Source organism: Strigops habroptila, chromosome 2 (genome assembly GCF_004027225.2).
Source record: "Strigops habroptila isolate Jane chromosome 2, bStrHab1.2.pri, whole genome shotgun sequence".
Lineage (NCBI taxonomy): Eukaryota > Metazoa > Chordata > Aves > Psittaciformes > Psittacidae > Strigops > Strigops habroptila.
In genome coordinates this window covers 101,566,351-102,118,412 of record NC_044278.2, presented here as the reverse complement: position 1 = coordinate 102,118,412, position 552,062 = coordinate 101,566,351, and the positions used below count along the sequence as shown (strand labels likewise).

The window sequence follows — 552,062 nt, the reverse complement described above, 5'->3', positions numbered from 1 at the left end:
CATTGGCTCCAGATCTACTCAAGGAGCTGAAGGCCAGGAAGGGCAAACTTGAACATCTGAAGAAACACCTCGTTGTTCTTCATATGCTAATGCCAGGGAGAGAAGAGTTGTGGAGCCTGCATGAAGACTGAGAATACCCCAGTAGCGAGATACGGGGAAGAAAGAGGCAGTAGACATTCCCATAAAGCAGAATGAAGTTATAGTGGGAAGCCTGCAAAGCTTGTGCCTGGAACTGATGAGAGGTATCTCTAAACACATAGGCTGAAGCATTTGGACAGATGGACAGAGCGTTGTGTGAAGGGGAGGGCTGTGCAGGACCTATTTGGATCTAAACTTTTGTGTACTACCATATAACTGGCAACACCTAGTAGAGTATGAACTTATTTTGAAGAGTGGTTTAGATACTATGGCCAAACAAGCACTAAGGAACTGGTCATAGACCTGTCCTGGGCAAATGTCCATCCTGTAGTCAATATGGTCTCTTCATACCAGAATCTTGGCCTTTTCCCAGTGTTAAGTTGTATATGGCATATGTGTGGACAATTTTTGTTCTTGCAGTAAAGGAAACGTAGCTCTTGTTACATTCCCTTCAGCTCTGAAATATGGGAAATACCCTTTTCCTAGCACTTGTTAGAAGATTATTGCTAAATACTAGAAAGGAAATCAGCTAAATTTAGCAGCTGAGAGTAAGCTCCTCTTTGAAACGTATCAGGGAAACATCCTTGCTGCAGAGCTGATAATCTGCTCAGTCTCCAGCACTGCAGAAGCTGCAAAAGAGAGAGGAGAATCGCCCTTCACAGTAGCCAACATCTTGTCTACAAAGTGTTCACTTTGCAGCCCAGCAGTACCTTGTATTGTTGAATTTTATCCTGCTCTGGAGGAAGATGGCTTCTACTAAGGCTTTTGCTTGAACAACCCATATATCTCACACTAAGATCATCAAGTTGTCAGGCAGCAAAAGCACCAACTCTCCAATATGCATCCCTTACCCTTCCCTGGCCAACAAGACTCATTGGAACAACATAGAAAATGAGCAATAGGAAATTCGATTGAAAAGACCAGTAATCAGGGCATTCAGCTCCTGGGTCCACCTTAAACAGCAGACTACCATGCTGCAAAGAAACATAAACACTGCCTGAGCACACAGGACCTTTCATAGCTGAATACTTAACCAGGGCATTGCCTCTCGTCTCCTGTCTGCCAGTCTTTATGACTCTCGCATGTCTGGCTTGAAGAGTTAGGTGGGGTGGAAACTCCTCTCAACCCGGATATGACTTAGTCAAGTTGCTGGGACACATCCTGAGGTTGTGGATTCTACTCCCCATTGGAATTAGGACACTTGGAACATCCTGTCTCATGGGAGGAATTGCTTGGACAGTTCCTGTGGACCTGGCAAAAATAAAAAGCTTGGAAAATCCCACTCACACCAGCAGCTGATACCCTCCCAACCTGACCTGACTCTTCCCAGTCATGGAAGCAATTTTTACTCAAAATAGCTCCTTGTGGCACTGGTTTCAATGTTCAGAACATCACACAAAAGGCTACCAGAAGCACCTGCACAGCAGGTGCCTGCTCATAGAAGAAGACTGCATGTGCCAGAGTTACAACTGAGGGACCTTATGATATCTGTTGATCCCTGTACTCACAGCAGAGGTAGACATCTCATAGGAACAGACTAGACTGTTTCTGGGATGGTCTCAAGCTTCAGCTGTTGAGAGAGATGTCAAAGCAGAGCAGATTGGATCTCCCTCTGCAGGTCTTCTGCGGAATTTGCATTTGCCAACTGACTTGTTTTAAGAGGGCTGTGTGCTCCCTGGACTGAAAACCTAGGCAAAGAAGTGAAAATGTTACAATTTTTGTAAAGCCGATGGGGAAGGGTTCACTGCTCCCTATCCACCAGTGGGAGCCTTCTCCTTCCCTATAGTCCCTTGCCCCTTGTCAGTTGCAGTGGCACAACCATTTCTGGGGCTCGTGACTGTTTCTGGGGCTCAGCATTAAACAGTTTGGTGAAATAATCTGGGACATAACTTGCCTGCTTTGTACGGAGGGTCACTTATAACCTGGATCATGTCACTGATACAGCTTGCAGCACACACGCACAACAGGAGACCCAGTGACCTGTGACAACCAAAAGAAGACTGAAGCTTTTTATACTGATCTAGCTACTGTGGAGACCGCAACCTGGAGAAAGATCCTAGGTGAGATAGACTGGGTCTTCTCTACACAAGGCCTTGCTCTGACTCTTTTCCTCTCTCTTTTCAACAAAGTGTTTTCAATCCCCATTATTTTGGCATTCTCTGATTCTATCTCTGTATGCCAGGGACAGAGTTCAAGAAGCACACTGTCAATTAAGTCCCATTTACCATCATCATTGTAATTTTAACTGCTGCTGTTATTTGGATTTGCCCACTACAGTGAAAGATGAGTGTAAAACGAAGTAAAGTTCCTTAGCTTTCTCCAGGATTGTGAGAAGAAACCTCTTCTCTGCACTACACTGTCTACTGGGAGAGCTACTTATACCTGCCTACCAGGCACATGCATTGGTAAGTGTGCGCAGAGACATAAGCTCCAGCTGTGGTTGTGCTTTCCCTGAGCAATGCAAAGCTTTAACTTCTGTTATGTAGACTCTTGGCTCTGTACTCGGTCAGTGTGTGTGGCAATGGCAGCCAAAAACTGCAGCAAAGAATTGCAGGACAACTTCACTGGGCATTGCTGCCCATCCTTCACTGAAGGGTAAGACAGCCCAAAGCAGTGATTGTGTCACCTCTTCATCCTGATTTCCCACCTGCATCAAACTAGGTCCACTCTTGAAGGCAGGCAAAGCAGGCAGCTGTCCAATCAGAGAAAGAAAATAGAGACAATGGGAGTATGTAATTTGCCACTGCACATTTTTTACCATAGTTAGTCAACTGGCATGAGCAATTAATCGAAGTAACTGGTATTTTGCTGGGGGATTAGGAAGCAAGGGAGTGAGAGCTCCTGCAATACTCAGGCCCAGGCAGTACCTCCCTTCCAGCAGTACCAGTGGCTGGGTTGAGGAGCTCAGCTGCTGGAGTACAGGGTCAGTGTCTTTACTGGCAGTAGCTGTTGTGGAGAAATCTAGAGGTGAGTGTCTGCCCCTCCTGTCCCTTTGGAGCTGCTTTTAAAATGAGGCCCTACCACTGGTCCCTGCTTGTGCTACATCATGGTTCCCAGCAGCTATATCCGTGCCCCATCTTGTGCCACCACCGCGGCCTTGCTGGGTGATCACAGCCAGTGTCTGACCCTGTCCACTGCCCCATGACCTAATCCTGACCTGGACTTGCCATTCCACCTTCTGGCTTCTTGCTGGTGTGGCAACTGCTCCCACCTGCCTTTTTACTTTTTACTGTGCTGTCTCACCTAGATTCAACCATCCCTTGCTGGTCCCTGGCACATCCACATGATTCTGGCTCTGCTTACACCTCCTCTTCCTGTCAGGACCACACGGCAGAACACTAGTGATTTCACCCCCCCTTACTAAAAGCAAACTCCATTACAATACACACTTTCTTTCAAAATACGACACAATTGATTTTATATATGCATTCAGCAATATTTCACTGAAAAGGGAAAAAAAAAAAAAAGAGTAGAAGAAGAATTTTTTGTCCCTGAAAAACACAAGTACAATAGAAGAATGCTAGTAAGCATTTCCACTGTATGCTGGGTCCCAGTCACACACATGCACATCTGCATCAATATGGCAATGACCTACTTTCAGCATAGCTGAGTTAATGTGGTGGTGACATAGCACTCTCAGCTTCATCTCCCAGGCATCTGAAATCCAGTCCCCAGCCATCGCTTCTTCCATTTATCCTGGAGGATATATATATTTATATATATGCCTTGCCTGGAGCCATCAGTACAAGAATGTACCAAGCTAAGTGTTTAGAAAGAGGCAAGACCACATGAAAGGATTGATTGCATCTCCTCCCTGTGGAATCGGGCCAAGATCACTACATTTCAGTGGGAAAGGCAACCAGAAGGTCAGCAAAAGAACCACAAAACCAAACCAAACCATGTCAAAAAGGGAAAACTACCCAAGAAAATAAATTGGGCCATGAAAAGAAAACCAGCTTTACAATGAAGAGCTCTTTTCCTCTTACCACCCAAAACACTAACCCCTAAAGGCTTAGTGTTTCCTCACCACAATACAAACCAGGCCTCCACGCCGGGAGCCCGTGCAGCTGCTGCTCACAGACAAGCTGGTGACTCAGGGAGGTGCATGAATGCCGATGTCCTGATTATTTTGGAACGAATCATATACAAAATATGAACAAAAGCAAACAGCTATCTGACCACAGAAATGATGTTCACAGGAGTATCTTGAGAGCTGTACTGGGAAGCGCGGGATACGCACAGCACTGTCAAGGTCCTGCAGCACCAAAGTAATGCGTATGGTTACACCACATGTGCCCCAAATAGTAGGTTTGGTGTACCCCCTGCCCCATGTGCTGGTTCACTTACACAACTGCAAGCAGAGCAATTTCAGGAGAGAGGATTCACGGAGCAAGTTTGGAGCTCTGTGCCCAGGGAGGCCCAACTGGACTAAATTGGTGGCAATGCAAGATTACCGGACAGGTGGAAAGAAAGAAGGCTCACTGCAACATATACCCAGAACCTCACCAGAGCTATCTCCAGCTCAACCTGCAAGTAACAAGGGTGAAGTTTAACAGAGGAAGACCAAGGAGAGCTGCACCACTCCAGGGGGAGTAAAAGAGCTTCCTCTGAAATGCACTAGAATTGTCTTTTCTTTTGTTCTCCAGCCACAATTGAGATTTTCAAGACAACAGTTTTAAGATAGCTTTTTTCCACAACACATTTCCTGGGAAATAAGTAAAAAAATAAAGCATTAAAAAGTGTTAAACCCCCCCTACCAAACAGTAAAAGATGAAGCTGGCTGACAGAAGTAGTTAAAACATTGTTTTACTACCTTAGCGATGCATCAGTGTAATTTCCACGCTATGAAATGAGTATCTTTGCTTCCTTTGGTGCAAGTAGGAAAAAAGCATAGCTGGCAGATCAGCTCAACATGGGGGCAGAAAAGGCTTGCCTGCTGACTCAGCAAGCCTCAGAGCTGCCTATCTGCTACTTTCAAATCCTGTCTGGGAATGTTCTCTTGTCACCACGTCTGGCAGACAGGATCCAACACAGGTCCAGGAGGGAGAATGATCTATGCATAAACTAATCTCACAGGTACCAGGAGCCGCTGATACACTTTATGTGTGTCCTTACCCTGCAAAGCTACCAATTCATCTCCTGAAGCTGAGGTTTAGGTTGTGTTGGCAAAAGGGAAAGACAAAAGTAGCAGGCCAAAAGATTTTGGTGACAGGACTTCTCTTGGGATGCTCAAAGTTTGCACTGACTTCTCCTCAGTCCCAGCAATGGGCAGATAGAGGGAGGATGGAGAAGCCACGACTGGGCTGCAGTCGCTGAATCCAAACCCCATTTGACTGAGCACCGCCAGGCAATGAAAAGCACAAGATCCTTTGAAGAATGATTCTGGAATGTGTATCCTAGCTTATACACACACAGTCTTCCTGAGGTCAAACTTGTCCCAGAGGTCTATGTCTGTACACAGAATCGTTAAGGTTGGAAGGGAGCTCTGGAGATCATCTGATCCAATCCCTTGCAATACAAGCATTGAGCATCTCTTGGAGAGAGCTGGACTAGAAACATTTTAACATTTTATTAGTAAGTGTGTGGCCTTTCTGGAACAACCGTTGTGCAGGGGCTAAGATCGTTAGAAGAAACTGGTTGAAAGTTATTTCATGGAGTCGGGCTTCACAGGTAACACTGAGCTGTCAAAGCACAGGGGTCTCAGTTTGTTGGGGTTTTTTTAACTCTCCCAATTAGAAATAGACCTTTTTCAACATTTAATTTTATTTTCCCATTCAAAGCACCCGGAGGCGCTGTGACCGCCGGTGCCGCCGTCACCCCAAGGCAGACGGAGGGAGAGAGGGGCCAACCCACGGCCGGCAGCTCTGAAGCCGCGGAGCCGCCCCCCTGAGCCCGCGGCTGCACCGGGCGGGCCGGGCGGCCCCCGGGGGGCACCGGGGCGGTGCGGGGAGCCCCCGGCCGCCTGTCCCGCGGCGGGCGGAGCGTGAGCGGCGCGCGCTCCTTGCGCGGTGGAGGCCCTGCCCGCGGGCAGCGGAGGCGCGCTCGGGTCTTCCCCTGCGCCGGGGAGGATGCGGAGAGGAGGCCGCTGCCGCTTCCCTTCCCGAGAGCTGCCGAGCCGAATTTCCCGGGGTGTGTACGGTCAGCAATAAAAAGAGAAACGCACGATCCAAGTTAATTTTCCACCCCCGAAAGGAAATGCTGCTTCCTGTATTATGCAAGGCTGGTGCCAACAGCACTGACACAGGAGTCTATTGTCCTTTTCACAAAGCCGTGGTGGGGAAGGACGCCTGAGAAAATAGTCCTTTTGCAAAAGCAAGGAGCTTTTGATCTCGGGGGTGGGGGGGAAGAAGCGGGTGTGCGCTGGGGGTGGGAGGGATGAACCGGGCCGGGCGGGGGCGCGGCCGGCCCCAGCCGGTACAGGGGTACCCCTCACCGTGCCTCCGGCCCAGCTCAGGAGTCCAGGATGCGCCCAAGTGCCTGCAAATGTCTTTCCTCTTCCATAAAAAGCGATCACACGGCTTCAGCCCCGCTTCCGATGTATGCAAGGCGGAGCAAAGACACCCGGGATTAAGAGCCTCTTCCTGCCCCTCTCACCCCCGGTTTCATGCAGATGACTTAGAAAGCCTCGGTCACCGGGAAGGAGCTAATATCTCCTCCGTCGGTGCTGAGGCTGCCCCGGCTCTCCGCAGCCAGTCCGGGCCCCGGGGACACGGCTGCACGGCGGTACCGGTGCTCCCCCGTGGGAGCCGGAGGGGCCCTCCGCCCGGCCGGGGCCCAAGGCACACGGTGCTCGGGCCAGCTGCACGTCCCAGCAGTTTCTTAGCAGGAAAAGATAAGTAACTTCTGAAGAAGAGGCGCGGTGTTTCCAAAAGCAGTTTGGGAGACATGCTTTCCTGTCAGGGACTTTAAAAATATCATGGCTTTCTTCCCCTGAAATCAGTAATAAAGGCTGAAAACACTTTATTCCTATTCTAGAAGGATGTCAGTCCGAAAGAGGGTATTTGGGTCCTTGAATATATGGGTTCATTCAACATTGCTGATGCTATCCTTTGTTAAATAGTTCTTACAGATTTAATCTTCCCTTAAAAAGAGGTTTTAAAAGAACAATTCTTGATCTTAAAATAGTGCTTATAAACTTTCTTATTAGGTCATATTAAAGGTGAGTTCCTGCCTTCCTTAATGGGATACAAACCCTATTTTCAAGGGAAGTCTATGTCCACCAAGAGCAGCAGGGTCAAGCTCTTGCTTTGACTGTTTTCTGGCAGCTGTCTGTCTGCAGGATGGACTCAATTTGGCCAACTAATGACTCAAAGTGGCTCATTATGAGAAAATGCAAACCATTTTCTTTAAATGTGCCTGCTTGCCACCAAAAAGACAGCCTAATATTCCTCTTCACACATGTAGATAGGCTGATTTAAAGGCATTTTAAGTAAGGAGGATATGGGGAACCTTCAAGAATGATTATGAATCTTTTCCATATAAAACAGGACAGTATTTCCCATTGTCAAGAGCAGGATTCTTTTAAAAAGTCCTAAATCTTGGCCAATTTTTGTGTCTTCTTTTCTGTGAAAACAAAACAGAACAAAACCCCGAAAGTAAAACAGGTCATCTGGGTTTCCAGTAGTTTGCAAGGTGCTCCCTGTTGGCTACAGCAGGTTGTGAATGATGGTGAGTTTCACCGGTGGCCTACCAATCCTACAGCTCTATCACTGCACCCTTGCTTCCTTCCACAGAGGTACAGGTTTGGGTCTGCGCTTTCTAACACCATGCCCAACTCTGGTCCAGGGTCCCGAGCTCCCATCTAACCTCAGATACAGTCATTTTTAGTGCTGTCAGCATGCCAGTTCTTCAGGATCTTTCCAGGCTTTCTATGGAGGCCAGGCATACTGCAGGCAGGAAAAGCTGCGCTCTTTCTGCCTGTGGTACTGCCTGCCCTTCCCCCAGCCCTTAGATGTGGGCAATTCAAGTTTATCTCCCACCGACTCTGCCACAGACTCCTGTTATCTGGAGTAAGCCCCAGAGGCACAAATCCTTAAAGTCATTGAAGTGCCTAACTCCCATCAGAATGAGGGATGTAGTTGTCTAAACACCGCTGATAATCTACAAAGTTGCTCACGATTTGTATAACAGAGATCGCGTAAGTACCTGCAGTCTGACACAGGCAAAGTGCTAAGTAAAGTTTCCTTTATTATTACTGCTGCTGTTCCTACTGCTGTTATTCAACATCGGTGCCAGGGTGTACTCACAGGTTCAGGTCGGGAGTTAGGAGTCCACTGGGAGAGAACCACGAAGAGAAAAGGTTCTGCTTATGAGAGATCACAAGGCTGCAGAGTACGCTGAGAAACAGCAAGTATGTCTGACACAGAAGTGGTAACAGTGGTAAGGTTGTCACAAGCTGTCCGAACACAAGAGTGCATTCAACACACCAGCCACCTTCTGCTTTCAAAGGGTTTTCAGGCTTGACACCAGAAGTCAATTTGTAGTGTTACAAGTATGTTTCTCCTGCCTTTCTGATGACAGCTGGTCACTGGGTATCAGACAATTGCTACTGAGACATATGTCACCAAGCCATGGAAAAACAAGTTAGCCAAGCTTGGACCTCTGTTGGGAATGGCTTGGAAATAGGAAGGATCCCTTCCTTGCAGCCACCTACATCTGTATGTGTCCAACATCCTCATGGCAAAATACAAAGTGTGCTTGTGAATTTAGGCTTTGCGCTGGATTTAGCCAGCAACAAAGTTAAGATGTCCATCATTTTGGTGGGATGGATGAGGCTTATTAAGAGAGGAAATAGGCACAGCCCTAAGGGATAGGATATACCAAATGAGCACCTAAAAATAAACTCTTTGTTTTTCCTGTTCCATGAAAACTATTGTTGAAGTTGCCGCAGAAATATTTCATAATTGTGAAACAGAAAAACACTCGAGAGGTAATCTCTCCTGTACCTGTAATTTCTTAGAACAGTACAAACTTTGAAAAAATGTCAGTGTGTTTAAAATAATCCATCCAGATGGGGGCAAATTCATAACTGTTCCTCATTAATATCACACACACACGCAAAAAAAAAAAAAAAAAAAGCCACTGTTAATAACAGATCTAATTCAAACACTTCAAAATACGATCCAGCCGAAGGTGTTAGTCTGTCAGCTTTATGAGGGGTAAATCTGCACAAATGTTGTAATCCTAGAGGTCATGCAAGGATGAAATTTCACGCAGCATGAGTGACAAGGTCGGAAAATGCATTCTCTCAGTCAAGTCATCAAAAACAGTCCTGCAGACAGACACCTTGTTCAATGCCTTTCACTATGTATCAAGCTCCAGTGCTAGAAATGTAGTGCTGTGACCACAGGAACTACGGAAACCTGTTTTCTTATGCAGTGTCAGGGTTTTGTATCTGAGGAAGTGTGAGCTCTGCTCGATGCCTTTTCCATAGGTGATCATCCATAAGACGTTTAAATGTCTTAGTGAGCCCAGGGACATGCTGGTGACTAATAAGGTAGGAGCTCGCACTAAAGCCTTTCCCTCAGCTGTTTCTCATACGGGTTCTCTCTACTCTACCTACCCTCTATTTTCATGAAAACTGTAGGAATATAATTACCTTTTAAACCTATTCTTTTCTATCGACTTTAATTAAAACTGGCCAACAGATTCCAAAGGGCGGAGGAATCTTTTTGATGAGAGAGGAACCATGTAGGTACACACAGGTTGCCCATACAACTGTAATTTCTTCAGAAAACAATTCTAATTGCTTAGATTTTTTGCTGTCCCACTTCTTTGTAAAGAAAAGCTGTAGCAGAACCTGTTGCCTACTGTAGAGAATTTCTTCCAATTTCCAGCCTAAGTGAATTCCTGTTGAGTTTACATTTTCCAGGTTTTAAGCTTTGTTTTTCTAGCTTAAAGACTGTCTATTTACATGTATTTATTCCTCGATAAATACTTATGTCAGACATAGAATGAAATTTGTTTACTATAATTGCCTCCTCTCATAGGGCCAGAATGCTCTAGTAGATATTCCCTACACCTATTCCAGTTTTAACTCATTTTTCTTGAACATATTTTCAAGGAATTTACTCAGAGCAGAAGTCACTGAACCATTCTGCTTCTTGGTCTCCTGAAGTTGTGAGCATAGGTTGACTCGCAGATTTTGGCAAGTTACTTTAAGCATTATGTAAGAAAATTCCCTTTTGAAATGATGATTTTATGCTCTCTCATAGATATGTACACAGAAACTTGTAATGTGAGACTTGCAACTATAAGGAGTGAGAACTAGTTTCCCTTGACAAGGGAAGAGATGAGTGCTGTCTGCAGAAAAGAAGAACAGAATATTGCAAGATAAACCAAAACAAAACACACTTCTATCCTAGGAGATAAACCTCTAAAAATGTAGCTGAAGGAGTTTTCAACTACCAAAACTGCTTATCTTTTCAGAAGACAGCTGCACAACTGAAACAAAAAGCAAGGTGCTTGCAAAAATCCAGTCTATTAAAAAACAGATGCCTGGATCTGAAAAGCAAATGCTTAGTTGTTGTGCTTCACAGAAAATGTACCTGTTTGCACTTCTGTCTCTCCTTCCAGATAAGGATCCTGAAGCTCTTTCAAAAAACCAACAGATGAAGAGATGAACATTCTGGAAATGAGAAACACCCTCCTTTCTGAACCAGTCTACTTCTCGGTGACCACATGTCTCTGAGGGCATGGAAAGGCTTCACCAGCCCTGCCTGTCCAGGATGGAGTGCTCCTTCAAGACCTATGATGTGAAAGCAGTCCTGTGGAGAAGGACTTGGGGGTGTTAGTCAATGAGAAACTGAACATGAGCTGGCAGTGTGCAACTGCAGCCCAGAAAGCCAACCGTACCCCTGGCTGCATCAAAAGAAGCGTGACCAGCAGGTCGAAGGAGGTGATCCTGCCCCTCTACTCTGCTCTTATGAGACCCCACTTGGAGTATTGTGTGCAATTTTGATGTCCTCAACATAAGAAGGACATGGAACTGTAGGATGTCCTGTAGGACATGGGCCTATAAGGGTGCTGGAGAGGGACTATTCATCAGGCACTGTAGCAATAGGGCAAGGGGTAATGGGTTCAAACTTAAACAGGGGAGATTTAGGTTAGATATAAGGAGAAAGTTCTTTACTGTGAGAGTGGTGAGGTACTGGAACAGATTGCCCAAGGAAGTTGTGAATGCTCCATCCCTGACTGTGTTCAAGGCCAGGCTGGACCTGAGAAACCTGGGCCTTGAGAAACCTGGTCTAGTGGAAGGTGTCCCTGCCCGTGGCAGGGGATTGGAACTAGATGATCTTAAGGTCCTTTCCAACCCGAAATATTCTATGATTCTGTGATTTCTCCCTTTAGCCCTGCTGAGGAGAGGAATCTTTTACTAAGATACTTTTCCATGTTCCTTTAGCAACCCCTCATTTTGGCCCACACACAGGACTCAATTTGGTTGCCAAACATAGGTGTCTAATCCCACCTCTAATAACCTGGGGCTTGCAAGCCATCCACCCGGGGATGGCATGGGTCCAGCATGCCCAGGCCTCTCAAGAGCAATGGCCAGAGTCCAGGAGGGATTCCACAGGGCCTGTATGATGACTAGATGCCAATGTTTGGACAACTGAATTGTCCCTCGGGCTTCCTTCTTAACATGTCTCAGAAATTTCCAGTTTCTCTGGACACTGCTGAATTCTTTTGAAATGTGTTGTGATTTAATACCACATAATACCTGGTATTTTCTAAGGAATTTACTTTCCAAGGCATTTAGGCCTCTAGATTTAGACTAAGTCCTTGTAATTGATGTTTTCTACTGTCTGCACACCTTTGAAGGCCTAGAGTGAGCCAATAGGAAACACAAGTCACAGGGACCAAGTGGGCACACAACCACAACCACACTAGCGGATGCAGACAGACCTCAACTCATACTGGTAGTATCATCAGCCTTTGAACTGGGAATACTGAGGAGTTGAATGAGTTGACTGAGTAGAGCCAGCCTGGATCTGGAAACAGTAGCGTCATGTTTGATTGAAGCTGTTTCTAAGCTAAGACACCCTACTGCAAACCACTCCACAGACTTGGCCTGGTCTTCACAAGACAACCTTCCAGGCTCTTTTATACCTCTTTTTTGGAGATACAACTTTTTATTTTTTCCTGTGTTTTCTCCTAAGCAAAGGTGGAACCACAGTTACAGTGGAAGGTCTTTGGGTTGCCTATTTCAGCAACCAAGTCTTGTTGAAGATGGTGAACGCAGTTCCTTCATTGCCAACTATAAACATACTTCCTGTAAGGCACGAAAACCAAAACTCTTCCTGAACCTTTTTCCTTTCTGAGAGAATGAATTTAAATGCTATGGCATTGGTTCTCCTACCTTTTTTGCGGTGCTGAAAACCTTCTTGTGTCAGTTTATTATGCTGTGTTATCAGCTCAATCAAGATTTTCTAGCAATGCCTGCTCTGTACTCGTCTATGCTTTTTGTCTCAGTGAAGTCAGCAACAATTCAAACCAGAAGTGGTAACTGACTGATATTGATTTCTACTCTTGCTGAAATTTAAATTGGACATGACTTCTATTCCCTTACATAAAACCTTACATAAACCCTTGATGAAGTTCCTTGTTACAATGGCATACCATAACACCTAAGATATTCCCAAATGTGTTGGGATGGTGGTTGCCTAAGTGCTATCTTTACACCTATAAGCTGAATGAGACACCTATAAGCTGAATGAGGTACATCATCTGTTTTCTTTTTTCCATTTAACATTCTGTTCCAGGGTTTGTCTATCTTTTGTTAATGCAAAGAATAACCAGCCTTTTAGACAACAAGAAAATCTAAAGGCAGTGGCTAGTAGGGTTGTTACAGAGCTTTTTACTAAATTCAGTGGAAAGTTGGCTAAACTGGTTTTATATTTATTTTCCCCTGATTCATTTGGCTTGCTTGCTTGAGTGGAGAATGCGTGTGTGTGTGTTCTTCTGGCTGAGATACAGAAATTAAAATTATTCTGTGGTTTACTGTTTCCAGAATGAAAATTAACCCACAGGCAGTAGCTTGAGGAATTGCGGTTGAAGTACCGATCTTCCTTTTTGAAATTGAGTCTGTGCTTCCCTTATTTGTCAGAAGTTGTTTCCTTTATTCTGCTTTGGACAATATTGTAGAAGGCTTGTCCACATCTGAACAGAATATAGCACACGCTCAGATGCCACAGTCACTTTGGTCACCTTCTTTGTCATTGTGTTTACAACTTCCTTTTATTTCAGAGAACAGAGACTTAATGATATTTCCTCATCACCACCATCAGGACCTTTAAGTGTTCCCCCATAAGTTAATCGTCACCTGTACCTTTCTAGTTTGTGGTTTGTTTTTTGGTTTTTTTCTTTTTGGCATCTTTTACTTCTCTTGTGCTGGGAAATGTGACAGCATCTAGTACAGTGTTTCATTTTCATTTGGCACTCTTGAAGCGTGTTTTACCTATGGTATCTCTATGGTTGTTTTTTGTGAAGTTTTGTTTGTTTGTTTGGGAGTTTTTGGTTTTGTTTTCTGAGGTTTTTTGTTTGGTTGTTGTTGGCTTGTTTTAGGTTTTTGGGTTTTTTTTTTGGTGGGGTTTTTTTTTTGGAGTTGGGGTTTGGGGTTTTTTGGGTCTTCCTCCTTTTTTTTTTTTTTTTTTGTATTTCCAAAGAATCATCATGTTTGATTTGAATTTGTAAGTCAGAGGGTTGCTGATCTGAAAGATCAAAGGCCATTTCACTTTTCTCTCTTTTACAATTGACCACAGCTTCTTGGTGACATTTTCCATATGTTTATTCTTCTCTCATCTTGTTAGTGCTTTGTTTTTTATTCAATAGAGACTTTCAACTGCTTCTTTATCTAGAAGGGGCATTGCTTCCTTTCATTTGTTCTCCTTTCATACTGTTCTGATTTATCTAGACTGAAGTTATACTTGCTGGGAAATCAAGAATTATTATTGAAGGTTCAAAGCTATTAGTGTCAGCTGAAATGGATCTGTCATCTTGCCATCTTTTTTTGAAAGAAATAGAAGAATAAGAAAATTATATTATTTGTCCATACAATTAAAAAAAAAAAAATCTGTCACAGAACAGAAAGTAGAGCCCATGCCATCTGGCTATAGTATCAAAATCACACATTTATCTTTTCTTCAATCTCTCTTTCTAGTTGATGCAATTGCAGAAGAAAAATGTCCAGGTCGTAAATCATTTCACACTTTTAAATGGTAATGTTTAAAATATGTAAGCCTTTTAAAATGTTTTTAATAGCTTTATAGTGTAGTTCCTCAAAGCTATGCCACAGTCACTGCTCCAAAATACAGCAATACATCATTTTGTGATTTTCTACTAGGTGTTTCCAGCTACTAATTAAAAAAGAAAACATGAAGTATGTTGACAGACAGCAGTGGCCCTGGGCTCAAAGACATAAAAACAATAGTAACATGATTGCTATAGAAATGGAAGTAGTCATTAACTAATCACAGTTAGATAAGATGAGCTCTAGAATCAAAGAACACAAGAGAAACTAATGCTGTAGAAGCAGGAAAGATTTGAAAAATAGTCACACAAAAATCAACTGTTTGGTGATTTGATGGTTAATAGCAGGCAGATGAAACTATTATTTGTCAGTATATTTTTTTTTTTAAGAAGAAATATGGAAAGTATACATTCACATCTCTCTTCTGCTCAGACAACTAGAAGTTGTTAAAGACAACTAAGCAAGAAGTCATTATTTTGCTATTCCAAATCACAGAAATTCATTTAGCCCACAGCAGTTAATAATGCACTCCTGAGCGCTGCGAGCACAACTTGCAGAACACGTATTGCCAACAAAAGACAAGTGAAGATTTAAAAATGTTGTCAAAATTTATACAAACATGGTTTATTTAAATATCTGCTTATGTTCAATAATTTATCATACATATAATTTTTTTTTTTTTTTTTTTTTTTTTTTTTTTTAGGAAAGAGGCCAACAACAAAAACTATTTACCCCTTTCCGATAAGAAAGACTGGAGACACCCAGAAACTCATGTTGCTTTGAATCATCTTTCCTAACCTAGCCTGTCCTTCTTATTCAACTTGGTTCTATTCAACTGGCCAGAATTAGATCCTTTCTTGAAAGACAAAACACAGCTTCTGTGCTTTGTAACTAAAACAAGTTATGTCAAACCCAGATTTCAGTAAATACAGAAACTTATAACAAACAACTATGATGAACTCCCTCACCCCTCCTGCTCGGCTGGCATCATAGCTCATCTGAAAGCTCATATCATATGCTCTTATCACCTGACTGATGTTTGTATTAGTTTCTTGGTATTTTTTTTCTCGATCCAAGTTATCTCCCACTATTGTAATGAATCAAAGGTTAGTTAAAGTAATGGATCACTAGTGGATTTTCCTCTGGCTTCACGGACTTCAGTGGAGGAGGTGGGAGAATCTCCACAGAGCACAAGAAGTGGCTACATAGAGAAGAAAACAGTCATTACATGACAAGTTTCTGTATCCTTGCAGAATCTTGATGATGGTCAAGCTGTTCTATGTCAAATGCTTATACAGGAAACAGATAAGTAGAGTAAAACTTGCTGTCAGTTATAAGTAATGTTAGAGCAATGGATCCAAACGCACCTTCTCAGAGAGATCAATGTCATTATTAAGCTTCATATGCTTCAAACATCAAGAAGACAGGAAGCAGGCAGGATTAAAATTATCATGGGATGTCTCTTGCACAAGAGAGAAAACACCACTAATGCAGTGATAATGGTCAGTATCATAATCATACTTGGACCATAAGAAAGGTGAGATCCCAAATCCAGACCTCAGCCTGAATACTGTGAGCATGCAGACAAAAGTGTCACTTTGCTACACAACGTTAATGTGGGAAGGAAATGGATACGCGCACTGCAGCCAAAATTTCCACCAGCGAAGCAGTGGTGTTGGACACTCCTAATTGGAAGTCCCCAACTACAACTATATTAGGTAGATCTGATTTTCAGAAAGCTGCAGGGTCTGAAATCCAAGATTTTTGGAGACTGTCATGTAAGCTGCCCACAAAATTAGGCAACAAAATAATCTCTGACAATCAGTAACTGGAGTAGTTACTTCATCACTTCTTCAGGAGCAGTGGCAGGAAGCCAGAGATGACAGTAAGGCTGAAGAGGACATAAGACTGCAATAGTGGGAAAGACTGTAAACCACAGAGGCGCTGGTGACAGCAGGGAAACTGTTAAGCTAATGAGGAAGAAACTTGAGGAGAAGTGTAAAAACTCCTCTATCCCAGCCCACGCAGTAATTGCAGAATTGCCCTTCCCATTTGTGATACTAAAAGCAGTAATTTCTTGATCTTAGACTTTCAGACCAGTAAGAGAATAAATCAAAACAAAATAATATAAGAATGAAAACGGAGCGCACAATTTTATAAAGGCATCTCAGAGGGTTTTGTTTTTCTAGTTAACTGTTGGGTACATTGTATGTTGCCTTATGACACTCAGCCACCGACCCCACATTCTCCAGCCTTGTCTGGTGTCAGTATGAGATACGTCCCAGGCCACTGAGTGCAGAAGCTCCTTGCACCAAGCTCCATCTGAGGTTATCCCTCAGGATAGGCAAGATGTGATCTTCTCTCCTGTAATACGGCTGCAAAAGCACAATAATACTTCTCTAACCCTCCTGAAACCTTTTTTCATTTTGGTATTTTTTTCTCCTCTACTGCCAATCTAAAAGGAGAGCTGAAACATTTCCATTAAATGCAAAAGTATGTTTGTGAAAGGAAATTGGGAAAATATTCTGAAAGAGTTGCAGTATCTCTGACCATTTTTGCTGTCAGATTGACTATATTATTTACTATTCTGTATGACTTCACTCCGCAATCTCCTTTGCTCTAGATAATGTAATTTACTGTTCAAGGTCTATCCGCTTATGACAATTTTGACTTTTTATATGCTCTGTAATATATATAAAATTGTGTGGCATCTCTGTGAACTCTTTGGGAAACCTTTAGCAAGTCTCTCTTTGCATTCCTTTTCCAATTTAAATCCATCCATCAACAGCCTTCCAGAGCAGCAGTGCAATAGGTAGGTATCAATATACCATTAATTGGAAAACAAGTTTATTGTTGAAATGTTTTATTGGGTTTTTTTGGCCTTTTTTTTTTTTTTTCTGTAATGCTGAATAAAATGTAAAGCACAATTTACTTTGTAGCCTGACTGAGGGATTAATATAGAGTATTTATTATTTTTTTTCTGCCTGTGTACTCTGCAGATCTTGTGATGAAGTGTTATAAGAGTGACACAGGTTAAAAATTTCATACTGAGGTTCTTGTCTGAAAACACATTTTCTTAAATCTAAAAGTGCTAAGAATTGACATTGTTAAATGAAGACAATGGAAGGTACAAATGTTCTGCCTCCTTTGGAGTAACAGGACACAGTTACCCACTTGGTGGTCTGGTTTTAGATATCTATCGTTGAAGCAATTTTAAACAGTGTATCTTGAAGGGTCAGAATATAAAGAAGGTAAGCCAAAAGGAAGTGGCAGCTGGAGTAAGAGGTAGGATATAGCCTCAGAATAAAAGGGATTAGCACAGCATATTTTTAGATGCTTGGGAATGGGGCCCAAAAAGAATAAAACTGTGCAATCAAGGACACTGCTTCCCCTTTCAATCACACACACACTCTCTATATTGTATCTAATCACTTGCAGTTATGGAGTCATTTCCTTAGGAGTTCTAAGGGAATCATGTTTGGATTCCAAAATGTGTAAGCAATGCATTAATTTGATACTATAGAAACTTGCATCGGAAGTCCTTGACCAAAATATTCAGCGCTACGAGTACGGTATCGTTCTTTCAGTCCCTTCACAGTTCTTCACCTGGTACATTTTTCAAGGATGCCTACTAGCTCAGAAAATAAAGACAATAGATATTAAATTGGTCCTCAAGTGATAATGAATCCTTGCATGAGTTCATCGTTACATTAAGGTATATATTTCAAAACAAATAAAAGGGATCTTGACTAATTTTAGTGTTTCTGAGAAAAGGCCTGTAGAAGGAAGAGTGGGTGGCTGAATAAGATCTAGCAAAACATTCAGCACTTATGACATAAAGGCAAACGTGTTGACAAATGAAGTGAAAACTCAGTGTGTTATCACTGAGTCACACATTGAGAAGAACATCTGTTGACACAGAATGCATAAACTATCAAAATAATATAGTAGAATGCCAAGCAAGCCCTTACAGAAGCAGCAGAATGTAAAAGGCTTTAAAATCATTATAGGTAAAGAGTAAAATCAGGTAACATCCAACCAATCCAACACTCACGCTGTCATTCAGACTGACAGAAAAAAACCCTGTAAAACCATTTAAAAGCAATCATTTGTGGACTGAGGCATAACAATCAGATAGCTTTGTATTTTATATTAGTATAAATATATGAAACTCCACCTTGCTTGAAAAATCAGTGTAGTTTTGAATGGCTGCCCTCTGAATGACTGATAATGCCAACTAGACATATGTTGCAACAATACAGGCACTGCAGTAATATATATATGTATGGAGGAATGACAATGTTATTTCACTTTTAAATGTCACTATACCCTAGGGCACAATTAACAGGCAATAAATTCCTACATGCTGCTGAAGTTCAGAGATTAGTGTTTGCCAGTCAAAGCATGGAAACACATTTACACCTAATAAAATAAGGCTAATTAGCTGTTCAAATAATAGGAAATGTCAGTCAGGGGCCACAAAAGATGATGAACAATAGCTAAACCCACCACCAAAAAATTAATACATGTGTTTAAAGACAAGTCAAATATTAAACATCTGAAAGACCCTTAAACGTTTGCCAAATCATCTGGAAGAGAAGGAACTTTACTTAAGTGATGAAAACAATAGTTGTTGAAATTTACTGGAGTACAGTAGGGCATGTGTCACTCCATGACACTTCATCACAGATTGATTTAGGAAGACCTTTTACATTCTGTACAGGAATTCAGTGAGCATAGTACAACTCATCAGGACATGTTTTGGCTTGGTTCAGTTGTAGGATTGAGGTGGTATCAAAGGATATGTCTGAACAACAGGGCAGATGCTCTCAGCACCATGCCCTGCACTTCCCATCTCCCAGCTATACATATCTGTTGGAAGATACATGTCTCCACACAGCCCATAGCCCTGCCTAAGGAATCAAGGGCACAGCAGCAGGATTAGATGGCTATGAACTCTTGCTCTAACATGAAGTCAGGCAGCTACACATAACTGGAAAGCTCAAGCCCCTATTGAAATACAATGATAAAAACATATGCTTTGGATTTAGGACTATATATGCTCACTTGAAAGTTAGGTAATGCAAGGAAGGGGGTGGACAAGAGCACCGGTGTGATATGCCACTCAAAGGGACAAGTGACTTTGCTGTACGTGTGACATGAGCCATTGCTTCTTCCTGAGAAGACAAGGAGGGGAGCAGAGGCAGGTCTTCTACACACTAATACAGGCCACATAGCTCTGTTTCATAGCAGCCAAGAAGCAAGAATTGGATCCTAACTACTGGTAATGTTGGAATTTGTCCACCCCGATATCTGATCAGTTTAAAAAAAATAGTATAAATAGTATGTTAGTTTCAACAGCTTCTGGTGTTTTCCTTGTTTTCTTTTTTTCTCTAGCCTTGAATTTCAGGGAAGTTGAAGCAATCATTACTCAGCACCTATAGGAAGAGACTAAAAGCGTAATTTCTGATTTCATTTCTCCTCAGCACCTCTAATCTGACAAAATTAAGCTGTATTACTCAAAATTGAAACTACATCATGAAGACATGCTTTTTTTGCTGGTGTGAACCCCCAGATCAACAAAAGTTGACTTTTGCCTGGGTTACTTGAGTTTGCCAAAACTCCTCTGAGCACGACCCTCACCCAAAGCATTCAGCACCTTTCACAAACGCTAATGAGAACCATTTGTTCCTCAGCTGAGACACTGGGAAAACATACATTAAAATAATATACTGTATTAAGCAGTGACAAACTCACGAATAAATCATCAAATACTGTTTTGAAATGAGAAAAGTTTTGGAAACAAAGTTAAAATGCAATTAATGTTTGCTGAATTCATCAATTTTTCCCATTCTGGATTTCTTCTTGCCCATGGCAGGAGTCAGCCCTCAGGCAATGAACAGAAATGATCTTGCATGGTTATAGCTAAAAGCAGGACCTGCACAGTGCTTGTGATATATGTCCACTCCTCTATATTGACTGCTCTGCATCAGTATTCCCATGCAGTGCTGAATGACAACCAGGCACTGCATTAGTAAGAGCATGGCCAGCAGACTGAGGGAAGTTGTTTCCTTCTCTGTTCAGCATTTATGAAATAAATCTGAACTACTGTGTTCAGTTTGGGGATCTTCGGGACAAAAAGAGACAAACTAGAGCAAGACCAAGTGGATGGAGCACATGACATAGGAAGTGAGGGTGAGAGAACTGGGTTCATTCAGCTTGGACAACAGAAACCTAAGGAAGGATCTGATTGCTGTCTACAACTAGTGGGTGGTTATAGAAAACAGATTCTTCTCAGACAAGCAAGTTGCAGCTGGAGACTTTTATTAGATATAAGGGAAAAAGCGCTTCCCAATGAGGGGCTTAGGTGGCAGAAAAAGCTGCTGCACAATCCTTATCCTCAGACATACTCAAGGCCCTGAGCAACTCCGTGTAATTTCAAAGCTGAGCCCATTTTGAGTGGGGGAGTGGGTTTAGACCAGATGAGGTCTTAAGATCCTTTCCAAGCTAAATTATTATCTGATTTACAAGATCATGACAGAAACACAATGTGGGAAAACACCTAAACCACATGATGAAGTCCAGTCAAGTTTCAGTGGCATTTAAGCATGTGTTTGAATTATTCCTGAAACAGAATCAATAAATTAATATAGCTGCATGACACAGAGAGATAAAGTGCCCACATATAACTTAAAAATTCTTGAAAAGGGGAAGGATGTTCTGTTTTGCCTGCCAGATTGGAACCAAGGAGACCGTTCGACATTTCTAACATTTTTCTTAAAGGCTCTTTTGTGATCTGGAGCGAAGAATTTAATCTCACTGTAAATCAGCTACTGACTTACTAAGTAACAGGATAAATCCACTAATACTTAAATATCTGTGAGTCCTTCAAATAACGCTAAAATAAAGTTCACAAGTGGATTCCAACGGGGCAAAGGAAAGGATGCATCTCCTTAAATTCTGAGTCATCTCTCTTAGTGTAAGACAAACTTACATAAGAATATCATTGACTGCAAAGCTAGGAGTTTTAGCTCCAGGGTAGACATTTATCATGTAGACATCTGCATTTGCTTAGAAGAATCTCACCCAGAAAGCTGTGACACAAAACTGCTTCCTCCTGCCAGAAGCCTTCAGATGTAGTGTTAATCAGAATGGATGTTTCTTTTATTTAATCTCTCAATAACTGCCCTTGATAAGGCTTTTTATTTTTTGACAGTGTTGCCAGTAATACATTGACAAAAACACATAGTAATCTAAGTATTAAAAAAAAATAGATTATTACAACCATAAAGCTTCCCCAATGACTTCCAAGAAATTAACTTCTGGATGACAAACAAATGTTTCAAATTAAACTTGGGTTAAATATGAATGATGGTTGAGAAAAATATCTTTGGAATTGTCCTATGACTACTTACACACACAGAGATCTTTGCTAGCTCTTTTAAACAGCACAGAACCATTGTACTCTTCAATGTCCACTGTGTTCTTTGAAGGCCAAAATCACCACAAATATGAGACATGACTTCTTCCATATGATGTTTAGTAGATACTATGTCCTGTGTTTACAACTGGTGGTCTGTCTGTCTGTGCTTTCCACTCATTCTGACGTAAGTATTAGTTCTCCAGGTGTGAGGCAGTAGGTAAAGCAATATATAAGAAGCAAAAGTGAAGTTCTGTGACAAGCCTGAGTTCAGTAAAAGAAAAAAAAAGTCCATCTTAGAGCAAAACACTTTTCCCAACTGATTTATCATTGATATAAAGGTAAGGATCACCAATCCAGCCTATCCAGATCCTTCTGTAGAGCCTTCCTACCCTCCAGCAGATCAACACTCCCACTCATGATGTACACATGTCTACCACAGTATTACTTACATTCTTATAAGCAGGAGTCTATATCCCCAAGGGCATCTTAGTATAGGTCCAGGGCATTTTAAATCCACATCACTCAGCTATAACACAAAAAGATTAAAGGCTGTAGGACTAGTCTACAAACTTAATCTCTTGACTTTTCTTGGACAGTAAACTTCTTACATTAAAAATTATCTTTTCATTCCCCCTATGTACATCACCGGAAAATCATAATTTAGATTCAAGCAGATAAGAACAGCAAATATATCACTCTAGCTTTTCACCAGATTCTGGGCTGCTACAAGGTATTAGATGATCCCACTGAACCATAGAATCATAGAATCATAGAATCATAGAATCGTAAGGGTTGGAAAGGACCTTAAGATCATCTAGTTCCAACCCCCCTGCCATGGGCAGGGACACCTTGCCCTAAACCATGTGGCTCAAGGCTCACACATACCAGTGTGAGTATGAAGTGTGCAGGCTTCCTCACTCCACTGCCTGATTTCCTTCTACCCTGAGGACAATGCAATGAATGGGACTGGGAGGGCAGGGGAGCATCCAGCCCTGAAGGACAGCTATTCATGCTGCTCCAGCCAGCGGCCAGTCAGCATTTCCACTCATTCACACACGTCCCAACTTCAGACAGAGATTACATCATTTTAACCACTTTTCTCACATTTAAAAGAAAAAAAAATTAGTCAAAACAAAAACAGCAACCATGTGTGCTCAGGGATGTGAGCGGAGAAATAAGGATAAACAAATCTGCTGTCTTGCATATCCTACCAGCAGTTCGTCTCAGTGTGATCCTTAAAAACAACGGGGTGCCTAGCCTCAGCTTTTACCACAGAACATTTATAGGGCATCCCACATTCCCTTCCAGTGGACCACAAAAAATCAACAGGGAACTAATAGGCAATCCTTTATTTTTGAAATGTTAGGGTCCAGCTTGCTCAAAAAATATTATGGTGCATTTTGTTTTGTTTTATAGCATGGGAAAGGATGAATGAGAAGTGACCCATAGAGGCTTACTTATGAAAAACTATATTTTGTATTACAGGCATGTTTATGAAAACAACTTTGTGTAAGGACAAATACCCCCCAAAATCACAGTTCTTTGTCTGCATGGACACATGAATTTTGCTGTAAAGTCTGTTTTAAGGGAATGCCATTTTTTTCGGTATAGAAAAAGAGAAGGCAGGCTCTAGTATGTCTAGACAGATGTGTTCAGGGGTGTTGCCCCTAGACAGCAGAGGATATATGGCCTTTAAAGAGGACAAAGATTGGCTTTGCTATAAAAGAACAAGCCACTTCCTGGAGAGGAAGATGCACTGATTTTTTAGGAAAATGCAGACACATTGTGAGCTCCAAGGAACAGCGATCTAGCGAGGAAGGAAGAGGCTGCAGTGTGAGGTCTGCAGTGTGAGGTCTAAACATTACCTGCCTATAAACTTTGTAATTAAGGCTCCATAGCCTGTTATAAATGAGTCCTTGTACAATCTTCACCCAGATGACAAGAAGCAAATTCTTTATTTTATGTCTTTATTGTTTTCCTCTTCTGCTCCTCTCTTGCATGAAAAAAAAAACCCAAACCAAAAACCTTGTAAAGTATACCTGCAATATGGATTTCACTGTTAGTAAGGGAGAAAGTCAAGGCAGAATATGCATTGCAGGAGAATGCTCTGCACTCATGAAAGGAAAAAGAAAGTAAGAGACTATAGAGATAACCTGACAATGCAGGGGGATTTCCCAGAGAGCTGCCATGACTCCGTGGTTAGACACTGATTCCCTGGACTCTCAAAGGTTCAAGGAAAAGCTGGCACTGTTACATTCATGGAATTTGTATAGAAAATAAGAAATGTTTTCCAAAATCTTAATAACTTATTTTCCAAAGTCAGCAAGTTACATTTTGCTACAGGAAAATTCAGAAAAAGCAAGAAAAATACGTGAGGGGAAGACGAGGGAGAACTGGTTTTTTGGCTTTCATTTCAGTAAGTGAGCACATAACTTCCTTCCTTTGCTTTAAGACAACTATATTCTCGAATATTTTATTGTGCATAAGCACATATATAGGTTCAAGGAGTTATTTTCCACGATTCCTGCTGTGCTTTTTAACTTCTCAATAAATTTATTGAGTTGAGCTTCTTTCTCCATCATTTTCCAAAAGATGGAATTATTTTAGTAATATTATGAATACTAGTGTATTATCATAACTCAGTAACTTGTGGTTTTAAAACACTAGGAAAGGAAGGGGGGGTAGAACAGATGTAAAATCCTTTGAACAGAGAAATAATCCTAAAATCTACTCTTCTCCTTCTTATCACCTAACATTCACCTCGTATTATGCTCAAATATGCCAGACAGTGGTTAACAACAGATAAGTGTATCTAGAATGAAGGCCAAACACATCATTTCATGCTCTTTATCTCTGTAATCTTCATTCAGAGGAATTCTCTTCTTCTTCTGGAATCTGGGGCAACTTTTCTGGAAACCTCAGCGATAGCAAACTCAGTAAGTTATCAGTCCCTACAACATGTGTGAGTTGTGGCTGGAAGCAGAGCAGATGAAGATATCAACTAACAGCAGATTTTTTCCATAATATCAATCATTAGACTAAAGAAAGTATGAGCTCACGGCACATTGGGTACAAGACAAAGGATGAATAACTTCACAAGGGTTTAAGGAAAACTGCCAGAAAAACCATGGGGAAATGTGACACTGATACAGAATAGTAGGTTAATGCATTTGCCTCTCACTGTCAGACTAGTAAGAAGCTGGCTGAGATTACTAATGAATGAATTCATGGTCTCCACTCAGTAGACTTCCAGGGGCACACCTAAAAGACACAGTGTAATTTTTAGCCTGCCTTTGAATCACCCACGAAAAGTGGAAAAGCACACGTTTTAGGCTGGATCTGAGGGCTGCTTCAAGGAATAAACAAAACATGTTGGAAGGAATATCTAAATATGGGTAATGTAGAATGCTAAAGTACACCTTGAATCTATAATATTTTCTTCAATTAAAAAGTGGAAAATGCTGATCTGTAGAGCTTTGGAAATACACTGGATATATTTTGGTTTAAGAATTTTGTGACCAACACTGGTACTGCATAGTTATTGCCTCTGTATGGTAGCTGCATGTGAGGTGCTTTAGTCTTGTGTTCATAAAAATGGGTGTGAAATAAGAAAGAATATAAGCATATTCAGAAATATCACCCATTCTGAGGGAGAGAATAGTTGAAACATCTTACCACCTAATCCGAGTGCTATTTCTCAACACATAATCAAAAATAAGTTGTTTCTCTTGGGCGCAGAGCAGATTCTTGACTATAAAAAGAAAATTCTGGTCTCCCTTAGCCAAATCTTGTGTGCTGAGAAGCTACAGTACAGCACACCTTTTAGAGCATGATCCTTATTTACACTCTTTAGACAGAAATATCCCAGTGGAGAAGGCTCCAGACACTCTTCCTTCCTTTCTTTTTCAAAGGACTTTTTTCATCTTTTCAGGAGGGTCAGCATGCTGTTCTCAAACAGAAGCCAAAAGCTATGACTTTTACTACAATCGGATTTAGCAGGAATCTAGAGGGATAATCGAATCTGGAAAAAAAAAATGATCATAATTTTAATGTAGATAGATATTCATGAAATCTAGTGCAGATGCAATTTCTAGCCAGGGCAGAACCTCTGAAAATGAGTACTCTGCCTCAGTGTGCACGCAGAATGAGAAGGTTTAACATTGTAGCAAGGTTGAATGGTAATTTTGAAGAAATCTGTAGAATGTCTGCTTCCAAGGTGGCAACAAATTTTTCAAAGCTGAACGGCCTAAATTTAATCATCTAGGTAACTTTCATCTTTCAGTACCCAAAGAATCAGCATAGCCATCACAAATCTTACAATAAGCATTTTCAGAAAGTCTTACAAATTTGTATTTTTATTTTCTGTTGGCTAGTGGTACACCTAGGAGTTATATTTAAGAGGGAAAGGGTATGCTAGGTAACAGTAGAGTCAATAATCTGACAATAACAATACGCATAGTTTTATGGTAAACTTTGAAGGAAAGGATAATTAGCATTGAGTAATTGAAAAATAACATAGACTGGAAAATGGATTTTCTAAGAGGAGGCTGTATCAAAGCAATATAATATCCTCCCTTGACTGCATAAAGGAGGTTTTGAAGAGAGTAAAGTACAGCTCTCATCTAGCATAATTTTAGTTTAGTACTTGATACAATGTCACAAGGAAAAATATTGTTTAAGGTGGAGAAGGGTGTTAATAGGAGAATTGAACTTTGAATAAAATGTTACTCAGAGAGAAGACTATAATGAAGTGCCTTGAAATGGGATGATTCAGGATATATTTGACTTCCTCAGGGACTGTTATAAGGATCAGTCTTATGAAATATTTCCATAACTGATAGTCCCACAAGAAGCAGAAACATGCTAATTAAAGTTAATGGTCTCAAACCAGAGGAACATCAGACTAATCACACATGGATTACATTAGAATAACAGAAATGTGACAGAATAAAACAAGATCATTGACTAGAGATTAAGACCAAGACTTTCCGCAGCATACTAAGAGCTTGCCAGTTAAACATCTGTGGTGGAGAAGAAGTCTGAGAGTATCCTATGAAGCACCAGTGTGATGCTACTATAAAAGAAAGCAAACATGATCCCAAACTGAATGTGGAGAATTGTATTACTGTAGATGTCTAGGCACTGATGTGACCTCATCTGAAGCACTCCACAGAAGTCTGACTACTCATGTTCAAGAAACGTAAAACTGGAGCATGTTCTGGAAAGGGTTACTGGGATTATCAGAGGAAGAGATGGCCCAAAGGCTTCACATCCTCTTCATGGAGGAAGAACCATGTGAGTCAAAAGCCACCAGAACAAATAGGTATAAACCACCTTTGAATGATTTCTGACGAGAGATGAAGTTTTCATGACCAGAGCAATGAGGTTCCAGCACGACCTTCCAGAATAAGAACGGTCCGGGAAGAAGGAAGAGGAATGCTACCAAGTTAACTTAATATGCAAGTTTATTAAGCTGCTATGAAAACAATTACACAGCACAACTCCGTAACAGCAGTGGACAGGACTCAAGTAAGCTAAGAGGAGCCCTTGAATCCAAATGTCATCCAATGTCGACCTCCCTCCCCCCTCGTCATGTCCCTTGAGCCCATATATTACTTTGATCTGCCCACTCTGATCCTTCACCACAAAGGTATTCTCACAAATTTACTCTCAGAGGAGGATGTGACAGTCTCTCTTGAAATGTCCACTGTATATATTTCCCAAACCCTTTCAGGACTGTTTGGTCCTTTGAATAAATGGCTTGGGGTTTACTTTTCCGGTAATCTTTTACAACTTAAAAAAAGAGTCCTTATGAAGAAGAAACCACACAAGTTTTTTCCCTTAATTTGCATCTTCTTTGTTCCAGCCTAAATCTAATTATTTAAAACATTTGTGTTTCTTTTCCTTTTTTTTTTTTTTTTAACCTGGAAAGTCACTCTGAATCCAATTCCCAATCTTCCTTTACAAAAATGGAGTTCCTAAGTTCTTCAGAAACTAAAAATAGAGAAGTTTCCTGATGGTATTATCTTCATTTGTTTCCTTTAGTTTTAATTCAATGTATTAAATAAAAAACCCTTTATAACACTGTAATGGTATGTGCTCTAATAACTGTGCAAATAAACTTGTACCAGCTATCTGCTACAACATTCTTTACTTAGTAAACATAAAGCTGCCGCTCCTTGAGTTCACTGACGGTTTGTCAGAAGCATTTTCTAATGTCACTATATAAACTGAATAAGAAATCTCATTGTAAAACATAGTCCCAGCAACATACTTTTAGCATCTTTCAACAGTAAACTTGAGCACAAGAGCATGATTTAAGCTGTTAGTATGACACATATAACAAAAAAGTAATTAATGTCATGGAACAGGTAGCAGTAGAGACTCAGAATTAAGAGATGCAATACAAAGAGCAAAAAAAAAATAATTTCATTGTGTGGAAAACCTACAGTAAGGAAGTATGAATAAAATCATCTGTGGAAAATATGTAATCATTGTTTCCAGCAAAAGGAACAAAAATAAAATTCATAATGCATTACTTTCTCCATAGAAACAATTAATTAACCTCCAACACCTTTTACAATATAATAGCATTGAACTTCATAAAAGCTTTTCCTGAAGAAACACTGTAATAGTTCTGTACAAAACCAACATTGCTGATTTGCTCCAGCCTTGGCTCGGTGAAGTCCATGCAGTGGGATCATTGCATCCATGTGGAACTCTCTGAAATTCAAGCAAGATCTCTGCAAGTGTCAGGGTTTGCGTAGGAGCTGCTTACTGTAAGCTATGACTTCTCTTCTTTACTTACAAGTGAGCAAACCACAGTTTTCTGTCAGAAATGAGTCATCGGATCCAAACCTAAGCCCAAGCTTGGCCAAAATTCAGGAGGCTCTAAATCCATTTTGGATTTCGTCGGATAAACCTGGGCTGGCTCACATCCTGAGGAGTTCAAAATTGCCTTTGAAGATTTGAGCCTTAACTCTCTCTAAGCCAGCCACCACCATGCCATGCATGTGACTGATGACAGCATTCTTAAGTAGTACATTGTGTTTCGATCATTGACCTGCTTTTGTTTTTAAAATGACAGAAAAAACACACGGAGAAAATTTTCTGTTGATGGTTTCTTATAGGGAAAAAAAAATGTTATTTTTAATGATGCATATATTGTTGCTGAAAATGCCTTTTTTTTTTTTTTTTTTTTTTGTCTTTTCAGTTTGGTGATTATGGGCTTATTTATTGTCTTTAGCTGTAAGAGAAAATTAAGGTGGCTTCAGATTATCTTGCTGCTTAATGGCTATGGTTATGAGTCAGAGCACTCTCAGACTCCCCTTTTGCTGCTAGGAACTTTGGCAAACTCTTTGGCGATTTTTTTTTTTTTTTCCCTGCACAGTAGCAGGAATGGGAAGTAATGTTCCATTCAATTCTTTCAGCTGTGACTACTATTAATTATTTTCAAGGTTTCCCTTAGGAAGACACTCTCACAGGAAACGTGCTCTTAGTCTCACCTATATGGGCAGGGTGGTTGTGCTTCTGGGAGGCAAATCACTCCAGGCTAAGGGGGAAAACAAAAATATTTTTCTGTGAATTTCCATGAGGGACTTTGTTTCAGTGCCAAAAGAAAGGAGCAGTGAGGTCCTGACTACGTGAACATTGGCTAGGTTAAACGTTGGACTCAGGCTGAAGATTAACATTGTCACAAGGAGGTAATAGAGCTTACTGAAAATAATTATTCGGCCACTAATAGGGAAATACGCTTACCGGCATCCCCACAGGTCCTGCCCATGTAGCTTCAGCTGTTGCATATACATCACTTTTTATCTTTTGTTTTTTCATAATTCTCACAGCACTGTGAGTGAAGAGAAAAAGTACTGAAAATAAGCCACAAGCATCCAGTTTCCAGCTAGGCGGGACATAGGCGGCTGGCAAACGCTGAGGAAGGCAGGATCCTTCGGGTGTTCGGCTACTGAGCATCCCCTAGTGACTGACTCTCCCCATTACAGCCTCCCGCTTTTCCGAGTCCGCAAAAGCAGCACAGGGAAGAGAAGCCCGGTTTCCCAAAACCCGAACAACGGCTTACTACAAGACTTAGGAAAGCACTGACAAGCTACAAAATAAGTCACCGCGCCAAGAGAACAAGGACCTCTTTTTAATCTAAGTACGAATTTTGGATTAAAAAACAACTGGCATCCCCTGTTTGACCTACCAAAATAGGAACTGAAGACACTTCTACAGAAAAAATATCTTTTCATTTAAAATAAACTAACGACTTATAAATCAAATATTGAAACAAGGGATTGTTAGTATATTTCCCCACTGGATGCTACAGCACGTTAAAAAATTTTACATTCCATAGAGTGATAATGTACTTTTTCTGGTCATCTATGGGACTGCTTGCTGCGTTTGAACGACGAGGATGGGCAAGCTTTGACTCAAGAAAACCCTGCGAGCTGCAGAGTTTGCTGGTAAACAAACAGGAAAAAATCATCTGCTTCGGCAATATGTGGGATTCTTTTTTTTTTTTCTCCCTGCAGCAGTAACTTTTTTTCTAAATACTTTCACCAGCTTCAGGAAAGGGTGGGTTAGAGTCAGGGGTTTCCTGAGCCTTTTCAGAACATGGTTTTAACGTAGCCGTGTGTTCAGAAGAGCCCCTAGAGAGTCTTGTTTTGGAACACTCTGACGCCTACACATTATTATCTTTGCTACATTTTGCAGTTTTGTGTGAAATTTATTTTTAATCTTTAACAAAACATGCCCCTGTTTATCTTAAATTCAGAAAAGGTTTAATAATCTAAAACAAAATAACTTTTTAAATAATTAGATTTACAATGAATGCCAAAACATAAAAGTATAAAGCAAGTTAACAAGAAAGGGCTTCTTAAAGATCAAAGAAAATGTGTTTATTTGATTTGATTAAAAACAAAAAGTACTTTCACTTTAACAGGTTATAACTGGCTGTTGACAAAAACCAGTGAAAGAGTTTCCCAGTCCCACAGGATAAAGGTTTTCTTCTGGTAGAGATTCACGTGCTCAGAACAGATTGCCCACTGATATGTCAAAGGAATTATATGTTGAAAGGCAGCAAAGGTGCATCGATAATACAAAATGTGGTTACAAAGGCAAGCTTCCTTGGACAGCATACTCCTGCTACTACCAAGTATGGCTGATGGTGTAAATCAATGGGTATTTCTATCTTTCCTCCTTGATACATAAAAAAGGTCTGGGAATAGGAGAGGTGAAAAGTACCATTTAAATTAGTGGAAAGGCCATATATATTAGCTCACAAACTGCTTTAACATAGCAGTAGAGTTCCCAGAAGGCAGCCGGCTTCTGTAGAGCTCCTGTTCCATGAGGCTGGTATGTGGCAGCCTTTGCCCCACCAGCCATGTTGTGCCTCTGTCATGGTAAGTTTTGAGTCCACTGAATCCTCTCCCCAACGATTCAATGGGAAATGTACAGACCTCTATGAAATGATATTAGGCTGGGATCCAGGCAAAACAAAAAAGCTAAGTAAATGAAACAGGAAATTTCTTTAAGTCAGTCTGTCTAAAACTTTGTTTAATGAGGTTTGTTAATACCAGTTTAACTGCTAAAAGAGCATTTGAAACAATATGTTGGGTTTTTTTGGTGGGTTTTTTTTTTGTTTTGTTTTGTTTTGTTTTGTTTTGTTTTGTTTTGTTTTAAATAAAGATTAAATACTTTCCTCATTTCTCAAAGATAAAAGAATCTATGGTCTAAAAATCACTTGAAACCTCAGGGAAGTCTCCCAGATAAACCAAAAAGACCAGACTTGACATTCCAAAGATGCTGAGGTAAAAAACATCCAGAAAATATTTAAAACAGTCTTACATTTCAGACCTCTACACAAAATGATGAAAAAGTCATTCTTTAAAAAGTAATAATTTGCAGGTTATCTCTAAAAGCAACATGTGAAATTCATCAGCCCAACTTTACGGAAGTAATTATTTTAGAGGAGTGGTAGTTATTTTCACACTAATTTTAGCATAATCTAAAGAGTATGTCCACATACTCTTTTAAGAGTGTCTACATACAAGAACAGCTTCTTTAGCAACCACAGTCACTGCATCTCAATTTCCACCCTGTTACCATTCATCAGCCTGGAAGATGCCTTCAGACTATCCAGACCTGCACACCAGCAACACTCCCGGGGAGGCACAGGGCCCTGTGTGCTCAAGCTGCTGCGCCTGGTGCAGTGCCTGCGGGCTCCTGTCTGCACTCCGGTGAGCCCAGTGCTGGGGGAAGCAGCCTTCAAATCATCTGCAGCACAGAAGGCAGACATTACCTACTGCTTCTGGGCAGTTGAAGCACTCATCACTCACGACATGCTCTCATTTCTGAACAAAGGTTTGGTCAGTCTGACAGTTGCTCATGTAACTCCTATTACCTTGCAGTGGGGCTGCAGAGAGGAATGAGATACTACTCAAATCATCCACCATTGAGATGCTAACTGTAAGATCACTAAACCAAAGCTGGTTGTGAAAGAAATCAACCCTTGCTCCAATTCAAAATACTTGGTAATTTGATGAGAAAATATGTGTGTGATTTATGTTTATGTCTGGAAGCTTTCCCTAGTGTGAAAGCCTTTAAAGGAAAACCAGATCTTTTTTGCAATGTATGTTCTTTCATGTTATGCAGCCTAGACTGTGGATTGCAGTGATGTCAAAAATGTACATGGAGTGATTGCATCCTGTCTGTGTCCTGCAAGAATGACTTTGAAAGTTAGATGTTTCATGTCTACAGTCATATCCTGATCAACAAAGTCAGTCAATAAATAAATACATTTAGTGACAAACCTAGCTTTTTCTGTAAGCTGCAGTTAAACAGGAACTTGATTTGTTTTTTGTATTCACATCTATTCTATAATAATGAATTCAGCACCACAATATCTGAGTACCCATTATAAGATCAGAGAAACCTTTGTGGCACCCGTTTTCCTAAAAATTATTTAAAAACCCCAGTCCTCCATTCTCATTCTTTTGAAGTCTTTGCTTTAAGCCTAAGATCTGAATACAAAGGGCCAGAACTTTGGTTGAGAATGTGGGGTTTTTTAAGTGGTGAACTGATTTTGAGCAAGAAAGAGGAAATTTGAGTATAAAGTGTATTAATTTTTCAATAATGTTTCCAAAGCTGAGTGTGCCATTAAAACATATATAAAATTCCCACTTAAATATTACTTTCTGTGCAAGATGCGGTGTTTAATTGCCACATATTAAATTTGTAGCACTAGGGCAATTTAGGGCAAAATCTTAAAAGGGTTGAATGACCTATAAGTCTCAGAAGAAATATGTCAGATAGATACACCAGACACGTATCTGGAGCTGTGCATCAAAATATGTGGAAAACTTTGTCATGATTGCTGGGAAATCAAAGTTCTTTAAGTGCAAGCTAATATGAATTCCATTATCATACTGTCCCTGTGGCTACCAATACCTGCCACTAACACAGCAGCTTTAATCCATCATTCTCAAAACTCATTTCCAGAGATTAACCTGCTGCAGGCATACCCTGTCAGTCACTGAGAAAAGATCAGGGCCCCCAGGGCTGCCCGAGGTCCCCGGTAGAGCACCCTGACACCTCCAGTTCACACAGTGCTGCCCAGGGAGGCTCCATGGCTGGCTCAGCGCCTGAGGCCATGTTTACCTCAGGAAGCTCAGGTGAAGTTCCCGATGACTGGAAGAAGGGTAATATAACCCCCATTTTCAAGAAAGGGAAGGCGGAAGACCCGGGGAACTACAGACCAGTCAGCCTCACCTCTGTGCCTGCCAAAATCTTGGAGCAGTTTCTCTGGGAAAGCATGCTGAGGCACATGAAAAACAATGAGGTGGCTGGTGAGAGCCAACATGGCTTCACTAAGAGGAAATCCTGCCTGACCAATTTGGTGGCCTTCTATGATGGAGCCACGGAACTGATGGACAAGGGCAGAGCAGCTGACGTCATCTACCTGGACTTGTGCAAAGCATTCGACACTGTCCCACATGACATCCTTGTCTCTAAACTGGAGAGACATCAATTTGATAGATGGACCACTCGGTGGATAAAAAACTGGCTCGATGGCCGCACGCAAAGAGTGGCGGTAAATGGCTCCATGTCCAGTTGGAAACCTGTAACGAGTGGTGTCCCTCAGGGATCGGTGTTGGGACCGGTCCTGTTCAACATCTTTGTCAGTGCCATGGACAGTGGGATTGAGTGTGCCCTCAGCAAGTTTGTCAACAACACCAAGCTGTGTGGTTCAGTTGATACGCTGGAGGGAAGGGATGCCATCCAGAGGGACCTGGACACGCTTGTGAGGTGGGCCAATGCCAACCTTATGAAGTTTAACCAAGCCAAGTGTAAGGTCCTACACCTGGGTCGGGGCAATCCCAGGCACTGCTACAGGTTGGCCAGAGAAGAGATTCAGAGCAGCCCTGCAGAGAAGGACTTGGGGGTGTTGGTTGACGAGAAGCTTAACATGGGCCAGCTTCAGCGTGCGCTTGCAGCCCAGAAACCAACCACGTCCTGGGCTGCATCAAAAGAAGCGTGACCAGCAGGTCAAAGGAGGTGATGCGCCCCTCTACCCTGCTCTTGTGAGACTTCACTTGGAGTACTGCGTACAGTTCTGGTGTCCTCAACATAAAAAGGACATGGAGCTGTTGGAGCGAGTCCAGAGGAGGGCCACGAGGATGATCAGGGGGCTGGAGCACCTCCTGTATGAAGACAGGCTGAGAGAGTTGGGGCTGTCCAGCCTGGAGAAGAGAAGCTGCATGGAGACCTCATAGCAGCCTTCCAGTATCTGAAGGAGGCCTACAAGGATGCTGTGGAGGGGCTCTTCATTAGGGACTGTAGCAATAGGACAAGGGGTAATGGCTTCAAACTTAAACAGGGGAAGTTCAGGTGAGATATAAGGAAGAAGTTCTTTACAGTGAGGGTGGTGAAGCACTTGAATGGATTGCTCAGGGAGGTTGTGGATGCTCCATCCCTGGCGGTGTTCAAGGCCAGGTTGCACAGAGCCTTGGGTGATATGGTTTAGGGCAAGGTGTCCCAGCCCGTGGCAGGGGGGTTGGAACTAAATGATCTTAAGGTCCTTTCCAACCCAAACTATTCTATGATTTTAAGCACTGCTGCCTTGTCTTGCTACCTCAGGCTGTCAGCACTGTGATGCTGTCGGGGTCACCCAAGCTCTCTGCTTTTGCTTAGCCACTGGAGGGGATAGGTTTGACCACGAAGAACACCCCTCACCCAACACCGCAACCACCAGCCCACTGTGGGAAGCCATTGGCCAACTCCAGCTCGGGCTCCGGGCCAGGGTGGCACCAAAACAGCTGGGTTTTGCCGGCACGTGAGAACAGCGCAGTCAGTCTACGAGGCACAGCGCTGGAAGCGGACACGCCACGGCCAAGGCGGGCACAGAACGGGAGGGACCCCTCTCACCACCTCAGCGCAAACCATCCCGCACCAACCCCGACCCCTGCGAAGCACCGCCCCACAAGCGGCCCCGCCGCTCCCGCCTTGCGTCTGACGCAGCGCGCCGGGGGCGGAGCGGAAGTGAGGGGGCTGAGGAGGCGGAAGCGGCTCAGAGTGCGGTGCCAAGATGGTGAGCGCGGGCAGGGGGCGGTGGCGGTGCAGGGCGTAGGGTGGCCGGGCCCGGGGCGGATCGGATCGGCGCGCCCTTGTCTGCCCCGCTTCGCTGCTCGGCCATCGGAGTTCCCGGGGGTGACGGTGGCCGTCGGTCGAGGGGCGCTGGGGCCGTGCTGAGTCATAGGGGTCCGGCGCGGCCATGGTGGATGCTCAGCGGGGAACGGGCGTCTCTGCCCGCGCCGCCCGGTCTTCACTGGGCATCCTCTTGGGGCCGGGAAGGCGCGAAGGGTGCGTGGCTGCGGTTAAAGCCCTTTGTCTGGGAGCGGGGTGGGCCGGGGAGGCCGAGAGCCCCGGTGATCCTTGGCCTTTCGGTGCCAGGGGCTTCAGTGCCGCAGCCAGCGCGGCAGCTCTTGGGGCCGGGGAGGTCATGCTGGGTCCCCTGTGGTGCACAGCAGTGGTATGGCCACTTGACACGGACTGGGCCCTGGCGAGACTGGAGAGCGTTACTTTTAGGAAGTATTTAATGGGTTTCTCCTTATGTTTGACTTTCACGTCTTGTAGGTACTGTGTCTCTAATGCTCTCACAGCAATCTCGGGAAGGTCTGGTTAGGGTTGGATATGTTAGTTTGCTGATGCTTTACGGGCATGTAATAAAAGGTATCTTATGTTTTTCTAATAGCTGTTAGGTTATCGACAGTTAAGATGCTAGTACAAAAGACCGTAACTATAAGCATGAATTTTGTGTTGGGTCTCTCAGTGCTGCTGCGGGGAACTCCTGTGCTGAACAGCTCATCACTGTCACCTTCCAGAGATTAGTGCTGTCACCTTCCAGAATTCATTACACAGTGGTCTATTGGTGGAGCGATTTGTGTGAGCAGTCCTAAAATCACTTCAGTAAAATTGGGCAGGTTGGCATGAGCTTAGCTGTCTGAGTTAAGATGGCTTTACTTAGTCTGTGAAGGTGTGTTTTTCTGGTCTGCTACAAGTTACTTTCCTTTTCCGTTTGCCATTTCAGTTAAGTGGCATACTAGACCACTTGAATATGCCTTGTCCCCTTTATGGCAGCCTTAAATCATGGATAAAATCAATTTGATCCTCCTTGATTGTGTCTGTGTGAAGTGAATGAAGGAATTCTCAGACGTTTCTGTCCTGTGAGCTGAGCATAATCTTCCTTCTGCCATTCCATCCCTGCAGCCCAGGGTGGGAATGAGCAAGGGGGAATTGTGAGTTTAACTGTTTCAGCCGGATCCTAAATTGTGTTATCAATACCTTTAACTGTTATCAGACTTTCAGAAAGAATTCTGTTAGGTAGGGTTTGTGTTTTGGTGGTTTTGTGTTTTGTTTGTTTTAAAGAGACTCTAAAGTACATGGGTAGTTTAAGGAGTCTGAGCACTTTGTCTTATTTGCCTGGCCTGATGGCCCAAACAAAAAGGATTATTTTTGTTAAAATAATCTTCACTTTTTCTTTTATTCCAGGATTCCAGAGGTGCTGCTTCTCTGTTGAAGGATACTATCCCAATTATCGACTTCTCAGCTTCAGGACCATTTGAAGGTTATGATCTTCTGCGTAGAGGGTACACTTTACTTTTTCTTGTTGAATTGTGCTGCAGCCATTGTTGAACTTCAGATATAGGAAGAAAGCGCGTGTTAAATGTTGGCTTTTTAAAGAAGGTTCTTGGAAGGTGTGTCAGAAAAGCTATAGCCTAAAGTGCACATATTTAATCAAATTGGCTTTCAAGCGTGAATTTTCTGTGAAACATCACTTCAAGAAGTAGATAACTTTATTAGACTTTTACCTGTGTGATACTGCTCTTAAGAAAAGAGATGGCAAAGTATTAATAATTATGAAATATATGCTAGTTTTAATATACATGTATGTAAGTGCTGTAGCACTGTGGGAAATGCTTAATTTCAGCATTGCATAAAAAGTAAAGTTAATATAGTGAAAACAGTGGGCTTGGTTTTATATGGGTGCACAACTACATGTCTTGGATAATGAATCTAAAATAAGTTCATGGAGTTTAAAATGCAGATAATACAGCTGTGAGTGCGTGTGAAGGTATGTGCAGTATTCAGCTGTAAAAGCTTGAAGAATTCTAAAGTTAGATACCATGTAGCTCGAACATTAAAAAAAAAAAAACCTATGATGTTTTCATTTATTAATATTTTTCTCTCTTTCTGAAGGGGGTCAAGGAAAAAACCTGTCACTTGGTTTTGTCAAACATAAAGAAAAAAAGATGCCTGAAATTTGTTTTTCTTCTGGTAGTGCTGTAGTTCAAGGTCTTATTTGCTGTTGCACTACTGAGCTTTTTTTCTTTTTTTTAATAGTTCAAATGGTGCTAATTGTGTGTCTCTGAGTTGATGTTTGTATCTGAGATTAGTTTTGGAATGTAACTTAAAACAATATCCCAGTTAATCTGAAGTTCAATTTGTTGGGGTTTTTTTTTTTTTCACTTGTATTTCTAGTTTTACAAGTGCGAAAAGTGAATTGCTGCCCAGCCACCCACTAGAACTGATAGAAAAAAATGTAAGTATAATATCAAATACAGCCATCTTTACTCTTCACTGATTATGAAGTTTAAATTAACAGTGTGGTTACCTGGACTGTTTTGCGTGGTAACAAATAATGAGCAGGGCCTTGCCTTTAATTGGGTAAAGATTTTCAACAATAATATTTCATTTATACAAATAACATTGTTGGCAAATGTGTTTAATGTCAACCTCCCACTTGTGACTCTCTCCACGTAAAGTATGTGAATGTTCTTCCAAGTAGGGATTTACGTAATAACTTTTAGATGACTAAACCTTATTAAGCTAGTTTTGTATGCAACCTCTGTAGTTAGGTGGGGGGCACACCTGTCAGTTCTGGAAGGCTGATCCTCCCATTTTGTCTGTAGATTTACCATATATCTTCATTTTTAGACTTTAGGTCTGTGAACACAAATATTTTCATTAAATGACTCAATCCCATGTAGAAATTTTACACACACAGTTTGTCCTAAGTATATACAATCTTGTCTGGCTTAGTCATCACTTGTGGAGCACTTAAGAGTGGACTGTGAACCACAGGTTGAAGGTAAGGGCAAACTAGACTGACTGCCTTGGCTAAATAGCTGGTTGAACTGAACCTCGTATCTGGTGCCTGTTTTGTCAGCACAGAAGAGTTGATGTAATAAAATGTCCTGAAGTAAAGTCAGTGTTTGGATAGAATGTTGCAAATTGCTAAGCTAATCAGCATGATGAGGTGCCGTGTAGTGTCTAATATATTCTAATTCTAACCAGTGCTAGTGTTGCCTTGAGTTAAAGGGTGATATTAATGTGACACCAACTTCATAAGCTTATTTATAAATACTGTGAATGTTTCAGAGCTATTAATTGATTTTTATAGCTGTCTGGTATAACTTATTTTTTAACTTTGTTCTTGCTGTATGAAAACCTGCATAATTAAAAGATTACATGCTAGAGAGAAAAAAGTACAGAAATAATTAAAACAAGAAGAAACAATAAAAATAATTAAAACACATAGGAAGAATGTGAGACTTAAATTGTTTTTCCCACATATTGTTTGGTTTGTTTTTCTGTAAGGCAGATTTGTCCAAAAATTATTTTTGTGTATGTTTGAATAGGAAAAGACTTGTCTTGGCCTGAGATAGTAAACGGTTATTTTTACTGCCATAAATTGCCATAAATAACCTACAATTTAGCAGTACAATGTAGCAGTACCCAGATAAGGGCTACAAATTAGCTACAATGTAGCAGTACCCAGATAAGGATCCCTACTTTTGTAAAATAAAAGAAATGGAAAAATAACATGACCAGAATTCTAAGTTTAGGATGAGGCATATAAATAGTATTTTCTGATAACTTTTGAAGAACATTCAATATAGGTTGTTATGAAGAACATGCGTATTATGCCTTTGACTCCTGTTTTTGAGATACTTTCACATAAACTAGATGATACTCTTGTAAGCTTTTGTCATGGTGATGGAGTGCAGGTTTTAAAATAAGAAGATTGCAGGTTTTGTTTTACTTTACACTATTGTATTTTGTCATGTAGTCACTCCTGTAAAGGCCAAATTTGAGACTGGATTACTCAAGCTTAAATTTAACCTTAAGCATAAGTTCCTTTTGTGTACTTCAGGGTTCATGACCCAGCACTTTTTGATTAAAAGAACCTTCTACTGAATAGATTTTCTTTGTTTTACCAATCAGTTTTAGAGCAGTTGGTAAAATTATGAGCTTTCTTTTAGCTTTTCAGAGTCACACGAGTATATGTGGTGCTCTGTCTCCCTGCTTGATCAGAAAAGAAGTATTTCAAGTGTTTTCAAGTAGAGTCTTTGATGGCTAAAATAACGTCAATTGTGGTTTTCAAGATTGTGTTCTTCCTTTAAACCAGACTTAACTTCCAATTCATGCTGACAATATCGCAGTAAAGTAGTGCAAAACTACACCACTTGGTGGTGTTACATGTCCTGCTTGTCTAAAGTAAGAAAATAAAATTGCTGCTATTGATTTGTAATAAATCCAGCAAAAATTAATTTTGGTTTCATAAAACAGATATTACCACATAATTATCTTTTGTGTACGTTTGAGACACACATAACAGTATGACTGAATTTTTACATATAAATTTAATAAGCATTAAGTAGCATGTCACAAATCTCTTCTATGGCTGTACTTGAAAGTATAATTTTTTCTAAAATCGATATTGGTTTTGATAGTTCCAGTTAAATCAAGATAAAACGAACTTTGCCACACTGAGAAATATTCAAGGACTTCATGCACCTTTAAAGCTGCAGATGGAATTCAGAGCAGTGAAACAGGTAGGCATTTTTATCCAACTGGTGTAACTTAAACCCCTTGTTTATCTTGGAACATGCTTTCGGAGAGACATCTTTGTTGAAATACCTTATGTTTCCAAATGAAATTATCTCACTGGGCCACTTTTACTAAAACAAACTAAGCAAACTCTGCAATTAATAGTCCCCAGAACAGCCAATATGCTAAAGATTTTCAGCTGCTGTTCTTTTATTGTTTACTTGGTGAAGTGGTAACTGCTCTAGCTTTTCTGTTGACTATCATTCTGTAAGGCTTCAGAGAAAAGTAGGAATAATTGAGTATTAATTCCTAAAATTAATACTCTCCTCTATGGAAGGGGGAATCTCTGCACCTTTAGGGAGAAGAGATTGAGAGGTCTGAAACAAGTAGTAATTTGGGAGTGGATATAGAGGTAACATGAAACCCGACGCAGTGCTTATTTTGTTCTGCAGCCCTTCTTGTAGATCAGGGGAGGTCTACAGGGAGTTAAGTTCAAAGGTTTTAACTCTTAGTTGGGAAGTTGTGTCTGTCTCCTTTTCCTTCCAATCTCCTTGGATGGAGAGTAACCAGAGGGAGACTGACTTTGTCTCTTAAGAAACATGGAAAGCTTATTAGTCCTAGTGACCTTTAATGGCTTGTTGAAGGTTGTGAAGCTATTAAGAGTTATTTTTCCGAATGAGTTAGAGCAATTCTGTGCTCCCTTTCAGTGGATCAGATGCTACTGAACCACAGTGAGCTGCATTAAACTTGGCAGAAATTACTCGTCCTGAAGATGTGAAAGTCAGACAGGACGTATGAAGACATTCTTTGATTTCAGCTGTGCTGTCTCATGACTTAGGTTAGCACATGGCAGAAAATGAGGCAGGCGAGGGCAGCCTGCTAGTTTGTCTCAGGTATTCTTGGGGGATAAATGGAGAAAACATGTTCTCTTGTGCTTTAATTTCACTTTCCTAGAATATTTACTGGAATAGCGTATTTGAACTTCTAACGATTGTACAGGTAGTGCTATGGAAATCTTCAACCTATTTTTTGTTTTAGGAGATAGCTACATGATAATTTTATGAGAATAGTATATGTTGATGATATAACTGAAGTATCACTATTAGTAGTGAATGAAATTGTAAGTACAGATATGCCATTCTCAGAATATTTAGGATCTGAATGCTATGTGTACCACTCAATTTGTTTGTAATACTGTGGGTGAAGGGTACAGAAGAGGGTTTAAAGTAACTGGGAGTGGACCTGAAACTTAAAAATTGGTGGGGATCAGGGAAATAATTTTGATTTAGATTAACTGCAAGGGGGATTTTGTTTAGATGTGAAAACAAATGCAGCTCTTCCACCGACATTCCTTTCCACTGGCTTGTGTTGGAGATGTAGGAAACTTGGAATGTGGTTTTCAAACACTGCAGTGTATGTCAGTTGCCCAATACTGACCTCAAGGTGTAGGTGTGTTTGTTGCAGTAAGCCTCCCCAGCTTTATGTGGTAACAGAGGAGGACAAAACCTCCTCTTTTTTTATCTTTATGCTATTTGCTGTAGTAGCTACACCGCAGTGAAAGCCACAAATCTAGTGAAAGGTTGATCTTCTCAAAACAATAGATGGTGGTGTTCTAGGTTTTGCTATCTGCGTGTGCCACTAGTTCTTATTTCATTGTTGCTTTTGAAGGAAGAAGTGACCTTGCCTGTTGCTTTTCTTAGTCTCTTCAGTCTGAGAAATCCAAATATAAACTCCCCTCAATTTCAGACTTGCAAAAATGTGAACTCTTGTCTTTTTACAGGTCCAGCGCCTGCCATTTCTTCACAGCTCAAACTTAGCACTGGATACTCTGAGGGGAAATGATGGATCCATCAGTTTTGAGGATATCCTTAATGGTAAATACATTGTTTTGAATGTTATGGAAACATTTAAAGGTAAAATTTGGGAACTGTGAGGTTCTTTGCCTCTATGGAATAAGAGAATTAAACACAAAATAGAAAAAAAGTTGAATTCCTAAAGGTGAAGCAGCACTGGGGGAAGGAGTAATAAGTGGTGTTCAGCTGCTAGTTGTGTGGAAATGACTCTGAAATACTGAGTAAGCCCGGATTTGCCTTGTAGGCTGTGTTTCTAAAGGAGTAGAAGATTATGCACTTACGTTGTATGCCTGTTTCCCCTTAAACTTTTGAACTGCTTGTGCAGACTTTGACAGGTGGAGGTTACAAAGATACAAAGTTTTTATAAGTTCTATAACTGAAGAAGCTAGAGGAGAGATCCTGAACTAATGAACCAGAGATGTGGCGGGGGTATTCTCCCCGAAATGAGCTAAGCAGTTGGCGGTTTTATGGTGGACTGCTCCTGACTGACAGTTGGTATGTGTGCAATAAAATAAAGCTGGAAAAATGGTTTTAAAAGAATTCTTTCTAGCTGGTAGCTAAAGACATGGAAGGAGGCAGAGGGTATACTGAGGTGGGATCGGGGAATGGAAAAAGCCAGGGAGATAGGAAACTGGAAATAATGGAGGGGTAAGTGGGAATCTAGAGATATGAGGTAAACCTGGGATAATTTTCTGGAATGGATTTACTGGGAGCAAGGGCAGGAATCATGGATTATTGTGGTAGAGCAATGTCAGGCATAATTTATTTGGTTATTTGGTCAGGCATAACCTAAATTTGGTTATTTACCATTCATTGCTCAGAACAAGCTGTCACATACAGAGTGCTAAGGAGCGAGTGGATTAAAAGTGGTATTGATAAGGTTCTATTTATCACCTGGGGCTGGATTAGATAATTTTGATGTGTCTGGAGTAATCTAAGGCATTAATATGCCTTATGTATGGAAGGAAAACAAGCCGATACACCCATAAGGAGAGGTATATTTCTTCCAAAGTGCAGTCACAACCTTTTTTTTGTGGGTTTCTTTTTGTTTGTTTGGTGGTGTGGTTTTGTGTGTGTGTGTTTGCTTGTGGGTTGTTTTATTATTAGTAGTACTATTTTAATTTTTTGTATGGTAATGTAGTTCATACTGTCAGTATTGGTATCTCTTGTGTCCTCTGCACACTTTTTGATTATCTTAGTGTACAGTGGCTGTTGTCAACCATACTTTACAGAATGGAGGAAATCTTGGAGATACTTAAGGGCATAGAATTTCTGTGAAACTAGGCATTTAGATGGAGGAGAGAAACCATGAGTATGTCCCAACTAATAGAAGGGAGGAGTCTGAGCTCCTATTGTGCAGAGAAGTTGCATTGGAAAGAGATGTGGGATGTCTGTGGGGAAAAGTTTCACCCAGACTTAAGTTTTCTGATTCACAAAACTCAGCTTTGAGATTCAGGCTATAGGAGACTGCTGATGTAGAACCGGTTGGTTTTACTTGAAGTGTGTGTGTGGGGTCTTTAGGAAACACTGTTCCACTATAGGTATAATTATTATCTGATCATTGCTTTGGATGGAGACCTGTGAGTTACAGACCTGCGTTATGCAACACTGTTAAATATCAGTGACTGTTGCACTAAGCATTAGAATGGAGGGAAAAAGGTCATGTTAATAGTTACTGTTGGTGTTTGTAACTTGTAAAAGCCTCATGCTTTCCACTTTTGTTTTTTTTTCCAGATCCTTCACAGAGTGAGGTTATGGGAGAACCACACATGATGATGGAATATAAGCTTGGTTTATTGTAACAAAATGTACTCCACAAAAATGTTTTGTGTGTGTCTTTATACTGCAGATCTAAATACATGATACCCTAAACACACTGACACTCACAGTGTTAAGTAGTCCTACAGTTATTATTTGCCTTCCTTGATGAAAAGGCACATTAAATGTTTAAAGTCTACAAACTGTTCTGTGCTTGTTGTCACTTATATAAATGTCCTGTAACTAGGTAGTTTAAATAATATGTTTTCATACACTGCTCAGGACAATAGCTTCTTAACTATGGAAGTGCTATATATGTATACAAGAAATCCAAAAATACCCATGCATTTTAAAACTGATTACTGTAGGTAAATGCATTTAACAGATGTTCTTGCAGAAGAACTTTTTAAGGGGGAAAAGAAGGTGTTTTCCATTGAGTAACTCTTTGTTCATGACAATTTCCATACACTTTTTAAACTATTGAATAAAAATTTGCTATAAATGCTTTTGCGTTCCAAAATATATTTCATCATAAATCCTGCTATATACAGTTTATCCCTTCCCTCTTGACAGTTTTGCATGAGTGAGCCATTAAGCTTTTGTGTGGAATTGGAAGTTATCACTGTAAGAAGGGAATTAAAGGTCTGGCTTTTTTTTATCTGTGTCCCTGAGAGGATATTCTGGTTTCTGAAAGTAGAAGCAAACTCCGCTTGGAGTTTAAAGAAGGTGCTTTAAAATCCATTTGGGAATGTAATACCAAAGAGCACTCTTAGACTTGGTATTTTAGTATTTGGAGGTTAAGAAAGAGCACAGTGCCTAATTATGACAGTACAATAAAGCTGCTGCAGTGAGAAAATGAAGATACAGTGGTAGTAGATGACAGATACAGAAATAATTTTCTTTCTGGGTTTACCAAAATCAGATCTTAGCCACTGAGACTATACTTAAATACAGCTTTTAAAGGAGTGGGCCACTGAAAGGGGTTTGTGTGCTTAAATTGAGGAGGTCGTGTGTAATTAAATTTGGGATTGTAACCACTTTTCTGATGTCATGCATGTGTCATAAATCCTGCTAGGCAGCTAATGTGATGTGGCATATTAGGAGGAAAAAAGAAGTCTGTGGTTCAAAAGATGTCATCTCTTGTCATATGTGGGGAGCTTTAAACAATATTTTTAAGACAGGAACTGTCTTTATTCAGCAGGCTTTAATGACTTGGTTAACCTGCCAAGTGCACTTAGTGTTCTGTTGTAGGTAATTTTAGCAGAAATGTTGCTATAAACCTCTTTTCGCAATCTCAAATATCTCATGTGCTTAAAGCTGCCACAAATTCCCTATCCTTGTGGGCCAAAACCTCTAGCTTTTGTTGTGTAAATTTTACAATGCTTTTATGTTCATCTGTTGCAAAACATTGCAGCAAATTAAAAACATTGAGATGATGCAGTATGAGACACGTTACCCGTGGTTTTATATTTAGACTTATTTCAGGTAAGAAGTGAAGCTTCTAAAATTATTTCACTTGAGAGTTGCAGAGATTAGAGGCTTGTGCTATGAAATACAAGTTATTTCATTTGTATTTTTTGCCTACTGAGGTTAGATATAGGACCAATAAATTGAATGTGCAAGCATGGAACTACTTGCTATGATATTTTATAATTGGCAAGTTTCTTGGCAGTTTTGTATAAAGCAAAAGTAAACTCTTATAAAGCAAGGTTGAGGTTCAGTAGGCTTTGTATTGCTATAGGCTCACAGAAAGGCTGACGGATTACCTTGCCATCTCTGGGATAAATTAAGGTACGGGCATGGATTTTAGGAGGATTTTTAGGTCTGCCTCGCTGTCAGCACTGTTACAGCCGATACAGAAAACAGGGAGCCATCCCAAAGTTGTACACAGTTACTGGTACCTTGTAGCTCCCTGCCTCAGTGTGTCCAGCTAGCTGGCCTTTCCTGGTGTTGGTTGAAAGATGAATACTATTGTATCTGAGCAAAACTACATTAAGACAAGTATTTTAACTAGGGTTTCTCACAGATTACAAGGTTGGACGTAATTTCTAGGTGGTTTTATTCATTATAATTTTGGGTGAGATCAAGCCAAATTCAGAGGAAGGAGGTTAAGTTGGTCATTATATCTGCAAGGAAGCCAATTTTAGGTGTAAGCCAGGCTGGAAAGCAAATAGTATGTGTAAGAGACATCCAAGAGCAAATGGCATGTGAGGAAAGCACTTGCAGATCCACTGGCCATGCAGGTGCTACACAAGCCTCCATGCTGACTTCTTGCACAAGTGGTGCTCTCCCTGCTCTGCAATTCCCTGCCTCCTTTTGGTGCTGGTGTTTTGGAAAGCATCCGTCTCTCAAAGTGCAGGAGGAAGGCAGAAGCACATCTTCCTGCACTGCTGTTTGTTTGTTACGATCCTAGAATAACCAGGTTGGAAAGGACCTCGAGGATCATCTGCTCCAACCTTTCTAGGCAAAGCATGACCTAGACTAAATGTCCCAGCACCCTGTCCAGCCAAATCTTAAAAAGTGTCCAATGCTGGGGAATCCAGCGCTTCCCCGGGGAGGTTATTCCAATGGCTGATTGTTCCCATTGTGGAAAATTTTCCCAGATGATACTATTCCTGCTGATAATTCTGTTTGCATAAACATTCCTCCACCAGCCATCCCACTGGCCATATGTCAAAAACTAAGCAAGAACTACAAATACAATGTGTTAGAAAACCAAATTTAATTATCAATGTCAAAATAATTTGCATTTATATACAAATAGAACAACTATTACAAATGTGGAAGATTTTAATAATCTGAAGTGCATTAGTACCTGGTTTTCTCAGCTTGCACCATGCTAGGCACTTTAACAACACAGTTCATGTCCTTCATGTGTTTTGACCTACACTTACAGCTAGTTCTTAATACTGCACCTACAGAAATGCTTTGCAAACAGCAAGTACTTTGTACAGCAAAATCAAACCATAACAAAGCCATTCCTGAAGTGTACGTGCTTGTTCTCATTTGCTCCAACACAATGCCACTGTAGAATTGGTGTGCTTTGTTGCCACCTTCTGAGTGCTAGCAGAGGTGTGCACTGCAGCAGAGGAAGTGAAGGCACACACCCCTACTTCATTTGCTTTACTTTTTCAGGCAGTGTTGTGTGGAATAGTTAATTTCATAAAGCCTTACGGAACTGCATAATGAAGAGGCAAGGAAGACAATGTAATCTTTGTGCTGAAATCCTGCACTAGCATTCTCTTAATCTCTCAACAAGTACTCATTATGTTTTGGACCCACTGATTATTACAAAACTCAGCTCGCTTCTCCAACAAGTTGGCAGCAACTTGGGCAGCTCAACGGAGGAAAGCTAAGCAGTTTTATTTACTGGCTAGTGTCTAAACTTTAATTGCCAACATTAGCCTTGGTAGTTCAGGAAGTGTAGGAGCCAGCTATAGCTGTTAGCTGTGTAAATACTCATTCCCTCTGTCCTGGATAAACAGCACTGTTTTCATCTATGACAGGGAGGCAGTGGTCTCCTGCATAATGTAAACCCTTCTCTACCTTACCAAACTTCTCCATGATCACAATACATACCTTGGAAAAAAATGCTGTAATTCAAACTTCAATTCAAACAAAATTTCAATTCAATTCAAACAAAAATTCAAACAAAAAGGATGTACAATAATAACATCATGAGGTGGTACTGGTATTTTTTGGTGGAGTACCGCTGAGAAGTTCTGCAGAAGTACTCTGTTTGTATGATGGATATTAATGGCTGTAAGCAGATCATCGATTATACAGAATATGCTATGTCTCTCTTCGTTTTTATGCTACACTGTGTGTGTGTGTGAAGTCAGTTCACACATCATAGTTGCTTTCCTGGAGTTTTCCTTCCATAAATGTCAACTGCTTTACATCATTTTGACTTCTCTACCTCATCTGTTTTGGGGATGAGAGTCTCACACAACCTACCTGTGCTTTCAGGGATCAGAGCAGTATTGGATGTCAAACTCTTACAGAAAAAAAACACATGGCAGTGGTCCTTAACATGGTGTTTTATTTCCACCACGTATAAAAAAAAAAAAACCATGGTGTTTTATTTACACACTTTCTGCTGTGCGTTCCAGAAGCTAATAGTCTGGATAATTTCTACTTAAAGATCTCAAGCAAAAAGGTGAAGAGTCAATGCAGAAACCAATTCCTAGGTTTGGCAGCCTCAACAGTTTGCAGTGTGGCCCTGGGCAAGTCACTTGTCCTCTCTTTCTCTGTAACAGGGAGGAGAATATCTATTGTGGAAGGAGATTCTTAATAGTATTTGTAAAGTGCTTTGAAGATGAGAAATGCTGTTGAAGTGCTCATAAATTATGCTGCATTCATTGCAAGATGATTAGGTACATGATTCAGATTTGGTCACCTCATTTCAGGGTTGTTAAAAAAATGATCCAAGATCCACTGCAAAGAAATGCTATTACAGCCTTTCACTAGAAGAAACATTTAAGCCAAGTACAGCCAATTAACTAGAAAATCAGAAGTATCTATGGGGCAAAAAAATAGGTCTCTGTATCCAGACCCTAATATATTGAAAACTATAAAAATAAATGTGCAATATGCCTCTGCAAATTGTAGGCAAAGGCCTAACTTCACACTCTGCAAGCTGGAAATAAGTATGACATTTCTGTGTGAAAATCCATTTTAAGAACTGAGTCACAGGCAAGGTCCACACATCATACATTAAACTTGCACAGATACTCTCTGTGAACTGCAGAGCAGTATCTACTTACAGCAGGTGCAAGTACTGCCTCCAGTTGGGTTGCTTTCTGAAAAAACTACCTTTTAATTTAGTCATTTTAGATAGGTTTGGGGGCTTCACCATTAAGACAGGCCTATTAAGATGTACACAGTGGACCACATCCTCAGCTGGCATGAGCTCCACTGGCTGCAGCAGAATTGCCAGTACTCTTGGAGTTTTTCATAGAATCAACCAGGTTGGAAAAGACACTTAAAATCATCAAGTCCAACCTTTACTCCAGGACTGCCATATCACTAGGGGCCTCATCTGCCCGGTTTTTGAGCACTTCAAGGGACAGTGACTCCACCACTGCCCTGGGCAGCCTGTTCCAATGCCTGATCTCCCTTTCAGTGAAGAAATTTTTCCTAATATCCAATCTAAACCTCCCCTGGAGCAGCTTGAGGCTGTGACTTCTTGACCTATCACTTATTACTTGGGAAAAGAGATCAGCCACCTCCTCTCTCCATCCTTACTTTCATGTAGTTGTAGAGAGTTGATAAGCTTATCGCTGTCACCCCACTTAAAATGATACAAGATGCATCACAATCCACAGCTGACATTCTCAAACTGGGGAAAGGGTAAGTAAGTGCAAAGAGTATCATCCTACCTTATTTTTTTTTTTTCTTCATGTTGAAAGCAGCATTAAAATCTCCATTGCCAGCCTACTATTTGCCTAGTTAAGTATAAGAGCTAGCTTTATTAAAGTGCTAAAAAGAGACTGGATATAGAGTGCTACCAATTTAGTGCTTTTTGCCACAGGGCCACTTTGAGATTGCATCTGCAACTGTTGTGTTCTCTCTGTGGTCTCTGTATGACATAATGATCTCTGCCACTGCATGTCAGATTAGAAAATCCAAGTAGATGAATCCTTTGTTCAACTATCAATGCTCTCTATGCTGGATACTTCTTCAGGTACAAGCAGAGCCAAGTCTTCCTCATTCCAGCTTGTGCACAGAAGCCAGCTGTAAGACACAGATAAGATAGATATCTTTGGCTGAGATAGTTAAGGATAGCATGCTGATGCAGCACCAACAAATGCACTTGATAGCTCTGTTACAGCCATCTTCTGTGGCTCAAAGCTGCTGAGGTATCCTAGTAAGCAAAAGCAATGACAGTGCTTGCCCCTATTACACCAATTAGACAATATCATTACTGCTATCTTTGATAAGCACTAAATACCTGATTTATTACAGACTGGAACATCTACCCTTTCTGCTCTCAAACAGTAACATTGCATGACAGTATCAAAAAAAAGGTTCTAGAGAAAGGTTACTTAAAGGGTGGGATATCTGAAACACTAATGGCAGAAAAGAAAAAGAACTTTCAAAAACCTATAGTGATGATGGACTACAGTCCTGATTGCAGGATGGACTAATTGATGATACATACCTGTTACATTTTGCATAGAAGAGAGTGCTTGCTTAGCTTTCTCTACCATACAGCACTCAACTAAACCCTTTGTTAATATAACTGAATTCCTCATGTTTTTACTACTCTACTGAAAAGTATTCACACACACAAGAATCCCTTGGGTCTGAGACCCATCACTACCTCAGTCTAAAGTTACCATTAGTGCAACTTAGAATCATAGAATAGTTTAGGTTAAAAAAAGACCTTTAAATGGAGTGGCCCAAAACTGAACACAGTATTGGTGGTGCAGCGTCACCAGTGCCGAGTACAGGGGGACAGTCACTTCCCTAGGCCTGCTGGACACACTATTTCTGATACAAGCCAGGGTGCTCCTGGCCTTCCTGGCCACCCTGGGCACACTGCCAGCTTCTCTGAATAGACTGTGTAAAACAATGCAGTGAGGCAGGCACAGACTTGAAATTATGTGAAACGTTCTAAATCTACAGCATTATCACTGCCTCTTTAAAACTTAAAATGCAGCTGATTTAGGGATAAAGGCGACTGAGGTAAATCCTAAGCATCAGGATAAAAGATGAAAGCAAGAGTACCACCCTCTTAAGGAAAAAAGCTTTCCCTTCCTGAATCTATCTAATGAAAAGTGATCCTTCTGTCATTTAGATCTATGTTCTAGCATCCTAAAAAGACATAATGTATTGGAAATAATGTAAAGCGAACTTCACTGTTGTGAATAGTCATGAATAATGATATTTCATTGTCAGTATTACTAGATGGTCATTAGATACGATTAAATGCAAACACTAGAGGCTTGTTTTTTAAACACGTCTAGAGGTTTATTCATATAAGCCCTTAAGTTAGTGCAGATCTTTTACAGATTTTAATAGTACTGGGTCACAAGGTACCTATGACCAAGGACCAGGACAGATAACTTTCCATTAAATTCACTGGGTGATTAGTGATATTTATAACCCTCACTAACATCTAGAAGAGCTCAGATTGCAAAATTAAACGCATGCCTTTCAAGTGATCTACTACTTTTGTTCTGCATGAAAGACTTCCCTGTAAGAAAGACCACGCAAAGATCTCAAACCAAGGGACACACACAACGTGCAGTCAAGGGTACAGCGTAGTACACTCAGGTTAGATTTCAGTTTGGGGGAACTAGGTGGCAAGTTCACAACACAGAGCTGAGGAGATGTAGATGGATCAGGGCCTGAATGGGACTGATGATGGGAAATCTACACCAGCAAAGGTGTAGAGGGGTAGGTGTTGAGAGAAAAAGCATGAAACTAGAGCACACTAGAAAATACTGAAGTTTGAGAACTACTGCACTAAACCATTCAGGTCTAATGCATGTCAAAACAGAAATTACCGGCAAAAGCAGTTAGAAGCACCCTCTTGATCCATACTTACCACAGGGCAGCCAGTGGAATTAGACAAAGGCCTGCTGATACAAGGAAGCTAAAGCCTGAAAACCATGCAACGGTAGCTGCATAAAGAATATTAAAAACTGAAAGTGAAATAGTGCCGATCACAACTTCTAAACAGGCAATACAAGCAAACACAGCACCTGCCAAAAACAAACGGATGAATTACAAAGAGAACAATATAAAACTAAACCCTCTTCAAAGTACTGAAGTTTTTAAACTTGTTTTGAAAGATCTATCTAGAGTATTTTTGCTGATATGCAAGTATCAAGCACCTGAGTACCATATGTCTTCATTATCTTCTGTGGGGACTCCTACAAAAGACTTGGTTTTTGAATGAAAAAAACTCCAACCAAACAAGCAAAAAAACCCCAAAACCCCAAAACCAATTTCCCTGATCAAAACTATTTTTCTTTGCTACTATTATGTCACCGTACCTACTCTCTTGAATCTGCTTATCACATGAAGTTCAAACTGCTCGCCCCCGCTAACCATGTTCTACACATTTCCATCCCTTACCTCTTCCCATTCTCCTCTCAATTTTTAGTCTTCCCTGTTTCTTCCTTCTCTAATCTTTACTCTTACATGTGGAAAAGGCTCTGATGCAACAAAGACTGCTGGTTCAGCACAAAAACATCTCCTCAGTTTCGAAAAGAAAGAAACAACATTTTTTTGCACTGAACTACCCATTGGGGTGGCAGCCTATCCCATCAGTGTCTTGTTAAGCACATTTTCCTAAGATGCATTCATATTTATGAGAACATAAACAAAATCACAATGGGTAAGCAGAAAAGGATGACCAGAGGCAACCTGATTACTGCATCAAACTACTCCAGTAGCCAAAGCTCTGAAGAATGCCAAGAAACTACAAAAACCGAGGTGTATGTTAGCACAGTTAAGTACAAAGAGATCTTTGTTTCAGTGTGTAAAGATAAGTCTTTTCAAAAAATAAAACCAAACAAATTAGGAGAATGCTTCTAGAAAGTGTACGCTCCTCAAAAGCAAAATATGGGATACTAGAGCCACAACAGATACAAAGCCACTAGAGTGTGCTTTGAGGCCTGACATGCTTTTTTCCTGTGTTTCATAAGGAAAGGACTTTGAGAAGTAACATGTTACATCTTTCAGGGCATGTGAAGGCACCTGTGAAGCCAGATACGTAGCTCAGGATCCAAGTCTAATTGTTTTCAAGTGCTTTGAAGGTTGACCACCTACTGCTTACCTTTCTAAATTGTTAAGTGTGACATTGACTGAATAACAGAAATATCTCTCTCTCTGCATGCCAAATCTTGTGAATGTAGAAGCACTTGTAAAATCACAGCAGTATGAATCTTGAGCACTTCTCAGCTTCAAGTTCCTCATGGTCTTTATTTTTAAAGTAATATCTCATTTGAAAGTTCAAACTTGCAGTAGTTTTAAAACATGTTGTTTATATTAAATCCAGAATCAAAATCCATTAATATCATGACACAGGGTCATATTATATGGAACTTGAAAGAAAAGCAGTCTTAAAATGCCAGTACATATCTGTTTGTTTAAAGGCAGTCTTGGTGCATCTCTGTTCTGAAATACCATATTATTATATTGTTTAAAACCAAATTCTACTTACCCTGTTCACCAGTGAGAACCACTTTTGACAGCATGGCTCGGAGAACAGGAATAGGCATAAAGCAGAGCAAAGATGGCACTCTTACTGTAAAACAATGAATCAGTCATGAGATCTTGAAGTAAAAAAACCTACGGGATTTTACCAATACACTGCAAATGAATTAGTCATATACTTCTGAATGCTCAGTTCCCCATATAGTAAAAGGCAATAGAAAAGTCTAACTCAAAGTGCACTGAGAAACAATTATCCAAGCGCAGAGAAATTAGCAAATCTAATATATCCATATGGTACTAAAACCAAATCATAAGCAAGTAATTCCATTCTCTCTCCATACATTTCATATTTTAATTATATCCTAAGTCAGTCTAACCAACCTTGTATATTTTACTTCTCTATGACCCTTTCAAGACGGTAAGTCCAGTATGTACCAACTGCACTCACTACAGATAACATAGCAGTATTTTCATATATATTGTTGACCATGAAACAACTCACCTAAAAACATGAGCAGGGTAGTTCTGGCAAAGGCAGCCATGACCATTCCTCCAATGTAAGAAAATATCCCGATAAAGACAATATAAATGTCTTTGAGACATTTAGAAAATAAGTAAACTCCAAAAAAACTGGTCAGAGAGATAGAAGTGGAGGCAGCTGCTCCATAGCCAATGTATACTTCATCCCAGCAGAGTGGCTCATCTAGTTCATACAGTGTAAAAAGCGAACTCCCACCGGTCGCAGTAAACAAATACATCATAAATGTAAAAAGCAACACAATTATTAAAATTCTCTTCTTGTAAGGGGAAGTTTTAAAAAGCATATACACTCCAGAAAATGTCTCTTTAAGAAGTTCTTTAGAGGATCCTGGTGCCTCATGCTGGAATTCAGATACACCTACTGTTTCTTCCAGAAAAAATACAATATAGATAATATTAACAATGTGAAGCAGAGATGCTGTCACAAATGTCCACATAAAGCCTATTCCCCTTAGAATATAGCCAGATGACAGCCCTGCCAATCCAGACACAATTCCAAAAATCAAATCCAGAACAGCAATTCGTGTTGTTTTCTGCTTCTCATCATGAGACACATCTGCTATATAAGCAAAGCCTCCTCCAAGGAAAGTTGCTATACTCCCAAACAGTCCACTAATGAATGCAACCACAAATAGGATAGAGAGTGACAAGGAAAAATATGATATTACAGTGAGGCAAATATTAGCAACGAAAGCTCCCACTGATGGTAAAACTAAAGATCTTTTGCGTCCTTGGCGATCCCCATTAGCTACAATGACAAAGGCAACTATAAGGCTGGGAACAGCCCCAGTTAAGTCTAATTGCATATTAAAAACAGAGGCCTTTTCTTGAACTACCTGAAAAGAGAAAACAAAAATCATTGTAAATACTATAATACATTGGAAAAAATGTATATAATCTATAATAATATTACACTTGTATAATGATTAGCATGCAATATAATGAATAGGACAGTGCATATTTATAGAATATAAATTATATTATAAAACAGAATACATACAGTATAATTTTATAAAATTATGTGACATAATATATTATGATGTAATAAAATACAGTATGTTATGATAATGCATATTACAGTAACTGCTAAAACAAAGAAATTGCATATTCAAAGACTCCTGCTTTTGTAGTTTTACCTTTGATATTCCTCAAACATCCCTTGTTACATTTTAAGCAAGAACTTACTTCCTCAGATATAGACTTACTAATACTCTTGTCAGAGAAGTTTCAAGGGAGGCAAGACAACAATTCTTTTGAACATGCATTTACAAGAGCACTTACAGTGCTGGTGCTTACACTAAGTGTCTCCTTCAGTACAGCGTAGGGCAAAAAGACAATGTGTCTATTTTAATCCCTCAGAAATCAGCCGTAAACCAGCCTTTGATTGGGGAGCACACCCCATGATCCCTATTCACAAGAGATCGTTTTTTCTCCCAGATAATTGTAGTGAGAGGGGTTACAAGAAACAATTCACTGACTAGCACATTGTGCAAGTAAACAGATCAATAATTGCCCTGACATCCCAGTGTAAAACATTAATAACAACAACCACAAATGCGAAACATGGCATTAAAAATTATACTGACTCACAGATATGTAAATTAACTATTTTTTAAAAACATTGGAAAGCTCTGGGTTCAGAAACTGCCCAGATCAGTGATGTCTCTATAGGTATGCTACAGTTGGTATTCAAATGAGGAACAGCAGCTAACACTATGACAATAAACTGTAAACACCCATTCTGGGAAAAATTCCTCTTTAAGAGAAGCATAAAAATCAAATGTAGCTGAAAAAACAACCAGTTAATGGAACAGGAATGGCTGCAGAAAAAAGAACTAAAGATGATAAAAAAACCCCTATCTTGTTATGAAGCCAGCTGCTAACTGATGCTCAGCAGGCCAATTCAGATCTTGCTTTCAATGCATCAATGCAGGCTGGACAGACAGAGCCATAACAGCCCTCTCAAAGACAACCACCTGATCAGACAGAAGAGTAGCAGGGGAAAAGGTAGTAACTTAATTCACACAAACCCTTTGCTCTCTGTAAGATAAACTTTCAGATGCAGAGAGTGAAGTCACTCTGAAAGTTTTCTTGAAGTTTTCTGAGGTATCCCACTGATTTGGGCAGGGATTGCACTCATCAGTCCGCAGCAGGTACAGCCATGTAAGTCTTCTCAAGTCATTTTCAGCCTGTATTCAAGCCACCTATATGCCACGTTTCAGGTGTTTCCTCTGCAGCTAACATAATCCTCACTGATTATGTTCTATTCATAAGATGAGAGAACCCTAGAATTTCCAGGGATGTACTTTGGGCAATTTTAAAAGCTGCTGAATGCTTTATATATTCATATTTATAATTTACAGGCAAAGACCTTGAGTTTCTAGTTCAATGTCTTCCTTTGTTTACAAGATACCAAGTTTTATTGCAAGAGGAAAATTCAACTGACTCCAAGGGCCTTGAGGAAAGCTCTCAAGATCCCCAGCACTCTGGAGTCTTTTACTCTCTACCTTCATGGTGTCTGACTACCTTAGCGTTTGTGACGGATTCACCCACTAGCTAGCACTGTTGTCACCCTGAAAGGGTCAAAACCATAAAGACTGAACAAACCAAGATGGAAAATTATATTCTGGTCTTTAACTCTCCCCTGCTGACAAAGAGCACTCGATGTAGTTACAGGCATTGCTTCTTTACTAGGATCATCATCTTCAAAGACACGTGCGTTAAACAAATGCTAATACATTAGAAATAAAACTGAATGTTATTATGTATCATCTCAACACACATTAACCATACAATACAAATTTTACTGCCAAACAATAATGAAGTGTAAAACTGAAGGAAAGCAGCGACTTGGGTTTCGTTGTTTTGGAAGTAGTTGTGCAATGTAAGGAACATGGCTACACACCCAGATACTGCAAATGACCATAAACTTGCTGACATAAATTTGTTTACAGACAAGACTAAAAGACAGAAGTACAGGAAAACTCCATTTAGAGTGTAAGGCACTCAACTGCCTACTTTACGTTTTTATAAAGTCAATGGAAAGAAATATAGAAAATGATAGGTCAAACCTCCAGCTGCTTTAAAACCATGTAACTTTATTAAATAATCAATGGAACTACATAAATTTGAAAAGAAATGTCTGGTTTTTTAATCTACAAATGCACTCTACTTTGAAAAGAAGTTGTACTCATGGTGGACAGAAATAGTTCTTAAAATCACAGATTTCAAAATTTAAAGAATGAAAATGAATAAGCAATTCGCTTATATAAGGATTATATTAAGAGAAAAGTGCAGCACCTAAGACTGAACAATGTACAGGACATGATAAATTAACAGACTCACAAAATTAAAAATGCATGGATTGGATAATAAATAAGCTGGATGACAAATAATGTTTAACAACATAGCTCTTTCAGAGATAATAAAAAAAAGAAAAGTAATTATCCGAGCCAGTGATTAAACAGCTTCAGCTTGTATTCAAATGACCTTTGAACTCATTTTATTGTAAAATGACTAATTTCTTTCATACTGTAGGAAATAATTAATCTAAATGCTGCAAATACTATCCATTTTGAACTATATTCTACTTTTTTGCAGGCTCCAAGTGATTTTTGTCTTTAACTTCCTTTTACATTTTGCTTTGAAACAGATGAGATTAGTATAAAGCTTCTCCATTTTCAGAACGGAAGGATTTATACTAAATCAGCTAGTAAGGGAAGTTGTTCTTCAAAAAGTTAATGCCAAACAGGGCCTGTTGGGAACACTCCTGACAGCAAAATTTACAACATCTGCAAACATAAGTTAGTTAGGATGGTCTTGAAAAATCCAGAACTCATACTTCACATATCCTCAGGAAAGGGGTTGGGACTGAGTTACTGGATCTACTCTTTGACCCATACACAAGCGTATTACTCAGCACAGAGACCGGGTTCCACTGAAATTAATGGGGATTTTACCATTCTTATTCTATGCATTTTACATTCTTATACTATGATAACTAGTGTGGTACCAAAATGCAGGCAAGACATCCAGACAAGAGTATAATTGTTCAAAAGCTCACGCCCTGCTGGCAATCATTGAAATGGAGGGAATGGAAATTTGGCAGGAAAGGGAAATGAAGAGGTTCTATTGGTCATTATTCAACTACTGTCTTGAAAGAGTCGTGTTAAATATGAAGTTAATTATACTTTGTAATCTCTATGCCAAAAAACCTGTAATGTGTGAATTCACCACCACATCACTCAGAGATGCTACCTGAACTTCAATTGAAATTAAGTACTCTGCTTCACTGTTTTGCAAAAAGAAATATCAAAGTCTTATATCCTGAACCATAAGTGGTCATAATTTGAAAATCAGGTTGAACCTGGGAGGTTTTTGGCAAGTGAAAACTGCAGAAATGTTTGTGAAATGTAGGTTTCTTGAGGGGCTCTGTGATTAGAACTGTATGCACCACGTATAGTTTTCCTAGAGCTGTTCATTCCGCATGACAAAATGCCCAAACATGGCACGAAATGTGGAGCCAATACTAAAGTAAACACTTTGGGGAAGTAATGTACACGCATTTCTCAGACAATAATGGTTATTGTCTCCTAATCAATTCCAGTGCGTGGCATACGGCTGATTGGTCAGCTGAGGAAAGTATGCTGGACTACAATTCTATTGACCTTTTTCCTTTCACATTCTTTCTACTAAGACTGGCTTCTGTCACATGAGGAAGAACCTACTCCATGTTAAAAATCCTGAATTATTTCTTTGAACACCTTCAGCCATTAAAAATGTTTTTTTACATATGACAAATGAGACAGATAATCTCAGATGCTCAGTCTTGTGCATACAGAGCACATCAGAGGTTCAATTCTGGGGGGTGAGCAAAAATTTTCAAGTGCCACCTTTTCAGCAGCATAGGGGAATGCCAGTGACTGTTTCCATAACTCCATCTTCTGCGCAATTTACAGGCTGAGTCATCTACTTTTCTGACCCTACAGTGGTTTCATGTTCCACTTAATCCAACCTAACTGCCACTTGTTGCCAAAGATGGTTCTGTTGCACCTCTTCTGGAAATGTGTTCCCTCTGCCATGGCAAAGCTGTCACCTTGACGTCTTTGCATTTCAACAAGGCAGACTAGCACTTTGAATGGTGAACCATCAATTATATTTGATTGTGCAAAGATCAGTTAAAATTTTTTCCACATTTTAAAATTACAGGGTTTTTTTAAATTTTAATCTCTCCCTTTCCTCATCCTTGTAAATCATCTGAAATAAATATATTCTAAACTAGATCTTATTCCTGAAAATTATAGGACATTTGCTAGACTTTACACAGTTACAAAGAACACTAGAAGTCACAAAAGACAGACTGATGGCTCATGAACACATGCACAAGTGTTACTGGAAGGAGGAGCCCTCAGCTGCACCCACTGTAATGTCAGCCCAATGCCAATTTGGGCCCGGACCTCTAAGACGATTTTCAACTCCTAAGAATTTATCTCAGCATCTGCCTGGAGGCAAATTGTTGCCTTTAAAGCACTCAACTACCTACAGTGCAATACAAGAGCAATGAGACAGCAGTGACAGCGGGTTAGAAAACCACTGCTTTTCTGTATATAAAAGGTTAAGTAAGGTAATACAAAAGGAGGTGACTCTGAGGCAGCACGCCCTGGCTGTAAGTTTATTTACAGTTGTTACTTATTTTCCCCCCTCTTACCTTCTGCTTGATATAAGCCGGGCTACTTTTATTCTGCTCGCAGTGACTGACACTGCTATTGCTTACAAAAGTGGAATTGTACTCTTCCTCCCAGAGCTGCCGGTAGATGAACTGCTGCACCAGCGGGCTCGTCAGGGAAGACGCAAACACGTAGATGAAAATGACAGGCTCCACAAACAAAACCTTCCTCATTTCTGGGCCTGGGGTTTAATCCTGTGTATCAGAAAACAAAACGCAGTTACTCTCAGGACGTGAAAGCACACCCGACCCGCCGGCACGCTGCGCTGGCAGCCTCTCCCCGACCGGACACCCCATCAACGAGACCCCTCCTCAGCGCACCTGACCGGCACCAGCACCGGCACCGCCCCCCGCCGCCCGCTCTCCGCCGCCCCGCACCGGGCGGAGGTCACGCAGTGCCGGCGGTGCGTGACACCGACAGCCGGGACAAGGATGACAGCTGCGTCCCTCAGCGGAGGAGTGTCCCCAGTGTCCCCCGCGCCCTGTCACCGCCCTCCGCGGCCGCCGAGAGGACGAGGCTGGGCGCCGCCATCTCGCCGCGGTGCCCCTTAGCCCCGTGCGGCCGGCGGGCGGGGCGCTGCGGCGGGCGGGCAGGGGCGGGCCGTGGAGGGAAGCCCCGGCCTGGTGGCGGCCCGCAGGCAGCCCTCACCCAGCGAAGGAGGAGGAGGGTGTTTGTACCCGTGCCAGGACGCGTGGGGTTGCTGCTGGAAGCCTGCGCCGGCTTAGGAGTTCAGCGGTGTCAGCCCCGAGCAGCGGCATGCCAGGCACTGCTGCCGCGCAGTGCTTACGGCGCCACCGAGTTTGTTTTGGCCGCTTACGCAAGGAGTATCTTATCAGCAGCGCCTGTGACCTCATTTCACACCGTGCTGGCGAGCCCGGTGGGGTCAGCCGCCCCGGGCATGGGGACAGGCAGCCCGGGTGATGGGGTCAGCCTGCCTGAGGGCCAACGCGGCTCTGTTCTGGCCAAGGAGGAAGCTGTGGGTTGTGTCTACTCCATACGGCCGTGTTTTCTTGCTCTCAACCGACATGATTTAGAGGATGATTTATAGCTACTCCCTTTCTGTATGCTCGCCTCTTTTCGGGGTGTGTATAAGCAACATTTGTTAGCCACCAGCTGGACTCTGGTTACTACATCACATTCTCTCAGAGTCTGACATCGTTGTGTGTCAGCGGAGAAGTGTGGTGTGTCTCTGTTGGAATAGCTGCTGTGGCACATGCTTTGGGTCTACAGGAAAGGTCATGCTGGTGTGGATCCACGGTCATGCTGTTTAGGTATGACCTCTGTCCACCTTCATGGCGCAATGGAGGCAGCACACCCTGGCGCTGGAGCTGTAAAGCTTCAGGATGCATCTTGTATAAACTACAGAAGCCTTGTCAGCTCACTGATGGTGGCTGCTTGTTGGGTTACAGATACTGGTTTCTCTCTGCTTTGAGGTGGGGTGCTGTGGGGTGAACATACAGTACCCATGTTCTCTCTCTTTGGTGCACTGTCGTCATAAGACACTGAGTAATGATTGTGGCCTCCTCGCAGGTGTGGTACAATGAGAAGTGACATAGTTGGAGAGTCCCAAAGGACCTCTCAGTCTTAAATACTGTTTTTCAATTATAAATCTTGCAAAAAATCATATTTGCTAGAAAGACATCAAAACTTAAAAGGTTCCCTGGCACATATTTTTTCTCTTAAAACAGGAAGTGCAGTTTAATAACTTCATAAATATTCAGTTCCTTTGTAAACTGATTTGAGGCCAGATTAACTGTAGCATGGTCATATGATCTTGAATAAAGCTTTAATTTGTTTCACTGGCATGTGACATGTCGTTCAGTCCCAAATTTAGGGACAACACTGGCCTGTCATGTGTCTCTTAGCATAGGATCAACCCAATGTACAAGCTCAGTAGCCTTGATCATTTACTCCAGATGGTGAGCTGGTTTGGTCTGGCATGTAGGCCTGCTCACAGAGACACACAGTCAGAGAGTCAAAAAAAAAAGTGCCACTCTGACCTGAGATCAGCTGTAGAGAGTATTGTCCCCCTTGACCTATCCAGGTCCAAAGTCTGATTCACCCTGTGACAATATTTTATCTGTCACAAGGTAAAGCAAAAGGGATCATGTGAGGGTTACACTCACAAACGGACTGCTAGAAAAGCAGGGCTGTTCAGGTCTCTCAGCCAGCTGTTAACATTTCTTTGGATGTGGCGAAGAAAGGATTTTAAGCTCTGCGAGAAGTTTCTGTTGTTCCACAGAAGGATATTGTCCAGAGCTCCACTAGGTTTCTTGCTAGATCCAGCTGTTCTGAAGAGCACATTGCTCATGAACACAAGCCTATGAGTACAGCCTAGGTTAGCTGATAGTCCCTTCAGGACAACCTTTCCAGCCAACACAGCTCTGGCTCTGTGCTATGGGGGGGTTCTCTGCTTCTGTCTTTCCTACCTCCAAGTAACTGTGCTTAAGTTTAGGCTTGGGTTTGCAGAGCCAAGTGGCTCCAGCAAAGTTGTGGCCTTACCAATGCTGAAGGCAAGGCTGCAGCATGAGTTGGCCCCTCTAAGTACCCGATTATCTTTGTCCAAGAGCTTGAAGCCTGCTCATGAGTACCTTCTAGTGCTGACACGCACTGAAGTCCTTGACATGCTCTTGGCCCTCCCTTGTCTCAGTCAGCCCCTGCAAGGGGAACTGAAAGCAATAGATATGACTGAACTTTTTAAGATCAGACTTAGCCGGGTGATGCTTATCCTTTGAAGCAGAACATTTCCAAGTTACAGAATACATGGCAAACTAGCTTTCTCTCTCCCCTATCACCAATATTCACATTTTCCCAAATCTGAGTGACATGCTGGTGAACAGACTTCACAAAGGTCACAGGCATGTGGTGGCTTCAGCTTTGCAGTTTGCTGTATTTATTAACATCCTCTGTGTGTGAAGAATTGAAGGAGTGAATGTATTCATTGTAGAGGTCAAGCTTTTGGTCAGCACTTGCTAAGCTTCCAACCAAAAAAATCTTAAAACCCAAACAGATTACTGGTCTTTGAATGCGGTATGTTGCTTGTGTGTCAGGACATGGGAAAAAGGAGACATGTAATGAAGTTCAAAGTTCAGAACATTAGGAGACTTTTGAGATATCCCACCAGCCCTGGTCAAAGGACATTACATTACCTTCAGTGATAGAAATCTTCAGACAAAACCTCCTGCACTTCCAGGAATTATGCATGACTTATGTGGCAAGATCTTGGCATTCAGTGATTGCTTATTGCATTTTAAGACAACTTTGTTGCTGAAAAAAAATTGATTTTAAATTTTATATATATATACACACACACACACACACACACCCGAAATCATTAATACTATAAACATTTTTTCTAGCAAATTATTTTGATGAAGATGAAGTTGGAGACCTTTTGGAGATCTGGATAGTCATACTTCTTCGCTGAAAAAGTAGCGCTTTAATAAATAGTATTGCCATGTAAAACATGATTTTAATTGCCTTCTAAGAAGTTAACTACTTTTTAAAATTGAGGTGACTTTAATTTTCCATGTTAATAATCTACTAAGATCATGGAAAACCTTAGCCCTCTACAAATCATTTGTGGATTACAGCATGACATTAAGAATTACCGCATCTACTAGTATTCAACTCATGTTTTCAAGGCTATTTCAATAACAGTGGTAAACACAAATTAAAAAAAAGAAACCTGAAGAGGGAAGAGAAGCACACTTTCTGCAGAGAGTCGGTTTTGTACAAAATGCAGTTCTGCAGAAACCTTGCATACCCAGCGTCTTGCCAATGAGCGTGGCAAACGGAGATACATGAAGGCAGTTCTCTGAATGGTACCACTGGGTAGAGAATAAGGGAAGAAGGGGTTAAACTGTAATTCTGCAGGGGCATGCCTGGGTTTAGATGTAACTGGTTTGGTTTTGTTATAACTGAGTTGAATGCTGAAGGTCAGATCCAAATCCTGACAACAGACAGTAGTAATGAAGGTGTAATTATGAGACTGAAAGAAAAAGTGATTAAGGAAAATTTGTGCAATAAATTCAACCACACAGTTTTAAATACCTCTCTTTTTGTAAAAGAGGCAAGGAGAGACTGTTAACCACCATCCAACCCAGAGCAAACCTGTGCAGGATTCATATCACTAATTTCCATTCACTGCAGATCACCACTGATTTTCAGGGCCTAAAATGGCATCTCTGATCTTTGACTATTTACACAGCTAAAGGCACCTGCCTCAGTAAGCGGCGGCTGCCCGGCAGCCCAAGTAGTGCAAAGAGGCTCACACCTTCACCACTCTCTCCTCTGGCTGGCCCTATCCAAACTGCATAGCGTTTGGGCTCAGTCTCCTCTAGCCCCACGGGGTAACTGAAACACACAGATAGTCATAAATAATAACATTTTTGTGATTTTGCAGTCCAGAATATCTGAAACAATGTGACTGAGTTCAGCTGGTATGGAAGAAGGTGCTTGAAAGGTATCAGCAAGGACATCCACTGACCTGGTATTGCTGAGTATGGGATGTTTTCAACCCCTCTGTCACAGCATAAGCAGAAATGCTGACTGTAAACTCCATGCTATATGGTACTTATTACTGTTGTTAAGTGCTGTGTTGAAAATTTGTGCTTATATGAGTCCTCGGACATGTTAAGGCATCAGGATATATTTATTTTCTCTATATATTAACAGACCCGATGTTCCTGCTGGCCTCTTATGCACACCACATGACAGCAGCCATTTCCAAATGGTGTGGTTTATTGGGTATTTTTTCTTTTCAGTTATTTCCCTCTCCTACTCATGTATTTGCAAGTCCCCATTGCTCATCTCCGATTGTTATATATCTCAGATTTAGATATTTCTGTTGAAAGCCCTTCACCCTGTGGCTTTTCTGCTTAGATGATTTAGTGGAGGAGAATTTTGCAGCTCCCTCCACACTGGGTTTGGGTGCAGCTTATGCAGGCATCTTGTTGCAGTTTTGTCCAGTTCAAAAAAAAGCTACCAGGAGCCTGCTGTGGCTAGCTTTCAGGGTTCTCAAGGATATGAAATATATCAGCTGCTTAGTTCTTGTTTTTTCCTTCCTGTTTTGCTTTCAGTTACATTTATGTACTAGAGATATGATAGTTTTTCACTGTAGTTACGTGATGAGTCAGACTGCATTGCTTTAAGACAGAATTTCTACTGAACTGTTTTACAACTCCAATTTATCACCTTAGTCTTACTTTACAAAACTGCTTAGAAAAATAACTACTGTTAATGCTGTCCTGCCTGCTGCTCTCTGTCCCCTCTCTGCAAAGCTGCTTAGTGGGTGGGAATGATCAGCAGCGGGCTGGAGATATTGTACTCGGTTACCGTGAGTCAGCAAAGTGCTTGTCTCTTTGGTGTATATTACACTTCACCCATTTCCAGAAGTGGACAAAGGCAGCCCTCTGCAGAGAAGAATCTTTTAATCTGAAACAGTGAAGTTTTTATCTCTTTTATGTTTTTATTTAACGTAAACAACTTAAAATGAGGAACTGAAAGTAAGCAGCTGAGGTAGCGCTGGCGTGGCTGTGTCTGACTCACATGCTGTTCTATCGCAGGAGGCTGTTAAATTTTACATGCTCTTAAAATTTTGCTGAAGAAAAGCACTTTTCCAGTTTACTAAGGGAAAGTGCTTTTCACTTCTAGTAAGCTGGTGGGACTGGTCAGCTACATTCCCTTTTCAGAGATAAGGACTTATCATCTACCATCACACTCAAGAAAAGCAGCAATGTTTTGGGGAGCTTTAGAAAGACCAGTAAGAAGAATGCAGTGTATTTAGGATATAAGTGTTTAAGTAAGTACCATCAGGAAGACATCCTGGTGGTGAGAGAAGACGAGTTGTTCTCATCTTCAAAAGCCAGTGGGAGATCTGCTGCGATTCTTCCAGGGGGCTGTGCATCAGGCTTGAGTGTGAGCAGCCCAGCATGAACTCTGAGCCAGGTGACAATGGCTTCGTCACTTGAAGGAGGTTGAATTAGGGTGAGTGGGACTGTGTCTGTACCCCAGACAGGGCATAGCTGATCTCATGTGCTCTTTCCAGTTTTAGATTTTTAGGTGAAGAAACCCAGCTGGTATCACAGGGAGTGCCTGTGCAAGGTTTCAGGGGAAGCAGGATTCCATCCTGCCTTGATTTGCTTCAGGTGCTAATGCCATTTTTCCTCAGCAATGGGCCACCAAAACCGTTCTTGACATCAAAGCAACAGGGGACACAATTATCAGCCCTTATTCCTATCCATCAGAAAATAGCAAAATACAACATTTCCCTAATTTTCCAAACATCTATCCAGATCTGTTCGGAAAGATTTGCAAAGCGGTGTTCACTGTGCCCTGTTACTTCCTTAACTGAAATATCTCCTTCTTCAGCATGATTCTGCAGTGTATTTGTACACATAAATATCACTGGGTATTTATGCCTGTTACAGTTATCTTTTTGTTTTAAAATAGTTGCAGGGACATTTCCTGATGGTCTCCTAGGTATCATTGAACAGCCGCAGGAAATTCCCTGGGTTCTTCAGATTATCATAATGCTTGAAGCAGTTTTTTCATGTACTGTTTTCAGACAAGTTCCTTGCAAGATTTCTTATACAGGAGGATGGGATAATATTGTTGAGAATAATATGGCACTTGGATCCATCTTTAGGCATCATAATATATGAATCTCTTCTGGAATAGTAATGAATGCTGTTTACTGCTCCTACAGGGAAAGTAAATAATAAAGCAGCTCCATTCCTTTGTAAACTGGGCCACATTTAAAGGGGAGGTATTCAGTTTATCCAGTTTACTAAGAAGTGCAAAGCCTCAGTTTAAGCACCTTAAATGAGTCCTTCAGTGACCTCTTAAACCCAACAACCTAACCATGACAAATGAAGTTCCTGGTTCAAAAAGTTCCCAAACTGCTGATTCCTGGAAGCAGGAAAGGTACACTGAGAACAGTCACTGTGTTTGCTTGTTCTTTATCCTTGTTTCCTGAGCATCTGTTATTTGCCAGTCTCAGAGGGGAATTTGAATTAGGTGGGCTTTTGTCTACTCAATAGGGCCATGCTTATTTTAGTAGGACTTCAGTGCTGTTAGAAGAATAGGGGTAGCATTTTGAGAAGGTTTCACAAAAACTGGGAGCATAACATGGGATGTACAAGGCAAAGGCTGTATCAATTAGTGAAGACACTCAAATAAAGTTGCATGAAGATGCATACTTTAATAATAAGATGTACAGTTACTCACAAACAGCCTTGCCCTGAATTGTTCCGCTGTATAAATGCAGGACATTGCATCCTGGAGAAACTTTTAGTTCTCTGCGTGGGCCTGGGTGTGTTGTATTTTTCTATGAGAAGGTACAAGTATTTTCCAGATAGCAATGCTAGTGACTTTCTGAACCTGATCAGAAGTTGCTGAGCATTAAGCTTGCCTCAGTGTGGGCTGCACATTTTGCCTTCTGGCTATTTTTAACATGAGGTTTGTGGTGGGGAAACTGAAAACCAGTTATCAAGTGTTTTTGCAAAATGAAGTTGATGGTGACAGTGTTCCTTACAGACAGCGAAACCTCCTGTTCATAGCTGTGCTGTCTGCTCTTCCTGACTGCGCTTGTGTGGCATGCCCATGGCTGCTAAAACTGCTTAATGTGAAAAAGAATTACTAGTAAAGCAATTAGGGCCTTGATTGCAAATTTTATTTGGTAAACAATAAAAAATACTGTCTGACTCTTGAAGGTCTTTTTTTCTTCTTTTTTTCCCGGTTGGCTGTTGTCTGCTGCTGATTCTCATTTTTGTTGACTGGGTCATGATGCTTTTCTTCCTTGCCACTCCAAGCTCCCTGCTACCCTGTGCCCTCCTTTGGTACATTTTCTGCCCAGGTTCCTACATCCCTTCTATTCTGACCACTTCTCTTTGGCTGAGGCCTTGTGTTGGCCTCAGGGAGCTCCTGTCTCCAAGCATGCCTGCAGCCAGGGAATACCCACAGGTTTTTCCATATATTATTCCCCAGCACTGACACCTCAGGGAAGCAGCTGGGCTCCCTTCCATAATCGTTTCCAGCTGTTTGCAGGCGTATCAGGCATATGAAGCCTGGAAGCACGAAAAGGAGCTGGAAACCAAGAAAACGAGCTGTCACCAACAGAACTAGCTGCTCTGCGTGAGACCAGCCAGTGCCCTTACCTCTGCTTTTGCTTTTCACTAGTTTCATTTTCTTGCCTGTACTATTCCATCTGCACGTTTCAACATTGGCAATCCAGTCTCTGTGTTGAAGTGATTATACCTTCTTATACTTTTTTTGTTTTTAAACTTGAATAAACTGTTTATTCTACATTGAGAAAAATTCTTTTACAAGAATGACATTTTGAGCTTGAACTTGTATGCATTCTTCAGGACAACACAGGAAAAGTTCCTATTTCAAAACTGAACATTTTTGTTATTTTTAAAACAGCAAGACATTAGTAAAGACATTACTAAATGTCTTCAATAATTCAGAGAGAATCATGAAATCGATTTACAATCTCACATACTGTATTCAAGTGTGAATAATGTTCATATCAGGAAAAGCCAGCCATATGAGACAGTGAGTACTTGAAATATCCTCTTTTTCCCAGTCTTCTTATGTTTAAAACTCCCTGAGGATTGGGCTATGACATTACTAGATACAATACTGTTGTTTTATAAAAAAAATTGAAACTCTTTAAGAGAAAAATGGAGACACGCTCATTCAGAAGTTTGAAGTTTGTCTTTTTGGTTGTGTATTTCCTGACTGCAGCTTTTGTTTAGTCTTTAAGTGATTGTATAAGAACTGCCAGAGGGCCCCCCACTTTGTGCCCGGCTCTGTGTTTCTTGAGGGCCTGACACTCCTCTCAGGCTCCACGAAAGCTTTGCCTGTGCAGGAGGTGCAAAGCTTGGAAGAAGGTCTAAAACCCCCGTATAAACTTGGGTTAGGGTGAGGATGAGAGAGCCTTGTGTTTCTTTGGTCTGACTTTTTGGCATGTTCAGAAGACACCAAAAGTGAATATAATTATTTGAAAGATCTTTACTGATTTACTGTGTCAATCAAGGAGAGATTAATTTATGCTCTCCTATCTCTACACTCAGCTATTTCTTTTTAATCTCTGATCAGGAGTAACACTTCTGAGTAGTGGTGTTATTGTCCTGAGGCCTTAGGTTAGTAAAACAGGAAATCCAATTTTAGCATCCCTTATCCTGGATCCAAAGTACTAATGCTACTTTACGCTGATAAGATTTACCACAGGTCAGATAGTGTCTGAACAAATTACTCAAATGCTTTGCCTGCATGACAGCCGCAGGTTACCTTCCTTTGCCATGTAAAACCAGTATGATAATGTGAACCTAAGAAAACCCTATTTTGATTTAATTTAATTTAAATGTGACTATAATGCTTACAGCTAATCTGGATCAAGTTTGTCCTATGACATGATCTGGCAGTCGATGTCTCAGGGTCAGGAGCGTCAGAGCCATGAAGCTGAGCTCAAGGCGACCCAACCCAGATGTGCTACCTCCCCTCATTGGGATGCCTGGAGCAGGGATGCAGCTCACAGCAATGAGCTGTTGCCATCATGATTCTCTGCGCAGCTTGTGAAGAACCAAAAAGGAGCGGCACTTCTGCTTTCCTATGTGAATTAAACCCACAATTTTTTGGTGGTTCTGCTAAGCTGAGCCAGGTCTCAGTTTTCCCAATATTTGGCTGTTTGCTTCTACCATCACTTGTCCTTTACAATTGTTTTTCTGTCCACACAGTAAACTGAAGTAATAATTCAATTCAGCTAAATAGTACTTTTTGCATGGTGTGACAGCAAGCAACAGGCTTGTGGTTAAAGAAACTGAAACTGTTCATTAAGCTGTACCTTTGGTGGCTGTTACACTGGGGTGCTTTCTTGAAATTGTTCTTTATTGCTGTGAGCAAATTCAGCTCATGTTTGTAGGCGTCCTGACATGATTGCACTTGCAATATTGTTTGCACTTGTCATTTCTTCAGATCCTGAGTGAAGCACAAGTAATACCCTATATGTTGTTTGTCAACTGCTTGTCAAAGTTTGTTGACTTTAATAATCACATTTCTTGTTGTTGACTGCTTGTCACCTGGAGGAAGAGGCAAGAAGGATGGTTGAGGTGGGGCTGTATTGTTTTCTGGAGGTTCCCATCTTTCTTCCCATAGTGTTACTTGGGCATGTGGTGTAGACTAGGTACCCCTTCAGGATGATTGTGGTGGGGCGAGATTGACCTCATCCTCATATGTAGTCTGCAAATGAGGTTCGTAACCAGAAAGGCTCTGGGGTAAACCAGTACAGACTTGTTTATAATGATTGCAATAAAGGTCTAACCTGAAATATTTGAAATGTTTTTATTTACTATGAGAAATAGAATATTCTGCTGCCAGGTCACAACCTCCCAAGGCTCATGGGAACACAAAGACTGGTCAGAAGAAGCAGCTGACAAATATGAGCTATTCCATAAAAGGCAGACAAATGCCCAATCTGGAAATCCACAGTAAGGAAAATGGGGCATTTGGACCTGATGATAGGTATAAGTCACATTTGCTAGTGCATGTCCATTAGACTGACAGTATTAATTGCAGCTGTAATTAGTATATCAGTATTTTGCATTTTCTGAAGAAAATTTGTTACCAGTATGTTAACTAATTTGCACTACATTTGAGTTTTCATTCTTAGTAAAATTGATATTATTTACCTGTCCTTGAAAAGCTGCTAAAATAGCCTCAAGCATACTTTGATTGAGAAGAACAAAATACATCTTTTAAATAAATAAGCATCCTGAAATTACTGGTTAAAGACTGACTTAATTTTCCATCCTAGGGCAATTTTTTAGCCTATGTCCAGTTCATTCGTGCTGACCTCAGCATAATATATTTTACACATTTTTTCTGAAGTCACCTCAGACTCTTACAAACCCATTATACTAACTACCTTTTTAATGAACACAACTGGGGAAATGGATCCAGGGTTCAGGGAACACTGTATGAAGAGAGAATAATACTATTCTTGACATTTGAAGAGTGGTTTTTTTTCCCAAACTAGTAGAAAATTTAGCCCAATTTCAGAATCACATAGTGTGAAATCCCATAGTAAATGGTAGAAATTTGTAATGAAAATTAAAGAATCACACTCTCTAACACAGAGGAGAGCTAAGTTGCAAAAAGTCTTGTTTGATTACATCCGTTCCAGTGGCCAGATTTGTTGAAAGAAGTGGGTTATAAGAGAGTACAGGGAGGGTTAGAACACAGAAGGCAATTCCAGCAAACTGAAGGGGAAAACATGGAAATAAAGGTTTCCCTGCTGATGTTTCTTTCAAGCTCAATAATTGAAGTTACTGATGGGGTATACCAGGGGATGGTGGGGTATACCAGGGACACAAAACAAAGCCCACATGCATTTGGTTGATTCTCGTTTGGCTGAAAGGCTGCAGTGGGCTCTAACCACAGTGAAAAACTGTTCTTCCTTGGAGATAACAGAAGGAAGGCACAGCCCCAAATGTCTCCACTTGCTGTCCTCCGGGGCTAGACTAGTGGAACCCTCAGGGGCTAGACTAGTGGAATCCCATGCAAGTGAGCAAAACCCCACAGTCCCAGGCAGACCCACCCTCCTGCATCTCCACTCAGTGACATGGTAAGCACTGATCCTATTTGCTTGTGTAGCTGAGTCCTGCCTGGCAGGGATCTAGCAAAGGAAATCCAATTTTAATAAGAAGCTGCTCACCAGTAAAGCGTGTCCCAGAGCCTCTCCTCTCTCCTCTTTCCTCTCCTCTCTTTCCTCTCTCCTCTTTCTTGTCCTATCTGCTCTCTCCTCTCTCTTGTCTCCTCTCTCCTCTCCTTGAATGATGTCTTTTTATTAAACCTTATAACAATGCCATAAAATTATTCTTAAATTTTATTTGTTCCCCCTTTTCATGGGACAGGAAAGATTCACTCTGTGGAAAAACGCTGTCTATAAATACCTCATCTACCTAAATATTATGTGAAGATTTCTTTCAGAAAAAGAAAAAAAAAAGAAATACAGGAAGACATATTTTGCTTAATACTTGAGTACCACTTCATATTTGTAATTAGGAGTTTAAAGCACATACATGCCACTTACTAACAGTTTAGGGGGACAAGAGGATTCCACTTGGTGTGGAAGTCAAATTTTTCTCTCCCCATTTAAAGCAGATACAAGAACAGTAAAGCAAAGAGGACCATGTAGAAATCAGAGCATTTCACACCACAGCCCCACTCACCTTGTTAATGCAGACATAGGGCACCAGGTACTGAGCCGGGTACCACTCCTGCCACTGCAGCGGCTACACCCCAGCTATCCCCTACCATCTCCAGGCAGCAATGGAAAAGCCCACACCAGTCTTCCACTAAATGATGAAAAATTGCCAGGCCGTTGAATAGCAATATTATTTTTGAGCAGCAAATGGGAAAAATTTGTTAAAATGCAATGAACATTCTCTTCAAAGATAAATTTACAATAGAGAAAAAGTGAACAAGATGGGAATTGTAGTTCTTTTGGTCTTATGCCAAAAAAATGACTTTGTGAATTTCAGGGCTGTTAGCAATACTGCCTGTGCAACAACCGTATCATTGCTGCACATAATTGAAGAAATTAAATGGATGCAGATTAGGACGTACGTATAGCTGTTACAATACATCAATGTGCTCTGTAGTGATAAAGGAATTTAGGAAGACAAAGTGGGTAGCAGTTTGCTTGTTGATGATATGTTATGCATTCCCCTTCAGTAATGGACATAGAATCATAGAATCATAGAATCATAAGGGTTGGAGAGGACCTTAAGATCATCTAGTTCCAACCCCCTGCCATGGGCAGGGACACCTTGCCCTAAACCACGTGGTTCAAGGCTCTGTCCAACCTGGCCTTGAACACCGCCAGGGATGGAGCATCCACAACCTCCCTGGGCAACCCATTCCAGTGCTTCACCACCCTCACTGTAAAGAACTTCTTCCTTATATCTAATCTAAACTTCTCCTGTTTAAGTTTGAACCCATTACCCCTTGTCCTGCCACTACAGTCCCTAAGGAAGAGTCCCTCCCCAGCATCCTTGTAGGCCCCCTTCAGATACTGGAAGGCTGCTATGAGGTCTCCACGCAGCCTTCTCTTCTCCAGGCTGAACAGCCCCAACTCTCTCAGCCGGTCTTCATACGCGAGGTGCTCCAGCCCTCTTGTCATCCTCGTGGCCCTCCTCTGGACTCGCTCCAACAGCTCCATGTCCTTTTTATGTTGAGGACACCAGAACTGTACACAGTACTCCAAGTGAGGTCTCACGAGAGCAGAGTAGAGGGGCAGGATCACCTCCTTCGACCTGCTGGTCACGCTTCTTTTGATGCAGCCCAGGATACGGTTGGCTTTCTGGGCTGCAAGCGCACACTGCTGGCTCATGTTAAGCTTCTCATCAACCAACACCCCCAAGTCCTTCTCTGCAGGGCTGCTCTGAATCTCTTCTCTGGCCAACCTGTAGCAGTGCCTGGCGTTGCCCCGACCCAGGTGTAGGACCTTACACTTGGCTTGGTTAAACTTCATAAGGTTGGCATCGGCCCACCTCACAAGCGTGTCAAGGTCCCTCTGGATGGCATCCCTTCCCTCCAGCTTATCAACCGAACCACACAGCTTGGTGTCGTCGGCAAACTTGCTGAGGGCGCACTCAATCCCACTGTCCATGTCGCCGACAAAGATGTTGAACAGGACCGGTCCCGACACCGATCCCTGAGGGACACCACTCGTTACAGGTTTCCAACTGGACATCGAGCCATTTACCACAACTCTTTGCGTGTGGCCATCGAGCCAGTTCTTTATCCACAGAGTGGTCCATCTATCAAATTGATGTCTCTCCAATTTAGAGACATGATGTAGAAATATCTCAGCAGGATGATGAGATTGTAGTACAAAATAATTGCAGTTACTTCAGAAAGGTGAAAAGTAACAGATGCTTTGCTGTCCCTTAGGAACACATCTGATGGATGCAGCTGCAGCGTTGTCATATTAATGTCTTCAGCTTCCTCATTGCTGACTCTTGTGAGATAATATCAGTTAGACAGTCCTCTGTATTTTAAGAAGTCATGAGAAAATAAGCTGTCATCCTCAGAGTGTTATGACACTGCCAGCATTACCAGAGCAAGCCTGTCTCAGTTGCTGAGTCCCACCAGCTATACAACAAAACTGAAACCAAGGTAGTGATTACTCCCCAAAGCCATTTTTTAACTCCTGAACACAGTTTCTTCAGGTAGCAAAACCTGTCAGATAGTCTTTATTTTATGATTGTACTTTGACTTCTCATTTTCCAAAATGCTAACTATAGGGTTTTTTTCCCTGCCAATGAAAATATGTACAATGTTCAATGTGATCAAATTTGCTTCAATTTGCATAGAAGCAATAACAACACTTAGCTTTCAGCCATGACTGTGCAATAAATCTTCCTCCCTCCCTCCCCTCTTTTTCATGCTGATGAACTTTTGCAAATGCCGTGCCACATCACACAACCTGTAAAATGTCTGTTAGGGAGCACTGGGTATCGTTTCAGCCATACCCTCAGTGGTGGGACTGGGATGGCGGTAGCTAGCAATATTTGATTTTGCAGCTATCATAATATCCTATCTTGACTATCCCCTTGTGGCTTCTATTGTCTGGAGTCTTCTGCAGGCAGCCTGATACCACTTGCAGGTAGACAGCTCTGAAAATTTTTTGCCTTTTTGCTTTGAGTCTTTGGTTGAGAAAGCTCTGCTTTTATCCATATTTTCCTTCAAGCTGTTGTCAGCTGTCATTTGTGGTTCTTTGGCTTGATGGGAAAGTGCAAAGGAATGCTCCATCCTTATCTTCCCACTGCTGGGCTGCAGTCCTAACAAGCTGGAAGTGGTATATTCCCATTAGCATCTCATTGTATCCTCATTGTATCCTGTATCTGATGCTTAGGCACTAAGGCTGTGTAACTGTGCAGGGTTCCTTGCTGGACTTTGCCTGTCTCTGCTCTGATCTTTATCACTTCTCCTGTGGTAAATGCTACAAAGTGATGCCCAACTTCTGAGCACCTTAAGCAGTCTGAGGTGGGTTGTGCCAAAATGTCTGTGTGCAGAAAGAAGAGTTTCTTCACCTTCCGATCCACACATCTTTTGTGTTCTCTGTGCATCTCCTGGATCTAACCGCAACGTATGCATGGGAATGGATGATACAAAGGTAAGGAAACTCCAAACTAGGCCATGCAGGGCATACAAAACAGGGCACAAAGCCAACATCACAGGTACAGTGATAATCATGGTACTATCAGCACTGAGTCATTGGGTATTAGTTTGCCATCCCTGCCCAACGTCTCCATGTGATTTACAGGAGCTACTGCCTGTGTTGTTCTGTTGTAGGTGTACCAGGGAACGTACTCACCAGCTGTCTGGGTGCAGCAATATGTACTGCTCATTAATGCCCCTAACTGTTTGTTTCCCAAAAACCCCTGTCTGCTTTCAGAATGAAAAATCTAAGTAAAAATCAGAGATGGCATTACTGGGTCATCTGAGATCTGCTGTCATCCTTGCCAAACTTTTGCTGTGTAATAGTGGGGAAAACAGGTAGGTTAATTCTTTATATTTGAATTTTAGTACTAAATTATATTTGAATCTACTATGTTGGGTTCTGGATGTCTAAAGTCAGATACATCTGAAAGTGACTGGTATGTATAGATCCCTTTGATTTGAAGTGTTGGTGTTCATCAGTGCTGTGAATCTCAAGGGTCTTAGAATTTTTAGCATAGACATGAGAGGTTGCTTTAGATCACATCCTTTCTATTTCAGGATTTCCCCATGAATAATTCAAATGTGGTAATATTCTTCTCATACAAGGAATATAATGCAAGTTCAATTGGTCCAAATGCTGTTCTAGGTTAAGAATGCAATATTCTTACCAAAACTGATGCAGAATCATTCAAGAGGAGAATACCTTTAATTCTTCTCAGTTGACAGAGATTTTTAGCTATGAAGTCATGAAAAGTGAAGTATAGTCTAATTTCCTCTATAATGGATAAAGAATAATTTTCCCTGTTTTATGAGTAAATATTGTATTTCTGTGGACTTACTGTGGGTTTTATCTTCTTGTATGGTGTGGATTGCAGGCACAGTCTAAAAGTTTCCTTTTAAAGGAAACTATAATGTCCCAATCTGCTTTTTTGGCTTTGTGTCATTTGTAGACAAAATGAACAGGATCAAACTACATCTTGAAGAATCATGGCATTTTTAGTTAAGGAAATGTTCTTGATGAAAACCCAGATTTTATTAGTGATACTACAATTAAATAAGCCATTATCAACTTCCTACAGATCTCCTAAGAGCAGCTCTCTTTCATTCTGGAGCCCAAATTATGGAAGCAATCTTCATAAAGGCCACTTCCCGAGCTATAGCGCCTGCTGTGATATGATTCATGCCTTTTGTCTTCTGCTTTGAATTTGGGGATGTTTATGAAGGACTGTTATAAATACTGCATCTAATTCCTCTTTTCACAAGATGCTTTATTCACAAGAAAAAAAAAAAGAAAATTGCATCACATATGTACGTCATATCATTTCCATTGCCATTGCCATCTGGCACTATTCTTGTTGCCTCCTTCATATACATATTGAAAGGATGTGAGACCAGTGGCAGACAGACACTCTAGAGCACACGTTTCAGTCCTACAGCTGGTAATTTAATGATGCACAGGCACATTTGATACAACAAATCTGTGTAGATGTGCATTTGAAGGCTGGAGCAGGAATAATACATGCTCAGGAGCAGAAGGAGAAGTAATACGTAAGAATCCCAATTTTCATGCTGTGCATTACTAGTGACCCTACATAAAGTTGTAAAGGTGAATGGTATAAATATCTCAGCTCTTTTTATACTTATCAGACTTTTGTTTTCAGTCATCTGTACTGGGAAAGTACCTGGCTGTTGATTTATCCTAAACTGTTGTCTAAAACCAGGGGTCAGATCTTTTTGGCATGGCAGCTTCTTTGGGACAGTAGCCACCATGATGTGTCAGTATGCTGCTAAGTACAGCAGGATCCTATCTCAGAGAAAAGAGGGTTTGTAAAGGCGGAGAGAAAATGGTGGATGATTGCTGCAGACGCGTGGCCTTCATCGAGCCTACTTAAGGTGAAGGGTGGTGGCAATGGTTGCATTCATATTCAGTCTATTTATGTGAACCATTATGCTAATAAGTGACAAAATTATTGGTTATGAAATTCAGATGGGCTTCCAGATTACAAGGCAACTGTGGTTGTGTGACAGGGGAAAGGGATGTATTTAGGAGTCAGGGATTTCATGTCTCTGCGAAATAATTCTTTGAAAAGCTAGAGAAATAATCTGGCTGTGGGTGCAAACAGAGCTGATCCTTTTATAAGGTATACCTAGTTATGGGTTACACTACTATCATCTCTTCTCTCTGTCCATCCTAGAGTCAACACTACCCTGACTTCTAGCAGCTGTGACAGAGCTGGACGTGCAAAAATGGTTGTCAGCAGACACATCCAGGAGTTCATGGTTTGCATTTGCTGCCTTAGCTTCTGCTTCCCCTGACTGGCCTGGGCTCCAGAACATTGGCTTAAGGAAGTCACTTCAGCCGTCCCATGCAGCTGTAGCCTAACGGCACTGAGGAATGCACAGGGGCAGCCAGAGACTAGAAGGAGGTCTTTTGGAGACCAAATAACTATGTAAGCATCACTGAGATGGGCCCAGCTCAGAATCGCTGTGGAGCACTCACTGGTTCTAAGAGAAGCGTTTGCCTGCTCCCAGGAAGTGAAGCTTATTTGAGCAAAAAAGTTGAAACTGTAGCTCTAGAGCCTGCAGGTAAACAAGCCCCAGCAAACAGTGCTACAGATGAAGCATAAACCCAATGTATTTCGCAGTGGTTTTATGTTTTGTTGTGATGTTTTTATCCTCCAGCTGAATAAAGGATTAAATGGATTATTACACATCCTATTTCACGGTCTGGCATTAAGTTGTTAAAGTGACTTGTTTTCGCAAAATGTCATTTTTAATCAGATGAGTATAAATTAACCAAACTGTAAGAAAAAATCAATAACTTGTGAATTATTCATATTTAATGAGTCAAAGGCTAGATTCTCATCTTGGTAGCTCTGTTCTCTGTTCTGAAAACCCAAAGAAGAACATGAAAAGCAAGCACACCTGGCTGTGGCCTTGGGGTTCCTCTATCTGATGTGTCAGTCCTGATACACAGGACAGATACTGCAAGAGAAACAAAGGCTGAATAATTCCAGGAAAACAAAATATAGCTAATGTGTCACAGTGAGCTGCATGACCCTAATGTCCTTAAAGCAGCATTTGGGATCAACAGCTATAAATGAAAAATCAGTGGAATTAGTCAAACTTTCAGGAAGTGGTTCCGGAGAGCTCGCCAAGTTCAACTCCTTTGGCTGCAGACTCCTCAGATGAGTAAAGCCAGATTTTGAGTGCTGCTCTGACAGTGGCTGTGTGGATGTCTCAGGGCAGGGCCTGCTACCTCAGTGAGTGAAACCCCATCTGACAGCATGTGATGTTCACCACTGATCATCAAGGGAGCACTGACAACTGATTTACAGCAGAGTCCTTTATAGAGGGCTGGAGTTAAGTTAATTGGTTTCCCAACTGTAAAACAAACCTTCAGTTCATCAATACTAATGTAGTTATAAGCAGGAGCAATAAGATCTGTTTAAGCCAGAGCAAAGACATTTCCATCCCTGAAGATGCCTGGCAGTAACAGTTCCCCATGAACTGGATAACATCATCTCTATGCAAGAAAACAATTCCCAAACTCTCTTCATTCTGCAGGAGTTACAAAGCATTAAGGCGCATGTTTCAAGTAGGGTAAGAAAGCTCCCACTGGTAAAATAAAGGCAATTGAATGTAGTCTCTTGCTCTGAGTTGCTTTTAAGTTGCTTGATTTATGAAGAGAAAACTGAGAGCAGCTTCAATGCAGGTGATGCAACACTGCCTCCCACTGCTGCATCCTGCTATGCTGGTGCCTCGGCCACACTTCAGCCAGCACTAGCCCACTGGTGCTTCAGTGGGAAGGGAACAGGACACAATAAATGAATGCTGGGACTTTTCTCGGTTTTTTCCACCCTGTTGATTCTACATGTTCGCACAGGTATATATAGGTCCTTGTGCTGGGCATAAGTCTAAACACTGCTGGCGATGTTCAGAGCATGCGCTTGAACTGCCACATCCCTTTGTGGAGTGGGGATTTCAAGGAGAGAAGACAACCCAGTTAAAATCTCCCAGGGACATTACAGGAGGGTGTTTCTTGATTTCTTCTAATGAAAGGACCACTCTATCTCCTGGGACAGCACAAGCACATACCATCCACCACACTGCTGACAACAGTTTTCACATACAAACAAAAAACTGTTAGGCCACACACAGGATGTTTTTCACCTTAAATAGCCAGTATTTTGTATACTTCCATGTGTAAGAATGCATACATACGTTTTAGAATGTATCTTTGCCAACATTTCACTGACCAAAGCCTGAGGCTGAGAGCTAACTGGAGGGTGAGAAAAGGACCCTCCTGTACAGGGGGTTGCTGGACAGGCTTGCCATTCCCCCTAGCAGCACAGTGACTCACTGGGGGTTACTTGTTTTTCTGAACTGGGGGGCTTTCCTGGCTCCCTGGCAGGCTGCCTAACTTCTTGTGGCAAGTACAGATGTGTAACTGCTTGCCTCCCCTTCCCAGGACAGCCTTTTCCTCCCCCACAGATCTTTCCAGAGGCAGGAAGACGCTGAAGGTACTTTTGACTCCAGCATTTGCCAGAGTCCATCTGAACAGGGATTTCTGTTCTCCGGTATGGGTTTGATGGAATGGATTGAGATATCTCACTCTGACATTTCACAGGGTCAGAAATGACTGACGTAGTGGGTACATCTTCTACCCTACCTGGGCTGCAATAAACAAATCCCAAAATGTTCTGCTAAGTTTCTTAAACTCTCACAGTTTTTGATATCTAAGGAGATCCTGTGTTTAAGATTGCTGATTCGTGAGTATTAATGTAAGATTGCCTTTCAATGACTGTGTTACATCGTGTATCAGGCTCCTGCACTGTTGTGGGCTCAGGGTTCTGCTGCAGCAGGGGACGTGCTTCTGCTCTGCTCTCCCAAACCCACCCCAGTCCCTGGGCAGCAGGACAGCAGGCGTTACAAACCTGACCCTGGATTCCCTACTTCTTAACGACTCAAACAGGTTTAACTTGTTTTGTAAGATAAAGATTATTTAAGTTTTTTAAAAAGAAGCACCTAGAGTTACATTAACAATTTCCTACCTGTCCTTTGACAAAAATCAGTGTACTCTAGTCAAGTGGCTGCATATCAGCTGGCAGCCTTTTCTAGCTGAAAATTGCAGTGCTTTTACACTGTTTGGGTTGGAGTCTGATATTTTCGATCCTGGCAGAGGGTAGAATTTGAGCATATGCCCCCTGACAACCTCCATCTTTCTTTTGATTTCATAGGTGGGTTTCCAGTGACATGCACAATTTAATCCCGTGTGTCTGGTCTTTCTTTGATGAGGCTGCCTGTTCCTTTGATCCAGTGGGATGCTATGTTTTTTCCTGGCAGTCAACAATGTTAACAGTGGTGAATTAGTTTTGAAACTATCCAGTGTCATCTCAGAGACAGGGTTCAATAACCAAACAGTTGGAAAAAAATAAATTTCTGACTTATACTGGTTTTTTTGCAGCCTCTTCATAGCTATAGAATTTTTGCCTTTTTCTGCCTTCACTTCTCCCACCATAAGGGACAGCAAAAGAAAACGTGCAGCCAATTTATACTTTTTGCAGAGCTCGGAAGTGCACAGCTGTAAATCAGTGCTTGCTTTTGGGCTGAGATAGGTTGCATCCAGGAAGCTGAAACACCCCTCTGTTATCTTGCAGTTTTAGGCTCGTGACTTGTCCTTGGGCTGCGTGCAAGTGCTGCAGGGAAGCAAAGCAGAGGAAATCCTTCCTCCGGTCCCCTCGTACGTGTGGAGCAGCGCACAGCCAGGGTCCACCCAGCGTGCCGGGAGCGCCATGGCCAGCGTAGCGTGCCTGCCTGCAGGCACGGCCGCTGCTCCACAGGGAGGGGTGCAGGCATCCCCGCTGTGCTGCAGGCCCTGTGCAGGCTGCTCCTTATCTGCAGAAAGAATGGACACTTTCCGCGTGTGGAGGACAGGCTTTCATTTCCTCACGGCACTCAGGGGCTGGACCCATGTGTCTGTGTTTCACAGCATGGCACTTGGTCTGGCAAACCGTGTGAGCCCCTGCATGTCTCCACATGCTACGTGTGTTGGCAATACATTCACACACATTCCTGGGTGCAAAATAATACTAGTTGGTAATACTGATCTGAGAAAGCAACCTGTGGAATATCTATCCACCTGCAACAACATGCATCCCTCCTACTCTAGTGGAAAAAATTGGCATTTTTTTGCAATAGACTGCTGTGCCCCAGCGCGCAGGGGGACATCACAACCCTGCCACAGGCTTTGCGTAAGCACTTGCAGCCAGAGCAGACGAGTAACGACCAAAGCTACAGATTTTCCATGTGTGCTTTTTCCCATTCCAAAAATAGAAAAGTCTGTTCCTTAGTGGCTGATTGTGTTGCATTAAGAGAAGAAAAAAAGAGTGAGTAGTTGTTTGGTCAGAACCCACATGGAAAATATAAATTGGATCATAAAAACCTGAAGGGGGAACAGCAGCTACCTTTGGTGTGCCAGATGCTAGAGGCACTTCCAGGCCCTGGCCATGGAGCACCATGCTGCTAAATTCGAAAGCCTGTCATCTTTTAACAGCAAAAGGCAAACTCAGTTCCATAGCAACCGCATTATATCTGATACACTGAAAAGGCAGAATTCCTGATGAGAAAAGAAAGCTGTGCATGGCTTGGAAACCTGAGACTGGCACTCCGACTATGAGAATGAGATCAGAACAGATGCCATCAGAATAAGATGCAGGATGCTGTGTAACAGAGTTGGGAGTGAGATGAGATGATCATTTGTGAGGCTTTTCCTCCTTGGATGGGGAATGAAGAAAAGGAATGTTTTTAGTCATCCTGTGATTTTCATTATTTTCATTTGACTACTGAAGTTGAAGTTATAGGAGTATAATAATTATTGTACATCTCTGATGCATTGTCATAAGAGAGATAGGCAGCTGCAATAGTGTTGTAACTTAGTAATCTTAAATTTATTTTAGTACAGTTCACAGTCATTCACTGCAATACACAAGCGGGAAGTTCAATTCCCTCTCAAGAGAGCTAGATTAGGACTGGAAAAGTTTCAGAGCAGGATATCAGAAGTGGTCAGGGATTTCAAAGGTGATCAGAGGAATGGAGCTGCTTCTCTGCAAGAAATAAAAAGTACAGTTCTAGCTGGAGAAGAGGTGACAGAGGAGAGAGGAAGGCAGCCTGTGAGTGCCAGGGCAATGGAGAACAGGGTGTGGTTTTCACCATCTTTTCCACATGAAGTACATGAAGGAAACCAGTGGGTAAGAGGTTTCATGGCAAAAATGAAGGTGGCTCTTCAAATACTGTGGGCTCTGTGGAACTCCTTGCTACAGGAGGTAGAGCATGATAAAGGTCTCCATGACTTTGAAGAGCCATCGGAGCAATTGGTGAAGGGCTGGTGAACACAAACACAGCCTGTGTGGTACTGGCAGTCACTGCCCTGCAGGTTGTTATGGCTAGCAGGGTGTTCTGGGCAGTATCTCTAAGGCCCAGAAGTATCTCTAAGTATCTCTATAATTTAAGGCATTTCATTGCCTTAAATGTTTCTCTAGGTGTCTACTTCTGGTCATTGTCAGAACAGCAGAAATGCCATTTGATCCAAGCTGATATGGTTTTCGTATTCTCAGAGACTTGGCAAACAGACAGTGGCTATTTTTTAAAACAGGCCAGAAAGCCCTAGTAGATGCCCTGTCCTGTCATGTTGTTTCTGCCTGGGCTCTGCTGAGCATCCTCATTGTGAGGTGTCTGCTCTCACCTGAACCCCAATCTGACACAAAGTCTACCCTCCATGGGAAAAAAAAGAGATGCAGAGTGGGAGTGAGGCCCTCCATACTGCCTGCCCCTCAGATGCCAGGGTACCATGTAGGCGCAAGGCATATTGCACTGAATTATGCATCCTCAGGGTCTGGTCCAGTATTTGTACCATAGCCATCAAAAGTGAAAATTGCTTTCTTACAACTTTCTTTTCAAGGCCACACCAGAATTACCATTTGTTTATTTCTCCAGATTAAAGTCTACCCCATTTTCCTGTACTGAACTCATATTTAAAATGTATGTAGCCAGCTCACAGGTTTTGTCATAGTCAGTTGCTACAGGTTTATTAAGTGGAAATTCTAAATTATTCTACTGGGACCTTGACAACTGCGTGTGGTTTGCTTATTTTGTGGGTTGTTTTCTTTTTTTTCCTTTTCATTTGCTTATCGGCTGTATTTGTAGAAAAGAGGGTTTAATTATACAAAATGTTCCATCCTTGGCTGCAGAAAGTTGAAGCCTCATCCTGCTCAGGTTAGCAGAGGGAGGTGTGGGTTTGGGTTACACATCTGGGAAGAGCCTTAAAGCTTTTCCGTGTTTTTGTGCTTGTGTTGCCCTCTGCTGACTGGTGACAGTTTGGAAGATCCCGAAGGTCCCTGCAGAGCAGCTCAGGAGCATATTTTTGATCTGGGATGCCAACAGTTCGCTTCTTCTGTCTACAGTGTAGTCATAGTTATGAATTCCCAATAATTCAGCAAATAGATTATCCCCCTGCATTAACGTTTTCAGCTTAGTTAACATTTTATTAAAGTTTTGATTCTTATTAGCAAGTAAAATAAATTGAGGAGGCTTTAGAAGAGGCTCTGTCACCTGTGAACAGTGTCTAATGCCTTTCATCTGCTGGATTAAGAAAAGCGCAACATGACACATAGCATGGAGGGTGGATGGAATTTGACATTGGTTCACACAAGAGCTGTTTTTTAAGCACAGGAAAAGGAAACGGCAATTATTTGAAAACAGATGCAAGTCTGTGCAGAGAGAGAAATCCAGCAGGAAATTTGAAGCCGGAGATGATTATGTACTCAGGGCATGAACCACTCCAGACTCATATTCAGAATTGAAAGAAAACTCTATTATTTGGTAAAAATGTGCTCTCTCCTGCACTCCCTGAAAAAGCAGTTGTGATGGACTCTGATCCTTTCCCAGGAGGTGACTGAGGAGTGACATTTATTAAAATGTTAACAGAGAGATTTGTGTCAGATACAGAAAGACAAGCTTGCTCTTTGACATGGCAGGTTCTTATCTTAAGCACATCTCTCACATTAAAAATTGCCTCGAATATCTCTACCAAGATTTCAGCAAACTCTTGTTAATAACACTTACCTCCTTTTTGTTGTCAGCTTTGAGACCTGCAATTGAAAAAGTAGACCCTAAGCTGGTGGCAATGCAAGAACTCCATCTGCAAGGGCTGAATGCAGGAAGAAAAGCGAGATTGAACAATGCTGGTAGACAATGCAACAGCCAGTAACAATCTGTAGGCACAGATGCCCTAGATCTGACTCACAGTTTCACCCTGGATTATAGTCCTTTTCAAATCATCCAGGCTCAGGACAGGCTGAGCTGAGTCTCTAAGTTCAGCTAGAGTGTTGCATCTCAGACACACTAAAAGAAAAAACAAATCCCTGCAGAAACAACTATTATTTCAGATAGTGCTATTCACTCTTTCAATTTAATAAAGTTGTGCAAAAAAGTCCTGCATTTTCAGATTCAGGCAGTTGGATTTGTGCTCTCATTTGGTTATGGGATAGTTTCTTGATAATAGTCACTGTAGTATGGAGACTAAAGGCAAGTGCAGCTGCAGAGCCCTTATATATGCTATAGAAACCTATCTTAACAGCAATATTATCTCTTCATACATGATTTCATATTTTCATATGTAATTTTATTTCTGATTTTGAAATGGAGAAACAAGTCTAAATGTAAATGTGCACTGTTGCATGCAATTCTGAATGTTACATCATACTCTGACAGGCAACAGCCAACCAATGCAGGGCAAGACTCTCATCTGTCCCTACTTAGATCAGTCTCAGCAATGCTACAGCTTATTAAAGCATAAGTTGTTCCTCTGCCTATCATCCAAAGCGTGGGTGAGCCCACATATAATGATACCTGCAAGCCTGCAAAAAATCAAACTTGATTCAATTCTACAAGCTTTTAATAAAGAAAGGAGAGAGAGCTTCAGAGAACTGCTTTAACCTGTGATGGCAGAGGGAGAGATGTACTTTCATAAATATGAACAAACTTCTGTGTCTGTTTAATTAAAGAAACTTGTTTAAATACGACACAAAGATTCATACTCCCCAAATGCATATTGACTCTTGTGGTAGATTTACTTCTTATTTGAAATGCGATTATCACTAACTGCCTGCACATATCATAGAACCATTGAATGGTTTTGGTTGGAAGAGACCTCAAAGACTATCTAATTCCACTCGCCCTGCCATAGGCAGGGATACCTGCCACTAGAACAGGTTGCTCAAAGCCTCATCCAACCTGGCCTTGAAGACTTCCGGGGATGGGACATCCACAGCTTCTCTGGGCAACCTGTTCCAGTGTTTCACCACCCTCACAGTAAAGAACTTCTTCCTAGTATCTAATCTAAATCTACCCTCTTTCAGTTTAAAGCCATTACCCCTTGTCCTATCACTACATGCCCATGTAAAAAGTTGCTCTCCAGATTTCTTGTAGGCCCCTTTAGGTATTGGAATGCTGCTCTGGGGTCTCCCGAGAGCCTTCTCTTCTCCAGGCTGAACAAGACCAACTTTCTCAGCCTGTCTTCGTACAGGAGGTGCTCCAGCCCTCAGATCATCTTCGTGGCCTCCTCTGAACTCTCTCCATCATGTCCATGTCCTTCTTATGCTGGGGACACCAGAACTGTATGCAGTACTCCAGGTAGGGTCTCATGAGAAACCTCCTGGTCATGCTCCTTTTGATGCAGCCCAGGACACAGTTGGTTTCTGGGCTGTGAGCGCACACTGAAGCAGGCTCTTCTTATTGACCAACACTCCCAAGTCCTTCTCCTTACGGCTGCTCTCAACCCCTTCATTCCCAAGCCTGCATTTGTGCTTGGGATTGCCCTGACCCACATGCAGGATGTCATATTGGAAAGACTTGTGATTATGTTGATAATGTCAACGGTGTTTTGGGGAAAAGACATTATCAGTTGTCACTCCTTAAGGACAAAGCAGATGTCACTGTAATTAGGAGCTATATATACTGCTCATTTTTAAGAACAGCAAGACGAGTATGCTCAGGTTTGTTTGTTTACTTTGAATCTGTTTTCTATCATCTTGGAGACCACTTACAGGATAAGAGCCGCTGCCAGGTGCCCTCTTGCGTCCTGTCCTTGAGACTTTTTTATGTAAATATGAATATACTCCTTATTGAAAACGAGCAGTATTCCTCCCAGCAAGCGGTTAACCCTTGAGAAGGAATTTCCAAACAACACATACAGCTTTTTTACTGTATGTGGTCTCTAAGTGAGTATTTCAAGGAGGTTGCAAGTAAAGTTGCATCAGACTAAGACTGAATTTATTGTTTGTCACCCTGTGCTTTCCTCATAGTTTCTGGATTTTTCCATGACTTGTTTCTTCCCAGATTCTTTTTTTTTTTTTCCCTCTTTCGTTCCCATACATACTACATTGTCCTACGCTGCTCCTATGTCTGCACACTCTCCTAGTCTGGTTCTCCTCCACTTTCTTTCTCCCCTGGAAGACCTGCCACAAGCTCCACCACGTACTACCACCAGGTTCCAGGCACCTGGGCATGGTAAAAGGGGTGGGTAGCAGCCTGAAATGGAGATATGGTTAGTGGGGAGAGTGCCTGTGAAGAGCTGTAATAACACTTTTTCCACACTTCTGGGTATAAACGATGAGGCAGAACTTAGTAGTGATGAGGCAGAACTTAGTAGTAATTAGGCAGAACTCAGTGTGGCAAACAATTAGGCACACCAGCTAAGGTAGTGTGAAGGAAACATGGGAAACTTTGGCTACTTACATTTTCCGATGGAAGCTAATAAAACATTATTTGTCTTTTGAATCTCTTGGATTCCTAATTTCTTTTGCCCAGTTTCATGCAAGTTTGACAAGGAAATAGAAATCTCAAATATCTATATATTTATAAATACAAATATTACCTACTTGTTTCACGAAGCCAGCAGCCAAGTACCCTGTGTGGCCCCACCAAAAGTACAGGTAGGTGAGCCAACTTGCATTATTAGACATCAGAGAAGCCACATGGGCTCAGGGTGTTACCACAAGGGAGTTGCTCTTACAGCTGCCACCTCATCTTACCACAGTTAACCCAAGCAGGCGGTGCCAAGCCTGGGGAAAACACGCTTGCACTGTTCATTAAGACTTACCCGAGTGCACCAGAGGACGAACGAGGGGTTTTTTTCTGTATGCAGGCTGCAAGGTATTCCAGCAGGATGGCAGTCATGTCATGACCTCCTTTTGAGGGAGGACACATCCAGTGTGGGGAGCATCCCTGGGTGCCCCCAGGATGAGCCCCAACCAAAGGTCACTGTGTGGGCACAGCCTCTGCTGGGACAGGGGACCAGAGAACATCAGAGCAAACAGGGCAGTGTTTGGACTGCAGTGGTACAGATTTGCTCCCTGCTTTTCTCAGATGTTTGACAAAGATCTGCATCTGTCTCAGCCTTTGCAGGGGTCAGGAGCTGGTAATTTCCTGCCTGGCACAGTAATCCTTTTTCCTTAAGCACAAACTGTGGAAATGGTGAAGCTGACATTTCCTACAGCATTTTAACAAAATTCGTAGAGAGAGAGTAATCCCCTTATTCTGAGGGGCTTAGAGCTGATTTTGGTTAAATACAATACCCAGGACATTAGGTCAAGTGGCCAAAATGAAAACGTGTCCATCTCTCTGGTCAGTGTGGCAAAATTTGTGAAACAAGTATGTGCTGTGGAGGAAAGAAGGTAAAGAAACAGGAGAGGGATAAAATCCCATTTCAGACCTCCAACCCTGTCTGTAAGACATAATTATGAATGTGTTCTTCACAGAAGAGCAAATCTATCATCGTTTTTTAAATGGGGATTTTTTCGATTGCTTTGGAGTTCACGTAGTCTCCTTACAAAGCAAAGTCAAGCACAAAAGGCAGTATCTGAAGGGCAATGACAATGGGGAAGGAGTCTGCTAGCTGGCCTGCCCTAGGGGAGGCTGGAAGGCTCTTGGAAGGCAGAAGAGGGTCCTTACTTCTTGGCTGTCTCTCTTCTCTATTTCATGCAAACCCTATGGAGGCTAAGGACACCCAGGACTGTGATAATCCTGAGAAACCATCAGCCCTGCCTGGTCAGATGGACTGGGGACTCAGCTAGCCGCATCCTGCCCAGCCATCCCCCTTTAAACTGAAGTTGCTATTGGAAGAAGTTACTTTCAGCATCTACAGAGAAACCTCCAACCCTGTGATGTCTCTGCAGCTGAACTCGGGCTCAGTGACGCACACTGAAACCTTGCCCTATCTGAAAGCAAAGGGGCAAAGGACCTCAAACACTCTCCAAATCTCATGGGGGGTTGGCTGTAGGCTCTGGTCCCAGTCACTGCACCCCGCTGTTTAGGGAAGTGTAAGAATCAAAAGTTTGACAGTAAAACACTGGGATGTTACTGGATGGTACTGCAAAGCCAGAGAACCTTGATAGATAAGAAGACAAGAGGATGGCACATAAGATGGCACATAAGATGGCACATACATAGCACATAAGTGCTATGTAAATAATGGTACTTTTTCTTGGATTTTGAGTTGTCTGCATATGCAGAAATCTCTGTCCAGGCTGAGCCCTGTTCTCACTGCTCCTTCTCCCTGTGGCTTCTGGACTGAGCTTTCCTCAGGAGAGAAGCTGCAGCCTATGTGTCACTGCTGCTCACTTGCCTGCTGAAGCACTTGCTGAAAACATTCTCCTGCCTTGGAGCTTGTCAGAGTCACTGTTATAATCCTGCCTTCTTCAACTTCATTTGCAATATCATTTTCTAGAGGACAGTACCTGACATTCAGGGCTGCTGATAAGCCCTACTGTCAATCATATCTCCACAAACCGCATTATTCTGCATCTACATAAGTGTCAGTTCCCTTTGCTTTCCTAGCTGTCACCGCACAGCTGTTGTTTTCCTCCTGGTCTGCATCTGCGGCTATGTTTTCCACCCTCACTTATATGCGATGAGTTTTCTCTGAAAACTACCCACTGCAGCTATTCCAGCAGTTGAATGCCATAGGTAACAGCAGCTCTACTGCAAACCAGCTGCTATTTCGTTAGTGCTATTATCTAAATGTACTCCAAGGAAATCTGGATGATACCATGATAAAGCTGAGCTGGGTCTGCTTTCACTTTATTCTTGATTTTGATACTTACCAACTCTCCCAGGAAGAGATGCAGAGAAAGGCATTTTCATACCTGTAGTTGCTCCAGCAATGCTGGCTTGACTCAGCCAGGATTTGACCATGCTCTATATTCCCTGGCCACCATTTACATTGTATTCTAGGCTGTAAGACCTCAAAAGAAGTGATTCTAGCAGAAACCAACTTTCTGTTAAAAACCTACTCTGTTCTTCTCCTCAGTCTGATTTATCAAAGCTCTAAACAGTGGTAGCTGGAAAGAATGGGGTATAGATTCTTACTGCTGATTTGCAAAGCCCTAGTGAAAATCAGACAAGCAGGAACTGAGGTGACTGTCTTTGGGTATGATTTTACAACAATCTATTCTAACCATTGTGCTGCTAGCAACCTGTATAATGGGAATGTCCAACAGGTCTGGCAATGTCTATAACCCTCTGTAAAAACACCTCACTGCAGTGCCATCTCATAGCTGACCTGCCTAAGTCCCCAGAACAGTCCTGGCTGCCCAACAGCATAAACACCTTCAAATATAAAGCTTCAGTTTTGAGCACATTTGGGTTTTCCTGTTCACCATGCAGCAACATTCAGTGCCTCACAAACTGAAATCATGGGCCTTGGAAGCTCTGTGAAGCACCTTCAGCCCTTACTTTGGCTAGTGTGAAGAAAATGTACACAGCCATATTCCCCCTTCCCACTAATGCTATGTTCCTTGAAAAGCGTGAATGCTAGCCATGCAATGGATAGTAAAGCATCTTTTCCGATCAGAATGAATGAGCAGGTCACTGTTTGAAAAGATCTTGGCTGCTTTGTCTGAGAGACTGAGTGCTCAAGCATTACCCTCCATTTCTGTCCTTCACGCTGAATCGACTTGACTGACCTAAATGCATCTGAGGAAGCTGATGCCTTCATTCTCATGGGTAAAACAGCCAAGACAGTGGACTGCCTGTGTGCCCCCCGTGTGATGATAATCCTGCTTCTGCCTCTTCAAACTTTACATCATTTTACACTGCTCTTGTGTATGTAAGATGTATTTCCTAAGTCCCTGACACATCCTCCTCTGTTTCATTAATTCTAAGGGAAAAACTGCTTCACTATCCAGTGAATTCAGTCACTTCAGCAGTGAGGCTAAATGCTTGATGTAAATTTTATGAGATCATTCTTGCTACTGCTTTTTAATAGTCACATCTTCCTCCTTCTCTCCCTCCTCCTCAGATGAATCAAGAGTCAATCAAGGTGAAGGATAGAGAACACAGTAGTGAGGATGGTTGGTGGAGCAGGAGTTTGAACTATCAGTGGTGTATCTCCAGAGTGATGGATTGGGATGTGACAGACAAAGGGGTGCTGCTGGGCTGCTGGAGGAGAGCTGCATGCATGCATATCTCTAACTTAATTTTAACACACAGTTAAATTTAGGTCCAGGTCCTTCTTCTTACCCATGGTTTCTGAACAGGAGTCTATCTCTTTTTTCTGTACAGGTAGGTAGTTCCCTTCTCCCTCTGCCGGTCACACAGGACAGCTCCACTACACATGTCCGTCCTTTCTGCCCTTTTTCTCTATGTGTTCCTGGGCAGCTAGAGTGGCAACATGGCTGGCAATGTTATCTTACACAAGGGCTGTTGCACCCTACAGTCTGCAGCCCCTTCTTTGGCTTCTGCTCCCTTATTGTGGAAGTGCAATTTTTTGTTCTAAAATAATTTTCTTGAAATTAGAAATTACATCTCAGTTCCCTAAGCCAGCCTGCAGTGTGGGATGTGAGTTCTAAGACTCAGGCTGTGGTTGCATAATGTCTGGTGGAGCACGAGCTCCCACTGGCCATCATTACCACCGCCTGCCCCTTCCCACCCCATTCCTTGTGTGGCCCTCTGATTGTGCACACACGGAGGAAGGGGAGCTGGTCTGGACATTGGGTAGGGAAGGTTTTCTAGGCAACCAGCTGTCTTTTAGCAAGCAGAGCTGCATGATACAGCTGAGTGAATCTATACAGCTCTGCCAAAAGTTGAAGTCCTTCACTCCATGTCCTTCTTTCCTTCTTTTTCATTCCTGCTGTTCCCACCTCATGTATCAATGCTGGCACTCACTGAGCCCCTTCATGGGGCAGTTCAGTTTATTGTCCTGGCAAAAAATAAGCTCCCCCCTCCATAGGCTGGCTGTGGTGCCGAGACAGCCCTCAGCCCATTCAGCTGCTGCCTCTGAGGGTCTTGCCTCCTGCCCTCCATCCCCAGTCGTATGCTGCAGCCTTGTTGCTGTTGCAGCTCAATACACTAACTCAGGAGAAGGTGGATCACTTGATGGTCCTCCTGGGATGTGACCATCCTGTTGTCTTAGACACCGCTATTTGAATAGGAATCATCTGGATCTAAGGACTCTTCACTTTCTGCGGTTCAAAAGGCACTAGATGCAGGCCTGCAAACAGGTTGGTGGTTACATATATGCGTTTGCATATATGCTTATGTACACATATATGTACGTAACTGCATAAATCCATGAGAATTCATAAAATGCAGACTCACACTGCTCAGGCTATCACAACAGCTGAATTTTCCTCAACTGTAATGTTCCCTCAATACAAATTGGAAAAAAAATGAAAGATCTGTCTGTACATTACTTATACTGTGCAATCCTTTCTCATGATGATTAGAAATTATGCACACGAAAAGTCCCTATCATCCAAGCAAATGTGCTCAATTATATTTACTCAGATAGGAAGTCGATGTGTTGAGCAAGCTGCCATTTTTATCTGACCACAATTACTCTTCTTCATGGTTGGGATTCCTCAGGTCTCATGGGACAGATTTCTTCCATGGTGTCATTCACATGAGCTCACATCAGACTGCTTTATCATCTGTCTGCAGTGTTTCACTGCTGTTATCAAGCAGTAACACAGCTCAGAGATGCAACTATTGTGATCCCAGAAGACTTTGAATTTATGGCTTAAGATAATCCAAGCCATTTGAAAAGAGTATTTGAAGTCATCCTCACCACTTGGTTGTACTCTACAAAAAAATGAGCTGGTTATTGCTGTTAGCATGCCTAATGCAATGTGTTTTTGCAGGATTTTTGGTCACTAGTAATTTGAGTGTACAAGATAGTCCTCATACTTTAAATAAAAGAGCAATCGATTTCTTAGATGAAGTTGATATTATTCTGGCAAGACTGTTTGCTTTAATGATAAATTTGCCCTGGCTGCAGCCTTTTATTGCTCATTAGATTAGCCAGCCAAGATTCACAGACGAGAAAATAAATTGGTTTAACCGTAATTTATATAGAGCTCTACTACATCTTTACAGCTCAGGTTTATTTGGGGAGCTTGTGACAAGTGAGTTTCTCCCTTGATGAGAAGAGCAGCAGTTAGAGTCAAAGCCAGCTCCTCGGTGTTTATTGAGACACAAGAATTTTCCCACTTTAGTTATAACAGTCTAACTGACATTCTCCTCTTGTGTTGATGCAATAGGAAAGGGCTTATGTTGCTATAGCTATTCAAGACCAGAAGATACCTTAGTCAGTATCAGACAGCTTCATTCTGGGACAAGTATGTCAGCACTTGAGTTTTAGCTGGTGTAACTGAAGTTTAAGATGGTGCTTAAATAAAAATAGCTGGTAAGACTACAGTAATTACCTAAATTAAAAACAAACAAACAAACAAACAAAACCAACAAAAAACCCAAACAAAACCCAACAAACAAACAAACAAAAAACCCCCACAACAGATTTTCAACTGCAATCAATTTGCTGATAAAATGCATGTGGGCCAGACCTGGAAGGCTAAGGAAAATTTCCCTTGGAGACAGTAGCTTAAGCATCTCGCCCAGCCAGAACTAGGCACTAGGCACCAGGTTGCCAGCTCTGGGCCTCTGCATGTCTATGCCCCAGCAGGAGCCCCAGGCCCTTCTCCCTGCCTGCAGTGGGCTTTGCCTGTCACCTGCCCATTGACTTACCACTGCAGCCAGGCAGCCCTCAGCAGTGCTCATGCTCCCAGAATGCAATCCCAGGAGCTGCTCTGTGGACCTTCCATCCTCCCTGGTAGAAAAACCTTTTAAAAATCTTCTGGAGCTAATAGTCTTAATATGATGCAGCTTTATCTAAGCGGGAGGGGGGTTATTTTCTTTTCACCTGACTTTCATTGTTCCCAGATGATCTGCAAAGCTGAACACTGATTGTGCCTCTGTGCCTCTATGCCTCTGCCTCTTATTTCTGCAAAGAAATAAGCCTTGTACAGCCTTCTGGGATCACCAGCTTTGTGTTTACCACTAGATAAACAGAGTCAGGAACTGCTCTCTGATCCCGAGGCCAAGTGACACAGACTGGCTATATCCATGCTGCACAGTGCTTGATCCTGGTCTCCCATCTGGTGCCTGTGTAGCCCTAAGAGATATTTATCTTTTTTTTTTTTTTTTTCCAAATTTATGCTGTCTGAACTAATGTAATAGCTGTGCTGCAGCCCACAGGAATGGTGTCTTATTGCAGGAAATGGGGTTTATATTGCATGAATTGGGGTGGGGCAGGAGGGAAGTTTGTGGGTGCAAAACCTCCGGAGACAGAGCTGGAAGACTGTGTAGGATGAAGGAAATGGGAAGCAGTGCAGTCCCATCTCTGCTGCTTGCTGGGAACGGTCCCTCCTGCGTGTCATCCCCCAGGCTGTTCGCTGGCACTGTCTTCCCATGCTGGGCTATGTGGCATTGGCCAAGACTGTATCCTGGATCACGCTAACAATTAAGCAGTGTGGATGATCAGCAACCCAGCTTGGTCCCTCATCCCACCATGTCCATCAGTTCAAGCACAGCCACTAGTATGGCCTGGTGCATGTTTAAACACAAGGGTGGAAGCTTGGAGGTACAGCAAAAAGTACCTCCATGGTACAGCAAAAAATACCTCCACTGTGCCAGCCATCCATGCCCTTATGACAGGGATGGAAGGCTTGGGGGGCTTGCCATGTCAGCCATGGCCAAGGCATGTGATTGCTCCATTCTCCAGTTCCATTCAGGGCGATATCCAGCCCTGTGTGCCCACAGGCAGGCTGCCCTTGTTCTGGGCCATGGGTTCCTCACTGCTTTCTATTTCCAGGTCCATGTGTGAGGCTATTCTGCCACCTCTCTGTAGCTGCAGCAGCTTGTTCCTAAATACATCAACAAAGTGGTTTCGTCAGCTTAAAACTGTGCTTGGAACTGCTCTGCCTGCATTTGTAAAAGCCACCCACTGCTTCAGTTTCTCGTCATTTTCTTTTACTCTTTACAGTATAAGCAACATCTTCTTGTTATCCTTTCTGTTGGAGTTGCATAAGAAATCTTTCGCTGTACACTTGTATGGGCTACAGATCTCTCTTCCAAATGTTGAAGAAAAAAAAATTTATGTGTATTATCTACAGCAGATCACTTCTGTACAGAATCTAAAAGTAAAGTGGGGCCCACATTCTACAGTTAAGTAGCTTTTAATTAAGTGTGATAATAGCATGAATTGTCTTTTAGAGTGCAATAGCTCCATGATCAGAAGTCAAGAGCTAGGAGTGATAATTGTTTGCAAAAATGTTCTACTGAGGGAAGAAACTCAATGCTGGCATGTTTGGGGTTTGTTTTTTTAAATATAATAGGTCTTGCAGGCCAGCGAATATTTTGTGTGAATTTGGGCTTTCTCAGTTATTGTCCCTGTTTTAATACAGCCAGTAGGTCCCTTCAAGTACTATCGTAAAAAAGGGGCAGTGAAAGCCTGTAAGTTCCCATCATCAGTCGTTTCATGGTGATGCCTTTGGACAAGACAAATGTCATTGCTACTTTCTGAAAATGAATGTCTGAGGTGCTGGATGGTTTTGTTCACTTCATCCTTATTTTAACCATAGATAACCTCAGGGTTTGAACATAAATAATATTCAGAATTGTGAAGGATGCGTAAGGATGCGTCTTCTGTCCTGCCTGCTCTGCTGGGGGCTGGAAAGCTCTGGCAGAGCTGGCAGGAGGGTTCATGCCATAGACCACCACAGCTAAACTTGCCAGTGCCTGGCTCATGCAGGTCCTCCTCCTTTGTGCCAGAGGGATGCTCTCAGCAACTTCACCAGCTAAGATGTTTTACGTTCATTGTCTTTGTAACTCAAGCATAGCATTTAGTCAGCCTGGTAGGGCTGGGCATGTGGAACACAGCTTATTTTTCAGCAGGGAAGGCAAACCTTACAGGAAGGTCCTTTAAGGATAAGAGACTCACTTATGGTGCTGCAGGGATGGTACTTGGCACTTCAAACTGCAGACAGATGCAAGCGCAGTGTGTTTGAGCACAGGCAGAAAGAAGGAAGTTATGCGTGCCTAGGAAATACAGATATATCCTGTGACAGTGACTGTCCTGCCACACGAGGCCCTAACATCAGCCTGATCAGACAGGCACTGGGTGAGGGGAGTCTTTCCACAATGCTATACTGGATCTCCACTGCCAAAGGGCCACGCTGGAGCTGGGGTGCAGACCATGGACATTACTGCCCCGGTCACCCCAGCCTCCCAGTCACTTGCCATCTCATGCCTCTGTGTATTGGTCCTGAGATCCTGGCTCCTCTCCTGGTGTTGTGGGGGCATCCTGGCAGGAGGATGCTGTGCAGCATCTGGCTGGCCTCACAAACTGGGAATCCCTTCACCACCCCCTCCTGAACAGACCTTCATGCATTTGCCTCAAGGACTTTGTAAAAATTAGTTGAGTTGCCCAGCATTAGGCACAGGTCATAAAACTCCCATCTGATCTCGTGCCTGCTGCTGATTTTAACAGCTGATTGAAACAATGAGCACTAGCTTGTCAGGAATATAACAATACACACAGAGATAGATGTAACACAGGCGGCAGGTGTAGATAATAAAGAGTCTCTGCCTGTATCACAAAGCTCACTTCCCGAATGGGAGTAAACCCCCGGGCAAGAGTTCAAACATAGCAAGTGATAGAGAGGACCGTTTGAATTACACGTCTTGCTGGAAAGCAGATTTGCGTGCCTGCTCATTTATTTCTTCATTTTCTTGCTCATTTTAAAGTGAATGTGAAATCAGCTTGGAGCAAGGAAGAGTGGCCGGGCAAGGAACAGAAAGCCTTGCTGTGATCAGGGCCGTTTCAGTCTGATGTCATTTGCAGCACCATTCTGCCTTTCCTGGAAGACACTGACCCATACCTATATTCCTAGGCAAATACCCATTCAATATTCCATCTATTTTCTTACAGGGTGTTCATTTGCACACAGCAATTCCCAAGAATACTGGGCAGAGCCAGAAGCATCCCACAAATGCAGGCACGGGAACTTTCTGTGTTATCTGTATCATACAACCATAGAATCACAGAATCATAGTATCACTGAATAGTTTGGGTCAGAAGGGACCTTCAAAGGTCATCTAGTCCAACCTCCCTTCAAACGAGCAGGAACATGTTCAAATAGATCAGGTTGTCCAGAACCACATCCAGCCTGGCCTTGAATGTCTCCAGGGATGACGCATCTACCACCTCTCTGGGCAACCTCTGCCAGTGTTTCACCATCCTTATTGAAAAGGAGGATGTAAAGGAAAAAAGAATTTTTTCCTCATATGCATCCTGAATCTCCCCTTTTTTAGTTTAAAACCATCCCCATCTTTCTTACAGACCTCTTTTAAGTACTGAAAGGCCACAATAAGGTCTCCCTGGAGCCTTTTCTTCTCCAGGCTGAACAACACAACTCCCTCGGCCTTTTCTCATAGGAGAGGTGCTTCATCCCGCTGGTCATTTTTGTGGCCCTTCTCTGGACCCTCTTCAACAGGTCCATATCTTTCCTGTACTGAGGACTCCAGAGCTGGACGCAGTACTCCAGGCAGGGTCTCATCAGAGCAGAGTAGAGGGGCAGAATCAGCTATCACAGAACACCAGGTTGGAAGGGACCTCAAGGATCATCTGGTCCAACCTGTCTTGGCAAAAGCCTGGTGTATAGAAGATGTCCCAGGACTCTGTCCAACTGAATCTCTGCAGTGTCAGTGTTGGGTAATCCACTAGTTCCCTGGGGAAACTATTCCAGTGGCTGACTGTTATTGTGAAAAATTCTCCTTTTGCATTGTCACCTCTACCGCGATACCTGTGCCCTCCGTGGCGGGTCCCCCTGGGGTGACTCTATCCCGCGGGGGGCGGGGTGCCCCTCCCGGGGCGGCGGCGCAGAGCGCGGTGCGGTCCCGCAGGGGGCGCTGCGGCTCGGCGCGGCGGGGCTCGGTGCGGCGGGCGCTGCTGGGCGGCTGCGCCCCGCCGCTATATAAGCACGGCCCGCGGCCCGCTGCTCCTGCCGGCGCTCCGTCCTGCCGGCGGGAGGAGGCGGCAGCACCGCCACCGGCGCGGAGGGAGGGAGGCAGGTGAGCGCCGGGCATCCCCTGTCCCAGCGTGGGCTCCGCTCCCCTCTGCGGCGTGGGGGTCAGTGGAGCTGTCTTCTCCCTGTCCCGCATCGTCGGAGCTCCGTGACCGCGGTACAGGACGTGGGCAAAAATCGGTCTGAGCCGGGGAACGGCTCCTGCGCGGGGGAAAGGCGGGTGCCGGTGTCGCGGCAGGTCTGTCGGCTGCTACTCTCCGGTACCTGCGGTGAAGGGACAGGTTTGAGTGGTGAGGTAGGGGAGCGATCCCAGCTTGTTAAGATGGACAATATATGTTTCCAAATCTATTTAGCCAAAAGTTTTGAGGATGCTAATAAATGGTCTGGCTCAAGTGGGCATTGCTCTCTGTGCAGCACCTGGGCAAAGACCGGAGTTCCTCAGTTTATGCCAGCGGTGTGATAGTGGCGTGACCGGACGGTGCGGGGGAGCAAGGGCCCGAGGCGGGCTGGGTGCCTCCGGCCGGGACCGAGCCCTCGGCACGGGCGAGTGGAGGGCTCAGGGCAAGTGCCGAGTTACAGCAACGCACCGGCTCGCAGGGCTAAGCTGCGATTGCGCTCTGACTCTTCCTCGGAATTAACTAGCATCTCATTATTTTGATGAATGATGAAAGGTAAAGCAGCTACTGTGAGTTATAAGGTCGTGTTTTGCTAGGGAGGGAGGGAGGCATAAATCCATGGAAGGTAGGGCAGTGGGTCCAGGTCTCCCTCCTCAGATAAAACGCCTCTGCTTAAAAAGCTGTTCATCTAGGTCAGTTCTTTCCAACTCTGTTGGAGTCTGGGTACCTTTTTCCTCCTTCTGGCTTCACCTTCCTTGCTGCCTTTGCCCCTGGTGCTTTCTCCCTGGTCCCTGTCACTGCCTCCTGAAGGTAACAGTGGAGAGGGGACTCCTCTGCCTTCACATCAGCCTGTGCTCTCTGGGAGCCAATGACCCCTGATCACTCTAAATATGAAAGAGTAAGCTGGTGGGAGCCTTGACATTTATTATTGCATTGATGATCTTAAAGGTCTTTTCTAACCTGGTTGATTCTGTGGTTCTATGATTAAAACTGGCAAAGATTAAAAAATGAGTAACTATTTCTCAGCGGGTCAAGCATCAGAAATATTTACTTACATTAAGGCATGGGTAGCAAAATAATTAAATGTCAAGTGTTTGCGTACAGGTTAACTTTGCAATGGATGACTGCATTAAGGAGGCACTTGGCAGGAATTGAGCTGGCTATAATGTGATGCATAAATGCCTTGTTTTGGTTTGTAATTTCATGCAGGAATTACTTTATGCTCTACATTCAGTGTAATATTCGTGGGGTTTATTGTTTCGCATCCTCATTTTCAAGCAGGGATGTGGGCTTTTCTATATACCCTGCTACATAAACTCTTTACCAGTCTGCCCTTTTCCAATGCAATTAAATATACCCGGCTACTTGTCTCCTATTGCTGCAATCTGTTGTAGAGAGCAGTACAGCCTGTGCTGTGGGAGAGAGGTAGCAGTAAGCAGGGAGGCTTAACTTCCCATTCTGATTGATTTATCACCATCTTAATTTCAGCACAATGAAGTCTTATTTTAAGGTACAAAAGGGGGATTCTTTAAGTGATCCTTTGAGCACCGTGAGTTTGGAAATCACTACCTGAGATGGGGGGCAGGAATTGAGAAAATCCTTGCAAGGCTGTGTCAATGTGGTTTGTTTGAAGTAGCTTTTGATGTGGTACCATGTCTTTCCTATGTTCATCTCTCTAAGGACAGGTAGGTATCTGGCTACCGATATTACAAATTTATAGGTTTGGGTCAGGTAAGTAGGTATTCATTTCTTTACAGTAAAGTTTCCTAGGCTGTTGTCTATTGTGTTAGTGGCTGTAACAAACAAGAAAGCAGCTTAAAACTCTTTGCCTTAATTTTTGGAGCGTGCATTTCTATGCAAAATATGTTTATTGTATTGTAGGCAATGATAGATATTTAGAAAGATATTTGGGAAAGGAGAGCGAGCAGCACAACTACTGCAGAAATGCAGTTCTCTAAATCTGTAAAGCACAACAGCACACTAGAGGCTGCGCAGGGAACTCAACCAGTAAGAAAGAATCCTCCCTCATAATAAGTTAAGAAAAACAAGAGTTGCAGCTTTCAGTGTGCATTCTCTATTTCCTAAGTTCATGCAGGAAGCACCAGAAATGAGTGTATGACAGAATTGCAGCTGGAATTGTAGGCTCCAGTAACATGTGCTCTCTGAAGAGTCATACAACGGTAGATAAAATGAAGCATGACACAGTAGAGACTTATACACGGTGATCAGTTTAATGTTTGACTGAACACTCTGGAGGAGAAAAGATCTAGACATAATAATGGGCAACACTGGTAAAGATACTTGATGAAACACCAGCAACAAGCAGTGCAAGAGGATCTCTTCCCCTCCACACCCATCTGGGTGCTGAGGTTTGCTAAAAAGACTACTGAGGTACAGCTGATTTAGCAAATACTTTCCCTACACAAGTATTGCATTTTATCATGTTATTTATAAGTATACTGGGCTTGTTTAAATGCAGCTTTTACTGAACACTCTGCAGTCAGCTTTGTTACAGAAGTGATAAGTAGCTGAAAGTGGAAAGAAAGGAGCAAAGAGCAGCAAAACTTTGGTGCAGGATGGTTTGTTTTGTACCTGAGCTTGCTGTTGCAAACTTAAACCCATTGAAACAGTCTTTGTTCAGGAGAATAATTCTGTTGGATTTTTTGTGTAACTTATTCTGGCACTATCCTAATATAAATAGCATCCTCATGAGCCTGGGAACACTGTCACTTTCTGTTGCTGGGTATGCATTTGATGCTTTGCTCTCTGAAAACCTTATTTGTTTATTCTGTCCATTGCCATTATATGTTATCATCTTGCTATTCTGGATTTTCCAGTGGGGAAACTAGGAAGAGGATATGGTCCAGCACTTCACACATGGTCACAAGAAAGATCTTCAGAGTACAGCAAAATGCTGTAACCACCTGAATCTTCCCCTGTCATTGGTTTCATGAGACAGGCCCACTTAGTGAGGGTTTGTGGGGTAAGAAGCAAGAGGGAAGATTATTAGCTGTTATAAATTGCTGTAACTGCACGACCAAGTGATTTATACTGTCCCATGTTACTCTGTTATGATACAGTTTAGTATTTTGAAGACAAGGCAACATGGTCTAGGGTGAGGCATCCCTGCTCATGGCAGGGGGGTTGGAACTAGATGATCTTAGGGTCCTTTCCAACCCTAACTATTCTATGATTCTATGATTCAAAACATCTGAAAAATAGGTCTCCAGTATAAGAAAAAGCTGTTTAAAAGACTTTATTTAAGCAGTCACTGTGGTAATTTCTTTAAGGAATTCTACTTTCTTTTTCAATTAAGTGGCTACAAAGCTGGCAGACAGGCAGATGGGTTCAAACCCCCTGAGATAGTGAACCTTCACATCCCAGGGCAGGAACTGTCTTCTGCTCAAGGAAAAGTTATTGCTGCTTTTGTGGCGTGATATGGCACAGCATGTAGTGCTGCACAGAAAGTGGTATCAAGGGGTGCGCTGGCTGGAGGATAAGGAGATCCAATATAATTGCACTAGAGTTGTTTTAAGACTGCCTTAGCTTCCTCTCCAAAACATCAGAGGAGTAGGCTGGCCCACTCTTCCAGGGCATATGGGGACTGTGGAAGGAGAAGCCCATTTTGTTCCAGCAGAGGCATCCACATCAAAAGTCTCTGCAAGTGATTTAATCCCCAGAAGCATCTGGTGTAGCAGCAGTTCCCAGGCTTTTGCCTGAGTGACATCACTTGCAGATCAGTGATTTTATGCAATCCTCAAAACTAGAAAAAGCACCAGCTGAAAAAATTCCTTGGATTCCCCTCCCAGCCTGCAATTATGACTCTTAGTTTAGATGATGGTGTAACACAGGTTGCTGCTCTTTATATGAGCCTGAAGGTTATTCTGCCCAGAGATAAACTTCTTTGAAACAGCTATTGCATAGGATGCAGGGCTTGGAAGAAAGGCATAACTTGTTCTTCTTTGTGCAGCTGTGACTTTCTCTTCATGGGATAATCACCAACACTTACAGGAGAATGACTTCCCTTGGAAATCATAGTTAAAAAGTAAACAAGCATCTAAAACACATGCTGGGCTAATTAGTTTCTCTATTAAGTTTTACTTTTGAATTTTAACTATTTGATAGCTTACCTTAATGGAGTTGGCTTCTGTCTTTATTATCCCCACAGGGTGCTCTAATTTATGGCAAAATGCTAAGACTGCCAAATAGCCAGTCTGGCAGGCAAGGGTAGCTTGAAGAACAGAGTTGCTCCAGTAGTGCTTTTGCTCTCTGGCATGTGTTGTCTCTGCCAGGTTTTACATGGGGCATGTGAAACAACAGCCCTTTAAGCCACCTGAGAGTTTTTCAGTTCAAGGCAGTCCTCATAGTAATTCACAAGTTTATACTGCCAGAAAAATTCAGAGGGACCAGATGAATCCCAAGTAATGTATTTCTGTGCTCCAGAGTATGTTAGTGTTACTGAACCAGAATTGGATTGTGATGGGAGAAAATAAAGCTTTGTATTAAGTGTTCAAGCTCGAAGCAATTTGTTCACGCCAGAATGCTGGAAGGAATCATGATGTGCTATGCACAGGGAAAGCTGGCAGGATGCTGGGCACAGATAAGACTTTCAGAAGTAAATAGCACTTCAGCGTGCTGGGCAGAGCCATGCTCTCAGGATGAACGCATTTATTCTGGTCTACCAGACCACTGGGATTTTAAGTTCTTCCCTTGCTGTTATGCTGAAAGGTTGTTCAGCTATTGGCGTAATATAATAGTGAGGTTTTAAAACAGGAAAAATGGTAAAACAATCTCTGGAGACCATCTGTATGAGCCTTGGTTAAGCCAAATGGCTGCATGCATGAGACTAGGGGTCAGGAGCAAGTGCATAGGACAGGGTTGTGGTACCATGGTCACAAACTGTCTATGTTGTTTGGGGTTTAATGCTATGAGGATCAAAACAAATGTTTATCATGGGCACTAAAATTGGGCTGTTTTTCCAATGTGTTAAAAGGCTGGAAGGCTAGGAGAATAGATAAGAAATTTGAGATCTACATGAAAAGGGTAATCGGATCTTAAACTAATAAAACTTTATATTCCACTTGACTCAAATGGAAAACTTTTTTTTAAGCATAGTTTGTAAGCTGGAAAGAAATGAGTAAGTTTCTAAAACAAAACCAGACTGGGCAAAGTGCTAATCTTAATATGACAGCAGCTTGATCAAACTGCCAGCTAGGACTTCCTGGAACATCTGCATCTACCTATCCTTGGTACTGCTGGAGCAATGCCCCAGATATAGTGGTTTACAGAAACAATGTATTTTGTTGTTACTATGCATATCAATAACGTGTGTGCGTAGATGCATCATGTAGAATTGTGTGCATTACAATCAGAAATATTTACAGTCATAACTTAAGAAGGCAAGGATCTCTGGAGACTCTGTCAAATGAGTTCATATTTTTTCATTGATGAAAGTGTCAGAGTGGCTCACAGCCACCACCCCGTCCATGCAGCGAAGTTCAGGGCCACATCCACAGCCTTTATTCATGTGAGTAATCCTTTAATGTCAGTAGAGCCAGCGAGATACTGATGCTGAAGAAATAAAAGCCTTCAGTCTTGCTTCAGAAGATACAAGCTCTGCCCTGCACTGACCAGGTGGAGAGGTAGACAAAGGTTGCTTTATTTCACTTTTCTGTATCCCAAGGCTTCCAGCAAAGTGGAAGCTGAGTCACTGTCCCTGTCAGCTACAGCAGCTTTAAGGTTAAACTGATTAGAGTGGAAAACATAACAGTGCGTCTGACAGATCCACAGTGTTCATTTTTAGCTGCTCAGCACTTTTAAAAAATCAAATCAAGGGAAAGCTGCCCTGTTTGATTGTTCCTGTTACATAACAGCAGTGTCTTTGGGATTTGGGAGAAGCCACGAGCAACATGTCCCTTATGTAACAAATCCAAGTTGCTCTAATCCCTGCTGTGCTGCTGCTGACCCTGGCAGCCAGGAATAACCCAGGAGTGGTGCTGAGCAACCCAGGCTCTCCGCTGGGGCTGCAGAATAGCTGTGGAACAGAGACCCTTTGCTCTTAGGGGTTTTCTGCTAATCACGCTTGCTGGATTTGCACTCTTTTTGCTAATAGAGTGTAAATAGGGGATGAAGCAGAAATCCTGACTTTAAGATGTCCTGTCTAGCTCCTTATGGGCAGAGCTGACCCTTCCCTCCCTTTTTCTTCCCTGAAACATCAGCCTTTACCCCATTTCCAGCTGGGAACAGGTCATGTCACGATCTCGGTACTTTTGCTCCTTTAAAAAATTAACTAAAAGCCAGGTCAGACCTTTGGAGCAGGTCTTCCTGAGCCTTTCTTCTGTCCTGTGGGACAGTGCCATGGCCTTATGTCAGGGAGGATGTGCTGGGCTTGCCAGGGTGAGTGGTTTGGGGGAAGAGCTGCAGCCAGGTATTGCCCTAAATTCAGGGCCTCCTGTGTCCCTCAGCTTTGATGGCACATCTGGGCCTTGTTCTTGCCCTGTGATTTCATCTACTGGGTGTGGAGGTGGTGGGCCAGCATGGGTGCTTGTGGAGCAGGAAGGCGGCTGCTGGGAGAAGTCAGCTCCATGTGCAGTGTCTATTCAGAGGGTCTGACCCTTCACTTGAGCTTGTCCTGCTGGTGGGTTGTCTTGAGTAAAATAGGAAGAGCAGTGTGGAAGTGCATCTTATGCTACCTGAGGGATGTGTGTGCCTTGCTGGCTGCAGCTCCTGCCTTGCCTTCTCAATGGGAGAGCACCACTCTGCCCCTATTGCTTTGGCTGTCTCCAGTGTAATTAGGAGCATTTGAAGAATGACAACACAAAACAAGCACATTGTGCGACTGTTCGGGGGGAAGGTTTGAGGCAGCTGTGCACAAAGAGATCTACCTAATTAAAACCACAGGGGAATGGAGATGAAGGCTAATGAGGCTGAACACACAATTTAACTGAGTTATTTGAAAAGAAGCAACCTGCCTTGCTGGGGAATGGAAGGGGGGATAAAACCAGAACATACCTGGAATTTCTTACTAAAATATAAATTTAATTGTAATTAGTGCATGTTTTGCTACCAGTTACTTTGAATTTGGGATTATGGGAAATTTATCACAAACAATGACCACAGCTGCATATGATTAAAACATTTAAAACCACTATTTAATTAAATCTCTTACTTGAAATTCATTGAGATCTTTCGTCTTCTAATATTTTCTAATCTTTTTATCTAACTTTTCTCCACTTTATCACAAGGAAAAAAGTGTCACATGACTTCCCCTTTTCCCTCAGCTGTCCTTCCCCCTTCTGACTCTGCCTTTTCCTTGTCAAACTCTCAGGTCTCTTCTGATCTCCACCTGCTCTGCTTGTCCCACAGTAACATCCATCTTCCTCTTCCTCGCACTTGTACCTCTTAACTGTTCACTCTATCTTCTGACTCTTTCCCATCATAATACAATAAATACACTTCACTGATGTAATATAAAAAAAACCCAAACCAACCAAATAAAACCCATTAATTTCACCCCTCCTGTCCCCCCCCCCCCCCAAACCCTAAACAACCCAACAACCAAACCTCAAAACATTTTCCAGCTTTTTGTCATCTTATGATCTGGTCAATCCTACTTGGGAGATTTTCTTCTAGCTTCACCTTAGATTCTCAGCAGGTTGACTTTGGCCTTTCTTACCACTGATAAAGCTGCATCTCATGACCTCTTACCAAATCTGAGGACTGAATTTCTTTCTTTCTCTGCCTTGACCCACTGTCTTTTGATATAACTCATGTTCTCTGATTCACAATGTTTATTTCTTGTGATTACAATACTTTCTTGACTTCTGGAAGAAGCTGCTTCTGTGTGTTTTCTGGATCATCTTCCTCACCCTTTCTTGTTTTAACTCTTTCCTTCTGTACTTTTCCTAGGTAATCTCATCATTAGCAAATTCGGCTAAATCTCCCTGAATAGCAATACATCACTGTTATCCCATCAAAATGTGGCATAGGGATAAGATGTCAAACAGCACCAAGTCCCTTAAAAACAATGATCTCTGTAAATACATTAAAACCTGACTAGGTTTAATGTATGCTTTGTCTTCAGCTTGTGTACCTAAGTTTGGCTTGAGAGCGTTGACTTACTCTAAAGATACTCCAGAGGAACAGAAAATGTGGAGTTTTTGTTTCACAAGGCTTTTGTATCCTCTTCCTCTTTTGCAAGTAGGTGCATTGCTTCATTTAACTCCTAACACAGACCAGCTTATCTGTGAGCTAATGCCAGGAAACTTGGACAGGATCACAGTCAGAAGAACAGGATGTTTAATCTTGAGCACTGTGTTACAAAAGATTTGATGGTGTCTGCCCTTGTTAACTACTCTATTTATAATGAGTCTTTCATTTGTTTTTTTTTTTTTTTTTTAAAGGTTTCCACCCTGGGACTGTCTTCTAGGGCAAACTATAACCAATGGAAGTAACATTTGTTTTTCCAGCATTCTGGGTAAGCTTGTCTTTCATATTATTAATGTCTGATTTTATCTTTTAAATGTATTTGCCATCAAAGAGCTCTTTTGCAAGTCATCTTCGATTTTTATATTAGTGCTACTCTATCCTGTGAAAAGAAAACTCCCTCTAAAAATTGCATAAACAGAGATAAAGGTGACTTCGAAGAAGACCATGGGTTTTTTTACTGGGGGGAATTATCAAACAAAAATAGACCTTTGCTTTCCTAATGTGTGGGGTTTTGTTTGGTTTTTTAATTGCTGTCTGATATATAGGTAGTATATATAGAAAACCTGAATATCTAAACCAATGTACTACACATCTAAACTAAATACGGTTACATTTTGAGATAAGATGACAATATTTGAAGACAGTCTTTCTTTGGAAGGTGTAACTTTTTTGACTGGGAGATGGCTGTGACATGGATCCTGGTAAAGTTGTGTTGAAGTGGCATGAGGTGCATTCAGCTGTGAGCAATAACAGTGTTTGCTGAGGCCTCTGGGAGGTCAGCAATGATGTTTCACCTGGAACAAAATGACAGCTATGCTGGTAAGTTGTGGGGCAATATTTGCCACCTGCTGGAGATATTGTTGGCTCTTTGACTGCCTACCAGTAACAGGCTGTCAATGCTCCCAAAGCCCCAAATGGCTCAAGAAAATGGAAACAGGACAGTGTAGGCTCTGGATGGAGGCTGACTATGGGGTTACTGTCAAATCCTGGAGGGCGTGAGGAAGGCTACAGGCTGCCTCTTCCCAGCCTACCCCCAAGCAAGCTGGCTAGGTGCATCTCTAGCTTTTGCCCAGCCAGGGTTAACCTCAGGCGGACCAACTAAAACCAGAGTTCTGAGGCTAGCACACAGCACTGTACAGGGTGAGGAGGCATCCAAGGGGTGATGTCTTTGTGGTAATCAGACTGAGGGCAGAAAGCAGATGGGAGCAAAGAGAAAGCAAACCCAGGCCATTGGCAAGGACATCCCCACCATGTCAATCCCCAGTGTAGGAAATCCTTTACCATGTCTATTTCCCTCTCCAGCCCAGACTGTGGAGCCAGTAGGGACTGGCAGGGCTCAGAAAGGTAAAGCAGACATCATGGCATGATCCCTGGCTTTCAAGTGACTCTTCAGACATGCAGATGCTTCTGGAGACAGTGCTGTGTGATAGGAACTGTACGGTCACAGGGGCTTGGGGAGAAATATCGCATTCCTTGCTCAAGCCAAAAGCTGTTTCTCTGGCAACAGTCATGTCAGCCACAGATGATGTGGTTTAGGCTGTGAAATGGATGACTGGACTGGTGTGTTACTGTCTCCTGGGTGGCACATGCATCCTGGTTATAATCCCACAGCAGTCAGGTGGCTAAACCCCAGATGTGGGAAATCCCATGTTTACGGGCTTACAGGTGGCATGTGGTGCTCTAGCACTCTGTTGCCCCACATGAAAGATGGGAAGGCATAGTGCAATGCACATCTGCTGTTTGAGAACATTTGCAGGACACTGTGCCAAGTGATGTAAAGGATGTACAAAAATGCCTTTTATATTATATATATTTACGCACACAAAGGAATTTTAGTTTAAAATCAGTTGTGTTTCTGCCTTCTTGTTACTGGGGTTCTAAGTCATGTAACTCAGCCAGTAAGGCTAAAGCTGTATGAGTCCTGTAGGTGGGAAGAGTTGCTGTTTGGACCCTCACAGAGTGCTCTTGTGTACAGCTGTCCCACTACCATTAACTGGACAAAGTCAAAGGCTGGACCCTGGATTTGGTACTTGGCTACAGAGCTGGAAGAGCACAAGCTGAAGTGAGAAATACACATGAATCCTGCTGAGTATTCTTAATTTTCTATATATGCCTGCGGATTTCCCAGCTTGCTTGAGGACTCCCTAGTGCTTGGATGATGGCTATAAAAAGAACTGTATCAATACCCCAAAAAATGGAGTTGTACAATGTTTCAATATTCTGTAATTGCATCTAAATGAGAAGATAAAAAAAAAAGCAGAGGATGTAATTTGTTAGTAGTTTTCTCCAGAAGGTCACATTAAAGCATTCCCTTCCATAAGACATGTTGTTTCACTATTAACAGGTATTAAGTACTTTTTCCACTAACATATCCTCTTCCTATTTGAACTGATGTTAGTGGTATTCAAAGAAAGACCTGTGAGAAGTAGCTTGAAGTTGTTGATTCCTTATGCTAGAAGGATTGGAAATCAAAGGCCGTCAGCTGGAAAAGAGCTCTGGGAATCTTTGAAATGAATCTGCTCTGTGATGAGTGTTAGAGATGTTCAGCTTCTGAAGGGGGAAATTGTGCCAGAATTAGACATTGAATAGAGCAAGAAATATAGGAGTCTATTTTGCAATCTGAGCACTGGCTGCAGACCTGGGAGAATGAAGTTTCCTGGCCCATTCCAGAGCTATTTACAAGAAAGGCATTTTCAAGGCCCTATGTTTTGTTTCAAATAGATGGGACAGTGTTTGGCAGAGATAATGTGGCTTTCACCTCTTGTACTGATCTTGGAGCACGGTGTGGGAAGATGATGGGCGTATGAGAGCATAACCCCATTTAAGAGAGATTTGTGTGAAGTAGTGTGTTAGTTGCAGCTGTACCTGATGGGAGGCTTTCTGACACACCATGCAAATACTGTTCTGATAGCATTGCTTTAAAAAAAACATTTCCCAAGGAATGGGTCAAAGTGGTCTATATAGGAAGCTAAGGATCAAGAGTTTGATACCATACCATGGTATTTATGCAAACAGCTAGTGAGGTGCTTCAAAAAGGGATAGATTCTTGCTGCTTTCAGCTAAAAATCAAATTCAAGGAAGTGCCTTGATAATATTTTCACAGTCATCCAGTAATTTAACACTGGATTACAGTTGAAATCCCACAGAAATACTCAAGACACTTTATGCTGTATCAGATGGATTAAGCATGATTCACTTATTGCATTAAATTCCAGAAGGATTAATAATGTCTGGGTCATTGTTTCCTAGGCTTATAAATTTAAAGACCAGAAGGGACCACATGAATATCTATTCTTACTGCCTGCTCAGTGCAGGTCAGAGAAATGTAGAATATATCAGCAGTACTCCTTTAATTTTTTTTTTTTTTATCTAGCGTATCTTCCTGAAAGAGACCAAGGTCTTGATTTAAAGGGTACCAATAGTAATGAATCTACTGTGTCACGGGTAAACTGTTTCAGTAAATAATGAGCCTTGCCTTTTGAGCAAGTGTAGCTCATTTCAGCTTCCAAGTGTTGTACTTCATTTTTTCCCCTGCTAGACTGACAAGGAATCAGTTATCTGGATGCTGATTATCCATTTAGTTAGCCACTTTGGATATTCATTTACTATGAGCAATGTTGATGTAGTGTGGTGAATCTTTTAATCCAGGATTTTATGTATAGCATGACTTTAAATTGCTGCGTAGTGTGAAATTAGGACTAGAAATGTCCTGTCAGCACACTACCATTATCAGATGATGTAACTGCATACAAATGATCAGATTTACATGACCAGGCCTATTTTCTGTACAGCTGTGCTGATTGGTGTTAATTATGCTACTATCTTTCAATGACTTATTGATTGTGTCCCATGATAATCTTTCCCTGCTGTTGCTTGCTACTGATGCCAGTCTAACCGTTCAATAGGTGCTTAGGTTATCCTACTTAATCTTTTTAAATACTGCTTTGAGATTAACTCTTTCAAGTCACCAGGAACTTCTAGTGTTCCCATGTTTGTTAAAAGCAGTCACTGAATCAAAACGTACAGGTTCATCTGTCCTCTACCGTTTAATGCGGGGTTTTAACTGAGGGGATATTTGAAGCTCTCTCCAGTTACTGATGGCATGGTAAGTCATTATCACTAGAAGATGTGAATATAGCATCTAGCATCTTTCTGAATGCAGAGTAGAAGTAGTTTTTAAATACATCTTTTTTTTTTTTCTGAATTGTTTGATAATTTTTGTCTGGAATGACCAGTTATTAAAGTTGTTGCTTGGCATTGACTTACTCTTGTTCCATTTAGGGAGGAGCTCCTATTGTCAGAAATCTCACCATAGCTTTTTAATGTGTTGGGGGTTTTTCTTCCATCATTTGCTAGTGTTTCTGCAATGTTAATTTGTATTCAGTGTCTTTTTTCCCCATCTGTTATGTACTGTGGGTTTGTTTTACAGGTTTCTCTGCTGCTGCTGTCACTCTCCTTAGCCAGGAATCTTCAACCAAAAAAGCTTTCTTTCATGGCAGTAGCACAGTGATTATCTTTTTTTCTGGCATGCAATAAAGCATTCTGTAGCAGGTGGGATGAAAATCCTTTTTATATTTTTGTGTGTGACTATTACCCCCTGCTCAGTTTTGCTCATGATTGCTTTTAGGTTTGAGAAACTGTTGTTCTAAAATATCCAGACAAGTAAATTAGGTATTGTTTAAGATTACATATTCTTTTCAAATTGCAAAAGAAACTTGAGCATTGCCTTTTGCCTGTAGTGAATCATAATTTTCTAGTTAAATGGTTCACCTGTACCCAGTAGGTATCCAATATAACATCAGCTAGAGCTGACTTCACTACTCTGTGTAGTGAACTAGAACTTTCAGTCTTTCTTGAAGTCTTACTAGTAAGGTAGTTCTTCCACAGAATCCACGGATTCTCTGCTAGATTAAAATTCAATATGACAATATTTTTTATGACTTCGAGGATATATGTTTGAGGAGTGCTTTGTTCTGCTCCCTTACCTCATTTGACAGGTTTCTAGCAGACCTTAGCCTCTGTCTCAGCTTGTCATTTGTCATTATTCCAGATTTTGCATTTCTTTTTGCACATGTGGTGTCCATGGCTTCTGCCCACCCTGTTTCTCTTAAAGAACTATAGTCCTTTTTAGTATTGATTTTTATCATGTGTTTATGTCTGTTACCTTCTTAACCTTTAATAGAATAAAGCTTCCTTTTGAAAAAGGCAATTCTAATTTCTATTGAAATTGAGCCCAGTCATTGCCATTGTAAAGCAAGATTTCAGGGGAACAATTTGCCCTTTTTAAAAAAGAAGCTATTCAAATATCAGCAGCATAGTGAAAGCAGTGCTTTCTGTGTCTAGCTCTGTGATACATGAATAACAAGTTTCCTGACAATTTGTGTTGACATGGGGAGGCTATTATTTGTCGATCAGATCTTTACAGTAGGCAGCTCCTAATCCATATGTCCTTTTGCAAGCCTGCAGTTGGCTTTGGGGCTGGCTCTGGGCAGCAGCTGAGGCAGAGGGAAAGAACAGTAGCTGGGGTCAAAAGCATATATATTTTCTCTTGTGCTTTGAGAAAGTAGTAAGTATAGTATTAAGAAATGGCTGTTACTGAGATAACTAGGTAAATTTTCGGTAGTGAAAGAAGCATGCATCTAGAAATTAACTTCTCGGTATTTGAAGCAAGGGACTTGTCAATATGTGGTTTTGCTCTTTCACCAGAACTGACTCACATATGTAGGCTTGGTGAGGGTTTGTAAGCAGCTGTATGGGCAGAAGATGGTTCACATGAAGTGGTTACATCCAAACGCCTGAGACCCACATCTTACACTGTTATACTATGCTTAGCACAAAATTATTTTGGCAGCTGAATATCTTGAGCAGAGAATTTACAGAATGACTTACTGGATGTATTCAGGTGGGTGATGGAAGTCTGTATTGGCACTGGTGAGGCTGCACCTCAAATACTGTGTTCAGTTTTGGACCCCTCATGACAAAAAAGACATTGAGGTGCTCAAGTATGTCCAAGGAAGAGCAACAAAGCTCACAAAGGGTCTAGAGCACAAGTCCTGGGAGGTGCAGCTGAGGGAACTGGGGTTGTTTAGTCTGGAGAAAAGGAGGCTGAGGGGGAGAACTTATCATTCTCTACAGCTACCTGAAAGGAGGTTGTAGTGAGGTGAGTGTCAGTCTGTTCTCCCAAGTAACAAGTGATAGGACAAGAAGAAATGGCCTCAAGTTGTGCCAGGGGAGGCTTAGATTCACTGAAAGGGTTGTCAAGCATTGGAAGAGGCTGCCCTTGGAAGTGGTGGAGTTACCATCCCTGCAGGTATTTAAAAGATGCGTACATTTGTCACTTAGGGACATGGTTTAGTGGTGAAATTGGCTGTGTTAGGTTAATGGTTGGACTTGATCATAAAAGTCTTTTCCAACCTAAATGATTCCATGATTCTATGACTTTAAGTTACTGGTTTCCCATGTATAACCACACCATTACTGAATTGTTTCTAAGGAGCAGCATCCCAGCTGAAATTGAGTCCACAGAGCAGGAACTGGCTTGTAAATGCTTTCAGGTATGAATACTATTTTCATTCAGTGTTGTATGGCTTAGTACGAGGGGTGCTTCTTCAAGCATCCTTTCAATACAACGAATTAGTCAAATAAAATGAAGGATATAAACAAGGGCTAAGAAATGATCCATCTGCAATGATAGAATAGTAACAACTTCACAAGCTCCTGGTTTAGCTTGCTTAAATAAAGTTGCTTGCAAAGAATCTTCTGATATGTTAATTATATTATTCATACTTTTTTTCTGAATTGCAAAACAAAGTGTGACCTTGATTTCAAAGTAAAAGTGCATGAAAGCGTGCTGTGCTTATTTTTCATAATTAATCATGTATAAGCCAATTTTATGGCAAAACAGATAAATGAGTTGTCAGAATATTTGTAAATACTTTGCTTCAAGATGTTGGTGCAGTTTGGGTCTTAGCTTTAACAAAATCAAGTATTTCTTTCAGTTTCACTGTAGGATGAAAGCATAGCATACAATACATACCGCAGTTAAGCTCTAAATAGATTTATCATAACTGAAATATAACTTTGGTTACTGTAGTGTGTGTGCTAAAACATAAAAGAAAAAAATCATCTTTTTGTAGTGGCAAGGGGAGTGCTACTTGTCCTCAGGATCCCTATGAATCATATGTGTGCAACTCAGATTGTATAAGACACTAATTTGTTAAGCACCAACAGTTTCAGGGCTGCAGTGAGGCAAGTATCAAAAGGCTTGTTCAAAAGTGGCTGCTGCTCAAGCCAAGAAATGCCAGTAACCTCTCCTCTGAATGTTGGTGGAGCCTGAGCCTGCCTTGGAGACTGAAGCCCATGCTTTTCCAAAGGTGACTCATGAGACGGGCTTTTCCTTCCTTCAGAAGAGAAGATAAGCTTATACAGCTATGTTTGCATCTCCGAAGGAGAGTGCATGTGTTCATGACTATTGTTTGACACAGCAATTAAGTGTGGAGTGAGGTAGGTTAGGCTTGGAGCAGCGCAGTCTCCCATCCTCATCCCAGGGAGAGGTGTGTGGAGGTGTCATGGCAAGTCCTCCTGCCATGGAGCTGTTTCCAGGATGTGTGGATGGAGACACAGGGCCCTTGACCTGGTGTCCACGCAGACAAGCTTTGCTGTACCTGTGCCCACAGCACAAGTGTTTGGGGATGCTGTGGGGTGAGCTCAGAGGTGCAGGAGAGCCATAGCTGGTGGGGGTGACTTTGTATATGAAGTAGGGCTCAGGCTCCCACCCAGCCAGGGCTTCTGTTACAGGAACCTCTGTCAGGACAATCAGAAAGCCACACTGAAACAAAATGGAGAAGCATTTTAACAAATAACAAATACCCATGAACATCATGTGCAGGTAGTTTTGTGTAATGAAGTTAGCCCATGTTGTGTGTATTAAGTGCTTTTTAAATAGGATTTACTGAATTCTACTATAAAGTGTCACAGCACAGTATTATTTTGTAGCTCACTTCAGTTGTCTCTCTTTTATCTAACAAGTCCTGGAGTTTGCTGTTTGTTGTATATGCAGTATAATAGGTTTTGGCGTTAGGCTGCAGCCAGTGCATAATCTATTATTAGTTTGAGTCTTACAGCCCTTCCTCCTAAGCTGCTAAGTGGTAAAGGATACAGCTCAGATGAGGGAAAACAATTTAAACTTTCTCAGTGAACCAGTTTTGAGAAGAGTTTTTCTCAAAAGCAGAGTTTCACATTGAAGCAGTGTGATTAAAGGCCTATGGGGGAATTGAGCATGGGAATGGTTTTAAGGAAGATCAAGGGACTGAATGCAATTTTTATTTCAAATGATAATTAAAGGAACAGCATCCTCATTAGCATAATACGCTAAATGATAAAAAGAATTGGACAGATGCCTAATCTTGAAATGCTTCTTCATTTACAAGTACACATTTTAAAGCAATTGAGGTCTGTTCTTCCTAGCTGCCTGCCTGAATCATCAGAACTGCTGCTTATGTAACTTACTGTCTCAAAGAGGAAAAAACACACAAAATGTAGCTATGTACTCCAGGATGCTACCCATGCAATGCTTGTTGCACCTGTATAGATGCTGGAGCATCCACAGTACTTAAAGTTTTCTGAGGTTGGATGCGTACCTAGCAAAATTACACATTTGAGCAGATATTCTCAACTGAGGCCATATGTGGCCCCAAAGGAGCCCAAAAGCAACTACCACAAAAATGAAACACTCATTTTCTGTTGATTCTTGGCTCTGTCGAGAAGGTAGCCACCCTGAGCTTCTTATGATCACCTGTTGAGCCAGATAAATGCATTTGAGAGTTCCATCAAGTTCAGTTTTTGGGAAGAATTTCTGAATTTTTGCTAAGGGAAGAAGTCTTTTCACAATTTCATTAAATCAAAAAGTGGCATGGAGAAATACGTGGCATTCACATTGATGCCTCTGTGACTTACCTATATTCTGTTCTTGTCCAGTATAAGCAGCAATGGTGCAGTTTCTCTGTTTCACTTTCAATCTAATCCTAGTTCTGTTCATCACATCTATAGGCTTCCAAAGGATTTTTGGAGTGAATCAAAATCTTATGAAGTCTCAGAATTATGTTGCCACCTGCAAACATGGGGAAGCTCATTAAATTATTTACAGTGCTGAGGAAGAGCTGGGTTACGTCACAGAGAGTGACTTATACTGCTTGGTGCAGCCTGCTCTATGTTGAGAATTGTTCTGCACTACCCAACACTCAGATCAGGCCCTCTTCTGGGACCCACACAGTGCCCTGCACAACATAATTATTACTCTGTGTGCATTTTTTCTATCCAAAGCTTGTGAAATACGGTGAGGACCAGAGTACTTTTTATAGTGTGAAAATGAGGGTATGTGGTGTGGGCACATGGGGTGTTGAGAGTGCTAAAACTCACTGGCCTAGTGATGGGAAATTGTGTTGGTGGGTGTATGGGAGCCAGACCTGATTTGGCCTTGTCCATGCTGCTACTGAGAGTGATCCCTGGTGTAAATGGTCCCCCAGGCCACACTGGGGTATTGCTAGACTGTTTAAACATGACTTACTTTAATTAAGTGACAGTCCTTTCTTTGGGAGTGCTAGAGTGTGCATAGCTGGAAGACTGGAGTGGGAATTACACTTTTAATAAGGTTAAGTGTATTGAGGAGGAAACTTTTTTTTTTTTAAAATGAAAATGACTTCTCAGTGGGAATGGACTTCTGAATTATTCCACTTGGAGCCCCAAGGCAAGGCGTAGGCTGTCTGCAAACTGATGTCAGATTTTTCTAGCTAGAAGCAAACCTCTTTTTGTTAAATTCTAAAGCTTTTTTTCAGATGGAGAGCTGGTAGCCACTGCTTTGTGAAGAGGCTGTGGTAGCAAGAGAGCCAAGAGGTAGGCTGAAGTAGGCAGTCTCTACCAAAGCAGTATCCTGCCCCTTTGAAGCTTACTTACTTTGATAAGTACAAATTCCAATTTAATGGTAGGTAATGAAAACACATCAGCTGATGAGTAACTTGACAAAGACACTCCAGAAAGTCACAAGACCTTTCAGCCCTCTGCTAGGTGACTGCTACCCATGATACTGCTAACTCTGTTGCAGGCTGGGTTTGCATTTGGCTTTGACTGTTAAGAAACAGGGTGAATGATTTAATGCTTTAAAGTATTCATACTGATCAGATGATATGGCAGGTAACTGGTTCAGTTTCCATCCTAACCTCCAAAGTAACTTGGAGTCAAAGACCTGCTTGTTTGATTTTTCTAGTGTCTTAAGACATTGAGCTCAACCTGATCGCTTTACATCCTGCTAATCTTTCATATATGCTGAAGTAGTAACCGTGAAGCTGGAGAGTTGTGATGTATAAGGCAGCAGTATTGATCTTGCTGATACAAGTTCAAAGCCTGATGTGAAAATATATGATAGTTCTGAAGAATGAATAAATTCAGTGGCACCTGCTAGGGCATGGATTTTCGAGACAATGCTGTATCTCATTCAGATCTGGAGCTGCCACAAGAGATTTGCTAATACTAAGACACGAGCATCCTTACTGTTAGCTGGTCTGAATGCTGGTAGCACTTCAGCTATTCAAAAATCCAGGATTGAAATCTGTAGGGCTCTCCAGATGTTCTTTGGGTTTTCTCTGCATGCATCCCTGTTCTCTGCTTGCTGTGCCTGTGACTGCTTAATTGGGCAGGTGGTACAGAATGGAGGGTGATCCTTCCTCAGCCAGCTCAAGGACTTTGGGATCCACTGGTGTCCTTTGCTTGCATCTCATCTGGGTTTCTTTATCAGATGAGAATGATGGGGGTAGGGCAGCATGGAGATGTGTTCCTCTGCTGGGGTTGGGATGTAGTAGTGGGAGTGCACTCCCAGGCCTGGGGATGCAGTTCTTCCCAAAACTGCACATTTTCATCTAGTTTGTGTTCATGGAGAGTTTGCTATGGCTTGTGCATGCTAGAAGGACCAAGTTCGAAATAGTCTTCCCCACTTTGTTTTTTTTTGGGTTTGGTTTTTTTTTTTCCTAGTAGATTTTAATAATATTCATCTCAGTCCTGCTAATTTTTCTTGAAGGTCTCCTGGTATTTCATGATTTTTTAAATGCCTGATTTGCATACATGTTATTTACACATGTGTGTATAAGCTTTTTCTAATCCCTACAGTCTGAGGGGAAAAAAAGCTGGAAGTAATGCAACTGCTCGCATAGGCTGAACTAACAATTGACAAATAAAGGTCTTGTAATTTATTTTCAATGAGGAGATTTTGGAGGAATGACTCATATTTTTTTAATTGTAGGCTTTTCCAATATTAGATTTGTTCTACTCATATTTGCTTTAATGACTCTTACAGGTAAAAAAGTATAGGCTCATTTATTTTTCCTGCTGGAAGTAAATAGGATTGTAGCCTGGCATTTACATTTTTCTAGCATTCACATAATTTCTTTCAGATCTCATCTGTTTAAATCTGAGCTGCAGTTACAGATTTGTTTGTGTTCCCTCTGCTGGGATCTATTACTATAGTAGCTGGGAAGTTTCCCAGAAGCATCAGCAATGATCCCCCTTTTCCTTTCACAGGGGAAGGGTTTTAATTATTTTCTGCAGTATCTTCATTCTTATTACATCACTGAACACTGGAGTACAACCCTTCATATTAATTTTGAAAAATTAATTCTGAAAAAGATTTCCCAGAACTTTATTCTAAGCCTTTTGTCTACCCAAATACTACTTTGGGTATGAACAGTTATCACGCATAAAGATGCTTCTGAAGGAGAGATTCAGGCTGTTTCTTGCTTAAGTGAATTTAACTCTTAAGGAAGGGGAGGTCTTTGCTGACACAATAAACCATTAAAAAAATAAATGTAGGAAGCTTGGAGCCTGCCCTCCATTTTCTGATTTGTAAGAGCATTTTTCTGTTGCCTAATGCTGCTTAAAAATGGGTTCTTGTGAATTGAAGGGGTTTATTAATTTGACTTGCATTAAAATGCTGTTTCTATGGAGTCAAAAGTATGCTTTGCATGCTGGTTCCATAAAAAGTAGAAGAAAAGTAAATAGTTGTTCCACTTCTGCATATGAAGTGCAGAAAAGATCAAGAATATATGAAAAGCCTTCCTTTAAAGCAAAAATACAATCTTTCTCCTAAATCCTCCTGAAGAATATATTTGTTAGGTATTTGTCACTTGAGGATTTTCTGAACAGAGGAAGCCTGAGTACAGGTGTATAGATGGCTTTAGAATGTATATTCTTCTCAGTTTTCACTTGTAAGGGTAATATAAATATTTCATATATTTAGGGGTCTATGCTACTTCTAGATTAGAGTATATGAAATTTTGAACCTCCCACAGTTTTAATGAAACCTGCATTATTCTATTTTTGCTGTGAATACATGTTCCACTCTTACTAAATTTCAAAGACTACTTTGCTAAAATTCCCAGGGCAATTGGCTTGGCATCTGCTAAGTTAATTCCCATGTAGCACTGTAATAGGATGTAAATTAGGACTCTGGGGACTACTGATAATGTTCAGTGAAGATGAAACTTTGAAGGATATGAAAGCGATTGCTTTGCTTACACTGCAAGTGGTGATGGAGAGGTAGAAGACAGTTTTTGTGGGAGCAGATGAAGGAGCTTGAGTTCTCTTCCTGTACCAAACTTGACCCTAAATGTGAAGAATGTCTTTGCACAAAATATTTTCCCTCTATTATATAAATGAGAATAAACTTGCTGTGATAATGAATGAAAACAGGTGTTGATTGGCACCACCACCTGCAACACAAAAGTCACTTTTTTCTTTCATAAGTCTCTCTTCAGGTCTCCCTTAATTTACCCATTTTGCCTCACCTTCTCCTATAAATTCCTGGCCTTACTCCCTTAACCTTCTCCTCAATTATTTTACTATCAGTAAAAATCTCTGTGATCTGTTATTTTTTTTTTTTGACTCCCTGACTTCCTTCACCCAGGCAAAAGGGAAGACTATGGTGAGGGTTAGGAAATGTTATGTTGCCAAAAGGATCATCTTTTAGAAGAGAACAAGACACAAGCTATGATAGGCAACATATAGATTCATACTGAGGTGCTTTGAAAATAATGCTTTGGTTCAATTAAGAGAAAATTTTGGTGTTGCTCAACTGATGTGAAATTGTGTTAGGTGGTATCGTAGCCATGAAAGTCTGCATATAGGCAAGAGGGAGAAGGAAAGCTTATCTATTGGTAAAGGAAGAAGGAAATGACTTTCATAAAAATGACTCTGCTGGATTTTTTACCACTATTGATGGGTCTCTTCAAACTTTGCCATACCTGCCACATTTTTTCCTCACCTTTTTCAGCTTTTTTGCTTGATAAAATTAAATGTTCTTGTATTTACATTTCTGCTGTTGACATTGCACTTCACATGAAAAACATTTAATTTGGAAACATGCTGATGTTTTTGCCCAGCCACAGCTTATAAATCCATCCCCTCTTCCCCATCTGCTGGTCAGGGTTTTGTTTTTAGTTCCTGCCTGGGTCTGACCTGGTTTTACTGCCTTTCACAGTTGCTGTTACCACTACTAGGTCAGCTCTTTCCAAGACTACCTGCCTGATCTCCTGCTATGATATTCTACACCTTACTTCATCTCTGGTTCTCCTCTGTGAATGGCTCGTCAGTATTTCAGGCATGTAGCTAAAACAGGTATTATCCTCCTTTTCTCTAGACACTTTTCCATGCAGAGGGCACAGTTGAATGCTTGCTGCCCACTCCCATGGCAGGAAGTTGCATGCACATTGTCCTAGTTCAAATCCCAACGCTTTTCCCATAATATCCCATAATTATTCAGTGTCCCACTTCTAATACAAACACTTCCCCATCACAGCTATGTGCACCACTCTCCTGGCTGGTCCACCTTCTGGGTTGACTTCCTCTGCTGACAGTAGAGCAGTAGAAAGTGCTTATCCTCAGCCCTGAATGCCCTTCACATCTTTACCTGATGCTTGGCCAGTTTGGTGCCTCACTTATCAGTCACTTCTCTGTGCCACAAACAATCTCAATGATTGTGTTACATTTCACTGCTTTTATCTCTAGAGATTGCCAGCTGGTGAAGCTGGGTGGGGACACTGGTAAAAACAGTTTTGCTGTGTAATAAGTTTTGTGCTTGGTCAATAGGTATGGGTCAGTTCTAATCTTATTTTTTCTAATTCTGCAGAAAATCACTGGGAATAAAGTTTAAAATTTCAGTTTTCTCCCCATTGACACAAGTCTTTCCTGGTAATAACTATTCTCTTCTCAAAGATGAACAGTTTAAGTGAACCACATAGATTGACCTCAGCATTTGGACTTTCATGATTAAGCATATCACAACAGAACATTGGTCATGAATAAGTGACTTGGGACTTGAATGTCTTCATAGCATTCGGTTTATGGATATCTGATTTATTAGGGCAGGGTTTTTTATCTGTTACTTTAAAATGGTATGTTTTAATGTGTGGTGGTGGAAGAGGGGGGTTAAAATGCAAAATAACAATGCATAATGACATTAATCTGAGAAGTGGGGCTCGTCAAGAGGCTCATTGGCTTCATTAATCTCCTAAAGTTCACTAGAGTCGTCCTTCTGAGCTGACATGTCACCTTTACTGCAAGAGAGTGACTAAACCTTTATAAAAAGACAGAGCAAGGCAGAGGTTCCTCCTCGCTTTTAATTGCCTGAAATGGGTTAGTTGCTCTTCATAAGAGAAGGTGGCCGGTCTCCATTCCTAGTTTAGAATTTCAAGCCATCTTCCAGACACTATTTTCTTTATCCAGCCCCAGAATTACTAATGGAAAAGCCCATCTTTCTTTTGTCAGAGCAATTAGGTGTATGCACTTCATCAAAGAAATGTGGAAGAGTTTATGTATCCGTGTGTTTTTGCTGTAATAAAAGAATATGTACTCCATGAAATATCTTTTAAAGGTCAGAGAAGAGATCTTTTTTTTTTTTTTTTTTTTTTTTCTGCTGAGAAGGTGGCTTCCCACAGATCTAGTGAAACTCAGCCATCTCTGCTGCTTATTAACTTTTATACTTGAAGAGTTCATCTTGAGTGCTGTCTTCTGAGAGACCAGAGGAAATAGCTTGGGACATGGAGAAAAGTGAATATGAAAACATCTCTGGTTACATGCAATACGTAATTCCTCTATCTGATATCAGTGAAAAGCGGAGCCTTGATCTGTGTATGCTATGGCCTTTTTGTAGTCAGAATATTCTGTTAACATAGTGACTAATGCCTCCCTTCCTGACTACATAAATGCTGCTTCTTTACACAGCTTCAACACTTTATTCTCATTTCTAATTTATTTAGCAGACCAGCTGATGGTGTGACTGGGCTCTGCAGATTGCAGGAGGGTGTTCTCAGTGACGCACATCATTAGCAGGCTCTGGCTGCTGCAAATTCTGTAGAAATAGCGTTAAAAATATCTGGCTAACTAAAGCTGAAAAACACAGAACTGAACCTCTTTCTGGTTGACTATTAGTGTCAGAGTGTCTTTAGGCATGATGTTAAGCCACAGAAGGTGCAGTGCGTAAAATGAAATCTACCAGCAAAGTTGCAGGTTTATCACAGCTAATTTACTTAATTGTGCAAGAGAATCCTCGGCAGCTTCAACTGTGTCTTAGGATGGTACTTACCACGGATTTTCATACATAACTTAGTGAAACAATCAGAACAGTATGACTGCAGGCATGGTTTAAAATTGCATGGAAATGTAGAAGGAAGGCATAAAACTGAGGTTAGAGAAAACTAACTAAGGAGAATAATTAGGTGAGAAAATTGGAAGGAGACTAAGGGATGGGTAGACAGAAATAAAACTTAGAGGGATGAGAAGGAAATTAAATCCAGGGACCCAACAAAAGTTTTCAAAGAGGAAGGTGAAGTGGCCTGTAGTACGTTAGAAACAGATACTGCTCAACACAGGGTTTATCTCAGCGGTGTGTGTTGTAGACTCAGAAGAGGAGACCTGGAAGGCATCTCTAGGCATCATCCTTTATACTTCTCCAGGGCAGGATTATGTGCATGCTTTAAAATTTGTTGACCCACTTTCATGAGCACTGAAGAGAATGCATGGCACTCATTAATTGCATGGGTACTCTCTTAGACTGGCTCTGCTCAGGCAGCTGGAAATATTTAATTGATACCAAGCATGACTGGAGGTTGAATCCAGGTACTAGAATAGTCCCCTCAATACAAGTAACTTGGTAAGTAGCCATGTATGTACATCAGATACCAGTATTAGGATGAGAAAGCCAGTCCTTCAGGAGAAAAATCTGTGCTGCTGGGAATAATTTAATCTTCAAGAGCAATATAAATGAAGTTGTTTTTGTTTCAGGACAATTTGTTTTTTAGCATCTGCAGAATAGGCAATGAAAAGTAGCTAGAGGAGGACATTGGTAATTAAAGCCTCTCTCTTGGTGTTTGGAAGCTTTTGTTCTCACCAGAGATCTGTTACTGGTGTGATTCAGGACCTTTTGACAAGTTGATGGACATGTCTGTGCTTCTCTTTCCTCATTTGCCCCATGTTTGAGTTATTGGTCCTTAAAGCTGAAGCTAGAAAAAGAAGTCCCATGATTGTAAATATGAGAGCTCTTGTGCATAGTTACCAGTATTTATAAAGCTTTTCTTGTACACAGCATGTGCTATCATGTCCAACTAAGAGTATCAGCAGAAACAAGGGCTGGAAGAATAAGCTGTTTCTGAACTGACTGGGAACGCCTCCGCTGTGTTCAGTTAATTTTAGAGAACTTGTTTATGAGCACTGGGAGCTCCACTTCCCCCTACTTTCTAACACAAAAGCAATGGAACATCCTCTAAAATCCAAAGTTGGCAAATCCAAATTAATTCAGGAAAAAAGTAAATTCCTTTCATGTAACAGATAGAACTGTAGCATTCATCAACTGTAACATGTACATGAAGCAAGGTACAGCAAAAATGAGTAGAGAAAATAGTAACTTTATGGGTTTTAAGACTTCAGAATTATGCTAGTCTTCATAAAACTAACAGAAGAACTAATGAAGCTTGGTTTCTGTTGGGTTTGTCTCTCATGATTAGTTCACTTTTTAAGTGAGTTATACTAAATACTTATGCCTCAGAGAAGCCACAGTCAGGAGAGTCCTTAGTGATGCTGTAATTGCTGGGGAAACATCAGTCACAGCTGCCCATTATTAGGCAACAGATAGCCACCATGAGAGAGAAACCTTGATAAAGAGATGAATTCCTTGGTGTCACATAAAATATTTATTTCAGTTGCAGTTTCCCATCATTAAGAAAAATCTCTTGCCCATGAAGACGTTCTGTTGTCAGATGAAGTTACAGTTCACTTTGCAGCCTTTTCTCAGCCTTTCTCTATAGAACTCTTGCTCTTCTCCCTGGTACTGACTCATGGCAATTCAACTCTTCCATTGAAGTAGCTTGAAACTGGTCAGGAAGTTCAAAAGATAGTCATGCATATAAGCTGTAGTTGTTTAGGACATGTTCATGAAGATATAAAGTAAAACCTCACACTTAGGAGCTCATTCAGTAAATTGTATTAAATATCTACCTAAAAAACTGGACTTGGTTCACTTTTATTTCAATGAATTTAGATGTTAAATGTCAGATGTAGCAGGGAGGCATACTGTGTTTGCTTTTTGGTGTTTTTTAATCGTAAATAGCGCCTAATAAATTAAATTAAAAGAAGCCCATCTGTTACTGTTCTTGTTTTCTTACCCCTCATTTAAATGGTAAACATCAAATCATAAAAATACCTAAACTGTGTTCTCCCCTTTTACAAAGAAAATGTGGTAACTGTTCATCTTATTGTGAAAAAGGTGTAAACCACACACAAATGCAGGTTTGAAAATGTTGGCTGCTTTATACAAAGTTATTGTTTCAATGAGCTGCTAGAAAATTCCCCACCTGGCTTCTGGTCACATTTACCTGCTTTTCAACCTTACTTCTCCATTGATATGGAAGGAGGTAACCCTAGCTGATATGAATATTTAAAAAAGGGACAGTTTATACTCTGTAAATTTTTCAAACACTTTTAATTTTAATAGTCCATGTATACTTTTTAAATGAGTTTGAAAAGCTTTAGTTTAAACTACAGTGGGTTGCTCTAGTACTACCACTCAAGCACTGTCATACCACATTGGTTCCTGTCTAACAGGACAGCAATCAGAAAAATGTGTTGTAATTTTTATAAAAATATTTTTTTCCTTCCTGGAAAACAGCAAATAAGTGTGCCTGAACACTGTTTTGGAGCACAAATTTTTTAAAGCTCGCCATTGCTGTTGCAATTGTTTGCATCAAATAGAAGTTTCCCTTTATATCTCTGCTGTCACTCAGTACATTTTATCTCTCTGAACTGAAGGTTTTTCTTTTTCAGCTCTATCTCAAAACCCATTTATTTTAGGTTCTTGAGCTTTCCCACCATGACAAACATACTATTTTTTTTTTTTTTTTTTTTTTAACTGATGTTGCAGAGTAGCGAAGACAAATGAAAGGAGATGAAAAAAATCAGGTTTTGTCTGAACTACCACAGTATAATGGTAAGCTGCAGGTTTATCTCTGTTAGCAAAGAGCACGGCCTGGCCCTGGGGAGAGGAAGTCTGCCTGCATGGGGGAGGTGCTGGAATACTCCATGGCCCAAATTTGGCCCCTGCCAGCCATCTTTTTTTCTGGTGGCTTCCCAGGCCTGTTTTGGAAGTTAGAGGGTCGGGAGATGTCCCGGTTAGGTGGTCTGCATGCTGTCACCTATTTCAGTCCTATCTTGGAAGGTGGGCTCATCCCTGGGAAACTGTCTGGGCATGTTTAGTTTAATGGGATAGATGTAGCCTGTGGGGTTTCTTTAAGCAACCTGAAGTAGCAACCAGTACTAGCAGCTGGTGGTCAAGACAGCAGCTGTCCTATAATACCAGTATTGGATCCTAAGTCTGTAGGTGCCTCTCCTCTAGGTCAACTTAGCACTGATGTGGGAGGTGAAAAGTGCTTCACCTCATGGCTCCTCTCCACCCTGTCACTGACCCTGTGCTCATGGCCCCTTGTCTCCTTGCTCTCGGGAATATCCCTCACCTCATGCTGGGCACGTGAGCAGGGCTCAGTGGCGGAAGTGATGTACCACACAAGCAGCTCTGCAGTGGTTACAAGGGAGCAAACAGTGAGGTAATTGGAGCATATATCAGAACGCAACATTTTTCAGGCTCAAAAGATTAATAAAATGATTTAAAATGGGGTTGAGGTTTGTTTGTGATTTACTTTTCCTCTTTTTTTGCAGTGTTTTTCTGAGCACTGCATTTTTAATTTAATTCAGATAATTCTGCTTCGTTTTCTCATGATGGCTCTTTCTTCCCATGCCTGTTCCCTCCTTCTGTTGTGTTCCCATATCCCTGGCTGCCTGCCCTTCTCATGAATTCTTTTACTGTTTAATTTCACTTGTATGTGCCCCAGTCCTGGTCTTCTGTGGTCTGTCTCTTCTCTGGTGCATGCTTTGTCATCCCCTCACCACCTTTGCTCTGCTCCCCCCATCAGTGAAACCACAGCAGGGATGCTGATGCTTCTCCCCTTTCTTTGCTTCCCTCCACCTCTCTCTTCCTCCCTTTCCCTGATTTTTTTCTTAGATGTGTGTACGATTGCCTCCCTTCCCAGACTGCCACCTCTAGCTGAGCTTGGAGGGTCTTTGCCCATCTCAGCTCTGTTCAAGCCATGGGGATTCTCAAGCTTGTACAGGCAGCTGCATATCTTGGCTCCTGCAGACTGATACTGCATGGAGTAGAGGAGGTGCTGGCTAATCGTTCCTGCTCAAGCAGCTTTAAAAAGCAAGATTTTTAATCCTTCTTGTTTCCCAGTGAAGGTATAGTCAGGTGAGACTTTTTTAATTTTAGAAGTAGCTTTTGTTGCCACACAGAGACGGAGGGGGAAATAAAGAATTATGAAATGGTGGTAGCTAGGCAAAACTCTCGCATTTAGCTGTTCTGTATTTTTGCAGCTATGTTGCATAAGTGACAGCTCTGTGCTTGTCTCCTTCCAGGCTGGTAAGATCAGTAGGGAGAACTGCATGAGGCTGCTCATGGGGAAGGGTGAGGTGGCTGCCCAGATACTTCAGGTCAGTGCTTTGGCAATATTTCCTGAGCCATAATTGCTGGATTTCCCTGCTGGCACAGGGGGTCTGTGAGCAGTGTCTTCCTGGCAGGATTCTGGGAATAGCACCAAAACCCACGACAGGCAGCGAGCAGGTTTTGTGCTCTGAGTCAGAAGCAGGCTGAGAAGATGCAGTCATCAAAGCACCTACCCGAGATGGGGAAGGGGATCTGTGTGAGAAGGATATTTCCAGTACGAAGTTCTGAGCTTGGGGGGACCTTCTCTTGCCAGTGTGATTGGTGAGTCCGCAGGTCAGCTCCTGGGTTTGGTGCAATCACAGGAGAAGGGAGATTGCTGCCTTTCACCACCACCACCCCGAGCCAGCTCATGCCTCTAGCTATTTCTGTCTGTGCGTATCTATAGCGTCATCCCCCTTATGCCTGTGTACCTGCCAAGCATTCAAAACAGGCACTGCTGTGGCAGCCTCCTTCTTTCTCTCCAGCCTGGAGAATAAATGACTGGATTGGGTTTTTTTAATTGTTTCTCTTCATCAAGAATTTATGGTGGGAAAGCTAAGCTGGAGAAATGCTTTCGGGAGCAGGTGGCCAGTTCAGCAGATCCCCACTTGTTCTTAGCCCCTAAGGAGGTCCTGCAGCTTGGTCCTTGCTGGGCTTACTTGCTGCCGTGTGCATGGGTGCTTTCCTTGAAAGTGATGGTTTCATGGAGTGGGATGTGGTTTCGGGTAAGGACAGCCAAAGTTTGGATGCGAGAGAGAAGACCTCGATCTGACTTCCTTGCAAGGGAACCTACAACAGAAAGCTGAGTGCTTGGGTGAGTTCGCAGCAGCCGGCTTGTCACTGAATTTTCTATCAAAAATCCTAACATCTTTGTACTATCTATATACTACATGCTGCCTCTTTGCTATATGTGTTGTTTTGTTTAGTTTGAGCTGTGAAGCAGACTGCTCTCAGTGTTTAGCACATCTCTGCATTTAGCACATCTCTCTGTGGTTCGTGACTTTGTTCCCAGCTGGGAAGCTCAGTGTTTGCATCTGGAGTTGTGCAAACACATTCAGATGTGCAAAACTTACATCCTCCTTTTGAGTCTTTGTTATAGCACTGGCTTGGGCCAGGAAGTTTCACTTGGATTGGAAAATTGGAATTAAAGCATGTCTTCTGCCACTTCAGTGTATGACTTCAGAGGCGCTGAAGCATAGATAGTAGATATATGTGTAACATACTGCTTCTGATCCTTGAAATACAAGTTGTAGACACAATGGGATACAGTTTCAAAGCACCTTTGCCACAGTTACTTTGTTGGAGAGGTGGGAAAAGAGGTTGAATAATCAGAACTTTATTCTTTTAAATAATCAGGTTCAAAAGACGAATTTGATTGGGTGGGTTTTGTGTTTGTTTGGTTTTGTTGGTGTTTTTTTTTTTTTTTTAAATAATCAGATTATATTTCAATGTGAGGCTTTCAGGGCTCCCCAGATATTTTTGTTTATCCTTCCAGTGACTGAAACTGTTATTGTAAAATTTGACGTAAGACTTGGATTGAGACACCCTATATCAATATTTCTTTGTTGAATCTGTAATTTACATATGGATTCTTATGTAAAGTGGAAGTTGTTTTGACGAGCAAGAAACATTGCTGTATGTGCAGGATCTAGATATCTAAATCAATATAATGTTTCTTTTAGAGTTTGTAAACACCTCAATGCTGTAGGCAACCATTGAACTACAAAATACAACTTTCGTTTAAAAAAAGTAAAAAAAAAAAAAAAGGAAAAGAGGTTTTAGCACTTCCACAACAGTATAAAGATATTTGTAGTTGACTCCTGCCCAGATGGAGCATGGGCTGAGGTTGCTTTGCCGTGCTGGCTATAGGTTGCGTGATGCTTCTGTCCAGAAGCATTTTACCAGCTTTTTGACTTAGTTTCCTACCAGATTATAAATTTAAACCCGACACATGCAAGGAAGAGTGTGTTTTATCCTGATTGTTGAAAATCTTGGGATGAGTCCAGCAGGTTTCAATATAGGTGTATATTAAAGGTTTTATAAATCTCTAAGTAGTAGTTCTACTTTTCTCTCAGTCCATAAGTACAGGTAACTAGTTTTTATGCAGCCCTTGTCACAAACTGGTGAGAAAATCTTTTAGAATGGGATTGTTGCCATTGCATCATTACATACGTTCAAGAATGACATCACAGGAGATGTGGGTAATTTTGTCCCCTTTTTACCACCGAAAAGTTGAACTAGTCATTCAGCCTCACACCACCTCAAAGGCAGATGTGCACAGTTCATCACACTCAGGAGGAGCTTTGTACCCTCTGAGGATGCGATGTTTATGCAGTTAAATAGCTTAATTCTCCTGCTCCAATGCGGGTCCTGGTTCCTTTGATCAGATAGGCTGGGTTTCTTTGCTTCAAATACTTGTCTTTTGGAGACAACTAATTATTTCCCTTTGAGACAAAACCCATGTTAGTTTGGAGGACAGCTTACTGAGGGGGCTGACTCTGGAGGAATTAAGGGTCATACCACACGAGGTCTGGCTCCCCATGTTGTATACAGTCCTCCTGTGCTGTCCCAGCAGGAGGATTACCAAAAGCACCCACGTGCCCATGCCTTGCTCCAAGACATACAATACACCCTTCATACTGCTCTGGTGAACTGCAACACAGGTCTTACATTATGTCAGACAATTCTGAGAGGAGAAAATAGTCAATTGCCACATGGCACCTTAAGGAGCTCTTAATGTATGAATGTGACTAGGTGGGTATAGACAGAAGTGGTTGTATGGGTGCTTTAGGGACAAGAGACCTGTCTTAAGGGGTGGGCATCTTTGATGGGGCAACCTCTGTTGGCCAGGGAAGTGCTTACTTGATGAGCTGGACTAGATGAATGGGAAAATCAAAGGAAAAATGGTTCTTTTCCTAGATTTTGCAAAATGTCATAGCTATGACCCTGTTGTGCAGCAAAGACAGCAGGTGCCTGGCACTGTCAGAATGGTCATGGTGGCCTAAACCAATCCTTTACAAACCACTAAACCACACAACATTTGTGAACGCTGCTGCAGTGTGCTTCTTTGCATTCCAGTTCCTATGGAAACATTCTGTAAAATGTCTAAAATAAGTACAGTGCTTTAAAACTATTATTATTTTGATCTTTCCTTCCCTTCCTCCCCCTCCCCTCCCCCCCATCTCCTTCATCACCTTTCTGGCTGAAGTTCTAACACATTAAAAAGGTCATTGTCATTATCTGGCAACAGTGTGCTATCCAGCATACCCAGGCTTCTGCATTCTTGAATCTGATGGATTCCAGGATCTGATATGGAGATCAGTGCTCCCTTCCCCCATCCTGCCCTCTCAATGCGGGGCAGGTTGTGGGTGTAAGTGTTGAACATATATAAATGCATGTTTGTGTGTGTACACATACTGCAGAGGCTTGGCTCCAGCTCCTTTTCTTCCTCATGTAGTGAATAAGACAGTGTCGTTTGCCACAACAGGTGAAGGCATAAGCTTATTCCCAGCTCCTTTTAAGATTGTGGCATAGCATTGACTTGGAGGGAGACTGGAGTTTACCTAGTCCATCTAAACTGGAGTTTACCTAACCATCAAAGCTGAGCCTTCTTCATTGGCAGTGCAGGAGGTGGTTGTGAGCCAGATGGAGACATTCTGCAGGTGCCCTTTGCCCCCTGAGAAGGTCAGTGCTGGAGCAGGCTGTGGGTTATTTGGGACAGCTCTTGCAAAGAAAACCACTTGTTCTCCCTGAAAGGATGCTCACGCTGGCAACTGAAAAGAGGGCTGTGCCTCTAAAGTGCTTTTCCCCAGTGCTTCTGCGGTTTCCTTGAGGAGCTACCGTGTCCCTTAAAGCAGTCTCCCTTACCTCAGTAATGTCTAAGATTTTCAGAGTAGCCATGTCCCATTTTCAGAGCCACTTTTGATGGAGGAGCTTTAGAAGAGCTGGGCTAAATCCAGTAAAGAGCTAAGAAGCCTTATTCAAAGCTAGGTGCTAATTTTTATTCACTCTTAGGCTTCTGGCCTCTTGCAGTACCATGCCTCAGAACTCTGTGCTATGTACCAGGAGAAAGGCTGGAGGTGTATCTTTGGCCTTCAAGGGGGAAGCAGACATTTAAATCCAGAAAATCCATTCAGGAACTTCTGGACAATGCCAAAAGCCATGACAATCTTTATGTGCTGGATACACGTTTTCCGTATTACCTGCATTCACCAAGTATCTTCTGGGTTGGAAATCCACACATCTGCTCTTTCTATATGGTCCTGCCAGATCCCAGCAGGGGAGGTAACAACAAAAGCAGGTTTGAAATAAAAGGGAGTTGACACTGGAGAACTATTTTTCATGACTGCACATCCTAGACAAAATATATTACAGAGTCATGGTGATATGGATCTAGCTTTAACATTAAGCCACGTCTAAGCCTTTTGAAAAATGTGGGCATCTGTTTGAATCCTATTCCAAGTCATCAGGTCAAATTCTGCTCACAGGTTTACACAGGCTTGCTGTGTAATTATGCACCCTGCTTTACATTGATGCATGTTTAGTCTTTGCATGATGTTTTATGTGCTTGTCGTAAGTATAATGGCAACACCAGATCTGTTTTATTTTGGTGTAACACCAAAGGCCAGTAGAAGAAATATGAGTCTAATCTTATGGACAGAAGAAAGATTTACGGTCTGATTTCAGGGTTGCTATCATAGTGGAATTAAACCACCTATTAACAAAGCATTAAAATGTAAATGCTGGTCCAAAAAAAAAAAAAAAAAAAAAGTATTATGAAGCCTGGCACTTGCATTTCATATCTGTGGAGATCCTTCCTTCCTTGAATAACAAGCAGTGGCCCCAGTACTGAAGCGAAGACCAAGAGATATGAGAACCGTGAACTCTGGAGCAGTAGTAGATTATAAAGAGAAATTGCTCTGTTTTAACGTGGAAATGCAAGGCTACGATTTTGATTGCAAGGGCTCTTCTCAAACTGCTTTGGAGCTGGGCCACTGAAGATGTAACCTTCCTAACCCAACTGATAAGCTCGTGCATATGCTTGGTATGTAGGTCATTCACATTTATCCAGAGTAGCAGGATATGAATGCAGTAAGACTTCAAAATATGTTGCCTTTCTTTTGACCCTTTCGCTGTAGCAGATTTCACTGTCCCACTCCTCCTTGTTCATCTATGCTTTTTATGCTGGAGAAACCCCAACAAGATATCCCCTGATACGTACAGAGAACTCATAAATGAATTGCTAAATAAACCACTACAGTGACAAGAGTAAAGGGCAGCTGGAGATGCATATACCTGCAAATATGAGGGATAGGTATTCTAAAATGGAATTATTTACACCTTTACTAAGCCATTGCAAATATGTTTAGCAATCATGGCAATTTTGGAAATGCCTTCAGTTTGGGAAGGGCAGTATTGCAATGATTTAAAAGCATTATTCTGGCATATGCCATTAGATAATACCATAGTGAAGTAATTGTAAAACTCAAGAGAAAAATTTTTAGTTTTCTTGCAGATAATGGACTCATGAGGAAGGTGTGTGGTTCAGTAAAGGAAAATCACAGAATATAAAAGTGATTTTTAAAGGGGGCCTAAAAGAATGTTGGAGAGGGACTCTTTACAAGGTCATGTAGTGATTGGACAAAGGGGAATGGCTTTAAACTGACTGAGGGTAGATTTAGATTAGATATTCGGAAGAAATTCTTTACTGTGAGGGTGGTGAGGCACTGGCACAGGTTGCCCAGAGACACTGTGGCTGCCCCATCCCTGGAAGTGTTCAAGGCCAGGTTGGACAGGGCTTTGAGCAACCTGATCTGGTAGAAGGTGTCCTTGCCCATGGCAGGGGGGTTGGAGCTGGATGATCTCTAAGGTTCCTTTCAACCCAAACCATTCTATGACTCTACGTCACTTGCGCATGTACAGTATTATTAATTTTGCCCTTATATTTTTATATTTTTTAGTCTTCTAGTCATGCCTACTACACCAAATAAATTTTCTTGGGCCCCAGCGATGTCAAACATACTGAACACAGCATGAATAGTAATAATAGATGGTCATACTTCAAATTGAGACATAGCGTTCATTGGGTTCCCACAGAAATTCACAGTAAGTCTGGCCATAACTAATGATCTGTGAATACAAAAATCAATTGAATTTGAAGGTACTACTGGACTGAGAGGTATTGCAAGCTCTGCTGAGGACAGAAAGAAGTTTATAGCTGGGGAACTAGAAATACTAGATTGCCTATCTGTAAGATTCAAATAAGACAAATGGAAAGAGAAGAATCTGTGGAAAATGATCTGAAAATACATAAACAGTAGTGTTAGGAAAGAGAATTTCAAGTTGTCAGCCTGTAGTGCAGTGTCTCTTAATACTGGAAAAAGATTAACTCCTTGACTGTGCCAGACTGAGCCAGACACTGGCAAACGGCACTCTTCATTCAAAACACTTGTGAAGGGAGCAGCCAAAATCCTGCTTCCCTCCTGGCATGAAGGCCCTGGGAGTCCTGCTGGTACTGAGATCTCAGTGAAGGGCAGTGGCTGGCCTGTCACCACAGGAAGCTGCCATACTTACCTCCATCTGCAAAACCTCACCTCATTCTGCATTCTTACACACCCCTGTGTTTAGTCTCAGCTCCTGCTGGTGGTCAACAGAGATAAAAATGGAATTAAATTCAAGCAGAGTGGGTGGACAACTATGATATGTGGGAGCTGAAGCTGAAGAGAGACATACACCTCCGCAAAACAGGCCCTAACCTGTTTTATGTTAGGTATCTGGGGCAGTGGGTTGAATTGTTCTCTGTGTGTGTGTTGTTCTCCACTGGTTGTAGGCCTGAGACAAATATAGAATTAAAATCACTGGATAAAACTGAGTGTTTAACTTTTAGATGGCTAAAGCTGGCTCTAATATGTAAGTGCCATAGGGAAGAGGGAAAAAATTTGCCAAATTTGCCTTATTGCCTGGGACTCTTGGAGGGTCAGGTGGCCATTCACAAGGTCCAAATTTTCTTCAAAATAGTGCACTAAGTGGAACTCATTTCTGGCATGTTTTAAGATGTGGACAACGTTCCTTGTTTTTCAGAATGTCTACTGGTTTTTCTGTTTGTTTATTTGCTTGTTTTCTATATTTTTGACAGTCTTTTTCTTTGTGTGATGTTGTAATGCAAAGAAAATAAAGTACATAGCAGAGGTGTGAGCAGAAGGGTACCACCATGGAATCCCGTTACAATAGATGGGGAGCAAACAGCAGAAAAGGAAAGGAGAAGAGCCCTCTACACAGAGCCACCCTCACAGAAACATGTGTCTCTTAGGTCACATTAGTTAAACTGGGTAAGCAGAGGGACAGCAGTCAATACAGGTTTTGATGTTGGAATTAATTTTTTCCAATCAATACGCTTTGCCTAATCAAATATCTATATGCCTTCAAGGCTTAACACTTCTGTATTTAATTGATCTGTCCCTGACTAGGATCAGAGTCAGGGTACCTTATGATCATTTCCACTTTAACTTCTGCACTTTCTCAATTAAAACATGATGTACATTTTGTTATCTCAGAAAATACTGTTGTGCATACCTAACGCATGTGTTTGTGTGATTTCTCCTCCTCCTTTCCCAGCCACAAAGAGCATTTGTTTTCACAGATGCGCTAGGGAACTACATTTAGCGCATCATTGGGTTTGAAATTCCAGATATTTCAAAGTGAACTTACAGCCTCGTCAACCATATAAGACACTTTTTTGTTTGTTTGTTTGTTTTTTTATAGTAGGAAGATGGTGTGCTTAAAAGAAAGGAGGAATCTCTAGTAAACAGAGCACTAAACTGAGCATCAGGGAGGTCATTTGTGCTTCCCTCATTACGCTATTTATCTGTGTGGTGACCTGGGATGAAGCATTTCACTGCTCTTTCTTCCACACAACTTCGGATTTTCCCCTTTGTTTTATCTCATCCTACCATAAATGTTTTGATGTGGTGTCCATTTCTCACTGTGTTTGTATAAAGCCTGCAGCACTTGACTCTGCCTTTGAGCAACTGAAAATGAGGGCATGTAGGGGAGGACAAAAAAAGTAGATGCGTGTCTTACGGAGTTAAAAATAATAAGAAGTTGAGATGAGAAAATAGTGTTTTTTTCAGTTGGGCCTAAAATGTCTGTCCTATTTCTTGAAGGAAACTTTCTTTTCTAGTAGCAGGAGTACTTCGGACGTAGTCCACAGTGGTTTTCTAATATGCATAGTTAGTCCATGTTGCTTCAGATGTCCCCTGGAAGGAAATGAATTTTAGACCCAAGCTGGGACCTGGACACCTCTTCTGGAAATCTCCCCCCATCCCTGTTCTCTGTTGGGTGGCTGCAAGCAGTTACAGAGAAGAGATCTGAGGACTACAAGCTCGAAACAGGGCCTCCTCTGCATCTGGACTGGAGAGGCTGTGAGGGACCATGATGACAATTTTTACCTTCTTTTGCTTCTCTCTACTTCTGGAAAGGGCATATCAGGATTTGCGAGATTGTGCTAGTGTTTTAGAACCCTGTGGATGCTTCTGTAAGCATTATTACTGCATTCTCGCACGTGGGAAGAAACTATGGTAGAGGCCCATTGATAAGAGTATCTTGCTTCAATCAGATCTCAGCAATTTCCTCAATCCAGCTGATAAAGCAAAGCCCAAACTACCCTTAGATCTCCAAAGCACCCTTCCACCTTTCTGATTATGACCAGACCAAGTACTTCAAAGAGTTAAAAAATCCAGAAATGAATTCCTCGGGCCTGTTTCCTTCCCCAGGATATTTCATCATAGGACAGGTTGAACGCAGGGAAGAGATTAGCAATTTTTTGTAGATTTGATAGCATGCATATTTGCATCAGACTGTTAAAACATTTTTTTTATATCTGAAAATTGCTTTTTTTTAAAGTAAATTTAATCCCTTTGAGCACATTTTGCACTTTATAGCTTTTAAATGACACTTAAGCTCCAAGTTCTGTCACTGTTAATGAAAAATAGCTTGTCTCCATTTGTAAAATGAGAATCTTTTAAGCCTGCTGGCTCTTATTGCAGTCAATGGGATATTTTTGCTTTGGATTCCAGCTGGAAGAGGATCAGCTCTGCTGCGACTAGAAATGTACCTTTAAATCATCCTGCATCCTACTTCATTAATTGATGCATTCTGCACAAACCTGTGACATTTTCATTTTCTAAGCTGTTTATGAATTCCAACACTGAATAATCAAAAAGAGAAAAAAAAAAGCTCAAGGAAAATATATCACTGAAGACCATCACAGAAGCTGTATGTACAAGAAAGCATGCAGACCACAGGATGGATTGCAAAGATAAATGAAAAGCTCCATAGAAGCCAACATAATGCAGAAGCTGTATCCCCAGTCGTGCATGTGTAGTGTTTTTAAATGAGTGCTGCAATACCTTCATCCAGTGCTTGTTTGGTACGTCTAACTACAGAACTTGGGGTGGAGTTACAGGCTGACATAGCAAAGCAGAATCATTAACCTGCATTCCGCCATAAGATGGGATAAATATGGGATAGCGTGTCTTCTTAAAATGATTTTTTTAAATGCCATCTGCACAGATAAAGCATACAGGGGTGTCCTACCATATTTCCACAGGGAAATTAAATAATAACAAAGGAAAAGGGGAAAAAGGCAGTGCGTTTTGAGGTGCTGTGAGGAAGCAAACTGAAATTTGTGGGTTAGTTGCCAAGAGCCATCATTCAGTGTCCTTGGGAGACAGCAAGCATTTTATACTATCTTCTTCCCTGCTATTTCACTTTCTGTAACAATGCAAACCCACAGCAATGTGTTTTAATCTTTTGCTTCGCTGTATTTTGCCTTATCTTCTCTTCCTAGGTTTTCAGAGAAAAACAGGATTCAGAAACTTTGATAGATCAGATGAATCTGTGCAGATTTTCATCTGATTGTACTGAAATGACAGTATGAGCAGTGCAGTGGCAAAAACACAGAGTAAAATTAAGACTACATAGCCCTCAGGAAGTAATAAGATTTAATAGCAAGACTGAAACCTGATGTGCCATTCCCAGCCCTATTGAACTTTACAGCATGGCATTTGAATGCTATTGTAAGTGTGCTTCAAAATGAGTCTCTGCTTGGTTATGCAAATTATTCTTGTAGCAAGGAACCACTATGTGCTACAAAATTAAAACTGGGAGGAAAAATAATTGCTGTGGGATAATATGCAATAAATTCACTGAAGCTGCTGGCTCTGGTGAGGTAACGTCTTGTCCCTCTATGGGTGGAACATTTCTCTATTGAATCATTACAGTTTTGCTCAGAAGCATCCTACTGCTTGAACTGCCCTGGGAAGAACAGTAATGTCAAGCAGATATCAGGTTTTCCCAGTAGGAGCATCCTGCTGGGAAATGGGCTGCACTGGCGTGATGGTCTGAAAAGCTCAGCTGCGGCAGCTCTCTGTAATTGCTATTCCCTTCTGATTTCTTTGCTGAATGCACTAAACTGCTTCTAACAAACAGATCTGAGAACAAAATCCTTGACTTGTCACCAGTGTAATACTCTGCATGCTAAGCTGGGGTTTGTGACTAGTTTGCCTGCATTGTTTCTTGCAATCACTATTTGATACTGAGACTCTCGTCTGTTATGGTACCAAAGCTTGACACCGAGAGCTTCTGTTTCAGTTGGAGATGTTTAATTTTTCATGATCAGTGCAGTTTAGTGCCTCCCCAGGTAGGAGGTTCTGATGCTAATTAGGAAAGAAATGTTTTCTGCCTTCACAGGACACATGTGCACTCTGCATTTTGGTTCCGTTAGACAGCTGAGCAGAGTGGGTTTGGTGGCAGTTGCTGCTGGCTGCACAGAGCACCCTTTTACTACTATTGCAGCTTGAAGAAAACATTGCTCCGTTTTCTCTCCCAGCCCACACAGCTGCCAAAGAAAGTCTTCTTTTATGTGGAGGCTGTTGAAGGAGATACATAGTCCTGCTTGGAAGCTGGTAAGCATCACGTCCCAGAGCGGAGTGCTGTGGTTGTGTGGTGTGAACAAAGGGCAGGATGGGTTTGAGTCTTGTCTGTATTCCTTAGTGATGAGGAGTTTGGTCCTATCATATGTATTATTTGGCAATTGGCTGTAGATTTACAGCAAAAACTTTTCAGACCTTCAATGATGTATTTAAAGTTTGAGCTTTTTTTTCCTTTTTCTGTTTCTGTATTTTTTTTTCTCTATAGCTTAAAATAAAAATTTATTTTTCATGACCGTGTTGGGCTGAAAAGAGTGGTAAGGTTAATCTTTCTTTTTGTGAGCTTATATCAGTGCAATTGGATATCACAGCGGTTTTTATATCCCACTTATAGGCTGTTATACAGAGTATTATGGGCATTGCTTATAGGGGGTTGTTTTGAATATATACTTGCTCTTTGCATCATTTCCTAAGCTGCTGTTTAGCCTCACCATTTATTTTGGAACAAGAAGTCACACAGAATTCTGTTCTACTCTTTGATCCTGTATTGTTTGCCAGGAGGATTTTCAGCAGGAGTGTTTTTTAGTCTACTGCACACAGAGTAGAGCATTAATAAAGAAGTGTAAGTGGAGGAATTAGAAATGTCTAATCATGGGGCTTTTTGTGACTGTGCTGAAGGAGGTGTCTGAAATACATTAACACAAAATGACCTTCCCTATGATAAAGCAGGAAGAAAAGTTTAATGTTGTGTGTTTCTCTTTAACACCATAGATAGAAGAAGCTGCTGCAGAGCTTGGACCTGCCCAGGCTGGTCCTGTGATTTCTTGTGCAGGAAATACCTGTTTTGGAGGAGGGGTGTCAGCCCTGGCAGAAGCTGGGTGCAGAGCTTGCTTTCCAGCGTGTGCAGCTGGTTGCTCCCATCTCAGTATTTCCCAGCCAGAGCATGGTTGGGTCCTACTCCTGCACAGACTCCCAGTGGCCTTGGTGCCTGCAGGGTGTAGGTTTGACTTCCAAGGGGCCTGTTGACATGTCCCTCCTCACAGGGGAGAAAGGAGATTTTCAGCAGTGACCTGGGGGGATTGATAGGCTCCATGATGATGCTTTGATGCTGGGCAGCATGCAGGGCTCCTTTCCTCCATGTGTTTCACAGCAGACAGACTGCAAAGCAGATCCCATGAAAACATTAGGGTGTACATGCCTTTCCATAGAGGGTCTAAGTTTTTTAGAGCTGCTATAATTAAGTTTAGGAGATTTTTAGTTTAGAAAACAGAAGTTTCATCTCAGAGCTTGAGTCTAGGGCTGGGATGGCTCACAGCAGAGATCCCTAAACTCATAGCAAACTCTAAAGCTGAACCTTGAGCACAGTTATGGATGGTGGGGTTTGAACAAACACAGAAAATCAAGCACTTCGGACTTAAATGAGGCCCTGAAGGACTTATGAAGCTGCCAGGTTTGTGTCTGCACTGGCCTTATGTGGGAGGTAGGTATATACATGTTGCAGTTCCTCAGCTCTCAAGAGGACAGGATTATGAGCACTCAGGAAAATGTTTAGCACAAACCTGAGTGTTGCATGGGGTGCTGCTGCCTATACCCGGGTTTGTCAGGGCTTCTTGGATCACCGTCCTCTTGAATACGGGTGCTAATTCCACTTACACAGTACTCGTGTGTCTGTACATGCTCCTCCAGGTCATACAGTGGGTTTCTAAATAAAATGAATTGCTCTTAAAATGTGTTTTCTTTTGCCACAAAATTACAAGCAGCTTGTTAATGTCTTGCAATATTTCAGATTTGTTTGCCAGAGTGGAAAACAGAGTGAAATATTTGCCAAAATAAACCATAAAGACTTTATTAAGAGTAATTGGAGTGGCTCAATATATTTGACTTTCTGAAGTGCTACTGATAAGTTATTTCAGTGTGAAGTTGGGGTTTGTAACTGAGTAGTGTCAAATTAATGTGCTGTGTGTGTATTTGAATAAGATGATAGCACGAACCAGATTCTACAGATTAACATTAATCTGCATATGCATTTTCAAACTGTGCTTTTAGATATTCCACCGGAGTCACAAATACTCTGAAGCAGCTACAGAATCTCTATAATGTGTTTAATGCTGCCTTTAAACCTTTTTGCCACATTTTTGTTGCCAATAGCGATGGCAGCAACAGTGGTGATGTGCCTCAGTGGGTCCTGTTCCTCTCCCTGCTCTTCGGATGTACTTTTTTTGTCTTTGTTGGCTCTTTTAGTGGTTTTGCCAACTTGCTAAGCTGCTTCTAAAGCGAGTGGGGTTTTTCAGTCACAGCTTTGTGCCACTGCTGCTTCTGTCCCAACAGGGGGTAATGGGTTCAAGCTTAAACAGGGGAAGTTCAGGTTAGATACAAGGAAGAAGTTCTTTACTGTGAGGGCGGTGAGGCACTGGTACAGGCTGCCCAAAGGACTGGTAAATATTCCATCCTTGGCAGCGCTCAAGGCCAGGTTGGAGACAACGCCTTGGGCGACGTTGTCTAGTGTGAGGTGTCCCTGCCCATGGCGGGGGCGTTGGAACTAGATGATCTTAAGGTCCTTTCCAACCCTAACGATTCTATGATTCTATGAAATTCCAGCTAAATGGAAACCTGGCTCTACTTGTAGTGAGATTTTAGCATTTGCTTACAGATTCTGAATGGGTGTACACGTGAGTGAGCTAAAGATATTTCTATTTTAGAAATATCTACGGATATTTCTATCTTGTGGACTATTGTCCACAATTTCTTGCCCATCACAGATTTTGACATAATATGCTTTCTTAACAGAAATAAGTGAGAAAAGCCAGCTGAAAGCTCACTTGTATCAAGGAATAGCTAAGAACTGCTGCTTTCTTCCACCTTGACAGCAGTAATTCGAGCAGATCTTGCAGTTTTCTGCAAGTCCTGCAGGGTTTAGAGTGGTCACATTTGCAGTCAAGTCCAGTACCAAGGTCCCAACTTTCACTGACAACAGAAACCAAAAGTCTAGTCCTCATGGCAAAGAAATCTAAAATATGATTCACGGACACCCAAAAAGTGGTTAAAAAAAATCCCTGACCCAAACTGTGGTATTGAAAATTAGTAAAATCTAATTTTTAAAGTAGGCTGAGATATCAGCAATTTTTATTGATAAGATGGTGACATGCTGAAACAAGAGCATTTCAAAGCTCTGGGAAGCGTTTCTCTGCAGCATGGAGGATAGAAACTGACTTCTTTTAAGTGAAAGCTTTCATTCTTAGTTAATCTCATGCCTCCTGGAGCCAAGACTTTAAGAAAATTCAGCAATTTGTTGGTGCTCCTCAGGGATTTTATTTTTTTTTCTTTTTGGCAGAATTGGTCTTGCCCATCCCCTTTTTGTTCAGTCAGAATTAGTGAGCTGCACTTGTTTCAGCAACTCAGTGGGATTTGCTGAGCTCCCAGCTCCTACTTCAAGTCAGCAAACTGCTGAGTCCTTCCTTTGGGCTATACCTACTTCAGCCCATTTATAGGGGCAAGAAAAATAGCTTCATTTCTGTGTTAGACTGCTTCTCATTAGTTCAATATTCTCTGTACTCAAACGGCGGGGTGGAAAGGTTATTTTTGAATGAGCACGTCCTATGCTTTTTGCTCTACTCAGCTGCAAACATTAGTTTCAGAAGACCGCAGACCAGCCCCACCGAGCTGTGTGAGGTGTGTAACTCCTTCCCAGAGCCAGACACTGACACGCTTTGGTCTGTAGGACTACATTTTATTATTGATATGTACTGTGCACACCACATACTTCAACAGAGCTAAGCTGCCTGTGTACTAGGGAAACACTTCCAGCAGTAATCCTGAACTGAATAAATTCCTATTTCCGGCAGCTGGGGAATATCCATATGTCACTGATGAATTCTGCCAGCTCACATGTTGAAGTTCAGGTTTTAATATCAAGATTTAATTTCCAAAGGGATTTACTAAATCAGTGCAGTGCCTTTATAGATGGGGAAGCACGTAAGTAAACACAGATGAATTGATTCAGGAGAACTGAGCTCCTTACCTGGGGGAAGAGTGTCAGGGTGGGATCCTGCAGTGGATGTCTGGGTGTCAGGGTAAAATATTGATGATCAGTTCGGTGGTTCAGGTCACTGGACTGGATGAAATTCTATCTTATTGAAGAAAATTGATTTGCATTCAGTCCTGTTTGGGAGGTACAATCAAATAAAAGTGCTGTTTGTCAGAAGACACGTGTCTCTGTCTGCTGTGTATTTGGTTTTTTTACTGTAATATTTCGTGTGTTTAATTTCTATGTTATTTTACCTGGGATCTTTTAGAGTTCTAGAAAATTGCTTTCATAAACGCACAAGAATAAGCAGACAGTGAAAACAACCCCACCCCTCCAAAACAAACCAACCCACACAAAGCCAAAAAAACCCCAACACAAAACCCAAAGAAAACCCCATGTCTAATCTCATCTAGTAGTTTAAAGTGGTAAACCACCAGGAATTTAGAATTAATAACACTTCACAGCTAAAACTGACTTGTTAAAGATTTGTGATTTTAGAGCATCCTACTGCATTGCCTAGTCACAAACTGGATTTTCAATGTTAACTTCTAAGTAATTGCAATTTGTCAGTCTATATATCTCTATTTTTTGAGGTAAGAAAGGCAAAAAAATGAGGATCTCTTTATATGAATGCACAGAAAAGTAGTTAAGCTTATTTCCTTTTAAAAACATTTAATATTTCATGCTCCTGCCAGCTCAGTTGGGAATCTTTAAAAGCACATCTTACAAGAGCTGACCAAGATTTTTTTAGCATAGTTTGTTTTTTCTCTTTTTTTGTTTTTCCTTTTTTTTCTCAGAAAATGCTGATGGATCAAACTCAAACCTGTTAAGTTTAAATGATTTTTTCACTTTATAGAACGTTCAAAAATATTTTGAAACTGGAATGGGCTGCCCCTGCGTTCTCAAAATAAAACAATCTGGTTTTGTTTATAATTTTGGGGATTTAAAATAAGGTGATTATTATCACAAAATAAGTACAAAAGGTGAAATCAAACAATATTTTGGTGCTATTAAAAATATTTTATTGTCCCAGATACTACAGATATTACTGTTTTTTCTGAACATTTTAGGATCATATTCATGTGCTGCCTAACCTCTGGGGAAAAAGAGAGTTCTGTCCCCAGAATTAGAAATAACAAAGGCTCAGTCCTTTGGGAGTCCAGTTTTGCCATTGATTTTCATGTGGAAGACAGACTGGGACCACTGTGAAGGATGGCCCCGTGAAGGTTGTGACAGTTATAATAAGTATGTGATAATGGTAGATGTATATGGAAACATACAGATGGCAGCTGGTGGTCCCTGAAATATGCAGGGAGCCACACCCAATTTGTTGTATTGGTTAAGACAGGTTTATTGTCCCTCAGTGTACTGCTTGGAGTGTATTGCAAGTGTCTGGTTGCTGTGTGTTCCCGCTCTGAATAATTCTTGGACTTGCTCCGCTAGCAATAGCTTATTTTTTAAATACATGTCTTACTGGCTATGCACTTCTGTAGTTCAATTTTAGGCTTTATTCACAGTCTTTTTTCTCCTTCCTTGAAATGAAACAACCATTAGTGTTTTTCAAGGGTCCAAACCCACCTAGGTATGGCATATTTTCTGGTTTTCCATGTTTTTGGCAGTGTGATGAGCATGAGGAGATACTGTCCTGGGACACACTGTGTGGGTCCTGGTGATACAGGAAGAGCACATGCAGACCTACGCTGACATAGTGGTTGTGAGCAGTCTTGTGGGTACAGGTTGGAAAACATGACACAGGATCCAGTTTAATGAAAATGATTGTGTGGGTAGTATTGGATACCAAAACTCTTTCTTTTCACCAGCTGGTTCATGTTCGTACCCCCTAATGCCAGAGCTCCTCAACATCATTCCTGCCAGCCCACTTCTAAATGCAAATGATATTTTGGGGCTAGTGATTTTCCCATTGTACCCTCAGTATTTGCTGGAGACACTCAGCTTTGTTGCTGCCATTTTGCCACCAGTGGCTTGATTCAGACATAGTACCTGGTATTTATCAGAATTGGTTAACATTTCTACAGTGCTTTTTCTTAAAGTAGAGCTGGATGTCATTATGCACCATTGACAGTTAGTAATTTGCATCCTGGAAGGGTAAGAGATCTCGTCCTGGGTAATGAAAGGGGTGACAGCAGTTGTTCTGCTAATGTGCCATGGTGGTAGCTGAGGATCCTGAAGAAGGTTCTGAGCAAAGCACAGACTCCAGTGCCCCTGCCTCAGGAGACCTGCAAGGCAGAGAGGGGGAATTAAGGCACATCTTTGCCCTTGCAATGTTGATGTCTATCATCTGCCGTATGAGAGCAGCTTCTTGAAACAGAATTTGTAAAGAAAATAAAATGTACTTTGGCATAAGTCCTCTTCTAGCAGCTTATCACTGAATAATTGAAGGTTGTGAGCTCCTGGAATGAAGAATTTGTAATGAAAGCAGTGATCCAGTGATGCAGTTTGTGATCTGGTTTTGACATGACTTGCTACAACGTTTTCTAGATTTCCTCTTAATTTCTTCCTTTATTTGCAGTTCTGATCTCTGCATAGAAAATAAACTCTTTGAGGCAACTCTAGCAGCAAAATAAAAAATGTAAGGTACATACATAGAAATCCTTCCAGCTTTAATTGAGTAAGCCAGGTGACTTCTTCAATTACAGCTAGGAGGAAAACACTTTTGCTTTCCAGGAGCATCCTGGCTGCTGTTGGACAGGGAAGCAGGGGCAAGTGTCAGTCTGGATGTGCTGCTTGGCTGAGGCGATCATGGTGTGGTGGCGATGGCCTCCTGCAGGAGCTGTGCTTTGATTTGAAGGGCCTTGACACAGCAGTTGCTCTGCTGGAGGGGCCACCTCAGGCATCGGTGAAAGTCAGACCTTTTGGTCAAGCGTATCTTCTCCTGCTGCACAATAGCTGGGAAGGGGTGGAGGAGAGTGGGAGGAAGCACTCCTGGGCTTGTGTGAAGAGGGGATGTGTTCCTTACCCTGTGTGGGATAACCTTTGGAAGAACTGGAATTTCTGCGTCCTCATCATGCTCCTGTAAAAGCTGGCTTGCACAGCAAGGTGGTCGCTAGGGAAACTGAAGGATAACAGTTTTACTTGCTTTTGCTTTATCATGATTGTTCAGGATCACTTGAAAGATTTTGGATTTTCTGCTGCTGAATTTCTTTATTCAAAAGTACTGGAAATGTCCTGTCTTTTCTCCCCTCTTTGGAATTTCTTAGAGTACTTAGATATGAATAGCTAAGGGTTTTTTATCTCGTTTAATTGAAAGCATGGATAGTTTTGATCCTTAATAAGTATATCTTTTCTTCCAGCTATTTACATTGTATCCATACAAAATAGATGTTAGCATTGAGGAAAAAAGATTTTAGCCCATTTGATCAGAATGATTTATTTTCCTCAAGCAGAGGTCACTGTTACGGTTACCATAATTCACCTTGTTCCCGACTCATCAAGACGGGCCTTCCAAGTAAATAAGGCAGACAAGGGCTGAATTTAAAGAAAATGTGTCAGCCTACTTTTGAGGCCCTGCCTGTACATTATAAAGAAGCAAAGAGATCTATGTACTGTTTTTCACTTGGAACTCTATGTGTCTTGATTTGCCCAGGCATGTCCTCTAGTGCTTTGACATTCAGGGTACCTTGAATTCTCACAGCTAGTCTTACATGGCCTCAGTTTGCCAAAAGCTGTTGCCACCCAGGCTCTCAGGAGGGGCTCACAGGTGCCTGTTCATCCATCCTGGGTTTCTGGGTGGCTGTGGAGAGATCTTAATTTCATCCCATAACCATCAGTTCAGATTCTGTGAATATCACCATCAGTCAAAATTGATCAAACGTCCTTTCTCTCTCCTCCAACTCCTCTGCCTCCATGGGCTATGAGCCCTGGCCAGGAAGGGCGTGCTTCCATTTCCATCTCAGTTCTGTCCCTTCCATTTCCATGGCAGCCCCTCCTTCTCAGTGCAGCAGTGCTCTGTGTTGCTATTGCAGGCTCCTCAGGCAAGTCCTTAGCTGTCCACTTACCAGAATCACAGAGCTGCTTAAGCTGGTAAGGATCCTACCATTGATTGCTACTTCTGAACCACCACACTGGGTGCCTTAATACGAAAAGGAATTTTAAAAAGTACTTTGCACTTCAATGACATGTAAGTTTTGCTATAGTTAGCTGGTATTATTTGTCAGGGTTGGATGAATTATGGCATATTATATTTGGTTGTTCTTCAGATAGGGTGTCGTAGTACCATTAATAACATTTGCAAACACTATCTGCTGTTTGACTGGGCAGTAATGGAAGTGCTGTAATGAGTCTAAACTGGGCAGCAACCAGGGAATCTTTGAATGATGTTGGTGTTGAAGGCCCTGTGCAAATTCATCTGGGAGGCATCTTTGCAGGGGAATGGACATGCTGCACATTAAGTGAAATTTGCCTTGGATTTGGGGATGTGCAGAGGTTGTGGTAAGATTTAAATGCATTCACACCAGTCATTCAGAATGTAATAGTTTCCAATATGGCGTATTTTGCTTAGTACTGACTTTAGCAATCAGACAGATGGAAAAATTAGCCTGAGGTGATGCCCACATTTTCTCAGAGAATCAAACCACTCATTTTGCCCAGGTGTCTGTGTTTGGTGTGCTTGTGTGCGTAATTCATCACTTGCAGAGCCAGTCAGACAGCTATTCTCTGGAAAAGGCAGAAGCTAAAATCTGCGGTGGTTTCATGACATGCTGGTTCTTTTTTTTTTTTTGTCTGACTGACTACTATCTAGGTTATTACTTTATACATTGCTATGTATTATAAATATGTCTATTATAAAGGATATAGGAGGCAAGAACCGTAGATAAGATTGCAAAATAGTTTTCATTACAGTTTCCTGGATTTGGATGGCCAGAACTTAGTGAAACATCTGCCTTTCTGAGAGAGATATCCCAAACATGGCTTATGTCCAAAGATGACAACCTGATATTAAAAGTTTTACAGATCCACTTAACAATATTTTTGAGAGAAAGGGAAGTTTTTGAAATGCTTACTTGGGAAGGTGGGGGTCATATGGAACTTTAAACCTGATGGACAGATTGTACTTGTACAGCAGGGTTTTCAGTGTGCTGCAGATTTTGGGGAGCTTATACTAACGATCATTTGAAAACCAGCTGATGTTTGTACACAGCACAGACCCCCGGAGCCCTGCTGTCCATCGCCATATGAATCAGGTATGCATGCAAAGCCAGTCAGTTTTATAATTAGCCACTTGATCTAGTGCACTGCTCCTAGCTGCCTCAGAAAGCTTGCCAAACATTTCAGGGAATGCAAGGTCATGGCGAACAGACCTTCTTGTAGCAGCACGAGCAGCCCTTCTGTGCCCTCTTGGCTGGAGGGGATTGATGTCCTCAAAGTAAATAAACTCAGCTGCAGACAGGGAGTTCAGAGGAGCTGTTGAAGACTGGCATCCATAATCTCAGTGGAGATGCCAGAGTCCCAGGTACTTTTTGTGGAAAAGTCTCCAAACAGGCGTGCTCTGTCCACCCAGAACCTGCTGACACTGCAGGTGCTTGCGTGGATCCGTGTAACCCCACTGCAGGAATCTCTATTAAAGTTGCATAGTGGAGCACTCAAAGCCAAGTACGTGTCAAGAATAATGTTAAAGACACAGTTTTACCCCCTCCCCCTCAATTTCCTTCCCACCCTGTATTCATGCAACTTTGCAGTTGTCTCACTGCAGTGTTTTGTTTTTTGTTTTTTTTTTCCTGGGAAAGCACAATCAGGTTGGAAAAAGAGAGCGCCCAGGGGAAGCAGAGATGCTGCTCTTGTGAGGAGGCACTGTGCGAGAATCTGTGCTGTTCCCAGGGACCACCCTTGGGATGGACCTGGGGTGGTGCCCTTGCTTGTTGAGTAGCATGATGGGGAGCTGAGCGCTCCTGGTTGTTTTTAAGGAGGAGGGAGCAGGTGGAGCTGCAGTACTTCCCAGTGGTGGAGTGGACTGGCAGAGTGAGAGCAGACTCTGGGCAGCTGCTGCTCTTGTGGGAACAGAGGCCAACAGGAGATCTACCTGGTCAGTCAAGGGGTGGCAGCGTTACTAGAAATGAAACTGAAGGATCCTTCCTTCAGGGACAGGTTTTCCTGCCACTTGCCTACATGGAACACTTGTTTCCTGTGAAACCCATGAAAGGGCTGGGCCTTTCGTTAGATGCTGCCACAGATGTGCTGGCACATCCCCACTACAGGAAGTCCCGCAGGTAGTAGACCTGCATTAGCAGGGCACCACACTAATAAGTACTAAGCCAGTAAGTAATAAGCTACTAAATCCTTCAGGAGATTCCGGAAGTAGCTTATGACCAGTTAACATGAGGATCTCTCCATCACACTTGGTGTGTTTTAAACCTGCCTTCTGTCTTTTATGACACTTGGCGTGCTGGTTCACCAGCTGTCTTCTCCTTGACTGCTTATCACAAGGCAGCAAGCTGCAGGGAGCTGTGTTCGACCCAAGGACTTGCTCCAAGAGCAGCAGCTAAAGTAATGCAGGTCACATTGGCTTTGTTTTTTCCCTTCATGTGGTGTACATGCTGCCTTTCTGGGCCAGATGAGGGAATTTGTTACAGGGAAGCACCTCGGTTCAGCTGGGGGCTGACACTACTGAACTCCTTAAGCAGCACCTGCATTTTGCACTGATGCCAACAATTGTACTGTTAAACGCAATAGGAAGTTAAACTCTGCAGACAGCTTTTCAGAGGCTGTTTTATATCATACAGATCCCATGCCTCTATAGGATACTCAATACTGGCTCTGGTGGAACTTATCTTCTGCATCAGATAGATAGACACTGAGTTTCCTTTAGGAAGCCCTGGCTAGAGGAAGAGGCATTGTCTACTTTTAGTGAGGCCAGTTAGCCTGAAGCAGTCCACCTGGTTGCAGAAACAAGTTCTGCATGATGCTACTTTTGCTTCCTCTAAAGATCTGGTGTGAAGCTGAAGCCTCTAGTGAGGCTATAGCCAAAAGCTGGTTGCAGTCTTTGGGTGTGTAAACCATGGGGTAGCAAAAAATAAATACTTTTTGCTTGTTTTTTGAAAAATTTATATTCTTGTTTTAAAAATAACAATAAAACCTGAAGAAGGTGCAGGAAGGAATCATGGAAATAAGGGAAGAAAATACAGTGACAGGCATTTAACACCTCAAAGCCGGAGAGGTGACTTGATGTCATTTATAAGCTTGGCCATGAAGGGATTTTGACAGTAAAGGAGTAGCGAAGAAAGGATTGTCAAGGACTAATAGTTGAAAGCTGATACCATTGAAATTCCAGCTGGAAGTAAGTCACCAATTCTGTGGCTCAATAAAGGGACTAATGAATGAAATTTAATAAGTCATGATATACAGAGGTCAAAACAGATAATTGGTTCTTTCCTCTGGGCTCAAGTTCTATGAATCCAAGAACTGATGTACCTTCCGCAGTTTCATCAAGCAAAAAAATATGTATTAACTAGCAGCAAGTCTGAATCAGCTTGAAAATATTTTCTACAATCTTGAATGCAGTTTCAGAGTGTTAGAAGTTCAGAGGAATTTTTTTCTTCGCTTTTTTTTTTTGGCAAATTTGTTCTGAGATCAATTATCTCTGAACTATTCCTGTGTGCAATTTGGCAAGTGTGCATGATTTTAAATAGATTTAAGAAAATATTTGGAAAATAATTGGTTGAAGAATCCATTAAAAAAATAATGATTTTGAACTGAACAGTATTTTTATCCTTTGGGAAATGAAATGATTTTGCTTTCAGACTGGTATGAATGAGGAGTAATTAAATTGAAGTCAACAGAGTGACATTTTTCAGATTGGGTGTAAGCAAGTTTATAGTGCAGTCCACCAACAAGGAACCTCGTAAAATGTGCTCCTTGTGAGTTTTCTGGTTTCAACTGTTTATTAGGACTGCTTGAATTATTCATGGTGTATAAATTATTTGATAAAGTTGAATCTCTTTTTCTGTCAGTGAAAAGTTTGCAGACTGCTTCTGAATGCTGGAAATGAAGTATTTGCAGTCACTGGGTATTTGTGGAGTTCACTTGGACTATCTGCATTTTGCTACCTGTGGGCTGGTAGCCAGTGGGTCATAGGATCATAGAATGGTTTGGGTTGGAAAGCACCTTAAGATCATCTAGTTCCAACCCCCCTGCCATGGAAAGGGACACCACACACTAAACCATGTCATGTTCATCATGTGTTACTATCCCAGCTTGGCTGAGGCACTGACACCTTTTAAGGAGGATGGATATACATATACAGTGAATGGAAGTCCCTTCAGGAAGCGGTGGGGAGAAGGATCCTCCATGTTAGTGCGTGCAAGACCTATAGCTCCAGATCTGTCTCAGCCCCTGCAGTCAGATGGTTCCTGGACTGGACCAGGGCCTTCTGCCTGTCCTCTGTCCTCTTCATCCCCAGCAGAACCAGCTTATCCCTTCTGAACCCCTTACCCCACAGTGTCCAGCATGTGGAGTCATAGTAATGCTGGAGCATGCCTGTCCTCTGCCCTATGGCCTGCCTGTTCCTCAGTGCCCGAGCTCCTGCATGGGTTCCCACTGTGGGAAAGCAAAACATGAAAGTCTCCTCATGAATGATCCTTTTCTTGTGTACATATATTCATTTGTGTGTGCATATATGCATATATTCATATGCACATATATGTACTTATATGCACACTTACATATATTCGTGGAAAGCAATCAGTAACCGAAGTCTGGGGAGGGAAGGAAAAGCCTCTGCTGCATGGCTTTCCTCATAAATTTTCCTCCTATGTGAGGTGGAGAAGAAGTGTGGGAAGAACATGGCAAGTTGCACTGCCTTGTGTGTTTGAAATAGTATATTGATAAAAATGTGGTTTTAATTGTTTGCAATGGTTACACTGAAGCACCGCTCCTTGTGTTTCCCTTGCATTATCCTCTGTCAAGCTGTTCATAGAGTAGCCGTGGACTTTGGTACATCTGAATTTAATTTCTGTTAACAATAGAGATATTTAGTCCCATTTGAGGGAGGAAAAGAACAGAAACTTTTGGGAGCAGAGGTAGCTTGTAAAGATAGCAACATTAAGTTTGTTAGCTGGTCTGTAGTAGTTAAGCTTATTTCCATAGCAACACTATCAGTTCAGCTCCAGAATTTTGAGACTTTTGTGTGCCCAGTAATTAGAACTAATATCCTAATTTTAGCAGAGATACTACGTTTGTATTTGGCGAGAGTCTTGTAACTAAGCACACTGCTTGGGGTGTGAAATAATGTTCTATTTTCCTTGAGTTCTCCTTCTTGGATCACTTCAGACTGCTTAACTAGCTAAAAACAAAACACTGCCGTCTGCTTTCTTGGTACATAGGACTGGATTTGCCATTCGGGAGAATAGAAGCATATATATAATTTACTTAAATACGAAAGCTTGCAAATTTGTGCAATCCTTGACAAAACAGAAAGGCAGAGACAAAGTACAGCATTCAGAATACTCATATAGTCCTCATCTAAATTGCTCTAGTTTAACACAGTGGTGGCCTCTCTGATGAGGGATTTGCATGCATTACTGCTGAGTGTGGAAAGGGAGAGTATCCCGCTTGCTTGCAAGCAAACCATGAGGTTGTGTGGTTGGGATCTGTAGGAAAGGGAGTCATCCATCCCAGCTTGGTCCCACTCCCCACCTGCGCTTTTTGGCTTCCCTGGAACTTCCCATTTACCTCCCCAGAGGCCAGCCTGCCATTCACAGGAGCCATTTTTCTGAGCTTCCCCGTGAATACGCATTTGATGGGATGCACCACAAATAGGGAGTTTTGGCAGCACACAGAGGGATGTTTATCAGCTGTGCAGATCTCCCCAGACACTGCCAGGTAGCACCCAGGGGTTGAGGAGAAGTGTGCCTGCCCCTTATCTCTCCACTGTCATTCCTGTAGGGCTGAGGACTGTGATCTTTTCCAGAGCCACCAGCAGCCACCCTTTTAATAACAAAGCAGAAGGACTACAGGAAAGCTGTGGCACAAGATTGCCATCTTTCCACTGAATTCAGTGCAATGACCTTGGTTTATATCATTTAGCCCCATATGACCAGACTCTGCCTATTTCTTATAACCAGCCTAGCAGTATATACATTTCATAAATATATACATGTTTGCATTCCAATTTAAAACACTACATTTTATCCTCACTGATGTTGTCTGTGGAATGTGGTACGAAAAACTAAGCAGCCACAGTAGGAGAACTTGGGTTTATGTGAATTTGTGTCCTCCATCCCCTAATCCCTCTCAGCTCCTGCAGCACTGCTGCATTTGATCTGCATTTCCAACCTGGTGAGCAAACATGGGCCTGGTCTGCGACTGATTGGAGTTAAGTGTTCAGGGATAGACAGTGGGCTGTTGCCTCCCAGGATAAGCAAAACACTCCTCTCTATCTTCTGTACCTAGCCTCTAATTTTCACAAAAGCTGTCAGGACTTCCATCTCTGAGACCCCTATCTTCCTTATCTCCAGCTGTCAGATTTGCTTAAAACTGGCCAACATGTTCAAATATTAGTGAAGAAGAATTGACAAATGTATATACAATGTGATTGTGTAAGCCTCAATTTCCTTAGAAGCCAGGCTAAAAACCAAGTCTGCAGTGTTTTGACAATAAACCCCAATGTCTCGGCAGAGTTCATAAAGAAGCGGGTTCAGCAAGTGCAGTGGATATATAGTAGAAAATAGCATCAGAAGACTTGTTCCTGTTGCTAATGAGTTCTGAAGGTAAGAGAACAGTTAATGTATTCATAACAGACTTATACTCAAAGATTTGTAAATAATTTGTGGTTTTCCATGAGTGGGAAGCCAACTACCATAAAGCTTGGACCCAAATAGGAAACAGTTTTGTAGCAGCAAAGGACTTCAGATTTTGCAGATGCAACAATTCAGCTGTAATCCCCCTGGCAGGTAAAAAAAGTTATTTAGTAGACTTACCACAGAATATCTGGGGACTTATAATTTAGTCTTTGTGGCCTCCTGGAGTTCTGTCACAATTTGGCATCTTCTTCCCCCTAAGGAAAATGAAACTCTGCATTATGACCAATATCTTGCGAACTTGTGTTTATCTGCAAAAATTCTATTATAAATCTAAACTAAAGGCTGTTGGTGATGGATTTGTGTGTAAATTGGCAGATAGTAACTGTTCTTAGGAAATACTAGTGAAATAGGCAGGTATACTTTGCATGTGAATCATGGTGGCCTTTGGGAGTCCAGAACACTGATTTCTTTTACCATGGGTTTAAATGGCTGAACTACTGTTTAAGTATGAACAATTCAGTGCTTTTTTGTAAGTTTGCAGGTAAAAAGCACAATGGCTGGTCAGCAATAGGCAAGGGAGACAGCTTATAGACTGGATCCAGAGGAGTTGCCTTTGTTCCAGGTTGAGCTGTATTTATAAAGGTAAAATAAAGGTCTAAGTGATGCAGTGCTGTAACTAAGACCTATTCCAAAGTCTAGGTAGTGGCTGCAGCCTTTCTAGTTACAATAAAGTGGCATTGCTTATGCTCCACAAAAATAAAATTACTGGAATCTTTGTCCCTTTGCTTTGGCTTAGACCTGAAAATTTTAGCTCTAGGAAGGGAAGTGGGGTGACCTCCCTATGACAGAGGGAGGTCATAGTGGTGAGAGGCAAGAAGTGCTGGTTGCCTTTTCCATCATTAGAAAGTTTGTGTGGCAACACAGCATCTCCTCGGTCAAGTCAACCAAACCGCCTTCACTTGGCGAAGTTTTCCTGCCTGCTGGGAGCCATGCTCTTGAAGGAGATGGAGAATTAGAAGCCCCGTGCTAACAGTCAAGCTATGACCCCTTTCTTGAAAGTTTATTTTCAGCTTTGGGACACGTATTTTGGGGCTGCATATTGCTGAATACTGCATTTATGTACAGCTCCTGTGAAATTGGAGAATGTTATTAAAACTCTTTAATTACAAGAGAACTTAAGGTTTTTTCCTCAAGGTTTTTTCCTTAAGGTTTTCTCTCATTATTATTCTCAATTTCAGCAGGCAGTAGAGAGGCCTTTTGATTTTTTTATTCCTTTGGGTTTTTATTACAATCATTTGGGTTTTGAGGGCATTGGTTGAGTTAATACTTGGAGGTACATTTTTGTAAGGTGTGGTTCAATGTCCCTGGGCCACAGGAAGGGGGTCAGTACAAAGGATAAGGACATTTCCTTCCACTGACCTCGCATTTTGATAAGGCCATTATTTATAGGGGATGTGGTAGAATTAGCAAATGAAGGCTGTATTTGTTTGGTCCTGTTTTCACTGAAAACTTGAGATCTAGAAGAGGTGTCCATCACTGCCCATATGCAAAATTTACGACCCTCAATTTAAGAAAGATTTTGTGAGCCATTTGTAAGCATTTCCTGATTCACAGCAAACAAATAATCGCTGTTTTAAAAATTCTGCTTTCCTAGGAGGCTGTATCCAAAGAACCTTTTTTCCAAGCACTGGTGGCCCTAGCAGCAATACATAACTTGCTGAAATGAAAGAGCAGCTGAAAATATATATATATATTTATAGTTTCAGCTATTACAAAAGAAGTGGGTCAAAATGTGCTATATTACCAATGAAACATAGTACTTTTTTGCCTTCGTGGTATAAATCACCTTGGCTACCTGACTGTGATAACTATGGATTAGGACTGATATTTGGGTACAAACTGGTGGAAACTTGATCTGCCGCATACAGATGAGGAGGCCCTAACCCACAGGCATGTCTTTGGTTTCTCTTCATGTGATGCTTATAACTCATGCATGAAAAAGAGAATTGTGGAAGTGTTTTTAAAGGCTGTAGTATGTTGTGGGATTTATTGCAAGGAGCAGTGAGAATTGGAAAGCTAAAGAAGTGCCCTATCATATTTTGTCTGATAAAGGGATTCGTACAGCCTTCTGCTGCAAAAGATAGGACAAGTAGAGTAGTGTTTCTAGCTTAATGGATAATGTGTAGTAGTAAATATGAAAAAGAAGAGACAGCAGTGTATAGTGTCTTTATTTTAGCCCCCCTTTAAACTTTTTCCATTTAAACTTTATCTGTAGAACATCATAATCTATTGTGCAAAATCAAACTAGGGGTCCCCCCAGAAAGCTTCCTATTAACTGGTGGAGAATATGGGAATTACTTTTGCTAAATACATTAAGGAGATAGATATCTTTTCCATCCTCTCTGCACTGTGATCCAGTGGGCTAAGGAGTGAAGTTCTCCTGTTAGATGAGAAAGGTGAAGCATTAAAGATAGTAAGTGTATCTGGCATGAAACTAAGGAACTACTGGGAACTGTGAAAGGAATTTCTTTGGCGATGTAATGAAAGACTAGCGATTAACATTACCTTCTGGTGCCAGGAACAGAATGGGGAACCCATGGAACAGAGTTGAAAGTGGAGAGCAGGCTGTGTTAGGGACATTATGACCTAGAGAGAGAAGCTGCCCAGGATACCTCAAAACTGGGGGCAACTTACACTGGTAGCCATGGATGCACGTAAAAGCTTTGCTTTGTCCTTTGCCCCCACAAATTCATGGGTAAATCCTTTCATTTTGAAAGGCTGTCCTGCACTGCTGCAAGGGAACATACCACTAAACTGGACCAAGTCTGCTCATACTTAACCACACAGTACGCAGAAGGGTTTGTACACATCTGCTGCAGTCTTAGAAGAAATTAGAGGCATCAACAGTGTGTGAATGGCTCTTATGAAGGGAACAAAGGGAAACTCATTGGGATCTGCTGAAAGAATGACAGTAGGAAAACTTGATACCTGCTAAAGATAGGGATGTAATCTGATAGGGAACATTCAAACTTCATAGCACATGGGAGCTGTGTTATGGCTTAAATATTGTCTATAAATTAAGCACCTGATTTAAGAGTGTGTGGTTGCTTATTGTTGTTGAGAATTTACCTGATCCTCGTTCTGTTTATTTTAGTTTCTAATACCTCATCTTCAACACCCAGGGATGTGACTGAGTCCCTGTCCCTGGAGATACTTAAAAGACATGTAGACGTGGCACTTAGAGACATGGTTTAGTGATGGGTTGACAGTGCTAGGTTAATGGTTGGATTCTACGATCTTAAAGGTCTTTTCCAACCTAAATGATTCTATGAACACTATCTGGCTCACTAGCTCTTTCATTGCAGTTCATTGCAATATCGTTGACTCATTGTCCACAAAAAAGTGAAAGGGAGATTAATTGGAATGTTGATTCAGTGCTTTTCATCCTATGTGGTCTCTGCATGCTTCATGTGACCATGACCCACTTCAAACACTACTGAAATATAGACACTGAGCAAATATGTAATGAATGATGTGCAGGTGCAATTGGCATAGCTGAGACTACAAGTGAAAAACAAAGTTTGAAATTTCAGGAAGCCTTTAGCTAAGCAGTATGTCAGTAACTGTGTTAGCATTTGCTGATGGAAGGAGAGCATCTCACAGCACTTCTGAAAATCTAAGGAAAGGATTTTCAGACCAAAATAATGCTCACTTGTGGTCATTTAAATGACCACACAAGGTGGCTATTCAGATCACAGCTTGTCTGATTTAGTTCTAAACATATTGCACAAGAAAATAGTTGAACTAACCTGGGAAAGATAGACTAGAAGACAAGGACGTCTGTCTTCAGCTCTTTAGAAAAATCTGTGTTTGATACTGGAAAGAAATGTTACAGGAAAACTCTGGTCATTGCTATGGTTATTACTGCAGAGCAATTACACTGATATTTATCAAATCAGTAATGGAGTTGGAAAGGAACATCTACTGCCCAGCTATACTTAAATAAGATCTACATTGCGATGAAATAGCTTTGTTACACTTTCATAAAAAGCAGCAATGCTTAGTAAAATAAGTTAAATCATTTAGAGGAATTAAAGTAGTGACAAGCTAATACTGATCCTTCTAATTACTGAATAAATTAGCATAAGGGAAATAAATGATGCATTCCTGGATTTACAACTGAAGGTTATTTTATTAGAATGATAATTTCTTGGTTTGGGTTGTTTCTGAATAGTCAGGTGTGAATATATTTTTTTTCTTTTTTTTTTTTTTTGCAACTGACAGTAAGAAAGGTACATAGAAATGAAAATATGTGGAAGAAAGTATACTGTAGAGAAGTAATCTTCTTCTGTTTTATCTTTCATATGGAGCTGGTCATGGGTTTTCTAGATTGGCTTTTCTCTCTGCTTGCATTAATTGCACAGCTGGAACTTATCCCTGCTGATAGAAGCTTGTTCTTTGATTCAATAATTATATTTATTTTCAAATAATTTCTGAAGACAAGTGCATTTACTGAAGTTTTAAGAAGTTGGCCTTTTCAGACTCACATCATGGTATTGTTTGGATTAATAGTGTACCCACATTCCAGAAGTCACATCTTTTCCAATAAAAATACATGAAGTCATGTTGGCAGTGCAGGACACATGAGTATTCTGTGAAACTGTATTGCACAGAAGGAATTATAGAAGTGATAATTAATTTTTTTTATTCCAGTTTACTATTTCGTCTACTACATCTTTTCTGTTTTGTTAGATAGGTGAGTTTTGGAGGGGCTGATCCTGGTATGAGAAAGGATGTGCACAGAGAGCCAAAGCAACAAGTTGGCTTTAGCAGTCAGACAACGAAAGTCTCATCAATTTCAGATGTTTTCAGACTTCAACCGTGTGCTAAAAGAGGGAGGAGAAATGAAAATAGATGAATGTTATCAGACTTGCCATTAGGTTCAGAGGACTCATACTGCATTAATTTGAAGTCTGTGCAATGACCAGTCCTCGTTTTGGATGACTGGCACCGTGTTGTAAATACCAGTAAAAACTGCTGAGCATATTGTCTAACCTTTCCTTGTAATGGCAGCATCAATCACTCCATGATTAACATGCTCACAGGCACCTTTTTCATCTTTTGCCATAGTATCTCTTCCAGTAAAAGAATGGATTAATGGCTGAGCACTTGAGGAAAAGAAAGGAGTCTTCTCTGAAGGAGACTGTATGAAAGTCTGTAGAAAATCCTAATTTATCATGTGTCACTTGGAATAATGAAACACCCTCCTCATTCTGCAGAATCAATAGTTTTTTAAATATAAATGGAAATACATAACTGAAAAAGAGGATCATTCGTCTATTGAATACCTGTAACCAAATTATATAGTAACTTTGATTTATAAATGCATTTTTTTTCTGTATGGGGAGAGATTAGTCAAATCACATTACACATTTCTCATTTTCACAGCCAAAATCTCATTATTCCAGGGTATCAGTCAGCCACTTGCCTCTTCTCACCCATGTCTGGAGTATGACTAGTTATCTAGAAAGATTCAAGAACACTATGTAGCAAACGAATCCAACTGCAAATAATACGATAACGCAAAGAGAGGAAAAACTTTACCTGCATACAAAAATATAACTTCCTATTTGTCAAATTTGCAGAACACTTTCTTGAAGAAATAGTCAATTTACATCTCTGCTTGTACAAGCAAGTAAAGAATAGTGTGCACAATATAGAGTGGTTTTTTTCTGTACTCAGAATGTTTTATTAGTAATTAATCTAACATTGGGTTTTTTTTCTCAGTACTGTCCTAGGAGAGGTTACACAATAATTTCCATGGCCACTAGAATTTCCCAAGTATGTACAAATATCTTATTAAAGTAATTCTGATAGGAAAGTATTACTTACACTTTCTAGCACACTTCAGCTGGTGACAGGTAACTGTCCAAAAGGTTGCATCCTTTAGCATTTTGGAGTCACTAACCCTCTGAGCTGAAAACTTTATTGTCTTTGACTTCTAAGACACAGGGTTTCATCCTACCATAAAAAGTGCTGCATCCACATTTGAAAATTGCTCACAGTGTGTTCAGTTTTCATGGCACTGCGCAGGCCCAAAGCTTGTGCTGAATTGCAAGCAGCAACTCAGGCAATGAAATAAATAGAAAATCTTCAGTAAGGTAGTCCAAATATAATCTAGACTGGTGCTTGTGTGAAAAAACTGAACTGGAATTTTAATAAATATTCTGTAATTCGAAGAACTTCCCTATTAAACAGAGTGTTTTTTTTTCCATTTTGATATCTTTTCAAGGCTTCTGATGAACAGAGAGCAAGAGCCTTCCCCAAGGAACACCTTCAGCAGAAAACAAATAGTAAGTAATACATTAGGCATGTGAGGTAGATCTTGCAGACAGTTACTAGATTCCACATAGTCTAATAGATGCCTCCAGAAATTACACTCGCTTGTAACTGGAAGGTAGCATGTGATACCCTGTTTATGTACAGCTTCTTGACTTTCACTGGTGGGCCAGTAATCCATATTCCACAGCTAGCTTTCTGTGTTATCTACTCTTTGTAGGTGTGTGAACTGTTATTATCCTCCTACAGTCAGCCTAGTTTTAGATGCTTCATGTTAGTCATTTCGTGAGAAACAAGCAGCCATATTGAAGCCGAAACAAGATGCCTATTATAAACCAACTTCTAATCCCATCCCTAACTTACCACCACAGAAGTTTATTCTCTCTGGAAGTTCACATGCTGAACCTTGGTGAATAAGGGATTTCTGGGAATGTTAGGGAAAGACACTTAGGTAAATTTGTGAAAGCTCACCTAATTTCATAGTCAGTCTCAGTTTGGGGTCTTTTTTCTACTCTGAAAGAGCCTGACTAGATATTCCACATGAGCTTTGCTTCGCCTGGCTTTGAGGACTTCCTTAGGGCTGTGAATGTGTTGTAGGAAATAGGTCACTTGCAGAGATGTACAATAGACTTATCACCCAAAATGCAGAAGGGAAATGATTAATTAGATTTTTTTGAAACTTGACTGTAAAGGTTCGTCCTACTTTGTGTCAGACATTTTATGCAAATTATTTAGAACACTTGTGTATTAATTAAAAGATGTATATATTACCATATTCATTATCTTTTTGACAATACATGTTCTGAGCAATGCGAAAAGGGGGATAACTTGGCAAATTGCCTGTGTATGAAAAGTTGGCAAAGTCACTGGGGAATTTCAGAGTTGTCAGTAGATGTTGGAAGTGTCCAGGTTCTTATGGGAAAGCAATGTCCTCGCTGATACAATATGCCAAAGCTCTTGGTATGGGTGAGAAGAACATGCTAGACATGAAACCTATTTCCTGACAGGAGTAAGGGTTGTAGTTTACTGAGGTGCATCTTGTCTTCTCACTTTTCCTGCCTGGCTGCTTGTTTCCAGTAAGGTGCCTGTACAGAAGTTCAGTCTGAGGGTGGGTTATAATACAGGAAAGCTGTTTAGTATAGCTTGATGCAGCATAATCCTTGTATCCCACTTGAGATACACTCTAGATGGGTAGACAACTACAGGGTTGAAAAACTCTGTTGAGCCCACCGACTGATAATAAATGGGTCATGCTCTTACCTGCAGGCCAATTATGAGCTGAATTATGTGTGGGGACATACCCTGTTTACTTTTATTAGTGACCTGATAGGAGTCATTGTGTACCCTGAACAACTCAGTGGATGACACAAAACTGGAGGGAACTAGAGGATGTGCTGAAGGGCAGGGCTGTCATCCATAGGGACCTGGACAGGCTGGAGGAACGGCTCAACAGGAACTTCATGAAATTAAACAAGGGCAAATGCAAACTCCAGTGCTGGTGATTGACTAATCCTCTGCATCAGGTCTGTAGGGCAGTGAATTGGGTGTGAGCCAGCAGTGTGTCCTGGCAGGAAAACTGAGCAACAGCATCCTGGGCTCTATTACGAGAAGTAAAGCCAGTAGATGGAGGGAAGAGATTATCCTCTCTACTCAGCACTTGTTATACTGCATCCAGTTCTAGTCCTCCAAATACAGTAAAGACATTTACAGATTTTTGATGTTTGAGGGAGTTCATCAGAGGCCCCTTAGATGGTGGCCTCTCCTCACATGGTGAGGAGCAGAGACAGCTTTGCAGGGGGACCTGACAGCAGCCCCCAGTGCCTCAGGGTCATTTAGGAGACAGAGCTGGGCTCTTTATGGTGGTCCACTACAGGTGGACAAGAGTCAGAGGGCATAAGATGAAACAAGAGAGGTTCAGACTGGATATAAGGAAAACAGGAGACTGTCTCATGAGGACAGTGAAACTTACGCAGTCTCTCTGTCCTTGAAGGTTTTCAGGACAAAACTCTGAGGAACCCAGTCCTGAATTCTGTGTTAACTCTGGACTAGAGACTTCCAGAGGTCCCTGTCCCTTCCAGCCTGAAATGGTCAATAATTCTAGGACAATGGGCCTTTAAATGAGTTAAAAGATGCTGAAGGTAGCATCCCTGCAGAAAAGGGAAGGAGAAAGTGCTTGCTTATGTCTGCAAGAAAGCAGGATTTTTTTCATGCCTGTCATCATGGGTTGTTTTTTTTTCTTTTTTGTAAAATCTGTATTATAGACGAGGATTTGCACATTTAGGATATGGTTGCTTTCCAGTTTTGATAATTACTTTATATACCAATTCTTCTATTCATTAGGCATAAATTGCAGTACTTCACAAACAGAAGACCTGATTTATTGTCTGACCTGACTAGTAATGAAGCATTTTGACAGTATCTGGGCTAATTCCCTGCTGTGTAAGCATATGTAGCTGCTTTGAAGTGAATGGCACTACATGCAATTGTGCTAGTGGCAAGTTTGGCCCATTTTTAATAAAACACAACAAATAGGTTTTGTGCTTGTAAATTATTTAAATGTTCAGACAAGGACTTGCTGATGAGCAATTATAAGCAAATCTTTCCTCTGACACAAGAAATGTCACGTATTGCCAAGAAAACCAAATTAATCCGATCTTCAAAGCTAAAAATGTGGAACTGAAAGGCTATCTACCAAATAGGTAAAACGCTCAAATTGATGAACGATCCTACATCAACTCCAGTGCTGTTAAAGCGCAAAAGTTATGCATCTCCTCTGAGCCCATCATCTAGATTTTGGGATGGGTAAAGGAAGGTGTGATGCATTGTTCTATCTTACAAAACCTATCTTAGGACCGGTTGAATCCCCTGTGGAGGTGGCTCCTTCTTTCTATTCACTGTATGGAGAGAGCTAGGGTGATTAGCTTGGACTAGGCACCTAAGTTTTAGATTGCTAAAATTAGTTGAGATAAGTCCTACCCACAGCCACTACATTTATCTTCAGTTTCTCTTGTTCTATTTTGTTTTAAATTTCATTCCTCTCCACTCACCCATTTTCTATGTCTTTTACAATTTTTCTCTATATTCATTGTCCCACCTGTAACTTTTATTTCCTTTAATTTAACCATGATCTCTGGTGCTGGAACAGCAAATGGGATTCCATGATACTTCTACTCCACTCTATTTGCTGAAACATTGATTTTCTTAAAGCATTTAAGTACTGAAAAAGTCAATAAGGCTTATATACAAAGTAGAAACAATAATACAAAGGCATTTTGCTAACTTATAAAGGAAGAGCTGACTGGCAGAGCTGAATGTGAAAGGGAAAACCTCTGGTTTCTAGTTGAGGGCAAATGGTACAGTGATTCTCTGATGCCCTGCATTACACGCCTGCCCATCAAGGATAGCAATAGCCCAACAAGCTGCAGGCAGAAAGAGCAAGCTCTGGAGAAAATATGGGACTGTCACCTAAAAGTTATTGGCCTTAATATTTTTCAGGCCATAGTGAATATGCAGTATCAGTCTTTTTACATGAACATAAGTGTGAACTTCTGTTGAATCAGTAGAAATTTGCAGATGTTTTCAGTGGAGGCTGATTTTTGTATAAGGTCCCTCTCTCCCTGTAAGAGGGAAGGACATGTTAATATCTCATTTGGTTTGTGTAACAGCCACTGATTTTTGGGTCTTTCATCTGGAAAAATTATATTGGCAGAATATGAAATATATGACAGTGTCATTTTTCCAGATGAAACTTCATCAATTCGGGGATGCATTTCAGGTACAGTTTTCTGTGATGGATGAGCAGAAGTTTGTTTTATAGAAAGTTCATTTACTGCTCATTTTGGACGTCATCCACTAAAGCTGCTTAACACGAAATATCTACTTAACTGTGACGTTGTTGAGGAAGAGAAAGATGATACTTTGGGACTGAAATTGCAGGGTTTTTTACTTTCTAGCTATTTTGCAAATATTATCAGCCAAACCAATTAGAAAAACAAAATGTTTTGCAAAGTGTGTAATGGAACTGAAGCCATGTTTTTATATAGTTCTTCTTACCTATACCTTGTGTGCTTGTTGTTATAGATTTTTAAAGCAGTTCTTAAGATATTTCACAGGGAAGTGAGTCATGACATCTTTCACTCCTGTGTGGTTGCAAATTGTTAGCCGCAGGAGGGAACCCAATGGAGGCTGAGGCGAGATTACATTATAGATGCATATATAGGCATTATAGATACTGAATTTAGAATGGCAGGTATCCAGGGAAAGGCTCTATGCGCTGCAAGGGTTGTGTATTGGAGATATTGCAAATGCCGTGATAACGAGAGATGCCTGTGATAATGAGGCCCCTGAGCCCTGAGGAGGGGGCATCAGCAGCAGAATGCAAGCAGTACCAGAGCAGAGAGGGCATGGGGAACACCCCAGTCTCAGGAAAAAATATCAGTTGAGGTTCACCCCTATTATTATACCTTCAAAACTCTGGGTCTGGCAGCACAAGCCCCTCTGGTTTCTGGGGTGTTGGCTGACATCTGTGAAACACCCACAGGCTTCTGAGCTTGTGAGTTCAGACTATGGCACTGCTAATGAAATAAGTGTGCCTGGGGCATAGAGACTGGCTGCTGAGGAGCTTCCCCATGCCACAAAGCTCCATGTCCTCCCCTTGTTCCTGGGTGCTGTCACAGAGCTGTGGCAGGGCAGGGGAGGCAGCCTGAGGCAGAGGGACGGCCCAGCCATGGCCTTGTGATCCCCCTCCTCCCTTGGGCCCCAAAGTATGGCTGCAGTGTCCCACATCCTGCCACGGTGCATTTGCACATCGCAGGAATGTCAGAGAATGGGTGACATGAGTGGGTGCTCCCTGTACTGTGCTTCTGTGTCTCCCCTCCTGCCTGGCATCCCTCAGGATATCTGCTCTGTGGAGCGTGAGTCAGAGGAGATTTCACCATCATATATCAGCCTTCCACCAGGCTCTGGCTCACTCCGGGTGTATGTCCCCACCGTGTTCATTAAAAGTTACTCAGCTCCTCATGGAGGAGCTTTTGAACCTTCACAAATAACACACTGGGGCTAAGGTGAAATGGAAACCTCAGTGGAATGGCTGTCGCTGCTGCAGTCCAGGAGGTGGCCCTGAGACATCCCTGCAGCAGAGGCTGGGTCCTGCTGCAAAACCCCAGGTCAACGCCTGGGACATGCCTCCTCTGCTGGGCCCTGAATACACCCACTGCAATAACTCCGTAAGTTTCACTTTATTGATGTGAAAATAAAATCCTTGCCAAAGTTTTTCCAGTAACGTTGGAAGCCCAGTATTTGAAATTTGTCTTTAATGACACTACCTTCAGAAGCTACGAAACAACCTGGCATCTTCTAATTGTCTTCATCTTCTTTGCTGCCCACAGTCTGAATGCACAGGCAAACCTGCAAACCCAGTACTGTTTTTGATCAATGGGTCTGCTGACAGTGTCAAAATACATTATGAATCAATAGCCAAACATTTCACAGATGTAACACAATAAGACCCAAGATGCAAGGTTAGAAATATTTAAGTGTAAAGATAACTGATGTTTGCCTAGATACCTTAAAAATTTGTCTCCTGGTGCATGTAATATGATTTTTCCATGTTTGCTACATAGCTGAGGAATGCAAAAGCTAGAGTATAGTAAGATTATAATCAGATTGATTTGTTTTTCAAGTACTGCTGGGTATATTTTATTTCTGAGGTTGGAACAAGATCCAGCATTTTTAGCCTGAATGTGGATAATACAGGTTACAATTTATTCCTCAAAATGTGGGGCTGCTTATTTTTCCTATGTTTGACATTATATAATCAAGGATAATTATAGGTATTCATTCTTTGTGGTGAAATGTGGCTAGCGTAACAACATTCTTTAAATAGCTATCTCTGTTTAGTGAGAAATTAGCATTTGGCAGTATCCCATTCTGTTTTTTAATTAACTTGAGTCGTGTGAAATGTGTAAGCTGGGAGAGGAATAAAAATTCCCCAGAACACATGAACTGGACATGTGTCTGTCATGGCCCAATCCTGGTATTAGTGCAAGTGTTTTTGATGCTGTATTAGAGGGACTGCAGTAAAATAAGAGGAGATCCAGTGAGGAGTAAGTTGACACTGTGAAGGAGATGTTATAATGCAGGCAAGCACACCAGCTACCTACCAGGCATCTCAATGAGAGTGACTGAGCCCTGATTGAGACAGACCAGTAGTAGGAGCTAGAAGTTATATTTGCTGCTGGATTTCTCTTCCCACAAAGGTGCATCAGCAGAGATAGATCTCTGGAACAGAAACAAACATGATCTGAAACACCTAGAGAGAGGGGGAGCTGGGATGTGGATACTTTGATAGCGTAGAAGTTGGCTTCTGCTAAGTGTTTTCTACATAGGCTTCATAAACTGATAATGTGAAGCACTTTGTGATCTCCTTTATCCGTATATGCTTGCTACATGTTGTTTTCATCTTACCCTGGAACAAGGTCTCAAGCCCAGTGGTGGCAGGAGAAGCTTTCCCTAAAGGCTCGGTAACTCCAGGTTTAGGCACATATGTCACTCCTGTAATAAGACAGGCAGAAGTGAGAAGGAGTAGTTGGCCTAATGAGATGCGTTGCTGGACCTCCCAATGGTTCCCCTGGTAGCTCCCAGGGATGTTCCCTAGCGCCTGACTCAGCCAAGAAAACAGTGACATTTCTGGGAACAAGGAGCCATTGCTATTTGTTGGGATATTCCCACTATATTCCCATCACTTCTGCACTTGGTTGAGTGTCTCTGTCAGGCAGTCTTCCACAGCCAGAGCAGCCATGCTGCTGTTTGCACCAACACACTTTCTGTCTTCTAGCAAAGCCTGGTAGCCAATTTATCCTCTTAGGAGGTCTCACCACTGGACTCTGCATTGCCTCTCTTAAACTGATGTCGCCTTAGCAATGGCAAGAAGTTTAGAGCACGAGTGAGCTGTGATCCCTGTACAGCGCAGTGCAGAATTCACATGGCTATATAAACGTTTTATGATAATCATTTCCCTTCCCTCAATGTCTCATCCTGCTTTTCTTTCACCAGCTGAACCTCATTTTGTTATTTGTTGCCCATTAGGACTGCTTCTAGGAAGGACTAACAAAACCATTACTGAAATTGTTCACTTAAAGTTATAGATGGTGTTCAAAGCACTCGCTGTTTTGTTGAAACATGTAGTTCAGTAGTTTTTCTAGCCTCACATTGATTGTGGGATGCTATGCTAGCAACAGCAGTGCATGACATAAGCACCACTGTTTGAACTACATGTAGTCATCAGTTGGGCATCAGAAATGAAAACCAGCTGAGAAAATGAGGAGCTTTGCTCCTGGTCTTGCCAGCATGGAGATTACTTTCTTGGTGTCACAGTACGTGTTGGAAATTTGGCAGGGATGGCTCATTCAGTCCAGGATCACCAAACTGTCTGCACTTCCTGATTCCCAGCACTGCCAGCTCTGAGTGTGGTACAGAGCCAGCTTGGCCAGGACAGAGCCATAAGACGGTTAAAAGCATGGTTACTGCACCTTGCTAGTCAGATACAATTAGCCAGTGGGAAGCCATGGGTCTGGAGAAAATTTCTGTCTGTTCTTACAAGAGAAGCAATATTTCTTCCTGAGGGATTAATTCTTCTGTTTTTCTGTGAAGATGGTGCCTGTGATGTCTAATCAGCAGTGGGATTTGTGGAGGGACAGAGCTATGATCAGAGAAGATTAAATCTTCATGGTTTCCAGCTGCTATAATAGCTTTTTTAGCTGCTAGTATAATGACTGAACTGTGATTTTTATTGTGGGTTTGGTTTGGGCTGTTGTTTTTTTTTTTTTTTTAAAAAGATGCTCATAAATTGTCTGTATTTGACCCTAGAAGGACAAAAATTGCATGCAAGACACAAGCTACCCTCTGTCAAACTGTAAGCTGCAGAGCACAAGGACACTAAAACTTGTAATAGAAAGTGTCACACAGGTGTCTCAGTGTGTATTTTTCCTAGCTCGAAGCCTAGAAACGCTTAGCCTGTTTTAGTTAGTATTTCCAATATAGATTCTGCCTGAAGGAGGCACCTACTGCAGAGAAATTCAGCTTCAGCAGTCAAAGGGGCCAGGCATGCATTCAGGGCAGGACCAAAGCTGGGGAGTTTGGTCATGCAATGAGATGCGCAGACTGTCATGCTTTTCTGATGTTTGGTGAGGGGGTCCAGCCTGCCAGCCCCCCTTCCTTCCAAGGGAGGCCCTGGGCTCAGCTGAGCCCTCGGATGCTTCTGGCTTTAATCTACCTGGCACAGCAGAGCTGTTTCTCACAGGGCTTCCCATTGCAAGAACTAAATAATTTTGAATTTGCTGTTCAGGTTGTTTTCCTTTTGGGAACTCATCATGGGGAAGGAAAATTGGCTAATCAGTTTTGCTTTTGTTTACAGTCAGTTACTGTCTCTCAGGTGGTATCAGACCTCTCCAAGGTGTGAATTATAAACACTCAGGGACTGTTTTTATTTGTTTAGAGAAAGCCCTGACTCAGATATAATTAAAATCGTATAAACATTTGTATTGCTCTTATGGAGTCTAAATTTAGACAAAATTTTCCACAAGAGGGTGTCTTCTAACTAAAGCAGCTGTCAGTGTTTGAAGTTATAAAGGCATGCTCATATAGGTAGATAAATGTATTATCTACCTGTCAGTTATTATCATAAAAATAAACAAGAATAAAAAGAAAAAAATTAATGGAATATGGAGAAGGTAGGATGGCAGGTATATTACTGGTGAGTAGAGAAAATTGGAAGACAGGCTGACAAGCGAGGACATGCTGCTTGCTTTTTTCTGGACAATCATTATTTCTGCAGGGAGCACCCGCGCTGCGAGGATCCTTTGCAGCAGCTCACCAGAAAAGGTGAATAAGCTTAGATTGCCTCATGTTCAATGCAGCTTATATACCTCATCCACATTTAAATTGATTCTCTCTGCTGTTTTCAAACTTAAATACAATTCCAACATTGCTGGTTCAAGTTACCTCTCCTCTGTGGATAGAGGTGCCATAAGGCCAAGGGGACGCTTGTGCCTGAAGTGGCCAGGACACATGAATCTGCTTGGTGTCCACCCTTGGCCCCATGTAGGGTGTTCAGCCAGGCAGTGCAGCAGCTTTTATTAGTAGCAGAAAGGGGATGTTGGGAGCTAAACTGTATCCAGAGGTAATTAACACAGCATGTGTATATGAGGAAGGTAAACTTATTAAAGAAAGATCACTGCTAACACTTATGAATAGCATCACTTATGAATGGCATCACCTAACACCAACCTCTTCCCTTTTAAATGGTGAGAGTTCAGTAAGATGGACAGAGGCTATTCCAGGGCAGCTGGCTTCAATGCCAGAGAATGGTCCCATGCACATTTAATTTATAGAATCATAGAATAGTTGGGGTTGGAAAGGACCTTAAGACCATCTAGTTCCAATGAGATTTACCACTGTGTAGATGTAACCTCAGTGGGTTACCTTAGGGTGGTATAAAAGAGCATCTAGGGCCATTCCCTTGTACCAAAATCTTGGAAGTTGATGGTTCCTCATCCACAGCAGGCAGCACTGGTGCTCCCAGTAGTGAACCAGTGAGAAAGAGTCACTGTTGGAGTGGGCCAAAATGGAAGCAAACCAGAAGTTAATCTGCATATTCATAATTCAGGGTGCAAAACATTGGATTTGTTTATATGAATGAAAAATAAGTGTAATATAAACTTCTATCAGAGCTGGTCACCTTGAACTGTGGTCCCTGTTCTCTACAGTCAATAAGGAGAAATAAACAATTTTGGAACCACATTCATGTATGACCTATTTTACTTAGGATGATATGAATACTAGTGCTACTGAAGTTACTGTTTTAACCCATTGTGGACAGAGAGAGTTTAGCCGACCAGCTTGTGCACATTTACCTGCATTGCAAATGTCATGAGCTCAGATGAATCCAGCCCTGAAATGTCTGTTGATTGTGTTTTATGACACCTAGCTTGGGAGTTCCTGAAAAGCTTCCCACATGTTAATTCCACCCCTGTATACCTCAATATCTGTGGAAAAATCCAGCCCATTATCCTTAGATGTTTACTTATGGAGAGGCAAAGGTCTTGGCATGCTGAGCATGTTAAAGGTTTTCTCGCTACCAGAGAAGTTTACATAAGAAATTACTTCTATTTGCTGTGTGAGTTGTTCTTTATATGAAGGCGTTTCTTCAAACCCATGTAATATCAGTGTATGTAGCAGTGAAAACACCAAATACACCCTCTTTGATATCTTCAAAGGGGTTTGAGACAATCACCGTTAATCACTCAAAGATATGAAAATAACTTATCTAACTAAAAAGGAAAAGCCACTTCTCAATCAAAGATACTGTGCTTTACTTTCCTTTTAGTTATACTGCTGCAAATTGAGAGTTGCTGGTGTCAATTACATTCTGTCTGGATTTTCGCTGGCTTGATGGAGATAACAATCAGGCCCCTGGCTTCTAATCAAGTTTGATGTTATTGCATAATATAATCATGGTGAGTTGTTATAATCCCTTAAATAGTTCCATGTGGTAAGAAATCAATTGTGTTATGAAAATTACTTGGCTTTTCAGTTGTGCTAGTGTAGTCTGCTCTAAATGTCTAATTTTACCTGCTAAATAAAGAAAATATCGAGTTCTCTATTGTACCGCAACTCCAGTGGGTATCAGTATTTGTAATTCTCAGTATAAAAGAGATAGACATATTTACATCAAGGAAGAGTTTTGAATATGCAACACAATAACTAGTCGCTATTAAGTACATTGTTGTAACAAAAACGTTGTAGTTAAATTAAATTAGCATGGTCTTAGGTTGCAAACATCTATATAGCATTATATAGGGACAGAAGTGAAATAATGGTGAACTTACAAAGAATTTACACAGCTGATGTAAAAACTATAGCTTACTTTATTGTACTGCTGTTCCTTGCCATTGTCTTTGCATTTCGCTCATTGCTTTAAGTTGGGATTCCAGCTTTTGTAAGCATTGTTAGCATTGTGGGTCTTTGGGATATAGGAAAATAGAAGTAGTAAGTACACAACAAGTAGTTGCTTTTATACTGGATACAGGCAAGTTGCATTCCCGTCCATAAGCTGTTCTTGAAAGTTATATAGAAAGCAGAAAGGTACAGTTAAGGTATTTACTATGTTAGTAAATTCTGGGTATTTATTATTCTTTTTTTAGCACTATGAACTTCTACCAGGTTTGATTACTTAAGAGGAGTATTCTATACTTAGAGATGTCTTAATATTCTGGGAAAAATTTTCAGAGTTTTGGCTATTGAAGATGATGTTTCGCTTTTGTCTTTAATTGTTCTTCAGTACGACTCCAAACAATTATTAAAGTCTGGAATGGATTTTTTCAGAAGTTTAGTAAAAATAAAAAAGAAAGTTAAGAATCGAGAAATATTTTTACCTTCTCCTATCAGACTGTTCCCAGCGGGCAGAACCGAGCTCAGAGTTTTGGAGTTCAGTATCTTTAAATAATTCAGTTCATTAAATGAGCTGTTTGAAAAAAAATACTATTAATCAGTTTATGAACCTCAAATGCTGGTAAATAAGATCCCGCAATATCCCTGAATAAGGATACTTGGAGCATAACTGTTTGAAAAGAGCAGAAATGGAAGTTTTTCATCTTTTTACCTATAAATATATACCCAGTCTAGTTTTACTGTCCTATGAGTAATCAGATAGCTTGGAAGAAATTCTGTTTTCCTGTCAGCTATATTTATGCACAATGCTTGGGCATGGGTAATTTTTCTGAAGGTAACCTCTTGCCAGTGCGTAGAGTGCAGGTTATTTCTGTGTTACTTGTCTGTGACTCAGCCTGTGGAAGTTATGCGTAACTGAGCAATAGTCCTACAACTTCTGCTATGCACAGAAATCAAATGGTGTGTATGTACTTCTCAGAAAGAAATGCATCTGGAATACAGTTTTGAATATTATAAATTCTATACTGGCAGAAAACAACAAAATTAACCATATCCATATCCATACTCAATAGGCATCTGTCATTTGGGAATATCTTGTATCTTGTAGTTGCTTTGACTGTGCCTCTAAAACCAAATCAATAGATTCAGTTCACTCAGGTGTTTGCTTGGTCATGCTGTGACCAGGGAGAACAGATATAGTTTTGTTTCTTTTCCAAAGAAATATCTTTATGAATCACTGAACATTTGCTTTGTGATTGGAGTACTCTCCACTGTGCAGAAATGCCTCGAAGCACTGTGAGTGGAGTTGCATAAGCCATGAAAGGTGGCTGTGGCATTTAGAGGCGCTATGAAATGAGAAAGTAGCAACAGCTTGGCTTCTAGAAAGCCACATTACATTGCAAATGACCTGTCATGCTTTTCACTCTGCTGATGTGTCAGAATGTACCATCATCCTGCAATACTAAACTACTATAACTTGTATCAATCGACTGTGCCGTATATATGGATATAAGGTGTGGTTGCAGGACATGTGATGTGGTTGAGAACAAGGTGAGCAACAAACATAGGCAAACCCTAAAATTCTTTTGTGGTCATGTGTGTAATTAAAAAGACCAGATTTGTTGCACTGGGGAAACCTTTACACACAGATCTGGATATACACTTTTTCCAAAGCAATCAGAATTATTGGTATCACAGACTGTTTGTCCTTCTGGTTAAGTTCATGCTTCATGAAACCTGTCAAAATGTATCATGAAAACAATGGCATTTCATGGACTTGGAATAATATTTTAAGAATTTCTTATATCCTTCAAGGCACAATCTCTTCACAGAACTAGACCTGGTAGTGGAGTATCAGAAGGAGTAGTGACCGCTACCGTTTGTCGTCAGTATATTTTTCATTTGTTGATCAGTTAGTTTATTATCTGCTTGTGTGGTATCTTTTTACTTTGTTTCCTTCCTTTTTTTCTCCATGAGGAAAAAGGTGGTATGTGGGAAGGAGGCACTAATAGTACTTCGGGGTCATTAATTTATTATAATTGCTCCATTATGGTAGAAATTAAACGAGCACAACAGTGGGAAAGTGTTTCATATAAAGTGACAGTTGATTTTCCTCTACTTGCCCGTAAAATACCCCTTTATCCCAAACTTCTCTGAATATCACACTTTTTTTTCCAGAGAGAAAAATCTATGCCTGGGGTGTACATTTCATTAAATCTTTGCAAACCACTGATGCCCATAATATGTTCCGCTTAACATAATCACATTAATTCCAGTTTTCACAGACATATGTGTTCCACCCTCCACATCTCTTAATCACTAATCTCACTTCCATGAAGAGCTTTTAGGCAGAAGCGTGCCATAAAACATGAAATTCAATCGTTCTGGGACTAGTTTCTGAATGTTACATGGAAGCTTTTACTCTTGGCAACACTGGCATTGACTTGGCTTTCCTTCAGATGAAAAGTCTAGACATGAAGCAAAAAAGCCATGCTCATTTGAAGCCTGGTACATTGACAACAAAGGGACTAGGCATTTTCTCAGCATTGTTTCATCCTAATCACTACTGGGGAATTTGAAGGCGGTGGTTGCTCTGGGTGGAGTAGGTCCCACTGGTAGCTCATCAGTTCAGACCTGGACAGGGGTTGTCCCTAACACTGAGCAAGCACAGTGCTATCTGTTAATAATCATACTTGTGAATCCTAAACTTTCCCTTTACTGTTTTTATTTGAGAGGGAAATAAAAATTGAGGGGCATGGCTGAGGAAGAAAAAGGGAGAAACAAGCAAATAAAATCTGGCATAACCATGCTGGGGCTGCTGAAAGTGGGAGATGAACATTTATGATAATAGGGAGGCATTGTGGAAGTCAAGTCTGGAGAAGACCTTCAATACTGAGTATTTAAGTGACAGCTAGCTCCTCTGGTTTCTTTGGATGTTGGCCCCAGGTAAAGGATTAATAAAATATTAACCTGACAACAGGTTCTTCTGGATGCAGTTGCTCATTATCTGAAAAAAATAGTGCAAAGAACTTAAAAAAGAAAATATCATTATTAAAATTGTCTTCCTGAAATGATTTGTGCATGGAGGATTCATCTAAGGATCATTTCATCTTGATTGTGTGCCATGCTGTGTATCAAATTACATCGGATTTATGCTGCAAGCAGCCATTCTTCAGGAGCATTTGGTTGGCAAAAGCTTATTCCAGCCAAGAGGCAATACAATTCTATAAATCATCATATTTCATGGATATAATTCTTCAATCAATCAGTAGAAGAGGAGTGAAAGTTCTGAAGGTGTTGGTCATAGTACATCTATCTAACATTTTCCTTTGCATGGTGACGACATTTGGAGCTGTATGGGGCAACTTGTTTATCTGCGCAGAGCCATACCCTGCCAACAGTGCATTCAACAATACATTACTCCATAAATAAATGTAATGAAATAAATGCTTGAAATACGAGACTCTGCTTAGACTGGAAAAAAAAAAGTTACAGTCTGTCCCTGAAAGAGCTGAATCTCTGTTGCAAGAAATGGATTTAAGGTGCAAGAAAAGATGGCCTTCCCCTTTCCGGTCTCTGAAAATCTTTAGTAGCTTGCAGTTTATGGCTACTATTTCCAGAAAAATTAGATGCTTATACATACTGTGGCAACAGATTTTGTATGGAAGTGCAGTGAATTGTTAAAGGTCTTCCATTTCATATACAAGTTTAATTACTGTAATTCATGCAATTTTTCATTTTCTACTATAATAATAATGACATAGATAAGTAGTAACAAAATAATACAATAGTAAAGAAGGATTATAACATGAAATGGGAATAAAAAAAAGCAAAATTTCTGTGTCATCAACACAGCAATAAAAAGGCATTAATAAAAAATCTTGGTCTGAGAGGGAGAAGCAATTTCTCAAGTGCTAAAGCTTTAATCTAAATTGTATTGAAGAAGATAGGGAATTCCCCACAGATTATGATAAAGCTTTTACAGGTGCCCAAACCAGTACTCACAGTCTTCAAGATAGTGAATCCTATTTGCCTAGTCTCTTCTCTTTCCAGCTTATGTATGCATGGTTTCCAAAGACTGATGGCCTCACGGGAGGGTGTTTGGTGATTCAGCTGAATTAATAGAGCTAGTGTTTGACTTTTTTGCTCTTGACCTTCTACTGGCACCATCAATGTACCTGACAACATCTGCCACGTGTCATTCAATCATTTGTCTTATTTGACTGGTACTTATTTGCCTTTCTTTCTGAAATTGTGTTTCTTACTCCTTGTCCATGATCTCTGTTGTTTGTTTTCCTGGAGCAACCCTAATTTTACATGAAAAGGCCTGTGACCCAGTCTTTGCTGAACTCAAGCAAGGGCCATTACGTAGAAAGCAGAATATTTTTGGCTCTTAATCACTTTGAACACTTAATTTCTTTCTTAAATTGAAACAAAAGTCATAACTGTTCTACCGCATATTGTTCAGATCCCTCTGGCAAATGCTGACCCAGACTGAATGTTTTCCTGTGCAGTGGCACGTTGGTGCATCAGGTTGGGTTCAATAATAGGTAGTGTGTTACACCATGACAATTCCACATGAAGCCTTACCTTGAGAAATTAATGGAGAAATCTCTGCCAAGAACCTCGAAGAGAATATATACTCCAGGTACACTGGACTGAATTTGTTTGAATTTGACAGTTCAGCACAGGTACCTCCAAACCACGCCTTCCCAAGCCCTCTGGTAGTACCATAAGCTTGCAGGGCAGCAGCCACTGGGCAGAGATGCCCAGTTCTTAGCAAGTTTAGTACTGTGTCTTAAGAGCTTCCAAGTAGTACTTCTTATTCATTTCAAGTGGGACTAGAAGAAGATGATACAGTTTCATCCTCAAATTAGAAATCATTATAATAAATCATTATGGGACATGTCCAGGTGCTATTTCAGGTTTTGAAACAGAGTTTTAAAAGTCTGTCTTTGTTGTGTAGAAAGAATTAGGACTTCATAAAATACTGTGTAGCTAAGCTTTATTTCAAATATACCCTCTCCTCCCCCAAAAAAACCACCACAAAAACCAACCAACCAAACAAACAAACAAAAAAACCCAGGGAAATGAACAGGATTTTCATCATCCATTATCCAGTACAGATTTGAGAATTTAATTTTTTGCATAACTGCTTTGTCCAGCTTTACTCTGAACTGGTACATAGCTGGTACATAGCCTCCTTGCTTGCATCACTTGCTGATACGTAAGATTCTCAGACATGCTATGAGCTGGAGTCAGGGAGAAGTTAATATACTTTTTTAGTGCAAAGCTTTTACTAGAGGGGTCCTTGTAGGATCCATGTGGGACCACCCAGGCATAAGGAGTCCTCCAAAACATGCTAATCTCTTTCTCGTCTAAATGATACTTGTCTGGGAGGAATACATGATGCATCTGCCTGGCTTTGCAGATGTTCTCAGGTGACAGTATGCAACATTAATCACCCTGCTGCATCCGCTGAGCTGTCATGAAGGTTTCATGCATCCTAGAGCACTGTGAAACCCCTTCCCCAGGGTATCCAGTCCTCCACACATTCCTGGGACAGCAGACACTCTGTGGGGTGAAGGATGTAAGCTGCAGACACAGAGATTTTCTGAAGGGAGTTACTAGGCAGATTAATCATTCAGTGACATTGTCAGAAGAGAAGATCCTAGTAAAAAAGACTAGTAAAAAAGGATGGGTGGCTTCTAGCTTTTCTTCCACAAGGAACTCAGAGAAATTGAGTTCCTTGAGGAAGGAGAAGTTGAGTTCAGAAATTGGCAAGAACCAATTTTAGGTTACCATCTCTAGTTAGAGGATTGCTGGGAACCCAAATGCACCTCAAAACTGGGGAAGTTAGGAGAATGAGAGATGCTGCTTTCATTACTTTTTTCTTCTGTGTTTGGAATGCCACTGTTAATCGAAGTCATTTTTGTATCATCTCCTGGCAGATTTTCCTGGTGCACTGTGGTTGGTAATTTACAGCAGAACACTTTTAGCAGTAACCATAACTGACATCTGAAAGTGGATTATATTCATTTAAAAGCTTAGGCAACGTAAAAGTTAGGCAAGGTTTTCAGGAGAGGTGATGTCGCATATTGTGACAGCTGATGTAGCTGAAAAGGCACGGGCACATTTCCAAACACCTATGCCCTTCTCAGGATTACTGCAGAGGCAGAGACTATAGAGAAACAAAACTCCAGTGCCTCCCTTTCAGATGTGGCATTTCTAAGGTGCCTCCCACTGCTGCAAATTAGTTTAAGTTTAGAATAAGTCTGATTTATAGCTATAGCACATGTTGTGTGTCTGGAAACTCAACAGATTTTATTACCTACTAAAGAAGTTGTTTATTTAAATGATTACTTCTCGTGACATATACTAGAAGATAAACAGTGTATAAATGAGTAAACTGTGTGACTGAATGTTTTGTGACTAGCCTCTTCCATTCATTTCATGGCATTCATTTCTGAATTTATTCCACTATTAATACAGATACTGTTAGATGTTCCAGGAAAAAAAAGTCTCCTCAGCTGAAGGAATCAGTGTACCTTTCAAGAACCACAGGTTTTATCATATTTTCATTCTGATAGTCAGTTGCAATTGAAATTAATTAAGTTCCTATTTTCAGAGTGAAAAGCAATGATAATTCATCTGAGAATTCTCTCAGCTAACAAAACTAGGGAGCTTTATTTTAGAGATGCATAATTAAACGTGATGGGAACATGCCTTATTTCATGGCCTCACATTTCTTTCCCTATTAGCATGATATTTATGAATATAAGAGAGAAAAAACAGTTTCTAATTGGACAAAATGTATTTATCTTCTGCTCATAATCTTGAACTAGCCTTTTATTATCCCATTCCGTTCTTGAAAGTATCATTCAATGTAAGTTCATATCTGCAGCTGTTGTCCTATAAAAGGTTCTCTCACTTTACCACAGAGGTGAGAATTGATGTATAGCTCTAGTCTCTCTTGGTCCTCTGGTCAAGGACCAAGGAGCAGTGAAGAGCTAAGGAGTAGCGAAGAACTGAAAATGTCCTGCGGTCCTGATCTCACCATACGGAGAACAGGGTTTCTGCCTACCCAACGTCATGGAGAATGTTAAGAAGTCATGTAGCCAAAAGACTGTGTTTTTCCTGGTGGCCTAGGAAGGCTGCCTTTAATCAGAGAAAATGTGTCTGGTGGAGTTGAAGCTTTCTCTTTCCCTCTCTCTTTGCCTCTCTCCCTGACACCCTTTTTTGCTGACTTTTTGCTACCTGCTGGGGAGGAACTGAGACTATTTTGATGTTACCCTAATAATTTCTTTTCCTATCTTCTATCTCCAAAACCACTCCATTTCAGCCAGTGGCTCACCATTACCAACTTGGTATTCTGTTAATTGCTTGGTCAGACTTTGCAGGTCTTTTGTTGGGGTGGGGGAGATAAGCAAAATCTGACACCGGCACGAATGTCAGTTCTTGATGACTAGGCATTGTGGGGTGATGTATGTAATAGTCCCCTTCTTTTCTTCTGTGCTTCAGCTATAGTAAGCATTAAACCTGTTACTTGTGAGGCTGGCTAATAAAGCCCATCACATCCTGGCTGGCATTTGTCATGCTTATTGCAGGCACATATTGAGGTTCATGTTGGAAGCAGTTGCTTACATTTCCTTTCAGTTGGTGCACAGACATTGGTATTTCTAAAGTGCGATTCATGAGACTTATTTTAGACTTTTACAGTGATTATTTCTGCCCATGGCCTGTGATGAAAGTGTAAATGAAAATTTTAAATGCCTAAAAACCAAAAGTTTATGTGTAGTGTCTACAGTGTAGACATGGAAATTTAGGTCAGATTGATCCCTCTGCTAATGCATTTTACAATCATATCACTTCTTTAGGCAAAGTGGTTAAATGTCAGCTCCACCAGCAGCCACTGTCCCTAGCAATGTGAGACAGAAACACTTTTCTGTCTCACAGAAAGAGAAACACTTTACTGGGGACTGCTGCCTGGTCCAGACCCTCACACCCACTGGTGTACATCCACATACTGCCTCATGGCCACAGGTAGACTGTAGGCAGATTCTCATTCCTGTGGCCATTCTCATGTCTTAACATGAGCAATGGAACTTAGTAGAATTATTTTAATGATTTTTTACAATTGAAACTATTTCCAGAAAAGAACTAGTGGGGAATGTTTTTAGCGATGTTCTTCTCATATCTTTCCTCAAGGCCCTTGCAACATACATATTTCAGCTGGAACAGCAGCTCTGAAGGGATCTTTGGAAACCATAGCCCTATTATCCACCAAATAATTGCTTAGTCTGCTGACTCCAGTGCATGTTTCTCATGTGCACCATAGCTTTACAACAGTATTGCAAAATACCATCAGGGTATTACTTTTGCTTTCTTAGTGACTAATCATTGGAAAATTTGATGTTGTCTGACAGTTTGGCCGTGGTCAAGTACAATCTAAATCTTTGCTGAGAACAATGCTGAGTGTATGGAAGGGAAACAATAACAGTGTCTGAATTACAGCTTTCTAGAGAAATCAATTCTGATTTTAAAATTAGGCTGTTAAAGTTTCTGCATGTTGTAGAAAATGGTGCAAGTCAGGCTACACGTACTAACACATTTTTATCTTGGGCAGAATGTGTGTAAAACACAGCAGAGCTGTCATGACTTTTTTAACAACCCTAAAATGTAATCACTGTTTTCTAATACACATCTTAATATTTTAGTGTTTCTCACATCTCCGTATCTTCAGAAAACAACTTCTTCCATTGAAGTGCTGACATTTTTCTTAAATAAGAAACTCCAAACGCTAAACTTCATTTTCACAAAATAAATTATGCAATAAGTCTTCTTTAATTATCTCCTCTTTGACTGCTTTGTTGCCTGAATTGCTCATTGCTCTTGCAGAGAAAATAAACCCCTGGATTTCCCTAATGGTTACTGTACATGTCAGCCATAGTGTGCAGACTCTTCAAAGGATCACTCCCATGACCCAATCTCAGTGCTCCCCAAAGCTCACTAGTGATTACTATGTTATGTTTTAGTAGTGACTGTGAAGTGATGGGGAGTGCTCATTGCTAGTTTTATCCAAAGGACAAGCTTTGTACCATTGAAAAAAGCAAGCTGCATACTGATTAAAGTGCAAAAGACAACTAATGTCATGGTTACATATAAAGTGGGAAAGTTGCCACATATTGATAGGTTAATCAAACAGGATGGAGGAGTGAATGAACCGTACATAACAGATATTACCCACACCACTTAATGGACTATTGGAAGGTGCTTCGGTGCTATTATGGGTAAGCCAATACAAGGAGCTGCATAGGAGAGTAAACACTTGGTTTTCTTCCCACACCATATGCCTTTTTGTTTTCTTCCCTATTTTCACAGATAGGTAGCATGGTTTTTTTTGGTCTTGAAGTCTTCCGCATCTCTGACCTGCAAACAGATTGGAGGCAGTAGTATGGAAAATCCCAACTGCTTTGTTCTCAGCTCCTGGTGGAGCATTGCAGTTCAGACTAATCCTAAGTGATCAAAGTACTGTGTTGGACAGCGTGGGATTTTGAGAAAACATCCTGGCGAATCAATACGTTCTGTATTTGTACTGAGGGATAGATAGCTGAATCCTCTCTGAAGACTTACTCTTCTCTAGAAAGCCTTTGGATGTTACCCTGCAGGGTTGGGTGTATCAATCACTGACTGACCAGACTGCGTCCTTCGGGTCAAACTCTGGCAACACATCAAGCCACTGAGACTAACTCTGACTGAGACTAGACCAGTGCACAGCTGAAAATGATTTTTCTGCTTGTACCAGACACTCAGTGACTGTCAACACTGAACCTGCAAAGTCTAAGTTCTGTTTTCATGTTCAGGCCCAAGGTGACTTTCTACTGAAGACAAATACATGTAAAGATCCAGCGAGGGCTTTATAATCACCGCTTCTGCAGGAATTTGCAGCTGTGGCATGCTACAGACATCTGATGGAAGCCAGGCAGACAAGGCTTTCTCTTTCCCCACAGCCTCCCAAAAGAAAAGCAGATTTTTTCATATTTTTGTACTAATAATTGTATTTTTTTTTCCTTTCCCAATTTTTTTTTTTTTTTTTTTTTTTTAATAGGAACTTCAGTCTTTAATTCCGAAACGTGACAGGTGAACTCTTTGGGCCAAGTTTTAACTTGCAGCTTGTATTTAGAAGGGAAAAGTAGGCCATGGAAAACCAGGCTTTGAAATGGAAATTCTGCCGCAGCTACAGCCACAGCAGTGCTGTTGAGAGCCCTATTTTGTTTTCTTTTTCCCATCGTCAGCCAAATCAGGCTCACTGCTCCTTGTTCAAAGGAGAACTGTTAACTTTCTAGAATTCCCTGTGCTGCTGCCTGTGAGTCTTACAGATGCTGTCAAATGCTGTATCCAGTATTCCATGTCTTTGAACAGGTCTTGAGTTTCTAAGAAAAGACTATTCTCTGACTTCCAGAGCCTTCCAGCTAGATCTAGGCTACAGGGAACCCAAACAAAACAGAAGGTATGTTTTCATATTCCAGTGTTTGCATGTTATTTCTAGGCCAGTGTATGCATTTCTGCTATATAAACCTACCCCAGCTGTATGCTTCTGTCTTACCAGGCTCCCATTAAAATCAGCAGCTGATCATACAGCATGTATAAACCAATATTGGCTATTTGTGGGAACAGTCAATATGTCACTGGAAAGTTCCGTAACTATTTGCTTAATAATGAAGTGAGATAAAGCGAAGGTTAGATGAATGTGAAACTGGAACTGCTACACAGCTGGACAGCCACTGAAATTGTGAGCTATTATTAACATATTTCTCTTTTTTAAGCAAGTATGCTGTCTCTTTTGGAGTTCATTTTGCTTCTAAATATATGAATTCTGATCTCATTCCATTTGCAGAAGTACCATGTTTTGGCAGAAGACAAAACTTTCTGCAGAGTGGCTTGCAAATGTTGAGCTGTGAAGTGTTTGGCGGTGATGCTCGGGAAATGTTCTGATGTGATTTGTGAAGCATCTTGTACTCGTATGCAACACCTGAGAGAAAGAAACTATGAGTACAGTGTAGCGTGCCCAGGCCTTGCACAGGGTAGCATAAAGCATAACTCCTTGGCATTTTCTCCAGCGCTGAAACAGCAGGATTTTAGCTGACAATCTTGCCTGGCCATCTGGTGAAAGAGCGTGAAAGAACTTTACAAGGACTAATTATTTCCTAGATTAATATTGCTGACAAGTACTCCATGAGACAGTGTGTATGTTTGCAGGGCGTTATGCTACTAGAAATGCCATTAATTATTTTGCCTGTGATTTGCCGAGCACTGTGATTCTGTATGCTGGCGTTCTGCCCCAACATTACCATCTGTGTGTATCACAGGCTATACTATAGTACTTATTTCAGATCTTTCTGGAGATTTTTCCATTTTCAGATTTAAGAGCCTGGATTAAGTAATTTTTAATATCAGACATTAAAACAATCTAACTTTTTAACACAGTTTTTCTCTCAAAACTGGTCAAAATCTGCTTAGTAAAAGTATGCTCAGTGTGCTCAGTGAAATGTACTCTCAGTCTAACTGCTGCAGGCACTGCAGCTTAAACTGAGTTTAACAGTCTTATGCATAGATTAACTTCTCCATGTTTGGTTTTGTTTGTTCATTTTTTTTAAGTCACTGTGACATAATGACATTTTATACCTTGTAACTAAGGTATAATATCTATTACGTTGTAAATATGAAAAATACAACATTGGCTACACATATTAAAAATATTTATGCTACACATGGAGACATGTCAGTAATTTGGTCAAAGATAGCAACATAGTCAATGTAACCATCAGAAATATTAAAACAATGATAGATATATTTCTGGTTTCAAAATACTGGAAATATTTTCAATAAGTTTAAACCAATTTTGCTTTCATGGCTTTACTGGATTCTGATTGATGATAATTTTCTTCCCAACATAGAAATTGGATGCAATTTCACATCTGGCAAGGAACTGTTGCTTTTTCATTGATTTATCTATAGAGCTCTTACTAAGAATAATTTCAAATTAAAGTGTCCATAGGTTCTCTTTCACCTTCTGTGTTACTCTCTGTGGCTTTAAGGTCTTTTAACACTTCAGGTGTACAAAACCAGTCTGATCTGACAAACTCCTCTAGGTTTTTCTGTCGTTAAAACAGATGTCCTGCCTTATTTACTGTAAAGTGGAACAATCACCCAGTGGAGCAACACATATGGTCTAAATTGACTGACCTATATTCATTGGTAAAAAGAAAATCTCTGGTGAACCTTGGGCAGGGAAGAAGCATCATGTTATCCCTTCAGAGAGAAAAAGAAGAAATCAAAGAGTTTATAGAGCACTGGGGAGTTTACATAAAAGTATTTTCAGGGTGGATAACTCTGTGGAAAAATAGAACGCATTTTAGACTGGAAACAGAGGCTAGTGGTGGAATTTGTGCAAGGGCAGTTGAGAGGTAAAATGGAAAAGGTAATATTTATGGTAGGAAAGCAAGATACAACTTGTTAATGGAGCAGGGGTGCAGTCCTCAGGGAGAAGGGTGTTCTTTCTTGGGAGAAACCTCTGGGCTTTGCAAACTGTGTTCAGAAATATCACCCAACCCAACCTCCAAAGCTAGTACATGAACTTTTCAAGGGGAAAAAAAATCGTCATGGATCATTGAAAACGGAGCAGGTAGGATGAGACTATGCAACTCAGTGTCTTGGATTATTACACTGCTTCAGGGATACACTTTCCATTTCTTGTCGCAAGGACTACTGCAATCAACCTAGAAACTTCTTATGAATGCCCAAATAAATCCTATATCCTTTCTGTTTTGTTACCTTTGCATTCGGTATTTTCTTTATTTGTATGAACCTCTTAGAGTTCTAGCACAGCATAACTCAAGAATTTGCTCTTAATGCAGTGTCTGCCCAACCCTGATTCTAGCTGAAGAGGTGCTTTATACTTCAGTGAGGTGACCTGTGTCTTAAAGACAGAGTGCCACTGAGATCACTATTAGTAGTGACCCAAAGAAGTAGCTCTGCTCCTTTTGCAGTAACTTTCTGCCCCCAGTACAATGTTTTGCAGTAAGTCTGTGTTCTTCTGTGTGGTTTTAACTCTGGAGCAGGTAACATAAAAGGCTGAGTCAGAAGACAGCAGAAGACAAGCTCTCGAAGAGCATGACAACAAGCATTTTTACAAAACAGGCTATATGACTGCACTTTACTTTCAGCTGCCAGAAGCCCAGGTGGTGGTTTTCCTTGAAGGAGTCAGACCTGTTTTTCAAAGGCTTTTCTGGAGCCCTGCCCATAGGATTCACCACTCTAACTGTAGGAAACACTACTGCAAAGCACCGAGCCAAGATTTACCTGACTTTAACCATATAAAAGAGTCAGGATGATTCAGGCCAAAATTCTAACTTGAATTTCCATCAGGAAGTGCCTCTTTCTCTCAGAAGGCTGAGGAGTACATCTTCATGACTTGTCTAAATTCAACGTTTACCTCTTAGGCAACTGAAGTTTGTTGGAAAGAAACCCTGCTCTGCAGAGATGAAGTGATTTGACCACCACTAAAATTGGCTAGACACCAGAGTTCAGACCTCAAAGGCAGAGGCTCTGGCCAAATGTAGAGATTACATTGTAGGTGTCTATGTCTTAACCACTCCTCAGGAATTCTTGAGGTCAGCAGAGAAAATCATCTCATCTCAGTCTGAGCTAGTTAGAATCATAGAATGGTTTGGGTTGGAAGGGAACTTAAAGATCATCTAGTTCCACCCGCCCCTTCCATGGGCAGGGACTAGACCAGGTTGCTCAAAACCCCATCCAACTTGGCCTTGAACACTTCCAGGGATGGGGAAGCCACAGGGCAACCAGTGTTCCTGTGTCTCACCACTCTCACGGTAAAGAATTTCTTCCACATATTTAACCTAAATCTACCCTCTTTCAGTTTAAAGCCATTCCCCCTTGTCTTATCCCTACCCGCCCTCGCAAAAAGTCCCTCTTCAGATTTCTTGTCGGCTCTCTTCAGGTACACGAAGGCTGCTCTAAGGTCTCCCCTGAGCCTTCTCTTCTACAGGCTGAACAACCCCATCTCTCTCAGCTTGTCTTTGTAGCAGAGGTGCTCCAGCCCTCTGACCATCTTTGTGGCTCTCCTCTGGACTCCCTCCAACAGGTCCATGGTCAGTACACGAGGTGAGGTCTCACAAGAGCAGTGCTTAGGGGGAGAATCCCTCAACTTGCTGGTCATGATTCTTTTGATTCAGCCCAGCATACTGTTGGCTTTTTGGGCTGTGAACACACACTGCTGGGTCATATTGAGCTTTTTAAAAAACACCACCTCCAAGTCCTTCTCCTCAGGGCTGCTCTCAACTGCTGCATTCCTCAGTCTGTTGCACCTGGGTTGCCCCTGACCCAGGTGCAAGACCTTGCACTTGGCCTTGTTGAACGTCATGAGGTTCACATGGGTCCACCTCTTAAGCCTGTCAAGGTCCCTCTGGATGGCATCCCTTCCATCCAGCATGTTGACCAGATGTTAAACAGTGCTGGTCCCAATACTGATCCCTGAGGAACACTACCAATCACTTATCTTCACCTGGACATTGAGCTGGTGGTCACAATTCTTTGAGTGCAATCATCCAGCCAATTCCTTATCCGTTGAGTGGTCCATACACCAAATCCATGCCTCTCCAGTTTCGAGGCAAGGATGTCATGCAGGAGAGTGTCAGATGTTTTACACAATTCCAGGTAGATGGTGTCAGTTTCTCTTCCCTTATCCACCAATGCCATAACCCCGTCATAGAAGGCCACCACATTTGTGAGGCATGGTTTGCCCTTAGTGAAACCATGTTGGCCGCCACCAGCCACCTCCTTATTGTGCCTTGGCATAGTTTCCAGGAGGGTCTGCTCCATGATCTTGCCGAACACCGAGGTGATTGACTGGCCTGTAGTTCACAAGTTCTTCCCTTTTTCTCTTTCTAAAAGTGGGGGTTATGTTTCCCCTTTACAGTTAGTGGGAACTTCACCAGACTGCCATGGCTTCTCAAACATGATAAATAGCGGCTTAGCCATCTCACCTGTCAGTTCCCTCAGGACCCACAGAAGCATCTCATCAGGTCCCACCTTCAGGTTCCTTAAATGTTTTTGAATCTGATCATGTCTTACAGCAGGTAGTTCTTCATTCTCCCATAGAATGAGTACATAGAATGCTTCAGATGAATTGTGCCCTGAAAATACCTCATTTTCTCTATTGTTTGTAAAAGGAACTTGAGGAGATTAGTTCAGCTGTAGATGCTTCCAGAAAGGTGACATGAGTCTGGCCTGTCATTGTAGCTCTTTTACACTACAAATTTCGGCTTTTAATAACAACAGCAAATTGCAGCTTCTGTTGGATCTGTGTACTGGTATAGGGAACAGACTGGGTGGGTTGGAAGACTGCAAATTGGTAGTTCAGTCTTGAATCCAGTCTGCTGCTGTGTGTTGTAAGTGATGAATCACTAGTAAATAAAATTCTGAATCTTGATTCTAGTCACTTGCACCAATAAAAAAGCAAAGGATAGGTTGTCACCTGTTATTGTAGGTAGGGCATGAACTAGTAAGAAACAGCTTTAGTACCAATGGTTGTTTAAATTTAAGGTCCCCATCCTCCCTATTTTTAACAGTTCTTTTTATCATCTCGCTTCTTTTTCAGTGCTCTGGAGACCCGTTTTCTCACACAAATATCTGCCCACTGCCTCTTCTCTGTATCACAGGACTGGGGCTCTTTCTCCCATATATCCCTTGCTCCTGATTCCCTTTTTAATTTTCAATACAGGACCAGCCTGTTGCCACAGCAACTTGGGTTGATTTAAGCAATATGCAACGGTGGAAAAATTGAAATAAAACTGAGTTGTGTAGTTTGAAATGTCTTCCCACTGAAGAGCTGAATGACAGAGCATTAGACAGGATAAACCTGAGCATCACAGATGATTTAAATCTGTTGCTTTCTCACAGTGTGATGGTGCCCTGTGTGCTGGAGGTACATCTGTACAAGAGGAGTAGGCTGGATGTGAGATCTGAGTGCCCTGTCTTAACTTTCCAGCTGCTATTTTTATTATATTATCTCATAGAGCATCCAACTGAGAACAGGACCTTGCTGTGTTAAGTACAAGGAGTGTACAAGGAGTTTTATAAATTCTTTGACCAAAGACCATAAGCTTTTAGTGAGTCTTGGACAAACTAAAGAAAAGCATGCAAGCAAGGGCCAAAAAAGGAGAGAAAAGTCTGTGGGGAACTTGCCATGAATCAAGAAGAGGTGGAGTATTCAGAGGAAAGTCTGTGGTGACTTACCATGAATTGAAAAGAGGTGGAGTAATCATCTCTACTGTTTTTCTGAACTTGGTTTTATGCTTCAGTCAGCATTTTCCTTGGATGATATTAGTGGCCAATGCTAGTCAAGCAGGTGAAAGACACCTCTATAGTGTGAGTCAATGTCCAACAATGAATTGAAAGGTTCAGCAGCAATAAAGGATCTGTTCTTATAAATTACTTAGCACGCCTTCAAATTACCCCTTTTAAAACTACTGAGGTGGAGCCAAAAAGTGAGCATGGCCAGTATCACTGAAAATTAAGCAAATCTCTCCCTGTGCCTCCAAACCCTAGCTTTGTGTTGCAAGATTTCAAATAATACCTTCTCACTAGACTATACTTCTCAATGAAATATCTGTAATGTATTTTATGGTATTCTTCTGTTCCAGGTTGGTTGTGTCATAGCTGATCTCCAAGGTCTCTTCAGATTAATGGGGTTAGAGGTTTTTTAATGCTGGATGTTTCCAAGCATGCTATTCAGTTGCCTTCCACAGTCCATATACACTATGGTGTTATCTCCCTCTTTTACTGAAAGCCCTATATGTTACATACTGAAAGGCTTACACTGAGCCATACTTATTTCTTTAGTAGTTTCTTTTGTTCAAGGTGCTTCACCATGTGGCTTTGTGGTCTAACCCATTACAAAAGTAAGAAGCTTTTTTTTTCCAAATGTGCCGTGTCTAAGTATCTTGTTTTGATTTCATTTGGGGTGTGTGTGCATAAATGTGTGTCCAAAAATGACAGGACAGAAGATGTAACTTCTTCCAGCAAATAATTGTTTCTGATAGCGGGGAAGGATCGTAACACTGTGTTTGCTTAGCTATAGTTTGATTCTATATGGACAGGGAACTCAAATCTGAGCCTTGTTTAACTGTTCAAGAGAGCTGTGTATGAGCTGCACAACATGGTGGGTTCCCAAATAGATGCATCCGTGCCAAGAGCCCTGCTTGCATAAGGAGCCACATGTGCAGGTTGATGGTTGCTGAGTGGCAAGGACCCCCGATAGGAGAGTCAAATTGTCTATCCTTCTTAGTGGTAGTAGGGTCAAATTGTCTGTTCTTAGTGGAACTTCTCTATGACACTTATTTTTTACCTGGAGGGCACTTCCTAGTCCATAAGTCCTGCCCCACTTGCCACATGCTTCACATCCTATAATCCTTTCAGAATTTTCCCATCTCCCACTTTAGATGTACCTGGCTAGCAAAAACTCTGCTGTAAACGCTGGGAATCATCTTCTGCTTTCCACCTAGATATACTGACTGCAAGGTTGTACTCGCTTTTGTGACCCAAATTTACATAGCTTTTCTCAGGTACCATTCTCATAGCATATATTTTTAGATTAGCCCCCTTATGCTCCCCTTGAGAGAGAGGTCAGTCTGCCTCAGCTTTTGTTTGACTAGACTAAACAAGACACATTCTCTTTTCTCCTGTCCCAAAACAGGTTTTCATCTCCCTCAGTTACCTTAAATGCCACTACCTGCATATTACATAGAAGGTGGCTTGCCAGCTGGGTTGCTTGGTATCTCACCAATGCTTTAATACAGAGACACATGTATTTGTGAATCTGTGTTGAAAATGCTTCTGTAAGATTGCAATTGCCTTCAGTTTAGCCGCATCACATCCCAAACTCACAGTTGCTGTATGATAATTTAGTTGAAGAAGATTCATTTACACCTGATGAGCATTCAGGTTTTAGCTATTACTTCTGTTATTAATCCATAAGGGCAATACAGAAATGTTATGAGCTTACTGACTTCCACAGAAAGCAAGTGCTGGAATGAAGACAGACCTGGACACAGCCTGATCCCACCAGCGCCAGATGTGACATCAGACTTTTCTTGGAAAACTTTCTGGTTTTAAGAAAGATAACATTAATACTATGAAAGTCATAAGAATAGATTATTTTTATTATTGTCCTTGTCTCCAAGATAACATCCCTGATTTGTGTAACAGCACAGAATAAGGTGAAGTCACATTCAAAACAGTTACTTTGCTTATCAGAAGGAAGCAGTATTATTTCTGTAGGGCATAGCCATTGCTAATCACTTTGCTTGCATTTGTGTTTCTCAAAAAATACCCCACAGTATATGATAAGGGTAATGGCTTCATGCCACAATTTCTTGCCCAGCAATTCCTTTTCCAGGGACATGGAAAACGCTGATGACAGGAGAGCTTTGGATCCTTTGCTTGGGAGGTGCTGTGGAAGGTGTGTGTGCTGCTGATGATTATCAAGTAATTACAACAGGAAGGCAGAAGCCAGCCTGAATGCTCATGTGCCATTTTCAGATAGGAAAGCTCTTAGCATAATCTTCCACTGATCAAACAGGGATTGGGCTAAGCCAGGACTTGGCTGACTGTAATATTCCCCTTGCCAAGGAGGTCAGGGCTAGGCCAGGCTGGCGGGAGCTGGTGGAGCAAACCACCAAGTTTGTTTGTTTATGTGGTAGGGCAGGCAGAGGCTCAGCCCACTGGAGAACCTCCCTGAGCAGCTCTCTCTTTAGGTTTCCAGGTACGTGCAAGGAGTACAGTCTAGGCCTCATTGCAAAGGAAATGAATTAAAACGAGGAAAGTCTGCAAGAGAGCAAAGTGAGGGAGGAATTTCTCAGGATCTAGCTCAGAGGAGAAAGGGATATACAGTTAGACCTGAGTGTTCTTTTTAGCAAAACACCAGGAGACAAGGTGTAATAGGGAGTTATTTAGCCTGACTCCATACTTACTTCTTCAGTCTTGATTGCTTACCTTGTGCTTTTCTCTCATTATTTTTCAACTTTTCCAAAATCTGAAGGGTTTCCTGTGAGTAACAGTTCTGCCTCAGAAAGGCCAGAGCTGTTATAGCTGTTATTGCAAGTGGGTGCAATTTCCTCCTCTATTATGATTACACTTCTCTGCTGTCTTACTGGTTTTCAGCCTATTACAGTTTCTTTTACTACTGATTTTGTTTTCCTTTTCCTTGCAAATAACTGATTTCTCAACACTTTTTCTTTTTTTTTCCTTTTTTCTTTTTTTATATATAATCTTGTTATCCATTAAGACTGATTAACTGTTTCCTGCCTTCCTGCTTTCCCTTAGCTTTTCTTCTGCCATCTATGCAAATACTCTTCAGCACTCTGATATTGTCCTCATGTCCATTGTGGCTAATTAATACAGGCTTTGCAGTTTCTTTGTAGGTCATGGTGTGGCTTCATGCCAGCTGACTCAGACCCTTTTGTCCTGAGATGTCAAATAAAAAGAGATGGTCAAAAACTATCCACTATATTAAGTAAAAGATGTCAAAAAAGATCTTTAGAACTTTTTATTTATTCTTGAAAATACATTTTCAGAATTAAGCTTTTTAAAACATACTAATTATTGTCATTGTTGCCCTCTTCACTAATTAGAAAATACAAAGCCAGAAACTTTCCCACAAAAAAATGTATAGAATTTTAATGGGAGGATATGATTGTTCTGACCAAAAAATTAACCTATTTTAGTAACCCCACAGGGGTGAAAACCTGTTCTTTTACAGGCAGCAGATGTTTTGCTGTGAATATTTCTTGCTAGGTACTTCTGCAAGGCTTAGGTGCATCTGGAGGATGAAAGCCTGCACTGCATAGTGCTCTAGGCATTTGGGTAGAAAAAGGCATTTTGATGAAGAAGGTAATGGGGTGCTCCAGGCACCTCCCTTCAAAGTTTGGCTCTGGCTTTGGTGCCATACAAGAGATGGGGCAGAAGACTCACAACTACATTCCAGGAGATTTCACTAACAACATGTGATTTTTAAAGGCTGAAGCCACAAATACCATGTGAATATATATATTGGAGCATTTCTTACATAAACTGTTTTCCAGAGTGAAGAGGCTAGAAGAGAGAGAGAAATAATTTCAAATTGCAGGAACAGGCCATTACTATTCAGTGGCTGATTCCAGCATTTTGGAATTTTAAAGTTCTAGTTTATTTCATTTGGGTTAGGGCCACAGGAACACAGTGAGGTTTTTCACAGGATTCCATGAAGTTACAGTTTTATTGGCTACATTTTCTTATATTTTCCCTGGCCACACCTATGCAGGTAAACTAAATCTGGAGCCTTCCTGAGCACTCAAACTTGATCTCCACCTGGTTAAACCCTTAGCGTAGCAGCTGGTGCATCTTTGGCCAACGAGGGTTAATATTCTCCCAAGCATTTCCTTAGGGTATCTCCAAAATTTGAACATTCAGGGATGCAGTTACAAGCATCCACCCTCTTTCGGGGAATGAAAATGTACGGAAGGGTAAAAATGGGTCAATGACCATTCCAAGCCAGCTGTCCCCAGTGCTCAGGAACACTGCCAGCCATGTTTATTTTGTTAGTCTAGGTGTGGGCTGGAAGTGCTACCATACCACTTTCTTCTTCCCTTTTTTTTTTTTTTAAGACTACATATTCTTTTTGATTAGAAGTGTGTAATTTCACCATGAGAGCTGTGTTAAGAGAACACAAATGACTGCATTTATGAAAAGTTAGGTGTCAAGTGACATTTTTGTTGTTTGGAAAAATTCTTGCCAATATGACTTATAAAACAATAGAGCTAAAACAAAGGGGTGGAAAACGTTTGCACAAATAGCAGTAATTGCAACAGAAAGGTATAATTGTTGTATCTTTGTCTGACACTATGAATTTGAAATACCATTAATTATAAAAAAATTAAATGGGACATTCTGTGTAAACAAGGAACACAGTTCACATGGGATAATTTTCACAGATAATTTCTTTTTATGTGCAAAACCTGATCCAAAGATACCATTTTTTGTGATAAGAGCTATTGCAGAGATCTCATGTACGCTGCCATCAGGAATGCAGTGTAGTCTTTCAGCTAAAGCAGGACAGTTTATGTTTAACAAGCTATCTGGTTAATAAATGTAGGCATTTTCTCCCCAGAGAATTTCTTAAGAGACTCTGCTTTGTATGTATTCATCTGTCGCTTGAAATTATTTCAGTGCTTGATTTGGATGCATTTTTGTCTACAGATCCTGCTCATTAAATTCTCTCCAGTACACAGGGTTTGAACAAGGAAGATTTGAACTTAAAGTGAGCCCTGTCTTGCTTACCCAGGGCTTATAGCTGCTGTGTTTAAGTCAAAACTGCTCACATGTAGCTGCTTCTACCATCCTCACGGCAATATTTAAAGTCAGAGCAAGATAAAATTAGGTAATTTCCAAGTGATCTCTGGGCACTGAGATGTCTAGTTATTCACAAGTAGAGCAGTATAATAGCTTAGAATTTAAAATCCCTTGATGTGATTACGATGTAGGACTTTGCTAATATACTTTACTGATCTGGTGGTGTTTTTCCTGTAACATACAATTTAGCAAATGTTTTCTGGATTAATTTGTATTTGATGGAAAGTAGGGAAGGAGGAATGCAAGCTTGCTTTAGTTTATGGTTTTTTTGCATTCTCGAAACAATCAGGGGTGAAATGCTGGTGGAGATGGGACACAAGTAACAGACAGGGGGTACAAACAATCATATTTCTTAATTAGTTGGCTGGTGAGTCTTTGTTCAGATACTCAGCTTCCAAATCCTGACCAGATTTTGGACTAGGAAGAAATTAGCAAAGTCAGATTAGCAAAGACAAAAGAATTTATCATTTTTTCACTGTGTCAGGGAGCACCATTGCCTGCCAGGAGCATTGCCTGTGCAGGCAGCACATCAACTCCCTGCTTTGCATGGACCTCAGGCGTTCTTATACCTTCATTTTGCATGTCTCTGCTTGGTTTCCCAGGACTGAAATGCTTTAAGTTATCCACATTCTTGGCATCAACACATAATGTTTTTTTATAGATGAAATTCCACTGTATGACCAAATACTATGGACTCTGTGATCTAATATTCCTTTTATCCTTAAAATCAATTCACAGAATCTAAATCACATATACCGTAACATGTGTAACCTGTCAATTCTGAAATCTGTATGTTGAGGTTCGTCTTTGTTTTCATGTCTATGATAAGGGCATGGGCTTCACATTAGGTAGCATGGATTGGATCAGAGACACCATCTGATTCCTTATGCACTCACACCACTAGATTTTTGCCCGCTCCTGTAAAAATCGGAAACTGGATGGTGTTTCTTAGTTAATAGAGAGGATAGATGCTGAAGTGGCTTGTTACCTCTGGATAATGCTTTGCACTTTCCCCAAGGATAAGATAAAAGAATTTTCTGCTTGCTTGTGTTTTGAACAGAACATTAGATGTCAAGACCATGAGAGAGGAAGGAGACAAGATGAAAGCTGAAACACGATTAGGTATACACGTTACAGAGGAAGTAGTGAAGGCCTTGGATAGGTTTTGCAAGGATTTAAGATCTGCAGAAGTGTCCCCACAGCTTGTAATATCCTGCTTTTGCATTATGGCAATGCCCACAGCCATTGTACAGTGAAGGGTCTATCTCTGTCTTTTCATTAAAAAAAAACAACTCTAGTCTGAAATTTACCATGTAGCGCGTCATTCCTGAAAACGCATTTTAGATATTTAAACTTAACATTATATACAAAGAAGAAAATCTTTCACGTGGCGATTCCCTACTTCTGAAATTATGAGGTGTATAGCACATGCTAAAATTCCTACATAAGCGGTCCCTTTTTAAAATGCAGCCCATAATTGGTGTAAGATGCAGATTTGGTGCAATGAAGGTAAACGGGGAAAAATAAATTTCAAAATAGCAGCATGGTTAATGATTGTGTGCAGTGACTTCTGTTAGCAGGCTTTCCAAGATTTTTCACTAGGAATATGTCAGCTGCACTTATGTTGCTTGCATTGAGTGAATTATAGGGAAATAGCTCCACAACAGCTGTTATAGGATGTCTTATCAACTGTATATGTTTTTGTGTAATAGGCAACAGATTCCACCTTCTAATAAGTTGTTGAATATGTATTTGCAGTACAGAGTTAATGTCTTTGCAGATCAGATAACGCTACAAAAAGTTTGCCAAATGATACTGGTATATAGTTTTTGGCAACAACCTTCCTTGGAAGAATAAAAAGATAATACACTGAACACAGAGAAGCTATTTATAAATAGATCTTCTTTATGTTTTTTCAAGCCCAGCAAAAATACATTAACAGATTAAGTCCTTGTGAGATAGTTTAATATAATGCTACAATGGTATTTAGACAGTTTGCCAAATAAGACAAACCGCAGAGTTATTAAAAATGCAGTCTTGCAGTTTTTGTGTTGTATTTACTGCCATCATTATCAGTTAACCAGTGGAAACTTTCTCAAAAGATAACTCATTTTCAGAAGGGTAGAATACCCAAGAGGCACTCTGCTTCTTTAGTGTTACTCCTGGCAAGTGGATATTTTCTTTCTTTCATTGTGCTTTTGGATATTTATGTTCCCTTATCGCCTCATATAAGTTACTGTAAGTAAACAATAAGACTAAATGAACAAGCCACTAATTTTTCTATATCTAATCCATTCTGTAGCATGAGGGCAATGGTTTCCAAATGTTTATTTTCCAGTGCTCTCTTTTAATCAGTTTTTAATGATGAAAGCAATAGGCTTGGTCCTGTGTTGTTCGAGGCAGTAAAAATGCCCCTAGTAACCCTCATGGTGCAGAACTGAGTCACAGCAGCAGAAATGTTCATTTGACTTTAATTTCCTTTTCTCATTTTCATTCTGTTACCACTAATAATGTTACTTTAGGAGTACTGTATGTTAGACAGACCAATTTCGCTGCTATTTCTTTTTTCAGATTCAATCCTCTAAGCAATTACATAAAGGTTATTAAAGTAGTTATTTAACATAATGCATATTAGTCTGGTAGAGACAAACCAGGTGTGACATAACAGTCTTCATCTCTCCTTTTGTGTAAGCATTCCAACAAAATCCTTAGCACTCTGTCATCACATGTACTATCTTTGCTTTGGCAAGAGAGAGAATAGCTCTCAGAGATCCCATCCTGGGAAACACCCTCCCAGAAAAAAGCATATAAACAGTTGGATTTATAGCCCTGAATCATCACATTGACTCATCCATTTGTTAACTATGTAAATGTATTCTGTAATATTGAACAGGGATACTTCAAAACTGACAATGTTAAGGTCTTTTTAGAGATCATAGAATACCAGGTTGGAAGGGACCTCAAGGATCATCATCATCAACTTTTCTTGGTGAAAGCATGGTCTAGACATGATGGCTTAGCAGCATGTCCAGCTGAATCTTTAAAGTGTACAACATTGGAGAATCCACCACTTCCCTGGGGAGATTATTCCAATGGCTGATTGTTCTCATTGTGAAAAATTGTTCTCTTGTGCCCAGCAGGAATCTCCTCAGGAGTAACTTGTATGCATTACCCCTTGTCTTTTCCCTGTGACTCCTTGTAAAAAGGGAGTCTCCATCTTCTTTGTAGCCACCCTTTAAATACTTGGTGATAAGGTTTTGCCTGAGCCATCTTTTCTCAAAGCTAATCAAAGCCAGTTCTCTCAGCCTTTCCTCATACAGTGGGCTTCCCAGCCCTTTGATAGTTTCTGTGGCCCTTGTATGGACACTCTCCAGCCTGTCCATATCTTTTTTGTATAGTGGAGACCAAAACAGAACACAGTCTTGCAGGTATGGCCTGACAAGAGCTGAACAGAGTAGGATAACGACATCCATCTCTGCTGGTGATGCCCATGGTAAGAATGTGCCAGTATCCTGAAACATTTGGTGTCAAGACATCCTGACTTCACCAGTGGGAGCTTCTGATACTAAATCATCCTTATTATTTCATCTCCATACACTCCAAGTGAATGTACAAAAGCATTACAAAGCTTACTGATTCATTGACCAATCACTTTTCTATGTCCAAAATCTTACAAGTGTTTCTTGTAAAAACTAACAAAGCTCTTCACTAGCCAGATGTTTCCAGACATTAATTATTTTGATTTGGGAGCTCTCATACAGGCAGCATAGAAGTGCGAACAGTCGTCTTTCCTCATGCTGTACAGAAGTGAGAGTTACTGCACTCTTAGTGCAAACACTTTGGCATGTGCATAGTTTTACTGTTCTGAGTCATCCCCTTGACATCTGTAAGATGACTGAAGATAATAAAGTTCAGCATGTATGGAAGCATTTGCTGGACAGGAGTTTATGGTTCCTATAGTCATTATTTATCTATGTTGTATATATTAGTTTCTTTTATTGTTTTTTTTTTCCCAAAGTTTCATAGATGAATCAGAAAATAAGGCTGGGATGGAGGTCATATTATCCATTCCTCTTCTTCAAGGCAAGATAATCTAGACTTGCATCATTTCGAAGAGGAGGTTGTCTAAAATGTTCTTAAAAACATCCAGTAATAGTTCCATGTCTCCTATGAACTCTAAGTTCAATGTTTGATTAAGTACCTTACTGGTATGTAGTGGTTAATTATGGGACAATACTATCCTATTAAGCATACATCTTGTTTTTTTCTAGATGTCCTTTAATTTCTTACTGAGCTTCCAAAAATTTGCATGCTCAGAGCTGTACATGAGGTGCAGATCTTCCAAGTTTCAAGCAAAAGTAATCTTTGGTTTTCTTGTTAGTGTAATATTTCTATTTCCAAGAGCTGTATTACGATCTGCTAACACTCAAACCAACTGTTATGCATATTAAAAGTACTCAAAATTTATTCAAAAATACAGTTAATACAACATATCGGATAGTCTATATCCGTTCCTTCTGTAGTTCTCTGAGAGCACATAGGTAAATTGATGTCCACTGTTTTCCAGTGACAACTCCTTTTATGACTGCTTCCAAACATCTACAGTATCTTTCCAGTTGGGCACAATGAATGAATATTACTGACTACTTGGTTACTGGTGCACTGTGGATCATGAGGCTGAAGGAATCAGACTGACAAGTTATTTATTTGTTGATCTTTTATTTTCTCCTTCTAATTGTTGAAGTAATTAAAAAAAAAAAAAGTTTGAATCACTGAGACTACTTTATTTTAGGAAAATAAAAGATGCAGTCTCATCAACCTCCTGAAAGCAGATTTTATATTGCCATCATTGGGAAGTTCTTTGTATTGAAGGTAAGTCCTGTAGTTTCAATGGTATTCCAATAAGTGAAGGAGAAAAGGGCCAATATGGTGTAACCGGCCCTGCTGCTGGTTACACCAATGTCTGCCATTTCCAGCTACGTACTCTTGCTATATTAGTCATTGTTCTACTGTTCACTGTATTATTACATATATATTCAGATTAAGAAACACATGTTGCAAGTGGTAGATATAGTTGGAGTATTAATTTTTCTCATTCTTACAGATTGAAATGGTCTGATTTATTTCTTGAGTTCTTTTTGATTTTCTGCTTATTTTGCTCCTAGAAATTACTTCCCTTTCAGCAACACATTATTTCCCTTATGATACGGAATTTGTGATTCTAATAGAATTAGAATCTAGGGTTTAATTAAAGAAATGTGCTGTTGAATCAGGTAAAATAAAAGAAGATTTTACATAATGTTGTCAAAAATTTTACTTGCACTACACAGGTTAATGTGAGCAATTGAGTCTACTCTTGTCTATATGTCACTAGGAGAATGATTAATTTAACATATTGAAGGAAATGGGCATCATAATTTTCTCTTAGGAATAATACACTGACAAAGATGTCACAGATGTGAGATGGAAGGAATTTCTTGTCCTGCTTCTCTGACACTTTTTAATGAAGAAAGATCTTGGCGTAGCATTCACATACCAGGTTCCACAAGGCTGACATTTAGAGTAAGGAGACATTTTTACCTTCAATTTTTTTCCCAGAGGTGTTAGCAGAATCCTAGGGCTGCTCACCATTCCTAAGTGCTTTTGCAATAAATACTTAGGTTAGCATACAGATACAGGAGATGTGCGTTTCGAGTGATCTTCTGAGTTTCGGCTCACTAACAGTGTGGCACTAATTTACCTGCACCAAGTAGATTTCTAGAGGGTTCCCATTCCTTTTGTGTCTTTCTTTATGTCATCTAACCATGACCACACTATTAAATGCCCTGGCTAGGACAGATAGAGACAGCCTATCCCTCAATAGAGTTAAAAATAAGTACTGTGGCATGAATTGTACCATTCTGTTTGCAGGCACGTGCCTGCCACTTTTATGTGAGCTACCATAACTCACTGGTAAATGTTGGGTACCATGTCTCTGCTACGTCCATGGTGGCTCCAGCATTATCCCTGCTCCTAACCCAAGAGCAGGGCTCTTAACAAAATAGTTTTACATTATGGGTGGTTCTTGCTCCACTCTTGGAGTGCTAAGCAAATGATGACTGCTACAGTTTCTGGATACTAATTTGAGCAAAACTTGCTATGTTGGAGATACAAATAATAATTTCAGGCTCTCAAGCCTGCACTGTGTCTTGTTCAGTGGCATTACCAGCAGTGTATCATGAAATTGTCTTTGGTTTCTCTTCCTGTGAAGCTGTTGCTATTACAGCCATAATAATTTGGTGAATAATTTGGTGAGAAAGGCTTTCTGGAGGACACCTAGTCCAAGACCTGCTCTCAGCTGGGCCAATTTGCCCATTAGGTCAGGTTGCTCAGGGCCTTTTTGGGTCAAATTTTGAACACGTCCAGGAGTGGAGATCATATAATCCCTCTGTGTGACCTGTACCTGTGCTTCAGACCTCTCATTATGACTTTTTTTTTGTCACCTTATGTTCAGTTAAAATGTTCCTTATTGCAACTTGTTCTTCTTTTTGCTTCTTTTCATTTGGCTGGGCACCTATGAGATGAGTTTGTCTCCATCTTCTCTATCACCTTTTTAGGTAGTTGAGAACAGCTACTAGATCACTCCCATGCTCCTCTCTTCCAGGCAGAATCAAGCCAGATCCCTCAGCCACTCTTTGTACATCAGTGTGCTCCAGACCCGTAACCATCTTGGTGGCCCTTCTCTGGGTCCTCCCCGGTGTCAGCATACTAAGGCTCCACACCTGGAGACAGCGTTCCAAGTGCTTCATGCATGCCAAGCAAAGGAAAGCATCACTTCCTTGACCTGCTGGCTACTCTATTGCTGATGCAGCCCAATACATGGTTAGCCTTCACTGCTCCAAAGACACGCTGCTGACTCATGTTCAGCTTGTCCTCCACCAGCACTTGTCCTCCAACCAGCTCCACCAGCAAAGCTGGAAGGTCTTGAGGAGTCCCTCAGGAGACTACATCCTTCTCCCTTCGGTTTACAGACACAGTCAAACTGGAGAAAGAAGGAAGGGAATTTGCAGGTGCTTCCTTTGCAGTACCCCATTCTTCGGAGTTACTTTCTGTGTTTTGCCTGAAAGCCCAACTGGTCTTCAGCACATGCTGCAAAGCCTGAACCTCTTCCCAGCTTCAGAAGGAGGGAAGACAACCATATAGCTGGGGTAAGCAGTGAGTGGGACTACTCTAAGTTGAGGCATGCAACTTGAAAGAAACATCTCTTTCTCCTTGGGCTGAAGGGGTGAGTGCTTGCTAGTTTTCATTCACTTGATCTATATCTGATAGAGAAGATGCCTGATACACAAGTGTGGGTGCTAATCAATTATATAAAAAAAAAAATGCATAAAGCTTTTAAATCCTATCTTTTTATTGTATATAAATTTGCTGTTAAAAAATACAATAGGGAAAAATGTCCCAAAGTTCACAATGAAAGTATTTCTTACTTTATACATGTAAGGAATGTGTGATGATAAAATGCATGGTAAGTAGAAAGATGCTAGAGTGTTAAACTGAACCAAATTTCTGTTATTTTATGAAAACGGGGATGCAATCTTCAACAGACAGTTGCTGCAAATGTTTTGAGCAACACATATGAATTTTTTTTAAGCAGAACAAATGTAACTGTGTACAGAGCAGTGGTCACTGTGAGGTACTTGTAGTACACTTTCAGAATTAGTAGCAGCAGGCAGGTAATGCATTAGCTGTGCTTGATATTTCTGAATAATAAGATTTTGCATGCTGCCTTCTGTGCTCTTAAATGAGAGCTTCCTTGCCTGTTTGTCCTTGGTGAGTCCTCAGCCACCACAGACGTGGTGCACGGCAGTCAGCGTGGCTTCTGAACTTCTAGATTCTCCGTCAAAGTGGTTTGAGTGGACTGTACATGTTCTTCTGCCTTCCTATCAGCCAGAATTACACCTGGAAACCTGCTTCATGTAGTCTACAGAGCCTGGTGGGAAAGTACAACTGTGAATAAAAACACACTGAGCTTTATGCCCTTCAGTCAGTCATTGTAACCAATGTAACCAGGGTCGTTTAGTCCGGAGCCCAGTTTGGATTTTACCACAGTTTTCATCTTGCCACTGTTTTTTAAAACAAATTGACAGTGTCTTTTATCCCTCTTAGGTCTCGAGCCAGAGGAAAAATATTTTAGAAATGTAGCTCATGTTGTGGAAGATGTATTTTACTGAAGTTAAGGCAAATGGGCAGAATTTCTGAAAATGCTTTATATTTGCTTTGGCTTTTACTGATGGGTTTCCTCTGTGTTTGTGCAGTAATGTTTCTAAATGTTTGACTGCAGTAATGTTTTTTAAAGTTTGACAGTGTTACAGAACTGATGGTAGTTCAAACTAAAATGTGCAAACCTAGCAATCTAAAATTAGTGTCCTGCATTCATATTTAGGTATTCAGTTAAGAACTGACACATTTACCTGCCGTTGAATTCAGTAGGATTCAGAAAATTATGTGGAAAGACAGTTTACCCTTGGCTACACTGGAAGTTAAACTGAGTTCAGCACCGCTTGTAACTGCTTTATCAGCAGTGGTTAAATTTGCTGGAGTAGACAAAGCTTCTGAGTATCTGGGTTTTGCTCAATAGGAAGCAAATTTATGAACTTTTTTTCATGTTTAAGTGTTAGAACTAAATATATTTGTTTTTCTGTCTCCCAGATGTTTTTTGGAAGGCAGGAAAGATTTAGCAGTCTTAGCAAAAAAAAAAAACAACAACAAAACAATGATCATTTTGGAAACATTTCACAATCAGGACTTTGTGCTGTACAGCAATAAATTAAGCAGTGTTTTTGGGCCCAGCACACCCACTGTCCAGCTGTTGCAGATTTTATGATACATTGCAGCTCATGTTTTTGGATAGAGAGGGACATAGTAAGATGCTGGCTGGGCTCTGGGGGGTGAAGGTGCTCAGAAAGGACAGGCAGGATCCCTTTGCTGCCCTCTCCATTCTGACAGAGGAGAACAGGAGCTAATGGTGCCTCTCTCACCTTCACTATTATCTCTGTTTACATTAATGGCACTGTGACCAAGAGTGCCAAGTGGTGAAGTGGTGCGTCCATGGTGGCCCTACTAGCATCCAGGGCCAAAAGGAAGAGTGCGGAGGGCTGTCCCCATTCGCTGTGTTTGGGGTCAGCCCTGGCATATGTGTCCATACAGAACAGGTGGGCTGAGCTGTGACAGCATGGACTTGGTTTGGGGCATCATTTTCCTTCTGTTTGTTTCCGCTTGTTTGGGAGGAATCAGTTTTTGCCTTGACTAACTTTTCTCTGAGAAAACTTCTTTATGACTTGCTTTCTTGCCATTTTCATTTGCTCTATGGTGCCTTGAGCTGATGAGTGATAAATTTCCCTCTTTTGGGCTTTTGAGTGAAGGGTTTCTCATCCTGCCTGTGTTTTGCTTGCGGCTGTGGCATTATAGATCTACGTGGACTGAACCCTGGGCTGAGGTCTTGCCTTGCTTGATTTACCAGCTGTTACTACTTTAACAGCCAGGACACTCTCTTCTAACACCGTCTCTCTTCACAGAGGCTTTCTCTGAGGTTCTGCTGTTGTTTTCATTTGAAATCCTGAATAGAATAGTATTGTGCCTCTGCAAGTATGATCTGTTCCTATACCTTTAGCCAGGTGTATTTATCTGGAATTAAAATAAAACCAGGCATTTTTTGCTGTGTTTATCAAATCAGCTTCCTTGTTGCAATTGCTAAGACGATCAGAGACTTCTGCCTTCTGAGGGGGATCCAATTAATAGGTTTGCTTATATCAAAGTATGTTGTCTTATCCAACAGTGAACATTTGAAAGCAAATAGAAATGTTGAAAAAGAAGTCTTGAGAAACAACTATTAAGGCTTATGCTTTGTAGAGACTTGATTGATGTTAATAATTAAAATAATTTGTCAGTTTTGATAATGAGAATCTTTAATCCCAAATCCCATACTCCGTTGAAATGGCAGTCAGCAGGATCCTTTCCACATAATGTGCTTTGGGAATTCAGCCCTCACAGGTAATAAATTATTAGGGTAGCTCTTCAGATTTGTGTTACAAAATGCAGTTTTCACCAAAAAACCCCAAACAACCCCAAACCCCACACATTCAAAAGTTTCTTGTGAAAAGGAAATAATTTATATACATTGTCTGGGAAGGTTTTTGATCTGTTTGCATGGAAGATGTACTAATCCCCACTGCGTAACTGAAGGTAAATTAAGGAGGTGTACAAAGATTTCTGCTTTTTACATTGCCATTGCCACTGCCATCGCAGGAAAAGTTATGGCTCTGTTCCCCAGGGAGACCAAGTGGCCAGAGGTTTCTTTAAACATCAGCAGTTGCACATGTCATTGTTGTTTCCTATCCACAGTAGGGCCTGTGGAAGGGAAACATTCACAGGCCCTACTGTGAGATGTAACACAGTGAGATAAAACACTCTGGTGCTGAAAAGGGGTATTCAGCCAAAGGAAAAACAGTGCAACTCCTTTGCTCTCCCTGCTGTGTTGATGTCCTCCAGTTGCCATACGTAGCGATTAAGGATTTATATAAATGCTTCTAACATAGTTCATCTTTTCCATTTTTTTCATTTTATTCAGAAAGGAAAGTTGCACTTGCAAGCCAGTTACACATCATGATACCACCAGGAGCTACAGTAATTGCCAGGGCTAGGGTCTCATGCTGGCACCTGATTTTTCAGTCCTATTGCTTCAGGTCAAGAGAGAAATGCTGCCACTTCTTGTCCCTTGGGAAAATCCGTGGACAATCTTGCTTTAGAACCTTCACTTTCGGCTGTCCTTTTGGGGGGTATGCATGCAGCTGTGATCAAACAGGGACTTGTGATGCTTCTCAGGGATCTCTCAGGGGTGTTGTACAAGGAAAAGCCTTCACCCCAAAATCCCTGGGGAAAGAGAGTGAAGAGAGCAAGCACACAGGACCTAGATGATGAGGCTGTACTCTGATTTGGGTGCTTTCTGGTTAATTCTGGTGGTGGGAAGGACCTGGGTTGAATCCTCAGGAGTCCTCCTGCAGCTACATTCCCACCTTATTCATCAGAGGCTTGGTTTTCAGGAGCTCAGGAGCTTGGTGAGCAGCCTTGTGGGTATGTGGCCATACCTGGCACATTTGGCATGTGCAATGTCCTTCATGTGATATGGCAACTGGAAGTAAAGGGGAAATACTGTCCCAAGGGAAATAGTGAAAAAGAAGTGTCTCCTCATAGGCCTATCAAAAGCAAGAACCAGAGTCCTTGACTGGGCTTCTTATCTCCATGTTTTTTAGGAAAATAAAATGCTAACTGCGGTAGAAGCACCAACCTTTCTGTGTCACCTGATTTGCCAGTTAAAAAGCTTTAAATGGCAACATGAAGTATATTTGATCTTGAAATATTATTTGGAACTTTAAAATGAGAAAGTTTAATTTAGAAAATTTTGAAGCTAAATATGGCAAATGTTTAAAATTTGTTTTCTTTATAATCACTTTCATAAAATAAATTTTATTAATTAATAAATAAATTCATTAATAATTTGGCTAAATTAAAACCAGTGTTGTTGTCGAATAAAAAATAAAACAACTGAAAAGAATTCTTTGGCATAGGAAAACATTAGCTATTTTAGATCCAGTTTTTATAACTATATTTATATAGATATAAAATAGGTAACCATGCAAATAATGAGATTTATTGACTGTAAAGGTGTTAGACCCACTAAAACACTGAAATTCTTGAAATGCTACTGAATCAAACTGTACAAAAGCCTCTAATGTTTTCAGATTTTTTCAGTTTTACAAATAAGAAATGCCTTCCTAGAATTTTCCAGTGTGTAAAAATTTAGCATTTTCTCCACCATTTCTTTTCTCTGCCTATGTCTTAATTGCTCGTCAGGCAGAAAGCTGTCTATCTGAAGTACTGTTCTCTTCATGCCATACAGCTACATTTCCATAGGATCTGCCAATGATGAGATTATGCTGTAATTTCCCCAAACAGCTGGGTCTGCTTCCTTATGAATAGAAGCCATTGGGGAGTGTATCCAAATCTTAGTTCTCAGCCTTCCAAATCACATTAGCAAAATTATCACATGCCTGGGTGAGCGCTTCTCCACCACTTTTAATGAATTCCAATTGTATATTACATACTCCAAAAGGTTTATTGGCTTCTTTTTTTAACGCCCTAGCATCAGCTTTCAACTTCCACCACTGTTAGAGGTAGTTCCTTGTGATGATTTGGGCTTCTCAAGAAAATATTCCCACCTCCTTCCCTTCCAGTGCTGTAAGTGTTTCAGCAGTGGGGCTCATTTCTTGGCAGCATGCAGCCCTGGCATTAGAACCAGTGGTATCTTGTCTCCCAGAGAAGGCCTCAGCAAAGCTGTGGCTGGTTTGCCAGTTCTCCCCAGCGGCATTTTTCAGGACAACTGTGCATATCAGGAGTCTGCTGTTCATGCCAGTTTTCTGTAGTAACTGTAAAAACCACGTTTCCCATGTCATACAAATATGTGTATCATATGTGCTCATCCATCTCCCTCCATCACTTCGTTTGTCAGACTAGGAGTGCCTTTCCTGTGTAGCAAGATTTCTTTCTTGAGGTCTGTTTCTGCAGGAGTTTACCTGTGGGTGCTGTAATGCAGTCAAAGATGTTCATCCTGTTCAAATCTGTACTGCTAGTGTGGAGGGCAGCAGCGCTGAAGCTTGTGCTCAGCCCTTCTCCTGGACGCTGCAGAAGTTTGTGAACTTGGAGCTCATGACCAGGATAGCCTCTGAGGAAAATGGCTGGAGGCTTCTCACTTCATGTTTTCAGCTGAGTTGTGGTCAAGCAGTCATAGCTACCTTCTGGGAGAATAAGCATCCCATCACACCCCAAGACTCCTCTCTGAGTCATGACAAAGTGGTTGGTCTGCAAGTCCTCACAAGCAGCCAAAAGCCTGCGTGATCCTCATCCCTGGGCAGCACAACCCAGTACCCCACTGGGTCAAGATCATTTACCGTTGTACTGAAAGAACAATCAGCCTAAGCTGTGCACATTGTTACCTGTACAACCAGATATTTTTAGCATATCTTGCTGTAAATGTTCTGGTTTTAGACTTTCAGCACCAGGATAGGCAAGCAGCTGTGACAGCCTGCATTAGGAAATGTTTATACAGGAGCCAAACTTCTCAACATATTTCAGGTTTTATTTCATAATTTCCAATTTTATTTTTCCATGTGTTTTGATAATTCCTTTGCATATCTCATAATTATTACCGTTCTATTTTTGTGGCAAATTAAAAGCAAATGGGACAGCCAATAACATGGTAATGCTTTACCATTTTTCTTTTATTCGGTGCCTACTGAGGATAACAGTATTTTTACACCGCTTGTTTAACCAACAAAAGCTGCTGTTACTAGTTAGAAGCAGGCTGCTGCTTTCTTTTTCCAGCCAGCTACATTTTACAAACTTGAGCTCTGCTGATGTACATGCTGTGTGTCTTGCCGCAGAAATCATCCAGCTCAGCTTCACCTTCTCCCTGGTGTCTCCAGGGTGGGACCTGCCGGCCAGATGCAGCTTAGGATGGACCAGAGTGTAGTGGAGGAACTGCAATAGCAGCTGGGAAGAAACTCTTGTAGACTGCTTTCCTAGATCATCATTAAGTGGGCTCAGGTTAAGAATAGAGGCTTTTAAGAGATAGACTTCTCAGAAGGAAACTGATACTGCTAAAGTTAAGCGAAAGTATTTAGTTATGTTTCTGGCTCCTTGAACTTTTCTTCTCCCTGTGGGATCAGAGCTAACCACAGCCTGGTAGACATAATTTTATTCTACTATCTAGCATGTTCATGCCACTTTATAATGTTTTTTCACAAATACAGTTATTGCATCCTGCCAAGATGCTGTGACGTGGAGGGAGACTTATTTTTCCACTCTCAGCAATTCAGATGGAACACTTTTACGCTACGAATTGTCAAGAAATGTTTACCCATATCAAGATAACTTGGTACAAACACCAAGTTCAGTCTTTAAGCCTTGTAGCCATAGTTCTTGTCCAGGGTCGCCAGTAAGATGTTGTTAAGTGATGAGGTGTTGCCATTGCTGGGATCAAGTCTTCTTTTACCCCCCACTCCTGTACTGAAAAGAGCATCTGGAGAGTTAGGGAGGTTCACATGTCTCTCATCTCAGAGCATTCCTGCACATCAGGGAGTGACTTTAGATGTATGTGTGTCAGCCAACATCAGTCAAGAGAGGTGAGTAACAAAAAAATAGAGAAGAGCCAGCAGAACCCAGGCACAGCTGATTCTTTTCATCTCATTGACTCCAAAGAGCATAGTGAAGTTGAACCTGGACAATGCCACATAAAATAAACTATCCTGCAGAAAATCCAAGCCAAAGCTTCTTAAATAGAAGCTATTTGCAGAAGACTGATCAAATCCTCTAAGGTCCCAAATGTAGCACAAAACCATGCATCTTACTCCCAAATGTGCCTATCACAATATGCAAGTCTTTATCATATTGATTGAACCAAAACCAAAAGCTTGTATTCCTTAACACGGAAAAGTAGGTTAATAAGATATTACTTGATATAGGTGCTTGATTTTATTTTTATACTAATTTAGCAGAAGTCCTGTGCTGTCAGCTTGTTCTATGTCAGAATGGAGTCTTGTGTTATTTTCAAACATGGAATCAATATTCTGTGTTCTTATTGTAACGACAATTGTAAAACAGATTACAGAGTTAAACAGGTGATATTCTGCAGAAAAAGAAAATATTTTTTGGTAATTGTGTGCTATGCTTTCGGTAATGGGTGCTATTTATAAAGATATAACCAGTTCTTCAAGTCCATGACACCCTTAATCTGAGACTGGACGTTACCAGAAGAGATGAACTTGGAAGATCAGGTGCATGGGGTCTATCCTGAAAGGTGTTAGCACAAGATGAACCACATTTCCAAAGTGACCATCACTTCTCTCTTGACTCTGGAGGAAGCACAGGAGCAATGCTAACACTGCCTGAGAATAATCTCTACCTAGACAGTATTTTATTGTCCCTTCTCTTAAAAACAATGTAATTACACATACATTCAAAGTCCATGTCTCTGGCCAGCAATGGTTGCTTTAACAGATCAGTCTCAACTGGCAGCATACTGAGGTTGTGCAGTGCCTTGATTGAAAGGGGACAGATCTTTCCTGACCCTAATGTTGATCAGTTTGTACCAGCAACATTAAACCAAATTATTTGGTCTGGTCCCTGAAGCATACCAGCATGGTCTGTCTCACACACTGTGTGAAAATGCTTTCAAAGAATACAGGTACTTCCACAATATTTTTTTTCAAAACTACCCTCATTTGCATTGCTACTAATCATATTGGAGGCAGTGTAAAGAAGAGAAACCAGCAACCTCTTAGCATCATGTTCATAAACTTAAATGCATTAATTAACTTTGTTCTAGACCCAGGTGACAGATGTAGAGAAGAAAATACGCGGCAAATTAATGTATTGGTCTACTTATACATTTGAAATGCATCAGCCTGATAAGGTATTTATTGTTTAATGTACATGACCATCATCATTTATCAATTTATTTATACATACTGCCATAGCACCCAGAGGTTCAGCAAAAAGTAGAGTTCAGCTCTCAGGCTGAATATGTAAAATCTCATATTGTCAAAATTATATTTTTTGGGGGGGGGGGGGGGGCGGGGAAAGGGAACAATAAGAAATTAACCAAAAACCTCTGTAATGCATATATTTAATTTAATAAGTATTCAATTCTTTTTTTCTCTGGCAATAAGGACAGAACACAGAAGTAGTTAAGAAGTCTTGCTTTATAATGCTTTGCAAATGCTATCTAGAATAGCACAATTCTGTGGTGTTGAAGTGAAATTCTAAATACATTGTTCTGTTTCATTAATTAATTTAATTAGTTATTGTTTGCTGAAGAGCTGAAAACTATGTTAGGAGCCTGAATCCAGACTCAACTAACATGTGTGTGTGCCATATAAAGAAACTGGATTGAGCTCTGAGCCAGATGTGAGCAGAGCTGAACTGAATGCAAAGGGTGGGAGGACCTGCTCATAAGGGGTGTTAGAAACATGGGCTCAGACTTGCACCCAGATGCTGTAGACTGAGCAATGTACTTAACCAGCACTTAAAATTAGTGCCCCTGATTAGATACCCAGCACAGTTGGGAGCATTGCAGGTGTTTTGAATTCTGCCTTCTGGGAACTGTGGAGCATGTTTCAATTTCCAGCGTTCATATTTCTTTATGATGAAGGGTATAAGAAATATCTCAGAGAGTGAAATGCCTAGGCATGGCATAGGTGGAAAATTCCCCTTCATCTTGTTGGAAGTAAGAGAGGACAAAATCTGGGCTTTCAAAGCCACAGATGGGAAAGAGCCAAAAGGAGCTGCACTGTTTTGGGACTGGTGGATAATCCTCTATATTTGAACATGCACAGCTGTCTTTTAGAAAAACACAATTTTCCTTTGCAGGCCTGCAGTCATAGTTTTTGCTTTCTTGGCATCTATAGGTCTGGCAAAGAAATGTCAAAGGGGATGGGGTGTCAGCGCAAGAATGTCAGTGATTTGTACAAGGCAAGGAGAGAAACCCTTTAACATCCCCTAATGGAGCTGGAATTTTATTACTTATGACTTGTCTATACAGTGGTACTTCAGTTACACCACTCTTGGTGTAATAGACTCTCAATGTTGTGTCCCACCCTACCCTAGTTACTTATGCCTGTTCCCAATTGTAAATCTATATGTGGCTTGAAAGCAGTACCAACTACTCTTCTAACCAGCAACCAGTTACCGTTTTAACTGTGACTTCTCAAGTCAGAGATCTGTGCTACACTTAGAATTTTTGCTGGGAGCAAAGCTGTGATTGAAACAGCATCTAAAGTATTTGAAAATGCTCTATCCTGAGGATGTACTTGGGAGTGCTGTTGATTTTAACTTTGTTTCAGTTAGCGTGTCCCTGACATCAGAGTAACATTGTCTGGGTTGTTTGTTTTTTTTCTCATAGGTTGGCTGGATTAACTGGCTCTCATTCAGAGGGAAATTTACAGATCTATTTCGCTTTAGTTGAACTTCTCTACTGCACATCATAGAGATTGCCTAGGTCCAGAGGCTGCATCAAAGACAACTGAGCAGCACAAAAATGTGACTCTGACAAGAGACTCCAAGCTTTCTGCCAAGGAGTTTTCTACTGATCAGTTTATAATTTAAATGTATAACCGAAGCATGTGTAACAGTTAACCTGATAAGGAAAAAAAAACGCTTTCTCATTAATTAGGACTGCTAAAGAAGCAGTCACCTGAAGCTTCAAAATGAGTGCTCCCTTAATCCCAAACAAGTCATGTTATGCTCAGCTTCAGGACAACCACAGTGAAATGAAAAATAATAATGAAAGCATAGTGAGTGTGGGGGATACCAATGCCAATCAAATCATGACAAAAGCTAGAATCCCTGAAGGAGCTGTTACAAAACGTGATTTGGCAGATGAGAGTGGGAATATACACTCTGGAGGATCAGAGAAAGTTACTCATCTGAATACAGAGCAGAATAAACTTCTGACCTTCAAAGACTCTCGGACCTGTCACACTGTTGTACAGGAAAGTAAGCTGCCCTCCACCACAAGCAAGGAAACGGGGAAAGATTGTAGGACCGGCGAAGCTAAGGACATAGCAAGACATACCAGGATTAGCCGAGGACAAAGTCTGTCCAATTTAAAAAGTAATACAAATGATGCCAACCTAGAGGTTATTTCCAAAGGTGATGTTGACTTCACCCAGAACTTTTCTAAGGGTAAAATGTCTAGGACTGTGGAGGTGGAGAGAATAAAACGGCTTTCTTTGGGAAGACCAAGTAAATTCTCTCCTCAGTCTGAAACATTTGCAAAAGACTGTGTTGGCCGCGTGTCGAGTAAACGCCTGCTTTCTGCATCACTGGACTCCATTGACATGTCACACCATTTGGTAGCAAATACAGAGAAATCACAAAAAACAGCCACAGATCATTTTCTTGGAATGGTGTTTCATCCACTTGACAATACCTCAGAGGAAAATATTGTATTTTATTCCAAACCATCTACCTCAGGGAACAAGAAAGTAAGTAAACCAGAAAATGTACCAAATGTTTACGTTGAAAGCACACTGCATACTTCTCATTCTCAACATTCAGCTGTGAAGCCCAACGAAATTGCTAGTAAATCAGAAGCACAATTAGGTCAGGGTGATAAAAGTAAAAAAATTGAGCTTAAGACTGCACCATCTCTGCAATATAAAAATACATGTCAACAGAAGATTGAGAGAATTATGCTGGTAGATTTTGTGGGATGTCAAAAAGATGAAAACACATCAGTGGAGGAACAGAAACGCTCTGGGTCTTATGCATCAAAATTTCAAACATCCCATTTTCAAGAGACCTATATTAAAGTAGAGGACCCATTGTCAAGTCCCGATGACAAATTGTTAAGTGATGTCAACATTGGTGGAGAAGGAAGAGAAGTCAATGATGATGAGAACAGGGCAAATAGCCAGGATGGTGAGGAAAATTCTGACAAAGAAGTGGAAACAATATTCTCGCTCACCTGCAGTAGTAAATCCAGCGGCAAAGTGACACCTAGAAAAAATGAAAATTTACATGAGGTTGATGCAGGTTACACTGAAACAGTTGGTGAACAAATATCTCTTACACATAATACCAATCTTCCTGACAGCAAACCCTTGAAAGTTAATGAGAACAAACTGACACTAGTCAAAGAAAGCACTGAGGATGCTGCTGTGCCTGCTTCTGATCTCTCAGATCAGCACAGAGCATGCAGTGCAGAGACAGTGTCACACCAACAACCTGACAACCACGACAGTAATGTGGAAACCTTGAACTTTCCAGTTCCAAGTAAAAAGACAGTTAATGCACAGAAACATCCTCCAGAGGAAGCAACAGAGAGCTGTAATGTTTCAGGAAAGGATGATGCCTTTTTATGTGTCCCAACTCCCACGCACAGAGTGGCAACGCTGGATGTTAATAGTCAGCCCACGTCATCAAACAGTAATTTGAAGGACCTTTATGCACTTCATGTTGACAAACTGTCACCCTCCTCAGTCCTACCTCCCATTGACAGTACACAGTTGTTAAACATATCCCCTAAAGTGCCTATCAAGAGTGCTTGCAGCAGCGCCATCCCAAAACCTATCCTGGTCCACTCCAAGGGCTCCCTTGCAGATAAGACAGATGTGGACAGTGACTGCAGTGAAAAGCTGGAAGAAAGCATTGAGATAAAACCTGCCATACCCAGGCCCAAACCCGTGAGACCTAAAATCATCACATACATTAGAAGAAACCCTCGTTCAATAGAGCAGCTCGACCCTTTGTTTGCACCAGCAGGGCTGCCCTTTGGTAGCCCTGCATGTGGCATGCCCATTTCTACAGAGCAGAAGGCATCCAATGGAGGGGAGGCAAAGTCTGCCAGCATCCTGTATGATAAATTTAAGCCTGACCTCCAGAAGCCAAGACTCTTCAGTTCTGGATTGGTGGTGTCAGGAATTAGGCCCCCAGGCCATCACTTCGGCCCGATGAGCGAGAAGTTTCTGCAGGAGGTAAGGAGGCAGATTTGACAGCCTCTTTTGTATGCCAGGTGGTGGTCATTTGCTTATTTGTTGCTGCCAGAAGTTAGTTCTCAATCTCAAATAAGAAAGAAATTCTAAATCAAGGCAATGTGTGATCATTAGAAATAAACTTACTTAACTATTTCTGGCACTGATGCTGTTGCGATGTGTGATCTGCGACTGGAAGTTGTCGCTGTGTTCCTCCAGTGTTTTCCAGAAAACTGGTCACCTGCTAGTAGTATAAATAGGGATGTTTGGAAAAGAAAATACATGCTGTTTGAAATTCTACATAAATGGATTCTTCCCCTCCTCCCCCCAAAGAATAGCTTTGGGAAATTAATGTAATTTGCCCACAGAGACTTTTCCTCCTTAATGGGAAAGTTGGCAGGTTTTTGCAGACAGAGCACTAGAGGTATAAACTAATTCCCTCCTGTACTGAAACCTAGGGGCTATCAGAGTTCTTGTTAGATTATATAGTTCATACAGGAAAAGATTTTTAAAAGTCTTAAAAAAAGAATTACTATGTTTCTTTGCTGTATCTTGTGGTGTTATTGAGGGTATTTTAATGCCTGCCTCTTTCTACATACAGAATTTATCCAAGAAACAGCATTGAAATAACAAATTTGGTGACAGTTGACAGTCAAAAGTTGGCAAACAACCAAATTAGGATATCATGTGTGTGTAGATTGGCCCTTATGTTAACAGGAAACTTACTGAAGTAGTCATGGATTACAGTTTTTCATAGAGAAGCATCACATTGCAAACACAGAAACGACAGTGCACACTGTCCTTTCCCCTCTAACTTCAGTTTCCGGCTCTATCCCTGGTATTATGTGTCCGGAGTTAGAATTATTCAAGCCATTGTGAGCTATGCCAACCATTACTAGTATATCTTCACAGTTGCTTTGTAAGGTTAGGGAAAATTAATAGGTTATTATTGTTTAATGTATGGCAATGGAAATTAAGGCCAAAATGGCCCAGAATGTGCAGCTGTTTGGCCACGTCTAATATAATCCTCTGAAGACCATAGGTGTCTACAGCCCATACCCTTGGGATTCAGATAATCAGAAGGAGACAGATTGTGGCAAGTCTGCAGCATGATTTACTCTAGACTAGGGTTAGAAGGAGGGCACTTCTAGGCTGGAGAAGATTCAAAGCATTTTCATAGAATCATAGAATCATAGAATGGTTAGGGTTGGAAAGGACCTTGCCATGGGCAGGGACACCTCACACTAGACCATTTTGCTCAAAGCCCTGTCCCACCTGGCCTTGAACATTGCCAGAGATGGAGAATTTACCACTTCTTCAGGCAACCTGTTCCAGCACCTCACCACCCTCACTGTAAGGAGCTTCCTTTTACCTAACCTGAACTTCCTCTGTTTAAATTTAAACCCATTACCCCTTTTCCTATCACTACAGTCCCTGATGAAGGGTCCCTCTCCGGCATCCTTGTAGGTCCCCTTGAGATACTGGAAGGCTGCTATGAGGTCTCCATACAGCCTTCTCTTCTCCAGGCTGAACAACCCCAACTTTCTCAGCCTCTCTCAGCTCCATGTCCTTCTTATGTTGAGGGCACCAGAACTGTACACAGTACTCCAAGTGGGATCTCATGAGACCAGAGTAAAGGGGCAGGATCACCTCCTTTTACCTGCTGGTCATGCTTCTTTTCATGCAGCCCAGGATACGGTTGGCTTTCTGGGCTGTGAGCGCACACTGAAGCCGGCTCATGTTCAGTTTCTCTTCAACCAACACCCCCAAGTCCTTCTCTGCAGGGCTGCTCTGAATCACTTCTCTGCCCAACCCGTAGCTGTGTCTGGGATTGTCCTGACCCAGGTGTAGGACCTTGCACTTGTCTTGGTTGAACTTCATAAGGTTGGCATTGGCCCATCTCTCAAGCATGCCAAGGTCCCTCTGGATGACATCCCTTCTCTCCACTGTATCAACTGAATCACACGGCTTGATGTCATTGGCAAACTTGCTGCAGGCACACTCAATCTCACTGTCCCTGTTGCTGACAAAGGTGTGGAACAGGATCAGTCCCAACACCTATCCCTGAGAGACCACTCATTACTGGTTTCCAACTGGACATTGAGCCGTTGACCACAACTCTCTGCATGCGGCCATCCAACCAATTCTTTATCCACCGAGTGGTCCATCTATCAAGTTCATGTCTCTCCAGTTTAGAGACAAGGATGTCATGCAGGACAGTGTCAAATACTTTGCACAAGTCCAGGTGGATGACGTTGACTGCTTTGCCCCTATCCATCAATTCCATAGCCCCATCATAGAAGGCCACCAAATTGGTCAGGCATGATTTGTCCTTAGCGAAGCCGTGTTGGCTGTCACCAACCACTTTGTCGTTTTTCATGAGCCCCAGCATGGTTTCCAGGAGAATCTGCTCCAGGATCCTCCTTTTTCCCCCTCCCCTCTAAGAAATACGACTTTGAGTGGGTATTTCATCAAGGGAAGGTTTGAAACCAAGCAAACTGCTTCTTCAGAGAAGCTGTATTGCCTGGAGGAAAGGCTGGGAAGGAAAACTCAATCAAACTGCAGTTTGTGTTATGAGTTTGCATTAGTCCAGGAGTCAGGAGCTGATAGCAGAAGGTGATATTTTCTCCTTTGGGCTGCTACTGTAAAAGCAATTACCTCACTCTCCTGCTAGTTAGAGAAATGCAGAGGGGACTGATTTGGCTCCAGTATGGATCAAAAGAAAGGAAAATGATTGATCTATGGAAGTGATCAGATACTTAGAAAAGCAGCTGTGCACAGTAGGGGTTCATGGCAGGTGACCGATGTGTAATCGAAAGGAAACCAATTAGGATGTATTAAGATATATCAAAATCACCCTGGCAAAGGGACAAAGTAGAAGACTCAGAAGCTTTGGAAACAAGGAGGTGCTGGGATAGGATGGCTACTGTCCAGAGGAGGGCCACGAGAATGATCAGGGGGCTGGAGCACCTCCCGTATGAAGACAGGCTGAGAGAGTTGGGGCTGTTCAGCCTGGAGAAGAGAAGGCTACGTGGAGACCTCATAGCAGCCTTCCAGTATCCGAAGGGGACCTACAAGGATGCTGGAGAGGGACTTTTCATTAGGGACTGTAGTGGTAGGACAAAGGGTAATGGCTTCAAACTTAAACAGGGGAAGTTCAGATTAGATATAAGGAAGAAGTTCTTTACAGTGAGGGTGGTGAGGCACTGGAATGGGTTGCCCAAGGAAGTTGTGAATGCTCCATCCTTGGCAGTGTTCAAGGCCAGATTGGACAGAGCCTTGGGTGATATGGTTTAGTGCAAGGTGTCCCTGCCCATGGCAAGGGGGTTGGAACTAGATGACCTTAAGGTCCTTTCCAACCCTTACTATTCTATGATTCTATGATTCAAGAGAGAAAAAACAACCCAAATTGCCCTATTTCACACATCCAGTTTGGGCTTTAGAGTTCTTTATTATTTTATAGCTCTCTACATAGCTATGATAGAGAGCGTTAACAGCTGCTATCGATCAGACCTGTAATCTCTAAGCACCCTTCAGATAGCTAAATGGTAAGAACATAGCCTGGGCTGCAGGATGAGAGTTTACCCTTATAGAGATGGCCCGTGCCTTGTCAGAGGGTAGTCACTCACTCACTTTAGTCACTACTTTAAGGCTGCTGCCGAGAGCCCTAAAATAGTGACTTCTAGTGGGAGTCTGTCAGGAGGTCTGCTGATCACCAGCTCTTCTGCCTGCATCCCCAAGCCTGTGCCTGCCCCATTCTCCTTGTGCCTGCTGCCTGTCTTTGCTCTGGAGAGCATGGACTAAAGCCTGTTGAAACAAAAGGCCTGTAGAGGAAGAAGGGGAGTTGTTTTATACATAGTCAAACAAGCAATTCCTCTCCCAAATCTCATTATCTGAACTGCCTGAACCAAAGTTGCCAACTCTTTTCCCAGATAGTTGCCTGAAGCAGGTACTTGACAAGATGATTCTTGCTTGAGGCACTGTTTGATGATGTTTAAACAAAGTAACATGAAGGCAAGTGTTGGGTATCTTTACCTGCTGGCTGTGCTGCCAGCTCTGCTAGGGATTATCCAGCCTGAGGAAATGTCCTGTATGCTCCTAGCATTTGCTGCAGACTTTCCAGTCTAACAGATTCATTAAATGGAATAAGTGGGGAATGAGCAGACAGTGACACACAATAAAACTCTGAGCTGAGCTTCTTTTTAGTTGACAGGATGCAACAGATCTTTTCTTTAAATTCTCTCACACAAAAGTCTAGTACAGGACACTAACAGGCCTCATATTAATCCATGTCTTTCTAAAAAGCTCCAAAATGGCCTTATAATCAATAAATGCATACAATTCTATTGAGATCAATTGAATTTTATACATCATAAATTTAGCCTTAAATAGAAAAGAAAGAATAATGTCCTTATAACATGTTTATGTCCCCCCAGAATGGGCTTTTCAAAAAAAAGCATCTATTTCTGGAGAGATATTTGGGTAAATTACAGTTGAACTTGATGATTTTCCAACACAAATGATTCTATTCTAAATCCTTTTCGCTTCTCTCAGCTTGAGCATATGTTTTATGCTTGTGATTGAGTGATTCTTTTTGTGTGCATGTTTGTTGCCCTTCTGTGTTACTCCTAGCATACTGTCAATAAAGAAAAAAAATGAGGTGACTAAAGGTTTGGATAAGCTGACCCAGTTTATCAAAAAGGCATGGTTTCTATATTTAAAGATTTTCCATATACCTTATACTGAAGTACTTGGCATTGTTGTGTTCACTGCCAGTTAAATATGAAATGATAGGAAGTGTATAGGGGAATCTGGCTGAAATAAAGAAAAAAATAAAGAAAAATATCCAGGAAAACAATCTCATACCTATACTGTAAAAAAATGCATCCTAACTTGTAGAAATGTATCATAGGAGTACAATAAAAAAGAAAACAGGAAGATCTAATGGCAGGAAATAGAACTGCAAGCAAATGAAAAATATAGAGCAAAAAAATAATGATCAGTGTTTGTTCAATCTGCCCTCTTAATGCCTGTGCAAAGGCCTCAAAGATTCTATATTTACTAGTTTAAGACCAATCTTGTTTCTTTTAGCATATAGAAGATTTGCTAAATTACGATTAAAGCTCTTGAAGCAGCAAGGATCAAAGCTTTTATAGCCAATATTGAAGCACATATTCTAAATGCTTATAATTGCTAAATAGAAATTGATTTGGCATATTATATGCTTCATAACTTACAGCACAATTAATTAATTTTCAGTTACATTGCTTCCTAGGTAGCCTATGGCACTTTTTGATTAACTTTAAAACAAATTTAGTTCAGATTTCCTGTTTCCTAAACTGTTTTGGTTTTGGTTTTTTTTTCTGTGTCCTAAATCAGATGCACTGAAAAAAATATCCATGGGTCCTGTCTGCATTATGATGATATTGCATTTTATTAGACAATGACAAAGAAGCTGGACTCTACCCAGAAAAGCAAACAGTTCTTTGCAAGTGAGAGAGATGAAAACTACAGACATTGCTCTGCACCCTTGTCCTGAATCATGAAGCAGAACAGTGAGGTGGGCGTCAGAGCCCAGCCTGAGTGTAGAAAGATGCAAGGTCTGAATTGGGGAACCATGTAATTCCCTGACTGCAAATTCCCTGGTAACAGCCAGTTTGATGGAGATATTTTCAGCTTGGTACTTAACTTCTGTCCTCACAGTATACACCCATTAGAATACTGAGGGATTTGTCTCTGATTTTAGCAAAGCAGCATCTATTTGTGATAAACACTAAATATTTCACATCTGCAAATTTGCTTTTATTCTCCAATTCAAATGGGTATCTGGATTTTATAGCTCTGATTTGGAATATTCAAATGTAAAACATGCAAAAAAGAGACCTCCACAACCAGGTCTCTTTTCAGGAACTTTAGGGGCACAGGCTACAATGAATATTTTGCATTAAGAACATTTAGAGGATTTTTTTCTCATACGAATGATTTGACAATACCATTTCTCTCATAAAATGAACTTAAAATACCTTCAGCTTTATTTTTAACTAAGTTACAAGCAACTTCTCACAAAATTGTATCTCAAAGTGTTTTAAATAACTTGTAATAAAAATTTCACTTACACACTCTCTTGGTGTACCTACCTCTAGAAATAATATCACCTTTCAGGAATTAACAGTAACTTTATTTTCACTAATTTAAGATCTTCCATTTGTCTATTTTCTTTTGGGGAAGACTTCAATTCTTTATTTGGGTTTAGTTTTGTATTGAGACTGTAATGTATTTATATGTGTGTGTGTGTATGTATTTTTGGAGAGTGATTCATATGGTAACACCATCACTTTTTGAAAGTGGTGATCAGTCTGCAGTGCTCTGAAGCCCAGATTCACAAGGAGGGAGAATTAGCCTTTATAAGCAACTTAGAGCTCTATATTTTCTGGATTTATTGATTTCTTGCACAAATATCTGTGTTGTTGATTTTTCTGTAGGTTGGGGAGAGGCCTGCAAAAGATGAATTTTGCCCTTCACCATATACTCACTATGAGGTCCCACCAAGTTTTTATCGATCTGCCATGATACTCAAGCCACAGTTAGGACTGGGTGCAGTGTCCAGGTTACCATCTGCAAAGAGCAGGATTCTTATTGCAAGTCAAAGATCCTCAGGTAGCTGTCTCCATCAGCAAGGAGAAATAACAAGTGGTCCCAGCCTCTATCATCCTGATGCTTCAGGTAAAGTATGAACTTTCTTTCCGTCTTTTAATTATAGTCATCAATAAGATATATTTTTTTTCAGACAGAAATATCACAAAATAAGTGACATCCTGACCTGATACTACAAAGCTCCAACAGCACTCTTTGAGGTGTGTCTTTTTATCCTGCAGCAAGGCTGACTAGGGAGTCTGGGACTTGCAGAAAGGTTGTTTAACAGGTCATTGCCAAAGAAGAAAAATCAGTTTCAGTAATAATTCTCATTGTGCTCTTTTTTTATCTTTCTCCTCTTTGCAATGCCTGAAAAATCTTTGTTTTGCTCTGTGGAAGATAATGGGACATTTTCCGCCATCATGAAGACCCTGTCATTCCATCTGAATATGACGTTCCCCACCATGTTGCACTCTGAAAGCCTGGGCAATGTTCAGAAGCCCTGGTATATGCCTCTTTGGAGACAATATTTCTAATACCCTTTTCTTTCCAGTTACTGCCCAGCTCAGCATGACCCTGGGCAGAATTACAGGGGAGGGAAAACCAAGAATCAGAAGGAGAAGGGTATGATGCCACAAGACAGAGATAATAATTACTTCTACAGGACATTCTTTGGTAGCCTGGAAAAGCTTGAAGGTTTTAACAATGTACGTTTAAACAGCAGCAAGTTCAGAGACAACTGAAAATCAGTCATTGCCAAAAAGAAACACAGCAGCTGTTTAACAGCCTATAAGTCTGCAGAGATTTTTTAAAAGAGTCATAAGGGATAAAGTTAAGTGATGACTCAGGATCATATGGTCCCTCCTCTTGCCCAGGACAGGATTCCTTCTGATTGATGTTTATTTAACCTGCTCATGAAAATCTGTTTATAAAAATCTTCAATATGAGATCCTGCAGCCTCTGAAAACAGGCTGCTCCAATACATCACCTGCTTTCAATTTATAAGTTTTCCCTACTGTTTTGCCTAATCCCTATTGCTGAAATTTACTTCCTCTTCTATCTGGAGTGGACATGGGGTCTTCTCCTCTTTGCAGGTATTTGAAAACCATTACTCTTTTTCCCTAGTGTCCATTTCTCCATACTAAACATCAGAATAAACTTAGAGAAAATCAGAAAGAAAATGGGCCAGAGTGTCTTGACTTACCTGAGACGACAAAATCAGTCAGTAATACAGGTTACCAGGATTTGGGGTTTATCAGAAAATCAAGGTTCTTTGTGTCTCTTGACACTATCCTTTGCCATCTGACCCCGCATCTGGAGTTTATCTATTTTGATGCTGACCAAGCTCAGCTGTATGTGACTTCTGAGACACTCCAAGATTGCACGCTGGGTAGTAAACACCAATTTCAGTTCGGTGAATTGAGTTCAGTCAGCATTGAACACAGGAATGCAGGTGCAGAGAGCAATTGGATCATATTTTCCATTGAAATGAAACTGCAAGAGGCTGCAAGTTCAGGATAAGCCATTAGGTAGGGTAAGCCATTGTGTAACAGAAACCAGTTCGGGAGATAGATATGAGAGGAATATACGAACAGGACCTATTATCAAATCCACTGTCTTTTCTGATCCTTGGAAATGAACGTTGCCTTGGTTTTTATTTATTCATAGTCCATCCATCCTTCCTATTATCCTGCATCACTGATGATTACAGATGTGACTTTTTTGTAGCCATTTTTAATCCAAATTGGAACTTGTCTTGTTGTATCAATTTACTGTCTTCCTATATTATGTGACATTCTAAAATCTAAGCCATATCAGCCTATCAGTTCTATTTATTGCCAGTAATACTGCCTTTAAAAATGCCAGTGCATGAGAAGTATACATGAGGAAATTGCAGTAGCCGTTAGTGCAATTCCTATTGCACTAAAACTGTATTTCCTGAAGTTTTTCCTACAGATTAAAAGTTGTGGTTTTTTGATCTTATGACTGATTATTTCTTGGACCTTGTCTGCTTTTCAGGTAAAATTTAATTCTCAGATCTCCATAATTTCCTTCCTACAACTGTTGTTTGTTTCTCTCTAGCCTATTGTTACATCACTGTTTCAACGATGCTATTAAAGATAACTCATGGTAGTCCAATAATCTGTCTGCCATCTCTTTCAGAATCCCGAAGTTTGTCTCATCTGGTCTTTGGGCTCTGGCTGTTTTTATTGATTTTAAATTACCCAAGATTTGTTCTGGAAAGGTTGCTAATGTCTCTAGTTTTTCACTGTCCATGCCAGAACACACTGTTTTCACTTCTGGCATCTCATCTTCCACTTCCCTTGTGAGATGAAGAATATGTTTCATTTTTCTGCAACATCTTAGTCTGTTGCAAGGTACTTCCTGTTGCTCTCTGCTGATTTCTTTTATTATCTTTTATGTATTTCTGTTACCTTACATTATATTCTTCACATTCTTTTATTTTTGGCATTTTATTTCCCAATTATCTATTCAAGATTGGCTTATAATCTTTTCCTCGTCCAAAGCCTTTTTCCTTGTATACCTCAAATGACTTCTGAATCTTTCTCTTAGCAACATATAAATTCATAGGTCAGCCCACCAGTCTTTTCATCTTTAATAATTCCATTTAAGTAGAATGAAGTAGAGTGACAGCAGATGGGACAAGACTGATATAGGAGTGGAAGGGCAGCAGAGAAATGATTCCTGTGGTTGTGTCCATGCTGGTGCACAAATACAGACCAGAGATGGGTCCCTGCTTGCCAAGGCAGGGGCAGGATGGAACAGCAACCGCTGGCGTGCCAGAGCTGGTGTGAGGCTCATTGGAGGGGCTCAGAATAGGGCAGACACCATCTAGCCAATTGTTTTAAGGTATCCAACACCATTTTCAACTACTTTTCCTTAACTTGCAGTTAGCTGTGGTATTAAAATTTAATCTACATTACTGGTTTTGATGCAATATTTGAGAAACAGGATTAAGCACAGCTTTGATAGTCATATTTATAAACATAAGCAAATGAAATGCATAACCATATGGTTACTGGGACTGGAGCTGGTAAGACCCTTGCCCAGGGGTCTTGTGGGGTGTGAGATCTTGGCTGACTGCAGCAAAAGCAGCTCAGGTCTAGAGGGTATTTTTCTCTCAAGAGTACCAGTTCTGCCTTCGAGACTGCAATCAGCAACTCTTTCAGCTCATTTCTGAGCTTTTAATCCAGTTTCTAATCCTAGTGATTTCAGTCCTGCCCTTGGGTAATGGAAGCAGAAGGATCTAGCCAGTTGCCATCCCATGACAAAGTGTGAGGCAGCACAGGGAAGCTTTTAAACTGAAATTGCCATGGCACAGTATTGAGGACAGCAGCAGTGCCTCATAATGAGGATTTTACTCCCCTTTGCCATGCCATTCATAATGTAGCAGTCTGTTTAAGCAGCACTGATAAGCTGCGTGGTTTGGCCTGTGTATGTATAATACTAATACTCATAAAACTGACTCTAAAGTAATTGATAATTAAATCCCTGAACTGCCATGATGGACTGCAAGTACTACAAGTACATTAAGGGTTTCATTAGTTTAAAGAGACTCCAAGTAAAAAGTAAAATAATAATGAATGATCTCACAAGTCTCATCTCCAAGTGTGATGCCTAAAATATGACCAGAGCAGCAATCCTTCTTCATCTGTAGGACGTCGTACACGTGTTGGCATTTGCTACGAGTTCCTTATTGAGCAGTGCTGCTCCTTAGGTGATGCTTTGCCTCAGATGGGTCAGACAAGCAGTCTGCCTGTAAGAAAAAGCATTCTACACTGTATGTCAAATAGAAAGTAATTGAATTGTGATGTATTTAAAGGTGCAATAGTGTCTGCAAAAGCTTGATTATTCTATGTAAATTGACTCTGTTCTTTCTATGGGAAACTTGTAATTCAAAACAAGCATTGAAGGATACTGTGCCTATAACATATAAATTATGAATGTGTTTTCCTTGGTTATAAAGACTTTTTGGAGCAAGCATGTTAGGATTTGCATTGATTAGCTGATTATTGTGATGGAATTAATGTCTGATTTTGAAAAGTATTACAGAGATTTCATAATTAAAACTTCATTAATTTCTCCATTTTTCAGTAGTATTTATGGTATTTTTTTTCAAAGAGTGAGTTAATGAAATGTTGTTTCCTTATCACCTCTTTATGTATTAAATTTGCCAGTCCTGAGGGTCTAGCAGTTTGTCTCATTTCTAAGCAAGTCAGCTTTTATTGAAGATACAGTTTATATATAAATCAGGACAGCAGTGTTCCTGATTACTCAGACACACACAGATATATACATTTATTTGTGTCTTTGTATATGTATAATGTATTTCATCATGAATACCACAATATGTCTACTGCTTTCTCCTGGTAGGAAAGCTTTGCTTTCACATTTATTCTCAGGAATACCTAATACTTGAACAAGTAAATGAGATTTGATAATAGAAAAGGGGTTTTGAGGTTACTTCCTGAAATGTTGCCTTACTGCTACTCCAGCTGTGTGCTTATTCTATAGGCTTGCAGTCTGAGTTACTTGGGTTTGAGCTGGCAAACTTAATTGTTTAACGAAAGAGGTGACAAGAGGTGACAAGGGGAGAATTCAGAGAGGAAATATTCTCTGTCCTCCACTGATCTGCAGTGTTTTCAGTTGGCACTCTCTACTTTCTTTAGGACAACAATCTGACTGTATTTCGTAAAGAAAAATTAAGTGCTCAAAGAGAGAGACACACTTTCTCAGAGTTTTGCTAAGGACATTGCCACTGTATCAAGACTTAACCATATGCCCCCTCTCTGCTCCTCACAATTGCTTCAAAGAACCAAAATGCGTCATATAAAAAGAGTTGTCTATATGACTGTTGTACCAAATTGCCAGTCATGAGAATGGTATTAGTAACAGTCTGGATGCAGCAGCAGGCGAATGCTTCAAACCCTGCCTCCTCCCTGGGGAGAGCCAAGCATCACCGCTGGCTGGGCACCCACAGCCCTTCTGAGCAGCCGATCAGCAGCAACTGAGCAGATGGGCCATGGCTTTGATGCACAGAGAAGAGTTCTTGCTGCTCTGGGCTTTCACTGGAAAATGCAGTAAGTGCGACTCAGGCACTGACAATTCCTGCGCTGGAAGTTTCTGTGGGGCGCTGCTGCTTTGCATGTCAGCTACAAAGTGAACAAGGACAAATTCTTGGGGTGGTGGTAAGTTGCTGACCAACCTTTCATTACGTGGGAGTCAGGAAGGCACAGAGCAGCTTTTTGGAGCATTTAAATCTAAATTAGGAGGAGATGACCATTTCCTACTGTATGACGGTGGACTGGCTGATCAGAAATTAATTGATGTTCAGCAGTGACCACTGTTTTTCCTTTGTAACTGAACTGTCCCAGGCTTGACATTTGGGTGAGAGATCATCAGGGGAGCTGGACACAACCTGCTCACTGCTCTTTGAGTGTAAATCATTAAAGCCTCTATTTTAAAGCCCCTTTCCTCAGTTCTTGCTCAGAGAGAAGTCATTATGCCTATGAAACCACAAAGGCAGGGCAACAGAATAGTTTGCTTATTTGAGCTATTTGTTTTTAGTCTGCAAAGATATCAATGATTGGGTTAACTCTGAGGTGGATTAACTCTGCGGTGAGTTAACTCTGCTTGTATAATCTCTGATTAATTCAGTGACCTTGCAGGTAACTTCTTTGCCCCAGATTCCTGAATATGAAATGAGAATAATGATGTTCAGAGCATCCTATAAAACAAAGTAAGCTTTCTGAGAGAAAGTGACACCTAATGATTAATGTTTTAAAAGACATACTTGTCAAAAAAAACCCACAACCCATCACAAAAAAACAAAGGCTTGTCAAGGATCCCTGATCTCAAGTGAAGCCTTGAACCACTACTCTTCTTTTCAAAAGAACATATCTGTGTAAATCTTTTCTTTCAATTTCAGATTTCACAAAGAAGTCACATGAAAGTTGCTTATACATGTGCATGGAGATGTGATTCGTGTACAGTGGGGATGCATAAGAAGTCTATCTCAGTCTTTTCTTAAGGCTTCCCAGGCACATCTGGGTTGTGTCAATCAGTCCCTACCTCAAAATGTTTTCATGTTTCTAGATGGGAACAGCTTGAAGTGTCATAGAAAATTGCTTGTGTGCCATATAGACAACAATACTTAATTCTATAATTAGCTTCAGGCAGTGAGACAACTGAAAAGAATTTTTGCCTATTTTTAAAGCTTATTTTGGCAGATTTTTATTAAAATGAAAACTGCTCATTAAAATAACTTTTGTTTTGAACTCCCAGACCTTGTTTGCAGGAGTGCTTCTATACTTCTAAGAAACAGAAACAAAGAAAGAACATGCATCGTAAAACTCGATGATACTTGAAACAGAAAATATATACAATAGGCTGATGTCTCGTGTATTTTAATGAGAAAGAAGACACAAGATTACTTAGTTTTGAGGATCTGAATGCATCCCTAATGAGGATAATGTCCTGCCCCCAGGACATTCATGGTACAGAAGAGCTGGATTACAAAGAAGAGAAATGAAAAATAATTTAAGGATGATGATGAGTTCAAGATACAAAATATTGTTAGTTCAGAGAGAAATTGAATTGAAGTCATAAACTGAAACACAGAAGTGTGAGAAAAAACACTGAATCCTCTGCCCCGGTCTGGGAGAATGATCTTGAAGAATAGGTAGAGATGGCTGGGCAATTTGTCACCCAAATCCTTCTGGTTTTAAGGAAATTATTCTTCTTCAGTGACAATTGTAGTGGTTGGTTGCATGGCAGTGCGGAGAACTGACAGCATGGGAACTAGGTGTGGGCATCCCTGTGCTTGAACTGGGGACATGGGAGTCTCAGGTGAACCTCACTGTCCTAGAGCAAGCACATCTCAAGTGCTTTTTAAATAAAACCATTTCCAACCACTTCGCCTCCACCTTCCCCCCCTCCCCCCCCCCCCGCCCCACTGGAATTTCCCCTATTCTGCTGCAGGAAATCTGTGATATTTATAGCTTTTTGCTGTAAAATGGAAAGATTTCTCTTTCTACCTCAGTTTTCAGAGATGATCAGGAAAAAGGAATCTCAGCTCTCAGCTTGTATAGTGCAAGCCTGTTGGTGCTTTTTTCAGAAACTGTAAAACTCACAACTGACCATCCCATACCTTCTCCCTGCTGCCACTGACCTGGGCAGGTTCCTTGCTCCTGCAGCCACTTTGCACAGATACTCTTCTGTGCTTCAAATCTGGAGGCTACCTGGGCTTGGTCCTGTCACTGATGCGACACTCGGAAGATTTTGTACACTGTGACTAAGTTGTGTGCCTTTTATTACATGCAGTTGCCCTTTTGTACCCAGCAGATAGCTGGCCAAGATGATGTTTGGCCATGCCCAGCTGCAAGCATGTGACTGCACAGCCAGCTGGGTAAGCAAGATATCCAAAATACTACCGAAGTGGCATAGCCAATCTGAGCCTTGACATGCAGCAGTTGTCAATCCAGAAATAGTCCTCTCAAACAGAGAGATTCTGTCTAGAAGATGATTAGCATGTCATTTTTATCATTTGGGACTCTTAAAACCTTTCACTGGACACATTTTCTTGTTTCTACATGAAAATCAGTTTACATGATTCACACTAATTGCAAGCTGTGCTGGTAGAATTGAGATCAGGCTCTGTAGTACCTTGCCACAGGATCATCTAGTTGTGGTGTGAATATCCCCAGCAGTGAGGAGATAAGAAGTCGGGCTTGGTGATGCTTTGCAGATAACCATAAACCAGCTGTAACAGACCGCTATCAAAGCAATGCTGCACAAGCCTGGCAGTAAACTGATGGTAAACATCACTGCTTACCTGTTCTCCACGCTAATGTGCCTGCACTGCTCTTCACCTGCACCTGGAGCCTACAGGTATTTTTGAGCCCATCTTCACATCATCCAAAGCAGATTCAGGATCAGAGTCTTTTAAACGAATGTGTTTTACAAGATAACAAAACTCTTCTTCTTTTGATGTTGCACATATTTCTATTTCAAGAGAAAAGGCTTAATTTTGTTAAACAAAACTTAGTATTATTATTGTGATGAAGTACATATCTGTCTTTCAAAATCCCCATAACATTTTTCTGCTCAAAGGAATTAGTCTTGTTTTCTATAAAGTCTCCTCAAAGTGTAATGCTTCATTAAAATTAATAAGGCTGTGACCTATATAGTTTACAAAAGAATTAAATACTGTAATAATGTGAAGATTGTATTCTTACTGTGCAGTTGATTTCTAGTTTTCCTTTATATTATGAATGTTCACTTCTTCCTTTGAAGTATGTGTCAGCCTAATGACAAATAGTTTCACTGAATAAGAATGGAAAAAGGGTGACTTTATGGCCTTTTCTGCCAGAATATGTTGTTTTAGTGTAGCCTTGCCTCCTAATCCACCAAACCTGATGACTGATTAAACACTCTGGCATCAGCTTTTGGAGAACTTTGTTTGTTTGTTTTAAATATATAATTTTGCTGCTTGGGATTCCAAAAGGAACAGGAATCTGATATTGTCAAATCTAGACAGAAAAGCTCTGCCCAGATTTTATGTACACATGAGGTCCGGATCCATTTGGTATCCAGACCTTTCAATCAAAAGGAAACTCTAATCTTTGGTCCTTGAAAACAATCCTGCTGTGTTCATGGACCTTTGATCCATGAAGGAAATTTGGAGCATTTATGGGCCTGTGTTTGGATTTGCCTAGAAAATTTTGACTGGACAAGAGCAGCAGAATATGAGTTAGGGCACAGGCTGGAGACAGACGACCAGTTAGCAGTTACCACAGAGGCACTGTAGCTGAACTACTGTTGTTGCCTAACTTCATCTGTTATAAGCCTGCTATTGGCGGTTGTCTGAGACTTGGTTGATGTCGTTCACGTAGGCTGGTGGTTTATAATGAGGAGAAGTCCATCAGTGAAATGGCTGCTGGTATGTTAAAAAAGTACCGGTCATGTCCTTGGTTCCAGGCTTGGTGCAAGAAAAGGACATTTTCTTTTAGGGAAATTTGAAAGAAAGACTTCAAAGAAGTGTTTTCTTTGATGGAATACAAAGAAGTCCTGTGTCCTTGAAGTGGATTGCAGGCATTCTACAATAGTTTCCAAAATTGGAGACTATGTGTAGTGTGTTTGTTTCTGTGTATGATTTTCTTTTAACTGGCACATAACAAATGTAAAATTAGAAAGTGATACAGCATAAAAAAAGATAACATAAAAAAAAATCTTAGCAGACTTGAACTATGTTACTTAGCTGGAAGTTTGAATTATTCCTCGTGGGTCCTTGCTGCATTTCATATTTTAAGAAATATTGTGACCTGTAATTGTTCCACAGAACTTCTTTTTAGTGGAGCTAGAAGAAGACATCTCTGTGGTTTGAGCAGCTGTTGGAACTTGAATTCAGTCTTTATACTGACTTTATGTAGTTGGGTGGTACAGGTAATGATCAGTGTATCCCAGTTCAGTTTATTTAACAAAAATTTCTTTCTTTTTCCTTCTTTCAGTTGATCTTAAGAAAGGCTCATGTCCAAGTGCTGCAAAATCAAATCTTCCCAAGCCCTGCCAGTCTGGACTTCGTCCTCCAGGTTATTCACGGTTGCCAGCAGCTAAACTGGCCACATTTGGTTTTGTCAGGAGCTCAAGCGTATCCTCTGTCTCCAGCAACCAGTCAAATGACAGTGCTCAGAGTGATCAAAGCAGGACAACCAACCGTAAGTCCAAAAAGAGTCCTTCTTTCTGGAGGGATATTAAATAGATGCATTCCAGGATAGTCCAGACCAGAGTTTGTGTATAATTTAGGACTAACATAATCTGTGCAGCTCTCACTAATCTCTTCTGTGCCAGGTTGTAGGTTTGGTATCTTAACTTTCCAGTGTAATTTTTAAAAGTATTATTAATAATAGATGAATAGGTGCTGAATGTACATTGCATGTAGAAGGGGCTGGTTTCCCTGCTCTGGAGGAAATCACATTAAGAGTGAATCCGAGGCATTTTTCTATTTTATTTTTACTTAGGATATCCCTTCTTACAAGCTGAAGCAAATAGTTACAGTAAACTGTGTTTGGTAAGTATATTGCAGCCCTGCAGAACAGTTTAGGACAAAGATAATCTAAAATGCGCAACATAGTCTTCCACATCTGCATATCCTCTGCCTCTTAATATGCAGTGTAATAAACTTCGTTTAGAAAATTCATCAAATAATGTCAGAAATGTGAAAAGGATCAGAACTGGTATTATAGCTGTTGTCACTTCTACACACTTGGAAGAATTCCATGGCTGGAATGTAATTTCAAATCCTATTTTCTATAAAAACTGTTAATTTTATTAAGTACAAAATAATACCCACTGGATTGTGCAGTTCTTGGGAAGTGTATGCATGTCCTGGGGTCAGAGCGGGAATGGGGATTGAAGGCCTTTCATGCCTGGATTCAGCCCAAACTCTTTCGATATTAGAGCAAGTGGTATCAGGCCAGGAGGGGTGCAGACAGTTGGAACCAGGTGATATGAAACAACGGACAAGACAAGATGCTGCAGACTCCTAAATCTTTCAGTGTTTGTATTAATTTGAAATTAATTCAAATAAATAAAATGAAAATACTTAAAAACCCTAAGGGTTTTCTCTTTCCCGTTTTAGATGGTGTAATTGAAATGCCAAAGACTAACGTGTCCAGGGATTTCTAACTTTGCCAGTCATCCCAAACATGCACTTGTATTTTGTTTTAAGGTTGGACTGATCACTCATTTCTGTTTATTTCCAAATAAACTTTACTTTGAGGGTAGTCAGCCTATTTTGCTTTGTGCTTTTTACATACAGCTTTTACTTCTACCTGGTGTTGTAATCTTTTTGTGTTTGGTTACTTAAAACCTTTGATAGGGACAGAATTACCTGATTTCTGCTTAGACCTAAACTACATTTCTGTAAGAAGTGTTGTTGCCTAGCAATTTCAAGTGTGAATCTGAAAAAAAATAACATCTATAGGTACAGTATTATCATTGAACACAGTGGATGTGTACAGGTTCATACAATTGAGAATTCTCTAATAGGAAATAACCCTAGACTGTGGAATTTGAGTCAATTGATTTCCATTCAAAAAACTGTGGAAGAAGTATTAGTAACCTCAGATCCATAAATGTACATCTGACTCTTCATTTGTCTTAGAAGAAGTTGATTTCATTTATATATTCTGGGGTTTTTTATATTGTATTTGTACATTAAGCCCATAAAATCTGAAACCGTATTCCTTAGTTGAGGAATCCATGGATGTGGAAGTATTTGGTGCCTACATTTTGTTCCAGCTGACTTTGTTGAAGATGGTAACTCTCTTTAATGTTAGGATTAGAATGTTGTGACCAACTTGTGCATGTTTCTGACAGATATGAAAATTACCCAGGGGAAGTGTTCTGCTTGTACAAATTCATGTAGACATGAGCTCAGCCTGTCACCCAATGAAAAATAGGACCTATCACTTCTGCTTTCGTGGACAAGATAGCTCACCTAAGCAGTTGTCTAGTTACCCTCCACATTCATGCGAAAGCAACAGAAGGAGCACTTCCTGAGGGTCATTTCTCTGAGGTGATCCCTGTGAGACACACAACTGTCCAGCCCAGAAGTCTTTTATTTGTCTTTAATTACAAACGTATAATGTTTCCCCCTGTACCGGCGTGAAAGACAAAGGTGTGCCGCCAAGTGGGTGAGGGCATGCCCTGCGTTTAGGGCGTCAGCCCTCGGGTATGTCATCACATGAGAAGACATCTAACATCTCCCGCTTTCTTTGGATTAAAGGCCACACATCTCCTGTTCATCTCTCTCCTGATAGGGCAGATGTTTCCTAATTGTTGAATTAACTGTCATAGAAAAGTTATTAGTGTAAAACTGTATCATCTTTTCCTATTTCTAGTCTATGTGCCAGTAAGAGTTAAATTAGTTGCCCAACACCCAAGAAACAAATTAATTTATTCCATTCAACCACAGTTTATTTAACACAGATCAGCAGTGCACTTCAACGTGCGCAGAGAGTAACCCCAAGAGTGGATGCAGAGGAGACATATTGGCTCAGCAATCTTAACATGACATTTTAATTCTTCCCTTCACTTCTGCTGGAAGAATAGTTTTATTTAAATTAAATACATAGCTGATTCTGTAGTTACTACCTGAGATTGTATCTTCGACTAAATCAGACTTCCTAGAGGGGAGGGTGAAAATTTACTGTTAATTTCCTAGCTCAGTAGGGTAGAAAATGCAAAATGATCTAGCTTTAGAAATCTTCAAACACATATGATAACACAATTTCCTATTTAAGCAGCATCTCTGCATGTCAGGGAGGCAGAATTAATTGAAAACATCTTAAAAATGTGCATATGTTATAAATAGAAGGGCTGCTATTATTGTAAATGGAGGGGCTCACCTCAAGATCTTGCGTCTTCCATAAAAAGCAGGTGACTATGGCTGGGTGAGAGGAAAACACAGATTTATTTTAGGGGCAGAGTGTTTTAGGGAAAACAGTGATTCTTGATGGGGTCCTAGCGAGATCCTGTTCTTGTTTTTCTCTCCCCTGCCAGATGTCTTATTGTGCTAGCTCTTCCCAAACCCCTGATGGTTACATTTCTTTTCAAAAATCCCAACTAGTGTCTCATTTTGGCACACTAATACTGATTAAATGCTGTCTAGAGACTAAAACTGCACTTGTTTAGAGTAAGGAGACATGTTGTTTGTGTTGTGGGGAAGTTTGTTAATGGAGCGGCGACGTGGCAGCTTTTTTCTTCATCAGATTTCTCCCCTTCCTGTGACCTCTCTGAAAGCAGTAAGCTTGGGTGTGCAGCCTGTGCTGCGCTCCTCGGCTGACTTTCTGGCAATAGCTTTACATATTCTGATTGACTCAATTAAACAGATTTGCATCGGTGGGACTGTGCTTTTTTCCCGTGGTAGGGACAGGGCAGGCTGTGAAGTCTTCTGGTCTTTCCCGGAGTCCTGTCCTCTGAGTGTGGGTATAAGCCAGGCTGCTGTTCATTGATAACACACCAGCTGGGGCAGCCATTCCGCCAGCTGCTAGCTAGTCAGGATTGGTCATAACAGGGGTCTGCTCCTGTGGGGTCCTGCCTGATTGTGTGATGAGGCTGGAGGGACGGCTCTGGCATCCAATCCACTCAGCATCTCACCAACTTCTGGATCAGTGAACTAACCCACAAACTGGGATCACTAGTCTGTTTTGCCCATTTAAAATCCACTTTTTGATGCTTACTTGTAACCTATGGTTTGCACACAGGGGAACAAGGGTCTGTGAAGTTCATTCATGATGGTGGCAGCTTCTCACCTGGTTGAAAGAAGTGGGTTACAATGACAGAAGCCAAAGACCACTCCATTTCCCAGCTGGGCCCTAGGATGGATCAGGAGAGCTCACCACTGCTCACCACTGCCTGTCCTGCCGTGTTCAAAATGAAATGGTTAAACTGATTCAGGGTGAGCTCTTTGTTCGATAGGGAGAACAAGGGCAGTTGTGTTTGAATGAAACAACTCAGAGAAGTGGAAGCAATGAGAGCTTGCTGTGCCAATGGAGGGGGTCTATCCTTTGTTTCTGCTAACGTTCCTCTCTCCTCAGTGCAGAGCGTGCAGGTCTCCCTGACTCTTTCACACCTTCCCCTCCCATGGCTTCCCACATCAGAGCAGCTCTATACCACAGTGCACCAAGGCCCATGTGAGGTCTTCTGCTGGGCCAAAGCCACATGGCCTGACACCTGGGAAACCCCAGGCTGAGGATCAGCTCAAGGTCCCGCTATCACCCCCACCCAGATTTATTCCATGCCACAGATAGGTTTTTCCACCAAGACTTTTGTTCAAGATTACCCGAAAAGTTCGTTTGCCCCCCTCTCTGGCCCACTACTTTTAAGGTTTAAAAATGACAAACATTCTAAACCATTTTTCTTTATTTAGACAGAGGGGCTTTTGTATGTCAAAAAACTTGCTGAGTTCGATTACAGTCTAAATTGGCTAGAATTGAAAAATTCAGATACTTCAATCTAAGAGGAGTGTGAGTATTCTCTGCTAAATATGAGAAAAAGCAAACAACTAGCAAAGTCATGTTAAGGTTGAAACCAGTGTGATTTGGAGTGGAGTGAAACAATTGTGTAAACATAAAGAAAAAACTCCTAAATTGCTAACTTATAACAAAATACTCAACTGAATATTTTCCCTCGGAATTTTAAATGCATTATATTGAAGCTGCTCCTGTGTCTGCCCCAGTAAAATTTGCCTAAGAGGTTCACGTCATACAACAAAGGCCCACGCTTGTGCGATGTGATTCTCAATATTATCTTGTGATTATGCAGTGCAGTAACATGATGTCCAGCCTGTAGTTTCTTAGTAGTTGACCAGTTTATGGGCCTTAGAGTCCTCTCACTTGTATCTGCATTTCTAGTGATCAGCTGAATGTCCTGTTCATGGAGTTCTGTGTACCCCATCAGAATAGACCCTAATGTACTGTATCACATGGGAAACAGTTCATTAAACACCAAGAAACAGTTTGATGTGTGGAGGGTTGGAAGAATGATAGATTATTTAGAATGAGTTGAGGTATGGTAACTGTTATAGAATCATAGAATCTTAGAATCATAGAATAGTAAAGGTTGGAAAGAACCTTAAGGTCATCTAGTTCCAACCTCCCTGCCATGGGCAGGGACACCTCACACTGAACCATATCACCCAAGGCTCTGTCCAATCTGGCCTTGAACACTGCCAGGGATGGAGCATTCACAACCTCCCTGGGCAACCCATTCCAGTGCTTCACCACCCTCACTGTAGAGAACTTCTTCCTTATATCTAGTCTAAACTTCCCCTGTTTAAGTTTGAACCCATTACCCCTTGTCCTACCACTACAGTCCCTAAGGAAGAGTCCCTCCCCAGCATCCTTGTAGGCCCCTTCAGATACCGGAAGGCTGCTATGAGGTCACCACGCAGCCTTCTCTTCTCCAGGCTGAACAGCCCCAACTCTCTCAGCCTGTCTTCATACGGGAGGTGCTCCAGCCCCCTGATCATCCTCATGGCCCTCCTCTGGGCTCGCTCCAACAGCTCCATGCCCTTTTTATGTTAAGGACACCAGAACTGCACACAATACTCCAAGTTAGGTCTCACAAGAGCAGAGGGGCAGGATCACCTCCTTTGACCTGCTGATCACGCTTCTTTTGATGCAGCCCAGGATACGGTTGGCTTTCTGGGCTGTGAGCGCACATTGCTGGCTCATGTCAAGCTTCTCATCAACCAACACCCCCAAGTCCTTCTCCACAGGGCTGCTCTGAATCTCTTCTCTGCCCATCCTGTAGCAGTGCCTGGCATTGCCCTGACCCAGGTGTAGGACCTTACACTTGGCTTGGTTAAACTTCATAAGGTTGGCATTGGCCCACCTCACAAGCGTGTCTAGGTCCCTCTGGATGGCTTCCCTTCCCTCCAGCTTATCAACCGAACCACACAGCTTGGTGTCGTCGGCAAAATTGCTGAGGGCGCACTCAATCCCACTGTCCATGTTGCCGACAAAGATGTTGAACTAGGACCGGTCCCGACACCGATCCCTGAAGGACACCACTCGTTACAGATTTCCAACTGGACATCGAGCCATTTACCACAACTCTTTGCGTGCAGCCATCGAGCCAGTTTTTTATCCACCGAGTGGTCCATCTATCAAATTGATGTCTCTTCAATTTAGAGACAAGGATGTTGCGTGGGACAATGTCGAACGCTTTGCACAAGTCCAGGTAGATGACGTCAACTGCTCTGCCCTTGTCCATCAGTTCCGTGGCTCCATCATAGAAGGCCACCAAATTGGTCAGGCAGGATTTCCTCTTAGTGAAGCCATGTTGGCTCTCACCAGCCACCTCGTTGTTTTTCATGTGCCTTAGCATGCTTTCCCAGAGAAACTGCTCCAAGATTTTGCCAGGCACAGAGGTGAGGCTGACCGGTCTGTAGTTCCCTGGGTCTTCCACCTTCCCCTTCTTGAAAATAGGGGTTATATTACCCTTCTTCCAGTCATCGGGAACTTCACCTGACTGCCAGGATTTTAGGGAATGGAGGAATGTAGATATAATATCAGGAAATACTTAGTAGTCATAAGGTCTACTGGTCTGTTAAATAATCTTCCATCTCAAGTGACGAAATCCCTGTTGCTTAAGATTCTTAAAATAGAATAATAGCATGGTGTTACAGGCAATTCTTCTCCAGCAAGGTGCTAGACTAAAAGACATAATGCTATTCGATATCTACCCACAGCTCTGAGTGGTGAAGCAATTTCTTTTCAGGCTAAGCAAGAAAACGGTGATGAATACTACAAAACTTGTTTTAGTATGTCTCATGACAGCTATTGTTTTGTTTAAAACTATAAAGATATGAAACTGCATGTTTTATGTAAACTTCCACAATTCCTTCTTCAATGTATAGATTTCATCCTGTTTATTGACCTTGCATTGCCTGGCTTTGCTAAATGCTGAATTTCCATTCTAATAAGCAAAGATGCCAAAGTGTCAGATTCAGGTGGGTGGAGAAATAGGAAAATTAAAGTGAGTACAGAAGCCTTGAATAGATGGCTAATTGCCTCCAAAAAAGGTAGAATATTCTAAACTGTCATGTGGTGGACAGATACACCAATTGTTCTTAAATATGTAAGTATGTAAATACAAACATTTTCCTATATGAAAATACATTCCAGTCGTATTTCTATGACTGATTTTCTGTTCATTTCTCTACATGACAAATTCAAATTTTTTCCCCTTCTTGTTCTGATATTAGTATCTTGATGGAAGAATCACTTTATGCCATCACTTCACTCTGAATAGGACGAAAATAGAATTATTGAGTTATGATTTTCAGCTTTGTGGGGCAAAGCCGTCCACCAGGAAAAGCAAGGGTTGAAAAGACAGTTTAGCTGGTTTCCAGAGTCTTGGCGTTTTCTTTTCATACTCTAATTGTTACTGCTGGGAAAAAAAACACCAGTCAAAGAATGACTTGGAGCTGTAGGCACAGTGGTTTCTCTCTGTTTACAGAGACTGAAAAAACAGTGCTGAAGTAGAAGTTGTCCATTAGTTACAGTGGGGTTTAGATATGATGTTTTTGATAGTATTTTAAATGTGATAATATTTTAATAGCTTAGATAATGTTTTTACTGTCTACACTGTTAGCTCTTCCCCTCCCAGTGGAGCACACAGAAGAGGAAAGCAGTACCGCACTGGGAGGGCCTGTACCACTCCCTGCAATGAGTAAGTAGAGGCAAGAAGATCAAGCTGGTTTGGAAATGCAGAACTGCTTTTATATGAAGATTCGAAACTGAAACATTTGGAGGGGTTGCAAATTTACTAGGCTGAAGTTTGCCAAAACTGAAAAAAATCATGAAACTCTCAATTCTACAAAGCCTGCTTTTTCTGAGCAAAGAACAGTTGAAAGTTTTGCCAAGCTTTTGTGCCAGCTTAACTTCAACAGAGTACTTAATCATCATATTTGTTATTGTTGTAAAATGCCATATAAAATTTGTGGGTTTAGGTGTTAGAAGGCCGATCTGGGAGATACTGTGTCTGTGCTAAAATTGTCCTGGCTCAGACCTGGCAGCCCCACTTCTGGCTTTTGGCACTTATTTCTGTCTGGCTTTTTAAAAATGACTTAAATTATCCACCTCACTTTCCCATCAGTAAAAATGGGGTGGGAGAGTACGAACGTTTACACAGGTATTGGGTAATGGGGCAATAAGGAAGAAACAGATAGTAACAAGTCCTCTTTCCTGGCCCATTTCCACGCAGGATTATTTGACTGATTATGAGCTCCTAATTTAGTCACTGTGACTCTTAGTGTTTAATCTGTAGAGGATAAAAAGCAGTTCAAACAACTCACACACCAGGCTGACAGATACCAGTTTCATTGGAGAAGGTAGTGCATCGCCCCACAATTAGATTACTCCCATCACAGGCACCCAATCTATGTCTCTCTGACTCTGTGGGGAGATGTTGATTCAAGGGTCAGTCTCATAACATAGATATTGTGGCAGGCATCTTAGGTACCCCTATACTGGGCTGTATTATCAGCCCCTGTGTTCAGCTCTGGGGCCCCCAACACAAGAGAGACATGGACCTGCTTAAGCAAGCCCAGAGGAGGGCCTCGAAGATGATCCAAGGGCTGGAGTACCTCTGCTATGGAGACAGGCTGAGAGAGTTGGGCTTATTCAGCCTGGAAAACAGAATGCTCTGGGGAGATCTTAGAGCAATTTCCAGTGCCTAAAGGGGGCCTACAAGAAAACTGAAGAGGGACTTTTTACAAAGGCATGTAGTGAAAGGACAAAGGGGAATGGTTTTAAACTGACAGAGGGGAGATTTATGTTAGATACTAGGAAGAAGTTCTTTACTGTGAGGGTGGTGAGACACTGGCACAGGTTGCCCAGAGAAGCTGTGGATGCCCCATGCCTGGAAATGTTCAAGGCCAGGTTGGATGAGGCTTTGAGCAACCTGGTCTAGTGAATACGAATGTAAGGAGAACATGAGGCTGGTCCCCTCTTGCAGGCAAGGTTAGAAGACAGCTGCTGGTGGAATGAAACCTTTAAAGTCTGGGGTAAAGCTATGATCAGTCCAGAGCCTGTAACGGCAGCAAGCGCAGCACATGTCTTTCTGTGGACACACAGCACTCAGAACAGTAGCACTTAAAATTCACTATAAATTGTCTCCTTTTCATACTTTAATCTGCCTATTCTACCTGATGAGGGAGGAAGGACTCATTTAGAAGTGAACCCTATGGGCATTCATAGGAATGGATTAATCTCTTCATTTAGCCCAAAGAAAAATTAAGAAATAAAGCTTTGAAGAAGTGAGAGCTCTTCCATTTCTCTTTTTTTTCTTTTTAAAAATTTTTCCTTTTTTTTTTTTTTTTTTCTTTTTCCTCCCCCTTTCTCCCTTCTGGACTAATTTGCCTTCTAATGAAATTGCAGTTAAAATCTTCATAGTCTCCACTAATTAAGTACAACCAGCAGGACTTTTGAGAAAATTTCCTCTTCAGCATGTCCCTCTCACGCATTTCGTTACAGTTTGTAAATCAATATTTAGAAAGTGTTAATTCTGGATGTCCAGCTATAGGGCTCATCACTGGGGTATTTGATTGACTTCATCCGCAGTTTTTGTGCTTTCAGAAATTAATGCTTGTGGAAATCATGAGGCATTCAAATCCATAAAGGTCCATCTCCCAAACGCACTGCATACTTCTTCTGGTTCAATTCTGCATTTTGTACTGTCTGTGAGGTTGAAGCTCGTGAGCACAGTGAGGGATTCCGGCTTTAAAAAGCAAGTGCCCAATTGAACCAATTACTGTCAATGATAAAAATCATCACAAACTCTGTGATAATAGGCCTTTTTCCAAAAATAAGCATTAATTTAAAGATACAAGAAGTTTGATATGGTAGTTCTGAGCCAATTCTGAGTCACAGAGAGACAAAGAAATACCAATGTCACAGTTTTGAATTACATAAATTTTGGAAGTATTTTTGAAATTATATTTTCCCTTCTGTAACTTCTGCTAAAGGTCAATGAGGCTGTTGGCTTGGTTTCCTAAACAAGAGGCAAATAACCTAGAGGTTCAGTGTTTCTTTGATCTCTTTCAAGAAGGACCAAATTAAAAAAGTGAGACTGAGATGATCTCATTGCAATCATATTATTAATAGCTGTTGTCAAAGGTGAAATATTATGAATTTGTCATGCACACAGTTCAATCCACTGTGGGCCTTACTAGCAGTAAACAAGACCAAAGTTATAAGTACTGTAAATATTACCAAGCATATCGCATTTAGACCAAAAGGTTTCAGAAAACAGAGCTGGCCTATTTACAGTACACGAAAAATCAATTAAAAAAATGTTATGCCCTTGCAAAATGAAGTGTGGATAATGAACACAAATAAATAGGGATTTGAAAAAAAACTGTATATTTGTCCCTTTTGGGGAGGGAGAGTGACTGATTAGTTTAGGAGAACCATGGCGGATTAGTGCAGGTATATAGTAACAGCGGAGCAAAGGAAGACAAACTTCAAAGAAGTTGCTAATCTTTGATCCCATTATGAATCCTGCAGAAGAGTTGTGAATTCTAATTTAGTAGTGAGAGAAGTGTTACAGCCAAAAGAGCGTGGCACTATTTATAGTGGGAAAACTTCTCCCATGTAGAGGTTGAGCTGGAATGTCACCCATGACATTTTTTCCATCACACTAATCTAGTCCAAACAGGATAAAATTAAGGTCATTTATGTAAGTCTTCCAGGTGCTCTTGAGAATATCTGTAATAAAAAGAAGAAATCGCATCTTTTGCGGCTTTCAGTATTGCCACAAGTCTTTTAGCTGTGATCGAAGAACTTGAAAATTGCAGCTTAAACAGCCTTTCCTTCCAGCTTGCTGCTTGACAGTCTCTAGAGGCCTGGGCAAGATTACATGAAGCCGTAAACAGCTCAGAATATTGTGGTTCTTTGTCTTGTGACAGGTGCAAGACCGCAGGCTTTCAATTCAGGATTTCCAAAGTTAATTTAAATGCTAAAAGAAAGCTGACTGAGATCTGGAATAAGTAAAATTAGCAATGGCAGAAAAATGACAAACTGAGACCCTCCAACCAAGAACACTAAGCTGAATAAAATGGAAACAATTGCACAGTATTTTCCTCCCAGATGGGAGTTATCACAAACTGTAAGCTATTGGCACACTAAACATCAATAACAACACTATCAGCAGCTAGAAAACGTTCAATCCCTTGGACATAAGCTTAAGAAATATTAGCATGCCTCCCACGTGGCAGCTCTAGGGGGTCACCTGTGGGGTTTGTGTGGCTGGAGAAGAAACCTGCTGCTGTTCAGGTTGAACCGTGATTTGCAAACATGCCTTGACTCTCTGTTCCTTGTGGTAAGGAGTCAGTTAAGCTGGACTACATGGTATAAATCTTTCATTTATGCTTCAGGGACTGCTGATACGGTTTCACACAGTATAAGTTATCTTCTCTGTGTCCATAGCAGGCTACATAGTCAGAAATACTTATGCAGATATATGAGTATTTAGGATGGGAATACAAAGTGCTCTGATTCACAAATGGAACTTGACCTTGCCAGGATAGCTGGCAGCATTCCCATACAAACCTCAACATCTGATTGTGCATTGGTGAGGACCATCTCAGAATGGGGCATATCTTTTGCCATATGCAGATTCACCAAGCAGTCATAAGGTGACTGTGTTATTTTAGTATACACTGTCTGAATTGGGCTATTAGGGTTGATTGGTGTGTGCTTCTGTGTAAAGAGGTACACATTGCTAACCAGAATGCAATGGAGAGGGTGCCCATGCTGGCCAGCCGGTGGCCAGCAGCAACCATCAGCAACACTAACACTGCACAGTGGACCTAGGTGACATAAAACGAGTCCAGATCAGTTAGTTCTTGCATGTCATGAACCTTTCTTTAGCTGAGCATGACATCAGTCTTCTCTTTTTGTTTTCTTTTTTAAAGCAACCTTCTCAAAGAAGACAAATTCCATTATATTTCTTCATTAAACTACCACAAAGAAAGAAAGAAAACAGCTTCTAATTGTCAAAGAATTAGGAGACATCCTTCTACCTCACCACTAAAAGTAGAGAAGGAATATAGTAAATGAAGGAATGAGTTTTTTCCTACTACTGCTTTGCATCTGAAAAATTGTGTTCATTTCAGGTGTCATGATAGCTTAATGTTTGTATTTAGTCAGTGGTTAACTTCCTTACTATCACACATTACAGTTATACTGTCTTCTTGCCAGGATTCCTGGATAGGTATGTACATCCTCCATAAAAAACAAAGCAAAACTGAGTGAGGAATGATATGTTTTGAATAAAATGGTGTGTCTTGATCAAAACATCTTATGACCAAACTTGGGAAACCCTCATATTATCTTCTCCTGCTACAAGACTGTATGGATTAGGGCAGGCCCTAGAACTCAGTCTATGCCCTGAAGTGCGTGGCATGACTCTCTTGGGTTAGATGAAAGAATTAAAAATACATCACTTTCCACCAGTACTTTTCTCCTAAAAAAAAACCAACAAAGAATCTGTAATTTATTTATCACTTTTTATAAACTCTTCTGCTCAGCTCTTGCTGCCCAGCTTGAGATGATCAAGGAATTAATATTATTTTTGTAATCTGAGGAAAGGGGATTTCCCAATGAACGTTATTACAATACTTTTATCTAAACTGAAGACCTATTTTTAGATGCTTGGATGTGTCCTGGGATAAAACGTTCCTTCTCTGACATGTTCTAATGTTGACTAAATGTATTATGTACTGCATCTAGGTATCTAAGGAATTTTAATTGTCTCAGAGGTACATAATAGCTTTTTAGAATTGGGATATTTATCACTTGTCACTGCTTGTAAATTTAGATACAGAACAGGCCTGTACACTGTCAAGCTGTGTGGGAAAGTAAAAAGAAGAATAAGAGGTAGCGTCATGGTCTCTGTATGCCTTCCAAACACATTAATAGTATGTTCTAAAAATGGCTAAGATGTAGTTTAAAAAAGCTGAAACCTGAAAGTAAGATATATGAAAATGTAGAAGAAAAACGCTGATGTGAAGAAACTTTCTCTTCTGCTCACAAGTCAATCCCACTCCTTTGGCAAAGTGATAGTTGCTCTAAGAAATGTACTGAGTTGTGCATGGCTAACCAACAATCCTGCACTGGAGCTCAGTTGTGATGGCTTTGGGGAAGTGTGCACTCCTGAACTGTCATCTACCTGTTGTGCTAATCAAAAGTATCTGCAGATAAAAAAATACAGATTAATTGAATAAAGCCCCCGAGCAGCTTGCTAAATGATATCAGCTTGCTATCAGTCATGGTTGGAAGATCAAACTATGGACTGTCGGGCTGAACAGTTTGCAGCTAGGATTAATTAGGTATTCCCCACTTCAGGGCACGCCAGCTAGCATGTTAAAAAAAATAGTAAAAGTAGTCTAAAACATCAAAGATTGGTACATTTTAAAGCAGACTGGCTTTTTCATGGAGCCCACAGCTTTGTAACCATGTCATTTTGGGTTTTACTTTTTTTTTTTTTAATTGTTTTGGTCAGATGGCAAACCTTTCCCCAAATGGTATTTCACTAGCTGTTGTAAGCTGGTTTCTGCCCTTATCTGGGGGCACTCCACTGCTGCCTGGGCAGAGAGAAGCAAAGCAAGCAAGGTCATGCCCACCTTGGTATGGGTGAGGACAAAACATCGCAGGTCCTTGGCCCATGGAAGGACAATTGTCTCTGGCATCTTGATGTAGCAGAAGCCATGTGGTAATAGAGGGTTAACACCTCTTGTTTGTATTTACATACTTCTGATTTGGGCGATACACCTTTAATCGCTATTGATGGAAGGGCTGGCTTCATTGAAGTGCTGGCTTCCTAACTACTATTGCTGTTTCTGTGTGAGAAATATTTCTATATCAGAAGAGTGATTTAGGCACTAGTTTCAGTTAATGCTTCTCATATCCTGATACCTGTCTGAAGAGAGCCTCTCCATCCACTTTTTCTCTGTGATCATGAGCAGTGCTCCTCTGATCTCTGCAGTCATCCATCATGACTTCTCCACTTCCCATATGGACATATATTTGGAGTAATCATCCTGCTAAAATATGCTATGTTCCCTATTTTAGCAGTTTTAAAAACATGGTCATTCAATCAGTATTTCATTCCAAAATGCCTGTGCACTTTTTCTGTTTTGCTGAGATCTGTTTTGTCTCATGCCTTTAGACAAGGGACTCCTTGTCTTATTGGTGCTGTCAGTCACTTGCATGGCACCATGCATGCTCCTGGTGATGCATGTGATTTGGAAGACTAGCACTAAATAAGAATTGTGATAACATTTGCCTCCACTACAAATCTTCCTCCTGCTCATTTGCAGTTTGCAATTAACTACTGAAAAGTATATGTAATTAGCTTTGATAATGCTTCTGGGAAACAACTGCATGCTTGCATGAAAGTTTACCTCATTGTAAAGGTATATCAGAGGGAGGTTTTGGGAGGAAGGAAGCTCCGCTGGGGTTTTCAAATGTTTTCCACTGGGTGGATTGTAAAGTCATGGCTTTCTCCAGATTTGGCCTTCTGAATTTTTTGTAGTTTCCATCTCCATCACAAGGTCCTCCTACAGCTTGAAATAATGCCCTGGTTCACCTTGGAGCCAGGCCGGGTGTGCTGGTATCTCACATTGACAGCTAGGGCTGAATGAACTGATTGTGGCAGATAACTTGCTCAACCAAATTAACCCCACGATCTCTGAGTGCGCATAAATTCTGCCCGTGGCTAACAAGCTGCTGATGCCACCAATGCCCTTCCTCTGCCTGTGATCATGGTGGGGCAATGAGCTATGCTCACCAGCTTCTGGTACCTTCTGACTTTTCATCTTGTGCAGCTGCAGTGCTTGGAAGTTGAGGGGTCTACTGCAAGCAGGAGCATAGCTCTGAACTGAATGCTTTGAGCTTTCTCTCTCCCTGTCCTTGGCTTGGTATTGGACCTGATAATATTAATGCAAATGTGCCTTGGGAGTGAGAGCTGAGATGCAGATACATAGTGAGTAAAATAAAAACCTGAAAGCTAGGCTGGTACAGCACTTAGTGTGTTTTATGTTCCACGTTATGTAATGAATATTCCTGCATTTTAAGTGATATGTTATTTACAGCTTTCTGGTAACACTTAGAATAAATTTATTTAAATTTGACTTCTCTTTAGCATTAGCTTGCAGAACTGGAGATAAATAAGCCACAGTTGACATTGGACTTTTGTTGCTCAGCAATATAAATTCTGTTTAGCAGATTTCAAACTATTCAAGTCTGGCAAGATTTTTAGCAAAGATACAATAACAAATCACCTTATATAAATTGCTGTTCATTTGGTACGGGCTGGAGGGCTTTAGGTTTTACACTTTCCTTCTATCTCTGCAGTATTGTGCTGGAGATTAAGCAATTTTTCTGGTACTGATTTAAAGGAAATAGGTAAGAGGATATTAAAAGTTTCAGAGCAACCTGTGGGTGCTGAAAGATGGGAAAGGATGGCTTAGCTGGGGGTGGCCCTGGCACTCATTCCACATCAGGAGTGCTAAGCTGATCATCAGCCATGGTGGGTTGCAGGACAGGGAGTCAAGGCAAACTCTTCAATATCTCAGAGTGGTGCATAAGAATTAAACAGTAACAGTACAGGGAGTAGTAAAGGGTTTAAGGATCACTCGCACTCATATTAGCATGAATAATTTCCTTAATTGGCTTCATGGGGACTACTCAGTGCCATATACCTTAGAAGGAGAGGTCTCCAGCAGTCTATGCTGCAGCATCAGCTGGGAATCCATATCACCCAGGGGGCTTGGGAACAAGGTGTTTCCACTATGACTGCAAGAGGGAACTCCAGCAATAACAGATAATAAACAAGCTACTTTTGCCAATATCACACTTTTGTTCTCCCTTCCCTGTAGATTAGTAGCTACTTGAAGGGCAATGTATTTACAGCTGCCTAAAGAACTCCAGTTGTCTGAAATGTGGAAAGTTTCTTGGCGAGGTGTAGGTAGTTAAGGTCTGGCGGCCAGAAGATATCGCGATGTACGGAAAGAGAGAGCCCCTCCCCAGATACTCTTACAAGCCCCATAGCATGGAGAGGGGAATTGTGGGGCAAGGCTCGGCAATACCATAAAAGGTAAAAATTGTTAACCTGCCTTCTGATTGGGTCAGCACAGGTACTTCCGTGTGGCCGAAAGGCATGTAATGCCTGCTGTTGTTTAATAAAACGCTATTTGGTCATCCTCCATATTGGTGTCTGTGATCTCTAGCCCTAAGCCAGGGGTTGGCTTAGTTCTGCAAGTCTTGGCTGAAGCAACGCAGCAACAGCAAGGTGTCATTAGTGCCAGCTCTCATGATTCTGTAGAAATTGCCCTGTACCTTATTGTTGGCTGAAGTGATGGAGTGTGGTGACAGATTTCAACCTTGCTCTGTCACATAACATAGCTAGACATAGAAACCTTAATCAGCAGTAGAAAATTCTGTTCAGTCAACTATTGTCTCTGAGTGCAGTTATATATTAATACTTTTAAAGAATTTTCTATTGAAAGGTGTTGGTGAATATTGTGTAAATCAATTGTTTTTCTTTTGGAAGAAAGCAAGCACGGGTGGGAGTCAGGCAAGTGCTGCCATCACTGTCTTGTGGAAAGGAGAACTAAGGAACATGTGAATGTGACACATTTCTCACATGTGCACGCTGGAAGGTTTATGTGGAGTATTTGAAGCACAGGTGCCTCCAGGCCTCTGGACCTGCTCTGTGCCAGGATGGTTGGTCTGAGAGACCCAAAGATGAGCTTCCTGGGAGTACAATAGGGAAAATGACCACCAGCTGTGGGAACGATGTGCTGGAACAGATGGTTTCCCTAAACCATGGTGGGAGGAGCACAGTAATGCTTCAGGACAGTGGTTGAAGCGTTTTGGCACAAATATCACATTTAGCCACGTGTTCTTATCCCCAGTGGAAGAAAGCTCTGCTTCCTTGGGGAAAGTTTTAGGAACATTATGTGATGCAACCATGTCCCCTCCAGACTTCCTGAGCTGAGGGAGAACTTGCATGGAAGTGCCTCAGCAGTGAAGTACATATAGTACTTCATCTCTGTAAAGCTGGCTTTGGCATTTATCCTATCAAAGTATTCAAATTTATGAAGCAGTTTCTTGGAGCTCAGTTAATCCCATGGGTGACTTTTTTACAGAGCCAGACGCTGAGCTGCCTCCCTGTTAACACTGGGTAGGGAAAAGAGAGAACTGTGTCATGTGAACTGCAGGGAAATTAGAACAAGCTAATCAAAGTACAGCAAAGAGGGAAGTTACACATTAAAGGCGCTTTCATATGGACTACAAAAAATGGAACTAGAAAAGTGGTCCTAATGCGTATTATATTCTGGTGCCCAAGTAAAAGTCTATACAGTCAGAATGCAGCCAGAAAATACTATATTTGGTAACATATACTTTTTCAACTTAAGAAATTATAATGAATATATTTAAGACATTTCCCAAAGGTTTCTCAGGGCGATCTGAGACATAGGGTCTTTGAAAACAGGGCAGCACAGTGAGATGTGTTTGTCCTGAAGCACGATCAGCTATACTTGCATGATTTGGGACAGATTTTTGTCTGCTGTTGCTTATAAATTGTTTAAAATATTGGCTTTGCCTAAGAAGCTTATTCCTTTTTTACTTTTTGAAAATAATTCATGATGTCTAACCTATATTTCTCTCACAGGAGTTTATACATTTCTCTTATTCTGTCTGCAAAGGATGCAGAGAATTGTTTCTGCCCAATACACATGCAGAGAATTGTTTCTGCCTAATACATATTTGAAGACTGTTGTCATGTCTCATCTCATTTCCCTTCTGTAGAAATGAATCAATCCAAGTGCTTCAGCTTTTTTCCCAGGCCATACTTTCAAAGACCTCTGATATTTTATATTGCTCATCTTTGGACTTCTACTTTGCCTGTGTTTCCCAGACCTGGACTAATTATAGAGAGCTGATATAAACCCCACTTTGTAGAACTTTTCGTAAGGTAGTTGATCACCAATCCTCTGCAAGGACAGGGAAATTAAACCTTTCAGAGCTCACATGACTTGCCCAAGGCTACCCATGAGGGAAACAGCAGAGCCAGGAAGAGGACTCAAGACCACATCTCCACTGGCCAGTACCTGTGTTCCTGTGAACTCTGGTCTCCCTTGGCAAATGCACTATAAGCAAGCCTTTCATTAATGAAATCTACCTTGTAGCATCACTAAAAAAGTCTCTACTACCCCCAGGAAGTGATCCTTTTTTCTTGCAAAGGGTGAGATGTAGTTATGCCTCTCGTATTTATGTGCTGGCTGCTCTTGGTACGGCTTTAACCCATCTGAACTCTGACAGTCTCTGATCTCTCGCAGGTTGAGGACATGGCACTTTAAAATGTGCTTTATCTTCTTCCCTGTCACCTTCAAAACTTCCCATAAATGGACATGTGCATCTATGTTCTCTTTAAGCTGTATTCAGAGTAAGTTTGCTTGTTGCCTTTTAGTGATAGATTAGTGAAGAAAAACAGCACATTTTAAAAGAGAAGAGCTGGCATATTCTGCTTCCTCCAAGCAGGCTGATTTTACCAACCCAATAACGTAAAAATACAAGTAGTTCTAAAATGAGGTTGCAGGAGAAGTTGCCCAGCATGAGCTGCAATTGCAGCAAATATATTTCTCCTTAATTATTGCGCAGTAGTAAGTATATTAAAATGTTCAGCCTTCTCCTTAGCTGTGTGCTGTTTGCTGAAACAGTCAGCTCAGCTACGTTGAGTAAATACATACCTATCTCTCTGGTTTAAAAATATTCTAATCATTATTCAGCTGATTTATACATCTTATCTTTGCAATTGCTCAGACATGTTTACTTTTTGTTGGGGTTTGGGGTTTTTTTGTGTCTTGTTGGTTTGATTTTGGTTTTGGTTTTGGTTTTTTTGTAAGTTTTTGTAAGTTTGGTTTTTTTTTTGTTATTCATGTTCTCCTTGACTCTATTGGAATAGTTTATCTGTAATTTAAGATGCAGGAACTTTCTTACCAGTGGAAATCAGTGTGCTAATTTAATACCAGCAATTGTTTAACCTATCCAATGCCAGAGAGACCCTATTGCAAGAAAGGCTGTACTAATATAGCTTTATGAGCATGCAGCACTCGTACCAGCACACTGCTGATTAAAAAACACAGGAGGCATTTCTTCAAAGGATTCTGAATAAAGCCTTTGGTCACATTTCCACATATGGGGGCTTTTTTTCATTGTCCTAAATACGTTTGTTAGACTACTTCATTTTGAACATTAACTGAAGCTACATTAGGGAAGGTTTTTGCATGTGTTTAATCACTGAAAACAATTCATATATATATATATTTAACCTGATAAATACCTCAGCATTTAAAATCCTTCCAAATCCTTAGATAGTGCTAATTAATCTCTTAAACACGCTCTTATAATGACTTAAGAATCCACACACTAGAGGTCTAGTGACCCAGTTGTTCTCTGCTCTGCCTCTGCCATGCGAGGGGGTTGATTTGCATTTTATTAATCCAAATAATTTTTCAACTCTATAAACTTACTCAGGACTTTGCAAGTGCTAATGAGTATTGCTTGCAACCTAACCGAATGGTGCTCTCCAGCCAGAAGTTCTGAGGCGGGTACACAGCCTTGCATATTGCACACTGCAGTTGTGAGCTCTGTCCTTCAAACATCTTTTAAATGTATCACAGTTACTGGGAAATGTGTGTGCTGAAACTTTCAGTGATTTCAGTTACTGTGGCAAAGAAACAGACTGCAGAGTGGCCGGAAGTTTTGAACTCAAACGATAGTTTCTTTAAATGTAAATCTTCTCTGTAATACAGAAAAAGGTAAATGCTTTTCCCTCCTTTGAGGTACAATGGTGGTCTTAACATTATTTAAACTGCATTTCAGGGTGTTTGTAGTCTCTGAATGCTTTATTATGTAACACTAGCTAGGACCCCCTGGTATGACCCCGTAATACTCTTACCTATGAATTATTTCTGTTCCAGAAAGGTAGGAAGCCATTATTTTGCACAAAATGATATAATGCGTAGCAATTAACTCTGCTGAAGCAATAGAGGTGTATTTACTCCCAAAGCACTGGCCGTGTCGCAGCCTAATCAGCCTTGTTACATTTGCCAGGGATCCATGCACACCAAACCCAGGAAAGCTATGTCAGTCTGCCCCAGTGCTGTCTTCCAGTTCTGTGATACAATAGGTAGGATTTACCATTACTTCACATCCAGGTTTTCATGTCTGTTTTAAGCAATGATCATAAAATCTTTACCAGGATCATTTGGAAAATGAAGTGCATTCAAAATAACTTGTGTGCCTTCTTCCTAGTGGGAGGGTGTGAAAGGCTTGCTTTCCTGGTGTTGGTCTCTGGCTGGCTTTGAACAGAAAAAAATCATTTTTGCCCAGTAAGATGTCTCTATAATTTGAGGTGTTTGATTCTTTTTTTTTTTTTTTATCTTGTACAAAGAAAGCAAGTGACTAGTACAGGCATATTTACTGAACTGTTACTTTGTATTAAGTCAGCTGTGATCCATTCACATCTTAAATTCTGATGCCACCTTTTATCTTTGAAGATGAGCTATGGACATTGGTTGCTTTTGATCTGGCTGCTTTCCACTCTGTCACCATTAACTTTCTGTTTGTAATCATGGATGTTGTGCAGTTGTCTCCAGAAGTTGTCCTCATTAGCTGGGTGTGCTTAAAGGCTGAATCTTTTATTTCTTGTGCTACCTGTCATATCACAGATGCAGCTATTCATGTTATGAAAACAGTCACTGTAGTCAAGTGCAAATTAACAGAAAGATTATTTCTGTGAATAGGAAGAGTTCCTGGAATACAGCATTTTCTATTTTAATATATTCAGAAACTGGATCACAATTCTGCCACTCTCAACTCTGCTATTTTTGGTCCTCTTTTTTTTTCTTCCCATGTACAGATGATGATCCTGGGCTGTGATCTCTCCACAGACAGTTGCTTGTAGTAGCAGCATCCCGCATTTCTGTACCTGCATACAATGTATCCTGCTTACCCAATTCTTCATGAGTCATTTGTCCTTTAAAGCATGTTTTTATTCATACAGGGTATATGATCTGCCTTACATGCTATTGATCCATTGGAGCCTATCTCAGTGAATTCCTATTTTTTCTTCCTCATTAGAGTCATTACAGTCTTGGTATTCCGTCAGAATGGCGTATAAAAGATTTTTTCATTCTGAGTATGCTACATCATTGCCAATTACTTTCAAATCAGAGGTATGCCAGCCTGTTTTAAGTTTTTAGCCTTATTTTGCAGAATGAGTGCGAATCTTGTAATTTCTCAGGAGAGTTTTCATGTATTTATGTCGCAAATTGATGCCACACAAGCTCTTAGGTCTTCCAACATAGTGTGATTAAAATCCTGAGAGTATGTTGTTGCTGATTGGCCTGAGAAGTAGCTGGAGGATCTCCTCACAGCCCTCCGTGCTCCAGTGAAGGGTTCTTACGTGTTTTCTTCTGTTGCCTCCTCCCCTAGAAGACAGGCAACAGAAAATGACCAACTCCTCATAGGTCCTGGGCAGGGATCTGGTGGGAAATCATGCCTGATCAATTTGGTGGCCTTCTATGGTGGGGCTATGGAACCAATGGATGGGGCAAAGCAGTTGACATTGTCTACCTGGACTTGTGCCAAGCATTTGACACTGTGCTGCACGGCATCCTTGTCTCTGAACTGGAGAGACGTGAACTTGATGAATGAACCACCAGGTGGATAAAGAATTGGCTGGATGGCTGCACACAAAGAGTTGTGGTCAATGGCTCTATGTCTAGTCGGAGACCAGTAACGAGTGGTGTCCCTCAGGGATAGGTGTTGGGACTGATCCTGTTCCACATCTTTGTCAGTGACATGGACAGTGGGATTGAGTGTGCCCTCAGCAATTTGCTGATGACACTGAGTTATGTCTTGTGGTCAACAATCTGGAGGGAAGGAATGCTGTCCAGAGGGACCTTGACACACTTGTGAGGTGGGCCAATGCCAACCTCATGAAGTTCAACCAAGCCAAGTGCAAGGTCCTACACCTGGGTCAGGGCAATCCCAGGCACTGCTACAGGTTGGGCGGAGAAGAGATTCAGAGCAGCCCTGCAGAGAAGGACTTGGGGATGTTGGTTGATGAGAAACTGAACATGAGCAGGCTTCAGTGTGCGCTCACAGCCCAGAAACCAACTGTGTCCTGGGCTGCGTCAAAAGAAATGTGATCAGCAGGTCGAAGGAGGTGATTCTGCCCCTCTATTCTGCTCTCATGAGAACCCACTTGGAGTATTGTGTGCAGTTCTGGTGTCCTCAACATAAGAAGGACATGGAGCTGTTGGAGCGAGTCCAGAGAAGCGCCACGAGGATGATAAGAGGGCTGGAGCACCTCCTGTATGAAGACAGGCTGAGAAAGTTGAGGCTGTTCAGGCTGGAGAAGAGAAGGCTGCGTAGAGACCTCACAGCAACTTTCCAATATCTCAAGCAGGCCTACAGTGATGCCAGAGAGGGACTTATCATCAGGGACTATAGTGATAGGAAAAGGGGTAATGGGTTTAAACTCAAACAGGGGAAGTTCAGGTTAGACATAAGGAAGAAGTTCTTTAATGTGAGGGTGGTGATGCACTGGAACAGGTTGCCCAAAGAAGTGGTAAATTCTCCATCCCTGGCAGCATTCAAGGCCAGGTTGGACAGAGCCTTGGGCAGCATGGTGTAGTGTGAGGCATCCCTGCCCACATCAGGGGGATTGGAACTAGATGAGCTTAAGGTCCTTTCTAACCCTAACTATTTTGTGATTCTATGAAAACATGCACAGGGCCATGATTTCTTGCTGAGCTCAACAACATCCTCTGGTGGGCTAGAGGGATGTGCTTGGCTGGAACAGCTGTTTGCTGGGGAGATATTTTGGGCTATCATCTCACCACGTTCCTCCTGTGCACAGGCTGCAAGCTCAGTATGAAAGTATGTTGAGGTAGCACATAGATGGCTTTGGAAGTATTTGAGGCCACATCCTCAAAGACTAAGATTCTTTGTAGGTTCAAAGGAAGCAAGAAGCTTCATCAGTACCATCAGTCTCTTCTCCTTTTCCTTTGTCTGGCTCTGTAAAAGATGCCTGAATCTGGTCCTTCACTTCTGTTGCATTGCTTTTATTCAGAATGCCTTGAGATCAATGGCATTTGTTTGCTCACACACCCATGGGAGTGGGAAAACCAAAAATGATTCACCTCATTTAGCACATGCCATCTCTATCTGGCAATGCCAGGCCAACCTGGTACCTTCTACGTAAGGGCACTCAGCAGCCACCACTGTGGGGACAGTGCTCTGGTGGCTTGGGGAAGCCAGGAGACCAAACTGTGTTTCAGCTACATAAATTACACAGTGGAAAATTTGCATGAGAAACCAACTATTTCTCATTTATTCTGTCTATAAGCCATAATAACACCATGCATGGGCAATTGCTTACCTGCATGTTCCCCAAATCATTGTTGACTTAGTCTGTCCCTGCTGTTCTTATTAATTTATAGTTTATTCAGAAAACACAGACGTTTGACTGAGGTGCCTTTGGGTATTTTAGCTGGCTTCTAGCCAAGTTTGCTTGTCAGGTAACCTTCTTTTTCTTTCGGTGCAGTGTTTGTGTTGGTTGCTAAGCAGATTATTTCCTAGCTGCATGTTTAACAAGAATGAAAATGGTAACAGAGTTTGGAGGTGCTGGATAGCAGCATGGTATTTTTGAGTTAGGAAACAGTAAATAAGGGACTAAAATAATGATTGCTGCTGCTTCTTGGGATGGATTCTTTATGCATGAGATCCTTGAGATTCTGATATTTGCTGTATTTCATGTGGTGTCTTTACTTCCATTAGTGGCTGAAAAAGTTTGCACAGACAGCAAGAAATTTCAGCTGAGGAAATGTAAGTAATGTAGTATTTGTTATTAAATAGGTTTTGAAAGCTTTACTATTTCCCTCCAATGTGTTTTAGTCAAAATCCTGTTGGCTCCTGTGTAGTCGTGTTTGTCCTCTTTGTGTAACCCTTTCTTTATAAATGCCTTCAGGAATATAGGTTGCTCTACTGAGGAGTTATCATGTTCTCTAAGAAAAGTGAACCCTGATCATGTCATTTCCCATTCATACCATTTCAGTATAAGAATGTGATTGTACTGATTACAGCTTCCTAGTGCACAGAGCTTCTATAAGATGTATATCCTGGGGCAAGAGGAAATCAGGCAAACAATATTCTTTGGCTAATCTCACTGTTGAAGTTGGTTTGAGGCTCTACCTGAGAAAGAACTGCAGGACTTTACATTAAGACCCCACGGTTTGAGTGCTGAGTATTTTGTTGTTTTTTTTCTTCTCGCCCTCACCCCCACCCCTTTTTTTTTTTTTCCTTTTTAATATACAATTGGGCTCTGGTTGAATCAAATAGTTAATAACTGATAGTACATCTTTTATGCTATAAAACATCCAGGCAGGAGCTTTATTTCAGCGCACTGGGAGCTTCAGCCTAACACCCACAGAGCCACGTAAATCACCAGAGAAGTCTGGAGTAAACACACATTTTTAAGTTGTACTTCTAAAAATGAGAAGCTTCTCACTGAACACACCGGACCCCAGCAAGGCAATCTGTTGATAGGGCTGATAATAGCTTGGTTGTCCTTGGAGGGGAATCTGCAGGGAAGGATACCAGATGTGTTGAATTCAGATCTGCACCTCATCCTGCTCCACAAATCAATCCAGCAAAAGGGCACCTGTGGGGCAGGCAAAGCCACAGCACGGTTTCCTCCTTGCTTCCTTTAGGTTGATGATACCTCTTGTAATGTTACTGGTGGGCAGCTTTTTTTCACTTCTCCATAGAGTAACTGATGGTCTTATCGTATACCTTCCACTTTCCCCTACACAAAGTGCACACTCAGGTGCTATCACTTGCTGTACCTGCTGTTCTCTGCAGTGTGGGAGCAGCAGAGCTTGGCTCCTGACGCTTCACTGGTGGTACAGTTAATGATGCACATCCAAAGGCTACTTCCAATTTCCTAAAGGGAGGATTTCTCATTTGTACCTGAACTGCATCATATCCGGCTGAAGCAGGAGCATGGGCTTTGCGCAGCTGAAATCAATATACCAGTGACTAAATTGTCGAGTTTGGAGAGTGAAAGCAGGATGAACCCTAGTAGGTTTTCTGGTATCTATCACCTCTGTCAGCAGGACTATCTATAGAATTACCTATGCTATTGCAGTCATGCATGCTCTGACATATAGCATCCCATGCCTGGCCCCTGCAAGGGTGACATTATTGCATATTGTTCTTCAAGTAAATTGGTCATCTTGGCATTACAGGCAGCCCTGTGGCCGATTTCCCCATAGAAAGGGGCTGCTGCTGACAGGTCTGACCCACATTTTGGTGGGTAACATATTCTGGACCAGTCTTGAGGAACCAGCATTGCTTGGGTCTGGGAGGGGTGTACTCTGATCATGCAGTACATCTTGTCTTGCCTCTGTGTGTTTCATTGCCAAAACCAATGGCACTGCTGTTGGCCAGATCCAACCAAATTTATCAGAGCCACAGAAACGTCAAACATAAAATGCTAAAAGTTTTGAGGAATTTACCTCATCTGGGAGGCAAGATCTCACTGACTCTCTTATTGAAGGAAAGCCAGCAAAATGGACTTATAATCTTTAATAGCAGGAAATCCTTATGGGAGAATGTCAGGAAAAATGTCCCAATCAGCAGAAACCTTATTAAAAACACTAGCCCTCTTAGACACCAGAAGGTCCAGCCAGAAGACACAGGGCACCAGGTTACATGAGTTTCGTTGCTGATAAGTCGGTTTTCCTTTCACATGAGTTTGGAATCAACTAACTGCCATCAGCTAGTGCTTTATTCTCCACAGTCTTGTTCTTTCCACACATTTTAGAAAACTGAATAAAAAAGGGATGTCTCTTATATTTTTTGCATTGATAGGAATTTCATTCTTCCCTGCTCTCCTCCTGAAAAGCTGAACTACTGCTTTATGTAAATCACACACAGAACAAACTGACAGCAGACACTGAGAGGAGAGAAAAATAAACTATACTCTCACAGATAAACTGTTTCTTCAATGACCTTATCTTATCACACTGAGAAGAAGGTAGACAATATTATCACTGTTGCTAGTATTTCCCCAAGATGTGCTAGTTGATCAGTAAATATGAAGTTGAAGTGAAAGTTTTACCTACTAAGCATTGCCTCATACCTACTTTCATTAAAATTTATCTACTGTCATGTTGCCCAATCACCTACTTTGATTATATCCTTCTGGAATTCTTCTCCATTCACAGTCATTTTGTTAAACTTCAATAATTCTGTGTCCTCAGGAAAATCACTACGTTGTGTACTGCTTCCTCCTCAAGATTATAACTAAAGTTGTTGAGTTGCAGATATATTGAGAACTCCTGCACGTTCAGCTTGGCAATGAAACTATTTACTTTTCCTTATCACATCTTTTCTCTTTTTCAAAACTCTCTCATTTTCCCACAGGATTGCAAACTTCCATTAATACTCCTCTATGGATGTCTTTCCCAATAGACTTCGGTAAAACTTAGTATATGTGTGGCTTAGTAACTTTACACCTTCACAGAGCTCTGCCAGGTGTATTGCAGATAATGTAGTTTGACAGCAATTTTGCTGCTATTTCTGTTTATTTTTAACCATCTGAGTTACCTATGTCTTCAGTGATCTCTTTTATGTTTAGGTGAGTGTTTGTATTTTACAGTGCAGAGTGAGAAAAAGTATATTGCAAAACAGAGAACAGATTCCTATGTGTACCTCACAATAGAAATATTAAAAAGACAAAACCACACTGTTTGTGTTATTTGTGTATATGAATGGGGTATATCCATGCATTGCTGAAAATCCAATTAGTAAAAGTCCCAGATACTCTCACTTACAACACTATCTTTGTGTCTTTGCTCTTTTTGAAGACTATCTCTAGTTTGTCACCTAGCATTTATTTACTTGTTTCCTTTGTGTCATGACTAATGACTATTAAGAGAGTGCATATTTAGCTTACATGCTATTAAAGGCAACTGGGCCATACGTGTCTGAGGATACCCAACAATGGCTAGATAGGATTTTCTCTCTGCATATGTGGTTATTTTAGAAGCTGTACAAGTACTTTAGAATTAGAAAGTCAAATTATTTACCATTTTAGGTGGAAGAGCTTTAGAAGCATGGATGGGCTAATTGGCAGCTGTATGAAAGGCAGATTAATACAGGTGTTTTTGTTCTGTGCTGGTTTTCAAAGCTGTTGGTGTGACCTGTTCTGCTGTGGGTGCATTTGCAGTGTCTCATGAAATGCATCAAAGGCACTTTTTGGATCTCCAAAATGAAAAAGAAAATAATCTTAGCATCTTAAAGATGGAGCTGTCAGAGCAGTGGTTCCCAGTTGTTCCACAGCAGAAGGAAACCTTCAAATGCAAATTTGAGAGAATTCAAAAACCTGCTTTATGATAAGTTTTTGTATTTTCTTAATTCTCTCTCAGCTGCTAGAAATAAATGGCTAGTAAACTGAATCACCCTGTTACTTAAGGTGTATGGTGTTTGTGAATGAGGCGTTCAGCCAGAAAAAAAACATCCTGTCCCTGGCAATCTTTTAAACATCACAACTCAGAAAGATAAATTTGGAGAAAGCACTGACTCCCAACGCCTGCTTGGTCTTCCTCAAAAGCCGTAAGGACACCAATATTTAAGATGGTTACAACCACTTCTTTAGTAGGTTCTTTTTTACTGTTACATGTGCAAGTGAGCACCGTAATATGTTTTCCTCTGTATGTTCATCTCTGAGGAAACTACCTCTGGAAATTTGTTTACTGGACCATTTTTGAGATTTAGCCGCAAATTGTTCCTTGCTGGCTTTGGAATATGCCACTTCAGCACAGTTCATACTCACAGCTGCTCAAACAGCTACCATTGAGATGTAACAGCAAAAAATGCCTGAACAATCATGAAAAAAGAATCACAGTCTAAAATATTGCTACCTGCTTTGCTCGTAGACTAAGCATTTTGCACCTGCAAAAGAAAAAGTACCCAGAAAATGTATCTGTAATAGCCTCCTGTAATAACAAGTAAAGGGGGAGTATTGATCAATGCTTGTTTGTGATATTTTAATGTGGAAGGCCTCTTTTTTTTTTTTCCTTTTTTTTTAAAAAAAGAGCTATAAAATTATTTTGAGTTGGTACTGGTGTCCCAGCCATCTTTGTGCAGTGTTTTGTGCGGTAGATTGCAGCAAGGTTTTAATGTTGTCCTGATGTCTTAATAGATGAAAAGTAATTTTTCATTTCTGACTGGAGCAAGTTCTAATGGACTAACTGGTTATGATAAATTATGGTATCCTTTGGAATGGTTTATCGGTGCTGTCAGGATTTGTTTAAATTAAATCTGGAACATTTCTACCTGTTCCCATACCAGGAACTGAATCACAATAACTGAACAAATATAAACACTTAGCAAGCCATGCTTGTAATGCCAGTAAGATCAAGCTGTTGAAAAATGAATGGGAGACATCTATGGATCTCCATGATAGAATTTCACAGTACCTGAGAAAGTTGGGCTTTGAAAGTACTGCTTTATGTCAGGATTTCTAATCATAAGACTGAGGCACATCTCATTTTTGAATCACTCAGATTTTAATCTAAGAGGAACTCTACTGTTGCTTTCCACTCAGCAGCTTCAGCAGAGCGTCTCTCAGCTTCCAAGCAACTGTTATCATGAAAAAGCTTCCCAATAACTGTTCCTGTATACTGGCATACAGAAATAATAGAAGCACAATGCTGTGCCATGAAACAAAACAAAGGGTCCAAGCTGGACCCTTTTTTCCCACCTCCTCCTAGATATAGTTTTCACCCACTAAGGAACTCTGCATGTGTATTTAAGTTGATTAATAACTAAAGCATTGTTTCTGAAAAGGTGCCATGCCCACTGAAATGATTTTCATTTATATTCTTTTTCTGAAGATATTAATTTCTGCCAAAATATTGCAGTTCTTCCAGACTTCCTGTAGTGATTGTAGGAAACCACAGGAGTGCTATAACTATTAGCTTCATTTCAGAGCTAAGAAAATTGAGCAGCTTAGTTATGCAGAAACTATGCAGATAGTTTACTTTTAAAGTGTACTCAGCCTATATATAGGTCAAAATACTAAATAGAAGTTCATAAAATTTTGACATATAATCCTTACCCATCTTTCCAACTATTCCTCATTACTGTGCAGTGAATATAATTAGGGAGGTCCAAAGACAAGTCCATGGTGATGAGGCAGATCAAAGCTCAAGGCAGGAACGCACATCAGTGAGTCAGGGTCAGGATCAGGTTTGGAAACCATAACCACGGGGAGGCCCATCTCAATGATCACCAGGCAAAGCCCATAGTAATGAGGCAGGTCTACGTCAAGCCCTAAGTTAGCCTGTTGGCCAGTGTCCTGGTCTGAACTAGCCGTGTCCATGAACAGGAATGGGTATAGCTGTGATGCCACTGCCGTGTAGCTCAAGTAGGGATGGAGAGTGATAGCTGCAGCCTGAAGACAGTTCACAAGAGGAGGAGGGCAGCCCTAGCACAGGCTTCCTCCTGCCCTTTTATACAGCAGCCCTCACCAGCTGTGAATCCAGAGGAACAGACAGAAAAAAAAATAGGACTGGGAAGGTGAATTTGCAGTACATCAGAAGATTAAACACATGTTTGTTTGTAGCTGGATGATGAGAAAACAAAATCAAAGGACATGAGGACAATAGTAATTGTTCACTAGTATGAGAAAAGAAGAACAAGTATTGTGTCAGGACAGTACAAAGACATATGTAACTCCTCTAATGGATGTAATCAACATTATAGAAAAAAAATAAAGGTACCAGAAGAGTTAAAATAATAAATTTTAATTAATTTTTTTATAAAAAATTATATAATTTTTTTTATATAATTTTATAAAAAATTATTAAAAATATATATTTTATAAAAAATAAAGAGTTAAAATAAAGGTATCAGAAGAGTTAAAATACCCAAGAGTGACACGTAGTTATCTGTGAAGGAGGTGGTGAAAGTCTGTGTCTCAGAACATTTTCAAAATGGCCTCACTGAAGTCTTCTACCTCCTCTTCTAAGAAGTCCATGACTGACTATAGACTCTCACCATTTGCTCTTTTGTTAGAACTCTGGACAATGATTTCTGATTTCCTGCCAGACAATTCAAAACTTTTTTTAGCATTGAAGCACTGTGAGAAGGATCCTTATGAAATACTGCTGGGGCTTGAAAAATGTTTCCGCTGTGTACAGCCTCCTATTAGTTTCCAGAGTCAGTAGCTAATGGAAGCTAACTGAAAGAAGGAATCATTCTTATGTCTGCTATTTGAGAACATCTGTGAATAGATATTTTTATCTCTTCTTCTCCCAGTTACATTAAAATTAGTAACATCATTTCTTGTATTTTGTTATATGTACAGCCATGAATTTCAAAGATAAGACAGTGACAATAGAAAGTCTTAAATGAGTTAAATGAGCCTACAGATGTATGGAAGAGGACTTTTCGTAAGTTTCAGATTAGCATAAAGTGCAAGTGAGTCCAACTTGAAACTTGTGTACAAAAGCCATTGAGTGAAGCTAATTAACACCTATTTTTATTATTATCATTATTATTATTATATTCTTATTACTCTTCTTATTATTTGATTATTTTTAGTCTCAAGTCTCAAAGACAAGAATTGGTTCATGATTAAGAAATGCCATAGTCCTGTATAACTCTGTCTTAATAAAAGATGTATCATAGAATCATAGACTAGTTTGGGTTGGAAAGGACTCTAAAGATCATCTAGTTCCAACCCCCTGCCACTAGTAGGGACACCTTCCACTAGACCAGGCTGCTCCAAGCCCCGTCCAACCTGGCCTTGAACCTGCCAGGGATGGGGCAGCCACAGCTTCTCTGGGTAACCTGTGCCAGTGCCTCACCACCCTCACAGTAAAGAATTTCTTCCTAATATCTATTGTAGACTGGCGGCAACGTACTAGTAGGACAAATATTATGTTTTCAGTTCAACCCTTCCATTTTTCCCCTTATTCATTGTCAACATCAATTATTATCATCATTGACTAATTTTAAATTTTCCCTTTGCATCTGACCAGCAATCAAATAGGTGTCTATTTACCTGACCTTCCTCCTGATGGTGCAGAAGGGCTCTATTGCCTGATGAACTTCCTGTGATAAAGTAGGAACATTGAGGTGCACTGGGTTGCAATACATGGGAAGTCAAGCCACCTGGTGGCTCATTTTATAAAAATAAACTTTCTGTGCTCCAGTTTGTCATCTGTAAAGTGAAATTAGTAATGTATCTTTGGTTTATCAAGAATGCTTTCAATACAAAAACATGACTGTTTTGATGAGAAGGTCTTGAACTGTGACTAGACAGAAAGAAGTGGAAGGATTCTTCATTTATTCTCACAATATTGTCCGGGGGGGGCTGTTCTCACTGCTTACACTACCTTCTGCCTGTGAATAATTGCTGTGTTCCTTCAGAGACAAAAATCTCTCACATCTGAGTGATCTTTCTGCTGTGGTGGAGACAAACACTATTCTAAATACCGAGTTTTCCCATCTTGAGCTCTAGCTTCTGTGTAAAGCAAAAAAAAAAGAAAAAAAAAAAGTCTTTGGAGCTACATAGTTCAAAGTCAGATCAAAGAAATACAACTGTACTGATTGCCTTAGCTGGTGATGTCTTGCTGCAAAAAAATGAAGTTCAAGTGTGTGATGACCATTTTACATCTGCTGATGCTGCTGATCCAAAATATTCTTATTAACACAATTGTATACTCAGTGGAAATATGCAGAGATTGTTCTGTGAGGTTCTTCTTTTCCAGAGATGCTACCGGATGACAGGCAACCATGCCCTCATACTTGCAGAACTTTTCTGTTCATTACTTCAGGCATCTGTCTTGTCACTTTGCCCCTGCTCTGTACTTTCCCTCTTCACCTGTTATACTCTGTGCAAATGAATAAGCTAAGTAGTAGGTATTCGTAATAAAATCAGAACTAGGAAAACTTCCATCTCCCTTCCAGCTCAGACTTTATGGCTGTGTGCTTGTGCATCTATAGTGAGATAAAAAAATTTTTAAAAGCTTTGAAAAGCTTTTGAAAGCTTTAGATGCTTATTCAGCCTTTATTATTCTCCGTGTTCTTGATGATTTAACTCAGAATGTCACAGATATATCATTCTTACTTTGTCTTAGCAATTCTTTAGAACCGCTCTGTAATTGAGAACGACAAGCAGGCTGGGAGATATATAACAGTATATGTAGTGCCTTTCTTTCCCTTTTCGTGGGAGAATTTACAATTCAGAGTGACACTCTGTGTGTTTTTTCAGTTGAGAAAGAAAATGCTGATAATATGCTACAGTGAATGAAGGGATGATGCAGCATTTGAACATGCTTAAGCAACGATTACTTCATCTTTCATAGGCTTAACAACACCATGGCTTGCAGCTAGTTCTTAAATGCGTATGGCTCAGGAGCTGCCCAGATGTGATTTTTGTGGCCAAGGCCCTGATGTTTGATCACTGGGCAATTAGCATCTCCAGCTGTAGATTTAGTGAGCTGTAGGGGTCTGGGAGTTTGACACAATTGTAAGTAAAATGGAGGTGGGCACTGATTCCCGTCTCGGAAGTTAAATAATGTGAACTGGCAAGGTACTACTGGGGACTAGCTCCCTCCGTAGCAGGTCTGTGTTGGAGAAAACTCATTGGAATAGCAAAAAAATATAGTAACTTCAGCTAATCATTAAGGACAATCAGGGACCCAGTGCTTGAGTTTGTTCTTTGGTACTCTTATTTTATTGTATAAAGACACTGCCTAGAACCCAGGTATAGTCCCTAGGCCAGGTCTATCTGATGGTGAAGTGAAAGGACCTTTAGGAAAACACCACTGCCTCTTCTATCTGGACTACTCCTAGAACTCTCCCTCTTCTTGCTTCTTCGGAGAGAGATGTCATCCACCCAGAAATTTTGGGATGCCCTTCAGACAGTCAGGAGGGTGATTCAGTTCAGATTTATACAGAATGGCCTCTCCATGTAACAGCTCAGGGCAGCATCCCCCCACCCTGGGGGGAGCTCCATCTCCAGATATTGCTCTCCCAAATCCTGGTGCAAGACAACAACATTCAGAGGATCAGAGCAAAAGTAAATCCTTTCTATATCAGGATACACTGTCATCAGAAAATGTCTCCTCTAACCAGTTAAAATAGATTGTACAGACCGAAAGCTGGGGACACTCCAGAAAGCTGCTCAGCTGATCATCTGTAGGTGTCTCTTTGAGACTGAGATGGATAGCCCACTAAACACCTCCACCTGTGTTATCTAGGCTGTTGATGATATACTGGGAGCATACCCAGCTCATGCAGACACCTGCATTGCCATACCTATGTGTAAATGTCTCATTTGGAGCTAAATCCCACCCTTCTCTCTCATGGAGTAAATCTTCAACATCATGTCATGTCTATTTTTGCATTCACTTCCAATTGCTGGTCAAACATACTGGGATTTTCTTTTAAGGAGGTCATATTACTTGCTTGTGATTCCAGAAATACTACCATTGAATGTGTGGTTGTCACACAGATTGATATGCTCAAGCTAGCTAGATATCATCATGTCAGCACCACTACTAGATTAAATTTCTCTTGAACATGTAGGTCGGGTGCATCTCCCAGCTGCAGCACAGACATATATCCATCCACAACAGCCTGGAGGTAGAACATAGGGTCTTAACTGGAGTATTACCGAAATGAGCTCTCCTCCATCAAGTCACCGTCATGCTTAGTGTTACAGCTTTTGTTCTCAGGAGCTGGTCTGCTGGCACAGGTCTTCTTCCGCTGGGGAGCTGGCAGCCACTGCTACTGTCACTGCATTTGCTGTCATAGTAGCATTTGTTAATTTTGGGGGAAATCTGGGCATGCATGTCTGTCTTGTCTTTGTTTTGTTCCCCAGTAGTCACTTTATTGTCTCCATTTTTGGAAGATGAGCTTCACTGAGTCCAGATGTTTTTCTGCATCCTTTTAATCACGAGAGGCATGCACCATTTCCTTTGCATAATGTGTTTTATTTTTCTCATACAGCATGTTGGGGTGTATGCTTCTCTTGCATTTTCTTTACCTCTGAGATTATTGGAAACCAATTTAGTGATAACAAAAGAAGAAGGGCCCAGTTGTAGTTTGCTTATTTCTATCCTTGAGAAATCCTTCACACACTTTAAACAGTAGTGTTAAAAAAAACCCCAAATCAGTGAGCTATCAAAAATAGAGCAGCAAGTAGTGCACTCCATTTATTTTTGTCTCCCAACTCTCCATGTTGGTTTAGGAAACATTAAATATTTCAAACGGAAGAAGCAAAAGATGAATTCTGGGCTTGATGCTAAATCTTCACTGTACCAGCAAAAGATGAATCAAACTTGTGTGATGTATAAATACTCAGGGTTGTTTAAAAATGCATAATTTGACATTGTTTTGGACTCCTTTGCCATTAAATTAACTCAGCCTTGAGGAAATAATTTAATAGCTGCTTCAAGCAGAGAACCCAAAATACGCTAAAATTTCCAGTGCATGATCCAAGACACTCACAAACCTGTTCCCATTCTCCCTTCCTTCATCTCTCATCAGTAAAATGTTACATATACTTAAGACCATTTTCTGTTTTCAAGTAAATAAACTATTGAACATCTTGTGAAACTAAGTTGACACCTTAAAAGCATTTATTTAAAAAATAAAGTCTTGGAGGCTACATAATATCTTTCTGTAGCCCACAAAAATATCTGTTAAGGTTGTTTTTTCTTAATGTTTATCATAATCTATGTTTTTCTTTGGTTATTAGCCATCACAGTGGAAACTGTTCATGTCTTCATGCTGTACTTCTGGCACACATTGCTGTCACTGTACATTGTCATGAGGGTTGAAGTCTGCCCACATCTTTCACATGGAAAGAAGTAAAATTTAAAGAAGTGGTATTAATGAGCATAATGCAGGCTTCATTCACTTAACTGCTGGTATGGACTAACTGCAGCTGTTATCCCTCAGCGCTTAAATTAAAATATTTATTTCTGCTCAAAAATATTGTCAGCTCCAACACAGCAAAATACTGACAATAATACTAACAATAAACACAACAATAACTTGTAGCCAATGTGTAATCTGTGCTTGATGTGTGTGTAATTGATAAAAATTGCTTTTAGTTGGTAACAATAAAAGGAAAACCATGCTCCATATATCTGTCACAATAGCTTTGTACTGGCTTTTGATGATCTTTGGAAGCATTGCAATAAGACAGAAGGTTAGTGCACTTCATTCCTTTTAAATGAGTTTCCATATGGTCTTTAGCATGTATATAGGAGGTGAAGACACTCCAGGCTTTCCTGAGCAAGCCTCATTTAGGTTAAGATAATGCTAGCTTGTAGGGACAGTTGTGATCCTCTAGTCTGGCTCCTTGTTTAAAGCAAGCTATCAGCTGGTACTTGAATGATTCTTGTTTGAATTAATCTTCTCTGTCATGGGGGAAAAAAAAAAAAGATAAAATAATGAATTAAAGATGAAAGATCCAGGATGAGTGAGCATGTGTGTGGTGGCAGAGTGTTCTGTCTTACTGCCAAGAAAAAAAAGAGAGGAATCATGGGATCAGGGTCTCTTGCAAGGGTGGGCAGAGAAACATCCCTGACGGAGTCATTTAGGCACAGCAAGCGAGGGTAGGATTAATATTCCCATCTCCTGTTCAAGGCTCTGTCTCCCAAGCAAAAATCAGCTCTGACTTTCATTCCTGCATTCGTGATGGAAGCAGGATGAGGTGGAGCCATCTGATGGGGCACTGCACTAATTGTTTTCTTTGACGTCTGGGAGACATTACTTCTCTTGCTTCCATACTGACTAAGATGGGTGATATTTTTCTATGTGATTCATTCAACAGGAGTGCAGTTCGATGTCCAGGAGTGTCAAGTTCTAGTTGCTGGCTTTTCCTTTTAAAGGGGTCAGTTGGCTCTTTGGTAAGACAACAGGGTCTATGGGCACGGGATATGCTAGGTCCCTGAACCGCAGCACATCACTGATACAGTATCATTGGGGAAAGTGCTGCTTTATCTAGAGAAAGTGGGTTTAGTATAGGAATTTCATTACTGGTGAGAAACTGGCCAGAGGAAAGACAAGATCAGGTGCTACTGAAAAGGGAAATGTCAGACTAAGGTGAAGATATTAATAGAATCACTCCAAAACTGATTTGGGGGTTAATCTTATTTAGTATTTTAATTTCTGACCCTGGTAGGAGTATGCTAATGAAATTTGCTGGCAATCTCAAGTGTGAAAGCTGCATCAATAAAGAAGAGATTTGGTTATCATACAAAGAGAGTCAGATGACCTTGAAATCTCTAGTAAAAGAAGTGGGGTGAAATTCAGTTGTACAAAAGTACAAGTTCCTGCACTCAGAAACTAATAAGAGGAATTTTTACTATGAGCTAAGAGGTCATCAGCTGAAAAAACTCTATGGGAAGATCTGGTTGTAGTTGCTACCCTGTGACCATTAATATAACCTAGGGCACATGACCCTGAAAATATCAGAAACAATCCCAGAAAATATTAGCAGAGACTGTTTCAGCAGAGAAATATGAACTCCATCTCATAAGACTTTGGCGAGACCTCCTTTAGAACTGCATCTTAATCAAAAGAGATTTACTTCAGCCAGGACACAGGCAGAAACTGCTGCCAGTGTGGTTCTGAGAGGAATCAGTTTGTTGCAGCAAGTGAAGTGAAATTTCTTAGTCACATTTAGTTTGGCAAAGTGAAAGCCCAGAGGAGATGTAGCCTATAAATACATACAGGTGGCCACTTAGTGATCAGTTTCTTCATTATAATGCGTCTACTTAATTTCACCATCATCTGTGTGACGACTGTTAGCAAATAGTGCAAGGGAACATTGCACTTACAGCTGAGCATGTGAGCTGGTGGCTGGACAGAAGTGCCCACCAGTCCTCTGTGGGATTGTTTTTCTTTCCCCTGGCTTCCAGCAGGAATGTGTGCTTCACCCAGAGATGCAGAAAAAGGGCTACTAAAGTGATCAGGGTAATGAAAAGCCTGATATATAAGATGACACTTAAAAGATTTGGCTTGTTTACCATTACAAAGTCCTGTGGGTAAATATTGTCATGGGAGAATACAAGTGAAGAAATAGAATACCCTAAATGAAAGGACTGTGTTGGCATGAAAACATCTGGGTACATATGGCTATGAAGAAATTTAGACCTGAAGTTTTAATACATTTAGAAATCACAAGGTCATTAATACAGGATGAGAGAGGCTTAGGAAGAATTCCTATGTAGAAGTAGCTAAAGAAGTCCCGCAACATTTAAGATGGAGGTTGTTCAGCCTGTGAACAGGAGTATGTGATAAGGTTGCTTGCCATATCAGGATAGTGAATTTCAGTACACAAATTCTCCAGTCAGTCCCTCTACTCTGATGTATTCTTGTATTAAGGTACAAGACACATACTCAGGCAGGAATGTTTTTAAGCATCATAGGAATATCTCAGCAGCAGTGAGTGAACAGAGATTCTCCTGCTTTGATTTTTGCACATATTATAATAGCCAAGTTTATTCCATCAGTGGTTTCATTCATCTCAACTTGCTCAAGTATAATGGAAGCTGCCTACACTTACACAATTTTCTTTTCAGAATTACGAATGTGTCATCATAATTGTAGCTGTATTCCCTGTCATAATTTTGCATTGAGTAGAAATAGTAGCACATTCATAAGAATTTTTTAAGATGCTGTTGCATATGTCCGACTTGTGTGTTAAGATGGCAGAATACTGCTGCTGTTATCTGAACATAATTCTAGTTTCACATTTTCAAAAGAAAAAGAAAGAATTAATTTTGGCAGAAGTTTTCACCCTTTTCCTTCTAGGCTTTTGACTTTTTGACTCCTTGTGTTTTTTCTTCATCACTATTATTTTCATTGAAAGAGAAGATAAAAGGAAAAAAGGAGGTAGGCAGAAGGAAAAAAAAACCAAACCCAAAACACAAAAAGTTGGTGTAATAGCTTGAATAACAGAAGTTGTGTTCTGCAGAAAAATGTGGAGGAGTGTCCTGGGTTTGGCTGTAACAGTTATTTTTCTCCTTCCTAGTAGTTGGTGCAGTGCTCTGTTTTGGCTTTAGTCTGAGAACAATGCTGATAACACACCAATGTTTTAGTTGTTGCTAAGTAATCCTCTGATCAAGGACTTTTCAGTCTCTCATGCTCTGCCAGAGAGGAGGGGCAGAAGAAGCCGGGAGGAAGCAGAAACAGGACACCTGACCCAAACAAGTCAAAGGGGTATTCCATACCACAGGACGTCATGCCCAGTATATAAACTGGGAGGAGTTCCCCAGAAGGCCCAGATCACTGCTGGGGTCAGGCTAGGTGTTGGTCGGCAGGTGGTGAGCAATTGTATTGTGCATCACTTGTGTTTATTGTTTTCTTTTCCTTTTCCCCTTTTAGTTTCATATTCTCTCCCCTTGTTATTTCCCTTATCATTATTACTATTATTATTATCAGTACTAGCAGTCACAGTTTTGTATTATACTTTAGTTATTGGACTGTTCTTATCTCAACCCATGGGGTTTACACTCTTTCGATTCTCCTCCCCATCCCGCTCGGAGGTGGGGGAAAAGGTGAGGTGAGCAAGCCACTGCACGGTTCTGAGTTACTGGCTGGGCTTAAACCATGACAAGGAGAAAGGCAGGAAAAAGCCCATTCCTTGTAGTGAAATACTGCTGTCAGTTTGACAAGAACAGGGTTCTTCAGCCTAAAGAGGAAAAGTCTGGTCAGATACAGTAAGTCTTCAAATCATAAAAAGGTGTTGCAAAAAGTAATATTCTGTTCTCAATACTCAGAGTGGATAAAACAAGTAGTAATGGGTGAAAATTGCAGATCACTCAAGTAAGACATTATAAAATCTCTTTTCAAATATAGGATGTTGTAAGCAAGGAAGGTCGCGTGGGAGGTTGTGTAAGTGTTGTCATCCAAGGCAGGTCCTGAGGAGTGATGCAGATGCAGCTGATTCTGTCTTTCCGTGGGGAGATGGACCAGGTGACCTCAACATGTCCTTCCCATTTCCATTTTTCAATTATTCTATTTGCAAATATAAAGATATTTTTAAAAGGATTTTAATTTGTCTTTGAATTTAATAATCTGCACCTAACTGCAGGGAATCAAGGTGTTTAAGGAAGATCAGCCTTGATCCTTCGGACATTAATCTATATGTTTTACTTTACTACCAGCAGGGGTACTCCTAATAGCAAAATTAAGCACATACCTCAGCTTTGCCAGCCTTGTAAAGACACCTTTCATGGCACGTAACGGCTTTGGAATTCTTCTGTGTAAACCCTGACCTTGCCACTAAAATCACTGAATGCCTAACACAAAGGGGCCTACAAGAAAGATGGTGTTGCGTGAAAGGGTAAAATAATTTGGCAGAAAATAAACCCCCTTGCTTTCCAGCTGGTCCTCAGATATTAGAGGGGCTGGGTGCGGCTAGGCGTAGATTCTGAGTGATGCCAAATTTGCCACTATCAGTCCGGTCGCATTCAATATATTGAATAATCACGATTCCAGATGCACTAATAGTGCACTGCATCTTCAGTCTAATCGTGCTCACAAACTAGCACGACCACACTGAGGGAGCTGGTCGCGTTCGATGAGAGATTTACGATTAGCTACTTAAACAGTGGAGTTTATTAAAGCAACAGATACAGGTTCTTGTGGATTGCCGGTGATAAATACACTGTCTGCAAAAGCACGTGCAAATACTAAGGTATACAACCACGTGACAAAGTTATGAATAATACAGCCTGGCTTTAAAGTATAAAAGTAAAAAGTAACTCTATATAGAGATTCCTAATTTTCCCGGGGAAGCACTGGATACAGTGCAAGTCTTACCCAAAGGCGTCCCTATGGGGGAGAAGAAAGGTCCAGCCCGTCGACCGGTCCCAGGAGTCGAGAGTAGTCAGCTGATGGGGTCTTCCTCGGCTCGTCCACGATGATGTCTTCCCTAAAGCCCCCCACTTTTTGGGTCATTTTTATAGTATTTTTCACTTTCAAGGTGGAGCTTGAGTGACTCTAGTCATACATACCTTTATTGTTATTGGTGTAAATTTTCCTTGCTTCGCTTTTAAAGGTATATGCCACAAAAAATTCAAAGAGCATGCTCAAAGAGGGGTGGTCTCACTTTGGAGGCAGGTACCATTGGAGGTGGAGGTGTGTTTTCGTATTAAAATGCATTATAATGAAGCAAAGTTCGCACAAAGGACAGCATTTTGTCAAAAGATGACAGGCCATTGGCTCAGGGCAGCAAGTATACAGCTTATCAGTTTTAAGTACCACCTAGTTCCCATCTCTGCTGGTGTTGGGACAGAGTTTGGCCGCAGAATCTCCACTCTGCTCCATCCTCCATCAAGCAATGTTGCCACGGGAACTGCTGTGGAGTGAATTCCTGGCATACCACGTGCAGCTGCATCTTACCCTGAAAGTCTGTTTTTCCTTTATGTGTGAGCAATGCTACATTTTTAGATATAAGTTTAATTTTCAAATCATATTCAGTAATTATCCCACAGATGGTGACAAACTTTTCAGCGAGGCCTGTTGCAACATGACATGGGGTAATGGTTTTGAACTAAAACAGGGTAGTTTCAGAGTACATATGAGGAAGACTTTTTTTACAATGAGGGTGATGGAACACTGACACGGGTTGCCCAAAGAGGTGGTAGATGCTCCATCCCTGGAGACATTCAAGGCCAGGCTGGATATGGTTTTGAGCAACCTGATTAGTTGCCCATTGAAGGGAGCTTGGACTAGATGACCTTTAAAGGTCCCTCCCAACCCAAACCATTCTGTGATTTTGTGATTCTAGGATACACACCATGGTTATTCATTGAAACTTGGATTCATGCTCCTGATAGTCTACATGTACATTAATCAATGACCAAGATACCAACTATGTGAGCATGCCTTGATAGGACCTCAACCCAAGGCACGTCCAGGGGAATGTGCTCACCCTCAGTTTCAAATCAGGCTCTTTTTGGTGAGCAACATATATCTTGTATGTCTCTGTATGTCAGAAGAGATGCAGGCTGCCCAGCACAGCCTTGGCCATAGTCTGCTCAGCAGGTACGGGCTATGGATTTGAACCTGTCCTGGCTGGGAAGGTGGTTACAGCCCAACCCCACATCCCAGGGGAGGATGCTGTTCTAATGCAGGCTTGAGGAGATACCAGAGAGGAAGGACAGACGTTATCCATCATATTACCTTGGCATCCCCTTCACCAAGTGCAGTGGTGCAGAAGTATGGTTCTGATAGATCTTCTCAGCAATTTGCCAGAGATTTCAAAACAGATCCAGCACAAAACAATGTCCTTCTCAGAAAGCATGAAGCAGCAAATGCAGGAGCATGCCTTCTTCTAGTGATGAGACCTTAGCTGTGAGCCTTAAGCAGCAGGAAGAGAGCAGGCTGAGAGGATTAGTTACCAGGCTGGAGGAATACACATATATGCTGAATGACAGTAACAAAACAAATCAACTCTGTGTGACTGAAAGCCAAGAGGTTGACTTGAAGATAAAAAGTGGATAGTTAGGAAAATAAGGGGAGAGAAATAACATTGAGAAGATTTCTCAAGGGATAAAAGAAGGAAGCCCAAGTAAGGAAAGAAGAAACTCTGCTTGGGTAATTCTCCTGGCAGAGGAGGAAGTATCTTCCTCTGGGCACTGCAGTTTTTCAGTCTTCTCACCTTTCAATTCAGTTTCATCCCATGGTACACAAACTACCTGCACCACCAGGCTGCGCCAGTCACTGAGCATTTCCTGGGGCTCTTGCTGACTCCCAGGGCAAGTGGAAGAAGGGGTCAGCACTGTCCACTGCTGAAGCGTCTCTCCTCAGGTCCTTACTGGAAGCCTGTGGGACTCAGCATCCTCAGACTAGAGACCTGCCCTCTCAACCCACAGCTGGCCTGTTCTCACTGGCTTCCCCAGTGGGAGCAACCCTGGATGACCCTTAATGAAGCTAAATACTCCAGTGCCTTCCCTCTCTCCAAGAAGGACAGGACTGACCGGGGGAAAGCCTCATGCTTGTGGGAGACGAGAAGAAAGTGAAGGTCAGAGTTGTCAAAAATGCATAAACTGATGGTGCTAGGGCTTTGAAAAAGAAGGGACTGCTCTTCTCTACAACTGAAGAGCAAGTTATCACTACAGAGTTCAGTAAGGGCAACAATTATTCCTTTTTAAAACAATACCTTTGAAGCAACCTGCAAAACAGATCATGCAATTCTGAGCTCCTTTTTGGTGGTAGTTGTTGTTCTTGTCCTCCCCTCTCTCTCTCTTAAAAGGTAAATGTGGTAGAATTCAAAGCAGTGCAAATGCAAACATAAAAAGGTTGACAGGGAATGATTTAAGGAGGGAGACTGACAGAGTTCAACACATCTGCATCTTCTGAGGCAAAGACACAAGGCAATGTAATTGCAGCCTGAAACTGCTTGAGTGCTAATAGCTAAGATCAACAAAAATGGTCACACAGGGAGTGGGCTGAACTGAAAAGGAATTAGGAAACTTTATTAGCAGTGACTTTGTATAGGCAATGAAATTATTAGTCAAAAGAGATTGTTACAATGTGTTAAATCTTCCCAGATTAAAAAAAAAAAATAAAGAATAGAGTTTGAGCCAATATTTTATACACAAAGCCAGAGTACTAATGGGGGGATTTGGTTTCTAGCCCTGGAATTTTTGATATAAATATCTATATATATGGTATATACAAAGACTTACAGAATTTATGTTACTAAATAGTTACAATTCCTCTGATAGACATTTTTGAACTCACTACAGGATCTAGCATAGACAGGCCAGCAAAAAAAAACCTGCTAATTTGGTTAAAAATCATACTGCACATCTATCCATTTTCCTCCATGTGGCTTGTGTTCTTCTTCTGCCGGGGCCTCTGGCGACCTCCTCTGTGTATTTGCCTTAACATACCATTACACTGATGGCAGCCCTTGCCCTTATCTCTCAGGTTGTGCTCACTTCTTACCCTTCTTCACTCTGGGCAGCAGGATGGGATAGGATGATGGTGGGCCTCCAGGCTCTCCCTCCACCCACCTCAGCCCACACCATGAGTCATTGAGCTAAAGAAAAATTGCGTTCGTAACATAACTGCATTTAAGGTAAAGGATCATCAGGCAGTGCCTGGAAACTCTGTTTTACACTTTTTTTTTTCCAGTACAAATGTGGGTGAAAAAGTAGGTGTTTCTTCCCAGAATAAGGTTATGTATCTGGGCTCGGTCCAAGGAGATTGTTTTAGACCTGAGTTGTACCTACGTTTCTCAAATTTATTATGGAAATATTTAGAGACACACAATGATATCAGTGCCAGTAACACAACACACACACAGAAAGTATTAGACAAAGCAAAGAATATTCCTTACTTCTTCTTCAATTACATTCAGGTTTTAGGATTACATATAAATAATTTAATGGTGACTAACCAGTTGCTGGTGATTTTTCATTGCTTTTTCCTCAACTGAAAATCTGTGTAAAAGGTCAGCTAAATAATTTACACATGTTTAATATTGGAGTGGTGAGTTGTTCCTTCAAGGCCAGCATTTCCTCGCTGTTTTTTCATGCTTGAATGGGTTGTCTGCACACACCAAGAAGCCTTCATGAAGCACGCAACCAGACATCTCACTGAGCTCTAGTACATTTTAAAACACAGAGATAGAGATCTTTTCAACGACCACATTTCCTTACTCTCCTTTTTTTCTCATTCATAATTATGGTAACTGGCCACACCAGTCGTATCCATCACTGTTTGATTACTAAAGACACTGTATGAAACAGAGAAAGCAGGATTGCACTTCCTAATGCTTCCCAAATGGTTTTACTCCAAGCATAATTACTAATTTCTTTTAGAAGTCCTAATGTTTCTTTTTGTCAATTCAGTGTGAAGAGGTGGTTTTCTAGATAGTCTTACCAGAAGGCTCCTTTAGCTGTTCTCGACCGTTGTGATAGCTCTTGTGAGACCCCACCTGCAGTACTGCATATTGGGTCCCCAATATAAGAAGGATGTGGACCCATTGGAGTGAGTCCTGAGGAGGGCCACACAGATGACCAGGGGGCTGGAGCACCTTTGCTATGGAGACAGGCTGAGAGAGTTGGCCTTGTTCAGCCTGGAAAAGAGAAGGCTCTGGGTAGACCTTAGAGCAGTTTCCAGTGCCTAAAGGAGGCCTACAAGAAATCTGGAGAGGGACTTTTAACAAGGGCATGCAATGACTTTAAACGGAAAGGAGGGAGATTTAGATTAGATATTAGGAAGAAATTCTGTACTATGAGGTTGGTGAGATACTGGCACAGGTTGCCCAGAGAAGTTATGGCTGCCCCATTCCTGGCAGTGTTCAAGACCAGGCTGGATGGGGCTTTGAGCAACCTGGTCTAGTGGGAAGTGTCCCTGCCCATGGCAGGCGGCTGGAACTAAGTGATCTTTAAGGTCCCTTCCAACCCAAACCATTCTGTGATTTTATGAAAATAGAAATAGTTCTTCCACTCACTGTGTTTGCGATTGATTGTCATTAGCAAATAACTTTTAATATCTGCAATAAGAAATACTGAAAATGTGTGACACATCATTTGGATCACAAATATGAATCTGACGAAGAGCTATAATGAACCTAAATTGTATGCTGTTATGTGCACATCGATTTTGCTAAGGCACATGTCTGTCTATACGGAGTCATGGACAAATGAAATGGTATCCCAGGACATCTTAAATGGCCCAAAGGAAAAAAAGAAAAAAAGAAATTACATCCATATGACAGCACTTCGAGCTGCCCTAAGCTGTTTTTTATGACTTTTCAGTGTACTGGCTTAGTAAAGCAGGTAGGTTTATAGGGCAAACGATTCTCTAGAATGGTTAGGAAACTCTTGCTGTACATCCTTTAAGTAGGCATAATCCTGATTTACGGAGAACATATTTTGGTCTGCACCATCTTAATGTAGCAATACTAGTGTCTAATTTCTCCTGGGCATAATTTTCCTTGACTACAGGAAAGAAGTAAATACACAAAGGAATGAAATCCATTCAACAAAAATGTATTGAACATGAATATTTGCATGGATGAAGATTTTCATGTTACGTCTAATTGGCCATGATGAATTGTTTTACAAATTTTCTTGATTTCAGCAGTTTTCATAGTTCTGTGAATCTCTATTTGCTTGAAGAATTTGTTCTTTTTTCTCTACTACTTCTTTTCAAAGTAGTTTTCCCTATTGGCTTTTAGTTCTAACTTGTTTTCTAGTAACATTCAAATGGTAGTGCTTATTTATATGCATATACATCTAATCTGCTGCATACTGGGTACACACATACAGACACAACTCACATGCACGCAAAGAATCATATACCCAACTGTCACTCAATTATTAATTACCTGTTTGGCTGAGAGTCTTGGCAAATCTTCCTGTTACTTTCCTGATAATGACTTTCCTGAATGTGTGCTTACATGCTGGACAAGCATTGGCTGTGCTTGTAGAGCTCTTAGAGAAAGCTCTGACTGGCTTAATTCATATCACAAATAAATTATCTGGCATCTGCTCAGGGTATTTCCTTGTTTATTCTTGCCATTAATCTTCATTTTAATTATTTCTGTTGAACTGACTCTAGTTAGTTCCCAAAGAAATTACTTACATGTTAAATTTGCCCCTTCCAGCTATTCCTTGTCTTTCTTGTGAAGATTCCCAGTCCCTAATGAGGTATTGCCTTCTTCTTGTGCAAACACTCCTATAAATTCACAATCTGCATTATACATATGTATATTTTCTTAACTCTGAATTGCTGGATTAAGGGTTTCCAACTGCAGGCATTTGTGCAGCAGTCTTTCTGCACAGTACTCCATATAGCCCATTTCTGATCAATCCAGCTAAGAAAAATCTGAAGGAAAATTTCTGAGATTTCTCCATAAGCTTTGGACATTCCAGTTTTCTTTCTCTACCAGCTGTGGATATGTCCTTCAGGCTCAACTTTAGGGGCTGAAACGTTAAACAATAAACTCCCCAGCATCAGTGCCTGTCAGCATGAGCTAACAGGCTGGCTGTTCCAGAAATCTTTATGACACTCCTGGTCTTTTGGTTGGTGGCCTACACGTGGTTCTATGAACAGGAAGAACCTAGGTATAACAAGGCACAATATTTTTAGGTGAGCAGCAAATAAAAGGATATCTCCTTAGCAGTTTATGCTTATTATCATTTGGTGGGCAGCCTGCATTACGACAGCCACATAAGGCAGGAGATGAATAAGTACTGGGCCCTCACTGCTCAGTCAGCACCCCTCCAGGATTGTTTCTGGCACACTGTTGAAACTGGGATCTGAAAGGACCAGTGGAAAACCAGGATGTGGCTGTGTAATTACAGATTGTGCCATAATCCATTTGCACAGGAGTATAGAGTTAATATTTCCTTGGCAACCTTTTCTGCAATGTTCTCCATTTTGCAAACCTAAACAGTTTGCTGTCTCTGGTGTTGCAGTTACTTTCTGCAAATACATTCCTTTTCCTGAAGTCTTGTTTTTATAGTTAAAAAATTTATAAATATTTTAATTTAGAATTAACCTTTCTTTAATATATCTTGGTCCACATGGGATTTTGAACTAAACCACAATACTTTCATGGCTTTTGCAAGCTATTGAAATAGGAAAACAAATGATTGTTGTCTTCAACGAAATATTTCTGGTGAAAAATAGATTCATGTTGAGATTCAGCAACTTGGCTGTAAATGGACTGTCCCTTTGTAAGGTAGAAAGAAGCTGAGCTCACAGATAAAAACTAAGTATTGAGAAAAAAAATATTGCTCACTACATGCAGTCCATTGTTGTGAAAGAATAATCATTGGCTTTCTAAGGAAAGTGGTGTTAGAAAATTAAAATATACTTAATACGGTGGTTTAGTTTTATACCTATAATAATCTGAAAATAAGAAGGAATTATCTGTTTCCCTGTTGTTAGGAAGCCTTCCTTTCCAGGCATGGGAAGCAGTCAGTTCTGGGGTGACTGTAGAGGGCAGATCGTGTTTAGCACCCCATTCTTCTGCAGGCACAAAGATTAGCTGACCTCCAGGGTTGTGTCTGATATTCTCACAAGAGAAAGATGCACTGGCTTTGTAAAATAGCATTATTTATTTATATCATCTTAATCCCTCAGTTCTGTGGAACTTGTCATTCTAACGAAAAAAGGTGGCTGATGAGAATGAAGCTGAAACAGTTCTGTGTGAAAGATCATTTTCCAGTTACGAAAATGCTTTTTGTAATTGTGATCTCCATCCCTAAAGCTGTAGCTGTGGTCAAGGAAGCAATTGTATGATTGCCTCTTTTTATCAGACTGCTTGCTTTCTAGCATGGGCAATTTTCCATAGCAATCCATCACACTGAAACACTGCTCCTCTGAGCCCCACAACACCGTGAATAACTACAGCAGCAGGGAACCCATATGTAATTACTACAATGATATCTTCTACCAAATTGCATGAACTGGTCACAAGACAAGGTCACAAAATATGTGTTGTTCCTGCTGGCACACTAAAAGGAGCTCCAACATCAGACATATTTTGTAAACTGCTTCTTTAGCTCTGCAGCTCCCTCTCAATCTTTTTAATCTTCCAAATTAAACTAGTATTTTAACCGTAAGGCTTTGAAATCAATGAAATCCAGATTTTACTTATTGCCTTTGAAAATATTAATGTACTTAAATGAGAAAAACACTGAAAGGAACAAGAGCTGTCTGTTCCTGTACACACAAAAATACATGAAAGCCTTTCTCACTATTAACTAGAATTATTGTTGTTGCTGGGTGCTTTTTTCCGTATAACAAAGAAAAGACAATCTAATAAGGGAATCAAACAAACAAGATGGTCTTTATGAGATGAATCTGATAATGAATATTTGAAGACTTCAGTTTTCCTCTTTGCATTGAAATGAAACAGCAGGTGATTTCCTTTAACTATGAAGGGTACAGTAAATTAAAATTGCCAAAAGGCATTGAGGAAGACACATTCCACTACTAATAAAATATTGATAAAGATGTGAAACTTTTGTCACATTAAATATGCTTCATATTTGGTACTCCAGAAGAAAAACTGAGAGTGCAACATTTAATCCAGCTGCCACCTCTTAATGAAAATCTCATTTCAAGAGATGAAAACAGTTTGAAGTAGAGGCAATTTTTAAAAGATGCATATCTTTCTTCATTTTTTATGCAGACTACATGCTTGCTTGTAGTCAGTTGTGTGACTGTATGTCAGCACAAAAATTACAGATAAAAGAATACTTATAGCTGTGCACAACACCACCACCCCTTGTCAGTAAAAACAACTTAAAGCTTCGAAGACAAAAGAGTTCTTCATCATTAATGACAGTTTCCTTGTGTAAAGTGTGGCTTCGGTCCTTATTCACTGTCTGCTCTCCAACCCTATTATGGGTACATAACGAATAGCTGTAGCCAGCTCCAAACACAAATGCAGGAGAACTTCATTTTATGACTCATTATTTGCTGGAAGGGTGTTTCTCACTGACCTCTTCACAGAGACTGAGAGTCCTTCCAGAAATCACATGAGAAGGTCTTGGGTCAGATGCTCAGAGAAGGGGGAACATGCAAATTGCAACTGCCTGTGAAGCATTTGGTTTGGGTGATGTACCACTCTCCTGTAGGAATTTGGTCCTGAAAGCCAGGTCACTCTACAGTGGCAGTGAGTTGCCTTAGCCATAAAATTGCTGTCCTTTCTCATCCTCTAATACCCTGGCATATTGACTGCCAGCCTCCCAGTAGCGTTGGTCAACCTTCTCATCCTGCTGAGTACCAGGAGAAATGTGTTTTCCAGCATCCGCAGCAAAACCTTAGGGTTCTGCACAGAACAGGCTGCAAAGAACTGTGTCTCACTGCTCAGCCTGGATTTATTCCCTGTGCATAATCCAGCATGTGGGCTAAGGGAGACAGCACTGCTGAGATAAAGAAAAACACTGAATGCTTTTAGCTTAAAATAGACAAAGAAACCTAATAAAAGTGGTGGGAAAACATATTCCAAGTTATTAAAGCTTACGTAAGTAACAGATTTTTGAAAACAGGGATTTTCAATAGAAGATAACTGTTCATCCTCAGTAGCACTACCATCTTGAATTATATATACACTTTTCTAGTTGCGGGGTGGTTGCAGGGAGAGATGGCTGTCCCTCTGATAGATTGCCCCCGGTATGGATATAACCATGCCTAGACACACACAATTAGGCTATGGTAGTGTCTCATAACCTCATGCCCATCAATCCAAGGTATGTGAGACTTACTTACACACTAACATCACATCCTCCAGAGAGCTTCAAATGACCATAGTGATAAGAAGAAAATAGCTGTTGAGAATGTCTCCAGACTGTGCTGGCCTTTGAGCAGGACAGCTTCTCTCTCCTATTTTGGGGAATGAAGATGGCCTGCCTGCTTTGTATCTGCTGCCTTGAAACACACACCACCTATAATACATATCGCACTAATCTTGCTTTGTGGTTCAACAAAGATTGCTTTTCTCTGTTTCTCTCCCTGGTTTTAAGCTCAGAAGAACAGCCCACAGGGGACCTGATTCAATTTCTGGGTATAGTTTACATGTGGCATGTGGGACAAGTACGCTTTCAAACCCAGGCTGTTGCCATGCAAGAGCAGTATAGACCCTACGAGGAGTCCCATGTGTTGAACTAGGATGTTTTTGTCCCCATGGAAGACAGAAAAGGGATTTCAGAGCATAACATTTGAGAGCTGGAAAAACACAGTTATTACAAGAACACCTTTTCCTAGTAGTCCCTGGACTGTGAGTACTGTAAAACCTGATGAGTTTGAAATCCCTACTTGGGAAATGTCATTTCTCTTGTCATACATTCCCTTCCTGTACATCTTAGAGACCCCAATTTGATTTTGCCACACATGAGGTATTTCTGTGCTCAGAAAATTTTGAAGGGATTTGTTCAAGATTATGTAGTAAATAATTGATTTGTACCTGATACTGTATTTTTCATCTAGCTGTGTTTTGAAGCACAGAGAATAAACACTTGAAAAGACAGCAATTCTTTTAATCTACTGCTAAAGCTGGAATGAATATCATATTTTCATGAACTGTATTTTCACTATTTTCAAGGCAACAGAGTGTTATATTCCCATAGTGACCAGTCTCCTGTAAGTCATTTCAGAAGAAAAAGTCAAAGGCAACAAAATCCAGTATTTCTTCCCAAAGACTAAGGGGTGTTCAAGGCCAGGTTGGACAGAGCCTTGGGTGGCATGGTTTAGTACGAGGTGTCCCTGGCTGTGGCAGTAGGGTTGGAACTAGATGATCTTAAGGTCCTTTCCAACCCTAATGATTCTATGATTCTATGATGCATATGCTGCTCACAGGCCTCTTGTGTTACTCTTCTGCTTTTTAAGGCTTGTTTTTCCCTGGATGTTTGGGTTGGGTTTCGTTATTGCTGCCTATGAGTCTTTTACTTGCTGGTGTTTTTCAGGAATACTCCACATATCTTACTGGTAACAACAGGCGGAATGAGAGTTTATTGATGATACCCTTTTAAAGAAACTGCGAGGAGAAAGAAGCAGAAGTTTGTTGCATTAAAAAAAAAAAAACAACCCCCAACCTTTTCTGTTTTGGTTTTTTTTTTTTTTTAATAAACATATTTTTCTGTTTTAAACAGAAAGAGCAGAGTAAACCCAGTGGTATAATACATGGAGATATTCACTATCAGACTTCACATAATACTAAAACTATAAACCTGTCTTTGCTTTAATTAAACTATTAAAGCAGTTAATCTTCTAACCAGGAGAATTATTGCTCTGAATTGAAAGAATTGAAGGGAACAGGCAAAAACCCCATGATAAATTAAATCTCTCATCTTCAATTATTTAGTATGCCATAATATTTATGTGAAGCTTGTAATTTTTACATGTCTATGTGTCACAGAGCGTGTAATCTATGCCAGTGTGCTGGGGGCTCAAGCATGGGGCACAGCTCTCATCTCCCTGGTGTCTTGGCTTTCAGTCTTTGCATTGCTGCATCCTTCTTCCAGAAGGACTCCTCTCCCTCAGTGGTTCAGAATAAAAAAGGTAGCTCAGGTTGCCATGGAAACCTTAATTTTGTCTTCAGTGGCTTGTTCGCAGGTTAAAATTTCCATCTGTGAAATTGCATTAATTTTTCAAAGTGTAATTATTTATATAAACACATTTCTTTTGCTGTGTCTGAACAGTTCATAGTGGACATTGTGGGAATCTAATTTACAGTAAAGGTTTCACGCAGCTGGGAGTAATGATTAAAGAGAAACTATAGAAGTGACCTCTATACCTACTTACCCTTGATAATTTGCAGGGATATATCTTGGTTACTCAATATGTTTTCATAACTCACTGGACACTGATGGATTTTCCTTCATAAGAATTAATGTCATCCCTCAGGGATGTGCATATTGTCTTTTGAAATTATGACTTGTAGCCTGTTGGGGAGTGAACAATAAAAATCTGAAGAATTTAGCCCAAGATCTATTTTGTATTTGTTACAGTTTTCAGCAACTGTTTTGAAAATCAAGCAGGTTTATAGTTTTTCAACCACAAGCTCCAAACAGAATATTTTTCACAGTCTCAAGAGATGCAGAAATGTGACTTTTGGTAATTCCTCAACATAATACTTTGCATGTTAGCAGCATTGCATGTTGCCATCTACAAGTCACTGAGAGTCACAGTAATAAAATGACTGTGGAATTTTGGAAATGCAAGGATCAGACCTGAAAAGACACAAAGTTCTGGTTTAAATTTAAAGGATTATTAGTAAAAATTGTAATTCTTTTAGATTCTGCGGCTTTTTATGAAAAATGAGTTTAATCTCTTCAGCTTGAGAGAGGAAAGAAAGAAAAACTCCTAATCCATCAAAGATAAGACTGACTTCTTAAATATCAACCATTTGTAATATATAAGAGGTTTCATGCACATATCGCATATCACCCATCTGTGTGATATTCACCCATTTAGCAATACACACCTTCCCTACAAACAGAAAAAAATGGAGTGAGGAAAAAACATGGAGGGGAAGAAGTCATGGGTGCAGGGAAAAGGGAAACATGGCTAAGAGTTGTGGCTTTGATTGAACGCTGATCTGGAAGGTTGTGCCATCCTCAGAAATATATTCACTGGAGGTATGCAAAAAATGAACTTCTTCTGCAATATGCCAAGTTGAGAATGAGAGAATTCAGCCCATAATAAGCACTATTCTCTAGTACTGTGAGACTAATGAAAGGATAACTGGAAGAATAGTGGCAATGTAACAAACAGCCTCTTAAATCCTACATATGAAATGTACAAGAGTGGCTATGTGAGGTGGAAAGATTTCTGAAGAATATTGTGGCATATCAGTTTCATGATGACTCCTGATATCTCCCTTTCATCACAGCAGCAACAGTTTATTTCTTTCAGAGCTGAGGAGTGTACATGCTCATGGGTACCACTTGGCACTTTTTTTCTGGTTGGGCATGTCCTGCGGAGCGGGATATTTCTGTGATCCATCCATCTGGCATCGTGTCTTGTTTGCGTGCCCTCACCGGCTTTCCATGCATGCTTCCAGCTTGCAGCCTGGCTGTGTACATCCTTGGGGAGTGCATGAGTGCATGATCTGTGTTTGCTGTATTTCTAATGCTCCCTGACTGCTTCTCACGTTAACCTGATTTAAGGCAAATACTGTGTATCAACACAAAACCAGTGACTTTTATTTCAAAAATCCATAGGACAACATATTATCTCCAAATTATATTCTGGACTATAGATTGTGCTGTGAAAATCAGAGTGGTTATATGAAATTTATTGAACAGTAAGTGGCTCAAAATCTCTAGTAATATCCACTGACTTACTGATATTAAGTGGCAGATGTGCTTTATTAACTTCTGCATAACAACAGTGCTGCGTGACAGTGTAATCTTTCAGTCTTACCTTCTGCTCTGTCATCACGTTTACAAAATTGCCATTGACATTCTTCCCCTGAATCATATCATGAGCCACCAGCTGAAAGATTATTTCAGCAAAGATGATTAGGAAAGAAGGATCTTGAATAGTTTATCCAAGCCATGGACATCACTGATAGGATGTATTTATATAAAAAATAAATTGTCTTTATTTTCTGGAAGCCCTAGCGAAATAGACTCAAAATGATCATGCTGTTTTGGTTTAGTTAAGCAGGTAATCTTTTTTAAAAGCATAATGTTATAATGGGTCCTACATTGTATTTCACTGTAAGTGATCAAAAGCCTGAAAAAATGAACTACTGTTTTTTGATGTACTGAAACATATTTAAATTTAAATTTCAGAGAATTTTATTCAACCTAGTGTGCTTTCCTTTTCATCTACTTTGTAAGCATTGCATTTGACTGAAAAATAAGTTAATTGCTGAATCAATGGCAATCTGAGCTAGGCAATTATTCCCTCTCTTGTTCATGGCTTTGGATTCACTAGTCCATGTATGCTTAGTTGCAAGAAGCAGTTAATTTGTAATTGATAATTAAGTAAATGATTTAAAATCTTAGAGCAGATCTGTCTGGTGGGACAGACCTTGTGCTGGTCTGACAACTGTTACCTATGTCAGTAAGCATTGCCAGTATATATAAGGCTTGAGTAAGTCTTGTGCTTCCTAGGTTTCAAAACCTCCATGAGATGAATTTGATGCTCACGGATGCTGCATGTGAACATAAGTGACCTCACTGCAAGTGTCTACAGAATGCTAGTGTTGGTTTGTGGCCTTTTTTAGCAAAACTGCAAAAAAGTTGAAAGGATACCTAAAAGAATAGTGGCAATGTAACAAACACTCCTTTTAAGTCCTACATAAAAAGAGTATGAGAGTATCTACATGCAGTGGAAAGATTTCTGAATAATATTGTGGCATGCCAGACCTATGCCCACATAACACAGCTAATCCTGGAAGGTTTTCAAAGCCTGGCAGAGACTGCGAAGACTGAATTTGTTCTTTAAATATTGAAGGGTCAGAGCTAGGGAGCTGCAGTGGTTAAATTGTGGTATCTTCTTCCATCATATCAAATTCAGAAAACGAAATGTGGCTTTCTCAGCAATGTACCAGTATCAGAATTAAATGTGTATTATTTTCTAATTACATTGCTTATATGAGAAGAATGTCTCCATAAAATTATACATTCTTGAGAGACTCCCAAGGCAGCCACTAGCGGGGACCTCCCCAGAACATATGCAGTATGCATAGTGCCCCAGGAAAGCAGGCAGATCCGTTCAATCACTGTGGTTCATGAAGGGAGGTGTAATATTTTTTCTCAAAATGACTAGAGTATTTGGCTGTAACACAAGGTTTCAAAGACAGTAAATAGAAAGAATTGTGTTACAGTGAGTTAAAAATAACTCTCAAAGCTAAGAAAGAAAATAACATTATCTTTGACAAAAACACTAAAAGTTAATTATTGTGCTTATAGGTTGCAATGCCTCTGCTAACCTCATTTTGTAAAACCATCTTCATTCTCCATTATCTATTTTCTCTTGGTGTGCAAAATGATACAGATGCAGCATGAAAAACAATGGAGTAAGAACCTGATTCAACCCAGAAAGAAAAATTACATTATTTATTTATTTACTGCCCAAGCTACATTGCTCAGTTTTACACCAATGTTACTATGTGGTGTCCGCAACTTCCAGAACTTCCCTGTGTCCTCAGCACTCCTGGGCCTCTGTGGGCAGCATCCTCTCCTTCTCAGGCCTCAAAACTTCAGATAACTTGTCCTGAAAGCTATCAAATGCTTTTCAGTCAGAGGTCTGGCAGGCTGAGGCAAGAAATGCAATTTAAGGGCAAAAAGGAAAATCCTGGAAATATCCTCTGGCTAAGCCTTCCCAGTTACATCACAAGGAAAGGCTGGCATAGTCTCAGACCTTGTAGTCTGGTCCCTTGTAAGGCTTTCCTAGTGCTTGCATGGAAACAAAGTGCTCCACCCAGGAATTGCATGTTCTGCTTCAGAAAAGTAGACTACTGTAAAACAAGTCCAGACTTGAAGAGTTAGTGCTGCCCGCACAGAGCTTTTATAGGTTCTCAACTTTAACCGTGTATTCCCTAGGCTTTACCAGGTGTGAGCAGATCTAGAGTAATTCTTTTTTGCATGATTGTATGTTTTGTAAATGTAGATGTTAAAAAGTGTTGGTGTTTCTTAAAATTTAAGTGAATATTGTTTCAGAAAAAAAATGACTTGGTCTTTTTGTAAGCTGAAATATTTGCATAGCTGTATTTTTGTAGCCTTGGTGGTATAGGGATATAAAAAGGAAAAATATTTACAGGGAAAGGTAATATTACTTATTAGACTATCTGACAGAATTGGAAAAAAAAATCAGCAAGGTTTCAGACACACGAGGTATTCCTTGGGTCTGATATAAACTGCTTTTAACTTAAATTGATCATATTAATAGGTAGATGATCTAAAAGAAAAAGTTCTTGGCACTTCAGGACTCAAGGTAGATGTTAGAAAATGGAGAGGTAAAAAAGGCACTAGTTTTTCTAGGACAAAGAAAAGTCATAACCAGTTGTGAAATAGCAAGTGTCTAGCTAAAAGTGAGAAAAATTGTCGTGTGCCATAAAGCCACCTTCCCCTCCGAGTCCATAATTTTATGTGTCCACATGAGTTACAAATTTCAGTTCCCAGACGCCCAGCATTTGAAGATATTTTTAAGACTTTCGTGGGGCCAAGGACTGAGAAGTCAGAGGTGGTGCAGCTATTCTGTGAAAACAGATTTCCCACTGTCAACTGGGTATTTCTGTCCTCTGTTTATTATTTGAAGCGTCTTCATTCCAGTGTAAAGCAGCTCATGTTTTGAAGGGTATACAGAGCATCAGATAGAAAGTAGCAAGTCCAGGGCTGTAGGATGCCCAGACTGTGATGTGTCTGGTGTGGGAAGCAGTTATTGAATGGGGCTGACCAGATTTTGGGTTTAGGGGGGTCGTGGTTTAAGCCAAGCTGGTAACTCAGAACCATGCAGCTGCTCGCCCACTTCCCCCCTTCTTCCTCCCCCCGCTCCCAGAGGGATAGGGAGGAGAATCAAAAGAATATAACTCCCATGGGCTGAGATAAGAACAGTCCAGTAACTAAGGCATAATACAAAACTACTACTGCTACCACTAATAATAATAATGATAAGAGAAATAACAAGGGGAGAGGATACAATTGCTCACCACTCGCTGACCGATACCCAGCCTGACCCGAGCAGCGGTCTGGGCCTTCTGGGTAACTCCCTCCAGTTTATATACTAGGCACGACGTGCCATAGTATGGAATACCCCTTTGGCCAGTTTGGGTCAGGTGTCCTGTCTCTGCTTTCTCCCAGCTTCCCCTCCTCCCTGGCAGAGCATGAGACTGAGAAAGTCCTTGGTCAGAGTAAATATTACTTAGCAACAACCAAAAACATCGGTGTCACCAGCGTTGTTCCCAGGCTGAAAGTCAAAAACACAGCACTGCACCAGCTACTAAGAAGGAGAAAAAATGACTGCTGTAGCTGAACCCAGGACAAGGGGTCACTGTATTTTGGTCTGTAAGACTTTTGCTTCTGATGTTAACATTGACAAGTTGAATGGGTTAGCTGATCACCAAGAAAATAGTAGGAAAAGTTACTTTAAATTATGGTGATCCAAATTGTTTGTTGATTTTTTTCCCCATTTCCATATAGTATGATCTGTGTTGAACAGAAGTATAGAACCATTGGGGTTTTCATTTCGTAATCTGTTAAGCGCATACACTGTCCAGGCCCCTGAACACACGTCCTTGTTGGGGGTAGAGGCAGCTCTCTTTAGCAAATTTAGGTTGATGTGGATGTTGCCAGTGTCCTCTGGGCACATCAACGAAGATATAACCGCAACCTTTTTTGTATATTTCCAATGCCACTTGGATTTGTGGAGGATGAATTGCTGCTTTGTGGTGCTTGAAAATGTTCAAACATTTCACACTGTGGTAAAACTGACACAGATGCAAAACCGTATCCATAGCTGGATTAGAAAGGAGTAGAAAGTAAATTCAGAAGAGCAGCCTCACCTACAGTACTTGTAAATGACAACATAAGAAAGCCTAAGAAATAACTGGAAAAGAGCCTTGTTCTACTTTATATTAGTGGAGACAAAAAAACCAAATGAAGTTATGTTGAGGTTTGGAGTGCAGTATTGATAAAATCAATACTGCACCTGAAAATTTCAGTCTTATATCTCTTTGTCTCCTTTATAAAAAGCTATGTTTGGTTTTTAACCCATTCTTACAGTTCAGTCACTTTTCAGGACAACTTTATTCTCATGAGATCTGTTTTTTCTGGGGGTTTCTTCATGAAGTGAACACCAGAAGCGGATTGGATAAAATTGTGAAGAGTGTAGTTGTCACTTCAGATTATAGCTTTCAGCTCTGCCTGTAAGGTTGCACACAAACATAAGAAATGTGAGTTAAAAATATTCCAAGATGAAATGGAGGGATCTGTTTTGGCAGGGTCACATTTAAGGATAATCACTGAAGAAAAAGAGTGTCCGGGATGTCAGCAACTTTTCCTCTGCAGCGATATGGGGCCAGACCTTCCATTGGCGCTGTCCCATCAAAGCCACAGTGACTTACCCCTCAGTTGTCTGCCTACCCCCTTACGTGCAGCACAGCCTCTGCTGTCTCAGGAAGAAGCAATTTCACTGTATTTTTTTCTGGAATACATTTGCTTCTTGCTGCCTCCAGCCACTCACTGTCTTCTGCTGCGTGAGCCTGTGGCAGCTCAGGAGAAGCACCACAGGTCCTGCTTCTGGATGGAGATTACCCAAAGCCAGTGGTGTCCTAACCAAAATTTCTTCTAACTATGACTCATTTAAGCTTAAAGAGATAATAACTGAAAAATCAGACATTATATTACCTTAAGTATCAATTAATGGGATCTCAGTAGGCCTGAGGTACACTATCTGGGGACAGCTTACATGCCCTATAATTGGGAAAGATTTGTTGTTGAGGATAACCTCTAACTTAAATGAGCCAACTTCTCCCTGTCCTGAAATTTAAATACGTGTTAGAAGCAGTACTAAATATAGCTATTGGCATTATTGTTAGCATAAGCAAAGCTGGTATTTATAAAACCAATATCCTTTCTCCTATAGTGTGCTAACAGCCTTTGCCTAATTACTAAGATTTTTAGTTGAGGCAATTTTGATACGATGAATTTCCTATTACTTGATGAGACATTATGGATGCAATTTAAAATCAGTGTAAATGTTTCACTTCAGTAATATGCTGTATTCTCATCTTTTTTTAATTTACCTTACCCAGTCCTACAGATTTACTTTAAATCATGACAAGAGCAATACAAATGCAGAGGCCACTCACACCCTTGGCTATGGGTGCTAGCTAAAGCTGTGTTATTGGTATGGTGTGTATGAGAGCATCCAACAGAGGTTAAAATCAAGCCATTTAAATGTAGTTCCTCTAGGAGAATGTCTGATGAGGAGGTCATGGTGTGCTTATATGTTGATGTTTTCTAAGATTGTAAATGATGCTTAAATTTCATTTTTTTTTAATAATGCATGGGGAAGGAATGGTTTAGCTAAACTGATTGTGTGTTACAGTCAGTGAATTGTTTATTCTCAGTGTAGCCTAAGCCAGAAAAAGATAAGGCCATGTACATGAAGGTTTCCTTTATGCTTGAGTATTTTAGTCATACAGAGGCTGAGAAGTGCTGTAGCATGGGGTGTCAGAGTCGTCAGGGGTTGCTATGTTAGTAATTGTGCTTGGTAGACCAGGAGGAGGAAAAATTTTGGATAAAAGCTGCGCTGTAAGGAAATTAACGCCCTGTGTAATTCTGGAACATTTAGATTCTATTTTATTCTCATGCAACCATAGATCATGTAATACCTGTGGCTGCAAAACTTTCCCGAAGAAAGCAAAGACTAAGCCCCAGTAAAAAGGGGCTGCTTTTGGATTTCAGTGCAAGCTGCAAACAGGAATAACCTGGTCCTGGGAGGCCAGCAGAACTGATCAGCCTCAGGGCAGCACTGCCTTTGAAGGAAAGCCCTAGGAGGACGTGAGGGTTGAGCGCTTAACCACCCAGCTGGGGAGGGTGGTATTTACTTGCATCATGTAATGCCGTCTGGTTGCATGACTTGGTCAGGGTTCAGTTTGTCCTATCTAAGGCAGGAAAGCTTTGGGGAAAGAGTCACCTCCAAGTATTGCAGCCTCATCAGCAAGACAGTTTTGCTTCCCCAAGGTCCAGGACCAGCTTCAGAGAATAGACAGGCAGCGGAAGTGGGCGAGGGTAGGCAGAGAGCCAGGGAGGAGCCTTGTTGGACTTGGTTGGGGGAGCAGAAGGGACGAGGAGCCCTTTCCTCCCTGCTCAGCATTGCCCTGGCCAGCTCAGGTCTTCACCCAAGCCATGGTGCAGGCCAGGTAGCTATTTATTGTCTCCAGTACTTTACTTTCACAGACAAGTTTTGCATTGCATGTGCCTTGGTCCTAAATGCTGTTTGAAATGAACCTGCTGGAGGGTGGAGTTTTACCTTTGAGGTGTAGGCATCTGCCAGCCTGGAGTCAGCTCTGGTTCACTCACTCATCAGAGCAATGACTTTTTAGTCCATTCTGGTCTAATCAAACAAAATACACACTTTCTAAGCCTTAGGCTAACTTTCCTCAGTAGAAGATGAATCACTGTCTTCTTTATTTAGGTGTAGAGTGCAGTCAAATTTTTGCTGTTGTATCCTCAAGAGGAATACACTTCACTTTGGGACCACACACCCTATACATGTGTGTGTTGGACAGGTTCTTGATTTGAAGAAGGATTATGACTTGAGCCTCATTTTAATTCCAAAGACTTTGCTCATAGATAAATATACTTATTGGTCTGTGTATTCTTTATTGTCTCTTTTTCAGATGTTTTTTCATAGACAGATTGTTTTCCTAATAACACCCGTGCTTTAATTACAAAAATGAACAGCAGGCATACTCAGGAGTACAGTGCTGGTATGAATCAAATGCAGTATCTGAAGGTTTTATGACTTTCTGGCATATTACTGCACTGTGAAGGTCAATCCAACCTATTAGCCTATTGATAAGTTCAAGGCAGCAACCTTAGTTGAACAGAGCCCGCAGCAAGTGATGAATTTGTTCCTGGTAGTCTCCCTGCGCTGCTTCCCATGCTTCTCCACTCCTTGAGTTCACCGGTGCTGCTCAGTGCAAAGGTGTCACAGCTGAGCTGTTCTTTTGGGCAAAGGGGAAAATGCAGGGGCACTTACCAGGGTCAAGGGACGTGCACTGCTAGAATCATGGGCAGCACGAGTGGGACAGTCAGTGCTGTCACAGAGATGGCTGCCTGCGGTGGACCCAGAAGGACAAGGAGGAGAACATGGGCGGGGAAACACTGAAAGTCCCACTGTAGCAGCCAGCAGCACACTGCCCTGCAGAGGAGGTCTGGATCCTGCCGTAGCCACCCTCCCCGTTCCCTGCAAGTAGCTGGGGAGCACAAACATCCCTGCAAGAAGCAGGTGATTGCATGTGCTTGATGTGCTTAGGGCAGCCTGTGGTGGCACTGCAATAGTGCCGGTGTTCTCTGGTCACTGCCTCATCAGGCACATCACAGCAGGGCCCTCGGCCATCTTCTCCCCCCTGGCACCCACCACTCAGCAAGACGTACCAGATGATGGGAAAAGGTGAGTGCATTCAATCTGCAAGCTTGCACTTCAACCCCAGGGGTCAGAATGGGATTTTCTGGGATTGTCTGAGCAGTACTTTTTGCAGAAATGTGTTGTGTTTGCCTGTTCACATGCACGTACAGCCCCATAGGTGGGGGAACTGTGGGGCTGAGTCAGCACAAGGGCACACTGTCAGGTGGTGACTCGGATGAGTTATACCCTCAGACCCTTTTGGAAGTCTCGCTCTTGCCTTGTCTTTGCTCTGAGCTTTCCAGCCTCCTTGAAAAATAAAAAGGATGATAGTTTTATGTTCCCCTTCTGCTGCTTGAGTGAAGCTGCAGTGCTGTGGCAGGGAGTGAGTGCTAGGTTCAGGAGTGCTGGTAGTAACTCCAGAGAAGATTTGTTTCCTTTGTTTCTCCGTTGTCACAACATTAGCTTTTGTCTGAAACCTGCTTGTTCTGAGGTTATAGGTTGCTAAATATTGATGATGTCTATGCAGATATTTACAGAGTTTGGAAGCCGCTGAGCTCCTGACTTTGTGTTCTAGAAAGATTGTCACTGCTTTGAACCTTGCATGCAATTTAAGAAATCAAACAAGAGCAAAAGAGTCATGGCAATGAGCCACTAGACACAAAGGTGGCTGGATCAAAGAGGATGTCTCATCTTCTTCTTTCCCCTGCAACCTTACATAAACACCTCGCTCTTAGATCTTGGCTGTGCAGATGTGTAAATTATTCAAACCAACAAACAAATTAGATACTGTAGATGCCAGAAGTGGGAAACAGGTAACAACAAAAGTCTTAGCTGTGAGATTTTTTTGGAGCAATGGAGGAAAACAAAGGGAGTAAAATATGCAGTAAAGATAAAATAGCAAGTATGAAATGTATGGTTTGCATTGTTCTTGGATTTTGGGAGGAAACCTTTCAATGCCAAAGAGGAATCTTCAAGGTCACCTGTAAATCCTTTGAAAATATAGTTCTTTAGAATGGAGAGTTATTTTTGCTAAGGTATTTTTTGAAAAGATAGGCAGAGAATCGTCCTGACTTCAGAACTATCAAACTAAGTTAGTATATACAAGTGAAAAATGTGTAATGAAGTCTATAAGGACCTAAAGGCTGTGACAGGGTGAATGCCTGTTCCTACAAAAGTTGGTGTTGAATTTTCCATCATAGGATTTAATCCCAGGTATTCTGGATACACTGGCTTGAACATTATGCATTGATCTGGAACAGCAGAGCCAATGGCATAGCTATGTGAGACACGAGGGACACTGGCCTCAAGGAGAGGAAAACATGCTGCTTGGAGCCTCAAAAGAGTTTGTGTAACATGCCCATAGCTGTACCCTCCACATGGTGCCCTGCAGTCCCTGCATGCACAGGTGACATGGCAGGGGAGGAGGAAAGAAGGAAAAGCAAAAGAAGGATGTGTCAAGACGATGGCACTTTATGGTGAGACTATTTTATCTCATGAAGTTGCATTAGGAGTAGGCAGGTCATTATCATAACTTGAACAGAGACCAGAATCTGCTTTTGCTTAAGATATCACATTGCAGAGGTGCAGGCCCACCAAATAGCTTCTAGAGATGTTGTCTCTGTGGCTGGGTTCTAACATTTCACAGCTGTAGACCCTGCTGCTTTTGGAAAGAAGAATGAGGGATTTTTAATGCTTATGACTTGGGGAATTTTTGCAGACCAGAGGCAAGCTTGAGGCAAATCCGTCTGTGTGTGAAGAAGAAACAAAATGGTACTTACTAGTCTAAGGGGAGTGTGAGGAGATGTAGAATCATAGAATCATAGAATCATAGAATCGTAAGGGTTGGAAAGGACCTTAAGATCATCTAGTTCCAACCCCCCTGCCATGGGCAGGGACACCTTGCCCTAAACCACGTGGCTCAAGGCTCTGTCCAACCTGGCCTTGAACACCACCAGGGATGGAGCATCCACAACCTCCCTGGGCAACCCATTCCAGTGCTTCACCACCCTCACTGTAAAGAACTTCTTCCTTATATCTAATCTAAACTTCCTCTGTTTAAGTTTGAACCCATTACCCCTTGTCCTACCACTACAGTCCCTAAGGAAGAGGCACTCCCCAGCATCCTTATAGACCCCCTTCAGATACTGGAAGGCTGCTATGAGGTCACCACGCAGCCTTCTCTTCTCCAGGCTGAACAGCCCCAACTCTCTCAGCCTGTCTTCATATGGGAGGTGCTCCAGCCCTCTTATCATCCTCGTGGCCCTCCTCTGGACTCGCTCCAACAGCTCCATGTCCTTTTTATGTTGAGGACACCAGAACTGTACGCAGTACTCCAAGTGAGGTCTCACGAGAGCAGAGTAGAGGGGCAGGATCACCTCCTTAAGGGGGCAGGATCACCTCCTGTAGCAGGATACGATACTGTAGATATAGACAGCCATTCATAGAATTAAAGGGAGTTCCGGGAATCGATTTTACCAGATAAAAGACGCTCTAAGAAGATAAAAAATATGATGTTTTAGTCCAAGACTTTTAACATAAAGGACCTACCTGTCAAGGCAGGATCATTTACAAAATTGAGTATCAGAGAGAGAGATTCATTGAAAAACATTGGCAAAAAAGACAGAGTACTGTGTGGCAGGACTCAGGAGGAAAGGAGAGACAAATGAAGGCAGCTAAAACCTGTGAAATAGCAGTAGTTGTAGAAATACTTCAAATGTGTGAACACAGCTTAGGCAGAAAAGATGGGCTCAATCATATTTATGTTGGTGAACTACTTTTGTAAAAGTAAACTTCAGGAGAATCCCTGGGAGAACCAAGAAAGCATTGGCATTATCTGATTTTACTGAACTTCATTCCTTTTCAGTTTGTATTTCTGCAAAAATGAGTTTGGGTCTGTCCTGATACTTAATTACTAGCATTTTTTCTAAAATACTTTAGAAATATAAAAAACCTACCCAAAACAAACTAAACAACAGCAACAACAACAATTTAAAAACCAGATTGTGACTGAATTTTTTCAGGGGTGCAAGTTTGGACACACCACAATGCTCAGAAGACAAATCTGTATGCGTCTTTTTCAAGAATTTGTGAGATGTAACATTTTTCAGACAGTTCACAGAAACTGCATTCTCTGCTTGCTCTAATAGCATTTCTGGGGCTGCTGACCAACAGGTATAATCTCCCAGAGTTACCTTGCATGTAATTTGTTTAGATGACTTCAGGAACATGGAGATGCTAGGGAGACTTCAGCTGAGTTGTTTCTCAGTGATGCAGAGGCTGTGAATCAAGCCTTACCCTGCAAACCTTAAAGGGAATGATTTACATAATAGAAGGTTGATTACTCTGCATTGTGTGTATGTACTTACACGTGGAGCAAGGGTGTTATAATCAATCTCACAGACTAAAGGATAGCAAAGTGACATAGTTGTTGGATCTGGGCATCTTCAACTTGGATATCAGGTATGATTTTCAAGGCTTAGGTGTAGTAAACAGCTTAGGAGAGGTAAAATGAAATGCCAGAATAGCTGGGATGGGGCAGGGGCCAACCCACCAACACTTGAATAATTAGTATGAGATAAGGTGTCTTTGTAATATATGCATCTTTAAGTATTTTATCCCTTCTTCTGTGGGAAATTCTGGATGCTGTTAACAAATGGGAATGTGTAGGGGAAAGAAGCAGCAAGAGAGGATGGATTAGAATGGAGGCCTATAAGCATGCTTTCTGTCCTGGTAAAGTCCTCTCCCTTCATGGACCACAAAATCACAGTGTTTCTGGATTGCCAGCTGTAATCCCCAATTAATCACACTCTGCATTAGCCCTGTGACACACAAGGGTTTAACTGATTGCCTGCAGCAGTCAAGCAGCTAGCAAGAATTCCCCCATTGCACCATGCCAGCCATCACCACCTTCAATGTACAGCTAGCTGTGTGCTTTCTGGACAGGTTCCTCAACCTCCTTCCTCTCAGGCATTAAAGGTGTCAGTGCCACTGAATTCACCATGAATGGTGACCTGAAGTGGCACAACAGTCCTGCCTTAGGTGACTGATCAGTCCCCAAGCTTCAAGTGATCATTAGATGTGAGGATTTTTCCCGAGATCCAATTGGCAAAGACCATGAGAACTATAGGCAGATTGCAGATGCTCCGTGCCATGGCTGCAGACTTGTGATGGCACCAGGGCGTTGCCTGCTCTCCAGTCATGGCAAACAGTCTTTTGACTGAACAAAGAAATGTGTATGTCTGCCTCAGCTACTGTTAAGGTCTCTGGGGGGAGTATATAGGATCTGTAAAATGCCTGGAGTTAGGTGGGCCAAAAGTCCCTTCTGACCTTAAACATTTTCTCAGCAAATTGGGTTCAAGTAAAATGGTATGTTAGTGGCCGTGTAGTAAGAACTGAACTGCAAAACAGCATCTCCTGTTCACTTTATTTCTGTCATTCTGTCATCGTTTGGTTTTAAAACTAGATGTGACATGGACTTTCATTGTTTGCCTTGCTGGACTTTCTGACTTTTGAGTCAAGATGCCTGTCTTAAGCTTCACCAGAGACATTCTTAGGTCTAATATTGAACCGCAAGTTTGGAACAGTCTCTACTTTCTTCAATTCTAGTTCACAACAAATGCGTTTGATGGCAATTTTTTCGGAACAATGTATTTCTGATTGCATGAAAAGTGAAAGTCAATCATTTGCCTCAACTAACCTTTTAAATCATCTTGGGTTTCCTAATATAGCGTTTTTTCACTGAGCATGGTTTACATGTTGTCTGCCCTAAACACTGCTTCTTGAATGTTACTTATTTTCAAACAATTCACACTTACTTCTGTTACAGTTTTCTAAAAGTGAAGTCTTTTTTCCTCAAAATAGGAATGTCGTTACTTTTTTTTTTTTGCTAAATTGAATACATACAGCCTGATATTCATGCTAGTCAGAATACCATCATTAATATCATCACTTCATAAAAAATGCCGCCTTTTTGGAAGCATTCATTTGTTTATTCTATGGCCCAATTTATTAAATTAAACTTTTTTTCTTTCCACAAAATGAATGCCTTTCACTGTAAGTTTTTTAAGATTTGTTTAGGTTCCTGTTCTTCAGAAGATATGATACAATTCATGAATTCAGCTTACAGTGACCTGAAATTTTCTTTCCTATGTCATGTCCATGCTGCAACGTTAGCTACTTATGCAGCATTTAGTACAATGTAAGCGTGTCTCTGCACTCATACAAACCCAAAGGGTCATTCCAAATGTCCTGCCCCTTCCAGCAATTTATATGTCTAATATCATAGTTTTAATTGGTGCTTAATCATAGACACATAGAAATTATGAGCTTGAATTACTTCTATTCCTAAAAAATTTCCATAGTATATCAACCTTAATGAAATAGAAAGCAAAATACTTAATTATTGGCTCATTTTTGTGTGTGGCTATCATTTCCTTGTTCATAGTTCATTCAATGATTTTTTTCCTCATTTGTATGAGAGTTCTTCATGCTGCTAGACAGGAGAGACACTTATTGTTTCTGTGGACAGAAAGAGGACACCCACCTGAGATGGTAGAGGTGCTGATGACAGAAGGAATACCTGAGGCCACACACATTCCTGTTGTCCTAGCTTCCTATGGAAATTGTAGCAATTGTGTGTGTCTGCAGTTCTCCTAGTTCCTTTGAACTATGAATTTGACAGGGAGTTAAGAGCTATTATATCCCTAGGAGTTTCCTGAAAGTAAACATCCGTGTAGAGGAAGAGCTACCTTTTTAAGTGTTTGGACAGAGAGAAAGACAAAAGTATGAGCTCACATACTGTTAGGCACCAAAGGAACTGCATGGAATAGGGTTTTTTAATAAATATCCCAGCGGTGAGAAAACTTTGCACTTAAGTCCACCATTTTGTAGAAATAGAGATCCAGAGGAAAAAATGTCATCCTCTTTCATAAAATAACAAATGCTGTAACTGTAATCACAGTTGTGATAACTGTAGTTTCATCTTGCGTATAGAATCTTTCTTCTGACAAGCCTGAAGCTTTGCTTTTTACTAATATTTATTTCTCAGTTTGGGAGCAGATAATACGTACTCATTACAGTGAGACTACTGTAAGAAGGGAAATTGCTTATTTCATCTTTCAAAAATCAGATGCCCTTGATCAATCAGATACTGCAAAAGCATGGGTTTTGTTTATTTCTTAATCCCATAACATCCAATTAATTTAGTTTAATCTCTTACATCTAATCATGCAACATATCTTCCTCATGGGTGGAAAGTAAATTGTGCTTTATAAAAATATTGAAATAATTGGTTGGTCACTTCATTCTACCCTTTCCCCCCCAAAAAAAAATTGGTGTTGTTGATCAACAACTGTATATCTCCTACTTGAGATACCAGTCAGACTGGTCAGTCACAAGCGGCCTGTTCTGTACATTGCACATACTTTCATAATCTTCAATTTTGAGACTTTTATAGCTTCAGATAGCTTATTTAATATTTTATAGTTAGAAAACCAGATTGTTAAATGAAATTGCATGCTGTGATTTCATCTAATGCTTTCACTCCATGCTTCAAAAGAATTAATCCATGAAGCGTTCTAGATTTAGGGAAGATTTTCTCTTCAGGGTAAAGCTCAACTCCAGCGAATTGCATTTGATAAAATCAGGGACTTAGAAAGCTTGCTAAAACTTCTGCTTCAGAAGCTTTCTTGCATGGAACAAGCAGACTTTGGTCAGACAATTACTGATGAAATATTTTTATTTTTACAGACAGTAAGTTCCTGTAAATTTCTTATAACAAGTTATGTTATGCCGATATCTTCTGGAGATGTGACATTTTCTCTGAATCTATAATACAGATACATGAATAAAAGTAAATAAATCTACAATGACAAAGTTGTCAGAAAATGTTCAGAATAAATGGGTTCTCTTAATTTTTCTTACTCTGTGCATTATTATTGTTGCAGACAAATCCATCTGGAGCATCAATCTGACAGATCCCATATTCTCATGGAAGTGTAGTAATTTGAATGCCCATTCTCAAGTTGCAATGCAGCAGAGCACATAAATCAACACTTACTTGCAAGCATAGATACCTGAGAAGTCCCATTTAAATCAATAACTTATTTGGGCATGTATATCTAAGCATGTGCTAAAAAGCCGTTGGAGGAGGGCCTGCTGGTGGTAAATGGCACTTAGTGTTAGTCAACTCAGATTCAAATAGCTGTATCAGCAGCAAGAGTTCATTCTTTTTTACTGGCACTTGACTGCCTTTGAGTTTCTTTGTTGCTTAGCAAAACAATGAAATCAAATATAATACTTCATGCATTGCTGGATCATATGGCATTTTACAGTTGAATAGAGCACTAAGTTTTGCCATCTCCTCATTAATAGTATCATTATCATTGTTTTTATTATTATGGCCCATTGTATTATTTTGCAAATGAGAAATTGAAGGCCCAAGCATATTAGGTTTGGGATTCATCTGCCCTAATTAGATATCTCAAAGTTAGACTTCCTCAGCCTGCAGTACTCATCATAGGCTTCTTTTCTAATGAGCAAAGACAAATAGTCACCTCCTGAAAGTTGTTCAGGTTTTCCTAGAAGAGAGGCTCTGCAGATGTTGCTTCTTTTCTACTGATTATAAGGACATTGTGGAGTCACTGGTTCAAATTCAATTTTGAATGTTCAAAAAACATGTAGATGAGGCCCTTAGTGACATGGTTTAGTGGTGGACTTGGCAGTCCTGGGGTAAAGGTTGGAACTAATGATTTTCCAACCTAGTTGATTCTATGATTTTATGATTCTATGGTGTTTGCTGCTCTGGTGTTTTGTTTTGGTCTCATTTGTGCGTTTCATCTTTATTAAACTTCATTTTTCTGATGTGCAGAACCAGAAAAGAAACCCCGTCAGTGTCTCCCTCCTCCCCACTGAAGGAGACAGTGATGTATCCAGAGAAGTTGCCAAAACGGGTTTTCCCACATGACAAAATGGTGGTAAAGAAGCTGAGTTTGGGGTTATGGATTTCTCCTATACGACTGTGTAACAACTGTGGTCCCCAAAAGCCCCTTTACATTATGACATAGACTTTCAATGTTTAAGGCAGTTCATCGTAATAGTTGACATCTTTAGGGCTATTCAGTTATCACAGAATCACAAAATCACAGAATGGTTTGGACTGGAAAGGAACTTAAAGATCATCTAGCTCCACCTCCCCTGCCATGGGCAGGGACACCTTCCACTAGCCCCATCCAACCTGGCCTTGAACACTTCCAGGGATGGAGCATCCACAACTTCTCTGGGCAACCTGTTCCAGTGCCTTAATATCGAGTCCCATCATGTCATTATACAGGCAACATCATGACTCTGTCTCCTGACTCTTGGCTTCTGTCAGGGCTGATTTTTTGTATCATCACTTCTTCCTTATTCCAGTAGAGGCTGAAGAGAGAGAAATCAGTGGATGTCACTTATTTTTTCTCCTTTTCTTCTTCTCTCTCCTGCTTCCAGGATCATAGGGAAATGCTCCTTTTAGTTACAGTATGAAGCTAAGAGTGACAAGTGAAGAAGGTCTCTGTGTATTTTACTCAGATTCTCCTGAGATGTGGGACAAGCGGAGGGAAATGTTGCCTGGCCGCTGACCTGTGCGTGGACAAGGGCAGCAATGAAGCTGTTACAGACCTACGGGGCAAGAAAAGATTCAGTGTGCTCATCACAACCTCACTCCAGGCATTGCTGCACTTCCCACCAACTACATTATAGGTCACATTTGTATTTTATGGTGTCGCTACACATGTTGTTGTTCTAGTCTAAGGCTTTGATCACTGTGCAGCAGCAAAACAAAACATGTCACTTCTTGGCAGTATTGATTTCCAGAAATAAAAGCCAGTCACTGACCCATAGCAACACACTTTTTCCTTCATTGCAATGTGTTGCACTGGGCTGTGGTGTCAGTTCTCACAGGAGCGTTTTATGCTGGAACACAAAGAAGGAGCCCTGCAGAAATCAGCAAAGCTGGGTCGGTGTCGTGGTTTAACTCCAGCTGGCAACTGAGCCTCACAGATCTGCTCCCTCATTCCTCCCTCCTGGGATGGGAGACAGATTTGGAAAAGTAAAAGTGAGAAAATCATGAGACAGTTTAATAGGTAAAGCAAAAGCTGCTCACACAAGCAAAGCAAAGCAAGGAATTCATTTACCACTACTCATCGGCAGACAGGTGTTCATCCATCCCCAGGACAGCAAGGCTCCATCACACCTAACGGTTGCTTGGGAAGACAAATGACATCACTCTGAACATGTTCTGTCCCTCCGTCACTTCCTCCTTCTTCCTCAGGTTTACATGCTGAGCATAACACCATATAGTCTGGGATATCCTTTTGGTCAGTTAGGATCAGCTGTCCTAGCTGTGTCCCCTCCCAGCTCCTTGAGCACCCCCAGCTCACCCACTGGTGGGGTGGTGTGAGGAGCAGAAAAGGCCTTCGTTCTGTATAAGCACTGCTCAGCAACAACTAAAACATCCCTGAATTATCAGCACTGTTTCCAGCACAAATCCAAACCCAAGCCCCATACCAGCTACTGTGAAGAAAAATAACTATCCCAGCCAAAACTAGCACAGTCAGGCTGATAATTTCCCGGATCAGTGTATCAGAGAGATTGAGCACATGAATGTTTTGGGTTTTTATCCACAGAAAGGATTTTCTTTTAACCTTATTGTTCATAACAGACAGCTGATATCATTCACTAAATGACTCCTGTTTTCTTCACAAAATTATGAATTTACAGTGTACCTTGTAACTAAAGAACAATTTTCATCATACTTGCAGGATTCTCCCGCTTCATCAAATGCTGAATTCAACTTATAGAATCATAGAATCATAGAATAGCAAGGGTTGGAAAGGACCTTAAGATCATCTAGTTCCAACCCCCCTGCCATGGGCAGGGACACCTCACACTAAACCATGTTGCTCAAGGCTCTGTCCAACCTGGCCTTGAACACCACCAGGGATGGAGCATCCACAACCTCCCTGGGCAACCCATTCCAGTGCTTCACCACCCTCACTGTAAAGAACTTCTTCCTTATATCTAATCTAAACTTCCTCTGTTTAAGTTTGAACCCGTTACCCCTTGTCCTACCACTACAGTCCCTAATGAAGAGGCACTCCCCAGCATCCTTATAGACCCCCTTCAGATACTGGAAGGCTGCTATGAGGTCACCACGCAGCCTTCTTTTCTCCAGGCTGAACAGCCCCAACTCTCTCAGCCTGTCTTCATACGGGAGGTGCTCCAGCCCCCTGATCATCCTCGTAGCCCTCCTCTGGACTCGCTCCAACAGCTCCATGTCCTTCTTATATTGAGGACACCAGAACTGTACGCAGTACTCCAAGTGAAGTCTCACAAGAGCAGAGTAGAGGGGCAGGATCACCTCCCTTGACCTGCTGATCATGCTTCTTTTCATGCAGCCCAGGACATGGTTGGTTTCTGGGCTGCAAGCGCACACTGCCGGCTCATGTTAAGCTTCTTGTCAACCAACACCCCCAAGTCCTTCTCCACAGGGCTGCTCTGAATCTCTTCTCTGGCCAACCTGTAGCAGTGCCTGGGATTGCCCCAACCCAGGTGTAGGACCTTACACTTGGCTTGGTTAAACTTCATAAGGTTGGCATTGGCCCACCTCACAAGTGTGTCAAGGTCCCTCTGGATGGCATCCCTTCCCTCCAGCATATCAACCAAACCACACAGCTTGGTGTCGTTGGCAAACTTGCTGAGGGCGCACTCAATCCCACTGTCCATGTCGCCGACAAAGATGTTGAACAGGACCGGTCCTGACACCGATCCCTGAGGGACACCACTCGTTACAGATTTCCAGCTGACATCGAGCCATTTACCACAACTCTTTGCGTGCGGCCATTGAGCCAGTTCTTTATCCACTGAGTGGTCCATCTATCAAATTGATGTCTCTCCAATTTAGAGACATGGATGTCATGCGGGACAGTGTCGAACGCTTTGCACAAGTCCAGGTAGATGACGTCAACTGCTCTGCCCTTGTCCATCAGTTCCGTGGCTCCATCATAGAAGGCCACCAAATTGGTCAGGCAGGATTTCCCCTTAGTGAAGCCATGTTGGCTGTCACCAGCCACCTCGTTGTTTTTCATGTGTCTTAGCATGTTTTCCAGGAGAAACTGTTCCAAGATTTTGCCAGGCACAGAGGTGAGGCTGACTGGTCTGTAGTTCCCCGGGTCTTCCGCCTTCCCCTTCTTGAAAATGGGGGTTATATTACCCTTCTTCCAGTCATCAGGAACTTCACCTGACTACCACGATTTTTCAAATATGATGGACAGTGGTTTAGCAACTTCATTCGCCAGCTCCTTCAGGACCCATGGATGGATTTCATCAGGTCCCATGGACTTGTGCACGTTCAGGTTCTTAAGATGGTCTCGAACCTGATGCTCTCCTACAGTGGGCCTAAGGTCTTCATTTTCACAGTCCCTGCATCTGCTTTCCAAGGCTTTTGTGGTGTGGTCAGAGCATTTGCTAGTGAAGACTGAGGCAAAGAAGTCATTAAGAACCTCAGCATCCTAACTTCACAGCGAACAGTTTACCCTTAGCATTTTTGCCATCTTTATTCTTTTATTATCCCATTATCTAGTCAATCAGACTGTCTAGTTTGAATTTTCATCTAAGTATTTTCCCAATGTTATCAATAATTAAACAGAACTGCAGATAGACGGAAGAAAGCAGTAAACCCAGGATTTGACTACCCAGCAGGAAAACAAATAATCCTGTGTTTGTTCCTAGGCTGAGCTCCACCTCAGGTAAGCTAATATCCGAAGTTGTCTTTTAGGCTTGATTTGGTTTATGGAAAGATGTAATCTCGGAGGATGTAACCGTGGGTTTTACACCTCCTTTACGCTATGTTGTCAGGATAGCGGCTGACCTCTAGTGGCAGTAGGAGTAAATTGCTAATGGATCGCGTCGGGTTCTTCCGGGAACCAAGCGATTTGCAAACGTATAATATGCGTCATTATTGAAAAATGGAAATCAATTAATGTTATGGAAAACGTATTAAAAAGGAATATGAGGCCGAGCCTGAATTCAATTGCCTTTACAAACAATTTTTTCTTGGAGGCAGAGGCTTGCAATAAAACTTTTGATGTCAATTGCTGATGAACATCCATGTGTACCAAAGCAGTAAGGAACCTGTGACCTGCAAGAAGTACATTTCTCCTCAATGGGCTCCATGTATCCAGATGATTTGTGTGGTTCTGCTCAGGCTGGTTGGTTCCCAGGCCATTTCCAATGCGAAGGTCTGTTTTTCTTCTCTGTGACTGAAAGCAAAGAACAGGGCTCAGTGTGGAGAGAAAATTACCCACCCCTTACACTCAGCACCCCTCCATGACATACATATGCTTTCACACCAAGAAAGATGGAGAAGAGAAAGGAAAAAAAGTTGGGGGAGACCACTCATGTTCTATCAAAAGGGTTTCCTGGTCATTAAGGCTTAGTCTTTATATCAGACTTGCCTCAGCTGACTGGGAGCCAAGCATCTTTTCTTGGAGAAGAAACAGTGCAAGGGGACTAAAATGTGAGTAGGAGCTGGTTGTATAAACCAAATACTTCAGCATCATGTGTGCACTGATTGTACACTTTGGTGGAGATCTTTGGAAATGCCTAGATGCAGTTTAGCTACTTGTTTGGGATTTGTTTTCCAAAAGTGGCTTATTACTTCCTGAGAAACCGGCCCCATCACATGCTCCAAAATTCGAACTAACTTCAATATCAGAAGAATGCATCCACTGCTGAAAGATGGGGAGCAGGAAGGTGGGGAGGCAGCAGGGCCAGGGAAGGGCAAGCTCTGGGGCTGGGCAGCAGGGGGCAGGGTGGCAGTCAAAGCAGCACCACGCTTGTGCAGCTGACAGCCAGGGCAGAGCACGGTGGCACCAGCAGCAGAACTGCCTGGGTGGGCTTGCACAGAGGCTGCCAGGCTGCCTCCTCTTGCAGCAATCTTCTCTTGAACCTGATCACATGTGTTTACCCCCTCGGAGTCAAGCTGATTGTACATTGAAATGGCAAGATCTTCAGAAATGCATAAATGTGAGCACAGGGCCAAAAAAAAGGAGAGGCTAAAGTGTGGCACTGCTGCCACAGTGGGTGCTAAAAGCTTTCATGGGCGCAAACAAGGACCAGAGAAGTCCATGGATGAGAAAACCACTGAGGGCTACTTTGCATACAGAAAGCACCTTGAACCCAGAACCCCCTGAACCACCACACTTTCGAGGCTAGAAAAGCCATGGGAGGAGTGGAGGTTTCACTCTATTTTTCCCTATTTCTGTGCTTTTTCCTCAGCCTGCTGCTGATCATGAGTGAAAACAGAAAACTGGGTTAGCTGGATGTGTTGTCTGACAATAGAGCTGATGTTTTGTTCTTAAGTGACCTCCCCAAAGCCCAGGCTTGATGTTCTAAAAAGATTCAATTATCTGTTACTGCCCTGCACCCACACTGGAGTGGTGAAAAAGGAGCACAACCAGTTTCAGCCTCATTGTGCTAAGGGCTGTAGAAATTCAAGAGCTCTCACAGTCTTTGTTTCTTAGTGAGGTAGTTGCTACCTCTGAGTGCTCCCATTTAAAACTATGACATAGATACACCTACACACATTTTCCTAAGAATTCTTATTGTCATAGTTGGTGCTGGATATCAGATCTCTTTCTAATTGTAACTGTTTTCTATCTCTGTTTTATATTGTGACTCCAAATTGTTTCAAGCATCCTGAATTGTACATAACCCCTGCTAGAGGAGACCTTTTATAAATACTTTAAAGCCCCTATATAGACTGCTGTATTTTCAGAAGTGCTTGATGTGCAAGCAATTGAATGTTTACAGAAAGGAAGCAATAAATAAAGGGAATTTTTACCTTGAAGGCTAGTAGCAGTTGTCAGATGCTGAGTTTGTGCTAAATACATTCTGATAGTACTTGTTCCTATAATTAATAGGTGACATATTGTCTTAACTGATCTGGGCCGTGGGAAGGATAGCATCCATGAACGAGCAAGTCTGCTGTTGCTTAGTTAAGCCAAGGCCATGCGGCACTCCACAGTAACCAGCTTGTGGCTCTAACCCTTGCTAGTTGACAGCAGTTCTCATGGGACTATCTACCCCCTGGGGCAGCCCAGTAATGCTTTGTGCTGTAGATACCCACCTATGCTATCCAGGCTGCTGACAGCTGGGATGTTAGCTTCCTGTGCTGTAAACCCAGTGGTGATTTCCCCAATAGTAGGGGACCCAAATACGCTTCATCCACTTGGCACTTTGGAAAGGCCCAGGAAAGAGAACCTGTCAGCAGATCTTCCCATCCCTTAATGGACTGTTTTCTGCTTCTGGGTAACAAATGGAAAACATGACTCTGTACAAGCTCTTTGTATGCAATTGTGTGTTTGTTTATATATGTAATGTGGGATGCTGGGTGGTCCTGGTTTTGTGGAGTGAGCCCCTGGGGAGTCCAGGCCTTCAGGCTTTAGTAATCCGAGTAGGAGACTTGTATTTATCTTCTGAAAAAGTCAGGCTTTCCAGAGTGATTGTTCCATTGCATAACAAGTCTAACATCATCTTTGATAAATACAATGGAGGTTGATTTGGGGTCATTATCACATTGAAGGCAATCATGAGGCTTAAAATTAATAAGACATGTATTAAGCATAGCCTGAAATCACTCCCACTGCAGTAATCCAGTCAGAGCTGTAGCAGTTGAGGGATTCATCTAGTGTTTGAGTTAATAATGTATTTCTTAAAAATAGTTCTTTGAGTAGCAAACGTATGACAGGTGAATTTATTGTCAGACCTAATTTAAGACTATACTCCTGCTTAAACTGGAGTGTCTATGTAGCATTAGAGAGGCTTCCCATAGCTCACCAGTTGGAAAGGCCAGACCCAGGCTTCGTTCCTAGTATAACTGCAATCATTTTGACAGAGGCACCAAAGGACTTTTCCTCCCTCTTGTGTGTCCCAAAAGCCATCCTTGCAGTTGCAGGAAATGTTCCATTTTAAAATGTTATTACAATGGATTAAGTGTTGGGTTTTCTCTCTCTCTTTTTTCTTTTTTTTTTTTTTTTTTTTTTTATTATTTCCCAAGGGAACAAAATTTGTATAATCCAGTGGGATTAGTCCTGTATTAATGGACTGCAGTTTCTCCATCTCTGCTGCATTTTGAACTGTTCTGAGGGCAGGAGCCACTCCATACCCTAAACCTGCAAGTTTCATAACCATTAGCAGTTTGCTAAAGATTGAAGATCCAAAGAAGATCTTCAAGTGAAGTGAAGAGCTTTCCACTAAAAAAATTCTATATTGTGATCTCAGTGGTGCAGTACCTGCTTGACCTGCTTGCACAAAACCTGCCACAGCACCAGAGCCCATATAGTAGTTAGAGGATACAGAGGAGCAATGAAGATCCTCTGTGTTATTTATGAAGCCTTTTCAAGAGTAGAACACTGAAGCTGCGAATATGGGGAGGATCTAAGGATACTGTGGTAGGGGTCCATGTTGTATCTGATGGGGGTCTGAAAGCATTGTGGTGGGAATAACTGGTACTTGAGTGTGCTGTCATCATCACTGCAGTGGAGATGTAATTCAAAGGAGACCAGATTTCATTAGTCCCATTCATGAAACACATCATTGCTGAAAAAATAAATAGATAGGCAGAATTTGGCGGTGATATTGACATCGTTAAATGGAAATGATCTTCCAGATCACCCAAAAAAGCAAAAACTTCTTTGATTTGTTGCAATTCCCTGCATTCTGGGAACAAGAACCAGAAGAAATACTCATAAAGAACAACCCCCTCCCCCCCAAATTAATCTCATTTGGAGGTTTTTCAGCAGAATCTGTTACATTTCCAAACTCACAGGAAGTCTTTGTTAGAACTTTTCTTTTTTCCTCAATTCCAAAGAATGCAATCTGGATAAAAACCCTGTCTGGGGTGTAACAGTTGAAATTTCATTATGAATTTGAACAAAATCACAAACCTTCCAGAGAAACCAGCAATATCTGGTGTGCTGACTAATCTGAAAAAGTCAGTATGTTTTTCATCTTTCCATTGTCTTTTCATTGTATAAACAAGAAAACAAGACCCAAAACAAACTCCAAAAGAAGTTCATGGAACTGTGTCATGTAAATCCAGAAGAAAAATTTGTTACCACTTATAAAATTTGAAGCTGTTTGATTTTTTCCTAACTACTGACAAGCCACTGACTATTTTTGAACATGGGATTCTGGTGGAATGGATCTTGATTTCTAATCTTGGCTATACTTCACTTAGTAGACATATGTTCTAAAACAAAATATCTCTATGTGTATACTGCAGGGCTAGTACTCTTTCTTGTCTCACACAAAATTCTTTATAATTCCCAGTCATGAAAAATTAAAAATATCTACAGTTGTGTTGCTGACCACAGAGTATTGAATCTCTTTAAATGCTTGCTCACAGTATTAGATTAAACACAGAATATCTCAGGTTGGTATGGTGATCCATGCATTGTATTCTACCAGCTCATTCTTCATCTTGGGTTTGGCAGGTGCTTGGTGAATTCAGGTCATACTGAAGGACCTGGCAGTGACCAACAAGGCCATTGGTTTGACAGTGTGTTGCCCACAACTTTTTCCGAATGAGCCATTTGAAGGGTGTTGGATCATTAAATTAGGCTTGTTAGAGCACAACTAGGAACAAAACCATTTGAGAGAGGTCTAAACAGGGCATGAATAGATACGTAGAATCATAGAATCATAGAATAGTTAGGGTTGGAAAGGACCTTAAGATCATCTAGTTCCAATACATCTCGTTGTTCACTTCCTTGCAGACGGGCCCTTTCCTCCACATGGTTGGTCCACATGGTTTTGGTGATTCCTGAGCTGTGCCAGCCCCTGGCAACCTGGGGACATTGCCATCTGTCAGCCCTGGCAGTCCCACTCCCCACTGGTTTCCTCAGGAGTCTCCCAGTGTCTCCAAGGACAGGTTGTCACTCTGCCTTTCCTGCCTCTCCATAGAGATGACCCTTCTTTCACAGGAAGATCAATTCTCCCTCTTACAGGTCTACAGCAGCCATCTACTTTGCTACCTAACTACAGCTAATCATTGTGTATGAAGTGCACAATAAACTGTGAGCAGATAAAGCAGATGCTGTCCATCACAAGGAGTATCAGAAGTATTCCCAAAGGGCGTGTCTTCTTTTCCTCCCTATTCCACTATTATTTCATTGTTCTTTAACTCCAGCAGACTGTAAGGCTGAATATAGGGAACGATGCCAGTCACAGTGGCTTCTCACTACGTGCTGTGAGACACAAGTATTCATGCACAGTCCAGTTTGAAACCAGCACCACCAACATCTGTCCTTTGACAGCAGCCTGAGCAGCTGATAGTGAATAATGTGACCCCACCTCATATTTGGACAAGAATAGTTTCTCATGCTACGGGACTGCAAGGTTTCCAAGAGGATATAACCCCAAATACTCTTTGCTTTTAAAGAAGAGAGTAAACTCTCCAATTAGGAGCACTAGCAGACCCATTAGCCCAAATTCAGCTCAGCCCTGGGAGATGAGGGTCGTTCTCTGTTACTGTCACACCCAACCCTTTGCAAGGAACTGTAACATGTGAATGCTCATGCTTACCATATCAAAGGTCAAGCAGTCAAGCATCTGCTTTTTGTGATGGGAAAAATATCGCGCACACATACCCTGGAAGCCCATTAGCAGCTTCACTTTTAGGGAAACAGCATGTGGTGTGGGAAATACAGGTCAGGAAACAGGGATTTCATAGCTTGGGTTCTAGATGAATTACTCAAAAGAAATGCAGCTTCCATTGGTGCTCTCCCAGGTGTCGCAGGTCACAAACTCCACCTGAAAACCTACTCCAGTGGCTCCCACATTATCTCTCTTCCTGTCTTCCTGCTAAAATAATACCGGAATAAGCTTGGGATTGCTTACTAGAGGAGTAAATATATGGAGTAATACTGCTACCAGACCCAGTACTCCTGTTTTGTGTCATATATTTCTTCTTAAATCCCTTATGCAAATAATTTTAATTTTTAAAATTTCGCATTTGTTTAAGAAAAGGAGTGTATGTATGGTTTATATGTGTATATATGTAACAGAATTTATTTTTCCACCACTTTTAGTGTTAATATAACTTGCCAGTTGTTTTGCTCTGAAAATTCATAATAGACCCCTAGTAGCATTTTATAAATATTTTAAAGCACAATTTATTCCCTTCCTATTTACACCCATGAATTACTCATTACTTAGCACATCTTTCCTCCTGTAGGCAAACAGCAGTGGTTGCCACACTGTTTTAAAATGAAAGCTGTCAAGATAAAGGTGGGATTCACTAATGAATGACTACTGTGATATTGCACTGCAGGCACTGCCAGCTTGGTTAGAGGTGGCTTTTAACAAAGATCTGTCACATTTACCAGAACTGCATGGGCACAAATGAAAGCAGATAAACCTCACCTTCTCTGCAGATAAGCTTTTTTCTTTATAACAGTATCTAATATTTACCTAATTCCTTTCATTCCAAGCAATTTACAATTAATCCATCTTCATAGCTGTCTTGCTAAAATAAGAGCATTGTCAAAATGGTGCTGGAGAAGCTAGGCTGATTGCCCAGGATTTGTCTCTAACAGAGACAAAGTACTGTCTTACTAATCCATCACATACTTAACTCCATATTTCAGTGTGAAGAAAAATCTTGATAGGAAATAACCTGAGATCTGACTCTCTGCAGAAGATGTCTTGTAATGGTGACCACAGGACACTGACTACAGGATTGTACTGCAGGCTCTCTGCTCCCTTTTAGGGAAAGAAACTGAATAGAGGACAGCAGCTGAAACTTGCATTATCTTCAGCTATATCCAATTCGTGATCTACTGTCACTTAGGTCACAAAGAAAAGATGATGAAGGTGACAAAAGATGAGGAGAGGAGCTGTGAGTTCACCTTATTTTTGGACAATAGTAATTCACTCTTCCAGTGAGCCCTTGTTGTGATCCTGCATCCCTCTCTCACTTCCAGGCAGAGTTGGGGATATGGAGTGTATATCTGGGACAGGCTGGGCTACTCTTCCTTGAAGGCTATTTGGAGAATTCAGGTAGCGAACAGCAACTCTTTCTCTCTCACTTTCCTCTACCAGCATGTAAACCACTTTTGCTCACTTGTGTGACTCTCCACTGACTACCAAGATTTCAACAGGTAAAATAAAAGGTACCTCTATTCCGTCTAGGTCCTGGAGAAATCAGTTCTCATATATACATTTTCTAATCTCAATGTAGAAAGGAGTCATACCCTTTCTGCAAAGAGCCTTAGCAATACCTTCCACTCCCTCCTGCAACCATGGCACTTAGGAATTTTGCATAGAGACACAGACAGGTTTAGTGGATATTCTTGTTCCCGTGATCCTAAGGAGTTTACAAAGAAAATACACAGAGTTTTAACCAATACTGTCCTTTCTGCAGTAGAAAACCTGCTCTGTCTCCTCTAAAAGCCTCCTTTGTCTTCAATGTCATTGCTCCAGAGCTGTTCTAATACCCACATGTTCAAATGTCAGGGACTAGGACTCAAATGGCCTGAGATCTTTGTTTATGTTTAACTGAGAGAAGGAGGAACTTTTCAAGCGCTCCTCAGAGCAAATGCACCTTTAACCTGCCTGTTATCACAGTAGTGTAATGTATCAGTGTTCATGCACTTGCAAAAACCCCCAGGATATTTCTTTAAAGCAAAGATCTTGGAAACATTCTCAGGCTACATTTCTGTGCTGAAGAAGGAGGGGGGGAAAAAGAAGTAGAAGTTTCTCTTACAGTAATAGCAGTTGAGATTTTCGCATAATCACCTGCCTTCAGGGCCCAGGAATGTAAGAGAAACACCAAAGGCATGTGGTGGCCCTGTCAGATTGTGCCACTGTGGAGGAGAATAAAACTCTGCAGAGCCAGCAAAGCAATACAGGAGACTCTCCAAGGCAGATCTGCCACTTAATCTCTCCTGAGGCCTCTGCCATTTGTTAGCAGTGCTAAGAGCTATTCAGCTCCTCTTCAAGAACACAGGAGATTTGGAGTAATTTTCCTGTAACTGAAGTACTATGGAAATCACTTGAATTACAGTTTTCTAGTAGACAGCACTCTGGTTTAAAATTTCCGCACTTATACAATACACACACAGTTAATTAAATGTATCTGCAATACAAAAGCACATTATTTGTGTTGGTATAAGACATTACAGATCATAGTTATGGCTGTACTTTGTGCCTCCTTAAAATGATTCAACCCCTTCACATTCATTCACCCTCCACCCCACCCCCCACATAAGCATCCCCCTTCTTGATCCTCTTAATAATTTCAGGTGTCTTAAAAGAATGTTCTAGGATTTAAAATTGTACAAAATGAGAAGCTCTCCTACTTCAATAATTCATATTCTAAATGTGTGATTCAAAAGCTTTCATTTAAGTAGTCCCTTACAAGTCTTAACTACAGGATGATTCATACAGAGGTGAAATTAATAGGATATTTCTGGTTAATCCTGCACTTCAGCTCTCACATGTCAGAGATGGGCAAGTGAATTTATCTTCAAAGGTTCTAATTTATAAATAGAGCAATGGCAAGGATGCAGGTAATTATGCCTCTTTGTAACATCAGGACCTTGCTTTTTAAAAGCGATGGATTCAGAAATATAATCTTATAAGTAGAGACTTCTTGCAAAAAAAAGTAACCTCTTCCCCAATCTAAGTCCAAAATCCAGCCAAGTACACAAAACCTTAAAAGACCTTGGCCTGGAAACACTGAATGGTCCCAGGGAGTGCTCATGGATTTGGCTGCGACAGAAGATGTGACAAGTCACAATTCACAACCATGATACTTTCTGTTTTATTGCCTAATCTGAAATTACCTGGATCCTTCACATCCTGGCCATGGGCTCTGTAGACAGGGACCCTCAGGGTTTCCAACTCTCCTGTCAGTTGCTTAAAACCACAGGAGGTCTTCCCAGTTGGTTTTAAATAACATTGGCTGGGCATTTTATGGCTAACTAAGTATTGATCATGACAAAGCTTCAAAACTTTTTGTATTCAGATAAGTGTAAACACAGATATGTGTAAGTTACATTAAAACAACCAGCTCCAAGGGGCATTGCATGTCCTCTTGATGGAGCTGGAACAGCCTTAGAGGAACATGGGGTCAGTCCAACCAAACCGTGCCAGATTACTATTGCATCTGTATAAAAGTAGCGGATGTAATGTGCTGACATGGTGTAAGATGGCTCCTGCCCATGAAAGCCACTTGCTCAGAGAAGAGTCCCTGATACCAGGGCATGTGGCAAAAGCATTGGGGTGCTGCGATCAGACGAGGAATTTCTGGCCTGGCTGCACATATTGTGTTTGCTCTCTGAAGTGAAGATTTCTATCTTCTGAGTCATCAGGCTGGCATCTTTCACATTTACAACCCCAGCAAGAAGTATGTGTCTAGAGCATAAATGGTATTATAATACTATCATTTATAATACAACTATCTGAGCAAGCAGTGGTGTATAGGCCTTATTTTAAGCCTGGCATTGAAAATTGGGGTTCTTTGGTTATTATTCACCTTTCGTAGAATCATAGAATAGCCCAGGTTGGAAGGAACCTTGAAAGATCATCTGGTCCAACTTTCTGTGGGAAGGGAGCCTAGGTGAGATTATTTAGCACCCTGTCCAATCACAGCTTGAAAATCTCCAGCAATGGGGCCTCTACCATGTCTCTGGGGATGTTCTTGCAGTGATTGATTGTTTTTACCATAAAAAAATTTCCTCTTTATGTCAAAATGAAACTGTCCTGGGTTCAGCACTCATCCACCCTGTTGCTTGTGGATATATAGGTGTTGCAGTTGTGGTCCCTACCCCCCAAGTTCAAAGCACAATTCACTGAGTAAGCCAATCTGCTTCTGAAGATTTATGCTTTCTCTCTGTGGCATATGCCATTTGTAATAGACTTTTATAATAAACATCTATAATAGAGTCCTGAGGACCTTTGTTCTACAAAGGCACTGTCACTTTTTAAGAATCTACCTCCTCTATTTAAGCTCTTTGGTTTTCAACAGAATGTTGATTTTATACACATTTAAGAGCTTTCATTATGTGAAATAAATGCAATTAAACATCTGTTACCTGCAAAATATTATGGGCCAACTGGTTTCAATTATTTCAGTTCATAGAAATACCACCCTTGTTAAAACACTTTGTAAAACTTATTTAACTGGATCACTGGGTCACAGCAGTTAGTATTTGTAAAATTAGCTTACTGTAAAATAACTGAATTTTGTTCAAAATCATCTGCTAAAGGCACTGTTTATAGAAAGGAAGAGGTGAGGAAAATTTTTAACAGGTCGCATAATTTAAAATTTATGTTTACTCTCCATGGATAATGCCATTTATAAGACACCTGTTTTGCCTGTGGGTTTCCCTCTCCAGGTGTTTTTGAATTGCAGTTTTATTTCCAGGCTCCTCATAACTGACAGTATTTACTAAAACAAAACCTAGTTTGATCAAACTGTTTAGATGTTTTATGAGGGAAACAGCATTTAATCAGCAGAATTCTAGAAGTCAAGCTTATTTTTGGAACCTTAAAAGACAGTACACGCAATGCATGTGGAAATACAAAGCTTTCCACGTTTCCTGACTGTTGAAACTCTGGACTACACAACAATTTTTATCAGATTTTTATTTTGATACAGATTTTTTTTGTAGGATGTTTAAAATAGCCACAAAACACAAATCTATATAGGAGTCAGTAAAGAGCAGCACAGAGCACATTGTGCATTACTTACAAAAGAGTTCGTGAAAGTTAACTGGGAAGAGCAGGTTCTCATATGCTATACAGAAATAAATGTGACATTTCTCAAAAGTTCTATACCACTAGTAGGAAAATTTTCAGTAGGAAAATTCAAACAGATTAAAAAAGTTGGAAACCTCTAATGGCTCTACAACTCTCATTTGCACTTATCCTCATATTAGGAGATACGCTCGGGAGGAAGAGGCAGGAATACATTCCCATTGTGGAAACTCCTGCTGTTCTAGGCATGGGGATTGGGAAACACTGTGTTTTAAATATCATTTTCTAAAAGATGCAGGGGTGACTCTGTGAGGACTAGGCAATTTCTTGGACATGAGTAACAAGGGCACCCCTGCCTCTTTCCTTATCCACTGGTGTACAGTGGCTCAACTCCAGCAGGATAGATGGTTGGACCTGCTGGGCCTGACGTACTCCAGAGGTGCGGGAGAAGGAAGCTCAGATGTACCCCAATTGGCCAGGAGGGCCCAAGCTATTCTATAAAAGACGGGCAAATGTTTTTCTTGAACAGCATGTTGTCCAACAAAATGAACATGATCGGAGCACACCAAATGGGTGCTCTGAACTGCTTAGATACCTCCCTGCCCATCTTTGAAGCACAGTGCAGCTTTGGTGCCTCTCACCACCTTTCTCCTCCAACCAAAGCACTGCTCAGCATTCATGGGAGGTTCTGCTCAGCTTCTTCCATCCTTCGTACTCTGAAATGGAGACATCTGTTGGTTTAAAACTCCTTCAGGGCTGGGATGGTGATTAAGAATAAGTAGTGTGAGTTGAATTTGAATGTGAAATTTATAGGAGTTAAGTTCCTAAGCAGCTTTGAGGATCTGTGCTTGAGCTCATAAAATGCAACTAATTAGTGACTAACTGGAGACTCTCTAGGGCTCTTCCATCCTTGAGATTTCAGTATGACATCTCCTTAGCCCATACTGCATGCTCTGAAGTCATCATTATGCCAAGGAGGGAAGCAGACACATTTACTAGCTCTTTGATCTAGCATAATTCCACGTAAACTGTAGCACACACATTATTGTGTCTTGGCAGGGAGGAGCAGGACTGAACGCTACCAGACCTGAAGCGCTGAAAGTTGCTAGGGCATTGCTTAACCTCTCCTAGTCTGGTGAGCTGTGGCATCCAGTGTGAATTGCTAAGGCTGATGGAAATTCAGTAACACCATTGGAATGTCATTAACACCATTGGAATGTCATTAACACTTTTACCAAGGATTATATCCACTTAAGTGTCCAAATATGGCACTCCAAGCCAGTGCTCAAGCAAATTAGAAGCAGCAATTCCAGGAAAGAGGCATTTGTGGATGATATAATGCTAGAAGTGTCAACAGATGTCATTTCTTATAATAAGGCATGTGGCTCTAATTTGGCACTTCTTGCCATCAGGAGGAACTTCTTACAGAGCAGATGTCACTTCTAATCCTATCTTTCATGGGTGCCTCTGCCCTGCTAAAACTGGCATGCCACATCAGAAGCAGGAATGGTGCCATTAGAGCAGATGGTATGAGCACACATCAGGTTATAACACTGGTGTTCCTAGAAATGTGGATGCTGGAACTGAAGTACTACCCAGGAACATCTAAATCTTCCTAACGAGGAAAATTCCCCCCAGGTGGCTTGATACATGTCATTAATGCTTTAGTAGTGTTAGAAAATGGATGTTATCTGTATCTTCCTTCTGGTTGTTGGGCAACCACTGGTGATTCCAGGGGCTGTTCTGGCAGCTGAGGGCACTGGAGTGTAGATGTGTCCTCATCGAAAATGCCATCAATGCTTGGTGCTACTTTGACAGCTCTACAGTGCCTGGGAATTGTTGCAGTGCAGATAACTATTGTGCTGGGCAACAAGGAGGAGAAGTGGCCCTTGGTCCTGTATTCATCCATCTACTCTGTAAGACAGTGTATGACTGCCAAATACCTGAAGTAAAACCGTGCTTCTGTTTTACTTCGTGTGCTTTTTGCTCAGTATAGAGAGTAGCATTTTTCCTAAAGCACTCATCCTAAGTCAAACTTGGCTTGCATTGAAGACAATGCTTCAGTTGCCCTCACTGGGATCAAATACAGTATTTCTTATAAATTCAGCCTTCAATTACAGTTCATTTCAGTAAATTTACTGAACATGGGATTTAAAAAATCTGTTGCTTGGATATAGATACTTATTTTCTCTCCCAAAATGAACCTGCTGAGAGCAATTTAAATGTCTAACTGATATATAATATGTTGTTCTAAAGTTGTGTGAGCAAGAGGAGCTTCCAAAAGCACTATAAGTACTTGCTTGCCTTTGAGTGTACCTCAGATGTTAAGAACCAGCCCTTCCTACAACTACTTGACAGGCTTCAGTAAATATGCAGCAATATCAGGTTACTCTGATCTGATCTGTCAGAAATCTTAATCTATATGTCTAGGAGAAGCTTGCAGCAGATATGTTTCTTCTCAGTTAGAGAAGCAAACATTTAGTCCTACTGCCTCAGCTCCTCAGGGAGACACTTCAGAAGAGTATTCATGATGTTGGATATTTCTTGTCACTGTGATCAGAGTATACACTGAATGAGGAAAATTTGCAGGGAAGATTTGGTCATGAATGACCTTTGGACAATTCAGCTCCAAGTGGTGCCAGGAGGTGACCCTTTCGGAAGGCAGATACACAGTGATGTCTCAGGCCCATTTCAAAATGTCTGCATAGTCCAGGCATCTTTGGCGAGACTCCAGTAACCATATGTTATCCTTCCTGACAACACTATGATTAATCAGCAAAATACTATGCTGTCTTCACTCTATACCTTATGGGGCTTTAATTAGCCAGTTATACAAACAAGCTCAGCTATCCAAGCAGCTGTACAATCCACCAGTGGCAAGCAAAGCTGCCACCAACATATGGTGGGATTTTATTACATAATGAAACTCGCATCTTGCCTGGTAGAATGCAAACTTTCACAAGAGCTCAAATAAAATGTGTTACATCATTCCAAAGTGTGGCATTGTCAGCAAGTTGTCTGCAACTCTTACTAACACATACAGGAATTTCACTTTGTACTAAATTTTCACCTTGACCAATAAGGGTTGTAACACTTCAGCAGAGAGCAGCACGTAACTCCACTCAAGCAGGAAAACCATTTAGCTGGATCCTAAAATGTGTATTCTAACTGGTGAAGTGAAATGAATAAGTTAGCGTCGATACAAGGAGTTGCATCAGTAGAAAGGTGTGATTCTACTATCGATTATGTATGAAGGACACTGAAGATGAGTCTGTGCCACAGAAATTAATCTAGATTTCAAAAACCCCAAAACATGTAAAGGAAGGAGCTTCAATTCTGCTTAGCGGAGGCAAAACATCTCCACTTCTTTTATATCCACGTTGTTGCAGGTGAGGTTAAGCTGACTGGCCTCCTTTGCCATGGGCTGGGGGCACACACAGTGGGTGCTGCCTAGCTGCAAGTCCAGCTGTGCTGGTGAGCAGGGGAGACCCTGGAAGCCAGACTAAGCCCAGTCTCCTGACACCTCACCCTGCTCTTCACACCATGGCTGGGGTTTGGGCTGCTCTCACGCTCTCAAGAAAAGCTGTTAGAGTTAGCCTGTGTGGTGTCAGGATGAGACTGCCTACATTACTTGTCCAGCTTTTATTTAGCAGTGTAGGCACAGCCTGATAGACCAAGCCTTGAGTAGGGTTGCCAGTGCTGCTCTGGAAGTGCAACTGCCAGCTGAGTTAGGAAAGCACAGCTGGAAGAGGTGATGCCTCCCTCCACCTCTGTGTTTTGCTTGCCTGGATTAGCTGGAAGTACAGGACCCAGCCTATGGCTGCAGAAGCAGTCACAGGCAGCTGGAGGTGGAGGAGCCTGCTAGCACCGCTGCACAGTGGTGCACCAACACAGCAGCTCTTCTGGTGTTGGTGAACTTTGCAGGGTTCCCACCCTTCCAGTGCCCCAACAGCTATTTATCTGCATGGCCAGATCTGAGAGGCCAAAACTGTCTGGCAGCAAGTGTCATAGGAGAAAGGTACTTGGCTTTACTACTGGAGGGCACAGAGAGGAGGACAGACATGCGGCAATCTCTTACAGATGTAAGTGGTAGTGTACAAAAGCCGTGACTGATCACATAGCTGTCATTAATCATCAGTGACAGCATCAAACTCCCTCCCTAGCAATGAAAGGGCTGTCTCAGAGGTAATTATCTGTAGCGTAGTGACCCAAAGCCATCTAAGCTCAGATAGCTGGCTCCTGTGCTAAAAGATGCTTCAGATTGGCTTCTGATTTGGTAGAAGTTAGTTATTAAGTAAGCTCAAAATTCAAAATTCAGGTTTCAGTTTAAAATTCTATACTTGTTTTTTTATAAAAGCATACTGAAACCATGCTTTTTTATAAAAGCATGTGGGCATGCCCAAAACTCCTTCAAAATAAATATGTTACAGGGCACTATAGCTCAAACACTTCTGTCTGAGCCAAAAAAAATGCAATGGGAAAAATTACTTTGGGGTAATTAAGCTAGGTTTAAGCATTGTATGAACATCAATCCTTAAGCCTCTTCTTGTTCTGGACAGAAAAAACCCCTGTCATCAGCTTGTCCCTGATCTGTTGAACATTTGGCCATTTTGGTATCAGGAAATACCAGACACTGGCTCTCAGCAAAGACAAAAAAAAACCCCAACAAATTAGCTGGCTAATAACCTTGTCTACTATCTTAACATCGTAATAACATGGCAACCCCCCAGGTTTAATGATCCCATTGTACCACACGGTCAGCCAGAGCTACAGAGCTATACATTCAGTTGTGTCTTTTGATAGTTACACTGTAAAACATTACATTGAAATATACAGTGTTGGACTTTAAAACAGTAACCCTTAAAATTATGAAATAAAAAACTCAGCTGGCAGGTGCGTATCTTGTAACCAATCCAGAAAAATTACTACTTCATAAGTAAAAATCAGAAATAAAGAGTGGACATTAACTGAAGGATGGGCAAATGCTCCAATTTAGTGAAAAGTGTGTCTTGTGATTTTTTGTTTTGAACATCACCTAGTTGTTCACAGGAGTTTAGGTATTTTCTTTATCAGATCATTAGCCATGGCAGTGATGTTAAGTTTCGTTTTGTGTTTGTATTCGTGCTTGAAAACTGAGGCAGAGAAGCACAGCTTCGTCAAATGCAGAGGAATAATACATACCAATGTTTTGCAGGTGAAAAAAAGTCATCCCAATGTCATTCACCATCAGGCTTTCCTATTTGCTTTCTCTGTCTTGTCTCTGCTATTCCCTTGCTGTGTGAGTTTGGAAAGCGGCTCAACTCCTTCATTATTTCTAAAGCTTGTTGAATTTTGTGGCTGGAAAGTGCTTCAGAAATGGGAAGTGTGATCTCTGCTGCAATAACTAGACATACCTTCATTGTCATTAAACTTGGCATCAGGTAGTGTCTAAGGATCTTTTAAGATGGAAAGGGCTTGCTATTACCCTGGCTAAATGTTTATGCTTCAGTGAACATTCATGATACCAGCATGCTCCCAGTGTCTTGGGTGTGATTACAGCTGCGGTGGGGAGCTTACTGCTCCGAGCCTGCTGCCAGCACAGTGAATACTTGAACTGCTCTGAAGAGCTGGAAACTCACTCCGTTTCAACAGGCTTCATGTAGCAGCCCACAAGACAGGGAGCTGCAGAGGCAGCTGCACTCGTGCTTTAATACTCTTTTGGAGTCTGTTTCTCAGCAAAACAGAGACCCCCTTGGTGTTGTCAGACAAGCTATTTTTTCTAGAAATGAAGCAAGTTCTCCAACAGAAGGAGATTTTATTGCCCTTGAGTATAGGCAGGGAAATCTGTGGCTGTGGTGCTCCAGAAAGCAGCCCTTCCTACCGCTGTCTCCTCTCAGATCAAAACCTGACATACAACATGGCTTAATTAATTTCTTCTCAAATGCCAAACTGCCCTACCCATACTCCTGCTGGTTTTACAGTAATATGTAATATCATACCATATTTCCATCCCTTTTTATAAATTGGGTAAATAATTCCAGAAAAGGGACACATACAAAAGACACATAGAAGAGAGCCTTCCTTTTCCAAGGGCAAGGAGCCCCTGAAGTCAGCTGCTGCAGGGCAGGGCCAGAGGGTAAAGAGGATGGTAGAAGATACGGAGAGAGGATGGCTCATCTAGCCATCTGGGAGCTAGTGGGATTTTGGTCATGGCTTTCTTTGAACACATAGCCTACAATACATTGCCAGCCCCGACTTCTGCATGTCTTTACTGGCAGAACAGCATAAGGGATGAGTAGGTGCAGCTGGGTCTCTCCAAAGTAATTGCAAGTCTTCAAACAACTTTTCTTCTTCCCTGTATTTTTTTTTTCACAAGTAGAAGAGTAAGATTCTTTGGGGCTTATAGTGGGAAGATGATAAAAGTGAGGCTGAAGGCCTTTAGCTCCAGTGGATTGATAATAGCCTGTTAAATACTCTACTGCAAAGTCAGCTGCTCATAGTGCTGCTGCTCAAAAAGCACAGTCTGCAAAGATACAGGGTGTTTTATGTGGGAGCACCCCAATGACTTGCCAGGTGCTTCAAAGGCAAGCAAGGGCTCTCCCCTAGATAGAATGTAAAAGTAGAGGAGTAGGAGTGAGGAGGTACAATACAACAGAAGATGTGATCACCTGGAAACTGTTCATGCACTGCACATCTGGTGCTTTGGTACAGGCTTTTACTGGAAAATAAGAATGGGTATTCTGGGAGGGCAGATGATACTGATTCACCTGCTGCAGATATGAGTGGAAGGCATTATCTCATAATGGATAACAAGTGCCATCTGATGAATAATCTTATTTAATGAATAATCTAAATTAATTCCTCTAAGTAAATGAAAACATTTATTTTCCTCTTCAATCATGAGGAATATGCATTTTCCTGGATCTTTAATTTAATTTCTTCTTTGAATGTTATTTGAAAAGGAAAGTGGAATCCAGCACCGTGTGCAGCAATGTGGAGGTCACCTTGCCCTGCTCCTGGGGAACTAGATGTTGCCCTAGTGATATCCGTGGAAGCAGCAAACATTTGGGTTTGGGGATATATTATACATGCATGTGTTGTTGTGCCCCACTATCTCTTTCTAAACTCCATCTCTGAGTGAAGAGCAAAGTGGGAGATACTGTCTTTTATGTCAAATGTTGACTTATCTCAGCAAACCCTGGAGATAGATACTGATATTACTATGGCTATCTGCCACCCACCCAGCTGCTCTCTCACTACCCTTCCTCAGCAGGATGGGGAAGAAAATGAGGTGAAAAAGCTCATGGGTAGAGAGAAAAACAAGGAAATCCTTTACCAGCTGCTCTCACAGACCAAACAGGCTCAACTTGGTGAAAATTATTTTTCTAATTAAAATAGAGTTGAATGGTGAGAAACAGAAGAAAAAACCAAAACCCAAAACCCTAAACCATCCACTCTTTTTTCCCAGGTTCAACTTCACTTGTTTCCAATTCCTCCACCTCCTCCATCCCGCCTCCCCATTGAGCAGTGCAGAGGACATGGGGAAATGCAGTTGCAGTCAGTTCCTCCTTCTTCTCTGACCCTGGTGCTTGCAGGGCTGTTTCTCACACTTTTTTGCTCACTCCTCACTGCAGGGCAGTGTTTTGCCCTGAGGCAGTATTTTCTCCTGATCCAGGCCTCCCCTGCAGCCCCCAACACCTTGCCACACACATCCAGTACAGCAATGCACCTTGTCTCCTTGAGCCCATTTCTTACTAAAAGATCAAAGCTGAATTGCCTTTTTTTCTTCATTTTTTTTCTTCTGAAGGGTTTTTTCCAGCCCCAGCATGAGGTGCATGACCAGCTCTCCAGATATTTCTGATTCAGGGGACCTGATGAGGCCGTGTTTGTCAGCTTCCCCCCACACACACTCATTTCTGTATTAGCAGACCTCTTATCCTGTGTTTCAGACAGCAAAAGTGTTCACAGCTGGCAGCATTTCATCTTCAATACATAGAAAAACTTTTTAACTTCTTCTTTTAATAAGAGGTTATGTAACTCCCCTGGACACCTCGTTCTTCAACACAGAAATTGCTTCCATTTAGCCAGATTCGTGAGTTGAAACGTTCTCCGTATGATAGATTTCACAAAAGAGAATAAAGGCTTTCCATTAAAGAGCACTTGAATGGCATTTCTCTGCGAAAAATAGGAATAATTTTTTCTTCAAGGTTAGTGTTCCTGCAATTAAAACTTTGAAGCCAAGGAAAGAAAAGATTTATCTACAAGCAATGCTACCCAAACCAGCTGGGTAGGCACATATTTGAGACCACTGCAGGAGTAACTTCAGGAGTATGATATGGACAGGCTGAGGTGGACACACATTCTGTAACTTCTCCCTGACACCTAGTAGAGGTGTCCTCCTGTACCACTGCAGAGGAGACTGGGTCAGGCTAGGCTGGATTTTCTGCTGATGTGACTTTACTGAAGTCAGCAAGGTTTTGTCAGCAGATAATTCAGAACACAATCTTAAATGCTTGTTACACAGGTGAAAAAAATCTGTGTACTTTGGATATAAAACAATGGGGAGTTGTTATGTGCAGAGCAGTGTAAAAATCTGTATAGTTTGGATATAAAACAATGGGGAGTTGTTATGTTCAGAGCAGTGTAAACATGACAAATGCTTCAGGTTTTTCTGTTCCTATATAGCATACAGTACGCTCTTTTGTTTGAATTTTTAATGTCACTTGACAAAGGTCAGATGTGTTTGTAGAAGTCCATGTATACTGCAGATAACGTTCTTTAAATTAAAACTTATAAGCAAGCAGCCTTAAATACACAGCAAAACTTCAAGCTGTTTTGTCAGAGCCAAAAGGTATATTCTTCCTTTATCAGAATAGAGGATTTTCTTTTCCAACCTACACTTTTTTTCTAATGGATTTTCACTAAGAAAGGCAAAATAAAATCTCTGCTTTACTTGCACATATTTAAGAACCCTACATCTTAAAAATACTGGAGACTTGGACAAGCCAATTATTAAAATAATGTTATCATTTTCCTGCAGGCAATACCTAAATAGTATTGGATTGTATCTTTTTAAAATAATGGAAATAAAAATTATAGCCCTTTAAAATAAAATCCTATGTATTTCTTGCCACTATCTCCACTCATTTTTTTCAAACAAAATGTTCATCTTTCTGCAAATGTTCAAGTCCAGATGCTATAATCTTTTGCTTCTCTTAGACTTTCTACTTAACAGATAAAGAAGACAGTCCATCTTTGCCTTTTTCAAATGTTAAAAAAAGATTGGTTTCTTTATATCTACAAGGAGCCTACATGTCATTATTCCTCTATAGCAAATGCAGAAGGAAACCAAACCCATTGGAGGTTTTGAAAGAGGTCAATATAAACTGGAAACCTTCACAACCTGAGGCTCATTATGAGAATATGATTAAAGTAGATGTGAGAGTTAAGGCAGATGTTTTGTTTGGTTGGTTTTCATTTTATTGTTCAAATGTCTGAGTGTGGTCTGAGAGGCTGTTTGTGGGAAACCCCTCCAGGGTAGGAGAATTGATGCCTTGCACCACCGAGCCAGTCTATTGCTCTTTACTTGACAACTGGCAACTCCCATGTATTAGGGTAAGTGTGTAGGGTGGCTCCTGTAGCAGCTGCAAAGCCAAAAACAACTTGTTTGCCCACATACTTCAAATTTCCTTGGTTTCCTTATGAGCCTTGCAGCCAGATACCTTTATGGAGCTGAAACAAAAGCAGGTATTACGCTCCTGCTGGAGTCAGACTCCAACAGCTGCCAAGACTTAACACTTAAGTAAGTTGCTGGGAACTCATTATTTCTACGTAACCATTTGTACTAGAGAAAGTTCATGTAACTCAGCCCAAGCTGCAATGAGAATATGTCGTCGTAGATTTTAATTGCTGATACAAGCTCAGTTGTATGCCACAGTTCACATACATTTTTTATGAACTTATAATTAGAGCAGTTTTGGTTTCCTGCAGGTTCCAGCTTTGGAAATGAAGAGCAAACCACTCCTAAGGCATCTGCACCTTCTAAAGACGTCCCCAAGGGGATCAGCAAGAGCACGACACAGGTATCGAGCAACACAGCCACTCCGCGCAAGAGCTTACTTCCAGCACCAAAAACTGCCACGGCACCTGCTGGTAAGTGCCCCAAACTTGAAACACCACCTGCCAAGAAATGCAGAAACCTTATTATGATGCTATTTTACTGCTTACTTTCTTAGATTTCATTCTTGGACACATTGCCCATGTGCTGATTTAGGCTCTCATTGCTGCAGTATCTTTCAAACACAGTCAACAACACAGCTATAATCTCGTTTTGTGAGCTGTGTCTGAAGTTGAAGGCATTTAGTGTCCCTAACTACACGTGCCAGAGATTTAGTGTATATAATATTGGTTCTCACCAAACAGCTTTTGAAAACATTGCACTGCTTTAGAGACCAAAGCATTCCATTGAGCAGATGATTCATTGCTAGGTATGCTTGCAAGGACGAGAATACTGTGCCCTAATTTTAAGCAATTTGTGGCCTTTTCACTCAGAGAGAGAGAAGGAGACAAATAAATGAAGCAAAAATACCCCAGGTCTTGTTTCCAAATTGTTTCTTTGCCTAAGCCCTCCTTCAGCTCAATCCAGCTATGTCTCAAATGAGCCAGCAATAATTCATAGCATCTTACACAAGAAAGTTTACAGTTTTCTGCCAAATGCAGGGGTTTTTGTTGAAATACATGTGCATCTCTCCACCATCTCCTGCTTATACTCATTTCATGCTTCCCCTTCCCTAGCCTGGCACTTGGATGTGGTGTATGAACTCCAGGTTCCCCCTGGCAAGGAGGTCAGGGTGTATCTTCTTGGGTAGGACTTGGCACTTTTGAGAGAGTAAGGAGCAGTTCATGTTGCCTGCCCTTGAGGGCTGCTAACACTGGTCCATTTGCCTGCCCATTCAGTGGGGGGAGATGAGGGTACCCATGGCAGTGAACATCTATTACACACTCAGCACTGTCAATGTAGAGACTTCAGTTTGGGTGTAATGGATGAGTTAGGGCTGTTCATGCATTGTGACTTGCAAGCAGGATCAATATGATTATTGGTCATAATTATAAAATAAGTTTTAAAGCATGGCTGTAGACACCCTCTCCCCTGTTAGTAGATGTCATGTCCTCACCCCACCTGGCTTAAAGTACTTCCCTTACAACTAGCGGACAGTGTTCCCTATCCTGTTCTAGCTCCTGTTTGTCCCATTGCCTTTCTCTTCAATATGGACCCAGGCTTCTCTTTCTGCACTGCCATTCAGACCTCAGAGTTCCCTGAGGACCCTCATGAAAGTCATGGAAGTTCTTCAGGGCCCAAGAGGTATGCTGTAAACACAGCAAGCTCTTGCACACCAGAGTCTCTATGTGTCTCTGTGTTCATTCCTGCTTCCTCATACCCCAGGAGGTTCTCCAAGACCCTCAAGGGAAAGGAACATTAGTGATAATTTAAAAACAACAGTAATTTTTGAAGCCATAATTGGAGAAACTTACTGGTGAGAAGCCTGTGCCTGAACTGGTCATTGAACCCTTGCATGTGGCTACCGTGGTCAATATTGCATCTTTCCCTGTGGAAGGGAAGGAAAAATATGGTTTCAAAATTTATATTCCTAGAAAGCACATCATAGATCACTAAGACAATGGGGTGCATGAGGTGTAACATAATATTTCAGTGAGTGAAACGTACTCCACTGTGTTTGTGTAAAAGTAGGGAAATGTGAATTTATTTGGCTTAAACGGTACCTGGATTTGTTCCATGGGTGATCTGACACAAAGCAATTCTTCAAAGCCAGCATGTTTTTCAGAGAGCTTTTCTACTGCTACTGTAAGCTGGAACCTTGGAGCTGTGAGAACCTGGATATGCCTGAATCTTTCTTCATTCCCGCAGTTTTCATGGCTTTACATATTTTCTTATAGAAACAACCTCTAATTCCACTTTCATGAATCTTTCCTTGCTTTTCCACTGCCTTATTGTTTTCCCATTTCTATTGTCCCCTCTCTCCTAAGATTTTCCTTTGGGATTTTTAAATGCTTTTCTACCTCTGTCTCTAAAATACTGTAGCTTCATATCTGCCTGTTTAGAGGGAACATTATGCAGAAAGACAAATCAGATTTTTTGACTCAGCATTTTTCTTTAGAGAGACAGTTTGGATAGGCCACTTCATGGTCTGGAGTAAAGGGTTGTGTATGTCTGTATGGAAGAGTAAGAATTTAAAAGAGAGCTTCAATAACAGTACAGAAGTTCCATCAAGTTCAGATTAGATCTAATATTTAGATTCCAGAATAAAGAATTTTGCATAATTCACCATTCTTATCCATGGTTCTCTGGGTCTTATTCATCAGAGTGTTTCATCTCTGTGTATGTCCTACTGGCTTTGATAACATACACTGCAAATGAAATGGGGAAGGAAAGAAACAGTACAAAATAAGAGACAAAGACTTTATGCATTATTAGTTCTGGACACCCAGTTTCAAGATAGTTTAACCTGGTGTGGTGGGACCTTGGCTGGACACCAGGTGCCCTCCAAGCTGCTCTATCCCTCCCCTCCTCAAATGGACAGGGGGAGAAAACTACAGTGCAAGGCTGGTTGGTTGAGATAAGGATAGTGTTGTTTGTCTCACATATTTTTACTCCTCTCTCCCAGCTGCTGCTGCACAGCAGTTTTCCCCCTTCTTAACTATGTTATCCCAGAGGCACTACCACCTATCACTGATGGGCCAGCCTTGGCCAGGGGTGGGTCCATCTTTGGAGCCAACTGGCATTGGCTTTATCAAACATGGGGGAAGCTTCCAGCAGCTTCTCACAGAAGCCACCCCAGTAGCCTCCCACTACCAAAGCCTTGCCATGCAAACCCAATACACCTGGTTAACTTACCATTTACAGAAAAGGACTGACTTACTGCTTTAATCAGTGGCTTAGAGAATCTGGCAGGGAAGATGAAGCTGAAACTGTTCGCCTTACGTAGTCCAGCTAAGTGAAAGTCAAGGGAGGAGGAGGATGTGGTCTTTTGTCCAACATGGTCAGGAGTGACTGTCTTTTACTGTCAGAAAACTATTTACTTCTATCATCTGGGAACAGATCCTATCTATGAACAGAAAATATTGATAAAAGTTGGTACCTTTTTGTTTGTTTTCAGTTTTTCTTCGCCCCACCCCCCTTTTTTTTTTCTTTTTCCCCTTTCCTTTTGAGTTTCCTTTTTTCTCTTCTGGTCCCTAGCTAAGTTATGTCATTTCAGGCTACATCAGTATTTGATTAGTATCAGAATTGCCCCTAGACATCTCCAGCAAAAGCCTTTTTTTTCCAGCTAGTGGCATTGGCATGATAAGCTTCAAAGGGCTATTTCAAGTTTCTGCAGAGGAGCTTTTCTGGCCTCTGGGCTTCTTTTGTCACAGGCAAGAAGATCTGGGTCTTTTACTACTTGTGCAGCCTCATATGAGTGAGTCCTTGCCATGGAGGTTTCCGTTTTGGAGCACTCAAATGAGCTGGAACCATGGTGCTTGATATGCAATCATGCTAATGAGGAGCACAAGATCTATCATAGGCAAGACTAATTGAATTGTTCAGGCTGTCACCTCTGATTTTCCACATGTTCCAAATCTCAGACCCCCACAGAAGTGCGGAAATTGCAGCTTAATGCAAAACAATACTCATCAGGCCGTAGGTATCCAGAAAGAGTGTTTGCCATTACATTAGGGCATGAACACTGAAGGGAAAAACAGTTACTGAGGCTGGCAGAAAGCTAAAGTTGACTTTTAATTTGGAATTTTAATCTATGAAATTATTTATTTTTTGAAATTAAAGACTAATTTTTTGCTGGATTTTACCACCTCTGGAGACAAATCTGAACAATAAAAGGCCATAAAGAATTGTGAGAAGTTCTCCAACTTTCTTCCTGCCAAATAAGCTTCATTTGCTCATTGTCCTGAGGTTGTCAATAGATGTTTTCTGCGTCATCACTTAGTCTCGGTGTAGTTTCCTTCAGAACATTTATTGTCTTTGCATGACCCTCCAGTAACCATGTCTGCTTCTGTGGGTGTACACAAAGGGAAACTCTACCTGTGCTTCAAGTTGGCCAAAAGTGAACTTGTGGGTGAGGAGCTGTAAAGTGCAATTGGTGTCATGCTGTGACTGAGTTTATAGGCCTGTTGGAGACAAAGCAGTATAGCTTCTGAGTTGGATTTACTTCCCGCTAGGCTGTGCAGAGTGTGGTGTTCAGTCCTTGTCTCTGTGGGTGCATGGGTTCACAAAGGTATGCCTGATGCAGGAAGTGCAGTGTTCAGGCTTACACTGGAGAGCAGTCAGATTTGTTCTTTTCATTGCAAGGCCATTAGTCTGACTCTGCTCATGTTTCCTAAACTTCGTCACAGCCAGGTGCAAAACAGGAGGCAGGTTTTAATCCAGCAGCCCACCATGGACTTTCCACACCAGCGATGTGATGGGAATTGCTCACATGCTTGCTTATGCAAGCCAGAGTAGCAGAGAACCAGGAGGGATGCTGCTAGAACATGTTAGATCCATCACAACTGGAAAAGAGTTGAAATTACTCTCTACCACTCTGAGGGGCTCCAGTCACCTGCCCAGGCTCCTCCCAGCAAGGCACCTCTGTTTGTACCAGCAAAGACTGGATGCAGCAGTGTATGAAGTCCATTTCCACCACCTCACTGAACTTATAGTCTAGTCTTGAGAGGGAGACTCAGTCAGGTGAGGTAAAACTTACCTGCTTTATTCTGGAAGGAATTTAAACATGTAAAGTAGGGGTACCTGGCTCTGTTATGCAAACAGTCAGACACAGATCCTGAACAGGCAAGTTTAGGAAGTTGGTGTTATTACATACAACTGACAGAAGCAAAAGAAACTATCCAAACTATTAGTCCAATGCTCTGATTTAATTTTTATATGAGCCAAGGTAGCAGCAGATGTATCTGTGGTCAAATAATGATTTTTCTAAAATTATGGTTCTTCATAATGTTAAGTATCTGTTGGAAGCAAAAGCAGAAATAAATCAAAGTAGTGATAAAGACAAGGGGTTTTAGCAAGTCTAATACTGCCTCTCTTGCAATAATATATGAATGCTGTCTGTATACCCTAATGGGATAGAGAGCCATATAGAATGTAAAATCTTGTTTTGGTATCTTTTGGACAGTTTTGCACATCTTTTAAATGATGAAGCACAAACTCATCTTTTTTAAAATTGAACTCTTTATTAAATTGCGAGGAAGATGCTACAGATCGAATGAAGCAAGTGGAGAAAGGCCAGCAAAGTGTTCATACTGCTTTGGGCTTTCTGATCACAGGCAAGCAAAGGCATCTAACAAAAACCCTTTACAATTTTGCCAGATGCCATATTTTAAACATGGCAGAGAAAGTGCATGGGTGTGCTGAAAAGGCTAGTCCCCAGTAGGATGTCCTGCAGCAGATAGAGGAAGTAAAGTTTGAAACACTGTAAAAGAAGTGTGCTTAGTGCCATTGCAAAATGGAAAGAACGATCACTGGCACAGGATACCAGTCCCTACTGGGCAAGTCTGTCATCATTGCTGGACATCATAGGGCAGGAGAGAGGTAAAATCAATGTTTCAAATATGGCTGAATATATACTAAAAATTAATACACCACACACACACACCTTGGGTCACTGGCACTGGCATGTAACAAAGATGATGAATGTCATGCTGGGGAAGGCAGCCAACCTCATTGCTGCAACAGCAACACTGAAGAAACCTTCACCAGTGCTCCAGACTGAAGGGATGAAATGTCTTGAAAACAGCAGAATTAATACAATTCTAATATTCTTCCAAACTATCACATAATGGCAATTGCTTGCACAGACTATCTGAACAAGAGAAAAACCACCATGAGTAGGAAGACAGAACAAAAGAAAAGACAAATCGCTTAATCTCTAGTTTCATTCATTCAAGAACGTCTTATCTTCTATGCAGTGACCATTTTGGGTGCCCTTGTATTGAAGGTAGTCTTTGTTCTCAAATGGAATGCAGTTAAAAGAGGTCCAGACGCAAGTTTTGAGGATGGTTGTAGAGAACAACCTTCTCAGTACTTGCATTTATGTGCTGGATTAAGGAGTGTTTAAGAGAAGACTCAGAGTGCCAACAGTACATCTCAGTCTTAGCTGGACATGGATTTATCCTTACCATGTTTCATCATGTTGCTGGGTAGCAGCATCACCAGTTTTTTAATAAATGCATTAAGATATCCAGCTCCAGGTTGCCGGGGTAGCCTGGGAAGATAAAAGGTGGCTTACCTGAGAGCCCCTTCCTGGGAAGGACGGCCTTAGCCTGGCGACCCTGCTTGTTGCTTACCTCTTATTTGCAGCTGGATCATGAGGAAAGCATCTGCAAAGGGATGGTTGATGGGCCACATGTTTATCCTCCATCTCATCCCAGCTTTTTCCACAGCTGAACTGGCAGCAGTCCAGCCCCACCACGGAGTCATGGTTGGAAGAAACTAAACCACCACAATTTCCTGTTCCTTTTTTCCCTCATGACAGGAGATAAGACACTGCACAAAGGGTGTGACCAAGGAGACAGAGGTGGTTTCCACCACGGATGGAAGTTTTTAGCTATGTATCTTCATACCACATACCCCTCCTTGTGGATAGGGCGAAGTCTCTGTGCAGAAAGGATTTACAGCACAAACCAACACTATCTTGAAAGTGGGACACATTTTCCCATAAGAAAAAATAAATCAATACCACAACCTTAGGAGTGAATTTTGCATTTGAATAAGAAGTCGCCAGTCTCACTCAGCCAAAGTCAGAAGGCCATGCTGTCCCATGAACAGCGCTTAAGTCAGCCATATAGTAAAGCTTTTGAAAAGTAGGGAAACCACAATGATTCTTTCTAGATGTTCTGTGTATTTGTAGAATGATATGATAGATATTCTATGTACAATACCCCTAGCAATCGCCTAGTAGTAATTGCTATAGGGCTTGATGTTTCATATGTGCATATAAACACGTACTTCATCTGTCCAAGCTCCTGTGCAAGACATTGCAGTTACTAAACTAAAGTGCTTAGAGTACTCCTCAGTTACAGCTAAAATGCACAGACACTACATGTATTGAATACAGTATATTTTACAGCAGTAAAAGTAGGAAAAAATATTTCACAAAAAGGACGGCAATGATTTGAATATTAATAATATTTATGAAATAGTGGATTATCAGGTGATGTAAGAATTACATTTGTATTTCAGAGATGCACATAATTTTAACTGTGCATGAATAGTAAATTAGATCACAAAGGAGCATTTGTCCCGATATTAATGAGTGGAAAATAACCAACAAAAATCACATTAAATCTTTCATGTGCTCGATGTTACCTGAGAAGATCACTTGTGCTGCAAATTCTCATTATAAAAAAAAAGAGAAGACTGCTCAAGAGAGATTATACTCCTGATATTTCACTGAAAAATGCTTGACAAATAAATTGGACTACAACAAATAGAACATGTTTGATTAATGAAAATGGACTTCTATGCTGTGCTCCACTGCACTGCTGCTGTGCAGTGATTCAGATGATAAAAAATTTCTGGCATGGGACAATACCAGTGAAAGATCGTTGTCATGCAGATTGTTTTGAAGACATGAACTGATTGCCTTTCAACTAGTTTGTGAAAAGAGTGCACTTTATTAGGTTTCAGTGTGTTGCACAGCCCTTTTTAGTTTGTTATTAGACACCTTTCCTATTTACATGCCTGTTAGCAAATAAATAGAAAATAAAAAACACAGCTTACTTGACTAGAAAAAGTGAGTCAGGTCCTTTAATTTCACTTAATCATATTAGTTACCCTGAGAAATACAGTAATAACCTAACTAATATTTACCATACCTGTTATTATTTCACATTTTGTTTAAAGACTGGTGAAAGCAGCTCTCCACTGGGAACTTTGTAGCTATGATCCACCTCTGAAAAGACAACTTGCTAGGGAGCAAGTTGAACCTAAGCCTACAGTGTGCCCTTGTAGCAAGAAAGACAACTGCATACTGGGCTGCATTAGCAAGAGTGTAGTGTGCAGCACCAGTGGTCCGACCCTTATTCAGCACTTGTGTGGCTACCCACAACTGTGTCCAGTTTTGGAAACCCCAGGACAAGAACAGTGTGTGAGAGTAGCAGAGTCACCAAGATGGTCAAGGAACTGGGGCACATGACAGGACAGGTCAGGAAAGGAGTGCTGGGTTTGTTCAGAGAAGGCAAAGGGAGATCTTATTGCAGTGTTCAGTTATCTAATGGGAAGGTATAGAGAGAACAAAGCCAGGCACTTCTCAGAGGTGCACAGTGACATGGCAAGTGACACCAAACACAAGTTGGAAAATGGGAAATGTGAAGATGGGCATCATTTGATCACCTCTGAAAGTAGTCAACATTACAGCAGATTGTCTAGAGTTGTGAATCCTCCATCACTAGAGATACCTATAACTTAGCTGGACAAAGCCCTGCACAACCTGCTCTAGTGCGACCCGCTCTGAGCAGGAAGCTGGACCAGAGGACTTCAGAGGTCCTTCTGACAAAACTGATTGTGCAATTCTGTGTGCTATGAACATCTTAGGCCCAGAGGTGAATAAATGTGCCACCATAGGCACAGCAACCAGTGTGTTGTTTTGTAGTGCTGTCAACTCTTGTGCATGTTCAGGATGAGTAACTCAGGACCAGAATGAGCTAAAGGATAGGTCTGCACTTGGGAGCTGAGTGTATGGCTCCCACAAAGACAACAGGACTTGCATGCAATTCAGGAAGAAAAAAGTATGGTTCAATCACTGTATGTAAGGATTTGAGAAGTGGTTTACATCTGACCAGCACTACATAGTTTTTATTCTGTTCAAGTGATACAGCTTCTTCTATGGTCTCTATTTCTGTTCAGCCACATCCTTCTCTCAGAACACAGAAACCCACTGAAAATCCAGCTTGGTATCTCTAAACCCTGCTGTCTTGAAACTTTGGTTCACCTTCAGGATAATAATGCCTCTCTGAACTCCCTTGTTTGTGCCTGCAGTCCTGATCTGAATTCCTGAGCATCAGGCTGTTGCTTGTTTCAGACCTCAGCTCTGTCCACCAGGCTGGACTTGCCACTCAATGGTCTACGAAATTAGAGAGCCAAAGGATTTTATATTTTCTATGCCTTGCTGTGAGGTTTGAGGAGTGTGTGTTACAGCATACTTATTTCAGCTTGATTATTATTCTTATTTAATGTTTATCTTACATACAAGTGACTATTATTCCCCATAAGAAATCTCCTAATTTAAGTGCAATGACAATAACAATGAAGAATTTATTTAAGCAGCTTGTTTCTACTTGGCCCATTAAATTAAATACAATCAAAAGCATTGTTAAGAAAACCTAACCCAGCCAATTCCTGTGCTTTTACATGTACCAGTAAATCATAAGTAACAGGGAAGGCTGTTAAATACAATCAGTCAAGATGAAAAACAAGAAGTCAGTGTTACCACAGCTCTCACTAGCAAGTTTGCAACATAAAATATGCTTCTTTTAATCAGCTTCTGCAAAAACCAGACAACACAACCTCACTGGAGGGATGAGCTAAGGTCAACTGAGAGGGGAAAAGTGAGCACCAGTGCTCTTGCAGGGAGGAAGGGAGAAGAGCCTCCTGCTGCTTTGTTACCCTTTGCAAATGTTTTCCATTATAAGCTGAATAGTGAATATGCAGTGGGTTACACTCAGGTTGTTTGTGTACTGAACATAGGGATGTATAGTACTAGTCTGTCCTGGGAACCACTCTAAAACATGCTGTAGCACAACTGTGTGAGGAAGCAACAATAAAATGCCACCGGGTACATATAAAATGACATGAAGAGGTTGTTTTAACTCTGCAACTAACGTTAGATGTTGTGAATTGCCCTGAGATTTTTTATTCAGTCTAAAGAATGTTTTGTCAGGTTTATTTTTGCCTTTGTTTTTTTTTAATACCAGATAAAGAGACTGTTCTTTTTAACATAGAAAGAAAACAACCACTTTCAAGATGAGTCAATGAAATAGTCCTTGTCCTTCTTTTATCTTATCAGACTGACTTTGAATTTGAAACAAACACAAAGGGAAAAGCACCAGAGTTAGCAGTTTCTACTTCAACAAATACATGGTCTTTCTTCTACATCTACTTATTTATTCAAAATCTTTCAGTGTCTTACAGCTCACGGGCAGTGGAGAGTCTCTAGAGAGAATTAGACTGCTCTTACGCTACAGAATCCATATTTCCAGCTTTGCTCATCTTGTCTCAAACAATGTGTGCATGAATGTGCCATTACTCACCAAGAACACGACTTGTTGTCAGGGGGAAAGACAAAAGAAAGCTCAAAGTGGCTCTTTGTGTCTGTCAGTGCCTGAAAACACTTCCTTGGGCTCATTTAAATTTGCAGACTGCAGTAGTTAACTTGGAAAATATGCTTGAGAACAGCTGGAATCCAACTGAATGCGGCCAGTCCCACTGAATTGTTAATGATGTCTACAGCATGTTAGGATTTGTTTTGGAATAAATACTCAATGCGTATTGAGTATTTATGTTAGCGTGTTTTCAGTCTGAAGTGTGAAAGCAGATTGAAGCCTACCTCACCGTTCTGCCTTCTAAAGACTCAGAAAGGTACAGGCAAATACAAGTGCTCATTCTGCAGCAGCTTTTGAGAAGATGTTTCAGATAAGGCATCTTTAGCTCTGGTTCCTAGGCTAATATTCAGCAATGATGAGGGAATGAAGAAATGGGTTGGTTTGTCTGCTGTTTCTCCAAGTGATTGATTTAACATGTCTGGGGTGTTTTGCCTTGTATTTCTAATGGTTTTGCCTTTGGTCCTTCTGTTTGGTTTGAAGCAGGCTGTGTGTGTTAATTAGGAAATGTAAATACCTTTACAGAACTGTGCATTTGTATGCATTTTTCAAATGCAATTACTGTAATCACACTAGTAGAAACAAGAGCAAGTATTGATGCTCACAGCCATCTTATGGCCTGAAATATCCATTACCGTATACAAGTATAGCTTTTAAAAGTAGTGGAAACATTGGGAGATTTGTAACCTTAAATGGAATGTAAATTCATATGAAAGACTTCTCCTTGCTCCATGAGCTCTGGTAGTGGAGGGCATTGGCAGAACCTTAGAAGCTGCTTCTGGAAGCCTGGAAGTTACTAGTTCTTCCTGCTCTGCCAGGAGCCTTTTTTTGGCAGGCTCAGTGCTAAGAGCTATGATTACACAGCCAGCAGGAATAAAACCAATCTAGGGGCATTTAGCACAGAACTAACTGGAATTTCACATTTCCAGCCTGTGGGCAGTAACACTAAGAATTTGAAGTAAATTTTGTTCCTGGTTAAAGTTAGCATACCTTTTAAAAGACAAATTTAGAACAAAATTCAAACATTTTGCAGGTTCAAGGCAATTACGCACCTGTGGTGCCTAATTTCCTTTTATAATCTTATTTTACATTTTTTTATTGTTTTATCATTGTATACACGGCACCTTTTAACATTACAAAGTGCATATGACAGTCGAAGTATTATTTGACGTGTTCAGTTGTAATAGAAACTGAAATGTCTGTCTTGTTTCCTGAATTACAGCAGAGTGTCAAACTTTGCATGTACATTATAACCTTTGAGTTACTGCTAGTACATCTCAAGGTAGAAAAGATTGAACTACATAATCTCATGCTGTGCATACCCTGTGGTACAGCATTGTGCTGATCATCATGCCAGTGCTCCCCTACAGATCTTTTTAAACCCAAAATTCTAGAATTCTGTGAAATGACAAATTCGGAGCCCAAACTCCTCTCATTTAAAAATCGATTTTCCCTATAGGAACTTCACTTGAAATAAACAGGTTCTCTGAATGTTTCTCTTTTAACCAACTAAGAGTTGTTGTTTCAAAAGAGAAGGGAAAGAATAAACCCACCTTTTAGAAAAATATTCAGAACAAGCTCTTATTTGAGGTCTGATGCCAGGGACGAGTCTTCCCTTAAGATATCCCTGTGGGTGATGAGCTTAGCAGAACAATAATGGTTTGCTCCTGTGGAATGTCTCTTCTTTTACCTGTGCATGTTTCCTAAATCCCTTTCTGCTAAGGAAGGCCATAAAGAGGACACCAGGACCTTTATACATGTGAAGGAGAAGCTGAATAACTACTAGCTCCACATGCCACTCTCCCCACCCCCTTCCCAGTAGGGTTGTACTGTGCATTGGCTTTTCCCTTGCTACACAACCCCTCCTCATTTCACCAGTGTCTGCATTGCTGCCTCTACCTGACCTCAGGAGCTCTCCTAAACTTGTAAACTGAAGAAGGGCAGTTATCTTCATTTTCTGCCCTTGTTATTAGCCCTACTCTTCTGTCCTTTCCAAGGTTTTGCACCTTTACTCTGCTGACGTCCCACCTTCCAGGGCTGATGTCCCCATGCAGCTCACCCCTGCCAGGTACCCGCATGCAAGTCTCACTGCTCTCTACAGACCCTCACCTTGCCCTCTGCAGAACAGTAGTGCTTGCTGGCTTCTTTGCTTCTTTGCTCTGTTTTCTTTAACTGAGCTCTAACTGGGAAATTGTTCTTCATTTTGTGCTTAAGGTTAAGAGGCTGAACTAATTCCCCAGGTGTTCCTCACTGAAAATATCTCAAAACAAAAGTAGTTAAGTATTCATGTGCCTCTTCTTACCACTGACAGCATAAGGAAAACTCACTTTCCCTACCATAGTCTGTGTTTGACATCTGCCATAGCAAAATTCATGGAAGAACTTGGTATACGGCACATTTGTGCATCATATTTTTATTTTGAAAACCACATTAAAGACAAAGCCTCATTGCCGTGAAAAAGGAATGCTTGAATTTGTAACTATATAAATTATACCTTCTAAAACAAGCTCTGGTTTTGTCTCAGAGATCCCATCTCAGGTTGCTTTCACTTGGTCCTTAATAACGAAATGGCACCATAAATTTATTTTATGTCCTGCTCTTCATTAAAGTACGGTGTAGTAGGTGACAGACACAGGAAATTTATATCCTCAGTCACGTCACTGTGAAAAGTATTAATCACAAATAAGAACTGTAGCCTCAACATGTCAAATTTATAAGCAGAGAAATGGAGATGGACCAAAGGAAAGGTATGAAGAATTCAGTCTTTACAAGCCCCGGATGACTGATGGTGCGGTTTGGCTATGAACAGTGGAAGGGAGTCAAAGAGGTTCTTAGATCTACTCCTGTGCCATCCTCCCTCAAATAGTTGGGCTCAGAGCTTGTGTGTGTGCACATGCTCTCCACAGAGGTACTCTGCAAGCTGAGAGGCACTCTGAATGCTGAGAGACACTGCTAGAGAATATGATGCTTGGCTTCTGGAGCATGGCGAATGCCGTGTCCGCGGCTTGCTGGTTGCGAGTCTTCATGCAGACAAAAGAGGAGTGAATGATGCACCAAAAATAAGCCTGATATTGCAATTGTGATTAGCTGTGGCTTTGGAGAGAGCAGAAAGCCAGTCATCCAGTAAGTGTCCCTGAAGATTATGATCCCCATATAAGCCATCTTTCTTTGGTTCCTACTCAGCTTCTCCTCCTGCCCAGGATGAGAATGTACAAGAAGGTAAAAGGAACAGAGAGCTCGGAACAGAGAGCTCAGAACAGATAGGATGGACTACTGTTTAGCTGTTTGTGCTTTAATGGCATTTGTCACTGTGCAGGTGGTTGGAGAACCAAGTGAGTGTGTAAGGCCTTCTTCTGACCTTCTTTAGTGCTGTGCATGTCAGCTCAGCCACGTGCATGCAGTGATGCTTGCAGAAGTGGCAGGTTGGCATCCAACTTCTACTGTGTAGAATCATTCTGAACAAAGCCCAGGATGTGTATTGGTGGAATACTTACAGTTTGCCATTCTAGTGTGTATGTTAGTGACATAGTTCTGTACAATTGCAAACAGAATTATAAAATTGTTATCTTTCTGCCTTTATATTTTTCTAAAGCAGGTCTGAAGAAAGAAGTACAAAAAGATCAGGATGCTAACAGACCAGCTGTTTCATCCCCTAAGAAATCAGCAGTAACAGCCACCAAGCTCCATTCACCAGGTATTTATGAACCTAAAAGCACTGTTTCAGGCAAGATTTAAACTTGTTGACTTTGCAGCTCTTGCTAACATACTGAAGTCTGAGACCTACTATTGTTAAGTGAAGATTGATTGTGTCCAAGGTTCATTAAGCTCACTGTGAGTACAGCAGGCTTTATCATACCAATGCATGAGCTGAATAGACTTTTGTTTTCTTTGTTACAACTGTGCAATCATGTCCCCTTCAAAACAAAGATTTGTTGCTATTACACGTTTAAAGGCACAGGAACTTTTTTTTTTTTTATCATTACAGATTTCTTACACAAGAAAAGAACAGATAGATACAGTGAAATAAAAGAAACCTCAGACAATTACCTGGAGTAATAGTATATCACTCAGAATCTACTCTTACTGTTGGGCAGACACACTAAATTCCCTGGGTTATTTATATGTACAATTGGAAAAGGTATTATCTATAGAAATAACCTTCAGAATGCTATTGTGGCATTGTCAACTTACCCCTCAATACTGAGCACAAACACATGGTTTTAGCATTTCCAAAGAATACCTTTGTTTAGTTACTAAAATGAAGAGAACTTATCTCTGTTTATGTCTGCTAAATGTACATTAACAAATGAATAATGTACCTAAAGGCTTCTGTAAAAGGCTGTCTTTTGGCTAACCTAAACATTTTTGAAATGAGAGGGCATGGTCACACTGATGTCATTGTGCTTGCAGTTTATCTTCTGTTCTGTTACCTAGTTTTCAGACTCAAATACTTTAAATGTCATCTCTGCAGCTATATGATATTTGATTTGTAATTATGGTGGGTAGAACCCCATGCTTCTTCATTTGATGGTAAAGTATAAAACATGTAGAACAGCTCTTTAGCTCCTATAATTTGCATCAAGAGTCTCTTCATGCTTACTAAATCCAATCCCTATTCTTCTTCTTCCCAAACAACAAAATCAAGAAAATGGAAGGTTAAATTCAACCTTCCCAGGCACCAACAGGACTCAGAATTCTTCTCCTTACATAGATACGAGGCTAAAAAGATGAACTTAATCCTGTCCTCTGAATTTTATCATATTCAGTCTATTTTGCACGTGTTGTGATCACCAAGAGAGATACAAAGAAAAATTTATCATGGAGAGTGCCAGACCACCAGCTCATCAGGGTTTATAATAGTGGGAGTCCAATTTAAGCATCGGCACTGATTGTGGCTGTAGCAGCACATAACAGCACAGCTGATATGCTTCCACTAGAATTAGAAAGCAAAATGAAACATAGGTATATTTGTACTGGGTATTTGTATTGTCTTAAGGAGGCTTGCATTTCCACTGGTGACTTCACAATTTTCAAGGCTGAAATTTTTGGCATATCCAATTTATGAGGCCTCAAAGGTTTCCTCTTTCTCATGAGAGGTTGAGTAACTACCCTCTCTCTGTCAGATTGATTTAGGATTTCTTAAGCTTGGTTGTCTGAAATTCTGGCAACCTAAAATTGTTTGTCGCTGTAAAGATCAAATAGGAAAATAAGCCTCATCTTCATTTATTTTTTTAGAGTAGCCTTTAGCATTCTTTGAAATAACAACAGCAATAACAAGGTGATAAAGACAGGCAATTTTTCACCTATTTAACAATTTCAGAAAGTAATCAAAGCAGTCATTAAACAGACAAGGAGGGAGTGTAGCAGGGGCTGGGGGGCAGTAGCATGGAGTTTCCTCCATCAGGATCACAAACTCAGGCAGCATTTACACTTTGTGGTAGGAGAGCATGTGTCCACGAGTAACTCCACCACAGGTACATGTGGCTTTAAAATTTCTGAGTGCTGTTTCTAGGTTGTTTTCTCTCTGTTACTGGCCTCCTCACATGCAGTTCCTTTTAATCAGTGCTCGGTTTTGACTGTCATGCAAATTTTTATTAGCCTTGACTCTGATCTTTAGAATTTGGATCAGTCCTCCTGAAGACTTGCAAGGGATGCAGAGTCTTGTAAGGATCTTAATTTTATGTATTGATTCAATACCATTCCTGAAATCTGTGTATAGGAGCAGGAGTACCTAGATGCAGGTGCTCTCCTTCCACTTCATTTTAGGATGGCGACATCTGTCACTCTACAGATTGCTTGTTATCAATCCTCTCAAAGTAATTTCAGTTTCCCTGCCAAAATGTCAGAAATTGGACAGTTAAAAGGCAAACAAATTGCATTCCCACCCAAATCCTCACAGACAGTGTTAATTAGGAGTATACACTTGTTATGTCTCCTTTGTTCAAACACTCCTGTAGATAAAAAAGACCTGGGAGTTTTGAAGAGGATCAAAGGTGTTCAGTGATTTCAGTGTGTGCTAGGTCTGCCCCTCTGGTCCCACCATCAGCAAAAAGGACATTCAGGATCAGGGCCAGCATCATAAATATATACCCTGTTTTGTGCAGAGCAACAGAAGAGAGACATCAATGGCAGAATAAGCTTAGTAAGCCGCTTTTCAGACCCAAATGAACCAAGAAATTCAGATTTATCCCTGAGGAGAATAGCACAGTTGAATTTACAAGGACAGCTTATAATACTGCCAAGGACAACATAGAGATGTACACTTCGAATGTTTCAGTGAACAGGAAAGCTAGAAAGATAAAAGACAAAACAACCTGAAAGGTTTCTGTTTTATTCAAAACTGGTCTTATTTCAAGAGCCTACACCTCTTTCTCCCTATGCTTTCTGTTGTAACGTCACAATGCTTTCTAACGAACCCAAGACTTTTATACTAGAAAGACAGACATTTATGACTCTTGCTTTACTGAACTTCTTATTCTGTGATAATATCTACTGCCCAGTTAAGAGCCCCTTTACATGAATTAAGAAATCTGTAAGAAACCGTTGTTCCTTCACAAAAAAAGTCTACTGGCTTTAACTGACCTGAAAATGGATAGAGGCAATAGCTGTGCTGGTTGAACTTTCTTAATGACATAAAGTCCTCTCTAACATCCTGTATTGTATTATTTAGGTCTTGTAAAATCATGAAGTTAGTTTTGACATGTTGCAAAAGTTGGTATTCCTTTTTGCAAATCCAAGTCATGGGCACAAAGAATTTCAGAGACTGTTTTGCATTTGTGGCTATTTGCACTTGCAGTATGAGATTCTTGGAGACATGAAGGAGCATCTCTGCTGAAGCTTAGCCTGAAGCCAGAATGTAGTCGAGCAAATTGGAAGATATGGTCCCAGTGGCTTCACACAGGCTGGGGATCTGAAAAAGTAGGAATATGCTTCTGCTGTATTGCTCTGGCAAAGCCATACTGCTTCCCTGCCTGAACTAGTAAAATTGTCCTAAGGATCCATCTGCACACCCACGCCACAGTCTTAAAGATCTGAAGTATCAAAAGCGCATCTGACAAAATTACCTCTGGAACAATGCTCTACTTCACAAATTGGCTCAAACTCATACCACCAGAAACATCTCTGTGGAAGGATTCTTCTGTGTTTTTTAGGAGAGGGGTAGGTAACATCCATGACAGAAAACTGTCCCCTGTTACATTCATTGCTGAGGACTGGTTGGAGACATTGTTTCTGCACTGTTTTTCAGGAACGGTATACTACAAGACAAAAAACAAGAGAACCTTTTTTTCAGATTCTTCCATACTGAACCCTTTTTGCTAATACAGAAATGTTCATTTTTCAAGTCTATCCAGACCAACGTCCACTGTCTCTAGTAACACATGGGAACAAGGTGTCTGACTCTTTCTTATTGACTGTAGTTCATGGGCTAAAAGCTTGAGACTAGTGGGAGGAGCTGAGGAAGAGAACCAGAGATTCCTGGCCAGTATTCAGAAATGAGCTAAACAGCCTCAGCTGAGGAGAACTGAGGGTAGCAAAAAGAATCAGTAAGCTGTGCAAAGATATTGTCCGGCTGACCATAAATGTTTGCAGAGGAGAGTTCTCAGAAAGCTGCTTAGATACAGACAAAACAGATTGTCCAAGCAGTGGCTGAGCAATCTGACGCTACCAGAACGTTACCCGTTCTAGCTTCATCGTCATAGCTGAGTACATCCAGAGAAATGGATAATTGGCTGAAGCAGGATGTGAGCTTAACATAGGATAAAAGCCTCAGTTCCCTGAAGTGGCTTACCATGAGTAAGATTTAGTTCTTGTGCCATTCATGTGAATATGACACTGATACTGAGCTGATATCTGAAACACAAGCTACACTAGTGGTTTCACATCTTTATACAGGATCAGGCTTGCTTCAAGCCAACTTGGAGCACATCAGAGGAGCCAAAGTCTATCTGGACCCATTTCTGCAGGCAAACCATATAGCAATTCTTGTATGACCAATGGTGCAGAGAGAGCAGCCATGCAGAGCCAGTTGTGTAACCAGTCAGCCTTATGTGGTACCTGGTGGCCTTTCTATACATATTTGCTTTGCACTGCAACTTTAGAAGTGTTATATAGGGGAGAGTAAGGGGAACTGGCAAGTTAGACTGCAGTATTGTTGATGTAAAAGAATAGTGCTATCCCAATAGCAAGCAACCCATGCTGTGTTTGCATTCAGGGAAGCACAGCTCCAGCCCCACATTGTCCCATTTGGAGGGAAAAGGAAATCTGCAAAGGCAAAGGAAATCTGGCACCTCTGTCAAGTCACCAAGCTTGGCGTTCAAGTGGTCAAAAAAATCACATATAGACTGTAAATGTCATCCAACTGTTTTCCACATCCACCATAGGATAAAGTGAATCTCAAGCTGGAAGTGCCCATTTCTCTCACTGTCATTCAAGAGAGTCCAGCATCACACATCAAGATGCAGACCCCTGTTCTTGTAGATTTCTAACGTAGGTGAGATAATGCCTTCCTCTCACGGTCTCAGCTGTCAGTAAAACACTCTTAGGAGAGTTCTCCTCAACTCCTAGCGGATCTTCAGGCTCAGAGCCTGAGGCAAGATGACTGTTACCTGTTACAAAGCTTTGAGCTTTGGCCCCTAGTGTAATATATTTCACTGTGCTCTTGCTTTTTTGGAAAGTCATTACATATCTGTGTGAATGTTACAGACCTTTTTTCTCTTTTATAGGGTTGAGCCCGAAGGCCTTAGAAACACTGAAAGGTCATGTCCATACATTTGAAGTAAGTGACCGTGGTGGTCTTTTCTTTTTTCCTTTGTAGGACATCCCAAGCAAAGGCCAACAACCCCGAAGAATGGATTCTCCCCAAAACCAGGAGAGAGTCGAGATGCTGAAAAGCAGTTCATTCAGAGATTGAAGGAGAAGTGTGATGAGCAGTCCCGACAATTAAGCAATATTCGAGATGAACTTAGAAGGGCCACCTGTGGCTTCGATGTCTTTGCAATAACAACACAGCACTTTTTCAGGCAGGTAAGTGCAATGGGTATGTTTTACCATTGGAAAGTTACTTTGCCTTTATACAAGTCACTTGCCCAAATTTATTCCACAGTTGTTGAAACTTTGTTCTTGAAAGCAAAACATGTAATTTCTTTGCAACAGTTATTATTCTAATAATAACTGAGGACTGTATTCTAATTTGATGCTATGTATTTGAAAATCAAAGGTCAGGAACTTGGAAGAGGAAGAATTGTGACTGAAACATTTTTCACAAGCACAGAGGGGTTTCAGGATGTTTATAGGAGTGAAGCAGATGCAAAAACTTAGAAGTCCCACTCCCTGGCTGCTACAGTTGGAATGGAAAGTGTAACTGAGATATTGACACTTGTTAACAAATGCAAAAACAATCCATGCATTTAGTCAACCAAAGGTATTGGATGAACAAAAAGATTTGCTTTCTCACAGTACTTACCTACTCTTCCTGTTCACCACGGATCAGGCAGAGTGTCCCCGTTACTGAGGTGCCAGTCCTGAAGAGGTCAGAATAACATTATCTCAGCATTTAGGAGATTATATTCAGCAGGTATAGAAAACATAAATAAAATGTTGTTGATAAATAGAGAAGCTTATTTATTCACTAAATCCAAGACAAAATGAGTAGATTTTATGACAGCCGCAGAAACCCTGAAGTTTGAGGGTTTTTTGTAACAATGCTAGTTACAAAAGCTGTTTAGTGATCTGGAAAATCTAGCTCAGCTCTGAGGACAAGACCTGGTTCACCCATGGCCTGCATTTTTTGTACCATCCCAGGTTAAGCTGGTGTTCCAACTACTTTTTAAAACAAGCAGACAATCACCAGCAGAAGGACCCAAGGTTTGGTTAATATTTTTGGTTACCTGTTGGTCTACTTTCGGAAGATGAAAGTGTAAATTTTCAGTATTAAGTGGGAAAAAGAAAAACAAAAACCAAAACACAAATTCAAACAGTCCGTACAAATTTTGAAATATTTTATTCAGTTGTTGGGGGGGGTTATGTTAGTGGCAAAGGTTATCTTTGAACAGACGACCGCAGTTCATACTTTTCCCTACGTAGGGGCTGATCTTGCCTGGGGGAGCTTCACTGAGCTGAAAAATCAGGGAATTTTTAAAACATACTAAATATTTTAAATGCATTCCCAGGGGATTTTCCCCTCTATTTTTCTTCAGTCTTGACATTTCTGGGCTTGATGGGCATTTTTCTTTTTTTTTTTCTTTCTGGAGCTGACTGTGGAGTGTCCTTGATTAAAGCAGAGGAAAACAAAAAAGGGCAAAGCAGTGTCTGCTCAACTTTGTCTATGCATTGTCCACTGGGGAGAGATTTTTCATCTCATGCCTCCTTCACAATTTGCTGGAGGATTTCTGGAAGCTTGGCCATATCTCCTTTGTCTCCTCTGGGTATGTTTTAAATGAGAACAGCTGCTGCAGATGAGACACTCATCCTGTTGGTGCATGTTAGATCTGACCTGAGGATGCATCCTAAACTGAACACCTCAGGGGACTTTATTTAGTAGTGTCCTCTCCAGCTACTGGTTGGGCATAGCTGTGCTTCAGCTCCTATCAACTATCAGGCCAGCAGTAATACTCCTCTTGACTGCCTGGAGGTAAAAAATAATATGCCAGTGGAATTTAAGCAGCTTCAGGCGTGAGCAGGATTAGATGTAGATTTTTTTTCAGATCCACTGTTGGACTTGCTTACCTGTGTTCAGCCTGAGTGTCAGTCCCTTCTGGGCTGGCCTGGTTGCCCTGAAGTGTATATATGTGCACATGACCATTCAGTGCAGTGCAAGACACTTGTTTCTTTCTGCTTGCTGCTGGGAGCCATGTAACATGGTCCTCTGCCAGGCAAGGACACTTCTGGCTTCCCTGGGTGATGAGCTGCACAACCAGTGAGAGACAAGTGTTACCCATTAGGCACTGAGGATGTGGTATCTACATTAGGAGTATGGTTGCTGTTGCTCTGTTTTTAGTGAATAGAGGCAGGTGAGTGCTTCCAGAATCTTATTTACATCACCAAAGATCTGAACTTCTGCTTGAGATATTGCCTGTTTTGACTGAGGCCTCCAGGGAGGCCTAAGGATGCTACACTTTTAAATTAAATGCTTGAGAGCCTGCATGTAGTGGGATGATCTGGGACTACTCAAGCAATTGAGTAATTGGGCAGTCTGTTTTCTTGCAATATAAACACAAGCTTCCAAGTTTTTGAGTGTCATTCACAAACACATTCTGCAGGCATTCTCTGAGATGGCATTATTGTTTGAAAGCTTGAGCAAAATTGCATTGGCTGGCCTTGAGTTAGGGCAGCATGGAAAAAGAACCTTTTCCCATTATAAAAATAATAATAGTGTGTTTGTTTCTGAAAAGCCTGAAGGCAAAATGGTTGAGGTCTGAGTAGTGCTGCAGTTTGGCAAGAGAATAATACTTGTTCAGAAAAAGGTGGGGCTTTATTCCAGACAAGTTTGGGGTTGATTTGTCCAACTGGCAGTTATATTCTGCTTAGCAGAGGGCCTAATCCTACTATAGTGATAGAGAACCTCTTTGGGCTGGTAGTCACCCATAGCCTGATTTAGTGTATATATCTCTTCCCTCCTTACACCACACCAAAATAATGTCCAAAACATAGATTTTTCTCTGAATTAGAGCTGAATTCTATTGGAAAATGCATTCCCAGGCAGCGAGGTTTGGGCTGTGTTTAAAGGAATCCAAGGACCAGTGTTTTACACTGAGCTAGGAGTCTCCCCATGCCCACAGCTCTCGTCTTGCGCACACTGTTTATGTTTTCTCTCCAAAGCTGAGGAAAGCACCAATGCAAGTGGTCCAGTAGACACGCTTAGCTGAAGAAGGAGAGGGTCAATATGTGATAAAGAGTGTTGGCCCTCTCCAGCAGTTTGAGTGCTTTCCAAATTTAAGCACTTGCTGTAGCAACCTTAAGGTTGCATGACTACTTTTTTTTCAGTTTTGTTGGATTTGTTTATAAGCTGTTCCACAGTTTATACTGTTGAATGGTATCCTAGAATCATCTCTCTCAGTTAAAAGTGCTCTTAATAAGTGAGATGCATGTAATAGGCATCAAGGAGTGCACAATATGTAGCAGTATTTACTACAGACCCATTAAATGCCAGCTAAACCAATTCACTATCTATCTTGAGGAAAAGCCTATGCAGTCAAAGCAGGTGATGACAGAGGCAGTGGACAAAAAATATTAAAGCGGTGGTTCTGACATAAGTGTTTAGCTAATTATGAAAAGTAATGATTGCGGTGTCTGCAGACAGCGTCGTTTTTAATTATTATTTAATTAACAGGTGAATTAGTTAAGACCCTCAGATATGCATGCATTATTCCTGTTGGATTAGGGAACCACTTCAAACTTATTCTGAAGAGGGGCAGACTGCATTTGTCCTTAATGTTGGATGTTCATCGTGTCAGTGATGAACATGTGCTGTGAGGGATACTCCAAAGTGAACAACTGGCTGGCAGGAGATGGAGTGGTGCCATGAAGATGATACCGTTAAGACTTTGTAGAGCAAATATCACGAACGGCTCCCCCTAATTTGGGTCACTCCTGACACTCTGGCTTGTTAGCCCGTAATAATGATAGCCCTGGCCCAGTTTCAGCCCTGCTCAGCAAAGTGGCGGGCAGCAGTCCCTTTTGGAAGTGGTAACAGTGCCATCTAAAGGAGAGTAGCCCAAAGTGACAAATTCTGGAGGATAAATCCTGCTGGACATAAATGGAAGGAAAAAAAAAATCCACTTTAGTATCTCTAGCACACTCAGAACAGAAATGTTTGTGCTGAGGACTGTCGTGGCCAACTCTGCCCCGGCTCTGGAAACCGGGCTAATACCTTTCTGCCAGTACAGCATGCTCAAAGAGCTGAAAAGTGGAGTCCCATTAGCAAGGATTATGCTGGGGTAGTCTATTCTGTACCCTGCTTGGGCATGGAGGGGTCTCCAGACTTGCAGAACCACGTCACGCTGTGGTTTTCATCACAGAGGGGAAAACTGCTCAGGACAGGTCCCAGCACATGGGCACAATCAGATCAGCTTGGAATGAGGCTACCACACATATGCCCTGAATGAGAGTTGGGACAGCATTGCAGAACTTGATGGCATCCCAGCACTTTGAGTCCACCAACATTGGGAAAGACATGCCACCAGTAGCCAGTGTGTTTGTCTCCGCATCTGAGTGCAGGTTACTTTTGGGTGGGTATACAAAACACATCTTCCAGACAAGTAAAGGCACATAGCAATGTCCTGCAAAATCTTGGATGGACAAGGAAAACCTTTTCCCCCATTCGAATAACTGAGATATGTGTGTGCTTGTGGGTATTTGTCAGAGTAATGTTTTTGTCCTGTAAATGGACAATACACCACCCAGTGTCATGTAACTGCTTTGTCCAAATGGTAATGACCTCTTGTGTCAGAGGCAAAATTGGTTGCACTAGTTGTAGTTGCTTGGCACTTCTCACCATTGCCTCCAAACCAGTAATTTGGGCTAACATATCAAATGCGTATCTCAGGCTGAGCTGAAAATGGTTTATTTTCACAACTGTCTGAGAATGAGTTTAGGAGAAATATATCTATTGTTCGTGCCTGGTGGTGGCACAGTGGCAAGAAGCCAGCACACATCAGAAAGACTGACCTCCTGGCTTTTAGGGGTACTACTTTCCCAACATTTGCAAAATGAGTTAGAATTTAGACCAAGAATAGTACTTAGAAAAATGCCACTTCTCCCTCCCTCATCATTATTACAGCTTGGCTAGATTTGCTTTATTGAGTAAGTTCAGTCTTTTCTTTGCTCCTGCTGAAGACCAGAGCAGTCAGAACAACTGAATATTTTCATTCTGTATCCTGGGAAAAATCCATTTTGGACATATCAAACCCTGGCAGTTTAGGGATATGAATCAAAACCATTTTATTGCAAGACAAAAAACCGCTTTGTTTACTTGAAAGGAAAAAATTAGAAAGAAGCTTTTCCATCATTTAGGGTTTTCTAAACTGCTTTTTAAGTAGAAATGCACAAGATATGTTATCTGGGGCTACTAGTTATGGTAAAAGAGCAGTAAGAATTGGGAGGTGCTCTTTTTCTTACAAGCTCTATCATGCAGTTGCTATGGGACCTGCAGGACACTCACCATGGTCAATCTGCCCAAGGAATGAATCAGGGTTTGTGAACTAAAGGAGGAAGTCACTTCTGCAGACTCTCTGCTTATTTGCTGTGGGTAGTAAAAGACAGGCAGTGAGAAGGTAAGGTGCTGTAGGAATAGAAACCTTGAAGCAGCTGGATATCTTTCTGATCCTCATCCTCTGGGTAACTGGATGTTACCAGAGGATGCTACAGAGGGCCTATAGACAGATCATTTCTTCCAAGCTCTCCATCTCTGTATCAGATTGTGTCACACATTTCCTGCTCACGCACCACCTCTCGGTGCTCAGTGCTCCACTGCTGTGACTGCAGAGCCAGACACTCACTGCACTGTACCCTTGGGGTCTGCCAGCAAACCCCACCTCTCACCTAGGACAGGATCTAAGGGATGTTTTTAATTTCGCTGTCCCTCGATGCCCAGCTGTTAGTTGCAGACACCAGGGAACTCCCATCACATGAGGGCGTCGTGGAGGAAGAAGATTGGTGTTTGTGATGGACTCTGAGATCAGAGTGAGAGGACAAAAGAACAGCCTGTGAGGAAAACCAGCACTGGTGTCAGTGCGGAGGATAGCAGCCTCCCACTCCATACGTTTTAGCTGTGTGTTCCTGGACAGCACAGGTCCCACGGCAGGATTTTCTCTGTGAAAACTCCTCCTTCCACTTGCACAAGCTCCTTACCTGCTGCAAATGGGACAATTAGACAACCTCTGTCTCTAAGATACAGCCCCTTCTCCTGTGTCTGGCTGGTCTCCCTGCTTTCTGTGCTCTGGGCTCGTGCCCTATGGCCATGTGGCTGAGAAAGAGAGAAGAATCAGAAAAACAATAAAAAGAGGAGGCAGGGAATTGCCGGGCTGACCCTGTCTCTAATAACAAAGGTTTTCTCATCTCCTGTCTTGCAGAGCAAGGAATGGGGGCTAGTAACTCACCCCAAGGGAAGCGAGCAGTGAGCAGCTGGAGCGAGGGCATTTGGAGGGGCAGGAAGGGAGCAGCAGCAAACTCCTCTTCCTACTTGAAACCCTGGCGCTGTAGAGCAGTAAAGCAGGCAGCAAGGCTCTGCAGAGGAGTTTTAAGGGGAAACACTGAAGGCTGATGTTTGAGTAAATTCAGGTAGGAGCATAGCTGGAAAATGGTAGGTGAAGAACTAATTGCTTAGTAAAAATGCTGCTTGTTCCTGCTGCATCAAGAGGAGATGCCGCAAACATGCCAATTGCACGCTTCCGGTTGAGAAGGAGTTAAAACAAGCAAAAAAAAAAATACATACATATATATGTACACACATATATATATAGAAATGGTGTTAATCCAGGGCTAAACATCTCTCACCCAGCAATTGGCCACTGGAGACTGCACAGTGAAAAAGGGATAAAAAGGAGTGCCTGGGGGACTCTGCTTCTGAGATGTTGGTGGAGATTTTTATTCTCTCCCCATAGCTTCTGTTTCCTTTGCAGTGTCAGAGGACAAGCCCTGTCTGGACCCATTTGTGCAGGCACTGCCTGGCTTTGCCTGGTATGGCTGGCTGTGGCACACCACTGCCAGCACTTTGGAGATGGGTTCATGGTAATGCTGTACTAACCCTGATGGAAATAACCCACTGACTCTGGAAGCAGGGAGGGACAAGGAGGCAAGTGAACTTGTGGGCAGCACAGGCAGAGTGTTATTGGAGCAATAATTAATATTAGGCAGCTCTAGAGACATGCCACTGCTTTTGATTTCTGCACCTGGCTGCACCTTCAGTGTTTTACTCTACAGGTCACAATGCCATCCAATGCACAGCACGGTTCTCAGGCACCTTGTACTCAAAAGGGTCTGTTTAGGTAAGACATGAAATGCTGCTAAGCCATCACCAGGTAGGACTTTTCATCAGTGAATACAGGTGTCCTGGGTCAGCCTCAGGTGGGAACAGACCAGAAGGGTCTCTCACCAGCTTTGTAGCCAAATTGGTTGCAACCATTATACGACTGCAGATACCTTACACTAGTCCCATACAGGGTGGCCTACTCTGCTTCAGTCCCTGCGAGACAGAAGGTAGAAAGTGCAGGGAACCTCTTGGCTTCTCCCCCTATCCTCAGTAGCTTTCTCACAGACACTGCTGTGAAAAACAGTGCAAATTTTGGTTTTGGGGGATGGAAGAACACTTCCCTGGGAAGTGCTGAGGTAGGTACATGGCCTTGTTTTGAAACAACCCCCCAATTACAGTAAGTTTTATCCCTTGCATGAAGAAGAATTTTATTAGTTCCACATAAATATTTCAAATTTCAAGATAAATAAGAAATAGCCCCAGGCATTTCTAATGTTCCCCTTGAAGAGGTTTTAATATCTATTGAAAATTAAAGATCTCTTTATTTACATGTTGTCCTTCAAGAGAAATATATTTAGGCTGTGTGCCAAGTATCAGGTAAAGGTGAATTTATTTTCTCCTTTTGTTTATATTATTGATCTCTGTGTAAGCAACTGACTTGATTGATAGACTTGATTTTATACTGCATTTGGAAAAAAACAGAATAAGGGTCAAAAAAACAGAATAAAAGAATAAGAATAATTGAAATAATAATAGAATAAATAATAAAAGAATAAAAGAATAATATAAAAATGGAAAAAACAGAATAAGGGTTAAGAATGGCTTTTCTGATGATGGCAGCCTCCAAATGGGGTATATGGCTTCTGGTGGATTTGAGCGATTTAGCAGCACACTGGGAGTTGTGTGAAAAGCAGTGATGAGTAATAGGCTCCAGTGGTGTTGTGGCCTTTGCTCGTGCAGGGGACAGAGCAAAACAATTTCCTCACATCAATCATTGTTATTTTTTTTTAATTTTCTTTGACAGGTTCATTGGTTGCTCTCCACAGGTTCTGTACAAAGATTTCTAGTGAGAAAGTAGCAGAACAAAGACTTTGTAGAACAATAGGTGCAAGATTCATATATGCAAGTGTTAAACTCACAGAAGAATTATTCTGCTTCCATGAAAGAACAGAAATATTTAACAAATGAAATTTTATACATAACTTTCAGGGAATTCAGTGAAGCTGGACAAAGTTTTCACTAAAAGGGAGCAATAAAGAATCCATAACTGTAGTTAGCAGCAAGGTGGATGAGCCCTGGCCTATCTGGGTAGGAGGGATCCCATGCTCTTTGGGAGTAGAAAAGCTGAGCCTTGCTTCAGAGACAAACCTTTTGGCACAGCTCTTGTTTTATGCACATATTCAGAAGATTTCACTTTCACTTCAGTATGATGAGGCTAAACGTCAGTCTATAAAGTTGCTGTAAAACAGGAGGCCATGCCTCAATTCACAGATAATCTTCAGAAGTAATTTCAAGACCAAATTTTTTAACAGAAGTTTAAGTGAGGTCACAACCAACCCAGAGAGAGGGCAAATATCAAGTTACCCACCCAGAAGCAGTGACCACCGAGCTACATGACCCATACTTATGTGCTGCTGGTTACTTTCCAGTAACCTGTCCCTCTGGCAGATCCATGTCCCTCTCTCCCATGTGGCCAACCTCAGGCATCACCTGATAGCTCATTGCAGCCTCACCTGGAGACGCCTATTGTAGCATCCCAGTGGCTCTCTTGCCCTCAGATACACACCCATAGCCTCCCCTACCTTCTCCCTGCTTGTATTTTTAGGCTTCTGGCAGTAATACTTTTGTTTGGTGGTTTTACATTACCCCAGGGCAAAGTGGCATGGCTCCATTTATATAAACATGTCCAGTAATGATGTATATAGACATCATGATAATATTGGTAATAGTGATCAGTGCAATAGAAATTAAGGGGGTTTTAAGGGATCTTACTGCTTCTGCAGCCTAAGAAGTGGAATGATTTATTATTCATAACAAATATCTGGAAATGCTAAATGTCCACCAAACCAGCTATGTGCCAGGATTTTAATTGCAGAAATAGTAGGCTCATTATATAATTGCCTTGATTTGGTTTTAGCCATCTTAAATCATAAAGGCTATTTTTACCTGAAAAATCTATTTGTATCATCTTATTTGCCAGTGCAATAAAATCTGTTTAAGTAACATTAGCTTGTTGTGTTTAATTGGATTACACAGAGCAAGGAACAAAAAGATGTTGTCTGGATTGAATTGGGTCTGTGAAAAACAGAAAGCACTTGGCTGACTTAATATATTCCTTTTACATAATATTTGATCTCTATGTAACTATCTCATTATAATTTAGGACATTAATATTTGTATTATTCCACAGTTATCCCAACAGAGTGCTAGACATTTTGCGGATGGTATAAATATGATGTCCTGGAGTGCTTAACTTCTAAATAGTCAATAGCCCAATTAAAACCGGGGAGTCAAAGTGACTGAGTCTTGGAGATTATCATATGTCTAGTTTATTGTGGATTTATACGGAAAGATAGTCACATGTTTGTGTACATGGACACACACACTTGCATGCACACAAGCATACGCCTAAGTCTGTTCTGCTGTTTCAAATATCCTGTGGGAATTTCCAGTGAACATATGTGGGATAGGGCTGGAGCATCGCAGGGCCTGGGATCACTGACAGGGTAGCACTGACAGGCACCACTGGGTAAGGACTGGACAGTGCGGTGTCCTGCCAATATGTCACTGAGTGCGATGATAGTGAGGGCAGGCAAGAAGTCAAAGCAAAACCACGTACATCAGGAGGCACATAGGAAGTGATAGTTGTGTGTACACAGCTCTGTATGAGTTGTAGAAGAGAGCCCAGTGAGTAGCTTCCCTTCTGCAGAGAAGGATATTCCCACAATTCATGTTCATTTATGCCAAGTAGGTGTGATAAATATTTTACATCCCACGGAAGTTCATCCCACCTGCCTTTGGCAATGTTCCCTGCAGTGCAGCACGTGTCTCTGGGATGCTGCAGAACTGAGCAGCAGTACATGTCCTCAGCAGCACCGCTGGGCTGATGCCTGCCTCTAAGGCAAACAAGCTGCACAGCTATGCTTATTATCTCACTCTGATTTCATCTGCAGGGAAAAAACAAGCTACATCTCTTCCTTTTTTCATTTATTGCTTAGTATACTGAGAAAAGGGACCTCAGTATATATAGTGTGGAGATTTCTGTTTGGAGAGACATTAAAAAAGAGCACGTTGTGTAATTCTATATATATTGAATGCTACCCTAAAGTAAGGAGGCTGAAGTAAAACTGAAATTGTATACATTTATCACAAATACAAAGATCAACATCTTGTCCATTAAACTAAAAAGAGGCTATCACGAGGTGGTGTAAAGGAAAGCTAAGATACCTTTATAGACAAATATACATATAGTTATATATATGTTGGTAGTAGACTGAATAGAATCATAGAATCTTAGAACCATAGAATTGCTTAGGTTGGAAAAGACCTTTAAGACCATCAAGTCCAACTGTTCACTTAGCACTGCCAAGTCCACCACTAAACCATGTCCCTAAGAACCACATCTACACATCTTTTAAACGCCTCCAGGAATAGAAACTCCACCACTTCCCTGAGCAGTCTGTTCCAGTGCTTGACAACCCTTTCTGGGAAGAAATTTTTCCTAATACTCAGTCTAAACCTTCCCTGGCACAACCTTAGACCATTTCCTATTGTCTTGGATCTTGCAAAAGGGGAAGTTTTCAGAATTTCTTTCTGCCCTGACTGTAAAGAAATGGGGATCACCTCTAGATTCGGTACAAGCTTCCAGATCTTTGGCCTGATTTTTCTGTTTCCATCTTTTGCTAACTTGTATTTTTAAAAGCAAACACATTGCAAAGGAGCACAACATACTCTTAGCAATGGCTACATACATTGCAAGGATTAATTTAAAAATTAGCATGAAACAGTTGAATACATACCAGGTACCTGTGTAGGTGCCATAGATATGAGTGTAATGTTTGAACTTCTGACCCATAGTCTTGGAATGTCTTCTGTTGCACAGAAAACAGTATTTTGCCTATCCTTAGTTAATATGAAGTACTAGAAGTTACTACATTTTAGGCACATTAAAAAAAAGAAAATGTTCTGTCTTCTCTTCCCTTCCCTGCCCCAAAGGCATTTTTAAATGTCATTTGCAGAAAGACTTCAGAAGATTATTTACTGTGCTCCCTTAGCACTGCATACTCCTAAGCTACGAAGTTCTGCTGATATAACTCTGTCTCTCCAAAATTACTGCCACAGTCCCAGGGGTGAGAGAGTAAATATCTTAAGTTTTCTGTGTAGATCCATCCGCAGATGTGTTCTGAGCTGATATACAAGAGGGATTTTGCAGCAATATAGTGGAACTTCTCCTGTTGATGAAAATTCCTGGCATACACAAGGTTGCTCCAGTGCAAAACAAGGCTTAAAAATACAGATAGACCACAACTACAATTCCCACCAGTAAGCCTTTCAAGACTGTGTGCTACATCTGCAAAAACCTCTTATACAGACATGCTGAGAGAAAAGGAGCACTTTTTTTATTAGTGAAGTTCTGATTTGATCTTCTGTTCTGCAGGTGTAATTTCATATCCCCATTGGATTCCATGTGGATTGTGGTTAAGATTTTAGCAGCTAGGTAGCCACGTCATTTGATTTGTGGACTGCAAGCTGCCTACACTTTCAAGTACGTAAAAACAACATGCTCACATTCCTGCTGATTCACTTTTTGATGAGTGATGGGTGATGTGGCAAAGCGAGGCTGAAACTAGCTCTGCCTAGGGCTGTCTTTCAGTACAATCCTGATTTGCCCCTGTGCAAAGCAAAGCCCAAGACTTCATCCCTTCACCCCCACCATCCCATAACTGGGTGATGCTAAGCACATGGAAAGCCTGACTCAGAGAGGGTATCTGGACCTGACAATATTATGGAGTGATTTGGACCATGAAGTGAGCTGGGCCCATTGAAACTAAATGTGCTGTAATGCAACTAGATGTTAATGAATAAAAGTAAATGCAGAATACAGGTCATGCCTTGAGAACTGCGGTGTGGGCGTCAGCTGGAAAGGAGTAACTCCAGCAGTAATTAGAGTTCCTGGTATCAGCATATCAATGTGCACTCCTGCTGTGAACATGAGTTATGAAAAACTGTCAGGACCTGTGGGTGAATAAGCAGAAAAGTATCAAGTAGAAGTAAGAGGGTGATAACACCTGCACAGACAGGACTGTGGAAACTGATACTAGAATATGACATTTATCATTGCTGCCACACTTCTTCAGGAAACAATTAAAAAGTGGGGAGGAAAGAGAAGAGTAACCGTAAGGCAACTGTCAGGGCTGTAATAATCCTTTGCTGTGGGAGACTGCAGAGCACAATTGATTTTCTTTGTAAAAAAGGACAAAGTGGTTTGAGTCCAGAACAAAAGAATCATCATAAGAAGGTACTACTGTGTAACAGAAGGCTTTTTCCTCCAGTGGAGGAAGGTTTAGCAGAAACCACTGGCTGAAGATAGAAGCTTTGCACCTTCAACACATGAAGGAAACACAGACTTTTAGCAATAGAGATGATCAGTTATTAGAACAAACCACTGTGAGCACAGGAAGCAGCTCCACATCTTGATGTCTGCAGTTCACCAACAGATGCCTTTGTAGAGCGGATGTTTTCATCAAATACAGTTACAGAAAAGTAACTGCATGAAATATAATGTCCTGTGATACAGAAATCATGTTATTTGATTGAGTCATCTCTGTGTCCTTAAATTCTACAAAGATCTGTTGGCAACAAGAATATCTGGACATGTAATGTTTGGTGATGCAATAGCTGTTAGACAGCTATTAAAAACAGTTATTAAATAGGCAGACACCTATTTTAAGGTCAGAAGCCTTCTTCAGATATTAAGATGAGGTCCCCATGAAGAACAGCTTTTCATCAAACTCTAATGTGGGGGTTCTTGCACCTTTTTTCTGAAGTTTCAGGCAATAATCACTGCTAAATGCAGGGTCTGGATTAGATGGCTCATGACTCAAAGACATACATACACACATGGTAATTGCTGTGTTCCAGTGACTTTGACATTTATTTTTGCTATCCTTTCAAGTGGAAAGTATATATACTTGATATCATTTCTGTATCCTCACAGCCATCCAAAAGCATGTAGCTATGCTTTTGAATCAGATACCCAAAACACAGCGTCTCTCACTTCCTCTTCACATCTGAGCTCTCTAGTTCCAGAAATGAACTCTAAAAAGTTTCAGCTGCAATCTCCTGGAATTCCCTGACCTTGCTCTCACCTCTGAGATCTGATTCAAATACTGCTTCCTATAATCATTTCTTGCACATTAGAGAAATAATTTCAGAAGGGGAAGGGAGTTATATAATGATTGAAAACTGTTTATTATGATTTCTTCTTAAAGACAGCTTTAACTATGCTGTATGAATAATGAATTTTTAAAATTAGTTCTAAAATTCATGTTAATTAGATTTTCTTTGCATAAAAACATCCCAAATCCACAACTGGTATGTTGGATTCTCATCAATATGATTATGTGCTATTCCTCTCAGCAGAGCACTGGGAATTTTCCCAATAGGAGAAACCTTTGTCCATGGGAAGCTGCTGGAATTTTTTGCCACTGACATTGCTGCTGCAGGATATCAGCACTTGTCCCTTGCTCTGCTTGGCCTCAAAACACAGCAGCTTCAAGCTGTCATTGGCTTTGGGCCAGAATAACTCAGAAGTGGAAGAGAGGAGATTCCCTGCTTGTTGGGAGAAGAAGGAAACATTTCTTTGCAAAGTTGATTTAAGAAAATGGCCATCTGCTTCCAGCTACTCAGAGGTTTGGAATTTAGGAATAGTCCTGCAGGGGATGTATTCCTGGTAGAGGGCAGGTGAGGAGTTCACTGAAAACATGCATTTGTTTTAGTTCTTTCTGATCTTGGTGCATAAATGATGTTTCTTACGGGGAAACAAATTCCTTGTCAGCAAGAGCTAGTTCATCTGGAATTCACTGCAAATGCTTACTTTGTACCATTCCAGACATCAAGAACTAGAAAACACAGTAATAAAGTATTGTTCTCTGGTATATTTTAATCTAGGGCCTTACAAGCTACTGACATAAAAATAAATGTAAGGCTACACTAGCAGAAATAACAAAAGTCTGAAGGAATTCTGTTTGGATCCTCACATTCTTTTCATATGAGAACTGAATTAAACATGGAGTCAGCTGGCTAGGCTCTCTCACTTGAGAAACAGAGAGCATGTAGTCTGTGTTAATTTGTGAAATTCTAGAGTAAACATTCTATTCATCCAGATAGACAATAGTGTAATTGTATAATTCAAAAGTTATATTACAAAAGGTTTGCTTCTATAGAAGTTGCCTGAGGATCATCAAAACCTCATGGTACTGAGTAATACACAAAATGTGAAAGCTTACTGTAAATCCAGGAGAAATTGCCATTCTGGCATGACCTTCAGCTCCAGCTGAATCATCTTGCTGAAGTGCATGACTGACTGCTCATATCTTCAGAAATCCTCAAATTACTATATTACATTTTTTGATTATTTTTTTTTTTCATGTTAGGTAAGAACAAAACTAACAGACCTGACCTGGAAAGTAATATATTACATGTGTATGTCTAAAGACCAGTGTGGAGAACAGACCTGCATCAGGGAAAATTTGTAATGCACCTCCAGCAAGGAAGATGAAATGTATAGTGAATGTATTTACTTATTTCCTTGGGCCACTGTGGGTTTTGTCTGACAGGATTAAGGGTTCAGGGTTTATGACAGGACTTTTCTCCCTACTGGCAGCAGTGTGGAGGCTGCCACACAAACTCCACAATTGCATTTGGCCCAGGGAAGCTGGCCCTGCACTAGGGAGGTTGTATCTCCCCAAATTTGCCATGTTCTCCCTGGTTTAGTTTTAACTCATTGCCCAAACACTTGTGTGACCATAAAGAAGTAAACAGGAACAAAATAAGTGACCAGGAGAGGGCAGGATGAAATCACCTCCTTTGACAGCAGCACTCATCTTTATAGGTTTCAAGCGCTCAGAAATATGTGAGTAGCACTTCCAATAAACAAAACTTGGAAAGAGAATTATGCTTCTTTTGGAATTGAAAACTCAACAGTACCTATAATACCTTTTTCAATGGATTGCAGGCTTTGAGGCCTGTGGTTGGCATACTGAAAAAGAAATCCAGTCTTCCTAGTTGTCTGCAATTCTGACAGTACACTTGACCTCTCTTGTGGATAACTGAGGAAGGCCACCTGCATGTTCTGCCGCACAAAGTAGAATTAACAGTGTTTGAAAGCAGTACGTGCAAAGAAATAGGTTGCAGTAATCACATAGGCAGTGCTGGGTGTGATTCCTCTCCCATCTTGTTCATGAATGATAATTCATGACACTCCATTCAATCACCTTCTGAGCCTCCTATTCAAAATGCATTACTGGAATAGCTTTTTCCATCCTGCCTTGGCACTGCCTTAGACAAAACCCTGGCCCTTGTTGAATGCCACTGGCCAGGCTTCTCCTCACATCATCCTTTGGAGGTGCTTAATGTCCATGTCACAATCACCTCTTGCTGTTGACCGCAGAGAATGCCAGGAGGCAGCAGTTGCCGATAGCCTGACTTGTCCGTCACCTTCTAGAGCTGAGACATCACAGAAGTTGCAATGTCTCAGAAGTTGTGCACCAGGTCATCTGAATCTGAACGCCACGTCTCTCCTTATCTCCTCATTCCTGCAGTCTCCTGTTCCTTGTCTTCCTTCTCCACTGCATAGCCCTTTGTCCTTTGAAACGTCCTCTTCAGAACAATTTTTCCTTTCTCCCATGTTTCTCTGCTTTGAATCCATGCTTTGATTTCTTACCAGGTGAAGTAGTGTTTCAAGTCGTGGTATGCCCCACCTCAGACTTCTCTCCCCATTATCTCTCTCCGTATCCCTATGGTGTTGCATTCAATCTTCTTCGTCCTTGCTCTTAATGACTGCCTCTTTCATCTTTTCTCTCTCTCCATATCCCTATGGTGTTGTGTTCAATCTTCTTCATCCTCGCTTTTAATGGCTGTCTCTTTCAGCTTTCTCCTCGCTTCCTGTGTTTATTACCATAACCACTGATACTGCCCTATCACCTTATTCCCAGAGCTGGCAGTCCTCTTGCAAACAGATTTGTGTCCCTTGAGGTTCCCTGTACCATCTTTTGCTGCTCTTGCCCTCGAACTGTTATCTATCCAGCTTAGGTATTTGTTTGACGTACTTTGCACGCTATGCCTCTCAGCAAGCATTTTCAGTGTTTCATAAAAGATGAATAACATGCAGTTCACTTAAGGATTCTCCTGCTCAGTGACACACATAGTACAGTGTTACTACCGTTATCTCACAGAGCTTTCCAAAGACTTTGGCTCTGTTTTTCATTTTCCTGTCTTCATCCATGGTTCTCAATCTTCACACTTTCCAAACCTCTGCAGACCAGCACTCTGATCCAAGGAAAACATTATGTCTCTCTTAGGAAGAATAGCCAATCTCCATAAAATAGGGAAACATCACATACTAATGGTTAAGAATTCAAAACTGCTTTACATATGCTGGAATATATGTTTAGAACCCTGATGAAATGATTTATTGTTTACCCTCTACATAACAGAGTCTATGCACTGATACATAAAGACCAATATGGAATTAAAAAAAATATGCTCCATTGGGGGACCTTAGTAGATTATAAAAATTGGTTAATTAAACCCTACCTCTCTCAGTTTAGTTCAGATAGATGCAAAATATTGGAATTTCTTGGACAGCAAATAGGAATTGTATTATGCCTGTCATGGGAGAAGGCATTGATTCTGTCACTGTAGGAAAATTTACTGCCCATGGTGCCTCTTTACCATTAGAATAGGTTGTTTATAGACTAAGCAACTCCCCATGGACATTTAAGAAAATACAGATATCCTCCTTGAGCTCTAATTACCCAAAAGCTTTACCCTGTGAGGTGCTAACTACATTGTATTTCAACTGAAGTCAATAAATGTCGGAGAACTCAATACCTTGTAAAACATACCTCATAAGTCATTTGTTGTATGCTACTATTTTGATATTTAAAAGCTAATTTTAACATCCTTTGTTCTTCTTATCCCTGTTGCTAATCCTATACATAACAAGGAACACCTTTCTTTGTGGACTTACCTGTATTTTGTTTCCAAGGAGACAAAGCTACACGTTACATGTAAGGTGTTTTTTAACACAGCACAGGTTTTCCTAGGCCCCGTTGGTCTCTGTCTTACCCACAGACCTCTCCTTTCTGCCTTAATGGGCAATGTGAATTAGATCTGTTGAATAGAGCTCCATGCAAAGCAGTTTGGCAGAAGCACGCTCACGTTTTGGTGTGGACCATCAGCAAGATGTGCAGCAATATACTGGTTACAATGCATGGACAAGCAGTACTGCGTGAATTGTAATGTAAGACTAGCAAAGTTCATCCTGGGTCACCAAATCCAGTTCTTTCCTGTTGCCAACAACCAAATCCTAAAATGATCAAATTTCAGCTTAAAAGTTGTTATCTTTTCCTCTAACAGAGGACTGTTTCAGAACCTCTTGTGACTGAAAGAATTAATTTCCAAGTTCACACCCTTTTATTTTTTGGTTTTGACCTTGAAGTACTTGTCCATCTCTGCATGCTCTCCTCCCATATATATTTATAGAATGCTATCATTTTTCGACTTTACTGATGTTTTCTTAGGTAGAAGCAGGTATGTACATACCTGGCATCCCTCCAGTGGTATAAGCTATATATATTCAGTGTCAGAACTGATATTCCCAAATCATGAGTGACCAGAACCATCAGGTTCCAAGTGAAATCTCTGGAGCTTTCCATAAAGCCTTTAAACTTCCCTTTTAGTCTTTCCTACAGCTTAAGGTTGTATTTGCTTTATTTGGAGCTGTACTATAGACATAATTCTTAGTCATCCTATGATTGAATAATCAATACTCTTCTTTTGCTGTTACTTCCAGCTGATGAGTCTTCATCTTCTACTTGAAATTCCTGTTATATGTCTCTATGATTGTGACCCTGGACTTCCAGTATTTTATGTTTCTTCTCGTGACCACTACTATAGCCCTAAATATCATCTAGCTTGATAAGCACGGTGTTTTCACTCTCCCCTTGATGGACAGTACATCCCAGCATCTCAATTAGCACTCCCCTAATTTTTGACCAGGGTCATAAGTGAACACAATGTGCCCCAAGGACTGATCTTTGAACAGCTCCATTCATTATCTCCACTGAACCCAGTAATTCCATTTGCTGCAACAGCTTGCCATCTTCAGCCAAATGGTTCCTCCCTGATCAACACTTCTTGAATGACTCCCTGTCTTTCCCAGCCTAATGAGCCATGTTGTGGTTGGCATGCGGTTGTTTCCCAATAAATGGGAGTTACATATTACCCTCATCTAAAAATATCAACTCTTCTGGTGTACAAAGGCAGCAGTCCGCACTTGCAGGGATCTATCTGCCTTTGGTGCCTTGTGCTTGACACATACCTTTATTTTTAATGTACTATTCCTTTCAGTATTTGATCCAAGTATCACATGCCACTGAAATCAAGAAGATGACTCTAGTATTTTAAAATTTAAAAAGGCTTGATAATTTAAACTGACCTGAACCTGCTCTTTAAAGTGTCCTCTCTCATGATGTGCCTGCTTTGCTAAGCTTTTTGCTTCTCAGTTATGCTTATTTCCATTTCTATATTCGTTATCCCATAGGCATTGATACCTTCAGGTGGGTGTTCGAAGTCCTCCACATCGTAACCTACCTCCAACCTGGAGCATGCTCCCACCACAGACACCTCTCCTGAATTCTTTCTTCATCCTCCTTTTTTGTGCATTTGACAGAGGAACTGCTCTTTAAAATAGTTTCCATTTTCCTTGTGCTTCCTCGGCTTGGATCTTTTCTCACCTTAATGCTACACACATTGACCTGCAAGATGAGGCTTAATTTAAACTGAACGAGTTTGGGCTCACTTTCTCCAAAGGAACCTAAGCTGATCAAAGAGCCCAGCAGCGCCTCCATCATGTCCTCATCCCTTATCAGTGCTACATCCCAAGCAAACTCAGCTTCTGAGGGCCTAATTCACCCTTGCCAGAAGGACAACACGACTTCTGCTTAATTTCAGTTCCACTTAAAAAAAACATCTTCCAATTTAATGCTTAAGTGGTACTAAAGTGGTGCATAGACATTGCTAGCTAATCTCTACCTTAGATTTATGACCACATACAAACAGCGAATCTACCATTATTAGCGGAGTGACTGAAGAAGATGGGTGCTTCACTTTAAAATCTTAACAAAAGGAGTAATGACAGGTTTTTATTTTTCTTGTCAGATAGATAGTCAGACATGTTGAGCTAAATACTGTAGTTCTAATGGCCAGCTCAGAGAAATGGCTGTGGTAATTTTTTTCTACAAATGGGAATATAATAATGATTATTTTTCTATGGCCATTAAGTCAGGTTTTGGACTGTAAAAGATTCAAATCATGGACTTCAGGTTGTGTGGCAAAAGAGACATTTCTACAGTGAGAAGGAAATGATTTCACAATAGATGGAAGTCTGTTTTTAACCCCACTCTGCAGCTGTTCAGCAGCCAACCAAATTGTCACATACTGTAAAGAAAAGTTAGATCTTGAAAACACATATTAAAGCACATGTATGTTGAGAGAGATTTTTAATTTGGTTTAATTTGGGGGTTGGTTTTTGATTTGTTTTGTTGTTTGGTTGGTTGTTTTGGGTTTGGGTTTTTTTTTTATTACCTCTCTGTGATATTCTGAAACTTTATTTAAAATCCTGGAAGGACTGAGGGAGAGCAGAGAATAAGAAGCTGACACAAACCAGGTAATTGCCTGAGTATTTAAATGTGATTTAACACAAAGTTTTGCTGGAGATTCCTGTTGGTTCCTACTATTTTCGAATGCACTTTGTACATCACCAGTCACAGTAGAAAATGCAATTAAATAAAAAATGCCAATCCAGAACAGCAGAGATCTGAACATTACATCTTTCCTACCAGAAGGCAGAGATGCTCAGCATTAAGGGCAATATAGTTTTTCTGTATGTTTAGTAGTGCTTTGGCTTTTGGGAAATAACACTTTAAAGGTTTAACCAGTGTAGGCATTCCAGCACAAATACCACTTTCGGTATAAGTAATTGAACTGTTTTGCCTCTTTCCAGCATTATCTTTACTATAAGCTGTTAGGGGGAAAGATACCATGCCACAGGCAAAAGCCCAGTAGAAGTGAGGCTGCTGCAGCTGCAGGCACCGGGTCCAACGAAGGAAATGTATTCCCAGTGGGCACACACATGCAGAGTGGACATATGCGCCTCAGGTATGTGTATATGCTGGTTAGGATGAGGGTTATGGTTAGGGTTAGGGTTAAGGTCAGGGTTAGGATTAGGATCAAGGTTAGGTTATATGATGTATATCCACATGGCCAAAAAAATCCTCAAGTCTTGAGGATTCCAAAAGTCTCTGGCTACATTGCAGAGGTCTGCACTTTTGCAACCGCCAGCAGTCACCAAGGTCCAGAGGGCAGTGGTCTTCCTCGGGATTTAAATAGACGAGTTCGGTAAAGTCTATTGTGGAGAAATGAGCGTGAGTGGCCGGGCTGGGGGCCACCCGGGAGCGGGAAGACACCCCCGACGGCCTGCAGACGAACCGGCAGATGGTGTCGCAGGCTGGAGGGTCCCAATCTGCAAACACCTCGGGGAAAGAAGACGGCTCGCAGCGGGTCCGCATCCCTGCGTCCCGCCCCGCTCCCGCGCCCGTTCCCCGCCTCGGGGCCGCGCAGCGGTGCGCTCGCCCCCGGGATGCGCGGCGGAGCCTCGCAGAGACGCGCAGAGCCACGGAGCGGCTGTGCCCAGCGCGGACCCCGCATGGCAGCCGGGAAGCGGGCCGGCACGGCACAGTTGCCGTCCAGGGGCGCCTCGGCCCCACTGCCCATCTGCCGCCCCGGGACATGGGACCGATGTGGGGGAGCAGCGAGCCAAGAGACGTTCAGGTTAAAGGCACCATCCAAATGGTTGCAGAAGACGGGGACTAGAGTGATCAATTGCTGTGAATGCGGCATGAAGATGAGAATCGGACAGAGTCGCCTCCCACGGAGAGCTCAGGCTTCCACTCGGGTTTCAGCGCGTTTGGGGCTTTCGCTGCGAAGTTTCGAAGCTTTTCCCGGCCGTCCCTCGCCTCGACACGTCCCTGCGATGGCGCTGCCGGACGTGCCCTGCACTGGGAGAGCGTTTGCCAGCCAAAGCGACCGGACCCCCTTTTTCGGGAGAGGCCGGAGCACCGTGCGCAGGCAGGGAGGGAGGAGGGGAGGGAGCGGAGCGGGCAGTCCGCCGCGGGGGCCAAAACCGGTGACTCCTCCGCTGCTCGGCACTCGCTGAGCTGCCTCAGCGTCCGCGGAGCCCCTCTCCCTTCCCCGGCTCCGGCACCCCGGCGCCCCGGGAGGCAGCAGGGAGCCGAGGGGACGGCGGGGGGACACATCACTTTTGGCAGTGGCATCGCCCGGGGCTCACCCTCCGGCTCCGGGCGAGGCTGGTGGCGGTCCTGCCAGGATGGGCAAATGCTGCTCCAAGTGTTTTCCCCGCGCTCGGTGCAAGGACGAGACGGTACTTTTGCCTCTTTTTATCCCCTAGGGAAAACGTTAGGGAGCCGAGACCGAGATGCTGCTGCTCCTCGCTGGCGTCGGTGCTGTGAGCGCATCCCGGGGTGGCGGAGAGGGGAGCCATGCGCGTCTTATTTACAATGTGCTGAACCCTGCTTCACCAGGGACAAGTCTAATGCCGCTTTCACTTGCACTGCAGAGCCTTACATAATGGTATCCTGCAGTCTGAATGAAAGGGTTGGATTTTTGTGAAACAAAGAGGAACTCCTCGCATCTCCTATAGTAACAGTCGGCTTGTTTTCTTGCTATGCTTTTCATGCATTTTTAATAACCACGGGGAATACAAGTTATAAAGGAAACTTGCACAGAGTTTTAAAGTTTGAAGAGAGATTATTCAGCCTCTAGGTGTCTTAAGGTTTTGCCTCTGTAATGATCCTCCTTTCTGACAGAGGATTGATCCTCCAGTCTAGAAGTGAAACAGGGCAAAACTACATATTTTCTTATGTTAGGTAGGGTGAACCCAGAGCAAATTCCCAGGCGCCAGAATGGGTCGGGTAACAAACGTCAGTGCAGAGGTAAGTACATAGCTACAGGTAGCAGGAGAATAGCATGTGCAAACAAAGTCGTAGGACATGTCTAACACATGGCTTTTCACGCTATTTTGGGAGTTTGCCTGGATTATAAGTATGTACAGAAGAGGGAGAGAATGCACATATGCATTTAATTTGCTTAATAGAAAATAGCTTGGCAGAAACACATGCTTGTGCAGCATATTTTGTTAGTTTGGCTTTTTAAAATGTTCATATACTCTGTCTAATGAAAAGCTGATTATGTCTCCCATTCACCTAATAATATGCTCAAATACAGCTTGAGATATGCTGCTAACCAGGTTAAGGAAAAATATATGGCTTAATATAAAACTTGTTAAAGTACAGTCACAGGGGATATCTAGGTGCTTCTAAACTTTAACCAAAACAGTATTATAAAGCCTGATAACCACCACGACTGAGACAGCAGTCTTAAAACACCTCTTTCTTAAAGGAAGACTGTAGATCATTTTGACCATCAGCTGCAGTGTGAGTCAGTTACTGCCTCTACAAGTATTGTCTGAAATATTTATAGACACAGGAGAATTCCCAATGTATATGTTTCTCTTTCCAATGATAATATAAGACCTTGCCCCAGGGAACTCTGAATAAAGCACAACAATGACTAAGCAATATTTGCAGGTCAGTCTTTTTTCTTTAATATTTGGAAGGCACTGGATACAGAAAAGCTTGTTTGGATGAGAGGTTTTAATAACAAGTGCCACAGATCATCTCTGCCCAGTGCATATTGTAAAGAACTGGGAAGTGTTCATGGAGATACTGTACATATATTTGGACGTCAGAATATAAGCAAGCAGGTAAGTTGGCAGGGACAAGAGACGTGCTGTTTTGGAGAGGTGACTCTAAACTCCCCATGTTTACTTCCTAGCTGCAGTTGAATTCCTATGAGGGTCGTATGAGGTCCTATGATGTTGCCTGCCTGGTTTGGCCCATTTATGCAGTAGATCTGCTATTACTTACCTATTGTTATAAAGTACCAGAAGTTTAATTAATCAGCATTTCTAGTGAATTAGTATCTCTCAGGTAGTTTGCAGTTCTCAGAGGACAGATACTCTAAGGCAAACCTCAACTCTGTCTCCCCATCCCACAGTTATTCCTGGTCACAAGTAAAATCTTGACCTGTATCCCTGTCAATGTCTCCTCAAGGATATCTAGCTGTTGACTGAAGCGCCATGCAACTAAAGCAGAGCCTTGCGTAGAATCATAGAACAGTTTGGGTTGGAAAAGACCTTCAGCAGTCATCTAGTCCAATCCCCCTGCAATGAGCAGGGACATCTTCAACTGGGTCAGGTTGCTCAGAGCCCTGTTCAGGCTCTTTCCCCAAGCCTTCATCACTACTTCCCTTCTTCGTCTGTTTGGACAGCACCAGCATCTTGCCCATCCTCAGAACTGTATCACAGCATCTTTTACCAAGTTATTTTTCCAGGTCCACACACACAGTTATATGTAAATCCTGCATATCTTTTCTGAATGACACCACCAAGTTTTGACCACTGTTATTTAAGTGGATGAATTTCTCCTTTCTTCCTACCTCTCTGCCTGCCTGCCTGCCTGCCTACCAGTTTTTCTGGAGCTACTTGGATGTTGCACCAGTATAAGTAATACCTCAGTCTATCCTCAGGGAGTTTTCAGTTGAACGGAGAATACATAAGTGTCATTTTCAGCGTCTGTTTTACTTGCTGAAATGCAGTCTGACATTGAGCCTTTCACAGGAGAAATATTGGGATGTCTGTATGTTATAAAGCTGATGACAGGAAAAGGAGCTGCCACTGTGTCTTCTATTCAACAGAACATTAGTTTAAGCACAGAGCAGGCATATCATTCTACCTGTTCTAGTTTTCTTTCTGTCTGAGAAGATGGGACATATTCCAAACACAAGACTTAACCATTGTGTTGTAGAGTACAGGTGTGAGGAAGAAGGCTTCCTTCATCTCCATCATGATCTTCATTTTATGAAAATTACTTCAGTATTAGAGTCATTTCTTGGGATACAGCCAATGAAAACCTTTCTCATCAGTTTTCCAAGCAATAATGAAATCCATCGTTCATTAAAAGTACTTGAAAAATAAATGCAACATTTTAATTTGTACAAAATCCACTGTTTTGGTTTCACATTTTGGCCAGAAAAAATTAATCCCAAATCACATTGAAGCATTTTTTTTCTCCCTTCTCATTGAACTGCCAAACTGAAATGCTGGATACTTGCACAATCTCCTTAAAGTGTCTCTGGCCTTTTCACCCACTGGAAATGGCTATTTTTCACTAGTATGGTTGCTGAGCCTTTTTAAATTTAGGCTAGGTCTAGCCCTTAGTTATTCAACCCTCAACGGCTCGGCTCCAACCAGTGGCCTAGTAAAGGACACCTACAAAGCTCCTTTGATATGGTGAGCTTGTTAGACACAAAACTCTCGGGAAGGCAGCAAAGGATCCTGCTTATATTGCCTTCTCTTTCAAATACTTTGTTGAGATAAATACTAATGAAGATTGATTAATCCAATGGGATATCCCATCAATTTGGTTTCTTACACATTTGTTGAGGGGGATTTTTCCTTATGTGCTTGTGACTTTTCTAATTGCTTTGGTGTTTTGACATTGGACCTATATGAATCTCAGCACTGGATCTGATAGCTTTACATTCTTACATCAGATCAGTTTTGCTCTACTGTAATATCTGATTTCCTAAGCACTGGCATTCCCAGTTCCCAGCTGCACTGACAGTGAAGTGCTGGTTATCTGCAGAGTCACATTGGTGTAAGGAGGGGCTTTTTCATTTTGTATTAATGTCATGTTTACAGTGGTTGCAGGAACACGTGCAGTCCAAACCTATCACGTTATGCTGACAACGCAGGTTATAGCAACAGAAAATATCAGGGATTTGTAAGTTCACTGCACACCCAGGAGTCCCTGAGGCTGATAACGATGATTGGTCAAAAACACCTCTTGCATCTCTTACAGAAAATGAAAGTAAGGACTTGTGCTCTCTAAAAGAACCCTCTGAGAAAGACGTACTACTTGAGACCTTGGCACTGAGGGTAACCCTTGCATATCTGACTGAAGAGCACTAGAAAGCTCTAACCAAAATCGTACACCATGCAAGAAGTATTGGCAGGGCAGGCAAATGATAGAGAAGGCACCTGAGCTGTGCTAACATGGGCTGCTCAAGATAACCCCAGAGGCTGCGCTGGAAACTATGGCTTCAGGGTAGTGGGAGGCAGCCAAGAGTCTGCTGTCCTGGTGGGGTGGTGTCCGTACTGGACCTTGAGTTATGGGATTGCATTTTTAAGTTGGCACCATGGTGATTCTCCGCTCTTTTGGAGAGGGTCTCACCAACAAGTATGTGTCCTCAAGGATAGGACAAATCTTAGATAAAACATAATGCAAAAGAAAGGACTCTGTAATATTTCTTATGGGGAACCAAAATTTTAACTATTTTTTTTATGAATATGTCATTTTTTTACTTGCTTTTCATTTTCTTCATGTAAATAGAATAGTAACAATCCCACTGAGTTCTGCCTATCTGTAGGTGTTGGCAATGATCTGTACAGAGCTCCTTTGCTTTAAAAGGCTTTTGTTTCAAATAGTGGGAGCTGGTAATTTGAGTGGGTGCTTCCCATCTGCAAGTCCTGTATCCAGCATAGCCCTGCACACACTCCTTCAAGGGCACCAGTCCTGGCAATCTGTCAAGAACACTTCTTAAAATGACTCCAGTGACTTTAGCAGACAGTATGGGCAGATGCAGCAATATTCTCCAAAAGGAGAAACCTTATCTCTGCGAGACTGCTGGCTGGGGAGTCTGAGTAAAGGGCTATGTTTTTTTAACATTCCAGGCAATATTTACCCAGGCCTTTTTGTTTTTTTCACAGCTTTTTTACTAATTAAAAAACCCCAGGCAAAGAACCCACTCAATTTTATTCTGAGCCTAATGCAGCTGGCCAGGACTGGGGACTCTGCAGTCCTGGCATACAGTTCCCTGTGCATTACTCAGCAGTGTATGGAGCTGACTGTTTGGAGGTGCCCAGCCTTGTGTGCCTGGCTTCTTCCCATAACTGCATAAGAAAGATGCCCACATCACCTGGGTCTCCGCAGGCACCCAAGGCTCTCGAATCAGCTCAGTTAGTTGCTCTGTTTACAGCAAAACTTTCCAGAAAGTGTTTCCCTTGGATCTTGTAGAAATCATCCCAAAAGGGCAGTGTGTAAAGGATTGATTTAAATTCCAGATTCCAATAGAGCTGCTGTGTTATTTCTCTTCATGGAGTTAAAAATTAGATGCAGGAAAAATAAACAGAAACATTAAGCTCTGAAATCTCTTTCTTTCCACTTTCATTTTGGTAAGACAGAACTAATTTGCCATTCTATTTGCTATGTATCCTGCTGCTGAGCTAATCCTTTCTGTGCCCTAGATTCTTACTAGCCTTGCTTGCTTATTACTGAAAGACTTACTTTCTAGGACTCCTTTAAATTCCATTTGCTACTACTCTGCCTTTTCTCTTGAATATATTTTTTCTGTAGTGTCCTTTAAAGATTCTTGGCCTTTTCTAACCTGGGACATATTTATAGTAGCCTGATCTAGTTTTCGGAATCATTAGTGATCTTCCCAGCAGGACATGTTCCTTTGTCTTCTTCTAATATGATTCAGGTACATTTGAATTTAAAATACCCTTATGTTTGAACCATTATGTTGGAGTTTATTGTACTAAATCAAACTCCAGTAGATTTTCCTGAGGCTTTTCTTTGTCAGTTTGCATAGCATTCATGGGATATTTGCTGTCAAAATCCTTGCGTTTTAGTAATAACACCTTAGGACTGTTAATGTAAATATGTTTTAAATTTCCTTTGGCCAGCTCTTTTGTTTTAATTCCTGAAGTATTCAGATTTCTTTCGAGACAGCCTGAGGAAAGAAGCTCTTGTTCTTTACAGACAACAAAATACCAGAAATAAAAATGGAAATAGGTATGAACATCAGGCTGTTAGTGGTGTCTCTATGGGTATGCCCACCATGCCTAGAATGGTATAAGTACAGTAATGTGCTTTGCAAATTTGACTGCGGAAGCATATTACTATGTTTAGAGAAGGTTAAATGTGGGCATAAATAGATTAAAGTGTTTTAACAGAACTAATAAAATCTTGTACATGCAATTCAGCCATAAATGGTACACAGATTGAACACAAACGTCTTTTAAGAAATGCAGGAGTAAATAGGGTGTTCTATGCTGTCCTGTGCACGTGAGTGTGTGTACACATATTTATAGAGATACAAGGTATTTGTAGCCAGTGAGTTGTGGTTCCCAAGCTTGATGTAAAAACTGAATGAGTTCATTATAATTCCCTCACCCCCCAAAAAAAGTAAAATCTAAGGAATCAATCTAATCTTCTTTACTACATGAACATGTGAAAGTGCTTATCTGGGATAAACCTGAGGACTATACATATTTCTCTCTCTTTTTCCTTAAACAGAATGAAAATGCCCTTGTGAAAATAAAGGAGTTAGGAGTCGAGCTTGAAAAGATCAGGGATGAAGTTGGTAAGTAGTACAAGCAAAATAACAACAAAGTGATTTTCTCACTTTAAACAAAAGCAGTTATTCCCTATGACCTGATCCTGGGGAACATGCATACATGTGACAAAGTTGTCTTCTGAAGCCCAGTGGTGAGGGTTTTTGTGGCTTTGCAGGGAACTGTGATTTTACCTCTTTGTTATGGAGATGGGTCCATCACCACACACACTGGAGCTAGTTGTGCATCACCTTTACTAGGCAAACTGTTCTTCATAGATCCGTAGCTTCCATTCTCAAACTACATACCACTACCACCAAGGAGAAAGCATAGCGTGATGAGAAGTGGGAACCTGGGACCATTGTGGTGCGCAGTGACTGAGAATGCATCGCTTACTTATATTTTGCAGTTCAGCTACAAACTGTAGGACGCCAAGCTCAGAACTTGCTTATTAATATCTCTAAGGTCTTTTCCTGGTTCAAAGACAGCAAAAGCAACCTGTCCCATACGGCCTGTGTATTCCCTGTGAATCTGCATGCACCACTTTTCCTGTTTGGTTTCCGATCTAGACAGGAGAGACAGGGAGGGTATAAAGACATTGAGAGAAGAACATGTGCTTTTGTGCTGGCTTCAGCCAAGAGGCTGAGTTATTTTGGTTTTAAATCTCCCCAGAACAGGTGTGACATTGGGTTCATCAACTCCAGAGCAAATGGAGAGGAAGAAGGGCCAGGAAGGAGGGAGGACTACTTGGGTAAGGGGCACCCTAAGTACCAAAAGGTGTTGAAACCAGTGATAACTGGAGCTGTGAACAGCGGGCACCTCTCAGCTTTCCCTGCATGTGAGAGCCTGGTTGCTGGGTCACACATTAGGTACGGATTGGGCCATGTCATGGGAGGGTGACTTGGTTGGTAAAGGGGGCTCAGGCTAAACCCTTGTGAGGTGGGCAGAACTGCAGATCCTCCCTGTGCTTCATCTTCACCTTGCCTATGACAACCTACTGCAGAAAAGCTGAGCATAGCCCTTTTCTGATGCCCAGCAGCTTGTGCTCCCTGCTGTGCCCCTCTGAATTTTTTTGGCTGATCATCATTGCATAGAGATCTTTATTGTCCCTGTGGCCAAAGGATGCTGCAGCAAAAGCGAAACAGCGTTTCCAGTTAATCCCTGATGCCTGCCTTCATCCATCCTCTGCACCTCCACAGCTCTCACAGAGAAGCTGTTGCTACTGATGCATTCTTTAGGCAGGACATGTCTGAAGCTCTCCATTGAACACCCTACCTCTTTCTAGCAGGTTGGTTTTTCTCAGTTTGCACTGTTGAAGTGAATACAAATCACTGGTGGCTTTGCTGGAGAACTTTGCCAGGTATATAAGTGACTGCCTATTAAGGAGTCACAGAGCAGAATGTTCAGTAACAGGACATCAATCTAGTGTCTGCTCTTGTCACTGCTCTTGTGCATACAGCAACAGATAACTCCTCTGCTCAAAACTGAGAACTGATGGAGTACATGGGGGTGGTTTTGGTAAGAACCCTAAATACTCCAGAAAAGCAGTGTGAGGTTTCATCTGAGCCGTACTGCTTCAGGAGGGAGATTAGCCATAGATGTATACGTGCTTTCTTCTCAGAGAGGGGAAAGATGGTGTGAGAGAGAACTTTCCTCAGTGGTCTTGTGGGCACGTGTACTGGAGAGAAGCCATCACAGGCCACGTGTTCCTGAGCAAGCCACCACTCTGTGAGACAATGAGATGCTGAGCAGAAACTGTTTGGGAGTGACAGGGCTGGATGGTGATATGTCCTGTTTGTTGTAGCTGACCTCTCAATACAATCCTGAGTTGCAACTCTACCCAGGTAGAAGGACTCCCAGTAGGGATGGAAAAAAGATGAACACACGCAGGTATTGTACTCCAGCAGGGTGTGAAAACGTCAATCAATCAGCAGTACCAATCCTCGTAGTATCCATACGCACAGAAGGTGAATGTTTATGGGTTTTAGTGTAAGTCAAAAATTGCTGAACAATCTCTTTTCCTTTGGATGAAAACTATAAAATTTGATTTTGTGAAACAGCCAGTGTTTTAAATCTGTGGGCAAGGTGAGATGGCAAGTGCCACGTGCATAAGAGCAGTTCTTGTCAGTGCAGTTATTTGCTGTCTGTAAAGCAGTGCAAGCTGGGGCTGTGGGTGCTACGGGAGACATGCAGCCCACATGTGCTACAGGAGAGTTATTTTGGTCTCATTAACAGATGAATCTGTATGTTGTACAGTATTGTACATGTTCTGCCAAGCTTTATGCAAACAAAGAATGAAACATGTTTGACAACAGCCAACGTAGGTGACTCTATGAGGAAGTGCAGGGAAAATCTACAGAGAATGTTATGACTGCAACAAAGTTGTAGTTCTGACTTGTCTCAGTCATTTTGATAAGTAGTCTTTCATGAATTTCAAAATAACCAGCCCAGTTAAACAGCATGGGTGTTGGTCTGAAATTCCTGATTTCTCATGTGTAATTTCACTATGTGAGACTCACTGATTTAAATGAATGAATCAGTAAAACAAGGCTGGACTAGCCAAGGTTGGTACAGGTGGTGTGTCCAAGGGTTAAGAGTTTAAGTAATAGCTCTAATACAGAATTATGATTTAGGTGCTGAATGTGCTCAGTTATTGAAAGCACACAATCTTTATTAACTTCAGCAGAAACTGAAGGATTCTGCTATACAAAGCAATGAAACTGAGAGATACAATCCACTGTTCAGAAAAGTCAGTCATATTTTTAATGAAATCTCTTTTGGTAAATAAAACCACTACTTAAGCAATAACAGTGATGGAGCCTGTGTAAAACAGCCTAGGGAGACCTGCACCCTTCTGGAGCCAGGCAAAACATTTAGGTTCAGATAACATTATCCACCTTTACATCCAGCACTGCTGTGAAGTATTGCACTTCGTCTGAAACCAGCATGCAGTGAAATACGAAAGTGATTCTCCCTTCCCAGCCCTGAGGAGGAATGTGGCCTCTGTAAATGCTCAGTTACTTGTTATTTTACGCAAGAAGATTTGCCCGTGTATTTTGCTAGAAATACCAAGGCTCAAAAAACATGACAAGCAATTGTTCTATGCTCAAGACATCCATCTTTATAAATTATAAATACAAGCACTTTTCAGCTGCAACATTCGACACAGACTCCTGGAATAAAGAGGTTTTGAACACCAGCTGTTTCCCTTCAAACTAATTGAAATTAAATGTCAGAATTACCTGCTCCTTTGCTGCCAGACAAATGACATGTGAAGTGAGTTGAGAGGAGGCATGGAGATGTGTAAGAACTTGATGAATGGAAGACAATCAGATGTCAAGTCTAAAATTTGTGTTGCCTGTGTTCATGGTTTGAAAGCCAAAGCCTGTGTGCCACCTCCCTTACCCTGAGTGAGGTGGCTGTGATTTGTCTGTGACTCTGTGGCCAGACGTCAGGAGGAAGAGCAGAGTATGCATGGAGAAGAGCCCATTTCTCATGTCAGAAGCAGCTGGTCCCTGTGGAAGGGCACAGGACAGCAGCCTCCCACTTCCCATGAGAGCTGCTCCCCGGACCACAAAGTGTCAGGGCTGGGGATGCTGGGCTGTGCCTCAGGCTGGGTTTAGAATCATAGACTAGATTGGAAAAGACCTTTAAGATAATCAAGTCCAACCATTACACCAGCACTGCCAAGTCCACCACTAAGCCATGTCACTAAGTGCCTCAACTACATGGTTTTTGAACACTTCCAGGGATGGTGATTCCACCACTTCCCTGGGAAGCCTGTTCCTGTTTGTGTGATAGAATCAGTCTAGTAGTTACATTTCCCTTTCCATCACCTTCCTAGCCTGGCCTGAATGGGTTTTGCTGATCTATTGAACACTGTAAAAGCCATCTGATGCTCAGGCAGTAGGGAAGCAGTGGCAGCTGCTCTCATTTAACCCAGCATGCTGTCATCCTGGGAAATGCCATGTTATGTCAGTCATTTCCAGCCTCTAAAAGCAGCAACTGAAATACCTACAGAGAAGGAAAAAGAAAACCAAAGTGTAACTTTTCTGGATAGCAGCTGATAGCAGTTGTGCTCTGTTTGTCTTGTGCCACGTCAGTAATACATTTATATAACTGGAGGCAACTTAGCCTGGTTCACCAGAACCACCTGCTGAAGCCACAGCTGCTTAAACACTGGCTGTGTCAAGGCAGGCTCTCCCATGCTGGGTCCTGCTCCCCAGCTGGGTAAGGGAGCTACAGGGCTGCATGGGTGCTCTCTTCTGCTACGCCTGTCCCAGTGCATCCAGGCCCAAATGTCCATCTCCTGTCTAAGAAAAAATTCAGTCTTTCCTCACCACTTCAGTCTTTGGCCTCATTTGTCTCTGGGAGACTGTGGTAGGGATTACCCCTTCATGTTGGAGGTGTATATTCAGTATATTCAGGTATATTTGGTATAGAGCAAACTTCCTGGGCAATGGCTTAATTTTCTGCCTCCAATAGCATTTTTGGATGCATGACATACATACCCTGCAGACACTCTCCCTGCTTTCCTCTTCCCTCCATTTTGCACCTGCAACAGGGTTGATTTGTGAACGGTTTTGTGTTTCAGGTTACAGAAAATCTTTCAGATGGACTTTCTTTTGGTTAGAGCATATAATTTCATTGCCAGCCCTCCCTGTGTGCTTGGTAATCTCATGAGAGAGGCTGGAGAGAGACAGGGTTCATTACAGCTCCAATTTAAAGCTTGAGTAAGTGTGAATTCTACTGAATGCAGAGCATCAAGCATTACCCCTTGTCCTCCAGCTCTGGGATCACTCTGTATGCCAAAGAAAAGCAAAAAGCAAGAGAGAGGGTTTAGAGCTCTAATCCAGACTGCCAGAAGACAAGACATTTCAGCTAATGACCATATAAATTGTTCTGTTTCATTTTGGGTATGAGGCAGGTAGGAAAGCTTCCTATGTGCTGCTGGTGCAGTGCTAAGCTTACTGGTTTATGCTCACTTTTTCTCTGTAAGGAGCAGAGAGCTTGAAAGAGGCAGAGTCCCTCTTAGTGCTCCAGAAAACATCAGGATCAGAACAGGACTCCAGTAGTGGTATCTGTCTGGACATACTGAGCAAGTCTGGAAATTGGGGTCCAGTAAGTGTGGAAGCAGACCTCTAAACAGGGTGAAAAAAAGCTATGTGGGGAAGTGAATGGTTAGCTTGAATGCCCAAATTACCTTGCATGGGTGTACCTAACATGAGCTGTGGTCACAGCAGTAGGTAACTTCAACAAATTGTTGCTATCCTGAAAAAAATGAGCAGTCTGATACCACAGTAGAAGAAGACAGGAAAACATGGGTGGGGGGATGGGGGGGGCGGGGGTTGCTACATACTGAGCAAATATATAGTCATAGGATAAATATGTTTTTGAAACATTCAAAATTTGTATACTCAGGCAGATGGCTGCTTCCAGTTCACTGATGTACAATGCCATACAGGTCCATGCATGCCAAAGGAAAGATGAGTGGCTAATACAGAGAATATATTCAAAAGGTGATAATTTTTCTAAACCAGCTCTGGATCTAAGTCAGGAAAAAGGTCTAGCAGTGCCTTTAAAAACGCATCTCTGAGAAGACAGTGTTGTTCTTAATGTTATGGTCATGATGATTCTAATCACTTCTTACCTTTTAGATCTTTCCAAGTAAGCAAACTTGCTTTCCAAATGTAGTCTGGCTGACCTTGTCCAGCTTGCCTCAGGTCTTCAATATCTGGATTTACTGCAACCATTCTTCAGCAAAGCAAAAGGCTGAGAACACAGTGTTCATGACACTGCTGTCCTGGGATCTGGGGAACCATACTGGTGGGGAGCCAAATGGGAAATAAACTGAATATCCTCAACTTGATGGAAGTGTTGGAGTTGCACTTTGTATAACTAGTTGCGGAAATGGTTGTGAATTCAGAGACATGGTTACTGAGTTAGTTCAGAAGAGGAAAAATTTCACATTTTCTGATTGCCTTCAGCCTTTCATTTGCGGTCTGTGATTCCACAAAGCATACAAGATAGTGGTTTGAATATCAAAAAAAAGTTAAGCGAGCATGCATTAATGGATTCAAGAGGTGGAGGTGGTGTGAAAGACAGGTTTATGGGGTGAGCAGCTTCTAACAGCTGGAAAATGGGACATATGAGTTGCACCTCCTTCTCCTGGTCAAGTGGTCAATCACACCCCCTGCATAACATGTGCACAGGATGCACCTCGGGAGCCCAGGCAGCTTCTGCCTTCCTGGCATATCACTGGAAGTGGGGACTTAGTCACAACTGTGGCTTGAGAGAAAAATCTTGTACCCCAGTTGAAAGGCTTTGTGTCAAGTGATTGTCTTACATACTGTTTCATGTACTCAAGGCAAAGTAAAAGCCCCAAAGCCTCAATTTGTGCGTGCAAGACTGTGCTGGCCAGGAGGGGACATCCAGTTGCCTTGCAGGTCCATGGAGTTCCCTGCTTCTTCTTATGCTTCGTCTGATCCCAGTTTTGCAATGAAACAAACGTGTGTTTGTGTGTGTGTAAGGGAAAGGGACAAAGAAAGAAGCAACAACCAGAGCTTATTGGTGTCTGACATTCATGGGAGCCTCAGAGAGAGAACTGCTGTGCTCAGTGCTGTACATACAGATCTGATGCCACTGTTTGCTCCCAAGGACTTCAGAGCCTGACTGCATGGTCTTGTCTCCACAGCCCTCAACACAGCAAGATGGAAGAAACTACAGAGCAAGAAGGAGGAGCTGGAGAGGCGGTTTGAGGAGGAGGTGAAGCAGCTTCACAGGCAGCAGCAGGAGGAGCTGCAGGTGCTGGAGCAGCGGCTGCAGGAGGAGTACAACACCAAGAAGGAGAGCCTGCAGGAGCAGCACAGGCTGCAGCTGGAGCAGGTCAAATTGCAGCATCAGGATCAGGTCAGTCTCTGCCTGTTTCCTTTGAAGAGTAGACCATGTCAGTACTGAGTTCAGGTAATGAAATATATTGAATAATCCAACATGAAGACACAGGTATTGAACTGACGACAGGTTCTTATTTCCCCAGCTTAGAGAATGCCAAAATGAGCAAGCCTGCTTGAGGGACCAGAGTCGTTCAGCTCTGACACTGCTGAGCTGGCACTGGTCCCAGCCAGCATTACAGCAGAGGCACTTAACTCATGAGCTTCTTTTTATAGCCAGAAATAACCATGACATGGGTTAAGTGAGTTAATCAAGCCTACAGAGTAAGTTAGTGGCAAAGCTGGAATTAGCATCTGAGAGAGCTGCTTCCCAGTAGACTATCTGCTGTGAAAAATTCCAGACAGGAGGTTACACTGCAAGATTAACAGACTCATTTGGGATGCGGATATGAAACACGCAGAAGACAGAAAAATTCCTGCAGACCATCTGGAACCTATATAATTGTTTTTCTAGATAAATAACCTGCCAAGGATAGTGGCAGTGAAAGGAGAATCCTTCACCTTCTGAAGATGTTGAAGTTGAGCATAATCATTCCTATGGGGTGCTGCTCAGCTGAGAAGCAATTAGAGTATGAATAAAGACTTAAGCAAGGGTGAGGTAAAGAACATGGCAATGCTCATGAGGTTTCAGCACACAGACATCATGTACAAGGACATTGTGCTCTGAGAAAAGTCAAGTGATAGTCCCTATCCCATTAGTAGCCCACTCAGTCATCTAGCCCCGCTTTCCCTGCTCTTTCGTGCAATGTTATCAGCAGGCTGAGTCCTCATTGTTTTGCAAACAGTTCTTCACCACTGAGTTGTCTCCCATATTATTGTGAAAATTAGTTTGGGTAATTTTAAATTCCATGTTAAAGCCCTATCTTTCATTCTAAGAGCATGCTTTCTCCAATATGGGTGGAAATTTTGCTTCTGTTGGGTAATCTAACACATGTGTTTGACAGTTAAGTGCAGTGAAATAACATTTATTCCAGCCATTATTTAACATAACAGTGAACAAAAAAGCTGTTTAAAGTCAAGTTACTTTGCAATGAACAGCTGTGTCATTGCAAAAGTAAATTAGTTTGATCCTCTGCATTGCTAGTTATCACAGATAATGTATTAAATGTAGGGAATAAGATCCCTGTGATTACAAAACTCAGAAAAGCAAATTGATACATTGCATTCAAAACTGCTCTGGGCCACTGACAGAACCTCGATCACCACCTCTCACTGTATTTTCTTCAATGATGCGTATCAAGACACTGTCATTAGGGAACTTGCTTTGCCTTTAGCCAAGTCTAGTAACAATGTACTGAAGGAGTCCCAACACAGAGCCCCCAGCCATCTTCCAGCTGCATCCCCACTCCCATGGTGGCTCTGTGCAATGTTGTGTGTGGTGCAGTGTGTTGGGCAGCTTGCAGCAGCGGGGCCTTTTTCTGGCCTCAGTATGAGATTGGGGAAAAAGTTTTGTGTCTTCACTGTTGTCTTGCTTACGTCCACACTGACCTGAAAACCCATGTGTCTGCACTGAAAAAGGTGCTGTCATATTTTTCATCAGTTTATTGGACGTGGACTGAAAATACGTGACCGACGAGGAAATAGGAATTTGGGTATTGATGACTATGTGGGATACTCTTTTTCAAGAAGTGTGATAGATTGCAATTCCTTTTTCATACTCACTGATAATAATTTCAATGTTTCTCTAGAAATAAATATTTTACAACTGTGAATAATTCGTAGGCACTTTCCAGGCAAGTTAATTCAAGACCTTACAATAAATATCATTGCAGCAAAGTGCCATGAAGACAAAACCCAGGATAGCTCAATACTGTGCGTATTTATCTGACCATCAGAGGGAGCCAGGCCATTAATTTAAATTAATGGAATGTTGAGATTTCTGAACATTTCAGAAACAGCTTCTTCACTTAAGGGCTTTTTTGCCTTTTCTTTCTTATGCATCTCTTTTATCACCATTAAGTTAAAAGGACAAAAACACTACCAGCATTGACTATGCACTATCATAGGCATCAACATGCCCGTTTCGTAATGAATAAAACTGTCTCAAGTGTGGAAGCGTCACTCTCAGTAGATGCCTTTACTGTTTCCAGCTCACTGGAACTCTCCAGCAGTGGCTTCTTGGCAGGCAACAGTAGGTCTAACCATGCCTGTATCTCCCCATTCATTGTCGTTGGAGCAGGTGGAAGATATCACAGCTGTACATGAAGCTGCAATGTTACAGCTGGAAAATAACCACATAGTCGCCATCACAGTGCTGCAGGATGAGAATGACTGCAAGATTCAAGGTAAGCCAAAGAGCTATTCCAGAGCAGGAACTAGCACTGTAGTGGGATCATGTAAGCCTGGATTTTCTTCCTCCGTAACAGGTGATACAGAAAATTTGTGTTGGTCTAGTGCTTTCACGTGGGGTAGACCACCAGGTTTGTGCTAGGGGTTAGAGAGAGCTGTGTGCGGTGTGTACAGCATCTGACTTGGATCTGAGACTATCTGAGGGGTCTTTGGGCCAAAGATAAGGCTTTCTCCATGGATCACTGAACATGGAGACCAAATTCCACCTCACTTCACACAAAGACTTCTCTCAAGAGCCTAAACCTTGGGTGCTCAGGAGGCTGGAGCTCACTGAACATCTCTGAATTTAGGCGCTTAAATGCCTACGCTGCTTCTAAAAACAATGCTAACAATTTTCAGTAGCAAAAGATCTGGCCATGCTGAGCAGATCAAAGCCACATGCTAGTGCAAATCTGCACCTCAGAACTGTTATAAAGAATTTTGTGTTATGGGTTTTCCATGGGATTTGATACTGCAGACAGAACTGTGTCCTCCCTACCAGTTCAGTATCTAAATATATGTCTTTGCACATGCCTTAAGCTGACATTTAACAGTATCTGTACAATCCCGTTTTTCTTTTTTTTTTTTCTTTTTACACATAAGCATGAGAGCCTAATTTTTAAATAGCTTTAAGTAGGTTTTCCCACAACTTTCCCCCAACCGAGCCATATTGCTTGGCTCTGCACTGTGTCAATTAGAGATACAGTCCAGAGTATAATGTGAGCTGAGAACAGTCTATTGCCCTCTCCTCTAGGCAGAGATGGCATCTAGCATATTATTTTTAAATTAACATATACAATTTTGAAAATAAATAAATAAAACGAAAGCTGTTCTTTGGTTAAGGATGTTCTTATCTGTCCATTTTTGTCAGTATTTTCTGAGCGTAAAACTTGGCTGAGGTTAAGTTTGTGCTCCCTGCTCCTGGTGCGGGTATGAAATGCCCTCCTGTGCATGGAAAAGGCATTGCAGCAGCTCCGGTCTAGTGCGCTGTACGGGGCACCAGAGCATCAGTATTACTACTGCTGTTATTCTGGCTAGTGAGCAGAGGTTAGAGGGGAGAACCCCATGGGGTCGAGGGTAAATACACAAAAAAATAGTGTCCATATACTAAAAACATAGGTTTAAAAAGGAAGAACCGTACTGAATGACAGTTTCACGCCATTGGTATAGACATTAAATTTTATTCTACTTTGGTTATTAAACTTCTGGTTATTGCTAAGTCCAGGGTGAGTTGTTCTAGTAGTGAAACTTTTAACCATGTGATGTAAATAGGGGACTTTTTTGTCTCTGGGCTCTGTCAGTTTCACTTACGGAATAAACCTCAAAGGTCATCTGCCGCAGCTCCTGGAGAAGCACAATCATTTGCATTTTTGCATCTGAGTTGCTGACCCCCTCTCTATCTTCCCAAACAAATTGCAACCCCAGCTTTTAAATATATCTAATCTAAAAATCTTTGACTTGGGGATACTCACTGTGAACTGGTAAATGACCCACTGTCAGACTGATCCTTTTCAGATCAGAGCCCCTGGAGCTGGAATTCTGAGCAGTTCTGAAAAATCAGAATCTGGTCATGTAGAAATAGAGGATCCAGTGAAGGATCAGGAAATTCTGATCCCCAAAACAATTTACCTAGGGTTTCAGAGTATTTTACTATCAGTTTCCTACTCAACATCCATGCCCTAAAACCGCATCCTGAATTGCACTTGGCTCATGATGTCAGCTCTCAGAGCCCGGCTTGCTGGACTTTGCTTAGCAATGTCATGTCTGTATTTCTTCTCCAGAACTCAGTATAGCTCACAAACTGGAAAAGGCACAATTGGAGGAGAACTTTGAAAAACTGCGGCTCTCACTCCAGGTTAGCCATTTTGTTATTCCCACCCCTGCAATGATGTTGTGGAGCAGCCGACGGGGCAGCCCCAGCCTCGTTCCCAGCTGCCAGCACACCAGGCTGTTGGTTCTTACCAGCTCTAGTTCCTCTTGTCCTCTGCCTGTCCAAATTGGGATCTAGCAACAAAGGTGCCCCTTCAGGTTTTCTCTTCCCCTTTGGCTGGTTCAGCGCAATACTATCTGAAAGAAAAGAGAGGGCAAACCTGAAGGGACAATAAGGCAGCTGGATAAAGCAAAGAAATGTCCTTTTGACCTTGCTGGGCTGGCACAAGTTGTAAAGTTGAGCGCTTCCCTGCATGGTGGGGAGGGCTCCAGCACCTGCGGTGAGCAGGTGATGCTGTGAGCATCACCTTGTCTACATGGTGCCCTCTGGCAGGCTCAGAAATGCTGAGCTCTCCCTGCCTGGCCCTGTGGCTGTGCTTTCTTCCCCACTGACTGAATGTGGGGAAGCTCGTCCCACAGTGTAGACACATCTCCATTCCCGATGAAGGGCAATGCGGTTCCTGATGAGGGATGTCCGAGGGCTGGCTCCGCTGTACCCCAGGCCAGCCGCACTCAGTCCTGCACATCACAACTCCCACATCACACTGTTAAACACCACACTCAGGATTGGCTTTTTCATACCTTGTATCTCCATGCTGTTCTTACTCTCTAGATGAAGAAATCTGAAGGAGTGGAGTGCAGAAGCGTACCGCTGCAATTCACCCTAAGTTCGGAAATCTTGCCTGAGCAAGTAAAGATGCCACAGCAAATAATGCAAGCTCTGGTTGATTTTGTAGGAAGAGATGAATTACAGCTTTTAAACCCCCTGACTAGCACATACTGTTGCACGCAGCAAATGTCACTGCCTTCCTCATCTGCTCTGACAGTTTGAGGCATGTCAGCAGTTTTGCAATAAGCAATGATGTAATGTTACAGCCAAGAAAGTACATATATGAAAGATAAGGATACCAGTTTCATATCAGCTGTGGCTTTTACAGGTGTTTTATATAGAGAGGTAGCAGGAATGCCTTTGATGGTAACAGAAATGAGATTGCTTAAAATAACATGTTGTTCCTATTTATAGTCTCTGAGATGAAATGACAGTCATTTAAAGCCCACACCACTAACTCATCATTTGTTACCTTGTTTTAAGGCTAGAAAGATAAAAAAAGCAGGGAGGAGGTATCTACCACTTCATTTCTTCATGCCTGTGATACAAATGCCAGCTTTCTTAAAGAAGGACATGCTTGTTCTCATCCAGCCCAAAGTGATGGGGTGATTTAGCATCAAAGACATTTCATGAACTAGTGCCAGGCAGTGTCAGCCAGCCTCAGGCATTGCAGGGATTTCAGGATTCCCTGAGGCCCACTGTATGTTCGAGTGGCCTTATGTAAAAAATTCTACCTTACAGGGCTTTCTAAGCCTTGTCCTGCTGCCCTGGTGGTTTCACAGAGCAGATTGACTTGTATGAATATAAGAGGGTTGGTAACACGGTTCGTGTGTTCATTGGTGTGTCCCCCCTCCAGGACCAGATAGACACCCTCACCTTCCAGAACCAATCTCTTAAGGCCAAAGCAGACCGATTTGAAGAGGCTCTGAAGAAAAACACTGAGGAACAACTGAAGGTAGATGGCAATTATAACTATACAGTCATCAAGTTAAGTATTTCTGAGTATGACTCACATCATGCAATTCAGTGGATAGCAATGGGATCCTTATCCCAAGCACTGGGGGAGCAGGTCCCAGACAAGACCTCAGATCCTGAGCTCTGAGAAGGAGAAACCTCAGTCTAGGTACATAATTTTCTGATTTTACTTCTTTTTCTTTATTCTCTTACCCAGCATTTTTAGCTCTGTTTCCAAAACATTTCATTAACTCCATCTAATATATCCTTACTGCTGTCTATCTTGTCTCCTTTCTTCCTCTCTTCCTCTTTACTTTTATGTCTTTGCATATTTAGGTTTTTTGGGTTTTTTGGTTTTGGGGTGTTTTTTTTGTGTGCCTTCTGAAACATCTTTCTTTCTTTGATATCCTTCCCTCTTCTTTTTTTTCTGGATTTGCAAGGGACTGTCCTGCCATATGAAGTATTTATTTGATTGCTGTCTACAGGGGCAATGCTGTTTATTTACAGTGTGCAAGTAAACACACACTGCAATTAATCTGAAATTAAATAACCCTGAAATAACCCTCCAAAAAGAGTTTTAACTTGGGGCATTTCAGTGTGTTCACAGCACAACCCCATGGGCAGATGTACCAAGATAGCAGAAGTGATAGAATGAAAATAGTGGGGTGGGCAAGCGGCTTGGGAACTCCTTAGGAAAAGAGCACAAATGTCTGAAACAGGCTTGGCCATGGGAAACAGGTAGCGTCCATCCCTTTCTACCTCCACTGCAGTGTTTAATTTACAAGAAAGGACAAATTCTGTTGTGTCACAGTGATGTTAATGCCAAGCACCACCAAGCAGCTCACTGGAGTGAGTTACACTGGGGAAAATCCAGAGCAGCTTAAGTCAGCGACAATATTTCATCAGTATAATTCAGAGTACATCTTTTTCCCGTGGGTTTAACCCTAATATCCCCTACATCTGAAGTTCTTGAGCAGAGGAGGAACTTTTCCCCACCGGATCTGATCTTCGTTAACAGGCACTGTGATGCACTGGAGCAGGCAAGGCAGAACACTGGAGTTTTCGCCTCCAGTCCCCTTGTCTAGTTTCCTCAGTTTCATGTTTGTACTTGTCCCAAGCCAAAATCCCTGCACAAGCATAGAACACCTCACTCAGTTGTCAATACCTGCTATGTTCCCAAGCTATGAATAAGAACAAGGTTTCTGAACAACCTGGCATCCCATCCTTCTGGCCATGAGGGTGGTCAAAAGAAAGGTACCATTGGTTATCCAACCAAAGGGGTGGTCTAGGAGAGAATGTCAGGGTCCAGATGGACTGCAGAGGCCCAGGTCTAGGTGGTTTTCAAATCACTGGCACTCCTAAACCACTGGGTGCATTGAGGAAACTTTATCTGATGGCTGGAGATGTGTTTATGGCTGACAGATATCCAAATGTCTGGTATATTTCCTAGATTGTACGAGCTCCATATCTGCATTTAGAGAAAGATCTGAAGAGCTTAAAGCATGTTCTGGAAATGAAGAACCATCAGATTCACCAACAGGAAAAGATGATTATGGACCTAGAAAAACAGGTGAGTTGTCATTTTTCGTCTGGAGGAGACATCACAGAGAGAATAAAGTAGAAGTTTGTTTACAGCAGATGAACTTAAAAGGGGTGAGGAAACACATGAGTTTGAGGCAAGACACAGTCAAAGGGGTTCATAAATAGCTATATATTGAGTGGTTCCACTCTCAGTATGCATAGATATACCATGTCTCAGGTTTTCACTCTAAAATTGAGACCTTTTCCCACCCCTTCACCCACCCATGACACCCTTGATTTCTCCCACACATTCATTGATCTGTATTGCTTTTTCATGCAGTACCTGCTCAGCCTGTTACATTAGTGGTATAGGAAGAATGCAGGAAGTGAAACTTTTTGGTAGTCCAGGGCTTCATTCTGCACGCCAGCCTGTACCACAGGAGCCAGGTAACCATTTAGGGCTGGAGAGGGCAAGTGGAGGAAGGCCGAGCCATGTGTGTCTTGCTGCTGCTTGTGCAGGCATTTTGGGAGCTCCCAGCCACAAGCATGAATTAGCAATATTCAGCAAGCAGTCCCTGGAAAGGCTTATGCTAGGAAAGGTCTCTCCAACCCTAAAGTAATGCTTTTCTGCAGTCTGCACTGTTTTCTCATCCATTGCTTGTGGCAGTCCCTAATGAAGAACTCCCCAGTTCACCATCAATTACAATTTTTGTTGGAGAGCAGATTCATTTTGTAAGGCATCACCGATAGTGACAGTAAGTGTAGAGTGTGGTGGAAGGATGAGGTAATGCCTCAGTTGGGGAGCTGGGGCAGCTGGTTCAGCACAGCATTCAGTAAGATTTGTTTCCATCTGCAGGGAAATTTGAGAACTCTGATGGTTATTTTGCTGAACAAATGCTTGAGTAAGTGGATGTAGAGAAAAATGTGTCTACAACTGAGGCTTGTTAACTGTGCTCCTTCCAACATGCTGCCTCTGGAGCTAAGCCAGCATCTGAAAACATGCTCTGTAGTGTTCTACCAAAAAAAATACAAACCAAACAATAGCCTACAAAATTCCTGGTCATTTAGCTGCTTTTGCTAATTAACCACATATAAGACACAGTCCTGCTCCTGCCCTTTATAACACTGGGGCTACTGTGGCACAAAGGCTTTCTGTTTAAAGATAGAATCATAGAATGGTTTGGGTTGGAAAGGACCTTAAGATCACCTCGTTCCAACCCCGCTGCCATGGGCAGGGACGCCTCACTCTAGACCATGTCACCCAAGACTCCGTCCAACCTGGCCTTGAACACTGCCAGGGATGAAGCATTTGCCACTTCTTTGGGCAACCTGTTCCAGTGCCTCACCACCCTCACAGTAAAGAACTTCTTCCTTATATCTAACCTAAACTTCCCCTGTTTAAGTTTAAACCCATTACCCCTTGTCCCATCGCTACAGTCCCTAATGAAGAGTCCCTCTCCGGCGTACTCGTAGGCCCCCTTTAGATACTGGAAGGCTGCTATAAGGTCTATGAGGCTGCTATGAGATCTACCTTTGTAAGTGCCAAAACGTCTAGGGCATCTCCAGATACCCTAGGTATGGGGTGAAAGATGGAGTGCCTTGGGGAGAAGGAGAGCATTTCAAATACCAGATCAGGCTAGGCTCCTTGTCTGCAGAAGGGGAGGCTGGAAATGAAGGGGGCAGGAGAGGCGTGGTATAGGGTGAGGGTTGCAATGGAAAGGGAAGGAGATGCACATGTCTTCTCCCATGCTTCATGCTGGCATAGCTACTACTTTTTAAAAGTATTGAGTGATCAAAAAGAGCTCTCAGAGCACTTCAAAATGGGGCCAGAATATTTGCTCTGCTCTAACAAAACATATTGGGATAGGTCAGAATATCTGAGAACCATGAGTATCCTTTATGGTTACCTGCATAGGCTGGAAACCACTGCATAAAACCGATGCTTCTGACATAAAGTGTGAGTTATTGCTAACTCCAGTGCACAATATTTTGGTTCTTTATAAAAGGTTATAAAATTCAACAACCTAGCTCACAGAGATAAGGTTACCCTTGTGCTATCTTGTTTTCTTCCAAAAACGTTGAATTCAGCAAAGCTGAAACTGCTGGAAAATGAAGAATTAAAGTGACAAAGTATGTCAAATTCAAAACTTGGGGAAAACAGGGCATCTGAGGCTGTGGTACCTGCCTGTAAGTATCTTGCTGATGTCTTAATACACTGCTATTGACATCCTCAAACTCTGTCCTTGAAAAGTCCTGAGTAAAAGCTGCCTACACTTGGGGTAGGATACATTTCACTTAATTGTGGCTTAAAGTTAAATGTCTAGTTTAAGCCTATCATTAAAGTCTACACTGTCAGCAGTGGAGAGAAGTGTCTCCAAAGGGCAGCCCACCTCATGTGAATGCAGCAGTAGTCTAAGGCTGGGTGTAATCTGCGCTGGTGGGTAACTCTTTCCTCCCCAGAACTAGGGAATCATAATCCTAGATGCTGGATGCCAGACATTTATGTGTGATGTGGTTACTTGAGCTGGATGATGCACATCATACCTCATTCATCACTAGATGACCACTTGCACCACAGTGCCATTTCCGATCTGGGCATCCCCATGATCCCCAAGTGCCACCAGCTCCCTGTCTAAGAACAACAGCTGGTAACACTGGCTCCCAAGGGATAAAGTTGTGGAGGAACCACTGAGGAAGATGTTTTATTTGTGCTGGACAAGACTTTTCCTCAGCAGTAAGAGCTAGTTCGGCTCTGCCCCTGCTCAATGCTCTGCTGATGACCCCACTAACTTCACCAGTATGATGTGGTGTGAGTCAGACCTGTAAGTCTCCGCTGCAGTTAAGATGACTATTCTCAAATTCTAGAATTTGCCTTAGGGACAAATAACGATAAGGAACAGATTCTCTCAGATCAGGTGTTGGGCTTTCTGCAGACTGAACAAACCTCCTTTCATTGCAGGCTGAAAAAAATCTAAAACTGGAAGAAAGAATCACCATGCTGCAACAGCAGAATGAAGAACTCAGAGCCAGGATTGAGCAAAATACTGTCATAACAAGGTTTGCACTGATATTTGCAATCTGTCCGAGCTTGAAAGGAGACTCCAGATCTTAACTGCCCAAGGCTGACACTTATTTCCTAAGGGAAAAAACTTATTTCTTCCGGAAAGTGTATTGGTGTCCTGTTCTTTCTGTTTTATCAAATCTTTTTTATATTGGGGTTTGCTTACTTCAACATAAGGAAGGCCATGTATCTGTCTGTGTATTCCCATGATTATTGTGCTGAGAGAAGAGTTGCCAGTGGCTTCTCATCTCAGTGTCAGTGCCCTGAGACCCATTAGTCAGTGGGTAATGAGAATGGGAAATGAGGCAATTCCAGGAGAGGGATCCTAATGATGCCACTATCACCCAGACAGGGTTATCCTTTGGTGGATTTTTTCATCTGCACTGTTTGCATCCTTGTCACAAGTTGACAAAGGTGACAAGGCTCGTTGTGTTAGGTGGTATAGAAAGAGAAGGGTAGGACAGTCCCTGTCCTCGACAGTTTATAGTCTGCTATACGGCGAGAGACTGCAGTTAGAGCCAGAAGGAAGGGGAACCAGGATGAAATGCCAGAGCTGAGCTTGTCCTAGAACACAAGCTGCCTAGCTGTCATTGTTGCCAGAAATAATGCTATTGGCCTAAAATGTAATTTAATTTTTAGCTGACGTTTTAAAGCTTCAGCATCTCATCCTGTTTTAATTTTAGAATTTGTTTTCCTAGTTTCTCCTTTATTAATGATTCGGCCTTTAAAAGTTGTTTCCTGCATGTAGATATTTTAAAAAGGCAGCACTGCTTATACTAACATTCAGATTGGGTGAGGATTATGCTTCCTCTCATCTGATTGTAAATACCTGTAACACACATGTAATGGTGTCTGCAGCCTTGCTGTGCTTGGGGAGGGAAAACAGGGATTTAAATGTCTGGTTCACCAGACCAGTTTGATGATTTTGGCTGAGTTGTGGTCTAGAAGTGGCAGTCTCTCTCCATGCCTGTGATAGCAGCCAGGATGCCTGGGTCAGTGCTTGGCATCTCTGCATTGCAGCTGCCTGTCTCTGGCTGGGTGAATAGCACCCTCCATTCCTGACCGGCGCCTGGCTGCAGTGCTTTGCTTCTTGCCTCTAACTATGTAGGTACCGGTTTTGAAGAACATCTTTAGGGAGTAATTCTGAATTTGAGGTCAGACTGGAAAGTCAATTCAGAGGACAGTAATATTCCACAGTAACATCTGCGGACAGCTACAGGGAACAGCTACAGGGACAGCGTTAGCCAGGGCTTTAAAGCTGGAGTTATTAAAACATGCGTTTTCCTGGCAGCAGCAGCCACCCTAACTGCTCATTTCTGTTGTACTGGCACTGCCTGGGAAGTGCAGCATGAAGAGCTCAGGGAGCTGCCCTTGCTGTGGAACAATGCTGATTAGAGCTATTTCTGCTGATTTGCAGTTTGAGTGCCTATGTGGCCGTGGCAGCCCAGCAGCAGCGAGAGGAGGGAGCAGGAGGGATGAGAGCCAGAGCAAAGCCAATGTTTGCATCACGGACAGGAGGGGAGGCCAGAGGAATCAGGGGGCTGAGGGGGGCACCACAGAGAGATTTCCAATCATAGCTAAGGGCAGGTACAAAGGAAGAGAGAAGTACCTTGTATATGGATCATGCACCAGCTTTAGACACAGGAGCTCCACAGAGCCTCCGCAGGGACTTCCCCAAGCACTTGAATAATTCATCTGATTTCCCAACATCTCAGGTTCTCCCCTCAAATCAATCAGCATTTTTTTGATCCTTTGTACTGGGGATGTTTGAGGAATGGTGTTTTCCAGCACCCTAGAGATGAAGATGACCAGGACGGTTGTCTGATCTCTTGTCAGCATAACCCAGACTCTTACTGACCTCTGGGCCTTTTGGGAGAGGATTTAATGTGAGTTGAGTGCAAAACTCAAGCACCTTCGCCTGCATCCCTATCATGTCGGTGTGCACCTGCAGACTTCTGTGGTTTTATGGCTGTGATTTGTTATAGCTTCTTAGATTGTTGGGAGGCTGGGAAAGGAACATGTCTAATCATAAGTCTGCAGTGCTGAGGATAAAAGTTTCCCTAGATGGGTTAGGTCTAAAACTGGAACATGTACATCAAGAAACAAACTTACACAGTGAGAACACATTTGCTTTTACACTGAATGATGAAGAGGGGCTGAATGGATCTCTGTATGCAAGCAACGATGCTGCATCTGCTCATGTCCCTCCCCATGGTGCAGCAGCAGCAGACTCAGGCTGGCCGAGCTGGAGGCAGAGGCTTTGCTGGAGGATGCTGGCACTGCTGGCTGTGCAAGCTGTCTCTGGGTGGTATGAAGCTGTCCCTGCCTGTGTCCACTCACGTCACGTCAGGTCACACAGTGTGAATTCCTAGTGCAATGTGCACAAGGCTAAAAATGAGCAGCGTGACAAGCAGCAGCTCCTTCCTCGGTCCATGTGCCAGAGCAGGTCTCTCTGGGGAACATGCCCAAATGCAGCCTGGTCTGTTCACAGGCACTTGGCTGCATGGCTCTTTTCTGCTCAGATGTCTCCCTACTTAGCTGCAGGTCATGTGAATAACTTGCAGCCTGCCTCTGCCAGCAGTGTTCATTAGTGCTGCAAAGTCTATAGCATGAGAGACTCCAGAGGACACTGGTACCATGCATCCTACTAAACCCCTAGCAAGCAGCATGAAGCCCTCCAATGTAAAGGAATTTGATACATGCTGATGGGCTGTGGGCTGCCTTTGTCTTCTGTCCAAGCAGTGCCTTTAGCAGGGGAGAGAGCTGAGCCCTTCACTGTGCTCTGAGGTCTGTGCTGGTGTGACAAGCCCGTTCTCAATACCCAGATGAGCTTTACCAGCCAGTCACACACTAAAAGTGGCACAAAGGCAGGGAAGGCATGTGCTTTTTTTTTTTCCTCAGTGACTGTAGGGACAGGGACAAGGGGTAATGGCTTTAAGCTGAAAGAGGGGAGATTCAGATTAGACACTAGGAAAAAATCCTTCCCTATAAGGGTGGTGAGGCACTGGCACAGGTTGCCCAGAGAAGTTCTGGATGTCCCATCCCTGGCAGTGTTCAAGGCCAGGCTGGGTCTTGGAGCAATCTGGTCTAGTGGAAGGTGTCCCTGCCCATGGCAGGGATGATCTTTAAGGTCCTTTCCAACCCAAATCATCCATGATTCTAAGATTCTATGATTCCATGAAAGCTGGCTGGAAAAGGATGTAGTGGGGCTTTGTGTATAACTTTTATGGCCTGTCTTGTTAGACACTGCAAAAGTAATTCCATGTGTAGCAAGTTTCCTATGGAGTTATTTCTTCAGGATGACCTCCCTTGTGGACTTTGTTGTGCCTGTTAGACTATGAGCTCATGCCACAGCTGGTTTCCCAAAGGGACTGTGAATAGGATTTTCCTCTTCTACCAGGCAAGCAGCTTTCTGAAAACTGCTGCCAACTTGTGTCCTTTAATCCCTCGATTCTACCAGCCACTGCTTCAAAACTTGCTGGGGGGTGGGAAAAGAACAGACGTATTTGTGCCCACCTGAGCTTCATTTCTGTAGAAACTGAGGCTAAAAAAGCAGAAATTCTTTAAAAATGTTTTTTAAGCAAACTCAGAAATGCCACCCCCACCCTCTCAGAGACTGCTGATGACATGAGAGTGGACCAGCAGCCCATGACGTATGCTATGGCTTCAGGCTATACCCGGGGAAGGAGTTGGGCAGAATTCCATGTGTGCACCCAAAACGCACACCCAGCTGCTGGGGGGGGGGGGGAGGTTAGGTTCCTCCATGTTTTATTCCTGTAACATCCTAAGCTGTCTGTAAATCACGTTAGGTACATGCCCAGAACTGCCCGAGGCTGATCACATCAGGAGCTGGCTCCTGCCCAAGTATAACAAGCTGCAGAAGCCAGGTGTTGCTGTGTACGTATCCTCTGGGATGGTGATGTTGCCAGCACATGCCCAAAACACGTCTGGATCAGGTCCCACCCTTGCCTGCCCTGCCCTATTTCACCTGGTTAGATGAGAGCAGACTCACTGAGGCTGTGGTGCCCATAAGAGATCTCCATGCCCCAACCACCCACAAGCCATCAGCTCACAAGGCATTCTGGGGAAAAGACCTCTCTGTCCTGGGCAGTCAGGAATAGAGGGTTCATTGGGACCAAGGAGGAGGGAGCTGGAGATGGACCCATAGCCTCACGACCTCTTACAGAGGAGAGGGAAGGCCTTGAAGCTGAGCTGCATCCTACGTCAGGACATCAGCTAAAATAGGGAGCATGGAGAGTGCAGACTCCTTTCCGTTTGCATGTAGTAGCAGCTGGTTAAAAGAGTCAAGGATGCAACTGCTGTCTCTCACCTCTTTGCTCTTGCTTTGCCGCTGCACAAATGCTTGCTCATGGCACAGCTTTGGTGGCAGGGTTGAGAAACAAGGGTGAGAGTTACACCTCATCCTTGAGAGTTGAGAAGAAGGCCTAAGCCCCAGGACTGTTCCCCCCTGCGGACTGCTCTAGCCACTGTGCTGCTTTGGAAGAAAATGGGCAGCATTACAAGCATCAGTTGGGTTGTGAAATGCCACAGGGTAAAGGTGTCTGGAACCAGGCATTGAAGCCAGGGAGAAAGCAGGATTTAAGGGGCCCATTAAGCAGCACTTTGTGCTGCTTATTTGCTATCTGCAGGGGTGCCACTGCTGGTGCGGCATGTTGGGTTGACCTCTGAAGCCCCTGGTCGTCTTGGTGCAGGAACAGAAGCCCAGGCCTAGGGGCTGCACGTGCATGGAGCACAAGGGCCCACTGATCCAGGGTTCTGGGGTCCATCGGGAGTGAGTTTGGCCCCATGGAGGTTTACAGGCACATTGCCGGGTAGAATATTGCTGTGACAGTGAACAGGTTGTGCAAAGAGAGGCCACAACCCCATTCTGGGCACCTGCTTCCTCTATGTGCTGAACAAGGGATGATAAATGCCCCAGTCAGCTTCATTGCAAGCAAATATTGATGGGAAGAGGACCTCTGAAACCCCTGTGCTTATCTACATCCCCAAGCTAAGTATCTGTGGCCAGCTCTGAAGTCTCTCCAGCTGACAGTGGCCAAGGCTGAGTGTGAGCATGGGATTGGCATGGAGCTGGTGTGTTCTGCAGTCCTGGTTGCCCACCATGGGAGCAGATGGGGTTCTCTTCAGCTCCCACCCTGCTCACAAACACATGCCCTCTCAGGGAAGGCCAGCGCTAGGGGAGGACGCATACACATGAGTGCCTTATTTCAGCCTAAATTTCTAGTTACCCTCTTCACCCCCTCTGTCCATGAGTGGAGAACCCTGTTCTTGCATTTTTGCTACTTTCAAGCACACAATTAATGAAACAAATATGCTAAATTTTTCTTTCAGGAATTTCCAATTTTTATTTTGTTGTTTGTATGGGAAAATGGCCATTTCTATAGTATCTGGAGTACGTAGTCGATGCACAAAGACCTTGGCACCTTTGCATGCCATGCATGATGCTGACAGTTGCATGAGGCCATGGAGGAAGGCTGGAACTCATCCCATGTATACTTTGGCAGCTGAGGTGCCTCAAAGAGGTGTACAGCAAAGACACAGGCACCCCTGGAGGCAGAGTCAGGCACTGGGGGCAGCTGTCATGTGTGGAGATGCCTTTCTTGCCCAGCAGTGAAAAGACCAGGGGCAACTGTGCCCAACTTGGGCAGCTCAGTTGCAAGCCCTGTGGGCAGATGATGGGATGGGATGGGACGGGACGGGACGGGACGGGACGGGATGGGACGGGATGGGATGGGATGGGATGGGATGGAAAGAGGTGCTCAGGGCCCCTGCAGTGCTGGCACTGGTGCGCCTTACATGCTGTCCTGCTTCCCTCTCCAGGCAATTGTCAGAGGAGAACGCTAATCTTCAAGAGTACGTTGAGAAAGAAGTGGAGGAGAAGAAGAAGCTGAGCAGGACTAACGAAGAGCTCCTCTGGAAGCTGCAGGAGGGAGATGCCGTGAGCCCCGTGAAACTCCCCCCCTCATCGTCCACTTCTTTTTATCGCTGCTCATCAGGGAACTCCTCTCCAGCAAAAGTCAGAACCTTGCGGCGATGATTCAGCCCTCAGCGCCGGAGGTTGCCTGCCTTTTATGTGTTTCTGATCTGCTAAATGTTACCATCCAAGGAACTATCACCATCAGCAGGCGCCCAGGGCTCATGGCTGCAAGCATGCTCAGTAGCCGCATAGCTTTACACTAGGCAGGGTACTCTTATAGTCCCTATATAGGAGCTCTTGGTTCTGACATGTTGATTAGGGTAGCAAAAAAAGATAGCAAAAAGCTAGGACAGCAGAAAGTTAGGATAGCAAAACATTTAGTTTGAGGTGTTAATGTTTTAACTATGGTTAGAGCCAGGAGTGGGAAAATATACTTTATTAATGGTTCATCAGAACAAACTTTTGCTGCAGTATTTCAGGTTAGTTACAAATACAGTTCAAGTTGTGAATATTTCTGTATATGTGTCTGTGTTTATATACATGTATGTACTGTACCTTTGTACCTATATATAGACGCACACACATATATACGTAGTTGAAGATGTTCTGAATTGCATTTTTTATATTATTGGATACTACTAAGTGCTGATATATTTTCATTACAGTCAGCAGTTTTCTAACTCGTGCCTAAGACTTGCATCTAAACGAAATGCATTTCTGTTCAGCCTCCCAGGAATATTTATACCCAATCTAGAAGAAAGTTACACAGAAGTAGAAGCGCCTTCCAAATGACCACCAAGTGGTACTCTATGTAACATGAACACCAGCGACTCTGAAATTCTGAGACAGTACTGCCTTCAAAACCACCACCTTTGCATTGAACACCAGATAAGATACACATACCATTCACTGCTTTTTAAATCTTAGCATTGATATTGTAAGTGGAGATAGGCTAGAGGTGAGAAACATGAGGCTTTTAGCAAATTTGATAGAGGTTACTGGTTAACGTGCTTCAACTTTAGTGTCCTTAAATCCTAGTTAGATCTTATCTTGTTTTACCTTGTCCTGGTTTGGATACAATCAAAACCTCTGGCTGTAGGTTCCTGTCCATTTTGATTTATTTCAAGTCCTGTAAGCAAGAAGGAGAAAATAGGTTGTTCATCCTTAACCTTTGCTGGACAAGAGGTTTCCAGTACTAGGATGAGATACCGGGCACCTGCTAGGGCTCTAGCCTCCTCCCAGCTGAAACACCACACACAGCACAGCAGAATATATGGGCGCAAACAAGGTCAGAATTTCTTTCCTTTCACATATATATTATTTCAGATAGCGAAAGCTTACCTGAAGTTACAGAGCACCTTGAACATTCATGGCAAAGAGTGGCTAAACTACCTTTAACTTCTACCTTTAACTTCCCTACCTAGAAGCAAAGAAATCCACCCAGGCTCGGGGTGACCCCCATGCGATGGGGTGGCGAGGCCAATGAGAGGCTGGGGTGGGACAGGCTGCAGGCTCCCCCCATGGGCACTGCTAGCAAGCAAAAAACATCCCCGAGCATAGCTATTAAAACAAAAGGGATCTGCGGGATGCTTTTCTATCCAGCCTGGGGCCAAGAGCCTGCATGCATTCCTGCTCCCAGCACCAGGGCCAAAGCAAGCGTGAAATCCCTGTGGTGTGGGAGCGCTCACAGGGTGGTATTGCACAGCCCTGCCATACTGCTCGGATGGGAGCTGTGCTTCAGCTTTCCTGAGGAGTGCTCAGGATGCACAGACTGCAGCTTAGATACAGCTTCAATCACTGTCAAAGTGTCTGTGGCCTGTTCCACAGTGTTTAAAAAAAAAAAAAAAAAATAAAAAAAGGTTATTTTTTTTCTCCTTTTTAGAGAAACTTATATTTTGTAGCAGCTTTTGCATGATACTGTGATACTGAGTAAATTGAGCGTCTTATTAGAATAGCTCATGCCACACTAATACTCTTGAAATGCATTACTAGATTTTAGTGTGTCCAGCAAGTACAACCTGAAAGTAAGATAGATACCTAGCACACACATGCACACAAAGCCCCTTCTTGCCAAGTACAATTTTAATCACTTTTATACTTGCTAAATGCACAGATATCTGCAATACTGCATTGTTTCATCCTGCCAATACAATTCTGATATAATGAGATCACAAGATCATAGGATGATGTGGGTTAGGAGGGACATTAAAGATCACCTAGTTCCAACCCCCTGCCACGGGCAGGGACACCTTCCACTAGACCAGGTTGCTCCAAGCCCTGTCCCACCTGGCCTTGAACACTGCCAGGGATGGGGCAGCCACAGCTTCTCTGGGCAACTTGTTCCAGTGCCTCACCACCCTCACAGTGAAGAATTTCTCCCTAATGTCTAATCTAAATCTACCCTCTTTTAATTTAAAGCTGTTGCACTTTGTCGTGTCACCACAGGCCCTGGTAAAATCTCTTTTGACCTTTGAGTCCCCTTTAAGTATTGAAACGCCACAGTAAGGTCTCTCTGGAGTCTTCTTTTCTCCAGGCTGAACAACCCAAACACTCTTCACCTTTCTCCATAGGAAAGGTGTTCCATCCCTCTGACGATTTTTGTGGACCCTCTCCAACAGGTCCGTATCTTTCCTGTGCTGAGGACTCCAGCACTCCAGGTGGAGTAAAGTGGAGTAGAGCGGTAGAAACATCTCCCGCAACCTGCTGGCCGCACTGCTTTTGAAGCAGCCCAGGATGCAGTTGGGTGAGGTGATGCAACCAGAGTTGTTACCATGATGCTAATCTGAACTTTTCCACGCTAAACACACTAGAACATACTATTGACCAATTCATTCTTCCCTTCTATTTCTGGTGCTTTCCTTTGTTGGTTTAAATTCATATGCAAGAGATGCTTCCAGCAGTGAATTGGGAGTGGGGCTTTTATGTTGGGAAAACTGGGACCAGTCCCAGTTCCACCTTCATTTGGTATAATCACCAGTCCCTTTCCCATCTACTTTTTGCCTCCCAATCCTGCCTCTCACTGGATTCTTCCTTGGCATGGCTTCAAGGGCCTGCCCAATTGCTAGCAAAGCTGCAGGAAGTTCTGCCTGACCAGAAGGGACGCAGCTATCCATCCCTGCAGGGGTGTGAAGGGTGGTTTCTTCTGGTGCAAGCCCAGAAACATGGACTTTTTTCCCCAAAAAAGGTTATTCCTTTTTTCTGCTCCCCCTCTGTCCTGTCCCTCATTGCCTCTGTGTGCCAGAGTAGCTGTGGAGTTGGGCAGCTGCTCCCAGGGGATGAAGACCCCAGAGTGCATGGCCAAGCCGGTAACCCCTGCTCTTGCTGGGGAGTTGTGACCATGCAAGGCGAGCATGGCATTCCCAGCAGTGTGTGGGCCACATCTCTATCCTTGCTCCCTGGCCATCCCTGCTCAAAGGCAAGCAAGGGGAAGCTTTTGGTTTTGGAGGGCTGGAGACTTCCCAACTGCCATAGCCATGGCAGGGGCTTTCCTATTTGGCAGGGTAGGGTGGCCTTTGGCAGGAGAGGGAATGCAGCCAGCACTAAACAGGAAAGGGTTTTATTGCCCCTATGTCTTTAGAAGATGCTGTTTGATTTGGTTAATCTTTATTCGATGCACAAGGCTGCAATAGAACCAGCCTGCCGCTGCTCTGGAGTGGCTCCAGAGAGTGGCACCGGGAGCAGGTTAACAGCCATAGGATGGCAGGAGAGGGGCATGAGCTGGGGGCACGGAGAGCTCCAGGATAGCTCTGTTCTCCTGTGAGAATGTGCCATTTGGTCCCATTCGAATGGCACCTCAAGTGATTGAGGGCACAGACAGGACGTGGTGATGCCCAGCGGCAAACGCTTGCGGTGGTGGTAGGCAGGGGGAGGAAAGGAAAAACTATCAAGTGCAAAATCAGGTATTTTACGTCTCTGCACTGATGGTGGTTGTGTCCCATGGACACGCTGAGGAGCCTCTGTACAGTTTCCCATGCAGCAGGAGCTCTGTGGTCCCATTTACTATGTGGCTAATGATTAGAGGAAGAGTTTGTATTATTTCAGTTATGATGTACAGATAAGTGTAATATATTCCTGATAATAAATACATGTGCCAGCACATATATGGGCTGACGCATACGAACCAGCATGTCCTGCAGTGTTTTCTATATGTCTGTGCACATAGAAACTGGACTAGAAGTGAAACCCCATTGAAGGTTACCCCAGTACAGTAAAGACTGAAGCTAGACAGCCACACAGCCTCCTCACAACAGGGTGGCTCGGTTGAGTTACCCGACTATGGATAACAGGCTATAAATTAGATCAAAAACCCCATTAATTCCTTTTCTAAGGGTGCTTCCTGTGCGGCTGGGGCTCCCAGGAGACCAGGGATTGTTGTCTGCAGTGTTTTTATTAAGGCACCACGCTTGAGCATGTGGGAAGGGAAACATTTCTGCCCATGGCTCAGGCACAGCAGCAAACACGCGTTCTCTAACGTGCCGGTCTGCTGCTGTTTCAACACAGCCTCCCCTTGCCCTGCCCTTCCACTGAGAGCACGGAGTTCCTCAGGCTTTGCCACAAGGACTAAAAAGGAGCCAGGGCACGCCCCACCTCAGGAATGCGCCCGGTAACATCCTCCTGGAAGATTTTTCCAAGCCTCTGGCTCACTTGGCACAGAGGAAGCTTCGGGAAGGACCAGGACTGAGAGCAGAAGGAAAGCAGGGTTCCTGGGGCCACTGACTCATTTACAGCAGGACACACAAGCAGGAAGCAGGCGGACAGACAAGACTTCTCCTGCCTGGTCATTTCAGTGTTGTCCTGCAGACCCTATCCTGGAAAACCCCACCAGCAGAACTCTTCATTTGTCACACAGCCCCAGGTTCCTGAGACAACCAAACTTTGCAATGCCAGTAAAATTCACACCACCTGGGTAAATTTTAGGCTAATTTTGCAGGTTTAGGAAGTCCCACCTAATACCTGAACTGGTACTAGAAGACAGAAAGAGACTCACCTCAGTGTCAGCAGCAGTAACTGCTTGGCACTGAGCACAGACTCCAGCCTGCAGCAAATCCCCCACATCAGGTATTGTCCCATCTGTGTCAGCAAACCCAAAAGTCAGTGCAGAGTTAACACGAGCAGCTCCCAGAGCAAGTGCCCTCCTGCAGAGACTGGGACAGCCAGCAAGATATAGGAACTAGCTGGAAAATAGAAGCAGGCTTACAAATGAGGGCAAACAACAGGCATTGTTTATCTGGATACTGAGAAATATGTTTTAATGCTGTACCACAGAATTACAAGTGAACTTCCAAATTCCAAAACCATCATTCAGGGGAGAAGTATTTACAGTGTCGCCAGGATAAAAAGTAGCCACACACCCGTGCTGTGCTCTGGGGCAAGGTTCACATTGTAAAACTTAAGGCTTTAATCGCTACATGAACGTGGTAAAAACCAAAACAAACCCAAAAAATCCAACCCAAAGATTAAAAAAAGATAAAAAATAGATCTGTTTGCAGAACAAGCATTAAAACTATTTATTACGCCCGTAAGAAATTCTGAGAAATCATTAGGAAAATAGACCATCAGACAACAGAAAGGTATTTACATTTTGCTTAATAATTAAAAAATAAAAATATACAGACTCTTCCATGGCTTTGGTCAGCAACAATCCCGTTGCTGACATACGTGCCCCAAGCTTGCACTAGCACACTGCCTCAGGGCTGCCAGCGGCTCCTCCTGCGCCCTGTGCCCAGCACTGCTGGAAGGCACAACTGTGCTGCAAGGGAACCAACCCTTCGCTTCCCACTGCTGTCTCAAGCCCACAAGTCACTCTGCCGACGCCACTGCCCCACACGGCATGGAGAGAAAGAGGTGCCTCTCGCTGGCCTCAGAGGAACCTCGCGTCTCGGAGCGTAAGCCAGGAGAAATACCCTGAGAGAAACCGAGGTCTGGCTCTTGCTGGCAGAGACATTCCAGGTTTCCAGCTGGGTGTTAGGCGCCCCACAGGACCCCACTGCAACCATAACACAGTGTAAGGCAGTCCGGGGAGTCCACGGGGGATGCTTTGCTGCTGGCATGGGAAATGGGTGACAAACCATGAGGTGAGCAGCAGTGGGCAGAGCAACTGATGGCACCAGCAAAGCAGCTTTGCCTTCAGCTCATTTTTGGGATGCAGTCATGCTGGCATCCCAAATCAGGCTGATGGCCCTGTGGAAAGGGGAGGTGGCTGTGAGGAGTGAGTGATGGTTCACTGTGTACACGTAGATTAGCCTTAAAGAAGTGCAACTTTTTAGTAAGGAAGAAACAGAACCTGCCTGTAAAGTTGGGCCCAGTGGATGTCACAAGGTTGTTCAAGGGTTTAAAAAGAGAGATGCTTTTCTCCCAGAGGGAAGAGGCTTCCTTTGAAAGGGGAGGGTGTTGAGATCCATGTAGGGAAGAGACTGCAGGGGAGCCTGCTGCATGAAAATCGGCACCACTCCTGCTTCTCCCCTCCCAAGCAAGCCCTTCAAGCCTGCCAGACCTGCACATCACCCTTTATTCATTTGGGCGTATGACAGCAATGCTCAGAGTACATGGCTTTCTGGGGGCTGTGGGGAAGAGAGAATTTAAGACATCCCACTGGAATTCATTAGTATATAAAATGCAATCACCAAAGCAGCATATTTTACAAATATAAACATAATATCCTATCATATTGCTTTCTGGTCTCTGAGTTAGTAGGAATGGAGGCAGCAGGCAGTGACAGGCACCCTCTGTACACTATGAATAGGAGTTTGTTTTCATCTGAGATGGACGAAGGGCGAGTGTCCACAGCAAGCACTGCCAGTTAAAACTTTACCCTTCCAAAACCTGGCAATAAACAGCAACACGTGGCAGTGTTTTCACCAGCGTGGTCCTCTGCAGCCGCCTTATCCTACTGCAACCAAGCACAAATGGCTCCAAGCCGGCAGCACTTTGCCTGCAGCACGCTCCAGTCCCTGCCACACTCAGATGGGGCTGGTGGGCATGGGGGGCAGCCCTGTACCCCCTCCTGCTGACAGAGGTCTGCCTGACACCCAGCACAGGTGCTCACTGCACAGACCACGAGCAAACACCACCTTGACGGATGGGAAAAGGGCAAATCAAAGCCAAAACCCAGCCAGTAATGATTTTCAGTGAGCAAAGAATGTTGTAAGCAAATAAGCAAAAGCTAATCATTTTTGCACAAAACAATTCATTTAGGAGGGGTGGGGAAAAGCTGTTTTGGCAGCAGTTTTCATGGAGAAAGGCTGGCTGGCTACATATCCAGATTTGCTGTTTGACTGCAAGCTGCAGCCTCGGTGCTGCCCACCTCAACCCACTGTGAGCTGGCCATAAGCAGGACCATTCCAACAGCTCACCTGGAGGGCTCCTCTCTACTGAGCAGACTGGGAGCAACTAAATATGCTGAAACGAGGCCAGTCCTTCAGGCCAGAACGTCCCGCAAAAGATCAGGTGGGCCATTTTTACTGTGCCTCTCGGCTTTGGCAGAAACAGATCTATTCTCATGGCAAGCAAAGGCATCGCTTCTCTATTCCCACCCCTTCATACAGCAAAATGCTCTGCATCTGCGCAAAACATTCCCATAAAAAAATAACCGCATTATTTACAAAGAAAAGCTCAAATGAATGAGAGCATATTGTCCACAACAGCAAGGTTATAGCAGCAGTTGTATGTCTTCAAGAGACACCTGGCTTGATCTATGTTACATACAGACATCAGCAGGGAGGTAAAAAACATAAAATAATAAAAACCCACCCATTCAGCAATGTTCTTGATGATGTCCTAGAAGGAGGCAGTAAAATTTGCCTTTCAGCTTACAAAACATACAAGCAAGGGGTGGATGCAACCAGGAGGGGATGGGGCAGGGGTATGCAGCTCTTAACTCATCACTTCCTCACTGGTCCACCTCCTGCGTCAAGTCATGTGAAGAGGAGGCCAGCATGTTTCCAGGTCCAGATGGACACAGGAGAAGCAGGTAGACAAGAGATCCAGGGAGACACCTACACTGCCCTGCCACTCTGCAGGGCTGCAGGCTTCCTCCGCCTCCTTGTATCTGGTGAGTAGCAACAAAGAGCCAGAGAGACGGCAACACCTACCACCAGGGAACTGATGGGTTGAACACGCCAAGATGGAACAGTGGGAGATGGGACTAAGGATCCTCACCTCCACTAGCTCTGGGTCTGATACAGTTAATGGCACATTTAAATACCAAATCTGCTGACACAGGAGGGTTTTCCTTTAATTTTCTGAGAGAAAAGGCAACTGATGAAAAATGACCCCATCAGGACTTTCCCTTCTTCTATGTACTGCTATTATATGCCATAAAAGCTGAAATGAAGTTATGTAGTTATGAAGTTTGGTATAAATACCAAACCAGATCCCTAGGCAGATAACAAAAATAAGTTAATATTAATAATAAAATATTAATATTAATAATAAAAAAGTTTACATACAGCAAGAAATCTGCATATTCTTAAATCATTTTCTTCGGAGACACACTTCCAGTCAGAATTCACCCCCCTATGGTCACTGCTGAATGTCTTAATTGCTCAGAAGCTGGTACCCAAGGTAGGGAAGAATATCCTTACATTTTTGGTACAACAGGAAGCTTTGCTCCCCTCTGAGTTTTCATCTTCTTCCCCTCCCACCACATCTTCAGTGCTTTCCGGGAGGCTACGGAATGTATCAACCTTGCCTGTGTTTAAACAAAACAGACCTCAACCTAGTGGCTTTTAATTTCTATATTCTTCTCTCCCTGCTTAAGTAAGACTTTGTATTTGCAGGGGGAGCAAAGGCTTGGCAGATGGTCAAGACCCAGGGACTGAAGCTGACACCAACTTCATTTTGTAAAGGGAACTGCACTCAAAATGCATCCTGGAATGCCCCTGGAAGGCAATGAACACATTGCCTTCACTCCCTCCAATTCCAATCCTGGCAATAAGAGCCTCCCAGCGTACCAGAAGGAACCTAAAATTAAAACTCCTTAGTGGGCAGAAAGGGTATAAAGTGTCTCTTGGAAACCTGCGAGAGACCATGGTCCAGCTGTGTAACCCAGGAGATGGTCTGTTTCCCCTTTCTGCTGTACCAGGTGCCCAGTGAGACCCTGGTTAAGTCATGCAGGGGTCTGTTCTTCAGTTCTCCACCTGAACAACAGGGACAAGAGCCTGTCCCTTTGTCAGCGACAGCCATGCTGACAAACAGATTTAAAGATTGTCCGGTGTTCAGAGGCAGTAGTGCAGAGGACAGACACCTAGGAAAGCATCCACTCAGGTTGGGAGAGAGCATCTGGGATGATGCAACTCTGGAAGTGTTTGAGGTCAGGCTGGATGGGGCTTTGAGCAGCATGATCTAGTCAAAATGTTCCTGGCTGTAGCAGAGAGGCTGGTCTTCAAAGGTCCCTTCCAACCTACCATCCTATGATTTGTTTTTCAGTACAAGCTGGAGCGTGAATTCAGAGTCACAGACTGGTTTGGGCTAGAAATGACCTTAAGATCATCTAGTTCCAATCCCCTGCCAATGGCAGGGACACCCTGTCCAGCCTGGCTTTGAACACTGCCAGGTATGTGGCAGCCACAACTTTCTTGGGCAGCCTGTTCCAGTGCCTCATCACTCTCACAGTAAAGAATTTCTTCCTTATATCCAACCTAAATCTCCCTCCCCTGTTGGTTTGAATTTAAATCAGTGATATGACAGGAGCAATGCCCATCTTACTTACGCTTTAACAAGCCTTTTTTTTGGTACTGAATCTGGCTTGGGAAAGCCATTATGCAGAAAATTAAGGAAATGTTTCATCTTACAGCAAAACCAAGGCATTGTCAGCCAAACACAGACCCTGGTTTTGAACTCAAATTTCCCACCTTTCACAACAGCCCAGCTCTGGAGATGATCTCCAGCCCCAAAGGGAAAGCTCTTCTCAGCAAGTTGGACCCTAGAGCTTAGCAGTGTTTTCTGGGCTGCATACTCTACCAGGACCAAGGAGCCCCTGCACACCCCCACAGCCTTCCCCTGGGCAGGGGGCAGACAGCAGGCATTGCTCATGGGAGAAGTTCAAGCCACTGAGGATGTTCCTGTGCTTCCCCTTCTCAGGAATGAAATGTGCTCCATGTGCCAATGCCGAATCAAAGTCTCACAGCCAAATCCCTTGCTAATGCCACCTGGCCAGCACACAAAACTGTTTCAAGGAGAGGAAAACAGGGTCCCACTTGTTATCAGAGCTGGGCTCACTTCTACTAGCCACTTCACCACTGCAGCCACAGCGCTGGTGATTTCTGAGGCAAAGAGGTAGGACAGCTCTTTGGAGACACCAGTTCTTTTCAAGCCATTCAAGTACTTGCACCATATAGTTTTATAACTAACTCTGGCAATCCCTCTGCTGAGTATATAAGCAGAAACATCCGCTGGCGTTACCTGCGCGCTGGCAAGCGACCATTCACCCAACAAGCAATGATCAAAAACCCTCCCAGCATTTCACAGCAGCGATGTGCTTTAAAGCATATGAGTATGCAGTTAAGAAAAAGTTAAATACAGTAAGAACTATGAGACCTGATACTTTAAAGAACGCAAGTCTTGCAGGTGCTTTCTTAACCAAGTGAAAGCTGGTGTTTGGAGAGAACCTTTTCTTGTGCGTACACGTGGGGTACAGCTCACATCGGGTGAAGGACGGATCTGCTCTAAACCTGACAGTAGCACTGCAAAATCAGGTAGAGTATTGTGGGGAGGTAACTCCCGGGGCTACTGAATGAAAGACCTTGGTGAGGTCTGGTTTCATAGCAGCATTTAAGGTTAACTGGCACACAGAAGCAGTTTTCTTTCTACACACTGGGAAAAAAATAAAAACCAGGAGAGGGAGGAAGGGATGCGCATAGCCCCAGATTAGCTGAGAGTGCTGCCGGGAGTATGCCAGAGGTGTGGCTTTTTTCCTTGTGATCCCTTTTAACTGGGCTACTAAGAAGACTGCAAGCTGCAGCAACAGGGCTGGGGAGTCCCGCATTATGCTTCCTTATTTCTGCATCACCGATTAACCAGACATAACCTGGTTCAGGAGCCCCACTGCAAAGCTTCCTTCACTGCAGCCATTCCCCAGTTGCCCATAGCCAAACATGCAGTCATTTACAGCTGTCTGAGCCAGTGTCCGTGTTTCTCTCCGCATCTGCTGCGGCAGCATAGGTGGCTTCCACACTGTGCCATATTCCATAACTAAAGTAGATGATAAAACCTATGGAAGCAAAGGGGAGAGGGCACCGTTAGCTCTGCAAGGAAACAGAACCACATTCACTACAATACATGTTACACTGGGGTAAGCCCAGCCATCCTGATGGCTGGCTTCCAGTAGACAGCCACTACCTTCCTTTGTGAAAAAAGCCATTAACACAGGCACCAGTCTTTAAAAGACAATCCCGGCCCCAAAAGGGGGCCTGATGAGAAAAATTATGCTTTCCTGTTAGTCCATTCTGCCCAGAGCTTTCTCTCTCCATTTCTGTGTCTACAGCATCCATCCCAGTAAAATACACCCACACTTGATGCTAATCTTACACACTCATTTTTTTATCATAATAAATTCCCTGGGTGTTTCAGGCAATTCAGCCTTCTCCACATGGCTGTTGGGAGCACCTTGGGATGCAGCTCAGCTCCTCCAGCTCCAGCAGCACAAAGCCTACCACCTGGACTGCAGTTCAAGGCCAGCCAACAAGAAACACTTTGTGGTTTCTTGTTGGCAACAAGACCCGTAAGATGGTTCAGGAGTTGTTGTTTTGTCCTCACAAAGGCTTCAAGACACTTGAATTTAAAACAAGGCTTGAGGGACACTACCTAAATGCCTTCAGTTAAGTCACCAAGGTTGGCCAAGAATGGTGAGAGTACAGAATTCCTGCCTGGAATGCTACAATAAATATATGGTTAACAAAATCTAGTAACATTGAACATGGCATTTTTTACTGTCTCTAACTCACCTATGAGCATCCAGACTGCAAACCGGATCCATGTGCCTAGGTCTAGCTGCATCATGAGGTAAACATTCACGAAAATACTCACAACAGGAAGAAGGGGCAAAAGAGGTACCTGAAAAAGAAAGAGGGATATGTTACATCCATAGGGATGATTAATGGGCAGGTAAAAAAGCCAGATCCATTGTAAAAAGGAAGTGATGACTGTTACCAACTCTTCAGCTGCCAGATATGAGAAAAAGCAGGTTAGACCAAAACAGAAGACATCAGTCTGCCGTGGGAGAGGGATGTGAACACTGCTGTTCATCTGTTGTAAGAATGTCCTTGTTTTGTGGTCTGGAAGGAGGCAAGAAGGAAATTTTAGCAGCCATACTGAATACTTGTGAGGGGAAGGAAAGAAGAGGAAAACCAAGGACTGCATCATGACAGGCACCTACAGAACACCAGGAGAAGAAAGTAAGGGGAATGTCTAAGGAACTTCATCTAGCAGGTGCCACAGTAATTAAGCAATATAATGCAAATAATCCCAGAGCAGAAGAAAACCGGGAAATGTGGCAGCTGTACCAAGAATGCCTTAGTGATCTGAGAATCAAAGAAGACAGTAAAGCTGAAATGCAAAAATCAGAATATAAAAAAATAGCACAGGCATGTAAAGATAAAATCAGGACAAATTGTAACAATAGAAAGGTTGGTGAACATGGTGGAACTAAGAGAAAAGTAAACTTCACTCCTAAGGAAAAAGGAGATTTACAAAAACAAACATGTTGAAATGTTGTAGGCCTTTTTGATTTAAGCATCACAAAAAAAGCCCCCAACAAAAGAACAACGAACATTTATGGTGAGTAGCTGTTCTCATCACTACAGAAAGGGGATGGGCACACAAATTAGAAAACAGAAGAAGAGTATTTTTCTAAATTTGGCTTTGTCGCATCAGTAGGAACAAATGAGATTTCCCTCAGCAGGTGAGTTATGTACCCAGAGGCTGCAGAAGTGATCTCTGAACCATTAATAGGCATCTCAGAGCTCTTAGTAGACCGGTAAGGTCTCTAAAGACTGGAGAAGGGAGACAAATTACCTATTAAAAAGAAATACAGAAAAACAGCTGGGAAATAAAGCAGTCAGCCTTGGATTCCCAGAGAGACTTTAGAGAAAAATCCCTTGACAGTCAGGTTGTAAATGTCTAAAGCACCACAAGGAGATAAGAAACAGCCATTACAGATTTAGCAGTGACAGGTCTCATTTTTTTCCCCCTCTGACAGGGTAGTGGTTGAGGGGAAGAGGAGGAGGTAGAATATCTGGAGTGTAAGGCAAAGCGATCTCCTCACAAGTGAGTTCAGAAAATAGTCTAGATGACAGTTTCTGAATTTCCTGCTCCTGGACATTTCTGTTTCCACTTCTGGAAGCATAACCACAAAATGAGCTGCAAACACTACCGTGGGCAACTCTGGTTGGATTAAATGATTAAAATCAGAGAATTTACAAAAAACTGTAATTGAAGAGCAGTTTAGAGGATGGCATTAGAATTTAAAACTAATTTAATAAATTGGGGAAATAGCCTGAAACCAGTATGACAAAATGTGACTTGCAGGATTATAATGGGGAAAAAGCCCCCAAACTTCCCAGTGTTTAATACAGAAAGGATGGTGTGCTTGTAAAGGCAGGAAAATGACAGAGTTCCTCATACTTAAGGGTGTTAAAGAAAGAATGGTCACCCCTTAGTCTCCTTAGGGACTAAACAGGATATGAAAGTGCACTTTCTCACAGCCTTTTAGCAAGTACCCCTTTGCTACTCACACAAACTTTCTTCTTTGGTTTCTCTTTCCCTCTGTATCCCCGACCTGACATGGCCCTTCAAACCATCCCTTCTCCTTCTGATCTCTGTCTCTTCCATATCCTATAACCATCTGCTTTCAAAAGCACTGTCCTGCCCTTCTGGACACATCTCTGCACCAAGTTCTGCCCTCCCAGTTTGATCTGGACTCCAGCACCATTTACATTTCTTTTCAAGTCGTCTATTGTTACCTCTGATCTGACCCAAGGTTTTCCCTCCTGATTCCCTCCTCCAACCTCTCAGCTAACCCCTTCAGCCCCTCTTTCTGTGCCAAATATGCTTCTGCCCACAGTGCACTGCTGGGTAGTAGGCTTGCCACAATGCTGCTTCTGCTACGCTGCACGTTGCAGCAAAGCATTTACACTAACCTTTTGAGGTTAGAGCCCAAGAGGAAACCACACTCAGAGGCTTAGCTTGGCTCTGGTAGGACATCCCTTTTTGCAAGGAGCGCAGACTAAAAGAGGTTACAGACACAACAACTATAGAGCTCAAACCATCAGCTCTATCGACAGTGCTGCACATCATGCCTATATTCTCTGCATGTCCCCTTGGCCAGGACCTCTCTTCTGACACAGGTCAACATGTACTTCATCCTCCAACCACCTCCCACCTCCAGGTATACCTCCCAGGATACTCACCTTAAAGGAGAGCTTGGTTTTGCTTTCAGGCTGTTTCCATATAACAAAGCTGACGACAAGAACAAGGATGGCAGCAATAATCCATACAGCCTTTATCAGAACACTTGGCTCAAGAGCAGTCAAGATACAGCTACCCACAATAAGGAAACCTGTGAACAGACATCAAAGCATACTGATTCTTTTTTTTCTAGAAACAGGAAAAAAACAACAAACCCAAACAAACAAACAAAACCCAAACAACCCCAAAACCAAGAAAACCAAAACCACAAGCAAGGAAAGCAGAAAGCTTGGCAAACAAAACAGCAACACATGAAAAGGCTAACTGTAAGAGATATGCCCTTCTGCCTATACACCCCCCCCCCATCTGTGGATTTCTTTTCAAGTCATAAATTTAATCTGTAGATGTTCAATTATTTCAGCTGTTACAACAGCTTATCAAAACTAGAGCAAGGAGGTGAGCTTTCCTGCCACAGTGAGTACAAGGACCTACCAGCTGGCCCACTGCCCCAAAGCTGCACTGCCCAGTGCTTACCAATGATGAAGGTTGAGATGTTCACCACCAAGCCAGAGAATTTGGAAGGGTCCGAATTTGGGGGACACAGTATGGCTTTGAGGGAACACTTCTCCTCTTCCTCTGGCAGAAATCCAGCCTGAGACTCACTGGTGCTCACAGACTCATTGTTATCTGTCTCCTCTGTTGTCCTAGCCATCTGGTACGCCAAATTAGGCTGCTCTGGCTGATACCTAGGAAAACGGAAATGAAACAAAGAGCATATTGGTTTGGCACAGGGTACTATAGATAGTCATGGCTGTGCGCCAGATCACCATGACACCAAAAAAGGCTCACATAAGGTCTACACCCTTCTGTTTCAGGGGGAAAATTCTCAGAGTAATGTGGTCATGACATAAGCAAATATGGTCTGCTATTATCACCTACAGCTTGGTTGTAGAGTCAGTGTTTTAAACCAGACAGTGCTCTCTTCCACAAACCCTACTGACTGTGTAACCAAAACATGATCAAGTAATAGGGAGGACTAGAGAAGGAAGCAGCAGAGGGACAGACAGACAGTTATAACTGGGCTGTTGGGTTATCTGTGGCAGTTCAGCTCTTGTGTTTTGTCATGGAGGTGGCTGAGCTAACAGCTCAGCAGATTATCACACCCAGCAGCTGCTGATCGCAGTGACACTCCTGGTGCCCCACCCTTCTCCATCTCAGTCTCTTCTGCTAGCTTATCTGCTGCCACATAGGGAAGAAAAAGGTGAACAAAGAATGGACGGCACCTCACTCAACAGGGCCCTGACAAAAAACACATGGAACCATAAAGAAAAATCCCCACTCTTCCAGTCTCAACTCTCTTTTACAGGTTTTTTCTGTTTTCTCTCCTCGGCACAAGCATGACTAAAGGAAAGGGCTTTTTGAAAGACACGTTAAAATTGCTCCTATGCGGATGTGTTTGCAATGAGAGCATTTGTGAAACACTGCGAATTAGGAAATGCAGTGAAATCCTTGGGTCCAGCCACAGCAGGGTGTTAGTGGTGGCCCTTACAGCTTTGGAAACAATTCAGCTGCTACTTCATTAGGCAGCCAACGGGGAGGCCAAGTCAGCTGCCCAGGCCACTACAAGACAGGCTGTTAGCTCTGCTAATCTGTGATGGGGAAAATGCCACATGATAGGTACAGCAGCTCACAAAAACAAATTAAGAAGCCATAAGAGGGGGCTGGGAAATCAGAAGAAAAGTAAGAAGGACATGGAAAATCAGCAAGGATTTTCAAGGGGCAGGGTGGATGGCACACAGCAACCAAATTGCAGTACAGCACTGGCCCTTCACCTGCTGCAAGACAGTTCTTAGTTCAATGCATTTGCTGTGAGCTTGTAAAAAGCCTCCACCTGACTCTGAATGAGTCATGGAACACAAAAAGGCATTTTTAGTAACGTGATCTTCAAAGTACAGTCATCATGGGTAGCGTACTGTTGTCTGTGAGGCGCCGAGCAATGAAGATACTCAATTTTCAGCCGAGGCTAGGGAAACTGTAGGAGCTCAGCACTTCTAAAAGTGCAAAAGTGCAGGATCAGGCACTGATCCTGCAATCACATGCTCAGCTTTTTTGCTGCTGCTAGACTTTATCTTGAATCCTCCTCCAAAAGTAAGACAACCTGAAACTGTATCACCATTGGGAACAAGAGTGGTGACAATGAAGACATCCAGGACCACATATCTCTCATCCCCACCCACTGGCAAATCTCCCACAGTAGGAGTTGCATGGACTAAGCATTAACCAAATTCAGATGACCCCCTTGCAGATCCAAGTAGCACAATCCCCCATAAGCTTAAACAAGTTCTTCACATGCTTGAAGCTAGAAATGTTCACGGTTTTACTGGGTCTACAGAAACTATGAGGGCATCTGATTGCTGTGCGGATTTCTGTGTGGTACAAGAGAGGCGATTTCTACATCCATACCTTAGTACCAACACACAGGCTGCCACCAAGGAGTAAGCCAGGAGGGTCCCAATGGACATGAGATCCACAAGATCCTTCAAGTCGAAGAGAAAGGCCATTACAGCTGTAAGAGGAAAGGAAGGTGAGAGAGGGAAGAAAAATCAGTTAACGCAGCAGAATACGTGCATCACAGGAGCGTTAATGACAACGCAGCACACATGTGACTGTTGCTCAGCACTCGGGTAGGAGACCTCAAGCTGAGGAGAGGCAGGACTTGGCACACGAACATCCTGAGCCTCGCAGGGTCCCAGCACAGCCTCACTAGCTGGAATCAGAGGAACCATTTGCTACAGTAAATTTCCAGCCTGTTTGTCTCATAGGGGTATGTTCACCTAACTACCAGCAATAAGCAGGTGCTTAAGCCACAGACTCGTTGCTGGAGTCTCCTGGCACAATCACAGCACCCCTAATGCCACAGTTATCTCCTGGAAGTAGCTAGAGGACAGGCAGCACCTTACTCCAGTGTACCAAGTGGGGCAAAACTAGCCTTGTGCATGCAATGGCAACAAGGAGGGAATCTTGAGGTAACTCTAATGGTCACTTCATGACGATTACAGAGTTTCCAGAAAAAGGTATAGACCACCATCCCTTAAGGATTACCTTAAGGTGCTTACACACCTTCAGCAGGCAAGCCCTGGTTGTACAGAACTCTGTACAAAGGCCTTCAGAAGGAGAAACAAGTGAGTGGAGGACAGACGCCACAGTCAAACATTCAGGTGACACCTCCAGTCGTACGAGCTCAGAGCCCACGACGGCAGGCTAGCAGCACTCCCCTCCAAAGGTGGCGCGTTCTTGCACCAATGTCTAATCCTGCATTTGCAGCAGAAGGTAAAGAGGAAGCAGCAAGGCTCTCCTCTTCGCTAGGCATCGCAAGGAAGCTGTAAGAAGAGGGTAAGATGCTCATCCTTGCCATCTGGGAGGTTTAATTCCCATATTCCTGGGTGCTGGGAGAGGAACGGGAAGAACGGCTGCCAGCTGAGACTAACTGATTAACAAATACCAGCGCCACTGGGACCATCTGCCTGTCTCCGGCTGCTCTGGCGTCTTCTGCTGAGCTACTACTCACAGGCAGTGCAGTGTCTTCAGCCATGCCAGACCAACAGCCACAAGGATGCTGTTAAAAGGATGCTGTTTAAAGACAGCAGAGCACCCAGGGAGCAGATAAAGGCAATTCTTGGCATGAGATGGGATGGCAGCAATAAGCTCTGAGAAAGATGGACAGGCACACAGCGAGCTGTTCATGCTCACCCCGCCCCTCCAGAGCATGCTCTGGAAACCCAGGACACTCTCTGGGATGTCACGCTGTGCAATACATCCAATTAATAAGCAGGTTAGAGTCAGGCGGGCTTAATCTGCCTATGTGAAGAGCTTATGTGTCCTTTCCACACATTTGTGCAAGTCTTTGGATATTACCTGCAATGACTCCTGATGTCACTGTTGCAATTATTGGAGTTTTTCTTTTCTCGTTGACTTTAGCCAAAAATTTAAAGAGAAGTCCATCTTCTGCCATAGCATAAATTATTCGAGGCATTGGAAACATGGAGCCAAGGAGACTAAGGACAAAGAAAGGGGAAATGATCTACTTATATCACGTCCTCATGAGCACAGGCACACAAACAAAAGCAAGTTTATGGCAGTACAAATACAGAACAGGTGGCTTTCCTGCACTTCAGCTTCTCCTTCAAGGGCTCCCCCTGCACACCCGTTACTGATAGCTGGCAAGTGAGGTGCAGCTCTAAGAATCTGGATACCTAAACAAGCCATGAGGTATGAAAACAGCCTGACTTTCAGGTAGCAAAATAGCTGTAACTTCTGTGAGCTTCTATGAGTTGCTTACCTAATTGAATATGTCTAAATTTATCTGAAACAATAGCTTCTAGAGTGCAGAACATCACATATTCTGCCTCCAGCCTGCCCTGCTGCCCATACAGATGGCTGTCCCGCAGGCAACCTGGATATGGTGAGCTCCATAAGCTTCAGAAGATGCACCCTTCACTACCTGATGCAAGTCTGCTCTCTACTCAGCAGGCCAGGATGTCTTGCAGGCAAATCGTGCTTGCACTGCGGCGTTGCCTCCATGATTTAGTCACTCTATCCATATTTATATTCCAGAGATGCACCTGCTGCTAAGGTGGGAGTTTCTGAAGTGATACTGGTCATGTGCAACTCTGAAATCTATCACAGGGTGAAATCCTGGTCCTTTTGAAGTCAATACGTCTGAATTTCATCCCTGGTCTCGGCTCTCTTGATGCAGGGGAACACAGTGAAGGTAAAACCTTCATGTGCCCCATTTTTTAAGGGAGCTGGAGATACATGTTTGCCTTGAGAGATGCACAAAGGAAGAGCAGAGTCTCACCTCGTAGAAAGCGCACACAAGGAACCAACAGCCACAGCATAATTGGCTCCATCCCAACCCACATATTTAAAGGCATTGGGTAAAGGGCTATTGGTATCCAGCTGGTAGTAAGGCATCATGAGTGTCAGGGCAGCTGACACGCCAAAATAAGCCACGAAGCAGATGAGCAGAGATGCCACAATGCCAACAGGAATGGCCTTCTGAGGGTTTTTTACCTCCTCACCTAGAAGAAAGAAATTTCAGTATCAGCTAAACAATGAGCAAGAACTTTTTCCCAACCTAGGGCATGCTGACCACGGCTTTCAAAGGCTTTGCCGGCAGTGAGGCACCGTTTGACCGTGACACTGCTGATGGCCTGTCCCAACCACTTGGCATACCAGCCTGTTTGCTCCTACTTCTGCTGCTCCTGCCACTCCTTCTGACAAATATTTGTGGAGACCCTGTAAACTCAGGTCTCCACAACACACAAACAATCTGGATTAAAAATAGTCCTTTCCCCAAAAAGGATTATTTTTACCTACAATTAACTCCTGCTATTCCACCGATGGTGCAGCCCCAAGTACTCAATGATCGCAAATGATGGGACAGGAAACTACTGTAGGGCAGATCCATGGGTGACCATATCAGTTAGCGTCTCCACCAGAACATCTACATGGTGAACACAACACCATACGTATCCAGTTCCCGGGAGAGGCAGACTTTGCACAGCACCTGGAAATCATACAGATCTTTGAAAAACCCTCTTAAAAAAGGACTCCCTTTAGTTTTTACGGAAGATTTTTGCCAACTAGGCTGGGATGAATGTTTTAGGAAAAAAAAAAATAAATCAAAATTCAGGCGCTGATTAATTAAGATTTGAGCCTTCCGTGTTCTACAAAGCTGTTCTTCTCTGAAAGCAAGAACTCCTCAGGTTTGGCTTTTCAGGAGGATAAACCACTAAGCAGAGACCCATACACCCAGAAGTCAAAGGCAGATGAATGTGTTTCTCCTCCAAGGAGAGGCCCTAGAGCTGGCTGGAGTAATGGAGTCAGCACTTCTCAAACTCCTTGGAATAAGAGGCACTACTACTTTATCTGTCTTTGTGATAATCTCTTTCTCCTTCTGCTCCAGCTTTGAAGCAAGTCAGTTCAAGCCAAATGGGAAATTAAGGATAATCCTTCCTTTCTCCAGAGAACTGAGATTCTTCTTAGCCAGAAAAAATAAGACAATGCTGATGATTTCTCTCTCAGAAAGAGAGCCTTTGGACATAAAAACTCCTCCTAGCTTCAAGGCACAGCTTTAGGCTGCAGATGACTCTGCAGAGGCGCCCTCTTTCTCTAGCTCTTTACATACTCCAAGACAGTGGAGCTTCTCTACCTGAAGGCACTGAAGAACCCTACTCAAGAATAACCTGTTCATTAAAGCACCACTTGGAGTTAGAGATTCAAACTTTCCCAGTTATAGAAGGCATCTGAACCTGGGCCTTCCCTGTTTGCCTAATTGGTAATGCCAGACATGTTTTCTGTGGAGTCTGGCCTGGTTAGTGTCACCAGTGACCATCCATGAGATTGGGGCCTGCAGGCAAAGAAGGGAGAAAGCTCATTTTGTGGGTTATACGGTCTAGCTGCCTGCCAGAGCAGCTGAAAGTCAACACTCAGGCACCCAGGGACTTGGACATACTCAGCTCTTTGACTATTAGGAACAGCTGAGCCAAAAGTCTATTCTGGGCTGAGGTTCAGACGGATGATGAAAGCAATGCCCTGAATTGCTTACTACCTGTGCTGTGCAACATTCCTGAAAGCCAATCTACCAGCAACCAGGTTCAAAACTGGAATGAAGACATCCTCTCTCTTACCTGTAGTAGCAATACAGTCAAATCCCACGAAAGCATAAAAACACGTAGCTGCCCCTGACAGGACTCCTTTCAATCCATAGGGCATAAACCCTCCAACACCGTAGAGCTTTTCCTCCTGTGTTTGACTAAAAGGCATGGCACTGAGTTAGAAGTCATCCTCTCTAGGTGGGAGTAACAAAACTATTCATATAGCTCATAACAAAATCCAAAGCCAAACTTCAACGGAACACACTCTCCACTTGCATACAAATACCAGGCAAAATGCTACAGCCCTATACAGCGCTGAGCTTGGGGCTGGCCTGCAACAGCCTGGGAGATGTGTGGAATAAAAATGGTTCACGGTTTGTTTCCACCACCTGTTTTTGAGGGTGGATAAAAATGGCTAAGACAGGGAGAAAATAGCATGGATATTAAAATTCCTCTCTTAATATTATTGCATGTGTGTAGATACACATACTCGTTTAAACATAAGCTTTTGACAAAGCACAACATGTAATTCTGAAAGCTGAAGACTGAGAAACACGTAAACCATCCCTTCTTCACCCAGGATGGACCCCGATAACGTGTAGGTAAGTAGATATGAGAAAGCAACGCAGGGTGCCATGACTGTCTAGAATGTCCACAATCCTCTACTCTCAACTTCAAAATTCCCTGTGCCAAGTTCATACCCAAACCATGCTGGTGACCCCGAGGGAAGAGAGAAGCCTACATCCCTGATGCTTTGCTGAGCCTCATTCAAAGTTCATTAAAGTCAACAGGCAGACACATACTGGCCCCAGCACACCCTGGATCAGGACCTCAGATCCATGTGCCTGTGCTGAGTCATGTATAACACACCCTTCAGTTCAAGTGACTTAGGTCACTTTTTCTGGGAAAAGCCTTTATAAAGATGGATTAAGGCAATTAAAGTAAAACCCAAATCTGCAAGTCTTATCAGGTGTAAGCATCTGAACTCTCTCATAGAAGTTGTGTTGAGACTTAGATGAAAACTGACCTGTTACTTGCAGAAATAGCACAACCCAAATGTGGATTACTCCAGAAATAATGATAAAGTAAGTAAGCCCCAGACAGATTTTACAAAAATAATAAGTGCTGCAGGTCAAAGAGCTAGTTACACTTTGAAGCTACCGCACTAATTGCTCCTTGCATGGGAATAGCAGAGAAGAAGGGGAGACCTGTCCTACAGAAGCAATTTGTTCACAGCAGGCTGAATTTTGCAGAGAGGTTCAATAAGCAGCCTGCACACAAGCTAAATTTAACCAATGCAACATTTATAAATGTCTCCAGTTTTTGCTAAGCTGTGCTTCCTTGCAGGCCAGCATAAAGGGTTTAGATACCAAGCCAGGACTGAGTTGATGTATGTGGAGATATTTAAAAGCCCTCATTCTGTGTTGTACAGTCTCAAGAAAAAATGAACAGCCTTGTATCACTGGCAACCCTTGTAAGCTCCTTAATTTTGATCTTGTATAAGAAGACAGGATTTTGGCCAAATAGCAAAATACCATTAAATTGGATTTGTGATATGCTTTCTGCAATGCATTAAAATAATCTGCAATTTGCCCTTCAGGCTGTACACGAGGAAGAAATTCCTTGCAATGAGGATGATGAAACACTGGCAGAGATTGCACAGGGAGGTGGTGGATGTGCCAACCCTGGAGACATTCAAGGCCAGGCTGGACGTGGTTGTGGTCAACCTGATCTAATTGAAGATGTCCCTGCTCACTGCAGGGGGGTTGGACTAGATGACCTTTGAAGGTCCCTTCCAACCCAACCTGTTCTATGATTCTGTGATTTTATGATTTTACTGGGGCGTCTGGAACAAGGTCTCCAAAGGTCTAACAGTGCCTCAAGGATATTGCCCAAGTGTCCAAAGAAACTGTAAAGGTATACTTGGTCACGGTTTCATAGAGGCACCAGAGACGGCCTGGTGTAGCCTTGGGTAAAAGGTTGTCCAAAAACCTCTTTTCTCTCAAATTTGGATGCTGTATTTGTCATGAGGCTGGAAATGTCAGTCCTGCAGCAGGGCCCACATTGACACAGCCTATCTCCTACCAATTTCAGCCCATCAGCACAGCCTGCTTTTAGCAAACACCCACTGAAGCCAGCTTTGCCTCCAAGGCATTTGGCAAACGAGGGAGCCATCCCATTCACTGGTTTTCTAAATCACTCCACAAACTCCCCTATAAAGTTGCATTTGAAAACGTATCAATTTCAGAGCTGAGAACAAAAGATCCAACCTACTTGTCTCCGTATATGCTGTGGCTGGTGTTGTAAATGTCCTGTTCAGTCAACTGCCAGTTTTTAACAGACCCTTTCACGAAGCCAGAGACCATGACGAAGCCAAGAACAAGGATGTTGATGCAGGTGAACACTTTGTTCACCAGGGCAGATTCCTTCACGCCAAATATTAAAAGCCCTGGGGGAAAAAAATGGCAGATAGGCAGTCAGGTATTTCACTATCAGCAGCAGGCACTGGCGACTTGAAGAGATAGCTCAGAGCTGTTCCTGCTGTGCTCTGCCCAACTTACCACGCCTCATTTCTCCACAAAGCCAAGTAGTTCGGGTAGGCCAGGATTAACTCACTCAGAAGCAGCACAAGGACTTCAGCCCCAACATTACTACTGTGGGATGTGACACACCTTCCCACCCAGCATGCCCATGTGGTAAAGTGCTTTGCTAACACAGCCAAGCTGCTTCCAGTGCTTTCAATGCCAGTTCTAGCCACCTCACGGCACTATGGTGTGCCAGCCAGTCACAGCCTCAACTCCACTCAGAGACCTGGTGGAAGCACCCCAGATGGTTTTCATGAAGGAACATTGTCTTAGAGGTCTTGGCCAAATGCACAAGTTATGAACAATGTTCACTTTCCCTGGAAGCAGGGGAAACTATGGGCAGGGACCGAATCCAGGAGAACAGCTACTACTAGTCCTATAGACACAGCAGAAGGTGGCATCTTGGCAGTCTTGCTCCCATTCCAACAAGCAGGAACTTTGTCAGCAAGAGCAGGATTTCAGCTTGTGGTCTTAAGAGCATCATCTGAAGAAGAGCAGATTTATAGACTTTGACAACCAGCATCTCACTGATACATAGCGTGGCTTCTCACAACAAGCAGCTCTGGTAACTTGTGTTTGCTCTTCAGGTGTCTGATTTTTGAAAACCCAAACTTTTTATCCAAATCTAAGAAGGTGGCTGAGGAAGAAGGTGCAAAAACCCCTCACATGGGCCTGAGGGAGAAGAGAAGCACAACAGGGTGTGCTTACTGCTGCTCCAAGGCACTTAAAGGAGAGGGAAGCATCCTATGCACTCACCTTTTCTTATTTTAAAATAGGAAATAAGCTGAGACAGCCACATCGGGGAAGTGTTTGATCAAACTGTGGAAAACTTTTAAAGTACCTTGTAGAAATCTGAAGCTCAGGACAGTGCAAGCATAAATAAACTCGAGGCGCTTGTATTTGGGACTAAAGCTGCTCATTCAGCAGCTTTTGTAGAAAAGAATGGTTTGCATTTTTTATTAAAATCCAGGGAATTTGCTAATGCAAAGGAATAAAGCCATTGGTAATCTGTATAATTTTATGCCTAGGTAGTGCTAAAGTGAGGAGTCCTCAATTTTGTAAATTGTATCTGAGGTGAAAGACCAGATTCTAACCTGAAACTAAAGCAATTCCTATCATATAGAAATGAACAGAGAGGAATATCTCTCCAATTCAGATGTAACCCTGAAAACAGAGGGCTGCTATTGACTTCAGCAGTCCTCCATACAGTCCTAGATCCAAATGCAAACCCAGATGCCAAAGCGTCGCTTGCTTATGAAGCCCGTCCCTGTGAGCACAGCTGTGGGATGGCCATCCTGATCAGAGCGGGAAATGTTGGGATAACCTTGTGGGGGTGACACCGCAGCTTTCGTGTTCTGGAAACCACAGGGGTACACGAGAAGTGTAATTTCTTAACTTTGCCTAAATTTGGCATTGCAAGATCCAGTTGGTCAGACATAACCGTTCAAAAGATTTTGATTTTAAAATTTTCCAAAACTTTTCCAAATTCTGATCAAAGCCTTGGCACATTTTTAGAGGAAAAAAGAGGACCTGAGTGTTTATCACACATTTATTTCTCTGGAGTCTTGCATTCAATGCTGCAAACTGAAGCCCACATATATTAAAAAAAACCCCAAACCTAAAGAGTAGTACAAGATGGTTACTGAGTCCCTTCTCCTCTCTCCTCCCCACTACTTTCCTGGCTCAAGGCTCTGCAAACTGGCAGATTACCAAATGGGGAATAAGGTTCCTTGAATGAATTCCTGTGTAATAGGATTTGTGGAGGGAAGGATTAAACTTCCATACCTGATTGAGGATAACAAGTCATCTTTTCTTTTCTTCCTTATATAAAATTTGATTGAAGGTTTTAAAAGTGGCTCAAAAAATATTGAGAATGCTCCCCTCTAATTAAAAACCTTGTAAACAGGCTATGCCCTGTGCTAACTCCACAGCAACTGTACAGGTCAATCCAAAACATGTAGCAAAGAAAGAGTCTTTAATATGTTGTTCAAAATAAATGAGGACTCTGTGCAAAGTGCAAAAGCAAACAATCAAATGACCGAGGAAGGAAGTCAAAGACTCACAAACCCCTCAAGGTTTTACCTGTTAGGATGGTGATTATGACCACGGCGAAGATGTCTGGGTATTTTGCCAGCACTCCAGGAGCATCCATCGTCATGTATCTTTTGCAAAACTCTTCAATGTGCTGGCCTATGATCTCATCAAACGTCGCGCTCCAGGCTCTGGCCACGCTCGAAGTTCCTGCCAGAGGACAGAAAGGATGCAGATCACCCTTTGTGGCTGGCACATGTTCCAAGCTGGGGTCACCTTGCAAGGCTTCTTGCCATAGGGGGCCCCAAAGCAACCTTGCATGTGCTTCCTGGGTGCTGGGAGTAACCTCTCCTCTGCAGATCCAGCCCACAGCCTGTATTCAGGCCTGGCATCTGCTCTGCTGGTAACACACAGGCGATGGGTCTCACTCACGCTCAGTTGACAAGATAAAAAAAATCCTTACAGTTTGGCTTCTTCGTAAACCCCAATTTTGCCTTCATTACTGCCTAGACTGACCTTTTCCTTACACCCCCAGCAGCCTGAACTTCCCCCCGTCTTGGTAATTTCTGTTACTAGAGAGGTCTCAGTGTCACGCTGGCAGAAGTCCCTGGCAGCCCTGTGCACTCTGGATCAGGACCCCAGATGCCTGTGCCTGCAGCTCATGCAGAGGGACCTTGCAGAAGCCAGCTGGCCTCCAGCAGCACAACGCTGGAGCACCAGAGCCTGGACCACAACACTCACCCAGCTCTACAAGCTCTGCACTCCAGCAGGTCTGCTCCAGCCTCCAGTGCCAGAGCATCCAAGCAGGATAAAGATGTAATTTACAGTTTGGCTGAGTTTAAGTCAGCTCACTGCAGGATGGTGGTGATGATCCCAGAAAGCGGCACAACTCCTGCCTGCAACAAGTGCTTAGACTTACCCCTCCAGGGCTGCTGTTTGCTGTGGTTCCCGAGAGCACCAAACCACGCACAGCTTGCCAGGGTGAGGACTGAACCTGGGGTCTCAGGATGACCAAGACCGGGACATTGTCTGGGCCAGAAGAGTCATTTCAGAGAACTGAAATAGTAATAACGAAGAGCTACCACCAGACAGTGACAGCGCTGTGTAAAATAAGTAGGTTTGGGTAATAGCCAACTTCTCCCTCTTCTGTGTGAAAGTAGCTATGATTATACTCCCAATGTCTAATACAGTACACTATATATAACAGCATTTAATTGCAGGATATAATTACTACTGTACGTAATTACCTAGTTAAAAAAAGAGGTTGGTTTGGTTTCGTTTTGCAGAGCGGTTCCTCCGAGGACACCGTCAGGGGCCCCCTCATATCTAGAACAGTTTGTCCTGACACACTCACCTGCGGGCGGGTGCTCGGGTCCCAACTCCAGCACCTGCAATCATGTCAGACTGTCTGTGCTCACCCACAGCTACAGCCTCTACAGCAGCAGTAGGCAGTGCCTGCAGCAAAGGTGGGAACACGCACCACCCCAATCCTGCTTTGCAACAGTGGGAAAATGAGCTGCAGAACAGACTCTTCTGTTCACACTGATAACAAACTGCACAGTGTGCATGCTTTTAAAGAGGTGGGACATTAGAGCCATCAATTTTATCTTGAAAAACTCCACAAGTTATGGTAGACAGACTATTTCTTTAGTGCTGTTTGGGTTGGTTTTTTTTGTCCTGGCTCTAATATTTCATGTTCTAGGACAGGAACAATGAGCTCCTGCACATATTACATCAGACGCCAGTTGCTTGGATGCCAGTTCCACACAACTATAAGCTCTTTATCCCGAACTCTCTGTAACCAACAGCCTTGAGGGACTGCAGTGAATCTGACATTCTTCCAACATAGCAGACACCTGGATAATAGTAAGGCAGGCGCCCAAGCAAGGCTGATTTTACAAACTAGGCTGCCACCCTGGACTAAAGCTAGGACCTCACAGCACACCCTCTATACTTACCAATAACATAGGAGAGGATTAAATTCCACCCTGTGATGAAGGCCCACAGCTCACCCACGGTCACATAGCTGTACAGATAAGCTGATCCCGTCTTAGGAACTCGAGCACCAAATTCTCCGTAGCAGAGTCCAGCCAGCACTGAAGCCAAGGCAGCAATCAAGAAGGAAACAACGATGGCAGGTCCCGCATCTTCCCGTGCCACAGCTCCAGCCAGTACATAGACACCTGCGCCCAAAGTGCTGCCCACACCCAGAGCCACTAAGTCAAACGTGTTGAGGCATCGTGAGAGCCGACTGTCTTCTCGAGCGCAGTCCACGTTTTTCCGGCGAAGAAGTTGGTTTCCAAAATTGATGATTTTTTGACACTCCATCTTCGTGTCTGGGCCTGCAAGAAAGATGCTGCCATCATTACCTGGACCAGGATCGCCCTGAAACAACATCACTGCACGGGTACACTGCTACAGCCCTGCTGCACTTCAACAAATGAATCTTCCCAAGTTCTACATTTTTACATGGCAAAATATCTCCTTTGGCATTTTACATAGGCTTAGCACAGGGAATTAAAACAGACAAAACCAAAGTGTTTTCTGCTTCCTGCTCCCCATCACACTGCAAAGCCTGTGTGATCCCAGGAGAGACGCAGCACTCCACCCCAGCTCCCACCCTCCTCTACAACCACCCAGTCCACAGACATGTGGGCAAGCCAAGAACACAAAGCCCATCTTTTGGATTTCAGAGCAGCTTTCCTGGGCTGGAAATGAAAAAGAAAGACAAATAAAGAGAGAGATGTACTTTTTAAAATGGGACATACATTTTTTAAGCCTCATGGTGAACTAAGAAGTATTACAGCCCAGAATAAGGCACCACATGTGCTACTGTCCCTAGAACACAACATGACCACATGCTGCAGTCAGTGACGCCAGCTGCAGCCAAACAGACCCGCTGGGACATTTTCCCTCTCCAAGCTCCAGCCACAGGCTGCTGAGGCCTCCAACTGTGCAGGCTGAAACAGGCATCATCCAGGAAAAAAGACATGCACAATTGAGTTCTATTTAACTCGGTTACACCAAGGCAAAGGCTGAAGCAATGACTGAAGTGAGAGCGCAATGGGGCTCCCTGAACAACCCAGTCCCACCCAGGCCAGCACTGCTGCAGGGTCCCACTTCAGCAACTGCACTATTCCTGTGTATGGACCTGCTGGCATGGCAAAACAGCGGTGTGCAGCGGCATCAGCACACAATTAGTTCACATGCGGCTCACCTGCTTGGGACTTAATGATGGGATGAGCAGCAGGGTAAAGCAAATCCCTCTCTGTGGAGGGATCCCTTAGGAAGTCCTTCTGGAGCCTCTCTTCTCATGAGACACGTATCTTGCAGTGCTACACCATGGGAAGATTTCGCTATGCAACTCATCAAGCCTACAAATTCAACCATCTGCACAGGTGTCCACCTAACACAGACTGTACCAGCACTTGTTAAAAGCTACCACCAGTCAAACCAGTACAGCCAGCAGTGGGGTCATCTCCTCAGGGACATCTGTGGAACCAGTGCCCTTAGAGAGTCTGTCCCTTCAAGATTTATGTCCTTCCACACAGCCCAGGTATAGAAGCTTTGTCTTACTCTTTCTGAAAAAAAATTAAGTTCGTTGCTTCAAAACTGTCCTTGCCTTTAGAGAGCAGCTAGAGGGCTCCTCCCCACAGCACCACCTGAATCCATGAGCACAGCATTAGAAGGAGTTTCTTGCCTTTTACACTGCCAAGTCTAGCCCTAGTTGTCACAGGCAACTGTGGCATAACATCACACCTTCCCTTCAAAACTTCCAGGTGCTTTATCTCCACTGTTGGAAAGCTCCACCAGCATTCTGATACTCTCCAGCCAAATGCTTTATTAGGAAGCGTTTACTCACATGCTCCTGTGCCAAGAATGGCCCTTCCCCACCCAGGTCGTTACACCAGTGTATCTTCAGAGATCAGTCATAACCTCAGCCTTCATTTTACAAAGGAAAGGGATCCAAGCCCCAAAGACATGGGCAGTCCCTTGCCCTGTCTGCAGCTGTTCTCCTCTGAACCACCCTCTGAGAAGCAGCATATCCCATTAGCACCCTTCTACTTGTTGTATCAAGAGGAACCATCAGAAGAAGCAACAAAAGCATCCCCAGAGCAACCGCTAAGAACCCAAGTGGGTATCTCCTTTATTAGTGTCTGTTTTCCTCTCCCAGTCCTCCCTCCATCCTGTCTGCCCTGTGCCAGTTTCCTCCTAGACCTCATCTTCTTAAACAACCTCGGGTGTGGCAGCGCATCAAGCGCTTTACTCAAGATAAAGGAGAGCTATCACTCTTCCCTTTAGCCCTAAAAGTAAGAGTGACCACAACAGTCCTCCACCTTCCCTGCACCTCTTATCAAATAAAACTGTCAAGTGAATCTGCCCATCTCTCATAAGTAAACTCACTTATCTGTTGGCTCTTCTCCAATCAATGGGCTCTACCTCCTGCGACAGAGGTTTCACTTTGCTGGTTCACCACTGGTTTCATGCCCTGGTTCTTTCTGATTACCTGTCCCTGACCCTCCTCTTCTACGTGTTGCTCCCACTACCTGCAGCCATTTTCCTCATGCCACACTCTGCCATCCCACCTTCATCCGAGCAACATCATCCTCTTTCAGAATTGGGCAGTTGGTTAATATGATGCTCTCCACAGCTAGGATGTTTCCGTAGGAGTTGCTGGATTACTCCTAATTCATATACACAGAAAAATATGTACTAAAATAAAGCATTGTTGTGGGAGCTGTAACAAAGCATGTTCTTCACCTTGAATGGGCTGCCAGTGGAGCCAGCCCAACACTTGTGACAAGCACCAAGAAGCTTTCAATGTCCCTAGAGAGCCACATTCCAACCAAAGATGACAGGCAACCTAAGCCAGAGTAACAGAGCTGGCACTGACAGCAACCTACCACACTCTTACAAAACAGATTTGGCTCCAGGCACCAAAATCCCTACTTGAGAAGGATTAGATATCATCTTCCATCTCAGACTGCATCCTGTAGCTCCAAGAAGCCCCAGCATGATATTCACACTGCAGCATTAAGCCCAGCCTTGGCAGCAGGGCTTTAAAATGTTTCTTCATTAATTATGGAAAAGCAGAAAGGTTCTTTTATTTAGATGCAATGCAGGAGTGAGGTTTTCACTTTCCAGTGAATAGTGCCTTGCATACCAATAATGGGGCAGCAGTATACCTCACACTCTAACATCAATAGTATGCTAAGACTAGTGTTTAGGCAAAAATATTACTAAATGCAATTTGCAGTATGGTCAAGCGAGACTGGTACTTCATCTGCTCTGGCTGAAACCCAGTGTAAAAGATGGGAAAATACATGCTAAGAAACTTAATTGAGTAAGCTCTTAAATCCAGTGCTTCAATTTTGTCACCACAGCATTAACTACAAAATAAAAAATCCTCTTCCCTTTTCCAAGACACCAACCATAAGCCCTGGCTTAAGTCCCTTTCTCTTGGCCTTATGCTAACTCCCCTACTATGAGAAAGTAATTACAACTGCAGGAACAAGGCTGAGGATTTACAGGTCTCACTGTGTAAGGAATTTTCTCCTCCACCAACAGTTCTCAAACATTCTCCTGAGAGACAAGGATTTAGACTAATGAAGAAAGGCAGGTTTCAGGCCAATCTTATAAAATCTCATTTGATGAACCATGGGAACTCCCAGCGCACACAGAGAAGGAAAACTATCTTCTCCCTTCAGCAGGCAGACAGATCTCTTCACCCAAGTGCATTCACGTCGGTTCACTCATGCAGTCTCGCCCACTCTACCCAAATCTGTGTCAGCCAGGATTGCTTTCACCTGACACCTGCCCCCTCCCCAAAGCAGGGACAGGACAGTCCTGAACTTTGAACTGGGGTAAGGTGACAAGACGAGCGCTGCACTGGAGCATCTCCTATGGAGTTCAGTGCTTTCTAGGACAACACAAGTCCTAGGCTTTGCTTAACTCCCACCTGAACGATGCAGAGGTCTCACTGATGTCTGAGTCCTATGAAGACCACAGTAATTGGGCTAACTCATCCACTCTGCCTGGCAGTGGTGGTGGTTTACATTCAGTCTGGAGCTCCAGGAAATGGGGAGGATCCCTGTGCTGTGCACCAAGAAAAAATGCTACAGAAGATACAAAAAAAGCCCTCCAAAACAAAACAAAGAAATTCTTGCCATAAACTGCAGCCAATTATGAGCAGGATACCCACAGGAAATGTGTTAATGGATTTATTTTCCAAAGTTAGTGTGAAAGTCAAGACCAGTTTAACTCAGACCAAACTCTGGATTTCAGGACAAACACGGGTTTATTCTGCGCTACAGAAACATCAAGAAATGCCAAAGGACTGGTGAAAAACAGTTTACTTCTTGCTAAGTCAATATTCGTGGCAGGGTTTAGACATTCAATGGCCCGAACAGAGGGGTCAGAAGCAACACAGAATACAGGGAAGTCCCAACTGAGGCTATTAATAAAGACAGAAAATGGAAAGGAGGTAGAGAAATGCCCCAGCTCAGCAAGAAGCAAGAGGCAGAGCCAGGGAGGTCTGTCGAGATGCAATGCAGTGGGTAGGGCTCGCCCGCCCTTTGCACAGAGCCCCTGGGTAGGCCCAGATGGACCCCTGAGGCTGAGCTGGACCAAGCATAGAACACCAGAGAAGAGATCTTCCCGAGACATTTCACCCTGGGTAAGGTTCAAGCCTCCCCAAACCCCAGTGACTTATGCATTATTTTGTGTTCCTCAGGGTTTGCACCTCTGAGCTGACACCAACGTTGCTGAGCATACTGGGTTTCATCCTACGAGGTGCTGAGCATTTCTTACACGGAAAATCCAGGTGAGGGAGGAGAAGAGATTCAGAGCAGCCCTGCAGAGAAGGACTTGGGGGTGTTGGTTGATGAGAAACTGAACATGAGCCGGCTTCAGTGTGCGCTCGCAGCCCAGAAACCAACCGTATCCTGGGCTGCATCAAAAGAAGTGTGACCAGCAGGTCAAAGGAGGTGATCCTGCCCCTCTACTCTGCTCTCGTGAGACTCCACTCGGAGTACTGTGTACAGTTCTGGTGTCCTCAACATAAGAAGGACATGGAGCTGTTGGAGCAAGTCCAGAGGAGGGCCACGAGGATGATCCAGGGAGCTGGAGCACCTCCTGTCTGAAGACAGGCTGAGAGAGTTGGGGCTGTTCAGCCTGGAGAAGAGAAGCTGCATGGAGACCTTACAGCAGCCTTCCAGTATCTGAAGGAGGCCTGCAAGGATGCTGGAGGGGGACTCTTCATTAGGGACTGTAGCGATGGAACAAGAGCTAATGGGTTTAAACTTACACAGGGGAAGTTCAGGTTGGATATAAGGAAGAAGTTCTCTACTGTGAGGGTGGTGAAGCGCTGGAACAAGTTGCCCAAAGAAGTGGTAAATGATCCATCTCTGGCAGTGTCCAAGGCCAGGTTGGACGGAGCCTTGGGTGACATGGTCTACAGTGAGGCATCCCTGCCTGTGGCAGGGGGCTTGGGACTAGGTGATCTTAAGGTCCTTTCCAACCCAAACCATTCTATGATTCTGTGATCAACGTGTGGGTTTCTATCATGCCCACACAATGAGAATGGGGCTGACCTTAAGAGCTTGATAGTACTAAGAACACGCTTGTAGTGTGTAAGTGACCCACTGACCCCATACACTGCACAAAGCTCCACAGATGACGTGCTCTGTGGGAAACAGAAGCAAAAGGCAGAGGTCAGGCTGTGCAGCATGACATTATCTTTGTCTAGGAAGTGCCTCCAGGTAGAGGTGGATCAAGGTTCCCCGCAGTTAAGAGCCGCTCTCAAGATCAAGATAGCAACTTCGTCCTGTCCAAAAAACATGCTTAGAAAGTCTGAGCATCTCTGTTGTGAACAAAATACCTCCTACAACATGCAGATAACAGACAGGCAGCTACATGCAGGGCACAGTACCCGCACTGCAGCCATGCTCTGCATCCCTCACACACAGCGCTGTCCTACATCTCACAGCTGACTGATCTTCATCCTAAACACCTCTCACATGTTCTTGTTGCTTTTGAAACAGCAGGTACCAAATCAACCTTTCACTTTCAATTATATTCACCATAGCTTGGCAAAGACACCTTCGATAAAAGACAGGTGGGATTTTTTGTCGGGAGAACAATCTTTTGGTTTAGTAGGATGCAGTACAGGGGCCATTCATTACACCTCTGCCCAAAACTTTTCCTCTGATATAATTTGTTATCTTTGCAATTGTATCAAAGGGTGATTTTCACAGAGATTATGATTTTTCCCTCCTTAGAAGTTGGATCCGGCTGTGACCTCACTTTCTGAAACAGGCGTTCTTGCCTTTGAAGTAAGGAAATATGTTCCGGGCTGGTTCCTCTCACTCCCACTCCCAACCATACTTGAAACGATGAGCCTTTTTTTGAATGTACAGTCAGTATTCCTGTAGCGTACCACAGTCCTAACCACATAAAACAATATAAATTATTCCAGGAACGTTACCAGATTGTACATAACCACCTTCAAGCTGAGGAAACTTGATCTCAATGCTAGGAACACTGATCTGAATGATAGGTTAGCTTTGTTCTGCACACACCTACCTCTCACCCCTGCTTTAGTTCCGGTTTCTCCGATGAGAAACACTGAGTTGCAAGCCCTGGCTGCTCAGACCCTGGGTAGGAAATGGTTTCACCCCACGGCTTTGAGCACCTTCAGGTTTCAGCAGGAGCTGAGGCCTTTGAGACCAGCGGGAAGCAATGACACACCTAGATAACCTAGCAGGGTGTACTCTGGGGCAGGGGCCACATCCTTGGGTGAAATCCTGTCCCACTGAAGTCGATGGCAAAGCTCCCACCAACTTCAATAGGGGCCAAATTCCACCCACTGCTACTGGTCCTTCTCTTTTATTTACAGTGCATTTTATGTTTGTTACTTTTGTTCCCTGTCCAAATTCTTGTTCCTTGACTGTATTGTATTTTCAAATAAAATAAGATATTCTTCCTCCTCTTATCTAATGGTTAACATACCTATTATATCAGGTTGATAGATTTCCTTCCCGATTAACAACATTCTAAAAAGGGACATTCTTCAAAACAATCCTGTAAGAAAATAAGCAATCTTGCATCTGGTTAACAGCAAAACGTAAACCATAACAAACATCTGTGCAGCTAAACATAAAACACCATGTGTAAAAATAAGCTGACAGGGCACCATTTTACATAAGCAGTACTATCACTTCCCAAACAATTACAATTTGTTTCAGCTTCTGAAAAAACACTCCTATCTACTTCAAGGCCTTGCTGCTTCTGAGAATCTTCTTCTCCAGTTTGCAGAATTACCGCAAATTATGCAGAACAACAAGTTTTCTACCAAGGAAAGGAGAAAACCCCAGCCTGACCCTGCTGCAAGCCCCATGAACTCCCCAGGCACCTCCTCAGAGGAAGCAAGAGCAGAAATCCCCACTCAACATTGTCTTATATATCTTCATATCCATTTTGAAACACATGGAAACCTCTACTGCCATCAGTACCTTCTCATAGAAGGGCGATGTCCTCTGGACAGTCTTATTTTTCCTCAGCATCCTTTCAGTCTTCAACAAATGTATCCCCCAAACAGCTGTACCATCACTGCTACTCGTCTTCAGAACAAAAATCTTGTGCTTATGCCATGCTGGTATGTTGGCAAACAACACGGAATGGGACTTGCCCTCTATTTTTAGTTCAAACATGGGTCAGCTCACTGAACAAGCACGCAGTGGTGATGCTAACTTTCTGATCACCACAGGTAACAAACCCATTGGGAAGCCCTTTCCAGAAGGCTGATTTTGCTACTTCCATCCCTAAGGTGGGTTGGGCATTCTCATTCAAATGAACATTTGCATTTGCGGAGGTGAGCAGCCCCGGAGAGGCGCCCTCAGCACCGCAGCGTGAGGAGGCCGCAGCGCTCAGGACTCTGCCTCCTGAACCCCAGAGCCACCGTGGGCGCCCCAAGCCCTCGCCAGGCCTTGGCCCGGAACCAGCAGCGCCGCTGCCGCCGCAGCGCGCTCCCCGGGGCGGCGCAGGAGGGGCGGCACCGCCCCGAGCGGGGAAACACCGCCCGCAGCGCGGCGATCAGGCGCGGGCAGGTGAGGGGCAGCGCCCGGCTCCCGGCAGCCCGCAGCGGGGAGCTCGGCCCGCGCTCACCCGGGCCCTGCGCCGGGACGGCGGCCCCTCGGCAGGAAGCGACCTCACTCCTCTCTGCTGGCCAGGGAGCACATGGCGGCACACACAGAGGTCCCTCATACACATGGAGCTGTGCCAGAGCCTGCCGGTGATGGTAGATGGTGGCTGTGTAAGATGTCAGCAGGTTGATGATTTGCTCTGCGTGGTGGCAGAGCTACGGGAAGAGGTGGAACGGCCAAGGGAATAAGGGAGCCTGAGGAGGAGATTGACTGGTGGACCTGCACTCTACCATCACTGAGTCAGCCACCCAAAACAAAAGGGCTTCAGGGTCCCTTACCTTCTTGCCATCGGGGAGGTGGAAGGGACCTAGGAGACCAGGGAGGTTGGTGACAGGTTACTCCTCAGAGTAGATGGCGTATTATCCTCCAGCTCACATCACCTTCCCAAGTACCCTTTTACGACAGATTCGAGGCCCTGGTAACTTGAGGATCAGGAAAGTGAGGAAGATAATGATAAGGGATCATCCAGGTCAGAAGAGTTCCCACAGAAGAGTTGGAGAACACCTCGTATTACGACCAGCTCTACTAGATAAAAAAGAAGAGTGGGTGTGATTGGTGACTCCACGCTAAGGGGAACAGAGGGCCCCATATGCTGGCCTGACCAGACTCACAGGGGAGTCTTGTGCCTCCCTGGGGCCAGGTTAAGGGACGTCACCAGAAAACTCACTCGTCTGGTACAGCCATGCCACTACTACCCTTCGTTAGCCTTCCAGGTGGGCAATGAGGAAATCTCTTCAAGAAGCCTGAGGGGACTCAAGAAGGACTTCAGCGCCTTGGGGTGACAGGTTCAGGGTTCGAGAGCCCAAGTAGTGTTCTCATCCCTCCTGCCAGTTGCAATCAATGGTAATGGTTGCATCAGAAAAATCTCACTAGTTGCTGGCTCCATGACTGGTGTCAGCATCAGAATTTTGCTCTGCGTGGTGGCAGAGCTACGGGAAGAGGTGGAACGGCCAAGGGAGTAAGGGAGCCTGAGGAGGAGGTTGACTGGTGGACCCGCACTCTACCACCCCCAAGAGAAGCAAGCCTTTCTAATCCTTGGAGAAGTCAGGAAGAAGGTCAGCAAAACCTCCACCTTAGACTTCCGCACAGCTGACTTTGGCCTGTTTAGGACACTGGTTGGCAGAATCCCTTGGGAAACATTACTGAAGGACAAAGAGGTCCACGAAGGCTGGACACTCTTCAAGAATGAAATCCTTAAGGCACAGGAGCAGGCGGTCCCCGTGTGCCAAAAATCAGACCCGCAGGGAAGAGACCAGCCTGGCTGAACAGGGATGATAGTGCTGGAACTCAAGGAAAAAGAGAGTATTTATCACCTGTGGAAGAAGGAACTGTCACCCCATGAAAAGTACCACGATGTTGTTAGGTTATATAGAAAGTTAGAAAGGTAAACGCACAGATAGAACTAAATCTGGCCACTGCCATAAAAGATAATAAAAAGTACTTTTACAAATATATTAGCAACAAAAGGAGGGCTAAGGAGAACCTCCATCCTCTCCTAGATACCAGGGGAAACCTAGTGACTGCAGGTGATGAAAAGGCTGAGGTACTTAATGCTGCCTTTGCCTCAGTCTTTAATAGTCACAGGAGCCATCCTCAGGGTACTCAGTTCCCTGAGTCGGATGGCAGAGATGGGGAGCTGATCAGGAAGCAATGGTTAGCAACCTCCTGCTCCACTTAGATGTATACAAGTCAATGGGGCTGGATGGGTTCCATGGTAAATGGCATCACATCTAGTTGGCGATCGGTCACTAATGGTGTCCCTCAGGGCTCGGTGTTAGGGCCAGCGCTGTTTAATATCTTCACTGATGACCTGGATGAGGGGATCATGTGCACCCTCAGTAAATTGGTGGACGACACCAAGTTGTCTGGGAGTGTTGATCTGCTGGAGGATAGGAAGGCTCTGCAGAGGGCTCACGACAGGCTGGATTCATGGGCTGTGGCCAGTGGTATGAGGTTCAACAAGGCAAAGTGCTGGGTCCTGCATTTGGGTCACAGCAACCCCATGCAACGCTACACGCTTGGGGAAGAGTGACTGGAAAGCTGTTGCATTATACATTTCAACGTAGTTCTCTGAGCACGTACAGTACCTTCTCTCCCCATGTCACTTACCTGGAACAAGAAACTTTGAAGAATAGTAAGCTCTGCTGCTGCTAGGCTTTTTAAGCGACAGCAGGAAGAAAACAAACTGGTTGTAAATATTCTGCTTAGCTCCATTGTACTGGGACTTGGAAAAAAGTATTAGTGGTCTTAAAGGAAAATAACTGAAACAAATTATAATTAACATTTCTCCCCAAGAGTCTGAACAGCAGCATGAAAAGCAAAGAGCTGCTGTTGTGCTTTTGATGGGGCCCTGCACCATGCTGTTCTGCTCTCCAGGTATTTCCTTTGAAGGAAAAAGGAGGTTCAAAAGCACTCCAACATCTGCGATGGTTTATCTGGAGGAGCCAAAGCACAACAGTGTGGCTTCATCACTTACATGTTTCCTTGGGGGACATCCTTGTATTTCTTCTTGTGCCAATCAGGTTATGAGGGCTAGGATTGCTCTTGACCAGCTTCAGCCAACTCCAAAGCAGACATTTGGGTTTGAGTATCATCTCGTCCTGCTCTGTAACCAACAGGCAAAGACAGGCACCTCCAGGTACACATTTACCCCTTCAGAGGAGAGATGGGAGGAATGACCCTCCAGAGACATTCACCTTCCCTAGCTACTGCAGGGCTCTAGCAGACATCTATGAAAACTCCACCAGACCATTCACCAAGACAGAAAACAGACTGAGCCTCGAGCCAGCAGAAGCAAAAGACACCTCAATGAATTCTGACCTGTCTTTCTGCAGACAGACAGTAGAAAGATGTGAAAGTCTCCGAATGGCCTCCGGGGCTTTAGCAACTCAGAAATCCACTTCCATCACAAAAGCAATGACTCCTCCTTATACTTGTCTTTCTCAAAAATAAGAGCACTTTCTGGACAAAGCTTTGGATTTCAGGACTGCCCAAGCACCGATCCTAGTACCTTCAGAGCAAAGCACTAACATTTTGCTTCTGCTTTTCTCCAGTTGCTTAACTGTTATGTTTTTCATTCTATTGCTTATGTTGGTACCTTTCCTGAACTGAAAAGATGCTAGAGGCCAAATTCCCGCTCTAATATCACAGAAGTTCTCACTTCCAAAATCCCAACAAACGCCTATTGTTTTTTTCCTCCAAGATGTGTTATCTCCACCCTAATCCATAATTCAGCTGCTTGAATTCTGGGCGTTACACTTTCTTCTTGCTGAGGGTGCCAGAACATTTTGCTTCTTTCTTCCAGCAGATTGCACAGCCAGAAAAGTCCTGCCTAATGCACCTGTAGTCAGCATGGGCAGATACACAATGGTACCAGCACCTTTCCACTTCAAACCTGTATCAGCCAAGTTCAGCAAGTAATTGGAAGACAGATTTTTAAACACCTGCTTTGATCAATTCCTTTCTATACAGCATCCACATGCCTTTATTCAATAGATTGCTTACATGACTTTTTTTTTTACAGTGACTACTATACATTCACTGTCAGTATCTCTTAATAACTACATGATTCTTTGTGAAAATAACTTGCAAAGAAACCACTGTTACTGCTGTAGGTGAAATAAAAAAGAGAAGGGGTTGATTTTGGTTTTGATTTCGGTTTTGATTTTTTTAATGGTGTGCTCTCAGCTTTCAGAAGCTATAAGCACACAAACCAGTCTGATGCACAGACTGCCACTGAAAAGTGAGACAAAGAATAAATATCTTCACAACACATGTGCTACAGGTCACCCTGTTTTGTGAACTTTTTTGTAAGGATAAAAACAAGCAGCGCAGCATGCAGCAGCATCCTTTGCTTGGGATTATCTCATATGGGTCATCAAACAGCTGGCAGGCAGTATGCAACTCTGAGCAGAGTTTAATCAGCAACCTAAGGGTGAAAGACTATTCTAGTTACCCAAGCCAACTAATCCCCTCAGGAATATCTTCTAAAGATATGTCACATTTACTTTGCTTTATAAGAGAGTCACTTCAGCAAAATGACCTAGTTCTCCAACCTCAACAACACAGTTTTTCCAACTAGTTTAATAATATTTCACCTGATGAAGTCGAGCTTTTCTTCAGCTTCAGGAAACAGTTCACTAATCAAGTCACAGTAATCTCTTGTACAGTAAGTTTACTCCTGCCACATACACATCCAAATAAACCTCCCACATAGGCATTCCCAAATGAAACTACTACTAGCATTACCAGTAATCTGATTTTGTTATTGTTTATAGCTTGTACTTTTTTTTCTTTCTATTTTACAGCACTGGTTTTGTTTACTGACTCCAGATTTCACATGAGAGCCTTCAGCTCCTCCACTATCCACGGAGTTACCACCTCCCGACCCCATTGCAGAGGCACTTTGGGGAAGCAGACCCTTTGGATGCAACTCTCCCAAGCCCTGATCTCAGTATGCTTCACCCATAAAATTAAAAGGTGATTTTGCGTGGTACTTTTTATTGTGATGAAACATAACGCTAAACTACACCCCACAAATACCCCACAGCCAAAGCAAACTCACCTTTGGTTTAATCAAACCACGGAACTGATGTGGTCCACTGCAGACACATAGAGCAGCACCAGCGTAGACACTGGCTTTCTTATGGCTCCAAGTGCAGTGGCTGCAGAGGTAAGTGTCTCAAAATGCTTGGGACACCACTGCCTTCTACTTCCCAGCCATCATCAACCTCTGCCCGGAGCACGGAGCTGTCTGTGCAGCATCCCAGATGACCCCACTCAAACACTGCTGACTCGTTAGAAGTATTTTCTGGAGACACACCATACTATTTACTTTGCTAGCTGAAACTTCAAAGATGTACCCTAGCTGCTAACTCAGGTTAGACCTGGCAAAATAAGCCAGTTAGGCTTACACACAGCCAGGAACAACAATATGGGTCACAGCACACATGGATGTTGATTTTGAGAACACCTTCTCATTTGACAGAATGGGTTCCAGGAATAAATAAATGATATGGTACAGAGGATTTTAACTGTCTGCCTGAATCAGTACCAGGGACAAACCCAGATAAATAAAAAGCTCATTATTCAATTTTTATATATTTTTTTTGTTTAGAACTCCAGAGTGGCTTATACTAAATTTTCAGAAGTGGATCAATATAGTGGTCAAATAGCCCGTAAACTTCAAGCATAGCTCACTCAGTAAGTACTAACAGTTATTAATTGCAAGTCCTCAGAAACAGGATACTAAGTAAAATCCTCATCCTTACAGTTTGAAAATAAACAGGCCAGTAAGATCTACAAGGAAAGACACAAATGACAAGGATGCCGCAAATGAGGCAAGAGTGAATTGTGAAATCTGTACAGCTCGGAAAAGGGAACCTAAGAGTTATTCCTTATCTCAGAACAAGGCAGGAAAAGGAGGTGTAAGAAAATATGAAGCTAAATATTAAGTAGGCAGTAATAAATTTGGTATTTTAGTAGATTTAGCAATCGTGTATGTCTCAGAAAAGGGGTCAAGATATGACATGGGAGGCACTGAGGAACAGGTAAGACGAACAGGAAGATTTCACAAGGGATCCTGCTCGGCACAGAAGCTAGTAGCACATTTTTCTATAGCAGTTACTGCAACTCCTGAACACACAAAGCCTGCACCTCTGTGAAATAAAGTTTTCTGAACTGTTTTTCACTTGAGTAAAAGAAACCCAGAAGCTCAAAACTGCACCCAAAATCTTACAGTACTTCATTTTGGAAACTCTGAAATAAGGCACTTCTGTACCAGATACCATTCACAGGATTTATGACCCATCACCTTGGTGGTCTCCAGCGGAGTCAGGGACCCTGGCAAGGGCAGCAGCTGCTGACCCACCATTGAGGGAAGGCAGCTCCAGGCAGTGCTGCCAGAGCAAGTGGAGCCCCTTGGTTTCTACAAACTGCAGCAGGAGTGTGGGAGCTCCTGATCCCTGACACCCCCAAACTGCCCAGGAACCACAGGCAGTTGTCAGGAATCCTGTCATAGGGCAGGTGACAGCCCCCATGTTTTGTCTGACCAACAGATTCAGTTATACCTTCCCCCCCCCTCTTTTTTTTAAGTGGGTTTAAGTAGCCAGTGACATTGCGATGACAGCACTAAGGAGGGAGTGCTCAAACCAGAACAAACCCCCCCATAGTACCGACAGCCACAACTCTTCCCAAAGTCACTGAGGAATCAGAGAACCTCACGAGTTCATTGAGATAAACACTGACAACATTTATAGCGCAGACTTACACATCCAGGCTAATCCTCCTTTTATAGTCAGTGGAAAGCACCTGCTTTAGCATACTAGGCTGCGATGAATCACACTCCAGGAACCCCACTCCTCCCCTAACTGATCTTTATGGGCGCAGGGGCTGACTACCTTGGACACAGATGACTGCATGTGGCCAGATGAATCAACACCATCCAGGAAATGAGAGATTTGCAACGATTTTGGCCCTAGGATATATCCTAGGATGAGGATATAACAGGTAATGGAAAAAAAAATCCTAGGATACTGCAAAACACATCAACGTACATAGCAGAGATGATCCACCCTGTGTTACTAACTCTGAGTCAGTACTGACCAGACACCAACCAACTCTACCCAGAACCACTGAATTAGTTCTGCATGCCACCCAGCCTCCCTGTTCTGCTGGTCAATGCCACTAGCTCCTGTAGATACACAGTTAAGTCAGCAAGACTTCTTAGCTCATCCTTCACTAGAGGCTAAGGGGCCCTGCAACATCCCCCTCTGCCTTCAGGACCACGGTGGCTCAGCCAGTAAACCTCACCAGGATCAAGCCAGCATCCACTGGGCACATCTGCAGGCAGAGTAAGTCACCCTCTTTTCCTCCTGCCCCATTCCACACTGATGTTTACAGCATCACAGATAAGAGCGAAGAGAATTAAAGCCACCACTTTGTCTTCTACTCTCCGAAAGCTGCGATATAACTGGAAATGACATTTCTGAAAGGCCACTGAAGTCTCACTAACCTGTTGAGGAACTTGACAGAGCAAAGGTGTCACTGCTTGAATGAGAAACCTCAGGATTCCATTATGGCCCACCTGAAATGAGGAGTGCCTTCTGAACACATCTACTCAGTGATAAGCACAAGCTTACAAGCAGTGAGACTCAAACTTTACACATCCCAGCAAACCAGCATAAATCAAGAAGTTCTCCTGCTCAGGAAATGGGTTTACTTCAAAGCTAATCTGACTACTTAAAGCACGCACGTGGTAGAGCACAGTCAAGGCCTGTCCCCTTCAGATCACTCAAAATGCACGATACTTAAAATACTTGACAGCAAAATAACTTCTGAGAGCTGTGGCAATCAACAAGCTTGCTACTCCTTTGTGTCAGTGTTGGCACTTGCAGCTATGCAGCCTGTGCAGTCCTCTTCTGCATTATATGGAAATCCTGTCTAAAAGGCATTTCAGTTGACCGCTGAAGGCAACAGAAGTGCACAGAGTACCCAACCAGAAAGGTAAGTTTCTACCTGTTCTCTCCAAGTGTTCCCTGTGTTTGCCTCTGCCTTGGAGATGGCAGACAGCCAAGCCACGCTGAGCAAACAGCAACAAGAGGCAGAGCTGTCCCACTGCAGAGACTCTTGTACAACACCTACGTGTGCGACCACATCTTCCCCACTTGCCCCCAAGGCTTAGCAGAGCCCATAGAGCAGGCAGTGTCCACTGGTTCACCTGATGCTGGGCATCACCATGAGGCTGTTGCTCAAGCACGAACTTAACAGTCGTGAATGACCACGTGAGCCACATACAGGTGGCAAAACCACTCAGCTAAGAGGCAGTTAACTCATACAGCTGCAGCACCATGATCACCTCAGCCTTTCTGCCCCCTCTGTGAACTTTTTAGAGCTGCGACTGCTGTGTTTATAGGCTGCATGTAGTCCCAATCTTTCTGTCCAGCCTCAGCTATATATAAAATACCACTTGAGGTTTTTCAGTGGGTTCCCCGCCCTGTCTGCCACAAACATTCACACGTACATATGCAAAAAAGAAGAATCCATCTGTTAGTCAGGCCAGCTGCCTGCAAAATGCTTACAAACAACATGGAAACAAGCCCCAGTCCTCATCGCTGAGCAGGTTCAGGAACAGCAGACCACAACAGCTTGCAGGGCGCGGGGCTGACTCCCGCGCTACGAACAATACCTGCATTTTGGTAAATTCTGAACCAGCGTTGCATTTTTTAAGGGAAAGCAAAGCACAGCACAGCACGGCAGTCACCCAGGAGCTACCCTGGACACGGAAAGACCGCCAGGGAAACAGCCCAGGGTTTCTCCTTGACACCTGGGCCTTCACCTCCACGGCAGTGTGCCGTTGCGAAGCAAAGATAAGCAAGAAAGCGGGTTAGCTGAGCAACGTGCGCGCACATAGGCGCCTCCCAACCCTGCCCTCACTTGCTGCTTGCTCTGGCTGAGGGAAAGCGTGGCTGGAGGCCGCAGTGCCTACCACCGCTGGCACAGGGGACGTGCTCGGCAGCGCCGGGGCGCCAAAGACAGCAGGTCCCATCCCCGCACCAAGCGAAGGCCCTTCCCGCCGGGAGGGGAGCCCCAGCATCCTGGGGGATCGCACCCTCAGCAATGGGGCTGGAACAGCCCCCCGACAGCGGGGGGCGAGGGACGGCTCCAGCAGCGCTCGGGGACGGACCCGCCGCGGACCGCGGCCGCAAGCAAGCGTGCCACCAGGGAGATAAAATGGAGGGATGGCTGCCTCCATGGTGGCGGGAGGGAAGGCAGCCGGGCCCCGGGAGCCCTCCGCGCCCTCCCGGCTCCATCACTCACAAAATGGACGCCCCGCGCGGGGCCGCCGCGGCCACCACCCGCCCGGCCAACCCCGGCCCGCTCCGCCCGCCGCGGAGCAGCTGCGCCGCGCCCCGCACTCACCGCGCCGACGGGAGAGCCCGGCGCCCGCGGGCTCAGGCGGCAGGCGAGGGGGCGCCGCGGGCACAGCAGCGCCGCGCAGCGCTTTTACATCTCAGGCGCGGAATGCCCGCTCCGCCCTCCGCCCATAATGATGGGGAGGCGGGACAGGCACTGCCGACCCCTCAGCCTCCTCTCTGCAGAGTAAACGACCCCAGTTCCCTCAGCCGTTCTTCATAAGTCTTACTCTCCAGGCCCTTCACCACCTTCCTTGCCCGTTTCTGAACCCCCTCCGGCACCTCAATGCCTCTCTTGTAGTGAGGGGCCCAGAACTGAACACAGTATTTGAGGTGCAGCCTCACCAGTGCCCAGTACAGGGGATGATCACTGCCCTCGCCCTGCTGGACACACCATTGCTGATACAGGCCAGGATGCTGTTGCCCTTCTTGGCTGCCAGGGCACAAGCTGGCTCATGTTCAGCGGCCGCCAATCAGCACCCCAGGTCCTTTTCCACCAAGCAGATTTCCAGCCAGTGCAGGACCCAGCACTTTGCCTTGCTGAACCTCATACTACTGGCTACAGCCCATCGATCCAGCCTCTCCAGATCCCTCTGCAGAGCCTTCCTACCCGCCAGCAGATCAACACTCCCACCTAACTTGGTGTCGTCCACAAATTTACTGAGGGTGCACATGATCCCCACATCCAGATCATCAATGAAGATAGAGACAACACTGTGCCTAATACCGAGCCCTGAGGGACACCACTAGTGACTGGTCGCCATCTAGATGTGATATCATTTACCACCACTCTTTGGGCTTGGCCATCCAGCCACTTTTTTACCCAGTTTAAAATACACCTACCCAGGCCATGAGCAGCCAGTTTCTCAATGAACGCCATTAGTTTAGCTTGGCCTATTTCCTCTTAGTCTCTAAAGGACTGAGAACTGAAGGGCTGGGTTGGACTGAACCGCCCGTTCCGTCAAACTGCTTGCCATGCTTGGGCAGCTGATGAACTGCCGCAGAACACGGCTGACCAAGCAATGCCAGGATGAAACAGTCATAGTAGGGAAAGGTGGACTTTTATTTCTGGGGTCTTCCTTCGTGCCCTTTTTGTAGAGAGGTGTCACATTGGCCAACCTCCAATCCTCCAGGACCTGCCCACTAGAACAGGACTCCTGGTAGATGATGGAGAGTGGCTTAGCGAGCTCCTCTGCCAGCTCCTTCAGCACTCTTGGGTGGAACCCACCCATCCTCATAGACTCGTATACATCTAAGTGGAGCAGGAGGTCACTAACCATTGCTTCCTGATCAGCTCCCCGTCTCTGCCATCTGACTCAGGGAACTGAGTACCCTGAGGATGGCTCCTGTGACTATTAAAGACTGAGGCAAGGGCAGCATTAAGTACCTCAGCCATTTCCTCATCTGCAGTTACTAGGTTTCCCCTGATATCTAGGAGAGGATGGAGGTTCTCCTTGGCCCTCCTTTTATTGCTAGTACATTTGTAAAAATACTTTTTATTATCTTTTATGGCAGTGGCCAGGTTCAGCTCTATCTCTGCCTTCACCTTCCTAACTTTCTCTCTATATAACCTAACAACATTCCGGTACTTTTCATGGGGTGATAAATTCCTTCTTCCACAGGTGATAAATTCTATTTTTTCCCCTGAGTTCCAGCACTATCTTCCTGCTCAGCCAGGCTGATCTCTTCCCCACCAGTTTGATTTTCAGCACTTGTGGACCGCCTGCTCCTGCGCCTTAAGGATTTCATTCTTGAAGCGTGTCCAGCCTTCCTGTACCCCTTTGTCCTTCAGTAATGTTTACCAAGGAATTCTGCCAACCAGCATCCTAAACAGGCCAAAGTCAACCGTGCGGAAGTCTAAGGTAGAGGTTTTGCTGACCTTCCTGACTTCTCCAAGGATTGAAAATTCAATAATTTTGCGATTGCTTTGCCCAAGACGGCCTCCAACCATCACATCACCCACCAGTCCTTCTGTCTGCGAACAACAAATCTAGCCAGGCATCTCCCCTAACTGGCTCACTAACCAGCTGGGTTAGGAAGTTATCTTCCACACCCTGCAAGAACCTCCTGGATTGTTTCTTCTCTGCTGTGTTGTACTTCCAGCAGACATCTGGTAGGTTGAAGTCCCCCATGAGAACAAGGGCAAGTGATTGTGAAACTTCTCCCAATTGTTTGAAGAACACTTTATCTGTTGCTTCATCCTGTCTAGGTCATCTATTACAGACTCCTACCAGGATATCAGCTTGGTTGGCCTTCCCCCTGGTCTTCACCCACAAACATTCAGCCTCCTCACTCACAACATTGAGTTCAAAGCAGTCGATGCATTCCCTGACAAACAACGCAACCCCACCACCTCTTTTTCCTTGTCTATCTCTTCTGAAGAGCCTATAGCCATCCATTGCAGCACTCCAGTCACGTGAATCATTCCACCATGTTTCTGTGATGGTGATTATGTCATGATTTCCCTGCTGCACAATGGATTCCAGCTCCTCCTGTCTGTTGCCCATGCTGCAGTCATTGGCATAAATACATTTAAGTTGCCCTGTGGATCTGGACTCCAACAGTGGCTTGCTACCCCTTGGCTCATTTCTAGTGAGCCTGGTGTTATCCTCTTCCTCCTTCAAACCTAGCTTAAAGCCCTCTCTATAAGCCCTGCTAGCTCCTGGGCTAGAATCCTTTTCCCCCTTTGGGACAGGCATAGCACATCTGCTGCCAGCAAGCCTGGTGCTGTGTCGACTGACTCATGGCCAAAAACCCCAAAATTCTGATGCTGACACCAGTCACGGAGCCAGCAACTAGTGAGATTTTTCTGATGCAACCATTACCATTGATTGCAACTGGCAGGAGGGATGAGAACACTACTTGGGCTCCCGAACCCTGAACCTGTCACCCCAAGGCGCTGAAGTCCTTCTTGAGTCCCCTCAGGCTTCTTGAAGAGATTTCCTCATTGCCCACCTGGAAGGCTAACGAAGGGTAGTAGTGGCATGGCTGTACCAGACGAGTGAGTTTTCTGGTGACGTCCCTTAACCTGGCCCCAGGGAGGCACAAGACTCCCCTGTGAGTCTGGTCAGGCCAGCATATGGGGCCCTCTGTTCCCCTTAGCGTGGAGTCACCAATCACACCCACTCTTCTTTTTTATCTAGTAGAGCTGGTCGTAATACGAGGTGTTCTCCAACTCTTCTGTGGGAACTCTTCTGACCTGGATGATCCCTTATCATTATCTTCCTCACTTTCCTGATCCTCAAGTTACCAGGGCCTCGAATCTGTCGTAAAAGGGTACTTGGGAAGGTGATGTGAGCTGGAGGATAATACGCCATCTACTCTGAGGAGTAACCTGTCACCAACCTCCCTGGTCTCCTAGGTCCCTTCCACCTCCCCGATGGCAAGAAGGTAAGGGACCCTGAAGCCCTTTTGTTTTGGGTGGCTGACTCAGTGATGGTAGAGTGCAGGTCCACCAGTCAATCTCCTCCTCAGGCTCCCTTATTCCCTTGGCCGTTCCACCTCTTCCCGTAGCTCTGCCACCACGCAGAGCAAATCATCAACCTGCTGACATCTTACACAGCCACCATCTACCATCACCGGCAGGCTCTGGCACAGCTCCATGTGTATGAGGGACCTCTGTGTGTGCCGCCATGTGCTCCCTGGCCAGCAGAGAGGAGTGAGGTCGCTTCCTGCCGAGGGTCCGCCGTCCCGGCGCAGGGCCCGGGTGAGCGCGGGCCGAGCTCCCCGCTGCGGGCTGCCGGGAGCCGGGCGCTGCCCCTCACCTGCCCGCGCCTGATCGCCGCGCTGCGGGCGGTGTTTCCCCGCTCGGGGCGGTGCCGCCCCTCCTGCGCCGCCCCGGGGAGCGCGCTGCGGCGGCAGCGGCGCTGCTGGTTCCGGGCCAAGGCCTGGCGAGGGCTTGGGGCGCCCACGGTGGCTCTGGGGTTCAGGAGGCAGAGTCCTGAGCGCTGCGGCCTCCCCACGCTGCGGTGCTGAGGGCGCCTCTCCGGAGCTGCTCACCTCCGCCAGTCATGTGGGTGGGAAATGACTGAACACCTTCCCTAGCATGAGCACACACAAACCAGCCGGCTGCATGGTGTCAGAGAAAAGAACTCGGCTCTGCTCTCCCATAGAAGGCATCTCAACCTCCAAAGTTGTGTACGGTGCGTGCCCCAGAGGTAAAACGTCAGAGCAGGAGGGTAGGGTCTGGAAGCTGCACCCATTTCCCATGCTCACGGGCTCAAACAGAGCTCTCCTGCTTCTCAAGTGCAGTGTGACAGGTTGGATTTTCCTTTTTCCAAATTAGAGCTAAATCTGTCAGGAACATTGAACATTGGAACACAGAGACATTGCTTTTCAAAGAGCCAAAATGCTGGTGGAATGTTTACTCTGGGTGAGGTAGCCCCTCCCAATTCCCGCAGCATTTGTGTCTCACTGGAGCTGGCAGGTGCTCTCTCATATATGTCTTTCTCGATACACTCTGGCACCAGTCCTGCCTGGTGCCACTAAGTCGGCATAAGATGAGTAATTGCCACCTGCGGCAGGACGCTCTGTCCTGAAGCCTCCACAATGTTGGTTGCAAAGAAGCTACATTGCAGCAGAGAGTCCATGGGCTAGAGGGTGGAATTCCACCCTTGGACATCCCAATCCCATCTGGGGACCTAGGCTGTGTTTGAGAAAAGTGATTTGCAACCTAGTTAGTCAGCCTTACCTTTGTAATTAACAGGATGTTCACTGATGTATCCTAGTGACAGGGAAGGCAAGTCTCTAATGGAGTTTTAAAATGCACCTTATTGCAATATACAGAATAAATGAAATGAACCCTGATGGTTTGTTTATCTCTTTTCTTTCTCTTGCTTGGTTGTGGGAGGGACTTGCTCCTTTCCAAGTTATTCAGCCTTAAAATACTAACCGCTGGCAAATAAAATTATTGAAGGATAATTACAAACGTGTATCTCCATTTCAGTGGAAGGATCTTCTTTCATGCTTTAGCCAGATTGATACTCTCATGTTTCATTCTTTCTGGTTTATTCCTTGTGCACTGGGAAATTCAGTGCTTGTTCAGGGACCCAGGAATTAAAGGAGATGCATCAGACAAAACGTATGCAACAAGAGCTGGATGAAGAGGTCACCTTTGAATTGGATGATGGATTTTAAAGTCCTCTCAGCCAAATTTTATTCCTGCAAAGCTGAAAACAAGGAGAGATGTGGCTGCCAAGAATGGAGTGGCTCTAGACTTAAGACAGTGGCATGGCAAGAAGTGTGCTCTATGCGTTTTCATAATTCATTATAAATCTAAAGAGATGCCTTGGAACCTGCTTGGCCAAAGCCGTGGGAGGTGGTGGTGTAATGCAAGACTTTTTGTACTCATTTACAGACGATTTTTATCTGAAGCCACCACCCTCAATCCCACCCTTTTCTCTGTAATCTTTTCTTAAAATAACCAGAGCTAACATCCTGTTACCGCTTTGGGTTAGTCCCATTCTTAACAAAGTTGTCTTTTCACCTGCTAATATGCTTGCACTAGTTTTCTCATTCATCTTCTCCCTCCTTTTTTTTTTTTTTTTTCCTTTTTCCCATTAGGATTTAATGGGTGTAGCAGACTTCCTTCAGGATCCTGTGTTTATTTGGGGGGAAGCAGGCTGTGATTCTATTGGAAATTATTAGTATAATTCATGTGGTTTGTGCTCTCTGAAAGAACCAGAGATGAAAAAGACTTTTCACTTTGTACTTTCTGCTCTTGAAAGATCATTGTTTCTGGCAAAGACATTTAGCATTTTCCAAGCTGTGAAATATCACTCACAGGCGAAGCACGGAAAAGGCTACATCCAGAATACTGAGAAATGCTAAGACAATTTCCTAGGGAAAGCCATAGTGCCTGTGATGTATGTTGTCCTTTTGGCTTTGTACATTTATTAAAAATTTGAGGAACAGGCTGGATGCAAATGGATTTTCTATGTGTTACAGAACAGGTGGTTTAGTTGTAATTTTCAGGGAATTTTGGTGGATTTTTTAGTGACATTTGAATTGCATATTTAAAACCAGAAAAAATAAATCCTCAAAAATAAAGTATTTGAGACCTACAACCTATATAGTCTTACCGTAGTTGATCACAGTCTTATTGTTGACATCCTATAAATCATGTTACACTTAGCAAATTAATCACATCTCATACACACAGCAAGGAACTCCAGATGATCACCTCTTGGGCCCTATTCTTCTACATCTGAGCCTGTACGTAGCTCACTTATTGGCAGGACAGGACCAGGTTTTTCTCTCCTTGCACCAAGTACAGCTGGTTCCTGACAAGCCATGCCCCATGGGAGAAGGAGCCTCCCCCCAGGAGGACCCTCATTGCAATCTGCTGCTGTACTTGCCTTGTCACACTCTTCTTCTGTGTGCTGGAGACAAAGATAACTGAGAAGGGCCATATGACCTCTCCTGGGAACATGTCAGAGTCCTAATTTATGGGTAAGTGGATAAAACATTCATTTTACCACCTGAAGAGACACCTCTGACACTGCTGTACTCAATGTAAAGTACCCAGTGAGTGGTTTTCAATGTCAATTTCAGTATTAAATTATATGCTGGGGGATTCCTCCATTCCGTTTGGCCAGGCCTTTGTCCTGCTCCTTGTTAGTGGAAACCATCTTCCTCCAGGGGTGGGGAAGAATTAAATGCTATAATATCTTTACCTAAGCAAACAAGAGCAGATGTAATTCCTGATTTCTTTAAAGTTAGGATTCAAGGGGAGCCAAAAGCTGCCAGTTTTGGGTTGGGTTTTTTTGGTGGGTTTTGTTTGTTTGTTTGTTTGTTGTAAATATTAGTAGGGCCAGACAAGAAGCATCCCAAAGTTCAACCTCAGAGATAAAGCATTTCTCCAGTGAGGGTCAGCCTCAAGAGTCAAGTCACCCTCACATGTATCTATGGATGTTCAGTATCTAAAAAGAAAAATATATTAATGAATGAATGAATTATAGGTGAAAGGGAGATCGTAATTTTTTTTTCCGTTTGTTTGTTTGTTTGCTTCTGTATATCTCAAGACCCAAATCAATTTCAGCCCAGGATTATGCATAGGAAAGCATTTTAAGTTGGCCAAAACTGTGGTGTAGGATGAACTAAATTATTCAAATCACAGAAAGTCCCTCAAGCTCTAGTTTGCCTCCTCACCTACAGTGGTGCCCTGATAAATTTTAACTGAATTTGGAGAAAAAAGCAGTGTAATAATTCCCTTCCTCTCAGCTCACAGGCTACACCCAAGTCCTGCAGTTTTCCCACTCCCTCTCCGCAAGTAAAGCTCTCATCTGGGAAACTAGAAGCAGCGGGAAGGGGTGATTTGTGGTTTACAGTATGCATCAGTGTTTACAGTGAGTGCGTGTGTGAGGGCAGAAGGTGTTGGCTGGGTGCTCTTGTGACTGGAAGGGACTGAAGCCGGTGACATGTGATTTCTTACACTTTTAGTTTCCTATCTAGTTCCTCAATTGTTGTAACACCTTTCCTGGTGCCTTGACAAACTCTGGCATGCCCTGTTCACACCCAGCCAAAATGCTCCAGAAACATCCCTCTTCTAGCCTGGTCTATTGAGCTCATGGTTCTCTCCTTGCACTACCTCTCATTGTAACTTGCAGCAAACAGCATCTGCTGGTCTGTACTGCACAAGACTTTGCAGGTCCTTATCCCCCCTTTAGTATTTACAGATTGATTTCCACCTCAAATCCACCACGATGCCACGAACTGTGGCTAAGTCTCTTGGTGCTGTAGCAATAAAAATAACAAGTACTATTCCAGCTAGTAAGTCCCTTTCTTCGTAGGAGGAAGTCAAAGCAATAGAACTGAAGGATCCCAGTCATATCAATAAAACCGTCACCAGAAACTCCAAACTGTTCACTTTCTGGTATCACCCAACTTGATTTAAACAAGTTCTCCAATCCAACTTTTTTCTGTCTTTGGGGTTTTTTTTTTTTTTGTTTTTTTTGGTGCTAAATCCATTTAAAAAATACCCAAATAAAACTGAGCCCAAGATGGATTCTGAAGAGACTCCATTAGTGACTTTTCTCTGTGTCAGTAGTCCTCTTTCAACACAGCCAATGTCATCTCCCTTCTCATTAACCTTACCGCCTTTCACCTCCTTGCTGCTTAGTTTATGTACTAATCTTCAGTTCAGCCAGTTTCCAAGATAGCACTCCCTCATTTACTTTACTGCAGTCCACCTAGATTAGATATGCTGCATTTCTCGTCTGCAAAGTTACTTGCTTTAATCAAACAGACCAAATGATCCCCTTTTGACAACTTCCCCACATTCGTGTTCCATTTTTCATTTAAATCCATACCTTTGTATAGCTTTACTTCCAAATGGGTCATAATATCTTGTGTACTACTGCAGTCAGAGCCCCATGGCTGCTACTCATCGAGAGGGGCCTTGACAGGCTTGAGAGATGGGCCAATGCCAACCTCATGAGGTTCAACCAAGCCAAGTGCAAGGTCCTACACCTGGGTCGGGGCAATACCAGGCACAGCTACAGGTTGGGCGGAGAAGAGATTCAGAGCAGCCCTGCAGAGAAGGACTTGGCGATGTTGGTTGATGAGAAACTGAACATGAGCTGGCTTCAGTCTGTGCTTGCAGCCCAGAAACCAACCGTATCCTGGGCTGCATGAAAAGAAGCGTGACCAGCAGGTCAAAGGAGGTGATCCTGCCCCTCTACTCTGCTCTCGTGAGACCCCACTTGGAGTATTGTGCACAGTTCTGGTGTCCTCAGCATAACAAGGACATGGAGCTGTTGGAGCAAGTCCAGAGGAGGGCCATGACTACGATAAGGGAGGCTCATTAGCTCAGACGCCATCTGATCAAGTGACCCCCACCTTCCCATTAGTACCCAGCACCCAGTTATACCAGGAGCACTCAGAGAACTAACACAACGTGTGGGTGCTGAGTTCAGATGGTGCTGGCTGGGCTTTACAGAGCAGCAACTGAACCCCAAGAATCCCTCTGCCAATTTCACTGCCATTGTCACAGAGCAAGTGCCATGTTGCCTCCCTCTTGCTCTCCTTTTTCATATGGGAGTCTTGCACTCCTCTGAACCTAGGGACTTTGCTTAAATGGATGGATATAAAGTGCCTCTGCTGCCTCTCCCAGCAAGTCAGACAAGAGCATGTTAAGAAGTGTCTAAGATTAGGTTATACACATAATATTGTGCAGGAATATATTGTGCAGGAGATCCCTAGCAATTTAATTAAAAAACAGTTATCCAGTCGTTGATGTCTTCTGACACTACATGACTGAGGCTATCCAAGGTGTCTTGATAACATCTTAGTCATTTAGGTCATCCTGATCTCAGAGGCTAGACTTACGTTACTCAAATGGGCTGCGTCCTGCTCTCTGTCCTTGAGGGCAGCCTGCACAGCACAGCTTGCATCCACACAGCAAAACCCTCTTTTCCAAAACAAGTCCATAGCAAGGGGGCCACCTCCCAGTGAGTCCATTGCTCACTGGGAAGAGCAATCCCATGCTGTCCCATGAAGTGTGCCCAGGCATTGTCAGGGAGAGGGCTGTCTTGCACGGATCATACCTACAGCAGGAACTATTAAACCCCATGGGCAGTCATGGACTGGTACAGCATCCTGGCCCCACACCATGTTTTATTTACTAACGTAGGTGTAGCCAGAGAAGCTGAAGCTTTGTTACAGATCTTGAACCAGACAGGACAGAGTTTTGGACAGGTGGCTTTGGCATTTCCTCGTGAGCACCTCTAACTAGTTTTTCTATAATATGTTCAGTACCAAAACTACATCCAAAATACATCCCCTTTTGCTTGGGGGGGATGAACAGGTGTAATATCACATCACTTTATTCTTGAGTTTGCAGCTGGAGCATTAAACTCTTGCATATTGACAACACAATATTTATTCTTGATACTAAAGAGACATTAAAGGTCTAGGGTTTTATAGAAGAGGGCTCTAACAGCCTTCTGGTTTCCCCCCTCATCATCCCTTCCTAGAAGATTTTGACTCAACTAATTTTGTTTTCTTCTTGCTTCCTCTCAGTTTTATTATGTCACTGTATCGCACCTCAAAAATAATGTACCAGAACCTGAAAGATTCAGAGAAGAGTCAGATGAACATTAAAGGTATAGAATGATTTACATTAAGGAGTGTCTGAGTAGGCTTGAATTGTTCAGCTTCAAAAAGAGATGACTGACAGAAGATATACTAAAACAGAGCTGTGAAATAATGGGTGGGAAAGGTGGATCCCATGAGTCAAAAGAGAGGGTGTTCACTTCTCTTCCAGAAAAAGAGTCAGGAGATGTCAAATGTAAGTGGTGTTTGAGATGCAAACATGTGCAGGGGCACTGGACGAGTGCTTGGCAGAGGGACCTGTCAGAGCTACAGATAAACTACGTCAGGCTCAGGAAATGCCCTGAGCTTAGAAGAGACACAGATTGGGAGAGTGCTCTGAGAGTACAGTAAGTGTTTATATATACACTTGCACTGCTCCTGTTTTTCACTATGCACCTCCTCATAACCGCTGCTGGAAGCACGGTGCTTCAGACAACAAATCCTCAGTCTGAGCCAGAACAGAACAGAATGGAATAGACTAGACTAGACTAAACTAGAACAGAACAGAACAGGATAGTTTTCAATTTTAAGGGACCTGCAAGAATTATCTAGGCCAATTCAGGACTGACTAAAAGTTAAAACATGCTGCTAAGGGCATTGTCCAAATGTCTCTTAAACACTGACAGGCTTGGGACATCAACCACCTCTGTAGGAAGCCTGTTTCAGTGTTTGACCACCTTCTTGGTAAAGAAATGCTTCCTAATGTCCGGTCTGAACCTCCCCTGGGGCAGCTTTGAATGATTCCCACGCAACCTGCCACAGGATACCAGGGAGAAGAGCTCAGGAAGCTGTAGAGACCAATGAGGTCACGCCTCAGCCTCCTTTTCTCCAAACTAGATGAACTTTCCAGTCCTTTCACCAGCTTTGGTGCCCTCCTCTGGACACGTTTGGGTGCCTTCACAACCTTCTTAGTTTGTGGGGCCCAGAACTGCGCAAAGGTGAGGCTGCATCAACACTGGATACAGTAGGATAACCGCCTCTCTTGACCAGCTGGTTATACCGTGTTTGATGCACCCCAGGATTTGGTTTGCCCTTTGGCTGCCAGGGCCCACTGCTGACTCCTGCTGAGTCTGCTGTCAACCAGCACCCCCAGATCCCTTTCTGCCGAGCTGCTTACCAGCCACTCCTCTCCCAGTTTATACTTGTGACCAGCATTACTGTGTCCTAGGTGCAGGATCCGGCATTTGGACTTGCTACATTTTATCACATTAACCATTGCCCATGCTCCTATCTATCTGCATCCTTCTGCAAGGCCTCTTGTCGCTCAAGAGAGTCAACAGCACATTCCAGTTTGGTGGCATCAGCAAATTTGCTAATGGTGCATTCAACTCCTGCATCCAGATCATTGATAAATATTTTGAACAGAACTGGCCCTGGAATAGAACTGCTCACCAGTTGCCAGCCAGATCTTGCCCCAAGCACTACAATCCTTTGAGCTCTGCCCTTCTGCCAGTTCTTCACCCAGTGCACCATGATGCTTTTATGTGGCATATTCTTGTTTCTATGGTCCTGTTGGCTTGCTCATACACGTCCCTGCACCCTCTTCTGCTGCTTCTTTTTTCCCCAGCTCAGTCCTTGCAGTAATACACAGATTTTGTTATTTCTGCCTTCCCACCTGAATGAAATGCAGTCTCTTCTTTAGCAGGATCACACTTTGCTGCTCCACATGCATTCTCTGCATGGGAGGAGCCTTGCTTAATTGCCTCATCTCTCCTGGTAACACAGGCAGCCCGTGAGAAGCCAAATTCCTACTGTCCCTCTGCGACTGGTCTATATGATAGTTTCTGGGTGTGTGACCGAGGCCTGTGACAAAAAGCCGGGCAAGGAGACTGCCTGCGACCACCAACGCTGTGCCAAAAACAGTGTCATTAGAAACCCACGAACTGGGTCCCGACTGGCCCATGTCGCGATCACGGCCCTGTTTCCCTCCTCAGCTGAGGCAGCAGCCGGCGGCAGCTCGCCGCAGGCCCAGCCCGGCGGCGACCCCTCCCCGCCCGGGGCAGCGGGCACCGGCAGAGCCCGCAGCGCCGCCTGCGGCAACGGCCCCAGCCTGCGGCGCCCCCGTGCGGCCCGCCGGGGCCTCGCCGCCTCCCTCCGGCGGGGCCGGGCCCGCAGAGCGGCTTTGTCCCCTCGGCCTCCCGCCTGCCCGCGGCAGCGAGCAGGGAGGGGCCGGACACCCGCCTGCAGCGCCGAGCCTGGCCCCGGGACGCGCGGCTGCTCGGGGCGTCAGGCCTTGGCCAGCAGTGGTGCTGCTGGGGCGTCACGTTGTCCTCAGAGAACCCACCGTCCCAGACCCCGGGTGTCCGCTCTCCTGAGACCCCAGTGGTTATGGAGGGCTCCTCTAACAGGGTGACTGCTGTCTTTAAGGAGGACAGCCCCTCAGTTCCGTGGCTTGACCTTCCACCCTCAAATCTTCCTCTCCTCAACCCACAAAGACATTTGGGCACCTAAATCCCATGATATCACTGGGGTATTTGTACCTAAATATCTCTGTAGGTCTTAATTTCTTTCCACATTCTCCAGCCAAGGTGGAATTTCCCATTGGGCTGATGGAGAAACTCCCCAATAAACCCCTTACAAACTCCCGTTTATTGACATGAAAATGAAGCAAAGAGAAAAAACCAACCCCTATAGCTGTTGAGCATTTGCATCCTTTAGAGGTGGTGCGTGTATTTCTCAACCAGAAATTATATCACACCCATGGCTCAATGCAGTAAACAGGTAAGGGGGAAACCATTCCAGAGCAACCCACCCAGAGCCCGTACTCTGGTGAGACCAGGTGTTCTGGTTGGCTTAAACAAGGCACGAACAATTTGAAGGGCACTAGTGGGGCTAATGCAGTCTCCCAGGTCTTGGCCAGGTCAGATGCTGAGCAGGGAGACTGCTGAGTCCTCCTCAGTCCTCCCATGTGGACCACGCAGTGGGGCACCTGCTGAAATCAAACTGGATCTTGGTGTCATGAGAGCAACCTCTCTGAATGTGGCCTTGAAGAACACTCCTGAGTGAAGACCTTCCTTCTCCCTGTTCAAAGGTTCCCAAATAATGACGTATTGCCAGCAAAAGAAGCCAGTATTGCAGCTTTTACTTCAACCTGCTTAATAATAGCAGAGGACACATGGACTTTGAAATTTGATGTATGCTCATCCTCTCTCCTTCACAAAAAATACACACCATCCAGAAATATCCTTTTGCCTTTTGACGTTCTTAGTCATTTACTTTTTACTTCTAGGTTTGTAATATGGCTTTATATTAATGCACAGATCTTGAACGCAGCCCCCTGAGACATCTTGGTGGTTGGCTGTTGTCGAGTTCTTTTCCAGATGAGTTACTATGCTCCAGCCCAGCTGTAGTGCCATTTAGAAATGCCCCAACCTTCTCCTCCCATTCTATTTCTCTCCAGAGCACAGTATCATCCTCTGGTCTTTCCGTAATCAACATTTGCCTTTCTAACAGCAGAGGCTGCTCTGATCTCTGCCCTGTCCTCTTGGACCGTTGCTGTCTCTGAAATGTAGCAGCTTGGTGCTCAGTGTCTCCAGCTTTCCCTATTGTGTTTCCTTTCTCAGGTTCTGGCAAAGTTAAATTCAGTCAGAAAATACCTAATCACCTTATGCAATGTTTTCACCCCAGAACAAGTCTGGTTGTCCCGGTCTTCGGAAGCCGAAGTGTTTCATACAAACATGTCTCCATCACTGGGAAAGCCCATGCCTGTGGGCGCCCACCACCTGGCCCATGGCCTTGACCCTGAGCAGGGTTCACTGAGCCTGACACAACCATCGCTGTCCCTCAGCAACTGCTGGCCCTGTGACACTCACTCATTGTGGAGCCACCACATTCCCACACAATGCCATGATGATTGTGGATGTCCTGGGACTGCAGGTGCTTGCGACATTGTTCAGAGTAGAGCACGCTGGTGACCATGCATAGCGTGGGCAGGAGGAGCTCCAGGCTCCGATCCTTCCCTGCAGTCATTCGGTGTGGGCGGCAGAGAATTGCTTGTAGAAGTTAAGGGTGGGTCCCACTGCCTGGAGAGGAGATGGGTGTCCACTGTGACACCCTTTTCTCAGAGGTAATGAATTGATTCCCTAAGTTCAGTTTCATCAGAAGTGTTAACAATTTTCCTCCAAAACAAAGGGAAGAGTTTGTCTCTTCACCTGTCCCTGAGGAAGGGGATGTATGGCATGCTGCCCTGACAGAGGGAGCATGGTGGGTAGGCAGGTCCAGGAGAGCCAGCTGGGAGGCCAGCATCAGCTCTGGGTCTGGAGTCACACATCATGAAACCCAGAACGAGCCTGCAGCATTACAGCAGCATTAATAGTCACAGAGAGCTGTCTTTTGCCCTTCAAGGGAGAGAGCCTGGCCAGGAGCACTGGAGCTGCTAATTGAGTCACAGAGCAGTCATTTGTACATTTAAATGGTAGAACACTAAACATGGTCTGCAGTCAGTCCTAACGAAGGACACTGGTGGGGACACTCTCCTTTCAAAGCCACTCTGGGCTGCCTGACACATCTCTGCAAACACAGCTCTTTCTGCCTGGCTCTTGCCAGGCACCTTTAAAGAGGCAGCTCCCCAAGCCTTCTTTTTCCCTAAGCCAAATGTAATAGCAAGTAACAATCGAGATGATCATAATGCATAGCTTCCAGCATAAATTAACAACCTCACTGATTTAAAATGTCCTGTTAGTTTCTGAGGTGTATGTGTTGGCACTTGTGCTGAAATATCTGCACCCTGGACAAACCTATCCTGTGGCTCTGCCCATAGCTATCTCAGCCACTACTGTTGCCCTTAAAGCAGGACTTCAAGTGATTCCTTCAGTTTCTCCACCTGAATAAGATTTACATCCCACTTTTTTCAGTCTCTGCATTGTGCAGCTCCAGGTGTTGCTTGAGGAAGATGAGACACACATTTTTCCATAAATCTTTCTAGCTGGTGGGAGAAGCATATTGCAGCTGTCTGCCATTACCATCACTTTAGATTAGCCTAAGTGCTCCAGCTGGTGTCAGAGCAGCTTGGCGTGTTGGCATGATCCCTTCTGCTGTGTTTTCCCAGGTTTTAGTATAGGAAAAAATGCAGAATGAAGGGGCCTTGTGTCAACTTCTTAGCCCAAATGCTGCATCAGCTTTACCAGTATTACACCAGATAGCCATTTGCTTGATGTGCTCTTTAAAGGACCTGTGAGGGCAGTCCCCATTCCTACCTGCAGTAAGAGAAATGAAAGATGGATGGTTGGCCTGATGAAACATCTGGGCTGCTGAATGCAAATTCAGCTGTGGTTGGAGAAAATAGTACCTCCCAGAGGGCTGAATGTGAACAAACATGCTGGTTTTTTACTGCCTTGCCAGAGACCTGCTGTTGCTGGAGTGTCAAGTGTAGAAAAATATCTGGCATCAAGTATACCCTTAAGAAGACATTCCCTTTGCATGCAATGAAATCACTCCCTTCCTACATGTTTACAGGGATCTTTTGAGATCTCTCCATCAGCAGAGGTTTTTGTATGTTCCCCAATTCTGATCTCTCACTTCTTTCAGTCTCCTCTCTCTTTGCCTTTCTGTCAAAAATGCAGCATGTAAGATTTCTGAAATAATAAAGAGATTCAGTTTCCTGCACATACACATTCCTGAATGTAACAAATTTGCATTCACTTTGGTACTTATCTGAGCTTGTGTTTCACACCCTTCCTTTGTAAGGATTAGTTTATGTAGTCTCTAGGGTTTATGGCATGTCTTGTGCTATCTCAGCATCTCTTCCAGTGTTAATAAAACTGTTTCTGCCACCATGCTGATTCAGGCTTTTGTATCCAATTTAAAATGAACAAATATCCAGTTTTATTTAGGGCTGATCACCCATGTGTGCTCTGGAGCTGTTGACAACCTCTGTCAGTGCTGCAAAGCGGTGGAGCCACTGCAGGTATCGCATCTCCCTTCCAAATGACAAGTGTCGCCTCTGTTTGTGGTGTCTGCCGCAGAGCCTGCAGCTCCTTGTGCTGTGCCTTTTCCTTGAATGGCTTCCCTCTTTTGCTGGGGGTATTTTCCATTTCATCTCACAAGTGGTACTGCGTAGTTCTTGGTAACCACAGAGAGCTACGACAGCTGACAGAGGCTGCTCCCTTCAGCATTAGATGATCATTAGCTTTTTAGCAGTGTGTAGCAGGAGCCTCTGCACGGCACCGCAGCATGACCTAAGTAGCTCTGGCAAGAGCCTCTAAAACACTGTTATTGCTGAGGAATGCTTAATCACGAGTCTCCTCTTATTGTTATTCTCTGTGTGTTCCTGGGATTCCTTCCCTCTTTGCAGCAATACCATTTTTGCACCCTCCTGCCAGAGGGTGCTGGAGTGTGAGCTTTGATTTATTGGCTAGTGGAGAGGGAGGGGGTTGCTGGTATTTTTCCCAGAAAATGCTGCACTTCCTCAGGCTGGTTTGCTGAAAGCTGACTAGAAGCACACTGTGGAGCCCAGACCAGATGGGCAGCTTTTGTTTAAATGAGAAAACACTGTATGGAGACAGTGTGGAAACAAACTTGGGAGGAGAATGAGAGAGGTCTCTGAATGGTCTCCGTAGGAACCCAGCTCTAACAATGCTGTGAGTTCTTGGTGCTCCCACTGCCAGATACTGGCTCCAGAACAATTCATTTCAAGGCTGAGGATGATTAGACCAAATGGAAAATAAGATTCAAGCAGTTTAGGCAAGGATAGACTGACAAATAACTCTGAGAATAACTGTTCTCTATTTGGCAGGCCAAGGGCTGAAAATGCGTTTTCCTTCAAGATGACGACTTTGAAAAAGCAAAATCCTAGAATGCTGATGCTGGCAACCTGAATTAATATTTCATGAGAGACAGGATTTTATTTGTTTTCCCTGGGTGCAAGGTTGATTCTGTTGAAGAAGATTTCAGAGTCCTGTGCACCCCAGCACAGTGTGAAGAACTCACCAGCAGGTTTCATGATTAAATGTTACAGGAAGTATTTTTATTTTTTGTTGTGAGAGAGATCACCGAGTGCCAGAGAAGCTGTAGCTTGACACTGATTTGATGCCAGGGAAAGCAATTACAGCAGATACACAAGCCAAGAGCACCAAGAAGCAGCAGGAGACATTGCAGAGTCCAGCTAATCCCCTAGGCAACATCAACCGTGTTATTACTTGATGCCAACAGTTAAAGAAATGTCAGCATTAACCTGCGTCTGCCGCAGCTTTTGCAAACAAGCTAAAGCAGTCTGCACTGATGGTAAGGCAAAACCAACTTCTGTATGCATCTGGGGCAGTGGTAGCTGCCTTATTCCAATGGCTCAGGTGATAAAGGACACACAGACCATTAGGCACACATCTGCCTCCTAGGAGAAGAGGCAATAAATCACTGGAATGGAGAGATTTCATACTGAGACAGGACAGTCTGTTCCAAGGCTGCAATAGGGACAGATACTCCTGAGAAGATGTACAAATCTCTTCTGGCTCAGTAGAAGCCCTGCCCTATTGGCAGGCAATTATATGTATCAAAGAGGTCCTTGCAGCCAGGATCAGTATCCAGGGCACCAGCATGGTTCGAGATGTCCACATGGGAAGACATCTGTTGGGTTAAAACCTTTTAAATACCACTGCTGAATGGTAATTTAAGTGAAGAACTGGGCATGACAGAGGCTTAATGAGAATCCCAGCTCAAGCTGAGAGGCTAAAGACAAGCCATGGCTGGCCAACAGACCCCACACAGCTTCAGTTCATGCACAAGAGCTGCCTTACAGTATACAGCCCCATTCAGAGCTGTAACAAGATGTTTTGTTGTCACAAGACTTAAAACAGTGATACCAGTGCAAACGTCCATGCCTGGCAGGCTTAGTGACAGCCAGATTCTCCTCTCTGCTCCTTCCCCCACTTTCTACCCAGGAGATTTGGTAGCAACTGGGAAAATTATCCTCTTTCTTTGTTTTCTTTGTAGGCTATTTACTACCAAAATCTATCTGATATTCCTCAAAATCAACCCTGCACTATAAAGCTTAGCAAAGGAGACAGGTCCATGGCATGATCCCAGCTGGTGAATTGGTTGTATGCCTCTTGGCTGGTTGGTGCTCTCATCCCACTGGCAGAGCCCTTTGGGTATGTCTGACAACATGGAGACCAGGAAAATCTGGAACACAACCTCTAGCTGAGGCTAGCTGCCAGACATGCTCTTGGCCTGGAAAATTCAGTGCCAAGAATCATAGAATCACAGACTGGTTTGGGTTGGAAAGGACCTTGAGATCACCTAGTTCCAACCCTGCTGCCATGGGCATGGGCAGCTCACACTAGACCATGTCACCCAAGACTCCCTCCAACCTGGCCTTGAACACTGCCAGGGATGGAGCATTTACAACTTCTTCGAGCAACCTGTTCCAGTGCCTCACCACCCTCACAGTAAAGAACTTCTTCCTTATATCTAACCTGAACTTCCCCTGCTTAAGTTTAAACCCATTACCCTTTGTCCTGTCTCTACAGTCCCTGATGAAGAGTCCCTTTCCAGCCTTGCAGGCCCCCTTCAGATATTGGAAGACTGAAGATGCTAAAGAAGATGCTAAACTTAATGGCAGGGCAGGTAGTGATAGGACAAGGGGAATGGCTTTAAACTGAAAGAGGGTAGATTTAGATTAAATATGAGGGAGAAATTCTTCACTATGAGGGTGGCGAGGCACTGGCACAGGTTGCCCAGAGAAGCTGTGTCTGCCCCATCCCCGCCAGTGTTCAAGGCCAGGTTGGATGGGGCTTTGAGCAACCTGGTCTAGTGAGAGGTGTCCCTGCCTGTGACAGGGGGTTGGAACTGAATGATCTTTAAGGTCCCTTCCAACCCAAACCATTCCGTCATTCTATGAGTTTGTGGGTGTCACTTTTACGCCTGAGCTGTTCACACTTACAGCTGCATTCAAAGGTGCAGGACTCAGATGTTTATTCTCTGAAATTTCTTTTGCATCCAAGACCTTTAGAAAGACAATTAACCACCCACTGCAATCTTCATCAAGCGTGGCCTTCACCGCATCCTAGTCCATGGCTCTATTGCCTAGATGCTTTGTGATCACCTGAGCAAAATGCCATGACTGTTTCAAGAAACTGAACTCACCCGAGCATGAGCAGATGTGTGTTTACAAGAGAAGGCAATCATTTCTATGTCCATACTCCCCTGGCAAGAGCCGTTTGAGGCCATCTGCAGAGCAGGTGGATCTGTCAGTGCCATGGAGCTGAACAATTATCTGGGTGTGACCAACTTACTGGAGAAAAAAAAGGTATCTCAGATTGGTTGGCACCTTCCAATCTCTGAATTGCTGTGCTCTGACTGAAGTGCAGAAATGGACGTAAGAGCAGGCATCGGAGGAATTATGTTACAAGATGATCGTTAGCTCTACTTAGAGCTCACCAGTTTTCTGCCAGCACAAACGTGCCATTGTCATGATGTGGAAGAGGAGATCTTCTACTGAGAAAAAAGGACATGATGAAACTGGGCTGGTGGCATGTGCCTCAGGAATGCTATACCCCAGAGAGAAAATACATCTGCCAATAAGAAAAGCAATTATGGCATTTGACTGGATGTTTTAGCTGCTTTTGAGAGTTCACCACAGGCTTCTGAGTAGCTCTCATAGCTGACCACAAGCAAATCTTCCTGTCTGGATGTCCCAACTTGCTCACACTGGTAGTGTAGTGTATCTAGATATGTATGATGAGGCAGTAGGTTGTGGTCCTAGCAGCCACAGCAGGTGCCCTCTCAAGAAGCCCGTTGCCTGAGGCTGATTGCGAATTGGCTGCTGGCTAATTAGGACTGCATTATCAGCCACAGACCAAAAGCTGGCTGAAATCTGCTTGGCAAAGCAAGCCGATGAAACACGATCAAAGGAACTCTGCCCTTCAGGACACTGAATGAGCCTCAGCTAGGAATGCAGTCAAAAGATCACCATCCTCCTGGAGAGCTGACAAAGACATAATTCTTGTTCATCCAAGAACCACACGGGCTGAAACATTCCCAGGGCTGCATGGGGGATGTCAAGGCACTGCAGAGTGATTGATCTGTAACCACACACTGTTAGGGCCAGATATTTTTCTCTGAGCTGTATCCAGATTTTTGTGTTGGGATTGCCCCGACTCATGTGCAGGACCTTGCACTTGGCCTGCTGAACTTGATGAGGTTTGTACCAGCCCAACTTCTCGAGCCTGGCAAGGTCCCTCTGGATGGCATCCCTTCCCTCCAGTGTTTCGACCACACCATACAGCTTTTGTAATCAGAAAACTTGCTGAGGGTGCATCAATCCCACTGTCCATGTCACCAACGAAGTTGTTAAACAGCACCAGTTCCAATACTCACCCCTGAGGGATGCCACTGGTCTCTACTTGGACATAGAGCCATTGTCCACAATTCTCTGAATGCAAGCCTCCAGCCAATTCCTTACCCACCAAGTGGTCCACCTATCAAAACCATGTCTCTCCAGTTTAGAGACAAGGATGTTGTGTGGGACAGTGTCAAATGCAAAGCACGTTTCCACTGTCCACATAGATGACATCAGTTGCTCTTCCCTTATCGTCCCACACTTGGTGGGGTTTTTCCTAGTACTGTTTTTAATCACACTAAGTCAATCTTTGCAAAACACAGCATGCCAGAGGAGAGCTGACTTTTCACAAAGGCCGCAGCTTTAGCCACATCACTTGGAGACCTCCATGTTTGCAGAGCACATTGAAACATTGACAAAGACTGTGAGGGTCTGTCTACCGGGAGGTGATAACACATACAAGGTATTATTGAATTATCATGCCCTACTATAACAGGGAAGGCTGTTCTCTCTTACCAATACATTTATTCCAGTTTATCACAAATTTGTGATAAAAATATATATATATATTCATCAGGGAAAAGAGAGTAACCAGAATAGGAAAAAAATATGGCTACTATGGACACACAGGCCTACTGAATACCAAATAGGACAATTTAGTCTTTGGGACCGATATGTACGTTCAGGGACAAGTCCAAGAAAATGTCAAGATCCCATATGTATTATTTTCTACCTGAAAACCGTATTATCCTCTCCTTGCCACACCTTGCCTTGCCTTCTCCTGGCCACTATCTCTGGGTTTTAAGAAATGGGACAAGACCAGGTCCTGACCCATCTGCCCTCCTCCTCCATCACCATAAGGAGGCAACATAGTGGTTTGCAGCAGCTCCCGTTTCTCAGTGTGATCATCACTGACTCGCACACCTGCCTTTGTGACCACTCAGATTAGGGAAAATCCTTGGGTAATCCCCTAGCTCATAATGACAGTAAGTGGGAAAACACCCAGCACAGGTATATCCACCTCTGCCCCAGTCTTCACCATGAAAAGCAGAGGCATCAGTCGCACCAGAGCCTTCCCATGCAATGGTGGCTCTTGAAAAGCAAATGTTCTCCTTCTTTGGGTATCCACTTGCTGCAGTTTGCTTGGAAGGAACATTTCCTCTTACGAGAATCTCTCTCCTGACAGACATGGTGTGAACAGCTTTCAAGGTTATGCCTTTCTTTCTCATTCAATGACCACCAAATTATGAGCTCCTGTGCCCATGCAGTTGCTTTCTGTGGTTCCCTGCAGAATGAAGGAGGTTTATACAAGCATCTGTCTGCCCTGTATCCAAAACAGGGCCAGGGCAAGACCAACAAACAGAAAAGAAAGCTGGAGCCTGTTGTATTTCTTCATCTGGCCAGTGACTCATTTGGCACTGGAGTCTCAGAGCTCAAAATTAAAACTTAGATATGATCCAATTTGCAACCCATAGAATGAGGCATTTTCCTCTCTCTGTTCCAGGACTCTCCCAGTAGACCACAAAGGGTTCAACAAATAGAATACTATGTTTTCTATGCTATGTATAATGAAATTATATTCACTGCAGTTCCTACTGGGAGTTTTTGAACTCCAGGTTTATATCTTATCTTAAACAGCTACCAAAGTTTTTATTGCCAGAAAAGAAATAATTAAAGAGTGAATGGAGAACCTTGTCTAATAGATCTGACTATCTCAAAAGAGAGAAAATGATAGATTTTACTCAGATAATTTTCTAGGGATTGTATCATAGAGACTTATAAGATCAATTATAGGGCAAATTTATATGAAGCAAAGGTTTTTAAAAGTTACACCTGCTTAAGCCTATCAGAAATTCCTTTAACTGCTCGAAACTAGAATAATTGCCCATTAAAATAATTATCACTTAGAAATGCAGCACTAAAGGTAATAGAATGTGAGCTGTCAGCCTGCGTAATATATGTATGATTGAGCTCCAAGGATGGATCCATTTCCCGATTACAATGCAGCCTGTGCTAGAAGCTACCGTTCTTAGACAGCTACTGATTTTAAAAGAACATGCAAAAATAGCTCTATTATTCCTGATCTTTTTCTAAAATACTATCTCCAGCAGTGCACTAGTCTCCAGGGTGGTGATTCTACAGAGCCTTCAGACTACTTGTACTTTGGAGAGATCTGCTTGATATTTTTGGTATATCAAAACTTAGATTCTAATTTTGAGAGCAACTTGACAACTTACTTAGGAAAGTAAATTAAGCACAATGAAATGGGGAATGGCTCTGTAATAAGAACAAAAATAACTGCAGTCAGGAAATCTTTCCCCGTAAGGATTTACATTCGTAATAAGAACGCAAAATAAATCAGCTTGTGCGAAAGCAGAGCAATCAGCTCATTCCCCAGCATACAGATAAATCGAGTCCCATGAACTACAGCTATGTCACCCAGCTACCTTCTCCATGTTCTAAGCACCTCTGTACAAGGAAGGACAACCATTCACAAGAGCTGAGTACTCTCCTGGACCTCTCAGGAGTGACCAGTAGGGAGTTACTCTGGTTGGTATTAATCCCACTGATAAAGCAGTTACTTTCAGGGAATGTTTTTGCATAGTAAGGAGCCTGAAGTCCCATTCCAGGAACTGATACATTAAATAAGGTTCATGTCTTCACTTTGTCAGTGATTCATGTAAGCAGCCCTTTCAGAGCTCAGAAACAATCATTTAGCCTCTGATTAACATTTTAAACTCGGAGAAGAGCCTCTTTTTCTTTTCTATTTCTTTTTTCTTCTTAACACTTAGGTAAACATAATACTGGGCAATATTCACATACCAAGTACAGCTTGGCCTGTCTGCTCCCCTCCCATCAAAGCATGTATTGTTAGTGACTTCAGCACAGGACCCCATGTTCAGTTACAGCTTCTGCCTTTCAGCTGTATCAGTCGAGACATGATAGAGATAAGCAGCTCAATGCATCTCCCCATCGTTCACTTCCTTTCTTGTCAGCCAATGTCACCACAGAAATAGCTCCAAATCGGTCAGAGTTGTCCAGGGAATTTTGATACTGTCCTCCCTTTAAGTTTACTTAAAGATACTTGTCTAAATGGGCAGTGTTTCACATAGGTATTTCATGCACTTCATCTGCAGCAGTGCCAAGGTCTGTTGGGACAAAGCCTTTTGTGTGCAAATCTGCCACTGAAACTAGTCAGCTCCAGAAGAGTTTAAGACTGGGCACTTCATGAACTCTATGCAGAAATAGAAATGAATCTCCAAGAACAGAAGAAAAAGCTCATTTTGGACAATTCCAAAAGAAACATTCCAGTATCTTGACTCAGTTGGAAAGTAATTAAGATAATCTGGAAATCAGATTCAAAGTCTAGCAGAAAGAAAAGGCTCCCACTGCTGAGAGAAACAGCCTTGCAGGAAACACTGATATACAACACATACTCTGGTAGAACAGTGAGCAACTGGATTGTTACTGGGATGCTAAATTCTGTGTTAATGAAGAAACCCTATTTTTTTCACTAATTTACAGCTCTGCCTGATTTTTTTCCCTTTCCTTGCTTGTCATTGTCCTCTCATACACATTCCAGGCAGGTCTGCTGTAAATCCCTTTCATCACACTGTCACACTTACTGACATTTCAAGGACGTTTCATTTGAAATAAGAAAAACAGCTCTTCACAGCCTTCCAGGAAGAAGCATCAAAGACTGGCAGCATTTAAATTCATGTTGTCACATCTGGACCTAAACCTTGAGAAGCAATATCTGGAAACAGGATCCCAGGAAAACTTCTAAAGACCCTTGCACATTTTGGGTTCACCTGTGGCACCATTCATGGAAGCAATTCACCAATAGCTGGGTGCTATTATTTAACACAAGCTACTTCATTATTTTTTGTCCTGCCCCTCCTCACTTTTAACCCTTCCACATGCAGTTTTATTCATCCTTGGCATCTCTTGTTGCTTCCTCAGCACACAGCTCTCCCCAGTTTCTCCTCTTCAGCTGATGCTCACATCACAAACTCACTTTGTAATTACATTTAAAATTTATTGCTTCTGTAAATTACAAGTGTCATAACCTCACCTGGTATCATTGGTAGGAGTCCTTGAAAATTAATAGCTCAAGGCACTGGAGGATATGCATCTCTGTTCTCAAGCGCATTGTGTAAGTTCTTTGAGATAGGTACTATACCAGCAGTAAGTAAAAACAGATATAAATAGGTAAAAAGATGTTACTAGTTTATATGGAGTCTAAACTGTTAGGAGGAAAAAGAAAACTTCTGGCCCTTGAAGTATGAAAGGTATGGCTAAGATAATAACCAAAGGTGGTCCCTGGTAATGGAGTGTGTGATTTGGGCCTTTAAAAGGTTCAGAGAGGATTGCAGAAACACAGTGGTAGAGTAGACCTGAAACCTTCACGGTCAGATAGAGAAAGCCAGTGCAGCTCTGCATGAGTGGGGGCCCATGAAGGACAGCTGTGCACTGACTTGTGGCCTGGAACTTAGCTGCTGAACTTCAGCTGTGACAGTAGGTGGTCCTCCCTGAGTTAGTAGGTTTATCATATGCTGGGTTTTCTATTCAAGACAAACCACTTGCGAAACAGAAACATGATATGGCACAGAGTAAAAGGCCTTACTCAGTTTTGATCTGCTGGAACAGCAGTGTTTGGCAACCACAAAAGAGAAAAGATCAAGGAAAATAGATACCTGTGTCACTACTCATTATTTCTCTGCTTACAAAAAAACCCAAAACAACCCAAATCTGGGATCCAGATTTTCTTGATCTGCTCAGATGTCATCTCCCTGATGACGAATGTTGCTTTCCCATCTTATTCCTCTTCTGTGTGAGTCCTGTCCTTGTGAGAGACCAGACCAGCTGTCATTGATATCAGAAGGGACTGAATCAAGGACTCATTGTTTCCTTGCTCTCCGTCACTGTTCCCTCTCCTGGCTTTTTTCTTTTTTGGTTTGAAAAAGAAAAATCACACAATGAATGATAACGCCAACATGAGATTCACTTTACTCCCCACCCTCTGGAATCACAATGGAATTGTGAAATCACACTCTGCAACGATATTTGATCAATGGCGTTTGAAGGTGGGACAAAAAAGTCAATAAAGTCTCATTTCTTCAGAATGTCTTCTCCGCTGCCTTTTCATGTTTTCCCTGTGGGATATTTGGCAATTTTTCACACAGGGCACATAACCAAGTTGACTTATCACATGCAGTTCTTTAAAATAACACTGGAAGAGTTCAAGAATTGTACTTAACATGATATTGTGAAGAAATACACCAGAGTTCTCTTTGCGTTAGCTATAATTCCCTAAAGTCCCAATCATCTGTTCAGCTGGAGCTGGCAATTAAGCTGAAGTTGTTTAGGCAATAATTAAGGTTTTCCTAATGGAATTTTATTAGCAGTTCTATTTGGAGAAAATCATTATTTAAGAACCTCTCTCCAGATCAATGGTGTCTTGGGTTAGAAAAATGTCTCAAAAAGAGACTAAGATGATATGCAGGGCATTTTCTATGACACCAACAATTGGTGCCCCCTGTGGAGTCTGTGTTTGAGAAAGTAGTAAGCAATTCAAACAGCAATTATGCAGCATTCCCAGACCCTGCCTGCTTATGTGGTCAATAAAGAGAAGCCATCGAAACACCCTAGGGATGTACCTATAGATTATGGTTTGAATACAGGCCCTGCTCCTCAGCCAGGTTTTATGGAGCCAACACTGGGAAGGCAGAGGTCTAAACCACTCTCTTGGATACCAATGTCATAGGAGGCATTTGAGCAGGACACTGAAGGGCCCAACTATCTGTTACCTGAAGGCTTAGGCCCTAATACCACTGTTCATAGGGCAAGTTTTTTCATAAATAACAAGCCAGGTTGCTTTTATTACAGGTTATTTCATTTTTACTGCCTATGTAGAGCAGGAGTCCAGTGTCACAGCCCTCTCTGCAGAGGAAAACCCACTCTGATGGCCTCCAAGGTAGCTCTGTGTTGGCATGAGGTTGCGGGACCTCAGCATCCTACTTAGCATCGCTCAGTCCACATGAATCCACATAGTGGATCCCACTATGGTGGTGCTGGACATGACATTCCCGCAGCCAGAGAAGACGGCTCCCCAGCAATCTCTGAGGGACACCACAAAGCCCATCAGCTCTCCCTAGGCTTTTCATTTGGAAGGAAGCTGCACTCTTGGGGACAACTTGCCATCGCATTGGCTCTATGCAGCAACATCAATAGGCTAAATCCCCAACTCTTGCTCAGTCTCTGTTCTGGGCTTATTTAGGAGGTTGACTTCTGTTTACCTTAATAAATAACAAACAGGAGACAAACTACAAGGCAGAGCACAAATAGTCTCTGCCGTATCTTGGAACAACACATGAAATCGTAGCATCCTCACCCTCACTGAGGGCTTTCTGGTGTTACCTTAATGAAAGTAATTATCCTAATTGCCTGCTTTAAGTATTCTGGGTGCTGACAATAGTTGTGCCTTACAAATGGAAGCATGAAATGAAAAAAATAGATGAAGCAACTACTCTTATAATGAAAAACTTAACCGAAGTGTGAAACCCCAATCACAGCAGCAAGCCACATCAAGTATACAGCAAGCCATAACATCAGCATCAGACATTTCAAATTAGATGTATTTGTCTAGCACTAAGCTTTCATCAGTCCACAGGCCCTTTGGCCCTGCTTGTGCCCTGATCTCCGCTGAGAAAGCCCATGTCTCAGGATGAGGCGTTTGAGGGTCCATTTGCTTCCAAGCTCCATGGGATTTGGAGCTGGATATAACACAAGGGGCTAACCACATCCAGTGGAGAATATCCATTCCTGTGTGTGAAACACTAGCAACTTGCAAAGTTTGCTGATGTAGCTCTTTCAAAAGGCTATCTTCTACTGAACCCCTGATCATTTCACCTTGAGGACCACAGCAGAAGAAGAAATGGAATGCACTGCAACAGCACAGTGTACAAGGGGTGCCCTGACAGCTCCGTGTGTCTCTGTTGTGGTGCTAGCATGGGGCAGGTCTGCATGCCCCACATTTAACATGGGGCATGGAAAGCCTCAACCGAAGCCCTGGTGAACCCTTTCCTGCTCTGCTCAGCCGTGCCCAAGGCAAATAAAACCATTTGGAGGCAGCAGAGACAGCTGCTGGATGTCTGGATGTCTGGCTCCTCCTGTCACTGCCTGGAGAGGACACTGATGAAGCAGGCATTTGCAGCCTGATGAGAGGAGCTGAGAGGGGCTGTGAGAGCCCCTCAAGGGCAAGCTGAAGGAAGGCTGAAGAATCTTTCTGAACCACAAACCAGCACTGCCACAAGAGCAAACCTATAGCAGTGTGCCATGTGTGCACTTGAGCTGGGCATTCACCAAGGGTCCTGGTGGGCTCAGAGCAGTCTCTGACCTGGCATATGGACCCATATGTCCACCTGGGTCTAAAGCACAGTAACTTTATAAGCAGCACTAGGTGGTGAGGTGCTGGGGGCCAAAGAATGTTCAATTTGAAGAGCCAGAAGAATCCTATTAGTCCTACAGCCCTCAATCTCCCTGGGCATTTCCATTAGGAAGCAGAAATAGGGCTCATTAGGCCCAATCTTATTTATACCCATCTGAATCTTGACTAGTTTCCTTGCTGCCAGTGAGCAAGTACTTTGTATCTTGCAGGGGAGCCCTTATCTGGGGCAAACTTCATGAGTTCCTAATTTTTAAGTACAGGTTTGTGTGATTTCAGCCTGTGCTTGATTTTTTCCATAGTACGTCACTGCCAGGATGATATAGTGATAGAGGCCCTGGTCTGAATTTTATTCATTATGAAAATTTTAGGCCACCACATATCTTCAAAAGTGTATCCTTTTTATATAACTGGCAATGATTTTGTATGATCAGTCTGTGAACACAGGAGATTCAACTAGAAACTAAACTAGACCATACTCTGTTCCTTAACAATAAAGAACTATTTGTCCGTCATATCAAATGAATTTATGCTTTCCGTTAATTACTTTTCCCCTTCTCTCTCCCAACTCTTTTCTTTTCTTCTTTATAATAGTTGCTTATTTATCCCTGACTGAAGGCACATCCTGCCCCAGGTCTGTGTGCCAGTGTGCTGCCCTCCTCACTGGGTGATGGGACTCAGTGGTGTGACCTGCGTGTGGGACCAGTGAGGATGCTCCTGAAGGTCGTGATACTCTTTGCTCTTGTGCGTGCTGCAGCAGTGCCCAGCAGTGTTTGCCAGGACTATGTAAAAGTTACATGCACGATGCAAGCTTGTTTTGAAGAACTGCAGTGGGAAGCTCCAGTTGGGCTCTTGCGCAACCTCTTTCTCATGCCAGATACTTCGCTCTAAAGGCCCAAAACTTGCCAAAGAATCAACTATGAATGCACAGGCACACTGAGGTGCACACAGGACCTGCTTGTGCTGGGTGTCTGGGGCCACATGGCTCCCTGTGCCTGCATGCCTGGATCCAGCCAGGGTAGGCCACATATATGCACATTTGGGATGGCAACCTCCTGGCCTGGGCAAGCATCTCTGTTGCTTGTAAGAACAGAAAGCTGATTTTCCTGGTGGTGAGCATGGTTTTTTCATGGAAAGCAATTCTCCGTGTGATGCTGAAGTGTGGAAACCAGATAGAGAAAGAAAACACTAGGGGTGGGGAAAAGTTTCCCATGATTTTTTTATCCAGTGCTAAATCATTTTACATTCAAACCCCTTCTGGCCAGGTTTTCAAGGGAATGAGCTGGCACAGTCATGCTGGGGAAAGAGAAAAGCAGTTTTCCCACAAGTGCTGCCACATCCATCTGTCCATCCCTCAACACATAACCCAACTACAGAGCAGAGATAAGCTGCAGTAGTGGTGATTGTATTCATTTGGTAGATAAAGATGTCTAAGTAGGGAAGAAGAATTCACTCCTGCCTGGGCAGGGGATCCAAGTGGGCACACTCCTGCCATAGACAAGTCCAGGAGGAATGAGGCTTGGTCCATGCTGCAGCTCCAGCAGGGCTTTGATTTTCCCCGTGTGCAGACAGCTGCTTGCCTGCAAGTTTGAAGGAGAGCTTTTCCCTCCTAGCAAGCTGTCCCCTGCCCATGGTATGAGCACACTTCCAGCCTTCATGACCACATGCAACCAAACTGCCGACCCCATTCTGCTTTCTTCCTGGGCTGCTTTTCATGGAAAGACACAAAGAAATAGGGGCACCTTGTCCCATAGTGAGTGAGCTCCCAGTCCCTCCTTGCTCTTCTGAGCTGGTGCTGTTCCTGGGGGACGTGGCTGCAGCAGGGCAGGAGAGGTGGCACACGTGGCTGGGCAGCGCTGTGCACCTTTTGCTTTTACATTAAGGGAGTTCCGGCAAGCAGATCTGGGAACGTGCAAGCAAGAAGCTAAAGCTAATGAGAGTAAATAGCACTGCGTGGGAGCTGGAATTTCCATTTTTGTGGGGAATTCCCTGGTTTTGCAATGGGCTTTTATTCCCTGCTGGATCGAAACCAACGAGTGTTGGAATTTCCTATGAAACTAAGCTTGAGAAAGAAAAGCAGATCCTTTGATGCCTGTCAAAGCATTTGTTGTCATTTCAACAACTGACAGGGCTTTTTTTTACATTAAATGGATCTTGGAACAACATGTTGCCTCACAAAAGAATAAGCCAAGTATTTCACCATGGAACGGTTGAGGCAAAGTAATTTTATTACTTCAGTCCAATGCTTCCTTCCTTGCTTCCAGGATTTTATTTAATCTTTTTCTCTAGCTGTTCCCTTAAAAATTTCCCTTAAAATGATTCTTTCTCCTGTATTGCTACAGCTAACAAAGCAAAGCAATCTTACTGCTTTTGCAGCCACAAGTCCACCTCCAGCACTGCTTGAATACTTGAAAAACAGCCCTATGGAAATAAAAAAGACACTTCTTCCTTTCTCCCGTGTTTTCTTGAATGTCACCGGTGCCAGGAGGTGCTGGAGTTGCACCCTGGTGTAGGACCTGAGAGCAGGACTGGAAAACCCGCCTGAGCTCCCCTCCCATCCCAGGGCCCCCGCCAGCAGGATGGAGGGTGACACATCCGATGGTGAAGGATTCCAGCTGCCATCCAGGCTGGGATTGGCTGTGGGAGCAGAAACAAAAGCTCAGCCTCTGAGCAGCTGCCTTTGATGGGCTGACAGCTAAATCCTGGAGAAGAGCAAGCCCCGATGGGTCTGTCAGTCAGGCCAGCTCTGCACATGTATTTGTGGCTACAGGTTTTCACCAGTAAGAAAAAAATAGAAATGCTTTATCCAAGTTGTCGGTTTTCCATAGATCACGATCCCCCTGTGGTGGGGAGGTCCCGTGAACCCCAGCACTAACACTGCAGGTTGCACCTCACTAGTGGTAGGAAGGGAGGAGGCTCACAGTTGTGGGGTGTCTCCCCGAAGGCAGTCGGTAGCATGAGGTGCACAGCCTGCACCACTGCCTCTGAAGCGCTGCTTTTGTTTATTTAAGCAACCACATTCTCACTTGATGCTCTAATCCCCACCCTGGTTTTCCCTGGTAGCTGTGCCCAGAGGACGGTCCCCCTCCAGTTTTGGTGGGCACGAGAGCCACTGCAGTGCAAGCCATCCTGCCAGAGGAAGAGCGCTCCCTCAGCAATGTGAATCAAAGCTCTCGCCTTCTTTCTTGGCCATATTTGTTATTTCAGTTGAGTCAATCCCATCTGAATTCCTGAAAGCCAAATACCCTGATCTGCATAAAGAACGTGTTTTGTCTTTATGAGAAGAGCGATGGGGTAATTTCTTCATACAGCTTTCTGGTTGTGTCTCTACTAACTGCTTCTTTCTATTTAATTATTCATTTCATATCCACTGCCCCTTTGCTGCTACCTGAAGTACACTTCAAAGCTCCAAAACATGAGTGAGGCGCATGTAAATTTCAATGTAAATCAAAGCAAAGAGGAATTTCAGAAAGCCATCAAAGAGCTGCATGGAAAAGCTTCCTGAACCATCCCTGCTCCCAGCCAAGATGCCCTATGGTTCCTCCCTGATAGAAAAAAAATAAGGAAGAATGGTGCTCTTCCAGCACCACCTCCTACTCCGGGGATTACAGTGGGATGCAGGTGCCTAGATGGCCTGAAGACTGTTACTTCATGGGTTTCAATGAAATATCCAGGCCTGCCCATGAATCATGTCCCCCAAACACACAAGGGATCGTGAGTGGTGGCTTGGCTGTGAATAGAAGCTGGAGGAGAGCACTGGATCCTAACCCGCTCCCCAGTGGGGGATGGCCTCTTCCAGCTCCAATGCCTGGGCAAGCGGTGCTCTTTGAAAAAGTCGAATCAAGGTTTAAATCCTTCTATGAATTACCTGAACCAAGAAAATTATAATGGATTTCTACTTTTTTCCCTAGTCCATCAGCTCGATAAAGAGGTTTCTTTCTACCCTGTTAATCTTCAAGTAGTTTCCCTCATCTTCAAACCATTTATCTCAGTTTTGCTCCTCATTCTGCCTGCCCCATGCTCAGTATTCTTCTATCTCTATTGCCTCGCACTCCCATGTGCGTTGCCATGTAGGGTATCTTTCAGGGGCCATTCCTGACATGCATCCAAGTCATCACAGCTGTCTTTCCTGACTTTTCAGTAGCAGGGCAGTTTCTCATGTTAGCTGTTTCCCTCATCACATCATCTTTTATTTTCTGCAGCTCTGGCCCTGGCAGCCTGCTTTCCAGCTGGCTCATTTCCACAGTTCCCATCCCTGGGTTGCTGCTGTTTCTAATGCTCCACTACCCTGACCCGTTCACTGGAGTTGTCTTAGACGTGCTCATTCCTGGCTTTGGCAAGATGATGGGAGCACACTCCAGTCCTTGCAGAGTTTCTAGCCTTGTGCTTCTCCCAGTGCCAGTTCCACAGCCCTCATCTCTGCCATTAGTTCTCCACCAGGTTCTCATCTTGTCTTCATTTTTCACTTCCCAATTCCGTCTTTGCCTCTGCCCGTTATTTTCCATTCGACATGATGTTTACCTGCATGCTGAGTCGCAGCCCAACCTTCTGCTCTCCTGGTCCCACCTCATTAGTTATTCTCTGCAGACCTTCCTTCATCAGTGATACCAGGTCAGCAGAGAGCTGAGCTGCGGAAATGGCAATGAATAATTCCTCTGACGAGCACAGCTCCTTTGTGTGCCATGGCACAGCCATGAGCAGCTTGTGTTTCCCTGGACTGCCTCCAAGCCCTAACCCCAGTTAAAAGTCTATTAATCACCGATAGCTTCATTATTCACTTACAGGCCCATAAGCCTTAGGGAAGCCAAGCCCTGTGGATGTCCAGCATGGATCTCAACAAGCTCCAGTCCCACCAGCACCTGTAGCTTGTACCCAGGTCCAGCACTGGCGGTACCCTCCGCTGGGGGCTGAGAATCCATTCCCCATCGCTGAGCACAAACACCAGCGAGGTTGGGCTGGCTGAGCGTGGCTGGCTCCCATGGGGGTTTTGAGGGGACCAGGGGCAAAGGGCTGTTCACGGCACGCGGCTGGGAGCCTTCACCCAGCTCCCATCACAGGGCAAACCCCTGCTATAGACTTCTCCATAAGGAGCTGCATGGACTACTAGGCAATTTTGAAATCTAATTTCAGCACCAGTTAAGGCAGAAGAAAAGGTTGTCAGGAAGCTGAATAGCACAGGGAGGCCTCTAATGCTCAGAAATGTCAGGGGTTAATCGGGGAAACCTGTGTGCAGGACACCTCTTTCCCAGTAATCCTTTTAAATGAAAAATGGATATATAAGCTGAGCCCAGCCCTTCGTCCACTTGTAACCCCGGTCACAATTAAAAGACAGATAGACAGAGCAAATGCAAGCGAGAGAGCATTGCGTGCATGGCTAATGGGTTGTCTTCGCTCCCTGCAGGGATGGGTTTATTTCCCTTTGGCTCCAAGCACTGCCTTTGCACAGCAGACTGCAAGGATGATTAATAGGAGGAAGAAACCCATTGACCCAAACCAAAGCCCATTACAGTAAGTGGACGCTGCCCGTTTGATTTTGCTGCATCCTTCCTCCCGCAGCCCGATGAAAGGCTGGTCTGTACCACTGCTGCTGCTTGGAACCACTTTGTGCTGGGAAGGTGGGAAGAGGAGGGTGTCTCTGGGAGCCCCCTCCTGCAAGACCACAGCAGGCTAAGATCACCCACCTCTTCCTCCCCATCTGCCCATGCTTTGGCCCCGGCATATTGTGATATTGCTTCCTATGAAAATATGGGTATGTACAGTCACTCCAAATTACTCTCAGAAATCATCATTGTGATCAACACCAGTGTACAAGGCCATGCAGGGGTGCAGCTGGGTACATACAACCCTTGGATGTGGTAGGGTTCACCCCTGGGGTCTGCTTCACAGCTCACTGAAGCAGAAAAGCTCAGGAGGGGAAATAGGCTCTTGAAAGAGCAAGTCCTGGCAAAGGCAGGCTGCTCCTCTGAGGGGTCTGAGGACCCCATTGCCCAGTCACATCGTGCAACCACATGTGTGCACGGTTGACCCCATCTGTTGGCATTAAAAGGTCTTTTGGCATATCCCTATCATCTGGTTCATAACCAGGATTGTAGGTGACCAACCTACAATCCAGTTATCCTTTTGCCCTTGTAAAGCTTTCCGTTTATATTGCCACATAGGAGCCTAGAGGTCCCATTGGTGGCAACTGGCACGAGAGCCACCACTCCAGACAAGTGTAAGATGCATGCAGCTCCTTTCTTGTGATACCGTTGCAAAGCCCAGGCAGACAACTAACCATAGGAGCAGGTTAATCTGGGGTATTCACAAGTGGAAACAGGCATGAGGGTAAAAATGGAGCTAAAAAGATCAACAGGCAACAGACACAAATGCTAAGCAACGGCAAAAGACACCCTAGAAATACACTGAATACCATCCCAGGGCTGTTTTGTCTCCGGATGAAAATAGCTTGCAAGGATCTAAATATTGGCTGGATGTTTGAATGCAGCAGAATGGCATCTATAAGCCAGAGAAGGTTATTTCTCACCTGGGATCTGTTAAAAATGTTATAATAACAGTTTAGAGCAAGTGAAGGGTATTACGCCGTGGGCTTTTGGAGTCCAGTCTGCAGCACAGTTTTATCCCCTTAAAACCAGTGCTGTGGTAAAGCAAGCCCTAGTAATATCTAGATGTTCTTCTGCCTACAGCCTCACCATGGGGCTTATGATACTTGGGAGCAGAATACAGTGAGCTTGAATTTATGAGACTTGGAATTATTCCAAGGTAAAATCTCATGAAGACTTTAAAAAACCACCAATAAACAAACAAACCAACACCCCCCCCCATATGTTTAAAGGATCAGAAAGACAGAAAAGAGGATAAATGAGGCCCTGAGTTCAGAGAGCACATCCATTGGGGGAAAAAGGACCATTTGCCTCCCTATGGTTCAGGAAGCCTTCTGCATCAAGGCTGAAATTCACCCCTAGGAGAGATGTGCCAAGACAAACCCATGTCCATACACATGACGTGTGGCTGGGGAAGGGCTAGGGCTGGGCTATATGGCCCATTTGCCCCCTGCTCCCCAGTGTGGAGGTACCTGTGGGTCTGTCTGTGCCCAATGATGTTCAGGGCTGCAGTGATGGGAAGCTGCTGTCTTCCTCCCGAAACATCATGACGTGTGGCTGATGGCAGTCTTCTGGATATCAGTAGCTTGCTCTTGAAGACAGTAGACATGACAAAGCTTTAGGAGAAACAAGACATAACAGCACCACCACTGAAATGGTATCATCATCACCTAGACAGATGAATGTGTCCTCAGATCCCTCTGTGACTGCATTTGCACCATGAGCAGAGCAAAAGAACAAGCCACCAAGAGAAAGAGCACTCTCTCCTTCTAGCCTCTTGCAGGAGATCCTCAAAGGAAAACTATGGGAGAGGAAGACTGACCCGGCCTGGTGGTTGTCTCACTAAGGCATCCAGAGGGATCCCCATACCAGAGGACCCAACTCTGCTCTCAGAAAGGCTCTCCAAATTCAGAAGAGGAACAAAATCTTTCAGTGGGAAACTTGCATCACAGCTCTCACCATGTTTTGTATGGGCAAAGTGTAGGAAAAAAAGTAAATCACTGAGTCAACAGGAAGCTTTCCATGAGTTCCTGTGGGAATCAGATGGGACCACATTTCTCAGTACCTTTTCCTTTCTGCCTCTCCTATATATTAGCAACCCCTGGAGACCAGCCAAGTCTGCTTCCTGTGCTCCTCATTTATCACCATACTCCTAAAAATCAATAGCTTTGCACTGGCTACATCTGTTAGTGCATTATCATTGCAACAGGGACAGCTTGACTAAAGGAAGTTTCAGCTAATTAAAGATTGTAGGAACAGTTGCATTGCTGCTGGGTGTCCAGCACTCTGTAGGCCATTTCATACAGCTTCTTCTGGAGGACTCCAAAAGGTCTTGGGTCCTTGATCAATCCTTTTGCAGTTGCTACTGTCAGGATGCTCCTTCCCCCATCCACTAGTAGGAATCACTTGGATATGAACGAAGCAAGTGTCATCTACATTCAATGAGCTGGGAGCCCTTTGCATTGCTGTCAACACAAAGGCACTGGAAGGCTCCATCCACATGCAAATGTCACATCTGCAAACACTGAAACCTCCTTCATGGCACATGTGGTCCCTCACATAAATAAATGGGAATCAGCCATTCCGATTTCTGAAGTGTTTGCACATGTCTGCTCACAGACAACAACAGCAATTGCCAAATGGTTCCCAACAGTTGACTAAGGCAGCCCAGCCACAACTTGCAGCTTTTGAAAGGAAAAAAAATACAGCAATTTCCACTGTGCTGATAAACCCCAGGGTAGTCTGGGCTGGGGAAGACCTAGCAAAACCTATCAGGCCACTGTAGCACTCAAACAGTTCCTCAGGCCTAAAGTTAGGTTTGAAAGATTTAACAGCCCAGTTTGCACAACAGCAGCACGTAACACATGAGATTCATGGATTTATATAAAGTGGATCCTCAGCTTTTGAGACAGATGTAAGAAAAAGTACTGAGGGCTGAAGCTGAATAGGGCAAAATCATACAACCTCCTTTCCCATCTGCCCTTTTCCTAACAGGGATATTATATCAGCTTAGACTTGTATCGCTCTTCTCCCTTCTCATCACATGTGAATGTTGTTCTGCGGCTTGGCAGAAGCTTCAAAAGCAGAAGGACCAAAAGAGACAACGCACTGGAAGAGGAAACTAAGAGCAAGGCTGAGATGGCTGCTGCTGAGAGCAGACAACAGCCCTCCAGCTGGTGTTCCAAGGTGTTCATTTACACCAGCCCAAACTCAGTCATCACACGATGCACCTGCACGTCAGCCCACCTTCCCATCTATAATCTAAAATGGGTTATATATTGACTTGGAGAACAGCAGTCTCATTTTCTCCTTCCCTCTGTGACTTGCGGGATGCAGTTCTCAGCTCTTCTCTCTGAACCTTTCCTATGATTGCTTAGTAATGACTGCATTAGAGCTAGCAGCTATTACTCCACACGCAAGTACATCCTAAAAGATGCATCTCATGTGAGGAGATTGATTCCTGCTGCTTCAGCCTGGCTAACCAAATTCAGTATTTCCTACATAAAAAAGGAGTATATAAATACACAGACCAGTGGTATAGGATCCATGCAGAGATACAAAATGAGAAGATTATTGTAGGGTCTTCCTAAAGAAGTTGAGAGACCTGCTCTTTCAGTTACCTGATAGCACCTGAAAACCTGGTCTGATCCAGACCCAGAGGAGTAGGCGGGAGTCACCAGCCTCTGTCTTTGCTTGGGCCAGTGGTCCCAAAAGGGAGCAGTGATGGAGCAGACAGAGAAGGAGACACAGCTCCTCCTTCAGGCATGGCAGCATTACCAAGAGCTTCTGCTACACAGAAATGTGATTTTTCATGTTGATGAGGTGAATTTGGTTCTTCGAAGAGGCACAAAGAAGGGACATCACATGGGAAAAAGTAAATTTTTGTTGAATCAGGTTCAAACATTGTGGATGGATTTTCAGTCGAGAAATGAATAATGGCATCTACACTTCTGCATCTTTACTGTATCATACAGGGTTTGGTGGTTTTTTTCCAGTTTTCAGTTGAAAAATACTGTTTTCCTGACAAAACAAGGACAAAAAGCCAAGTTACTTTTGCAGTACTATGAAGCTGACTGGAAGTGCCTGTTTTGGCGTTTATCATTTGGTGAGACCTTATTTTCATGTTTAAGAAAACCACAGTAAGCACAAACATCCCGATGCAGGAATGGCAGCAGGTACAAAGGCAAATCCTGACCTGCAGGTGCTGTGAGCACCCTGTCAGGACCCAGAAAAGACATCAGATGAAGAGCCGCAGCCTCTGCTCCCCACACAAGTCACTTCTGCCTTTCCCAATAAAACCAGCTGTTCTCCCTCGGAGCATTTCTTCACGCAAAGCTCTTTTCCCCGGTAGAAACTGTGCTACTATAAAGAAACGAGCTCAAGAGCTGCAGTCGTAAAGGACTATCAGATGTCGAAACTCAGCACCTGCATCCAGGGATCAATACAGGCTCTATACAACAGCCTGCAAAATCCCAAGGTGCCAGGAGCAGTGTTATTTACAACCAGGCCTTCGCTGCTGATGCTGACACGCAGACACTGTGGTACCCTGCTTTCTTCCCCAGCCAAACTGCGCTCAGCCCGTTTTCCTCCTCCTCCTGCATTAACTGTGCTACCTTTCGCCTTGGAAGCAGCACCTCTGACTGTGCTTCAGGGCAGTTGAATGTGTGCTCTTTTCACTGTTCCACAAATACTCCCTTTTAGTTTGGCTGAAAATCCTTTTGACACCTTGGGCCCCACAGTGCAATTAGGGAGACGCAGACCTCTAATTTAAACCTCATGCAGGCAAGCGTGGCTGCAGAGCGCTCCATCACCGAGCCCCCTGATCCCCCCTACCCAGCGCTGCCCAACATGAAGCAGGGCACTGGAGGGCTATTCTGTTTCCTCATCTTCTCACTCAGCAGATAATGAGCTTCAGTCCGGGATTTTGCAAACGGGACTGGCTTTCCTCAAGGAGAGGTCTGGCGAGCAAGGGGATGTTCGTCCCAGACATGCAGGGACTGAACCGCTCACGTCTAAACACCTCTCAGCAGTTGAAAAGGTGATTTGCGCATTGGGTGCCAACTACGTCGTGCTCTTGGGAGCTTCCTTATCTCTGGGCACTCATGTTTGTTCTGACCCACCAACATGAGAACGATGTTTTGTCTGCATTTTTCCACCCGAGAAAGGAGAGGTGTCTCTCTGGATTTTGGAATCAGCCTGCAGGGACCAGAGGAACCGTTCAGGTTTTCCCTGGCAGCAGGTACATTGCACCCTAAGGAGGATGTGAGGAAGCTATCTGCTGGCAAACTCTTCCCTGCTGCAGCACAGGGGAATACCTACACCTGCCCTCCAGCAACTGTTTCTGGAAGAACTGTTATCTGACAAAAAGGAGTTGAATAACGTCTGCACAAACTGGCTCCCCTTTCCAGGAAACAGAGGGAACGTTCTTTGCTAAATCAGAGGGGAGTTAAAGACTTAGATACCACCACACCAACCCAGCATCTTTAAGATCGTGTTTCCTTAGCCCATGACCTTGTGCACACAAGGCTTGCCCCAGCAGGAGCCTCCTGTCCATTCAGGGACACAACCATACATCACTGACAAGACAGCCCTGCTCGGAGGCAGGATGCGTGTTTGGCACCTACACAGGCAACAGGTCATCACCCCTTCCAGCTGCCTTCATTGCCAGAGGTAATGAGAGAGGCTGCTCAGGGCCTGGCCACAGTCTCTGGGGCTCAACCATTAGTGTTCAGTTGATTAAAACAGCCAGGAACAGAAGTGCACACATGATATTTAACAAGATCAAAACCCTCTTCGTAGCTTTTAAACACTAGGCAGAAGAAACAGAGCGAACCAACCAACCAACCAGTGTCACCCCACTACCCCCCCTCCCCACCTAGATGAAGCCCGGGGGAGGCTGATGCCTTCACTGGCTGGCAGCACCCAACAAGGCAAAAGAAAGCCACAGTCTCAAACCTGGTCCCCATTAAGTCCTTCTGAAAGCTCAAATCCCCCCATCCCGCTGGTGGGAGCACACCTCTGGGGAGCACATGGGAGCATCTTGCTCTGGAGGAGCTACCTGCTCAGGCACAAGTGCTGGTCTTAAGGATACCCCTGACCCACGTCTGCTCTCACATCTGCCCAGGGGTTATTGCCTCCCTGCTCAGAAGGGGCAGTAGCTTTTACCAGTTTGGTCACTAGTGAGGTTCTTTGCTGCAAGTCTTGAAAGAAGCAGACGCAGCTGGGGCCTGGCCACAATGTCATGAACAGTGGGTCTGCCCTTTGCTTGGAAGCTCAAAGTGCGTTCCACTCCTCCAGGCAGCTGAGACTATCCAGCAATGGCCAGAGCCATGGAGGAGTCCTGTCCCCAGCTCAGCAGACAGCTGCAGGGGCACACTGCATCCACATTGATGATGTTATTCTCCAGTCCTTGCCGTGGGCTCTGCCCAGTACAGTGGGTGTCCAGTGGTGATCACTAGCGTCTGCAGCCAGAAGCACCAGGCTGGGAGAGAATCAGAACCATGGGACGCTTGAAGACTTCGGTGTTGAAGCCAGAGATGGTAACTTCTTAGAAGACAAGAAAAACAGAATCTGAGGCAGCCTTCATACCTGCTGGTTGAGAGAAGGCCTTCCCCTGGGGTACTGGCCGTCAACATGGCCAGAAACCAAAAGATTTTGTTGACATTGCTTAGTTAATGGCAGAGAAGACTCCATATTTGTTTTCCAGAAGAATACTCACTGAATTCACTTCACTGGAAGACAGGGCTGGCACAGCTGGGTGGATTTGGTAGTTCCCTTGGCTGGGCACTTGCTGACTCTCCACACTGACACTTCATCCCGCTTCAGACCTCGTGTTTTTCATCTCTCACCAGTGTGCACAGCTGTGGTGCTGACTTTTCCCTTGGTGAGGCTGCGGGGTGCCAGCTCCCTGCCAGCTCCGCTGCCTGCCACAGCAGAGCTGTAACCTTGGCAGCACCGGGGATTAACCATCCTCACTGAGGGACACGTGTGAGCTGCATCAGCTAAAGAACTGAAGCCCCATCTTTCTTTAATTTAGCCAGTGCAGGTAATGGGCAGATGCAGGTACCATAGACACTGTTACTTATTTCCCTGTCACGGTCTGAAGTCCAGTATCATCCATGCAGCAAAGAGCTGACTTTCAGTATCACGGATGTTTTTAAATACTATTATTTTTCAGCTCTAACCTCTACAGATGGTTCTTTGTTATTGTGCCCCCCCCCCCATGACTGGTGCAAGATCCCAACCCCCTTTTTGCCAGGCAACAACTGAAAGCCTCACAAACTGACCGAACATCACCCTCTCTGCCCCTCATTCACAACCTGAGCTACTTCATCCTGGCTGTTAGTTGCCACGCTGTGGGCAGTGGTCACTTCTTTCCCATGGCTGCTCTTTGTGGCATGGATAGCTGCTGGTAAGTGAATTTTCACCAGCCATTTGATGGTTGATCCTATAGTAGGTGCCTTAAACTTCTCCTGTTATTCCTTCCTGATCTTTAGTTCAAAGAATAGATAACAGAACAAAAAGAAAATTGTTCTCTGTTTCATCCCATTACCTTCCTCTATCCAAACAAAATAATAGCTGAAGAGTATTTTCTGCTAGAAGAGTCAAAACATTTACTACCTGTAAATTCAGCATCCTCTGAACCGATAAAAGCAGGGTGCTTTCCCCTGGCACCACTCAAGAGGCATTAACTTCTGCCCTGAGCAACTGCCGTTCATGTTCTCCACAGCTAAAACACAGCAGGTTACTCCCTCAAGCCTGCTCCAGCAAAGCACAGACATCACCCTGGCTCTAGCCAAAAGTTGTTCTCAGGAAGCAGCAGGTTTGCAGAGATAAAGTCTTACAAGAGCACATGATACGCTTGTCCTGCACGGGCTGGGGCTCATGTTATGCAGCTGCTTGTACATCATGGAGGTGTTTATGTGTCAGAAGTACTTTTCCCCTAAGAGTTGGGCTCTTCATTGAAAGTTAACGTAATGTCTGAAGGACAACAATTACTATCTTGTTGAGAAGTTTAGCATCACTAATTATAACAACTCTGGAAATCCTCTCAATTTTCATCAATACAATGATTGATTTTCCTTTCACGTCTTGCTCAGCTTTTCTCCTCACATTACTTCTGGTGGAAGTGAGTGCCACTGATTTCACAGAAACATGTTGCTATTGGATTTGAATTTGTCACCTCCGCTTTAAAGACAAACATAAAAACTGGGCCAATAAAGCTACAAGCCAAAACCAGGAGTTCTGCATCCATTTTCTCTGTGTTAGTTGCAACCGTAGCTAATTTAACCTATCATTCTCTCCAAACTCTGTAACGTTCCTGATGTCTCATTGTTATTGTTATTTTCAAAAACCTAAGGAACTTGCAAAAGTGTTTGCCCATGATGCCCAGAACTCAGTCCTGGATGGATCCTTTACATTAAAAACTGAACTTCATTTGTCACTGTGATCCATTCCATGAGCTTGATAAGGTTTCATCAAATGTTCATTATTTTTCATGAGCTTGACTTTAATAATCTTCACCATTTACTATTTCACTGGTCATTCTTTTTCCAGATTAAAAGAACCCCTTAAGAATTAAGAAATAAAAGAAGCAGAAGTCAATCGTGACTACTGGAAAACCCCAGAGCATAGAGAGGGGTTTGTAATTTTACAGTCCAGTATCATAAATTGTTAAGCAAATTAGCAGTTACATTGGAAACCTCCTCACAGGTATGTACACGTGGCATAGAGAACAAATATGCCACCGCCTTATGAGGCTTGTTAACAGCTTACTGCCATTAACCATGCATTGCTGTCAGCCTCTTGAATAACAGCAAATGCCTTTTATTTTCTTTCAAAATAAGCTTCATCCTGACAAGTTATGGCCAAGGTTGAGTATCTAGGAAGAATCTAAGTACTTCAGAAGAAATAAAAGGGCTGGGAGCTCTCCTTTAAGAACCTGAACAGATCTTGGCATTTCCTGATTTAAGCACAGGATTCCCATCGGTTAATGGTCTAAATGCCAATTTGCGCAGGACATAGAACTCCAAATCTGCTCAAGTTTATGCATTTAATTAGCATAAAGTTAGTGAGAGTTTTAGATGAAGTATATCCAGATTGTTATTTGCTTCTTGAAGCAAGATTTGTATAATGAATCATCAGAGCACACGCAGAACCACAGGCATGACTTTCCCAAAGAGCAGCAGCAGAAACTCCCAGCTTTTAGGCAGCGCAGAATCAGCCACCTTCCTTCTTACCTGTATGAGAGGAAGGAAGCTTTTTCAGAGCACTGTATATTTCTCTTCTAAGTTAAATCACTGTTCCTCCTGTTGTGAACACAGTATACTGAGGAAAGGTATTCGGGAACTGCAGAGATCTGCACTGGATTCATATCAATGCAGCACCTTAGCAAAGCCTTTAACATTACCCTGGCCACATTTTCTTCCTCCAGCAACTGAGCTAATCCCTAAGACTGTTTCAACAGTCATATTTTTGCTATCATTTAAGAAAAGAGAAGTTACAGAGTACATTCACTGCTATCAGGTATTATACCTCACGTGTGAATATTAATTTATGATTGATAACACATGCAGTGGTATGGGAGACAAATGTGGTCCCTTCAGGATATTTCAGAGTATGAAGGGCTCCAATTCATTCTCTCCTTCCCTTCCTTCATGACATCTATTAACTCATCCATATGGAAAATACAATTTCTACCAAACAGTGAAAATCAAATGTCGAACTCTTCAATGTATTATCAGAGTGTCCAACAGCCTGACCCTGTAAAGACTTAGCTTCAATATTTTGGGGCTGCAAGTACCGTCTTGACTCCAATCAACTTAGAAGAGAAGCATATGCGTGAACTTTAGCAAGGCTGGGGAATCTGGATGAACAGCTACCGCTTTTGTTCTGGCAAACGTACCATCCACAATACAAAGCATCCAAGGAAAAAAGAACATAAACTTTTTAGCAATTCTGCCCCCCGGTTTTCCATCCACTCACACCACAACAGAAGTGCTCTGCAACGGGCAGAACTCTGACAGTTTGCAGGAAAATGAAGGCAACGGTTCTATCTGCTTTCTGCAGGAGTTAATTTTGGCAAGCTCACGCTTTAAATGCCAAGCAGCATTTAAGGATGTGCTTGGACATGTGCATATATGCATCTTTATGCATCTCAAAAAAAGGGAACTCCACATACTTTGCTGTTTGAGCTCGCCAAATATTTTAACCAGAGGCTACTGGGTTTTCATGTATTTATATTGTATTAAATACCCCTCTACTTTTTTAAACCAAGATTACAGTTCAAACATCAAGTTTTCAAAATCATTGCATCTGAAAGACTTGTTTAACAAGTAAAATATGTCCTGCCTCAGCCCCTTTCTTTTTGTATTGTTACAGCCATTTCTCATCTGAGCCTGTGTTACTTAGGTGGTCAGCATTTTGGAAAAGGGAAGTTTCATTTTATAGTTAAAGGTAACATGCTCCTAGCAGCTTTCTCAAGCTGATGTTTATCAAACTGTTTTATTTTCTTAAATAAGAAGATTTGCATCCCCATAGTCACTTATTCAGCAACTGCACTGCAAAGTACAAGGAAATTCCCCCTCCCAAGATTCACGTAGGCGATGAGCGCATAATGCTGCCACCTCAGCTCCCAACACCCTAAGAGGTGTGTATGTTATTTTCTGTAAGTAAATGAAGGCTACAAAACCCTACACTATGAGTACACAACTGCACCGAGGTACACCAGTGCATCTGCAGCTGTGACTGTCCATGCTCGCATTCTCCTCCAACATGAAAAAACCCTTTAGGCCGCTTCTTTTGATGTGAAAGGAAAACAAAACTGAAGTGATAAACCCCATTAGCAGTTTTCAGCAGGTTTTGCCTCCTCCCCCCCCTTTTTTTTTTAATAAACAAAATGGAGTCCTTACTTAGTTTCCATGTTAAGAAGTATTATTAAAAGTAGTTACAGACCCAACTACAACCCTTAAAACACCACCACAATGCACTACAATAGTCTTTTATTTAGTTTACAGAAGAGTCTATCAGTACAGGTTGCAGAAAGAAAATGTTTAGTGCTATTTACAATTTGTTTTAAAACTCTGCTCTATACAAATTTAATTCTGATCAGTATGAACAATATTTTTGTAAATCTACTGCATATAAAGCATTTCATCAAAGCAGGAACAATGAATAAAATAACCTGATTACATCTGAATGATGCCAATAATTCAAAAAACAATTACACAGAACATCTGTAAGAGTTGTGGACACTTAAGTACAGAACACAATGTCAACCTGTGACTCATTTCTTTTAAAGGCTAAAGCTATTTATATGGAATATTGTTCTATTATACTACACGCCAATCTATATTTAACTTCTATAGTTATGTATTTTATAAGATTTTTATTAAATATATTCTACACATATTTGTAATTTCACCCAGGAAGAAATTCCTCCCCAGTGAAAAAAAATATAAAATCTTTTATATTTTTTTTTAATTTTTATTTATTTTTTTTTTTTTTTACAGGTTTAAGATGAAACTAGCTCATGCTTTAGTGCTGTGCAAATTTCTTTAGCATATCAACGTTTAAATTATTGATATGAAATAAAAGAATGGCATCCTTTTTAATTATGTATGCCTTCAGAAATCAGCTTCTGATTTTAATACAATTGCAAGCACTAATACCAAATGCAGATTACTTAAAGAAACAAAACTAGTACTATGGCAGAGGTTTTTCTTTTTGCTTTTTTAAACTTTAATAATTCTTTTGAAGTCTCTAATGAGTAAGCATGACATTGGACACTAAGGTACAGATGAGAAAATGACTGAAAAAACACCAATTGCCAATATTCAAATACATAAAATTGATTAGTAAATTATGTTTTCTAACATTTATGCACAATAATAAAAGCCTATGAACTACAGGAAATTACCCCTCCCATATTAAGGCTAGGAAATGCACTCTCTGCACTTGTTTGTGCTGTCTGAATAAGCACTCAACTGATGTAGGAGATCAGAGTGCACGCAGTAACGAAAAATTCAGTTTCATCAGCCCTCTACAGAGTGCTTTTAAATTACAGGCACATAGTTTTGTTTGTTTGTTGCAGTGAAAATATATAGAGTTAGACTTGCTTTAGTTAGTATTCTGTGCCAGTTCGGCCACCAAGGTTGACTTAGATAGAATTGACTTAACAGTTTTTCCTTTGATTTGGCCATAAGTGAGATTTGTTTTAATTATAATAAACTATTTTCCAGTGTTGCATTATACATTGTGGGTTATCACTAGGTGTCTCAAATATTGTTAGAGGTTGTTGATGAGAAATATACTGTCAACCATATTTAGTGCAAATTGCATCTAGAAAGCTTGACTGGTTAGATCCAGTTAATGGAGATTTTTGTGGCAGCAAAATGATTCCTGCTATGGAAAAGAACACATTAACTTTTCTGGAGATTGAATTCTTTCAAGAACTGATGTACTGTAAGATTATTCAACAAACAAAAAGCAGGAATTTAAAAAAGAAAACAAACACTGAAAGTTTTCATAGATCTTTCTCTTAAAAAAAAAACCAAAACAAGACTAATGAGACAGTGTTCGTGTAATATTTCAGTTCAATGGATTTACAGACAGGCTCTTCCTACAGGTGTCTGAAGCAAGGTAGGGCCTCTTCTATTCCAGCAGCATGAAAGACAAAGACTATATTACATCACACTTAGCAGGTAAAGCTAACAGGGTTTACAGAATTACACAGCAATTGCTTTCTCCAGTTTTTTCACGGTTCCTTTGACCTGTGGAGGAAGAAGAAAGTTTTACTTACATGTCATTTCTAAAGCAATTTGGTTGTTTTGTGTGTGAGGATGCTTGATACAAGTTTGTCTTTGATTATTTTTAGTAAAAATATATTATTGTAGACATGCATACGTAACTGAAAAATAACTCAGGAGTAGTTTTTAATAATAAAAATAAAAGCTGTTAAGGTTTGAGCAAATTCCCGCATTCTAGAATAATGCTAAACCAGAAAGTTAATTTCTCAGTTTTCTATACACAACACGTACAAAAGTATTCCATTACTTGCTTCACAAAAGACCACAAGGACTTGACTTTTCTCTGCTATGGAATACTCCAAAATCCTGTAAAATATCTGACTGCTTTTCCATATACTTGAGTAAGAAATCCCTCTAGTGCACAGCGTACCTTGAGAGTTTGGCTCTGGCAATGTCTCTCTAGCCACCAAATGCATCACTGTTGTTTTGCCAAAAGGAAGTTTTAATGCTGCAAAGGGAGAAAGGGAGGTTTATTAATACAGTCTTTTTTCTTCAGAAACCCAACTGAACCTAACTATAATTGAATAATCATCATTCAAAAGTTCATACTGTGAGGTTTGAACTGCTTACTAAACATATAAAGGCATTTCTGGCTAAAGTTTTATAGATCAGGTCTTGGAACCTGGTAATAATCACTTAAAACATTGTGTTCTTAGAAACACTATATTCGTGTTAGGAACCTTAGCCTTCCTCTTGTGAGTAAAAGTAGAAGTGAGCATTCATACCAAGGCTCAGGTGCGAAGCATTCTTTTTTGATAAGGATGCAAAAAAGTGGCTAATTCAGCCATTAAAGTGTTACTCCTCAGACATCAAAACGCAGAACCACTACTGCAAAACAGATTTTCCTACAACATACTTTAATCCATGACACAGATTTTCCAAAATAAAAAATATCTGCATCTTGCCTTTTAATATTGATCCGTAACATCAGCTGCATGTGAAAAATATCACATTTAAAGCATTTTAAATCAGATTAGGTAGTTCTCACAGTGCTGCCTTTGTGTGCTTTAGGAAGACAAAAGTTAGAGCTTTCCACACTTCGTTCTACTTGTTTCTGGAACTAAAATGATCATTTTCACATTCTGATTTAAGTATACCAGCACAGTGCTGTACATACGGGTTTAGCACCGTAGTAGGATATTTATCAAAACTTCTAGTCTCCTTGAAATGAAAAGATTCTCTGTTGCTCATTATATGTAGCAGATTCTCTTTGCCAGGTTCAATATGCTAAGCTTCGACTTCTTCCAATTATTTGGAGGAAGTTATTTTCATAAGTTCTTTACATAATTTTAGTTTTGTTTCCTCTCTGATTTTTTGTTTGTTTGCTTGTCTCCTAAGATTAAGAAACATCCTTGATTATTTTCCTGAGAAATGTAAGGTGAAGATGTTCTATGTTTTGTCCTCCCCACTTTATAAAAGAAAAAAAAAAAAATTAGTAATAAATGTAACAAGAATTTAACCCTAAATATACAAATCATTCTGACTTGAGTAGGATTTATCCTCTCAAATTCAACTTAATCTTCTGGACACTGGAATGGGTTGCCCAAGGACTTTCTGAATGCCCCATCCCTGCCAGTGTTCAAGGCCAGGTTGGATGGGGCCTTGAGCAACCTTGTCTAGTAGGAGGTGTCTCTGCCCATGGCAGGGGGTTGGAACTACATAATCTTTAAGGTCCCTTCCGACTCAAACCAGTCTGTGACGCTATGATTCTAAGTCATGATTAAAATGCAGGTAAGCATAGGGAGGGATACAGAGCTCCACAAAGTTCTCTGAAGCAGCTGTACTTTGGGAAAAGCCATCTCTGTAGAAAGTCGGATGTGAAAGTTACTTGATTTATTTGAAGCACTGCCTGTGTCTACAACTAGAAGCTATTGATAGCTTAAAGTCTGACAAGGATTAAGTATTTTCGGTACTTGATTCTGTGATACGACTGAAAACTCTGCAAAGAGGGTATCAGCAGTCTGTTGAACTCAATGGAAAAGGACTGCCTTCGTCACATACACTCTTAAGAAGCCATTGCAGAAAGAGCAAAATATTACAAACTAATCACATTAGGGATATCTTTCATAATCTCAAGACAGATGAAAAGACTTGATTAGTGAGCTGTGAAGGTTAATTATTTACAGTAAACCAGGAGAAGTATACTAATATTCCAATTAACTAATTTCAGCAGTAGTTTGCATAGTTCACACAAGTTCTTATTATGATTTCTAGCTTCTTGCTTGGAGCACCATGACAGAACCTGAGCACCCTAACTCTTGTCTTCGTTCTCTCACTCTTTTGTCTCACTTAAGCTAAACCTATATTTAATTCCTTTCCCACCTGTTTAATTCCACTTTTATTCCAGATTTTCTATTGTCAGAATTTACTTTTCACCCCCTCTTTTAGTATGTCTATGGCATAGGATGGGTTGGCTTCCCTTCCCCCTCCCCAATAAATAAGGAAGTAAAAGTTGCTGATTACCATTATCTAACAAGAAACTGAGAACCTCCCTAATTAGTATTATTTCAAATGCAAAGTACAGACCAAATATCTAGCCAAAGGATGAAATTTCCTGTTGGTAGCTGAACACAGATTCTGCCTTGCTAGCTACCTACCCAACCCTTCACACAGGCAGCACACAACAAAATAGTGCGGCTCAAGCACACAAGGCAAGAGTGGCACAAGCAGCTTTACAGAGGGGTCTGTTTTTCTTTACCACTTCCAATGCCATCAGCTCTACTGTTTTTGTAGTGAGAGCCCATTCAGAGGAGCTGAGTATTTTTTTCTTAAAACAATACAGCAATGAAAAGATCTTTGAAGAACACTAATATACATGTAAGGTCCTTAGGGTAAAACCATAGTGATTAAATTGCATGCATGAATGATGAGTAATGAACTAAAATGCCCTGAACCCAAGTAAGTGTTCAGAATCCATAGACCTGAGTTAACACAAGAGTCAACAGCATGCAGCTGTTATTTTTCAGCTTTACTCATTAAACAATATATTAAATGTATTAAATAAATATTCAAAGTTGTTTCAGATTTAGATAAATGTCACCAAAGAGAACAATCACTGGTGGTCACACGCAACACCCAGAGATGAATGGCAAAGAAAATCCCATTTAGCTATCTCCTTGCCTGGAAAAGGTAGGGTACGAATAGCAACTCTAATGGCAGAGATGATCCAAGACTTAACATTTGTCTTTCAACCCTACTCCAACTGCTACTAGCTGGCACCTGGTAAACATACAAATGAAAGAGTGAATAAAAATTTCAGTGTTCTCACAGTTGAGTTGACAATGATCTTGGTTGCATATATAGCAGCATTAAAAATTGATTTATATGGAGAGTAAATCTATTCTAAAAGTACATCACCAGCCCACATCAGTAACAGTAGAAAGCAAATCAATGGCTATATCATTCCAGCCACTTCTTCATGGAAAGATCACCATAAGTGATCCAGAAATATTCTTTTCAAGTTCATTTTAACTTCAGAATTGGTGAAACTTTATTTTGTATTCTAGTCTCCTCTCTGTATTCACTCAAGTACCAAATGCATGAAAAATCTGAACATAGAAAGTGGAAATATTAATTTATTTCTAAACTGGCACAAAGAAGAGAATCTCGCTTTGTTTTGTCATTGAATAGTTGATATTCACACTGGCAAGTTTTTGCTACAAAAGGAAAGATTATTGTTACAAATTTGTGTCATATCTCTATCAAAGATACCCATTAAATAGATCTAATTATGGGGGAAAGCTTGCCACAAGGGGGCATAGTTGAATTGCATTTCCTTTGCATATGAAGTGGAGCCATTTACTTCTGTTTTCACATAACTATGCAATTGTACCCCTGAGAGAGCACTGGACAGCAAAAATGCTTCCCCTCATTCTCATTCATAGAGTGTCTTCCTTCATTGCAGTAAGATTTAAAGTATTGTTTAACCAATTATCACAGTGTTTATCTACATTTTAAAATACTTCAGACATTACCCGACAAGTGCAGTATGAGAGAGGTGGAACAAAATATTCCATTTTGTTCCAGGTGGAACAAAATATTTCATTTTAGAAAGAAGAAACAAAAGCAGCATTACTGTTTCTTTATGCAAGAGGAAACTTGACTTAGCAGGTGGTACCCCCCGAAGTTTAACAAGATGGAAAAACAGACAACAAGATACATGTTACTCTATGCCGAGGAAAAGTACTATATAGCAAGCCATACTGTGATCTTGAACAATAAAGTGGTATTTACTGCACTGTAAATAAATGTCACCTTTGCCTGGCTGTAACATGCATAATGAAAATTATTTTCATACCTCCTAATGTCACATTGCCATGAAGAAACCTCCCTTGATAAATAAGCCGCAAGATATTTGGACTGCTGACTTGTTCTTCCTCCCAATCTGAAAAGGAGAGAGAATTTTCACAGTTACACTGTAATAAAAACATCGTTTATTATTTCTCTCACCTTTACCCAGGAAGAAAACTAAGAATAGGACTCTTGCATGAAACATTAAAGAGAGAGCACAGGCTGAAGATACAGAAAGATAATTCAAGGCTAGCACTCCTGAAATCTATCCTTAAATCTGTTATTTGACATTGGGCATTGAAACACACAATTTTATGCCTGCAAGTATAAATATTACCAATTTCACAGATTGCATGAGATACTTAGCACATACACAAGTCCTACATAAAACATTTCATAAATGCAAGTTGCTTCCTGAGGTTTAATATCAACTTGGATAAGATTGCCTTTAATTTCTTTCTATTCAGAAGACTCTCCAGCCATCCTCCTCCTCAACAGCTAACTGGAGCTGCTCTGCAGCAACAGGCAGCAGCCACACAGAGTGAAAGCGCATGTGATGGGTCGTTTGAAATGGGATTCTGAGATGACAGCCCTGAATTGGCTCAGCAGGCTGCTCAGCAGTGTTCCACGATGGCCAGATCCAACCAGTTAAATGTCCAGAGGAGGCAGTGACCTGAGCAGCCCCCAGCAGTCACTGCGGAGAGCCTGAACAGAGGCCTCTCACAGAGCTGATGCCGACTGACACATTGCAAGGAACTTCTCAAAGGACAATCTGTGGATGTTTTTCTGTGGCAAACAGTGACTCGGGAAAGCAAGCATGCATTTTCCTGTAATGCATTTCCCATAATGCATTTCCTATAACGCTTAAGCTATCATAAATAATTTACAAGCTTAAATGATCTTTTCCTAATCTTCCACTGTTCCCCATCACAACGTGAACAACAAACAAATACGCACTTTGCTTTCAGAACAAACATCATAAAACCTTGAAATGTTGAATTTAAATGGGTTCTCTGGGAATAGAGTGTCCTCTGTTTCTTAGCTGACCAGATCTCTGGCAACAGCTGTTCACAAATGTTCTCTCTCTCTGCTTTTGTAGTGTTTATATGCCAAAATGAATATTCAGCACGGGATCAGGACAAGCAACAGAAACCAACCTGTTCACTGGGAACATACAATTAACATACAGGCAGCAGCAACTGGCACCACAAAAGGAGAAGAACTGAAAAGGGGAGAAGGGGAAGCATTTAAAACAAAAACCACGGCTGTGGAGAGTGTATGGAGAGGCATCTGGTGTGAAAAAGCAAGCAGGCAGAGATGGGCAGCAGGAGCCATCGCAGCCCCAGAACATGGTGGCGGCAGGGCTGGTATCAACAGCAGTGGCTGCAGCGTCCCCGGGTGCTGCTATGTGCCTGGTTTATAAGATAAGATCAAATTAGGCAACCAAAGCTATTTGAATTTCAAGTATTTCCACTCAGGGTCTGATTCAACTGTCTTGCAATTTAAGCGCATGCCCTTTTTGCTATGCTGTGAAGTGGGCTATGTTAAGGAGCTGAATTATCACACTACTGGCGTGAATGATTTTTTGGAAGGTATAAAAAAATCATTTATTTATTTATTTTTACTCCATTTAGTCTGAACTCTGCTGCACCATGGCTGTGAAGGTAAGTTCGGCCAGTTTATAATGCCATAATGACATTAACCAGCGACCAACAGAAGACAGACTACATTTTGGCACAGGTATTTGCTCATTGTTATGCTGCCAATTTACCCATCCTCTCAATTTTTGCTTCTTGGCTGGCAGTCTGAAACACTTCTTCCTGACACAATTTCAGATTTTCATTTCCACTCATGACTAAATGAACCAAGGAGAAGCTATTTACCTAGGACTTTTTCTTTTAAGTTCAGCAGATAATTGCTGTACAATAAAAGTGTTAATATTATTTAGAAGAAAACGGGGAGGGCAGGAAGAGAACGGGTAATCTACCTAGATGATACACATTAATATAAATTTGGTATTTTCCACTACAAGTCAAGAGATTCTTAATTAACAACTGTCTTGCCAAAAGAGGAGAGAAGTTTGCCTTAATCCTGCCAGCATGTAACTGAGAATATTTCATAATCTTCCCCACCCCCCCCAAGATCATGAGAAGTCAAATGGTGCTAAAGCAAATCATACCATCTCTATTTCAAGAAAAATTTGGTTCTCACCAAGATTTCTCAGTCCTGTGGCAAAGAGCACTCTCAGCCTGAAAACAGCTAGTGAGCTTATGTTTCTGAAAACCTAGACACTATTTTGAAGTAGATTTTTTCCTCAGTCTTCTAAATTGACATTATTCTTCTTTACAGAGGCAATCACATATTCATCAAGATTTAGAGAACTCCCTCAGGGCAGCAGGTATTTGAACTGAGGCTTCCATGTCCGGTTCTACTTTTCTTTTTCTTAAAAAGAGACTTTAAAGTCTGGGTTTCTTTTCAACTCAGAACCTGCAGCCTTCAAGCTCTTCACCAGACTGGGGACATGAGACCACATGTTTGGGAATAAACTTGAGTAAGAAAAACAACAGTTCTGCCTTTACTAATTCAGATAGAAGTACACAAAGAGCACTTGATCATGACAACTATGCTGTAGGTACACATTAAAATAGGTACAGTAGCTACACAGGTGCTACATCTGTGTTCATTTGAAGGATGTGCATTTCAAGGCCAGGTTGGATGCGTCTTTGAGCAACCTCGTCTACTGGAAGGTGTCCCTGGCCATGGCAGGGGGTTGGAACTAGATGAGCTTTAAGGTCCCTTCCGACCCAAACCATTCTACAATTTTATGATACATCAACCAGATTTCTTGGTGTAGAAGTGTTTTACATGTATATCTAACACTTCAGAGGACTAAGAACCTCTTCCTTCATTCCATATTTTATTAAATACATAATGCTAGCAAAACAAACAGCGAATAAGTCCCCTGAAACCTCTTCTTCCTGACCTCAAAGACCAGTTTAAGGCCTAAAATACGGATGATCAGCACTAACTTTTTGGCATGAATTATCATCCACCATGCATCTTTGACAAAGGCACCATAGAAACAGATATTGCAGTGTTTTAGTTTGTGTAAACAGTAGTCTTTTTTAACATAAAACAGTAACCCAGATGAAGTCCTGTACCAAAAGAAGCATTTTCTTTCATCGTATGTAATGCTATGTCTGTGTTTTGGCTATTTTCCCATGAAATCATAGCCGGGGAGAACAGAAGCACTCTGTTTTTGTGGAACTATTCACATATGTGAACACACATCTTAAGTTTTTCAATTCCATTTTCTGAAGCCAGTATTCCTTCTTAACACCAAATATATTCATACAGACAACCTCAGTTTCCCTCAGTCTTCTAATGTCTCTTAAAATGTTCTTCTGTATTAGATTTGTTTTTCTGGAAAAATACTATTTTTACAGATCCTTTCCAAGATAAGGCAGTAAGGAAGAAGTAATTCAGTCTCAATTTCACTAATGCGCTCCTGTGACATGCCATGTTTTACATTAGCTGTCCTCACATAAGAGGTTTTATATCTCCAACATTTACTCTCACTTACTAGATCCTGTAACAAGATTGAGCAAGAAAAGTGTGAAGACTGAGGGAAAGAAGTACTGCAGTTTGGGGAAGCAGATTTTAGAAATAAAGTGGGAAATAGTCCAGACGTCTAAAAATCTGCCCAACCGAAGAATCGAGGAAACAGAAGAACAACTGTATTTCTATAGAAATCTGTGCTCAGATACACAATAAACATACTTAATTTGAATACTGAGAACAGAGATCAGTTTACTGGCACTTTGGTCTGACAATACAGGAAAGCTTCTAGCTCGCCAGTTAAAAAGCCAAAGCCACAGAGCTACTCACCCATCGGCCAGTTGTCATACACATGTTTTGCAATATCTGCAGCAGAGTCATTTGGTGAAAATAGGAACTCTTTCGTTTTCCCACTTACCAAGATGAGGCGCAAATTTATCTGTAAAAAAATAAATAAATGGAAATGCACTATTAGGGAAGTATGCAGGGAAGACAAAGTCATATTTCTTTTTTTAAAGTTACTAAAAAGGTGCCATTGGTTTTAGAAGAAGATTGATCCAAAGTGATTTGAGAAAACCGTTTAAGATGGTGTTGAAAATAGCGTCAAAAGAGGTCAATAAAATGTTGTTGCTTACACACTATCTAGGAAGATTAAATTCTAACAGCTGGCATTTTTGATGATAAATGCCAGAAGATTCTGATAGGTAGTGATTGAATCAGTTGTGGCATTAAAACAAGCTTTCAGCAGAGTATAAAAATAATTCCAGCCGAGAAACATTGGAAAAATATCTTCTTGAATGAAGGGGGAAAATATAAACCTGAAAAAATAACCCAAACAGAAAGCACTAAAAATATCAAAATCTGAACCTGCATGGGCTGTGAGCCCCAGTAAAAGCCCTAGCACCCTCCCCTCCAGTATGATACCTGTCAGCCCTGATCTCACCCACTGCATCGCCTACAAAACACCAGGGAGTCAGACAGCATCCTTCCTCACTCCCAGCTGCCACAGAACTTGAATTCCCCTGCCAGCCTTCTGAACCCACAACTTTGTTCCACCACTGCCTTTCACTCCACGCAAATCAGTTGACATCCACATGCAATACAGTAATAACACCATATCACAGTTTTTCTATCGCCGATTTCCTTTATCTAACCGTCAGCATCTTCAGCTGTAACTTTCCTCTCTTTTATTTGCAAGTTAGTGAGTATAATGCCTTTTCCATATAGCATTAAAATAACCTGTACAAAGATCTCACTATGACAATAATGACTCACAATGCAAAAGACATTAAACTCTGGCTCCTCAAGCAACTGCTAGTAAGGTCACAAAACGTGTTTGGGTAACTAGCATTTACCAATGCCCATGGCAATTAGGAGTTTAGCTGCTTCTGTGGCTAGGCCTACAAGCCTAAATTGCATCAACTATTAGCAAATTCAGTACCCTTACTGCTTGGATACTTTTTTCCAAATCACACTCTCAAACTGTGGCTCTCACTTTAAGTTGCAACAAAGCTTTCTTTGTTGGAATTCAGTAAACTGTTTTCTAGATCAAATACAAAAGGAAAGATTTACAGTGACACCCAAATTTTCAAGACTTCTTCAGGGTAAAGAATCGCAGCACATCACATCCACTGAACACCACAGCCCTGCCTCAGTTACGTGCCACCACTTGTTTCAAAAGCTCTCCAGAAAGGTTGTTTATTCTCGCTTGAATGCTTTAGCTTGCGTTCATCCTACCCATCTTTAAGCACCTAATGGAGGTAGATATCCAAATTACAGTCTCTATCATCCTGTATATTTTAAGGTCAATGAAGAAAATGACCTCTCCAAAAAGCAATTCAGTCTCTATTTCAAAGTGCAGCAAGGATTCAAAAAGTTAACGTAAAAGGGCCAGGTTCCCCTCCCTGTTCCCCGCTAACGCCCTTCAGAAGCCAAGAGGTAACTGTCTCTGAGAAAGCACCACAGCTATTGTAACAATAGCACAGCATCATAGAATCAACTAGGTTGGAAAAGACCTTTAAGATCATCAAGTCCAAATCGCTGCATACCAGGAAATCACAAAACAACTTAAAGGAGAAAAGCTGCAGGAATGCTGTTTAGTCAAAGACAATTATTCATAAAACTCAGAACACATCTGGCTACAAGCATTAAAGTTCCGTTTTCTTTGATATTTCCAGAATGATTGATGAATTATTTTCAAATCTCAACAAGATTTAGCAGAAAAAGCAAACTGAGTTCCACTATTCCTGTTTACTCCAAAAACCTGGCTACTGTAATTGAATTACAACTACAAAATGTTATGCCGAAGTTCAGCAGTGACCAGACCATGTCTACTTACTGTTTTGCTTATATTGTCTTTCATTTAAGTAGTTCCCCCCATTTTAGTTGTCTCCACTTGCGTGTGTATGGACAGCACTTATATATGGTTTCTTTAGCTGGACTGCCCTAGACAAACTTTTCGTCTTTCTCTAATGAGACATCCATTTCTCCATTCATCTCAGAAGCCTGTCTCTGCATATTTCAATTTCTTCTCTCTTCTCCTCAAAACAGAAGACTATTTCTGACATGGTTTAGTGGTGGACTTGGCAGTCCTGGGGTAACGGTTGGACTTGATGATCTTAAAGGTCTTTTCCAACCTAGTTGTTCTATGATTCTGTGTCTCACTAGATGCTTGTATAACACCACCAGTAATTTCCTCTGTCTACCGGAAACACCTTCTGTGCTTATGTCCCAAGAGCACATATACCTTCTTCATAAATGCACCATGCTGTTTGCTCAGTTACTTCGTACCCTTCTCCACTTTGATCCTTTCAATAATTCAGCCTCCACTCTTATAACCGACATTTTGGCTGTAATGCCCTAAAGCACAAGGCTCCAAATTTCATACCACTCCTATTATTCCATCCCTCCCAGGGAAAAGAGGCAAGGTGGAAGGAAGTATTCTGTACCTTAACAAAGGTACAGAACAAAGGTGTTTCAGATCTCCCCCATGCCTGGGCCCATGTCCTATGAAATCCCCCAGAATTTCAGTGTAACACTTCTTTCTCTCTAAAAGTATTTTTTCATCTTAATGTCATCAAATTCTAGCAGCAAGATCCCTTTATATATACCTTTGTCATTAGACAAATCAGGAAATGCAAGACTGCTCTGACAACTGATCCATAACGATTCCACTAAGGAGCGCCCTCTGAGCTGGTTTCCCTCCCCTCAGCTAGGTCCTTTACGTTAGGCCCGTATGCACACTCACAATTTCTCTACTAAATCCAAATTTCTCCTATTTAACCAGCAGTTTGCAATATAGCATCACATCATTTACTGTGTACATATTCAGATGAAACTATAAAAATGTCTATGTAGAAAATAAGTTCTTTTCATCAAAAGTCAGCTTGCCAAGCTCTGCCTTTCAGAGGCTGCACCGCATTCCACTTTCTCTATACCTCATTATCTTTAATTATCCTTTAAGCATTAATGCATCTAATTACAAAACCAGCACACTGCCAAAAATTCAAGAGGTTCAGACTGCACCACAAACTGTTATTGTACTTGGGAATGGGCTGCCTGTTTAGGATATAAACAAACCAAACAACCCCAAATATTCAGCAGCAGTGTCTGCTGTAGGCAGTAGTGATGAGGAGCTTCATCACCAGCAGCCCTCCTGCCTCTCACTCCAATCTCCCTGCATCCATTTCCTCTACTCTAACTGGCCCCCTCAGCTTGGTCCCTCTGGCCAAGTAGTCACCCAACTCTGATTTTATGCAGGCTACCTAAGGATTTCTTATCCTTCATCTGCGTGTAGCTTATCCGTAGTTGGGATTATCTCTTTTGAAGATCATAACACTTTCCTAGGCAGCAGACAGAACACCAAACCACCAGCTCCCTAGAACTGTCTGATTTGGATCCTACAAGGAGATGATTAAAAAAAACCCCAGAAGATTAGTCCTGCTCAGCACTTAAAATATGATCAGGGCATGGCATTAATACAGAACTGAAGTCATTCTTCAGATAGCATAATACTAAGGAGACACATTTCTTTTTATCCTCACTACTGAGTTTTGAGATTACCAGTGAATACAGAAAGAAGATCACAGAAAAATAATCAAAACTAACTCAGCTTCCTGTAAAATTTGATTAAGTTATACTTCTGCAGTTAATGTACAGTATAAGCAACAGGGAAAAATAAAAAGTTAAAAATGTTAGTTCCTTCTTCCCCCCTCCACCTCCCCAAGACAGATAACTTCATAGTTCTATAGTTTTTTGTTCCTGAGGAGCATTTCTTATAGTCCTACTATGAAATATATAAAAGGCACATCAAGATAAACTAATAATTTTATGTGATATACTACAAAGTATGTGTAAAATGCAGGAGGAATATTTTCATTTTAAAAATAATAAACTAAATCACCAAATACAAGCAGATGCTCAAAATAAATCCTTAAATCAGTCAAGCAGATGTTGCTTCAAGTGCAAGGAAACAGCTGCTCTAATGAAAGGTTAAAGTATTTTCTTATTTATAGTACAGCATGCCACTGACATTTCATTTGCATGTTTGTCTATATATACACACACATATATAAAAAAGATACATATCTCTTCATATTTCTTAATCATGGCTTGAATGAATCTTAGTCTTGAGTTGCACATCACACTGCCTCAAAGGGTTTGAAGCAAAGAATCTTAAAACTTGCCTTTAAATTTCGGGTCTAATCTCATTCCCCACAAGAGCACTGGGAAATTTAATGGCTTGCAACTGCTGTACTACTTATTCTGCAAGCCTGAGAACACCACTTCAAACAGACTACAGGGGATCTGAAACAAACCTTTCTGGCAAAATGCCTCTGATGAAAGATCATATCTAAAAGAAAAAGGAGGGGGGGGGAAGGGGGAGAAGAGGATATGTGCATACACATTCACTCAGTGGAAAGTGCAGGAAGAAGAAACCCAAAAACCTGTTTGTATAGGGAAGTTTTGACACAAAAGCAGCAAATTTTAATTTTTCAAGTTATGAAAGGATTCCTAGTGGTCTTAGCTACCCTGTATCCTATTTCTTATGTTAAAAGTCAGCAATGCAGTCATATCTGTTTCCCTTGTATGCCTAAAGCCCCTCCACCTATGCCTGTCAGAAGAGCCTTAGTGCCGAGACATTATTGTGATTCTCAAGGCCCTGACAAGCTTGCTTTTCCACAGGAGTCATAACAATAACCATCCTGATTATTTCTTTTCCAGGCTACCAAAGGGAATTCCAGCCTTTTGCTACAGCCAACTGATAAAGAATAAATACATCCTCATATTTCTGCATTATCACACCAACTGCAAGGTTCCTGATGAAAGCAGTGAAGGGCAGCCCCAGCATCAGGACTGAACACAGTGTGTGGACCACATCCCCTCTGCACAGTTACATAATAGCACACTCTGTTTGTGCTCTCAAGCATGCAACCCTCGCCCCCCCAGCCGACACCAATCTCATCATTAGAGCTCCACTAAGTACCCTATCAATGCATTGCATACCCAATAAAGAATGTCAGTGCAGATTAAATACTGTAAAAGAAAAAAATACCCCTACACAAATTAAAGAAAAATAGATCCATGCAAAGATTGCAGTAACAACTGTGACCCCAGCTTTTGGAACAGCAATCTGGATGACGTATATACAGATGTAGAATAAGGTGTGCTTTGCTATAGGTATCCGCAACAGAGTTTGTGCATTCTTTAAGGTGTAACTACAAAATGTCTCAGTGCCACAGTGCTTATAATTTCACAGCTAAAGTTAAATAAGTGAGAAATCACTTAAGCATCCAAAAAAGGAGACATTTACAACCTACATGATGTTTCCTGATGTTTAAGCGACTTCCCATCTATTCAGCTAAACAAGTTACTTTGTTATCAATTTTATGCTCCAGTAGCAGCTTCCGTCTTACAATTAAAATGCAGAGGAGGAAAGTGTCATATCACCACATTATTCTAACCCAAGTTTGAACTAACTGCTTTTCTTCAGCTGTTTAAGATTAAAACACATATACAAGCCTATTTCCACCCCCACCCCTTTTCTTAACAGATGTGAAATTGAATTAAAAGCTAACAATGGACCAGAAGGGAAAGTGATAAAGAGTATTCAGAAACACAGACTAAAGTTTCACTTCTCAAGATGCAGTACATTTAGTTCAAGTTCTTAATTGTGAGAATTGTTTGTTCTCCAAAGATGCATCAAAGCTTTCTAATGATTCCAGGCCAAAGAGAACCTCGCAGCACCACGCAGTACATTTTATCAACTCAATTCCACCAGATTCACATAGGAGATTGAACCAAGCCTGAATAACGTAAGTGAAACATTACAGTGGCAATACAGCAGGGACTTTCAGGTTCTAGAGTCCAGTTCACTCCTAAGGTAGATAAATCATCCCATGTAATCCATTCTGGAAATGTATCCCCTGAATACAAGAGATTTTGTTTTGACGCTCCCTAGAAGACTGTCCCATTGAGTGGAGCTTTCTTCTAATTCCCAGCATAAGTTCAGTACTGGACAGGTTACCTTCCCTGATATCAGACCTACTTTGGGCTTTAGGTGTAATAGGCTTTTTCTCCCCTTGGGGTTTTGATGGTTTTCTTCTACATCTGCAGACAAGGACACACTTTGCTAAAATAAACAAGCAAAGGTTTTCCTCATTAACAGGCTGCCCCTTGGTGTAATCACTGTCTTCAAAGCTCTGAAGCACATCAACAGACGTTAAGGAAATTGGTCTTGGATAGCCTGGAAGCCTGGTGGGCATCTATCAGCAGCCTTCCTCTGCCTGAATTAGCAAGACAATGACCTCTTACTGAGGTTCAAGACAGAAGAACAAGAGACACAAGTCATAAACAAGAGGCTTTGAACTGTGGTAAGGAAGAAAATTTTCACGCCCAACGACATCAAAGCAGTAGAAGAGGTCACCCAGAGATGCTTTGGAAGCTCTGTCCTTGGGCGTTTTCGAGACCCAACTGATAAAGTCTGAATTCATAGACTGGTTTGGGTTGGAAGGAACCTTAAAGATCATCTAGTTCCAAGCCCCTGCCACGGGCAGGGACACCTTGCGCTAGATCAGGTTGCTCCAAGCCCTGTCCAACCTGGCCTTGAACACTGTCAGGGATGGGGCAGCCACAGCTTCTCTGGGCACCCTGTGCCAGCGTCTCACCACCCTCACAGTGAAGAACTTTTCCTTATAGCTAATATAAATCTACCCTCTGTCAGTTTAAAGCCATTCGCCCTTGTCCTGTCACTCCATGCCCTTGTAAAAAGCCCCTCTCCAGATTCCTTGTAGATTCCCTTTAGGTATTGGAAAGCTGTTCTAAGATCCCCCCTGAGCCTTCTCTTCTCTAAGCTGAACAAGCCTAACTCACTTCAGACTGTCTTCATGGGAGAGGTGCTCCAGCCCTCGGAGCATCTTGATGGCCCTACTTCAGTGGTGGCCCTGCTTCCAGCAGGACGCTGGACTAGAAAATTTCTCAAGGTCCTTTCCAAAGTGAATGATCCTACAATTCACTTTAATCTGCATTGGCTTTAGTTTTGAATCATTCTTCTTAAGTATGCGTGAGTAGAATTACACATCATATTTCAGGGATTTATAAAATTATACTAGAGCCCCGTTAAATTGACTGCAAATACCTCTCCCTTAAATTGACCACAAATTTGTATTTTCCACACAAATAACACAACTGTATCACACTTGCAATGCAGTAATCTTGCAATGCTCTTCTTTAGTCCAGTCATTTCTGTGGCTTAAGCCTTCAAGCTTGCATTACAAAATACTGCTTTTAACCATGTTGTACAGGATACTTTTATATTAATGCCATTAATTTTGCTCCTATTAATTCAGTCTCTGAGATAATCCAATCTTTTCCATACAACATCATGATCTTCTCCTGTACTATTGGTGCTCCAAATTCTCATTGTTAACAGATTTCATCAACATACTGATTTTCCTTGTGTCAGTGGCATAAATGAAAACATCAGCAAGATCGCCAGCCCCAAAATTAATCTTTAAAAAATTCCACTAAGCATAACTGCCATCCTGACACTTCCACACTGAACACTGTATCTCACTGCCTTCCCCACCCAAGTCACACACTATCAAACCCTGCCTTCCCAAACCAATGCTGCCCTACTCAACATCAACTACTTACTGAAGTCCAGACCGATTACGTCTCTTCTGCATTTTCCTCATTTGAAGAGCACTCTCTTTCTAAAGCAAACTGGAAAGTGAATCCATCATAATCTAACTTGTGAACTTTATTCCACTATTCTTCTGCTCCTTCTCAATATCCTTCTTGAGGTGGTTATTAATTTGTCAAATTCAACATCTCTCTCTACATCCTTTCACTCATCTACCATGTATTTTATACCTTTAATGCCTTCGACCTGAAGAAACACCAAGCATGCAAATTCTTCAGATAAGCTCCTTACACTAACCCAGCACACTTAGTTTAATCAGCATCTGCCCCTTTGAAATCCAAAGCCCTTATGTACACGCCTATTTTGTTTATTTTTCCATTTAACTGTATCAGCTTGTGATCATTGGATCCAATGCCGTTTTCCCAAGCAGCCTTCTGAAGATTTCCAGAGCTTTCTGTGATTTTGAGACATATCTAAAGTAATAATAATAGCACTTTCTTGGCTAAGAAACTAGCTGGTAGAGGGACCAAGACACAGGTGCATAAGGTAAGAAAGTAAGTGAGCAAGAAGTACGAATTTGTAGCCCAACCATGCAAGCATTCACATGAGAGAGAAGAGATCCTTGATTCTGGACTTTTGATCAGAAGTCACCCGGCAAAATAAATAAAACCTTAGCTCTTAGGAATCACACTTCTAGACATGTGTTATCACCAGATACTTTATGGCAAGTACAGGTAACTTAACTGCACTTCCACGGGTGAACACCTAAAAGTTACATTTGGCACTGAATTTAGTTTTAGGTGCATAAAAAGGCTTTGCTCTATCCGTATAATCCCTTGCACCTGTAATAAATTTAGTTTCTACCAGGAAAAAAATAGCTATTGAACATGAGAAGTTACATAAATTGTCAGCATGACTGAACAAAGCTCTGGCTTCGTTACCAGTTGGCTAAAAGACCCGTGTCATTCATTCGAAGCCACACCACTTGTGGAAGTAGGGCAATCCCACATGACACCCTGCGTCCTGGTTTTGGCTGGGATAGAGTTGATTTTCTTCTGAGTAGCTGGTGCAGCGCTGTGTTTTGGCTTTAGTCTGAGAACAATGCTGATAACACACCGATGTTTTAGTTGTTGCTCAGTAGCGCTTACCCTGATCAAGGACTTTTCAGTCTCTCATGCTCTGGCAGTGAGGAGGGGCAGAAGAAGCCGGGAGGAAGCAGAGACAGGACACCTGATCCAAACTAGCCAAAGGGGTATTCCATACCACAGCATGTCATGTCCAGTGTATTAACTGGGGGGAGTCATCCAGAAGGCCCAGACCACTGCTTGGGTTGGGCTGGGTATCCGGTCAGCAGGTGGTGAGCAATTGTATTGTGCATCACTTGCGTTTTCCAAATATTATTCCTCTTTCTCTCTTTTTTCCTATTATTATTACATTTTATTTCATTTCAATCATTAAACTGCTCTTATTTCGACCCATGGGTTTTACCTTCTTCCAGTTCTCCTCCTGATCTCATCTGGGGCAGGGAAGGAGTGAGCAAGCCGCTGTGTGGTATTTAGTTGTCAGCTGAGGTTAAACCATGACACCATAGAAGTGTGACAGCAGCCTGCATCACTCTACTCAAGGCTAAAGTGAACCTCATAACCAGTTCCAATGGCATACTTATCTCTGGATTACTACAAAGAGAAACAAATACATCTTTGTGCTCAACTGCTTTCTCAAACAGGAATGGCTAAGGCAGGTTTGCACTGCTAAAAACTAACTTAGCAAATTTCAGAGAAGTTTGAAGTGACAGGAGAGAGAAAACCAAAAGGAAGTGTAATCGGATTTTATTTAGAGGAAGAAAAGGCAAAGTCCTTTAAGTATTTAACTCGGTAGCTAGAGCTAGCTGTCTCTGTGGAAACCATGACATTCTTCAGCTTAAAATCATATCGCTTGGTCACACTTCATCCATTCCCTCATACCAGTTCAAATAACACAGGAATAATAGCAATATATTCTTCAATATCCTCTTACGAGTTCCAAGAAGAAATACCTATGACCCATTGTTCTTCAAAATAAATTAATACAGACACTATCGTTAAGAACAAGTAGAACACGATGGATTTCAGTAGAGTTTACACACTATTTCCTTTACTATCCTGGGGCAAGGCTGCAAGGGGAGAGGGGTAAGGTGAACACAACGCACCAAAGCATCAGCTGGAGCTAGTGAAGGATCTTCACTGAAAATCAGTTTTAATAAAAAAGTAAAGAACTCTTTTATTGAAACATACAGATCTTATCTGTAAAAGATTTTTCCATAATTTGATGAAATAAGAGATACAAATGCCCACCCAGGAATAATTTTTCTCCCAGCAGGAGAAGATAATGGAGGCACTCCACCACCTGAAATAATGGGAGCGTTCAAATATCTGGTCTTCTCAGCTCAAATGGCATTCTGTCTACTGTATCCCAGATACATGCTTTAATCACAGGGTACAGAATTAACCTGTCTCCTGCTGGCCTCCAAGTGAATCCACTCAGACAGGAAAGATTCAGAGAAAAACCTACTCACCCTGCACATGCAAAATACATTCTTTTATGTTATGATAGAATTGTCTAAGTCCATCATAACTGGTGTGTAAATTACAACATACAGAAGACTATGTTTGGAATTGAGCTTTAAAATAAATAGGTAGCAAAAATGGCAGAAAGAGTTAACCACGTGGCATTCAAGCTTCTTACTTTCAAAATTCATCCTTTCAACCCAGTGTTGGAGTAAGTGTATTTTTTACTTTGAAATAAAGTAACTAAAATACAAAACAGAGAAACTGATATACTCTGATTAAGACAAAATTTTGGTAGAGAACATTTTAGCCATCAGTATAGCATGCTGAACCAGCCATTTCAAAGCACAAGAGTGGAAATAATAATAAAACTGTATCAAGTATCAATGCAGACATGAGAGGCTCATGCTTGCAGACTGAACAGGTTAGCTCCGGTGAGTACAGTCACAACAACGTGGTAGTTAAAGCTTAGAAGTCCACTACACAAACATGAATAACGATAATGCCATGCACTTATTTGAATGCAGATGTAATTCAGATATAACTCAACATTTATTCTAATGTATTCTATAGAGAGAGTATTTACACAATATTTTAAAATATTATTTAGGACAGCTCTATACAATCTTTAAAAAGAGAGATGCAAGACCAGCAGGTTTGTGAATGCTCATTTTGTGAAATGCCTAACATCTCAGATTTGAAAATGAATACTACTGCTTCTAACAGAGAAAATACAACTCCAAGGAACTGGTTCCATACATAGCTACTTTTTCCAAGTCAAGGAGCAGACAGATACCTTCCACCCCTTCTTAGTCTCCAATAAATTATTTTTTCCTATTTTTAGCCAATTTTGTGGGTCTCAATTTGATTTAACCCACACTCCTAGAAGTTTCAGATGCAGCTGTTCCATGGTTACAAAGAATAAAGGAAAACTAATGATGGGCAAGGAGGAGTATATTGAATACTCTATTTGCGCACTATGAGAAAACAGAGGCAGAAACCAGAGTTTCCTGCTGCCTTAACAGAAATTTCAGAAGCTGCATACAGGATACCCAAGACTGGGAGGTGTTACAATTTTATAACCACGACAGGTTAGTGAGACCACAGACAAAGCTGGAAGTGATCTTTCAGTTATAGCCTGGATGAAAAGAAACATCAGCTTCAACTTGACCAAAAATAACGCTCAGCAAGGGAAAAAAAAAAAAGAAAGATGACAAAGAAAACATTAAAAATACAGGAAAAAATGGACATTCCAAGGGGCCTACTATTAACATGGGGCAAGCAGCACATGGTCATGGATATCATCTAGTTCCACATGCTAGTTTTCCAGAGAAACAAGTCAGGATTTTGGGGAGTTTCAGTTTGGGGTTTTGGTTGGTTTGTTTGGGTTAGGGGTTTTTTGGGTTTTTTTTTTTTTTGCTGCTGTTTGGTTTGGAGGTTTTTTTCTTCTTCTTCTTCTGTTTTGAAATCATAGAATGGTTTTGGTTGGAAAGGACATTACGATGATCTAGCTCCAACCCCCTGCCATGGGCAGGGACACCTCACGCTAGACTATGTTGCCCAAGGCTCTGCCCAGCCTGACCTAGAACACTGCCAGGGATGGAGCATTTACCACTTCCTTGGGCAATAACTGAAGGGGGCCTACAAGGATGCTGAGAGGGACTTTTCATTAGGGACTGTAGTGATAGGACAAGGGGTAATGGGTTTAAACTTAAATAGGGGAAATTCAGGTTAGATATAAGGAAGAAGTTCTTTACTGTGAGGGTGGTGAAACACTGGAAATGAAGTTTTAAAAAGTGATTTCTCATTTTAAGTTATTTAAATACAATAAACTTGTATTGGCCTCTCCGCATTCCTGAGTTACTCTTTATGGGAGAAGTCCAATTGCTCTTCCCTGTGCTCCCATTTTCTATGATGTGAGACAAGAGCAATTAAGGAGCACTTCAAAGCTAGTGTTTATATTCATTTTTCAGTTCTCACCAAAATGACATGAGTAAGCAACCAATCTAGAAAATTTCTTGGAAAATCTTTAAGTAACGAAAAAATGCATTTATCTTAAAAGGAAAAAAAAACCAAAACCCACACCACTTTCTTGGAAATGAACTGTCCATCCCTTAGTTCCTTATGAGAGCATAAAGATTCACGAGATGATACTCAAATTAATCTCCAACACAAAGCCTCTTTTAAAAATGTGCTACCCCTCAGTCCCCAAAAAGGGATAGTGACAAAGTACAAAAATAGCCTGATTTGGAGCAGAAGAGAAATAAGGGAAGAGCAAGGAGATAACTTTCTGAATCCAATTTTGTCTTCTATTTTCTCTTGCAATAACTGCTGCATTACATCATTTTAGTGCATTTTACTGAGCAGTACAAAAAACATACTGCGACTACGTAGAGGATTATAGCTAATATAAATACTATTTGCCATTTAAGCTAGACACAACTTGAAAAATTCTAAGTATATCTGAAGACAAATGAAGTGTGATGTGGTGCCCTGAACGTCCCCTTGTATCAGCTTTAAGCCATTAATAAGAACATGGTATGATTGAAAAAAAAACTTCAAGATTTTTCAGGACCTACATCCCATTGGAAATTCCACCAACAGCAGGTAAGTTTGCATCTTCTCACTCTAGAGTCATTTGAGTACTCTGCTGACAGGCCCATCCCCTTGTACGAGTCTGTATCTTGGCCAGCACTAAAATATTACATTTTTCAAGCCTTGAGAGGGCGTCAAAAACAAAATGGAAAAAGTCTTAAATATCTTTTAAAATATTAAAGAGGCTAAGAGCTGCACCTTGACTTAGAGATGTATTTCAGTTCACTTGGGCGGAAATACCACAAAATTAATGTTTTATCATTAGCTAGTGATTCCTAACTTCTCCGGGCTTACTGTGTATCATGGCAGGCAGCCAAAATTTTGCCATTTCAAAGTACTATCTAAATCACTGAGCTGTGATAATTAAAGGCAAGAGATGGGGCATTATATATTTTTGTCTCTGATGCAAAAGATAGTTCAAATTTTAATCAAAATGGATGTTTCAATGACCACAGATTTCATTTACTCTAGCAAAAGCAGGCAGCTTGAATATGAATGAGAACACAACCTTTTCTAATTGTTTTCCTCCTAAAACAGCGCAGAGAAAACACTGAATTATGTGATGAGATCAAGGGCTGTGATGCTTATGCCAATTTATTCAGAATGCAATTTTTCAAGAGCAAACAGCTTGACCTTGACCTATGCCTGTACTTCTCAGAACAGAATAATGAACACTCTTTACCTTCCATTTTTTCTTTCCTCAATGAGTTGGCCTTGATGTTCCACAAAACGTAAGACATGTTGATAGAAAGCTTACATGGTTTTGTTCTATTTAAACATTATGGCACTATTTCATCCCCAAGCTAAGCCTGCTGAAGTTAACTGACTGAAGTTAATGGAGGGATATTGTAGGTAAGGTCTGATGCAGTTATTTATTGTGCTCTGCAATCACTGTTGAATACTAAAAGGCACAGCTTACCCACCTTTCTGTTACTGCATGCTAGTCAAGTGCTTGTGTTCTCCCAACCAGCTGGCACTCTAAGAGTAATTCTCATCCTATTTCCATCATGAAGAGCACTAGCATGTCCAGCCTGTCTACTAATGACTAAAACAGTTAAAGCTGCCCTTTCATTTTGGCCTCTTAACAATAGCTTTTCTGGTATTGTTAGGCCTTTTGCAGAGTCAGAAACATACAATTTGCCAGTTGTTAGCTTACAGCTCAACTTCCTCAGATGATCCAGTTCCTGATTCCTGTATGTCTACCACACAGTTTTGTCAAGTACTTGTCACCACAGTAGTCAAGCAGCGCCTCCAAAGCAGACTGTATCTGCCTGGCAAGGCACCTTCACCATCCACAAAAAAAGAGTTCTCCTCAAAGAAAATTAGATTTTATTGGAGGGATGGGGGAGAAGCTTTTCAGAGAGCGCACATTTACCACATTTACTACCTTTTTCCTTTCTTCATTTGTCTTGTATGTCCAGAGTCTACACAAAAAGCATTAAGTTACATACAAATGTTTCAGCCCAGCCCTCCAGAAAAATCTATCTACATACAAATATAAAAAGCACAAATTTAATACCAAATCGATATTCGGGCATCTCCTAAGCATAAGTATCATCTTGATCTAGGATCTCACCAAACCCTTAGGAGGAGGGGAGAATAGTGATGCCTTCTTGAAGGCATTACAGTCTTTTAATCGGTAGTGATTATAGGCAACACCAGTCATGGCTCTCACTTCTTACTGCATCAACAACTACATTTTCACAAGCCATCTGCTCTGTGTCAAAGTAGTGAGTAAGTTTGCCCCAGATTCACAGAAGCCAACATGTGTTCTAACTTGCATCTTAATTATGGTTTACAAATCACTATGTATGGATAACTACAGAGGTATGTTATTGGAAGCTCCCCAAAGTATCTGTAATTCTTACCTTTAGAACAAAAAAGAATTAGTATTACTTGCCTGAACTAATTTGTTTGAATTTCTATCTTGTATATTCTCAGGAGAATAAATGATTTAACAGGCTTCTCTCCTCATACATTGTGACTTTTAGAATGGTTAGGGTTGAGAGGGATCTTAAAGATCACTTAGTTCCAACCCCCCCGCCATGGGCTTTTGCTAGAATAAAATCATTCTAGATTTAAGTCATATTCGAAATCCTAAACTTTCCTGTCCTCATGTTTTTAGCACACCTGGTCAACACAGCTGTCACATACTACTCACCACCTTCATGCATCCAAGTTCCTGGAGACGAGGAGATGACCTAGCTCTCTTTTCCCCTTTTGTTTCTCATGTATGCAGATTGTTAAGCTTTTTGGAATATAGCTGCTTGGTTTCCTCTATATACAAGCTTCTAGGCTATAGACCATTTACAGAGCAGATGTTTTAAAACTAGGAGTATTTTACTAATAGTTCCACAAATTCCATAATGGGTTTAAAAATCCTCTCATCCCCTCTTTTCATTGAGGCAAAAGGCACGATAGTCTGGAGAGATAGCATCAATGACAGACCATGTTATGAAAAATCTTGCTGGTACCACTGGTTATGACTAACTGTAGTTAATGGAGAATTATTTCCCAGACAATTACTAAACTTTTGCAATTATCTCAATTGAAGCATTACTTTGATGTTACAAGAAACAGCAAACACTCTCTCCCAAAAACAAACCAGCCAGGTCTTTCTTACTGGGGATTCAACATGTCCAACACACGTCCATGTCAGCAAGGATCACCAATCTTTAACAGAAAAGATTATTAAAAAATAAAACATCTTTTCATGACAGGAAAGAAAGATGCCGTATCTTTGCACTTGCTGTCATGACATGATAAAAGTTAAAGCAATTATGCTTTTGGAGAGAAGAGTATAGATTAGAATCTATCATGCTCCCTGTCAGGAGCCACAACATCCATTACTATGAATCTTTTTGGGGGGAAATATGTATGTATCAATTGAATGACAATTGCATGTATACAACATGATTTTAACAGTAATATAGTTCAAAAGTTTAGTTATCAGCCAAATGATTTTCTAGTTAATTACTAATTCACAAATACAGCACAGTGGTAGAATTGTAGCTACAACTATTTCTTACAAAGGGTCTAGCATACACTCACAAGACAGCACAGAAAATACAGCTGCTCTACAGGAAGAGAATGAAAGTCCACATAATCAGAACTATTTCATTCTCCCGAGTAGTTTGGGAGACAAATCATTATACAAAGCTGAAAGGAGGATCTGGCATTTAGAAAGAAAAGTGCATTTGTCATTCAAAACAGCTATCAAGAAAACTATTGTCTTAAGCTACCCATGGCTTGGGTGACTATTCAGCTGAGAGTCAATCAGCATCAACCTACAACTAGCGATACTGTCACTTAGCGGTGCCAGACACAACTATGGCATCATCTGCTTTTCATATTAACATTCTCATTCAGAAATTAGTTTTCAAAGAACATAATGAATTCTCATGTGCGTATAACTATTTCATTGATTACTTCAGCAGGCAAGACTGTTTACTTATAATAAACAGCCTATCAAATTATACAAACTAAGTGTTGCATGAACATAGCCTGGTGTTTACACTACAAATCAAGGATCTGAGTAGCTGGGTAAGTGCACACTGTGCCAGATATACTGTCTAGGATCCATACATCACCACATTACAGGAAAGTTCCACCTTGGAAATCTATTTGTTAGTGTGTCAGCTAACTGACCGGTGAGTACTGGGACAGTTCGGTTCTGATTTAGTCCTAATAAGTGTGATGCTCAAAAAAATTATTTTTGTTTCCTAATTTAAGACTTTATTAAAAACTTGAAGCCACTACAAAGCAACTGAACCAGGCAGCACAGAGAAGAGTGACAAGGAAACTCGTAGAAGCACAACATGATGACCAGCTACAAAAACTTGTAAAACCTGCAAACTGTCTCCCTAGAGGCACAGCCGGGTGGGCAAAACAACAGAGAAAAGGAAAAACCCAAACACAACCCAGTTCTAGACTGTAAAGCTCACAGAAATAACATCAGCAAGGACAGAACAGCAGCAAACGGAAGAAAATCAAGTACAGTGGTGATGAGCATGACATGGAATGAGACTGATAGCTGTCAGCTATCAGTGATTGATCTGTGCAAAGCTATGTGAAGTCTATGAGGCTCTAAGTCATGAAAAGTAACTGGTCACAAATATTCGTGGCCAAGCAGTTAAAAATAAGTAAACCCAAGGTACTAATGGTCTGAACCTCTCAAGTGCTAACCGCTCACAGAAATACCAGTTCGATATACCTAATACGCTATGCGCCAAATAAAGCTTACCCAAGCAGCTCTGAGCCAAAGGGTTTGGTACTTTTAATCAAATAGCAAAGATTATCCTCTATCCTGGCAAAAACTAGTTTTCCATTTTAAAAACTGCAGCACAGAACTGTAACAGACAGTAAGGAAAACGCTCTTCAAAACCCATGGCATTTTGGGCCTTTCCGATACATGCCTCACAGGTAGGATTAAGAAGTTTAATTAGCTTGTCATGCAAGTACTGAACCAGCTGATCACATCCACCTTCTGCCCCAAGTACGTCAGTAAAATCATCAGGGTACTGTCTGCTCTCTGAAGAAGATATCATTATTGTGATTACCTGCTAACAGTCAAATCTCAAAAGCCTCCATGTCAGGTTCTTAAAACAACATAGGAAAGATTCCATCTATACTCATATGTCAGGCAGCATGGACCTCACAGTCTTATACCCATGCAAACTTCGGAACTGACAACACATCCATTCTCCATAATCCATTTTCCTTTCCTTAAATGTGAAAAGAGTGGACCTCATCCATAATAAACTAGAATCTTTACATTAAGAAACGTTGTATTACTTATGAACACTTATGCACACTGTCTTGTACATAACACTTATACTGTAATATCACAGATTAACACAATAGAACAATTTTCAAGACACTAAATATCAAAACAAGAATAAGCCTCCATAAAGAAGCTTTATAAGAAATAGTGCAAGAGAAGAGCAAATTATCTGAAACTTCAAACCAGAGATCAAACACAAGTGCATGGAAGAAAATAGATTAAGTAGTGAAAAAGTGACTAGGGCTGTTAAAGAACACTGGTGGTTTAAGTATTATCTGGAATATATATATATTGAGTCAATCTGGTTGCACTGAACTCACATTCAATGCTGCTGTGAAAAATTAAGATACATCACCCGTATAAGTGTGAGTCTACATGCAATAATTTGTGCATTCAGAAGGATAAAAAGAACACCTAGACAGTGTTTCAATCATACATTCTAGGATGCATGTCAGCTCACAAGTTTAAATTGCTCTTAAACTTCTCAGATACTTCCTATTGCACTAACATCTCCACCTTTCCCTGTTAAAGCCTCTGCTCAACAAACAAAAGAGTTGAGTCCATATAGCAGCAAACACTTCCATAATTATTAATTACAGTATTACTTCTCAGTATAAGAACTGACTATGGAGAATCACACACACACAAGACTGTTAGGGTTGGAAAAGACCTCTGGAGATCATCTAGTCCATGAATCTCCACACAGTGTACTTCCATGCACAGCAAAATTGCCCTAGCTAATCAGTTATTACATTACTGTGTAAGAATCTCAAAGTGAACCCAACTAAACCTACCCCAATTTGAGAAGTTTCCAAACCTTTCAATTAATGCAGAAGTTAAAATTAAAGTAAAACGAGATATACAGAGTTTTCTGCCACTCTGCAATATAGGGTGAAGTTATAAAGCAACAAAACTGGGTGTGGGGTTAAAAAGTTTTTTAGAACTTTTCTTGCCTCTTGTGATTAAGGCAAAGGAATAAACAAACCACCACCAAAGATCAATCCAAGCATCTGACATAGCTGGAGTCTTACTCTGACACACACCTATTCTGGATATCTCAGAAAAGGGAGTAAAATCTTTACAGGGAGTCTCAGTTCCTGATAATTGAAACACGTTTTCCTACGCTCAGTGACTGCTTTTGGCTCTTGAAAATTAACAGCTCTGTCTGATGTAAGTCACAACAATAATTTTCACAGTGATTCTTATTAAATTACATCTTTTGCCTCATTAAAACAAACTAGTAAATTCTACTGAACACTCACCTCACACAACCTTTATGCTCTTGAAATACTACAATTCATCTACCTCACTGTCCAAAGGCAGTTCATATAGATAAACTCCTACAGTGCTTTCCCATTCTTTTTCTTACCTCAAATGATTAAATGTATTTTTCATGTCCAAAAAAGTAATTGGTCATGTGGCCCACTCAAGTTTGGTCTATTCTGAAAGACTGTATTTAATCAAGAAAAGTGCCCTTTTACCCCCAAAACAGCATTTTTACCCTTGCATGTACATGACTTTCATGTTTCTCCTTGTATTTAAGGGCTAATAACAATTCATAACTACTCAGAACAAATTATTTTCTAAGTTAATGTTTAATAGTAAACGTAATTCACAATGTGATATTTTCATGTATTGATAAAGCTGATGTCAAATACAACTGCACTAAGTTGCATGGGGAGGTTTGAAAAAACATAACTTTGACCTTTCTTTAAATATTGACAATCATTACCACAAAACACAGCACATACACATACAGAAAACACATTTCTTCAGAACTCTGCAAATTGCAACACAAACCCAAATGTCTCTTGACTACTAATTATTTCTTTTGTGGTTTAGTAACAGCACTCACATGGAGGGACAGTACTTGTGGTAAGCTAAATGAGTAGAGGGACATGAATCAAGAGTACTTCACCCTACTTCTCTGCTTCACAAGCTACATTCACAGACGCTTCTCAGTTATAGACTTCCAAACTTTCCAAAGGAAAATACAAGGGTAATTAATACTCCCTTGTTATTATACTGTTTGTTTCATCTAGGAAGGAAGTATAACCAACATTGCAAGCCAGAAGAGACCAAGTCATAGCAATTAAACTTTTTTCCCTCCTCTCTCAATCAACTAAGCAGTCCTCTGAATGGATGCTGAGTGTCCAACTAACACCAATTCAATAGCAGAAGATTACAAGAGAGGCCTCTGCATCATTTCTATGTGCTTGGGGAGGGATTGGGAAGTTTGACTTGCAGATCCCCAGGCTGCTGCTTCTGCTGCCTTGTAACAACAGGCTGAAGCCAAGCACAGTCTCCTAAAGAGTTGTTACTGCTTTGTAGAAAGGCATTAAAAAGAAAACCAGAGAGAAATGTTCATGATGACAAGCCACTAAATGGACCCCCTTCTACCCCCTCGTCTCTCCAAAAACACACGCATGCTGTCATATGATTTTGCTCCTGCACACAAGCCAGTGCAGATCAAAACACTAAGAAATACATACAGCAAGATTACAAAGCAGCAAGATTAACAGTTGGAAGCTGTTCATGACAACTGGCTAAAGGCATAAGCCTCAACTTCAGAAAGCCTCCCATTTCCATTTCGAAAGCTGTGCTGTACCTCTGGAAAACAGCTCTAAGTACATGCTTTTAGTCTCAGCTTAAGGGGGAAAAAGGTATAAAAAAAAATAAATACTTTTCACCAGTGTGTTCCACAGGCAGTGGTTCACTGTGTAGAGAGTAACAGTACTGAACCATCAGCTTCTAAAATGAACAGATTTTCCTTTAACAGATGTTGAGCACTAAACAAACCAGAATCATAATAAGCACTCTGTGTTCAGGCACAGCCAAAGGCCTTATAACTTCTGATCAAGACTGCTTAGTAAGGAGAACAAACTTCAGTTATTCCCAGTGGTACTTCAATAATTTTAATGTATTTTTATTTTAGCTTCTTTTATTTTTGTTAACACTTGAAGTGTGCTGTAACGTAGAAATTGTATTACTAACGAAAATGTTTTTCCCTTTGCACACGTTCAAGCCTGAAAGCAGTATAAAACACAGAACAAATATTTAATTTCTTCAAATAACACTGATTACTTCCCTTTACATAAAAGCAAGCATTAAGTGTTCATGAACTATGAATAAATAATAACTTTTAACAGATTAGATCTTTTTATGTATAATAAAGGGTTAGTAGAGTTATTTTGGGTTTTAAACAGTCACAATGATTTTAATTGCTCTTGAAACAGTAAGATTACATTTTTGATCTGTAAAACTGCATGTTGTGCATCCACCTCAAACTTGTCCAGAAAAACATTTTTAGAGAGAGACAGACTCACATTCACTGCTTTAGTAATACATACAGCGTTAGAAGGAAAGAAAGGTTAATACTAATCAAGGTTTTCTATTGAAGCCTTCTGCCACTGATCCCACTTAGTATTCTGAGATTTCTACCTGTAAGGCTGAGGTTTTCCACACAGGCAGAAAATAGAATCATAGAATCATAGAATCATAGAATCGTAAGGGCTGGAAAGGACCTTAAGATCATCTAGTTCCAACCCCCCTGCCATGGGCAGGGACACCTTGCCCTAAACCATGTGGCTCAAGGCTCTGTCCAACCTGGCCTTGAACACTGCCAGGGATGGAGCATCCACAACCTCCCTGGGCAACCCATTCCAGTGCTTCACCACCCTCACTGTAAAGAACTTCTTCCTTATATCTAATCTAAACTTCCTCTGTTTAAGTTTGAACCCATTACCCCTTGTCCTACCACTACAGCCCCTAAGGAAGATCTTAAGATAGGGCTTGCTCAGTTGTCCAAAACGAGGACGAGAATAAAATTATCAAGGAAAAGGAGAAGCACTTCCACCTATTTTTTAAAAAGCAACTTTGTTAAAAGTTTGAAACAATTGTGTCAAGAGAAATGGAAATAAATTTAAAGGTCCGCTGGGAAGGCTTGAGTGATGTACCGTATGTTCAACATTAACTGATGTTAACATAGCTACCTTCTAACTCAAGGGAAGAAAATTCAGCTATTTAGAGTTAGCTCTGAAACTGTATCAGAACACACCATATACTCCTTCCTGAAAGAGTTACATCTTAAAGGGAAGCTTCACAACAAGTCGTCCTTTACGGGTGTCATATCAGCTGACAGCTTTCTGGTAATTAATTCCCTGGCCCACGTTACTGTCTGTAGATAAGGTTTGTTTCCTACTTCAATTCACAATGAATTAGATGCAACTGCATGAAAAAGTAAATGCAACTGAAGAAATCAACCATCCGCAGCAATACAGGCAAGTATACAACACTGAGGAAATCCTTGTACAAGCATTATGTATCATATTCTGCTTCCCTCATGAATCATCCTATGCAACTAACTTGATTTTTTCTAGGTGGGTAAGTTCTTGCTCCTTGGGACAAAACCAACACAAATCACTAGAAAACACATATTACATCACCCTTCCTGTTTGACTGTGAACTTGTCAGGAAGCCAAAAACCCATTTATTTCCAGAAGGTGAACAAGAACTGCAATAAAACACTCTGATGACTTTGTTTAATCCCTAGCCTCCTGTGAACTGCTGTGGTCCCCTGTGCTCTTTGCCCTCCCTGCCTCTTACAACACTTCAGCTTCCTATCAATTTTCTTATCTATTTTCCTAACTTTTCCCCCTTTCAGCAGTGTTTTCTACTTACCAGCGCCCAGCCCAAGGTGACTCACTTGTGTTCACACATTTATCTGACATTATACATTGAACCACTTTCCCTTAGTCTCCTACATATGTGATAATTAATTTCATCTGCAGGTAGCTCAGTCTCAGTAAGCTTATATTTTACCTTCCAAGTCTTGTCCCACTTGTACCTACTAATATTGTCTCATTTTTCTGACTGCTGCGAGTAGCTGCTGACCAGGACTTTCATCATTCAGGTGCACCTTACAGTTTTCAGACTGCCTTGAATATTATTTTTCCCCCACTTATTAACATAGACAGACACTGCCCACCTCTTCTCCACTTACCTGTATCACAGTATTGCTGAGAAACCAAAGTCTAACACACTTAACTGTGAGCAGAGTAAAGCAGATGTTCCTTTTAACTCAATGTTGGCAAGGAAATACAAAAACCCTACAGACAAATCACAAAGACAACACTGCTGACTATCAGTGTGGTCAGGGATCTTAGAACATCACATATACACTGTCAAAATCCTTGCAGAAATTCACACAAAAATTCAGGAGGAAAAAGAAAAGTCACATGGAAAATGTTAATTTTTCAGTAGACATGCACAATATTCCCTCTGAACAGAATGGGCTGCATGGGATAAAGGTCAAGATGTATTCACTGGGTCATTAAGTACATGTCCAGGAGCAGTTGCCATTGAGAACCAAATGACCCAACAGAAAACAGAAGAGTATGATACAAAGATGAACAATCCATTTTTCATGAACTAGGGAAGAGATAATGGATGGATGTATTTAGAATGCAAACATTACATTTATCTTTGCAAATCATTCTGGAAGCATATAAAAGGGGTCAGAGAAAAGAATGCTGCAGTAACTGAAAAAAAAAAAAAGAGATGAGGAGAATCTAGAGAGTTCTATCTGAAGGGACAAGTAAAGACAACATAAGTTACTTAGAGCTGCTATGAAACAAGAATCTGAAAAATTTAGATAAAGATCTCATTAAGGCCTTTCAATCACACCCATTCAAAAATGGCACCTAGATTCCAGGCCAAGTGATGATCGGAAAGCTCATAATGCCCACACAGAACACAGGCAAGGCGGATGGCTTTAGGCCCAGTTCTGCTTGAGCTAATCAAAGACGTGTCAGAGGGATAGAAAGATTTTAGCTGGACCAGGAGACGAGCCTGGACTAGAGGTTTTCATACAAATCCAGAAGCAGATGGTTCTGTCTGTGGACAAGGAAGTGTTTGGGAAAGTCATAGCAGGGAGAGATGGATGCACAAATCCAACTGAGCAAAGTATTTCACAAAGTGTTGTGAAATCTCTACAGGAAAGTTTGGCGTAAGAGAGATTTAGAGAGTCATCTGAAGAGGGTGCAATAAAAACACTGCGGGGGGGAGGGGGGAAGGAAAAAAAGAAAAAAGATAAAATCATGTTATAGCATCCATGAAGGACTACCTCAAATCCATTACTACTATAAAGCTGTCATTTGTTGCCATGCCTGGTCCCAAATCTACAACCAGTAGTGAGATACATACATTTATCTCATTTAGATGTTAGTAACAAGTGTGTTATTTAACTAATGTTGGACACAGATAGATGATGTAGTTGAAGATTACACTTCTCACAAAGATTTATAGAGAGTGGAGCAGGCACAGAAGGAAGAATAAGAAGTTTTAAGTCTTCTTTAGTTATTATTAGCAGGACAAAACCAATTGAAAATGGTACCTGATAAACTAAAATTGCAATTCCATCTTCAAGAAAGCAAGTCAGTACTTGTGTGAGTACAGCAGAAGACATTCTCTGAAGTATAAATTAAGATGATTCAAGGGAGAGATTAAATATTTTCACAGCCTTTCAGGATTTTTAAAAAGCCAGGAATTAAAAAAAAATACCAAATAAAAAATTAAAGAGCTTCCAGGAGAAGCAACTACATATGGAACACAACAGAAAAAGACAGCATCCCTGTTAAGGTGGGTTTCCAGAAATAAAATATGGCAAACCATCTGGATAAAAGAGGGAGGTCTTCCAGATTCAATCTTTATGTAAATCAATTAGCTATAACCCTCTCTTCCATTTCTGTATCTGTGTTCATTATATCATTCACATCTTCTACTTGAAATATTATAAGTAAAGTGTGTTTCTTAATTTTACCTTAACCTAGATTTAATTAAAAAAATATTTCGAGGTAATTTATTAACAACAAAGAAGTTATTCAACCTAAAGATTTGGCCAAGCATCTTTACCTCCCAGCATATTCTGCTGACTATCCAATAAAGATAAAATATATAACCTCAGAAGTTACACAGGGTGATTTGGTTCACCATGGATCAAGAAAAGAAGGAAGCTCTTCTACTAACTGTTATACCAGAAGACTTCTCTAGCAAGCAATAAGATAAAGGAAAGTAAACCTGCACAGTAGAGATGTGCAACAACTTTATGAATGGGTCAAAAAAAATTTCATATAGATGAATGCAAAAGCGAATAAACATACTGCCATCAGTTATTCTTACAGTATTGCCCCTCCCTTAATGCAAAACCTCTCCTGTTCCTATGTATGACCACTGCCCTTCATTCTCCCACCTTTTTACTTCAGTAAAAAGCCTGGCTTCATCTTTTACATAACCTCCCTGTAAGTACTCAGAAGCTGGCCCTTGCCAGCTGTGCTCCAGGCTGAAGAAGTCCCATTCCCTCAGTCTTTCCTTACAGAAGTGCTCCAGCCCAGACCATCTCAGTGGCCTCTGCTGAACATGCTGCAGCTGATCAATACATTTCCTCTTCCACTGTAGTACAGGAAAAATCATCCAAAGCTGGACACTCTATTCCTAATGCAGTCTACTGAGTGCCAAGTAAAAGGAAACAATCACTTCTCTTAATTCCCTGGTTTATGCTCCTCGTGATATCACCTGGGATGCTGTTTGCCTTCACTCCTGCCAAGACATGCTGGCAGGAGTGCCTGGCCCACTGTGCTCCACAGCACACATCCCTTCTGGAGGTCAGTCCACCCCAGACATAAGATATTCGTTCTTGCTGAACCTTGTGAAGTACCTGCTGGTCCAGTCCCCAGCCTGCCTAGGTCCTTCAGCACCCCAAAGCAGGTCAACTGCACCCACAGTTTGGAGTTCACAAACTTAACGATTCTGTCACCTCTTTCAGGTCACCAATAAAGATATTAAACAATCTAGGTCCTACAACAGACCCCCCCAGGTCTGCTTGTAAGCACCCTGCAGGTAGGACACCAACCACTGAGCACTACCTCTGATCCAAGCATGAGTTCCCTGTTTAACCAAGCCAGTCAACTGCCTCACTGACTTGTTTTCCCGATTACTGGCATGGATGATCCCTGTGCTTAGAGGAACTGGAACTTGTAAAAAGCCCTGATGAAGAAAGCTCAGAAAAGGAATGCTTCAGCAGTTTGGCAAGGGGCACAGCACAGTTTCCAGCTGGCACTGTGGGATGCTGCAGTCTCCAGTATCTCCACCATTATCTAATTAAATAAAAAAAAAAAATAATTAAAAAAATAATCCTTCTGTTTCTTCTCCTACCATATGGCTGTCTACATAATACCTGAATTAACACAGGTTTTCCCACAGCCAGACCAAGTATTTGAGGACTTCTAAACCAGGCAAAATTCCAGGGAAGAAAGGCATTTTCAATTGTTGGTACATAAACCTACTTAAAAATTATTCTCATTTTACTCATAATCCTCTCTTGGCACAGAGAATTAAATGTACATTTAATAAACCAACTCTTGGAACTGTTTAGAAATACAAACATATTGCAGGCAATAAATATCTGTTCTGAAAGTCACTAGGGATTTGAAGGTATTTTTTGTGCTTTTTAATTATTTCTTCCTGTAACTACTAAGATTACAAAAAAGTCATTTTTAACATTCATTAAAACAGCATGAACTTTTCTCTTCATGGCTTATATCTGAAGGGAGGGGGAAAAAAAATAGTCTCATTTTCATTATAATAACGATCTTCTGAAACTTTACTTCCCTAGAGTATTACCTAAACCCTTCGCTGAGTCTACAGAGCTTTAAAGGTGGTTTGGGTGTTTTCTTATATCATAATTTTATTTCCAGTGTTGAAATTCTGAGCAACAGACATAAATAATTTTTTCCATTAAATCCGAAAGGATCAAAAAAGTCACCGGGTGTAAGCAGTCAGTCACAATCCCTTTATATTGATAAACAGAGGAAGTTCAGGTTAGATATAAAGAAGAAGTTCTATATTGTGAGGGTGGTGAAGCACTGGAATGCATTACCCAAGGAAGTTGTGAATGCTCCATCCCTGGCAGTGCTCAAGGCCAGGTTGGACAGAGCCTTGGGCCACATGGTTTAGTGCGAGGTGTCCCTGCCCATGGCAGGGGGGTTGGAACTAGGTGATCTTAAGGTCCTTTCCAACCCTAACTATTCTGTGATTCCAAGATTCAGATTAAACAAGAGAATTTGATGGTGTCTTTTTCCCCTTTTTCTGCTTGTTTCTTTCAATAGCCTAAATGCTTAAAGTTGAAAACAAAAAAACCCCAACATATTAAACAGAGTACCTGAGTGAACAAAATGCAGGTTACTATACATGCAAGGAACATGTGCATACATTTAAGTACTTTTTCCTGTTACAAGCAACAAAAAGAGAGCAAATTTTTACTTGTTTATGGGTTTTGCCTTACAAAAAATTCTTATCAACTGCTCCTCTCCAAAGCTTCACACATACAGGAGCCTGGTTTGTGTTTAGGAAGAATTCTTTTCTTTATTCCTATTTAGTTACCTATTTTTAATTGAAATGTCTTGCTATTTTTAAAGTCCCTCTTAACATAACAAAAAACCCCAAACAAATACTTTCTCTTTCCTACTTTCACCTAAATAACAGAGATGGATTTTTTTTTTGCTTTTGTATTTCATGTAAGTCTGTTTTTCGATAGAAATCCATGCAACTACAACCATTCCAACTACAGGTGAGGTAAATACCCTGATGAAGAGACATTAGGAATGCAGAATGACAAGTTACTTTGAAAAAACCTCACAGATCTCTCTTCAAACTTCTATGCAAAGGCAAACTCCCTGTTTGCTACAAATTTCAAAAGAGTCAGTCACAGACTTGAAAATCAAGAGATTCTGACGTAGTTTGGTTGCAAGTTTTTATTCAAAGAGCTTAAGTATCAAACAGCATTTTGTAGCATCCTGATGGTCTCAAACTGCAGGAAGGCAAATTCCCACTGCACATGCAGATAAACCCTCCCAGTGAAGGTAGTTTAAGCTCTGGCCCTGAGAGGCAGTGGAATCAGCATCCTGGGACACAGTCAGAACTCAAGCAGACGAGGCTTTAGCAACGATCCAAGTTTGAGGTTAGCCCTGCTTTGAGACACCATCACAGCAAGCTCTGCTTTGGACCACACAGCCTTTAGAGGTTTTTCTTCTAACCTTAAGACTCCATGATCTATAAATGTGGATTTTCTTACTTTTAAGTTTCATTTGCATTAAACAAATTCCATACATCAAGGCACTGCCTACTGAGATAGCTTCAAAGACCACATTTGGCAGTCCCACCAACAGGTTTAAGCCCAATTAATAAGCTCTGGAAAAAGAATTTATTATGGGTATAAAACTATAGCTCTGTATAACAGTCTCTGACTCACACATTTTCTGAGACTCCAAGAGTTAAAAAGAAAAAATCTTCTATTTTACCTTAACACTTTATACTATTATCTCATTACTACAACTGACAGCTGAAGGGCTACACAAAACCAAGAAAAAAACAGATTTTACAGGAATAGGTGAACACCACCAACACCTCCCGCACACTTACACATTATATCTTGGCCTCTGTCAGGCCAAAGGATTTTTATTGTTATAGATTTCTCATTGTTCCTTGGATTTATTTCCACATATGCACAAAATAGCAGCAGTAGGGAAATTAATGTCTGATAAATATGGCACCAGGAATGTGAAATGGGAGTGAGTAAAGATTGCATCAAAAAGGTATTTAAATGAAAGAAATTTCCTTAATTCTCTTCTTGGTTATTCAATTCCATCTGAGGTTTACAACAGTAATAACTATTTAAAATGAAGGCTATTTAGGTATTCATGTGCCTTTTGCTGTTAATATTCAATTCAGAGAATAAAAAAATCCAAAACAATTAAAAGTGCTTCTGTTTTGCCCGACGAGCAACTAATCCTTTAAGCTATGTTCACCGTTATGATCCTACTTGGAGATTGGAGTTGTCTCGGTTCATGGTGGTTACATAAATGTAAGCACATTTGGATTGTTAACATTCAGCTAGCTTGTCTTTTAATAAAGCGCATTTTCTGCTACATCTGAACTTGTGTGAATGCAGGCTATCGATGGAAGGGATGCTCCCACTTTCTGCCCTTTCATGGGGTCAGATCTAGTGAACCTAATATCATCAGATGAATGGTTTTAAGCTGGATGCATGGAAAAAGCTTTGGGGGAATTTCTGGTAGATTACTCCCCCATCAAATCACTCAGTGGCCAATTCCTCTTTTGGCTTCATGACCACTGACTCGATCTCACTGTAAGGACATGGTGGAAACATGGCCAGGGGAGGGCAAGTGTCACATGGCTAGTCATGTACAGACATAATGACTAGATGGCAAAGCAGAGGGAGAAACTGAATTACCAGGACAGAGTTTAGCACAACTCTGTCAAGTGGTTCATCAAAACATTTGAATGAAGGCATTAAGTGCTTGGTTTGGCTGTCCACTTGCCAGAAACACAGATAAATTGACTGTCTAGCAATCACCTTATATATCCTGGTTTTAGCTACAAAGCTTCCAGTGAGACTTTGAAGACAAGGGCTGGAGCAAAGGAGATTTTAACAGCACAGATTTGAGGTCCTTTATCTTCCTAAAATAAGCCTCTGATGAGCTGGACCATAAAAGTTAAGCCAAAGCAAACCATGTACAAACAGCAGAGACTGGATGCAATCAATTCTCCAGCTCAGTTTATCCAACTGACACATGCATATAAGAAAAGCAAGCATTTGAAATATTTTGATACCATAGCTTGATTAGTAGCACAGATGTCCTCCATACAATAGCGACAAATTCTTGTTCCCATTTCATATGCTTATCTAGACTCCAGAGACATAGCAAAATGCTAATCCATCAAGCTGCACCAAAACAGAGCGCTGCTGTTCTCAGAAGATCAGAAAACAAAGCTGGGCAGGACAAGAATATACTGGGGTATTCATACACAACACTGCATTCAGAGGTTTCATGCTTTTAAGTGGTGCAGACACCTCTAGCTAACGTGATGATGAAGAATAAACAAACAAGTATTTCCACATGAAGTGAAGCCAAATCCTCTCCCAACCCAAGTGTCTCAACCTGACAGAACAGAGTGAGCCAACAAAAGGAGCTTTGCCATTCTAAGTGTGAGTGATCAGACTCAGCACGCAATGTATTTCATGCAAATCCAAACCAGGAAACACAGTGCATTGCCTCAGGTAACTTCAACTGACTTCTACTAGGTTTTATTTGGGCAAAACTCCTGTGGAAGTCAGAAATTGAATTTCTAAAGCTATATTTTGGCATTAAAGCCAGCTCTAAACTGCAGTCAGCAAAGAACCAGTTTCTAATCCCAAACCATTTCCTGTAATTCTGTTTTTTTTCTCTACATACAGGTTTTTTGCTGCAAACGGAACAGCAGAATAAAGTTATTAACTGACCTGCAACATTTTTCTTCCCAGACTTCTTTAAATGCCAATTTTTTTCCTTGTCTCATCAGCCCTTATATAAATTATAACCAACCATAGTAACAACATAACACTAAAATCTGCCAGGTCACTCTGATATCACTATTGAATAGGTCTCATTCATCAGGAAGACAACATTTAAAAAGGGAAAATAATTTCAGTACACTCTACTGGTCTGTATTACCGCCCTGAAACACTCATCTCAAAGAAAATAAAGCTACAAAAAGCTGTGTCATCTCACAGGGTCAGATAAAGAAAGTGCCAGACAGATTAACTAAATGCCACTTGGGTTAGATGTCAATAGGATTAGAAGGGACTTTGAGTTGCTGCTAGCAAATACATCCACATGTCCCGCCGAGGGCTCGCTGAGAAGGCTCATGTCTTGTCCTGTGTAGCAGCTCCATACCTAAGTGGGAGAAGATGAAAGCACAGACTAGAGGAGTGCAACAGGGGAAAGGTTTCAAATACATTCCTCGGCCAGAGACTAAATATGAGGAAGTGTCAGACAAGCTAAAGCAGTCTCAAACCAAAATAAAAAAGCTTTTTTGTCAACTCACAGAAAGCCAACTGTGTTATTCTTAAATGCACGCCTCCATCCAGGCAACAGTGCAAAATGGACAGCTGGCTAAACCCATCCAGGAAAAAAAATAAGCTTCTGGTGTATTTAACAGATGGTGGCACAGGTTATGAAATTGGTGCTTCAGTCTCCAAATAGAATTTTTCAACATAACTGAGATACAATATTTAAACAGCCTTAAAGTATTTCTCAAACGAAACAAAACTAAGCATTCATTGTAGTACATACACTTATGTTTAGAACAAAAAATGTTTCTATAGATTTTATCCTATTCTACATTTCTGCTGAGATAAAGACTCCATGCTTAGAAAACTGAGGAGTTTTCAGGTTACTTTCTTGCAAAAATAACTTCAAGCAAAAAAAGTTAGACGCATGCCAAGCAAAAAAGCTGGGGGCATGACTGAACATTATAGTGCTTGCTAAGAAAAAAACCCCAAACAATAAAAAACCTTCCCCTCATTCATATATCCACCAAGCTGCTTTCTAAATATACTCCTTTGGCATGTAATACCATACAACCGCACCCAGTCTTCACAGAGAAAAGAGTAATTCCATCATCTTTGTTTTACATCACAAACAAAGATAGTTTGGGGGGAAAGACTTGTTTATTTTAAATGACAAGTATAATTCCCTTCTATTCCTCTATAAATCGAAGTCTTAACCTTTTCATATGGTATAGGGAAGAGTGAAGGTATCTTCTCAGAAAACATTGGTTTATATTAGAGATTTTTCTTACACTTCCAAGTAAACTTCTGTCAGTCCTGTAAGCTCTTAACCAGGAAGTCCAATGCCATGAAAATCAATATCTCCAAGCTATTCTTAAAAGTAGCACAGCCTCGTATTTCACCAACTTAGCAGCAAAGTAAAACACAGAATGTAACTGCTTAACTGCAAGTTGCCATTCTAATTGTAAAAATCTATAATATTTGTACATGTCTTAATAATAAACTTGCTCATTTACAGCGACTTGACCATTCCTAAAAAGAAATGTGAACATTATTAAACTTACAAAATTCAAATACCTAGCATCACAAATTAGGCAGTCAATTCTCCCTACATACACAGCATGGTGATGCTACAAATGGGCACAATATTTACTTCAGAGCCAGCATGAGTTAGGTAGGCTGACCTTCACTCTAACACATTATACTGGATGAAAAATTCTCTTCCCACAAATATTAAACCCACAAATTTAACATTGAATAGAATATTGTACACATTCTCTTCATAGATGTGTAACTATTAAAGGTAATTTATTATTCATCAATCTTCAAAAAGAAGGAAAGAGAATTAAACAAAAGACATACACGTGCACAGATTTGGCTATATAATACTTTCCAAAGCATGGAAATCCAGAACTAGGTCACAGCTTTATCCTGCAGATCATTTACAGCTTAGTTTGAACAATAAAAGTCTTTTGAATAAACTGCCTGCATTCAACAATCATGATACGCTCATCCACAAATAGAAGCCCATGTGTCCGCAGCAGAAAATGGCTGGAGTTGAACAAATATACTTGTGGGCTGCTGGTTCTTTGCTTCTTTATATTTAAAAAGAAAAATAAAAAAAGTCTAACTCTTCGGGTCAAGTTTTATTTCCAGGATCTCCAATTTATCAATTCTACTTTGCAAAGTTTTGATTGATCCCTCAGCAATGCAATCTAGGCATCCAAGAGAGGTCTGCTAGAAGCAAAAATGCAAATATTAGTCCTGCCAAAGGAATGAAGGCTATATTTAGATACACATCTATTTACACAGTTAACATATACAGATTCCTCTACATGTAATTCCTCAAAACACGAAGTGTTTAAGCAAAGTAAAATGTAGCCTTTAAGTATGCTGAGACAAAAAAATGTTTACTTTCAACATAGTCATGATGTAGCTTGGATATTGTTTCCTCTTTTACAAATACTACAACAATTTATGCTGGAAAGGTTTAATTTCCAATCATTAGATTTCTACCTCAAACTTTAAAAGATCTACAAAACAACAACAACAAAACAAACCCCAAGCCCACCACACAAACACCACTAACCTTTCAAAACTTAAACTGAGACAAAAGCGCTAATATGAAACATGGCATAAAGGCTTTATTCAGTCCATAACTCAACCTTCAGCAACACATAAGTATTAAAAGCTGTCCTACAAAATATAAATGTAAAATGTGTTCATCAAATTACAGGTATGGAGTTTACTCCATCATACAACAGAAACCTTGCTAGGGCAATGATAACAAGCTTCCCTGCATTCGCATCTTCTATAATGCCAAAGAATCTTCATTATTTAATTATGTAAGCATAAATTTTCAACCCACTCATTTTCATTTCTGCTCTGAGGATATGAATTATCTTGCAAATGTTTCAGGCCAAATGTCAAGACAGACCTGTCAAGCTTCAAGCAGTAAGCCATTTCTTTTTATCTAACATAAAAAAGCCTCCATATCTGACTTACTTTCCAAGACTGTATAATAAAAAATTCAGCATCATAAAAACAACATAGCATTTGGATAGACAGTATTCTTTCTCTCCTGCTCCACAAGCGTGATTAAACACTTAGGCAAAAACACACCACATTTCTGCTGAGCTGTTTAGAATAGACCATTCAAGTCCAATTTTAGGCAACAGATTACAAAGAGGACTGATAATGCCCTTTCAAGGACTTCAGATCATTTTCAAAATTAACCCAGTTGTGTAGAAATTTTCATTTGTTTGGTAACTTCAAATACTTTTAAATTTATTGTGATGACAAGTATAAACTTATCCCCTTATCATCCTCGTGGCCCTCCTCTGGACTCGCTCCAACAGCTCCATGTCCTTCTTATATTGAGGACACCAGAACTGTACACAGTACTCCAAGTGAAGTCTCACAAGAGCAGAGTAGAGGGGCAGGATCACCTCCTTCAACCTGCTGGTCACGCTTCTTTTGATGCAGCCCAGGATACGGTTGGCTTTCTGGGCTGCAAGCGCACACTGCTGGCTCATGTTAAGCTTCTCGTCAACCAACACCCCCAAGTCCTTCTCTGCAGGGCTGCTCTGAATCTCTTCTCTGCCCAGCCTGTAGCTGAGCCTGGGATTGCCCCGACCCAGGTGTAGGACCTTACACTTGGCTTGGTTAAACTTCATAAGGTTGGCATCAGCCCACCTCACAAGCATGTCAAGGTCCCTCTGGATGGCATCCCTTCCCTCCAGCGTATCCACCGAACCACAGAGCTTGGTGTCGTCGGCAAACTTGCTGAGGGCACACTCAATCCCACTGTCCATGTCACCGACAAAGATGTTGAACAGGACCGGTCCCAACACCAATCCCTGAGGGACACCACTCGTTACAGGTTTCCAACTGGACATTGAGCCATTGACTGCAACTCTCTGCGTGCGGCCTTCCAGCCAATTCTTTATCCACCGAGTGGTCCATCTATCAAATTGATGTCTCTCCAATTTAGAGACAAGGATGTCATGCGGGACAGTGTCGAACGCTTTGCACAAGTCCAGGTAGATGAAGTCAACTGCTCTGCCGCTGTCCATCAGATCCGTGGCTCCATCATAGGAAGCCACCAAATTGGTCAGACAGGATTTCCCCTTAGTGAAGCCATGCTGGCTGTCACCAACCACCTCGTTGTTTTTCATGTGCCCTAGCATGCCTTCCAGGAGAATCTGCTCCATGATCCTGCCACGCACAGAGGTGAGACTGACTGATTTGTAGTTTCCCAGGTCTTCCATTTTCCCCTTCTTGAAAATGGGATTATATTTCCCTTTTTCCAGTCATCAGGAACTTCACCTGACTGCCACGATTTTTCGAATATGATGGACAGTGGTTTAGCAACTTCATTCGCCAGCTCCTTCAGGACCCCCGGATGGATTTCATCAGGTCCCATGGACTTGTGCACATTCAGGTTCTTAAGATGGTCTCAAACCTGATTCCCTCCTACAGTGGGCCTAAGGTCTTCATTTTCACAGTCCCTGCATCCGCTTTCCAAGACTTTCGTGGTGTGGTCAGAGCATTTGCTAGTGAAGACTGAGGCAAAGAAGTCATTAAGAACCTCAGTCTCAAACCCAGGGTAGCCAGTTCTCCTGATAGCTTCTGTAGAGGGCCCATGTTGTCCCTAGTCTGTCTTATTTGCTACGTATCTATAGAAGCCTTTCCTGTTATCTCTCACATCTCTTGCCAGATTTAATTCTAACTGGGCCTTAGCTTTCCTAATCTGGTCCCTAGCTTCCCGGACAACATTCTTGTATTCTTCCCAGGCCGCCTGTCCTCGTTTCCACCTTTTATAAGCTTCTTTTTTCCCCCCCTCTAAGTTTCCTTGGCAGTTCCTTATCCATCCATGGAGGTTTCTTGGCTCTCCTGCCGCACTTCCTTCTAGTTAGGACGTAACACTCCTGAGCACGTAGCAGGTGATCCTTGAATATCAACCAGCAGTCTTGGCCCCCCCTGCCCTCTACGGCTTTATCCCATGGAACCTTACTAAGCAGGTTCCTGAAGAGGCCAAAGTCCACCCTCTTGAAGTCCAGGGCAGTGAGCTTGCTGCGTGCCCTTCTCACTGTCCTGAGGATCTTGAACTCGACCATCTCATGATCACTACAGCCAAGGCTGCCCTGGAGCATCACATTTCCAACCAGTCCCTCCCTGTTGGTGAGCACAAGGTCAAGCACGGCCTCGTGCTAGGGGAAGATCTGCTACACTAAAAGGAAAGACATGTATTTTTCTTTCACAACTGTAGACCTGAAAGTTTTTTTATAGGAAATAAAGCTGGTAGAACTGTGATTTATGGTAAATTAAAACATGTAATGGTTCCGAAGCACTGCTTAATGAATTTAAGCTACGTAAAGGCAACCTACCAATATGGAACTGTAGTAGATGAGCTTCTACAGAGCCCCAACAGCTCAAAGGAATTATTTAACCATATAAATCTAGTGCTATTCTTAGGCATTGTGTGGTACTTCCCCCATACAGCGCAGCTGCTCCTCCTGAAGAGCATGGGTCTCCCATATATAACTCATGGGCCATCAGTGCCTGCTCTCTCTGGCCATCCTGGACACACTGGCACATGGGAACTGGCACTAAATGCCATGTTCAGGCAACTGAATCAAGTCTTTGAAACCTTATTGCTTTAGAGCCTATATTTGGTAATGTACATTTAGTTTTGCCAGAAGGTGAGATAATGTTTACATGGACATATCTCAATTTCTTCACCCAGCAAAGTAACACACGCTGCTTTTCTATCTCCATTCAACACCAATTCTGAAAATGGATGGATTCAGATACATTTGTGCCTGGCAGGCAGAGGATGTCCTTCATCAGAATCATCTGACACATTAAAAACTTCCTGAAATGGAATTTAATCTCTAAGAGTACAAAAACTATGCAAGGTAAGAGAAAATTATGACGACTTCTTGATTGTTTCTTGCTGCCCATTGTGCTTGTACCGCAAATTGCTGTCCATAAGCAAGCCTGAAGGCTTTGACACTACTACATTCAGTGCATGTACCCATGGTTGCGTAATCATGAGTTGGCTTCTCCCTGTGCTCCTTTCAGCTGCTACCACCACCCCTCCTACAGACTGCAACAGCAGTCCAAAATACCTACAACAGAAAGTGAATGCCATCTTTTCCAGCAACTCAGCAAGAACTAGTTTGAAACAATGCCAAAAATCTCTCTTCCCTACCCCAACAGCTCCACAGAGTCTAGAGTCAGCCAATGCAGCTTCCAATAGAGCACCACAAAACAACTGTTGGCTTTACCCCAAAGACCGAACAAAAATACAAGACTCCTATATTTTAAGATTCTGAATAAGTAATCCTTGTACAGGAAATTTCAAATTCCCACCACAAAGATCTATGGTTCTTCCTAAATACTCTATCCCATTTTTTGGAACATGTTGCAATCTGATTTTACAAGAAAAATTATCCGATATGGAAGACTACAGAAAATGCTGTGTTTATTCAAGTGTAAGTCTCCATCTTCCATCTTCTGCAAAGCAACATCTAGTAAAAGGGGAAAAAAAAAATAATCAAAACTTCTAATAGAGGCACTAACCACCAATTTTGTTTCCCTCTGGTCTTCATTTCTATATGCCAAAATCTACAAGATAAAGCAAGAAGCTTTTTAGTTGGTTGGTTGTTTTTTCAGAAGACAACAACAAAGGGGAACAAAATGACCTCCTAACCACATGTCCATTATAAATAAAATTCATAACCTAGGATTAGGCATCAAAGTCACGGCTGATATGCAGCAGCAGAATCAACTATAAAGGGCAGGAAACTTATTTACCTTCACTCCACCTTATCTGGCATTAGTCACCACCCTGAATTGTTCATTTTGGTGCTCGCCTTTTTTTTTTTATTAAGCCAAGTTTGAAATTTACCAAGCAGTGCATTTGCAGATAAAGGCACTGACTGCTATTCATTCTGTGGTCTATGGATAGGACAAGCTGTCTTTCCTACATTTCATTTCCTGCAAAAAAATAAATAAATACAGAATTTGAGTGTGATAATTTGAAAATAAGACTAAATCCCCACATCCCTGAACACTGGAAACTGCTGTGGATTTGTTTCCTTCTCCTGAGATTGCTTCAGATTTAAACTGATAGCAAGCTATTTGAAAAGAAGGAACATGAAAATTGACAGCTATTTTAAGGCTATGCTTGATCAGAAAGTGCTCATAATTTCAGTTTCTTTGAAAGATCAACAAAAAACACTTCAGCAAAATCATGTGATTCTCAATCAATAACAAGAGTTGAAGGAAATACTCCCGTAGACCTACAACAAAGTTGGTATGAAAATCAGCTTCCCCTAAAGCATTAGCCTCAAAACTTGCTTTTTACAGCTCACTAACAAACACATTTGCAACATTTCTCCAAATGTTCTTGGGAGCATCTATCAATGTACAAACATTATATTGACTTTTGCATAATATTCATTAACTTGTTGTCCACAGGAAGTCTCTGCAATAAAACCTTCACATTAGCCAAGAGCACACAGCTTCACTTAAAGGTTGGTACAGTCATGCAACATGACTACTGTGAACAACCAAGACTGACGGGCACTGAAGATGCACCAGAGCAGAGCTGGCCAAAGACATTTCAGCAAAGTTTGACTAAAACATACAATGTCATTAAAAAAAACCAAAACCATAATCTTGGATCTCTGTCTGACTGCAGTTCAAACTAAGATTTCATTCCCTGAAACTCTGCTGTAGTGTTATCTGGTATAAGTGTATATTTAAGTGAAATTACATTCCACAATATCCATAATTTTTGATAATTAATAACCTCTTCTCTCACTGATCTTCCAAAGATAAATGGATTTTTATGAAGTACTTGTTAAGGAGGCTACTATCTCAGGAAGGCTCAAGATTAATTAGACTTATCTTCCAGGAAAAGCTTGAGCAGCACAGGAAGATACGGCACCATCCTGTCTCTGAACAATGATGAGGTGCTGAATAAGGAGAAGGGGAAAAAATGCATGGTTCTGGAAGAAGAGACAATTATGCACTTATATCACCGGATGGATAAATATTGTTGAACAGTCAGGTATTTATGACTGGGTTTGTGCTTCATTTTACAAGTGGAAGAGTTCTCTCTTAATGCAAGTTCCGTGTATGACAAAGTGCTGTGGTGCATACACCATAGTCAGAGTGGCAAAAAAGTCCAAGATAAACCGTGTTTGCTTAAAAGCCACGAATCTGTATCGGAAAAGACAATCTCAGCTTAGAAGTACACCAGGCTCTTTCTACAGAGTTCTTCTACTCTCCATAGTCAAGTCAGGCAAGGATACAGCTGAGGCTCTGGAGTCCATCCACACCAAAACTTTATAGATTCCCCATCAAAATGTTTCCAAGTTCTCCTTACCTCCTGCAGTAAGCACAAGGAGCACATATGCTAACATCATCAAGTGCGTGCCTACATGAGAGTGCTGGAACAAGAAGTATTCTGCAACTGCACCCTAGTCCTCCATAGGGATTTCCCTGGTGTCATGGTTTAAGCCCAGCCGGTAACTCGGAACCACGCAGCCGCTTGCTCACTCCCCCCCTTCTTCCTCCTCCTGCTCCCCGAGGGATGGGGAGGAGAATCGGAAGAATGTAACTCCCATGGGTTGAGATAAGAGCAGTCCAGTAACTAAGGTATAATACAAAACCACTACTGCTACCACCAATGATAATAATAAGGGAAATAACAAGGGGAGAGGATACAATTGCTCACCACCTGTCGACCAATACCCAGCCCGACCTGAGCAGCGATCTGGGCCTTCTGGGTAACTCCCCCCAGTTTCTATACTGGGCATGACGTGCTGTGGTATGGAATACCCCTTTGGCCAGTTTGGGTCAGGTGTCCTGTCTCTGCTTCCTCCCAGCCTCCCCTCCTCCCTGGCAGAGCATGAGACTGAAAAGTCCTTGATCAGAGTAAACATTGCTTAGCAACAACTAAAAACATCGGTGTTATCAGCGTTGTTCCCAGGCTGAAAGTCAAAAACACAGCACTGCACCAGCTACTAAGAAGGAGAAAAATGACTGCTATAGCTGAACCCAGAACACTGGCTATCCCCAAAATAGAAGAAATGGGCACACAGGGCCCATTGCCATTCCCATAAAACATAGTATGTAGGAGAAGTTAAGTAGTCCCATCACCCAGCTGAGGCGAGTGACGACAGTTCATTCATTGCAAAACCACATGCTTCAACCCTCTTTTTTACAATAAATTTGAAAACCTTGAATTTTTGAGATCGTTGTTAGTGAAGAAGCATTAAAGCCCATCACTGGGCTCCTCTGCTAACCTATTCCAAGCACCTATATTCTTCCCACCAGCCACCCTTTACAGGATTCCCTTCTTAGTGAGAAGAAACACAATTCAAAGGCAATCCTCTCCAAGCTAAATCAATTTTGCAAATACTGCCACCCTCACTGGAGCCCTCATCACAACCCTGCTTACAGTTTACCTAGCATTCCACCCACAACAGTGGCGATTTTAAATCTCCGAAGGATTCTAAACATATGTAATTTGAAAAAAAAAAAAAAAAAAAAAAAAAACCGAAAAATACCCATTTCCAGATTTACATGAAATCCCGATTTGTATGAAACTAGACTGGCCAGACGCAGTAAGTTCACAGAAATAAAACACAGTTGCAGTTTCTCTTCAATAAGAGCTCCTAGTCTTCTTGCCATTAGGTTAGAAAAATGAGCTTCTCAAGATAAAGTGAAATTTCTCAGTCACAAGCTGTTCTCTTGTTGCCAGATGTGACATATTGTACCTTAAAACCCTGGTCTTGCATCTAGATTACTAGCAATACTCACTAGCATTTTTTAAATTTCTTTCTGAGATAAAAGCTTCCCTTCCTTCATACTTGAGCTTGAAGTGAACTAACACAGAGCTGACCTCATGGAAAATATTTACCATGTCTTTAAATTATAAGGGTGGTATTTAAAGTATCCTTCTTGGAAATCCATGACATGAAGGCTACATGTTACAGCACATTCTGGTACAAAATCTTTGATTATTCAAGTCAATGCCTATACTTTTTTATGGCCAAAGGTAATGTGCTGGAGAAACCCCGTCTTACAAACATGGAGCTCCTGACTGGAGATACAGTCAAACTAGAATGACTCCAAGAAATATTGCCGCAACCTCTGTGTAACAGGGAAAGCAATGCAGCTCCTGAGGTATTCACAAGAACAGCTAAACCATGAATTCCAGCGTCCCAACCACACTAACCAGACTTTAGCCTGGGATTTACCTGCAATACTACCCACACCGAGCAGCCTGGGGGAGGGGGCAGATACAGCCTGCACATGGTACTCCACCGCTATTAGTCCAGCTTAATACAGGACATTGCTATCAAACAGTTCAAATCCAGAAAATTAATACAAGTAAAAACTTAGTAAGTCCTCATGAGAGCACACAACTCTATGAAAAAGAAAACCCAACAACTTTTTAATCATTCTTATAAGTATATAGTAATACATTCTCACCACCACTTACATGCTGTGATACAGGTATTAGAAATTATTAGTTTCCTATGTGATTTCATGTTAATTTTATTATTACCAAATCTTATGGAGTTCATAAATGGGGATTTATTCCCTTCACTTAAAATCTTTTAATAAAGCTTTCTGCAAGTTTGGGGTTTATTGCCAAAAATAGCTACACAAGTGTACAAAGCATAAATCACTAAAACATGCAAGCCCAATAAAGTTTGTTTCCATCACAGATCAACAACCTGGATTAAGAAGTGAGCGCTAAGCTTTCAATCACACCACACAGCTGTTACGATGCACAACATGTTTGCACAGATTAAAAGTATATTCATTCACAGGCAAAATGACATAAATATTCAGATTTAATATGCCCTAAGTAACATGTTGCGCATCAAATACAACCACAGAACATTATTCCAAGAATTAAGTTTATTTCAATGTTCATGTTACTGCCCATACAAATATTAATTCTATAATTAAAAGATAATATAAAATACTGCAATTAGGGATTTCAAGCTTTAAAAGCATACAAAGGCCTCTACTTAGTTCCTTACAGTATATAAATGATAAGCATGTCTGAAAAATCTTAGACAGTATTTAATTTTAAAAGAAATCCTGAAACAGACTGCTATTTTAGAAGAATTATTTTTACAGCAATATGATTTATAATATCTTTCCTGAGGCTACTAGCATATGCCACATATATTCACATCTAGATTGACACTAATCTACCTTTAAGAAGAGAATCCTAAATTTACACCATCAATGACGAAAGATTTTTGACTAATACTGCACTTCACTGTTTTATCACTATTCCATTATTTCTCTATATTAAAAACATATGTCAGACTCCGGAGACAGATTAAGTAGTACTATCTAGAATATATGTTAAATATCAGGAACAGATTACAGTGATGTGGATCTCTGCCAGACCAAGAAGTATTATCATACCGTAACTCCACTGAGGCGTTTCCAATCAATGCTACAGTATGACTTTGAAGTACTGTAATTTCTGACATGAAACACATTAGTTTTTTCAATCTCTTAAAGAAAAACACATTTAGTTTCCTTGTGCTTATTTTGAAATTGGCGCTACAATTATACCAGATATTTGACAGAATTTCTTATGCAATATGATACTGTGAATGTGGCAAAACTGCCAATATTCACAGATTAACATCCAGTTCCTCAGCTGCACTAAAAAGCACTCCAGGGTAAGACCATCTTCCTTCCTCAGCAGTGGTCCAAGCCATTGACATAAATTAGATTAGCCTGTAATCTCTGCCAGCTCGCAGGAGAGACCAAAACTGTTACAGTCGGTAGACACCAACACAAACATTTTCCAGGTGCATCCCTGAGCTCTTGAACACCAAGCATCATTTTGGTACCTGTGTTCCACTAAGGCAGAGATTCATTTTGTGGTAGTGGAACCAACCTACCAAACCTCTGGTTTTATTTGGTTGACTTATATGGGGTACATAAAACTCACGGAATTTTTTGCTTGTTTCTGTCTCCATAACAACAGTACCATGGAATAAAGTCCCAGCTAAACTTTGCCACAAACATTCCATTTAACTCTAAACTGAATCTGCCAAATAATTTTAGGTGGAAAACCAAAGCAAAACAAACCCACAAATGGCCACTGTCACTGGCAAGATATTTTCAAGTTTCTTTACAGAAAGTAGAAAAAACCTACAAGACACTGGCGGCAGTGGCACAATGTATAACCTCCCAAATCTGCATTTTACACAAAGTTTCTATTTGTGGAAAATACACACTAGAGTTTTTTAAATCAGACTTCAATATACTTGCAGAGTCTCACTACAAATTGAGAGAGGGCCTTCACTGTGGGTGATTTACAAGCAGCAACAAATTTATCCTCTGTCAAGGAGCTAAACTCAATCCCTGTTCGTGACCGCAAAATACACCAGATTTCCACAACTCTGTAAGCGGCCTCAGCTGCAACAACATTTAAGTATTTCTGCAGAACTATACTTTTAAGGCCCATGAGACCTACACATAAGAAGGCCTTAACTTTTTCTTTAAGTGTTGCTCTCAAATGTAAACAGACCTCTTAAATAATTCTCTCTACATTCTTAGAAAGCCTGTTGAGCAACTTTTCTTCCCCTTCACATTTCTTTCAGATACAGAAAACCATAGTATTGAAGTGCATAATGCTATTTGCAGAACCTTGACTGGTGTCTCAGCAAACTTCTTTTTTTAAAGAACTCTTGCAGGGTGTTGATTTTTTATTCTTTTCTTCCCTCAGTATTTCCTCACTATCATTGCTTGCAACACTTAACAGGAATCTGTGAATTTGTATTTGTCTGGAGGTATACAAAGTAAAAAATGTTCCAGTCATTGCTTTAAGATGTTCTGCAACATATGTATAACAGAGGCTGTCAAAAATTAAAGGCTGTCCTTCTAGAAGAATTCACAGAATTACATTTTAACAAAAACTGAATTTCAAAAGAAAGACCTCTAAATTATGTTAGAACTGATGAAGAGCTGGGGTCTCAGAGTTTAGACATTAAAATTTCTCATTGACTTTCTGCTCATTTTCAACAGCTTCTAAAATGAAAGCTCAGGCATATCCCTTTAATAATTATGGTGACCTAAAGTTTACGCATGCAGGATTGTGTCAGGGAAGGTTTGCTACTTCAGTAGGCTCAATTAATTGCTGCAAAAACAGGCTTAGCATGGAAAAGAGTACTGATCAGCTCCGCCTCTCACTATAGTTAGACTGAGAAACAACCAAGTTACTGGATCCAATACTGTACAAGGAAAAGACTGAAAGTAAGCTGTACTATCTCTTTTACATAAAACCACAAGAATGATTAGTCACATTCCAGATATTTCTGGATTCTTGCAAGCTAGAGTAGCACTCACAGGCTGAGTCAGAACTGAGCTCTCCATTCTGCTCAGTATTGCATAAGCAGACATAGAGACATCACCAAAAGTTTACATTCTAACTTTTACTGAGAAACAAAGCTGCCTGACCAGGAATATAAAAGAAGTAAATCCCAGTTACATCATATACCATGGCCATGGCTTTCAGCATTCACAGAATTTGTGCTCAGGAAGAACTCAGTTAAAAACAGAAAAGCATGCCATGCCCTTAGTCATTTTGTTTACAGTACCATAAAAGCATTGCTTACCAAGTCTGCTGCAAGAACCACATTCAGACAGCCTAATTTCCTACTACTGCCTTAAGCCAAGCCAACAAAGAGAGTTATGTGCCTCGAATGGTCTAAACTTTCAGATACACACAAACAGCAGTCACAGGCTCCAAGGTGAAATACAGATTACCAGCACCTGAAGTTGTCCCTAATTCCACACCTGAGAGGTACAACTTATCCCCATTCAGATCCCAGCTGAGCTTTCCAGCTCCCACAGGTGACATATGGCAATTTTTAAAATACAGAATTCAATGTTCCTGTTGTAGAGGTGATGATTTTGCTACACTTAGATACTTAGCATCTGGGCTTTGTCTCAGCCCTGCTGCAACCAGCCAGCCACTGCCTTCCCAGCATTCTCAACGAGGAGTTACATGTCCCTCAGTACACATCCCCTCCAGTATTTCACCGAGTTAGACAACAAAAGCAGAAAGAAACCAATTCAGGTAACAACAACAAGGGTGGGTGGCAGGAAGGAAGAAACCGTTTACACTGCCAGCCTCCACTTCCCTCTGAAGTAAAGTGCTGCACCAAGGCCCAGCATAAATACCAATTATTATCTCATCCACAGGTTACAGCAGTTCATCCCCGAAGAAAATGAGATGAAGGACATGCAAACATTATTTCAGAGTATGTTTAATGTGTTAGGATGCTGTGGAACTTCCACTACAGTGTCATACATAAAATGCCACACATTACTAACATACTTCTTTTTGGTCGTCAGATAAATAGGTAAGACATTTTTTCATCTGTGGAAGAAAAAAGATGGGTGGGTAGGGGAAATAGTAAATTATGTTGAAGTACAGCCAAATATATACATCCAACATCAGCTTTGACAAGTTCATCCCTGGCCGCTGCTGCAGGTAACAGAGGAGGAGGTTCTTTACCTGGTTACAAGAAAAATTGCAGTATGCTACAAAGTCTGTCTCAATATACAAGGAGTCAGGAAGAACCTTTATCAAGCTCTTCTTTCTAGTGCAGATGCCACCAGTTCCTTCTCCAAAAGCAGGCAACAATCACAAAACAAAACACTGAGAATGACAAAGGATAAGACACTCCTATCTGTTAGGATCAGCAAATAACAGTGAAAAACTCAAAAAAGGGAAGGAGAAAACATCTGTACATAAGAAACTGATAAGCTATTTCTATCGTGGAATGTAATAAATTAGAACTTTCAACATGGGAAAATACATACATTTCAAAATACAGAGGGATAATTAGACCTTTATTAGAAAAAAAACTTCCAGGACTCACTTATGCTTATTATACACAAAGGCTACTAGGAATACAGCAATTTTCAAACCAGGAAAAAGGATCTACTGAAGGCAAAAGGAAAAGCAGTTAAAACAGAAGGACAGAGTGTGTTTTGTTCTGATACATTAAAATGCTATGAGTGAGCAAAGTATTTTCTTTCACTGTTCCAAGCGTATTATAATGATGCCACACTTATTATTCTTAAATGAAAGAATTGTTTAGACTGAATGATGAACAACAAAACTCAGCTGCCACGCAACCAGCTATTCTTTTGAGTCCCTCCTGTCTGAATCTTATTCCTGGATGCCAGGATTCCCCCACTGAGGTAGCATCAGCTACACATCCATTCTTTTCTTGCTAGCTGCCATTAATATGAATTAAAAAGGAAGACCTCATGTACGTTAAGCTATTCAACACCATCCTATAATAAATTTACTAAAAAAGAATGCACACTAACAGTAGCAAGGTGTGAACTGAGAAGGGTTTCTATTTGTTATCCTTCTTCCACCCACTGCCCCCTTCTAACATTGTCCATGTATGTATGTGTTTTAGACCACAGACTCCATCCTCTTGCATGTCTGCAAATGTCTCACACCAACCATTGTTTTATTACAAATAATCTCTCCCATACCACCTACATCTCCTAAGTATAGCATACGCATTCAATAGCTGTGCATAATAAAATTGAAAAAATCTGTTTGATAGATTTCAGTATTCTGCTGTTTATCAAGTGCCAAAAAAAACCCAACAACCAAACCAACCAAAACAAACAAAAAAACCTCCACCATGAGCTTAAAGCATCACGCTCAGTTACTGCTCTGACAGAAAAAGAATTTGATATCCTAGAGGGCAACTGCCCAGGAAGTCTTTTCATACCTATATAAAATGCACTGATATAGGCAATGATGGAGACCATAATTCTTTTCAGACATATGGGCCCCTTTACTGTGAACTTCTAACATCCCTGAAGAATTGTATATGTAAGAAGTACCATAGGCACACAGAACACAGAGACACAGCTTCCCAGATTCTGGCAATAACTCCACCAACATAAAGGGGATTATTCAATAACTTCTGGTCCGAGCATAGGTTTTTCACAGCTTGTCTTAAAATAGCCAGCTACAGTGTTTCAACAAATGCCAAACCATTTTCATTTGGTCCACACAAAAAAAAAAAACCCCCAAGTGTGATTAACAAGTCCATAAACTACCTCATGTCTCTATTATTACAAAAGAAATACAACTTGCAAACAGCCCTGCTGTTATTCACACTCGAACTCTAGCTGCTATCAAATAGTAAAACTGATGAATTACCTGATGAAATTATTGAAAGAGACTATTCAGAGATAAAATTATTATTCAGAGATGCCTTGTTGCCACTACTATCACCAGTACTTATGCGAGAAATTAAACAAAATTAGGCTCTAGATAGGTAGTGTAGTCTTCAAGCACTGCCCCATACATGTTTAGTTCCAATTAAGTTAATGAATCAAGTAGAGATATCTTAGCATGTTTCATTCCAGAAGTGGAGTTTTAACCTGTAAGTAGCACACATTGCTAACGAATAATGCACCACAAACTTATAATACCCGGCATGTGGTGTGTCACTATCCAATTTATTAGTGGAATGCAAATCATGAAGTACTGCATTAATTATTTAAGAAGCAATGTTGAAATGGTTAGCTGGCAAAATCTGCTGTAGTTTTGCAAAGAAGTCAACTAAACGTCAGACAAAAGGAGGCTGGATCAAATAATGCCTACATACATGTAGAAAGCTTACCGAAGATTTGATGATTTACTTTGAATTTCTGTATAGCAGATCCTTCTCAAAGGTGGGACAGGAAGACAAATAAACACATTTTTAAGAAGCAGTAATTATAATAGTTTTATTATTATTATGAGAGGGTTAGTTCGTGAACTTGAAATAAACAGTTTGAAACACAACTATTATAATGTTCCAGTAACTCATAGCAGATTTACCAAGTGTGATGGAGTCTTCATAGACACTCCATCACACTGATGCCAACTCCTACAGAAATGGGAAATCATTTTTTTTTTGTATATGCAGATTACACAGTGGGTGGATAAGAGAAATGCAAACTGCAAAAATCCTACACTAAATAAAAACATATATGAACAAGGTGACAGCCTGGTAAGTGCTCCTCTTTAAAGAGCAATCAAATAACAATCCTATTTTCTTTCCTGAACAAGCTCCTTCTACTGACATTGGTAACATCTTCATTCAAATGTTTTCGTAATGACTCAGTATTTAAACATCACTATGTATAACAAGCCTCTTCCTGATTTGAAGACACAGAGCATCACTAGGCCTAGCTATCCCCGTCAGTGGTATTCTCACGACATCATAACAACAGAAGGAAATTGTTTTCATGGGAACAAAATAGTATTTTACCTATCTTAAAATGTGTCTATTTTGTCTAACATGTCAAACACTACAAGCCTAGGGGCAGTATCACGACTCTCAGGCAGGCAACACCTAGAAGTAATGTGGAGGTGGCAGCACGTTCAGCCCAGGTGAGAGGGAAGAGGACTGCTTCGTGTCACAGTCAAGGGACTCCTCCAGGCAATTTAAAAAGCGGCACGAAGAGATTTGCATCTAACCCTCCACAGCTAAGGAGGATTTCTGTGATATAATGCTAGACAGACACGTGAAAGCAAGAAGAAGCTTCAGAGTCCTCTAACTGCCAGACAGACCCGAAAAAGAAATATATAAAAATGACAGTTAAAAGGATTTAAAGTCTGAGGCAATAGTCTCCTCACCACCCTTTTCGTCCAGGGGGTGGAACTTAGCTATAGTATTTGAGAAAGACAGAGAGGGATGAAGAAAGAAAAAAAAGAAAAAAAAAGGGGAGCATAAAACCATGTTTGATAATCCTCTATCTCTTACTGCTTCTGCTTTTTTTGGCAGAATTCACTCATTTTGGCTGCAGTACAAAAGCTGTGAAGGAAACACTGAAAGTAAGCAACTAAAGGATACCATTGTTTCACCAGCCCGTTTGTCATACCTATGCACCATTAATTGTATATCGACAGCTGAAACAAGGGCTACTCGGGGTTATTGTTATCACTACAGGGCAGGTTTTACTCGCAAAACAGAACTTCATCCTGAAAGAAAAAGCAGCATGGACAAGCCTGCTGCTTTTAGAAAAAACAGTACCTTTAAATGTGAACAGTCGTGAGGAGATACGTGAACTACTGTGCCGTGAGAATAAAGAATATACCAAACTGCAGCCGCAACTTTTTTTTCCTGATTAAGTGATTTATGGAAACACATACAAAAGGGGAAAGTCGTGCTGCACGGAACATTACTTATCAGACCTGATCCACCCTCCCTCCTCATGCCCTGCTCTACCTTCCTACTTTAAATCAACCGAGTGTCCAACCCAGGCTGAAGTACAGTCCGCCATACAAGTACGAGGAGTGCCCTTGAAAAATGTCCAGATAGCAGCTAGTGCACAAAGGACCTCGCCATGTAACGAGTGCATGAGAATTTCTCTCTCGCTCTTGACCCGGCAGCAAGTGAAGAGATTAACTTCCCATCAACATCGGAAGACAAAGCGTCGGTAAGAAACAAGCCAAGTTTGACAGGGGAAAAGGAAGAAAGCTGAGACCAAATTTCAGCTGGTTTAGAGAGGTGGGGGAAATAAATAAATAAATAGCTCAAGTAAGTAATTCTGAATGCTCTACCTCATATTTATCTTCCCCAAAAAAATGCTCGACCGAGCTGAGCAGCAGTGCTACACGCAATAAGCACGGGCAGTCAGATATTTACTGCCATAGGTAAGAGAAAGCAGACATCCCCCCTTGCCTTGCTACACAGAAGGCAATACTGCAGATTTCCCACTCCGCTACCAAAAAGCAAAGCAGAACCAGCATCTGGAGCGGGAAGGGGGGGTATTAACTCGGAACTTTTTGTTCCTTAAATATGTAACCGAGACGGGCTTTTTTTCCTTCCTTCCCACGCCCCTCTTATTTCCATTTTCTCTGCCAAAACAGGCCGAAATAAACGTTATTCCACAACAATATTATTAAATAGGGAGTACGAGACTTACCATATCAGCTGGAACGCTGCTGGACATCTTGATATTACCCTAAATGGCGTAAAAACAACTTAAAAAAAAAAAAAAATTAAAAAGCACCAAGAGCGGCCCTGCTGCCAGAGAGCTTCGAAAAGCAAACCGGGGGTCAGTTCCCGAGGCAGCAACTTCCACGTCCCCTACGAAACAAAGGTGCCCGATGTGCAGCGGGGAACGCGGCCGGCTGAGGAGAAATATCCAGGGACAAGCGGTGCCGGGGCTGTACCGGAGGAGCCAGCGGGAGACCAGAGATGGCAGCAGATCCCTGTCAGCGGCGGCGGCAGCAGCGGTGCCAGGTAGACCAGGCAGGACTACACCGCCACATGAGCTGCGTGCGGGCTTTTTCCCCCCTCGCTCCCTCTTCCTTCTCTCCCAGCCTTGACAAGTGACGACGGGATGATTCACGGGATAATGGTGCGCCCAAGTCACCTCCTCAGCCGGCGCAGGCGACCCGGGCGCGCAGGCAGGCAGGCAGGCAGCACCTCGCTCTGCCCTCGGCGGGGCAGGGCGGCGGGAGGGCCGGGGTGGGCCCGCGGCCGCTGGGGAGGACGCCGGGCTTCGGCCCCCCCTAGGCGGTGTGCGGCATTCAACAGCGCCTGCCGGGGAGGGCTGCCTGAGGGGCGGCCGGAGGGGAAAGCCCTCCCCCGCTGCGCTCCGGCGGCGACAGCAACTCGGCGGGGGCCGGGGGGCGTTCAACGGCGGCCGCCTCCCGCAGCCTCAGGTCTCCGCTCGCATCGCCACCGCCGCCGCCTCCTCAGCCCGCCCGCCCGCCCGCCCTCTCCCGTGTCTGGTCCTGCGGCGGCTCCGGGCTTCCCCCCCCCCCGTCCCCCGCGAGCCGCGCTGGCCCCGCTGCGAGCCGGAGGTGCCGCTCCTCAGCGCGATCCTCGCCCGCAGCCGCCCCCTGTCATCTTCGGCTCAAACCAACATGGCGTCTGCCGAGCGGAGGAAGGGGACACAGCAGGGAGAGACGGACCGACACCCCCCGTCTCCACCTCCCCCCCTTCCCGCTCCGCCGCAGCACGCACCGACACCGCGCGGCATCATGGGGCTTGTAGGCTGCCGGGGTGGCCGCGCCCCCCCCGCGCCGAACACACCGTTGCCAGGGCGGTGCGGGGTCCCCGCGGCACGGCCGGGGCCTGGCAGCAGGGGCCGGGCTCCGCCACCACCACCCGGGCACCTGCCACATCAACCCGCCTGTAACCGAGGGCGGCTGCGGCCTCCTCGGCGTGTTGGGGCTCCCCTTGCAGCCCTTCCTCCAGGGATCCCCTCCCCGGCGTGTGGGCCTGAGCTCTGCTCTTGTACAGCTTCCAGTAAACAAAAATAAATGCTTATGTTAGTGGTTTAGTTTTTTGCACCCCAGATCTGCAAGTGTGGCCCATACATTTATTTTTTATTTCTCATTTCTTATTTTTGGAGTTTGAAATACCAGGGTTCTTGGTTTTTGGGGTTTTGGGGGGTTTTTTTCCCCCCAAAACCTGTGTAGTTTTATTAACGAATACAGCTCCTGTGAGATTCACAGTGTAAACGATGACTTCCAACTTGGAAGCATCTGGAGAAAGGACACTTAGCATGTAAAACCCCCCTTCAGAAGCCATCCTGCTCCTTCCTTCACATTTATTGTGGACCCACGTTATCTGAAATGCTGTGTTTAATGGGTATTTTATTCCTCATTCCAGGCTGCTCCTGGTGACCAACACTCAACAAAGAAAGGCTGTGCCTGATGAAAAATGCATCCTGCCTCAAGGACACAAAATAAATCCTACCCAAGGTGCAGATCTATTGAAGGAATGAGTAGGTCTTGTCAGAGAGGTGTGGAGAGACATATTCATATGGCAGGACTGTAAAACTGTCTGAGACAAAATAAGAAAATCAGGAAAATCAAGTAGATGGAGTGTGTGACAGAGGCAGCCTGGTTCCTTCTGGGACAAATGTCATGTAAAACCACAGAAAATTAAGACCAAGTTGTTCCTTTTAATACTAGAAATTTGAGGCTGCCTTTCTCTTCAGGACTTCGTGCAGCAAAGGCAGCCCCTGACAAGACACTGTCCCTTGCTGAGGCTGTAAGTCCTTTCTTTATACTTTGCTCCAAAATAGCGCAAAGCTACTGACTTCAGCAGACAGATTTGCCACAAGCAGCCCTGTTCAATGCCTGGGAGAAGAGCTGAAGGCTAGCAGAAGTGACCCTACATGCAGGCCTCTGTGAGGATCACACACTGTGTGACTTCAGGCATGTTATCCCCTCTCTTGACAGCCTAGTTTGCTTAGATGGTACATTTTTGGGAGGCAGTGACTGAGGCATCTCTCACAGGAGGAGAGGCAGAGAGCTGGGACTGTTCGGCCCCAGGAAGAGAGGTCTAAAGGATCTCATCAGTGTAAGTGCCCTGTGGGAGGCAATGAAGAAGAGGAAGCCAGGCTCTCCTCAGTGGTGCCTACTGACAGAACAAGGCAATGGGGACAAGGTGAAAACCAGTAAATTCAATCTGAACATGGGAAAAGACTTGTCTCAGTGGGAGGCTGACTGAACATTGGCATAGGTTGCCCAGAGAGGCTGTGGAGCCTCTGACTGTGGAGATACTCAAAACAGAACTGGACATGGGCACCTGCACTGGCTGACCCTGCTTGAGCAAGACGTTGGAGTAGATGACCTCCAGAGGTCCCTTCCAAGCCCAGTGATGCTGTGATTGTGACTCTCCCCTGATAAATGTTTTTATGGTTCCTCATATCATCATCCCCAATCTCAGTCAGGTATTCCAGCCACCAATAGGATAAAAAAGCTTGTGTTTGTAGGAGTAATAGCAAAATGCTGAAGCATTGCTTGCTTCTTCTCCAGTTGGGTACCTCTGAGGGACAAAGCAAGTGCAGGGGTTTCCCATTCTATTTATTTATTTATTTATTTACTTATTTATTTATTTACCTTACTTTCATAATGCATCTAAATAGTAACGCTCATAGATGAGAGCCCAAGGGATAAACCCTGAAGGATGTCACTCCATCCCAAATAATACGCATTCCCGGGCACATATGACTTTCTGGTTAAATCAGTGACAGACTGAAGAATTATAAATAGATCTCCCTGAATAGAGTTTATACTTTGAATGTTGTTAATGCAGGCTTTCCCCCTCTCCCTCCAACAAAAAAAAAAAAAAAAAAAAAAAAAGAAGAAAAGAAAGAAAAACCTTAGATACAACAGCTTGAGTTTAAACAGGCTCCTGAGATCTGCTCATGACCACCTTGGAGACCAGCCCTTCACTCCATGCAGGCAGCAGCCCTGTACAGGTACCTCGAGGTGATCTCAGGGTAGTTTAGGAGTTCCCCTGCCCATGCCCTTCCCTCTAGCATCCTTGCAGAAGGGACAAGAGAATAGGCACTACAACTACTTTTCAGGCACTGTGGCTTGCAGCTGCCTCCTCATGTAAACTGAAATTGGTGGCAACTCAGAATTGTGTCCTTGGCTGCACTGTGACTGCTGAGGTGCATGGCCCTTCCCACCACCTCTGCTACAAGCAGGCAGGGCAGACAGCAGGGCTTTGTAATTGTTTACAGTTCACAGTGTGACTTGCCAAAGGTTGTATGGAAATACCCTTCAATTGAAGCCCATGTGCCCAAGCAAGTCATGGAAGTAAGGATTATCAGCAAGCACAGGCAGACTGGATGAGGGGCCAAAAAGGCAAGCAGGCAGCAGCAGGGCACATCCGCTGCATTGGAGATGGTTCTTCTAAATTATTTAGGAGGATGAGCTCATCTGTGGTGCACAAAGATAAGCACATCCATAGGACATAACCATAGGAAAGAATACAAAAGACGTAGAGCCTAAACCAGCATGATTGTATGAGTTTTGCTCCTTTGCCTCTAGTTTAACAGACTGTTAAAAGGAAGGATCATGCATTTCGTGTTGATGAAGCAGTGGGGTACAGGAGGAGACAGGGGATTGTCCTCGCTACTTTGTGTGCACATGAGTTGGTCAACTTTTCTGTCAACTGTTGTATAAATGGGGATCAGCGCCTCTCTATGATGTACAGTTGTGCTGTCTTAGAGATGTCATGAAGAAATATCTTTATTAATTATCATTACGTATTTGAATCTACCATTATGACTGCAGGCCAGAATGCCACCGTATTAGGCACAGCACAGTACAAGCACACATCAGTTTCTGTCCTGAAAGGTTCACAGTGCTGAGTTTACTCAACAGTTGACATAATTTTGTTCCCCTGTCTGTCAGCTATGATGATGCAACACAAATTTAGGGTCCAGCACAGCTGGTACGTTCTGGGGATCATTTTAGGTTGATAGCGTGCTGAGCAAATGAACAAAAAGAGGTGCTGCATGATGATCTAGGTAGAAGTTGTACTACGTGTGACGATAGGGGTAAATCCCACCAGTTTTGTAGAGGTGAGGTCATGTATTTGAAATGCAGCACGGTCAAACATAAAACAGAAAAAGATCTTTTCTCTTTGGGATGTATTAAGAAAGGCTGTTAGGATAGTATTCATTTCACATTCGCACAGAGAGAAAATGAGTTGTGGTCAGCAGTAGTCGGCTGGAACAAGGGACTCTGCAAAAGTGTAGCTGCCTGCTGAGTCTGGGATCAGCTTGCAGGTAACCCCCGGGCAAGTGCTACAGGCAGACACATCTGAAAACAAGTCTCTCCCACATCCAAGGAGCAAGCAAAAAGGGAAGGGCTCTTTGAGAGGAGTGCTAGCAACACAGAGAGCTAAGAAGGCTATTCTGCTTTTTGGGACCTAATCCTGTACTCAGATATACAAATCTCATTTCCATTAAGTCTTCTTTGCAGAATTGTTACATGAATTTAGCTGTCCAGGTACAGAATCATTCATCATCATTACTTTGGCAATTTATGAGGAAAAATGATGAAGTATGCAACTGATATTTTGGTTTCATTTGAAAAATATAACAGGGCATGAGTAAGAGAGTAGAATTTTGCCATGCTCTATTCCCTTTGATAAGAATTGTGCCAGGTATCTATCAGCAGATTAGGCTGCAGCTTTAGTGTTTCATGGCCATCAGTACTAGTTGAAACCTGACTCTGTACTGAGACGTGCTTAATAGGAATAAAAGGTCTGTTATTCTAAATCAGATTAGTAGTCCAGCCAATGTGATATCCCGTCTCCAGCAGTGGCCAGCATCAAATGCTTTAGAGAAAGACACACAAACCCCACAATAGACAATCATATTATAATCTTCTTATTTGCTAAGTTTCCACTGCTGCCAAGGCTGCTAGAGAGGCTGGTTTATGCCCTGAAGCAAAAAACTTCATCTTCTATGTCTTTTATAACCTTAATGGCAGAATTGCCATTTTTCAAAAGAGCAGCACTCTCTCCCAACAGTTGTTGCTGTTGGGGTTGGACACCACGTCAAACTTACACTTCAAGACCAACATTAAAAGCTTTCAGCCCTGTCCTGTGCTCCAGCATTTTCCCTTTGAGACAGGCTGTGAACAGGAGCATCTTCAGGAGAAGGAACACACACCACCATGAAATCTCTTTTAAGGCAAGAATGTCCATTGTTTCTGATTTCTCTCCAGATTTTCAGAGCAGCCTGAGAAGGTGAAAGGCTCCTGAGACAAAGGGTATAATTCTCTGGAGTTTGGTCATGGGACAGATCAGGATTCTTTCCTTCTCTGGCAGCTACAGAGCAAGATATCCAGGGCAGCAAGGAACACACTGAGTTAGTCAACAGGATACTTTTAATGCCTTTGTAGAAATACATGGGCATTTTTTATAAAGTCTTAGAGAGCCAAGTTTGCATTTACCTGGTATGACTCAGTCTTGTTGAATTCAGACCCCTTATTACAAGAAAGCATTCAGGCAAAAAGGTGCACTGAAAATGAGGGCTGGATCCTGCAGCGTGCTTGCCACCAGTAGTCTGCTCCTGTGCACTGTTGGTTTCTTGTGCTGGCCTTTGGAAAAATCTCATATTTTGTGTTTTCAGATATTTTTTCATACTAAATTAATTTCTTTCCCTTTGGAAGAACACTGATTTTTGCCTGTTTGCTGCTTTTGTGTCAAGTCAAACCAGCATGTGGGTCCTACCAGCCTCTCTGTTGATGCCAGCAGGCTTCTGGGAACAGAATTTAGCAGTCCTCTCCTGCCTCAGAGGCAGCAGGAAGGCAACAAAAGGACCTCTGAGGTTTTGTAGAGTTTATAATACACACTGCTGGCCAGAATCATGGTTTATTTATTTACTTTTTAAGTTGGTCATCAGACCAATCTTGCTAGAAAATAAAGATGCACACCTATTTAAAACAACTCGCATCATGCCCTGAATGCCCCAGTATGCTTTAAGGATTTATTTCCCCCTCTCACATTTGCAGTACCCTTGTACAAATAGAAGACAATAGGGAACAACAAGGTGTTACTGAGCACCAGAGGTTATTCCTGACCTTCTTGTCAAAGGTGAACCAGGCAGGAACTCTGCCAGTCTAATGGGTATAGCAGAGATACATGTAGTGATGTTAGAGTTACTGATGTCATTAATTATGTTGGGGAACTCCTAAGAGCAGGGGAGAAAACTGATAGAGGATGGTACAAAGGTGGCATAAGGAGAAGGAAAGAATAACATGAGTAAGAACAAGAAGTCCCCAGGCCTCTTTTATAGAGGGCTCAAATCACCACTGTTCTTGAGGTGGCTTAACTATCTGTACATCTAGGAATTAGCGGATACATCTGTCCAGTCTGTGCAGAAAAATGACCCTGAAAACAATTGGAAGAAGTTCCTTACTGAATAATAGGTGAGAAACAAGAGGGAGAACTTTTAGCATCCAACTGGATCAGCTTTCTGACAACACAGTTACTAAGGGAAACATTGAAATAACGCTCAAGCTCTGAACTTGAAACTTGGGTTTAGCAAAGGATTTACAAAACATAGCAGTAAAATGCTCTTTAATATGAGGAAATCAAATAATGTGAAAATTATAAATTCCTGTAAACTTGTCATAAGGGTTGTGGTGGTAGAAATTGTTAAAATTTGCCAGAGAAGAGGGAGGTCAAAGGCCCCCGAAAGACCCATATCAAATTAAATGACAGCTCTTCAGAAAGAGGAACAAGAACTGTGACTTTGGGGAATGGCTCTTACAAAATTCAACATTGCCAATGAAATTGTCTAGAAAATAATTAAAGAAAAATCCACAGTTAATGTTCAAGAGAGGACAGAAAAAGAGCACCAGAAATTACTCTCAGTCCAACCAAGGATGTAGAAGGAAAATGGCTTTGTAAAACTGTTAAACATGAGAGCTAAAGCTTATATTGCTTGCTGGTGCCACCAGGATCCCAGCCTTCATTTATGCTTTACAGGAGCTGCTGCCGCCCAAGGCTGAGTGTAGCCTACTAGCTGTGCAGAGCCAAACTCAGCGGGGACCCTGGAGCACTGACTGCAGTTTATCATCCCTCTGTCCTGCTGACTACAGCAGGATGGTTTTTTACATTATCAGGCAGCTAGGTTAATTTCTTCTTTTTTTTTTTTTTTTACTGTAAAGGTCTCCAGTGGGCAACTAAACATTAGTGAGCTCCCATTACAGCTCATGTTTACCATTTATAAAATTAGTACTAAAAATAGTAAATCGAAGTAAGAAATCATTCTTGCTTGTTTGATATTTGTATCTGTTATCTACACTACATTAGAACTCTGTAGGTTTTTAAATTTAAGGATGTTCATATGTCTTATTGAAGGCTGTTACTTATATGGATGTGTATATATACATAAACATATGTTTATATAAGCTCTAAGTCTATATGACCACATGCTTATTAATTCTCTGAACATTTTTTAAATTGTCTGTAGCACTCAAATAGATTACACTTAAATCTGATTGTATGCTACTTGAACCGAAACAAAAACCCATCTCAGAATTTGCACTGAGATAATTGTTGTTTACATACATTATATCAATGTAATATAACATTTCGTCTGCCTTATTTTCTATCATTCATTAGTCTCCAAACCAGAAACAATATCTGAATGAAGCAGTGTCTAGAAATGCTATTTTTAATTGGCCAAAGAGATTGCTTGACCTCTGGTAACTGGTTACTGTTGTTGGGGAGACTCTGCATGAGCGGTGGCGCATTGTTTAAACATAATGGGACAATAGTCTCATGTTATCTATAGGATATGGAGACACCAGAGTTTTGTGTTGCTTTTACTTTATTACTATACATGTGAGGCACAATCGACAAAGACTTCCTGAGGATGAATGTTGTCAGTATATGAAACACTGAATAACTGCTTTTTGTTTTGCTGAATGGTCCTCTTTCTTTCAGTTTTAAAGGGGAAAATACAGAAAAAAATAGCTCTGGGGAATGGAGTCTGGCACGCAGGATTTTTTTTTAACAGAGGGACTTTGGGCTGCATTGAGATCTTACACTAATTTTATATGAGTTTGACTCTGTTGACGTAATCTGAATGATTCCTGTTTTACAATACAGTGAGAGAGGGACTGGGCAAATTAATAGGAGCCTGAATTCCATGTTACTTCCAAGCTCAGTTACCTGGGTCCTGAATGCTGCCAGTGTTGGGATTGATTTTTTTCTCTACTTTCACTTTCGCTCATCATGACCTTAAAGCCCAAGAGTGCCTGATTCAATTCTAGCCTCCCTTTCTCATTCCAGTCCCAAGGCCTATGTGGACAGTAATAGGTGTTTGTGTAGTATAGGCAACTGCTCCCAAAATAGCTAGCACTAAAAATCATCTAATTGGTTTACTGCCAGCAAGAGAGCACCAGAGTCTGAAAGACTGGACAAGTTTTACTATGTTTGAGTTTGTTCTATGTACATGTAGTTGCTGTTAAAGAGCTTTATTAGCTTTTATTAATTTTAGTTTTATTGATTTATTAAAATGATTTTAGTTAAAAGGTAAATGAAAGGAGAATCTGTCAGACAATTGTTTCACTACTCGCTTATGTTGCGAGTCATCCATCATCGGCAACGGGCTGGTGTCTTGGGTGCCAGCTGTGGGCACAACAAATGAATGAGAAGCAATAGCGTCAATGTTTGTTCCATGTGCAAAAACTCATGCCACATTTCCAGATTCCCTTTATCAGAATCTAAGGGTGGGATTCAGCTGACCTAAATATAGTCCTCTAAAAATATTTGACATCTTATCTAAGCTACTTGTCCAGCCTCCATCTGCCCTCAGTGGAGCAAGCTATGTCCTCTGTCTTGACCTCTTAGATGAGACTCTTAACTTCACTCTATTGACTATTAAAAAAGCCTGCACAATTAGTTTAGACTAGATGCTTACTTTTTATACAGCTGAAGATAACCATGGTTAACATCCCTCTAACCTCTTCCACTTCTCCCCATCAAGGCAGCGTTTTCAGCTCTGCACGCTGCTTAGCAGGAAAGTTAACCATGACCTGTTGCTCAGGGCTGTTCTGCACCAAGCCACCCAGACATTGGCATTGTTTGTGCTCCACAGTGCTGAGATCCAACGCCAGGACTGCTGCAAACACTTATGCAGGACCTTCAGCATCAAAATCAGTACTGCTATGGCTGGAGTCTGTGGGCACAAGCTGAACGATTTACTTAACAGCAAGCAGAACTAGTTATGTACTTAAGCAGATGCATAAACTTTGGCAGGATCAAGGCTTAAATAATAATCACCTCGAGGCAAGAAAATGTTCTTCTTTTGTTTCCTTTACAGCACAAAACTTGCTATTGTCACTTAATTAACTTGGTTTTCAAACTGATGAATGATGAAGTAACTTTGGAAGCATTACAATCATGGCATCACATAAAACACCTCAGTGCTCTCCTGAGAGAGGTGAGAAGGTTATGGGCTGGCTGTTCTGCTAAATGAGGCTACTCAGTGATCACAGTGTGTGCTCCAGAGTCTGCAATGTCAGGTCCTTGGGGCACAGCCTAACTGGTATTAAAATATATGGGCAAAGTTCTACTATGCGGGTTAGAGTTGCATCAGGTCTGAAAACCTTTCATTTTTCCAGAAGGATCCTTATATAGGACACCAAGGATACATGAGGGAGCTGATCGTTAAAGGCTTATTGAATTGCTTGTTGATTCTGGCCCCTCCACTCTGCTCTTGTGAGACCCCACTTGGAGTACTGTGTGCAGTTCTGGTGTCTCCAACATAAGAAGGACATGGAGCTGTTGAAGCAAGTCCAGAGGAGGCCACAAGGATGATCAGGGGGCTGGAGCACCTCCCATATGAAGACAGGCTGAGAAAGTTGGGACTGTTCAGCCTGGAGAAGGGAAGGCTGTGTGGAGACCTCATAGCAGCCTTCCAGTATCTGAAGGGGGTCTATAAGGATGCTGGAGAGGGACTCTTCATCAGGGGCTGTAGTGACAGGACAAGGGGCAATGGGTTAAAACTTAAACGGGGAGATTTACATTGGATATAAGGAAGAAATTCTTTACTGTGAGGGTGGTGAGGCACTGGAATGGGTTGCCCAAAGAAGTGGCAAGTGCTCCATCCCTGGAAGTGTTTAAGACCCGTTTGGACAGGGCCTGGAGCAACCTGATATAGTGTGAGATGTCCCTGCCTATGGCAAGGGGGTTGGAACTAGATGATTTTAAGATTCTTTCAACCCTAACCCTAACCTTTGTTTTCTGTGATTATATGAAAGAGAACAAGAAGAGCACAATGAAAGCTTGGAGAAAACATGTCTAGATCTCTTTCTTCATAGCTTTAATATGACATATAAAATGTGTGTCCTTTCTAGTTTACTGTTGCAGATTTCTTCGTAGATGCAGCAAGAGGTACTTTTTAAGCAGAGACTGGTTACACAGAATATTACAGGGTATTTTCAAGAATATTAAAAATGCCACCAAACAAAGATCTTGTTCACTTTCCCTGCCCTTTCTGTGACAAATGACTGCAGTAGAAGTGAACTCCTGCCTTTCCTTATTTATGAAACACCTCTTCCCTTTTGTATGAAAAACTAATTTTTCTGTGCTTTAGAAAGTGTATAAGTGGCAGTTGAAAAAGCAGGTAAAAGCTGCGTATTAGAGTAGGAGAACAAGGCAAGTACTGAAAAACAAAAAGCTATTCAGTATTTTTTTATCCCCTAAAAACTGTCATCAGACTGAATTGTTCTATCCCTGATTACTGTGCGTAGCATGATGAAATAAAAAATGCATTTCCATTTCAGCTTTCGCAGGCAATATACGCTCTCAAACCTTTTGGTAAAGAACTGATTTTCAAAGCAGCACATTTCTGTAGGCTGTCAGTGATCCAGCAGAGCTCTCATGCTGCTTTGACTTTTCCAGCTCCCTAGTGTATTAGACCTTTACAATTCTTTCTAGGATCCCAGCAAACTTAATAATATAGGCAGACTTCTCCATAGATTGATTTTGGATTTACAAGGCTCCTGGCTGCTTGCTTGCATAGATGTAACCTACAGGCAGAATCCACACATCAGTCTTGAAAAAACACCTCATTTAGAAAAATAGATTTTACCTATTAGCCTCTCCACAACAGAGACTGGCAATGTATCATGCTTGGCCATAAATATTTATTCAGGAAGGAAGTGGGCTTGAGTAAGTCAGTTTAAATAAGATCAGCAAAACCATCTCCAGTAATACCATCTAGTGACTCCTAATCACATATGAGCCTAAAATGTTGCAAATATGAGGCAGGTTTCTCATGTCTCAAAGACATGAGAAAAACAGTATGAGCAAGCAAATGCAAGACTATTAAGTTAGTGTATCTCGCAGCCTGTAGGATGGAGAAGAACAATAAGGAGGAACACATCGCTAAGCAATTCATAAACTCAGGGACAAACTCAGAATTCTCATTAAACCACAGCCATTTACCAACACTACCCTGCCCATTCTTACATCTGGTTTTGGCTTAGTCCTCATGCACTGCTCAGGTACTAATGCAGGTACAGAGTTGAAAGATGAGCACAGAGCTGAGCATCTTGTGTTTGCTGTAGTCTGACCAGCATCGAACCGTCCCTTCCCTGCCTGGTGAGCTGTGACAGCAGTGTGTGCCCTCCTGAGATTCCACACAAACCCATGAGAGCAACCATTGCATTTTTTGTTTTTTCTAAGCCATTGGCAATATTTTGTAGAATTTGAATTTTTATATGCAAAGTGGTAAGCTTCTTTCTTCTGCATATTTGTTTGTCCTTTTCTGCAGTTGAACCCTTAAACAAGAGCCTGTAGCAACTTGTATCAAGAGTAACAAGAAGAAAAGGTGGGCTACTCTATACTCATTTGGGGAAACAAATAACTTAGACAGTTTGCTTATAAATTCTCTTGCAAAGCAATTATTTTTTCTGCTGCTGGCATGCATCATTAGGTTCAGTTTCATTTCACTGACTGCAATGCCGTTCCTTCTCGGTAATGAGCATCTGAGTGATGCATCACAGGATCTCTGTATCAGGCAATGTTGACAAATAAATGAATGTGCTGATTTCTGCAGCATTTAAGCCTTTCATTCAACCCTCTAATCTAAAGACAGGTGATTTCTTAAAATGGATTTACATGCTAGCTAATATAAATGAGCACTTAAAGTGATGGCAGAGACAAGATCTCTATAGACTCAGAAATTAATCGAAAAAATTAAAAAGGGGAGACTGTTTTTTCCACTTCAAAAATATTTCCAAATAGTTTCATAGGTTTTGATGTGATGTGTTACAGGTTGATAAACAAGTACCTGAACAGTTTGGGCAGCATGTGTTTAATCCTGTCCTGAACATTTTCGTTTGCATTAAGCAGCTAGCAGTGTGTGCATCTGTCGCCTCATCACCAGCATCCATTCTCATACTCTTTCTTTCCTTCTTCTGGCAAAGTATTTTTTCACATGCTTAATCCCATGAACATCACTAATCCTGGGCTGTTTATGTGTGGAAACTAAGCACAGCCTGCAGTATTTTTTTGGCCTGTGCTGAGACGATGAGATGATCCATTGTCTCCTGGGAAAGCCTATACCGTATGCACTGTGCATGGGGCTGAATTCCACTGCTAAGGATGGGGAGATGACATCCTTTCCTTGAGTACATGAGGCAGCCCTCAGGTCATGCACACCATGACCTTGGAGATCAGGCTTAAGCACCTGATCTGGCAACTAAACTCCAGAGGTCAGTGAGCTATTCATGTGATCTGGTCTAAACATCAAGCTCAAGTGGTTGCCTTAAGTCCATCTCAGATATTTCAGCATGGTTTCTGCTTGTAAGGTCCCTAGTGTGGCAGGTCTGGGGCAACAGTGTTTTCTCTCATTTCCAGACAGAGTCCTGGCTTCAAAGCTGTGGAGAACAGGGACTCTGAATCACTCCTTGCCCTTTTCTCACACGGTAGGTGACCAGAAGTTAGAAGTCCCATGGAGACAGTCTCTCTCTGCTTGTAACCTTGCCTCATTGCCACAGAGTTTGTGTAAGGGGGAGCAATGTGTGATGGATGCTCTTGTCACGTATTGATCAGATAATTCTTAAAAGAGTCTGGGCATCCACTTACTTCCTCCTACTGGGGAACAGCAGCCCTTGCAAAAGATAAAGAAAAGTACTGATCAGACAGGTGAATATAGAGAAAAAAAAATCAAAATATATTTTTATAAAAACGTGTGTGTGTACATGAATAAAGCCAGTTGTTTCTTTTTTCCCAATTTCCCTGCCTGGTGCTTGGCCATCTGGGCACTTTGGGTTGTTGGAGAAGTAATTGACTTGTTTGGTGGGATCTTCCAGTGAAGGGCATTTGGGGTGTTTTAGTTAAGAGTATCCAAAGCACTCTGGGGCCTCAGAGAAGTTTTATGGGTACTCTCACTCATTGCACAGAATCAGATATATGTGCAAATAAAACAGAGAAGGATGCAGTTGCTTTTATGACTGGTTCAGAATAGAATAGAGAGTTTCTTTGTCCTTGTACAGGATGGGTTTGTTGTTGTTCAAGCATTTTTGTGAGCAAATGAATGTGTTAAATTAGGTCCTGTAGAGACTTGTTGGCAATTTTAAAGACACGGCATAATGAAGCTTGTTTCCAACTCTGCAGGGATAGCTTCTTTTGTTAATCTACCAAATTAAGTATTGGGTAGGCTTGTTTCGTTAGCAAATGGGAGAGGAGATGCCAAGAGCCCTGTTCTTTTACCCTCCTGCTCTCAGCTCTGTGTCCAACCTCTCTTCCCCAAGCGGGAACCAGAATTCTTTTTCCGAAGGGCCATTTACAAACACTTTATGAGATATGAGGCTGTTGCAGACCAAACACCTCCCTTGGAAAATACTGACATACATTAGAAAAGAAAAACAAAC

At 42.1% G+C, this 552,062-nt stretch overlaps 5 protein-coding genes across 18 annotated transcripts; 2 read left to right on the top strand and 3 right to left on the bottom strand.

Annotated features, from left to right (window-relative positions):
• Window positions 1-35,313: 35,313 nt before the first annotated feature.
• POMP (proteasome maturation protein) lies at window positions 35,314-44,511 on the top strand. 3 transcript variants are annotated; one of them, XM_030475605.1, is made up of 6 exons: window positions 35,314-35,394; window positions 36,855-36,952; window positions 37,845-37,905; window positions 40,100-40,201; window positions 41,977-42,070; window positions 43,784-44,511. In XM_030475605.1, the coding sequence occupies exons 1-6, from the start codon at window positions 35,392-35,394 to the stop codon at window positions 43,849-43,851; spliced, it is 426 nt and encodes a 141-aa protein (XP_030331465.1). In that variant the 5' UTR covers window positions 35,314-35,391; the 3' UTR covers window positions 43,852-44,511. The 3 variants fall into 3 exon arrangements, 1 of the variants encoding a protein (XP_030331465.1); XR_003989915.1 differs by having other exon boundaries at window positions 35,386-35,666; XR_003989917.1 differs by lacking the exon at window positions 35,314-35,394 and adding an exon at window positions 36,041-36,248.
• A 4,738-nt stretch (window positions 44,512-49,249) lies between these two features.
• On the bottom strand, window positions 49,250-60,095 carry SLC46A3 (solute carrier family 46 member 3). 5 transcript variants are annotated; one of them, XM_030475602.1, is made up of 6 exons: window positions 60,062-60,095; window positions 59,226-59,438; window positions 53,481-54,354; window positions 52,986-53,069; window positions 51,363-51,519; window positions 49,250-49,543 (listed from the first exon to the last, which is right to left on the bottom strand). In XM_030475602.1, exons 2-6 carry the CDS (start codon window positions 59,415-59,417, stop codon window positions 49,456-49,458), a joined length of 1,395 nt encoding a protein of 464 aa, XP_030331462.1. In that variant the 5' UTR covers window positions 59,418-59,438; window positions 60,062-60,095; the 3' UTR covers window positions 49,250-49,455. The 5 variants fall into 5 exon arrangements, with proteins under 5 accessions (XP_030331462.1, XP_030331463.1, XP_030331460.1 ...); XM_030475603.1 differs by lacking the exon at window positions 60,062-60,095 and adding an exon at window positions 59,922-60,045 and having other exon boundaries at window positions 58,614-59,438; XM_030475600.1 differs by lacking the exon at window positions 60,062-60,095 and adding an exon at window positions 59,922-60,045.
• Window positions 60,096-96,871: 36,776 nt separating this feature from the next.
• MTUS2 (microtubule associated scaffold protein 2) lies at window positions 96,872-393,588 on the top strand. Of its 6 annotated transcripts, none has more exons than XM_030476626.1 (17): window positions 96,872-96,945; window positions 105,418-105,491; window positions 157,287-157,347; window positions 206,742-209,316; window positions 215,796-216,036; window positions 225,477-225,683; window positions 318,996-319,157; window positions 332,986-333,084; window positions 338,206-338,414; window positions 366,141-366,207; window positions 372,873-373,087; window positions 375,308-375,413; window positions 377,238-377,311; window positions 378,852-378,950; window positions 380,400-380,519; window positions 383,430-383,527; window positions 389,373-393,588. In XM_030476626.1, the coding sequence occupies exons 4-17, from the start codon at window positions 207,046-207,048 to the stop codon at window positions 389,587-389,589; spliced, it is 4,185 nt and encodes a 1,394-aa protein (XP_030332486.1). In that variant the 5' UTR covers window positions 96,872-96,945; window positions 105,418-105,491; window positions 157,287-157,347; window positions 206,742-207,045; the 3' UTR covers window positions 389,590-393,588. The 6 variants fall into 6 exon arrangements, with proteins under 6 accessions (XP_030332486.1, XP_030332480.1, XP_030332481.1 ...); XM_030476620.1 differs by having other exon boundaries at window positions 332,983-333,084; XM_030476621.1 differs by lacking the exon at window positions 157,287-157,347 and having other exon boundaries at window positions 332,983-333,084.
• SLC7A1 (solute carrier family 7 member 1) lies at window positions 376,633-434,324 on the bottom strand. Of its 3 annotated transcripts, none has more exons than XM_030476628.1 (14): window positions 434,269-434,300; window positions 424,157-424,228; window positions 417,106-417,489; window positions 415,199-415,357; window positions 412,806-412,980; window positions 410,565-410,689; window positions 408,731-408,953; window positions 407,788-407,927; window positions 406,336-406,438; window positions 404,407-404,618; window positions 403,875-404,023; window positions 401,412-401,520; window positions 400,577-400,678; window positions 376,633-377,523 (listed from the first exon to the last, which is right to left on the bottom strand). In XM_030476628.1, exons 2-14 carry the CDS (start codon window positions 424,212-424,214, stop codon window positions 377,303-377,305), a joined length of 2,160 nt encoding a protein of 719 aa, XP_030332488.1. In that variant the 5' UTR covers window positions 424,215-424,228; window positions 434,269-434,300; the 3' UTR covers window positions 376,633-377,302. The 3 variants fall into 3 exon arrangements, with proteins under 3 accessions (XP_030332488.1, XP_030332487.1, XP_030332489.1); XM_030476627.1 differs by lacking the exon at window positions 434,269-434,300 and adding an exon at window positions 424,660-424,809; XM_030476629.1 differs by lacking the exon at window positions 424,157-424,228 and having other exon boundaries at window positions 434,269-434,324.
• A 44,332-nt stretch (window positions 434,325-478,656) lies between these two features.
• UBL3 (ubiquitin like 3) lies at window positions 478,657-538,850 on the bottom strand. The gene is made up of 5 exons (XM_030475585.1): window positions 537,824-538,850; window positions 488,658-488,766; window positions 484,777-484,863; window positions 480,850-480,927; window positions 478,657-480,443 (listed from the first exon to the last, which is right to left on the bottom strand). Exons 1-5 carry the CDS (start codon window positions 537,848-537,850, stop codon window positions 480,391-480,393), a joined length of 354 nt encoding a protein of 117 aa, XP_030331445.1. The 5' UTR covers window positions 537,851-538,850; the 3' UTR covers window positions 478,657-480,390.
• Between the last annotated feature and the right edge of the window lie 13,212 nt (window positions 538,851-552,062).

Coding starts and splice junctions, on each gene's coding strand:
- POMP (XM_030475605.1), top strand. Junction 37,906..40,099: donor TAGAACTGATAGAAAAAAAT/GTAAGTATAATA, acceptor TGGTTTTGATAG/TTCCAGTTAAATCAAGATAA. Junction 40,202..41,976: donor AATTCAGAGCAGTGAAACAG/GTAGGCATTTTT, acceptor GTCTTTTTACAG/GTCCAGCGCCTGCCATTTCT.
- SLC46A3 (XM_030475602.1), bottom strand. CDS start 59,417: ATGAGGAAGGTTTTGTTTGTGGAGCCTGTCATTTTCATCTACGTGTTT. Junction 53,070..53,480: donor TACCCTGCTCATGTTTTTAG/GTGAGTTGTTTC, acceptor ATTGTTTTACAG/TAAGAGTGCCATCTTTGCTC. Junction 49,544..51,362: donor ATTCCACTGGCTGCCCTGTG/GTAAGTATGGAT, acceptor TGTGTCTTACAG/CTGGCTTCTGTGCACAAGCT.
- MTUS2 (XM_030476621.1), top strand. CDS start 207,046: ATGAGTGCTCCCTTAATCCCAAACAAGTCATGTTATGCTCAGCTTCAG. Junction 338,415..366,140: donor CACAGCACTTTTTCAGGCAG/GTAAGTGCAATG, acceptor TTCCTTAAACAG/AATGAAAATGCCCTTGTGAA. Junction 375,414..377,237: donor GAATGACTGCAAGATTCAAG/GTAAGCCAAAGA, acceptor TTTCTTCTCCAG/AACTCAGTATAGCTCACAAA.
- SLC7A1 (XM_030476628.1), bottom strand. CDS start 424,214: ATGTCCCTTTTTAGAATGTTGTTAATCGGGAAGGAAATCTATCAACCT. Junction 401,521..403,874: donor AAACCAAGCTCTCCTTTAAG/GTGAGTATCCTG, acceptor TTTCTTTTTCAG/GTACCTCTTTTGCCCCTTCT. Junction 377,524..400,576: donor GGACACTGGCTCAGACAGCT/GTAAATGACTGC, acceptor CTTTTCTTTCAG/ATAGTATTGCGCTGAACCAG.
- UBL3 (XM_030475585.1), bottom strand. CDS start 537,850: ATGTCCAGCAGCGTTCCAGCTGATATG. Junction 484,864..488,657: donor GTATGACAACTGGCCGATGG/GTGAGTAGCTCT, acceptor TCTCCTTTTCAG/ATTGGGAGGAAGAACAAGTC. Junction 480,928..484,776: donor TGGCAATGTGACATTAGGAG/GTATGAAAATAA, acceptor CTCCCTTTGCAG/CATTAAAACTTCCTTTTGGC.